This window comes from Euprymna scolopes, chromosome 13 (genome assembly GCF_053919585.1).
Source record: "Euprymna scolopes isolate OS-2025 chromosome 13, ASM5391958v1, whole genome shotgun sequence".
In the NCBI taxonomy this organism is placed as follows: Eukaryota; Metazoa; Mollusca; class Cephalopoda; order Sepiida; family Sepiolidae; genus Euprymna; species Euprymna scolopes.
In genome coordinates this window covers 187200-722500 of record NC_136494.1, presented here as the reverse complement: position 1 = coordinate 722500, position 535301 = coordinate 187200, and the positions used below count along the sequence as shown (strand labels likewise).

At 34.0% G+C, this 535301-nt stretch overlaps 5 protein-coding genes and 2 pseudogenes across 11 annotated transcripts; 3 read left to right on the top strand and 4 right to left on the bottom strand.

Annotated features, from left to right (window-relative positions):
* Positions 1 to 49992: 49992 nt before the first annotated feature.
* Positions 49993 to 132093, bottom strand: LOC145291912 (uncharacterized). The gene is made up of 12 exons (XM_080137749.1): positions 131918 to 132093; positions 127917 to 128072; positions 121577 to 121617; positions 114717 to 114781; positions 111043 to 111120; positions 104829 to 106235; positions 101058 to 101199; positions 97528 to 97598; positions 95317 to 95474; positions 92114 to 92307; positions 89607 to 89738; positions 49993 to 51029 (listed from the first exon to the last, which is right to left on the bottom strand). The coding sequence occupies exons 2-12, from the start codon at positions 127965 to 127967 to the stop codon at positions 50213 to 50215; spliced, it is 3156 nt and encodes a 1051-aa protein (XP_079993875.1). The 5' UTR covers positions 127968 to 128072; positions 131918 to 132093; the 3' UTR covers positions 49993 to 50212.
* Positions 132094 to 155388: 23295 nt separating this feature from the next.
* On the bottom strand, positions 155389 to 192169 carry LOC145291910 (NAD-dependent protein deacetylase sirtuin-7-like). The gene is made up of 10 exons (XM_080137746.1): positions 191881 to 192169; positions 181446 to 181583; positions 179431 to 179535; positions 176834 to 176904; positions 172046 to 172118; positions 169851 to 169949; positions 164242 to 164478; positions 163074 to 163194; positions 160797 to 160863; positions 155389 to 156418 (listed from the first exon to the last, which is right to left on the bottom strand). The coding sequence occupies exons 1-10, from the start codon at positions 192025 to 192027 to the stop codon at positions 155536 to 155538; spliced, it is 1941 nt and encodes a 646-aa protein (XP_079993872.1). The 5' UTR covers positions 192028 to 192169; the 3' UTR covers positions 155389 to 155535.
* Positions 192170 to 192518: 349 nt separating this feature from the next.
* LOC145291911 (histone-arginine methyltransferase METTL23-like) lies at positions 192519 to 226770 on the top strand. Of its 2 annotated transcripts, none has more exons than XM_080137748.1 (5): positions 192519 to 192791; positions 209969 to 210073; positions 218453 to 218693; positions 221570 to 221654; positions 226400 to 226770. In XM_080137748.1, exons 1-5 carry the CDS (start codon positions 192768 to 192770, stop codon positions 226557 to 226559), a joined length of 615 nt encoding a protein of 204 aa, XP_079993874.1. In that variant the 5' UTR covers positions 192519 to 192767; the 3' UTR covers positions 226560 to 226770. The 2 variants fall into 2 exon arrangements, with proteins under 2 accessions (XP_079993874.1, XP_079993873.1); XM_080137747.1 differs by lacking the exon at positions 192519 to 192791 and adding an exon at positions 193238 to 193728.
* On the top strand, positions 223569 to 223702 carry LOC145292479 (U2 spliceosomal RNA; annotated as a pseudogene).
* Positions 226771 to 230333: 3563 nt separating the features above from the next.
* Positions 230334 to 300223, bottom strand: LOC145291909 (ubiquitin carboxyl-terminal hydrolase 37-like). 5 transcript variants are annotated; one of them, XM_080137740.1, is made up of 25 exons: positions 299691 to 300223; positions 278419 to 278605; positions 272822 to 272978; positions 268923 to 269022; positions 264834 to 264944; positions 263702 to 263854; positions 260762 to 260908; positions 258548 to 258679; positions 258259 to 258385; positions 257387 to 257556; positions 255215 to 255280; positions 253132 to 253251; positions 252789 to 252944; positions 251969 to 252028; positions 249838 to 250117; positions 248912 to 248986; positions 246673 to 246747; positions 243473 to 243533; positions 241153 to 241374; positions 240284 to 240426; positions 239185 to 239242; positions 235500 to 235606; positions 233022 to 233091; positions 232544 to 232682; positions 230334 to 230537 (listed from the first exon to the last, which is right to left on the bottom strand). In XM_080137740.1, exons 2-25 carry the CDS (start codon positions 278587 to 278589, stop codon positions 230489 to 230491), a joined length of 2949 nt encoding a protein of 982 aa, XP_079993866.1. In that variant the 5' UTR covers positions 278590 to 278605; positions 299691 to 300223; the 3' UTR covers positions 230334 to 230488. The 5 variants fall into 5 exon arrangements, with proteins under 5 accessions (XP_079993866.1, XP_079993871.1, XP_079993867.1 ...); XM_080137745.1 differs by having other exon boundaries at positions 249838 to 250114; positions 299691 to 300011; XM_080137741.1 differs by lacking the exon at positions 299691 to 300223 and adding an exon at positions 298214 to 298745.
* A 61637-nt stretch (positions 300224 to 361860) lies between these two features.
* LOC145291907 (solute carrier family 15 member 1-like) lies at positions 361861 to 528150 on the bottom strand. Of its 2 annotated transcripts, XM_080137738.1 has the most exons (24): positions 527842 to 528150; positions 525107 to 525558; positions 453871 to 453941; positions 438252 to 438345; positions 437414 to 437555; positions 434519 to 434596; positions 429600 to 429699; positions 424798 to 424888; positions 423757 to 423834; positions 421887 to 421969; positions 418187 to 418276; positions 416359 to 416448; positions 411613 to 411657; positions 403095 to 403130; positions 395633 to 395721; positions 392427 to 392508; positions 390588 to 390704; positions 380781 to 380939; positions 379319 to 379365; positions 378282 to 378404; positions 376000 to 376117; positions 371273 to 371404; positions 368353 to 368460; positions 361861 to 362190 (listed from the first exon to the last, which is right to left on the bottom strand). In XM_080137738.1, the coding sequence occupies exons 2-24, from the start codon at positions 525228 to 525230 to the stop codon at positions 362017 to 362019; spliced, it is 2271 nt and encodes a 756-aa protein (XP_079993864.1). In that variant the 5' UTR covers positions 525231 to 525558; positions 527842 to 528150; the 3' UTR covers positions 361861 to 362016. The 2 variants fall into 2 exon arrangements, with proteins under 2 accessions (XP_079993864.1, XP_079993865.1); XM_080137739.1 differs by lacking the exons at positions 525107 to 525558; positions 527842 to 528150 and adding an exon at positions 475443 to 475558.
* On the top strand, positions 408538 to 408654 carry LOC145292455 (5S ribosomal RNA; annotated as a pseudogene).
* Positions 528151 to 535301: the final 7151 nt, after the last annotated feature.

Here is a 535301-nt window from a genome sequence, read left to right as displayed (position 1 = left end):
GAAATGTTATAATATCTTTTCTTTGATCTTTATTAAATTTCAGGCAAAAAAATAATAACAATGAAATAAATAATAAAAATTTAAACAAACAAGACCAAAGGGAAAAGATGCAGAAAGATAAACGATTATAATCAACTTTTCATAGATTTAAGAAATGATTTGTTTTTTTGTTTTTTTTGTATTTGTTTTTTTTTTTTTTTGTTTTTTTTTCGTGCTTTTCTTACAAAATCTTTTTCGGTTTTCTCTTTATCTTCGTTGCAAGTCTTTGAAACGTACAATTTCTCGCTTCTTTGTGCAGTCCTTCGCAGTATCTTTGGAATCTGCAAGATATTTCAAGCTAAACTGGTTGGATAGCAAAGGGTAGGCAAGTCAGTACTCCATCATCTGGTTCTCCTCTCCACATTCAAAAATTATTTGAGTAAGTTTCATAGCTCTATTTGGGTATAGCATTTTTTTATCAACCTATTCTTATTTTGAGGCTGTTAAGCGTCTTCGAGCCATGGAGGAAGGGCTTCAAAAAGGAAAATGTCCATAGAAGTTGGAAATGGGAGAGACATTCTTTAGGCCCCAGCTGTAATTTAGTATCTTCCTGGGGTATTGTAAGGGGCTAGATATGGCTGAGGAAGTTTCTTCTTGATATCAGTCATTGGGCGATTGGTTCACATTTTCACGGGCAATGCAATTTGTTGTAGCATCTGTTTGCACCTGGGTAAGAGATTATAACGATTAGCATGTATATATGCGCCCTCTGGATTAAAAAAATGATTCATGCTTAGATAGTGATGCACCATTAGATTATCTGTGACCTGCTGTGTCACAGCTACTACCTCTGTTTGTTCCACTTTGATTACGTTCGAAATTCCGTAAACTTTGATATATCTGTTAAAAAAAACTCTTATCTCATAAGAGAATACTATATATTACGTGTATATTATCCTTATCGATTGTGTTGTTTTGTTTTTTTTCTTTTTTGTTTTGTTTTTTAGGTGAGTCAGATTTCTGCATAGAGCTCACAAGTATCGTGCCTCAGGTTTGGCTGTTTTGTTTTACGACATATCAACCTTTTTTTTCAAGTTATTTAATAGCAAATTCAGTCAGTTTCGAAAAAGGTTTTATGCTTTAAGTTCTTTATATTTTCAAATATTATTTCATAGTGTTTGGTTTAGTTGTTTTGTTTTATAGAAAAGAAATGCTATTTTTTGTTTTAGTTTTGCAGAATATGATTGATTTTTGCAAAGGGAAAGGAAATAATAACAATAAGATTAATGTTAGTTTCATTGTTGGCGAGGGAGCTGGTATCTTCAGACAGCCACTTCACATTCGCACATTTCCAGCCATAGCCATCGGTAATGTTCCCTCTTTTTGCTAGGCTGCACTTATGACCGCATTGTGTTGTTTTTGCCAGTAGTTTCAGAATTAAATGTAGAAATACAATCGGACGAACTCATTCGAATAAGAAAACGTGATAATAATCAACAAGAATAAAAAAACTCAACTCTAGCCCGACAATCAACTCAGCAGAAAACTGGATTCTCTGATATACCATTGACGTCAGTCCGGTGAATAACACTCAGGGAGTATTTAACGAGCTCAGCATCTCACATTTTATCACATTCACAACTTCAACGAAAATATCAGAAGCTGCTGAATCGTGGCAAAATATTTCAAAACTTTTGACTTATTCTTATTTTCTTAACTCAAAGATGATACAACTTGAAATTAGAGTTCTTGGGTCAACTGAACTTGGGTTAATTCTACTGATTGAAATTGGTTCAAGCTTCCTAACTGAACTTGGTTCAATCTTCCTAACTTAACTTGACTCAATCCTCCTGACCGAACTTGACTCAGTTCTCCTGACTGAATGGCTCAATACTGACTGAATTTGTCTCAATAGCCTTCACTGAACTTGACTCAATCCTTCTAACTTAACTTGACTAATCCTCCTGTGTAAATTTGTCTCAGTTTTTTCTGACTGAACCTGGCTCAATACTCCTGACTGAACTCAAATCATGAGAAATGAAAATACAATTATGATTATATAAAATGTGTTCAATTGTGTTCTAAAAACAAATAAATAAAGCAAAGTTCAAACAAAAAACAGAGATATCAACCAAAGTTGTCTTTTTTTCGTTCATATTTGAACCTAGATTAACTTTTTACCTTACGTTCGTGATCTATTTTTAGAAAACATTTGACCATTCTTTGAGCTCATCATGTTTTATTTTAATGGTGCGATAATACTCGTGTTCTGATTCCAGAAATGTATAAATCACGACTTGTGTTAAAATATAAAAACAAATACAATAGAAATCAATAAAACGTTTAAAAATGTCTTATTTGATTTAAAGAGTTTTCTCATTTAAAGAGTTTTTCTCATTTAAAGAGTTTTTCTCATTTAAAGAGTTTTTCTCATTTAAAGAGTTTTTCTCATTTAAAGAGTTTTTTTCATTTAAAGAGTTTTTCTCATTTAAAGAGTTTTTCTCATTTAAAGAGTTTTTCTCATTTAAAGAGTTTTTCTCATTAAATTATATATTGTATCTCTTGTCTTTGAAGTTTTCTACAATTTCAAGTATGCACACAAGTTTTCACTTGCAAACTATTCTATTAAAAACAAACAAAAGATAAATTAGGTTAAAATGATGGAAATAAATTCACATTAGACGTAAGGTAAATTCTTGAGATTTAATTAAGAAACATTTAAAACATTGTTCGGTGTGAATGAGGCTAATGTTATCCATCTTATTATAATGGCGTTGTGGTGTCTGTCTGTAACTAAAATAATTTCACAGTTCTTAAGTATATTATGTCATATTTTCAAAGGTTTTAATCTTAAATATTGCAAAATATTCTATTATGATGGAGAATCCCCAGTGACTGATGAGAGAGTGGGAGTAGACATTTGCAAGAAGGAAAATTACACCCATTTCCTCAAAGTGTGACTGATTTGTGAGTGTCGGGATAGTCGGGATTAATGTAAGAAACTATGAAATCGTATGAACGTTATTGTTAATTTCCGGTGAATTTATACGAGAAAATCGACGTTATTTTATTATATGGATAGATTAGTTGCATTGTGATGTCTGTGGTTAAATGGTAAGAGACAAAACAACGTAGAAATAAGCAGATGAAAACGATTTTGTTTTTATTAATTTATTTATTGCGGACTATTATCCTCATCTTTCTTAGATGTTGTTTTACGACGTTTCGGCCAACTATTTCTCTAGCCTTCGTCAGGTGGTAACCGCGACGGGATAGAAACTCTGAATCTTCTAACTGCATTCTCAGTAATAACTGCCATCCATAGTTGTTGTAATCTGACCACGTTTTGGTATAGTAAGCCTCTATTGAAACCGCTATCTTCAGATAATTCTCACCTGGAACCGTAGAGATTCAATGTCTCTATCTACTGCGCCACGGGCCCCACGGGCCCCACGGCGCAGTGGATAGAGACGTTGAATCTCTAAACAAAACAATGATGAGAATATTCTGTTTTCATAGTCCTAGTTATGACCTTCCATTTTTTGTAATAAATAATTTTACCAATAATTCTTCATAAGTTTTGGTTTCGTTTCGATTACAGCTGATGGTACTGAAGTCATCTATTTTTTTATAAATAATTTTACTAAAAATCTTAATAAGTTTGGCTTTTGGTTCGATTATAGCTGAAGTAACTCAAGTATATATATATATATATATATATATATATATATATATATATATATATATATATATATATATATATATATATATATATATATATTTAAAGTGATGGTTGTGTAGTTCCAACGAGAGAAAAAATGTATATTTAAAAGAGTGTAGCCATCAACAATTGTGGGTTTTTTTAAAGGTTTTCATCATATTTTTATTTTAAAATATTTTTATAACGCGTTTCGAGCTTTGGGTGTGCTCTCTTCAGATATTTTCGTAAAAAGTTTTTCTTTAAAATGGGAGTTTGTAGAATTGCCTCCGCTGATATTAAATATGTTTTTCAGAGTGATGTTCAGACATTCTGTTGTTGTTGGTGTTCAGACATTCTGCCTCCAACTGTAAGTGTTCAGTGTCCGGTCAAAGTTGTTTTCAAAGAGTGTTTTTTAGTCCATATGGTGAAGGTTTTTATGGTTTTTTTAGGTTCTTTTTAAAGACTTTCTTTCCCCATGTATAGCATACACTCACACACAATCACACACGCATACATATACATTCATGTACATGTACACATACACACGCACGCAGGCACACTTTTTACGAAAATATCTGAAGAGAGCACACCCAAAGCTCGAAACGCGTTATAAAAATATTTTAAAATAAAAATATGATGAAAACCTTTAAAAAAAACCCACAATTGTTGATGGCTACACTCTTTTAAATATACATTTTTTCTCTCGTTGGAACTACACAACCATCACTTTAAATATAAATAACTACAACGACAGAATGCCAGCAACAAGAAAAAAATCTCTGGAGGACCTGATGGATTCACAGGCAAACCTCTCCATAGAACACAAACATCTCGAGGACGGATTGCAGCAACTAAATTAGAAAATGGACAGAATAATCCAGCTCATTTCCAACCAACAGGATAAGAAAGAGATCCAATTTGAGGAAATCATTAACCAACTCAAAGCACAACAAGAATACCTGGAATACTTTAGAAGACCATACATACAGAATGAATTACTAAAAACCAAGAAACAGAATCTCCAAAACTGGAACATCCTCCTTAAACAAAGAAAAATGGCTTTTTACCATGCAGTAAAATGCAGCGACACCGCAACAACATACAAGACATTTCTAACGATGGAGAACCAATTCATTCCATATAAATTCCGGGAAAAAATTACACCACAAGATACAGAGGAACAAGTGAAAATCAAAAAAGCCCTAAGTATTTCAAAACTTCAGGCCGAAATCGACATACGGGAAGACAAAAAAGTACACTCTACGGAGAAGTACACAGAAATTTACAATAAAATATTTAAAAAAATCAAGGAACTTTGCCCCAAGGAAACACACCAACCCCTCTTGGAACTCTGGGATTCTGAATGCAAAAAAGAGGAGGAAAAATCCAGGGAAATCATTGGACGGAAAATAACCTGGCTAAAAAACCTGCCGGAAAAAGAAAGAAGCAAACAATCGACAAACACATACAAGGACAACCAGGAACAGAATACTCTCACACGATATCCGCAAACACAGAGATCACATAACAAAGGTAAAAAACGAAACATACACCACACACAAACACATCCACACAACAGATACAACTACACACAAAGAAGCAACCACAATATATCCACGTCATACACAAATTCCCAACAACTGGCCCAGCCAAAACGCACACTAATAACACCTCAAAATTACACAAGAACCCGCACCCTTAACAAACACAACACACCAGACAACATACCACACAATACATCTCCACAAAAATACCCACTTATATACAATCCTAAGCAATACAAACCTAACTATTACCACCCAATTCAGCAAACACAATCAAAAGTCCATTCCCACAGACACCACATCGCTAACACAAACAACGAAAAAATACCTTTACTAAACAACCCCTACCAAAACATCCCCACAATGCAACACAACTACCTGAGACATCACATAATTCAAAACACTACCTACAACTCTCACCCCTCATATCCCACACAAAGAAACAAACCCCTAAAGCACCTCCCCCATCAACGGGAACAATCAGAATATCCCATGCAACACCAATCCCAACAAACAGACCTTCCCTACAACAAACCCCGACAACACAACCCTATACAACAATGCATGTATCCTCAACAGCAACACCAATTCCAACTGAAACACAACTATCCAACACAAAAAACATATAACGACAACCCATTCAACCATTTATCACTGAACCCTCACAATATTGTACACAACACTCATTTTACAAGGAGACATCACATCACCCTAAAACACACCACTCCTCGAAACAAGGAAACAAACAACTCCCACCATTTTTTAGGAAGCCCCCAGGGAACAACAATTCCAGGTTAGAAAAAATTAGACCCAAAATCATCAATTTATCCACATACTCCTTATCAAAGAACGAAATGGAAATACTGAAGCTGGGCCTCAAATTCTGCCCCACCCCTAAAAGCAATATAGCAGAACTAAAAAAGGACCTTAAAGAATTCGAACGGAAATTTAGACTAATAGAAACACTAGATAACAAAGGGGACAAAGATGATTCTTTAGTAAAAAAACAAATCAACATATTTCCCTAATAAACAGAACAACACAAAAGAACTAAACAGCTACTTCGAAAATCTCTGGAACCTTAACCTCCAAAAAAAACACAAAACCACAAGCAACCTCACACATAAGCAAAAACAAGCACTCGAAAAGATCCGTAATAATAATGACATAATAATAAAAGAAGCATACAAAGGCAGTGCCGTAGTAATCATGGACAAAACGTATTATGAAACAAAAATTACAGAATTACTGGATGACAAACACTACTATAAACCCATTAGTACCAACATAGATAACACCACCATCTCAAAAATCACAAAACTTTGTACAACACACAACAAAATATTAAAAAAGAAAGAAAAGGACTTCCTCACAAATTTCATTACAAAGACCAACAACTTCTACGGACTGCCTAAAATACACAAATCGGGCACAATAAAACTTGCCATCAATACACAAAACTCAGAATATATTAGCGCTCCAAACCCTAGTGACCTTACATTTAGACCCATTGTAGCAGGACCAGCCTGTCCGACAAGCAGACTTAGCAACTTAATAGACATCTTATTACAACCTTTCACAGATCAAGTTAAGAGCTACATAAGGGACGACATCCATTTTCTTACTACCTTACCACATACAGTAGAAAACGGGACACTATTAGTTACATTTGACGTTAGTAGTTTATATAGTAATATACCCCATGAATTAGGAAAAAAAGCAATACTATTTTGGATCAACAGACACGCACAAACACTGCATCCCAGATTCACAAAGCAATTCATTATCGATAGTATAGACATAATTCTAAATAACAATTCCTTCGAATTCAACAATACCAACTACATCCAAACACTAGGTACAGCAATGGGAACGAAAATTGCACCGACTTACGCAACCCTTAAATTAGCCTACCTAGAAGAAACCTTATATAAAAAAAATAGAACAAAAATTTGGCCACAGCACTAAAATACTGTTTGTAGAATCATGGAAAAGGTACTTAGATGACTGCTTCATCCTATGGAAACCCACATGGGGGGACATCACAGACTTACACACCATACTCCAGAACCTACACCTAAAAATTAAATTCACCATAGAACAAAGCTCTACAGAATTACCTTTCCTAGACATACTGATAAAGATTAAAGACAATAACATTATCACAGACATTTACCGCAAACCTACAGACACCCAACAATACCTACACTTTAAAAGTCACCACCCTAAAAGCTGCATAAAATCACCCTACACCCTAGCACGTAGAATCTGCACCATAATCACGGACAATAACCTTCGAAAAAGCCGACTCAAGGAACTACGAATAAATTTAAGAAAAAGAAAATACCCATCACAACTTATAGACAAAGGGATCCAACTTGCGACAAATATACCAGTAGAAGATTTGAGAACCCCTAAAGAACGAAACAAAGAACAAATCCTAACATACGTCTCCACACACAACACAAACAACCCAGAGCTTTTCACAGAGATAACGAAAAACCTCGTCCTACTTAACCAAAACAGCAAACTAAACAACTTCCTTAAAACAACAAAAATAATAAAAAGCAAACGCCAACCCAAAAACCTAAAACGCATTCTTACCTCATCCAAACTCAATCAAGACGCAACAAAAGGAGTCACAAAATGCAACAAACAACGATGTGGAGTCTGCAACATAATATTAGAGGGAAACACATACACATTTACGAACCCCATACAAACATTCAAAATTTAAAAAAACCTGGATTGCACCTCAAAAAACGTGATCTATGTAATAAAATGTCCAGCATGCGATAAATCCTACATAGCCGCTACAAAAAACCTTAGTAATAGAGTAGCCTTACACCGATCCAATATCAAAATCGCAGAAAATAGACACCTACATGTATCACAACATATGCACACATGCAGTGGAGGCAGATTCGAGATAATGCCCATCTTCCAAACTGACAACTACTTCTACTTGCTAACACAAGAAAAAAATTTCATAGCAAAGTTTAACCCCGCCTTAAACATCTCTCCATAATTATACACATAAATAGGCAAAACACAAAATACACTTACACGCATGCATGCTTGGGTAGGTGTGCACCCTCACACACGAAACAACAAAAAAAGCACAATAAGGCACACGCAAACTTTCGCGGGTGCGCGCGCCCATACCCAGTACAGTACCATTTCTCTTAACTAAACAAACAACTAGAAATTAAACGTATGTATGGGTATGTGCGCGCGTGTGTGCGTGTGTATATGTGTGTGTGCGTGGGTGTGCACATATGATTGTGTATGCGTGCGTGTATATGTATATATCATCTGTTATCTATGCTACATCTTGTTTGTATGTGTACGTGCACTTATGTTTGGGTGACCGAATCCATGTATGCATATGTGCTTGGATTGGAAAGGAAACTTCAACCAATATATACATAAGGTGGGATGTATGAATATGTATGTGTGTGTGTGATTGTGAGTGCATGTGTCCATATATATATATGGGTGGATGAGTGTATACACATCCGTATGTATGTGTGTGTATATGTATATATATACATATGTATGCACATGTATGAGTGGGTAAATGTGTTCGTGTGGATATGGATATACGCGTATGTGTGAGCCCCTGCATATGTCTGTGTGTGTGCATGTGTATGTGCCCACATAGTATGTGGATGTTTGTGAGTGTATGTGCACATACATATATGTGTGTACATATATGTGTGTATGTGTGTATATATGTCTTCTACCTATTCTCCATCTTACTTGTGTGTGTGTGGGTGCGTGTACGTATGTCTGAATGATTAAGCGCATGTATACATGCGTGTTTTGGAAGGGGGAAAAATATATATATGTGTGTATATATATATGTGTGTATGTAATATATATATATATATATGTATATATATGTATATGATATATATGTGTATATATGTATATGTATATACATATATATAAAATAAAAAAATAAAAATAATTGTTAGCGGTGGATGTATGCGAGTACGTGTGTGAGTGTGTAGGTGGGTATGTATATATGTATATATGTATGCTCCTTCATATATTTCTATGTATGTACGTGTGTGTATGTGTGTGTGCCTGCGTGCGTGTGCATGTGTACATGTACATGTACATGAATGTATATGTATGCGTGTGTGATTGTGTGTGAGTGTATGCTATACATGGGGAAAGAAAGTCTTTAAAAAGAACCTAAAAAAACCATAAAAACCTTCACCATATGGACTAAAAAACACTCTTTGAAAACAACTTTGACCGGACACTGAACACTTACAGTTGGAGACAGAATGTCTGAACACCAACAACAACAGAATGTCTGAACATCACTCTGAAAAACATATTTAATATCAGCGGAGGCAATTCTACAAACTCCCATTTTAAAGAAAAACTTTTTACGAAAATATCTGAAGAGAGCACACCCAAAGCTCGAAACGCGTTATAAAAATATTTTTAAATAAAAATATGATGAAAACCTTTAAAAAAAACCCACAATTGTTGATGGCTACACTCTTTTAAATATATATATATATATATATATATATATATATATATATATATATATATATATATATATATATATTTTCTTCTTCATAAGTTTTGGTTTCGATTTCGATTAAAGCTGATGCACCAAGTCATAACGATATATATATTTATATGTTTTTAATCAAAACTTTATCATTCAAACACTGTCGTGTTTGAATATATGGTTAAGTGTTAGTTTTACTTATTTAGAACTGCTTTAAAGCTTCGCCACTCACCCATTTTGCGACAAAATTCCAAACAATTTTTACAGTTCATAGGTCACCTTCTCAGCTATATTCTGAAATTAAAATTTTCAATTTTCGCTCAGTAAACTAAAAGTTATAATAAATTACTGGTGTTCAAAAGTCTTCAGAATATATAAGGAACGTGGGAGACGGTTTCTTTTGATTGACTGTTGGTTACCATAGCAACTTTTTCGTTATCGACACCTTCATAAATCATAGTGCGCCATCTTATTTGGGTTATATAGAAAGAGTTAACAAAAGTGATGTTCTTTGCCGTGCTAGAGCTGATAATATTTCGCTTACGACGTCGCCCGTTAATTCTGTTTCTCTTTTTGTTTGTTCTTTCTTTCTGTTTATTTACTTAATTACATCTTTTATTTGATTTTTTATTCAGTCAATTTAAGAAGTTGGTAATAATGTTTTATAGATTGTTGTTTCTATGCAATAATATATAAGAATCGATAGAAAATTGACTCTATAATAATATATAAATTAAAATATCATATTTAAGCGTAGTTTACTACCAGGCTACGCCGGGCATACCTGCTAATGTTCAATTAATCGCATAAGTTGCTTTTTCACTCATGAATTGCAAAAAAACTTCCTATCAGTGGAACACGATACTATGGCGCTGCTTCCCTGCAGGTTACAACATAGTTATTTACAAGTCTAATGTCAACAAATTCTGATCGAACTGCCCACTTAAATAATCAAATTTTGACCATTTCATCCATCGTTTCTAATCCTCTTAAGGGATTGTTCATCGACAATTGACAATTTCATTAATTTTTATCCTCAAGCGTCTTTCGTCCGTTTATCTAATTTATAAAACTCACTACGTCTGTCTGTCTGTCTATCTGTCTGTCTGTCTCCATATTTTCTAACTCTATCTCTTCCGAAACTAAATGTTGCAAGGGGCCTCAATGGAGTGCATTTTTATGGACCGTTCTTTTATAGGTCTTTAGTCGGTTAAAATAGTTTTCAAGGATTAAAAATGGGTCAAAATTGAAAAAATCGTTATACATTTTGTACATTCATCTTAATTTATTTTTTATCAGCTCATATGCGTGTCATGTTGGTACAGTGGTAACGTCACCAGCTTGGAATGCTACAGTTTTGATTTCGATTCTAAGTGATGTCACCCAAATACTTTTATTTTTTACTTTTGAAATCACGACTCTGTAATAATATATACGCAATCTGGACAAATTAAAATATCATATTTAAGCGTATTTTACTATCCCCCCTCCCCAGTATATAATAAGCAGTGACATATAAAAATGAAAATATCTTAAAAATTCACAAATAAGAACACCAGGAAGGAGTTAAAAAGTTGCATTTTCACAATTTCAGTCACTTTCAGGTAATACAAAAAAAAAACATGCCCGCTAGAATTTTATACTTGAAATTAACGCATATTGATAAAGTTAATCAAAAATTTGTCTAGCAAATAAGTCAAGAGTGCTTCCAAGCGTTGCCATCCCCACAACCGATTTGCATCTTGTGTTTTCCTCTTGTTCCTCTTTCTCCCTCTTCTCTCTATTCATAAATATGTGTTCCTCTTCCTCCTTTTGTTCCTCTTCCTCTTCTCCGTCTTCTTCTACCCTTCTTGCTACTTCTCCCCCTTTTCTTTCATAAATACGTATAGTTTCTCTCCTCCTACTACCCTTTTCCTCTTCATTCCATACTATATTTTCCTTTATTTCTTCTTCTGCCCTGCATTCATAAATCTAGTGTTTTCCTCCTTCTCTTCTTCATCCTATTCCTCTTACTCCTCCTCCTGCCCTCTATTCATATATCTTGTGTTTTTGACACACATGAGGAATCTACAATACTTGTGTTTGTGCAGATTTGGGTATCTAGGTCGCACAGCCCACAAAATAGAAGATGAAGCAGCAAATATCGGTCAGAATATGTTGATGGACTGACTCATCTTACCCATTCTGAAAGCTTGGTGGATTCACCCACAGGACAGCATTTATTAAACTATTCTCTCTGACAGTGAAGTGCAGATAACTTTTTCAGGACAGGTGTTCAAGTGAAAAAAAACGGCATAATATAGTAATGGTGGGGCCTATAATATATTCCTCTGAAAAGGACACTTTTAAAACAGAAGTATAAAAGGCAGGTGCTTGTGCACCCCTATCACCACCGCCCTCTGCAGTCCCTGCTCTCTGAGACATATAGAGGGGATTGTTTCACAATATGAGATACTTTTGAATTAACTTTTTTCTGTTTATACCAGTTGGGGATACGTCCTCAGCAATTAAGCTGAGGTCCTGTTCAGTCTCATGAGTTCCACCTTCCTAGGCTTTATCATCTCTTTGAAAAGGGTTTAGTTTAGAGCTAATCGCTGTTCATAGAAATTCCCCCTGACATGAGGCAGATGAGAAAAGAAGGGAAAGTCCTTTCACTTGTGGTAGACAGACTTGTTTTTCTGTGAATGTCTTATATGGAAGAACTTGGAGATTGCGGCATTTGGATCTCTCTTTTGTATTTTGATAATATACCTTTTGATGTTGAATTAATTTTGACTAGCGGGGTCTGTGGAAATTCTCTTTCATATGCAATATATTGATGTTGGCATTATGTGGATGTTCAGCGTAAATGGAAACACCTTGATATAATAATATAATAGTGGCCCTTTTGTTAAAACTGCAAAAGTATTTATTTAAGCTAGCAGAGACGCCCGACGTAGCCCGGTGAAAAATACGCTTAAATATGATATTTTAATTTATGCAGATTCCGTATATATTATAGAGTCAATTGTCTGTCGATTCTTATATATTATAAATTTGTGATTTCAAATAAAATGGCTTGGATGCATCAAAATTTATAATGAAAATAATATATATATATATATATATATGTATATATATATATATATAGGTATATATATATATATATAACTACTTAATTTGCACACATAAAATTAATATACGAAAGTATAGATTTATGCGTAAACTTTAGGTATTTACTTCAAAAATGCTCAATATGTAGGTAGAGCTAGTTAGTAAGTTATAAAATGTATATGGCGATTAAGCTACACTGAATATTCCGCGTTTCATCCACTCTAGGACTCTTCAGGCTTATGAATTCTGTGGTTGTTTGTCGTTTTTATATGCGCATCTTCTATTGAGATTTTAGACTAAAATCTCAATAGAAGATGCGCATATAAAAACGACAAACAACCACAGAATTCATAAGCCTGAAGAGTCCTAGAGTGGATGAAACGCGGAATATTCAGTGTAGCTTAATCGCCATATACATTTTATAACTTACTATATATATATATATATATATATATATATATAGTAAGTTATAAAATGTATATATATATATATATATATATATATATATATATATATATATATATATATATATATATATATCAGTTCCTTCAGCTATAATCGAATCTGAAACCAAAACTTATGAAAGATTGGTAAATTATTTATTACAAGAAATGGAAGGTCATAACAATTAAATGACAGTCACTCGGAAGAAAAAAGATGTAAGCATGATACACAAAATAACATACACACTATCTTATTAATATATAGATAACCAAAATCTTTACCGAGGTATGTGACAATGGATCTTTTCTTGTGAAATGATTGAATTTGAAATGTCTGAACTTAATTAAAATAACAAGAATACAGAAAATCTTTATGATGCACATATCCATCATGAAACGAAGATATCATCTTCCAAAAACCATACAAATTGCTAAAGCCTTTTTTATTTAACTTAGAAAATCAAATTTTACGATTTTTTGCGACTAATAGCATTTATTGTAGCCATTATAAAACTGATTTTGATCTCTTATTTCTGGAAAGGTTGTTAAGAGGAAGGAGGGTAACCAGTGATGAATTTTTTAAATGGCGGACCAATACACACCATATTTGCTTTCTTATAAAGTTTGATTTTCTTTGTTAAAAAGAAAAAATACTTGATCAATTTACGTGATTTTTGGAATATGATATCTTCATTCCGTGACGTGTATGTACATCATAAAGACTTGTCAGGGTTTTTTTTTTTTCTGTATTTCTACTTTTCTAATTTGGTTGAACCCTGAACGTGCACCGAAATTTTTACATTGCTGTTTATTTAATGTTTTATAAAGCGCATCCGAAAACTTTGTTCTGATTATAGTTTTGTATTTAAATATATTTTATGGTCCAGTGAATGACTTAAAAATAAATACATATCTTGAAACAGCTGTAAACGACTATAATGCTTTTATGCAATTTCATATTGATCTTTATAAACTAGCATTATACCTCTAAACTACCAGAAATTAACAAGAGAGGTGAGAGGAAGTTCCTAGAAATGCCAAGTCAGAGGACATATAAAGTAAACAGTCAGAGAGTATTCAACGACAGAAAGGCGGAATATTGCATTTTATATATATGTGTTTGTGTGTGTGTGTTTGTGTGCGTGCGTATGTGTACGCGTGTGCATGTGTGTGTGTGTTTGTGTGCGTGCGTATGTGTACGCGTGTGCAAGTGTGTGTGTGTGTGCACACATGTGATCTTTTCTGATGTATATAGAATAAAGAAGAACATTAAATTAAATAATAAAAACATTTTATTGTTGTGAGAAGTATTTAAAGAATTTTATGTTTATGAAAGTGAAACATACAATCTTGACCTTGGGACTTTTGAATTCAATAAAAGATGACATCGGAGAGAGCGCGTTTTGGAAAAATTTCAATTCAATTAATGTACTTAAAAACTTGCAAAAGTCTGCAAGGAAAATAAAGGTGCAGATGGAACAGCATGCCTGAGTGCATCTGCATAAAGTTGGGAAAAATCCCATGAAAATCAGATTTGGAGTGTTGCCGGAAGGAAATCGGGAGACATCAGGGGAAGGCAAGCGTCATGTGGAAACCATTTTGATAAGTTCGATTATGTAAACGCAGTCATTTGAGAACAAGTCAGAGCTGGAAGGTCTCGGAGACTGTTTTCATCAGGGAAAGTCAATGGAGCTGAAAACGAATCAGTGAGTTGAGTGTTGGAGATTAATGGACTAAGAAAGATATTCAGTTCTTCATATTTTTCTTTTATCTCCCTTTACTACAATACAATGTACTCAAATCAATTTGAAGAAGACATCGCTCAACGTCTATGAATCATCATCATCATTATCGTCATCATCGTTGTCGTCGTCATCATCATTGTCATCATGTTTATACTGGAGGAGTATATATTATGTACACGTATCTAAACTCATGCATTGTCTAGTGGCATAAAAAGGTATTCTAATGATTGTTTGTATGCAGGGGGTATACGCGTTTGTATATACATGTCACAGTCATCTATATGATGTGTGCATATACCTGTGTCTATCTAGTTTTTCTATTTTTCTTTGAATTGATGCGGAAAACAGAAAACAGCTATTCTTCCTTCTTTGTCGGAGGTATCGTTCGTGGAACGTGAGGGCTAAAGGATAAAACTAAAGAATTACGAAGTTGCAGTAAGTAAACTCAATGTCCACTTTCTACTTTTCCTTTAGTGGCCTTTGATTCTCACGACTTTGCACGGTCATTCTTGTGAATGCTTTATAACTTGAACTTAAACGTTTTCTGTTTTTCAACATTTTACTGAATAATAGATACTTGAGTTTGACTAATTCTATATATAAGACGTTCAATTACAGGATTCAAGTCCGAGTGATCGCAAGGGGATCACAAATGGTTGATTTATCGATAAAGCAATTTCTTACTTGCAAAAATAAAATTAACCCTTATCCTCGAGTGGCCTTTGGGTCTTGATAAGTGGTGATTCCTTTGTAAAAAAAAAACTGCAAAGAAGATTCATCCCAATGAATCAACAAATCTCGCGTAGTCTTTTCACCAACTTTATTTACCAATGTTTTCACATTGGAAAGATGCCGCTGGTCCTAGACTAACGCATTCTCATCCCCTCTACTGGGAGCAACCACACGCCGTCGACCGTCTTTCCCCCTCTCTCGACTCTGACTGTTTCTGCTCTCTCTCTCTCTCTCTCTCTCTCTCTCTCTCTCTCTCTCTCTCTCTCTCTCTCTCTCTCTCTCTCTCTCACCCGCGATCCTTGACTAAACAAAATGATACGTGTCTTTTTCAAGCACTAAAAATCCACATCAATTTAAGTGACCTCTATGTAAGATTTCGTCAGACTATAAAGGTCAACCATTTTTTAAATTATTGTTTGTGTTCTAAAATTCTTTTCTATTAAAATATCTTAACATAAATAATTTTATCTGTAAATATTCATTTCTCTCTGATAACATTCTATTTTTACAAATATTATAATAATCATAATAATCATAGACTAGCACATTTATGTCTCTCTTTGTAAATTTATTTTATCCTGTTTGTTTCGTCTGTTTGGTTCAATTTATAATAATATCGTCACTTATCTGTCTGCTAACCATATACCTCTTCATCCCTTTCACTCCATCCATGATTCGCCTATACTAAGTATCTACCCCTCTATGCATCCTTATATAACCATGAATAACTATATATTTTTATTTCAGAGACTCAACCATATTTGTCGTATATATAAATGTATCCTGCAGTTCTATTTTATATGTAAATTCTGTATAAGATTTTTTTTCAACACGTGTCTATATCTCTGTTTCCCATCTATATTGTAAACGTTCATATAACTATACCCATCCCTCCCTCTAACCTAATCTAATAAGCTTTCATGTTATATATGTATATATACTAATATATAACTTCTGTACTTTTCCTCCCCTTTAGTATATGTTTCAATATTTATATGACTACATGTATGTATATGTATGAACTGGGAAAAAGAAAATTGTTTTAGACCCGACAAGGTTTGCAAATCTTAAAAACTAATGCATTTAATGATTCTATTGCATTTTTATTTATCCTCATTTTTTTATCTGTCTATATGTGTATATGTGTATTTGCGTATGCGCATGTGTGCGTACTTTATGCAATTGCCTGTTTAGTATATGCATGTGTCTCCAACTCTTGAATTTTCAAATCCTGAGCTAAACCCAGAACCACCCAACTCCAATCTATATTTAAATAAAAATACAAAGATATTATAAACTTCAAGTTAAATAATAGTTATCTATTCTGCCTATGCTTTAATCTAATATGTACAAATATAACGAATATTATAACTAAGAAGTCACTTATTTTGATAGATGGTTTACAACCATAGTAATGTATGCACGTTACCTAACTCCGCTAAAGTAATGTAATTATAATTTCAATCACTAATAACTCAATTGATAATAAGTATAATTAACACCTTATATAACGCATATAATAATGTGATAAAATTAACACCTTATATGACACGTAATAATGTGATAATATTAGTAATTGTTTTACAAAATTTGTAAATAATAATAAAATGCGTGCACATTCGTATTTACATATCCGTTGGTTGGTTGGTTGGTTGGTTGGTTGGTTTTGTTTTACGGCATATCAACCCTTTTCAGGTTATTTAATGCCGAATCCGGTGATTTTGAAGAAACTTTTTTTAATAGAATATATTTGTTTTTTGCAAGTCAGTTTCTATTTAACCCATAGTTGGGACCCTGACAGGTACTACCACTCCGAGTCAGAGTGGACCTGGGAGCAATGGCAATTAAATGGTGGGTCCACACTCCCCAGAGCCCGCAAGCTGGGGCCTCACCATCGGATATAGTTTAAGGTCATATCCAGGACCTTACATATCCGTATAGATGTGTGTACGTTTATATACACCCCGATTAAATTTTAAATTCTCATAATAATTCCATAATGCCTTTTGATAGTACATTTGAATATAATCCATTACCTAATAATTTTTTTTTACATAGGCATCACCACTTATCAAGGCCAAGAGGCCACTCGAGGGTAAGAGTTAAAGAGTGTAAAATAGAAATCGGACGATATAGTAATCGTTAGTAAATGGAAATTCGGTAAATTTGTTAACAAGCGGAACGGCTAATCAAGAATTTGTTTACGTTAGACTTGAACACAACCATATTGTAGTCAGCTGGAAAGCAGGAAAATGGAAGACAATTCCACAGGCGTGCAGCTCTAAGAAAGAAGCTTTGTTCGTGGAATCTACGTTTAGGTTTAGGCACAGATAAAGAGTGGGGGGGAATTATTAATAGTGTTTCTTGTGAAAGTTTGGCGAGGAGGGGATAGACTGAAGCTGAGTCGAACACTTTCCATGAAAATAACGATATAGCAGTGACAAACTCGCAACATCTCTTCTGTGAGATAGAGGTTGCAGGGAAGAGAAAATGACATCTCCTACGAAGCTACGATGTCTATTTTGAACTCTATCAAGGCAGGACAAGTCCTTACTAGCAGCTCCTGTCCAGATGTGGCAGCAGTATTCCATCCTTGGATGTACCTAGCTCTTATATAGATAGGGAATTGCATCATCAGTGAGATATCTACTGAATCGATAGAAGGATCCCACCATTTTTCCAGCGGCCTTGGCAACAGATTTGATGTACGAGTTCCATTTAAGATCAGGAGTAAAGGTCAAGCCCAAAAGCTTGTCAAAACTTGAGGCTTCCTCAAGACGCGAGCCATTCATTTCAATTGATGCCAGATGTGGATCAGAACGCTGATGATGTAACGAGAGAAGCTTGGTTTTAAATGCATTAAAAGTAACCAGCCACTCTTTTCCCCGTTGTACCACGTGCTCAAGATCAGAGGAGAGAGAATCGGAGAGAACTTGGTCGTTTACTGTCTTAGATGTGCTACCATATTTACTAAATATATACATATGTATGTATGTTAGTATCTTTGTACGTATGTTTTTTTTACACAGTGGTCACCACTTATATGTATATATATATATGTATATGTATATATATGTGTGTGTATGTTTGTGTATGTATATATATGTGTGTATATGTATGTATGTGTGTATATGTGTATGTATATATATATATATGTCTCATTATAAATATGTATACTTGAGTCTATAAACGCTTAACGTTTCATTCTTCATCATAGAGATAATTCCTTTTTTGCTTTCTCTCTCTCTCTCTCTCTCGCTCTCTCTCTCTCTTACTTTTTATTAAACCCTCTTTCTCTCTCTCCCTAACTTTCACTCTTTTCTGACACGCGACTTGTTATGTTAACGATCACATTTGCAAACTCTTTTTATGACACGCAAAAATTAGTTTATAAACAGACACCCCCCCACGACTAACACAATTCTCTGTTCCGGTAAAATTACGACCCACTTTTTTCATTTCAAATTTATATCTATCTATATATAAAAGCGACAATGTATGTATGTATGTATGTATGTATGTATGTATGTATGTTTGTATGTATGTGTATGTGTGTATGTTTGTGTGTCTGCTAAAAACTTTCGACAGACACGACGAAAATTCACAAACTCGGTATCATATCGAAGCTCCATCCTTCGCCCGAAAAATATCGAAAAATTGGCCAAAAACGTTCATTTTTTTCACCCCGAAATCGACAATTTTCGACAGGGGGGGCAACAAAAATGGTCCTCTCGTGACGACGACCGGTTCTACGCATGCTTCAGATGACGTCATGACCTGATTTACTTTAAATAGTCGAAAAACTGACTAAATTTCATGTACGTCGTGTTAGCTCAGTTGGTTAGCGCTTTGGTTCATTATCTAAACGTTTTGGGTTCGAATCGTGGTGTGAAATGTCTTTTTTTTTCGATTTTTTAAATTTAAATATTAACCAGTGTTATTTAAGCCATTTTTACGTAACGTTCGTTTTTCTGGGTTTTTTTTTTTACTGCACTTATCCACTCCCGACCACACACCCAAAAACACCCGGGTACCCACCGATTTTTTAAATTTTAATATCGAAACAGGCTTATTTGAGCCATTTTCGCGTGTTCGTTTCTGTTTTCATCGTTCGTTTGCCTTACGTAAGTTCTTTTTGTGTTTTTTTCGATGTTTTGATTACACCCCCCTCGCTTAAATTTTAACGTTGTTTTCTTTTTTTACTTCGCTTATAACAAACAAACCTGGTCATTGACCTCATTTGCTGTCGTTGTCGTCGGCGAATTCCTTGGGCGCACCTGTCAATTTGGTTCTTACTTAAATAAATTCAAACATCTTTCAGTAACTCAGTCTGGCTGGCCGATTTTATTTTCAAACTTCGCCTCAGGGCTTCGTTTTGATCCTACCCCCCCCCGGTTTCTTTTTTATTTAACACCACACACACCTCCAAACACCCGGGCAACGCCGGGTACCCCGGTAGTTATCTATAAATCCAGCTGCAGCACTTTTTTGAAAAATTTTCCAAAAAAGTTAAAATACGATTTCTCCATTTTTTATCCTTCTTTTTTTAGAGAGCTCGAACTTTTATAGTTTTTTTTTTTTTTTTTTTTTTTTTTTTGAAGAGCTTAGTCTTTTCATTTTTCTATGGCGTCGAATGGTTCAGGGTCGCCTGACGAAGTCTCACTGACTGAAACAGATGACTGTTTGTAGCAACCATATGTAACCGTTTACTCTCGAATAAATGATAAAAGCAATATTAATAATAATAATAATAATAATAATAATAATAATAATAATAATAATAATAATGATAATATATATATATGTGTGTGTGTGTGTGTGTGTGTGTGTGTGTGTGTGTGTGTGTGTGTGTGTGTGTGTGTGTGTGTGTGTGTGTATATTAAAGTAAGAATGTGTGTGGGTGGACAATTCTCAACCTATATACTCAACAATTTTTTTATCTACAGACTTGAAATTTATTATATGTGATATTCAGACATGTGGAAAACTTTTTAATCAGTTTTCATTCAAAAAATGGGTTGCTAAGAGTTCAAAAATGAAAATTTGGTACTAGAGGGGTTTATCATATTTTTATCTGTTTGTCGATTGTTTCACGATGGCACATGCGCAAATCGTTCACATTATGTTAATAATAAGTAGGTTTGAAAAGACTTTTTTTAAATCTTGGATCAAGCTTGCCTAATGGTTAGTATACGTGATTAACATAATACTCGCATGTACATGTCTCAGTTTCTGTATGAATTAAAATATAATATTTATGCGTATTTTACGCCGGGCAGCCTGCTAGTATACTTTTGTGCGTATACACACACACACACACACACATACACACACACTCAGACTAACTTATCTCTATCCAAGATTTTATTTATCCTTTTTCTCATTCTTATACTTTATCTACTCCCAACAACTCGTACAACCATACTGGTATCAACAAGTTAATAAAACTTCTGAACAACCTCAACAGACGCGCCATCAAAACATACTTTTTCCCCATGAAAATTATTATTCGTCTCTGTCGTCTTACATGCTTTTCACATAAACTGGATATTCACTCTCAAATTACCAGTAATTCTACTGAACATTTTGTATACACAATGCTTACGGATACAACAAAAAATGAACTGCAACCGATAAGCCTTTTCACAAACTTACAAGATGCCTTCAATAAGTTTTTTCGTATGGACACTTTTATTGATAGTACACACATGAAACTCTAGTTCTCTTCAAAGTCATCTCCTCTGGCTGCAATGCACTTGTTGTACCGTTTCTACAACTTCTGAAGGGCCTCATGGACGTCCTCTTGTGTGAGCGTGTCAATGACCCTCATGAAGGCCTCTTTCAACTCCTCAATTGTCTCATAATGACAGCCTCTAAGGTTTTCCTTGAGCTTAGGGAATAACTAAAATTCACATGGAGCAAGGTTTGGGCTATAGGGAGGGCGAAGAACTGTCTTGATGCCCTTCTTGGTCAAATAGTTTGTGAAAAGCATGGAGCACCCTTGGGACAAACTTTGTGCAAATCTTCTGCATCCAAATTGTAAGAGCGTATTTATATTTTGTGTACAGAAAGTTGTCAGTTCATGAATAATTGTGTATAGAGTTCTCACACTGACATCTCACTGTGCAATTATTGTCTCTATAGACATACAACGGTCCTTATCCGTGAAATTCTTTATTTGGCCAATCAACTCTTGTGTTCTGAGTTCTTTACTCCTCCCACACCTCTCATCATCCCTCACAGACTCATTGCCTTCCCTGAATCTCTTATGCTACTCAAAAACTGATGCTTGGTTCATGCAATATGGTCCAAAAGAAGTCTGAAGCAATCTATACATTTCTGTGGCTTTTTTCTAAGTTTAAAACAAATTTTTTTTTTTTTGCATATCGTTCTTCTGAAGTGTCCTCCTCACGTCCATATTGAATTTTTGAAACTCAATAGCTGTGACAATCAGGCTTTAGTAGGGTGCATTCCAATTCAATAGCTGTGACAATCAGGCTTTAGTAGGGTTTATTCCAATTCCTGCTGTAGCTGTTAATTTGCTCCTAAAATCTTAAAAATTGGTCAGTCATCTTATAAGATGTATAGCAATAGCATACTAAATTTTCAATCGTCTACGACAATTTTAAATGCCTTTAAAGAAAAAGTCTGGAAACTTATAGAAGGCACTTCGTATGTGCTCCATTTCAAATCAAGCGTAAAAGTTGTGATTAGGCCTAACATATCCAGGTTTAAAGTCGCTTTGGGCAAACATTCAGACAGTACATAGAGGCAATATCTTCTGTATTTTTATTAGGCTTGATACACTTTTCTGTTTGGCCAATAAAATTGATTGATTGCAAATAACGGTTGAATTGATGAAGTTTAAAAGAAAAAGAAATGAGAAAGAAGGAAAATGTCTCAAACTTCTTTCAGTTTCAAAAGAATGTAATGGATAAGGACCGTCATGTGTCTATCGAGACAATAAGTGCACAGTTTTAATAATACTTTCCAGTTGTCAGGCTTGAATGAGCTTTTATTATTTATTTATTTATTTATTTATTTATTATTATTATTATTATTATTATTATTATTATTAATAATAATAATAATAATAATAATAATAATAATAATAATAATAATAATAATAAAAGGAAAAGGAAAAGGAAATGGAGAGACTGGTAGAACTTGTGGGGACATACTCAGAAGACATTGGGGTTGAGTTTGGGATTAGTAAATGTGCGGTGCTGGTGATGAAAAGAGGAGTAAAGGTTCATTCGAATGGAATAGTGCTGCCAAATGGAGAAATCATGAAAGAAATAGAAGATACAGGATATAAGTATTTAGGAGTGCTGGAGGGTGTAGGCATCATGAACAGAGAAATGAAAGAAAAAGTCAGGAAGGAGTATCTTAGAAGAGTGAAACTAATTGCAAAGTCGAAACTGTATGAAGGAAATCTAATGAAAGCAGTGAATGCATGGGCAGTCAGTGTTTTGAAATACAGTGCGGGAATTTTAGAATGGTCTGACAAAGATATCAAAACAAGAAAAGTTTTAGCAATGTTTGGTATATTTAACATTCGAAGTAGCATAGCAAGGCTGTATCAAAAGAAGAAAGATGGTGGGAAAGGATTGAAAAGTGTAAAAGATTGTGTTAGAATCGAGGAGATGTCGTTGAAGGAGCATGTGGTTAGAAGTGGGGAGTGGATGCTTAAGGTTGTGGCCAATGAAGTGGAGGTATGTGAGACCAAGGCTGATTATGTGAAACGTATGGATAGAGAAAGGGTAGAGGAACTGGCTAGAAAATGAAGAAAATGCATGGAAGGTTCTTCCAGGATATAGCAGAAGTGGCTGATGAAAGATCCTAGCAATGGCTTTAGAGCTGGGTATCTGGCTAAGAGTACTGAAGCTTTTGTTTGTGCAGCACAAGAGCGGGCATTAGGAACACGATTGTTCAAAAAAGTGGTTCTAGGAGAGGAAATTGCTGCAGAATGCCGGATTTGTGGTAAGACCTCAGAGTCAATTGCGCACCTTGCAGCAGGGTGTAGTGGACTGGCCCAGAGAGAGTACCGCAAAAGACACGATCACATGGGACTCCGGATATATTGGGAGGTGTGTAAGAGGGTTGGGGTGAAGTGTGCTGGAAAATGGTTTGAGGAGGTGCCTGATGAAGTGAGAACAAGTGAGCATGGCAAGGTAGGGGTATGGTGGGATAAAAGTGTCATAACGACCAAGCAATTGGAACATAATCGTCCGGATTTGGTCGTCATTGAGAAGGTCTCAAAAAACTGGCAGATTGTAGACTTCGCAGTACCCTGGGACAGGAATGTGAGAGAGAAGGAGAATGAGAAGTGGAGCAATTATGCTCCATTGGTCTTAGAGATAAGGCGTATACACAGGGTTAAAACACAAATAATCCCGGTCGTAGTTGGTACACTAGGAGTAGTATCAAGTCGTCTGGAAGGACAATTGAAAAAACTACAATTTCCCGATGTTTTAGGCGTCTTCAAACCTCTGCAATTATAGGTACCACCAACATCCTTAGGAAAACCCTTGATCTTTGAAGCTCCTGGTTTGAAGCCGGAATTAAGGGAAATCCTCTGGAAATGAATACCATCCCTTTCCAGAGAGACGTTCATAAGCGAAATCAGAATACTACTACTACTACTACTACTACTATCATCATTATTATTATTATCATTATTATTATTATTATTATCATTATTATTATTATTATTATTATTACATGAGCTTTTATTAGAGCTTTCTAAATCTTTAAAACTACGTTTGACTTTCTTAAAATAATATTTTTAATGGGTGCATACTCTCTATCATACGGAAAAAATTACACTTCGCCAGTGTTTGCATTCAATTCATATAAAATCAGGTCTGAATCGGTGAAATTTTCAAAATGAATAAAGAAAACGTCTACAAATAGAAAGTTTAAAATGAGAAAAATGGAAAAGAAAAATTTTATAATTCGAAATAGGAGAAAGAAAAAAAAAGTCTTATTACGGAAATAGATTGAAGGCACGGGTTGTCTGACTTGCTACTTGCTTTCTCAATTTCTCTAAATACTTGGAATTGAGCCATCTAGCAGTTTTTATATTTTTACGTTTGTGTGACGGAATATATATATATATATATATATATATATATATATATATATATATATATATATATATATATATATAAAATCAACAATTTAAGACCACTTGAAAATCTTTTTTAAAAAAAACTTTTTTAAGGATATGTTTTAAACTCCTGTCACTTAAAGTTACCAATACTACAACCTAAAAGGTTATGAAAAAAGCTGCATTCCAAACATTTAATTCAGAAATTTACATTTTTATAAAATTAGTCATTTTACACTTGATCAAAATTATAAGACCAGGGGCATAAATTGTTTTTTTAGGTCAGTTACAGATTAGCAATCACTGAGCAAAAGTGGCACCATATCTAAAGCAAGCAAACTTACCGAAGTTGAGTGTGCTCGAATTCTAGATTTCCATAAGCAAGGTTTGTCATAACGGGTGATCACAGCCAAGGTAACTCGCAGTAAAACTGTGATTTGCAGCTTTCTAAGGAACAGTGAGAATTATGGAAAAGCAAAATCCACTGGTAGGCCCCAAAATTTTCTCCTGAATTGAGTAGGAGAATAAGACGTGCTGTTGTGGAAGTCAGGGGAATTTCTTTTAGTCAAATTAAGGTAGTCACAGATGCTGATCGCAATCTAGTAACCATCAGACGACGCTTATGACAAAAAGGCATGGTAAATAAAAAGCGTAAACAAATTCCTCGCCTCGTAAACAAATTCCTCACAAGGTGAACCGCTTAAGGTTTGGTCATCAATACTAAACATTGGACGTTGAGAAGTGAAAGAAAGTCCTGTTTTCTGATGAGAAAAAAAAAGCAATCTAGATAGTCCTGATGGCTTCCAATGATCTTGGTATAATGAAAACATGCCTCCTGACATTTTCTCCAAACGTCATAGTAGTAGAGGGTCCCTAATGGTATGGAGTGCTTTTCTTACAGATGGATGAGCTCTAGGTGGTGCAGGGTCGTCAGACAGCGGCTGGTAATACTAACATGCTACAAAAAGCATCGTTGATGACGGAGAGCCATGATTTGTGTGTGGCTGGATGGTTATTCCAACAGTATAATGCTGCAATCCACACTGCACGACGGATCTTGGCCTTTCTGCAAGAAAATGGGGCCCATCTCTAGGTGCATCAGAATTTTTGTAGAATTTTTTGACACCCCCAACACGACACTGCGAATAAAATATAAAAAACTCGTAATTTCTCTTTTAAAAGTGGGTTGTTTATTTTCTTTATGGATTATACTTCCAAAATAAACTATTAAAGTTGTTTTAAAAGTAATAGAAATATTTTTTTTATTTAAAAAAAAAACAGTAATGAAATTAATTAAATTTTACGAGCTCAGTATTTTTCAATTTTTAAACTTTAAAAATCTATCAAAATTTTTCTATTGATTCAATTTTTACGATATTTTCAGGATCAATGTGAAATTTTATGCTCTTTCCAATAAACTGAATATAATATTTTACCAAACGTTTTTTTTAATTCACGCCCCCCCCCCATTTTCAAGTGTCTATTAAAAAGTAAATAATTAATTTACTCATCAAAGTTTTATATATCACAAATTGAAGATAAAAGATCAATAAATAATATATTCAAATTTAAAACAAAAATGTAGTGGTTTTTAGAAATTTACCTGTAAAGTCCGAAGTTTAAAACCTTTTTTTTAAACACGTTGTTTGTTTTTTCTTTTGTTTTTTTGTTTTTTTTTTTAATGAAACCTTGGTCCTTGCTCCTTTAATTGAAAAAAAATTAGGGCTTCAATTACATTTTTCGAGTAGTTATAAGCTTGGAAAGACAGGGGGTCGAATTAATTCACGCCTCCCATTTTGAAATGTGTATTAAAAAGTAAATAATTAATTTACTCACCAAAGTGTTATATATCACAAATTGAAGATAAAAGATCAATAAATAATGTATTCAAATTTAAAACAAAACAAAGTAATGTTTTTTAGAAATTTACCTGTAAAGTCCGAAGTTTAAAACCTTTTTTTTAAACACGTTGTTTGTTTTTGTTTTTGTTTTTTTTTAATGAAACCTTGGTCCTCCTTGCTCCTTTAATTGAAAAAAAAATTAGGGCTTGAATTAATTTTTTCGAGTAGTTATAAGGACGGGGTGGAATTATTCAATATTTTTCACGAAATTTCTGACACACCTAGTCCATCTCTTGGAATATCCTGCATACTCACCGGACTTGAACCCAATTAAAAATGATTGGGGATAAATGACAAGAGATGTTTATCGAAATGGCAAGCAATAATCAACAAAAAATGAAGTTCGTAAAGCCATCTTCAGAAGTTGGAACAACATCCCCTACACCTTAATGGAAGCGTTTATTTTTAGCATGACCCAAAGAATTTTTGAATCCAACGAAACTAGTGGAAGTAGAACTTAAATTTGGTTTTTGAATGTTTTTATACACTTTTCGTAGAATTTATACTCCTGGTCTTATAATTTTGATCAAGTGTAAAATGCCTCATTGTATAAAAATGTAAATTTCTGAGTTAAATGTTTGGAATATAGCTTTTTTAAAATTATATTTAAAAAAATGTCCTCCGTTGGAAATATATTTTGTTAATAAGTCAATTAAATTCCTGCATCGCTGAATCGTTTTACTTACATGAACAAACAATAATACCAATGTTCTTAAAGGGATCATTAGTTGTTTAGCATGAAACACTGTTTGGAGATTTAAAAACAAAACAGTATATTAAGTCATGGCTCCTCAGCTGCGTTGATCAAACACCACCTCCCTTATATATATAATAGTTTTATTAATAATATTTTTTCTTAGCCAAAGACGAACAATACAGATGAGGAGAACATGTTTAACGGCATAAATGGGTCAGTAAAAAATATTGTGGAACAAAATATAGATCCGATATCCGGAATGCTCTTGTTCTTTTTTTTTTAAATGAAGTGGTGTTCGACCAACACTGTTCGGGAAACATGAGATAAAATACTTTTTTGTTTCTTAAAACCTCAACACAGTTTTTCATGATAAACATCTGATAATATCTGCAATATCTCAAAGGACCAATGCAATGATTACAAGAGATTAATCTATAAAGTTGCGTTTTCTCTCGCTCTGACAGTGAAATGAAAAGTATACTTTTTCTATTTAAAAATTATTAAAACTGACTTCTTTGCTCGGTTATGGATATGCGAGCGACTATACGAAGGTTAGCTAATTAGTATAATCATTTGAAAAGCGAGCGATAGTTAATTATTTATTCATTTTTTATTTTTTCTTATTAGATGATTGGTTTCATTTCACTGTTACGCTGAATTCATAGTTTCTATATTCTGCATAATTTCGTAGAATTTAAGATGAAAACGCTCTAGCATACGGAAATATTTATATGTATATGTGCGTGTGTTTGTGCGACCTTTGCGGCGAGGTTGTAGGAGAAGGTCAAGAAAAACATCTGATCAAGTGATAAAGACAGACTTAAGAGAAAAACAGATAAAGACTTTGTAGTGATAGGTTAGTTTGGAAGTAAATTTCTAAAAGTCATCCAATGCATGTCAGTATATAAAATGGACGTTAAACCGATGATGATGATGATGATGATGATGATGATGATGATGATGATGATGATGAATTAGAATGTTATATTATTTTTATACTATTGTAGCGCCCATGCATCCTTTCCAAAACACGCACTCGTCAATTTGTGTTTTGTTTTCTTGAATAACACGTCAGATTAAAAAGGAGAAAACGATGGCGAAGCAGTCGTGTTTACATGTATTCACATTTATTCTCATTGTTTGTCAAACATAAGAAGCACAAAAGAAACATGATACATTAAAACGGTGAAAATTACAGAAGTAGTTATTAACAGAAAGCTACGTTAATTATCTATCTATATATATAAAAGCGAAAATGTGTGTACGTTTGTATATATGTATGTGTGTTTGTGTGTCCGCTAAAACTTTCGACAGGCAGAACAAAAATTAACAAACTCGACATCATATTAAAGCTCCATACTTCGCCCGAAAAATTGTCCAAAAACGTTAATTTTTCACCCTGAAATCGACAATTTTCTACAGGGGGGGGCAACAAAAACCGTCCTCTCATGACGAGATCGGTTCTACGCATGCGTCAGTGACGTCATGACCTGATTTACTTTAAATAGTTGAAGAAGTGACTAGATTTCGTGTACGTCGTGTTAGCTCAGTTGGTTAGAGTGTTGGGTCATTATTAAAACGTCTTGGGTTCGAATCGTGGTGTGAGATGTCTTTTATGCGATTTTTTAAATTTAAATATTGAAGCAGGACTATTTAAGCCATTTTTCACGTAACGTTCGTTTTTCTGGGTTTTTTTTTTTTGTTTGTTTGTTTTTTTACTTCGCTTATTCTTAGGTTTTCGTTAACACCCCCCTCGACCCTTTTTTTGGGGGGGGTCGTTTTAACGTTCATTTTTCTGTTTTCTTTTTTTTGTTTTTCCGATTTTTACATTTAACATTGTTCGTTTGCCTTACGTTAGTTTTTTTGTGTGTTTTCTTTTTCGATTTTTTTAAGTTTTAACTTTTTTTTATATAATATTTAATTTTTATTTAATATTATAAAATATTTACTTCGCTTATTCTTATGTTTTGATTACCCCCCCCCACCGCCCGAGCACACACACCTCTAAACACACGGGCAATGCCGGGTATCCCCCGCTAGTCTATGTATATAAAAGCGAAAATGTGTGTATGTATGTATGCATGTTTGTATGTGTGTTTTTGTGTCCGCTAAAAACTTTCGATAGACACGACGAAAATTCACAAATTCGGTATTATATTAAATCTCCATACTTCGCCCGAAAAAATATTGAAGAATTGGCCAAAAATGTTCATTTTTTCACTCCGAAATCAACAATTTTCAACAAGGGGAGTCAACAAAAACGGTCCTCTCGTGACGACGGCCGGTTCTACGCATGCGTCAGATGACGTCATGACCTAATTTACTTTAAATAGTTGAAGAACTGACTAAACTTCATATACGTTGCGTTAGCTCAGTTGGTTCGTTATCTAAACGTTTTGGGTTCGAATCGTGGCGTGAGATGCCTTTTTTTTCGATTTTTTAAATTTAAATATTGAATCAGTGTTATTTCAGCCATTTTTTTTTTTGTCTTTTTACTTCGCTTATCCACTCCCGACCACACACCTACAAACACCCGGTTACCCACCGAATTTTTAAATTTTAATATCGAAACAGGCTTATTTAAGCCATTTTTCACGTGTTTTTTTTTAACGTTCGTTTTTCTGTTTTCTTTTTTGTTTTTTCGATTTTTACATTTAACATCGTTCGTTTGCCTTACGTTAGTATTTTTTGTGGGTTTTTTTTCGAAGTTTTGATTACCCCACCCCCAACCCGCTTAAGTTTTAACGTTCGTTTTTATGTTTTCTTTTTTTACTTCGCTTATAACAAACAAACCTGGTCATTGACCTCATTTGCTGAATAGCTATTGCTTACGTCGTCGTCGTCGTCGTCGTTGCCGTCGTCATTGCCGTCGTCGTCGTCGTCGTCGTAACGCTCTACGACTTCCGTGCGGGCACCTGTCAATTTGGTTCTTAAATAAATTCAAACAACTTTCAGTAACTCATTCTGGCTAGCCGAACGGTTCATGTGTTTTCCACATTTTATTTTCAAACTTCGCCTCAGGGTTTCTGGTTCGATCCTACCAACTTTTACCTTCCCCCCGTTTTTTTTATTTAACAGCACACACACCGAAAGAAAACACCCGGGCAACGCCGGTACCCCTGCTAGTCTATATATGTATAAAAGCGAAAATGTATGTATGCATGTATGTATGTATATATGTGTGCATGTGTGTATGTTTGTGTGTCTGCTAAAAACTTTCGACAGACAGAACAAAAATTCACAAACTTGGTATCATATCGAAGCTCCATATTTTGCTCAAAAAATAGGCCAAAAACGTTCATTTTTTCACCCCGAAATCGACAATTTTCGACAGGGGGGCATAAAAACGGTCCACTCGTGACGACGACCGGTTCTACGCATGCGTCAGATGACGTCATGACCTGATTTACTTTAAATAGTCGAAAAACTGACTAAATTTCATGTACGTCGTGTTAGCTCAGTTGGTTAGCGCTTTGGTTCATTATCTAAACGTTTTGGGTTCGAATCGTGGTGCGAGATGTCTTTTTTTTTCGATTTTTTAAATTTAAATATTGAACCAGTGTTATTTAAGCTATTTTTCACGTAACTTCGTTTTTCGTTTTTTTTTTTTTTTTTTACTTCGCTTATCTACTCCCGACCACATACCCAAAAACACCCGGGTACCCACCGATATTTTAATATTTAAGATCAAAACAGGCTTATTTAAGCCATTTTTCACGTGTTCGTTTTTCTGTTTTCTTTTTTCGTTTGGCTTACGTTAGTTTTTGTTGTTTTTTTCGATGTTTTGATTACCACCTCCCCACTTAAGTTTTAACATTCGTTTTTATGTTTTCTTTTTTACTTCGCTCATAACAAACAAACCTGGTCATTGACCTCGTCGTCGTCGTCGTCGTCGTCGTCGTCGTCGTCGTCGTCGTCGTAACGCTCGATGACTTCCGTGCGCGCACCTTTCAATTTGGTTCTTACTTAAATAAATTCGAACATCTTTCAGTAACTCATTCTGGCTGGCCGATTTTATTTTCAAAATTCGCCTCAGGGCTTCGGGTTTGATCCTACAAACTCCCCCCCCCCGGCTTCTTTTTTATTGAACAGCACACACACCTCCAAACACCCGGGCAACGCCAGGTACCCCCGCTAGTTTCATATAATAAGAGATTGTTATCAATAAAAAGACGACTATCATACAAATTACAATATTACAAGTTATGAAAACGTTACCAAAGTTATTAACAGGTTAAAAATAGTTAGATACGATAGTTAAACGAAAAATAACATGCCAAAAATGTGAAGTAAAAAAAAATACGCTTAAAAATATCAACGATCGATGTTTTTACAAAAAAACAAAGCCAAACGCCATTTTCTTTTTTAGTAACACTATTTCTCCTTAGAGTAAGGAAGACGGAGAGAGAGAGAGAGAGAGAGAGAGAGAGAGAGAGAGAGAGAGAGAGAGAGAGAGAGGGAGACACACAAACACAGAGACAGAGACACAGGAAGAGAAATCTATTTAATTTGCTCGACTTCGGGAATTCAACAGTTTTCGCTCGCCGCATGTGGATTAGGCTTTGAAATACGCCGCAGTCAAAGCTGACCTCATTAAGTCATTAAAACGTGCACCTGCCAAATCTAAGTAATTAAATAAATTCAAACGTGCTTCTTTCAGTAAAGCGCGGTGGCCCAATGGTTAAGTTCGCACGTGTTTTTTCACACTTTAATTTCCAACTTCGCCTCAGGGGTTCGGGTTCGATCCTCATACTCACCTACCAAAACTTTTTTTTTTAATTTTAACCCCCGTCCCCCCCCCCTTCGGAGTTTTGATTTACCTCCAAACACCCGGGCAACGCCTGTATCCCCGCTAGTCCCAAATGCAATCGAAAATACATGTATTGTCAGGATAAATAGAGAGAGATGTAAGTTAGGCGGTGTCTAAGTAATTTAGAATAACTTTGCTAATGTTCTGGAAACGTATAGCTGCGATCATTAAATGAGTTCGTAAAATGGAAAGCGTCTGATGGGAAACAGCATCAGAGTTGCAAAAACTATGCGAAGACGGAGAGCTGATTAGCAGCCAGGAAAGATGCTAAATCCGGTTTCTAAATCCCCATGTCAGGTGAATTTTTTCCGGAAATAAAACATGACATTTTCTCGTTGGAAAATATATGTAACGTTGCTGCTACAAACAAACAAAGGAAAGAGAAAGAAATAAAAATCCGGGTCGGCATTTTCTTTTTTTTTTAAACAAAAGTTTTTTTATTGCCGTTACTTTCGGCACCACTTCAAACGTATCTCGCTGACACATGTTCATATTAGCCTTCCGACTGCATGCTGGGCCCAGCCGACCCTTTCTCGTCTTCGACTTTACACGTCCATTTTTTCAACTGCCACTTCCTGTCCAGAGCACGTAGTGTATTTTTCTATCCTTTCTCCTTCTTCTTCTCGCGCACACTTCCTAATTTGCATATCTAATCTCTTGGCAAGTCAGCCATCTTTTGCTGCTGCTGATATTTTCTGACGCGCTCATATGCACTATGTTACATATGCTTCAAGAGAGATTACTTGGATCTGGTAAAAAGATTACTATTCTGCGCCAACACCATTTTCTCAAATTTATTTATGTTCAAACAAAATCCAATATGATTTTTTCTTTTATTTTAAAAGTTTTAAAAGTTATTACAACTTTTTTTCCTTTTCATCTATGTAAAATAATCTGCTCTGTTCATTTTGCCCGACTATATTTTGTTTTGATATAAAAGATTCCAAAAATAAGGACAAAACGTAAAAAAATAAAATTGTAATTAATACAAATTTGAGACACAGACCCAAAAAATAATGAAAATATATCGAAAACTTTAGAAATCAATTTTTCATTTATTTCATATATGTATGTATGTATGTATGTATGTATGTATGTATGTATGTATGTATGTATGCATGTATTTACATACATAACTTTCAATTGAAAGAGACAAAAAATGTTATATTTCTTTTGTAAGAGGAGTTATTTCCCTTGTTTTATTTTTCACTTCCGTTTTTCTTTGTTTCTAAATTTCCTTTAGTAACTTTTGATTCCTTCAATCTCGTGTTTCTTCCGGTCGTTTGTTTGTTTGTTTTTTTTCTGTTTTGTTTTTGTTTTGTTTTTGTTTTGTTTTTTTCATAGAATCGTTTCTATAAAATGGCGCTTACAGACATTTCTTTTGATAACGTGTTAAGATTTTGAAGTCTCCATTTAAGAACTATGAAATGAATGTGCTATGATTATGTTTTGATTGTTGTTTGTGTAAACCCTTCAACATTAAAATTGTTTCTAAGGTCATCGGCTTTTTGTCTCTCTTGCTTTTATATTCTTCACCTTATATTTGTAATTATATCTAACGTGGGAAGAACTTGCGTGGGAGGGGTTTACTTGCGAGGCATTCTCTTTAGAAGATCATCAAAGAAATTTCTTCCTTTTATGCAAACATTTTTGTTATTTTCCCCTTCAGGCTAAAGAAGTAATGACGTCAATATCACCATCTATGATAACCAGTGTACCCACTCCGTCAAAAATGGCGAGAAAAGTATGCTTCTTCAGTGTTTACACGAATATTCATATCCATATGAAAGAACGTCTCGATCAGTTAAGTTAAAAGAAAACATAAGAAAAATGTGAAAGGAGTGTTGTGTTTGAAGACTATATCAATGCGGTTCGTAGGAAATACAGTGAACACGAGTTAGCATACAAAAGAATAATGACAATACTAGAAGAAATTTTCAATAATTTTCAATTATATTATTTTAAAATTATTGAAACTTTCTTCTAATATTGTCATTATCCTTTAGTATACTTACTAACTCATGTCAAAAGCATGTGGACCCGACCTCATCCCGGCTGTGCTATTGAAAAAAATGCTCCGCCGAGGTTGCTCCAGTTTTTTCTAACTTTACAACAAATGCCTTTACGAATCTTGCTTTCCTGGCTGCTCGAAAACTGCTTCTGTGGTACCTGTCTTCAAGAATTCTGGCGAAAGAACTGACCCATTAAATTATCCCCCTCCATTAGCCACCTTCCGCTTTTCGACAAAATATTTAACCAATCTTTAGTTCATCCCCTTACAGCTGTTAAACTTCTGATCGATCAACAATATGAATTTAGGCAAGCCCGTTCCACAGCAGATATCCTTACTGTAATTTCTAAACATATATATCATACACAGGACGAAGCAGGGGAGGATAGAGCGGTAGCCCTAGATATATCTAAGGCTTTTAACAGGTTATGGCACGATGGTCTTCTCAGGAAAATCAGATCATGCGATATCATTGGATGAATACTTAACATAATTAAATCCTTCTTAAGTAAGAGAAGAATCCACGTTGTCCTCGATGGTCGTGCATCTGAACAACATGATATTAATGCGGGAGTACCTCAGGTGTCTATCCTTGAACCTTTATTATTCCTAATATTCATAAATGACCTCCCTGGTAAAATTGTCTCTGAGATGGGTATATTTGCTAACGACACCACGCTCTATAACAGGCACAAGGGAAAAACAAATGAACGGATCTTGCTTTCCAAACTGTACTGACATGCAGAAATTCATGTGTAATGTGAACAGAAATCTTACTGCTCAACTTCCTACATAGTATCCTTGCAACATATATCTCCGATAGTAGCCTCCTACATAAAAGTGGCACTGTGCCTTGTTTGGGGTGAAAATTAAATAAAAAAATAAGGATTTACTTCTTTTAACACTCGATAATCGCACAAAATATAAAATCAACTTCTATACATGATGCAATTCTGCTAAAAAACATATACCACCTATTTGAAGTCTCGATAATCGCACAAAATATAAAATCAAATCAACTTCTATACATGATGCAATTCTGCTAAAAAACATATACCACCTTTTTGAAGTCTCGATTATCGCACAAAATATAAAATCAAATCAACTTCTATACATGATGCAATTCTGCTAAAAAACATATACAATCTCTTTGAAGTCTTGATAATCGCACAAAATATAAAATCAAATCAACTTATATACATGATGCAATTCTGCTAAAAAAACATATAACACCTCTGTGAAGTCTCGATTATCGCACAAAATATAAAATCAAATCAAATCAACTTATATACATGATGCAATTCTGCTAAATAACATATACCACCTTTTTGAAGTCTCGATTATCGCACAAAATATAAAATCAAATCAACTTATATACAATACGCAATTCTGCTAAAATACATATACAATCTCTTTGAAGTCTCGATAATCGCACAAAATATAAAATCAAATCAGCTTCTATACATGATGCAATTCTGCTAAAAAACATATACAACCTCTGTGAAGTCTCGATAATCGCACAAAATATAAAATCAAATCAACTTCTATACATCATGCAATTCTGCTAAAAAAAACCCATACGACCTCTTTGAAGTCTTGATAATCGCACAAAATATAAAATCAAATCAACTTATATACATGATGCAATTCTGCTAAAAAACATATGCAATCTCTTTGAAGTCTTGATAATCGCACAAAATATAAAATTAAATTAACTTCTATACATGATGCAATTCTGCTAAAAAGCATATACAACCTCTGTGAAGTCTCGATAATCGCACAAAATATAAAATCAAATCAGCTTCTATACATGATGCAATTCTGTTAAAAAACATATACCACCTCTGTGAAGTCTCGATAATCGCACAAAATATAAAATCAAATCAGCTTCTATACATGATGCAATTCTGTTAAAAAACATATACCACCTCTGTGAAGTCTCGATAATCGCACAAAATATAAAATCAAATCAACTTCTATACATGATGTAATTCTGCTAAAAAACATATACCACCTCTTTGAAGTCTTGATAATCGCACAAAATTATTAAAATTAGATACTGGCACACTTAAAATTTTAATACGTTGATCTCTAAAAAAAAGGTTTGAGAATTATTGACATTTTAACACGCATTGTTAATTTTTCCTTTGGCACACGGAACTAAAATAAAATGTAATCACACACATATTGCTTTTTCCTTGCTCGGACGGAACACTCTCAAAATGTAAACACGGCATTGGTTTGGGAATGTAAATATGCACAAAATACTAACACGCCGCTATCCCCCACATCCACCCCAAAACAGCCCTAAAAATGTTTTAAACGGATACCAATATTTAATTTTTTATTTTTAACTGATTATCAAGACTTAAATGATGGTATATTTGTTTTGTTTTGTTTCTTTGCATTTTTATTCCTGTTGACGATTAAATTTAATTTTCTATTCTTGGCCGATTACCTAGGCTTCAAAGCTGTGACTTATCATGTCGACACTTTCGTTTTAGAACTGATTAAAACCTTTCAAATAAGTTAAAACACAAAAATATTATGCAAGTAGATTTCAGTGTACATTTTATTGGCTACGGAAACACTGATTTGTTGTATATTTGTTTGTTCTTACCACGTTTACTTTCTGTGGGATATTTTATTGTTTAGAACTACTATTATTTAGAGCTACTTTTAGAAAAAAAAAATGCGTACAGCATACCAAGAAGAAAAACGATGGTCGGCTTGAAAGATACACTCATCAGTAGAACGCAGTTATATACCTTTGTTTTTGCTCAATCTGAAGAGTTAATACATGCTTTGTTTAGAATCAACCAGTACCTGTAGGTTATCGCCCCAAACCAACACTAATCGCCAGTAACCAACAGAGCTGACAATCACAGACAGTGGCTTCCACTAGCTGCTATTTGAAAACAATGTCCGACAATGAAAGCCAGATTATTTCATTTGGGCCACGGCCGCCAGTGTCCGCTATTTTCCAGGGGATGCAGTGGCCACCAACAACAATCGTAATTTAATTTTTTTAAGGGGCGGGGGTCCTTTAACGATTTTGTTCTGGATCTGTCATGCTTCCACTGGGCAACGCCGGTTAACGGGTCCTGCTAGTTTATTAAATCAAAGGAAGAATTATTCACATTGTTCCACTAATTTACACATAAAATGTTAATAATAAATCTAAAAAAAAATAATAATATTACATATTATATATTATAATACATAATATCTGTTGGGAGATGTTTCGCCGGGGACGCCAAATCAGCTATCACCGTCTAGAAAACAAGGGAAGTAATGCAATAATGCAATGTCTCAAGAAATATGCCAGAATGCCATGCTATTCAAGCCATGAGCATAACAGACCAACGAAAATGTTATTTCAAATACTGACAGACAGACAAAGCCACTTAAGAGAGGTGGCTAATCACATCCAAAAAAATCCGAATAAACGAATAAACTCGAAAGACTTTGAAAACATCAGAATTTGATCTCCGCGATTTTTTGTACTAATGAAAAAAGAAAAAAAAAGAAATTCTGCCTTTCAATCTGGAAAGTGACAATGGCAATTGAAACAGGAGGAAAGTGGAGAATCGATAAGAAGAGGTCGAGGTTTTTGACGTGTGTGCGATAGAGTTTCTGAATAATGATGATGACAGCCGAATTCACAGTCGACCAGAATAATTGGACTGGACTTTTTTCTTTTTTTTTTTTTCTTTTTTTTTTTTTGTCAGGCTGAGCAGCAAGTTGTTCAGACCGATAATAAACTAGAGCGATCAGCAAAATACTCGCCGAACTTGCTGAATGAAACTAAGAGTTAAAAAATGAATAAATAAATAAATAAATAAATAAATAAATAATAATAATAATAATAATAATAATAATAATAATAATAATAATAATAATAATAATAAATATTCGTCCAAACTCCTTGCCAACTCCCGACTTCAACTGTAATGTTCTCTCTCTCTCTCTCTTTCTCTCTCTCTCTCTCTCTCTCTCTCTCTCTCTCTCTCTCTCTCTCTCTCTCTCTCTCTATCTCTCAGCTGTTTAAAAAAGAAAACTACCCTGTGCTTCCCTCTCATTCTTTTTCACAGCAGTCATTGTCCTCATATGCAAAGTAATGTCGTATGTATATTAATAAAATGTCTAGAGACAAAAGTTTTTCTCTCCCCCCCCCCTTTTTTAATTCCGTCACCTGACAGGATAGACAGAGGCGCCGTCGCTTGTGTAAGTCACGTTTTTCATTAGTTTCGCCACACTTTCATACTTTCAAAGGGCATTTAATTTAGAGAAATAAAGACGTTAAGAAAGGATTCAAGAATATTAAAAAAAGAAAAGAAATAAGAAATAAAGAAAACAATGACCATCATATAAAAAGATAGACGAAAAACATCATCATCATCATCATCATCATCGTCGTCGTCATCATCGTCATCATCTATATATTTGAGATTCACTAAAAGTTCATTTAAAGAAGTATATTTACTAGTTAAAATATAGTAAACTTGTTTTAATATATTGTAGAGGGTTCGTGTATTTGTTTGTCAGACTAAAGTAATTTTGTCTTAAAATAAGTAAAATTTATATTTTTCTCAATAGAGAATGGATTCACTTGCTTTAAAAATGACATATATGGATTAATGCAGTTTATGAGTTTATGAGACAACAGTATATTCGTTTTAAGATACAAGAATCAAAGTTTGCCCAGCTGGGCAAACCTGTGTCCTTGTACCGGAAAAATATCCAGTAAATAAAACGTTGTTTAGTAAAGTAAATCGTTATTTTTTTTTGCATTTTTCTTCTTTTTTTTTTTTTTTTTTTGCATTTCCATACACCAAACATGGATAAAAATATCACTAAAACATCCGCTGGGTCATAAGCTTCATTTCGGTACCTTACTTGCCTGGATGGATTGCCTGTAGGCTGAGATAAACCGCGTCACACACACACACACACACACACATTAGGAAAATTTATAATAAGAAGATTAAGATTATAGATAGTTCGTTTATTGGCTAGTCCGAATAAAATATCCAGGTTTTAAGGTATATATTTGTTCATTAAAATGAAGTAACTTTGTTTAAATATATTTTAGAGGATGTATATCATATATTTAAAATGAGGTCATTTTATTCTGACTAATAATTATATACGAGGGTCGTTCCAAAAGTAAAGTCTCCTATTTTTTTTAATGCAACAAGTTGAAGAACTATGAAGGCGGGAGTAGTGCCTTAAAACCAGTGACCTTTTGTGCTCCAGAAATTAATTTACTACATATTCATAACTATTCTCAATGCACTTTTGCCCACGATGAACGATGGAAGTGTATAGGTGTCTGGAGTTCGCTTTGTCATATGAGGGTGTTTCCAACATTAAAGCCTCCAACTTTTTTTTAAACTCAAAAGTTAAAGAACTAAGAAGATGGGATTGGTACCATTAAAACAAGCGACCCTTTGAACTTCAGAATTTATTTTTCTATATAGTCACCACCATTCTTAATACAAGGAATTCAATGACATACCTCTGCTGACACACGTCCATGACAAGGGTTGTTTCTTAGAGTCTCATACTGTCAATATCTGCAACAGAGAAATGAAACTTTCGGGTCAGGAATGCCCGAGTTCACTCATCATAACAACGTAATTTGCAATCCCCTCTGATTCATTCATGCGGAATAAAAATAAAAATAGGAAGGATTACTTTTGAAACGCCCTTCATATTTAATTTTTTTTTAATAGAAGAAACGAAGTTTTGTCAAAGCAGAAAAGATATAGCATGTTTAATATATCTTAAACTTTCGAATTAATAAGGCTCCTTGGAAAAGTTGGTCAACAGCAAGCTTGTTCATTTTAGAAAAGTCTAGGCCTCTTTAGTACTGTTCAGTATGGCTTTTGTGATTTTCGTTCAACTGCTGACTTTTAACTGTTGTAACTGAGCGGATCTGTCGGTTTATGGATAATTCATGAAAGGGTAGGGTCGTTGTGTTTGAGATTACAAAGGCGTTTGATGGAATGAGGTATTCTGGTCTTCTGCACAAGCTTCATAGTTATGGTATTTGTAGTAAGAATTTTGATATTATTAGATTTTTTCTTTCCAATCAAAGCTTACAAGTAACTGTGGATGGTGTCTTCATTCTCTTTTCCTATCAATGCTGGTGTTTCTTCAAGAATCTATTCTCTGTATCAATCATCTTCCAGAGAATATTATTCAGAAAATTAACAAAAAAAAATGGTTTGGGTTAAGTTTTGGATTAGGATAAGAAATGACTTGTTTCGTTTAATGCTTTTTATTATATAATACCAGTACGGAGGCTCCAGAATTACGATATGTTACGTAGCGTCAGTGTTAACTATATATGTAAGGCGTTTGTATGATGAACGTGAGTATATATTGTATTTTGAGTATATAATGAGTTTCTTTGTGTCGTCTAGGGTTTCATAATGTTCCTTGTAGATGTTTGCATAAGTTTACATACATACATTGTACATATAGATACAGTTTCAACAAGATATATAATATTTTATAAACAAATAGTTCCTTACAACCAAAAAGACGGGACATCTTTCTTGGATTTTTGCCTTTTACTAAATAGAAATATATAACTTTCATTCTTCCGGGGTCTTGCCAAAGCTTAAATGGACATCCATCCAAAAGAATAACCAACAGCCCCGGTTGTATTTTTGGACCACTTTTATTTCAAATGCTTTCCCAATGGAAGATTACACGCGTGTTAGATTCTGCTTTTCCTCTCTGCACAGGGCCATACGGGCCTTTCTCCAATGCTTTAACTCTCTCCGTCTATATATCTCTTTCTCTCTCTCTCTCTCTCTCTCTAACTCTGTCTCTCTAACTGACCAGTAACTAACTCTGTAAATATGTAACTATTCGCTTGCCATGACATAATTCAACTGACATCTTTTAACATGTGATTTTTTAATCACGTTTTCATCTGTTATTTTTTAATCCTATTTGTTCTAGTATTTTACCATTCAATTCATCATGGTCGCATTTCTTGTTCTTTTGTTCTATTGTACTACCAACCTGTTCCAAATTCCGAAACCAATAACATATTTGCGTTTGTTCACAACTAATTCTGCAACAAACCGACAAATAATAATGTTCTTTTATCTAACATTTTAATTTTTAATAATAATAGTCGATTATCCTAAATCGACTATCAGCAAAGTAACCCAGTGTCACTTCGGCATAATCTAACATGTTAAGATTCAGCTTATTTCTTTCAATCGTGGGCGTTTCCCTTTTCTTCCTGGGATTCTAAAACTTCTTGGTTTTTCTTTCTCATCAAATTTTTCTTGGCGTTCATATATTAGATACATTGCTCTTTCTGCTTCTCATAAAGTCGCTTCTCTCTATCGTTCTAAACACTTTATCACACCTGATGCTATTCTTTATCTCTTCAAATCTAATATTAGATCATATATGGAATAGTGTTGTTATATTTGGACTGGACCCCCCCCTCTCTCTCTCTCTCTCTCTCTCTCTCTCTCAGGGGTGATGTTGGTAGTCCCAGTCTTTTTTATAAATACTATTAAGACACGTGTTCTTCAGAATTGTCTAATCTATTCTCTGCTTCATTTGTTTCAGCTCTTTTGACTTGTTGGTCTAGTGGTTTCCATGAGTTAACTGTCCTGATACTTTATTATAATACAGCTTACTATTCCAGTAGTTTTTATTTACAAGAATTGTGGGTTTGTGTAACTCTCTTCCTGCTGACTGTTTTCCTTCTTTTTATAACCTTGGTCTTTTCAAGAATAAGACCAATATGCACCTCTTGTTTTTTTTTTGTTTTTGTTTTTTGTAATAATTATCTTTTGTTCTTGTTAGTTCCTTACATTAATTAGCTTCACATTTTGTCTGAAGCGATTTTCATAAAAATAAAATAATAAAAATAGTGTAAAACATCTCTACCCTGACGAAAGCTTATTAACAAGCAAATCTATAAATGCCATACCTCGTAAAACAAGATTATTGTAATGTGACTCACATCTTTTTGTTTTACAAATATTTTAATGGAATGTGCTTTGATGAACTCGTTGCACTTGGGCCTCCTCGACGTACATATCCTCAATAAACGCGTTTAGCAACATAATCTCACCCCTTCACTCTTGAGGTCCATAAATGCCAGAGCTTTCTACTTTAATAGTTTCTTCCCTCAAACAATTACACTTTGAAATTCCCTTCCTGCTACCTGCTTCTCTGACTGTACTGATATGCAGAAGTTTAAATATAACGTAAACCAACATCTTGTTAATCTTTCCAGGCATGGTTCCAAATATGGCGATATGCCTTGTTAGGAGGTGAACGTGAGAGTAAAAAAAAAAATAAATAAAAAAAAAATGAGATACCTTTGATAAGTTTCCAGATTTTTTTTTTTTTTTACAGGTATTCAAAATTGTTGTAGACACTTGAAAATTCAGTATGTTATTGTTATATATCTTATGAGATGACTGACCAATTTTTATGATTTCAGATTCAAATGAACAGCTACATCAGGGATTGGAATACGCCTTACTAAAGCCTGATTGTCACAACTGGTGAATTTCAAAAATGCAATCTGGATGTGAGGACACTTTAAAATAATAATATGCAATAAAATGCTGTGTTAAACTTGGGAAAAAGGTCACAGAAATATTTGGAATGCTTCAAACTACTTTTGGACCATCTTGCATGAATCGAGCATCAGTTTTTGAGTGGCATAAGAGATTCAAGAAAAGCAAGGAGTGTGAGGGATGATGAGAGGTGTGGGGGAGTAAGGAAGTCAGAACACCAGAGTTGATTGGCCAAATAAAGAATTTCATGAATAAGGACCGTCGTGTGTCTATAGAGACAATAATTGCACAGTGAGATGTCAGTGTGAGAACTGTACACACAATTATTCACGAGAAACTGAAGATGCGGAAGATTTGCACAAGTTTGTCCCAAGGGAGCTCAGAGAAGATCACAGACTATTTAACCAAGATAGGCATCAAGACAGTTCCTCACCCTCCCTATAGTCCAGACCTTTTGGCTGTGCTCTAATCTCAAGGAAAACCTTAGAGACTGTCATTATGAGACAATTAAGGAGATGAAAGAGACTGTGACGAGGGTTGTTGATACGCTCACACAAAAGGACTTCCACAGGGCTTTCCAAAAGTTGTTGGAACGGTACAAGTGCATTGCAGCCAGAGGAGATTACTTTGAAGAGAACTAGAGTTTCATGTGCGTACTATCAATAAAAGTGCCCATACAAAACAGTCTGGAAACTTATTGAAGGCACCTCGTATATCAAGCCTCTATCATAAGTTAAAACCAAGTTACATTAGTCTCATGAACAACTATAACTATTATATTATATAAGCATAAAACAAAACACAAGAGCATCCTTAATATGGTTCAATTGTACTCTAAACAGAAACATTCATTTGTTTGTGCAGTGATGAAACTTCTAAAATGCACTTGTGCTGTTATGCTGCATAAGAGTATTAAGTTTGGTCAAAATCATATTGTTTCTATTTTAATTGAATTTTTTCGATTATCGATTTTCGATACTTACCAGAGACATTCCAACACAAAACGAATCTAAGAACACTTCAACACACAAAGTACATTTGTATGAATTTTTTTTTTTTCTAAATTCAGCCCAGCCATTTTGGAATCCATAGGGAACTCACACATTTTCTACTTAAAATTTCTACATAAAAGGCACTTTGTGGGTGTTCATTCCCTGTAGCTTCTGAAACGACTGGGCCGATTTTTTTTTATTTCGCACAAATATTTGTTATCTGTCAGATGTTTTTTTCTTAGATAAGTATTGAAAGTCGATAATCAAAAAAATCTGATTAAAGAAGGAACAGTAGAATTTTGTTAACATCCTTATACAGTCTAAAATCGCAAGTGCATTTGAGAAATTTGATCACACAATCAGGACCCGACGTATAAAATCAACAGTATGTTCTTTGATAAGATAGAGGCGCATACACCATCATCAGAATTTTATATATATATATATATAATGTTACAAGTCCATGTATGCTTCTAGGATAGTGATTTAAAGGTTATGAGGGTTTTTGAAGCATGAAAAACGATGTTACTTTTTGTAATTAATATTTTTATTGTTATTTTTTATATTTCAAGCGGACCTCTCCGCTCTTGGTCACAAAAAAGTATCGAAATGAAAAAGAAAAAGAAAACCGTTGAAAGAACTGGAGATTTGTAGCATGGACAGCGTTCATTCATAGCAATCATGTTCGAAAAAAGTTCACGTGAATCACTTTAGCCGTTTGTGGAAGAAGATCGTGTTTTTTAATATTTTTTAATGTTGCAACGTAACAGCGTTTAATTCAAACGGCAAAAATGAGACGCAATTGATTTCAATATGTATAATGGAATAGAAATGAAATTGTTAAACCGTAAAAATAATGTAATTCTTAGTTATGAATAATAATAATAAAACTACTGAAGAGGGCAGAGTTAGGGACAATGTCGGCTTTTTTAATGGTGAGTAAATTCCGTCTCTCCTTCAGTAAAGATGGGACGAACATAGATAAATAAATAAATAATAAAATTAATGTTAGTTAATAATTGAATGAGAATACAAATAGTCTCAGTCCTGAAGGAAAATTGTCTCAGTCCCGAAGGAATTCTCATATACAGACAGAGGATAATATAAAATAATAATAACAGTATAAATAATATTATTTATATTTAAACAATAGACCAATAGTAGCTTTTACATTAAAAAAATGTGCATAAGGGTGCAGGTATATATATGCATGTACAATTAACACCCATATATACGCATACATGCCAATCCATAGTCATATTCAACGACCAAATGTATAGAATATATGCACCCCTGATACATATAATGCATATATAAATAATAATATGCATAAACAGATATGTACGCATGCACACACATACACATCCATACACATGTATATGCATACAATGACATGTACAGGTCCAGGCATGCATACGTGCATCCATATGCATACATACATGCATGCACACATACCCATATGCGCACATGTACACACATAAGCACATACACATGAATACACACATATACACATATATATATATATATATATATATATATATATATACATATAGAATATACAGATACACATAAATACACATATATACATACATATACAAATATATAAGCATAAAATAAAATACAAGAGCATGTAAGGCAGCAGAAAGATGTGCACATCAACATAATTATGCATTACATGGACAGGAACGTACATATATATATATATATATATAACAATATAAAACCATATATGTACAGATATATGTATACACATCCCCATATAAACACATACATACATATGTAGGTGCATATGCACATACTTATATAGTCAAACACAAATATCAATTACTATTTAAAGACATGTATAAAATAAAGTGAATGAATAAGTAGGAATATGAAGTTAACGATGTAAACATAGATGCAAACACACACATTATATATATATATATATATATATATATATATATATATAATATATATATATAGGAAAATGGTGTATATATAGGAAAATGGTGCAGGTATAAGGTCAGGCATAACGAAAATAATAGTAATAATAACGATAATAATAATAATAATAATAATAACAGTAATAATAATAAAAATAATAATGAAGATAAATAAAGTAATAATAAGAATAACAAGAGAATAATGCATGTGTTAGCTATAAAACGAAAAGATGTAATATGCATATTGAAATCAATATAGAACAAGAACAGGTTAATACATACGTATAAGTATATATGTATGAGTAGGTGATTGTGTTATTTAATTATTTTTTGAAGTATTTGTAGAATTTAAGTTGGCCAAGGTCTGCGTTAAGACCTGTCTTATGAGTGTTTAGTCAGATGATCCATTGTATTTTTTTTGTTTTTGTATTTTTGTTGATCAGAAATTTGAATCAATTAGAAGGCATCTAATATTGTCTATAGTGTGTCCAGGTAAATTGAAGTGGTTTGCTAGTGGGGAGGTGGATTTTTGTCTGATTGTCGTCTTATGATTGTTTAGGCGGATTCGAAAACGTGTCAGAGTTTCGCCAATATATCCTCCATTGTTGCAAATGGAGCAGTATATTTAATATATCACATTAGAACTGTCACATGTTAGACGCGACGGTTTTATGTGAGTGTTACATATATATATATATATATATTCCTCGCCATAGTGGTAAATGGAAGAATACAGTTGGTATAGAATCCATGTATTATTCTTCGGTGGTGATATTTTCTAGTGTCCTTAAAATTATACTTAACGCATGTGATATAAAAGTCAAAGTTGTGTTTTTCGTGATATAAGTTTGCTTAAATTTTAAAATAAAATATGCATTTTACATATCTCGTAATTTAGCTTATAAACATATTTTGTACATATTTTATTTTAAAGTGGTATAATTTTAAATCTTTCTTACCTATCTCTTAATTACTCAAACAGTAGGGAACATGACTAGAATACTAAATGTTTTGGTTTCGATTCTAGCTGAGGTACCCAAGTCATTTTTTAATCTTTTGAAATCAGTACTATATATTAGGTACAATATAATATTCAATAAAAAATTGTCTCTGTAATAAATACAAAATCTGCACGAATTATAATATATTTAAGCATATTTTACGACCAGGCAACGGCAGGCGACCCCTCAAATTGAAAACCGCACCAACCCTATGCGGGTTTAATCAGCTTCCTCCAAACGAGAAAGTTCCATGGGAATATGAAATTTACAAGCAGTCATCAGTCGCATGTATATCCCCGTTAGGGGAGATGACGACACAGGTTTTTGCAACTCTTGTAGGGAGGTGCCGATGTCCTCCTACATGCAACACCTGGAATTCCTAAATTGGTCACCCATCTGGGACTCACCAGACACAACGTTTCTTAACTTCGGTGATCTAACGAAACCAGTGTGTCAATGTGATTATGTCAAACACACGTATTTACCTGGTTAGTATAAAGTAACTTGGTTTAAAAGTTATTCTGACTGCAACCAGATTCAAGATGATGTTATCTTAGAAACTCTACCTTCTACCGCTCCAGAAGATATCTCACTACTGATGCAATTCTCTATCTATATAAAAGCCAAGTACGTCCAAGGATGGAACACTGTTGCCATATCTGGGCAGGAGCTGCTAAAAACAGCCTATCCTGCCTTGACAGAGTACAAAATAGACTTTGTGGCTTAGTGGGGGGTGCCCTTTTCTCTACCCTGCAACCTCTCTCCCACAGAAGAGACGTTGCGAGCCTATCCTTGTTTTATCGTTATTTCCATGGCAGGTGCTCGTCTGAACTCCAATCTCTGGTCCCCCCTAACGAATCTTTTACGAAAAACACCCATCTAGCTGAATCTACTGTGAAAAATTTCCCCCACTCTATATCTGTGCCTAAATCAAAACACGGATTCCATGAACAAAGCTTCTTTCTTAGAACTGCACGCCTGTGGAACTCTGTTCCGTCTGCCTGCTTCCCACCGGACTACAACTTGTATGTCTTCAAGTCCAACGTTAACAAATTCCTAATGAACCGCCCCCTTAAGTAAACACTTCATCAAATCTCCACACTGACGTAATGTACTTGCAATAACCCTTATCCCTGAGTGGCTTCCGGGCCTTGATAAGTGGTGATCACTGTGTAAAAAAAAAAAAAAAAAAAAAACTCAGAAACAATTTTTGGATCTCGTATATTTCGAAAGTTCCCATTACACCAATAATTTTGGGGAAAAACGTGTCAAGCATAGATTAATCTTAAAAAAAAAATTTAAGCGTTCCCTCCTCCATCCCATGAGAATTTCCCTCTTCATCTAAATTTTTTTTTTTTAATAAAATCAGTGAAGAATTCGCCATTCGTTTTCAATTATTTCGCTTGATGAATTCAAAATAATTGTAACTTTTTTTCTTTGCTTTTTGTCAAGCAAATTTTGAGAAAGACACAAAAAATTATTTTCTTTGCATTTTTGTCCAGTTGAAATTATTGAAATGGAGACACTGCTTCATGTTACCTGATTTTGCTAGTAAAAAAAAAAAAAAAAAAAAAAAAAAAAATATATATATATATATACACATTGATATTTTTAGGTTTTTAAAGTTTCAACCCGATCAAACCATCTATAATCTATCCATTATATAAATCTCATCTGTGTGTGTATGTATATATGTATTTTTGTATCTCTTGCTTAAATTTTTGACTCACAAAACCAACACTGACAAAATTGATATCGTTTGAAAGATCAGTCTCTTGGCTGACAAACATCCCAAAAATTGGCCAAAGACATTCATTCTTTTACTGTCAACTGGGCCGTTTTCTACAAGGAGGGGGTCACTTTTTTCGTCAACATTTTTCACACTGACCTAGAGGAGCAGATACTCAGAGTTGAATTTTTTGTTCACTCCAAACAAGGCACATTGCCACCGAGACATTCACAGGGAACATAAACTGGAACAAATAAATTAAAGACATTGCAAGACTGCTGCAAAGAGGGTGGGCTCTCTCCACTGTATTCAAAAATTACTCACATCAGAGAGTATCCTATATCTTTAGAAAAGCACCATTCACCCATGCATGGAATAGTGTTGCCACATCTCGGCTGGTGCATCTATCACTCGTCTTACTCTTAGACACGGTTCAAATAAGTCTCCAATCAAACAGATCCCACACTATCAGCCAAGCTCTAACCCCCGTCTCATCACTGCAATGCTGCATGTCTGTGCAGGTTTTACAAATATTTTAATAAATTTGCTTTGACAAGCTAAATACCTTCGATTAACTAGACAAGCAGCAAAATTCCACCCCTACACTAAATCCCTAGATGCCAGAAAGCTTTCTACTCTAATAGTTTCTTGCCTTGAACTTCTTGCCAAGATTTTGGAATTTCTTTCCGGTTCCCTGCTTCCCTTACTGTATTGACATACGAACAGACATCACACGGCTCAACTCACTACATATTGTTCCTGTTGATTTGATTCCAAATAGTAGCCCCTTATGTCCAAGTGGCACTGCGCCTTGTTTGGAGTGAATAAGAGTTACAAATTAATAAGTAAATTATAAAAATAAAGGTACTACTGTGATTCAGGGACAAATTTATATGGGGCATTATAGGTGGGGGAGCTGTTCAGCAAAATATTTGTTCACATTACATTTTAATTTCTGCACATTTGTAATTCGGGAAATAGGGAGCAGGGTTAGAAATTTCACATGCAAGCGGTTTAAGGAAAGAAGCTATTAATGTAGAACCGTTTTCCAGCATTTCGAGACCTCTGTAGTGAAGGGGTGGGATTTTGCTGCTAGTTTGATTTTATTAATTTATTTATATTTATGTTAAGGGTTTACAAATCCATCCGAGCATATTCCGGAGTACTTATAAAATAAACAAAGGGCAGGGGCTTAAGCTTGGTAGACAGTGCTGAACCTATTAGTTTAGAGACTTTCTTTTATACATTTTCCAAGAAGGAGAGACAAATAGTTAAAGTAAGATACTGGCAAGTGTGAGTGTTCTAGTTCAGCAAACTTAGCAGTATCTTCTATACATCAATTCCAATTCATGTTGACTGTAAATGTCAGATCGAGGAGTTTAAGTGCTAACAACCACAGCAATAAGTCCTTTATTTCTATTTTTATTGCAACAATTTTTTTTCTTAATGTAAATTAAAAAAGTTAAAGACATTTATAAAACAATACTTTACTTTGAAATTTATTTTTAACGAAAAATAAATAAATATGTATAAAATGTTTATTATTTCGCAAGATTTTTTTTTCTTTTTAAATATTGAAGAATTGACGGAATTATGTTTTCCTTTATTTCTATTACAATTTTTTTTTTATTTTTCGATATAATAAATTAGAAAATTCAACATGATGAGAACGAGAACGATATGTTGACCCCTCAAGAATGAGAAATGTTTTTGTTGTGTTTAATTGACGCCTGAAGACGAGCAATATTTTCATCTAATGAAGCCAAGCCTTGTCGGAATGTGTGGACATCTCCAGTGAAGGAAGACAGTGTCGTGACAGTGTACTGTGACAGTGAAGAGACATCAAACTCTGATGGTGCCTCCATAGAATTACGCTCGTTCTGCTGCAAGATATTCTGCATGATCTTATCCGATAGCCTTCTTACATTTAAACCTCTGTCTTCATCTCTTTTCACAGACACAGATGCATCCTCGGAACATTGGTCATTTGGTTTGGCATTTGGATACTTGGCAAAATAATCACTGATGCTGGCCCTTGTGACATCAGCTGAGCTTCTGGGTGAACCAAGCCTACCTGGCGTCAGCATTTTTTCAACTGGGAACACACTCGCGTTTGAGGAGGTTGGACCATCGACACCATTTGATATGGAAACAAAATTTTCTGTATTTGGTGACGCTACAAAACCGGAATCTTTTATATCGAATGGAAGACAACTTGTTTGGCTCGTTTCCTGATTCTCTGAGCTGAGATAATCTTTGGCATTGTCGGAATTAGTTTGAGGGTTGTTGACAAGAGAATTTGCCTGCAATTGTTCCGTTCCATTTTCTGAAACAAGATTTTGGCAAGAGATTTTCATGGTGTCCAATAATTCTTGTAATCTGTTATTAACGGAACTTTCCAGAGCAGCTTTTTGAATATTGGTGGTGGAACCTTTGGTGGAATTTACAGATGAAGCTGTGCAAGGATTTGTTGATGCTGCAGAATCACCAGCAGAAGCAATATTTACACTGAAAAAAAAAAAAAAATGTTATAAATATATATTATATATTTATTATAATACAAATTTATATTATATAAAATTTATATAATCATACACTAAGGTATATGCTGAAAAGAATAATTTGAAAAGGATTTATATGATAATACACTAAGGCATTTCATGTTCATACATACATACTTATCACATTTCACACAAAAGGAAGCAACTCTGTATGGATTAATACAGAGTTCTGTTTATTTTTAAGATGTCGACTACTTTAAATAATGTAGACCTGAATAAAAAGTTTCTGGAAACAATTGAAAAGAATAAAATGTAATTCGATTTAACATGTTGCGACGATCCACAGGAAAAATTGACAAATCAAAATCAAATGTTGATTTCATAGGAAGAACACTATCGATGACAAAGAAACAATAAAGTGACAGACTTCACTTATAGGACGAAGTCTTTATCGATTCTTCTGTTATTACTAATTCGGCTCTAAAAGTAATTTTAGCATCAATAAAATAATACACTAAGACAGTTCATATGTACGTTATGACTTTTCACCCACAAAACAAAAATAAATAAAAAGAGATCGCCCATCCAATCATCAAAGATGGTGATCAGTGATTAATCTAGCATCACTAGATAAAAAAATTGTTCCAAAATCAACTCATACCAACCCATCTATTAAAACAGTTTAATTATAAACAAATACGTTTCTAAAAGTGAGATTTGTTTTGTTTTGAAGAATATCTAGTTTACAATTATTTCAATAATAAAACGGTGAATATTTATTGTTTTAGATAGATTTAGATTGCCAAAATCTCTATTATATAAAAGTCACTGTGTGTGTGTGTGTGTGTGTGTGTGTGTGTGTGTGTGTGTGTGTGTGTGTGTGTGTGTGTGTGTGTGTGTGTGAGGGAGTTCTTTCCTCATAGATTTGGAAACAGTTGAGCCTATTTTTTGCAAATTTCATACAAAGCAAATTTATGTCTGGCAGTGTTCTTAGATATATTTTGTACAGAAATTAATCCGATAAATATCAAAAATTGAAAAAATCTGATTTAAAAATAGTTTTTCTCTCATATAGATAAAAATAATAATTTTTACAGAGGAATATTTTACGTTACACTGGCAAAGGGAGATAAAGTTTCAGCAAATCATTTCTTAAAGAATAGATTTATTATAATCTGGAGAATTAGCTTAGTGGTATTTAGAGCATTCGATTACAGATTGAATGATCCCCTGTTCAAGCCCGGCTGTACCTCATCATTTTATTTTAATTTTTTCTTATTAAGGAGTTCAATTTATGCTAAAAGAGGTACCATTTAAAATCAACGCAAATCATTTGCATATTTTAAAACTAAAGATTAATCAGAAGTGACTTTTCCAGGGCATCCATCATCAAGCCCAAATATCAACTGACATGATATTGTAAACAAACAGACGAAATTTGATGAACGACATTATCATTATTATTTTATTTATTTTTTTTTTTTTTACGAATTAATTCACCAGCAAATTATTCCTTGTAATATATAATAATAATCAATACAGGATCGATTCTATAATAATACATATGCAATCTGCATAAATTAAAATATCATATTTAAGCATATTGTATGATGGGCAACACCGGCATCAGCTAATTTTAAATAAGAGATATTCATTTTATTTAAAGAATATTTAGCTGAAAATGACAATTACCGTATATTTTGGCATATAAGACGACCGTCAAATAAGATGAGGTACAAAATTGGAGCAAATTTTAATAAATGTATCATATATCGGTTGTATAAGATAACTGCTAAAACCATGAAACCGTGTTTGTTTAGCCTACGTTAGACATTGCAACATCCGGTACCTTATGAAATATTGGTTTTTAAAGATGATTTTTTTTTTTAACTTTGAGGGTCGTCTTACATGCCTAAATATACAGTATATGGAAGTGAAACCTAGCCAGTAAGGGTTGAGGACATGCGTTGCATGGAAAGAAATATGAGAATGATATGATGGATATGTAATGCGAGTCTTAAAGACGGGTTTGGCTCTCCTAACCTCAGAAGAAGATTAAATATGAACAGTATAGAAAGATGTGTGCAGAATAACATTGTATGATCATGTTGAAAGAATGGATGAGGGTTCACAGGTTAGTAAAATAGTTGTGATAGCAGGTTGAGTTCACGGGGGAAGTCAAGGAAAACATAGCAGAAAGATGGACTTAGGAGAACAACAGATACATTAAGACCTGGCCAGACATAAATTTGAAAGTCAATTTCTAAAAGGTATCCAAAGTTTTCAGCATGAAAATCGGACATTAAAATGCAATATGACGAAGGTCAGAAAGGTTCATCCACAGACAAATTTATCTTTAGTTGACCTTTGACAACTAAAGATTTTCGTTTACTAGCCAAATAGAAAAGTTACTATTCAAACCCATATGATTTTTGGAATATGACATTTTCGTTCCATGATGAGCACACAAAGATTTTACTGTATCTCTTTGTTTTGATAATTGTAATTCTAAATATGCACTGAATTATATGTTGAGACTTGAACGTATAAATATTCAAATTTCTTAAGATGCTTTTTAAACAGCCCTTGTTAAAAAAAAAAAAAGAGTGTATTGTTTTAATAAACTTCTATTATTTAAATAATTTGACTTAGTTTTACTTTTAAAAAGTGAAGGTTGAAAAGACATTTTCTACTCAGTAATAAATTTTGGAAGATTCTTGGTGAAAAAAAAACGTTCTATTATTTCTAGTTGCACTTTGAAAAATCACTCGCAAAATTGACTGTTTCACACGCAACGTAAAGCCCTGATAACCTGAGTGTTTCAAGTTCGAATCCAGACCGTTCCGCAGAAGCACTTTCATTTAAGATGTTGGCAAACTTTATATAATCCCTAATGTAAGCGATGTAAGTAGGCAATGTCTTTCTAGAAAGAATTCTAACATGAAAGATATCAGGGAAATGAATGCCATCAATAATCATATGATTCATACAAAATAAATCATGCTAAACAGCAACAGTCACCCTTAACCGTTTCAGGAGTGGTCACCACTCCAACCTCATATACTGGCTTGAGAAGATTGAACCTGCTATAGATTGAATGTGTAGAAAGTGCAGAGTGGGAAAAGAGACAGCAATATATGTTGTCTAGAATTGCCCTCAGATCCAATGACCACTGCAACAACCACTCCCACCAAGTCCTCTGGTCAACAACTAACTCATTTTTTTGGTTATGAGAAATCTGCTAGACGTGTCTCAACCAGTAGAATGTGCCACTCATCGAATTGCTTAACAACAACGATGGCAACATAATCAGCGAATTGAGTTCAGTGATTGACACCTGTAATTTGTAATTGAAAAGACATTCTTGCAACACAAGTTGGTTTGTTTGTTTGTTTGTTTGTTCTGTTTTACGGCATATCAACCACTTTGGGGTCATTTAATGCCGAAAGGTTCGTTATGTTGTGTTAAATATTGGTTTGTTCTTCTTAAGGTTTTTTTTTGGGGGGGGGGTCTTTCCTTATATTTTTGAGTATATTTTAGTTTCTTTCAGAAAATTGATAATTTTTTGGGGATCAATCTTGTTTAATATTGTTTTCAGATTTTTTTCTTGGTAATACTTTGTTCGGATTTGTTCAAGGTCAATGCAGTTTGTCAGTATATGGTGTATTGTGTAGGGTTCTTGACACGTTATACAGTTTGGTGTCTCCTCCCCTTTTAGTAGATGTGAGTGGGTGATGTGAGTGTGACCTATTCGCAGTCTGGTCATTACTACCTCTTCCTTTCTTGTTAACTTTTTGGTGTTTCTCGTTCCAATATTTGGTGTTATTTGGAATAGTTTGTTTTTGGTGCATGAGCTCCAGTTTTCTTGCCATTTTCTCTTCAAAAATGTGTTTATTTTAGTCTTTAGGTCTGTATAGGGGATTTTTCCACTTATGTGGTTTTGTTGCAGAGTTTCCTTTGCTGCCTTATCTGCTTGTTCATTCATGTATATGCCGATATGGCTTGGTATCCAGCAAAAGATAATGTTTTTTTTCATGGTTATGGCATCTATTTTGTTTAGCAATTTTGTAATAAGTGGGTTTGTCATTTTTTTTTCTTTTAGAGATATGAGTATTGAAAGTGAGTCAGTAAATATGATATATTTTTGATGGTCATCATTGGTTATTATATTCAGTGCCGAATCTATGGCTGTTGCTTCTGCGCTGAAAATAGAAGATTCGTTTGGGAGCCTTTTCTTTAGTTTTATTTTTTTTGTGGATGGCTGCGCATCCTACTTTATCTCCATCTTTTGATCCGTCAGTGTAAATTTGTGTATATTCTTTGTATGTATTCTGGATGATAAGTAGTTCTTCATGGAAGGTTGATGGGTGGGTTTTCGTTTTGGGATATTTATTTAATTTTAATATTATGTGTGGTTGTTTGATCATCCAGGGTGGAGTTTTTGATTTGTTATATTTATGTATTTTTGTAATGTCCATTTGGGCTTCTGTGAGAAGGTTTTTTATCCGGAGGCTGTAGGGCTTGATATTTTCTTTCTTGTTGAAGAGATGTGTGTATTGTGGGTGAAGGGTACATTGATATGCAGGATTTGTTGGACTTGATACCAGCTTTAGGTAATATTGTAGCGCTAACTTCTGTCGTCTTAGAATCAGTGGAGGCTCGTGGGCCTCTATATAGAGGCTTTCTACTGGAGAGGTTCTAAATGCTCCCAAGGCTAATCTTAATCCTTGATGATGGATTGTATTTAGTTCTTTTATGTAGGACTTCCTTGCTGCTCCATAGATGAAGCATCCATAGTCCATTTTAGATCTGATTAGAGTTTGGTATAATTTCAATAATGTGACTTTGTCTGCACCCCAATCGGTGTGTGCTAGGACTTTGATCAATTGCATTGTCTTTTGGCATTTTGCTTTTAAATATTTTATATGCGGTATAAAGTTCAATTTTTTATCGAATATAATACCTAAATATTTATGTTGGTCGGTGAGTGGGATGTTCTTGTTATCCAGTTTCAGGTTGGGGTCGTGGTGGAATTTTCGTAATTTGCAAAAGTGGATGCATTTAGTTTTTTCCTCTGAGAATGTAAATCCATTTTCTATGGCCCATTTGTTTATTTTATTCAGACAGAGTTGTAGTTTGCGTTCGGCTGTTTGTATATATTTAGATTGGTAGTATATAAGTAGGTCGTCCACGTATAGGGCGTTTTCAATTCCTGGGTCTATGTTTTTTATGATATTGTTTATTTTAATGTTGAAGAGGGTGACAGACAGGATACTGCCTTGGGGGACCCCCATTTCTTGATCTTTTTGGACTGAATAAGTGTTGTCCATCCGTACTTGGAAGTTTCTATTTGTTAAGAAATTTCTGATAATTTCTGGCATTCTACCCCTAAGTCCTAGTTCATACAGGTCTTTTTGGATTCCGTATTTCCAAGCGGTGTCATACGCCTTTTGCATGTCAAAAAAAATTGCTATTAGATGTTCTTTTTTTGCAAATGCTTCTCTTATGCGTGTTTCCAGTTTTATTAAGTGATCGGTGGGGCTTCTATTTTTCCTGAAACCCGACTGGCTTTCTGTAATTAGATTTTTGCTTTCCAAGTACCAATTTAACCTTTCGTTAATCATTCTCTCAAAAGTTTTGCACAAACAACTAGTTAGTGCAATGGGTCGGTAGTTTGTTGGGTTTGTATGGTCTTTTTTTGGTTTGGGTATTGGGATTACTGTTGCCTGCTTCCAGTTTTTTGGAATGTTGTTAGTTATCCATATCTCATTGTAAATTTGTAATAAGTAGTCCAGTGATGGTTTTGGTAGTTTTTTGAGGAATTGATAATGGATCTCGTCGGGGCCGACTGCTGTATCGGGAGATTTGTTTATTGCCTCCTCTAGTTCTGCACTGTTGAATAATTGATTGTAGTTTTCTTCATTTTTTGATTTGAAGTTTATTTTTATTTTTTCTTCATTTTTCTTTATAGCTTGGAATTTTTTATTTTGGTTTTTTGATGATGAGTTCATTGAGAATTGTTCTGCTAATTTATTTGCGATATTTTGTTTGTCGGTAATCTTTGTGTTGTCGCATATAAGGTGTTTAATAGGGTTCTTTGTATTTTTTCCTGCTATTTTTCTGACCATCTCCCATACTTTTTTGGGTTTTGTGTTTTGATTAATTTTTGTTACATAGTCTTTCCACGAGTTCCGTTTTGATTCTTTGATAGTTTTCCGTGCTTTGGCTTTGCTGTTTTTATAGGTGTCCAAATTTTCTTTCGTTGGACTGTTTTTGAATTTCCTTAGGTTTGCACGTCTGGCTCTTATAGCTTCTTTGCATTCTTTATTGTACCAGGGTTTGTTATATTTTGTAGTAGTGGAACTTTTTGGTATGTTCTCCTCGGCTATTGTGAGTAGGGTGTTGCTGAAATATGTGATGTGTTCTAAGTCAGGATTCGCTTCAGGTATTAATCTGTATTGACATGTATTTTGGAAATTTTCCCAATTTGCCTTTTGTAAATTCCAGCGGGGTGTTTTGTCTTCTGGCTTGGGATTCTCGTTTTCTATTATGATTGGGAAGTGGTCACTTCCGCATGTATCCTTATGTGTTCTCCAGCTATAATCCATGTATATAGTTGGGTCACATAGTGTTATATCGATTGCTGATAGGGTTCCCGTTGGTGGGTGCATATATGTATTCTCTTTGTTGTTGAGTAGGCATAGATCATTTTGGTTAATTATTTTTTCTATGGTTTGGCCTCTTTTGTTGTTTTTTTTACTGCCCCACCATATATTGTGACTATTGAAGTCTCCCAACAGTAGAAAAGGTTTAGGTAGTTGTTTGATTATATTGTTTAATTCTGTTTCGTTTATTGTTTCATTTGGTGGTATATAGAGTGAGCATAGGGTTACTGTTTTGTGTAGTGTTGCAGTTATTGCAACAGCTTGCATATTTGTTTTTAAGTTCACTTTGCTGTGTGGAATGTTTTCGTTTATCAGTATTGATGATCCACCGGTGGCTTTGCATGATAATTTGTTTATGTGGTTGTATATTGAGTAGTGTTTTATGTTAATTTTGTCATTTTCTTTTAAGTGTGTTTCCTGTAGGCAAATTATTGCAGGACATAAGGATTTGATAAGTATTTGCATTTCTTCGATATTAATTTTTAATCCTCTTATGTTCCACTGTAGGATTTTGTTAGTCATGGTTTATATTTTCTTTTGGTTTTGGACTGTTGGTGTTTATGTCTACGTCCATAGTTTCGATGTTAGTTTGGGTGTTTCTTTTGGAAGTGGATGGTCTGTTTCTTGTTTCTGGTGAGAGGCTTTTTTTGGGTTTTGGTCTGGGACTTTTAGATTTACTTTGTCTTGACTGTCTTTTTTGGCTACCAGTTTCAACTAGTTCAAATTTATTTTCATTTTCAATTAATACTAATTCTGTTTTTTGTTTGTCATTTTGTTTTTGGGGGGTAGTTTTTTTGTTGTTCTGTTCTATTTCCATTTTTTCTGTTGTTGTGTGTTTATTTTTAACATCTGTTTTTGTCCTTGTTAGTGACTTGGATCTTTCACGTTTTGATAATTGAGGAGGTTTCATTTCTTTAGAGATTGATTCCTCAATATTGATGGAAGTTTTTCTGATTTCCTTTGTTTCGTTTTCTTTTATACTGGGTTGTTCGTTTCTGACTTTTATTTGGCTGTTAGAATTTATTTTCAGTTCTGATAAAAAAGATTTTAATTCTTCAAGTATGTTCTTTAGTTCTTTTGCTAGGTTTGCAATTTCTGGAGCAAGGTTTAGTTCATTGTAGTTGTACATTTTGTTTGCTTGTTGGGTTATTGTGGCATATGAGTTTTTGGTGCGATTTGTGACTTCTTTGCGGGCTTCTTGGAAGGTTATATTTTTTTGATATTTGATTGTTATTATTTCCTTCTCTTGCTTATATATTTTGCACTGTTTTGAGTGAGAGTGGTGCTCTTCTTGACAGTTTGTGCATTTGGTTTTATTTGGACAGTCTTCTTCATCGTGGTCTGGGTTTTTTTCACTGCAGTTTCCACATGTGAAGAATCTTAGACATTGGTCTTTATTATGTCCAAACTTTTGGCAGTTGTAGCATTGTAAAGGTTTTGGAATGTATTGTTCTATTTTCGTTCTTTCATAACCTATATTGATGGTCTCTGGTATTTGAGGATAATTGAATGTTAATATATAAGTGTTTGTATATATTACCTCTCCTTTTTTTTTAAATGTGATTCTTTTTACATCTGTGACCCCTTGGTTTTTTAGTTCTGTTTTGATTTCTTCTGTTGTGCAGACGGAGATTTCCTGGTTTTTTATGACTCCTTTGGAGTAGTTTAGTGTTTGGTGTGGATAAGCTTTGATGTTTGTTTCATGCAATTTTTGTAGTTGAAGTAGAGTTTTGGCCTGTTTTTTATTTTGTACTTCTACCAATATGGTACCATTCCTTAATTTTTTGACATTTTTAGGTGTTATTTTGCTTGATATTACCTTTTGGATAATGAAGGGTGACATTTTAGTTAACGGTATATTAGACGTTGCTTCTAGCACGATGAATCTTGGAAAGTTTGTATCTTCATTGTCGCTGTCAGAGTCAATTTCTGTGTGTGGTCTCTTGGATTTTTTGGCATTCATAATAATTTTTGAAAAATTCATCAGCCATGCTCCCCACCCTCCTCGGAGCCCCTTATGGGGAAGAACTATGAGGGGGTAAATCCCATTCGCCTCGGTTCTCCAGGGCTACATAGCTGGTATACTCAAACATGGGGAGGTTTCCAAGCATTCACAATATATGGTTATGCCCACCCAAGTATGGGATTTCCCTGTATTTTTATTATTCCTGATGGTTACCTTTTTCCCAGCTTGATTGACCCTTCAGCCATCGCTTATTAACTCAGTTTATTGTTTATGTTGAGTGTTAGTGTGTTTTTGTTTGGATTGTCTGAATTAGTGCTTGTCATGACCAACCGATTGATTGGATCGGGCCTATCCAACCTCCCGTCTAGCCTAGTAAGGGCCAAAGTGGTGTGTTGTAGTATCATGTTATTATTTCCTAGGCATGTTCCACTCAACCACCAGGATCCCGTTCTTAATGCATTACGGGTTGCCACCAACGGTCAACTGGTGGTCCCATTGAAGGATTTTTACCCTCTGCAGGGGGGCAGTTGGTATGTTCTATCGCCCTACCAACTAGGCAAAAAAAAAAAAAAAAAAAAAAAAAAAAAAAAAAAAAAAAAAGGGGGTGAGGAGGTGAAGGAAAAAGAAAACGAGGGAGGGGAAGGGGAGGAGAATGTTGTTTTTGTTTTTGTTTTCGCAGAACATGACTAAGTTTTGCAAAAGGGAATAAAAAAACAAAGACATCTATGTAGGTGCGGCAACACAAGTTGGAATATACGCCCTAGACACATGAGAGGAAGATACGTCCGTCTCCTAGAGATGGGGGGAAGGGGGGTAAATAAGGGCGAGTAGATTAATGAGAAAATACCATGTATGGAAGATGCTTTTCAAACAATTCCAATGATCCTTTCCTCACTATATAAACAAAGAAAATCATTTTCGTTGACAGAAGATGAAAACGGAAAAGACAGAGAAACAAAACAGAAAATAAGAGAGGTTCAAAGATGTGTAGTTTCATTGGAAATATTTAAATTCTTCAAAATTGAACCTCTTTTTTTGTGTGTGTTAAAATCGCTGGTTGCCATCTTCAACCAACTAAAATAACCAAGTTATTCTAATGATCCTATGCTACAATTGATAGATATAGAAAATATATTTTTGATTTTAACACAAAAAAGTTCATAAGAAAAAAAAAGGTATTATTAACAGAAGCTTTGTTAGTTTTAACAATATTTGCTTAAATGAAAAAAAAATGCTGCCTAAATTTACACAAAATATACATTTTTATTGAATTACTAAACATTATTGTGTTTGTTAGCATACTCGGATTCATCTATCTGGTCATCCTGGATTCAGGAGGAAATCAGGCTTGTTCATATTACAAAAACATTCATCAGTCCCATTAGTTTAAAATAGGAAGTTAATTTGACTGCAAGTGAAATTCGTAGCTGCTCTCCTATGAAAATATTTCTGGGTGTTTTTTTCGAGATGTTTGTTGCTTGATAAAGCAATGAGTTGAATTGAACATTTTTGCTTTTTGTAATTATTTTATTGTTTAGTTAATTATTTGTTAATGGCTTTCCAAATAAATATATTTTTTTAAATAATAGAAAACTAAAAATAATGGATCATTCTACCGCTCCATCTCACTGTTGATTCAATTCTCTATTTGTTTAAGAGCCAAGTACATCCTAAAATGGAATACTGTTACCAAATCTGAGCAGGAGTTGCTCAACACGTCCGATCTTGTCTTGATAAAGTTCAAAACCGGCTTTGAAATCTAGTAGGTGATGTCCTTTTCTCTTCCCTGCAACCTCTTTCGTACGAGAAAAGACATTGCAAGCCTGTCTCTGCTCTATTGCTATTTTCATGGCAAGTATTTTTCTGAGCTCCAATCTATGGTCCCTCGTACCAAACTTTCACAAAACACACTCAACTACCTATAACTACTATCAACAATTTAATCCACTCTATCTCTGCCTAAATCCAAACACAGATTCCTTGAACAAAGTTTCTTTCCTAGAACTGCCCGCATGCGGAACATTGTTCCACTGGCCTGCCTCCCGGTCAATTACAATATGGTAACCTTCAAGTCCAATGCAAACAAATTCTTGTTGAGCTGTCCCCCTTAAATAATTCAAATTCTATTCAATCCACATTATTAAGGATTACTAAACTATGACCTTATATTCCTTAACCCTTATCCTCAAGTGGCCTTTGGGCCTTGATAAGTGTTGACTACCGTTAAAAAAATAAAAACAAATATCAAAAAGCGCATAATACATAAAAGATCAAGTAAAGTCAGCTTAGTTGACAGCAAACTTCTTATATTCATTTTATGCCAGCTGCCCCTAGCCGATGTTGAAAATCTTTATAACAAAAAACAGTTTTAGCTAAGGATGGGTGGGATTCAATTGTAGCATAGGATCATTGGAATACCTATTTCATTTAAATTGATTGAAGATGACCACCAGCGATTAAAACATTGAAGTTTGATCTTGAAGAATTTAAAGACTTCGAATGAAACTGAATTGTATGGCTATAAAATATTGATGTCTAACATGCGAAAGCCTCTCTCTCCCAACACGTTTATACTATATATGCATGTCAAAAAGTTATTTCTAACATTACCTTAGCAAGTACCTGTAACGGTGATATTACAACAAAAGAGACAAAGATAGAAAGAGACAGACAAAGGGACAGAGACAAACAGCAACAGAGAGACTGGCAGCAACATAGAGAGAAAGAACAGTAAAATATTCAACAAAATTGTATTTTTTTTGTTCATTTTGTAGTCTCGTGATATGATTTCCATGTTAAACATATAAATATATTTTGCATAGTTTTAAAAGATGAATTATATCAATACTTTTTGCAACTAATCTCGACAAACGTTTCTGTAATCCATTAATGATATTTCATAAATAAATGTCATAAGTAAATATGAAAACGTTAAATTTCATCAAGTGATTTATCACAACAGACATTTAACACCTGTTGATACAATTCACAATGAATTATTGGTTAACTTGTTCGAAAACATTGTTCTCTCCTTCCTCTTTCCATACATATTTTTGATTGGAGAAAATAGATGAATAATAATCAGCAAAGTTATCTGACAATTTGAAGAGCAGAGATTTAACCTATCATCATATTCAGCTTAATGTCCGTTTTATATGCTGCCTTGTATTGGACAATTTTAGAAATTGACTTATAAAGTACTAGCATAGGTGCCCGGCGTTGCCCGGGTGTTTGGAGATGTGTGTTGAAAGTTTTAGGCAGACATGCAAACATACATACATTTATATATTTGTAGCTCAAATTTTCGACCCAACCCAATTAAAAAGCTTGACCTATCTCTGAATACCCTTTATGTAAAATTTCAAATGTTTACATCAGAAATTGTCTTTAGTAATTTGGTAGAGACCACAGAGGTAAAAATTCTTTTTAACTTTGACCCCTATTATGACTCCTTAACATTGTTTTGGGCTCAAATCAAGTTATTAAATTAGATCCATGTCCAAGGAACCTATATCTAAAATTTCAAGTGTTTAGACCCAAAATTGTCGGAGGAGTTTGGTAGAGTTCTCAAAGGTCAACTCGTTGAACTTTGACCCCTTAACGGCCAAATTTCTGGCCGAAAACCGATTACAAAGATTTTCCCAAATCTCACTACCCTGTATATCAAATTTCGAGTCTGTAGACTGAAAATTGATGGAGTTATTGTGTAGGGAAATGTACAGAGAGAGAGACAGACAGACACTTTCACAGATATATAGATCATATATCCGCCCAGGTCTTTATTTATGCCTCTCTCTAAAGTCCATCCTTATCACTTTTTTCCCCCTCATGTTTTCCTTGACCTTCCTCTGCCAACTGACCTACTACCTCAACTGTTCTACATATGTTCTACATATTTTACCCAAGAACAGAAGAAAAGAATATATTATTTAATTAATTGGAATGCTTGAGATAAGTATCATTTATTCATTTATTTATTGTGGACTATTATCTTCATCTTTTAGTTGTTTCATAATGTTTTTCTTGTTTTTTTTTTACATAGGCATCACCACATTATCAAGGCCAAGAGGCCACTCAAGGATAAGGGTTAAAGAGTGTACAGTAGAAATTGGACATTATAGTAATCATTAGTAATGAAAATTTGGTAAAGTTGATAACTTATATGGAACGGCTCATCAAGAACTTATTTACGTTAGACTTGAAGACAACCATATTGTAGTCAGCCGGAAAGCAGGAAAACGGAAGACAATTCCACAGGCGTGCAGTTCTAAGAAAAAAGCTTTGTTCATGGAATCTACGTTTAGGTTTAGGCACAGATAAAGAGTGGGGGGAATTATTGATAGTGTTTACAGCTAGACGAGTGTTTCTTGTGAAAGTTTGGCGAGGGGGGACCATAGATTGAAGCTCAGTCGAACACTTTCCATGAAAATAACGATACATCAGAGACAAACTCGCAACATCTCTTCTGTGAAATAAAGGTTGTAAGGAAGAGAAAAGGACATCTCCTACGAGGCTACGAAGTCTATTTTGAACTCTATCAAGGCAGGCCAAGTCCTTTCTAGCAGCACCTGCCCAGATGTGGCAACAGTATTCCATCCTTGGACATACCTGGCTCTTATATAGATAGAGAATAGCATCAGCAGTGAGATATCTACCGGATATTTCGGATGTTTCGGCCAATTATTCCCCTGGCCTTCGTCAGGTGGTTACTGCAATGAGATAGGAACTCCGAATCTCCTAACTGCATTCTCAGCAATTACTACCTTTCATAATTGTTGTTGTCTCACCACGTATTTGGCCAACTAAGCCTCTGGCCAGCTTTGGGTAGGATTGAAACCGTTATCTTCAGACAATCCTGACCTGGAACCTTAGAGATTCAACATCTCTATCCACTACACCATGGACCCCGAAGGCCAGAGGAATAGTTGGTCGAAACGTCATTAAAGAACAACTAAAAAATGAGGATAATAGTCCACAATAAATAAATAAATGAAGAAGAAAAGTTATACACATTCTGTTCTACATATTCTACCCAAGAACTCTCATCCATTCTTTTAATATGCTCATACCAACAAAATCTCTTGTTTTGCGCATATCTTATACTGTCCAGATTTACCCAACCTCTGAGGTTAAAGAATCGCATTACATGTCTACCATATTATTTTTCTCCATGAACGTATATCTTCAACCCAAACTGATCATATTTCACTACCATACAGCGCAAGTTGAACATTATAGCTGTCACATTTGGAACACTACACAGTTGAGGGCTTTTATCTTTGGTTTGATCCATCTGTTTAATGGCAAATTAGCACTTTCTAGATTATTTAATGCCGCAGGATAATGCAACCAATTCCTTTCTATTTGATTTACTAATCAGCTTTTCATTACTCCTTTTCAACACAGAACTTCTCTTGAGCACCGATTCATCTATGCACAACGTCCACAAAAATACAATACTTTCAGAATCATGCAATAAAGTAAGTACTAAATTGTATTATACTTTACTACTAGGCTCTACTCAAATATTGAGCACTGTTGAAGTAAATACTGAAAACCTATACATAATATATATTACATTACATTACAATATGTGCATATGTTGTTAGGAATAAGAATGTCAGAGACATTAATATTAAATCAACTTTATCTAACAGATAATACTTGAGTAGAGTCATCCATCAATTGAAAGTGAAACTGTTTTTTTTATTAAAACTTATTGTATATATGTTTGGTTCAACCTGCACATAGTCTATGGTAATCATCTAACTGGAACAGTTATGCTTTCCCATTGTAAAATATACAAGATCATTTGTGAGGCCATGCTGTTCTCCACATCATAAGAAAAGGAACTTGAATGCCTGATAGACAAAAGAGAGCTTGAATGCCTGATAGACAAAAGAGAGCTTGAATGCCTGATAGACAAAAGAGAGCTTGAATGCCTGATAGACAAAAGAGAGCTTGAATGCCTGATAGACAAAAGAGAGCTTGAATGCCTGATAGACAAAAGAGAGCTTGAATGCCTGATAGACAAAAGAGAGCTTGAATGCCTGATAGACAAAAGAGAGCTTGAATGCCTGATAGACAAAAGAGAGCTTGAATGCCTGATAGACAAAAGAGAGCTTGAATGCCTGATAGGCAAAAGAGAGCTTGAATGCCTGATAGACAAAAGAGAGCTTGAATGCCTGATAGACAAAAGAGAGCTTGAATGCCTGATAGACAAAAGAGAGCTTGAATGCCTGATAGACAAAAGAGAGCTTGAATGCCTGATAGACAAGAGAGCTGGGGAAAAGGAACCATGTTTATATTGTTCTTTAACACGTATTTTACACCTTGCAGCAGATGACCCCCCCCCCCATTTTCACACACACCCTTCCTTGCTAGTGGAGTCGATAGCCAAAACACTTGGCTTTGATTATCACCTTAGAAATCTTTTTTATACTCACCTTCACCCCAAAGAAGACATACTGCCACTTGGATGTAAGGGGCTACTGATTGGGACCATGCCTTAGAAACCTTAAGATGTTGGCTTACGCTGCATTTGAACTTCTGCATGTCAGTACAATTTGGGAAACAGGTAGCAGGAAGGGAATTCCAAAGTCTAGCTGTTCTAGGGAAGAAGCTATTAGAGTAGAAAAATTTCTGACATTAAGGGACCTCAACAGTGAAGGGGTGTGATTTTGTTGCTAAGTGGGTTTGTCGAGGATATGTACATCAAGGGGGCACAAGTGCAATGAGTTCATCAGAGCACATTTCATTAAAATAGTTGTAAAAGAGGCACAGGGATGCAACATTGCAGCAATGGAAGAGGGGTTGGAGCCTTGTTGACAACATGGAAACTATTAGATTGGAAACCCTTTTGTGGACCCTATCCAAGAGGGAGAGACTAATGGTAAATGCAGCAGCCAAGATGTGGCAATAATACTCCATGCATGGGTAAATCGTGGCCTTGTAGAGGTACAGGATACTCTCAGGTCGGAGTAGTTTTCTAGCATGATAGAGAGAGCCCACCTTCCTTTCAGCAGCCTTTGCAATGTCCTCAATGTATTTGTTTCAGTTCATATTTCCTGTGAATGTTAATGTTTAGCTATTTATTCCTGCAGCTGTAGCATTAAAAGATTTGTTCTAATAAAGGACTTGAAGAATTTTTTTTATATATTATAAAATGTTAATTTTATTGCTAAAATAATTTATAAAATATTTTTTTATATTTATACTTATAATTTTTCCATTTTGAAATTAACTATTCCAATTTTGAACTGGAAAAGGTATAGTGTGGGTTATTTATACCAGAGACATCTTATTTAAGCCGTGAATTCTATGTGATTTTGAATATTTAGTCAGTGTTTATTTGTAGAAAAAAGTATTTTCAAGTCAGGTTTTCCAGACAAACCCCTGTATAGAGAGATCTTAGACACTCGAGAAAAGTGTCTAGTAGGCATTCACGTTCTCTCCAGTGGAGACTAATATGATCCCTTTTAGAGCTTTAATCGATTTTCAATCAAAACACTGGACACTTAACTTAGGACTAATGAAGAATAAGGGACATAATTTTCTTAAAATCTATATAAAAAATAATTTTTTCTTATATTATTTATCTTGTTTCTGGAACTTGTTTACGGACATTGTTAGCAAACTTGTTCATAAATAAGTTTGCTAATAATATTCGTAAATATTATTAGCAAACTTATTTACAAATATTAACAAACTTATTTACAAATATTATTACCAAACTTATTTACAAATATTATTAGCAAACTTATTTATGAACTTTATTAGTAAAGTTTCTAACATAGTAAAAAAAAATGTTTGTATTATGCAACATATGCTTCCTCCACTTATTTTTATTAAATGATTTTCAATTTGAAAAGAAAATTGTTGGCAACTTATTTTTATTTGTTAATAGATTCTGAAAATAATTTAATGACCCAAATTACTGATTTCCCTAGAACATGAATCTTTTACAGATATTAACATAAATGTAGGATTAACATCTTTGATATTTATGTGAGAGAGTATGAGCAAGCGAGCCAGGAAAGAGAGCATGAACAAATACAGACAAGAGAAAAAAAAAGAAAGAAAATGAAAAAGAAAGCAACAACAGAGAAAAAAAAGCAAAAAAAAAAAAAAAAAAGAAATGATGAATTGGCTTTCAAACGCAGGATCAGAAAAATTCTTAGAAAGAAACGACATCAGATCCAATTTACAAGTTTACAAGTCAAGCAACAACCAAACATGCCCTGATTGTCCAACAAGAAATAATGTCAAACAATACGAAGCCGAGCAAGCAAATAAAGTATAGAAAATATCCAAGTCGGACAATTAATCAAGAAAGAAAAGCTGAATATAGAAGCATCATTACAAAAGTGAGTATCCAGCATTTAGTCAAGCAAAATAAAGCAGAATAACATTGTGGCTGGTGGGGTTCAACCAAAATAATGGATAGACCTTACAAAAAAGAAAAAAAGAATTCCTGTCGTGTGCATTGGAGAGATGAGATTCTTGTAATGAGCACGAAAAATTACAAACAACAATAAAGGAATATCTAAGACAAAAGGAAAAGGTAATGTTGTACTATTTCGCTCGTCAGTGGAGATGTTCTTGGTCATCTCTACAAGGTTAACAAAATATCTTAGTACTTCTTTTCATGAAGACCTGTTTTATATCACTTGTATTGATCGGACAATTGTTCTCATCCTGAGTGTTCTTTGTGCAATGTTTGTTTCGGTCAGATTGTCCTTCGGCTCTCCTCAATCATGTTGGTTACCAAAACTTTGCACAAATAATATTCAAGATGAAAACAATAGTTCGATCAATACAAGTAAGATAAACAATTAGCCCTCATCTAAAAAAATTCATAACTTTTTTTTTTTTTTTTTTTTTTTACATAGGCATCACCACTTATCAAGGCCCAGAGACCACTCGAGGATTAGGGTTAAGAGTGTACAGTAGTCAATTGGACAGTATAGTATTCGTTAGTAAAGGAAATTCGGTGAATTTGTTAACTTAAGTGTAACAGCTCATCAAGAACTTGTTTACGTTGGACTTGAAGACAACCATATTGTAGTCAGCTGGAAAGCAAGAAAATGGAAGACAGTTCCACAGGCATGCAGTTCTAAGAAAGAAGCTTTGTTCATGGAATCTACGTTTAGGTTTAGGCACAGATAAAGAGTGGGATGGGAGGATCATTGATAATGTTTTCAGCTAGACGAGTGTTTCTTGTGGAAGTTTGGCGAAGGGGACTATAGATTGAAGCTCAGTCGAGCACTTGACATGAGAATAACGATAAAGCAGAGACAAACTCGCAACATCTCTTCAGTGAGATAGAGGTCGTAGGGAAGAGAAAAGGACATCTCCTACGAGGCTACGAAGTCTATTTTAAACTATCAAGGCAGGACAAGTACTTAGCAGCTCCTGCCCAGATGTGGCAACAATACTCCATCTTTGGACGTACCTGGCTCTTATATAGATAGAGAATTGCATCAGCAGTGAGATATCTACTGGATCGATAGAAGAGTCCACCATTTTTCCAGCGGCCTTGGCAACAGATTTGATGTACGTGTTCCATTTAAGACCTATTATTTTTTTTTTTTTAACTTTTATATACCCTAAACAAGAGATATTGTCGATAAGATATAAGGGGCAACTGTGATTAGGGCTAGATTTATAGGAGGCATTGTAATAATAAAAAAAATAGTTGTACAGTAACATGTCTGTTCACATTACATTTAAATTTCTGCATGTTAGTACAGTCAGGAGAACAGGCAGGTGATTTTCAAAAGCAAGCAGTTTGAGGAAAGAAGCTATTAGACTAGAAAATTTTACATTACATCTACAATGAAGAGGTGGGATTTTGCTGCTAGTCAAGTTGGTCGATATGTGGAAAAAAAAAACAGTTGATTAACTAAATTTTGTAACATGAGAAAGAGATTAAATTAAATTCAGTTGGGAAAGTGAGAATTTTGAATTAGCTCGATGTACCCCACCGACCTGAGATTAAATTAAATTCAGTTATCAAGCTAATCCAAAATTCTCACTTCTGCAACTGAATTTAGTTTAATCTCTTCCTGATGTTACAAGATTTAGTAAATTAATCAAGTGTCTTTTCTTTATATCAGGTGCTCCAACTAAGCCCACAGTCATCAAACGCATATTAGTAGTATGAAATAATGCTCATCTTCAAGTTAGATATATGCAGGTTTCCTTGAACAGCAGGGTAATTCCGTTTTTTCCGTTTGGCAGGCCAATATTCAAACGTTCTGTTCGAGTGTAAAAAGAAATTTGCCATAGTCGCAAACATTTTCGACTTCCATAAGTTGTCTTCAGGTGAATGATGAATCAAAATATTTTGTTTAAGTTCGTTTTCTACGGTTTCTGCCATTGCCTTCAATATGTGTACATTCGTTTTTCTTCATATCTATTATAGACGTAATGACGGGCGCCTGGCTTTGCCTGGTCATAAGGTACGTTTAAATATGATATTTTAATTTATGCAGATTTTGTATTTATTATTACAGAACCGATTCTCCATAAAATATTGTACATAATATATAGTACTGATTTCAACAAAAAAATATAATAACTTGGGTGCCATCAGTTATAATCAAAACCAGAACATTTAGCAATCCAGACGCATTTCCTACTGTTTGAGCTATCGGCGGGTAGATAAGAAAGATTTAAAATTAAACCAATTTAAGCTATGAATGAACTTGTGCATGTGCAAAAGTAATAAAAATATGTTGACAAGTTGAAATGAACATTTTTGCATTTCAACTTGCAAACATTTCTGTACACATAATTCATCCACCCAAAGATTTTACTTGTTATAAACCATCCTTGAGGTGCATGATTACTATTTTGTGTTAATTTTAGTGTTATGTGACCTGTAGTTTAAGACTTTATCGGTTAAATATTTACACACACACATACACACACACTGTTTTATTTATGTAGATATATTTATTATCACTATAGTGATATCAATAACTTAGTATTGCAAAAAGATTAATGTGGGAGTGCCTTAGGGGTTGATCCTTGAACCACTATTATTCCTGATATTCATCAATGACCTCCCCGATAATATTGTGTCCGAGATGGGTATATTTGCTAATGATACAACACTATAATATGCATGAGGAAAGAATGGATGTACACAAAGCCAAGACAATGGCCGAATCCTTAGAAAATGACCTTCAGGCCATAGTGGAATGGAGACATAAATGGATGGTAACATTTAATGCTAATAAAACTAAGCTGTCCTCTTAACAATTACAAGAAGCCTCTCCAACCACAAATTCATGACAAATAACTCCCTACCTGAGAATTCTTCCTTCAAACTCCTCGGTTTAATATTCACAGGAAATATGAACTGGAACAAATACATTGAGGACATTGCAAAGGCTGCTGAAAAGAAGGTGGGCTCTCTCTATCATGCTAGAAAACTACTCAGACCTGAGAGTATCCTGCACCTCTACAAGGCCACCATTTGCTCATGCGTGGAGTATTGTTGCCACATCTGGGCTGGTGCATCTACCACTAGTCTACCTCTTGGATAGGGTTCAAAAAAAGGGTTTCCAATCTAATAGTTCATACTTTGTTAATTAGGCTCCAACCCCTCTTCCATCTCCGCAATGTTGCATCTCTGTGCCTGTTTTACAAGTACTTTAATGGAATGTGCTCTGATGAACTCATTGCACTTGTGTCTCCTTAACGTATATATCCCCGACAAACCCGCTTTGCAACAAAATCATACCCCTTCACTGTTGAGGTTCCTAAATGTCAGAAAGTTTTCTACTCTAATAGCTTCTTCCCTAGAACAGCTAGACTTTGGAATTCCCTTCCTGCTACCTGTTTCCCAAATTGTACTGACATGCAGAAGTTCAAATGCAGCGTAAGCCAACATCTTAAGGTTTCTAAGGTATGGTCCCAATTAGTAGCCCCTTACATGCAAGTGGCAGTATGTCTTCTTTGGGGTGAAGGTGAGTATAAAAAAGATATTCTAAGGTGATAATCAAAGCCAAGTGTTTTGGCTATCGACTCCACTAGCAAGGAAGGGTGTGTGTGTGTGGAAGGGGGGATGCAAGATGTAAAGTATGTGTTAAAGAGCAATATAGTCATGGTCACTTCAAAGAAAAGATTTATCCCCCCCCCCCCTACATTACTTTTGCTCCAATTGCTGATTTAATGATGACATTATTTGCCAGCACGTCAGCCTCACTAATGAAGTGAGTTTCTCCGATTGCAAGCTGATCGCTGCCAAAAATGTGATCATTACGAAAGTGGTCTGCTTTTATTCACCTTGACCTTTCTTCCATCATTTGCCGAACCGATTGATGAAAACTTCAATGGATTACCTGATTCGCGTTACTATTATGTTGTTCTGTACTAAAAGCTGACTCATGAAGGTGCAATGGAGGGCAAAGTCACTAAATTATGAGTTTATTGCAAGAAAAAATTCTGTAAGCATTAAAAATTTTTGTTTTGTTCAATATTATATGAAGAATCTTTTTAAAAAAAAAATTAAGAAATACATATTTTAAATTGACGGTGCAATGGAGGTAAATTTGGACTAAGTCACTAATTAATGGCTTGAGTTTATTACGAGAGAAAAAAAAATGCTATGTAAACATTAAAAAAAATTTTGTTTGTTTTTGTTAAATATTATTATATGAGGAATTTTTTTAGATAAAATCTATTGAAAAAAATACACATCTTGTATCGAAAAAAAAATACACATCTTGTATTGAAAAAAAATACGCATCTTGTATTGAAAGAAAATATGCATCTTGTATTGAAAGAAAATATGCATCTTGTATTGAAAGAAAATATGCATATTGTATTGAAAGAAAATATGCATCTTGTATTGAGAGAAAATATGCATCTTGTATTGAAAAGAAAATATGCATCTTGTATTGAAAAGAAAATATGCATCTTGTATTGAAAGAAAATATGCATCTTGTATTGAAAGAAAATATGCATCTTGTATTGAAAGAAAATATGCATCTTGTATTGAGAGAAAATATGCATCTTGTATTGAAAAAAAATATGCATCTTGTATTGAAAGAAAATATGCATCTTGTATTGAAAGAAAATATGCATCTTGTATTGAAAGAAAATATGCATCTTGTATTGAAAGAAAATATGCATCTTGTATTGAGAGAAAATATGCATCTTGTATTGAGAGAAAATATGCATCTTGTATTGAAAAAAAATATGCATCTTGTATTGAAAGAAAATATGCATCTTGTATCGAAAAGAAAATATGCATCTTGTATTGAAAGAAAATATGCATCTTGTATTGAAAGAAAATATGCATCTTGTATTGAAAGAAAATATGCATCTTGTATTGAAAGAAAATATGCATCTTGTATTGAAAAAAAATATGCATCTTGTATTGAGAGAAAATATGCATCTTGTATTGAAAGAAAATATGCATATTGTATTGAAAGAAAATATGCATCTTGTATTGAAAGAAAATATGCATCTTGTATTGAAAGAAAATATGCATCTTGTATTGAGAGAAAATATGCATCTTGTATTGAAAGAAAATATGCATATTGTATTGAAAGAAAATATGCATCTTGTATTGAAAGAAAATATGCATCTTGTATTGAAAGAAAATATGCATCTTGTATTGAAAGAAAATATGCATCTTGTATTGAGAGAAAATATGCATCTTGTATTGAAAGAAAATATGCATATTGTATTGAAAGAAAATATGCATATTGTATTGAAAGAAAATACGCATCTTGTATTGAAAGAAAATACGCATCTTGTATTGAAAGAAAATACGCATCTTGTATTGAAAGAAAATACGCATCTTGTATTGAAAGAAAATACGCATCTTGTATTGAAAGAAAATACGCATCTTGTATTGAAAGAAAATATGCATCTTGTATTGAAAAAAAATACGCATCTTGTATTGAAAAAAAATACGCATCTTGTATTGAAAAAAAATACGCATCTTGTATTGAAAAAAAATACGCATCTTGTATTAAAAAAAATACGCATCTTGTATTGAAAAAAAATACGCATCTTGTATTGAAAAAAAATACGCATCTTGTATCGAAAAAAAAATACGCATCTTGTATTGAAAAAAAATACGCATCTTGTATTGAAAAAAAATGCACATCTTGTATTGAAAAATGCACATTTTAAGTATGCAAACATTAGATAAAATTATCTAAGTTATCAAAAATGGCCAAAACATTTGAGCCATATGAGCTGATTATTATGTTGAGAAGAAAGTTGCTAAACTGACATTGCAGAAGTTGAACGAATTGAGCTATGAAACTGCCTCATCCGCCATACTCTCCAGCCCTCTCACCTACCGACTATTACTTTATCAAGCATCTCAACAACTTTCTGAATGAGAAATGCTTCAAAAATCTAAGTGATATCAAAAACGCCTTCAGTGACTTTATTGCCACCAGATCGCAGGATTTTTACATTATTGTGTATTATGTTGGCAAAAGTGTGATGCTTTTGATGGTGCTTATTTTGATAAAAAAAATTTTATTCGAACCAAGATATGATCATCTGAATTTAAAAGTTAAAAGGGCCGCTGCAAGAAAGGTAGGCTCTCTCTACCGTGCTAGAAAACTACTAACACCCGAAAGTATCCTGTACCTCTATAAGGCCACCATTCGCCCATGTATGGAGTATTGCTGCCACATCTGGGCTGGTGCATCTGCTACTAGTCTCTCGCTCCTTGACAAGGTTCAAAAGAGAGTCGCAAACCTGATAGGCCCTGAACTGGCATCTAAGCTTCAGCCTCTGTCCCATCGACGAAATGTTGCATCCCTCTGCCTTTTCTACAAGTATTTTAGTGGTGAATGCTCTGACGAACTGCAATCACTTGTGCCCCCACGACGCGAGCACCCTCGACAAACCCGACAGGCTACTAGATCCCACCCCCACACTGTAGAGGTCCCTAGATGTAAAAGATCTTTTTACTCCAATAGTTTCTTCCCCAGAACCGCAAAACTCTGGAATACCATTCCAGGTCCCTGCTTCCCCAACAGTACTGACGTGCAGAAGTTCAAGTGTAACGTGAACCGACACCTTGCTGCCCAAATCCCTACATAGTACCCCAGTAGTTGTTGCCCCTGATAGTAGCCCCCTACACCAAAGTGGCAATTTGCCTTGTTTGGGGTGAAAATGTAATAAAAAAAAAAAATTTAAAAAAAAAAACCATAAGAACTTTCTTGTCAACTTGACAGTTAAAAAAAAAAATCTATTGAGAAATACATATTTTAAATATGTAAACATAATGCAACGTTATGTACATTAACCAAAATGGCCAAACATTTGGGCCATATCAGCTGATTAGCAAAAGTAGAATATGAAATTTCAAAGGAATTTAAGATTTTCTTTACTTGACTATCTTCTTACACTTCTCATAAATGAAAAAGAAATTCAACTAAAATAAAATTATTAGAAAAATAACAATTTCAATTTTTTTTTTTTAAATTGAATGATTTTTTTTTTTATTCATAAAATACATGACTAAATGAGGTTTAGTTGAATATTTGATTCTATTTTAGTCCATTAGGCCTCTTTTCAGTCTTGAAAAACAATGGACACTCCCTGTAAGAATGTCTGCACGGAGAGTCTGTGACGAAGCAAGGGTTGTGCAATTCTCATCTGCACTTATCCTAAACTGACATTATTTGAGTCCAGTGACAAAAGGTCAAAGCTGAATGAAAATAAAGTTGATATAAGCAGAAAAAGACTTGATATCAAAAATTAAGTTATCTAATATTAAATTTTTCATCAACTAAAAGATTTCAAACTCTAATTTACCCAACTATATTTTGTTTAAACGGAAATCACTCCAGACAAGTATATATATATATTAGCAGGCCACACAGCATTGCCCGGTCGTAAAATACGCTTAAATATGATATTTTCATTAATGTAGATTTTGTATTTAATATTATATTGGACCCAATATATAGTAATGATTTAAGCTTAAACCCAAATATGAAGTTCTGCATCAGTTCAAATACCCTATATATTAAGTTTCATGTCTGTAGACCAAAAACTGACTGGAGTTTGGTAGGTAAAATTTTTTAAACAAATATATATACGCATACATAAATGACAGGAATGTGTAGGTAAAATTTTTAAAACAAAAATATATACGCATACATAAATATATAAAGAAAGAGGTTTGTGTTTACTATAACCTTTTTATACAAATATTATGCAAGTATAAATCATGTAGAATATCTGCATGAATATAATTACACGTAAAAGCTAACTAAAGATGATTATTCCATAAGAAAACTGAAAAAACTAATAAAGAATGAATTAAAATGAATATTTAAAAGAATATGCAAATTAGCTAGATCTTTTGCAGATGAATACAATTCAATGACCCGTATATAACAAAGTTGGATTTTCTTTTTAAATAAATAGGACAAAGGATTTTGATATGGATATCAATACACAAAAAAAATGTAAGAACATATATATATATATATATATGTATGTATGTATAAAATAAAAATTATATAAATTGTTCAAAATTATTTAGATTAATCTATCCCTGATGGTGAATCCAGAAAGATTGGAAAGTACTCGGACTTACAATAAATATGACGATTACATCAATCAGTTCCTGCCAGAAGCGAAGACTGTTATTCAGAAGTTGGAAAGGATCAAAAACAGAACTAATAGACAAAAAACATGTCTATTTTATTTAATGAAATATGGCTAAGAGTAAAAAATGCTGCCTACACATACATATTTATATGAAAATATGTTTCATCAACACACACACACACACATATATATATACTACTACTACTACAAGGTCAAAATCTAGCCAATGATAAGTGTTAGATGGATAGATCCGAGAAAAGAGTAATTGTTTCCCCTTTGTGAGAAACATAGCTCATGGAATGTGAGGATTAAAGAACAAAATAAGGGAAGCGAGAGTTATGAGGTAGGATATATGGATTCATGCTTTTCCCAATAGTATTAGTAAAAGTGATGTATTAACAATGACAGAACTCGAACCTGGCACACCCAGCCCACATTCCATGCCTCTAACCACTACACTTGAATGTCATTTCCTTTCATCAATAGCAGATCGTATATAACAAATCTTTTTGTAAGAATAACCAGATTACAACGGTTATAGATTTTTTTTTTCGTTTTTATGTTACTAGTTCGTATATAGTTTCTCAACGATGACTGAACTGAAATTTCATCTGAGACAATGTCATTAGGTACGTCACACGTTTCTCGTTACAATAAGCACCTAAAAATCAAACTCAAATGACAGGAGACACCACGGCTGTCATCCAAAAATATCTTGCAGCTTATTTTTCAGTAGACAAAAATTAACAAAATTACAATTGATGATTCACAAACTATTTTTATTTATGTATGGTTGATCTTGCATATGAAGTTATTTTGTTGGGTTTTTCAAGTTAGACCCAAATAGCATTTAAGTTAAATCAAATGTTGCTTTTGATTAGCCAATTTTCAGTTGTTATTGTTGTACCATATTTTTATCAAGATAATGTATTATATACAATGTAGACGACTGTTGCTATGAAACATTTTTAAATAATCAGCTAAAAGTAAAAATCAGCAAGGGGGGTAATTCATTTTAAATTTACAAAATATAATAGGAATTGGCCACTGTGTTTAAAAATGTTTAAACAAGTAAAAACTACAATGACTTTATGGCATACCAGGCAAGGCCACATAGGTATGGCTTGTATACATTATTTTTAAGCTGACACATTGAAAGAAAAAACAGCATTCATTCTAGGCAGATTAAACCAACGTCCCACAATGGAAATTTCATGGGATATATCAAGTTAAGCAATCCCCAATTTAATATATATCTATGGGATGACGACATTAGGCTTTTGCAGTTCTTGCAGGGAAGTTTTTATTTTTGTCATTCCACCCCAAAGAAGGCACAGGGACACTTAGTTGTGAGGGGCCTACTATTTGAGACCAGATACTATTTATGAAGTTAAGCAGCAAGATGTCTGTTCACATTACACTCGAATTTCTGCATGTCAGTACAGTCAGGGAAGCAGGAATCCAGGAGGGAATTTCAAAGTGCAGCAGTCTGAGGGGAAAAAGTTATTCGAGTAAAAGGCTTTACTGCATCTAGGAATTTCTACAATGTAGAGGTGGGTATTTGTTGCTTGTCGGGTTTGTCGAGGGTATTGTCATCAAAAGGTACTAGTGCTTGGAGTTCGTCAGTGCACGTGCCATTGAAATACTTGTAAAACAGGCACAAGGATGCCACATTTCAGCAATGGAACAGAGGTTTAGTTGATAGTGCAGGACATTAGGTTGGCGACTCTTTTTTTAACCCTGTCTAGAAGCGAGAGACTAGTGGCAGATGCACCAACCCAGATGTAGCAACAATACTCCATGCAGTGTAGACGACTACTTACATACAACATATTTCCAAATGGTCACTCATCTGATACTGACCAGGCTCAACATTACTTAACTTCAGTGATCCAAAAAGAACCAGTGTGTCAATGTGATGATGCAGTGTATAACTGAAGTAAAAAAAAAAAAAGTCTAGTATTGACAAATCTTGACTTTCTGATATCAAAAAGTACAAAGTCATGCAAATCACCAAAGACCTGTTTTGTGTTTATGCATATAAATTTATATTGTTCGATTTTCAAAGTTGGACCCAAATAGCATTTAAGTTAACAAATCAAATGTTGCTTTTGATTAGCCAATTTTCAGTTGTTATTGTACCATATTTTTATCAAGATAAATAAATTGTAGAAAATACCTTAAGCTGACAAGTCTAAAAAGAAAAGAAAAAAAAAAAAAAAAGATCAGCAACATTCGCTTTAGGCAGATTACATCAATGTCCCACAAAGAAAATTTCATGGGAATATAAAGTTCACAAGAAATCCTCAGTTAGGTGAGATGACAACCTACATGATGATTGCAACGTCTTGTCAGACGAGTGCCACTCCCTCAGACATTTAAAATCCATGAGCCCAAATGCCTGAGGGAGTATCTATACAAAGATGATGTTACAGAGTCTTAGCTTTGTACGACAGCTAAGTCTCTCTCTCGGTTCAAAATGTTGAGATCCAGCAACAAGCAAGAGCAAGATAGCCAGCAACAAATTAAACTGCAGACCAGCTTAATGCGGGTACTGGTCTCCCGCTTTATGGCTTTTGAAATCAGAGATTTGCTTCTCCTAGAAAGGTTGCCTTCACCACGGCTTACGGGAGCCCTCTCCACCCCAATACACATATACACACACACAAATATACATGGTGCTAGTTGGCCGTTGACCCAGAAAAAGAGCTCATTCACCCTTTGGAAGGTCTTGTTTTTAATCCTCCAGGGAGACTAGCCGCCCTCCTCACCAAACAAGTCTGGTGGGGGAACCAGTTTAGTCGCCGGTGACCCGACCATGAGGCAGGTAATACTGGGTTACATGGTACCAGTAGCATATGACATGACCTGACACAACCTACATACAGCACCTGGTACAGACCACATTTAACGTTGCTTAACTTCAGTGATCTAATAAGAACCATTGTGTGAATGCGATTATATCATTAAGTAAAAAGTCTGGTATTGTGACAAATTTTAATTTTCTTGTATCAAAAAGTACAAAACAATGCAAATCATGGATGAACCCGTTTTGTCTTTATGCACAATTCTATTGAAAATGAAGGTTATGTACGACAGGTGTTAAAAAAAAAAAATCTGATAATTTATTGTTGGTTGGTATTCTCAATTAGTACAATCATGTACATTCAATAAATATCAACTGAAATCAGCAGACTTAATTGTGATAAAAAAATATTTTTTAATCAATTTGTGGTTTAAAAATATAAAAGTATTATATCTTAAAAAAAAAAAAAAATTTTTTTTAATCACTTATTGTAGTGTTTATAGACACCCCCCCCCCCGAAAATAATTGAATTCAAAACACATGGGGGGAAAATGCCTTATAATGCCATATTGGATTTCAAAAAAATATATAATATATGAAAATAGTTTAATTGAGAGATGTTTTGATGCCAGAAGGATGTGCACAAGTTGAGAATGTAAACTGTTCCCCTTCTGTTTATATCAAAGATTGTATGAAAAAGAAATGGTATCAATAAATTTGAATTTTACTTTGCTTATGAAAGAGCGACAAAAAAGAAATTGAAAATTTGCTAGTTTGAGGCATAAGTAATTATTATTATTATTATTATTATTATTATTATTATTATAAAGTAAAATGAACGTTATGTATGACAGGTAAAAAACTTTGGATAATTTATTGTCAGTTGGTCCAATTTGCTAGTTTTTGGACGGATAATAATTGTTATTATAAGGCTGTGTTGATGGTGATATGCAACACAATCTATTCCACAACAAATCATAGATTAAATTAAATAAGGAAAGGCTTAAAACTAATAAATCTCAGAAATGCCTGATCTTGGGATAGTGGAGAACATTTGAAGATGAACTGAACTTTCTCAGCTATCAGAAAATGTTGACAGTCTTCATGTGAAGTGAATTTAAAAAAAAGAAAAAAAAAAAAAGGAAATTTCATGGGAATGTAGTGTTCACAAATAATCCCCATTTGCATATATATCCTAGTCAGATGAGATGATGTTAGACTTTTGCAGTTCTTGCAATGAAATGTAGAGACTATCTACATACAGTACCTGATATTACCAAACAGTCACCCATTTGGTACTGACCAGGCTCAACAGTGCTTAGCTCCAGTGATCTAACAAGAACCAGTGTGTCAATGAGGCGATGCAGTATATAATTGAAGTAAAAATCTAGTAATGTAATAACTCTTGACTTTATTGTATCAAAAAGTATGAAACAATGCAAATCATGGATGGACCCATTTTGTCTTTATGCAGATAGTTGCGGGCAGTTGAACTGAACTGAACCTTTCCAGTTGTCAGAAAATGTTGACAGTCGTCAAATTAAGTGAATTTAAAAAAAATAAATAATAAAAAAAAAACAGCGATGTTTTGGATGAGCATAGTTTCTTCAACTTGATTTTGGAGTCGGTAAAAGTCATCCTTCTATACAGAGACAACTTTCTTTTTTTTTTTAACTTTTCTTTCAATCCAGTTTTCCTTTGGGGGGGGGGATGAAGCTGAATATTTTGCACGGTAAAAACTGATCTTGTATTTACCTCTGCTGTAGTGGAAAGACAATAAGTGCATCATTACACACGGCTACAGTGAACAAATGCTTAGATGTATGTGTAATTCGACTATCACTCAATCCACTGAAAACAAATAAATCACTCATCTCAAATATAATTCTTCTCTTTGTATAAAAAAAAATATATCCTAATTAAAATGCTAGTTTACTTCCGGCCGGACATAGCTCAAGATCTTAGATAATAATAGATAATAACCATTGCTTCTTTTATTTACAATAAACACAGATCAATGCATGGCTGCTAAATACTGCTACACAACATTAATCAAATAATAACAGCCTATCCCGACAGAACACAATATTCAAAATGCAACACTACATTTTCATTGGCCTGTTATTCAAATAAATCTGTACTCATAACTGAAGTAGTAATAGGGTTATAATCCTGCAAACAATTCTCACTCAATAATTATATAAACGCATTTTTATATAAATAAAAAATAACAGTATTTAAATATTTTAACATTAAGCCAACTCCCCTCCCCACCCCACCCACCAAAAAATTAACAGTCCTAATTCTAGAATACACATACTTCACACAGAAAGGATTATATTTCTGGTGTTACTATTTTTTCTCCAATTATTTCCAATGAAACGTGCAGGGCATTTGAAATATTGAATAAATAAAAATAATCATGGTTTTATTCTTCAAACACCACCCATACCTTTCAATATAATTATTTACTATAATAATTATTAAATACCTACAGACACTAATGTTTCATCCTTTCGAGAATTGTCAGTGCAGGGTGTCACGATTTACACTGGTCGATAGATCCGAATGATTATATATATATATATATATATATATAGTCTTTGAAGTTTTTAACATTTGAAACTATACAAAAAATTATTTTTTATCATTCGTTAAAAAAAAAAAAACATCTAGTCAGTAAGTCATTTAATCACCTGCAATCACTGCATCAACTCTCAAATTTACTATAATACCAATTTTTTTATTTTTCAAGGGATCATCAGTTGTTTACCATGAAACACTGTTTCGGGGATTTAAAAACAAAACAGTGTATTACATCATGGCTCCCCAGCAGTGTTGATCAAACACCACCACCCTTAATCTTAGGAAGAAGACAAGTTACAAAAATTTTGATCCAATTTCCTATTCTTAATTGCAATTACTAACCTTTTCATAGAATAAAAATGAATTTCTTATATATATATATATATATATATATATATGGCATAAATATCATAAAACACAATTGTAACTATTCTTCGAATTTTTTCGGATTTATGTAATCATGGCCATATTCCTTTTTACTTTATTTTAAAGTTAATGAGTTTTTTTCTTCTGATGAGTCAGGGCAGAAACTATTAAAAAAATTAACATAATTATATGATTATTTCTGCACTACAAAATAGGTGCTGTCAAGAATTGAACATTTTAACATGCTGAAAGAAATAAATGGTAAGATGAACAACATCTTGGAATATAGATTTTTTGTCATTTATTTGTATATGCTCTGTAGTTACATTTAACATACACAGAGCTTCATAAATTAAAGGATTCGTATAAATAAAAGGTGAAATAGAATTGAATAAGCATATTTTCCCCCATAAACACACACTGGCTTTGCCCAGTCATAAAATACACTTAAATATGATATTTTGATTTATGCAGATTTCGTATTCATGGAGTCAATATAGCAGTGATTTGAAAAATTAAAAATATGACTTGGATATCATCAGTTAGAATCAAAACATAAAACATTTAGCTTTCTCACAATATTTGCTACCATCTGACCTAAGCACAAATACAAAGCAAAACTTGACAAACTAACAAAGTTAAACGTATAACTATATTTACACATGCACAGAGTATATTTATATATATATATATATACACTAGCAGTTCAGCCCAGCTTTGCTCGAGCCCTATGTACTGTTCATAACTTTATGTGCATATATATATATATATTTTTTCTTTTTTTTTTTACAAGGAAGTCACCACTTATCAAGGCCCGGAGGCTACGCGGGGATAAGGGTTATTGTGTGTACAGTAATCAATGGGACAATATCATAGTAATCGCTAGTAATGGAGATCTGGTTAAGTGTCTTACTTAAGGGGGTGATTCATCAGGAACTTGTTTATGTTGGACTTGAAGACATCAAAGTTTGACTCATGTTCAGGTAACCTACATCTAAAATTTCAAGTGTTTAGACCCAAAATTGGCAGAGGAGTTTCATAGAGTCTGCAAAGATCAACTCTTTCAACTTTGACCTCTTAGCAGCCAAATTTTCGCCCAAAAACTGATTAAAAAGCTTGTTGCATGTCTGAATACCCTTTATGTAAAATTTCAAATGTTTAGACCCAAAATTTGCTGAATAGCTTGCTAGAGACCGCAAAGGTCAAATCTTGAAACTTGAATTTTAACCCCTTGGTAGCCAAATTTTTGGCCCAAAACTGATTAAAAAGCTTGTTGCATATCTGAATACCCTTTATGTAAAATTTTAAATGTTTAGACCAAAAATTGGCTGAGAAGTCGAATTTTTTTTAACTTTGACCCCAGTTTTGACCCCTTAACATTTGTTTTGGGCTCAAATCAAGTTAAAAAGTTTGATCCATGTCCAAGGAACCTACATCTAAAATTTAAAGATTTCAGACCGAAAATTGACAGAGGAGTTTGGTAGAGTTTTCAAAGGTCAAATCATTGAACTTTGACCCCTTAACAGCCAAATTTCTGGTCGAAAACTGATTAAAAAGATTTTCCCAAATCTCAATACCCCTTATGTCAAATCTCGAGTCTGTAGACTGAAAATTGACAGAGTAATTTGGTAGAGTAATGTACACACACACACAATTTCACTTATATATATATATATATATATACATATATATATATATATATATATATATTAGTAATGAGACGATTCCAATATTTTTCTCCCCGAAGGCAATTGGAATGAAAGGTTTACCCGATACAAGCCAGTGTAAACTTCAACCTAATATTTACATATCAATCCCAACCAAATAAAAAGCTCAATACAAGTACAATAGGGAGTAGAGGTTGTCACAAGGAGAAGAAAAGAAATTAAAATTTAAAAGTAAATTTATTGTTCAACAGAATACTCCAAAAACAATTTTCAAAATTTATTTATATATATATATATATATATATATATATATATATATATATATATATACACACATATACATAAAAATGGAAATTTTTAGTTAACTTATGTATAATTACAACAAAATTTATTGTTTGACAAAGGAGTACAGACAATTATTAAAGTCTTTTCCTTAACCCATGGATTTTTAATAAATGGCTCATATGATCAGCTTAGAATATGATGTTATTAAAAAAAAACTCAGAATTCATTCTGAAACATCACTATTCATGGGATTTTGAAAAAATAACAAGTGTGAATGTTCTTTTTGGTGCCACTGTATGTGCTAATAAGCAAAATTCATAATTACCTATATCTATTTTGCTAACAATATTTCCTCTGATGAAATGGAGCCATTTATTGAAAATCCATGATTAAGGAAAAGATTTTAACTTTAACAATTATCTGTAAATTGTCAAGCAATAAATTTTGTTTTAATTATACATAACTAAAAATTTCCATTTATATTATTGCTCTACCTCACATATTGAACTTTCTTTACCTGCCTCGGATGGTCTTAGAAATATTGATACTAATATTTATTTGGACTTTGTTCACAGTATTATACAACCCGTATTCTTACTGCACTTCAATATTTCATTTGCATATATATATATATATCACTAAAATTTCTCCTTGTAAACACCCCGGATATCTTAGCATTAAGTGAAACTAACCTTCACTCCTCCATTCCTTCTAACCACTTTAACATGCCTGGTTATCTCCCACTCTACCGTAAGGACTCGGACAGACATATGCATGGGCTTGGAGTCTATATTCGTAACACCCTCCCCCTGACTAGAGAAATAAAACTAGAATCAGAGGACCAGGCCTTTATGTGCTTCAGACTAAATATGCAACACAATATTAGCTACTTGTATTTTCTGTACTCTAATAAACAAAGTCTCTGACAGCATAGATATAGCACTCTCCCTCGATACTAGCGCACAAATACATGTATTTGGTGACTTCAATGTCCACCACAGTAACTGGCTAAGATTCTCTAATCACACAGACATATCCGGTAGCACAACACATAGCTTCTCTATATCCCATTCCCTATCTCAGTTGGTTACATTTCCGACACGTTTCCCAGACCAGCAAGATAAACATGCCTCACTTCTAGATCTCTTTCTGACAACGGTTCCCAATGACTGTACAACAAATGCCCACAGCCCACTCGGGAATGCTGATCACGCTGTGATAATGGTGGAAATCAGCCTAAATTCTTGCCCTAAAACTGAAAACCCACTACTCAAAATAACGAGGTATTACAAAAAGGCTGATTGGGAAGCCATCAGGGAGCTCATCAGAGATGCCTCATGGCAAAATATCTTTACTCTTCCAGTGGAACAGTGTGCAAATGAGAACACTGAATGGTTCAAAACTGCAATTGAAGCACATGTTCCCGCACGGAAATTCTATAGCAAGCCCCACTCTCCCCAATGGTTTACTTCTGCTTGTGCGGCTGCCATTTGTCAAAGGCAGCATGCGTTCACAGATTCAACCGACATAAGTCCAGCTCAAATAAACAGAAGTTTATAGAAGCTAGAAATAATTGTAAGAGAGTGATAGAGACAGCTAAGACAGATTACTCTGAAACCACCGGAAAACGCATCGAAGCACAGAAATTAGGAACCCGGGATTTTTGGAAAATCTACAACAGCGTAGTTAATAATGGACAGTCAATTATTCCCCCACTATCAAACAATCATGAGGTTGCTTGCACGGCAACTGACAAGGCTAATCTGCTTGCCAGTCAGTTTGCCTAAAACTCCACACTGAACTCGGTACACCACTCACTCCCTGATTTTCCTCTGCGAACAGACGCCACACTAGACGATTTGAAAATCACCCCTTCTCAGATACATGCTATTATAAAAAACCTAGACACCTCAAAAGCATGTGGACCAGATTTCATCCCGGCTGTGCTATTAAAAAAATGCTCTGCCGAGGTTGCTCCAGTTCTCTCCAAACTTTACAATAAATGCCTTAACGAATCTTGCTTTCCCGACTGCTGGAAAACCACCTCTGTGGTACCAGTCTTCAAGAATTCTGGTGAAAGAACTGACCCACTAAATTATCGCCCCATTAGCCTCCTCCCACTTTTCGCCAAAATATTTGAGTCCTTAGTTAATCAAGCTCTAGTCCAGCACCTAACAGCTGCTAAACTCCTGACTGACAAACAATATGGATTCAGGCAAGCCCATTCAACAGCAGATATCTTAACTGCAGTTTTCTGAACGTATATACCATTCATTGGACAAAACAGGGGAGGGTAGAGCGGTGGCCCTTGATATATCTAAGGCTTTTGACAGGGTATGGCACGATGGTCTTCTAAGGAAAATTAGATCATATGGAATCACTGGAAGAATTCATAATGTAATTAAATCCTTAAGTAATAGAAAAATCAAAGTTGTCCTCGACGGTCGTACATCTAAACAATATGACATAAATGCGGGAGTACCTCAGGGGTCTATCCTTGGACCTCTAGTATTCCTGATATTCATAAATGACCTCCCTGATAAAATTGTTTCGGAGATGGGTATATTTGCCGATGACACCACTCTCTATAACAGATATGAAGGGAAAACAAATGAACACATACGCAAGGAAATGGCAGAAACACTAGAGGATGACCTCCAATCTGTAGTGGAATGGGGACAAAAATGGTTGGTCACATTCAATGCTGCTAAGACTAAGCTTGTTTCCTTCAATAACTACAAGAAACCTTCTCTACCACCAATAGCAATGGCCAAGAACACATTGCCTGAAAGTACTTCTTTTGAACTCCTCGGCCTAACGTTTACAGGGAATATGAACTGGAATAGATACATTGAGAGCATTGCCAAGGCTGCTGCAAGGAAGGTTGGCTCCCTCTACCATGCTAGAAAACTACTTACGCCTGACAGTATCCTATACCTCTATAAGGCCACCATTTGCCCATGTATGGAGTACTGTTGTCACATCTGGGCTGGTGCATCTGCTGCTTGTCTCTCGCTCCTGGACAGGGTTCAAAAGAGAGTCGCCAACCTGATAGGTCCTGAACTGTCATCTAGGCTTCAGCCTCTGTCCCAATCGACGAGATGTTGCATCCCTCTGCCTGTTCTAAAAATACTTTAATGGTGAATGCTCTGACGAACTGCAAACACTTGTACCTCCCCGACGTAACTACCCCCGACAAATCCGACAAGTTACTAAGTCTCATCCCTTTACAGTAGAGATCCATAGGTGCAAGAAAGCCTTTTACTCCAATAGTTTCTTCCCCAGAACTGTGGGTCTTTGGAACTCCCTTCCAGGATTCTGCTTTCCCAACTGCACTGATATGCAGAAGTTCAAGTGTAATGTTAACAAAGATCTTTCTACTCATCTCCCTTCATAATGACCCCACTAATTAAGTCCCTAATAGTAGCCCCCTGCTTCAAAGTGACACTGTGCCTTGTTTGGGGTGAAAATTGAATAAAATAAAAATAAAATAAAAAAAATATTCAAATAAAATCATAGCATTACAGCAACAATTTCATTTTTCATTAAAAAAAAAAAAAAAAAAAAAAAAAATTGACTTAATTATAGTGGGTGGAATTTTTTCCCAAATTTAACCCCAACTCGCAATATTTATTCTGCTCAGGTTGCGTTTGAAGATTCATAAGTTGTGACGTATTTGTCAAGGCATTTTTCTTACAGAACTACAAAACATTAAACCTCTTTTTTATTTATAGATCATATAGAATTAAAGCAACTTATTATTTTGGTTGCTAATTTACATATGTGTTTGTGGTGTATAGACATATTTACATAAATTAGATGCGGACGTTTTTAAATTTATTAAAAAAAAAGAAGAAGAAAGGCATCACAGTTTCTCCAAACACTCAGAGAACCATTAAAAAATATTAGAAAGTGATTAAATCAGCAGAATAAGAGAGGGCAATAGAAATATATAAGTAGCTAAGTGAGAGATGGATGACTTATTCAGTTAATTATAAATTAGGGCTAATTAAAACAATTGAAACAGTTATTTTAACAAATTACTTAATTCCAGAATTAAAATATATTTTAGCATGAATTTTGTGCCATCTATTATATCAAGAGCAGTTATCTATGTGTATGTGTGTTTGTATGTCCAGCTAAAAGTCAAAAACTACAAAACAAAAACCCATAAAGTTGGTATAATCTGGATCAGCATTGCCATGAATGAAGGACTCCAAAATTTATGAAAAAAATATTAATTCTTGGGGTGGAGGGGGGGAGGTAATTAGGTCAAGTTTCATCAGAGAGGAGTCGGTTTTTCAGTGTTATGTACTAGTTTGGAAAGAAAATGCCAATTCATTCCTCAAGGAATCTATTATATAAAGTAGAGTTGTGTGTGTGTGTGTCCAGCTAGAGAGGAATGGGCTTAACAGAAGAGAGACAAAGATGTAGAGAGATGGAAGTTTTAATGGAAATAGATTACTTTTGTCCCAGCTAATGCTGAGTAGCCCTGCTAGTTCACATATATAAGTCATGTTTTAAGGAAGCAAATGTTAATTAAGCTTTAGTATAATAATAGATACTAGTGTTGAAATTCCAAAGTTGAGTTCTTCATTATTTTGTATGAGTTATATAAAAATTATAAATTTACTATTAATATTTCCCTTGAAATAATAAATGTCTGTCAGGATTAATATTTTTAGTAGTGAGAAATCAGGTGACTTCATTTTTCAAAAAATTGGTGATAACGTACATACAAACACAAAATGTATGGTGCGTTATTACATATATTGAAAAAGACAAAAATATAACAGTTAATAATAATAAAACTATTATAATGATTAAGAAATATTACAATTAATAATTATAAAATATTATAGTTAATAGCAAGTGAAGCATGCATGTGAGTGCACAGTGAATGAAGCATGAGAAAAATGACTAAGTTCAGCATTTGCCCCCCCATTTAGCCCAAAAGTCCCCAGGGGACGTTAAATCCTGGTGAAAATGAACAAACGGTGCAGTGTTAGGCCTTAACATATGTAAATTTGAGTTCTGCACCATGCAAAAAAAGAAATGAATAAGTTCATTATTTGCCCCCCCATTTAGCCCCAAAAGTCCCCAAGGCCTTAACATATTTAAATTTGATTTAATGCCATGCTAAACAGACATACACAAAAAAATTTTGGACAGATATGGTCTTATAGTCCCAAAAATGGAGTGTTTTTATTAGCCCTAAAAGAGCCCCTAGGGCACACCCAAGAGTTATTGTGAAGTATAGACAAACAAAATTATCACTTAATTTTAACTTTTCAAAAAGTTTTATAAAAATCCAAAGCATCCATTTTTTTTGAATAAGCACAAAAGTGTCAATTTTAGTCATTTTAACCCAAAAGGCAATCCTGGAGATTTTCCGGAAAATTTGTTCTGTTACTTTTTTACTTATATCATGTTTAATGTTTGTGCAAAATTTCAAAAAATTCCAAGGTGTAGTTATTGAGAAAAGTGCGAACAGATGAACAAACAAACAAACAAACGAACAGACAAGGGTGAATTTACAGGTCCACCCTCTTTTTGTCAGGGGATCAAAAATGATTTTGGTTAATAATAAATATATTATTATGGTTAATAATGGTGAAAAAAAATATATAATTACCTGCTGTTGCAATCTGACATTGGATCTTGAGTAATGAAAGTGAAAAACTTTTCAATGCCTTCCGAGGGAATGAGAGGATCTTTTGACTGACACAGATTGTGAACAAGTTCTTTCATCCCTTCACGAGCAGAACTGGAATGTCAATTTGTTTTATTATTTTAATTACCTCAATGCAAACACGTTTTTATGAATATTTTTCATAAATAATAAAGGTATAACAAAAATGTTAATTCTAAGAGACATTTTATTTGCTTGAAGATTTCTAATAAAACAGAAAATCAGCAATCTTTAATTTGATTTGCATTAACACTGGTTGACAAAAAATAGACAAACATAAGAAAACTAAAAATTGAAAGATATATAAACTCATATTTATGGATTTAATTTTAAAGGAAATAATTCACTATAAAAATTTTAAGTGATTGACTCACCTTATTAAAATTTAAAAAAAATAAATAATATTGTGATTCCAGAGTCCTTTTAAACATGAAATGGAAAGTATATAAACATTATGTAATGCTAGCCTGGATGCCTGGCGTTGTCCGGGTGTTTGGGGGGGGGGGAGAGCAAAAAAAAGTGGTAGTAGGCAGGCATGCTCGAACCCGTACTGCGAAGGAAGAAAAAAAAAGTGACATCTTTGCCGTGGCGTCCATCGCCAAACCGAAGTGGCAAAGGTATAAATTAAGGCTAGTCAATCGAAAAGAGGGGGATGACTTTTGAAAATATTGGTCAAAAAATCGGCTTCTTGTAGAAAAGTACCCAGTTGAAGGTGAAGGAATTAATGTCTTAGCTAATTTTTCGATATTTGTCATCCAAAAGGTTGAGCTTCAAAACAATACCTCATGAAAATCCATCGCCTCTGTCAAAAGTTTTAGGCAGCCATACATACACACATTTAAACAGACAGGTCAGATTTATATAATAGACTAGCCTGGGTGTCCGGCATTGCTGGGTCTTTGGAAATGTGTGTTGAGCAAAAAAAAAGTGGTAGTAGGCAGGCAGGCTCGAACCCATATTGCAAAGGAGGAAAAGAACATGGGGGGAAAAAAAAAAACGTGATGTCTTTGCCGTTGCGTCCATCGCCAAACCGAAAGTGGCAAAGGTTTGAATTAAGGCTAGTCAATCGAAAAGAGGGGATGGCTTTCGAAAACATTGGAAAAAAAGCAACTCCTTGTAGAAAAGTACCCAGTGAAGGAATTAATGTTTTTAGCTAACTTTTCGATATTTGTCGTCAAGCTTCAAACAATACCAATTTCGTGAAAATCTATCGCCTCTGTCAAAAGTTTTAGGCAGACATACATAAGTACATACATACATTCATACATAAGTACATAAGTACATACATTTAAACAGAGATTTATATCATAGATGACGGAAAATAAATAGCAAAAACAAAATACAGAAAATTATATCTTATCATTCTGTTTATCAAATTGGTCCAGTTATATTTTTCTTTTGGAATTTTTAAGCATCATGATTAATATATTGTTAAATATGAATTTTTTTCCCTCCATTGGGAAATCAGAATTTTCAGTGATGCTATCACCTTTATCGCTCAAATAAAAAAATGTAATAGAGACAACACCATTACTTTTAAAAAAAAAGGAAAAACAGTTAAGTTCTTTCTTTAAAAACTAGCATGGGTGCCCAGCATTGCCCGGGTGTTTAGAGGTGTGTGTTGACCAAAAAACAAAAATGGCAGTAGGAAGGCAGGCTTGAACCCATACCGCAAAGGAGGAAAAGAACAGGGAAAAAAAAACGTGACGTCTTTGCTGTTACCAGAAGGGATGTAGGTTTAAATTAAGGCTAGACAATTAAAAAAAGGGGATGACTTTCGAAAATATCGGTGAAAAAAGCGACCCCCTCCCTGTAGAAAAGTGCCCAGTTGAGGGTGAAGAGATTAATGTTTTTAGCCAATTTTTCGGTATTTGTCGTCTGAAGGGTCGAGCTTCAAAACGATACTGATCTTGTGAAAATCCATCGCCTCTATCGAAGGTTTTAGGCAGACATGCAAATATACATACATACATTTATATATTGGTAGCTCAAATTTTCGACTCAAACCAATTAAAAAGCTTGCCCTATCTCTGAATACCCTTTTTGTAAAATTACAAATGTTTAGAACAGAAATTGTCTGAGTAATTTCGTAGAAAATTTGATCCCTATTATGTCCCCTTAACATTTGTTTTGGGCTCAACTCAAATTATTAAGTTAGATCCATGTCCAAGGAACCTATATCTAAAATTTCAATTGTTTATACCTAAAATTGGCGTAGGAGTTTGGTAGAGTTGTCAAAGGTCAAATCATTTAACTGACCCTTAACAGCCAAATTTCTGGCCAAAAACGGATTACAAAGACTTTCCCAAATCTCTATGCCCTGTATATCAAATTTCGAGTCTGTAGACTAAAAATTGCATGTAAAAATAAATGTTCAACATATTTAACATGCAGACCATGTCAGAGGATAAAACTACTAGCAATGAATAAAATAATTTCGGATGACTTACTGTAAAATGTCGTGCATCCGAGATATTTCCATATCTCTTTGTTCAACAGTGATTTGCAAAATATGATTTTTTTTCTCCGACGCTTCTAAGGCCAGAACTTTTTGTTCGACTTCCTTCTGTAAAATTTCAATCTCACGCAAATATTTACGATTTTCTTCCCAGTTCTCACGCCGCAAATCAAATTGTGTAGTTTCCTGGATAAAAAAAAAAAAAAAGTATAAAATATCTTAATTTCACTGTCCGTTCACTATAAAATTAAACTACATGGTCATTTCTGTAATCCATATTATTTTGATTTTTTTAAAGGTTTAATTTTCAGTGTGGGCGATGCTCAAAATACAATTGCAAATTACTTAGAACGTCTATCGAGTCATGGCTAACAAAATGAGAGTATAGATTAAAGAAAGGATTAGGTTTGAAATTCTGTGCAAATTCCTCAGAGTTCAACAAGTTTGGAGTTTACACCAACATGGAGTCATGCCTCGAGTAAGAGTGGCGAAGGACTTGAGAACCTTTGGTTCAAGAGACTGGTGCAGAGAAGACAAAACTAGTGACTACGTTTATTGTTGCTTGCATTAATCTTTCGTAGATTGCTTGCCATTACATTACATCAAGTGAAACATAACATAAAGACAGTAGTCTGAAGAATCCAAATAATATACAATAGAATACAGTATATGGTGAGAAGTAACACAGGCCTACATGCCCGAGATTAGTCTTTCAATACACATCATCTTTAGATTTGTAGTCAAAGCGAAACGCTGATTCCTCCAATGTTCGTCTCATTTGGCTTTGAAGGTACTAAGTGACCTTGTAGATACCACTTCTTCCAGCAGCTGGTGCCACACGTTCACCACACATTGAGAGAAGTGTGCACAAACAGATGCAGTTGCCTCCCTTCTGATGCCGCTGCTTATCCAAACACAAGGAATGCCCACGGGTCCTACAATCTTGTTTCAAAGGAAACATCTTGAGACAGTCCACATTGTATTCATCATGCAGATATTTGAAGACTTGAATGTCATCTCCTTTCATTCAGCAGAACACCAGAGTTGGAAAATGTAGTTGCTTCAGTCACTCCTCATAGGACAGATCATGCAGATCTGGGATCAATTTCGTAGCCCTCCTCTGCACCACTTCTATAGTTCTAATATCACGCATCTATTGCGGTGACCATACTGATGTGGCATATTTTAGCTTTGGACGCATCAGCGCCTTATAGAGAGACAGAAACAAACACATAATACAAATAATCAATCCTCATCTCAAAAATGTCATCTGGAAATTATCAATCAAGAAAATAAGTAAAATTGATATTTAAAAAAAAAAAAGTTGTTTTTTTAAATTGGTTTTACAAATATTTACAACATGGCAAAATAAATTTGTTTTAAAAATAAATCAATTTTTGTGAAAAAAAATGTCAGCTCATTTGTGTTTTTGTAAATGCTGGAATTCTTAGTTTACCTCCCTACCCCATTTCTATTGATAACTTTTCATGTATAACATAAAAATATTGCAGGTATTCTTGAAGAAATGAAAAAATATTTGAATAATTTATAACTGTCTATTTTCACTAAGAATTAGATCTAATTTATAAAACTCACTATGTGTGCGTGTGTATATATATGTGTATCTTTTCATTTTTTCAAAGTGCATCTTCTCAGAGATGCAAAGTTGCAGAGCAACACAAGACAGGTCAAATGATTGCATTTTTTGTGGATCGTTGTTTTACGTGTTTTTAGCCGGTAAAAATAGCTGCTAAGGAGTCTAAATTTTAAAAAAATTGGAACTTGGCAGGCGTAAATCAACTAAACGTGTTATTTGTATGCACATGCAAATATATACATTCATACATTAAAGTCAGTTCATTTTAACTATTTCTTATCCATCTGACCATAGCTCAAATAGTAACAATTATGGCTGGAGCACTATGTTTTGGTTTCAAGTCTAGCTGATGGCAATCAAGTCATTTTTTTTTTACTTTCAAAATCACTGCTATATATTGGGTACAACATAATCTAATATATAAACGTCTGTCTGTCTCAAAATTTTCAAACTATCTCCTCCAAACCTAAAAGTCGCAGAGCGGCGCTAGGAGTTTCAAATAATTGAATTTTTTTACAGGCTATTCTTTTATGGGTCTTTAGCCGGTTAAAATTATTTTTAAGGGGTCTAAAATGGGTCAATATTGAAAACAAATCGTTAAACATTTTGTATATTCATTTTAGTTTATTTTTAATCAGTTTATATGCATGTCACGTTGATACAGTGGTAACGTCACCAGCTTTGAATGCTACAGTTTTGGTTTCAATTCTAGCTGGTGGCACTTAAATACTGTTTTATACTTTTAACATCACGACTCTATAATAATATACATAAGTCTGGACAAATTAAAATATCATATTTAAGCAGATTTTAAGCCCGGGCAAAGTGTTAAGCATGTCTGATTATTTAGTTTGCCATCTTGGAGATATTGGATTTGAAGAGGACTGTTGCAATCTGAAGAGAAGCAGTTCCACAGTAACGAATTTCACACTGCAATTTCTTGGAAAGAAATTGTTCATGAAAATTTTATTTTATTTCAGGCATATGAAATCTGTTGATATAATAAAATAAGTTTTTGAAAAGCCCTCCCCCACTTCCAGTTTGCTGCACTTCCATCTTGAAATGTAGAAAAAAGAAAAGGGGAGTAACTCATTACGTTTAAAGAGTTATTGCCCTTTGGTCGATCTTTTATTTTTTTAATAATAATAAAATATTGGGTATTTGGTGCTTAAAATAGGTATAATTCTAAAAAAAATTACACCTATTTTCAAAATAAAAACACAGAAAAAAAAATCTTTAAAAAAAAATTTATAATATATGTACCCGTACCAGAATAAAGATGTCATATTTCAAAAATCATCTAAATTGATCAAGCATTGTTTTTTAACTAAGAAAATCAAATTTTTATGATAAAACAAGATATTATGTTTTGATCCGCCATGTTTAATAAATTAGAAGACAACTAAATTCAAACGTTTGAGATTAAAATCAGCCTTGTAATGACTAGTTTCCTATTTAAAATCACTAAAAATTTTAATTTCTATCGTTTGAATTTAGTAAATTACTTGCCCAATTTACATGATTTTTTGAATATGACTTCTTCATTCAAAATAGATTTAATTCTAAATAAGCACCCTATATTCTTATATATTACTCACCCGTTGGTCAAGGTCTTTGATAAGACGTTGCCTTTCCATTTTAAGTAAGTTCAATTCTTTCACCAATTCTTCATGTTGATGCAAATGCTGATGTTTGCCAAGCTTCTCTTCATCAACTTTTTTTTCAAGATTCAGAAATTGCAATTGCAATTCCAATGCTTCAAATAAAAATTTAAACGTTTTTGCTTTTTTTTTTAGAAAGGAGTACCAAAACAAAAAAGAAAAAAACAAAAAAAAAAAAAAAAAAAAAAAACATGGTGCTTGTCTGGTTAGAATTTCCCCTTATATTAAAAAAAAAAAAAAAAAAAAAAATCTGTATGATGTATGTATAGTGATAAGACGATTCCAATATTTTTACAGGATTTCAATTCAATTACCAATTCCGTACTAAATTCCCAATTCCAATAAAATTACTGATTTCAATTCTTTATAAATCTCTAAATATTTAACTATAAAATGGTTATTTTGTTCAGATTATCATTAAAACATCTTAAATGTGCATATATTTTCTCAAACGTTAAAAACACACTTGTGAGGGGATGATCTATAGATTTTAGTTTTACTGCAAGTTTAAATCAATAAATATTTATTATTTTACTACTACTACTACCAACAGTGGAAGATCTTTTTTTATACAAAATCAAATTTTAAAAAATAATTCAAGGAATTGATTTTGACATCGAAAAATAGGTGCAAATTTTTCCGATTTCAATACACCAAAAAGTTTTGATTTTTCTGATTCCCGATTCTGATTAATCGTCCCAACACTAATATGTACCCATGTCGGAAAAAATTATCATACAACAAAAATTACATAAATTGATCAAGTATTTTTTTTTTTATATATATAAAGAAAATCATTTTTTTAGCAAATTTAAGTTTTTCTAAAATCTCGCAAGTTTGAATTATTTGGAGTTATCACTCTTGTTCCTTCAGATTGTTTTTAAGATAGCGTTGCGATATTGTCTCTCATTTAATTTGATTAATTTTGTTTTTTAGGATAGGAGGAATTTTGAACAAGTATCAAAATAGTTTGGCTATGGTTCAAATTTTGACAGAATTTAAACTTACAGCATTTTCAAATTTGATGCATGATGCTTGTTGATAACAATAACAAGCATGCACAATTTAAGTCTGATACAAGTTTGGAGTTATCAATGTTTCCATGGCATAACTTTGGAAATAATGGCCCATCCTTACATTGTCAGTTGGAGGTATGCAGTCAGTGGCTATGAACGTATTCTTAACAAATCATTTAGATACCCATGAGAGAACTTGAATGCCTACTAGACACTGTCCTCAAATGTCCAATGTCTCTCTGTATAAAGAAATCTAATATATAAATGGCTATATGTCTGTCTGTCTCCATATTTTCAAAGTATCGCCTTTAAAACTAAAACTCACAATCATACAGGGTGACCCAAAAAACGGGCCCCAAATCTAATTAATAAAGTGTATACGGAGCCCGTTTTTTTTTTTAGCCAATTGTTTTTAAGGGGTCAATAATGGGTCAAAATTGAAACATTTTGTACATTCATCTTAGTTTATTTTTAATCAGTTTATATGTATGTCACGTGGATACAGTGGTAATGTCACCAGCTTTGAATGCTACAGTTTCAGTTTCGATTCTAGCTGATGGTACCTAAATACTTTTTTTTTACTCTTAAAATCACGATTCTAATAATATATATGAAATCTGGACGAATTAAAATATCATATTTAAGCATATTTTATGCCTGAGCAAAAGCTGACTAAATATTGAAAATAACAATATTCAAAATCTAAATAAAAAACCCTCGGTCTGGCTACCCAACACTGGCTTATACAAGAAGTGATGCACTTTTTCCAAGTGATGTTGCCTATAGGAACAGCATTAACATGGGCATTCCAGACTAGATGAATTCTTGTTCTGGAATTAAGTAAAAATCAAAAGAAAGATATTATAACATAGTTAACTGGTCCATAAGTGAGAGGAAAATTTACTAACTCAACATTTAAGAGATAAAAGAGGATTACAATGAAATATTCGAATATTTATGCATTTCATATAGAGATTAATTGTTAACTCCAGGAAAAGAGCTCCTTAATTTTGGAGAATTTGGACTGAAGTATGAATATTGCACATCAGTAAAATTAATGATAAAAAGAGTGGCACAATAAGTGCATGTTAAAAAAAATCTTAATATTAATGGAAAAAAATTTTTTTCTTACTTTGTCTCCTTCGGTCAGCTTCAAGTCTCTCCTTTTCCTGATTGGCTTCTTCAGTAACAATACGTAAACGTCTGAAGTAAAAAAAAAAAAAAATGCATTTCATAACACAATCATGAGTACAAGGTGCCATCAATAAGCTTCCAGACTTTTATTCAGAGGAGCACTTTTATTAAAAGTACACACATGAAACTCTAGTCCCCTTCGAAGTGATCTCCTCCAGCTGCAATGCACTTGTATCATTCCAACAACTTCTGGAAGGTGCTATAGAAGTCCTCATGTGTGAGCGTGTCAATGATCCTCATCACAGCCTCTTTCATGTAAATTGTATCATAATGACAGACTAAGGTTTACCTTGAGCTTAAGAAATTACCAAAAGTGACAGGGAGTAAGGTTTGGACTATAGGGAGAGTGAGGAACTGTCTTGATGCTTATCTTGGTCAAATAGTCTGATCTCTTCTGAGCATGCTTGGGACAAACTTTGCACAAATCTTCCGCATCTTTAGTTCCTCATGAATAATTGTGTATACAGTTCCCACACTGACATCAAACTGTACTTATTGTCTCTATAGACACATGACCGTCCTTATCCATAAAATTAATTATTTGGCCAATCAACTCTGGTGTTCTGACTTTCTTACTCCTCACACATCTCTCATCATCTATTTTATCTTTACCTAATAAGCAAGAGAAATGTGAATGCTTGTCCAAAATTCTTCCTCTGTGAAAAGCAAGAATTAGAGAAAAATCTGTATGATGTATGTACCTATGATGGAAAGAAAATACTGTACCAATAATAATTAATCAACTAGTTTTATTTTTATAAAAAGAATCATTTTTAAATAAAATTGAGTTTTTTAAATCTCTCCTCTCCCCATGTTAAGAATGGCTTCTATAATCTAGCAAATTTGAACTACTTGAAGTTTTCTCTTGTTCCTTCAGACTGTATTCAAGATGGCATCATGGTTTTGTCATCTGTAGTTCAACCATAAAATTTGATTTTCTTGTTTAAAAATAAAACTACTACTTGATCAACATACACATACAATATTTTCTTTCAGTCACGGGTACATACATCATACAGATTTTTTTTTTTTTTTGTTTTAAATATGGGGAGAATTCCGGACAAGCACTGAAATGTGGTATATCCAAATCATTGGACTAGTAGAACCCTATTTTCTAAGCCAAGAGTTCGATTGTTGGTTTTACATATTTGAAGAAAGGAAAATCTCTATGACATATGTATTCATGACGGAAAGACAATCACCTTTCACTTGTTCTGTGGCAGTTGCCGTTAGTCTTTTTCTTCCTTTCTATCCTTTCCTGTCTTCCACACATTTGACAACCTGCTCACCTGAGTGTTATCTTTGCTGTTATCTTTGGTGATATTAGTAGCATATTTTCCACTTTGGTATTCTGAGCGACGAACAAACCAGCATGAAATTTATTCTGCTTGTATTCATCATGTAGTAAATCTTAGGCAATAACACCTGGCTTGGCCATGGCTGATTTCCCCCAATTCGGAGGCTTGCCCTGGCCACAGGCACTTAGTCATTGAAGTTCTTCCAAACCCCTTCCGCCCTGGCCGGTGATCTGCTTCTAGGAGATCCTTTGCTCAGTGGTGTAGAGCTATTGATAGAGGTAGTACCTTTGTTGCTCAGCAGCTGCTTCTACCTAGTTAGGAGGACGGGCACCATTGGTCCTCATCTAACTCCTGAATCACTCACATGCTGACTCCAAGCGTCATACCCCGGTTCACTGCTTCAGCACATGGGCTAAACTATGTGAGAAGATGGTGTTGACACTGCACCAGTGGCAAGAAAATACTGTACAAAAATTACATAAATCGATTAAATAGTTTTATTTTTAATAAGAAAATCAAATTTTAGAGCTAAACTACAAGTGATAATCTCATGACGTTATCTTGGAAACAGTCTGAAGGAACAAGGGAGATAACACCAAAAATCGAAATTTTGGAAAGCCATTCTTAACATGGGTAGGGGGCATTGAAAAAACTCAATTTTGCTTAAAAATGATTTTCTTGTTAAAAAATAAAACTACTGGATAAATTTATGCGAGTTTTGGTGTACAATGTTTTTTTCCCATCACAAGTACATGTATCATGAAGATATTTCTTTAATTTTTTTTCATAGGGGGTGAATTTTGGACAAATGCCAAAAACTGCATTAATACTAAAACAAGTTTGAATGGATTACATCCCTTGAATTTAACACCTTGGTCATGGTTGTGTTAACTAAACAAGGGAGAAGCACAAGTATCATACAGATTATTCAATCAATGATCTTTCCTTTCCACAGATCTCAAGTACTTATGCAGAGAACAATCTGTTTTTCTGTGAATGTTTCCTCAGCACCTTCCGGCAGCTGACATAAACCACCGGAACATGGTTAAAATGGTCAGCCAATAGTTGATCAATTGGAAAAAGTGGTTGCACAACATTGCAATTGTTTGAAATTTTTACAGCAAGACAGTGTCATTGGTTCGGAACACAAAGTGATCAATTGGAAAAATTTTCTATCAGACATTGGCAAAGAGTACTTAAAAAAAAAAAAGAAAAAAAAAAGTCTACCTCAGAAAAAAAAAAAAAAGTCGATAAAAAAGTTTTGTCATAAAAATAAATTTTTTTCTATACCCCCCCCCCAAAAAAAAACACTCCTTTAAACAAGTAATATTTCTTATGGGAAAAAAAATTTTCACTTGTTGCTACACATTTTTACAAAATATATATTTATGAAACTTACTGTATGTTGATATTTTGGTGCTTGTTGAGAGAAAGGCAACAGATTGATTTTTAAATATCATTTCAAGAAAAAAAATTACATGTCGAAAATAATAATATATCCAAAATTATAAAAATTAATTGAATAGAAAGTTATTTATAGTTAAAAGGAATTTTTTAAAAATTGAGGAAAATTGCATTTTTCATATATATTTGAGAGTAGACAGTGGTGATATCAAAAAGGGTACATAACTAAGAACACATTTTATATTACATCGGTATCCAACTTGTGTAGCTTATAGTGATATTTTCTTTCTTTTTTTTTTTTTTACTAAAAACACAATAGCAGTTGTTCTACTCAATGAATTTTCGTAATTTTTGTATATATTACTATTTTCGACATGACAAGTAATATTATTTTTGCTTAAAATGACATTAAAAAAAAAAAAAAATTGATGTCACTTCTCTCTTGACAAGCACAGATTTTTTTTTGAATTATTGTATTTTTATTTTCTTCATTAAAATCCCTATATGATAAATGTTTTCTATCAGGATGTTTCCTTTTTTCTTGCATTTCAAAACATCAGCGCCTGCAATATTCCGGCAGTTTATGTAAGCTGCCAGAATATGTTGGCGCAATATCCACAGAAAAAAAAGTTGTTCTCTACATGAGTACTCAATATTTTGTAAGAAGAATGACAAACCATTTATTTTACCATTGAAAATTCAATACAATAATACATTTCAGTGACAATGAACAAAAAACTAAATGACTAAAATAAAATAAACTGACCGTCGTAATTGGCTATTTTCATTTCGTAGTGGTTGGAGAGAGAGTCCGATTTCTGTCTGTAAATCAAATGTTTCACTCAATTGAGGCAGAGAATTGACAACTTGTTGGATCTGTTTCACTAGTCTGTTAATCTCAGACTGATCTAAAAGACAGAGAAAGAACTTTAAAGTATTTCAACATTACACTTTGAAAATTTTAAATATACAAGGTACCTTCAATAAGTTTCCAGACTATTTTTGTACAGGCATTTAAAATTGTTGTAGACTCTTGAAAATTCGGTATTTTATTGCTATACATCTTATGAGATGATTGACCAATTTTTATGATTTCAGGTTCAATTGAACAGCTACAGCAGAAATTGGAATACATCCTACTGAAGCCTGATTTTCACTGCTATTGAATTTCCAGATTGAATTAGCTGTAAAGTTTTTGACAAAGAGTTTGGTTTTGTCCAATGCTGACAAAATTATATTAGGTCCATTGATGATGGTTGGTATAGAGCACACACTTCTAATCAGGACCCTGTTTGTTATTTGCCAAAATTGGTAGGAACCAAGCCTGCTGCTCTGCTACAGTGAACTTGACGGACTGAGCATACAACTCAATCACATTCTTTATTTCTTTTACAGTGGTTGCTGGCAGTCCTGAAGGCGGTTTTAGTCTTTAGAATTGAATGTGAGATGCACAAAAAGCAATAGAAACATTTTGTTTTAACAATAACTATTAGAAATCAGTTAATAAATATTGAAGTTTCAATTTCTTTACAGTGTTCTAAAAAGGTTTTAGAGGACACAATATGAGCATAACCTCCGATTTGAAAATTCCAATATTTCAAACTTGCATTACATTAGATCTATAGTCATTAAACACAAAATAAGATTTTATAAATTTCAGTTTCTTCTGAAGATACCTTAAATTTTAGAAATTTTTTAGAATTAAAATCATGCAATGGATTTTTATCAAAATTTAAATAAGGATTCTAGATAGCAGCATTATATCCTCTTGACGGGAATTAATTTTACCCACCCTGGGACAGATATTCTTTTAGTCTAATATATAAACGGCTATAGGTTTGTCTGTCTATTGGTCTGTCTGTGTTTCCATATTTTCAAACTATCTTCTCTGAAACTAAAAGTCGCAGATCGGCGCTAGGGGCCTCAAATGATTGGATATTTTATAGCCCATTCAATTATGGGTCTTTAGCTGGTTAAAATTGATCTTAAAGGGTCAAAAATGGGTCAAAATTGAAAAAAAATCTTTAAACATTTTGTACATTCATCTTAGTTCAATTTTTAATCACTTTACATGCGTGTCACGGTACAGTGGTAATGTTACCAGCTTTGAATGCTACAGTTTTGATTTCGATTCTAGCTGATGGCACCTAAATATTTTTTTTTTTTTACTTTTGAAATCACGACTATAATAATATATATGAAATCTGGACAAATTAAAATATCATATTTAAGCATATTTTACGCCCAGGCAAAGCCCCCCACCCCACCCCCACTAGTCCCAAATACAATGAAGCAAATAATTACAGAATTATATTTTATATTTTTCACACTTTAATCTATATAAATAAAACAGTAGACATATGCATGTGTGTCTGTAAATATTTAATCAATAAACTCTTAAACTACTGGTCACATAACATTGAAACTAACAGGAAATAGTCATCATACACCAAGAATGGTTTATAATGAGTAAAATCTTTGTTTGGATGGATGAATAATGCATACAAACATATCAGCAAGTTGAAATGCAAAACTAGTAGTTTCCAAGATATGAAGAAATGTTACTTTTAAAAAAGTGGGGGATTACTTTTCTATAATAAATTAAGGTATAATGAGCACCCACTTTATGGCCACCTGTTTGTTTAAGAAAAAATATCTTATGTGTCTCGCCCGCCCCGCCCCCCCACCCAAAAATGTAAACACCGACTTTTTGCTGGGTAGAGGGGGGGGGGGCAACGTGTGAATGCTCGTTTCACGTAAAATTGTGTTGATTGTACATTGCCCCACCTCCCTCCGCACCCAAAGAGGTGGCCATAAAGTCGATTGTCTGCCCTTGTTGATCTTGCATTCTCATAATTACTAAAAGATGTCGCTAGTAGTGTATCATTGAAAATCAACATGGCGTCAAATTTTTCTCCGATAGAATTTGTCATAATATTTAATTTTTTTAAATAAAAAAAAAAACTAGATCAATTTACATAATTTTTGGAATGACATCTTCATGCTTTGACAGGTACATACCTCAAAGCTTTTTAAAGATTTTTCTTGAAGAATTTTTTATAGGCCCAGTCGTAGACAAGCACCGGATGAATAATGTGTACAGACATTGAAATGCAAAATGTTCATTTCAACTTGCAGACATATTTCTATTACTTTTTCTGCATACTCACATCCGATTCATTTAATAGTGAATCGTATTTATTTCTCAATATCTACATCAGTAGAGAACACGGCTGGAGCACTAGATATTTTGGTTTCAACTCTAGCAGATGGTATCCAAGTCATATTTTTTAAAAACTTGGGAAATCATTACTATATATTAGGTACAATATGATATTCAATAGAGAATTGGCTCTGCAATAATAAATACAAAATCTGCATGAATTAAAATATTTGAACATATTTTCCAACTGGACATGGTTGGGCGCCCTCAGCTAGCATCAAATAAATATCAATTTAAAAATTTTTTTAAATTGCAAATTTTGCAAGTAAAATAATTTCATTCATTTATTTCAGACTAGAAAGGACACCTGACATTGCCCAGGATTGAATGAGAATCAACGAATGTTCCACACTTCCAATACTTTTATTGTCATCAAAATCAGTGAAATTGCCCATTTTTTAATCAAATCGATTGATTGCCTGCTCTAGTCAGGAACCCACTGCATTGCACTGGGAGGAAGCTTCATATGTCTCTCTAGTCCACAATATATTGTAGTGTATATTTCACTGTAGAGAACATATTGTTTATTTTATAAAACTATTTTTATATAATGATTTCAGTTCAAGTTTAAAATGCGAAAGTCAAGTATCATGGTTCAATTGTGCTCTAAACAGAATCATTAATTTCAAAAGAAACCCGTCTTATCAAAGAAGATATTGTTGATGTTATCTTCTCTTCTTAAATGCACTAGTGATGTTAGGCTGTATAAGGATGTTAACTTTAGTCAAAATTGGACTGTTCCTTCTTTAATCGGATTTTTTTCAATTATTGATTTTCAATACTTTGCGGAGGCATTTTGATACTAAACCTAAGAACACTCCCAGACAAAGATTTGTTTAAAAAATTTTTTTTAAATTGGCCCAACTGTTTCAGAGTCCATAGGGAATAAACTCAGACAAAGTGCCTTTTATATATAAGTAGATATTTAAAAATTTTAATAAACAGATACAGCAATCTGCTATAGAACATTTATCATAAGATGTATGTAGTTTTTGATTAATACAGAATGTATCAATTTTGGTCAAAGATTTCAATTCAATTTCCCGTTGATATTTTTCATGGATAACAATCAACTTTGAAAACTTCAGATTAGCATAAAATGTTGAATATAAAGATTCTAGAGTTTGACAGAAGGATTCCAAAGTTTGACAAGATAAACCTTAAGAAGGTCAGAGGTTACACTGACCAATACATTGTGAAGATAACACTCAAGATGAGAAAAGTAGTCAGAAGAATCAAAATATGAATTTCTCAATGTCTTTTTCTGAAGTCGTTTTCACGAAATAAAACTTTATAGAAATTTGTTATACTCACTTGTTGTCTTTGAAATTTCTTCTAATTCGTTTATCATGAATCGAAGGGTTTTAGCGCCAGCCAAAGCCTCCACACTTTGCCACTGTAGAGGTGGAGGATCATGTATGTTGGAACTTGGATGTTGGACATAATTATTCTGATAACGAAAACTGTCAGAAGTCTTATCTTTTACACCTTCATCATCTGAAATCGAATAACATAAAGGTTCAGAAGAGGCAGACATATTTATAGCCGCAGCAGCACCTATCATTCCAGGAAGATTTGGACGGTCTGTCTTATTTAATGTAGGCAGATATTCCTGTGAACTTTTGCATTTAGTTTGCGTGTCACTATCTCTAACAGGTTCTTCAAATGATACAAGATTTTGTCTTTGCTGAGCTCTTGATTGAAGATCCATCGGAGCAAATGGTTGACCAGGAGAGACTTGTGTCTGATGTGGTTCAGTCTGCATTAAATGGGTTCTCCCTGAATCTGTGGCCTGTTCCTTCTGGTTCATAAAAGGATCGTTCTCAGTTGTTGGCACCGTGATGTACTGTAGTAATGGTACACCTGGTTCGTTGTAGAGTAATCTCTCGTCTTGTGAATATAATTCAAAGTGGGCCTCAGGAGAAGTAGTTGCAAATTTAGGTGAGGATGAAGTAAAATTAATCACATGTTTAAGCAGCGGATTCTGGGAAGATGTACCGCTTGGAACTGATTTTGGTCTCGGATTTTGAGTATCAGATGATTGTGAAAACAGATTTGCATTTAATGATTGCATAGAATGAACGTTATCAGAAATATCCGGTGTATTTTCATTTACGGGAAACGCAGGAGATTTACTTCTTGTGTGTCTGCAAGAATCTTCAACTGTTTTTTGCAAATACGCAGTCGGATTCATTTTGGAATCATTTACCATTTCTGGAACATTGCAGACAATTTGATGAAAAGCGGAATTCTGCGATGGTAGCAATTTTTGACTCTTCGAAGCAACTTTGTTTACTTGATGGATAGAGAATGATACAGCATTCTGCTCCGTCGTCATAAAAGAGGGAACATTTAAAGAAATTTTGGATTCAATTCTGGATTTCTCGCGATCTAACAACAGTTTATCAGAACTGGATTTGGTTTTGTTTGGCTTTGACTGAGAATTTAAAAGGGTTTTTCGTTGGGCAGTTTTTGCCTGGTTTTGTACGATTTGTTGAAGCTTTGCAGATTTTGCTTTCGGGATTATTTGTGGCAGACGTTTTTGGTTTGATTGGTCAGCAAGAATTTGGTCAGATAATGAGTGTACAGCAACATTTTCTGGCTTTATGTGTATGGGTGTGGCTTGTTTTTCTGGATCGGGTGTCGAAGTCGATAGAGTCCTGTTAAAGGGCACAGTAGTTGCTATAGGATACGCAACATAACGGATTCCTGTTGTGTCTTCTAAAAATATAAAAAATAGATTTTATTAAATATAATAACATTTTAATATCTAAATGTATGTGTAATGCGAGTGTTAAAGATTGGCTTAGATCTGATGGCCTAAGAGGAAGATTAAATCTGGACAATATATTTTTATTTTACTACTGTACTTAATTTATAGTATGCTAGATTTATGTACTACTAGCCTGGGTGCCCAGATGTTTGGAGGTGTAAAAAAAAAAAAAAAAAAAAAAAAAAAAGTGGTAGTGGGCAGGCAGGCTTGAACCTGTGATGCGAAGCTGGAAAAGAAAGTGAAAGAAAATGTAATGTTTTACCGCTACGCCATGACGTGACTGGAAATGTAAAGCGTTCAAATTTAATCAATTAGTCAATCAAAAAGATGACTTACAGAAATGGCATTGCTTTTAAACCTCCCATGAAGATCATTTTTAATGTGGGGGAAAAGCAGCTCCCCCTAAAAAAGGGGGCACTCTGGCAGTATCCAAATAAATAGTAATTGTCTCAGTATGAAGGATTTCCCCTACATAAATTAAGGACCAATTACAGAACAGATACTACCCGTCCGGAAGCCTGGGAGTTGTTGGTTGCATTCGATTAGTTTCGCTCTATTTATACAAAAAAGACAAACAAACACTCAAAACGAGGGAATTTTTTGAAACTCGATCAAAAAAAAGATAGAGATAATGTCCATTTGCAAATCAGAGATATTACGATCCAGGAAGTATAAGAAAACTTCTCCTGGAATCTAACCGACGCAAGAACCCCAATGAAAAAAGCCTTTCGTGGACATACACAAACGCTCGCACCCATTTTGCCTTTTATATATTAGACTAGCGGGGGTGCCCAGCATTGCCCGGGTGTTTGGAGGTGTGTGTGTGTGTAGATCAAAACAAAATGGGCGAAGTAAAATAATAATAAAAAAAAAAAAACAATGTTAAACTTCTTTAAAAAACAGTGAACATGATGGTAAAAAAAAAACACATGGGGGTGCCCGGTGTCGCCCATGTGGTAAAAGAAAAAAAAAGTTTTGGTAGGTAGGTAGGATCGAACCCGGAACCTTGAGGTGACGGTGGAAAAAAATCCTGACATGTTACCCACTCGCCCATGATGGCAGAGTAACAGAAAAGTATGTAATTTAACAATTAAAACTTAATTGACAAGTGCGTGCATTTAATGAGGTCAAATGAAATTCCGCAGTTAACTTTTGCCGTGAGGCAGCTTTTTTTTTTGTTTTCTTTCCAACTTTGGCTGTTTGTTTCCCCAAGATGTTTGAGGGGGGAGGGTCAGCTTCCTATAAAAAGGGGAGTGTTCCAATGAATAGCAATTGTCTGATATAAAGGGTTTCCCCTCGCATTGATCAAAAGCTGATTGCTTTCTGGACGTTCCCGGCATGGAAGCCGGGAAGGATTGCCTTCGCTTCAGATTAGTTTCAGTTTTATACGAAAAAGCTAAACTAACACGAGAGAAGCTAAAATAGCAAGAACTTTGTAAAAGTCAATGTAAATAAATCTAGACACGATGCACGTTCGCAAATCGTAGATATTATTATCTAAGGGGTATATAAATAGTTTCTAAGAAATAGTAATCCCCCCCTCCCCAAGAACTCCCCTCTAAAAAGCTTTTGCTAGACATACAAAAAAATGTGCACACACATTTTGCCTTTTATATATATAGACTAGCGGGGGTGCCCGGCGTTGCCCAGGTGTTTTGGAGGTGTAAAAGAAAAATTTTGGTAAGAAGGTAGGCTCGAATCCGTCTTGACGTGAAGGTGGAAAAGAAAGGGAAAAAAGAAGCTGGCATCTTGGCCATGAAGGGAGAGGAATGAAAAGCGTTTTAATTTAACGATTATAAACTTCATTGACAGGTGGATGAACTTAATGAGGTTAAGCATCATGCCATATGGGGAAACTTAACTTTGGCTGCAAGCCAGTGTCTGCGTTTCCCACAAGATGTTGGTCCAAATGAATAGCAATTCTTTGTCATGAGTGCCAAAGAGCTGTGTTTATGCTACGGATTCTGTTTCGCTTTTATACTGAAAAGCCAAACAAACAGGCATATAAATATCATAAAAATAGCGTGTAAAAGTCAACCCAAATTAAAGATACACGCGAGGCCATTTTGTAAATCATAGATATTATAATCTGGGTACCATATAAAAGGTTCTAAGAAACGGTAACCGCTTCGAGCGCCCCCCCCCTGAAAAAAAGCCTTTGCCTATAATACACAGGAAATGCACGCACACACACACACATTTTGCCTTTTATATATATAGATGAATTATAAAGATTCAATGTGTTAGCTGTTGAAATGAATCTGATATGAACATTCAAATTTGCACTTCTGATTTACTTTTATACATTTTTTTTCAAGAAGCAAGTAGATTTTGCTCCATTTTTAGGTTTCATCTAATAATTATTGTTTCCATGATCATTTATTTTCATTTAACACAAGATGAAAAATTACATTTGTAAGGATTTTTTTCATTGGTTCAGAATTTACATATTTAATTATACAAGGTGAAATTCGGCTTCTAGAGCAATAGCACACAAGATGGAAAATTTTCTAATTTCCAAAAAACTTCAATAAACATAGATAGAATGAGTTTTTTTTTTTTTGGGGGGGGGGGGGAGTACCATTTATCCCGAGACAAATATGCGGTTCTTTCAATAAGTTTCCAGACTTTTTTTTGTGCAAAAAAATTGTTAGACTTGAAAATGCAGTACGTTATTCCTATACATCTTATGGAGATGACTAACCAATTTTTACGATTTCAGGTTCAAATGAACAGCTACAATAGGAATTGGAATACATCCTAATAAAGCCTGATTTTCAGTTGGTGAATTTCAAAAATGCAATCTGGGCATGAGGACACTTTATAAGAACGATATGCAATAAAATTCTGTTTTAAACTTGGAAAAAAATGCCACAGAAACATATGGAATGCTTCAGACTGCTTTTGTACCATCTTGCCTGAATCGAGCATCAGTTTTTAAGTCGCATAAGAGATTCAAGGAAGACAGAGTCTGTAAGGGATGATGAGAGGTGTGAGAGGAGTAAGGAAGTCAGAACACCAGAGTTGATTGGCCAAATAAAGAATTTCATAGATAAGGACCATCGTGTGTCTATAGAGACAATAAGTGCACAGTTTGATGTCAATGTGGGAACTGTACACACAATCATTCATGACGAACTGAAGATACGGAAGATTTGCGCAAGTTTGTCCCAATGGTGCTCCATCCTTATCACAGATTATTTGACTAAGGTGGGCATCAAGAGAGTTCCTCACCCTCACTATAGTACAGACCTTGCTCCCTGTGACTCTTGGTTCTTCCCTAAGTTTAAAGAAAACCTTAGAAGTTGTCATTATGAGACAATAGAAATGAAAGAGGTTGCGATGAGAGTCACTGACACATTCACACAAGAGGACTTTCATGGAGCCTTCCAGAAGTTGTTGGAATGGTACAACAAGTGCATTGCAGTCAGAGGAGGTTACTTCAAAGGGGACTAGAGTTTAATTTATAGACATGCAATGTTTATAAAATTTGAATAAATTCAAGCTAATAAACGCATAAATATGCATAAGAAATCACGTCATGTAGCGTACAATATATATACTACAAAAACAAAGTGAAAAATATATTTAGGTAATTCCTATTTCAATCACGTAAATTATTTAGTGGAAAGAACATTTAATCATGTCTGATTGTTTTCATCTATTCACTCACAACAAAGACAGTACTTTTCTTCTTTTTACCAACAATAAAGATAAATGACAACAATCTAAAACACACATGAACGATATGGCGTCAAAAACAAAACAGATTCCTCAGCAAAAAAAAAAAAAAAAAAAAATTTGTCTCTTTTTATTCAACCATTTTCAATTTCCAATAGCAATTAAATTTGCATAATATTTAAGTCATTTCGTACTCAAATGACTTTGTATGCAACCGTTAACTTACAGCGGGCACATGCTAACTATCCACTTATTCCTCTATCTCTTCTCAGTTACTACACAAAGAACTATAGCAAATAAGTAACATTCAAAAACTGATATTCTATTCTTTCTAGAAGAGAGTTTGGGTATCCATGCTAGACATGTTTAAATGTATTTTTAATGGATACAATCTAAAGACTGATTTTTAATGGATACAATCTAAAGACTGATTTTTAATGGATACAATCTAAAGACTGATTTTTAATGGATACAATCTAAAGACTGATTTTTAATGGATACAATCTAAAGACTGATTTTTAATGGATACAATCTAAAGACTGATTTTTAATGGATACAATCTAAAGACTGATTTTTAATGGATACAATCTAAAGACTGATTTTTAATGGATACAATCTAAAGACTGATTTTTAATGGATACAATCTAAAGACTGATTTTTAATGGATACAATCTAAAGACTGATTTTTAATGGATACAATTAAAAACTGATTTTTAATGGTTACAAACACAATTTACAAAAAAAAAATCCATTGAAAAAAATAAAATCCATTGAAAAAAATAAAATCCATTGAAAAAAATAAAATCCATTGAAAAAAATAAAATCCATTGAAAAAAATAAAATCCATTGAAAAAAATAAAATCCATTGAAAAAAATAAAATCCATTGAAAAAAAAAATCCATTGAAAAAAAAAAATCCATTGAAAAAAAAAAAATCCATTGAAAAAAAAAATCCATTGAAAAAAAAAAATCCATTGAAAAAAAAAATCCATTGAAAAAAAAAATCCATTGAAAAAAAAAAAATCCATTAAAAAAAAATGAAGAAAAAGAAAAATTTCAAAAATTCATAGTTTACCTTTTGATATGGATGGTGAAATTTTATTCATCTCCCTCGGTGACGCTTCAAGTTTTTTCCAAACAGAATTATTTGTTGCTGCCAAAATTAAAAGAAATTACAACTTGGTAAGCGCAAGTTGATAATTGCTTTTCTACACATGCACAAACATTTGTATATTAATGCTAGTTTATTTTCAGATTTTTCATCTGATTGTTTATGGTTCACATGGTAACATCTGACAGGAACGCTACAAATTTTGTTTTCGGTTTCGATTCTAGCTAAAGTCATAATTATTTTATTATTTTTTTTTTTTTTCACCTTTTGAAATTACGACTATACATTGAGTACAATATCATGAAATAATTGATAGAGAATTGACTATAATAATATATACGAAATATAAGCAGATTTTGCAACCAGGCAATGCTGGGCACCCCATCCCCCACTAGTTTATTTCTATTTACAATGCCTCCCCATGGGACAGAGTTAGACACCAGAGTCGTTTTTTAACGTGGAGAAAAAGAACAAAAATAAAAATTGTCTCAGTCATGAAAGATTTCTCCTCCACTGACAGAGAACAAGAAATTGAAGTGCAGCATCTGAAGAACAGATACTACACTTTGATCTTGTCCCGAAGAAAAAGAAAAGTGTCATTTATTACAGATTCAACAATAGTATGAAATCCAGTTGATATGACAAAAAGGTTATAGTCAGCTAACATACTTCCTAATTTCCGGTGTGGCTGCTACTGTGAACTTTGACAAGGCAAATCGATTTTTTTCCTTTAACATTTTTCTTATTGTGCTCTTTTTATTTAATAATCATTGGAAAGTTTTTCGTCTTATTTTAATTCAGAATTATTGAAATTAGTTTTTTTTAATAGTATTATTGAAAACACTTTAAAATCTTTTAAAACTATTTTAGGAATATTATATATTGGATATATTTTTTATGATGTTTGAAATTTTGTTATTTTGATTTCAATAATTTTATTTTTTATACTTTCATAAACAATAATTATATAAATTCAAATCAAAAACTTGTTTTTACAATTAAAAAAAAAACATTTTATAATTTCATAACATATTTCTTATAAAATTTCAAATAAAATAAAGACTTATTTTTTTAATTTTATTGCAAATAAAGACTAATTGTGTTATTTTTATCTGTATAATTTTGTTAATTTTTATTATGTATTTTTCAATAATGTCTTCTATTTTATTTCAATAAATTGCTTCACAATACAAATGCTGAAGAACAATAAAAGGTGAAGGAACTGATTTGCCTTGTCACCGCTTCCAGTAGCAGCCATGCTGGAAGTTAGGAAAATATGTTAGCTGACTAACCAATAAAAACAAAAATCTACACTTGTCTTCAAAGTCTTGAAAAGTTCATTTTACAATTCAGTAAAGTTGGAAATAAAGAAGGATTATATTAAAAAGAAAAAAAATATTTCTTAATAAAATACTAAACAAAAAAATTAAAAGAAAAATTACTAAAGAAGTTTGGGTTTTTGTCCAGAATTCACCCTATTTAAAACAAAAACAAAGAAAACTATGCGCTGTACATACTCGTGACAAAACGAAAGTATCATATTCCCAAAATCAACTAAGCTGATCCAGTAGTTTTATTTTTATTAAAAAAAAAAAATTTAAAAAAAAAAAAAAAAAAAAAAATTTTAAGTGCTTGAAAAGTGTAGGCATTACAACATAAATCTCACAAGTTTGAATTATGGAATTATTACACTTTTTTTTTTAAATTGCTTTCAAAATGGCGAACAAGACAATCAATCTTCGGTTACTTACAGAATTTTATTTACCAATTATTCAAAGATGAAATAAAAATTGATTAGAAACTCCTATAATATTTTTTAAAATCTTTTCACCATAAATAGACAAATTTTACAAATCACAAATAGAATTTTAACAAATATATACAAATAATTTTTAAGTTAAAAGAAATAATTTTAGTCCAAATTTTTCAAATAAGGAATTATTTGGATAATCTTTCACCATTCATTTTTCAACTACATTTCAGCTTTTGGGATCTTCAGCATTAAGCAGGTGTATTGTCCTTTTATGGTAATTTTTATTTCTTTATTTAATACTAGCAGGCTGCCTGGCATTGCTTGGTTGTAAAATATGCATAAATATTATATTTTAATTCATACAGAAACTGGGACATGCATGCGAGTATTATGTTTTTTTTCTAAACAATTCACTTTTTGGAAGTAAAAAAAAAAAAAAAAAAAAAATACTTGAGCTGAGATTGAAACCAAAACCTGAAGTCAGTGAGTCAAGTACAATGTCCATTAGGCCAGCTTGACACGATCTTTAAAAAGCATTTTCAAACCTAGGACTGCTAGACTTTAGAATTCCTTTTCAGATTCCTGCTTTCATGACTGTACTGATATGCAGAAGTTCAAGTGTAATGTAAACAGACATCTTGCTGCTCAACTCCCTACATAATATCTCTGCAAATTATGTTCCAGATAGTAACCCCCTACATGAAAGTGGTGCTGTTCCTTGTTTGGAGTGAAAATGCAATAAAAAAATTTTTTTAAATCATAATCGGATAGAAATGTTAAGTAATTTTTATTACTACAAGTCCTTGTACCTCCTTGGCATAAATGCTCTCGACAAACCCGACAAGCAACAAAGTCCCATCCCTACACAGTAGAGATCCTTAGATGTAAGAAGGCCTTCTACTCTAATAGTGTCTTCCCCACAACTGATACATTTTGGAACTCCCTTCCGGGTTCCTGCTTCCCCAACTGTACTGACATGCAGAAGTTAAAGTGTAATGTGAACAGACATCTTGTTGCTCAACTCCCTACATAATATCCCTGCAACTTATGTTCCTATTAACAGCCTTCTATATCAAAGTGGCATTGTGCCTTGTTTAGGGTAAAAATGTAATAAAAGAAATAAATAAATAAGGAATTGAACTTTCAACATCCAGAAAACTCTCACAAAAACTGATTTGACTTAACACCTTTATCCATTGCACCACAGTCCATGATGAGAATGAATGATCCAAATTACAAATAAAAAAAGCATTACATTATTTCTCATTTCAACATTTTGTGGTGAAAAAAGAAGTTTTCAAACTGAACGTTTGACTGCGTTCATTGCCCAACGAATGGAGTTACCTGTCGTTGATCAGGAATGAAGGTCTCAACTTTATCAAAATCATTAGCAAAGAAAAAAATTTTCAAAAGAAAAATTGAATAAATTTACCTTTTCCTATTATTTGGTTTATTCAAACTACTGTTCTCATCATGAGTGCTAATTTCACATTTCAGTCGATATGACCTCTGACCTTTTTCAGGTGTATCTTGTCAAATTATGGAATCTTTCTGCCGAACTCGAGAATTTGCATGGAATTTTGAACAGAGCACATTATTTCATCCACGGGGATAGCATGCTCTTGTTCCATCAGCCATGAATGGGTAGAAGTCCTTAGTAATTCACAATTGTATTTTGAATGACGCCCACACTAAAATTTGAACCTTCAACCTCCAGCAGAGTAATTTACAACTGAATTTTACCAAGTAATCTATCCACTACGCTATTAATCCTTGTGGAGATTACATTGACCAAAACATGAAAATAACACTCAAGATGAGAATAGTAGTCTGAAGAATCCAAATAATCCATCCTTATCTAAAAAAATTTTAAAATATAATTTACCTTTTGATTTGCAGCTGTCATTTTTGGAACAAATCTTCGATGTTTCTTTCTTCCGACTTGTTCGACTACAAAAATTGATCAGGAATAAATATTAAAATTGGTCAAATTCATCATTTTGTTTTATGACATAATAAAAAATTCCCCTCTGCCTTCTCATTTTACTTCATTTTTCTTAAAAAAATTTCCAACTAACAATCAATGATGTTAAATAAGAACCAATTGAATATATCTAAAAACAATCTTTTTTTAAGCGATGCATTTAAATTCCAATTGGAGATCTGTGATGTTAAATAACAAGAGCCGAATGGAAGCAGCACTAACCTTATGCAGATTTAACCAGCTTCCTCCAAAGGAGGAAGTTCTGTGTGAGTACAAAATTCACAAGTGGTCCTCAGTCGCACGCATATCTGTTTTTGCAACTCTTGCAATGAGGTGGCAATGTCCTCCTACATACAGCACCTAGAATTCACAAATTATTCACCCATCTGGTACTGACCAGGCCCAATGTTACTTAACTTCAGTCATCTAACGGGTGTGTTAAAGTGATTATGCCGTATTGAATATCTTTAAAAAACAAACTTCTAAAGTCGTTAAAATTTAAAAACTTAATGAAAACAATGCTTTCTTTGATTTTTACAAATCTTGTTATAAAAAGCAACAAAATTCCTTTTGTTCTCATCTTACGGATTGATAATTATTTTTTGTATTTTTCATGATTCATCAACCAGTGTGAATGGACCTAAAAACTGTCAGAGGTTACATCGGTCGAAATGTTGAAAGAAAAACAATCAAGATGAGAACAATAGTTCGAACAATCCAATACAAAAAACTAATTATCAATCCTCATCTCAAAAATATACAAACAGAATTCCTCTTGAATAGATCCAATCAGAAGGACAGGTACAATGAGAACATTGTTTTCCAACATTGTGGGCATATTAACTCTTTTTTTATTTAATGCCAAATCTAATAATTTGGAAAAAAGGTTCTATGCTTCAAGTTCTTTATATCTTTAAATTTTTATTCATGCAATTTGATTTGATTGCTTTGTCAAGGAAAATCATTTTTGCTTTTGGCTTTGCAAAATGACCGAGATTTGCAACATAATTGTTTTTAAGTTCAATGTTGAAATCTTGTTGAGTCATCTTTTTAAATAAGCAGTTTCTGTCCAGTTTCAATCATTGTCACTAATGATTAAAATGTTGTCTCACATCCACCTGACAAACTAATTAACCTCTATCCTCAAGTGGCCTTTGTGCGAAGAAAAGATATTTTTCAACATTATATATATATATATACACACACATAAACACACACACTAGTAAGGCTACTTAATGTCTGGGGCCATAAACAACAATATATTGAAACCTATAATTGTTTTAATGTTTGGTGTATTGAAATCAAGAAGCTGATATCTCGTTCTGTCAACATTCACCATAGGTCGGTTCAGCTGTCTCCTCCAACTGAAATCTCTGCATCTAGTATAGAAGCCGGCCAGGCACGTCGGTTTGAAGCTGTGATCGAAATCAGGTCCAACCACTCATGGTTCCAGTGGCGCACTCTGTAGAGGCAAGAACACAGGATCAGATCGGTATCTTGCTTCACTTTACTGAGCCAGATTTTCAGATGACCACTACGTCATTTCTTCAAACCCTGAAGTAGGGCTGGGTTGATGGTGGTATGGATAAGGTCATCTGGTTGCTGACACAAAGATATTTTCAAGCAACCTGATCTGGTAGCAGCATGGATAAAATTGAACAGATATATTATTTTTTTTAAAAACACAGACCAATACTTGCCTTAAATGATGGACGAAACAGATTTAAGTATGCACCTTGTATTAAACAAAGCTATATTGGCTATACTTTATATAAGATATACAGGATGAAGAAGTCATGAATAGTCACACTGCAACACCTGTATAGGAGCTCTTAACACTCCGTTTGTGACTGAGTAGTATGAATTTTTTTTTTTTTTTTGCTTTACCATTAAAAAGATCAGAAATGTGAATTAATAATCTATAATATTGCAAGAAAGGTAAAATGATTAGAAATTAAATATTTCTAGATTTAAAAAAATGTATAACCTTCTCCCTGATCTTCAATGACTGTTATTGGTGAATGATGAAAAATGTTTTGTTTTTTTTGTTGTTTTTGGGGGGGGTTTTTTTGGAGGGGGGGGGGGGTCCAACGAACATAGTCATTAGAAATTCAAAACACAAATAGTGCCAAGTCTATTTTTTTAATAAATCTGGGTCTATTCCATTATTTTGTATATTTTTGAAATGCAGATTAATCCACTAGTGTGAAGGGACCTAAAGACTGTCAGAGGTTATATCGGCCGAAATGTTGAGAGAAAAACAATAAAAAATATACAAACAGAATTCCTCTTGTATAGATACAATCAGGACATGCACGATGAGAACATTGTTTTCCAACATTTATGGCATATCAACTGTTTTCGGATTATTTAATGTCAAATCCAATAATTTGAGAAAAAGGTTCTATGCTTCAAGTTCTTTATATTTTTAATTTTTTATTCATGCAATTTGATTTGGTTGCTTTTGTCGAGGAAATCGATTTCGCTTTTGTCTTTGCAGAACATGACTGAGATTTGCAACATTATTATTTTCAAGTTCAATGTTGAAATCTTGTTGAGTCATCTTTTTAAATAAGCAGTTTCTGTCCAGTTTCAATCATTGTCACTAATGCTTAAAATGTCTCACCATCCACCTGACAAACAAATTAATTCCTATCCTCAAGTGGCTTTTGTGATAAGACCGATTAGTACATAAAAAATATTTTGGTATTTTTTTTAGATTAGGTCTACCGCCACAATTTTCTTTTAAATTATGACTTTTAAAGGTTTTCGACTATGCTGAATACGGAGATCGCATTGAAATTTTGCAGAAATAAGTAGTTATCAAGATATAAAAAGTTGTATTATGCATTATATTCTTTGGCGGCCATCTTTGTTATGCACGTAGATTTGTTTATAGCATGTGCATAAAAAAGATAGCCGCCAAAGAATACAATATATAATGCAACTTTTTATATCTCGATAACTGCATATTTCTGCAAAATTTCAATGCGATTTCCGTATTCAGCATAGTCGAAAACCTATAAAAGTCGTCATTTGGAAGAACATTGTGGAGGTGGACCTAATCTAAAAATTTACCAATATTTTTTAAACTTTATTTACATATAGATATACTAGCAAGGCTACTCAGTGATGTCCGGGGATATAAAGAATATATTGAAACTTATTTGTTTTAATGTTTAGTGCATTGAAGTCAAGAAGCCGATATCATGTTGTGTCAATTGAGGTCGGTTGAGCCGTCTCATCCAACTGAATTCTCTGCATCTCATATAAAAGCCGTCCAGGCAGGCCGGTTTGAAGCTGTGATCGATATCAGGTCCAGCCCCTCACTGTTCATACTTTGAAAGGCGTTAATGGTCAAGATCTTTTTATTCTCTTTCTACAGATCTGGAACATGTGGTTGGTTACTTTTAATAAATCTAAAACCAAGTTTCTTTCCTTTCACCATCAACACTCATTCTGCCCTAAATGAAATGAATGTTTCTCTTCTCAAGGAAGCCCTTCGCTTTGATAAGCCTCTAGGGCTGACTTTTTTTTTTTTTTTTTTTTTTACAAGGGTGTCACCACTTATGAAGCCCTGAAGGATAAGGGTTAATCAATGTATGGTGGTAGTGTAGTAATTGTTAATGGTGTAAGTTTGCTACAATTTGATTATTTAAGGGGGCAGTTCAATAAGAACTTGTTTACATTAGACTTGAAGGCCACTATGTTGTAGTCGGCCAGGAAGCAGGCCAATGGAACAGTGTTCCACAGGCAGGCAGTTCTAGGAAGGAAACCGTGTTTGTTGAATCTGTGTTTAGATTTAGGCATAGATAGAAAGTAGGGGGAAACTGTTGATAGTGGTTGTAGTTAGTCAAGTGTTTTTTGTGGAAGTTTGGGATGGGGGAACTATAGATTGGAGCTCAGACAAGCACTTACCATGAAAATAACGATAGAGCAGAGATAGGCTCCCAATGTCTCTTCTGTGGAAAAGAGACTGCAGGGAAGAAAATGTGCATCAACTACTAAGTTTCAAAGCTAAAAAATTTCATGCTGCTTACATGTTTTCTCTCCCTTACTTTTCCCTGTCTATTATCTTTCCTTATTCATTTGTAATTAAGGATAATTGAAGAAAAGGCAAGATTTAGAATGACTTAATCAAACAGTGACACATTGAAACCAACTTTAAAGATAGAATTTGTACCACCTTGGCCAATATGCAACACACATCTGATATGGAAAAGACACAAAAAAAAGGTACTAGTGCAGTTTGGAAACCAGACATAGCTAAGCATCCACTCAGGTTTGCCTGAAACCTGACTGAAACCAGCGAGCGTCAAATAAATCCACTAATCAGAAAGTGGCAAAAAATGCAATTACCCAATAAGAGTTTCAGTATTGTGATTTGGTCACTGTATCAAATCGCAATGCTTAAACCCTTTTTGCTATAATAAAAGAATATATTCTGCCGAGGATCACAGTCATATCAGACTATTGGAAGGCATACAGCAAATCCTTTCATTTCCGCTACCTCTTCTCAGCCCTCTTTGCCATTGTGTGCTGTTGCCCAACAGTTTACCAAAAATATTCCTAAGGGAATATCCTGCCCTCCTATAATAGTTTCCTCCTCAACAGAAAATTGAAAAACCGAAATAAACATTTATTCATCCCTCACTAAAAAAAAGTTTTGGGGTGGGGGAAAAAAAAAAGTTGCCATTTAGTACAAAAAATTGTACAAAGCATGAAAAAAATTCTATAATAAACTCTTATTAATAAATAAATAAAAATTCTATAATAAACTCTTATTAATAAATAAAAAAAAACATTTTTTTGCATAAAAAAGTTTAAATAATCGAAAGTTCAATCAACAACAATCAACAAGGATTTTATCTCTCAATGAGAAACCCCTCCCTGGACTTTAGCCATCTGTCTCGAGCTATTCGTTACCATGTGGGACCCATGTGCTGTATCAGGTCGTCCCTCCATCTCATTCTTGGTCTTCCGTTTGGCCCCTCATGTTCATGAGGTGTCCATTCCGTTGTCCTAATGGACCATCTGTAGTCATGTTGTCTGGCTACATGCCCTGCCCATCTGTGTTTGGATGTTTTGATGGCAGTATTGATGTCAATAACTCTTGTTTGTTGGCGAATCAAGATGTTTGTCTTTCTGTCTTGTAGACTGATGCCTAAAATTATTCTCTCCATCTTTCTTTGTGCTACTGCCAAGATTTCACTTTGGCGAGTTGCCAGCGCCCATGTTTCACTACCGTAGATCATCACAGGTAGTACATATTCACTGAAGATCTTCCCTCTGATCGACATATTTGCTTTTCAGCTTCTTATGATATTCTCCACTTTCCCAAAAGCTGCCCATCCTAATGCTACCTTTCTCTTTATCTTAAGAATGAGATCTTCAGCTTTCGTAATTTTCTTTCCCAAGCTTTCAATTTCTTCAATGATCTTTCCATGGACAATTGTTGACGACTTGGCAGCATGCTGGTTTAACATCACCTTAGTCTTCCCAAGATGCATGTTGAGGCCAACCGGTTTGCTCTTAGAGTGGATGTCGTTTAGAATGTCATTTAGTTGCTGAAGAGAGTGTGCCATTAGTACTAGATCATTATCAAAGATGAGATGTGACAGGTGTTCACCATTGATGTTGAGTCCCCTACCCTTCCACTTAATCTGACTGATTATTGCATCCTGGAGACAGGCTGTGAAGAGTTTTGGCAAGATGTCACCTTGACAAAACTAAAAATAAAATTATTATCGTAGGTTGCTTTTATCTTATTTCTACGTTTTCTTTTTACTTTTTAGGTTGTTTTTTTGTTGTTTTTTTTTAATTGTAATTCGTATCCCTTGAATTTTGATATTTTCTGTTTCAGTAGCATTTGTAAGGTTTGCTTGCCAATGCTCGCCAGAATCTGGTGTTTTCTGTCAGGTTCCGACCAAACGTGAGCAGATACTTATAAGTTCGGTTCGCAAACTGTATTAGTACAAAGAAAGAAAAAAGTAGAAGATATAATTTTTTTCTTTTAGTAATTTTACTATCATTTGTTTTTTTTGTTTTTTTTTTTTTTACACAGTGATCACCACTTATCAAGGCCCGGAAGCCACTCAGGGATAAGGGTTTTAATGATATCTCTCTTGAATTAATAACTTCAGATTTTTTACATATTCAAAGATATAAATTATACTAAAACATCTTGAATTAAGTTTATTTAGCATACAAGCCATTTTCAAGTCGCTAGTAATATAGCACACACACAATTATAGACATTATGACATGGGAAAAGAAGGAGAGAGTAGCAACCTTTGTTGAAGTCCATAATCATGACACTGATTTATATAGGACTGAATTAAATAGAAAGATTTTATAATATTAAACAAAATTTGGAAATCTCCATCGTTCCAATAATCATAGAAGCAACCGGGTTCATAAAAAAGTATTTTTTTAAAAAAAAACTATCAGGCAAATATACCCAGTGAACCAAGTGCAAAATAGATTCAAACAATTGTACTTAAAAGGGATACCTAGAATCCTAATTAATATCTCAATTGAAGTCTCTGAAATAACGGGTAAACAACAACAACAAAATAAAGAAAATTTTTAAAATAATAAAAAGAAAAAAAAACAAAAAAAAACGGAACATCAAGCTGCAACTGTCAAGAAATTATTTCATTTTTAATAAGTTAAACTTGTTGATTGTTTCGTTCAACATCTACAGTATAACAAACAAAAGAACCACTATGTCCCTGCCAATAAAATAAATGTTTACTTACCTTATTGATGACGCCTTCATTCTGGGTTTCAATATCACCTCCTGAATTTAAAGACAAAATAAAAATAGTTTTACTGTATCTTTTTTTTTTCTTTTCTATTGTCCACAAAAAATTTAGAATTAAATAAAAGTTATGTTAAAATTTACTTCAAACAGAAATTCTACAATTTTTAGGTTTTTTCTCCATTCCAAACAAAACAGTGCAGCATTACAAGTTGATTTTTTCGTTTTAGATAATTGTTATTTTATCAACTTGCATGAAAAGAGCTATGTAAAAGATACTTGAAATCGTTTGAATTATGCAAATACCATCAGTAGTTCAAAAGTTATAAGAATTTTAAGTGCAAAAATTTAGGCTTTTCCGTGGATATTTTTCTGTAGAAAAAGTGGGCTAAATTACGGACCTCAACATTTCAAGAAATTCGGTAATTTCACCACCATTTATTTATTTTTCAAGTTATTCTCATGAAACTTGTCTTATGTAAAACTGTGTGCTCTTTCTGATTATGCAGTCAAATCTGATGTATCTCTTTACTATAAGCCATGAATTATAAATTCAAATGTACAAATTTCAATTTTTTAAAACTGGCGCATGGTATCATACAGTGGGTGTCTATTTATGAACAAAGCTAAGTATTATAGTAGTATTTAAATATAGCTTTATTGAGAATAGGCATTTTCCTACCTCCTCACCAAAGGAGAGCTTAATCTTGGGTGTAGCCATTGAATAATAATGATAATGCCGTTCATCAATTACCATCATTAATTGAATTACTACTCCCTTCAAAGAAATTCCGTCATTAATTGAATTACTACTCCCTTCAAAGAAAAAAAAAATAGAGTAGATATGAATTAATCTCAGAAATAAATCAAAGAAAATTTTTCATATAGATTTTGGATTTCTGTAAAAGATGGAAATTCCCATAGTTGACCAGAATTTATGCATTTTGGGACCAGTCCAATTGTTAATTTTGTTAATCCTCTCTATCTGGCACAAAATATACCCCTATTTTCGGCGATGCAACCCTAAATCGTACTCTACATGAATCCTCAATGTAACTTTCACAGTACCAGGATACCAGGAATCCTGATAAGCAACAACTATATATTCACCAGTTGATGGTAATTTTTGTCATTTCTATTGTTGTTTTACTGAAAATTCAACTATGTAAACAAAGAAATAAAACGGTAATTTGTTACCTTGTTTCCACCTTAATATTTAAAATTACTTCTATAGGTTTTAAGGTATGCTGAAAACGAATATCGCATTTAAATTCTGCAAATAAATAAGGATATTAAGCAATGTCATTTCTTATGTTATTGCTAGTGGCCATCTTGATACGCACAAGCGTGCAAACGCAACCCCGAGAAACTATGCACGAACGCGCATACCAAGATGGCCACCAGCAATAACGTAAGAAATGACATTGCTTAATATCCGGAAAGCTACTTATTTGCGGAAAATTTAAATGCGATATTCGTTTTCAGTATACCCAAAAACCTTTAAAGGTAGTCATTTTAAAGAAAAATGTTAAGGTGGAAACAAGGTAAAAATTTACAAAATGGATCACAATGAAATTCTTTATCAAACCGCATAATTATTTGTATTATTATTTAGATATCCTCAGTTAAAAAAAAAAAAAAAACGGATTTGTTTTACAGATTCGAAAAAATAGTCTTGACAATGAATTAAAAATAAATTCAAGTTCCACGATATCTTTTTTTATTTAATTGTTAGGTAAAAGTACAGAATAGTTAACAAAAAACACCCTTCCTACCCCATGTTAAGAATGGGTTTCTAAATAATAACGTTATTATTTCAGCATGGTAGCATAAGTGCACAAGTACCTTTTATTTGTTATGTATTTGTTTTTTTTGTTTTTTACCACTAAAAAACACAATTCTACCTTAAGTACAAATAAGTAGTTAAACGCATGTACTTAGTACATTTTGTTGTTTTTTTAACGCTTTTAGTACATGTGTACTAAAAGCGTTAAAAACACCAAAATAGTATTGTTTGGAAATCAAATTTGAAAAACTTGAAAATAATTTTTTTAAATTGATGAACTCAGAATAAAAAAATAACTAGTCTAGTAAGACAAAAGCAGAAACACAGTTTTCTATTTTTAAGAGAAACTTTAGTCAGCTCAAGCGCATGACACGCTTAGCGACTGTTTTTCCGTAAGCAGATTTGATTTCTATAAAAGATAACATTTGAAATAAAATTCCACGCAATTAATAATTATCAAATATTTACATATTATACATGAAATAATTCTGAAACTATTATTTGTATGAAAATGGATGATATATGCAGATTTATCTTATCAATTTTGAAATATTCTTTGTCAACTTTGCTCGGTCATAACTTTGCTTCCTATCATCGTAAAAATCAAAATCAAACACCAGTATAGATGGACTTCTTTGTTTATATAGCCTGTAAAATTTCAGCCATATCCAATCAAATTTCACCCCGCGCATATGTATCCAAACAGAACGTATAAAATGAAAACATTGAAAAAAGTGTTTCCCTTTTTGTTGTCATTTTTTTACCAATTTTTCATTTTTAACTTGGAGCATAAAAATATTGACCGCATAAAAGCAAAATAAATTAACATCATTTGAATGCTTATTCTATTCTCTTTTCATCAATATAATTCTTTTAACAATTGACCAACAAATAAGAAAGATATGACTTGTTGAAGCACTAATATTGCAGATGTCCACGAAAATACAGCATACACTTTTAATGCTACATAGTGCCACTTTGATGTAGGGGGCTACTATCAGGGACACGCTGCAAGGATACTATGTAGGGTGTTGAGCAGCAAGATTTCTGTTCACATTACACTTGAACTTCTGCATGTCAGTACAGTTCAGAAAGCAGAAAGCAAGAAAGGGGTTCCAAAATCCAGCAGTTCTGGGGAAGAAACTATTAGAGTAGAAGGCCTTCTTACATCTAGGGATCTCTACTGTGTAGGGGTGGGATTTTGCTGCTTGTCAGTTTGTCGGGGGTATTTACGTTGAGGGGGTACAAGGGCTTGTAGTTTGTCAGAGCATCCACCATTAAAATACTTTTAGAACAGGCAGAAGGATACAACATTTCATCGATGGGACAAAGGTTGAAGAGGTAGATGACAGTTCAGGATCTAACAGGTTGGCGACTCTCTTTTGAACCCTGTCCAGGAGCAAGAGACTAGTAGCAAATGCACCAGCACAAATGTAACAACAATACTCCATACATGGGCGAATGGTGGTCTTGTAGAGGTACAAGATACTTTCAAGCGCAAGTAACTTTCTAGCATAGTATAGAGAGCCCACCTTTCTCGCAGCGGTCCTGGCAATGCTCTCAATGTGTTTCAACTCATGTTCCCTGTGAACGTTAAGGTGAGGAGTTTGAAAAATTTATTCTAAACTTATTTTTATTATTATTAATATAAACTTACTTCTCTAGACACATCCTAATTTCTATTGATATAAAGTTTATATATAATATATATTAGTTAGGTTTTATATTTATATACTAGCAGAACCCAATTCTGATGTTGGCCAGGATGAAATATAACAGGAAGGATTTAACTATAAAGACAATGTCCATAAAATATTTTAGATGTTATTGTGGGGGATCATTGTGTATGCATGTTTTGTGGGGCTTTTACTTAAATTGAACTGAACCAAACTGACCTTTGCCGAACTAAACTCAAGTTAGGATTGATTTAGGTTAAGAGTTTGGTTCAAATTGTGTAAAAGTACCAAAAATATTTTCAAATTAAAAAAGAATTTTAATTATGAAAACCAGTTTCATATTGTTATGTGGTTATAATAAAAAAAATTGTTGAAAACAAATTAATACCCACCCATCAAAAAAAAAAAAAAAAAAAAAAAATTTGCCTAAAATATAATGGGAAACCATTTTTTTGATAACCATCAATTGGAAATTTTTAATTTCAAAACCGGATACTGTCAGCAAGTTGATTACAGATGTAGCAGTTCTTATACTTTCGAAAATGTTTATAAAAAAAAAGGTTAATATGAAACAATCTGTTGTATTTTAAAAAATGTAATCATAAATTTAATGTACGTTTTAATTTGTGAACTTCAAAGATGAATGAGTTCACTCAAAAAAATACTGCGTATATTTTGCAGAAAATGAACTTGTATTATATTGTCGATGGATAAAAACGTTTTCTTGTATTATTGGTATTATTTTTTCATTTCATAAAAGTAGGCATAACAAATGATTAAGAATATAAATAATCAATACTTCATTATTAGAGTGGAATTCAAAAATCAAAATATTGAATATTAACTAAAACCAATACTATCTACTTAATTGTCATGTTGCAGTAATGAATATATCCAAAAATTATGAAAAACGATAACATAAAAAAATCAATTATTAATGAAAATAGTTTTCGAACACAATTAGCGAAAGTTGAATTTTGCTAAAATTAAAAAAATTTTCAGAAAAAATTACCTCTCTTATTACGATTCGACCTCTCCAGTTTTTTTATTTTTAGCAAAACTTAATTTTAACTAATTGTCTTCAAAAACTATTTTCATTAATAATTAATTTTCTATCTTATCGTTTTGCCTAATTTTTGGATATCGCGACAAGACAAATAGATACTATTGGTTTTACTGGAAATTCAATATTTCAAATTTCACTATTCTAACGAATGTATACCACATAATCACGTTTGACATACCGGTTCCCGTCAGATTACCGCAGTTAAGCAATGATGAACCTGGCCAGTACTAGATGGATGACTTTGGAACTTCCAAGTGCTGTACGTGCTCTCTGCTTATCTCAGCATTGTTTCCAATCATCCTGGACTTCTCCTTGCCACTGGATTAAACAGTGTCGATTCAGGAGAGATGTGGCTAGGGATTGTTCATCATTGCAACATGACAATTAAGTAGATACCATTAGTTTTACTGGATATTCAATATTTCAAATTTTGCTATTATAATGAAGAAGCGCAAAATAATTTTAATAAGCATTCGCTAAAAATCGTTGTATATGAAGGAATGAAAATTGGGTATAATGGTTAAATCAAAGAAAATTATTGAAATTTTTATTTGACTAAATAAATTGGTTTTTGGGATGGAATTGCTGTGTGCTTCGTGTTCTTTGTCAGAGGGGAATACTTCTGGACTTAATTTTGACCTTTTCCAATGTTGCTATCATGGGGAGGCAAGTAAATTGGGACTATTGAATAAATTTTTTTTTTTCTTTTTAATTGCATTTTCACCCCAAACAAGGCACAGTGCCATTTTGATGTAGGGAGCTACTATCGGGGACATAAGTTGCAGGGATATTATGAAAGGAGACGAGCAGCAAGATGTCTGTTCACATTACACTTGAACTTCTGCATATCAGTATAATTGGGGAAACAGGAACCCGGAGGGGAATTCCAGAGTCTAGCAGTTCTGGGGAAGAAACTATTAGAGTAGAAGGCTTTATTACATCTAGGGATCTCTACTGTGTAGGGATGGGACTTGGCTGATTGTCAGAAGTATTTACGTTGAGGGGGTACAAGGGCTTGTAGTTTGTTGGAGCACCTACCATTAAAATACTTGTAAAACAGGCAGAGGGATACTTTACTAATAGTGATATAAAACATTTTCTATTAGAAAAATAAACAGAAAAAAAATTTGCATAACAAATGTTAAACACTTATTTCTACTTTAGCTTGAAATTTACTATTAAGGCAAATTTCAAATTGAATTTCAATTGAAATCTTTTTTTTACTGACATACAAGCCAACTTCAATATTGCTTATACAAAAAGATGAAATCTGAAAAAATTTCAAGTCACAAAAATGAATACCCATTGCTTTTGGAAATACAATTTGTAAAACGGCTCACATTTGATTAGGAGAAAAGTATATCTTTTCTGTCCTTGGACAGTGAAAAAATCCTTTTAGACTGAGGCAATTTTTATTTTTGTCTCAATCTAGAGTATCACTTTTTTGAGAACTAGATTTTCCCCATATAAAAAACAACCTTATGTCTAACCTTGCCCTCACGAGGAATTAAGTAAATAGCAACAGTATGCAAGGTAGCATGTTAAAGGAAACATGCTTTAATCTGTAAAATAAATTTTTTTAAATATTTTTAAATTAAATAATTTTGTTGAATCAACTAGTAGTTCAAGAAAGACAATTATATTTTTCGTAATTTACCTTTATAGGTTTTCTTTTTAAATTCATTTCATCGCCCTCTGTATATTTCGTCATACATATAAATCTGAAGAATCTCTTAATGCAAAATGATACAAATGTAAGAAAATTCTCAGACCCTTTTTATTTCCAGGTGTCAAAACTTTTTATACGTACATTTTTTTTCTTCATTCTCTTCACAATATTTTGTTCGACAGCTGGTGACATAATGTAGCTAACATTTAAGTCCAAATCAACTTTTCTCACACTTCTTTATTTCTTTTAATACCTTCGAGAATAAAACTCCAATTTTTGGTTCGATCCCAGCAGCATCTGGAAAGGAAAGAAATAAAAATCAAACAACAAATGTTAAAATGTCAGGTTTCAGGCTGTTTACTGTTTAATTTAACAAAAAGCAATTTCTTTTTTTTTTCATTATGATAGCAAAATCCAACTGTAAAAAAATCGAGTTTTCATTAAAAAAACAATAACTATAAACTTTTTATGTCAATTTCAACTAAAAGCAATGCTATCTACTTCATTGTCATGTTACAAATAATTATTATTGGAATATTACATAAAATAAGTATTTCCATGATTACAACAAAAAATGATTTCGCCATATTTGTAAAATGTGCCGTAACACATGGGAAATAACTCATTTCTCCTGAATTAGCCTAAGTTTTTGAAACGTTTCAGAAATTAATTATCTCCCTTGCTACTATATGTTTATTTAAAAACTTGCAAATATCTTCAAAAACTATTTTCATTAATAATTTTCTACCTTATCGTTTTTCGTAATTTTTTGATATTTTCATTACTGCGACATGACAATTAAACAGACACCATTGGTTTTACTTTAAATTCAATATTTCAATTTCTCAATTTTGCTATTATAACAAAGAAGAACCAACAATTTAAAAAATTTTACAAGTTACCGTTTGTTTTTCAACTACTTATTTTTAATTAAAGAAAAGAAAATTAATTGAAACCCCTCAACAGAGGCAATAAGAAACATTAACATATCAAACACTGCATCAGCATATAGATACTACAGATTAAAATGCACAAGTTCATATGCACAAGCTCTACTGACAAGAGGAGACAGCACTGGTTCAGCCACATTGTACACCACAACCCAAGAGAGTTCATCTGTAAAGCAATAGCTTCAGAACCACTCCAAAGTTGGTGAAGACACCTGAGAGGGCAACTGAAACTGTGGTTGCATGCCATCATAGTAGACATCAAACATAGCACCAGTCCACAGGTATACAGTGTTCACCACTGATTTTTGGACTAACTACGTATCCCTATTTTGACCACTACAGACCATGCATGGTCTACATTCATCTGTAATGCTGTGGGTGAATGTCACCTACAATATAAGTAGTGAGTACTGACAAAAACTGGCAAGCTAAAATGCACACATTTACAAAACAAAATTAAAAAATGATGCAATTTTAAAATGAATAGAATCTTCATTTTTTTTTATATACAAGTTGAGATTTTTCATATCTTCTTCAGAACAAGATCTTTCTTTTTTGCTTCATTTTGTTGGTATTAATATTGAGAAGGTGAGGGAAGGAGCGTTCCCATTGAAATAGAAACTGTTGGAAAGAAAAAAAAAAAACTATAAAATAAAATGTTCATTCATTAATCCCAACACTCACCTTAAAATCTGAGTGGAAATAAACAGTCATAAATAATGACATTTTCTCTTGGGGGAACTTTCCTGCTAAATGACTGGCCACACACTGGCCAATCACCTTGCAGAGCACATTAATTTTATCTGTCCTCTAAAGGTCTACTTTAACAAACCCTTTTGGAATCGCATTTCCTGGAAACAACAAGTAAAGACAGATCTCTTCACTTTATCCATTGGATTTCTGAACACCGATTATTTTCACTCAACGATATAGTACTTACAGATTTTTGGCAGTCAACTGAACTTTTTTACTTTCTTCACTTGAACAGTGTCCGAAATTTATCAACTTACACAACGGTGTTGATAACTTGAATAAATATCTCAGTTTGTAGTGGAATGAGGCTGTAAATGGATGGTATCATTTAATGCTATTAAGACTAAGCTACTTTCCTTTAACAACTACAAAAGTCTTTGTCAACTACCAACTGCCATGAAAATAACATCCTACTTAAGAGATTGCCCTTCAAACTCCTCGGTTTAACATTCACATGCAACATGAACTGAAAAAAATACATTGGTGACATTGCCAAGATTGCTGCAGAGAAGATGGGCTCTATCATACTAGAAAATTACCCACACCAGAGAGTATCCTATATTTTTACTAAGCCACAATTCATCCATGCAATGGAGTATTGTTGCCACATCTGGGTTGGAGCGCCTACCATTGATCTCACTTTTAGACATAATTTTAAAAAAAAGTCTCAAATCTAATAAGTCCCACACTATTAACCAAACTCCAACAACTGTCCCATCCCCACAATGTTGTATTCCTGTGCTTGTTTTACAAGTACTTTAATGGTACAGTGTAACCCGTATATAAGATACTTCTTATCCTATCTCTTCGGCTCTCTTATATCCAGGTTTATTCGGGTCTCTTATATCGGGGTTACACAGTATGTGCTCTGATGAACTCGTAGCATTAGTGCCTCCAGGACATACATATTCCCAATTAACCAGATAAAAAGCAAAATCTCACCCCTTTACCATTAAGGTCCCTAAAGACGGAAAGCCTTCTACTCTAATAGTTTCTTCCCTTCTCTAGACTTTGGAATTCCCGACTTGTTTCCTGCTTCCCTGACTGTTCTATGCCTGCAAAAGTTTAAATGTAATGTGAAGAGACCTTTTCCATTAACCACGATCCCAAATAATAGCCCCTTACATTTCTAGTGGCAATATGCCTTGTTTAGGGTAAAAATTAATAAGGAAAAAATAAAAATAAGACGGAAATGGTGCATGTGTAGCACTGTAGCAGAACACTTAAAAAAATATTTTTTTTTTAAGTTAGTTTTTGTTGTTTAAAAATAGTGCTGAAATTCCATAGCATTAAATAATTTACGTGACTAAAATAGGAATTTACCAAATCTCAATAAATCGACGTTTATGTGCGAAAAAGAATGAAAAAAAAAAGCCAAATTTCACAATGGTCCCAATTCTATATGAACCGCAGTTTTAGCCGAAAAAAAAAAAAAAAAAAAAAAGAAAAAACAGAAATTTTTATGATATACGTACCCGTATGAAATTAAGATATTATATTTCAAAAATCGCATAAATTGACCAAGTAGTTTGTGTGTGTGTGCGCACACGCGTTTTGTTTTACTCAGGAAAAAAACTTACATTTTATTACGAAGCTATATGGTGTATAAATGTTATCGTGACATTTATCGGGTGGGTTTCTACCAGTATTTTGTTTAATTTTCTATTTTTGAGCCATTATCCAAACTCCAAAGATGTAACCCTCTCATGTTGGCCATTTTTTCTTGATCTTGTGTAACACTCGACACTTGTTTTTCAAACTGAATAAACGCTTTAAAATAAGTTAAAACACTCAGAAATTTTCCAGCTTAGTAGAAGAGTTACTTATCTTGCTCTGTATAATATTTATTTGTTTTTTTGGACGATTTTTTCGTTTTATAACTATTTGATTCAAGATAATCAAAACATTTTAGCAAATCAAAAATGAAATTTAAAACGAACTTAAAAAAAGGGGGGGGGGGCTTTCGAGTCGTAAACAGCTTCGGCCATTTCTGGAATTGATTACGTAAGTTTTTAAATTTTCTGCGTAGTTATTAATTATAAATATCGAAATGATTGTCAATCAATTTAAAGTTTGATTTAGAATCGAGAAGAAAAGCGACATGTTCAGAATGACAACAAGCACCAACATGTTTTTAGATAATTGAATTGCAACTTTCAAATATTTACAAAGAAAAAAAATAGAATTTTTCTAAACAGATTTTAATACAAATATTTAGATAATATTTTCAGCAGATTAAATCGAAGAATTTATCATAATTTAGTATTAAAAATAAATAACGAAAATATTCATTCATTTTTTTTTTTTTTTAAGTTTTACAAAAAAACGAGTTTTTTTTTTTTTTTTTTTTTGACAGTTGTGAAATACTTCTTGAAATTTTCAAAGTTAAAAACAAAGTTTAGTAACAAATTCAGTTAATATAGTTTTAGTCTATTTTACCTGTGGAGTATTTCTGACAGTCGATATAAATCAGTTATTAAGAACGATGTATTTCTTTGCCGGTCGTTTCGACATTACAAAAATACAAATAAATAAGAAATAAAAACAAAACAATTCGAAAGTGGAGCCAAATCGCTGCTTAGCGACTTGTTGATTACATATACATGCGCACTTCCGGCGAATGAGAGCTGCCAGGTTAGCCTTTTTAAAGCCGAATTTTGCTAATTTGGCCTTTTTCTGGAAGCAGTTTGGCCTTCAAAAAATTGTATCTGGCATTTTTGTATAAATAGGCTTCAATTTTGGCTTTTAATATTTTTTTTATTTTTATTTATTTTTTTACCCATTTTCAATTCACACAAGGCATATTGACACTTGAAAAGTAAGGGACTACTATTCGGGATTGTGTCTAACAGGAGACTGTAAGGAGTTAAGTAGGGACATGCCTGTTCACATTACATTTAAACTTTTGCAGGTTAGTGCAGTCAAGGATGCAGGAAATAGGAGAGATTTCCAAAGTCTAGCAAGCCGTGGGAAGAAACTATTAAAGTAGAAGGCTTTCTAGCATCTAGGGACCTCAACAGTGAAAGGGTGGGATTTTGCTGCTTGTCGGGTTAGTTAGGAGTATGTATGTTGGGAAGCACCAGTTGTATGAGTTCATCAGAGCACAGACTTATTTTATGAAAATATTTCATTTTTTACGTTAATTATTAAAGAAATCAATTTTAATTTTTTAAGCAGTTTGATTTTCAAATATTGTATCTGGTGATACCAGATTAGGCTGTCTAAAGATATTGGCTTCCTGAGACAAAATGCACCTAACATTGATGTTTTTTGTTTTTCTACTTTCTTTTGTAAATCTTAATTATGTTCTGCATAACCAAAAACAAAAACAACTCACCTTTCCCCCTTTTCCTTCTTCCCATTTTTCCTTTCTCTTTCTGTCTCCCCCACTTCCTGACTTGTTTCCTCTCTCCCATTGCAAAACTCATTCATGTTCTCCAGGGCAGGGAACAAAAACGATAAAATCCACTATAAAACAACCAAACCAAACACTATAAACTAGCGATTAAAGATACAAAAAGCTTGAAGAATTAAACCTTTCTACAAAATAACTGGATGTAATATGAATACTATTTCCAAAATAACTGGATTCGTCATTAAATAACCTGAAAAGGGTTGATATGCCGTAAAACAACCAAACCAAACCAAACTCTACAAATATGGCGTATTCCGTATGTATGATTAAGTAACTCGAGCTCTCTCTACCACCAATAGCAATGATCAAAGATTCATTATCTGAAAGTACTTCTTTTAAACTCTTCGGCTTAACGTTCACAGAAAACATGAGTTGGAACAATTACATTGAGAGCATTGCCAGGACCGCTTTGAAGAAGGTAGGCTCTCTCTACCATGCTAGAAAGCTACTAACACCTGCGCGAGCCTTTTCTAGTCTCACACAAAAACATACGTTCACATTTCAAGCTATATTACTTGTCATATACATACGCGCACACAAACATATGCGCCCACGTCCACACACGTACATATATTCATGTTCGCATACATACACTCACATTTATGTGTATATACACACACGCTAACGTACACACATGTACTCACATACACGCACGCATGGACAACATCACTTCCCCTTTTCAAAGGAAATTCACACATGCGCAAAAGACCACCGGAAACACCTATAAAAGAAAGAGCAATAAGCGGCTTCTTCCTTTTAGGACCAACTTTCGAGCTGTGCGGTCTACAGACAGACAGCATGCCTTTTCGGCATGTGCGCGCACGCACGTACCTCACAACACTTGCTACTATGTGGGACAAAAAGCTATCAGACCGTACGTACACTTTATACACTTTCTCTCTCCATAACCTGGATTGACTTTCTCACTCTATCTCCCCTTCGGCTTTGGTCCATCAAAACAGACATGTGCGCAACGCTCTACTGAGCTTAACCCTCTCTTTCTACAGGCCGGCTTGCCACTTCGCGTTTCTCTATTGCATTCCCCTTTCCGTCAACGGCCGAATGAACACGTGTACACCCAAGACTTTCATTTCACAACAGAAAATGAACGATATGTTTATTTTATTACAGCATTTCATTTTTTGTTCCTCTACTCCATTTCCTTTTCTTGCCACGCACAACAGGAAAATGATGACCTCGTTATTTAAAAATGGAATGGATGCGTTTGAACGAAACACTCATACACACACAGACTCTCTCTCTCTCTCTCTACAACAATAAACTTTCCCTCTCACCAGCTAACAACAAGAGACGCATGCCAAACAATACACTTTTCTTCTCACCAGTAAACAATGAGAGACGCACGCCAAACTAAACACGTGTTGTACCTTTTTTCTTTCACTTGTTTCTTCACAAAATAAATCCTAGTTCGTTTAATTCAATTTAACACGTACTTCATCTCTTTCTCAATTCAATTCATTAGTCCTAATTTTCACCTCCACAACAAACTGGCGCCCGACTGACGTGAAACGAACAAGCATGGCGACCCTACCTTTTATAATTAATTGTTTTGAGCGAAACGCACGTTTTATTTGATAAAGAAAAAAACGAACTTTTCAACAAAGAAAAACAAGTGAACCACTACCGACAGGAATAACTACTACAAACAACAATGACGAAACCCCTCGTCAGACTCGGCAGAAAACAAAACACGGATCTGTCAACTTCATACCAAATTTAAAAAAAAAAATTCGAGCTCGACAAACATTTTTCACAGTTTCCTGACATTACCCTGCAACAAACGCGAGGAGCAAAATTACATAGGCCTATACACATTCCCTCCCACACAGCAGATGCAACAATAAAGAAACAATTACAGGACATCCCTATCAACACATAGAAAGAAGTTGAATCAACAATACGAGTTGAAATGCATCACGCACGCTGATAAACTCACAACTTGGAAGTTTTGTTGACAGCCGGCAACCGGACACTATCGTTCAACACGAATGAATGCACATTTGAGTTCTTTGTTTCCTTCATTCAATTCGTTTCATTATTTTTTCTTGTAGCGAGTTAAGGTATTTATAGTCTAGTCTTCTACACACCCGAAACCATACTGTACCTCTATAAGGCCACCATTCACCCATGTATGGAGTATTGTTGTCATATTTGGGCTAGTGCATCTGCTACTAATCTCTCACTCCTAGACAAGGTTCAAAAGAGAGTCGCCAACCTGATAGATCCTGAACTGTCATCTAAGCTTCAGCCTCTGTCCCATCGACGAAATGTTGCATCCCTCTGCCTGTTCTACAAGTATTTTAATGGTGAATGCTCCGACAACCTGTAAGCACTTGTACCCCCTCGATGTAAATACCCCCGACAAACCTGACAAGCAGCTAAATCCCACCCCCACACGGATCCCTAGATGTAAGAGAGCTTTCTACTCCAGTAGTTTTTTCCCCAGAACTGCTAGACTTTGGAATTCCCTTTCAGGTCCCTGCTTCCCCAACTGTACTGACATGCAGAAGTTCAAGTGTAACATGAACAGACATCTTGCTGCCCAACTCCCTCATAGTACCCCTGTAGCTTAGGTCCCTGATAGTAGCCCCCTACATCAAAGTGTTACTGTGCCTTGTTTGGAGTGAAAATATAATAAAAATAAATAAATAAATATTTGAAGATATAAAGAACTTGAAACATAAAAACTGTTTCCAAAATAACTGAATTTGACATTAAATAACCTGAAAAGGGTTGATATGTCGCAAAACAAAACAACCAAACCAAACTAAATATTGTGTAGGTCTTCTTTTCTTTTTTTTTTTAATTTTAGCTTTTATTTTTAATGTTTTACAAATATATTTGTTTGGAACAATTATTACTGAAAACGAAGTATTTTTGAAGCAGTTTTAGCTTGAAAAATATTTTGCTGTTTTTAGGTTTTAATTATTTTCAACGAATTAATATAAAATTTTATTTGGCAGAAACTATTAAAAAAACATTATAATTAATTATTCTTAAGCTGTTGATAGTAACAGCCCAATAAATGTTTGTTTTTGTTTTTTTACCACTTATAATTCATAATTTCCTGGGTAAGTTTGACACTATTGTCCAAACTTCCAACTTCTAAACTTCTGTATATGTAATGCACCTTCTCTCAACTCTAAACACACTTCTGCTAATTCAACTTATTTCTTCGAAATCCAACATCAAAATGAACGTGCCCTCTAAAAAATCAACTCTCTTTTATCTCCAACCAGGAGCATCTCATTTGCATATCAGGTGGTCACATTGCAGGCATATAAAGAGAAAAGAGATAAGGCAGCCATTTTTGTTTCTTTCTTCTTCATTCATTTCGTTCCACGACCGACCTGTTGAATTATGCACACATGCTAGTTAGGTAAGTCACGCGTTTCCCTACACTCTCCCCTGATCTCATGATCACACACAGAGCAGGGGGGCAGTCGTCTTTGTTGGGTACTTCTTCGAAGAATTGGGGGCAGCACTTCCACATTGCCATCCTCCTCATTACCACCGTTATTGCCACCAGTCTGTTCCATTATCCCCTCTCATGGTTCCATATGCAGTGTTTCACAATCAGGGCAAGGGGGTAGTATCCATCTTTGTCGGATACTCCTTTGAAGAATCGGAGGCATCACTTCCTTGGTTCCATCTTACTCAGTATGTTCCATCATCCCCTCTTGTGGTGCTATAGGCAGTGTTTCACAATCACGGAGGGTGAGCAGTATTCGTCTTTCTCGGGTACTTCGATGAAGAACTGGTGGTATTACCTCCTCGTGTCCATCGTTCTCATCACTATTGCCACCAGTATGTTCCATCATTCCCTCATCTGGTTATGTAGGTAGTGTTTCTATGCTCACCTGTAGGGGCAGTAGGCGATCAGGATCATCCCTGAACTGTATGTGATCTTCCTCATTATCCTCAGAATCAGAAGAGGTATAACAGGAGTGGATATCTTTTACATGACGTGGTACACCATCAATCAACATGGTCTGAGGACTTATGATCATCATCCACCATGTCATCCCATCCTTTGGTTACTGCAGTTACTCGTCTTTTTAACACTCCTGTTGCCGATCGGAGCCATCCACAGACAGGTAGATGTCCTACTAATTTACCGTAAATAGAAAACACAATGCATCTTGTCAATACACTGGGTAACTACTGGGTAACTCTGGAATCGCGCTCCCTCGATTCCATCGCAAAGTATTGCCCTCCTCCCAGACCTCTACGCCCAACACGGACACCCCATCCTTTAGGCGCTTAGGGTTTTTGCTTATTAACCCAAACCATTCCAGTTTTATTCGAACCACATCTGCAGACATTATATCCTCATTAATGTAGATGTCGTCAATGTAAGCTGAAGCAGTTTTTGTGTGGTCTCATCCTGCATCAAAACAGTTTTAATAATAGTTGTCATTATTAAGGGTGCTACGTTTAGGCCAAAACCTAAACGTGTCAAACATTATCGTTTTCCCTTGATTATCACTATCTGAAATGGCCATCATGACTCATGGAGACGTATCTGCAGGTAGGCTCTCTTCAAATCCAGCAGTGCTACATTACTCCCTTTCTGACGCCACTCTCTTAGTTTAGCAGCGCACACATCTGCATTTCCAGTGAAAGCCTCAACATGTTGATTCAATTCTCGGTAATCCATAACAGGCCGAATTTTGTCTTTAGTAGGTTGTTCAACAGCCATGAGTGGAATTAATCCTTTGGGTGGTCCCAGACGTTCCTGTGGATACGGTATTAACCATCCGTTATCAATCCACAGCTGAAGTTCTTCTTCATATGCGGCCCTATTCTTCATAGAAACTGCATACTCTGGAATGGTGTTGCATAGGCGATCTGGTGTCTGGCTCATAGTCAATTTCCACTTTGCAGTCCACGCCTTTTCGTTGTCGTCAAATGTAGCAGAGAAGTCCTTTTCTTCAATAGACATGGCTGCATATGACTTCTTTCCCTTCTCCAAGCATTACACCTCCAGTTGCTGTGATTATGACGCCTCCTAGTGCTTGCATTGCATCAATTCCAATCAACATGCCATAACCAAGGGTTTTTCTTGCATCACCAGAACGTCAACTTTGGCTGTGTCACCCTTCTCAGTACAGATCGTGACTGTCCCTTCACCATAACATACTCGGGACAAGCCATTGATTGTCATAATACCAACAGGTTTCACCTCAACCAAGCATATTGCCTCTTAGAACATAAGGGGCTACTATTTGGGTTGTGTCTAATAACAGAGAATTGTGGCGAGTTGAGCAGCGAGATGACGATTCATATTACATTTAAACTTTAGCAGATTAGTAGTCAAGGAAGCAGGAAACAGGGAGGGAATTCCAAAGTTTGGCTGTCTGGGAGAAGAAACTATTAGAGGAGAAGACTTTCCGGCATCTAGGGACCTCAAAAGTGAAGGAGTAAGATTTTGCTGCTTGTTGGGTTGGTTAGGAGTATTGAGGGGACACAAGTGCTATGAGTTCATCAGAGCACATTTCGTTAAAGTATTCTCTTATTCTAAATTGTGCTCTCTGGTCAAGTATTTAGAATCCGATGACCAATAGATAGATAGATAGATAGATAGATAGATAGATAGATAGATATTTGACACCTAATTTCTGACCCATGTGTCTGTTTTGAAACAGTATTTTTGCACATTGCTATTTTAACCACACTGATGAGTCTGATTTTAACCTTTGAGATGAGGTCACCAAAATGTTCTATCATATTTAGGTGGCCATCTTCCCAGGCTTTACCTCATCCTTCCAAGGAAGAACGCTCATATTTTTTTTTTTTTTTTGTATGATTGAGCATAATTTTATAGAATCATTCCCATTTCCAAACCATTTTTTCCCCTACGTAATCCTATTCTTAACACTAACCAAAAGGAAAAGAGAAAATGGCTTAGAGCCCAGTTTGAAGACAGGAGTGATCCTATGAAAATATTCTAATCAGTAACCTCTTATCAAGGCCGAAAGTCACTCGAGATTAAGTGTTACTGGGATAAACAGATTGTCGGCTTAACGATGAAGATTATTATGAGAGGATTGAAAATGATGAATGGGGTGAAAAAATTAGATTACATATGAAGACGATTTAGGACAAGTACCTATTGACATTTGCAATGCTGTAGTCTGCAGGGAAGCAGTCCTACAGTAACGTGTTCCACAACTATGAGTTTGTTCATGGAAATTAGGCCTGACATTATGCATATGGTAGGAGAAAGCCTGGTTGGATAAGCCAAAAAGCATTTCTGACTTCTGTTTTTAGGCTTCTCCCTCTTTTTTGAGCGTCCTCCTCTTGATCTCCCCCCACCCCACCCCCGCTTCGCTGTCTAACATCTGTGAGCATGAATGTTTACATAAAATCTCTGTGTAGTTGCACGTCCAACAATCAAGCAACTTGACCAAATGTGAGTACTGGAAAACAGTTTACAATTTGAAGTACAATTGTTGAAACAATGGCTTCACTTTAAAGAACTTAAAGGCACAAATACTACATGCAGCGCTAGTATCAACAAATGATATTTTAATCAAATAAAAAATTTTCTTAAAAAAAGATGGTTTTATATTTTTAGTAAAAAAAGTTATTGAAACAAAAAAAAGTAGTTACATCATAGTTTATTGCATTAAAAAAAAAAAGAAGAAGTAATCATGGCTTCCTTTCTTTTTGTAATATTTTCCTTTTTTATTTTGTAAGATTAATACTTATCTTTAAAAATATGTTCGGTTATTTCCAACTTTTGTATGTTTTCTTTTTTTTTCACTTCTGGTTTCTGCTGACCATTCTGCTATATGATAAATGCCCTGGAAAATCCCTTCTGATTAATGTTTACCAGTTTTCATGGTAATCTCGGGAAGACAAGTAAAGATGGTAGTTTCCCGTTGCTTTCCATCTTGATTTGGGGTGCATCTCACTCAGTGAATTAAATGTACCCCCAGATACCAACTTGGAAATTTCTATGACTCAGCACAGTACATACAGCACCTTGTCTTCCCAAATGGTTACTTATCTGGTACTGGCCAGGCTCATCATTACTTAACTTCAGTGATCTAGTAAGAACCGTTATGTTAATGTTATTGTGCCATACGGTTAATACTTAGCTTTAAAATATGTTTGATTATCCCCAAGTTTCGCATGTTTTTTGTTTTTTACTTCCGGTTTTGGCTGACCGTTGAGAAAGAAAACCGTTTACATAAAAGGAATGCTAATTAAACAGATTCTGGAATTTCGTTTCCCTTACACCTGAAAGCACAGAGCTTGCCACATCAGTAGGCTCTTTTACTAAATCGCCTGCAACAAAAGATAGATTGTGAGAATAAGCATCATAATTAGTCGGTGATGGTACAAGGTGCCTTCAATAAGTTTACAGACATTTTTGTACAGGCATTTAAAATTGTTGTAGACGCTTGAAACATTCAGTATGTTATTGCTATGCATATTATGAGATGACTGACTAATTTTTATGATTTCAGGTTCAAATAGCAGGAATTGGAATACACCCTACCAAAGCCTGATTGTCACAGTTGGTGAATTTCAAAAATGCAATCTGGATGTGAGGACAATTTAGAAGAACGATATGAAATAAAATTCTGTTTTAAACGTGGAAAAAATGCCACAGAAACGGCAAAAGGTAGATTGTAAGGATAACATTATAATGAACCAATGATGGTAAATGATGACAATGATGATGAGAAAAAAGGTGACAATGCTTTAAGCGATCTTAAGATCTCTACCATCCTGGTTAGTTTTTTAGGAGGTTGCTTGTTGTGTTAGGACGATTAATTGGCATCGTAATCAGGAATCGGAAAAATCAGAAATTTTATGGGTATCAAAATTGGTATCAGAATCGGAAAAATTTTGTTCCTATTCTCTGATGCCAAAAACGATTCTTTTAATCGGCTTTTTAACTTGATTTTGTTTAAAGCAAAATCTTCCACTGCAGGTAGTAATAATAAAATAAACAATATTTATGGATTTTAAAAATTACTAGTAAAATTAAAATTGATAGATCACCGTCCCACAAGAGTATTTTAACATTTTAGAAAATATCTGCACATTTAACGCGTGTCTTTACAGTAATTAGAAAAAAACAACACTTTATAATTAAATATTAAGAGATCTATAAAGGATCAAAATCGGTAATTGTATTGGAAATATAAAATCTGGTACAGAATCTGTAATTGTATTGGAATCTGGAAAAATATTGGAATCATCCCATCACTAGTTGCTTGTTAGCACTTCTGTAGGGGACTCTGGTGCGATTTTGTTACTGGTTACAAGCTGGGGTCCCATTTTGTAGGCTGTGTTGTGGAACCGATTTGCGGGGAAGGTTGTGTGTTTAATTATTAGAAGGATCCAAGTTCATCATTGTAACTCAGACAGTATGATAAAACAATCAATCGTAAATAGCATGTGTTACGAGTACATTTAAGAAGAATTTAAATGAAACACGCTAAAGCAGGATTACATATTTACATATGTACAAGGAATATTTACTTACACAGAAAGGTTACGAACATTACAGAGTGTAATGTGTGTGTATATGAACTAGCATGCATGTAGGTAATACGTTTGTTGCGTGTATGTGTGCGTGAATGTATACAAGAGTTCATTGAAGTGTACGTTGGAAGCCTACTGTGTACGTAAGAGTTTGTTATGGTATACACAAGTATTCAATCCTACCCTTGGAGAAGGAAAACGCCCTGCTGAGGCATGTCTAAAATTTGCGTCCACTGACATTCAAGGTTTTAATTGTAAGAGGAAGATCGAGAAAGAGATAGAGAAAAATGGAATTAGAGAACGCCACCTGTTGAGCAAACTGAAATTACAAGGGCAGGTAACCGGTGCATTATTTAAAGGTGTATGCATGTGTTCGATTTGAGTAAACGCATGTTAAATTTTAAAGGCATGAGTGCATGCCTCTAATAAATTAATTGTCAAACCACAAAAGCATAGAACAAATAACAATAACTTCTTTCTTAGAACTGCACGCCTGTGGAATTCTGTTCCGTCTGCCTGCTTCCCTCCGGACTACAACTTGGATGTCTTCAAGTCTAATGTTAACAAATTCCTAATGAACCGCCCCCTTAAGTAAACACTTCATCAAATCTCCACACTAACGTAATGTACTTGCAATAACCCTTATGCCTGAGTGGCTTCCGGGCCTTGTTAAGTGGTGATCACTGTGTAAAAAAAAAAAAAAAAAAAAAAAAAACTCTTTTTAAAATAAAACAATGAAAGGATTTATGTGAGCAGCATAAAGTTGAAGATTGAACTGTGTCCGGATTGAGAAAGAAGGGATAGAAAGTTCTTTAGGTCTGTTGGTCAGGAAGCTGTACATTGTTGTTCCCAAGTTGGTCAGCAGTTGTCATTCATGAAAATCGTCGATGCAGGAATGTCAAGTGGACATGGATGAGAGAGAGGTGTCTGGCTTTGCTGCTGGTTGGGTTCTCTCTACTGGCTGACTGTGGTTCCCATAGGGGCTAAAGTTTCTTAGGGGCAGATGAATCAATGCATCCTGCCAGCTAATTGGTCAGTGTGTGGTCAAATCACTCAGCGGGGGTCATTGATTCACCAGAGAAAATAGATCTTTATTTTGACTGCTACATTATTCAACATATTTGCATATTTGGAGTCTGTATCAAGCTCAGTAGTGGCAGGAAGAGTAGTAGCTACAGTATGAGAAATTACCATTGTAAAAGGGTTCCGAATAAAAGTCATGTTAAGTAGGACAAAAGGGGAGAAATACTTTAACAGTGAATGCTCTGACGAACTGCAAACACTTGTGCCCCTCGACGTAAATACCGCCGAAAAACTCGACAAGCAGCTAAATCCCACCCCTTCTCAGTAGAGATCCCTAGATGTAAGAAAGCCTTCTACTCCAGTAGTTTCTTCTCCAGGACAGCTAGACTTTGGAATTCCCTTCCGGGTCCCTGCTTCCCAAACTGTACTGACATGCAGAAGTTCAAGTGCAACGTGAACTGACATCTTGCTGCCCAGCTCCCTACACAGTACCCCTGATGCCTATGTCCCTGATAGTATCCCCCTACAACAAAGTGGCAATGTGCCTTGTTTGGAGTGAAAATGTAATTAAAAAAAAAAATTTTTTAAATATATATATGAAAGTTAATAGCACAGACCAAAGCTACAATAAAAAAACTGTCTAAACTTTCATAAAAATTATGAAAGTTAATACTGAAGATGAAAAGTTTATTATCAAAAAAATATGTCTAAACTTTCAGAAGAAAAATTTCCTGATGAGCAATGCATGAAAAACTTTCTAAAAAATTTTAGCGATGCTTAACAAGATCAAATGGTGAAAAGAAAGGCTAAATTGAGCTACAAAATTATTTATCATATTGGAGGAGGGGGTGGAGAAAAAGCATTGTCTCAAAATGGCCGCCTCTCCTTAAAAAGAAACCATTTTGGTACAATTTTTCTTTGGGCACCAAAAATCCAGTCGTCATCTTCATTTCAAACACACATAGGTAGAGCAAAGCAATATGACATGTTTTAAATGTAAAGCGCAGGAACATGAAAAGAAATTGATAAAAATAGTGTGAACATAATTAGTTTGAAAGAAATAGTTTTAGAATTAAAACCAAACATAAATTATGCTTAATTTTATTAATATTCAACTAGTGGGACCTGTGGAAATTCCACAGTGGCATCTTTCATCTATAATATATTGTTGCTGGGCATTCTGTTGATGTTCAACATGAATGGAAACCCCATGATATTATTGTAGTCCTTTTGTTAAAACTGTAAAAGTATTTATCTTAGTAATCTGGTTAATGTAGTGTCAGAATATATCTGGTTATTACGGTTATTTCCAATATCCGTATAGAAGTCTGTGACATATTTCCATTATGGACGCCTGGCGCGAATGGATACTCCACACTATCATTATAGCATCTTTAAACAGAACTAATACTACCTTTGGGTCATAGCCAGAAGGCCAAGAAGGCATACTTTAGTTTCATGTACAGCCCAAAAGCAACATCATTTTTTTTTTAAATTTTTCTTTGTTTATATTTACATTGCGTCTTTGGTGATCAGGAGATCCTATTTATTAAAAAGGAGGATAGAAGGTGACAACATACTACAAACACTAAATTAGCGCATCTATATTAATAATTTAATGTTCGTAGTATGTTATCCCCTTCCATCCTCCTTGTTAATAATTAGGATCTCTCGATTGAATAATTTATAATCTGGAAACTGTGATACATGTATGTATGCTAAAGGTACTATGATATTAATACATAATCACAGATCAGTTGGTGTGTACAAAATGGGTTAAGATTCAAAGGAGGAAATATAAACACGTGTGGATGGATAGACAGAAGAAAATTTATTATAGGGCTAAAAGGGATTGTGGGATTTTTACAATAAAGGGGAGACAATCACAGGAAGAGTTCCACCAATCACCTTCTATCCTCCTTGTTAATAATTAGGATTTCTCGATCGAATAAGTTATAATCTGGAAACTGTGACACATGTATGTACATACATTAAAGGTACTACAGTATTAATATATAGATTACTTTTTTTTTTTCGTTTTTTTTTTTTTTTTTGGCCAATTTAGATAGTTATAACGTTTCTGACAGCCAGAACTCAAGGACTCAACTCAATGGAAATCCTAGGTGTCCATACAGTTACAAGTGTAGTTTTACATGGTTAGGACCCCCACCAAAGTTCTGCTACACAGCTCCAGCCGCTTTCACAAAGACAGGGTTGATATGACGCTGGATGCACAGTTGTTGGTCTCTTCTATCTCCTTTCTTCCGATGAAAAAGCCCATTCAACTTGGTTGTTTTTCATTCTTTTAAGTTCACTTGTAAGTAATAACAATAATAATAACTGACGGTGGTTGTTGTTTTTGTATGAAATTAATTATTCACAAAAGAGAAAAAATAAAAATAAGTATGTATAGTTTTTCACAGGAGAATTTAAAATAAATGAAATGAAATATCAATTCAAGTTTCTCTTTCTCATAGTTACAATAGTTGATGAACTAGGCCTTAATCAGTTTTTTTGACAACTGATTTCTTGCTTCCAGAAGTCAGAGGATGAATGCTTATCAAACAGCATGGTGTGGGAGTGGTGGAACGTTCCCCTGAGTTCAAAACTTGCTGCAAGCTCTGTCTGCAAAACTCTCTGCAAAGTCTGATTTTTCCTGCTTTCCACTGACAAGTATACATGTTTGGGGTGGATTGAGACACACTGAGGTGTCCCAGTTAACCAATCATCATCCAATCCGTCACACCTTGCGCAGCAATCAGGTAATTTTCCATCAACAATGGTTCTCACCAAAAATCATCTCACACACCGGAGAGCCCGTACTTGACCCCCAGGGTGAAGCTCGAGACTAAACTTCTACTAATATCTCCAAATAATCACCTTTAAAGTTTATTGTTTCATAAATTCAACTTTGTTTTTTCTGTTACAAAGAAAATATATTTTACATCAGTGACCACACCATTTCCCTTTCCAAATGTCAGGATGATCTGGTGTTTTCTGAACCTGCCATTAAAATAAAAAGGGCTCTAATTCCTCTTTTGGGGTCAATTTTCAACCATGGCTCTAATTTAGCTCTCTGTAACCCCTCTTCTGGAGTAATCTCTTCTTATAGTGGCTGGTTGGGTCACATAGTCAGAGATTGCCATTTTGTAGCAGGGTTGTGATGTCTGTGTTTCTCCGACTGCTTTTGTTTTAAATGAAGAAAAAGCCCATCAAGTTTTCATTTAAAAAGACAAATTTCTTCCCTACAATTTTAAAATCAATTTTATTGAATAATTTCCTCAATACAAAACATGGCCAGGAAAACATTATGAAAACAGAAATATAAAACAGGTTGGTTCTGCCGACATATATCTCTATTGCTACTTTGTGCATGTGTGTGTTCTCTATGGACTCCAAAACGGCTGGGCTGATTTTTTTTTTTTTTTTTAATTTCACCCAAATGTCTGAGTGTTCATAGATAGGTTTTATATCAGAATACCTTTGATAAATATCGAAAATCAATAATGGAAATAATCCAATTAAAGAAGAGTCAGATTTTGATTTTGACCTTATACAGTAAGTGCATTTAAGAAGTTTTATCATCACAAGCTTCTGGGTTTGACCTTTACTCCTGATCTGAAATGGAACACGTACATCAAGTCTGTTGCCAAGGTCGCTGGAAAGATGGTGGGATCCTTCTACCGCTCCAGAAGATATCTCACTAGTGATGCAATTCTCTATCTATATAAAAGTCAAGTACGTCCAAGGATGGAATACTGTTGCCATATCTGGGCAGGAGCTGCTAAAAACAGCCTATCCTGCCTTGACAGAGTACAAAATAGACTTCGTGGCTTAGTGGGGGATGCCCTTTTCTCTACCCTGCAATCTCTCTCCCACAGAAGAGACGTTGCGAGCCTATCCTTGTTTTATCGTTATTTCCATGGCAGGTGCTCGCCTGAACTCCAATCTCTGGTCCCCCCCTCGCCAATCTTTCACGAAAAACACCCGTCTAGCTGAATCCACTGTGAAAAATTTCTCCCACTCTATATCTGTGCCTAAATCAAAACGCGGATTCCATGAACAAAGCTTCTTTCTTAGAACTGCACGCCTGTGGAACTCTGTTCCGTCTGCCTGCTTCCCACCGGACTACAATTTGGATGTCTTCAAGTCCAACGTTAACAAATTCCTAATGAACCGCCCCCTTAAGTAAACACTTCATCAAATCTCCACACTAACATAATATACTTGCAATAACCCTTATCCCTGAGTGGCTTCCGGGCCTTGATAAGTGGTGATCACTGTGTAAAAAAAAAAAAAATCACATAAGCAGAAGGGCCTGGCATATAAAAAGAACGCGTTTGAAATGAATATTTCTGTTTAGAGCACAACTGAACTATGATTCTTGATCTTTGCATTTTAAACTTTAATTCAAGCCATTATATAAAAATAATTTTTTTAAATCAACAGTAGGCTCTCTACAGTGCAATGTACACTACAATGTATTGTAGATTAGCAAGGCCACCCGGTGTTGCTCGGTCATAAAATATGCTTAAATATATTTTGATTCATGGAGATTTCATATTTATTATTACAGAGCCAATCCTCTATTGAATATTATGAACATAGTATTGATTTCAAAATTTTTTTCTTAAAAATGACTTGGGTGCTATCAGTTAGAATCAAAACCAAAACAAGTAGCACTCCAGCCACATTCCTTACTGTTTGAGCTATCACCAGATAGATAAGATTTAAAATTAAACCACTTGAAGTCATGAATGAATTTGCACATGCACAAAATAATAGAAATGTGTTGGTAAGTTGAAATGAACATTTTGCATTTCAACTTGTCGACATTTCTGTACGCGTTATCCATCCATCCAGTGATTTTACTCCTTATAAACCATCCTTGGTGTATGATTACTATTTCCTGTTAATTTCAGTGTTATGTGACCAGTAGTTTAACAGTTTATCATTTAAATATTTACAGATACACATGCATATATCTACTACTTTATTTATATAGACTACCATAAGAACCTCTTTATAAAATATTTTCGATATAAAATACTTTATACTTTTAGCGCAAGTTTTTATTTGATTCTAAGAAATTTCTAGAAAGATAATAAAACAAATAAAAATTAGAAGCATTGAAAAAGCTATAAATTTGAACATATTATGTTTTATGTTAAAATCGTCTAGGTATAAAAATGCTAGAAAGACGGGATCACAATAAAAATGAAAGTTATTGCTCGATGATCAACATACGTCAAGAAAGTTAAAAAAGACAAATCTCAAGCTTTTCTGAATTTTGATTACAAATCTGATAAAAGTTTTATTATTCTTTCAGGCAAACATATCAAACTAAAAAAACTATCCAGCATGAATAACTATAAATATCTAAAATATTGAACTATTTTGTCGACTTTTCTTTTAATATTTAAATTTATTTTGTTTCGGACTATTAGTCTCATCTTATCTTTTTATTGGTGCACAACGTTTCGGCCAACTTCCTCTGGCCTTCGTCAGGTGGTAACCGCGACGTATAGGAACTTCGAATCTCCTAACTGCATTCTCAGCCATCACTGCCATCCGTAGTTGTTGTCGTCTCACCACATTTTTTACCAATTACCTCTGGCACGCTTTGGGTGGGATTGAAACCGCTATCTTCAGACAATGTTCATCTGGAACCGTAGAGATTCAACGTCTCTATCAACTGCGCCACGGGCCCCGAATTTAATTTAATTTAAATTTATTTTGTCGGATTTTTCATACTGAGCCTAAATAGCAATGTATCTACAAATCGATATTTGATTCTAACTAGCCATTTCTTCTTTTTTTTTATTCTAAGAGTATGTTCTTTCGCTTCAGTTCCTTTCTTAAAATAATGATTCCAGCAAGGAAGATCATTATAATATAGTTTTAAATAATGACCTAAAAAGGCTCAAATTGTAAGGGAGATAATTCTTAATTTAACTTAAAGGTAAAATGAGTTATCTCCCTTACATTTTACGCGTTCTTTTTTTTTTTAACCTGTTCATGACTTACATATTTTATTTTAATTTTTGAATTTAAACTAAAGTGATATTAATAAATCCTGGGCTATGAGTAAGTACAGCTTGTAAAAATTAAATTGATATTTTTGTCTTTGTTTCAGTCAAGGGATGAAATAGAAAATCAAGCTCTATACTAAGATCAAAGTTCTGTCCAATAAAATTTTACAAGAAATTCAAAGATAAGACCCACTTTGTATTAGAGGCCTTGAAAATAATATTGTGTTTGCATTCACACCTGCTATTGATAAAAAAAGACGATATTTTGCTTTATTTTTGTGAAAGTTATTGGAACTTTAAAAATAAGAGAAATGGTAAAAATAGGTTCAGGAATTATACACAAGTATTTTCATTTGTTTCAGTGCAATGTTCAGGTTTTACTTCATAATATGAAAAAAAATTTTTAATAACAGCAATTCTTTATTTCTTAAACATTCATAATTAAAGAAACCATTCTTGAAAATTAGAAAGTTCTTTTACAAGTATTTTCATTTTATTATCACAAAATATGACAATGTTGAATAACAAGTATTTTTTGGATAATTCACACTACTCTTCTCATCTTGAATATGATTAGCACAACGTTGATGTAATCTCTGTTTTCTTCAGGTGTATCTTTTCAAACTCACGAATCTGCACTGTATTTTGAATGGAACTCTAATCTACAGGCTAACATGCTCTCATTTCATCCGCCATGATCAGGTAGAAGTCTACAGTAACTCATAATTATATAATTAGTATCACTGCACTGAAGATTGAACCTTGAAACTCCAGAAGAGTGTCAATCAGAACTGAATTTTACTTAGTACTTTATTCGTTAGACGAAGGACCTCATGTAGATTTTTTAGTTTGACAGAAAGATTTCTTATTTTAGCAAGATGTTAATTTATTTATATTTATTGCGGCTGTTGAGAATCCAAAATGGTTAAATAAAAAAAAAATTAAAAAAAGAGTTAGTTTTGTTTTGAATGCCATGTTGTTTTGCATGTGTTTTTCACAGGTGTTGTTTATTTCTCCTGTTGTCAGTGAAGAGACCAAACGAAGATTACTGCTAACGCAGAGAGCGACTATCTCGTGCTGTCAGTGAAGAGAACAAATCAGGATTGCTGTTACCACTTATATCACAAGTGAAAATCATCATTGTTGTTAGTAAAAGGAATTACTTAACCCAACTCATTTAAAAATCTCTTGTTCATTCCTGGATTTTCGGCACCGTAACCAAACACATCTTTCCTTGATCTAGAAAACAAACTCAAGAGATACAAATGGATAAAAGACAGGGTATTAATGACATGTAAACCCAATGTTTTGGCATTGTGTAAAACAGCATGAAGTGTTCTTCGATCCTAAACTGCAGCAAAATCTCTCTGAAGTCTTGTTCTGTTGTTGTGATATATCCCTGGAGGAATATATTCAGCATAAAATAATTCAAATTAAATGATGGTCAACACACAGAGTAAGTATAACAAGTTTATTGTACAAACAAAAATGGTACAATATAACAAATCAGATATTTACACCTGAATGAATGTCGCTGTAATATCAAGATTTACTTACTCCCCGCTGGTTACCGTTTATTAACGTCTTTAATAGACTGAGTCATCCATTCTCAGAGGGTGTTAGGCTCTTCCACTATATAATGTTGTAAGTTGTTCTGTGGATATTTAGGTTTCTCAGCTTCATTTTTTTTTTTTTTTTAAATTGTAGCTGAAATAATGGAAGGAATTAAAGAAAAAAATAACAACAACATCACTTGTTTCAAAAGTTTAGTTTTTACTTTTTTAAACAATTTACAGCAATGTACATCGAGCTGAAGTGCAATTTCTCAACTTATTCCTGCATATACGTATGTGTATAGGTGGCAAACCTTGACATCTGGTCACTTTGACATCGTAAACACAAAGAGCAGAATCAACCTCACTTCTCTGGCAAGTACTTACTCCCATGATGTCATATCCTACAATATTGTCTGTTAACTCTAATCTATGAATAAAGCTTATCACTAACCTTATGTGGAAAAAATACCACTTTTTCTACACCAATGTCTTTAATTATGCTACAACTGTGTGAGTGGATGGAAAGATGTGCTCATTCCAGTTGAGTCATTTTTCCTTCCATATCAGCATAAAGAACATATCTGTATATAGTATATATATTATATATCTGAATATAAATATAAATCTATATAATTATAAAACTCTGTAGAGCTTACTTGCTTTCTTGCATCTTGTCTTCAACGATCAAGCAATTCCATCTTTTAAAAAAATGGGATGACAGGTGAATACATGTATGCATATGGGCGTGGTTCAGAGGCTTAAGAAATGAGAGTGGAGAGTTGTAGGTTTTGGTTTCGATTCTAGCTGATGGCACCCAAGTCATATATATATTCTTCTAGTTTTGATCTCACTACTATATATTAGGTTCAATATAATAATCGATAGAGAATTGTCTCTATAATAATAAGTATGTAACCTGTATGAATTAAACTATCATATTTAAGCGTATTTTATGATTGGGCAATGCTGGGCAGTTTGTTAGTATTTCAATAAAAATCTTCACACACATGAAAGTAAATGACAATGATCTTGTTGCAATGGCATTGATCCTCACATCTCTCAACACATTCATAAGGACTGTTGGAGGTGTACAAAGGCAGACCATGCAGTTCCAAATATACTATGGACCTCCACTGCACCTCTCCGAAGGGAACGATGGTGGATCCCAGATAAATAACTGACTTCGTAATCTAGCAAGAAATAAAACTGATAACCAAACAACAGTCAATGATGACAACCCCTCCACAAAAAAAAAAAAGAAAGAAATCATAGGTCTCCAGCAGTAATTTCAACAAGACAAACAAGCCTAATATGTAACAGTTACCTTAAAATAATAATAAAATTCTTTAATGTGAATAAATTTGTATTAATTTTATTATTGAGACTACTGTTTCCATCTTGAGTGTTATTTTCACAATATTTCGCTCAATGCAGCCTCTGACATTCTTCAGGTGTATCTTGTTGAACTCAAAGATCTAGATGGAATTTCAAAGGAACTTTATTTAATCCACAGGGGTATCCTGCTCTTGTTTCAGGTCCTTAGGGAAGGACTCATGGTACAGTAGTTAGAGTACTTGATAAAATTCAGTTGTAAAAATTACACTGTTCTGGGGGGGTAGAAAGTTCAATCCTCAGTGCAGACGACCAAAAATACAACTGCAAATTACTTAAGACTTCTACCCAGTCATGGCTGACAGAGCATGATGCTCCAATAGATTAAATAAAGGGTTCCATTTAAAATTCTACGTAGATTTCCAAATTCAACAGAAAGATTCCCAAGTTCAACAAGATACACCTGAAGAAGGTTGAAGGTTACATTGAGCAAAACATTGTGAAAGTAACACTCAAGATGAGAACAGTAGTTCAAAGAATCCAAATAATATGAATAATCAATCCTCATCTCAAAAATTCAGAACTGGGAAGAAATTCTACTTGTTTATAAAAATGTCCGATGTAGATTTTAGTGATGACGTTAGAATTTGCGATGATGATGATGAGTCAACCTGATCTGATATGAAATATGTCTATTTTTAGTGATCAAGTATGATTAAGTACATTAATTTCTTTTTACATTGATTTTACTTATATTAGCATTTGTTTGTAAGAGTTTTATTAAAATACAAATGAAAACCTGAGAAACATTTTAAATTTTAAATTGAAAGAAAAATGTATTAAATTTAATGGGTTTTTTTTTTTTTTTTTACATAGGCATCACCACATTATCAAGGCCCAGAGGCCACTCAAGGATAAGGGTTAAAGAGTGTACAGTAGAAATTGGACAATATAGTAATCATTAGTAATGAAAATTTGGTAAATTTGATAACTTATACGGAACGGCTCATCAGGAACTTATTTACTTTAGACTTGAACACAACCATATTGTAGTCAGCCGGAAAGCAGGAAAACGGAAGATAATTCCACAGGCGTGCAGTTCTAAGAAAGAAGCTTTGTTCATGGAATCTATGTTTAGGTTTAGGCACAGATAAAGAGTGGGGGAAATTATTGATAGTGTTTACAGGTAGACGAGTGTTTGGTTTTTAGTTATTAATTTTGTAAAACAAGAATTTCAATATGACTATATTCACACTGATCTACTAGTTCTCTTATAAGATCAGCAGAGTTAAACAACATTGAGCTTAGCCAATACTTAAAAAAGTGATCATTTGAAAATAGCAGATATTGTACATAGCGACCAGTCAGTGGCACTAGCAGCCGACAACTGTAGCTATAACCAATAATCCTGGGTCGTTCATTGTGATCTTTGCCAACCAGACACTAACTGGTAATGACTGATTTCAGAAATAAATTTCTAATTTGTTTTAATAATTTAAAGAATTTTTGTTTTCCTTTCAATGATAAACTATGTTTTGGTTGTTTTTTTGCTGCTGATTTTGAAGACAGACACAGAGAGCAAGAATTTACTGAAAGTCAACATGAAAAAGACAAAAAATTTTTTATCTTTGACGTTAGTTTCAACTTCCTTCATGATGCTGGCATGTTCCCCTGTGCTGTCTGTCAAAGAATTGTAGGTGTAAATTCCATAGAATGCAAACTATGGGTCCACAAGAAGTGTAATGATCTTGCTGGAAGGCTGGTTGTTGAGTCGGGTTATGTTTGTCATAGATATCTGGGTGTCGCCCATCCAATAGACAATCGAACAGGGACACTTATAGATGCAAATGACACTCCACTTAATGTTAAAATTGCCTTCTGCTACTTGGGTGACATTGAAAATGCTAGTGGTGACTGTGAATGCACTATCACTGCTTACTGTAATGTTGCTTGGAAAAGATTCCGCTGCTGTCAAGTTTTACATCAAAGCAAATTTCTTTCAGGGCTTGGGACAAGGGATTTTCAGTTTGTGGTCGTTCCACAATCTTGCTTGGCAGAGAGACATAAGCCTTAAACAGGTCTTACTTGCAATGGCTTCAGTGTAATGATTGTGCTACAATCAGGGGAATGTGTGGCAGCAAACTCGAGGAGAAAATTCCTTTAACCATGCTCTATCAGAAGTTTGATATCGATTTTGGATGCCTTATGTACTCAGTGTCTTACACGATTACACTATGTACAGTATGCCATCTCCTACATCAATTCAACAGCATACAGTGGTTTCACAGACACAAGGATGTGTGGAAGACCTGCTTCAGTGCATATGAAGTATGAGGTGCCTTCAATAAGTTTCCAGACTTTTTTTTGTACAGGCATTTAAAATTGTCATAAATTCTTGAAAATTCAGTATGTTATTTCTATACATCTTATAAGATGACTGACCAATTTTTATGATTTCAGGTTCAAATGAACAGCTACAGCAGGAATTGGAATACACCCTACTAAAGCCTGATTGTCACAGTTGGTGAATTTCAAAAATGCAATCTGGACGTGAGGACACTTCAGAAGAAAGATATACAATAAAATTGTTTTAAACTTGGAAAAAATGCCACAGAAACATTTAAACTACTTTCGGACCATCTTGCATGAATCGAGCATCAGTTTTTGAGTGACATAAGAGATTTGAGGCAGACAGGGAGTCTGTGAGAAATAATGAGAGGTGTGAGAGGAGTAAGGAAGTCAGAACACCAGAGTTGATTGGCCAAATAAAGAATTTCATGGATAAGGACTGTCATATATCTATGGAGACAATAAGTGCACAGTTTGATGTAAGTGTGGTAACTGTTCACACAATTATTCACAAAGAACTGAAAATGCGAAAGATTTGCGCAAATGCACCAGTTCACAACTCAATCCTTGTCATAGACTATTTGACTAAGATGCACACCAAGATAGTTCCTCACCCTCTCTATAGCCCAGACCTTGCTCCCTGTGACATGGTTATTCCCTAAGCTCAAGGATATCATTATGGGACAATTGAGGAGATGAAAGAGGCTGTAATGAGGGTCATTGACACGCTCACACAAGAGGAATTCCATGGGGCCTTCCAGAAGTTGTTGGAATGTTACAAGTGCATTGCAGCCGGAGGCGATTACTTCGATAATGACTAGAGTGTCATGTGTATACTATCAATAAAAGTGCCCATATGAAAAAGGTTTGGAAGCATATTGAAGACACCTCATAACCTGATTGTTTGCAACAATACTGGTATCTACCCTACCAACCCTATACTTGGAGAGCAAGTATGATACATTGCCTAGTGTTGTTCATCCCAGAGTGTAGGGACATCTGTAGCACCTTAAGTACCAAAACCAGATGATGACATCACAAAAAGATATTTTTAGGGAAAATAAGAAAAATATTATATAAATAAAATTGAGTAAAAATATCACAACTAAAAATAATGAAAAGTAAAATGGTCAAAATTAACGCAAATATTTTGCTTTAAGCAAAATCCAAAATCTGTGCAAATTGCAGGCGAAAATAAAGAGAAAACTTAATTAAATGAAAACAGAATTTTCTATTGGGTAAAAGTCAAAAAAAAAAAAAAAAATAAAAATGCATAATTTATATAAAGCACATTAGAATGAAATTCTCTAAGAAATTCATCTAGTTTTAATGTGTGGAAATGATTCAAAGATTTTTGATTTTCACCCTGAATAAGACATTGCCACTTGGACATAAGGGCTACTGTTAGGGACCATACCTATAGGAACACTAAGTAGGGAGTTGAGCAGCAAGATGCCTGTTCAGATTATGTTTAAATTTCTGTATGTAAACTAAGCACCACATAATTTATATAAAACACATTAAAATTAAATTCTCTACCGAACATACATAGTTTTAATGTGTAAAAACAATTTGCAAGATTTTTTTACTGTTCTAAAAATGGCATTTACCATTTTTTGGAGGGAAGGGGGGGGGTATAATTTTTGAGTGAACTTTTCTCTAATTTTACTATTAAAATTTTTTTTACACATTTAAATTTACTGTATTCAGTAAAGAATTTCATCTTCATCTAATGTGTTTTGCATAAATTGCATGTTATTTTTATTCTATTTATGAACTCTTGATTGTTAACTATTTTGGACTTTTAACTTCTATAAACTTGATTCAAAAACGTTTTCTCTTTTTGTTTACGATCAGCCCTTTACCAAACCACCCTGGAAGACGCTTATTCGGCCTTTTACTAATAGCACCATCTTCAGTATGCCCCTGTCCGTTGTCCAAACCACTTTTTTGTTTGCAATCAATCTGGGTCTCTAAAGCAAATGTTGTGTCAAAATTGTGAGTAGAATCTTTTGCCTGTTGCACTTGATCACAGATGCAATGATGCCGCGAAGCATCAGCTGAAGCTAAGTCTTTATAATTATTTGAACTTAAAGCGGGTGTATTACCATCACAAGATACAGATTCTGAAGAGTTAAGGCCACATTTACCGTGATTTACAATTTCATTTTTCTCAGAAACTTTGTGCTTATTAAGTATCTTTTGAAATTGGTTCACTCCAGCGGCCTCGATAAGCGTCCAGAACTGTTCATGGGGAAGATAATCATGGTCCATCAATACAATTAGCACAGGCCAACAGAACAGACTCGAACAGAAATCCTGCGCTGTTTTCATGGAATGGTCTGTGCGAATCTCATCTGATTGAAGTTGCTGGGATAAAACTTTGTTGTTTTCAGCACATCGACAAATTGTAGAATGTGTCTCCGATATGAGATGATCATTTTCCTCCTTTAAAACAGTATTTTTTAATGCTTTTTTATGAACTGATATGTTTTTATGGCGAATTGTTGGTTTCTGTTCAAAGCAATTCCATTTGGTTGAAAGTTTGGCTGGAATGGATTCTTGCTTTATGGAAGATTTGTTCTTGGATAATTTCTTGTAGAATTTCTCCTTCAAAGAATCAGGCACTTGGAGTTGTTTTGAGGATACAGAGTCGTATTCGTGAGGGCGTAATGGAATTGCCATACGGAATAAAGGATCTTTTTCCCTGAAAGAAAAAAAATATTTACCAATAAGATTTAATGCAATAACGAAATTTGATGAGCTTCATAAAAAGTCAACACAAGGCCTCTGTTCACTAAATCTGATTTATCTGTTGAAATCATAGATTGTGGTATTCGCAGATAAACGACATGAAGGCCACAGGTAACTAAAAGGGACAATTTTACTTCGAGAAAGTACAGTAAATAGAATAAAGATATTATTTGAAAGAAATGGAAAAATATTTACTGTTATGATTTAATATATCAAAGAAATTTAAATTCTTTCACTTTGGATCTTAGCATTTTGGCCAAGATCAAAGTGTAGTATCTGTTCTTCAGATGCTGCCCTTCCATTTCTTGTTCTCTTTCGGTGGAGGAGAAATCCTTCACGACTGAGACAATTTTTATTTTTGTACCTTTTCTCCACGTTAAAAAACGACCCTGGTGTCTAACTCTGTCCCGTGGGGAGGCATTGTAAATAGGTACAATTATTTCCATGTGACTCGTTTATCACCTTTGTGGTAATGCTACAATAAAACACAAGATGAGTATTTGGTGTAAATCGGTGAAACACTGGGCGTGTGTAATACAGTTACGTGACAAAGAAAACCTGGTTGTATTCGTTCCGAGTGATTTTCTTCTTGGCTTAATTTACTTTCACCCGGATGCAACTCCAATCTACTTGACCTTTCTCAGGGACCCTATGAGTTACCAACTGTCCCACACTGGACACTATCCTCAAGTGTCACAAACACAAAACTGTTAACTGTCCCCAACTGTTGTAAACTGTCACAAAACTGTCTAGAAACTTTACTTTATATATCATTTAAAGAGTGTTTTTTGCTCTATCTAATCATTTAAATTACAATCGTTTTAAAATAATTATGTCTTCTTTTCAGAACGTTGAATACATGATGGAAAAAAAGCAAATTTGCACAATTTTCTAATTTCAATTCAAGCTAGGTTGAAAAGCTGCTGAAACAGCTTGCAATATCAATAAAGCGTTTGGCCCAGTAATCACTACTGAATGCACAGCACAATGGTGGTTTAAAAAATTTCATGTTAGCAACAAGAGTCTTGAAGATGATAAGCATAGTGGTTGGCCATCAGATGTTGACAACGATCAATTAAGAACCTTAGTCAAAGCCAATTCACGCACAACTGTTTGAGAACTTGCTTCTGAATTAGATGTAATGTATATGACGATTTCCAACCACTTGAGAGAGACTGGAAAAGCAAAAAAACTTGATAAATGGGTGCCTCGTGAACTGAATGACAACCAGAAGAAACACAGTTATGAAGTGTCATCTTCCCTTCTTATACACAACAAGAACGACCCATTTCTTGACTTGGTTGTGACTTGTGATAAAAAGTGAGTTCTTTATGACAACTGGCAATGCTCAGTTCAGTGGATAGATGCTGATGAAGCTTTACAACACTTCCTGAAGCTAAAGTTGCACCAAAAGAAGGTCAGGTTGCCAGTTTGGTGGTCTATGACCGGTCTCATCCATTACAGTTTTTTGGATGCAAGCGAAACCATTATGGCGAAGCAGTACTGTCAACAAATGGATGAAATGCATCAGAAACTTTGAAAACCACATTCAGCATTAGTCAAGAGAAAAGGCCCCAATTCTCCTCCACAATAATGCCTGACCGCACATTGCTCTACTGACCCTGCAGAAGTTGAACCAATTGGGCTATAAAACTGCCTCAGCCGCCATACTCTCTAGACCTCTCATCTACTGACTATCACTTTTTCAAGCATCTCAACAACAACTTTTTGTATGAGAAATGATTTAAAAACCTAAATCATATCAAAATGCATTCAGCAACTTCACTGTCACCAGAATGCAAGATTTTTACGTTACTGGCATAAATATACTTGTTTGGCATTAGCAAAAGTGTGTTAATTCTGATCGTGCTTATTCTGATCAACAAATTTTGTTTGAGCCGAGACATATTCATCTGAATTTAAAAGTTCAAAACAACAAGAACTTTCTTGTCATGAAATTGATGTTAACGCCCATATATTTTCATAACTTTCCATATATATTGTGATTTCCTAATGCCAGGCGACACCAGATCACCTTGCTACAGATGCCACCATTGTCTTATTTCACTTAGTCACGTAAACAAACAGAGCCTGTAGAAACTGTAAATCAGGTGATTGAATTTGGCCAATCAAAGTAACCCTTTTCGTTTAATGCGTGGGCAGAGGCACATGCTGAGATTGAACACGTATTGAAGAAATTACTTCTGGAGCAACAGTGAATATGAAAAGGAGTCCCTTCACTGATAGTAAAGGAAGCAATGGAAATGAATCACGTCAACATGCGTAATGTCTGGTAGACAGGAAAAGGCAAAAGTGAAAAACATGGATGTTTTGAACTGAATTACTTGTCTGGATGACTTTATGGATTATTGAACTTTCCAGCTTCTGAATCAAGATGGCACAAGGCCTTAAGTTTGGAGTTACAAACTCATGGAAGTAACAGAGAGAAATGGGAAGATATTTTATTTCGAACGGAGATAAAATCATAAAATCATGAACTTGGTGTAACTTTGACTTAACCAAGTAGAACACAAGGCCTCAAGTTTTGCAAGTCATGGGTTTTCTTCATTAGTAAGGAAAAAGAGCACAATAAAAATAAAGAATGAAAAAGGAAGAAAGAACACCATGGATGGCATGAGGTTATCATGTATGAATTAATATTCTTAATGTGGATTTAACCAAGTGGACAGGTTTGTCACAAATTCATTTTCATTCTCTATTTCTTTCAAGGTTCTCTCCTTGTAAATATCTTATAAGGTGTTTTAACGGTTGCTGGCTTTATGTTGAATGACTTTGGCACTGGCGTGTTTACATGCATTTGGCCGATTTGCATTTTGTCTTTCACCCTTATATTCCGACTCAATAAGTAATCCTCCTGACTGAGGAAATTATTTGACTGTCAGTTTTTAATGCTCTGAGGATTTTTAGCTCTGTCATGCTACCCTGCAATTGAGAACTTTAAGAAACTTATTTTTCATCTTTACTTTCCTTTTCAGTTCTGTTGAGTGGTTGATGTTATAAAATTAAAAACAAACCAAAAAAATTATAAAATTTAATTCGGATTCATGTCCTCTTTTCCATTTTTGCATTTACTGAACATTTATGCTTTTTACTAACCTGCCAATCTCACTTCCTTCTTTATTCAGGGGTTACAAACATATTAGCACATACGCAGCTTGATACCATATGAAGATTTGCCCCATAGGTTTACATTTGATGGGATAGAGTCGGGTGGTGTGCTTCGGATGGTGGACTCCCCCGCCCTTGACTATGCTGGAACAGATACCAGTCTTCATGCATGGATTGAAAGTAACCAGAGTGCTTGATACAAGGTCAGAAATATAATAACATATATATTTGCTTTCTACAGTAAAGAGGCAGGGCTTTACATTGCAAATGAAACAGTCACATTTGCGAGTGATTTTTCCACATGGTGACTAGAAATAATAAAATGCTAGTCTTTGTGATTTTTTCACCGATAATCTTCCAAAGCTCATTACTGAGTAAAAAATGTCTTTTCAATCTTTATTTTTTTTAATAAAACGAGCAAAGTCAAATTATTTAAACAAAAGTTTAATAGAACTTTTTTTAAATGAAGGCTGCTTAAAAACACATCTAAAGAAATTTGAATGTTTATACCTTCCATTCTTGCTATATAATTCGGTGCATATTTAGATTTGCACTTATTTAAAAAGAAATACAGTAAAATCTTTATGATGTATGTCACTTTCCAAAAATCATGTGAGTTTGGCTAATAACTTTTCTATTTAGCTAATAAACGAAAATATTTTGTTGTCAAAAGTTAACTAAAGATAAATTTGTCCATAGAGTCTTGAGAGGTGAAATAAATATCATAATTTTCTACAAAATTCAGTGTGTGAATTGTTAGGTTAATTAATAACCTTAGTTAAATTAATTATGAAGTAAATAAAGAAAAACATACCTTTATTATTTAAAATAACTTCATCGTGAAAGGTATATCGATGATGATAAAGAAACAAATCAATTAACACTTAACATTTTCTCAGCACACATAAGAATATACAAAGAGATGTTTTTTTATTTTTACATCTATACACAAAAAGAGAAGGGCATGTTGCATTATGTGCCTTTCATATAAAGATAGTCAATAAAGAGGAGACAATTTAGAGTTACCAATTTAAGATACACGGCACCATTTAACAAAGGGAGGCAACTCCAAGCCTATGCGAAAATAAGGGTGAAAGAGAAACAACTATTCAGAATTTAAAAATTCCTCAACATTGGTAGATATGAGCAAGTATATTTTTAAATAAAATAAGTAGTTGAATCATTTTTAAATAATAGTTTACCGAATATAGTCTGGAATTTTCCATCGTAGTTTGTTCATCACTCTTTCCATAACTTCATCACATTTCCCTAAAATAACAAAAAAACATATATTTCACTAATAATAATAGTGGTTAATTATTCTGTTCAATGTTGTGTAGATCTCCTATCATTTATCTTCTTTAGTCAGCTTTTATTTAGTAGGGGATTTCCCCAAAAAACATATCATTGGTTAGATTCTTTCTGATGCTAGATCACTTATGTATTGTTGGTGTTTGCTTTCACTACCAATAGAGCTGCCTTCAATCTCTCTAAACTAACTGACATTTTGAGCATCGTTGGTAAGAAATATTACTTTTCTTTTCTCTAAGAATAGAATTAGACCATCAAGTAATATGTTTTAGTATTATTTTCATATTTAGTGTACTTTATTTATCTTTTCCCTACATACAAACCTAGAGTTCTTCTCATTCATAAACCGGCTCACACCTAATATAATTTTGTATTTTTCACTTTCTATCATTATTTTTTATGTCCAAATTTCCACTATTCTGCAATTTTATTAAACTCACGTCTCTTTTTAGATTTAAAAAGACTTTATTAAATATTATTATAGAAATATTGCTTTATTGTAGAAAGATAATTTATTAAATATAATTTTTTTTTTTTTTACACAGTGATCACCACTTATCAAGGCCCGGAAGCCACTCAGGGATAAGGGTTATTGCAAGTACATTACGTTAGTGTGGAGATTTGGTGAAGTGTTTACTTAAGGGAGCGGTTCATTAGGAATTTATTAACGTTGGACTTGAACACATCCAAGTTGTAGTCAGGTGGGAAACAGGCAGACGGAACAGAGTTCCACATGCATGCAGTTCTAAGAAAGAAGCTTTGTTCATGGAATCCGCGTTTTGATTTAGGCACAGATAAAGAGTGGGGGAAATTTTTCACAGTGGATTCAGCTAGCCAAGTACGTCCAAGGATGGAATACTGTTGCCATATCTGGGCAGGAGAAATATTGTTTTATTGTAGAAAGATAATTTATTAAATATTATTATAGAAATATTGCTTTATTGCAGAAAAATAATTTATTAAATATCATCATAGAAATAGTGCTTTATTGTAGAAAAATAATTTATTAAATATTATCATAGAAATATTGCTTTATTGTAGAAAAATAATTTATTAAATATTATCATAGAAATATTGTTTTATTGTAGAAAAATAATTTATTAAATATTATCATAGAAATATTGCTTTATTGTAGAAAAATAATTTATTAAATATTATCATAGAAATATTGTTTTATTGTAGAAAAATAATTTATTAAATATTCTCATAGAAATATTGCTTTATTGTAGAAAGATAATTTATTAAATATTAATATAGAAATATTGCTTTATTGTAGAAAAATAATTTATTAAATATTATCATAGAAATATTGTTTTATTGTAGAAAAATAATTTATTAAATATTATCATAGAAATATTGCTTTATTGTAGAAAGATAATTTATTAAATATTATCATAGAAATATTGTTTTATTGTAGAAAAATAATTTATTAAATATTATCATAGAAATATTGTTTTATTGTAGAAAAATAATTTATTAAATATTATCATAGAAATATTGCTTTATTGTAGAAAAATAATTTATTAAATATTATCATAGAAATATTGCTTTATTGTAGAAAAATAATTCATTAAATATTATCATAGAAATATTGTTTTATTGTAGAAAAATAATTTATTAAATATTCTCATAGAAATATTACTTTATTGTAGAAAAATAATTTATTAAATATTATCATAGAAATATTGCTTTATTGTAGAAAAATAATTTATTAAATATTATCATAGAAATATTGCTTTATTGTAGAAAAATAATTTATTAAATATTATCATAGAAATATTGTTTTATTGTAGAAAAATTATTTATTAAATATTATCATAGAAATATTGTTTTATTGTAGAAAAATAATTTATTAAATATTATTATAGAAATATTGCTTTATTGTAGAAAAATAATTTATTAAATATTATCATAGAAATATTGTTTTATTGTAGAAAAATAATTTATTAAATATTATTATAGAAATATTGCTTTATTGTAGAAAAATAATTTATTAAATATTATCATAGAAATATTGTTTTATTGTAGAAAAATAATTTATTAAATATTATTATAGAAATATTGCTTTATTGTAGAAAAATAATTTATTAAATATTATCATAGAAATATTGTTTTATTGTAGAAAAATAATTTATTAAATATTATCATAGAAATATTGCTTTATTTACCATTAATTTTCAAAGTTGATAAGTCATCTTTTGGAGTCCATTGTAAGTTGACAATAAACAATTTTGGTCGATTGGATGGCTTTTTATTCATGGACCATAAACAGGCATACTTCTTTAAAACCTAAGAAAAACAAATCACAAAGCAATTCTAGTTTTTCTCATAAATTTGGAAAGAAAATTAAATTGCATAAAATTTATGAAATTTTAGTGCATTTCAAATTGAAAGAAACTTTGTAGTGCAATAAACAAAAATAGAACGTGAGAGTTGATGATATGCAGAAACAACATAAAAATAATACAATGGATGTGTAATGCGAGTCTAAAAGACAGGCTTAGATTTGATGACCTCAGAGGAAGATTAAATTTGGACAGTATAGGGAGAGGAGTGCAGACCAGGAGACTTTGATACTATGGCCACATTGAAAGAATTGATAAGAGTTTTTGAGTTAGAAGATGCACACCAGTTGAGATAGTATGATAAGAGTTCTTGGGTTAGTAAATGTAAAACAGTTACGGCAGCAGCGTTAGTTCATAGGGAAAGGGCAAGGAAAAGTGATAGTGATAAAACATGACCTGAGGGATAAATTAAGACTTGGCCAGAAATATGTTTGGAAGTCAATTTCTTAAAGCTGTCTAACACATGCAGGCATGTGAAATGGACATTAAATCAATGATAATGAGGATGATGATGAAAATGAAGAAAAAAGTGTCTAAAAAGAACATTTTATGCAGTGGTTGTTCAGAGAATTAAAGTTTTATCCCTTGAATGAGACTAAACCATTGTTATTTTATTTTGTTCTGGTATTTTCCTCATGCATGCAACCATTGTGTTATTGATTGCAGTTAGATAACACTTTTTAAGACACAAACGAAAAGCAATAAACTGTTAGCAAATGTATTGTTAATTCTAACACAAATGCAAATTTCTACACATTGTTTGAACAGCTTATAACCAACCACTCGCTTATCCCGAATTTATGCAATGTTTACCAAACATCTCTTAGCATCAAGACTGATTTGCTGATAACACCAGTGTAATCAACCTTCGAAATGACAAACTTACTTGAGACTTCTCACATCTTCATCTGCAAACAGATTACTTCCTTTCCAAACTAAACTGAAAGCAAAAAGTGCCACCTTTTCAAAACGGGATTTACTTTATACAAACCTTCAGACTGGTTCCTAAACAGAGAATAATATCACAGTTTTTGGCAGCTAAAGTGGCTTCCTTCCAACGATAAGGTGCAGACAGACGACCTTTCTCTCCAAAATGAACAATTGTATCACTTAACGGCTTTTTGCAATGATGACAGTCGCGTGCAGTATGATGACGACGGAAGCTTGTGTTTTCTGTCACATCAAATAAGCGAAGATACTGTTTGTGAGGCTTGCATTTAAAACACATCTAAAGAAAAATAAAATAACAATTCAACTTTAGTATAAAAACAGATCATCATGATTTCATATAATGATGCGTGAACATATACTACATTACCTCACCTCCCCCAAAAAGGACATAATGTTTGGGAGGATGGTCTCTGTATAAAACAAACATACTACATTATCCACCTTTAAAAGAGAATCTATAAGGTGCCTTCAATAATTTTCCAGACTTTTTGATATGGGCACTTTTATTGATAGTACACACATGAAACTCAAGTCCCCTTCGAAGTATTCTCCTCTGGCTGCAATGCACTTGTTGTACCGTTCCAACACTCTCTGGAAGGCCCCATGGAAGTCCTCTTGTGTGAGCATGTCAATGACCCTCATCACAGCCTCTTTCATCTCCTCAATTGTCTCATAATGACAGCCCCTAAGGTTTTCATTGAACTTTTTTTTTTTAATTTTTTTTATTACATTTTCACTCCAAACAAGGCACATTGCCACTTTGGTGTAGGGGGCTACTATCAAGGGCAACAACTAATGGGGTACTACGTTGGGATTTAGGCAGCAAGAGGTCAGTTCACGTTACACTTGAACTTCTGCATGTCAGTACAGTTGGGGAAGCAGGGACTTGGAATGAAATTCCAGAGTATAGCGGTTCTGGGGAAGAAACTACTGGAGTAGAAGGATCTTTTACATCTAGGGATCTCTACTGTGTGGGGGTGGGATTTAGCTGCCTGTCGGGTTTGTCGAGGGTGTCTACGTCGTGGGGGCACAAGTGTCTGCAGTTCACCAGAGCATTCACCATTAAAATACTTGTAGAACAGGCACAGGGATGCAACATTTCGTTGATGAGACAGAGGCTGAAACTTAGATGCCAGTTCAGGGCCTATCAGATTGGCGACTCTCTTTTGAACCTTGTCTAGGAGCGAGAGAGACTAGTAGCAGATGCACCAGCCCAAATGTGACAGCAATACTCCATACATGGGCGAATGGTGGCCTTATAGAGGTACAGGATACTTTCGGGTGTTAGTAGTTTTCTAGCACGGTAGAGAGAGCCTACCTTTTTCGTAGCGGCCCTGGCAATGCTTTCAATGTAATTGTTCCAACTCATGTTTCCTGTGAACGTTAGGCCAAGAAGTTTGAAAGATTTACTCTCAGATAAAGAGTCACTGGCCATTGTTATTGGTGGCAGAGAAGTTTTCTTGTAATTATTGAAGGAAACCAGTTTAGTCTTGGCAGTATTGAATGTGACCATCCATGTTTGTCCCCTTTCCACTACAGATTGGAGGTCATCCTCTAGTATTTTTGCTATTTCTTTAGATATGTGTTCATTTGTTTTCCTGTCATGCCTGTTATAGAGTGTAGTGTCATCAGCATATATACCCATTTCAGAGGCAATTTTGTCGAGGAGGTCATTAATGAATATTAGGAACAATAGAGGTCCAAGGATAGACCCTTAACGCACTCCTGCATTTATATCATATTGTTTAGATGTACGACCGTCGAGGACAACCTGGATTTTTCTCTTATCTAAGAAGGATTTAATTATGTTAAGTATTCTACCAGTGATACCATATGATCTAATTTTCCTGAGGAGACCCTCATGCCATACCCTGTCAAAAGCCTTAGATATATCTAGAGCTACCACTCTGCCCTCCCCCGCTTTGTCCAGTGAATGGTATATACGTTCAGAGATTACAGTGAGGATGTCTGCTGTGGAACGGGCTTGTCTAAATCCATATTGTTTGTCAGTCAGAAGTTTAGCATCTGTAGAGCATGGTTAATTAAGGTCTCAAATATTTTGGCGAAAAGTGGGAGGAGGGTAATGGGGCGATAATTTGATGGGTCAGTTCTTTCGCCAGAATTCTTGAATACTGGTACCACAGAAACAGTTTTCCAACAGCCCGGAAAGCAAGATTCATTAAGGCATTTGTTGTAGAGTTTGGAGAGAACTGGAGCTACTTCGGCTGAGCACTTTTTTAATAGCACAGCTGGGATGAGATCGGGTCCACATGCTTTTGAAGTGTCAAGGTTTTTTATGATAGCATGCACCTGAGCAGGGGTGATTTTTAGATCGTCTAGTGTGGCGTCTGTCCGCAAAGAAAAGTTAGGCAGGGGGTGGTTGGAAGGGTCCAGTGTGGAGTTTGAGGCAAACCGACTGGCAAGCATATTAGTCTTGTCGGTTGCTGAGCAAACAACCTCATGATTTTTGGTTAGTGGGGGAATTGTTGATTACCTACTATTTACTACACTGTTGTAGATTTTCCAGAAGTCACGAGTTCCTAATTTTTGTGCTTCGATGTGTTTTTTAGTAGTTTCAGTAAATTCTCTCTTAGCTGTCGCTATTTCTTTCTTAACATTACTTCTAGCTTGTATATACTTCTGTCTGTTTGAACTGGATTTATGTCGGTTAAATCTGCGGTATGCATGCTGCCTTTGAGCAATGGCAGTTGCACAAGTCGAAGTAAACCATTGGGGAGAGTGGGGCTTGTTATAAAATTTCCGCATGGGAACATGTGCTTCAATTGCCATTTTGAACCATTCAGTGGTCTCATTTGCTCACTGTTCAGCAGGAAGATAAAAAATATGTCGCCATGGGGCATCTCTTATAAGATCTCTGATGGCTTCCCAGTCAGCCTTTTTATAATATCTCGTTGTTTTGAGCACTGGCACTTCAGTTTTGGGTCTAGAGTTTAGGGCGATTTTGACCATTATTACTACATGATCAGTGTTCCCGAGTGGGCTGTCAGCATTTGTTATACAATCATCGGGAACTGTGGTCAGAAACAGATCTAGAAGTGATGCGTGTTGTTCTTGCTGGTCAGGGAAACAGGTTGGAAACGTAACCATTTGTGATAGGAAGTGAGATATAGAGAAGCCATGTGTTGTGCTGCCCACTGCATCTGTGTAAGTAGAGAATCCAAGCCAGTTTTTGTGGTGGGCATTAAAGTCACCAAATACATGTACTTGTGCGCTAGTGTCGAGGGAGAGTGCTGTGTCTATGCTATCAGAGACTTTGTTTATTATGGTGCAGTCCTGGGTCGAGGGAGAGCGGTAGAGAAAATAAAAGTAGCTAATGTTATGTTGCATGTTTAGTCTAAAGCACATAAAGGCTTGATTGTCCGATTCTAGGTTTGTTTCTCTAGTCAAGGGGAGGGTGTTATGAATGTAGACTCCAAGTCCGTGCATATGTCTGTCAGAGTCCTTACGGCAGAGTGGGAGATAGCTAGGCATGTTAAAGTAGTTAGAGGGGATGGAGGAGTGTAGGTTAGTCTCAGTGCTAAGATATCCGGGGTATTTGTTATAGAAATGCTTCAACATCAGCTAAATTAGTTCTAAGCCCACGGATGTTCGTGAATGCAAGCCTCAAGGGAGGAGGCAAGTTGGATTTGTTTGTCTCTAAGCCTGGTTTAAGCTTATTTTTTTATTGTACTGTCATCATGTTTTTAAAGAGTTTCAGTTAGGTGAGGGGGAGCTGAACAAGAGGTTATGCAAGGTATCAGACATGCAACACAAGTAGACCATCAGCTGACCTTTCTTCAACTAGGACTGTGGCCTCAGGAAAGCCCATCGGGGATGAGTGCGAGGTCCCTTTCCATGCGTGACATGGCACTACAAACATCCCGATATTATACAACTGTTGATGGAGCAGCCGCTCTAAGCGCTACCAAATAAATAGGGCTCCAGTACTACCAGTCGGAAACAGCAGCCAGGAACTGTCAATCCGGTACCCTCAACCCATCAGAAGAAGGTCAACCCAATCTAATTGCACAGGCATATGCGGTACTCAAGCATTCCCACGTGCCCAGTTTTGAGGGGTGGGATGTGTCGGGAGTGGGGAAAACGGCGTTCATTGCCCTAGACAAGAAACAAGATCTATCACTGAGTGTTTTGTCGAATCACTGTGATAGCGTCTCTGCGCCTGACTAATAGGCAAAGAAGGAGTATGGAAGCCGGGTGATAGACAAAGCCTATCTACTTCTTAAGGAATAACCAAAAGTCACAGGGAGCAAGATCTTGGTAAGGAACCGTCTTAATGCCTATGACAATATCTTTCTTTCTGATCTTCTCTGAGAACCCTTGGGACAAACTTTGCGCAAATCTTCTACATCTTCAGTTCCTCACAAATAATCGTGTGCAGAGTTCCCACACTAACATCAAACTGTGCACTTATTGTCTTTATAAACACATGACAGTCCTTATCCATGAAATTCTTTATTTGGCCAATCAACTCTGGTGTCCTGACTTCCTTACTCCTCACACACCTCTCAGAATACCTGCCTTCTTTGAATCTCTTACACCACTCAAGAACTGATGCTTGATTCATGAAAGATGGTCCATAAGCAGTCTGAAGCATTCCATGCGTTATGTAGCATTTTTTCCATGTTTAAAACAGAATTTTATTGTATATCTTTCTTCTGAAGTGTCCTCACATCCAGATTGCATTTTTGAAATTCACCAGCTGTGACAATCAGACTTTAGTAGGGTGTATTCCAATTCCTGCTGTACCTGTTCATTTGAACCTGAAATCATAAAAATTGGTCAGTCATCTCCTAAGATGTATAGCAATAACATACTGAATTTTCAAGAGTTTACGACAATTTTAAATGCCTGTACTAAAAAGTCTGGAAACTTATTGAAGGCACTTCATAATTCCTGAGAAGACAGGCTCATCACAACAGAATAGAGACTACATTCTCCTGAGAACTGAACCTGTTACTTCAACTGTTCTACATCTACTAATACAAGAACTCTCATCTATTATTTCAATGTGGTCATACCATCGAAATCTCTCTCTTCTGCATACAACTCCCTATACTATCTTGATTTAATTTTCCCCTGAGGTTGTTAGATTTAAGCCTGCCTTTAAGACTTACATTATACATCCATCATATCATTTTCCTATTATTTGTCTTCATGCAACGCATGTCCCCCATCCTCTGTAACCAGATTTCACTGCTATATATCATGCAGTCTACATATACTAACAGACTCTTCTTTTGATCAACATTGGTAATGCTCTGCTAGTTAGTAATGGCATAAGTTCCATCCACTTCTAACTCTTTCAACTTAAATTACATATATAACTTTTATTCAACCATCAGAGTTATTCTGATTTCAATTTCCACAGAAAACATGAAGAGTCTAAACTCTGCTATTTCAAAATCTTAATTACATGACATCTAGTCTAACCTGCATGCCACAACTGATTCATTTATTATTCCAAATAGTTTATCCCCTAACTAAATTGATCAATTCATTATCCACTACTACTTGCATATAGCATTACCTGACCTTGGGGTCAAATTTTGTCACTCAAACTTGCTAACTTAAAAAAATAAAAAAAATAAATCAAACTCTTAAAAAGTTGCTGAAAACTTGAATACTTACCTCAAGGTACATATTACCATGAACCTCGGATAAAACCTTTTTAGATAAGCCACTTCGTAAATGCAGGCCATCACAGTTTTGGGAGACCACATGTTTGAGCTAAAATAAAGAAAAATAATTAAGATTTTATGAAATGCGTGAAAATAGAGTAGAAATGTCACAAGTTTTATGAATATTGTGGTTGCTGACTACAGAATTATTTGCGTTATCTCCCTTGAACAGACATCTGATATATTTGGGCGGCTTGCACTCTACTTCTCTTGTACTCTGATAGAGACAAGTATATTTTAACATGTGCTATTAAAAACATTGCAGAGACAGTGATCTTTAAGTTGGTTTAGATTTGACAGATTGTTTATAGAATCAAGTGCCCAAATGTTGTCTAACGGTCAAAGGCTGTAAACTCAGTGAACTCGCCACTTAAGGCTTGTGACATAATATCTCAATGTCTTTGTTTTGTATCTTTCTATCGATCTCTCTTATCGTTTTTCATCACAAAGAAAGAAATAAACCCGTTAAAGCTGAGACGCCGTTAGAGCGGGGTTATAAAAAGTTGGTCTCTGGAGACTGTCACCGATGGACGCAAAAAGTCAGTCTCAACTTTGTTGAGAAGGAGTCTCTAGTTAAAATGCTCCTTAATTATTAAAATAAATTTTTGTAGAAAAGGTGTCTTGTTTGCTTATTTTATATAGCGTTCAATTTCAGCACAGTAGCCCTGCCAGTAATGACATCAACAGAGAACCCGAAAAGGAGATCCACTAGCAGACATAGTTGATGATATATTCACCTCTTCATATAAAGGGCATGTACCTATTGCTTCATCATGTTTAACACAAGGATAGCTGGTTGCTGTGTCCAGGATATAATAACCTTTCCAGAGATGTCCTCACAATACAGACAAACGAAACCACACTCCCTGGCAAGCGATAATAACACAGTTACTTCCCTTGAATCATTCTGATCAAAGTTATAAAGTAAGTCAAAAATCTTTTTCCACCATGTGGGAAATTCACAACAAGGCTTTCTCTTTTTTCTTTTTCTAACTGGGTCTTCAAGGTACTGAGACATGATCTGACTGGCTGCCATTATAGTATGACCTTCACAAACATTAATAGCAGTCGTATTACTACACCCAGCAAATGTAAATAATGTTTACTTATACATTCGGTTCTTATTTAGAACTCAACCTAATTAGAGAAAAAAAAACAAAAAAAACTACAGAAATATTTTGATTAAGTTTCAAATGAAAAGTTTATTTGAAAAAAATGATATTTTTTGAAACAACAGAATTTACAAATGAACAGCAATATTTAGTTGCACAATATTTACAAAATGCTATGACTTAAGATTGTTTTGGAGGATAAAGAGAAGTAATGTTTATTCTTTTAATCTAAACTAGCAGGACCTGTGTAAATTACACGGAATGAGAAATATATTAATCAACAAATGATTTAATAAAGCTGATATTTTTCTGGATAATGCAAAAAATTAGTTTTTAGGACATAAAAACAAATAACACTCAGCAAATATGAGTTTATCAACATTTCTATGGAAATAGTTTCTATTGTATTTTAAATATGGAACTGACTGAAATGAGAAATTAATAAGTACTAATAAATACTCAGAAAAGTAATATTGTGTTACATAGTTCAATACAAATAAAATCACTTTGTAAGAGATAACCTTTAATTTATTCTTTCAGTCCAGCACCTCTTGGCAAATAATGCTTTCTTCCCCCTGTTTCTGTCAAATATCCCCCCCCCTTTTTTTAAACTCAATGTTTCACAGATTTATTTTCTTTGGTGAAGAACTGCTGCACATCAAAATTACTAAGAGGTTCTTTCTCACACCATTAGAATAATGATCATATATTATTATAATGATATTCAAAAACGCGGCTACCGTAAAGGGAGGTCACTTTCATATTCTTGTCCATTGTTGCCAGATTGGTCTTTTTAATGCCAAATTTTGCAAATTTTGCATTTCTGAAGTAGTTTAACCATCAAGAATTGCATTTGTCGTTTTTTGAAGTATAATGTATGGACTAACTAAGGAAGAAACAAACCGAATATTATACAGATTTGAGACAATCCTCATTAAAACTGAACTGAATCATTTAAAAGAAAAATTATAAATAAAAATTTCAAATGACAGATTTTATTTTTAAAAAAAAATAAAAATTTGAGATATTTTACCTTTCCATGTTTATAAAGACTAACAAGACTCATGTGGGTTTTTGTTGGCTCAGCATCCGATAATTCTTGCGGTCTAAAAATAAAAACAAAAAAATTTTCTGTTTCTGAATTTTTTAGATGAAAATTGATAATTTGTATTATTTGGACTACTGTTCTCACCTTCAGTGTTATTCGCACAATGTTTAGGCTGATGTCACCTCCAACCTTCTTCAGGTATATTCTATCAAACTCAGAATTTTGCATGGAATTTCAGACAGAACCTTTATTTTAATCTATGATGGTAGCATTATTAGTATCACTTACATTTAGGATTGAACCTTTAACCTACAGAAGAGTGTCACTAAAAACTGAATTTTACCTGGTACTTTATCCATTATGGTTGAAGGTTCAATCCTTAATGCAGGCAATACTAAAAATACAATTGCGAATTACTTAAGAATTCTACTCCGTCATTTCTAATGGAGCAAGAGCATGTAGATTCTCAAGTTCAACAATATATATCTGAAAAAGGTCAGAGGTTATGTGCAAACATTATGCAAATAACAGTCAATATAAGAGAAGGCTGAATAATCCAAATAATACAAAATAAAAAAATAAAAAAGTATCAAACTAAACACTTTCTAACAAACAAAATCCAAATAAATCAAAAACTGTAAATCCTATACTGAAATTCCTATGCAGGATGTTACTTCAGCTGAATCCATGGAAAATGAAAGATACAAAGAATACAATTACTTCTATCTGGTCATGGCTGATGAAATGAGAACTAGCTAACCCTTGCGGATTAAATAATAAACTCTGTTTGAAATTTCATACAGATTCTCCAAGTTTAATAGAAAGATTCCAGAGTTCAACAAGATGCATTTGAAATAAAAAGATTGGCTAACATCCAAAATGAAATCAGTATGTTGTTTGCAAAGCAACCGAGAAGGCTGAACTGCTTGCCTGGCGGTTCACTTCTAACTCTACCTTAGACCCAACAAACCACTCCTTCCCAAATTTCCCTTTGCTGATAGAAGCTATACTCGATAGTTTGAAAATCATCCCTTCTCATGTTCGTGATATCATAAAACATTGACACTTCCAAGACTTGTGGGTCTAATCTCATTACAACTTCGCTGCAGTAGCCCCTATTCTCTCTAAATTCTAAAACAAATGCCTTACTAAATCTTGCTTCTGACTGCTGGAAAATTGCTTCTGTGGTACCAGTTTTCAAGAATTATGGTGAAAGAACTGACCCACTTAATTATCACCCCATTAGCTACCTCTTTTTCTCTTTGCTAAAATCTTTGAGTTATTTATGAATCAAGCACTAGTCCACCACCTTGTAGATACTAAACTTCTTCCAACTGACAGTATGGATTTAAACAAGTAAATTCTACTGCAGATATCTTAATGGTCATCTCTGAACATATATACCATGCAGTGGATGAGGCAGAGGAAGCTAGAGCAATAGCCCTTGATATATCTAAAGCCTTCGAGAAGATCTTGCAGGAAAGTCTTCTCGTGAAAATTAAATCATACAGTATTACTGGATGAATACTTAATATAATCAGATACTTCTTAGATAAGAGAAAAATCCAGGTTATCATCGGTGAGTGTATATCCAAATATGATATAAATGCGAGTATGTCTCAGGGGGTCTATCCTTGGACCTTTATTATTTCTGATATTCATAAGCAACTTCCCTGACAAAATTGTCTCAGAGATAGTTATATTTTCTGATGACACCATGCTCTATAACAGACACAAGGAGAAAACAAATGCACACATATCTAAGGCAATGGCTGAAACCTTAGAGAATGACCTCCAGTCTATTATGGAATGAGGACGTCAATGGATGGTAACATTTAATGCTGCTAAAACTAAGCTCTTTTCATTGAACAACTATAAAAAAATCTTCTCAACCAACAATTACCATGAGTAATAATACACTAGCTTCAATCAAACTCCTCGGCTTAACATTCACGGATAACATAAATTAGAATAAATACATTGAAGACATTGCCAAGGCCGCTGCAAAGAATGGGGGCTCTCTATCGTGAGAGAAAATTACTCACACCCTGACAGTATTCTTTATCTGTACAAAGTCACCATTTGATCATGCATGAAGTATTGTTGTCACATCTGATCTGGTACACTCACCACTAGTCTCTTTCTTAAACAGGCTCCAAAAAGAGTTTCCACCTAATAGGTCCTGCATTATCAACCAAAGTTCAACTCCTGTCTCATTGCTGCAAAACTGTATCTCAGTGCTTGTTTTTGAAATATTTTAATGGAATGTGCTATGATGAACTTGTAGTACTTGTACGCCCTCAACATAAATACTCCCGACTAACCCAACAAGCAGCAAAATGCCACCTGCCAGGAAACCTACTACTCTAATAGTTTCTTCCCTCACTGCTAGACTTTAGAATTCCCTCCAGGTCTCCTGCTTTCCTGAATATACTGACATGCAGAAATTTAAATGTAATGTGAACAGACATCTTGCTGCTCACCACTCTACAGTCCCTGTAGATATAGTCCCAAATAATAGCTCCTTATGTCCACATGGCCTTCTTTGGGGTGAATAAGAGTTTTAAAAAAAAGAAAAAAAAAAAAAAAAAAGGAAGTAGTTCAAATAATGAAAATATATATATAGCAATTAACCTACACAGAATCTTCCAGGTTTCATCCCCAAAGGGACTCGTCAGGCTAAAATGAAATTGCCATATATATTTTCATAACTTACTACCTAGCTCTACTCATGTATTTAGCACTGTTGAAGTAAATACTGAAAATTGATTGATAAAATATAATAGCTCTTTATAACATTTTATGTAGAGACATGATATATATAAGTTTTTTTTAAAATATATGTGGCAATTAAACTACACAGAATTTTCCACACTTCATCCTTATAAGAATTCATCATGCATGAAATTAACGTTTCTTAATGTTTTTATATATCCCCATGATACTGGGTTTGCTAGTCAGCCAATCAAATTCTTAGTTACTCAACACCCATTTATTGTAGTTAATAAACATGCGCACACTCGTTTCTTTGTTGTTTTAGCAAGGATTTTTTTCTTTGCTTTCTGATCAAAGCCTGACAAATCCTCACAAGGATAAAATGTGGAAAATTTTGTGTAACTTAATTGCTATATATATTTTCAAAACTTACTACCTAGCTCTACTTATGTATTGAGCACTGTTAAAATAAATACAGAAAATATTTATATAAAATTTTATGTGTGTATATATATATATATATATATATATATATATATATATATATATATATATACATACACATAAATAGACATAGCTTTATGTTTGTATAAATAAAAAATACTACCATAAACTAGTGGGGCCTGTAGAAATTCCACAGGGGACTCATTCATATGTAATATATTGATGTTGGCATTCTGTGGATGTTCAGCATAAATGGAGATGCTCTGATATTATTGTAGCTCTTTTGTTAAAACTGCAAAAGTATTTATCTAAGCTAGCAGAAATGCCCAGAGTAGCCGGTACACTTAAATATGATATTTAAATTCTTGCAGATTTCTTATGTATTATTATATAATTAATGTGCCATTGATTTTTATCTATATATATATAAAAGGCAAAACGTGTGTGATCATCTTATGTATGTCTCGAAAAGGCTTTCTTCGCCGACACTCCGGGGGGGGGGGGGGGGTACTACCGCTTAGAACTGTTTATATACCCCCTAGATAATAATATCTAGGATTTGGGAACACGGGTCGCCTCTAGATTTATTTATGTCGATTTTTACAAAATTATTGGTATTTCAGCCCGTCTTGTGTTCATTCAGCTTTTTTGTATAAAAAGCGAAACTAATTCAAAGCTAAGGCACTGTTCCCGGCAATCGCACTGGGAAACATCCAGAAGAAATCAGCTTTGATCAATGTGGGGCCAAACTCCTTAGACAATTGCTATTTAATCTGGACAATGGGGAGCTGGTTTCCCCCTCCAACATCTTGGGGAAAAAAATAGTCAAAGTTGGGTAAACAAACCCAAACGCTGCCCTGCAGCAAAAGTTAACTCCGTGACATCTTTGACCTCATTAATGAGGTCAAATAGAAGTAGCAGAGTTAACTTTTATTGTGGCCACGTGTCAATTCTGTTTTTAATAATTAAATAAATTCAAACATGTTTCCGTTAGTATTTCGCGGTGGCCCAATGGTTAACGTCGCATGGTTTTTTTTTCACACTTTAATTTCCAACTTCACCTCAAGGGTTCGAGTTCGATCCTCACACTTACCTACCAAAACTTTTTTTTTTATTTTAACCCCCCCCCTCCAGAGTTTTGATTTACCCAAAACCACACACACCTCCAAACACCCGGGCAATGCCGGCTATTCCTCGCTAGTATATTATAAAGTTGCAATTTCAAAAATAAAAAAATATATCCATATGACTTGGGTGCATCAGCTTGAATCGAAACCTAAACCAAAACTTATGAAAAAAAAAAATATATATATATATATATATATATATATATATATATATATATATATAACAGGAGTTTCTTCAGCTATAATCGAAACTGAAACCAAAACTTTGATAAAATTATTTATTACAAGAAATGGATGTCCATAACAATTAAACAACAGTCACTCAGATTTAAGCATGACACACAAAATAAAAAATAACATACACACTATCATATTAATATATAGATATGTATATTTATATATTGTCATATTAATTTGTGCCATAAAAAAAAACAAAAAAAACTAAGGAAATTCATAAATTTAATTAACAGAAAGTAATAAGACCTACTTGAGTTGTTGGCCTTTACGAAGAAGCGTCCAAACGCCGTTTGGTCCACGATAATCAGGAATCGAAGCTGCCTGGTTTTGCAGAAAAGAAACAATATTAGTTTGAACAATGAAAAATTTAGATCAACAACGTATATTAAACTTTGAATGAAATATTTACTACTCAGGAACACACTTTTTAACAAAATGGAAAGACAACTGACGGTAGGAGAGACGTCAAATGTTATATGTTTGGGTTAACAACTCAGCATGATATAATTATGAACACTACAGACATGGTTATAAATAAATACTCCCAAGGGCTCCTGAAGGGTGTGAGGATGAGATCCCTAATAGGGTAGATATATCAAATACTCCTGGCAAGATGCACGAATAGCAGGGCCAGGACACTCACGATAGTTCTTCCAAGTAGTGGTCAATATGTCTAGCAACACACATTGAGTACATTTTGAAAAAATAAACAAAAAAAAACAAGTGGCCTACAGCTACTGACACAAATGTCTGGAAAGATTTTGATTCAGATATCAGTAATATAAGCAATCCAGGCATGAGGACACTTTAAAAGAATGATATGCAATAAAATTCTGTTTTAAACTTGGAAAAACTGTCACAGAAACGTATGGAATGTATTAGACTGCTTTTGGATCATCTTGCATGAATCGAGTATCAGTTTTTGAGTGGCATAAGAGATTCAAGGAAGGCAGGGAGTCTGTGAGGGATGATGAGAGGTGTGGGAGGAGTAAGGAAATCAGAACACTAGAGTTGATTGGCCAATTTACATAAGTGGTGAACTGAATCGAATCCCAAATCATTCTGGTACAAAGCTCATGGTTATTTTGACTAGTTGTTTGTCAATGGAACCTTTTAATGTCATCATCAACTTTGGAGCAAAATGATTTGAGATTCGATTCAGTTTAGCACTTTATGTAAATTGGCTTTGGCAGTCATCAATCAAAAGCGAATCAGGAGAATTTGTGTGGGGCCCTAATGTTATAAATGTCCAGTTTCCGAAAATGCACTAGAAGGTGAATCAAAGACTGATCATCTCTGATTGGGTCGGCGTTGTGAAACGAATATGATGTTGAAAGATCCAAAACTCTAGTAATCCATGCAGAAACTGATCACACACCCGATTGCTCCACTATGGTGTGTATGTTTGAAACCAATATCATAACATTTCTTCCATAAAAAATTCTAAAACTATTTATATTTACTAATTTAAAAAAAAAAAATGAATAAAAAAAAAGGATTTACTAAAGAGTAGTATACTAAAGAATGATGTATCAAGGCCAAAAGCTACTCAAAGTATTAATGAAATGGAATAATTGTTGATTGAATGATGGAGAACATTATGGAAGGATTGAAATTTATGATTATTACTTATGCATATAAAATCAATTTCATTTTAAAAGAAAAAGGGACATTCATAGTAAGTCAATCATGTTGAATATGTACGGCACAATCATATTGACACACCGGTTCTCATCAGATCACCGAAGTTAAGCAACGTTGAGCCTGGCCAGTACCAGATGGGTGATCATTTAGGAAGGCGAGACACTGTATGTACTGCAAGGTAAAATACCAGGTTGAGAAACTGACGCAGTCTATCCTTCTCTCTAGATGGGACTCTCTTAAGCCGTGGTAGGCACCCCATCTAGTGATGATGTCACGATAAAAAATACCTTTTATAGCCCTGGCGAAGTATCAAGTATTCAGCTACCAACAAGATTTGAATTACACTACAAACTCGTGTAGTGAGTTCAATCTTGGCTACGGCCACGCTGGATGGATGGATAAGTATGGTGAACTTATTATTGGAATTAAGTTGTTAGTCACAAAAATAAATAAAATAAACTTGAAACTTTTAGTGAATGAAATTCTAAAGAAATTTTTGCCCAATTATTAAATTGTGTTTCTATCTGTATATATTTAATGAATTAAGTTCAAATATATCGATAAAAAAACCCTAAAAACTACCATTTTAAAGTGATCAATAAAAAGTAGAGCTCTATAAATAAAATTTGAGTATTTTTTATTGATTTACTTTGATTTGACTATGAATCATATTAAGAAGATTCGATGTATTAGCTGTTGAAATGAATCATATATAAATAGTTTAAGTGTGGCACTTTTTTAGGGTTAAATGATATTTTAACCAATGTTCAGACTAATTTTATCTAATAATTATTGTTTTCATTCATCACAAGATGATATTACATTTGTAAAAATTTTTCACTTGTTTGAAATCTTACATTTTTAGTTATACACTGTGAAACATTGTCTTTTGAACAAATAGCACACAAGACAGCATTTTTTTAAACATTTCTAACAAACTTTGAATAGTCAGAATTTGGAGGTTAATTGAGCTACCAAAATAAATTTGATATCATTGTTTATTTTTTTAGCAAAAATTTATATACCTACACAAATCTTTTTAGATATAATGAAAATTTTTGTTTCAGATATTTGTTTGAGGTTAACAATTTTAATTGATATTAATTACTGAACCATTTAGGAGATACCCATTAAAGGAGTTTAAAATTTTAATAGATATTAAATACTGAACTGCTTAAAAGAATAAACGAAAATGCAACTGACCGTGCTAATTCCAGCTCCAGTGTAGACACAAATACTTGTGGCCTTCTTAATCACTTCAGCTAATTGGTCACACTTCTCTTCCAAAATATCCAGTGGATCTTCAATCTAGAAAATAAGCAAATAGGAAAAAGTTCATTTGTGAACCAAATATAACTGAGCATCACAAATACAAAAGAAAAAAAAAAACTTCTATAACAATTTGGTTCAATTAACACGTTAATGACCAAATGATGATAATAATGACTATAATAATTAAATTTCACTTAAAATCCTATTAAATAAAATCGAATTTGGTAATAAAAGACAAAGACAAAGCAAAAATTAAATTCTGCAGAGCAACATGTTGAGTAGGTACAATTTGTTTATTATAAAAATGAGGGGTTGACTGTACTCAAATGCCACCAAAACGTTTTTTTAATTTCTCATCTGTTATATAAAAGGTTTCTTCAGTAAGGTTGATTTTTCAGTGTTATGTAGTAATTCGAAAAAGAAAATGCCGACCCAGCTGGAAATGTCTTCTCAATTATTAAATCATTTCTCTCTGATAGGTTCATAAGAGTAGTGGTTGATGGGCAAAAATCAGAAGCTCTCAGTATTAATGCTGGAGTCCCTCAGGAGTCCATCCTGGGCCCAACTTTCTTCCTGATCTACATTAATGATCTTCCAAATCACATCCTTACATCATTCGTAGACATTTATGCTGATGACACTACTATCTATGGTAGCACATCTAAGGCCGTAAACGACCAAGTTCTCTCTAATTCTCTCTCCTCTGATCTTGAGCAAGTGGTACAATGGGGAAAGAGGTGGCTTGTTACTTTCAATGCATCTAAAACCAAACTTTTATCTTTACATCATCAATGCTCTGATCCAAATCTGGTATCAATTGAAATGAATGGCTCTCGTCTTGGGGAGGCTCCATGTTTTGACAAGCTTCTGGGCTTGACCTTTACTCCTGATCTTATTAAATTCATTGTCAAGGCCGCTGGAAAAATGGTGGGATCCTTCTATCGATCCAGTAGATATCTCACTGCTGATGCAATTCTCTATCTATATATGAGCCAGGTACATCCAAGGATGGAGTACTATTACCACATCTGGGCAGGAGATGCTAGAAAGGACTTATCCTGCCTTGATAGAGTTCAAAATAGACTTCGTAGTCTCGCAGGGGATGTCCTTTTCTCTTCCCTGCAACCTCTTTCTCATAGAAGAGATGTTGCAAGTTTGTCTCTGCTTTATCGTTATTTTCATGGCAAGTGCTCAGCTGAGCTCCAAGCTATGGTACCCCCTCGCCAGACTTTCACAAGAAACTTGTCTAGCAGAAAACACTATCACTAATTTCCCCCACTCTTTATCTGTGCCTAAACCTAAACGTAGATTCCATGAACAAAGCTTCTTTCTTAGAACTGCACACCTGTGGAATTATCTTCCGTTTTCCAGCTGACTACAATATGGTTGTCTTCAAGTCTAACATGAACAAGTTTTTGATGAACCGTTTCATATAAGTTAACAAATTTACCGAATTTCAATTATTAACGATTACTATATTGTCCAATTTCTACTGTACACTCTTTAACCCTTATCCTCGAGTGGCCTCTTGCCCTTGATAATGGTAATGTCAATGTAAAAAAAAAAAAAAAATCCCTTGAGGAATAAAGGGTTATTTGTCTATATGTATATGTATGTCCAACTAGAGAGGAATGGGCTGGATGGTGTTTGCAGAGAAGGATAGAGACAGAAAGGTAGAAAGATATAATTTTAATAGAAATTAATTACATTTGCTGGGTAGCCATGCTAGATTAATTAGAAAGGAGGTCCATGGTTTCCTCTTAAATTAAAATTTTGCAAAACAGGATTTCATTAAACAAAAAATATATTACATGCTAATTTTCATTCAAATTTGAACGAGGTGTGGGTAAAAATTCAAGATTTCTTTTTTAATGAATCAACAAAAAATTCAAAAGAAATTTTCTTTAAAAGAATGTAGATTAAGGTAAGAAATAAAAGAAGATTACCTCCAAAACTCTCTTTTTTATTTTACAGCGAACCGTTGCCCTTTTCTCAGCCTTTTCCACAAGCTCTGGATTGTTCTCAAGTGTAGAAACTTCTTCAGATGTTCGTTCTGGTTCATTTTTTTTCAAAATGTTGTTTATCTGCAAGAAAAGTTTAATCAACTTAGAAAATATTAACAAAGCAAAACAATCGAGAATACAAAAAACAACGCAATATGTTGACCAGTCAGCAAATGGGGTTAACTAAGAGTAGAGAAAGATGTGTCTTCTGTGAGGTCATCTAGTTTTTTTTTTATTATTATTATTTCTTTTATTCATTTAACATCACTTTTCCCTCGTTCAGAGATCAAACATTTTCTGATATTACACAAGCTCATGCTACATTTATCATGGTTTAATGGGTCAGCAGTCTCCAAATTCAACTGTGTGATCTTGTTCAATTACTTGTTTCCAAGTTTTCCTTGGACAGTCAACCTTTCTACCATTTAAGACATTTACAATTTAGGTCCACGTGATCATACGAGTGTAATAGATTAATTCTTCATGCTGAGCAAGTGTAGTGCATTCAGTAATTCATATGCACAACTCAGAAGATCTTCGTGAGGCTCACGTGCAGAAGTCCAATTCATTCAATAAACAATCAGCAGCAATTAAGTGCATGAAGTATTAGTATTGTTTACAATGTAAACAAGACAACAGTTGTCTTTTTCTGAGTGGATTGGAAAACAATATTTTTGGAGTAAAGAAAGAACTGACCCATTAAATTATTGCCCATTAGCCTCTTCCCGCTTTTCGCCATAATATTTGAGTCCATAATTAACCAAGCTCTAGTCCATCACCTTTTCTGACTGACCAACAATATGGATTTAGACAAGCCTGTTTTACATCAGATATCCTAACTGTAATCTCTGAACGCATATACCATACACTGGACAAAGCAGGTGAGGGTAGAGCGGTAGTCCTAGATATATCTAAGGCTTTTGACAGGGTTTGGCATGATGGTCTTATCAGGAAAATAAGATCCTTTAGTATCACTGGACGAATACTTAACATAATTAAATCTTTCTTACATAAGAGAAAAATCCAGGTTGTCCTCGACGGTCGTACATCTAAACAATATGATATAAAAGTGGATGTACCTCAAGGGTCTATCCTTAAATCTTTATTATTCCTAATATTCATAAATGACCTCCCTTATAAAATTGTTTCTGAGATGGGTATATTTGCTGATGACACAACACTCTGTAACAGGCATGACAGGAAAACAAATGCACACATATCTAAGGTAATGGCAAAGACACTAGAGGATGACCTCTAATCTGTAATGAAATGGGGACAAAAATGGATGGTCACATTCAATGCTGCCAAGACTAAGTTTGTTTCCTTTAATAATTACAAGAAACCTTCACTACCACCAATAGTTATGACTAAAGATATATTACCTGAAAGTATTTCTTTCAAACTTCTCGGCTTAACGTTCACAAGGAACATGAGTTGGAACAAATACATTGAGAACATTGCCAAGGCCGCTACGAAGAAGGTGGGCTCTCTCTACCATGCTAGAAAGCTACTTACACCTGAAAGTATCCTGTATCTCTAGAAGGCCACCATTCGCCCATATATGGAGTATTGTCGCATTTGGGCTGGTGCATCTGCTACTAGTCTCTCACTCCTGGACAAAGTTCAAAAGAGAGTCGCAAACCTGATAGGTCCTAAACTGTCATCAAAGCTCCAACCTCTGTCCCATCAATGAAATGTTGCATCCCTCTGCCTATTTTAGAAGTATTTTAATGGTGAATGCACCGACGAACTACAAGCCCTTGTACCCCTTTGACATAAATATGCCCCGACAAACCGACAAGCAGCAAAATCCCACCCCTACACAGTAGAGATCCCTAGATGTAAGAAAGACTTCTACTCTAATAGTTTCTTCCTCAGAACTGCTAGACTTTGGAACTCTCTTCCAGATTACTGCTTTCCCAACTGTACTAACATGCAGAGTTCAAGTGTAATGTGAACGGACATCTTGCTGCTCAACTCCCTACATAGTATCCCTGCCATTTATGCCCCCAATAGTAGCCCCCTACATCAAAGTGGCAATATGCCTTGTTTGGGTGAAAATGGAATAAAAATAAATAAAATGGGAATTTGCTTTTGTAATGACCGGATAAAAGCGTTAATTGATATTATTCATAGAAATTATTGCCTGTAGCAAGATCGTGGCAACTTTTGCAGCTACTAGATTGTACCCTTTTGAGGGAGAACTGGATTGTAAACTGGTCTTGTTTCAAAATTTGCTGCTTTGGAAGGCAGGTAAATAAAATTACACTTAGACAATAAATTCTAAATTAAAAGAATAATGCTGTGATGCATAACGAATCAGTTAAGTTTTTTAACTACTTTTTCTTTATTTTTAATTGATTAAAGTTTTTAATCAATTGAAATACAAATAAATTGATTTGAAGCAATTACATATGGCATAATCACATTGACACACTGGTTTCTGTCAGATCACCAAAGTTAAGCAACGTTGAGCCATGTCATTACTAAAATGGGTGACCAATTTGGGAATACCAGGCGCTGTATGTAGGAGACAGTTGATACCTCCTTTACCTCCTTGGAAGAATTGCAAAAACCTAACGTCGTCATATCCCCTAATGAGGATATACATACGACTGGGGACTGCTTGTAAATTTCATGCTCCCATGGAACTTCCTCCTTCGGAGGAAGCTGGTTAAACGCAAATAGTGTTAGTGCTGTTTCACATGCACACACGCACACAAAGCAATTAAATTAAATGAATTTAAAATATAATCCATACAATTAAATAGATTAATTTAAAACCATTAAATTAAATCCATTCAAAACCATTAAATTAGATCCATTCAAAACCATTAAATCCGAAACACTTTAAAGTGTAAATTGAATCACTGTTTTCTCACAATCTTGATTTATTTTTGCTTTGATGAAAAAAAAAAAAAAAAAAAAAGAAAAACCCAAAACCTAGACGATCAAAACTATTTTTATTACAAATGCCTGACCGAGATAGAATGTCAATCTGTGTCACAGCTAAAACAAGAAATCGTTTACTTAACTACTTACCTTGCAGCCTACAATAGCACTTTTAGTAAGTCGCAAACAAATAATCAGGATTATTTTCTTCAATCAATAGATGGAATAGAAACTTAAAAAATAACTCGTATCTCACGAGTTGCATTAAATTAATCAGTCATCAAATCAACTGTAAATAAGAGAGAGGGAAGGAGAGCATTGTATGAGAGTCTTCATTATGTTTTATTCCTCATTATTCAACTGACAATCCATCCATTTTAGCAATCCTTATCCTCAAGTGGCTTTTGGCCTTGACTAGGGCTATGACAACAGCATATTCTTTTCATTGTCAGGACTCTTGAATATATATCCGACACAGTTTATCAACTGAGAACCACATCATTTTATATAAAAGCATATAAGATATCAACGGATACACACTCGAGAGTCAAAACAATGAAAAGAATATGCTGTTGTCATAGCCCTAGTGACAACTCATTAGATAATAAAGATGTGAGGATGTGTCAGGTCTGATCTGGTTTCATGTAAACAGGCACTATTTACTTCATGGTTGGATTCTACGCAACCAAACTAGTATTCCCATCAGATGGGCCCTGGATTTCTCGTCTCTATTTCTACTGAAAGTGCTCGACTGAGCTCCAATCTCTAATTCCTCCTTGTAAAACATTTATAGCAGGAACACCACTACAAAGAACTTTCATTTCTTATTGCGTGTACCTAAAAATCAAACAAAATTACCATGAACAGAGTTTCTTTCCAAGAACTTTTCATCTATGGAACACATTACCATAGAATTGCTTTCTAGCAGACTACAACATAGTTGTCTTCGAGTGCAATATCAACAAATACTTATCAAGTTGCTCTCTTAAGTCATCAAAATTTGGTCATTCCATTTTCAATCCTCTCATAATATTGTTCATCATCCAAATGCCAATCTTTCTCATTAACCATTATCCTCAAGTATCTTTTGGCCTTGGTAAGGGGTTACCCATTAGAATAATAAGAAAAGAGAGTGCATATTTAGAATTACACTTAATTAAAAAACAAAATACAGAAAAATTTTTATGATCTACATACTCATCATGAAACAAAGATGTCATATTCCAAAAATCACGCAAATTAATCATGTATTTTTTTTTTTTTTAATTAAGAAAATCAAATTTTATGATTTTTAGTAATTAATAATTTTTGGCAGCCATAGCACGATTCATAAATCTCAGTAATCAAATTGAGTTTACACCCTTGAAGCAGTCGGACCGAGGTATAACCACACTCTTTATTTCCTTCATTTACTTTTCTGTTTAATATATTTTGTTTCTACTAAATGCAGAGTTGTGTCTTTCTTCCGGACTCTTATGTGGCCACAACAGGCATGATACAAAAAAGCTGGTCGAAAAGGTAGACAAAAAAAAAAAAGAAAAGATGGGATAGACAACGTTTGTGAATGAACAAACATTAATATAAACCAAACGAACACTTGACCAGTTTGAAGGACACATTTTAAAAAACATGGTGGCTCTTGGCTCTCTCGTCATAATATTTGATTTTCTTATTTAAAAAAATTTCTTTTAAATACCTGATCAATTTGCATAATTTTTGGAATATGATGGGTACATACATCATGAATATTTGTCAGTATTTTTGTTTTTTTATGAAGTTGAATTCTAAATAAGAACCAAAAAAGAGAGATGCGAGTGCCTATTTGGTCTGGTTTCTTACTTTTACCGTGTAAATTGATACTATTTGCTCCATGGTTGGGCTGTTGGCAACTAAACTGGCATTCCCATCCAGTGGGTGTTGGTCTGTCTGATGAATTGCATGTGTGGACACCTATCAACACTAGAAACAAAAGCTTTCAAAGAGCAGATGATAAGCTCCGTGAGAACAGTCAGCCATATTGATAATAATCCATATTAAAATTGAAGAGAATTTAAAAATGGAAAGTAAAATGCTTGTGCATAATAAGTAGATATCTAAAAAAAAAAATAATAATAAATAATGCATTTTAAGTAAAAACACTAGTACATACTTAGGTGTCATGTTGAAATAAGCAAGATTTACAAAAATTACACAAAAAAAAAATGATCAAATAGAAGATCCGCTACAACTATTTTTACAAAAACCATAGAAAAGGCGGATCGACATTAACTAATTTGAAATGGCAGAATTTAACTGAAACAAGAGAGATATGTCAGTTTGTCATAAAGAAACTTTAAGAAAGAAAAATCACACATAAAAATAATAGCAACTTATTTAAATAACAAAATTAAAATCATCATCATATCGTATGAATCCAAAGATTCTATTGTTGGCATTGATTTTCTTAATAATTTTTACATATTGGTGTTCAAGAATTAGAATTATTTCATCAAATTGATAAACTACAATTGTCTCCCCTGCATTATGAGAACTCTTAAAAATTAACAAAACTGCATTATTCGATAAATTTTATTTTTACTTGTAATTATTTTTCTACTTGATTACTTTTCACAAGTTTTGGAATTTTTACTAACTTCAACATGATGCATTAGTGTTTTTACTTGAAATGCATTATTTGGGGGGGGGGGTCACTTTTCTCGGCCTTTTGGCTAGGAACAAAGTGTAGTATCTGTTCTGATGCTACACTTCACCTTCTCTGGCCTCGATCAATGAAGGAGAAATCCTACTAGAGTGAGGCAATTTTTATTTTTATTCCTATCCAGAGTGCCCCTTTTTAGGGAGCTGGATTTTCCCCACATTAAAAACCGACCTTGTGTCTAACTCTACCCTCGTAGAGTAGCAAGTAAATTCGAAGACATTTCTTTTTTCATCATCAATGCATGTATCCTCACTTTGTCCCAGTTGAAATGAATGGTTCTCTTACTAAGGAAGTCTTTTGATTTGATAAGCTTTTAGGACTGATTGTTACCGCAGATCTGAAATAGAAGACTTACACCAAATCTGTCGCTAAGGTAGATAGAAAAATATTTGGATTATTCTCCACTTCAGAATGTACTGCACTCCTGATGAGTCCCAAACTTCTCTCAGTGAGTTCTATTTATACTCCTTCTCGTGACGTCATATCCGACGTCACAAAGACTAAATTTCTTTCTTTAAGAATTACAATAATCCTTCTCCACCACTAATAGCCATGACTAATAATACTCTATCTGCGAGTTCTCCCTTCAAACTCCTCGGCTTAATATTCACAGGCAACATGAACTGGAACAATTACATTGAGGATATTACAAAGGTTATTGCAAAGAAGGTGGGCTCCCTTTACCGTGCTAGAAAATTACTCACATCTGACAGTATCCTATATCTCTACCAAGCCACTGTTCGCCCGTACATGGAGTACTGTTGCCACATTTGGACTGGTGCATCCACGACTAGTCTCTTCCTCTTAGACGAGTCCACTAAAGAGTCTCCAATCTAATAGGTCTCACATTATCAATAAAGTTCCAACCCTTGACCCATCACTGCAAAGTTGCATCCCTGTACTTGTTTTACAAGTACTTTAATGGAATGTGCTCTGATGAACTTATAGCACGTGTGCCCCCTCAATGTAAATACTCCCAACAAACCTATTTAGCAACAAAATTCTACCCTTTCAATGTAGAAGTCCCAAGGTGCTGGAAAGCTTTTTACTCTAATAGTTTTTCCTCAAACTGCTAGACTTTCCTCCCTGCTCTCAGCTTCCCTGACTGCACTGACATGCAAAAATTTAAATGTAATGTAAACCAACATCTTGCTCATTTCCTTACATAATTCAATATAAAGATGATCCCAAATAGTAGCTCCTTACACCGAAGTGGCAATATGATGCCTTGTCTGGAGGAAACGAGTAAAAAAAAAAAAAAAAAAAAAAAAAAATCACACATAAGTTAATCATTTTCCTGTTTCCATTCTTTGAATAAACTTTTTTAAACCAAACGAACAAGTGTCGGATTGGTTTGTATTAATAAATGAAAGGATCACTTGGCTACAATAATGACGATAATGATGCAACAAGCAAATCATGATACTCATGTCTATCACCAACCTGGGTTCACAACAAAACGCAATTTTTTATATACTCAACAGCAAAGCATAAACAAAAGGATGACGGATCCTGATGTTGATTTATTCTGATTTTTTTTTTTTTTTTTTTTACTATTTATTCTCCCCAAATAGTCCCCTGTACACATGGTCCCAAATAGTAGCCTGTTACATCCAAATGGAAGAAGTGTGTTTTAAAAAAAAAAGGGGGGGAGGGGGGGGCGTAAGATGAAGACACATTATGATTGAAATGAAGTCTCTAGAAGCTTTGAAATCGGCAATAGTGTTTGTCTATTTACCTTATCTGGCCACCCACAAGGCTGATTCCATGATCTGCGGGAAGACTAGTGAACTTAACTGAATAGATAATAGCCCTAACTGTAGAAAGGTAACACAAATATGCCCCATCAGAATACTTAAACTCTTAATTAAATCCTGTTGTAGGTGCACAACTTTTTTACTGTTTTTTTCTCTCCAAACAAGGCACAGTGCCACTAAATTATAAGGGGCTAATATTTGGGACTAGATTTGCCGAGATACTATGCAGAGAGTTGGGCAGCGAGATGTTTGTTCATATTACACTTGAACTTCTGCATGTCAGTACAGGCAGGGAACCAGGCGTCTGGGAGGGGATTTCAAAGTCTTGCAGTTTGAGGGAAGAAGCGATTTGAGTAGAAGGCTTTATGGCATCCAGGGATCTCTACAGTGTAAGGAGTGGAATTTTGCTGCTCATCTGGTTTGTTGGGAATATTTACATCGAGGGAGTACTAGTGATTTGAGTTTGTACGAGCACTTACCATTCAAGTACTTGTAAAACAGGCACTGAGATGCCACATTTCTGCAATGGGACAGAGGTTGGAGTTCGGCTGACATAGGTCGCGACTCTTTTTTCAACCCTATCTAGGAGTGAGAGACTAGTGGTAGATGCACCTGCCCAGATGTAACAACAATATTCCATACATAGGTGAATAGTGGCTTTGTAAAGATACAAGATACTCTCAGGTGTTGGTTGGTTGGTGGTTTTTGTTTTACAGCATATCAACCCTTTTTGGGTTATTTAATGCCGAATCCAAAGATTTTGAAGAAAAAATTTTTTTAATAGAATATATTTGTTGTTTTCAAGTCCGTTTCTATTTAACCCATACTTGGGACTCTCCGGGTCAGTGTAAACCTAGGAGCAATGGTAATTAAAGGGTGGCTCCACACTCCCCAAAGCCTGCAAGCTGGGGCCTCACCACTGGATATAGTTTAAGATCATATCCAGGACCACTCTCAGGTATATGAGTAACCTTCTAGCATGGTAGAGAGAGCCCATCTTTCTCTCAGCAGCCTTGGCAATTACCTCAATGCATTTGTTCCAATTCATGTTTGTGAATGTTAAGCCTAGGAGCTGAGGGAAGTACTTTCAGGTAGTGTATCATTAGCTATGGTAATCAGTGGTGGAAAGAGTTTTTTATAATTATTAAAGGAAATAAGCTTAATCTTGGTAGTATTGAAAGTTACCATCCAGTTTCGGTCCTATTCCACTACAAACTGGAGGTCTTCCTCTAGAGTTTTAGGCATTTAACCTTTGAAATTGTTGTAACCTTGTCACTGTGACCATTTTTTCATCCGTACATGTATATGGCATAATTATATTGGCACCACACTAGTTCCCACTAGATCACCAAAGTTAAGCAAAGTTGAGATTGGCCAGTATCAGATGGGTAACCATTTGGGAATACTAGGCATTATATGTAGGAGGACATACACCTCCCTGTAAGAACTGCAAAAACCGAACGTTGTCATCTCCTCTGACCAGAATATACAATCGACTGTGGAGTACTTGTGAATTTGATATTCTCATGAAACTTCCTCCTTCAGAGGAAGTTGTTTCAACCTGCAGAGGATAATTGCCACTCTGGTCAGTCGGTGTACATGAAGGTTTTAGATGGTGGAAGGAAAAGCAAATGACAAATAAAATCAAATGTTAAAAGAAGTAGTGGAAGGAAGCGAATGGCATAAATAATTAAAAGAGAGGCGAGAGCGAGATAATTGGAGAGAGAGAGAGGGGGGGAGGGAAAGGAGAAACAGGAGAGAGAAAGAAGAAAGAGAGACAGGAAAGAGAGAGAAAGAGGGGGAGAAAGAGAGAGAGGGGGTAGTTCTATTATGACATCACAAGAAAGCTTGTTGTATGCAAAGTCAAAGGTTTTCCTAGAAACTAGTTGCACATGCAATAATGCGGGATAGGAGAGAGAGGGGGGAAAAGGAAAGAAAAGACAGGGAGAAGGATGAAACACCAGAGAAGCGAGAGGGAGAAAGAGGCAGAAAAGAGACAGGGAGTTCATGTATGACATCACAAGAGAGCTTTATAAATATTTCGTTTGAAAGCAGCAGCAGCAGCCATAACTGTTCGCTGCTGCTGATGTATAACACTAAATATCTGTGGTCGTGTGAGTTTATTTGAAATTTCAAAATGTTTTTATTAAATATTTGGATGCTTGTTTACATTGGTGATCTTTTAAAACCAACGCATTTCAGGTTAAAACGTAATTACGTACACATGTATTATGCTGAAATTAATATAAATTCCCAAAATTACGAAAAATGATTCTGTAGATGTGCATTTTTAACAAAAAAACAAAAAAAAACGCATTCACAATTACGTTCTAAGATTTTTTAAGTTTAAAAATAGAGAACCCTTCTTTTAAATCAAGAGTAATCTCCCTTGTTTGTGATACTGAACTAGTCACACAACTGTTCCAGTGACTGTTCCACAACAAAACATACGATAAAACTCAATAATTCAAAAAATTCTATTTTTACTGGTAATTATTTTTCTACTGGATCATTTTTCGTAATTTTTAGAATAATTTCGACATGATACATAAATACGTTATAATGTTTTCACCTGAAATGCGCTGGTTTAAAACATCACTAATGTAAACAAGCACCCATATTTAGAATTTCTAAATATTTCATAATAAATTAATATAGCAAATATTGGCCAATAAATCACAAATGTACATAAAAAGGCATGGTTGCCACGGCGATTTTTTTCGTGGTTGTGATTAATTCGAAAGTGATTCTGAAGCCTTTAAATTGTTGATTCGAATGTAATTATTAGCTAAAATTAAAGTTAATGGATGACAGTAGAATATTATTGCCAGTTTTTAACGTCTAAATCAAACAAAAAGAGAATTTACCAAAAGAAAACGCCATTCTAGAAAAGACAAACCGTTTCTTGATTAAACTGGGCCCCCAATTTGTAACCACAAGAATCACGTTTGGGCATGGTTTTTGTCACTCGCTAATGTTGTGATATGGATGCAGCCTTTGAAATTTATTTGGATCCAAACTTACAACTTACCAACCGAAGTTTCAAGCGTGCCTCCTTCATCCTAGTCATCCTTTTGAGAGTGTCAGATATTTTTCTTGGGCGTCGCGAAGGTAAAATCAACGAACTGTCATCATCATCTTCTTTGTTTTCGTCCAGTGTTGACGACGACGACGCCATAGTTTTTCAGAAAATCCGACGGCGTGCCGCTTATATCATTATTAAAAAAAAGACTTTTTTGTTTTTGTTATTGTTTTACAATACGTAAAAAAGTAAAAGAGGAGAGTAATATAACGATAAAAAATAAAGAATAGTTGGTACTTCTACACTTTATCGCCGAAATTGGAAACGCCATTTTGTTTCACGCACCTGCAGTTTAAATGCAAGGGAGAAATTATTAACTATGGCCGAAGCATGAAATAAATACCAAAAAATTAAACTGGAGAACGATTGCTTCCGGAAAGAATATATTAACCTAAAATTAACATTTATTACTTATTATTAATTATGAAAAAATTACTCATTAGAAAAATAAATTACAAGTAAAAATAGAATTTATCGAATGCTTTAATGTGGAAGAGTTGTGCGAACACTTTTGTATGACAAACTGACTTATTAATTTATTTTATTGCAGACTATTTATTATCTTCACTTTTTTTTTTTTTTTTTAGTTGTTGCTTCACGACGTTTCGGCCAACTATTCCTCTGGCCTTCGTCAAGTGGTAACCGCAAACACAGGATAGGAACTCTGAATCTCCTAACTGCATCCTCAGCAATTACTGCCTTCCATAGTTGTTGTCGTCTCACCACGTTTTGGCCAAGTAAGCCTCTGGCCGGCTTTGGGTAGGATTGAAACCGCTATCTACATACATATTGCTCTCCTAAAACCGTAGAGATTCAACGTCGCTATCCACTCTGTCATGAGGATAATATGCCACGATAAAGTAAATTAATAAATAATACTCATCTCAATAATGAATTCTAATTAATTAAAGGTCCGCCATTTTTAAACACAAAATGTCAGAACGTTATTGTGGATGTTTGTTTTGTTTTTTTTTTGGCTCTAGTGCAGTGCACTTACTGATCCGCGCTATTTTTTAAATCGTATTTCCAAGTTTAATTAAAGTTTTATGATGTGTTTTTTTATTCAATTGTAAGGTTAAAGTACAGAATAGGTACAAAACACCCTCCCATCACCATGTTAAGAATGGCTTTTTAAATAATAACGTTATTATTTCAACACGGATCAATAAGTACACTAGTACTTTTTTGTTGTTGTTAAAAATACATATAGCACATCTTCTACTAGATATTTTTTTTTTTTTTTTTTTTTTTTTGCAATTTTTAGAATTTGTACTATTTTTAGCATGACACATAAGTACGTAATAATGTTTTCACCTGAAATGCTTTTATTTAAAACATCGCTAATCTGCACAAGCACCAACATTTTTTCGTTTTTTATATTCAGGAACCTGAATTTAATTTTGTGTATTCGTCTTTCGGTTGTTGTCACTCCACTCACTATTATCGCTCCCATATTGGGCAGCCATGGGGGTTGATCTATATAAGCACCGATTTTATTTTTTAACAGAATTGCGCAATATTTTTAAACGATGCGCAAGACTTACGGACCGTAAGTGTGTGTGTTTATTAAATGAAATAGAAAACTATCCGTCAGACATTTCAACTAAAAATCGATTTAACATAAAATATTCAATATGTTCAACACGGAATGCATGTTGATTGTTATTATTTTTCCATGATACAAGCGACAGTTTTGGTTTTCAATGAAACGTAATGCAAGCTGAGAAATTTTACACGAAAAAATTTCGATTTTACGACAAGAAAACGCAAAATGAACTGATTGTGGTTATTCCTGAGGTAACAGTTTGTTTGTTTTTTATCAATAGCGAAAAGTAGCAAATATCTTAATCTATCGTTTTTCATTTAATTTTCGATCTGAAATACTTTTTTGTTTCGTCTACATTGGCACGTGCACGTGTTTTTGCTGATCATTTACTTTTCGTGGAACATTGAACCGGGAACACGTTTTAAAAAAAGCGAACTGTTTACTATCATTAAGATTTTATATATATATATATATATATATATATATATATATATATATATATTGTAAATTTTAACATTATGTCCTCCACTCCTCCACCTCCACAATTTTCTTTAAAATGACGACTTTTATAGGTTTTCAACTTTGCTGAATACGAAAATCGCATTGAAATTTTGCAGAGACAAGTAGTTATCAAGATATTAAAAAAACTGTATTAAGCTCTGTATTCTTTGGCGGTCGTGTTTTTTACGCGCGTACGCGCGCGCCATAAACAAATCTACTCCTCTACGACCGACACTGCCACCTAGCGGAAATAAAATGTACTTTTCTGAGACTGCCCCCCTCCTCTAACGGGAAAAAATCCGGCAGACCTGTACGAGAGTGCCCATGCCCAACCGCTAAAAATGGGTGTTTTACAATTTTTTAAAAACTATTTTTTTTTTGATGATTATCATAGACTAGTGGGAGCGGCCGACGTTGGCCGGGTATTTAGGTGGTGTAGTAAGGGCCCCCGGGGGGGGGGGGGTCAAAACAACAGTAGCAGGAGTGCCCGTGTGTGTAGGTGATATAGTAAGGAACCCTGAAAAAAAAGTGGTAGTAGCGAGGAGGGAATCAAAACAACACAGTAGACAGAGGTGTTAAAAAAAGTGGTAGTATAGAGTGAAGGAATTAACATTTTTGGCCAATTTTTCGATATTTGTCGTCCAAAGGGTCGAGCTTTAAAACGATACTGATCTCATGAAAATCTGTTGTCTCTGTCGAAAGTTTTTGCGAGACATACAAACACACACACACACATACACACAAACACGCACACATTTTGCCTTTTATATAATAGACTAGCGAGGGGTACCCGGCGTTGTCCGGGTGTTTGAAGGTGTGTGTGGAAACTCCAGGGCGGGGGGGTTAAAAAAAAAAGTAAGTATGAGGATCAAACCCGAACCCTTGAGGTGAAGTTGTAAATTAAAGTGTGAAAAAAAAAAAAATGTGCGACGTTAACCATTGCCCCACCGTGATATGCTAACGGAAACACGTTTGAATTTATTTAATTACTTGGATTTGGCAGGTGCCCATTTTAATGAGTTAATGAGGTCAAGTTTGACTGCGGGATTTTTATTTTCCCAAGATGTTATAGGAAAAAAACTAACCCACATGCAGCGAGCGACAAATGTTGAATATTTATCTTCCCAAAATCGAGCAAATTAAATAGACAGGCGAGCTTCGTTGTTAACTGTGAGATATTACGATTTATATGTGATATAAAAAGTTTTAAAAAGTTGTGAACCGACCGACCGCTTCTCTAAAAAAAGCCTTTTGTAGACATACAGAAAAAGCGAACACACATACATACATACATACATACATTTTCGCTTTTATATTTATAGACTAGCAGGGAGGTACCCAGCGTTGCCCGAGTGTTTGAAAGTGTGTGTAGTTGTTAATGAAAACCTAAGAATAAGCGAAGTAAAAAAAAGAAAACATAAAAACGAATGTTAAAACTTAAGCGGGGGGTTATCCGGGGGGGGGGGGGTAATCAAAACATTGAAATAAAACACAAAAAACCAACATAAGGCAAACGAACGATGTTAAATATAAAAATAAAAAAAAACAAAAACAAAAAAGAAAACAGAAAAACGAACGTTAAAACTAAAAATCAAAAAAAAAAAACGTGAAAAATGGCTTAAATAAGCTGTTTCGATATTAAAATTTAAAAAATCGGTGGGTACCCGGGTGTGTGGTCGGTCGGGGGTGGGGGTGTTAATGAAAACCTAAGAATAAGCGAAATAAAAAAAAACCCAGAAAAACGAACGTTACGTGAAAAATGGCTTAAATAACACTAGTTCAATATTAAAATTTAAAAAATCGAAAAAAAAAAAAAAAAAAATCTCACACCACGATTCGAACCCAAAACATTTAGATAATGAACCAACGCTCTAACCAACTGAGCTAACACAACATACATGAAATTCAGTTAGTTCTTCAACTATTTAAACTAAATCAGGTCATGACGTGATCTGACGCATGCATAGAACCGATCTCGTCACGAGAGAACGGTTTTTGTTGACCCCCCCCCCTGTAGAAAATTGTTCATTTCAGGGTGAAAAAATTAACGTTTTTGGCCAATTTTTCGATATTTTTCGGGCCGAAGGATGGAGCTTCAATATGATATCAAGGTTGTCAATTTTTGTTCTGTCTGTCGAAAGTTTTTAGCGGACACATAAACACACATACATACATATAAACACACATTTTCGCTTTTATATATATAGAAGACTAGCGGGGGGGGGGTACCCGGCGTTGCCCGGGTGTTTTTGGGTGTGTGTGTGGTCAGGCGGAGGTGGGGGAGTGTTAATGAAAGCCTAAGAATAAGCGAAGTAAAAAAAACAGAAAAACGAATGTTAAAAAAAATCTGAAAAACACTTGAAAAATAGCTTAAATAACCCTGCTTCAATATTAAAATTTAAAAAATCGAAAAAAAAAAAGACATCTCACACCACGATTCGAACCCAAAACGGTTAGATAATGAGGCCACGCTCTAAGCAACTGAGCTAAGACGACATTGCCAAAATTGTATCGCTTTTTCAAATATTTAAAGTAAATCGGGTTACGACGTCGTATGACGCATGCTTAGAAGCGAACTCATCATGAGAGGACGGTTTTTGCTGACCCTCTCCCTGTAGAAAACTACTGATTTCAGGGTGGAGGAATTAACGTTTTTGGCCAATTTTTCCATATTTGTCGGGCGAAGGTTGGAAGTTTAAAATGATACTGATCTGGCAAAAATCCGTAACCCGTGTGGAAAGTTTTTGCGAGACATACAAACACACACACATACATACAAACACACATTTTCGCTTTTATATATATAGAAGACTAGCAGGGGTGCCCGGTGTTGCCCAGGTGTTTGGAGGTGTGTGTGTGTGGGGGGGTAAACTAAAGAATAAGCGAAGTAATAACCTTGTGTAAATATTATAAAAATAACGATGTTAAACTTCTTAAAAAAAATTGGAAAACTCAAAATGAAAAAAAAAAACAGCGAACAAACGTAAAAAAAAAATGAACGTGTTAGGAAAAACAAAAAACAGCGAAAAGCAGAAAAAAATACATAAATAACCGTTTCAATATCGAAAAAAAATTTATCTGATACCTTGGATCGAACCTGCAACCTTAAGATAATAACACTGATGACCACATGTTTGGAGGTGTGTGTGTAGGGGGTGTAAACTAAAGAATAAGCAAACTAATAACCCTGTTTAAATATTATAAAATAAAAAAATTAAAAAAAACGTTGCCTGAGTGTTTGGAGATATAAAAGAAAAAAAAGAGTTTTGGAAGGGAAGTAGGTACAGACACGAAGCCTTGATCTAAGGTGAAAAAAAATGTCTGACACGTTACCCCGACAATAAAGAGACAGAGAACTGAGAAGTGACGAAATTAAATGTTTAAAAAAAACAGCAGGTGGTTAAATTAACGTCAACGTTTTCTAGGTCAAACATGACATTATCGTCGTAGTAGTAGTAGAAAAGGAAAATGAAGGAACAATGTTTTTGCTACACCTCCTCCCTATCTCCGAAAAAAAAGGGTCCAGTTGAAGGTGAAGGAATGAATGTTTGTAGCAAACTTTTTATATTTGTCGTTCGAAGGTCCAAGCTTCAAAATGATACCTATCTGATGAAAATCCATGACCTGTGTGGAAAGTTTTTGCGAAACATACAAACACACACACACACACACACACACACAAACATACATTTTCCTTTTTATATATATAGAAAACTAGCCTGAGTGCCCGGTGTTGCCCAGAGGTGTGTGTTGAGTAAAAAAAAAAAAAAAAAAAGTGGTAGTAGGCAGGCAGGCTCGAACCTGTACCCCAAAGGAGGAAAAGAACCTAAAAAACAAAAAAAAAAAAACGACATCTTTGCTGTTGTGTCCATCGCCAAACTGAAAGTGGCAAAGGTTTAAATTAAGGCTAGTCAATTGAAAATATCAGCGAAAAAAGCAATCCACTCCTTTTAGAAAAGTGCCCAGTTGAGGGTGAAGGAATTAATGTTTTTAACCAATTTTTTCAATGTTTGTCATCCAAAGGGTTGAGCTTCAAAACAATACCGGTCTGGTGAAAATCCTCGCCTCGGTCGAAAGTTTTAGGAAGACATACATACATTTAAACAGACAGGTAAGATTTATATTATAGAAGACTAGCCTGGGTGCCCGGCATTGCCTGGGTGTTTGGAGGTGTGAAAAAAAAAGTATCGAACCTGCAAAGCGAAGGCGGAAATGAAAGTCAAAGAAAATATGACATCTTACCACTACACCATGACACAACCGGAAGTGTAAAGTGTTCAAATTTAGCGTAGTAAATCAAAAAGATGACTTGTAGAAATGGTGTTGCTTTTAAACCTCCTATGAAGGTAGTTTTTAATGTGGGGGTAAAACCAGCTCCCTCCAACAAAAGGGGGCACTCTGGCAATTCCAAATAAATAGCAATTGTCTCAGTATGAAGGGTTTCCCCTACATTGACCAAGGACCAATTAAAGAACAGATACTACCTGGGAGAAGGCCGGAAGTTGACGCCATTGCTCGATTAGTTTTGCTTTATTTATATGAAAAAGATAAACAAACAGCAGAGACGACGGCACGGTGGGAATTTCTTACAACTCGATCAAAAAAAAAGATAGGGAAGAAGTCCGTTTGCGAATCTGAGATATTACGATCTTGGAAATACAAGAAAACTTCTCCCAGAATCTAACCGACATGAGAACCCTGACGCAAAAAGCCTTTCGTGGACATACACAAACGTGTATGCCCATTTTGCCTTTTATATATAAGACTAGCGAGGGGTACCCGGCGTTGCCCGGGTGTTTGGAGGTGGGGGGGGGATAAAAAAAAGTAAGTATGAGGATCGAACCCGAACCGTTGAGGCAAAGTTGTGAAAAAAAAAACGTGCGACGTTAACCATTGCCCCACCGCGACATGCTTATGGAAATACGTTTGAATTTATTTAATTACTTGGATTTAGCAGGTGGTCATTTTAATGAGTTAATGAGGTCAAGTTTGACTGCGGGATTTCATTTACTGCGGAACGTTTTCTTCCCTCCCCCAAGATGTTATAGGAAAAAGACTAACCCACATGTGGCGAGTGACAAATAGTGAATATTTATCTTCCCAAAATCGAGCAAATTAAATAGACAGGCGAGCTTCGTTGTTAACTGTGAGATATTACGATTTATATGTGATATAAAAAGTTTTAAAAAGTTGTGAAGCAAGCGACCGATTCTCTGAAAGAAGCCTTTTGTAGACACACAGAAAAAGCGAACACACATACATACATACATGCATTTTCGCTTTTATATTTATAGACTAGCGGGGGGGGGGGGGTTACCCGGCGTTGCCCGAGTGTTTGGAGGAGTGTGTGGTTGTTAATGAAAACCTAAGAATAAGCGAAGTAAAAAAAGAAAACAGAAAAACGAACGTTAAAACTTATCTGAAAAATAAAGCTGGGGGTACCTAGGTGGTGGGTAATCAAAACATCGAAAAAAAACTAACGTAAGGCAAACGAACGATGGTAAATGTAAAAATCAAAAAAACAAAAAGAAAACAGAAAAAAGAACTCTAAGCAAAGGGTACCCGGCGTTGCCCGGGTGTTTTTCAATGTGTGTGTAGTCGGGTGAAGGGTGTAAATGAAAACCTATGAATAAGCGAAGTAAAAAAAACAAACAAAAACAAACGTTAAAAAACCCTGCTTACCGGGGGGGGGGGTACCCAGCGTTGCCCGAGTGTTTGTAAATGTGTGTGGTTGTTAATGAAAACCTAAGAATAATCGAAGTAAAAAAAGAAAACAGAAAGCGGGGAGGTACCCGGGTGTTGGGGGGGAGGGTTAATCAAAACATCAAAAAAAAAACTAACGTAAGGCAAACGAACGATGTTAAATGTAAAAATCGAAAAATCAAAAAAGAAAACAGAAGAACGAACGTTAAAACCAAAAAAAAAGCACGTGAGAAATGGCTTAAATAAGCTGTTTCGATATTAAAATTTAAAAAATCGTTGGGTACCCGGGTGTTTTTGGGTGTGTGTCGTCGGTCGGGGGTGTTAATGAAAACCTAAGAATAAGCGAAGTAAAAACCCCCCCAGAAAAACGAACGTTACGTGAAAAATGGCTTAAATAACACTAGTTCAATATTTAAATTTAAAAAATCGAAAAAAAAAAGAAGACATCTCACACCACGATTCAAAACCAAAACGTTTAGATAATGAACCAATGCTCTAACCAACTGAGCTAATACAACGTACATGAAATTTAGTCAGTCCTTCAACCATTTAAACTAAATCAGGTCATGACGTGATCTGATGCATGCGTAGAACCGATCACATCATGAGAGAACGGTTTTTGTTGACCCCCCCCCCTCCCCCGTAGAAAATTGTTGATTGCAGGGTGAAAAAATTAATGTTTTTAGCCAGTTTTTCGATATTTTTCGGGCAAAGGATGGAGCTTCAATACGATACCAAAATTTGTTCTGTCTGTCGAAAGTTTTTAGCGGACACACAAACACACATACAAACATACATACGTACACACATTTTTGCTTTTATATATATATATTAGTGGGGGTACCCAGCGTTGCCCTGTGTTTGGAGGTGTGTGTTGAGAAAAAAAACAGTTGTAGTAGGCAGGTAGGCTCAAGCCCAAAGCCTTGACATGAAGACGGAAAAGAAAGTGAAAGAAAATGTAACATTTTACCGCTAGGCCATGGCATGACAGGAAGTGAAAAGCATTCAAATTTAGCGTTTAAGTGTATGAGTTCATGCAGACAAAGAAATGAAATCACGCACTGAAGTTTGGCTGTAAGCTAGTTAAGCTTTCAGCTTTCCACCGTATTTGTTTTCCCACGATGTTGGGGAAAACCAGTTATCCCCCGAGAGGGGGAGCTCTGGCAGTGTCTTAATGAATAGCAATTGTCTGATATGAAGGGTATTCCCCACAGTGATCAAAGCTTTCAAGACGTGCTGGCCACAAAGGCCAGCGAATCACTTTTATTTCGATTCAATTTCCCTTTATTTATACAAGAAAGACAAACAAACACTGGAAACCAGGTTGTTTTTAAAAAGTCGCTCAAAATAAATGTAGAGGCAACCTCCGTTTGCAAATCATAGATATTATAATCTAGGAAGTATATAAAAAGTTGTCAAAAATAGCAATCCCGTTCCTTGAGAACCCTGACGAAAAAAGCCTTTCTTGGACATACAAAAACGCATGCGCCTTTTATATATACATATATACTAGCAGGGGGTACCTGGCGTTGCCCGGGTGTTTATAGGTGTGTGTATGGGGGGGGGCAAGTAATAACCCTGCTTAAATATTATAAAAAAGACGGAAAAACCAAAGCCAAAACGGAAAAAAAATGGCATAAATAAACCTGTCGGATCGAACCTGCAATCTTAAGATAACAACACTGTGTGTATAGGGGGCGGGTAAACTGTTGCCCGGGTGTTTAAAGGTGCACAAGAAAAAAAGATAGTTTTGGTCGGGAGGCGGGATTGAACCCGGAAGTCTTGACGTGGAAACAAAAGCCAACTACTTAACCGTCTTGACCACGAGTTAGAGTAATTGATTAGCATGTTAAGTTAAAGCTTATGAAGCGAGTGAAAGAAGTTTGATTGACAGGAAGACGCTAAATGAGGTCATCGCGGGATCGTTACGATGACGTGGCAGTATTTTTAGTTTTCGCTTTCCCCAGATGATGGTGGGAAGGGGGGAAAGCAGCTCCCCATTGTCCAAATCGAATAGCAATTGTCTGATACAAGGAGAAACTCCACATTGATCAAAAGCTGATTGCTTTCTGGACGTTTTGGCAAAAATCAAGAACACAACCCGTTTGAATTTAGTTTAACTGTATTTATACTAAAAAGCAGGACAAACAGGGGACAGAGCAAAATAGCGCGAATCTCATAAAAGTCGACGTAAATAAATCTAGAGGTGACCGGCATCCTCAAATCCTAGGTATTATTTTCTAGGGGGTATTTTTTTTTTTTTTTTTTTACAAGGTGGTCACCATTTATCAAAGCCCGGAAGCCACTCAGGGATAAGGGTTATTGTAAGTACAGTACGTTAGTGTGGATATTTAGAGTGTCTACTTAAGGGGGCAGTTCATCAGGAATTTGTTTACGTTGGACTTGAAGACATCCAAGTTGTAGTCAGGAGGGGAGCAGGCAGACGGAACAGAGTTCCACAGGCGTGCAGTTCTAAGAAAGAAGCTTTGTTCATGGAATCTACGTGTTGATTTAGGCATAGATAAAGAGTGGGGAAAGTTTTTGACAGTGGATTCAGCTAGACGGGTGTTTTTTGTAAAAGATTGGCGAGGGGGGACCAGAGATTGGAGTTCAGTCGAGCACCTGCCATGGAAATAACGATAAAACAAAGATAGGCTTGCAACGTCTCTTCTGTGGGAGAGAGGTTGCAGGGAAAAGAAAAGGACATCCCCCACTAAGCCACGAAGTCTATTTTGTACTCTGTCAAGGCAGGATAGACTGTTTTTAGCAGCTCTCGCCCAGATATGGCAGCAGTATTCCATCTTTGGACGTACTTGAGTTTTTTTTATATATAGATAGAGAATTGCATCAGTAGTGAGATATCTTCTGGAGCGGTAGAAGGATCCCACCATCTTTCCAGCGACCTTGGCAACAGACTTGATGTACGTATTCCATTTCAGATCAGGAGTGAAGGTCAAGCCCAGAAGCTTGTCAAAACATGGGGCTTCTCCTAGATGAGAGCTATCCATTTCAATTGATGCCAGATGGGGATCAGAGCGTTGATAGGAGTTTGGTTTTAGATGCATTAAAGGTAACCAGCCATGTCTTCCCCCACTGAACCACTCGTTTGAGATCAGAGGAGAGAGAATCAGAGAGAACTTTGTCATTTACAGCCTTTGATGTGTTGCTGTAGATGATCGTGTCATCAGCATAGATGTCAATGAATGATTTAAGTATGTGTTTAGGGAGATCATTGATGTAGATCAGGAAGAGAGTTGGACCAAGGATGGACCCCTGGGGGACTTCAGCATTAATACTGCAGGCCTCTGATTTTTGTCCATCAACCACTACTCTTATGAGCCTATCAGAAAGAAATGATTTAATGATAGAGAGAATATTTCCAGTTATAGCGTAGCTGGAGATCTTGTGAAGTAGGCCTTTATGCCATACCTTGTCGAAGGCCTTTGATATGTCAAGCAATTGCCCTAGAAAGGAAGCCTTTGTCAAGAGATTCACTAATCCTATGAGATATAACCGTTAGCACATCTGCTGTAGATCTTGCAGAACGGAAACCATATTGCGTGTCACTAAGAAGCTTATTTCTGCTGAGGTGATTGACTATTTCTCTATTTAATATGGATTCCAGCAACTTACTCATGACACACAGGATGCTTATTGATCTGTACTGAGACTTATCACCTGAGTTCTTAAATACAGGGCATACTGATGAGGTTCTCCAAGCTGTTGGAAGCACTTCTCCTTAAGGCAACGTTTAAACAGTTTCGTAAGTATGGGATCAAGTTCTGGTTGAAGCTTTTTTAACACTATAATTGGGATGCCGTCAGGGCTAGTAGCTTTACTGGAATCAAGGTTCTTGATTAGCTTGGCGACCTCAAGCACAGATATTTGTATGTTACCTAGCGTGTTCTGTGTTATAGGAGGAAATATGGGGAGTTGATGGCCTTCGTCGCATAGGGTAGAATTAGCTGCAAAGTTCTTGGCAAATAGTTTAGCCTTGTCTGAAGCTGACGAGATGACCTCTGGTCCATTGATAATGGTTGGGATAGAATGCACACTTCTGTTCAGGATCCTATTTGTTATTTGCCAAAAATGGTGGGAACCAAGCCGCTGATCAGCTACTTTGGATTTAACAGACTGAGCATATAGCTCTCTTGCATTTTTTATTACTCTTTTACAGAGTTGCTGGCGTTCCTGAAAGCAGCTTTAGTCTCAATGCATCTATTACGTTGGTAGCTATGGAAAAAGTGATTTCTGTGCGCGATGGCAGCAGCACATTCTGGGGAGAACCATGGCTGGCTTTTGTTGGAATTTTTTAGATGGTATGAATCGGCCTATGCCTACATTCGGTCAGGTCTGATACTATAGAGGACACATCATTTTTAAACATGGAATGCAGAGGTAGATCAGATATAAATGTATGGAAGCTATCCCAGTCAGCCATGGAGTATCGGTATACAGTACGGTGGAGGGGTACGTCTGGGGACTTATTACATTTCATTTTTATCTTAACTGATACGACGGAGTGGTCGGAGGATCCTAGAGGAGAAAGAACGGAACATGAATATAGCTCAGGGGAAGTTGAGAGAAAAAGGTCTAGGAGGCTTGCATATTGACCTGTAGTATCGGGCACACAGGTGGGCTCGCGAACAATCTGAGTGAGGTCATAAGCAATGGCACAATCATGACAGAACCTCCCCTCATCGTCCGTCTTATTTGAGTGGGTCAGCCATTCCACGTTATGGACGTTGAAGTCACCACAAATGTGGATGTTAGCCAAGGGGTGAGCAGACAGGATGTGGTCTATTTTCTCAGATATGCTCTTAAAGATAGTAACTCCGTTGTTGTGAGGCCGATAGAGGGCAAATATAAATGCAGTGGTGTAAGCAATATAAACAGTTCTAAGTGATAGTAACCCCACCGGGACCAGCGGCGAAAAAAGCCTTTTCGAGACATACAAAAAATGCACGCGCATTTGTCTTTTATATATATAGACTAGTGTAGATGCCCGGATGTTTGTAGGTGTGTGTGTTGGGGGAGGGGGATCCAAACCATCTGTTAAACTTTTTTTAAAAAATCAGAAAAGCAAAAGAAAACAGTGAACATGATGTAAAAAGAAGAAAAAGTAAAATAAAAAAACTTGTTTAAAAAATCGGAAAAATTTTTTTTTAAAGTTGCGATAGGTAGGTAGGATCGAATCCGGAACGTTGAGGCGAAGGTGGTGTGAATGAAAAAAACTTTATAACTTACCACTCGCCCACGAAGGGAAAGTAGCTGAAAACAATTTTAATTTAATGTCTATAAACGCACAAGTGGCAAGTGCGCGGCGAATTTAATTAGGTTAAAGGAAATTAAATTCCGCACTTAATTTTAACTGCGGGGTAGTTCTTTTCGGTTTGTTTTTTACCCAACTTTGTCTGGTTTTATTTCCCCAACATGTTGGGGAAAACCATCTCCTCTTTAATAGGGGAGTGTTCAAATGAAAGCAATTATCTGATATGACAGTTTTCACTGACATTGATCAAACATCCATTGCTTTCTAGATGCTCCCACCCCATAGGCCGAGAACTGCACCTTAGTTTCACATCAGTATCGCTTTTATATGAAAAAGATCAACCAACACGTGAGAAGCCAAAATAGCAATAATTTTGTAAAGGTCAACGTAAATAAATCTAGCCGCGACATATGTTCGTTATTCGTACATATTATGATCTATACAGTATATAAGAAGTTCTAAGCGATTGGGAATTTGGACAGTATTTCAAGTGGCACCCTTATTTACTTCAGGGGAGTAGTATGCTTTTGTTCTGGCAGTCATGACTGGATAGAGGTTCTTAGTAATTCGCAATTGTATTTTTTTAGTCACCCACACTGAGGATTGAACCTTCAACCTTCAGGAGAAGGTCACTTTTTACAATTGATTTTTCCAAGTACTCTAACCACTGCACCACAGGTCCTTGAGTTCGACAGAAACATTCTTGAGTGTGACAAGATACATCTGAAGAAGGTCGGAGGTTACATCGACCAAAACATTGTGAAAATCACACTCAAGATGAAAACAGTAGTCCGATAGAATCCAAATAATACGAATAACCGATCCTCATCTTAAAAATTCAGAAACGTCATGATTATTGTTTTCATTGGGGGAGGGGGCAGAGTTTGAGATGAATATATCAACCTGATATCTGTTTTTTTTATTACTTTTATCTTGATTTTTTAGGGTGGAGATAAGGTAAAAATTTGAATGTTTTGATAGGATCATAAAAATGTTTGATAGTGTCTAAATTTTACAAAAGTGTTCAGTGAGTTCACTATATAAATTAATTGAAAAGATTGGACGATGAAGGTACAGAATAGTTAACAATGCCTCTCCCCATGCTCTCTTTATATTATGAATAGGTTTTTAAATAATAATGTTATTATCTATAAATGCTATCTTAACATGGGAAGGAGGGATGGTAACTATTATCTATTTCATCAATTAGTAACAAAATTGTTTAACTAAATGAAATTTAAAGACTTTTTATTTTATAATGATTATAGTTTCCTAGCTATAAATCCACTGAAACTCCTGTGTTTATCAAAAAGTGCTCAATGAATGAATAAAGCATGATTACCGTAAATTCATTTATACAAACATTATTGGTTACATATGTGCATATATGTATGCACATATGTAGCCAATAATATTTGTATAAGTAAACATACATTTTATTTTATACAGTCAATAGGATCCTGTTGTTAGTAAATTATTTCAATATTAATCACTCATGATTTTATATAAGAAATTATCCTTCTTTATCATTCAAACACTACTGTGTTTGAGTATATGCTTAAGTGTTAGATTTAATCATTTAGAACTGCTTTAAAGTTTCACCGCTCACTCATTTTGCGACCAAATTTCAAACAAATTTTACAGTTTATAGGTCACTTTCTCAGCTATATTTTGAAATCAAAATTTAAAATTTTTGTTCATTAAAACAAAAGTTATAATAAAATTACTGGTGTTCAAAAGTCTTCAGAATAAGTAAGGAATGCGAGAGACGGTTTCTTCTGATTGGCTGTTGGTTACCATAGCAACTTTTTTGTTGTCAACTCCTTCATAAATCATAGTGGGACGTCACTTGCATGCCATCTTATTTGGGTTATATAGAGAGCGTTAACAAAAGCGATGCTCTTTGCTGTGCTAGGGCTGATAATCTTTCGCTTACGATGTCACCCGTTAATTCTGTTTCTCTCTCTTTTTTTGCCCCTTTTTTCTGTTTGTTTACTTAATTACGTCTTTTATTTGATTTTTGGTATTTAGTCAATTTAAGAAGTTTGCAATAATTCTTTTATGGATTGTTGACAATGTGCATGATGAGAATTTATATATAATGTTAAATTGAATTTAAAAAAAAATTCTTAATGCTGCAATATTTTAAGTTATACATTTATTATATTTTTTACTAGAATATCATCTTTTCCTTTTCCAGTTTTAGCAACTAGTCCTTTTACTTTTCTAAGTTTAATCTTAACCATATTAATTTTCATGCTCGCATTTTTCTATATAATAAAGTTATTTTTTCTTTTTAATTTTTTTTTTCTTAACTGATTTTTATTAGCATAATTATCTGTGTTGATGATTTTTACAAGTAATTGTTATGCCTGTCATTTGCAAACGTACCAGTTTCAGTCATTACTGATTGACAATGGTTATTTTTACAATTTGTGTTTTCATTTCTAGTTTCTGTTTCGTTTTTAATTGAATTTTTAAGTTAAATTATTTCAGTTTTAAGGTTAATTGTTTCAATATTAAACACTTATATGAATGTAGATAATGTGCTCATGTCAGAAATTAAATTTATGTATATATATAAAATGAATTAAACGAAAACTTTTCTTTATGTATATTAATATATATTATACAAATTATATATTAACAATAATATTTATGAATATTTTTACAACTGAAAAAGAATTACTTAATAGTTTAAATGTAATAATATTGAAGAAGTGTGTGTGGCATGTCCATATTCAAAATGTCAGTGATGTGGAATGATCCAATGGACATAACTATTCTCGCAAACATCTGTGCGCAAGGGAGATAACTTTGATGAAATAGCTTTTAAAAGAGAAAATGTTTTCATATTTATTTCTAGGTGGTAGGTAGCCACATAACAGCTGCTATTATTATTATTACTAGGTTGGGGCAAAAAGAATGTCGTTTTTTGACATTCAATTTCAAAAGATCATAGCTCCTTTCATAATAAACGTATTAATCGAAGTAAGAACCATTAGAATAAACATATTTTTGCCAACAAGAGCAAGTTTATTTATCCCATTAGCATAGAAATTCGGAGTTCTGGAAGCGATGAAGTCATTGGAGTCTGATTTGGCATCATCTCGGCTTTTGAAGTATTTTTCACGCAGGATGTTGTCGAGATGCTTGAAAAAGTGATAATCGGTGGGCGAGACGTCCAGTGAATATGGCAGATAAGGCAAAGTCTCGTAGCCCAATTCGTTCAGTTTCTGCAGGGTCAGTTGAACAACATGTGGGTGAGTGTTGTCATGGAGGAGAATTGAGCCCTTCATATTGACCAATCTTGGGCACATAAGTTGGAGCCTCTGCTGCATTTTGTCAATTTGTCAGCAGTACTTCTCTGCCGTAATCGTTTGGCCCAGATTCAAGAAGCTGTGGTGGATGAGACCGGCCGCAGACCGTCAAACAGTCACCATAACCTTTTTTTGGTGCAATTTCGGCTTCAAGAAGTGTTGTGGAGCTTCTCCAGCATCCAACCATTGTGCCAAATGTCGCCGGTTGTCGTAAAGGATCCATTTCTCATCACACGTCACAATCCACTCAAGACATGGGTCATTTGTGTTGCACAGAAAAAGTGCAGAAGACACCTCAAAATGATGATTTTTTGATTATTGTTCAATTCATGCGGCATCCGTTTATCCAACTTTTTTGACTTCTCTATTTGCTTTAGATGACAAATGACTGTTGAGTGGTCGACCTCGAGTTCAACAACAACTTTCATGTGGTTTTGCGAGGATCGGCTTCAATTAAGGCTTTCAAAGGCCAGCCGCAATCGTCTTCATCTTTAAGGCTTTCGTCCCAATTGCAAAATTTCTTGAACCACCATTGTACCATACATTCGTTAGTGGTTCCTGGGCCGAACACATCATTGATATCACAAGCCGTCTCGGCAGCTTTTCGGCCTAGTTTGAACTGGAACAAGAAAATCGTGCGGATTTGAATTTTGTTCATGCTGCCAAAAAGCCTGCAAAAAATGAATGAAAAGATTGAGAAAGGTAATGAATAACACGATTCGATAGAGCGAAAAATGCACTTTAAAATGATATATAAAATGACTATATATATATATATATATATATATCAATGAATTAATTCAGAAATCATATATAAAATAGCATGTGAGAAAACGATATTGTTTTTGCACCAACCTAATGTTATTGTTGTTGTTTGCAAAATGTAATTATCTTTGGTTTAAAATATAAAAGAGGATTAAATTTTACCCATTATAACAATTGAGAATAAAAAGAATGCTTATCAACTTTGAATCCTGCCTACTTTTTTATAAATGTAATTGGAAAAAAAAATTGATAGAATTTCTCATCATCAACGCCACAATTCATACCAACTCCTCTTAACTTAAACCATAATTCACAACACTAACTGTCTATGCTTTATCCCAGTTGTGAAAAACTTCTTCCTACCCTCATACTTCTTATAGCCGCTATTTCCTCTATATGTAAATCATTGCATATGCAAAATTTCATCTAGATTAGACACCTGGAAATGGGTCAGGGACATTACTTATTGAACACCTCTCGTATATGTTTTCTTTTTATAAACAATATTTCAGAGTAAAATGTGTTATTTTATCTATTAAGTGAAAGTCTGAAGACGAAAAGAAAATAAGATTGTGTAATAATTATGTTATTTCTCTCAATTAGAAGTCTTTACTGACAATGACATCACTCCAGAAATATAAACTAGGCTTCATCCTCTTATCATGAATGTATAAAGTTAAACATGCATGTTTTTCCTTAATCTCGTTTCAATGGATTACAGACTGTAACTAATTTAATTACTAGGAAAGCAATATTGTACAATTATTTGTAGAAATTCGGTCCCAGTCAAATATTAGCAAGTTAGCAAATGATGTGTATAGAAATCACTTGTATAAAACAGCAGAACAAAAACATTGGTGCTGATGGGCAGTCAAGAATCCATACAGAAATAGTATAATCTGTATTATTATTTCTTTATTCTTCTTTCAGGTTTTAGACCCAAACTATGGTTTCTATGTGTGGCCTTGTGCCCCCGTCTTAGCCCAATATGTTTGGTTCTTTCGAGAAGAGATTAAAGGGAAACATATTTTGGAGGTAAGATTATCTACTAACCACCATCGCCACCACCTATATACACTCCATTCACTCATAAAAAGCAATTTGTTTTTCTAAACAAATTTTTCAAACTGATTCCAAATTTGTGTACTTTTATCCATTATTTGTCAGAATAATGGGAAAATAGCACAAAATTTGAACGAATATTTTGATCATTTCAAAACTTCTTTTAACTCTGAACAATAAGTACTTTAGAAATCCATATTAATGCATATATTGAAAACAATATAAAACTGGTAAGAAATTATTAAGAGAGAATTGTTTTCTTAAATAAAAAAACATTTCAGAGTAAAATATGTTATTTTATTTATTTTATGAAAGTTTGAAGACAAAAAAAAAATAATAGGACTGTGGAATAGTTATGTTATCTCCCTTTGTTAGAACTCTTTAATGCATCACTCCAGAAATAAGGCTTCTTCCTCTTATATGTCATGGATATATTAAGTCCATATATGTAAAACAGTTAATAAAAACATGAAGTGAACATTGCATGTTATAAAGGAAAATAAAACGATGCATATACATATCCTGTTGCCATAATTAGGTTACAATGACAGTTGAAACTTTAGCAGGAAATAACACTTCATTTAATTCTGTTTACACTCAACTTGTGTCTTTCAATCGTCGGCATGTCCCTTTTCTTCCTGAGATTCTCATGGATGGGCATGCTCTTTAGGAGAAATTGACTCTACAACTTTTTGGTCTTTCTCATCAAATTTTTCTTGGAGTTTTCTATCTATCTATTCCTCTCTCTCTCTCTCTCTCTCTCTCTCTCTCTCTCTCTCTCTCTCATAGCAAAGCTGAGTTAATCAACATTTTTCTATTATGAATATGTTGTGTAACAGATAAGGTAAAGTAAATTTAGTTTTAAGTGACATTATTTTTTTTGTTCCAGTTTGTTTGAAGTTGATCTAATGATCTTCATCAATTCACTGTTTTGATACCTCATACAGCTTCATATTCCAGTAGCTTTTCTCCAAGAACTGCAGGCTTGTGAAACTCTCTTCCTGCTGACTATTTTTCTCCTATTTATAGCCTTGGTCTTTTCAAGTCCCAAGGTCAATAGGCATTTCCTGTCTTTTCGATAATCATTTTTCATTCTTGCTAGCTTCTTACATTAAGTGGCATCATGCCTTGTCTGAAGCGATTTCCATTAAAAAAAAATACAAACTGACAAATTTCCAACACCAATAATGTCCAAAATTCAACACACCCTTTGCTTTTAATCTGTCTTTTTTAAAGCCTGTCGGTCTCTACATATTTAAATTAGTTGCTCATGAATATAAATTAGTTCCAAGTATAAAAATCTGCCCCAAGGAACACAATTCCCTTTTTTTCAGTTGTCCTATATAAGAAACATCTAAGATGTTATAAAGCTGGTAAGAGTTTGTTTTTGTCTCTTTTGCTACATGTCATAGAAATTTTTTGGGCATTCATCACTAGTAGTCTCCCCAGCCCCCAAACTAAGAACCCCCACACATAACCAAGAATATTGACTTGGGAAATGACTCTGTGATCAGGAAGTAAGATAGGTAAGCAACAATGAAGTTACCCAGACAGGATGGTGTTTAACAGCTTGTTTGATAGTTTTTGAAGTTTTTCTAGGAGAGCGAATGGATGTGATTGTTTCCGGTGATCAGTCGATAGTTAATGAGATGGAGTGGGGCTGGACATCTGGGATTTTTGGTCAAAAGTAGATATATTGAGGAGACAGAGCAGACAAAAAGAAATTTCAGTCAGTTCACTTAAGATCAGATGGGATAAACTCAAAGAGTTAATCAGATGAAATTTGACAATACAAATGTTAGGGTTGATTGTAGTCAAGGATCAGCATGGTTTATATCTCTAATTTGATAGGAACTTCCCATCTCATATCTGCAGGAATAATTTCATCAAGGAGATGCAGATTGTTCAGGCAATCAGTGATCAAACGGCAGATGTTGCTTAATGCTGGTCTAATTTATTAGCATTGCTTTGTTTCTTTCAAACAGGATCACCGATAGAATATACTTGTGTGTGTGTGTGTGTGTGTGTGTGTGTGTGTGCTTGTGTGTGCTTGTGTATGCATGCGTGCGGCTCCTCACTTAGAGTTAGTTTCCATAAGATGTTGTTCTGGGAGTTGATTTTCAGTTTTTGTCTTTGAATGAGATGGTGCAGTGACAGGTAATTATTCAAAGATAATGCATCCAACACTGCTTTGAACTGGTAGTTTTGCTTGAAACAGAAAAGGAGTTAGTTCCCTTTTATCTTTAGTTCTTTTGTCCTAACTGGCATGGTAGTAATTTTGTAACATATTTGAATGTTAATTTTTGTCTTCTCACTGTTAGATGGGCTTCATTCATTTCTATATGTAGACTCTTCACAGATATTATACTGATGCTCCCCAGTCCTAGTCCCAGTTGCTGATGGTAAGTTCTTCATAATTTTTTAAGGTATGACAGCACCAAAGATGAAATAGTACTCCGACGAGGGGGTGATTGTTGCAATCCTGCCTCATGAGACCAATTAATCTAACTAAGCTGTCTCCAGTCTCTAAACACAAGCTAACCCTAAGTTCCTGTGGCTACACTCTTATATTTGTCTAGTGATGAACTTTTCAAAAAGTAACCAGACACTTACTTGTTACTGGAACTACTGCTCTGAAGCTCAGAGCGCACAAAACGCATACGACTCTGTATGGCAATACCTTTAACATCGTTAGCTGTCCGTTCCCCATCAGACATCGGAGTTGAATTTTCTCGTGGGTGCTCTAGTAAATAGCTGGTATATTGCTTCTTTCTATACAGTCTTGGCTGGTTGTGGTGTCTGCACTGTAAATAACTGTTTTCAAGTCAAAGTAATTCAATAGTCATAACTCAGAGACCAATTCCTTATAAACGAGAATAATTATTCAGAAGATATTTCAGAGTAAACTTTGTACAAAGGAAAGTAAAACTATTCGGGTTCTTAACGGTTTTAATATGTAAGATTCTTTTCACTTCGATTCCTTCAGATGGTTTCTCAGTGAGAGGAGGAAGAACTTTTCTACTTAGCTTTTCTGGAGAAGATTCCAGCCTTTATGAAATCCTAATCCAACCATCATCTCTTTGAGATTAGCATTTCCTCTTCTATCATTTGGAGATTACCCTTTCTCTTTTATTCTCTTTCTCTTTTCTTCTGAATCTCTTTTTTTTTTCACTTTCTTAATCCATGTCTCTTTAATTCTCCTTTCTCCTCTCCCTCTCTCTCTCTCGTGAGGTGTTTTTGTCTTTCAAATTAATTCTTATCACCTGCAAGATGGTCTGTTGCTTAACATAAAACACATTATCTACTGCTGATATCTTCATGGATGTCAAGCCAGACTCCATGGTGCCAAATGTCAACTTTACTTTGTCGAGAAATTACCTTTTTCCTACAATATCACTATAAAAACATATTCTATTATTTCCCCCAAATCTGGGCTTTCTTAAACCTCATGTCAAACACCCCACCTAACCCTTATCCCATAAGCAAGGTAATTTGGTATTGCCCAGCATATGCAACAACGTTACAAAAGTACCATTATCAAGTTTTGATATAGTTTGATTTATGATTTCTTCTCCCTAATCAAAGTTGAACACCAGTCAGATCATTTGTCTTGTTACATTTTTGTCTCTAATATATTCTTTTATGTATAAAAATCGATGTTAGTGTGTTTTAAATATCGATGTGTTAACAAAACATTCAAATAAGTTTCTATAAGGGTTACATTTTCCAAGGAATCTAAGTTCAACATTGAAATTTTCCTTCAATTCCATGTGGGGTAACTAGGGTCAATTATCACTCAGGTTTATAAAATAACTGAAATATATTACAATGTAAAGAAACAGATTAATTTTTTAAAAACAGATTTTATAAAATTAAACAAAGAATATCTTAGGGAAGAATGTATTCAAAAAAATAGTTTAAACATCTATATATTAATACTGTAATACCTTTAACATAGATACGTACATACATGTGTCAGGGTTTCCAGATTATAAATTATTCCATCAGGATATCCTATTTATTAAAAAGGAGGAAGGAGGTGATAACATACTACAAATATTCAATTATTAGTATATAGATATATTATTAGTATATAGATATATTATTTGTATATAGATATATTATTAGTATATAGATATATTATTAGTATATAGATACACTAATTTCATGTTTGTAGTATGTTAACACCTATCCTCCTTTTTAATAAATAGGATCCCCCAATCACCAAAGACACAATGCAAAAAAAATAATTTTCATAAATGATGTCCCTTTTGGGCCATACATGAAACTAAAATATACCTTCTTGGTCTTCTGGCTAGGATCCAAGGGTAGTATCTGTTCTGTTTAAAGATGGTATAATGATAATATGAGGTTTTCGTTTGCATCATGCATCCATACAATGGAAGTATGTTACACTCCTATAAGAATATTGGAGATAAACCGTAATAACAAGATATATCCTGATACTACATTAACCAGATTAGATAAATACTTTTACAGTTTTAACAAAAGGGCTACAATAATATTGTGAGGTCTCCATTCACACTGAACATCCACAGAATGCCCAACAGCAATATATTACATATGAAAGATGCTACTGTGAAATTTCCACAAGTCCTGCTAGTTTAAATAATTATTTTTATTAATATTTTTAGACTTAAAGTAAATGAATTTGCTTTGATTCGTTAAAGAAACTTAACCTTTTCTCCATTGAGCATTAACAGTTGCACAGTGATTCCACTTCAGACTACAATCTCCTCGATGGTCATTATTATACACCTTGGAACCTATTATGCACTCCTGCACCAGAAAGAAGTTTATACAAACACTACAAGAAACTATTTCACTGCCGATTTCGATTAAACCAGCGGAGGGTTGCTTTCTCAATCGGCATCCCTGAACCTTAGAATAGACTTTCAAGTGAGGTTGTGACACCATGTGCTATCCCACTGACAGCCTGCCAACCTCAAAGTTGTGTGTCGTAGCTTTCTTCTCCATCGTCTTATCTTCTTTTGGCCATATCATCATTTTCTTATATTGGCAGTCGTTGAGGGAGCACTCAAGTCCACAATTAGAAAAATAAAGAAAAACAGGAACAAAAGGACAACACAGACTCCAATACTTCACAAATAAATATATATATATATATATATATATATATATATATATATAGGCATCACCACTTATCAAGGCCGAGAGGCCACTTGAGGATAAGGGTTAAAGAGTGTACAGTAGAAATTAGACAATATAGAAATCGTTACTAATGGAAATTCGGTAAATTTGTTAACTTATATGAAACGGCTCATAAAAACTTGTTTACATTAGACTTGAAGACAACCATATTGTAGTCAGCTGGAAAGCAGGAAAACGGGAGACAATTCCATAGGTGTGCAGTTCTAAAAAAGAAGCTTTGCTCATGGAATCTATGTTTAGGTTTAGGCACAGATAAAGAGTGGAGGAATTAGTGAGTGTTGGACTATGGGTGCGTGTGTCCCTATCAACCCTCTACATGCTAAGACTCACATTTACATCCCGTCGAGGCTGAGCTCATCTGTTGCCATCAGTTCAATCTCCCAAAGCTTTCCTGACCTGGCTCAAACCATGATCCATCTTCAACTGAATCCAAAACTCCAACTCTGAACTGTCCTCGGTTGATTGTTTCTATTATCACTGACTCATAACCACTCCCCAAATATAAAAATATCTCAGGTCTATTGTTCGATATCTCCATTATATTAATTCGTCATACCCAAATTTAAACCTTGTCCTTGCCACTCTTTTGTCAATCTTGGTGAATAGCTTCTTACCCATTGTACTATTGCTAAATCCTTCCATCTTGTCATTTAACCATTTATCTTTATTTTCTTCTTAGCACTTAACGACTATAGTATCAGAAGGTAATAAATGTGTCAACAATGAATTTGGACAGATGCTTGTCTACTGTATCCTCTTTTGTATAAATTTCTACTACCTTTTCTTTCCATTGCAATTGAAGCACGATTATTTTTTTGCCGAATTAAATTGAATTGGATGAAGAAATTCAATTTTCCAGCTGTCAGTAAGAACAAGTAATTTTGTTTTTTAAAAAAAAAAAACATTTTTTTTTTTACATGGCCCAGAGGCCACTCGAGGATAAGGGTTAATAAGTATACATTAGTCATTGTGATTTTAGCATAGTAAACAGTGGGAATTTTGTAACTTGGATTACTTAGGGGGACGATTCAATTAGAACTTGTTCACATTGGACTTTTTCTTTTTTTTTTTTTCATAGATATCAGCACATTATCAAGGCCAAGAGGCCACTCAAGGATAAGGGTTAAAGAGTGTACAGTAGAAATTGGACAATATAATAATCATTAGTAATGAAAATTTGTTAAATTTGATAACTTATATGGAACGGCTCATTAAGAACTTATTTACGTTAGACTTGAAGACAACCGTATTGTAGTCAGCCGGAAAGCAGGAAAACGGAAGACAATTCCACAGGCGTGCAGTTCTAATAAAAAAGCTTTGTTCATGGAATCTACGTTTAGGTTTAAGCACAGATAAAGAGTGGGGGGAATTATTGATAGTGTTTACAGCTAGACGAGTGTTTCTTGTGAAAGTTTTGCGAGGGGGGACCATAGATTGAAGCTCAGTCGAACACTTTCCATGAAAATAACGATACATCAGAGACAAACTCGCAACATCTCTTCTGTGAGATAGAGGTTGCAAGGAAGAGAAAAGGACATCTCCTACGAGGCTACGAAGTCTATTTTGAACTCTATCAAGGCAGGACAAGTCCTTTCTAGCAGCTCCTGCCCAGATGTGGCAACAGTATTCCATCCTTGTCAGTAAGAACAAGTAATTTTGTTTTTTTTAAAAAAAAAACATTACTGCACTAACAGTATTTTTTATTGATCTCATATTTCAAATGTTATTTTTAACTTTTTTTTCAAAGGAAAATAGTAAACATGACTATATTTGAACTTATTTCCAACCAGTAATATTGTAAGACCACGTGCTACCCCACTTGACAGCAAATGCTGACCGCGATGATGTTTTTGTGGTCTCTCACATTGGTAGCTGCTAAGGGGGCACGCACAGGTTCACAAGCATAAAAAATAGAAATAAAACACAAAAAACACAAAATCTGACACATTCTGCAAATATCAGTTGCACTCTGAGTGTACACATGACTATTAATTCTCTACACACCTACATTCTGTCGAGGCTGTGTTTGCCAGTTGATATCAGTTTATCTTGATTCCTCAAAGCTCTCTAGATCTGGTTCAAGCCATGGCCTGCCTTCTGCTGTGCTGTACTCACAACTATCCTCAAGTGGATACTGTCCTCAACTGTCACAAGCCCAAGACTGTCCATAAATTATCATCAACGGTCACAAAACTCATTGCCATTTTTAAACTAACTCTATTGACTAATTCTTTTGTTCCTGTTACCACCACACCTTGATTAACAATCCCATTTTAGCTTTCTTTTGTGTTCCTTCGTAAATAACTTCCTATACTTTTGCTGTGGTGATAAACTTATGTCTTCCTGTTCTTGTTTTTCTTTTAACTTCCAAACACTCGGAGAGTATCACATATCTCCACACTGACAATGTAGACATGTATAATTTAATTATTTTACTCCTCAAATATTTTTCATGAATATACTGTTTAATTTTAAATGTAAGTAGCAGAGTACCTGGTGTTGCCCAATTGTAAAATATGCTTAAATATGATATTTTAATTAATGCAAATTTCATATTCATTATTACAGAGCTAATTTTCTATTGATTATTATATTGTACCCAATATAAAGTTGCAATTTCAAAAGTAAAAAAAGAACTAAATGACTTTGGTGCCATCAGGTAGAATCGGAACCAAAACCAAAACATATAGCACTCCAGCTGAAAATCATATAAATTGATCATTTATTTCTTATTTTTACTAAGAAAATCAAATCTTATGAGGAAGCAAGAATGGTGTGTCTCACTGCCATAAATGAATAAGAATTAAGGAAGACAAATCAATTCGAACTATCAAAATCAAAATTAGCCTTGTAATGACTCCGATTTACTATTAAAAATCGCTAAAAAAATATTTTTATATAAAAAAACTACTTGATCAATTTATATGATTTTTGGAATATGACATTTTCATTCCATGATGGATACGTCCATCATAAAGACTCTGTATGTTTGTTCTTTTTAATTAGGTTGAAATCTGGATAACAATTAAAAACTGTTGTGTACATCTTTTTTGTATTGTATCTTTATTTGGTATAGAAAGTCTGCTTATTATCATGGAGCAAGTTGACATCCAATGTGTGTTTGTTGTAATTGTTTTTGTTTAAAATTGTCTTTTTCAGCTTAGTGCTGGCACCGCACTTCCAGGAATTGTCGCTGCAAAATGCAATGCTGCTTCTGTGACTCTCAGTGAGCATATCCTCACCCCAAATTGTCTAAAGCACTGTGTCAATTGCTGTGCCAACAATGGTCTAGAAAATGTGTCAGTAATTGGAATTACTTGGGGTCTTTTTTCCCCTGAACTGCTCAACCTACCTCCAGTGGACGTTATCCTTGCTTCTGACTGTTTCTATGATTCCAAAGGTAAAATTATTATTTGTTTAAGGAGATTTCAGTTTCTGCAAAGACCTCCTCACCTAATGAGTCAACTTTTAAATTTTTTACTCTTATAGGGAGACATTACATCTCTATAATTGGCTATGTCTGTTGGTTAGTTCACATACTCAAAGTATGTTCACTCTTCAAAGTCGGATACCGCCAGAAAGACGAGCAACAGAATTGAAAAGTGTGGAAGTTCTGCCACATCCACCCTATATTTCAGACCAGTAGTTCTCAAGCTCTTTTATATGGTGACATACTATTGAGCTATTTAAATTTTTGCAGCACACCTATCATAAAAAAAAAAAATGAATATTTTACAATTGTAAAAATGAAGACAAGAAGTCTCATTCTAACATTTAATAAGCAGCTTTCGTTAGTAGTTTGTATAGAAAATAGTTTAGTATTGGGAAGAGTTTCTGTGTAGAGATGTTGATGAATTATTAGACAAGCCTGTTGTAAGAGAAGAGAGTTCATGTGTATGTGTTGAAGTTATGTTCCGTAGGCATAAGGATTATCCTTGAAATTAGTTGCAAAAATGTGCATCACGAAAGATTAGAGACAGTCCTGTGGGATAAGAGTTTGTGTGTGTGTGTACTGCATTGGAGTCCATGTGTGGCGGTAGCCATGTTGACTTGTTTTTTATCACTAGCCTGGCACCAAAAGGCTCGGGCGAAGTCACGTTCCAACAAAGGAGTGTATTATCAGCAAGATCCGGGAAGAAAGAGAGAGGATTGCGATAGTCTTATCTTTATACACTTTGTTATGTGTTCAGCTCACCAGAGAGATGGTGTCTAATTGGGCAAGCCAGAAAAGAAGTTTACTGCTCCAACCAATCAGCAATGATGTTACAAAACCAAACATTCAAAATCTTAAGCCACAAGTACGTGCTGCTGTTGTTGCTGCTACACAATACTTATTAATGTTCATTCTTATAAGAAATTCAAAATATCGTACAATTTAAACAAATGATTTATTATACATTTTATTTCTTTTTTGATATTTAGGCATCAATATCACGAGTAATAATGTGAGTATTTATTAATACAAACAACTTTGCTTATAACGATATAAAAACTTTTTTCCACCTTTAACAATTTATAACTTTCAACTATAACCTATTCGCGGCACATTAGTGTATCATTCCATGATACACTAATGTGCCATGGCGAGGTGATTGGGAGACACCACTACAGACATTGCTCCATCTGACTACGATCTATTCCAATCAATGTTTTATGAATGGCCACCGACGCTACGAAGCCTGTAAATAATTTTCAAAGCCAAAGAATTGGTAATTTTTATTTGTTTGAGTTCAAATCAGGTTATAACAATGTTATATAATGAACAGGTCTCAACAAGAGGGATGTACCAAAAAAGCAGCAGCAGAAAGGTGATGGTGGTTAAATGGTTAACAACAGACTGACAATCTGGGTGTGCCAGGTTCAAGCCTAGTGTATTACACAGAAACACTTTCACTTAGGAATGTTGGTAAACTGTACGTGATCCCTCTTGTAAGTACCCAATGTCTTTCTAGAAAGGATTTAACCTAGAAAGATATCAGAGAAACGAATGCCAACAATAATCATCTGACTAATATGAAATGAATGAATGATGCTCAATGAACAGCAACAACAGCAGCAGCAGCAGCAGAAGAGTCACTGTTTGGAAGTGATATGAAGAAAAAAGAAGAATAGACATTTTCTTTGGTTTCTCTCCAGGGTTTCATTTTACTTCAAAGTTCTCAGAAATCAAGGTGCCCCATTTTCTGAGTCTAACACTTGAACTCTATATGAGATACATAGATATTCGAATGTTCCATTAAAGTTCTTTTTTACGTCTGAAACACTGAGTTAGTAAAGAAATTGAGAACAATTTTCCTCTCCCCAATTGGCCATTTAAATATGTCTTGTGGTCTCTTGGTCTTACTGGATTCCAGGACAAGAATACATCTAGTCTGGTGGAGTAAAAGCCAGTGTTCGTTGGCTATGCCGTGAAGATCTTACTTATGCTGCGAATACAATGTTATTTTGAATATTAAGTCAGGGTTTACTTTCAAGGAAAAGTATCCTCATGCCAGGTTGTCCTGACAAACCCCTGTATAGAGAGACTTTAGACACTTGAGGACAGTGTCCAGTAGTCATTCAAGTTTTCTCCATGTGGTTCTGTGAATGGCATCGTATGTGAACCTGTAAAATATAAATACTTATGTATCTATCTACTTTCTACCTTTAGAGAGAATATTTCTAAAAATAATTTAATTATACTTTTTATATGAATCTAAAAATATATTTGCCAAAAAAATAACCTCTCGACTGAAACTTGTGAGTAAATTCCTTTTATTGTTTATTTTAATACCACAACAGACTTTTACAATATTTTGTGCTGACAAACCCAGTAGTTCGTTCATATCAAAGTTGCTTTAATGGCAAATCAGCAGGAGCAAATAATCATATATTTAATTGTACATTTTTAGTAACGCTCCTCATGTACAATCAAACTTTGCCATGACTAAAATGTGCGATTCGACTCCTGCTGATTCAAGCAACTTTACATATTGTTTTCTATACGACAAAACAGAAGCAGTAGTCATACATTGATCGGGCATAATTTTGGTCGTACATTTTTAGTAAAACCCCATATCTCCGCTCATTTCTGATGAAATCTTGATAATAAAGATGAAATATTAAAAATGTTACAAGTTAATTACATTGTTTTGATAAACTGCTTTTTACCATTCATCTTTGCAAAAAGCTGGTTATAAAATCTGAGAAACAAAACTCATTTCATTTGTGAATTTTGAAATTTGTTGATGTTTTTGGAATAAAAAAAAAAAAAGTGTCCAAATTTTTATTTTTCAGACTTTGATGATATCTTTGTCACGTTATCCTTTATATTCGAAAAGAACGATAAATGTGAATTTTGGTGCACTTACCAAATACGGAGGTAATTATATCTTTTTTCTTTCTCCCATCATATATTTAAACAAATTGCAATATTATTTAATTAACTAGCAGGAGTACCTGGTGTTGCCCGGGTGTTTGGAGGTGTGTGCGTGTGTAGGGAGGGGGGTAAAGAATAAGCAAAGTAATAACCTTGTTTAAACTTTAAAAAAAAAAAAAAAAAAAAAAAAGTAACCGAATATAAAACTTCTTTAAAAAAAATCAGATAAACAAAAAACAAAAAAGGAAGAGAAAAAAAAAACGAAAAGCAGAGAAAAAAAAGAAAAAAAAAATGGTATAAATAGCCTTGTTTCAATATTAAAAGTTTAAAAATCGAAAAAAAATATCTGATAACTGGGATTGAACCTGCAATCTTAAGATAACGATGCTGTCAATTAATCCATTGCACCAATATTTAAACGAATTCAAGGTACGTCTTGACATATGCGTAGAAGCCATTTTGTCATGAAGATACAATTTTTTTTCATCCCTCATGGTAAAAAAGGGTGAAGGAATGAATGTTTTTGGCCAATATTTCGATATTTGTCGGCTGAAGGTTCAAGCTTGAAAATGATACCTATCTTGTGAAAATCCATCGCCTCTGTCGAAAGTTTTTGCGAGACATACATTTTCGCTTTTATATATATATATATATATATATACTAGGGGGGAGGTACCCGGCGTTGCCCGGGTGTTTGTAGGTGTGTGTATGGAGGGAGAGGGGGGGGGGGTAATTAATAATCCTGCTTAAATATTATAAAAAAGACAATGTAAATAAAAATCCAAAACCCGGAAGCTTAGACGCGGAGGTGGAAACCAATGCCAACTACTTAACGGTCTCGACCACGAATGAGAATAATTGATTAGCGTGTTAAGTTAAAGCTCATAAAGCTAAAAGAGGTTTGATTGACAGGACGACGCTAAATGAGGTCATCGCACGATCGTTATTTTTAGTTTTCACTTCACCCCAGATGATGGTGGGAAGGGGGGAAAGCAGAGCAAAAGCCGAGAACAACGTTTTTCACTGTATTTATACTAAAATGCAGGACGAACCGGGGACAGAGCGAAATAGCGCGAATCTCATAAAAGTCAACGTAAATAAATCTAGAGACGACCCGCGTTCCCAAATCCTACATATTATGATATAGGACCCATATAAACAGTTGTAAGCGATAGTAACGAACCCGGGAGCGTGTGCTCGAAAAGCCTTTTGAAGACATACACGAAATGGTCACACATTTTGCCTTTTTTATATATAGATATAAATTAGAATTCATTATTGGGAGGAGTAATTTGTATTATTTATTGCGGACTATTATCCTCATCATGCAGTTACCACCTGACGAAGACCAGATGAATAGTTGGCCGAAACGTGAAACAACTAAAAGATGAGGATAAGTCTGCAATAAATAATACAAATTTGAATAACAAATTGCAATGTTTCTAAAGTTTATCTGAATATCTTCTGTGTTGTGGCATGTTCGATGCCCTCTTTTTCACGCAATAGTTGTCCAACAAAGCGGCACTGCCTTTCCTTAAGGATCCGCATCAGCAAGCAATCAAACTTCATTCTTCTTAGGGCTTCAGCATTTGACACTCTGTCCAAGAAATGCTAAGCATTCGTAGATAGAACCACATCTCAGCTGCCCCCAAACCTCCATTCATCATTTTGTTGGTAACAAAACAATGTCTAAATATGTAAATAGATTTTCTGATCGAGTTGGACTGTTTGTAATATGTATGCCTTTAGTTGAGAGCTATTGTTGTAATAGAAAAATAAAAAAACGGTGGAGGAAAGAAATCTGCAAGGATCCATGGTGCAGTGGACAAAGTACTTGATAAAATTCAGTTATAAAAGCTACAAAATCTTCTTGAGGTTGAAAGTTCAATCCTCAGTGGTGCAGGTGACACTGAAAAAAAATCATCTTGGCCTTTTGGCCAAGATCAAAGTGTAGTATCTGTTCTTCAGATGCTGCACTTCCATTTCTTGTTCTCTTTCGGTGGAGGATCAGTCCTTCACGACTGAGACAATTTTTTATTTTTGTACCTTTTCTCCACGTTAAAAAACGACCCTGGTGTCTAACTGTCCCGTGGGGAGGCATTGTAAATAGGTACTCAGTCATGGCAGACAGAATGAGAACATGCTATGCTAGTAGATTAAATAAAGGTTCTGTTGAAAATTCCCAAGTTGAACAGGATATACTAGAAGGTTGGAGGTTATATTGTCTGAAACGTGTAAATAATACTCAAGTTGAGAACAGTAGTCTGAAAAATCCAAATAATACTAAAAATCAATCCTTATCTAAAAAATTCAAAACAGAAATAACTGCAAAAAAATATAATTGCAAATATCAAATTTAATTGCCCCAAGTAAAAATTGGCAGTATAAATCCAGTCATACATAGACTGAAGTTATATATATATATATATATTAGATTTTTTTGGAAAAAGAATTCCAGCAGAGTGCTCAATTAAAAACGAAAATCCAAATTTTAAGAGCGTACTTATATTTTGTGTATAGAAAGTTTTTAGTTGAGACAGATCATTGGTACCGTCAGTTTCAAGCCCGATAATAAGGCTCGTTTAAGGTATCCTTATCAAGCTCTCTTCAGCCAATATTCGTCTATCTTATAACCGGAAGTGTGAAGTATAAATGAAGTTAATATATATATATATATATATATATTTTAATGTTACCCTAAATCTATTATATAAAATGACGGTTGTATGTCCAGCTAAAACTACTAAAGAAACACTAAGTTAGTATACTTTTGATTGATGTTGTCCCAGATGATTAATATTTACAATTAGGAGGAAAAAAAAGAAAAAAAAAGAAGATTTTTGCTGGGGAGAAGTAGCTGTTTCCTACCCATAACTTAAAGTAAAATAAGTTTGTTTTTTTTTTTGGGGGGGGGGGAGGTCTTTCTTATATTGTAGTGAAACAAATGGTATCTACTGAATTGTCATATCACAATAATGAACATGTCCAAAAAAATTATGAAAAACGGTAAGGTAGAAAAATTAATAATTAATGAACATTTTTTTTTCCTGGAACAATTAGTGAAAATTGAGTTTAGCAAAAAACAGAGAATTCAAATCATAACAAAAAGGAGGTAAATCTTTTCTGAAAACTAAAAATCTTTGGCCAATTTAGCAAAACTTAATTTTTGCTAATTGTCTTTGGAAACTGTTCTCATTAATCAATTTTTTACCTCGTTATTTTTCACAAGTTTTGGATATTTTCATTACTGTGATCTGACAATTCAGTAGATACCATTGGTTTCACTTGAAATTAAATTTTTTTTTTTTTTTCAGAGTTAACCCCCTTATGCCGACTCTAGTTATTTGTATGAGTGTTTGCAGCATAGGCTGGACAGTGAAGAAAATTGGAGTATGGAAAGGAGAAAACAGAAAGAGGGAAGGAGATACGTATCTATAAAAGTGAAAATTGTGTACATTTCCCTACCAACTGCCAATTTTCAGTCTAGAGACTTGAGATTTGACATAAGGAGTATTGAGATTTGGGAAAATCTTTTTAATCGGTTTTCGACCAGAAATTTGGCTGTCAAGGGGTCAAAGTTCAACGATTTGATCTTTGAAAACTACCAAACTCCTTCGCCAATTTTGTGTTTAAACACTTGAAATTTTAAATGTAGGTTACTTGGACATGGATCAAACTTTTTAATTTGATTTGAGCCCCCAAAAACAAATGTTAAGTGGTTACAATTGGGGTTAAAGTTTTAAATTTGACCTCTGCAGCCTCTACCAAATTACTCAGCCAATTTCTGGTGTATATATATATATATATATATATATATATATATATATATATATAAAAGCTATGTGACCAATTCAGTATGTGACAAATAAATTAACTCCCTTAACTTTAAGGTTCACAATTCTTAAATACAAAATGACGGAACATAATTATGGATAATTTAAGATAATCTACCACAGCTTCTGCTGAATATATTTTTAATTCTATCAGATTTTGTATTTATTATTACAGGGCCAATTCTCATAAATACCCCCCCCCCAAAAAAAAACGGGCCCCAACTCTAATTAGGCCTCGTTTCTTAGTGTTTTGTCCGAATGAAATGAAACTGTGGTCATTACTAGTTTATTATATTCAAAACACTAGGGTCTTTGGCCTTTTTTTTCTGTTCTATAGCATATGTTCTAGATGGCCTCATATATATATGGCGATTAAGCTACACTGAATATTCCGCATAGCTTAATCGTCATATATATATTTTACAAATTACTAACTAGCTCTACCTACATATTGAGCACTTTTGAAGTAAATACTTAAAATTATTATACGAAAATTTATGCGTAAACTTTATGTGAGTAAATGAAGTACTATATATATATATATATATATATATATATAGATAGATAGATAGATAGATAGATAGATAGATAGAGAGAATTAATAGAAATATATTTCACTGATGCTTGGTAACCCTGTTAAATCCTTTAAATGAAAGCTTTTCCAGCCACTAGCTAAAGAGAAGTAACACTAATTTTCTTTTCCAATTGACTCCCTTATAACTTGTGTATTTAAGGAATGGACTGAACAGTGAAGAAAGAGGGGTATTAGAAGAGGAAGAGAAAAAACTGGGAAGGGAGGAGGAAAATATTCCACTTTTACCCCCTGAGCAATGCCGGGTAGTGCTTGTTTAAAAAAATAAATAATATCCATAATCCTATTCTGATATTTTTTTGTTTGTTTTGTTTCTTTTCCAGTACAGATAAATCCATTGCATACCTTTTAGAACGATGGAATTTCACTTGTGACCATATTCCTTTGGAGAGTTTTGAAGCGAATGGCCCGAGTGTAGCAGAATCAAATTTTCCTGGGAATCACACAATTGAAATGCTCAAGATATCCAGAAAAAAAACTTGAATATAAATTTCAAAGTTTTGGACTTGCTTTTGAGAATATGAAAGTTGATGAAAATCCCCAAGAATAATGGTTGACGTTTTTGCTCTTTCATTAAGCATTTGTTATTTTGAAATTTGCCAGACTTAAATATTCGAGATTTAAAAAGAATCCACTTTATTAGACATGATTTAATTTCTAAAATAAATAATTTTAAGATAAGCCAAATTCAAAATGGTTGTACTCAATCTTGGTTTAATATTTAATTCATCATTTCATTGTTTTTAACTAATTTTCTATAAGACTTTTGGGGGTTCTTGTCCAGAATTACCCCTGTATCAGAAAACAAAAATAAAGAATCCGTATGATGTACGTACCTGTGATGAAATGAAAATATATTCCAAAGATTATAAAAATAAAAAATCATTTTAAGTCATTAATGGGAATTCATAGGCATTACAACAAATCTAGTATGAAATATTGTTGAGTTGTTTTTAAATGATGTGCGCGAGTCATTTGCTCAGGTATTCATATTTTATTTTCTTTACAAATAAAATTACTTGATCAATTTACATAATTTTTGGAATATGATATCTTCATTTTGTTTCAAGTACGTAATACAATCTTTTTTTTTTAGTTTTGTTTTTTAATATAGGTGAAATTAAAGACAAAACAATTTTTGGTTAGAAGCATGATGTACCTGTATACTACACTTTCTTTTTCCTGCCCTGTCAGTGAAGAAATCCTATAAAGGCAATTTTAATTTTTGTTCAATACAGACTGCAACTTTTTTTTTTTTTTTTTTTTCTTTTTTTGAGAGTTGGACTTCCTCTCCACAACAAAAACTGACATTGTCTAACTACCATTAAAAAGCCATTTTCAAAATGGCGGTGTTTAAATTTGGTTTGACATTTAATCCATCATTTTACAAATTTTGAGTTTTAAACTTTTATTAAAAGATTTAAACAAGATGAGGAATAAAATTTGTCCGACATTGAATTATGTTTATTATATGACATAAGCAACAAAACTTCATTATCTTCGTCTTTTTTAATAAACAGTGATTTTGCTTTATTTTACAAATTATTTTTCTACCTTAATGTTTTTCATAATTTTCAGATGTTTCTATTTGAGACTTGATAAAATTACGTAGACACCATTTGTTTCACTTGAAATTAAATATTTTTTCATTATTATATTGAAGCAGAGATTTTCTTTAAAAATCATTTCCTTAGTTGAGGTAAGATTATGAGCCAGATGCCTTTCCTGACATCAACCCAGGGCAGTAATTGGGGGGGGGAGGGGTAGTGTTTTCAACACAACACCATCGCTAGGTGTCTGCTTACCAAGGCTAAAGAACACTTCCTCTGTCTTTCCAATTAAGAGTGACTTTTCTCTGCACAAGAAAAGTTCTTTAATTTATTTTTTTTAATTAACCAGAAGCAATAAAAAAAGACACTTAAGCCACAATTGATGCCATTCAATACATTTGTTTCATACATTTCTTTTTTGTAAATAAAAATTGATTGATTAAAAAAAAAAAAAAAAGTTTTATCTTGAAAACTAGCTTAAATTTTAATGCTTCTAGAAACTATTTACATTGTTTTATTCATCTTGGTTACTGCCACGCATGTGTTTGACTGATAGGTGTTTGGCATGTGCTACATTTTGGTTGTAATTCTTTGTTCAGTATAAAAGGAGTGTGCGAAACTTGTGTGCCCTATGCAGAGTTGCGATAAGATAACTTGTTCGTTCCTGGATTTTGCGATAAGACATTTATCTGTCTTTGAAATAATTTGTTTTGGGTATTTTTGTTCCAGTTTTATTTATTTTTGGTTTCGAATATGTACATGGGGTTTTGTGAGTTCAGGGGTTAATTTGAGAGCAGATTTGATTGCTCCGTCAGCGCTTTTCATTGCCTTTTTCTCCTACATGGCTAGAGGTCAAGCATAAAAGAATTTTGTCATTGTTGGACATATAAGCTCTACGATAAGATTTTATTTTGCAGTGATGTTAATACAGATAATGATGGTGAACTATTACTTTACAAAATATCCAGCAGATTGTTGCCAACACACTTTAAGAAATGGGTACATTAGAAATAAAAGCAAAACACTGACAATTTTTTTTTAATAGATCTTTTTAATAAAAAGGCCTCAGTGTGATAAAATTAAAAAAATTTTCATTTTTTCATAGTTCAAAAATATTTTAAAGATGGCATTCATTTGCACGTCAAACTCATTTGCATACATTCAATTATTTGTTTTATTTACAAATAGAGGGAGAGGGAGAAGTTAAATTATTTCTTTTTGTTGCTAGCTTAAAATAACTTCTTACCCCCCCCCAAAAAAAAACAAAAACATGATGGCTGAGTTTAGTTCGTGTGAATTTCAGTTTTATTAACTCCAACAGCTAATATTTTCAGATGAAGAACTCAATATTAATGGCAAGGCATCTTTTATATTCAAAATATGCAATATGCTCCCCCCATTTAGATTCACTAAAAGTTGGATACCAGAAGACTGACCCCCCCCCCTCCCAATTTTTTCACTAATTTTGTACTAGAGGGGAAGGAGCCAGATATCTTTATTTCAGCTGATATTTCAAAAGCCGATTAACAATCACCTTATATTTTCTGTCATCCTCCAATAGAAAATCTGTAAGTCACCAAAAGTTGACTTAGTTTAATAATAAAGAAAATATTTCATTTTTGATAAATTTCTCTCAACATTTAAAATATTTGATTTTATCCTCCCAAAATTTTTTGGGAGGGATAAAATCCCTACAAATATAAAATTCTGCCCAGTCACATTTCTATTTAAAAGAATGTGGGAGGCGATTTAGATTTCTTGGCAATATCGTTTGTGTAAGCAAAAATTCATTATCGCAATCTTTTCCATTGGACAGATTAAATTTGGATAGTTATTTTATGAATGTTGAATTCAAGTCTAGTCTTTGCAGAAAGAAATTAAAAAAATAATAGAAAAAGGAAAGGAAAGCCCTACAAGCATTTATTCATGAGCTTTTTATCCTTCATTTTTAGCTTAAGATCCTAATCTTTGATCTTGTACTTTTCTCCAACTCTCCTGGACGACAACCCAGGCTAATAGTAAACCAGTAGTAACAATGGCATATGTGTATGCTTTCAAAGTCATATCTTGTCTTTTCAAAAACTTTTCCCTCTTCAAGACCTATTTTTATCTTCTACACATTGTCACTGTTGGTTCATTGTTTAGGAAATATCAATAGCCATCGTAAGTTTCAAAGTCTCATCTTTATGAAGAAATGTTTTTTGTTCTGAATGGTCTTCAAATTAAAAAAGTAAGTTTATTTTACCTTTAGGAATGTTTTGTTGCGTTTCAATCTTTTCTTTCTCTTTTCTCATGTACGACCGATATTAGAAAATATTAAAGATCGTATTTGTATATATTCCAACATATAAACAAACGGAAAAGTGTTTTGTCTCGTCTCTTGCTGTATCATTTTGAGGCTGCAAGCCTGCATCTTGTGGATGGAGAACGATCTTGCCTTTGTGCATTGAGATTAGAAAGAGATGCAAATAAGAAAATATTTGCTTTCCTCTTTTTTCGTTTTTCTTTTATACATATAACTTACAATCAAGAAAGCTGTATATATATTTTTTCTCTTTTGAAAAACGAGCACCAATCACTTAAATGAATTGGACGGATCGCATAACCCCCATTGTCTCTCGTGCTCATTTACAAGTGCATACACAGATGGAACCAAGAATGCTGTGAAACTTGGTGTTTATTTTCACTTTTAAGTTCTTTTCTTTAAAAATGATTTTTTTTTTTTTTTAATTTTTTTTTTTTTTTTTGAAAAGTAAAAACTTATTTGCTTAGAGCCAGCCAAACAGAATGGAAGAATAAAGAAACAAGCACAGCAGAAAATCCAGTGTTATTTTTCCTCAATCAAGAATTAAATATCCAATTTCAGGAAATTTCCTTTTGATGTTGAAGATGCAAATTATTTGCTATATCCCTGGAAAAAAAAAAAAAAAGTTTATATATAAGTTCACATAAAACATTTATATCTTAAAAAGAAAACATGAAAATGCTTAAATGCTATTTAATGAGTTTTTTTTTTTTTTTTTTTTTTTGTAAAATACTTCAGGCAAAGCATGAAGCACTTAATGTAACTTCTTTTTTTTTTTAATTTAAACTTCTTGAACATTTTAAAGAGAATTTATATTTTCCATAATACTGAATAAGCAACTTCAATAGCTTCACCATCCATGTTTTCAGCCTCCATTGTCAAGTTATTGTTTTGTTAAAACAATTCAAAATCACTTCAAGTCAATATTAACAAAAGTTTCAAATTTACAAATAAAATGTTTCTAATAATCATACAAAAAAAAAAAAAAAAAAAGTATTTTTTTAAAATAAATCCAACTAATCTATATATTTATAAAAGCTAGAATGTGTGTGCACACACGCGAGAGGACAATTTTCAACCTATACATTGAAAACATTTTTTTTGATCTAGACTTTAAAGTATTAAAACATGCAGAAAACTAATTGGTTTTTATCCGGAAATAGGGCTGCTAAGGAGTTAAAACTGAAAAATTATGTGGAGGTCATACGATTTTTATCTATGTCAACAACAAGAATGCATGCGCATGTGTGAATCGTTCACATGACAGATTCCTTGTTACTAAGTAGGTTAGAAAAAAACTTTAAAGGTCGTGTCCAGCTGGCCTAATGGTTATTGTACTTGATTCACTCTTTAGGTTTTAGTTTCGATCTCAGCTGAATTATTATTTTTTTTTTTTTTTAATTACAAGAAGTGAACTGTTTAGAACAAACATAATATATGTTGCAATATTTTTGATTCATAATGGGGTATGATCCGACACAGTCGGGCGATTCTATTTATAAACGATGCTGCTAAGAACTGACGAATCGAATTAATTCACGTTCTGCTACCAACCAATCAGAAACCAGAATTGCTCCATAAATATTAAACCTTTTCTGGAGCAATTTCGTATGTTTTTTCCATCTCTATACGGTAAGAATCTTTTGCTCTGTAGAAATGTCTGTTGCAAACCAGTCACCTGTCAAAACTTGTTTAGAACAACGAACCATCGGAAACTGTTCTGTCTACTGCAAACCAGTCACCTCCAAGATTTGTTTAGAACAACGAACCATCGGAAATTGTTCTGAAACTAAATATGGCTTACACTTCTAGAGGTTATGCGCCCAGTGTGCGTTTTTATTTCGATGGATCAGAATCAATTCGAATTGTGGCAAGTTATATTTCTAGGATATCTACGAATCCAAAAGCTACACAAAGTACTTCAAACACAACCTGAAAACAGAAACGACCCAGATTTCATTGAAAAGAACGCAACTGTCTTTGCGGAATTAATACAGTGTTTAAATCGAAAAAAAAAAAAAAATCAGATCTTAAGCAATTTTTCTTTCTCATAGATAAAAAAGTTTAACATAAAATATTTCCCTGTAAAAAAATTTTTTTTTATCTATAAGAAAAACTATGTTTAAGATCGTCAAGCACAAATATCAGCTAACATGAATTTGATGAACGTCATTATCATCATTTATTTTTACTTTTTGCGAATTAATCCACCTGACAAAATATTCCTTGTAATATATAATAAATAGAGGATTGAGTCTATAATACATATGCCATTTGCATTAATTAAAATATGTTGAAGTGTGTTGTACGAACGAGCAACGCCGGTTGGCCAGTTGTGTGCACATCTTATATTTACTAATATTTGTACAAATTATGTAGATTTTACAGCTTATTTCTATTGAATTATGACACCATCCCTCAATCCAAGAGCTAAAGAAAATATTTACTCCAAATAAATAAGGACTAAGATATTCTTTTAGAAATTAACGGATATTTTTAGAAATTATGTAGAGTAACATTTCAAACACTATAAAAAAAATATTTAAAAAATTTAAAGTTTTTAAAAATTATTAAAGATGTAATAAATTAATACAAAAAAAAAACAAACTTACTTTGAAAGGTAAAAGAAAATGTAACCGCTGTCTTGTCTGACTTTCTGCACTTCTGCTTCTGAAGTTTGTCGGACTTCTTTGTCATCAAAAGAATACCATTTATCTGTTCGAAGATCTCGTACATCACTTAAATAATGACCTGCAAGTAGAAAAAGAAAAAAAAAAATTTAATTATAAAACTTTAATGCCATCAAGGTTAAATAAAATTTAAAACTTAAATTAAAATTTGTGGATAAAATTTTATTTAAACCAGATTTCTGTTAATTTATAATCAAACAAACCATGAAACCATGTTTTTTGTGGATAAAAACGTTTGTGTAGGTAATACCATTAAATGAAAGTTTTTTAATTATATGTGGGGGGCTCTGAAAATGCTTGAATTGGCCATTTGAAAATTGATTTTTATAGCAAGATATTTAGGGTTGAAAATATACCCCCCCCCCCCGCTCTTTATAAAGTGAAAAAAATGTCAACCTACCAGAAATTGACGAGTTTCCAATGTGTGCAACAACACTAACAAGTTGATAAGAATAAGGCAGGTTTCCTTTCTAGAAATTAGAAAACAAAAAATATGTATATCAAAAACAAAAATAAAAAATACATGAAAAAATTATTTTTCAAATTTTATAATGATCAATATTGGATAATACAGGCCAGTTCATTTGACATGATGGATCCACAATTTACCCAATTGCAGTTGTGTAGAACAGGGGAGGTAAGTCTCCTAAGTGATAGTACCCCCCCCCCCCGATAACATAAAAGGAGTTTGAACTTTCAGGTAGTGTATCATTAGCCATAGCTATCAGTAACCGAGGTTTCTTGTAATTATTAAGGAAAAGCCATCTATATCCTAATTACACTACGACTTGAGATTTTCCTCTCGGGTTTCGACCATGTATCTAAATGTGTGTTACCCCCCCCCCCAGCTGTTATAACGCATAGTATTATTAGCAAACATACCCATCTCAGAGACAATTTTATTCATGTAAAAAATGGTTTTCTACACAACATTTAGAAAGCACGTAACATGGGAAAGTGAGGGAAGGGGTCTGTCAAAATGACAGATTTACTTTCCGTTTTATATATCTCTTCAAAAGTAGTACATGAGGTGGAACTATAAAAATGTTGCCTTTCCATTTCCGTTTGATGAAAACCAGTTTCATTTTTTGTTGCAGACTATCTACTAGTTGGCCAATTGTGTACAAATCTCAAAGAGTGATAGGAGTCTATCATGCCCGAAAGTGACACAATGTTTAATGAGCGAGATTTGAGAGGTGTCCCTGTACAACTCATGCTCTCTACTGATCCAAGTTATGACGAGAAGACCATTACCAGCACCCTCAAAATGCAAATTCGGACAGTTCAACGCTTGAGAGCACAGCTCAAAGTTTCCAGCCACGGTTATGGTCTGGTTTCAAGAAATTGCCATATTATGCCACCTCACATCTTCAAAGTCTGCTTGAAGTCAACACCAAAGTGTACCTGGATGTACTGAAGCGTGGTGATCCTCTGGTGCAGTCAGGTGGCTGCCGGCAGATACCGAGTGTGGCAGCAGGACTCGGCGTCGGCCCAGAAGTCCAAAGAGACCATGGCTTGGCTTCAGAAGGAGTGCTATGACCGAACCCTTTTCTCACTGGTCTCACCTCCTGCCCCGACCTGAACTTTCATTATATTTCTATTACTTTCGCACATGCGTTAATATTCATAGCTTGACGTGGTTCAATTTTAAATCTTATCTGTTGATAAAACAAACAGTAGGGAACGTGGCTGGAACACTGAACGTTTTGGTTCTAGCTTATAATTTTTTTTTTTTTAAAACTTGAAATCCATACTTCATCTATAATAAGAGAATTGGCTCTAATAATACAAAATCTGCAAGAATTAAGACCTCAGAAGCTGTGGTAGATTATCTTAAATTATCCATAATTACGTTCCCTCATTTTGTATTTAAGAATAGTGAACCTTAAAGTCAAGGGAGTTAATTTGTCATACTGAATTGGTCACATAGCTCTTCTATATCAAACTATACAATAAATTATATTTTTACTTGTAATTATTTTTTTGCTGGACCATTTTTTATAATTTATACTAATTTTGACATGATATGCAAGTACATAATGTTTTCATCTGAAATTCGTTGGTTTAATATGAATCTATACAAGCACAAAAAAAAAAAAAAAAAAAAAAAAATTATCAAAGATGAGTGGAGTAATCTTTGGAAAGGAATAGCACTCTCCTCTATTGCCTTGAGATCACCCTAAATTATGGTCAGCTACTTTACTTACACCAAAATACTGTTGTCAACTAACGTCATTTAGGTTCAACTGAAAATGTACATTTTATTGGATAAATAAATGGATTACATGATGATTAGCCAAATTGCTGAAAAATTTGAAATATCTGCCATTTAGAAAGAATAGGAAATTCAAGTTTTTCTTTGTTTTTTTTAAGTCCTAAATTTAACACAGGATTTGAACCCCCAGCCCCGCCTCGCCCCCCCCCCCCAAAAAAAAGGGAGGACCTTTTTATTTGTGTATGCATATTCAACTTCTTACTACAACAGAGTTGACAATTTGGTCAAGAGAGAAGGAGAAAAGATAAAACAGACTAGATGTTAAATGGAAATACCGATAGTCTTGACCAGCTTAAATAAAATTATCAAAAATGTAACAAGTTTTAATAATTATACAAGGATATATATATATATATATATATATATATATATATATATATATATATATATAAGGAAAGATTAGGAATGAAAGTTATAACTTTATTATATCATCAAAACAAATAAGGAAAAGTTAAGGGGAAAACTAAGAAAAAGCCCCTTTAGAACATGGCATTTCAAAGCTAAATGCTTCTCATCAGAAGAGAAAGGCCAGAATTCTAAAAAAGTGCAAATATAGATTATATATATTGTCTAAATTTCATTAAATATAGCCTGAACACTCACTTCTCCATTTATCTTTAATTCTTCCATTTCTTCTTTTGTTCTTTTCAATGCTTCATCCACATTAACACCAAAGTTTTCTTCGACAGGAGGATAACCATCATCAAGATCTACAAGAAATTAAAAAGAAAAAAATAGTTTTGTTCAAAATTCAAGAAGTTTAAAAAAAGATTTTTTCTAACATTTGTTTAAGTGTTGTTACTCCATGGTAAAACATTTTTCAGATTAAAAAAATAACAAAACACACATACAAAGACATGCAAAAGATCCAACATTGAACTGGTTGAATTCATATTCTGATCAATGCTAATCAAGATGTGTTGGTCATCTGGTGAATTACCCATTGAAACAGGATAAGACAGTGGAATATACCGTTCCCAGAATACAGGAAATATCACAATGAAGTGGGAACATTATTCTTAGAAGGGAATCTTTCTAAGAGAAAAGAAAGCATTACTCAGAAAATATCACCAATAAAAATATTACTTTTTGGTATTTGTGTGATACTATAGTTGATCCCAAATGTTAGGAAATAAGAAAGAAAAATATAAGAAAAAAGGAAGTAGGTCATTGGGAAAAAAGAAAAGAAATAGGGTTTATTACTAGACAATAGATAGGAAGATAGACAAAGACAAAAAAAAAAAAAAAAAAAAAAAAAAAAACTGGAATTGTTGGCCAGGATAGTAACAAAAAATATCAAACAATGAACTTTATATATATATATATATATATATATATATATATATATAGATTTGGTTTGGGGATTGACAATGGGTTTTATCATTTTAAGGAATGGCTATGGGTTTGTGACAGTCAATGAGATTTTAATGACAATAGGAATTATATAGAGACAAAAAAGTCCAGTTTACAACAGAGCAGTTGAGAGTTCAGTTGGACTTTGGACGCAATTGAAAACGGCTCGTGGCTCAGAATAGCTGACAGCATTGACAGTATGTACATGTGGATACAAACTCAGGCCAACCAATGTTTACAAAATGATGTCAGAGCTAGTGTTATCTTGTTTCCTCCTTGTGTTTATTTTTGTATTCGTGAGCCTATGCTGATACAATCGTAAAAAAATACGATGAAAAAGAAATCCATGCGCAAAAATGTTGAGGTTGCCGACATTTCATTGGATCAGGTCTCCGCAACCTCTTGTCTAATCGAAGTAAAAGCCAAAGTGGACAAATATGATCTGGATTTGATCTTAGACATAAGAGTGGGCGATATTGAATTTAGTTTAATGTAAAGAGGGTGGAAGTTTTGTGAAAATTCAGATATCTTTGGTTTGTGTAAAATTTTAATAGCTACCAAACATCAAATAATATTCCACTTTCAGTATCTGAAGTCTTTTAAAAAGTTTTAAGAGCATAACCCTTCATTTGAAACCTTTTTCAAATTTGCATTAAATTTGATCCAGTCATTAGTGTTACATGAAGAATGCTTGTCCCCTTTTTCATGTAAGTAAAAATAAAGAGAATTAGCAAATGAAAATAAAATGAGAGAAAACGGGAATCGAACCCTGGAGATAAGTTTTAAAAAACAATAGGTTTTAAATGGAATGTCCAGTAAATTGTTGATTCTGATAAAATAAATAAACTATTCATTTTTAGAAAGAATGTGGATAATAAAATATGGGTTAAATGAATTAGATATGTAGGTTGAATTCCTTTGTGAAAACAACAAAGGAAAAATGGGAAATCAGAATGTTCAGAAACGTGCAGGTCGCACATGTTGATGGCACGTGAATTGTGGTCACGTTGGCCGGACATGCATGGATTTCTCAATATAGGAAGTGAGAGTTAGTTAGGGAGAAGTCAGAAGAAGGGAGGCAGAGAGTCAGAGTCAGACGAGAGTCTGACCAGGGAAGAGAAGGTTCAGTTCGAACCTTGGACTCTGGAAGCGAGAGTGTTTTAAACAGAAAAAGATGTAAAGAAAGAAACTTTGAATTCCTGAATGCAAAGCCATTAACCGGTCAATTGGAAGGAATAAATGATCATGTTTTTTATAACTGCCGTCTCCTGTGTCCATCATTACAACGAGAAAAGGTATTGTCAATTTATATATAAGAACCATTTGGAAAGTATCATCTAAAAAAATATATGTTTAGAAAGTATATGTGTCATACTATTTATGTTATATAAACAGAGCCATTTCATACAGAACTGTCAAAGCATAAATGCCAACCTCTCAATCTATCGGTCTATCTATCTAGATATGAAATCCCCTCTCAAAGTGTAATTATATGTACTCTCTCTCAATTATAAACTCTCTCTCTATTTATATATATCTCACTAATGTCTCCAGGTCTTACAATATAAACACTTACAACATGAACTCTCCTAAGACTCGCATCTCTCTTAAGACTCTTATCCTTCTTAACATGAATACAAAAGAACATTCATCATTGTAATAATAACACTACGTAACATTAGTAGGGCTATGACAACAGCATATTCTTTTCATTGTTTTGACTTTCAAGTATATATCGACAATTAATCAACCGAGAACCACATCACTATATAAAAGCATATAAGACATCAACAGATACACACTCGAGTCAAAACAACAAAAAGAATATGCTGTTGTCCTAGCCCTAGTCATTAGACACCAATTAAGCAAGATTTCCTAAATTTCTATTTCTTCTTAAAACTAATCCCCTTAAGCATTAAATTTTAGACATTTTCTAGAATCAAAAGCATGTAATATATTTTGATCAAAATTAAGTATGACAACCTCTGGAGTGAATGTAGTGTTATGGTGATTAAAGATTCTAGTTAGGAAAATGATAAGACATGTATAAGGTACAGTGACAAGGATGACCATAAACCTTCCCTCAAGACTTTAATAGCGTAGTGCCTAATCTAATTTCGCATTTTCAGAAATAAATTTTTGAAAATTGGAATAAGGATTTTAGCATTATAGATTTTAATCTTCACAAGGGACAAAAAAAAAAAAAAAAAAAATGATGCAAAACTATTGTTTAGAGACATATAGTGATGGGACAATTCCAATACCAACACCCCCATTTTGATTCCTCGTAAATCTCCAAATATTAACTATGGAGTTATTTCTTCCCCCAAAATACTGTAAAAACAAATGTGCAGATATTTGCTCAAAAGGTCGAAGCACACTTGTGGGGGATGATTCATAAATTTTAGTTTTACTGGTAATTTAAAATCAATAAATATTTATCATTAGTACGAATAGTGGAAGATCTTGTTTTAAACAAAATCAAATAAAAAAGTAAATAAGCACAAATTGTTCCAGTTCTGATTTTTTCTATTAATTGTACCAACACTAATATAAAATTACATTTGTATAAAATTAAGAGTGGAACAAGTAAAAATTTGAAATGCCTACTACCCACTTTTTTTTCACTTTATTTCTGTTCTTCCTTTTTATTTACTCACTGAATCTTCAAGAGAAATAAAAAGTGAAAACAAAATAAATAAATAAAGTGTGTGTGTGTGGGAGGGGGAAATAATAAAAAGGATCGACATACACAAGTATATACAAAATCAAAGATTTTTTTTTTTATTGGCTGCAAAATGCATACAAGGTGAAAAAGAATAAAAATGTTGACACTTGCAGGAAAAAAATAATTCCTCAGCTCCATGAAATGCAACTTTTCATTGAGCTTGTTATTTGAAACAATTTGATTGACATTATAAAAAACATATCTTACCGATCAAACTCATTTCTTTAGCTTTCCTCAGGTCTTCATCTTCCTGATTGACATCATACTGAAATCAAAAATAGAACCACATTAACAAACGTTATGAAAATAAAAAAAAACAACTTTTGTGTGATTTAAGCAATCTATCCATTTCATTAATCCTTACGAGAAAGTTTTTTTAATGTTGAAATTATATATATATATATATATGTTCCTTATAAAACCAGTTCAGATGGCTAAAGAAGCTAATGGCAAATGTTAGCACCAAGATTGAATTCTAAATAAAACCACGGTAAAGTATTTTTATACAGAAAATGTTATTTCCCAGTTTTGTTTTCTTCGGCTCAAATCTTAACATGAACATCAAAAATTGATCTTTCTAAACAAGCAGATTGCAAAATATAACGCAAGTACAAAGTTCTCATTGTTTTGTATTTATTTTTACACAAACACAAAATGGGTCAGAAAATAAAATTTATTAAAAAGATGTGCATAATATTTAAAGTAACATTACAGATGACATCCAGAAACAATCTGTGGCAGCCGCAAAATTTATGAATCTAACTATCACCAGAAACAGTAGTTTTGTTGTCACTTTTTGATTTAACATACGAATTACATGCTAACAAGAAATTGACAATATTATGCAGTCTTGATTTAGTCTTTCAAAGATGCACTCTGAGTTTAAAGTTGGACAACGAAAAAACTTGGATGAAAACTATCAAAGATGTTAAACAATGGAATTTGAATGGAATCAATCCTTAAGAGCGCCAAATTTGGAGACAGCTTGCAAGTTGTCAGAAAACAAACCCTGAAATAAGATAACATGGAAGACAATATCCATCCATACCATAAAGTGTCTAAAGGGAAACAAGATGGATTAACTATCCACTCACATTTAATGAATATTATTGCAAATTTTAAAAATCTAAAGAAATAATGCCTGCAGAGATAGTCTTATAACAGAACAGATACTAAACTACGCCCCTCCCCCAAATTGAGCACTAAAAGATGGTATCCTAGAAATATAGTTACAGCTTCAGACAAATACCAAATCTCCATGAGAAAAAAAAAAAAAAACTTTAGAAATTCAGGAAAGAGAGCATACCTTGGACTCCTCAGTTTGTGTTATTGCAGTACATCCATTAATCTTTGCTGGAGTGTCTCCATTTGGACAATATATTGCTACTGTCATGTCTGGCTGTTCAGTAGAGTTGGGCTGCTGATTCTCTTTATTTTCAATGTCATAAGCTTTAAAAGGAAATAAAAAATACTTTTAGGTATACATACAAACTTAAAAGGTTTACAAACTTAAGCATAGTAGCATCTACTTTGAAATGTTAAAAAAAAAAAAACTTACTTGGTAGCAAAGAATCTAAGCACAAACCATAATTTATGGAGAATGATCGATTATTTTCAATGTTATTTAATAAATTTGAATATTATGCGTAGTTCCCGAATGTTACCATTTTGAAGAGTTTAAAATGATCAGGGGAGTTAACTAACCTTTTGATCCAGTTAAGTGAATATTTATTATGTATGTGTCAAAATATGTAATCTGAAATTTTTTTTAAAGGATAATTAAAAAATGCCTACATTGGAGTGGTTGCATTTTATTTTACTATTTTAATACATTACATTATAGTCTGCTTTGAATTGAATGTAAAAAAAAAAAAAAAGTCAAGTAGATTATTCTTTCAATAAAAATTTTTTTTAATTTTTTAGAGTAAATTGTATCCATGACAACGCCATTTATGATCTTAATAGGTCAAATTGAGTTGTCTCCCTATAATTATAAAAAATAGCAAATCAAAGTGTTTCGCTTCATAATAAAATCTGATTTAAGTTACTGGATCAATTTGCAATTTTTGAAATACATCTTTGTTCCATCACAAGTTTAAGATTTTTCTGTATTTTTTTTTTTTTTTTTTTAAATTAAGTTGAATTCGAAACAAAAATAAAAAAGTAAAATCTTACATAGAGGTTGTGTACTTTCTTGATACGGAACATTTAAATTGAGTGGATCAGAATTATAAACAAATGCTGGGTTTTCATTCGTCTGTTCATCTTGTACCCAACAAGAATTGTCTTCAGTTTTTGAACTGAAATGATCGAGTGTGAGGCTGTTCTCAATAGCAAGATTAATCATTTCTTCATCAGTCAAACCCATAAGTTCATCACTGCTCACGTATTTCGCACCTGAAATGAACAGACATTTAAGTATTACAGAAGATAAATAAACAATAGGTAGTTTGCAAAGACATGTATTTGGGTAGATTACGTCATGGGGCCCGGGGTGGGGAACAACAATTTGGTGCATCAGTCACTTTGTGGCACAGAAATAATTTTGCCATTTTAAGATAAAATATTGTTTTTGTAAATGTGTACTTTATTTTTTTTTTTGCATAGTTTAAAGATTGGAATTTTATTTTGATTTATTTATGCATGCAAATATCACAAATCAACAAAAGTAATCAAACAAAAAAAAAAAAAAAATTTTTTTTAAATAGTAAAGTGACTTATGCGCCATCTTGTATTATGTCAAACATCCATGCATGGGTTTGCATTTCTAGATAAAATTTTTTTTAAATCCAAAAACACAAAGTTTATATTTTCTTGATCAGCATTTCCCCGGACGTATATCTAAAATTTAGAAAAATGATTATTTCCTTGGGGTAGAAATGTCACATAATATATGCATGCGTCAAAGACCGAACATCAATGTTTTAGTTTAGATTCCAGCTAATGGTGCAGCTCTTCATTTTTATTTTTAGGACTTCAAAACCTTTAAAAGGAACCAAGTTTACTACAATATGGCAGTCTTCAAGTCCAATGTGAACAAGTTCTTGATGAGCTGTTCCCCTTAAGTAAATCAATTTTACCAAATTTACATTAACGATTACTATGATATTGTTCTTTTGACTGCTGTACACTTTAACCCTTATCCTCGAATGGTCTCTGGACCTTGATAAATGACGATTCCCTTAGAAAAAAAAAAAGTTTATGAACCGTGCTGAAATAATCTGATATAAAAAAGGTAGGCACAACTCTGGTAAGACTCCATTTTTTATCAAAAAGTAAAAACATTTTTAATGTTATCATACAGTAAATTTTTTTTCAAATTGAAATTTAAACACAAATGTTACCTTCTGATATTTTAGACTTTTAGATTGATTTGTATTATTCATCCCTTTTATTTTTCTCGTCTTGAGTATTAATGTAATCTTTGACCTTCTTCAAATTTATCTTGTTGAACATGGAATCTGCATGAAATTCATTATTCAATCCATGGGGAGTAGTAGGACATCCCATCAGCCAGGACTGGGTAGAAGTCCTAAGCTGTAAACGTTAGAGTCTATGGAGGTTGAAGGTTCAATCCCAGTGTAAGTGTCACTAAAAATACAACTTCTATCCTGTCATGGCTAATAGAACAAGAGGATGCTACCCATTTGGATTAAATAAAGGGTTCCGTTCAAAATTTTATGCAGAGTTTGTAAAGATCAGAGGGTTATCTATAAATTCATGGTCAGTTTGACAACATTCATAAGTTCATGGTCAGTTTGACAACATTCATAAGTTCATGGTCAGTTTGACAACATTCATAAGTTCATGGTCAGTTTGACAACATTGATAAGTTCATGGTCAGTTTGACAACATTCATAAGTTCATGGTCAGTTTGACAACATTCATAAGTTCATGGTCAGTTTGACAACATTCATAAGTTCATGGTCAGTTTGACAACATTCATAAGTTCATGGTCAGTTTGACAACATTCATAAGTTCATGGTCAGTTTGACAACATTCATAAGTTCATGGTCAGTTTGACAATATTGATAAGTTCATGGTCAGTTTGACAATATTGATAAGTTCATGGTCAGTTTGACAATATTGATAAGTTCATGGTCAGTTTGACAATATTGATAAGTTCATGGTCAGTTTGACAATATTGATAAGTTCATGGTCAGTTTGACAATATTGATAAGTTCATGGTCAGTTTGACAATATTGATAAGTTCATGGTCAGTTTGACAATATTGATAAGTTCATGGTCAGTTTGACAATATTGATAAGTTCATGGTCAGTTTGACAACATTCATAAGTTCATGGTCAGTTTGACAACATTCATAAGTTCAAGGTCAGTTTGACAACATCGATAAATTCATGGTCAGTTTGACAACATTGATAAGTGGCATCATCCAAAGGGAAGTAACTCAATAAGTTTAGGAGTTACTGGTCAAAGTTTTTTTTTTTTTTTTTTTTTAAAGTTTGGTTCTAACAAAGAAAGGCAAAGAACTCACCATTCTCACTTTCAACATTTTCCTCTTTATTAACCTTTGCGGGTGTATCCTTATGTGAAAACTGGAATAAGAAAAAAGCAATGAAAAGATTATATATATAGTCATCCACATACAGTACCATTTCACAGCTCATCAGTGCAGCTAGACTAACAGCCATCCCCCCTAAAAAGTTGATAGTCGGCAATTCTAACCTGACCCATGAGATCGGTGTCTGCAAATGATACTCGCTCATCGCTTTTACAATGTTCAAGCTGGTTGTCTATTTACAAACAGCAAGCCTCATTAACGTTAATTGAGTAGCAGGTAGTGCTCTACTCAAAGAGGTGGGCTTTAAAAGAAAATTTTAAAAAAATGGTACCGTCAGTTTCAAATCAGAATCAAAAGGGAACAATATCTGGTTGCCAATGTCAGATTCTTTTCATCCTGTTTATCTTAGACTTAGCAGCTTTGTTTCAAATTTAAAATATACATTACTGATGTTTTTCTGATTTGCAGCATATACATAAATATTACAGCCTTATTTTGACATTTTCTTTAAAATCGAGCACTTTGTCGAGGTTTTTTCATGAATCTTACAAACGTGTGTATGTCTATATGTAACCTGTCTATGTAACAATATAAAAAAATATTTTATTAGTTCAGATAGATTCTTATGAGAATCATTTCTAAAGTAAAAAGTTCAATATTCAAATCTTTAAAACATTAAAAAGAACTTGCAAGAGCTATAAATAAATGAAACGATCCATCAGTCATAGTACACTATGATTTAAGGTCAATTTCAGAGCAAAGAATCTTATATGTTTATGAATAAAATTTACAGTGTACTTAAATGTGCATCAGAATTTTTCTGGACTCTTTTTTTTTTTTTTTTACTCTTTATCACTCTTGACAATTTGGATGTTTGTTGCGATGGGAGGTTCATATGAGAGCTTAGATTTTGTTTAAGTATGCTGTGAATTTGCTTTATACAGTTTGTTGAGCAAATTCATTGGTATATGATGGATAAAGTGCATGCAGACACCATATGCAAGTACTACTTTGGCATTTATAGACTGGGGTGGGGGGGTACACGAAGTTGCCAGGGTGTTTTTGTAGGTGTGCGTGGGGGGGGGGGGGGGGGGGATAAGAAAAAAAATTTGGCCGGGTGTTTGGAGGTGTAAAAGAGAGAAAAAAAAAAAAAAAGTTTTAGTAGGAAGGTAGACTTGAACCCTGAAGTCTTGACACAAAGGTGGAAATGAAATGGAAAAAAAAACCTTGCGACCTAACCAACTCGGCCATGAGGGGAGAGGAAGTGATAAGTGTCTTAAGTTAAGGTTTATAAAGCGAAATTAACAGGTGCGAGAAAGTTAAGCCGCGTGATGTTTGACCTAGTTTTGCGCTGCAAGCCAGTTTCTGTTTCCCCCGCCCCATCATTTGCTTTTCAAAGACGCGACGATCGAAAAATATCTTGAAAACAGTTTGTAAAAGTCTAGTAAATTAAAGATAGATATAATTTAGACAGCATATAAAAATTTTTAAGGAGTGAGCCGACCGAGAATCCCGTCGAAAAAAGCCGTTTGTGGACATACAGAAAAATGCGTACACACACACACACACACACATTTTGTCTTTATATATAGATTATGTTTAATATTCTACATATGATCGTGTAATGTTTCTAGTATGCTTTTTGCCACAACTAAAAAATACTAATTTTTCATTCCAAACAATTGGGAATGCGTAAAAAGAATTTATTCTTATTGTAGACTGTTTAGCATCTAATACAAACTCTGATAAGCAGTAAAAGTTGCTGCAAATAACTTATCAGTTGCTACAACAGCAAATCTAATATCAGCTGTCAATAACAGACTTAAAAGTAATTGAAAAAGGAGTATCAGTGCAGTAAATGATGCAACACTGTGCTTGCATTTTATTTTAACTCAATTTTGTTAGTTTAATATTATTTTATAAATATGTATTTTTTCACAATGAACAAACAAGTAAAATTTACTGTAAAAAAAAAAAAAAAAAAAATTGACAGTAAAATCTATTTTATCAATCACATTTGTGAAAGTACAATAAAAATACTATCACTGAGCGCAAATTAAGTATCTTATATAAAATAGATATAAATAAAATTTCAAAATGCTTCACGTTTTTTTTAATTTGCATATACTCTCTAGACGATATATAGATGTAGAAATATATTTTTTTTATAATATATACCAATTCTTATTTAAGAAGCTCAATGTAATTACAGAGGAATATAGTGAATAAATGACAAAAAACAATATTCCAAAATTCATGATGTTGACCATCTTATAATTTATTCCTTTAATTCAGAATTCAAGGAATCTATATATATATATATAAAAGGCAAAATGTGTGTGACCATTTCGTGTATATCTTCAAAAGGCTTTTCGAGCACACGCTCCCGGGTTCGTTACTATCGCTTACAACTATTTATATTGGTTCTATATCATAATATGTAGGTTTTGAGAACGCGGGTCATCTCTAGATTTATTTACGTCGACTTTTATGAGATTCGCGCTATTTCGCTTTGTCCCCGGTTCGTCCTCCATTTTAGTATAAATACAGTAAAAAACGTTGGGTTCTTCGGCTTTGCTCTGCTTTCCCCCCTTCCCACCATCATCTGGGGTGAGGTGAAAACTAAAAATAATGATCGTGCGATGACCTCATTTAGCGTCATCCTGTCAATCAAACCTCTTTTAGCTTTATAAGCTTTAACACGTTAATTACTCTCACTCGTGGTCGAGACCGTTAAGTAGTTGGCATTGGTTTCCACCTCCGCGTCTAAGCTTCCGGGTTCAATCCCTCCTCCCGACCAAACGTTTTTTTTTTTATTACTTCGCTTATACTTTAGTTTACCCCCCCCCCCCTACACACAGGTTTATTTATGCAATTTTTTCCGTTTTGGTTTTGGATTTTTTTTTTTTTACATCGTCTTTATAATATTTAAGCAGGATTATTAATTACCCCCCCTCCATACACACACCTACAAACACCCCGTAAATTATAAAATGGTCAGCATCATGAATTTTGGAATATAATTTTGTCATATACACACACTAGCAAGCTTCCCAGCATTGCTCAGTTGTAAAATACATAAATATATTTTAATTCAGACAGGTTTATTTATGCAATTTTCCTCTAAAATTTGTATTATACAATTTCACAAAAATAAAAAATAAAATACATACAACTGCATCTGAATCTGTTGGTTCTTTTAGGAGATCTGTAAAGATTTGGGAGTTTTCAGAATCTTTGCCATTTGCCTACAAGAAAATAAAGATTTGCATTTTAAATTACTAGATCTTGACAAAGAAATTTGGCATATAAGATTTTATTGCAGTTTCAGGATTTATCTAAATCTACCAAACAGTTTCAATATATTTTTCAACAAGGTTATACATAAAGAACCTGCTCTTAATATTGTAATTTGATACAACTGACCCCTAAACCTGTTTACATCTCAGTTTGAAGGGAATTAAAGTAATAATAAAATACTTTCAAAGTAAAAATATTTATGCCTTGTGAGGTTTAAATTGACAAGCTGTATCTCTAACGATGGCATACTCACATAAGCAGCAAGTAAGAAATCTTCACACCGCATGATGCATAAATATCCTATCTCTCCTTAATGTCAAAGTCGGGGTAGATCAGAAGAGAGGGGTAGATCAGAAGAGAGGAGTAGATCAGAAGAGAGGGGGAGATTAGTAGCCAACAAAACTGTATATTGGGAAAAATCTACACTAGAATACTCATCATAGAACAGATAAAATTAATTTTTTGAACGAAATTATGTAGTCGATAAATGGAGTTTTCAAATAAAAAAACAATGGTTTCTACAGTTTTTTTTTTTTTTTTTTTTTGTCAATTCAAATAAATTACAATGTTAGCTTCCAAATTATGCAGTTAAAATTACCTGAATATTATTGAATGTTAAAAAAAACAAACGGAAAAAAAACTTTAATCATGTTAGCAAGTGAAAAATTGCGGTCATCTTGTTTTTATAAACAAAAAATCGAAACGGAAAATTACCTTCCTTTTAAAATCTCCTGTGTCTTATATAAGACAATGCGATCGTTTTCTTCAAATTCTATTTTCTTTAATAAATAATTTTCTACCTTATCGATTTGTAATTTTTGGATATAATCATCTTAAAAATAAGAGGAGTACATAGATAACCATTGTTTTCATGTGAAATTCAGTATTACGATTTCCGAAATTTTGTTTGGATAGTGTAGAAGCGCCAATTTCCTAGACATGAGTTTTGCAAATTTTAATCCACTAAAAGAATCAAGAAAAGTATGTCAGGATGGAATTCAGAGAAAAAAGTCTCAAACAGACACAGACTTCTAACAAATAAAGATTTGTCATAATAGAAATCCACTTGTCAGTAGTTTATATTTAGAGCCACTGAATTTCAAGAAAACAATATTAACTAAAAAAACAGAAGATATTTGTTCTAATCATAGATTCTTACTTAGGAAGTATGAACTTTGGCAAGCAGTAAAAATTCCAGTTGCTATGATAGCAAAGCTAATACCAGCTGTCAATAACAGATTTAAAAGTGAAAAGGACGGGAGAATCAATGCAGTAAATGATGAAACACTTATACTTTTGTTTGTTTTATCTCAATTTTGTTATTTATCATTGTATAACTTTATGAAATTTTTTTAATGTATTTTTCAAAATAATTTTTTTTTTGACAGTAAAATTTTATCAATCACATAAGATTTTTCAAAGTACAACAGAAATACTCCAATTTGCATGCAAGTTAAACATTTATATAGAATATCAAGCTATAGATATTTGTTAAATTTCAAAATACTTCAGGTTTTATTATTTTCATATCTAAATACACTTATAAAATGGTTAACAATGGTCTTATATCAGATTTGTGGATATTGAAAAAAAAAAAAAAAAAAATTATGTTGGCTAATATAGCAGTTTAATTACTCTAAGATTAATGAGAAAACCCTTTCATTAACACTTTATGACCAGGTTGAACTAATATGTTTAATCATAAATAAAATGGGAATTGATTCAAACACGCCTTGTACGTATTCAGTATTTGAGTAGATACGAGTTACCTCCAGATTGCAACTGTCTACTGCTTACATTCAGTATGTAAGCCATCTGTCTTAGAGTGAAGAATTTTGTTGTCAAACACTTTCAAGGTAAGTTTTATGAAATGCAAAAATTCTCAGTAGTAGTTTAACTATTGAACTTCATAATTTTTCCAATTTGAAGACAATCATAGTATCATTACATTTTAAACTAACTAAAATTAACAATTGTTTTTAAAAATTATATCATAATTCAGGTCATAAAGGGTTAAAAGTCAATTTATTCACAAAAAGATTTTTCATTTAAAATTTGACAATTCTCAAAAAAAAAAATAAAATAAAATAAATAAATAAAAAATAAACGTACAACTGTATTTGAATCTGCTGATTCCTTTAGGAGATCTGTAAAGATTTGAGAGTTTTCGGAATCTTTGCCGTTTGCCTATAAGAAAATAAAATAAAAATGTTCATTTTAAATTACCTCTTTAAAGAAATTTGGCACATAAGAATTTATTGCTGTCAAGGTTTATCTAAGCCACTAAACTCAAATGTATTTTTGAACAAGTTTGTAAATTTGAAGAGAGAGAAAAAGACAATCTTTTATTATAATAATCTAATATTGTAATTTGAGACAACTGGCTTTGAAACCAGAGTAACCATTAAATCAGAGTGAATTAAATAAAAATTTCGAAATAAAAATAGGTTTGTTATTGTACCTATTTACTATGCCTCCCCACGGGACAGTTAGACACCAGGGTAGTTTTTTAACGTAGCAAAATTAAAAAAATTGCAATATTGAATTTCAAGTGAAACCAAGAGTATCTACTGAATTGTCATGCTGCAGTAATGAAAATATTCTAAAATTATGAAAAACAATTAAGTAGAAAATTAATAAAAACAGTTTTCAAAGACAATTAGCAAAAATAAAGTTTTATTAAATTGGATGAAGATTGTCAGTTTTCAGAAAACATTTACCTCCCTTTTGTAACAATTAGAACTGTTTTATTTATTTATTTATTTTTTTTTTTTACAAAACTCAATTTTCTGCTAATTGTCTTTGAAAACTTAATTTTTTTTACCTTGTTTTTTTTTCGTAACTTTTAGATAAGTTCATTACTGTGAGAATTTAGTAGATATTATTAGTTTTACTTGAAATTGAATATCTTAATTTTCAAGTTTTGCTACAATAATGAAGAACCTAAAAATATTTTTGCCCTGTACGAGATTTAAATTAACTCGTCTCTAGAAGTGACAAGCTCACAGAATGATTCACAGCAGCAATTTTTAACCTACCATTTGTAGATCCCCATTAGTCAAGGTAGTGTTTGCATAGGGTGGACTTTCAACTGGTTTTGTCACTTGATTTTCATCAGATGAGGGTGTCATACTCAAATCATCCTCGAGTCTTTGTAGATCCCCATTGGTCAAAGTGGTGTTGCCATTTGTACAGAGTGGACTTTCATCTTGCTTTGTTAAATGATCTTCAACAGATGCTAACAAAGGTACTATACCAATATCATCAGATTTATCAACACAATCTTTCGTTTTTGGAAATGAAGGCGTCTTATTGCTGCTTAAAAAATAAATAAAAAAAGATAAAAAATAAGCAAAATGGATTTCATGAAGGAAGAATTTCTGTAACATTCGATTTTCCACTCTAAGTTAACTTCAAAATGCCAACCAGTTTTCTTTTATCAAATAAATTTAAACTGAATAAACACAATGGTATTATTTGTTCATAACGAATAGTTTTATCAGCAATTTTATTATCTATCAGGGGCAACAAATTCCTCAATCTGGAGGAAGAAAGAGTTGACGTATTGTTTCATTGGTGATTTTATAATCTTGGTTAAAAAAAGAAAAAGGAAAATTAAGCTCATCATTAAAGCATTTCACTACATCTTGAGGTCCATCATCTGACAGTGTCTGAGGTGATCCTCAGGTCTGCATCAAATATACCTAGTTTAGGAGACAGTGAGGATATGTGCGATAGTCTGAACGTCAGTGCCATAGAGACACTGAGTGTCCTATCCATAGCCCCACTTGTGCAGGTTGTCCTGTGTTAGGGCAACCTTTGACTGGGCTTGGTTGAGTGTTACTCTTTCTGGGGGAGTTCAGAGTCGTGCTGCAAAGGAAGAAGTTCCAGCAAAGCTGAACGAGCTCATGTTGCTGCGCCGTATTCTGCAGTTGAGTAGCACAGCTTAGTGTCTGTGTCTCAGCTCCCAAAAGCTGTTAACCAAAGTCGTGAGCAGGCTGTTGTGCATCGGCAGCTTCTTGTGAAGCTTCTCGACGCAAGTTCTATATCACAGTGTTCTGTCCAGAGTGTCACACCAAGCTGGGTATGGAGCATTTTTCAAGACCTTACCTCTCCAATTGATGTTGAACATCCTTTGAGCTAGGTGGTTCTTAAGATGGAATGGACACACTTTAGTTTTGCCTGAGTGAGTTGAGATGCTACTTGTCAGTGTGACAACTGCATGAACACTTGCATCAATCCAATATAAATAAAAAGCTGAAGATAAGCCAACTATTTTTCAGTCAAGTTTTTTTTTTTTTAAGTTTGATTTAAAAGCTTTCAACTTTTTTCAACTAGCTTCAACTAAGTTAAAATTAAGAGAAAGTCACTAAGTGAACATGTTGAAGGGGGAAGGAAACAATTCTTTGATGAATCAAAAGTCATCCAAATACTCTAACCCAATCATAATTCATTTGAAGTCTTAGCCTCCATAGCAAAATCAACATTCACAGAGAACTATCATAAGAGTGCTATAGACATTGCGTTTGGAATCAGATGGTTTTGATAATTTCAAGTTAAGTTCAAGTCTAATTTTTTTTTCTTTGCGAAACTTTCATACACAATGTTGAGTCACAGTTAAAATATAGCTAGCACATTACAGATATAGTCAACCCTCTGCTAGTCCAAAAACTAAGCAAAAGAAGGAGTTAAAATGTTTAACTATCAATGGTGAACAAAGACATATTCAATAGATAGCTGATGCTTTGATTTTTTTTACTATGACTATGCAAAACTTTAATGAGATTAATTTATGGCATCTCATCCCTTTTTTGTGAAATGTATTTAAAAAAAAAAAAAAAAGTAATTTGAAAAGTTCTGGAAAATTAATTGTATATTTGGTTTATCTATGGATGTTAATAGTGATTTATGTTTTTATTTGAGAGGTCGACATTTTCAAACAGCATGGTGGGGGTCTAATATTTCTTGTGAGTATTCAAATATGCATTTTTTATCCAGCAGATATTTGATTTGACTGATTGCAAATGCTCTTCCACCAAGTGTGTTAGATACACGTCCAATTATGATTGCTTAATATTAGATCTTGTCTTCTCATGATATCTGTTTACTATATAACAGATTGAAAATAAATGTAATTACAATAAATAAAACAAGAAATAGTTAACATACCCAGAATCTGAATAGTCAAGACGTCTCCTTGGTGTCATGTCTCTTTCCAAATTTGAAGGACTGCAAAATAAGAAATTTTGTTTTAGCAACATAATTTTTTCAAAACATATCTATCACAAGGAAATGCCATATGAACACTGGTTTGATTTCTACAAAAAAATAAAATTCCAGACTTATTTTTTAATTTATGAAATTTTTTTCAAAGTAGCAAGTATTGAGAAAAATGATTTTATTAAGTCTACATTTATACCAATTAGGGGAAGAACACTATGTCCCGTCAAGGTTGACTTTGTTGATTGGGTTAAAATCTCCCAAAACAACAGTTCCTACACTAATAATTGTATAAACGTGAAACACTAAGAATCTGCAGGTATAAAAAAAATTATATTTATTGAAAAACCATTAGTTATGTATAGATATAAAGATAGAGATGAATAGGGAATAAGAAAAAAAAAATGAAGTTGACTTATATGGTGAGATTCTTAATATTTTGTCTTTATTAAAAGATTTCCTCATAAATGAGAAAATTGTATGAAAGATAAAAAAAATGTCTTCATATGCTTTGTCAGACATGTCCAACAGTTGGGCAGGAGAACAGAGATATCAAAATCAGTGAAATAGTATTTAATGTAGTCTATATCTTGTTTTTCATTTGAAAAACCATTAACAATGCCTTGAGGAGAAGATCATCAGGTGTTGTTTCAGTTTATAAATAATTCATAACTAATAAACTACAACATCTGTCCCGTGTTGGTCTTTTGAAACCTGAAACTCAGACGAGCTGTTAGAAAAAAGACTAAAATACATTGAAGATACTTACCTGGCCAACAGACTAATCGCAGGTGGATTTTCCAGGTTCTTGGATGTGTGACGTGCCAAGGTGAGATATTTTGGAATAGAGATAAGCTGAGCCACTTTCGTGTGGCGAGAAGCAGTCACACTGTAAGCGTAGCGTTTCAGGTGCAGGATAAATACTCTGCAAAAAGGATCAAAAGGAGAATGAAAATTGAAAGATTTCAACAAATGGCTTTCAAGAAATCTGGGGACTGAATTGTTTCACTATTCATGAAATGTTAAAAGTGGAAAAATCAGATTAAAAAAATCAAATTCATTTGTTAATATATACTTGTAGTTTTTCAATCAAATGGAGATAAAAAACTCACCGAGGTAATTTGTTGATTCTCTTGGAGACCTCAGATTTATCATGATCACATTTTTCACATCTGTAGTCAACCGTTTCACTGCTCAAAAACAGATCTAGTGCATCTTGAATAGTAGGTTCCCTACAATTGATCAACATTTAATACAAATTAGTCAACGTTTTCATTTTCTAACTTTTATGAACTTATTCAGCACAACAAAATCTGTTCATACATTCTTTTACAATCGAGTCTAATAATTCAAGACAAAATCTACATTCATTCAAATTTACAAGTGTTCAAATTTCAACTGATGATCCTAGCTATGATAATTATCTTTAGAGCTGCTAATGAAAATTAAATCATATGGTGTAACTGGATGAATACTAAATATAATTAAATCCTTCTTAGACAATAGAAGGATCCAGGTTGCCATTGATGGACATTCATCAAAGCAGCATAACATTAATGCGAGAGTGCCTCAGGAGTTGAGCCGCTATTTCTGATATTCATCAATGACCTCCAATAATATTGTATCCAAGATGGGTATATTTGCTGAGGATATAATACACTAACATGCATGAAAGAACAGATGTACAAAAATCCAAGACAATGGCTGAATTCTTAGAAAATGACCTCCAGACCGTAGTGGAATGCGGACATAAATAGATAACATTTAATGCTAGTAAGACTAAGCTGCTCTCATTTAACAATTGCAAGAAGCCTCTCCAACCAACGATATCCATAACAAATAACTCATTATCTGAGAATTCTTCCTTCAGACTTAACATTTACAGGAAATATAAATTGGAACAAATACATTGAAAACATTGCAAAGGCTGTTGCAAGGAAGGTGGGCTTCCTCTATCCTGCTAGAAAACTACTCCTACCTGAGAGTATCCTGTACTTCTACAAAGCCACCATTTGCCCATGGAGTTCTGTTGCCACATTTAAGCTGGTGCATCTACCACTAGCCTCTCCCTCTTGGATAGGGTTCCAAAAAAAGGGTCTCCGGTCTAATAGGTCCTACTTTATCAACAGTATATTTTACAAGTATTTTAATGAATACTCTTTAATGAACTCATTGTACTTGTACCCCCTTGACATACATATCCAACAAACCTGCTTAGCAGCAAAATCACACCCCTTCGCTGTTGAGACCACTAAATGTCAAGTTTCCTAATGACAGTCTTTTCCCCAGAACAGCTAGATTTTGGAATCCTCTTCCTATACTGATATGCAGAAGTTCAAATGCAACGGAAATCAACATCTTAATCTTTCTTATGCATGGTGCCAATTAGTAGCTCCTTACGTCGAAGTGGCAATATGCCTTGTTTGGGGTAGACACCGAGTTAAAAAAAAAAAAAAAAAAAAAAAAAAAAAGGACACTGAAAACCCTTTTCTCAAGCAAATTGATTTTTCTTCTGGAAAAATATTTAAAATGCATTTTGTATTAATGTTAACAAGATGTTAATATTTAACTGTATACAAACAAAACGCAAAAGTTACTTGAAATGTTTAAAATTTTAGTCTCCAGTATTTCAAGTTGCAAACTTTGCAAAACATTAGCTAATATTTAATATATTAAGCAGAAAAAATAAATAAAAATAATACCAGACAAACTTAATTGACAGAATCAGTTACAATGATCTGTAATTTTCATTATTCCCTACAATACAATGGAAGTATTCGTGATCATGCATTAATTATGGTAGCTTCCTTCAGTTTTGACAGACTATGGATGCCCAATGTAAGGGTGCCTGCACATGGAATTTTTGTGGCAAAAGTTGCGCAGTCTCCAACCACACCTCTACTGAGTCAGCGTTGTTAAATACCAGTGGCAAGTGAAGACTCAGGACGTCTGGAAACAATGCCGAGATAAGCGGAGAGCACATACAGTAACTAGAATTTCTAAATGGTCACTCATCTGATACTAGTCAGGCTCAAGGTTGCTTAACTTTGGGTATATGATGAGAACCAGTGTGTCAACGTGATTAATGCATTAATTATATACATACACAAACTAGGAGATTCCTTCAAATATAATACAAGTAAAAGGAGGAAAGAAATTTTCACAAATTATAGATAAGGGGAAAAATGAACTTACCGCCCTCGTGGTATATCAAGAGAAAGATCAATATATCGTTCGATTTTTGTGACGACTTTAGAGCAGCTAGTTGAGGAAAAAAAAAAAAAAAAAAAAAAAAAAGAAAAATTAATGGAATGCAGGTAAAAAAAAATAAATAAAATGATAGATATTAGTGGTAGTTTACAAAATACAATATGTAATTTCCAATAATAGAATTTTCTTTTAAAATGCCAAGATGATAGGTCTTGAGGTTAAGTCTATTCTTGTTCCTTTTCAAGAAGTTTCACATGAAAAAAGGAGCATGTTATCAGACAAATATTAATTTTGTACGATTAAAATGAAAATTTGAAATTCATTTCTCAATATATAATGCATATGAATACAACATACATGCATTTCAAATACAACCCAAATAATCCTAACCCACACACTTGTAACTTAGTTATTACATGTCAACACTCATGGCCCTCACATATGCAGACAGGTGCAAGGAAACAAGGATAAGAAAAGAATTCAACTTTTTTCAGTGAAACAGACATTTAGATACTTTCCAGATTAACGCCTTGTCTCTTGTTCAAGTCTTCTCATATGCCATTGTGCTTAAAAAGACTGCCGTGCTTTCCTGTCGCCTTCGGCCATGTGTGTAACATATCTGTCCTCCTCTGCCATTTTTTTTTTCTTTCCTTCCTTCCTTCCTTGCTATGACACGTCGAACACAAATTTGCATATGTTGGCGGCTGCTGCCACCACTGCACCGTTACACGCTGCGATAAATGGCAAAAAGAAAAAAGTGTTGCCAGGTACAAGACATCTTTCGTTTGATATGCTTCTACTGCCCCCCCCCTCCGCCTTTTCTTTTAACAAACAGCATGAGGATGTTTGTATTTAATGATCTATCAACCTTTCGGTGGTCAAGTTCATGCTGATTTTTGGAGATTTTGATGAACTATTGTGTGCATCAAGGTTGAGATTTTTATATTTTATTGATAGTCTTATTTCTTTCAGAAAGTCTTATTTTAGTGAAGAGTTTTTTCAGATTGAGTTCATCAAAGTATTTATTCTGGTATGAAGTTAAGTCATGACACGTCAGTAATATGTATTTGACAGCGAGGTTTTCCTGGCATGCTGTATGTTTGTATAATTAGAATATTTAGATCTTTGTGAATTCGGTCTTGAAAGGCAGCTATTCATAAATGTAGCTCATCTTATTTAACATCTATTTTACATGTTTTGGATGATTTTCAAAACTAACCTATCTCTCGACAGGTCTTCATCCATCTTTTTCAAGTACATTCTACTAAACCAAGAACTCTCATCCATTCTTTCAATGTGGCCATACAATTGAAGCCTTCTGTTCTGCACGCTCATCTTTATACTATCCAGATTTAATCTTAGAGCTCATCAGATCTAAGCCTGTCTTTAAAACAGGGTTCATACAGATTTTTAATGTCCATTTTCAAGAACTTCAAAGCCTTTTCCAGACAAAATACAAGTTTTCAAAACAAAATTTGAGGTATTTTACGATCGACAGCGATGATAAAAAGTAAAAAAATATACAAAAAAATAAGTATTACCATAATCAATTACTTTGGAATCTACCTGCATCATTTTAAATAGTTTTTTTTCATCTCAAATATTAACTATGGTTTTTAAATTTCTAACTAAGATTGCTACTATCCGGTCCATTTTTTTTGGCCTATCCAGTCTAATTTTAGGTTATCACATTTTTCCTTTTCTTTGGAAGGGGGAGGGGGGCATTAAATCATAAATGAAACCAAAAATAAAGGGAAATTTATTACGATTTTATTTTTAATATTTCAGCACAAATTTTTACTGGACATAAATACAATTTTCAAGGCGTTTCAAGCCATTTTTCATCTTTTCAAGGATTTTTCAAAGTAATGATTAAAATAAGGTATTTTCAAAGCAAGTCAAAATTCAAGGATTTTTCAAATTTGTGCGAACCCTGTAAAAACTTGTGGTACACAGCCATCATAGTTCCTGGGTTAGTAGATGCAGAACAATTGAAGTAGCGGGGCAAAAGCCAAAAAGATGGATGTTAGAGAAAAAGGAAGAAATAAAGATCTAGCCAGAGATAGCCAGGAAGTCAATTTCTAAAAGTTGTACAACACATGCCAGTATGTAAAAATGAGCATTAAACTGAATATTAAAAAAAAAGTTAATACTTACTTAAGGCACGTTAAGGAGTGTTCAAGTTCAAATTCAAAATTATGTTCTGTCGGGTTAATTAATGATTCTTCATCTAAACGTTCTTTGTTTGGACTGGGGGTGCTCGAGCCAATCTTGAGAGCCTCTTCTTTTAAATGATCAAGAATTTGGTTAAGACACTCATGTGCATCCTGAAATGGAAATGGTTTAGATTTTTTTTTTTTTTTTTTTTAACAACTTCAATTCAAACAAGTTGAGCATGTGGGGTTCCACTCCATGAGTGGAAAATTTACTTTACAAACGAACGGACGAATGATTTTGGGGCAATTTTATCCCAGAAAATCCATTCTAGCAAAAATTTACTTTTACCATGACTAATGTTTGTGCAAAAATTTTTTTAAATTCAACGCATGGTTATTGAGAAAATTGCGAACAAACGGGAGTGAATTACTAGGTCCAATACCTCCTTTGAAGGAGACGGGGATGGAAGGGGCTCCTATTCCTTGAGAATCTCCCCTTTTTAAAATCACACCAAACTATCAAATTCTGTTGAGTATTATATTTGAAAGTTCCGAAATAACCTTAATATCTGTTTATAATCATTTCTGAATTTATTGGATTCCATCTTAAAATATTCTATTGCTTTTAGGAAAATTGTTTAGAAAATAAATAACTTAGCAATAAAAAAAAAAATATATATATATATATATATATATATATATATATATTCCACATATGCAGACTGATGGAATTATGATTAATAAAAAATAAATAATAAAAAAAAGACCTTTGCTCGATGACTAATAACTTAAATGTCATCTATTAGCAGATATATATTAAGTTGTGGCATTCAAATTATTTTTATTTTCTTGAGGGAATCCAACAAGACTCACCTGCATATCATTTCCAGAAAAGCGTTTTTGGACTGTAGAAATCGCCTCCCTGACATTGTCAAGTAATGTGCATTTACTCGACTCCGGTTCAGTTTTCCGTAGTGACACCAAAAGGTTTGCCAATGCACTAATTAAAACAAGAAAAAAATAAAATAATTATTAATACAAGAATTTGAGTGACCTAAAAGAAGCAGACGTCTCATTCCAATCAACTAGAACAATGTTGAGATGGTATTTAAAAGAATATTCCTGTTATGCATGTTAAATACTGACTGAAAGTTAGACTTACCTGTGTAACGAAGAAGAATTTATTTTTGATATCTTCCGGTTTGTATACAGAAGCTCGGAAACAAATGGCTCAAGGCTATACAGAGCTTGGAGGATTGCATTCAGATAACAGGTATTTCCTAAATTAGTCAGCCTATTAAAAAAATAAAAATTAAAATATTGATTATTCATAAAACTGATAGAAGTCAGATATATTAAAATTAACCACCTTTATGTTTCTGAATTTTTGAGACGAAGATTTGTATTTTGAACTGCTGTTCTCATCTTCAACGTTATTCTCACAGCGTAATAGATCCAATAACAGTAAAGAAGCACACGATCACCTATTAAGCAGACCTAGCATAGAATTTAATATTATTTAGTATTATAAATAGAATAAGTCGCAATTAAAATTTGTACGTGTGTGGATGATTAATCAGAATCAGAACTTTTGGGTGTATCGGAATTTTGTGCCTATTTTCCGATGCCAAAACAGATTTTTTCTTTTATTTGATTTTGTTTAAAATCAAATTTTCCACAGCTGGTAGTAATAAAATAATGATTTTAAACCACCAGTAAACTAAAATCTATATATCAACCCCCATCTCGAGCGTTTTTACATTTAAGTAAATATATGCACCTTTAACACGTGTTTCTACAGTAATTGGATGAAATAAGAACATTATAGTTATATATTTAGAAATTTATAAAGAATCGGAATTTAGTATGAAATCAGTAAAAATATTGGAATCATTAATGTATGCTTAATATCTAAAACTAATATATATACATATATTTTATATCTAAAATTAGGTTTAAGATATCCACAAGGACTCTTGGCATAACAAAGTATGTGGTAAAATTCTGTTGTAAATTATATTCTTCTGAAGATTGAAGGTTTAATCCTCACATTCATGGAACGAGAGCATACTACCCTCGTAACTTAAAGGGTGATGCTTAAAATTCTGTAAAGTCCCAGAGTTTGACAAGATAAAACTTAAGATGGTTGCGGTTAGATTTAATGTAAGATGAAAATAACACTCAAGATGAAAACAGTAGTCCAACTAATAAACTTTTCCTAAAAGAAGTATTAGCAGACAATTTACTAAGTATTTTTTAATAGTTTTATGCTGTACACTTCTAGCGGTTTTTGATAAACGTTGCTGTGCTTTTTTATGAAGCAAAATGTTTCTTTCGAAGTAAATTAGTTACTTAATGAATTCTAATGAAGCATGAAAGCTTCAAAGTATTGGTGGCATTTCTGATGCCTTAATCACTCAAGTAGTTTAGCAGATACAGTATGCCAATCCTTACATAAACTATAATACATCTTGATAGCGACAACAAAAGGTAGAGTGGTAGACCACATTCCATGTATGTTCTGACAAAGGGTGAAGAATAACTTGTCTTGGTCAAAATCAATCCATCTAACATTTATCATTGGCTAGATTTTGATGGCGGTCATCTTTTTTGGTGAGTTTCACTAAACTGTCACCAAGTGGCACTTCTCAGTCAAAGACTTTTCATTGACACTTTAACAGGTACTACAATCTTACTTCATTTACAAAAGTTTCGGGGGGGGGGGGATCCAATGTTGCTTTAATTTGGAAAAATGTTTCATTTAAAGTATTAATTTGTTGTTGAACCTTCAAAGTTGCTTTAATTTGAAAAATGTTTCATTTAAATTTGTTAAAAATTTTACTTTTAAAAATCCAATGTTGCTTTTAGTACACAATTATTTTATTATAATTATATTTTCTTACGCAGACTTAAATGTTTATACAATTATATATTGATATTTATTTTTATACAATAAATATTTTGGTTTTCAAATATTGGTGCTTTAGCACTTATTGAACCGCACTATCTTTAAAATAGTATTTAAGGTAAGTTAAAGTTTTATGCTGTTTTAGTCAATTGTTAGGTGAAAGTTACAAAACACCCTCCTCTCCCCACGTTAAGGATGGCTTTCTAAATAACATTACAGCACAGTTCAAGTGCATAAGTACTCAAATATTTTTCTGTTCAGAAAATTGTTACTTATTTGCTGTGTTATTTGACCAAGAAATTGGAGTTATCGCCTAACAATGACTGCCGTCTGCATACTGCAGAAGTGCAAAAAAAAAAAAAAAAAATTTTTTTTTTTTTTTTTAAAAATAAAAACAAAATTTGTCCTAATGCTGAAAAGTAAAGAGATACAGGGTGAAAAAATGTATAATAATAAAAAAGTACTTGCCCTCGCAAGGCTAACTTTGAAACGGGGTAGATTGATGTTGAGGTGTTTTCAGTTTTAGCCGGCGAATTAGATGATAGATTAACTAAAAGTCGCTGCCTTTTTACCGGAGTCGATTCACCATTTAATGTTGAGCATCTTTTAGTATTTCTAAATAGAAGACAAACACAAACGCATGAGAAAACAAAACAATTTTGAGATTCTAAATGATCAATTATTAAACATGAACAATTGTTGCATTACATAAAAATACAAAACAAATCACTCTTAAAATTTGGAGGTGGAGGTAAATTTTAGAAGCCAAAACAAAGCAGATTTTTCTATGGTTTAAAATACAAAGGCAGATTAAATTTTACCTGCTGTAACAATGGGAAGAAAATGAAGGGTTACCAGTTTTGAATTTAAAAAAAAAAAAAAAAAAAAGCTTGTCTCAGATTTATTAAAAGTGACAATTCATTTGCATATGAGAACTATTTTAACAAGGATGACTTGAAGAAGGCAGGCAGTTGAAGTTTTGGCAGCTGAGAGAGAATGGAATCAAGATTTGATGGTGTTCATTGCAGTGTTGTGGAACAGGTTGGTTGGTTGTTTTACGGCATATCAACCCTTTTCAGGTTATTTAATGCAGAATTCGGTGATTTTGAAGAAATTTTTTTTAATAGAATATATTTGTTTTTTTGCAAGTCAGTTTCTATTTAACCCATAGTTGGGACCCTAACAGGTACTACCACTCCGGGTTAGAGTGGACCTGGGAGCAATGGCAATTACAGGGTGACTCCACACTCCCCAGAGCCCACAAGCTGGGGCCTCACCATCAGATATAGTTTAAGGTCATATCCAGGACCCCCATTGAGGGACTTTTACCCTCTGCAGGGGGGCAGTCAGCGTATTCTAATGCCCCACCGACAGGGCCATGTGGAACAGGAGTTCCATTAATTTTCTTACAGGATTATATTTTTAATAAATATTTTAAAATCAACTCAATTTTGACAACATGTCTTTAGGAATAACAGTGATATTTTTCTTTTTTACATGTTTTAGTTGAAGTTGATGCCAGCATATGTGAAATGAATTAGAAAATCCTCTGCTATGTATGTGTTGTGTAATTTGAAGCTTTTCTAAGTTTTTAGAAGCTGATGTTTTTATGTTTAATGAGTTGTTTATGTCCATCAATAACTTTCTCAAACAAGCAACTAAAGTTAAGATTTGGTTTATAAATATACCTCCATACAGCACATAAAAAAGATACAAATAGTGTCAGGGTAGAAAGAGATAATGCAGTGCACTTAGCTTAATTTTATTTGAATTACAAGCACAAATTTCAGAAAATCTATACAGATTTTTTTCATCTAATATACAGGGTGACCAAGAAAGTCAAAGGGATTTTTAACTTGGAATTTTTTTTTATTTACCTTAATAGAATTTTAGCATTATAAGACATCAGCGAAGGGTACCCGGCGTTGCCCGGGTGTTTTTCGGGGTATGTAAAAAAAAAAAAAAAAAAAAAAAAAAAAAAACCGAAGCCTTCACAATGCGCAGTTGGAAAATAGTAAAGTGTAAAAAAAAAAAAAAAAAAACAGGTGCGCGTTTTTGATTGATGCGACGGCGATAGGTATTCAGCAGTAAGCATTTTGTGCGGGACCAGTTTTGAATGAGGTGAATAAATCGGTTTGTTTGTTTTTAAAAACCCGCTCCCTGTTTATTAGGAGGAGCGAAATGAAAGCTACAGTCTGATATGACGAAGTCGACATTGAAAAAACGTTACTTAGCTCTTTTCAGACAACTGGCTTTCGGCCTGTGATTGGAGTCGAGTTTCGCTTTTTTTTATACCGAAAACCGAATGTAATGCGTGCCGATGCGGGAAATGTCGAATAATTAACGTTTGAAAGTCAATAAAATTAAATAGACAAGCGAGCTCCGTGGATAACTCTGAGATATTACAATTTATAGATGATATAAAAAGTTTTAAGTTGTGAACCGAGCAAGCGCCTCTCTGAAAGAAGCCTTTTGTGGACATCGAGGAAAAGCGTACATACATACATTTTCGCTTTTATATATATAGATTTGGAAAGTTATATTTTCAGTTTCACAGATTCGTGCCCTTTCCAAAATATTAACCATGACTGAATTGCAGAATCATTTGATGATTTAATTCCCAAACTTCATTCTTAATGTTCTCCTTTCATTCTTGTTGTTTAAGGTTGAAACATTCTCCACAAGAAAAAGTTGCTAACAAACTGAAAATGGAAACCATTTAAAAGATGTTATTTTTCAAAAATTCTTTTTTTTGCAAACAAATCTCACTTGTCTGCAGATGTTCAAATTCCATTAATGTATATAAATAATGAATTTATTAAAGTTACCACTTATCAAGGCCCAAAGGCCATTCAAGAATAAGTGTTAATGAAGGTAAGGTGGTAGTGTAGTAATAGTTAATGGTGTAAATTGGGTAGAATTTGATTATTCATGGGGACAGCTCAACAAGAATTTGTTTACATTGGATTTAAAGACTACTATGTTGTATTCAACCGGTAAGCAGGCCGGTGGAATAGTGGCCATTGACCATCCTATAAAATGGACACTTGAATTTTTTGATACCGTTTGGTATCAGTGCTAGTTTATAATAAATTCAAATTAACAAATCCAAATATTTGAAGCTCAACATAAAATTTAAAAAAAAAAAAAAAAAAAAAAAATACTGCGCTGTACTAAGTGCCACATTCCACAGATTTACTATGTAACATTCAATGAAATGTTTAGTAAACATCAAACAATATTGATCAGTGAAGACAAATACATTTGATTGTATAAGAAATTTCAAGTTAGGCTATGAGCCCTTATTGCTGACAGGTAACTTAATATTAAGGTGCTCTTAAAGTTGGATCTAATATTAAATTACCCGTCAATTTTATAGGGGGGTAAAAAATGAAGCAACAAAATTACCCAACAGATCTCCGGGGTAAGGGAGCAAAACTTGCAGATTTGCTCTTGCCATAAAAACTACCTGTTTTCATGGATGCAAGAGTTTCTTGACTTTTTTCTGTTCCCCTCTGGAGAAAATGTTCGCCATTAGACTTAGGAGTTGTTGTTAGCATTCTGAAACAGAAAATAAATAAGTTCTTTGATAAAGTATATTTATATTAAGAGCATAATGACAAAAGATACAAATGTAATCACAAGAAACATGCATTTACTCAGGGGATGGGGGGGTTTAAAGTAGCCACACACACACACACACACAAGTGTAGCTACTCATGAAGTGGCGTCATGCCTTATCTGGAGAGATTTTCATTAAAAAAAAAAAAAAAAAAAAAAATCTTTACCAAGGATTTACCATCTATCAACCAGACCTTTGGGCTGGTGGATTGGGGAACCACTTTTAGATGGCCAGCTAAGAATAACCAGTAAGGAATCCCAAACCAACTGGCAATTCATTTTAGTGCTAGACTGTCGGATAACATACACAAGATATGTATTTTAGAAGAATGAATTTGGGTGGGTGTTCCGCACATGAAAACCTAACTGACTGAACTACCAGATGCCAAACACTCACTCGCTAACTCGAGTATTCCAACAGAGATACTTTTAAAATTCTGACCATCTCTTTAAGTGCAATTGTTTGAGTCTCCTACATTTGGTTCATCGGGTATATTTACCAGATAGCTTTTGAAATTTTTCATGCCCAGTTGCTTCTGTAATAACTGGAATGATAGGAGTAACACGTTTGTATATGCACACATGCACATTTAGGCAAATGTTATTAAATATTTGTTTGATTAAACTTTTTTTTTCAAATTTCAATTTTATAAATAAAATAAATGGGATGGAAGCTTTTTTATTCATTTATAACAATTACCTCCCTTTGAAACATTCCAAGCAACGCTATACATACACAATATATGCGCACTCATACAATTGAAACCATAAAGGAAGCCTGGTAACAAGATACAAGCCAAAAACATTCAACCTTAATATATAAATTTACATTTCAAAACCAAATAAAAATAATCTAAGAGAATCTTCCAGATGAAACTGGAATAATGATAAAAAAATGTAAAAAATTTTATGAACTTACTTCGGAGAGACAACCTCATGACCATTTTCTCCAAGAGTTTCTTCAAACAGTTTGGAATCACGTTTGCGTGTTACCTTCTCTTTAGGAAGAACCTCATTGTTTTCCTTACCACTATAAATATAGGATTATAGAAAAATGTTATTTTTGAAGAATCATAAAAAACAAGTCATGTTAATAATTTTATGGCAAGTATTGATTCATGTGACCTATTCCCCTTCTTCACACTTAATAAAATGAATCCAATTTCGGATAGAAGAGTGCATCACACAAGTCCATCACAGTATGAACTGTCTTTAAATAAAACCTACATTTTCCAGAAGACAAAGATAATCTAATTACTTGCTTCTCTATCAGAAGAAAATTAATGTAATTGAGTTTTAAGATTTTGAATTGAGACAAGTCTAAAAGGATCTTTCTTAAAGGAAGAGATACTGTAATGTCTAAGATGAGCTCATGACAATAGAACATTTACTAGACCCACACTCATCATCCATTAAAAAAGAAACAAAAAAAAAAAAGAAAAGAAAAAAAAAAAAGAAAAAAAATAACCAACTGATGTTTATTTTTCAAATCCCAATCGTGTCAAAAATTTGAATTCTAAATTCTGCTCAACTGCAAACTATCACCACAATTTTTCTCAACCCTTAGGCAATCTAAGTCCCTCAATTCTTTGTGAAAAGAAAAGGGTTTCATTAGCAAATTCTGTAAAAAGCTGGTTTACAAATGAATACAAAAGTTTCGTCACTTTATTTCATGTTACAATGTCGACACCATCTTTCACTCGCATCATTTTTTCATGTATTATAGAAACCAGAGAACCAACTCCCACAGAAAGCAAGTGTTGAAGATATCCTCGTAACCCAGTCACAAAATCGGCTGACTTTTTTTTTATATTACCCAGCTGGTATCTTTCCAATTTTTTTTTTTTTTTTTTTTTTTTTTAACAAAATCAGCTGACAATTCATAATGTTAAAAAAATATTCAAATTTCACTAGCACATTCTTAAAGTCCAAACTTAAACTAAATTTTATTTAGTGGACTTTTTTATTACAAAAAGTATTACCAACATCACCCCCTTACCCCAACCTCTCTGTTGGGATCTTTTTTTCACTTGTAGGGGCACCAATTATCAAGGCCTGGAGGCCATTCAAGGATAAGGGTTAAGTGTTAGGTAGATGGCAAGACAAGATCAGTCATGGTGGAACTTGGGTAGGGCTAGATTATCTAAATGGATAAATTTATTTACATTAGACTTTAAGATGACCATGTTATAATCAGCCAGGAAGCAAACAAATGGTATTGTGTTCTACAGAGTTCTAGAAAAGAAACTGCTCATGGAATTATCTTTTAGTTTTGGGCACAAATAGGGTGTGAGGAAAAGTTTGTGGTTGTTTTAGCTAGGCAAGTATTGAGAACAAATTACAGGGAGGGACCACAGATTGGAGCTCAGTCAAACACTTACCACAAAAGTATTGATATAGCAAAGATAGACTCGCAATGTCTCTTCTATGAGAAAGGAGTAGGTGTGTGACCAAAGGCAGTTTGTGTCTGAAACCAAATGCTGGACAACTGTTGCCCGTTAGAAAGCATGCATGACCATTCATCCTACGTAACACTGAAATTGATTCAATTGGAACTCGACCCAGATTCAGAATCTGTCCCCATTACACCATTTAGTGCTTCTGTATTATTAGAGTAGATTTCAAAGTATTGAATTTCAAGTAAAACTAATGGTATTTACTTGTCATGTTGCAATACTGAACATATCCAAAAATTATGAAAAGCCGCTGCAAAAAAGGTAGGCTCTCTCTACCGTGCTAGAAAACTACTGACACCTGAAAGTATTCTGTACCTCTATAAGGCCACCATTCGCCCATGTATGGAGTATTGTTGTCACATTTGGGCTGGCGCATCTGCTACTAGTCTCTCGCTCCTAGACAAGGTTAAAAAAAAGAGTCGCCAATCTGATAGGCCCTGAACTGGCACCTAAGCTTCAGCCTCTGTCCCATCGACAAAACGTTCTGCCTGTTCTAAGTATTTTAATGGTGAATTCTCTGACAAACTGCAGACACTTATGCCACCACGACGTAGACACCCTCGACAAACCCGACAGGCAGCTAAATCCCACCCTCACACAGTAGAGATCCCTAGATGTAAAAGATCTTTCTACTCCAGTAGTTTCTTCCCCAGAACCGCTAGACTCTGGAATTCCATTCCAGTTTCCTGCTTTCCTAACTGTACTGACATGCAGAAGTTCAAGTGCAACGTGAACCGACATCTTGCTGCCCAAATCCCAACAGTGCCCCAGTAGTTGCTGCCCCTGATAGTAGCCCCCTACATCAAAGTGGCAATGCGCAGGTTTACGAGTTGAGTAATTCTTTCGAAATGAATTTTCTGGAATGTGGATCTCTAGGAAATCGTTTACTTAGTCACAGTTTTTAGTAAGCTACCAGCTTTATTTAAATCTGAACTGGTGCACAAGATTGGTAGTAATTTTCCCTCACTTGAGCAAATTCTTGAAAATTGTGTGAAAATTGTTCGTACTATTGAATTCTGTAAGTATGATGCTCAACAGCATAGGGCAATGGATGTTGCTAAGAAAAAGTTCACTCCTAAGTTTAAATACTCCTCAGAAGCTAAGAAGCTCTTTACTTTGGAGAATTTTTGCATCAAAGTTTGTAAGTTTAATTACGGTTGTAATTTTTGCCGGTCTAATAACCATAGAGGACGTGCATGGGGTGAAAATGTAATAATAATATATATATATATAAAAAGGGGGGGGGGGTAAATATTTTCTGAAAACTTGAAAATCTTAACATTCGAAACAGAGTTACTTCCCTTTTTCCTGCGTCTCAAATATAGCAAAGCATTTTTTTTTTAAAAACCCTGCATTAGTCTTGTGGGGTATTTTGTCACCCCAATTTTGCTGTAAGTGCTCATAATTCCTAGTTGGCAAATTATTTCATTTTCTTCTTTCCAATACTCTCCTGACTGAGGGTACAGCACATGTGGTATGGCGCAGTTCTATCCTTGGAAGTAGACGTTTTGTCCTAACGTGTCCAGTCACACCAGCTGATTAACCTTGGTATGATTTTATGATTCATATATTTTTGTATTTTTTCAGTGGTAATGAAAAATTATAGATATAAGGACATTGTGTATCATTAAGCTACTCTAATATTTAATATGGAATTAATTTTTTTGGTATTTTCTTTGTTTTGATGGGATTAGTTTTACTTACAATTTATTACTGTTTCAGTCTTGTAACTATGAGCTTACCTAATGTAATAGATTTATTTTTCCTTAGTTTTATAATTTGTTATTGCATTATTTTATGTTAATATCAACAAGATACAAGTGATTTCAACAGGGACTGTAGATATATTTTGAACTAGCTGACAACTATATTTTACAAAATAACAGTATAAACATTTTTGTATCTGGTGTATAAACATTCCATGGGATTAACCATGTTTGGAACATCCAGGTGACTAAAGCTGAAAAATGGTTTTCTTTAATAAGGCAGTAATATTTAACTAATTGTGACATGACAAGTAGATACAATTGGTTTTTGTTTTGTTTTAACCTTTTTTTATAAATTTATTTTACTTCTGAATTTTTATATTTATTTATTTGCAGACTCATCCTTATCTTCATAGTTTCATCACGTTTTGACCAACTATTCCTCTGGTCTTCAGGTGGTTAACCACAACAGGATAGGAGTGTCGAGTCTTAACTGTATTTAAGTAATTAATGCCTCCCATATTTTTTGTCTTGTAGATAGCGGTTTCAATCTTACATAAAGCCGGCCAAAAACATGGTGAGACAACTATGGGAGGTAGTAATTACCGAGGATACAGTTAAGAGACTCAACATTCCTACCTGTCATGGTTAACTACCTGACGAAGGCCAGAGGAATAATTAGCCGAAACATGGTAAAACAACAACTATGAAGATTAGGATAACAGTCTGTAAATAAGTATCCAAATTACTCATTTTAAAAAAGGATTAAAAAGAAAAAATATTCTGAATTTTGCTTGAATAACTAACCAACCAGCATTCAAAGTATCATCTGTTGAACCAACTTACCTGATGAAAGAATGCCTAACGGGTCTTTCAATTGGCAGAGTTTTATTGATTCTTTTATCCGAGAGTGGAGTAGATACACCCACTTCAGCTTTATTAAAAGCTGGAAAAAAAAAATAAAATAAATAAAAAAATAAGTTATAATTCATTTTTTGTTTAAACATCTTTTTTTCTGGATATATTTATCATAAAACAGTATTAGCTAGAAGTGTAAGCCATGTTTAGTTTCAGAAACGTTTCAGATGGTTCGTTGTTCTAAACAAGTCTTGAGAGGTGACTGGTTTGCACTAGACAGAACACACAAGTCCTGAGAGATGACTTGTTTGCAGTAGACAGTTCCACAGAGCCAAAATATTCTTACCGTGTTGAGACGGAAAAAAAACATGTGAAATTGCTCCAGAAAAGGTTTAATATTTATGAAGCAATTCTGGTTTCTGATTAGTTGGTAGCAAAAACGTGAATTAATTCGATTTGTCAGTTCCTAGCAGCATTGTTTATAAATAGAATCGTCTGACTGTGGGATCATACCCCATTCTTCGTCCAAAATATTGCAACATCCTCCCTATTTTTTTTATAATGGGGAAGTCCTTTGTGTTCGTTCTGCTCAAAAATAAATATATTGTCGACCACAAAAAAATTGGGTCGTCTTCTATTTCTTCTGGGATATCTTTCGACTTTATCATCATCATCATGGACACTCTTGTCTGTCATTTTTATTGTCTCCATTTGTTTTAATTATTTGAGGGAACATAATTTCATCTTCATATGACAGGTTTTCGCCTGTAAAATTAAACGTGTCTGTGAATTTTACACATCGGATTCTTTTTATTTTATTTTTTTTCTAGAAAAAATACTAAATTGGCTGGACTGTTTTTATTGTATCCAAGAAATATACCTCTGTCGGCTTTAATATTCAATTTACTCTTTATCTATATATGCGAAGCAAGTTGAACCAAATATATGCATTCTACTTAAATTTGTTTTTTTACCACAGAAAGATTCATATGGAGTTTTAGATAGTGTTTTGTTAAAGCACCTGTTGCGTATATAGGCTGCTGCCATAAGTGCGTACATCCAGAGGTTTTTAGGGAGTTTTGATTCAATGAGTAGGCATTTTGCCATTTCAAAAAGTGTCCGCCACGCACATTCAGCAGTCCCGTTTTGGTGTGGCGATCTAAGAGCTGATGTTTCATGCCTAATATGATGGTTAATTAGTAAAAGTTCAAAGTCTTTATTGGTGAATTCAGTACTGTTATCAGAGCGAATACACTTGACTTTGCCATAGGGAGCCATGTCAGCTAGATATTTTTTAGTTGCTAGCAGGGTATCAGATTTGTTCTTTAAAAAGTAAACCATTATTAAACCTGAATGGTCATCTACGAAATTTAATACTTATCTATAATGTTCTCTGGCCATCAGTTCCACGGGACCGTTCAAGTCACAATGCACCATTGATAGGATTTTTTTTGGCCTTTTTGTCTGGTATCTTGCTTTGATAGTTTGTCATTTTCCCTTGCGTACAGACGTCGCTGTTGAAGTTTTTTGATGTTTGTATTTTCATTCCATCAACTACAGTCGGCAACTTTTTGATATCAGGAACATTGCAATGTCCAAGAATTTTATGCCATGTCTGTAGATAATGGCAGGCGGTTTTCAATGGGACTACGCTATTTAAATAATAGCGTCTTCCATTTTCTTTAATGTCGAATACAGTTCCATTCGGGTATACTAGTTTTGATTTATTGGGGCTAAAGTTTATATTTGCACCTTGTTTTGTGGCAGCTTGTACAGAAAATATATTTTATTTAAATTTTGGGATTAGAAGAGCGTTTTCTAGAATACAGAAACAGTTCACCTTTATTGTTCTTTAGCGAGATTTTCGCATTGCCTCTTTTCAAAACAATATCATTTACTCGACTCTCGTCAGCTAGTTCTACAAAATGATTTTGTGGCTTAAAGTTGGGGTCAAAATTGATAAAATCAGATTCCTTTGTAATCACATGTGCCGTGACCCCACAATTGACAAGAACATTATTATTGTTTGTTGAAGCATTAAACGTACACGAAAATAAAAATGTATGTTCGCTAACAGAGCTCTACATTTTTAAAGGAGTCGCCATTTTGAGTCCTGTATCTACATTGGAAACTCTTGTGATTAGGTCATCCACAATTATAGCAAATAATATTTGTACTTTATTAGGAGAAAAATTGTTTTGGGCAAAGTTGCGGTTTTTATTCCTGGCCTGGGTATAATTTAATTTTGGTGTTTTTATGTGTGTATTTTTAAATTTCATGATATTTGTGGATTCGTTTTTTTTCTGTGATCATTTTTTCAGTTTCTTCGTAACTTCTGAGTGCTACCTTGAATTGGCTAAAAGTCATGGGGTTTTCTTTCTGGGTTATCACGGTGGTAAATGGCTTGAAATCACTTGGTAATCCCTTAAGGACCATGGAAATTAAGACTGTCACTTATAACTTGACCAGACAGTTTCAAAGAATTTGCAGTCGTTTTGGCTCTTATAATATAATCAGTAATAGTTTCGACTTCCATTCGTTTTAGAGAGTATATAAAGTATAATATATCAGTGTATAAAGAAATAATTTTGGGTTTTCCTTTCGATAAATAATGCTCTCTCTCAATATGTTTAATGCTTTGCAGCCATCGTCCAGGGCTTCTCTCATTACCAGTGATAGACTTCGGTCATCTAAACACTGTATTAATTCCGCAAAGACAGTTGAGTTCTTTTCAATGAAGTCGGGGTCGTTTCTGTTTTCAGGTTGTGTTTGAAGTACTTTGTGTAGCTTTTGGATTCGTAGATATCATAGAAATTTAACTTGCCACAATTCAAATTTTGCTGGGCCCATAACCTCTAGAAGTGTTAACACAAATAAAATGGATACAGTTTAACGTCTTGTCCAAGATTTTTTTTTTTTCCTTTCCACGGCCCTATATGTATATAGATTTCTATATAAAAAAAAAGTCCTGGACAGGACGTTAAACTGTATCCATTTTATTTGTATTAACACTTCTAGACAATAGGCAAAACGAAATTTGTTATATGATTGCTTAGATCTTTGCTCACTCTGGAAGGCTGCTTTCTGATATTGTAAACATGTCAGCCTAGGTTTTCATTAAGCATTCCATAAAGTTTTTTTTTTTTTTTAGTTATCTTTAAAGTAAATTTATAAATATCATTTTTTAAATAGTCAAATTTTCCTGTGAATAGTCAAACTCTCAGAATATACTTCATTTAAAAAATTTTTGTTTAATATTTGAAAATTTAAATAAGAAAATTTTTATGGATGTGTGTGGTAAAATAGAGATGAATTAATTATGTGAAATTTAATACAAATGAGCTCTTCTAGTCATCCATGGCCGTTAAAAACTGAGATAAATTTGGTGGATTTTTTATTTGGGATGGGGGAGATCTTAATGCTTAAAACTTTGTTATATACATATTTATAAAAATTTTTTTTTAAAAATACCCTAACACTAAGTGGCAAGACCACATAAAAACTACATCTTCATAAATCATGTACACTTTGGTTAAACAGGCCAATGACAATTCATTTTCTACAGAAGAAATTGGCTTCTTAAACATAATCTGTACGGCTGAACAATATTTGAATAAAATTGTGATGCATTTGTAGAATTGTCAAGTTGTACCTGTTGATTTTACATTATTCCTCGGCTTGAATAAAAAGTGGATCTGTTTTCAAAAAGTTTGTCAAAAGTTAAAGTGACATCTGGTGGAAAGCGCAAACGATCAGGATCGGTAAAAAAAAAAAAAAAAAAAAAAAAAATCTGGCTAAAAATTGAAAGCTGAAAGGGGGTTACATATTTTCAAACTAATATTTAACAAATTAAAAAAAATAAATTAATAAAAAAATAAAAAACTTACACTTTGGAGAGGTCGAATTATTCTTCCAGTCTTCAAAAAAACTGGATACTTTTTCCAGAAGGTCTGCGTTCGGATTAAACTGTATCATAAGGCCATCGAAAAACTCCAAGACAAGCCGCTTCTTACAGATAATTCGTTTGAGCGAGGATCGAATCAACTAGATACAAAATAAAAATAGGAAATTAAAAAAAGATAGATTTTGAAACTTGGACCTAAATGACATTTAAGCCGACAAATCAAACTTTGATTCCGACTAATTTGTATTTGTTATTGTTGTACAATGTTATTAGCAATATGCTTTACTAGAGTTTTAGAAAATTACTTAATCTGGAACAAACTAGTAATAACAATCTTGAATGATCATCAAAAAATGCTTTACTTGGGGCGACAGCCCCCCCCCTCCAAAACAGGTACTCTTAAGTACATTATCAATATAGAAAATAAAAAGAAAAAAAATCAGGTTTCTGAATTTCTGAGATACAGATTGATAATTTGTATTAGTCTAACAACTGTTCTCATCTCTATCGTTATTCTCACATTTCAGCCTCCGACCCCTTGGAGTATCTTATCAAACTGAAATCGTTCAAAATTCCATGGAGATTCCTAAGGTTTTTGACCTACGCTACCCCCACACACAATTGACAAGACCCACCTAAAGATGTGAAGTTACTTTGGCCGAAATACTGTGCAAATAATGCCCAAGATGAGAATAGTAGTATCATTTTTTTTTTTTTTTTTTAAATTCCAATATTTTCCCTAGATTCGATACAATTGCTGATTCTGTTCTAAATTTCTTGATTCAAAATTATTTTAAATTTCTAAAAATGGAGTTATACTTTTCCAAACATACAATTATACTTGTGGAGATGATCTATAGATTTTAGTTTTACTTGTAATATTTTTAATTTCATCATTAATACGAGCCATGTAAAATTAAGGATTTTGTTTTGCAATCCAGAGATTAAAAAAAAAAAGTCAAAGATTCAAATATATAAGAAATGTTATCAAAAGCAAGCTCTTCTACCTATTTGGATAAGTTTTTAGCAATTTTACTCACTTGAAAAACATCTAGTGTCAAGCATTATGCGAAAACAAGAAAAATGGCTACAAATTGACACCAATATTTGAAGTTTTGGAAATGACTTAAAAATAAAGCAAAACAGTTAGAAACCTACTCAATATGCCATGGTAATACATATTAGGAGGGTTTCTAACAGTACTAGCAGTTCCGCCCGGCTTGGCTCGGGCCCTATATACTGTTCATAACTTTAAGTGTCAATATGTACGGTAATGCTTTTCTTTATAATAGGTTTCCTTAACTACCATAGAGAAAAGTTGGTAGAGACCGTAGACGTCAAATTTTTTAAAACTTTGACCAATTTTTACCTCATAACATTTGTTTTGGGCTCAAATTAAATTAAAATGCTTGACCCATGTCCAAGTAACATACAAAATTTCAATTGTTTATACGTAACATTGGCGGAGGAGTTTGGTAGAGTCTGCAAAGATCAACTATTTCAACCTTGACCTCTTGGCAGCAAAACTTTCACCCAAAGATTGATTAAAAAGCTTGCTGCATTTCTGAGTATCCTTTATTTAAAATTTGAAATGTTTAGACTCAAAATTGGCTGAATAGTTTGCTAGAGACCGCAAATGTAAAATCTTTTGAACTTTGACAGCCAAATTTTCGGCCAAAATCCGATTAGATTACTTGCCCTATGTCTGAATACACTTCATGTAAAATTTCAAATATTCAGAGAAAAAATTGGTTGAGTAATTTGATAGAGACCGCATAGGTCAATTTTTATTAACTTTGACCCCTTTAACATTTATTGTTTTGGACTCAAATCAAATTATAAAACTAGATCCATGTCCAAAGAACCTTTATCTAAAATTTCAAGTGTTTAGACCCAAAATTGGCGGAGGAGTTTGGTAGAGTTCTCAAAGGTCAAATCGTTGAACTTTGACCTCTTAATAGACAAATTTCTGGCTGAAAACCGATCAAAAAGATTTTCACAAATCTTAGCATGTCAAATCCAGAGTCTGTAGACCAATAATTAATAGTTATTGTGTAGAGAAATGTACACAGACATTTTCCTTTTTTATAGATATAGATTTTGTACAAATTTTTTATTTTTAAGCTACCAAAACTAAATATTTAAGTATCAATTCACGGCCATTTTTCTTGTTCTCATGTAACGCTCAACACCGTTTTTCAAACCAGATAAACGTTTCAAAGCTAAAACCAATAACATTTATATAATTTATTACTTTTTCAAATATTTGTGGGTTGTAAAACATACCCAAAATCAAGTTTTAAAACAAAAATATTAGGTTGGCAAGAAGGTTCTTGCGGAATTTTTTTTTTTTTTATTTCAAATTATTTATTTTAAAATAAGTTTTTGTTATAACTTCACTTTATATATATTATTTTAAAGAATATTTTTTGCTTTATCTAATTGTTTAAATTAGAATTGTTTTAGAACGTTAAATACAAGATGGAAAAAGAGCAAATTTGCACAATTTTCTTGTTTCAATTCAAACTAGGCCGAAAAGTTGCTGAAACAGTTCACGATATCAATGAAGCGTTTGGCCCAGGAACCACCACTGAATGCACAGCACAATGGATGGTGGTTTAAATTTCATGGTAGCGACGAGTTTTGATTAGTATAGTGATCAGCCATTGGATGTTCACAACATTCAATTAAGAGCCTTAGTTGAAGCCAATCCATGCACAACTGCTAGAGAAATTAGATCTAACGTATATGACGATTACGACAACCGGCGACACTCAGCTCAATGGTTAGATACTAACAAAGCTCCACAAAACATTCCGAAGTCAGAGTTGCACCAAAAAGGTCATGCTGACTGTTTATTGGTTTACAATAGTTTTATCCATTAGCTTTTTTGAATGCAGGTGAAAGCATTACAGCACAGAAGCACTGTCAACCAGAGTTGCAGAGTCAGATGGTAAAAGTCTGACTCTTAGAATGCTAACGTAAGACTCCTTTGATATCTTCGACTCCTATGTAGAAATCTATTCTGCAGATCTATATACCGGCTTTCCACAACTAGTCAGCAAATAAATACTTTTCATATATATTTCTATGTTTAACATACACTCAACCAACTTTATAGAATAAGTTAAGATAAAAAAATAAAAAATTTATAATGAAATTTTTTTATGCTATCAGTTCAAAAGGGAATACAATATTTAGGGATAGTGGAAACCTTTTTAGGCCATGGCATTTTGAAGCCAAACACTTCTCGTCAGAAGAAATTTTTTAAAAGATAATATTGCCTTTATGGAAAGAGGATCAAAGGAAAAACAGGAAAAAGCTATAAAGGGTTATAGTAGCATGCATTGCTTCTTATTGATTTAAGCCCGTTTTTCTTTTTTTCGAATAAGATTGCAATTCTGGATCAATCCTGGACTAATCCAATTGCCAAACTCCACTTAATTCAGGAACTGGATAACTTTGGGATTACGATCCGATTGTTATCAGATGTAATCCACAGCGATCTCACTCAAAGACAGAATTTTTATTGATCCTGTGTGACGTCCAGGGTTGGCGAGTCGGAGTCGAGGCCAATTTATGGACCAGGAGCCGGAGTAGGTAAAATTCACCCGACGTCTCAAAAATAGCATTTTTTGCGGTGGAAAAAGTTAGGGAAATATTCTATTGTATCTTAATATCCCAAGTCACATTTTTTTGAGGTAGGTCACTCAAAAAACGTTTAATATTACCTGCCGTTTTCTTTATCACCCTCTCGAATAAAGTAATCACATAGCTCCTGTCATCCCTCGCCAAACCAAAACCAACATTATACATGCAATCAGCTGTTCTCTCCTTGCTGAAGTCTAATTTAAGGACTTGAAGACAATCAGATTGTAGTCAGGAAAACTGAAGAGGTCCACAGGTATGCACTTCTAAGAAAGAAGCTTTGTTCATAGAATATACGTTTAGGTTTAGGCACAGATAAAGTGTGTGTGTGTGTGTGGGGGGGGGGGTTATTGATAGTGTTTTCAGCTAGACGAGTGTTTCTTTGGCGAGGTGGCACCATAGATTGAACCTCAGTCGAACACTTGCTATGAAAATAACGATAAAGCAGAGAAACTCGCAATATCTCTTCTGTGAGATAGAGGTTGCCGGGAAGAGAAAAGGACATCTATAAGGCTAAGAAGTCTATTTTGAACTATCAAGGCAGGACAAGTACTTTCTAGCAGCTCCTGCCCAGATATGGCAACAGTACTCCATCCTTGGACGTACCTGGCTCTTCTATAGATAAAGAATTGCATCAGCATTGAGATATCTACTGGATCAATAGGATCCCACCATTTTTCCAGCGGCCTTGGCAACAGATTTGATATACGTGTTCCATTTTAGATCAGGAGTAAAGGTCAAGCCCAGAAGCTTGTCAAAACATGAAGCCTCCCCAAGACGAGAGCCATTCATTTCAATTGATGCCAGATGGGGATCAGAACGTTGATGTAAAGATAGAAGCTTTATGTACAGAGATTATTTTTTAAATGTGTGTGAAATAACTAAAAGGTGATCCTCTGAAAATAATGTCATATTTCAAGAATAAGCAAATGAAGGATCAATCCAAATTGACGCTACTTTTACGCCGTGACATAAAATCAGGGAATTATATAAAAATATTTAATTTTTTTTTAAATAGAAGTCAATTCGATAAAAAAATAAAATTTTTTTAAAATAAATAAATAAATATAGGTGTCGGATGCTCAGAGTTCTGACTCCCCAGTCCCGATGATGTCACACCCAAAACAGCTGTCCAGACACGATTTGCAGTGATCTGATGGACCAAAATATCTTGAAGTAGAAGCATTGCAGCACAGTACAAAATATATCTCCAAAAATAAAAAGCAAAACCATACAAAAACTGCTAAATTGTGCAACTGGTAAAACCAAATAAAAAAAAAAATGAATAAAGATAAAAAATTTATTGGTCTTAGTCAAATAAAAATTTCAGACTCAGACTCCCAGTACTATTAGAAATTCGACTTCGACTCCCTCTGACTCTGCAACCTTGCTGTTAACAAATAGATGAAACACATGAGAAATTTGAACACCCAGTCAACAGAAAAGGTCCAATTCTCTTAATACGCTACCGCATGTTGCTAAACTGACCCTGCAAAAGTTGAATAAATTGGGCTACAAAACTGCCTCATCAGCCATACTTTCACCTACCGACTACCACCTTTTCAAGCTTCTCGGCAACTTTCTGCGTGAGAAATGCTTTAAAAACTCAAGCGATATTAAAAACACCTTCAGTGACTTCATCAGCACTAGAACGTAAGATTTTTACATTACTGGCATATTTGCGTTGGCAAAAGTGTGTTGATTCTGATGGTACTTATTTGGATAAATTAATTTTTGTTAGAGTTGAGATATGTTCACCTGAATTTGAAAGTTAAAAACTGCAAGAACTTTGTCAATCTGATAAAATAATTGCTTTTGGCATTGTAAAATAAGGCACAAATTTCCACAATTCCAATACCCCCCAAGTTCCGATCTTTCTGATTCTGAATAATCATCCCAACACTAGTTTTAGCAAGAAAATGCCTAACTCACCTTAAAAGAAAGAGCTGGGCAAACCTCATTAGATTTGAGCATCACTTCACCATACCAAACATTATTTGTTTGTTTCAAGAGAAGTTTGCCACCCTTCCAGTTGACATTGCCAGTCTTCAAGGTGTAGTATTTGATACTTCCAGGCCATTCCATCTCCGTAGCAAGCTTCATCTTTTAGGAAGTTTTCCTGAAAAAGATGATTCAGCTTTGAAAAGAGGTTGAAACTTAATCAGGACACTGCTAACACACTTCACAAAAAGACTTAAAGCTCAATTTTGTCCCAGATTAATATACATTGCATCTAAAATAATGCAGTCCACAATCACTGAACGTTTTCTCACTCTCCTTCGTTGCAACTCCCGAATTAGCAAATTTCAGACATGCAATAATCTCAGTTAATTCTTTTAGTTTATGGCAAAAATGAGGCAAGTCAGGGCCACTTTCATAGCTCAATACAAGTTAAGAATCACGCCCACCACAAACATACACACTTCCCCCAAAACCTCTAGCCTTGAGGGAAGGGAGACTAAAACTTGCTATGGTTTCAAATGATCTGAAATAACAGCAAGGGGAGACTTGATTCCAAATATTTCTCATATGTAATATCTCCCCTCTTTTGAAAATAGGGTACGACTTTAAATATTTCCAGTATCAAATAATCTTTATACACTAAAATTTATGCATGAAAACCAGAGGGGAGATATTACATATGAGAAATATTTGGAATCGAGTCTCCCCTTGCTGTTATTTCAGATCATTTGAAACCATATCAGCAAGTTTTAGTCTCCCCTGGATACATCTATACTTTTAACTAAATTGAATATTGAAATGCTCATATCTTTGGTTCTATGGGTCAAAACTACACGAAAATTTGCAGGTTTGAAGATTATAATATTTTTCTTTGGTTAAAATTTTTATGACAATTGATAAAAAATAACCTATATTTTCAAACCATTAAAATATGTCCAACTTTGCCTACATTTGTATATGTAGTGTCCTGGCAGGCTAGCTTTAGTTTTGCTGCTTTGGGATGAATTTTTTGCTTGGTTATCTCTCCTGTGGCCTTGCCAGGCCACCAACACACATACATATACACACACATTCCCAAAAAAATAGTATATCTGTCAGGCAGTAAATCATTTTCCTTTTATTTGTATATAAAAATTTTTTTTTTAAATTCATTTCATATTTTGGTGAAAAACAACAAAGATGGTCACTTATCTATATAAAACAAGCATGACTTCCCAGTATTGCTTGGGGGCCATTAAATAGCACCCGGCATTGCCCAGTCACAAAAAAAATAAATAAATAAATAATAACCGGACTTCGGTGCAATCTTACTATGTTATTAAAAGAAAAAAATGCTGCTGGGTGCGAACTTGCAAAACTCAAGTTCATACGCAGACCGATTATCAGACCATAACACATGTTACCACATTGCAAATTTAGCTTTTTAAAATGAAACTAAAAAACCGTTTGCGCATGCGCGATTAACAAACAGCATCAAAACCAAGATTTTTACTTGACCCCCCATCCTCAGACAAAACATTTCTACATGAAATAAACATTTTCAGGTTTGTACAGATTCAAAAACGTGGTCAAAAATTAAAATATACAACAAAGAAATATTAACATTAGCTATAAAAGTTACTTTGCAACCTACCTAAATCATTTATTGTGTTTAAAAGTAGTTTTAAACGCTCCTTATTTCATATCAAATATTAACTTTTTACGAGTCGTAAGAATTCAAGATGGCCAAAATTTACTACCCCCTTGTTCGCAGAGAAAAGCCTCCTTTTTAAATTTTACTGGGAGGAGAGTGCCTTGTTTTCGGCACATGGCTCTCCTACCCGCCCCACAAAAAAAAGTTAAGCGAAAGGAAATTAGTATTTGTGCGCAATAATTATCTCAAATGTACTGTTTATAAATACTTTCATTACAAGGATGGAACTTAAAAAAAAAAAAAAAAAAAAAAAAATGTACACCCAAAATGTCAGCAGAGCCATGTGCCAACAACGAGGCACGCTCCTCCTACCAAAATGTGTGCGAATTAAAATTTTATATACCAAGAGCAATTGCCCTAGAAACAAGGCTTGTGGCAAGAAATGCACTAATCCTGGTGAGATATTACTGTAAGCACATCAGAAACCATATTGCATATCACTGAGTAAGTTGTTTCTGTTGAAGTGACTGACCACTTCTATTTAACATGGACTTCAGTAACTTTACTGATGATTTAGTACTTGCCTCCAAAACAATGGACAGTTTGTTAAATACCTGGAAGAATGCTACTGAAAGTAAAGTATGGAAAGTGAATGCTACCAAGAGCAAAGTGATGCCCACTTTGTGAAAAGGGAGTAAAGTATGACTCAATATTTAATAGTACTTGCAAACATTAGGTGCACGAGAAGTACAATGGAATCACAGGTAGGTTGAGAAATAAGTCAGTTGTATGAAAGTTCAAGACAGTAAAGATGATGAGAATTTAGATGTAGATTAAGTATATGTAAATGAAGCTATTGAAACAGATGTTTTATTACGTTGGTGATACCATTCGGAGCAGATATTAATGTTTGCAAGAGTTAAGAGTGGATAAAGTTCAAAGTATTTATGTCAGTACTAACCAGCAGAGTATTACCACTGTTAACCAAGAAAAGCCTATTAGGTATATATAGGCAGTGTGAGGATAAATGGAAATAAAACTTGGCTAATGAGGGTTGAAGAAATGTGTTAAATGGAGAGAAATGAAAAGGATTCAATATATAACGAGAGCCTTAAAGATAGCTTTAGATTTGATGACCTCAGAAGAAAATTAAATGTGGACAGTATAGGAAGATGTGTGCAGAGCAGAAAACTTCAATGGTATGGCTACATGGAAAGAATGGATAAGAGTTTGTGTCAGCAAGGTAGCAGATCCAGTTTATAAGGGAAGATCAAAGAAAACAGAAGGAAGTGATAAGAATTGACTTGAGAAAAACAGATAAAGATATAGTCTGCGACAGGTTAGTTTGGAAGTTAATTCTTTAAAGCTGTCCAACACATGCCAACATGTAAAATATGATAACGATTAATAGGACACAAAAAAAACTGTAAACAAGAATGTTTTACAAATGGTTAAAATTCTTCAAATCTATTGCAGGTTCCATAAACTTAAACATACTTTTAAAATATCTTCAATTGCTCAATGGCAGTAAATGTATACACCGATGAACCAATGATGCAAGTCACAGATCGTCTAGGCTATAATATAAAGAGCAGTTTTCTGTGCATGTTTGTATGTCCAGCTAAGTTAAAAGCAACAAAAATACCTGCCGAGTTGATATTTTCTTGGTTTTTGCCTTTGATAAATATCTAAAACTGAGAAAATATTACTTTTTTTTTTTTAAATTCTGAACTAGCAGATTTTGCCAGGAGGAGTTTTTTTTTTTTTTTTTTTTTCTTTTTTACACAGTGGTCACCACTTATCAAGGCCCGGAAGCCACTCAGGGATAAGGGTTATTGCAAGTACATTACGTTAGTGTGGAGATTTGATGAAGTGTTTACTTAAGGGGGTGGTTCATTAGGAATTTGTTAACGTTGGACTTGAACACATCCAAGTTGTAGTCAGGTAGGAAGCAGGTAGACGGAACAGAGTTCCACAGGCGTGCAGTTCTAAGAAAGAAGCTTTGTTCATGGAATCTACGTTTTGATTTAGGCACAGATAAAGAGTGGGGGAAATTTTTCACAGTGGATTCGGCTAGACGGGTGTTTTCCGTGAAAGATTGGCGAGGGGGGACCAAAGATTGGAGTTCAGACGAGCACTTGCCATGGAAATAACGATAAAACAAGGAAAGGCTCGCAACGTCTCTTCTGTGGGAGAGAGGTTGCAAGGTAGAGAAAAGGGCATCACCCACTAAGCCATGAAAGTCTATTTTGTACTCTGTCAAGGCAGGATAGGCTGTTTTTAGCAGCTCCTGCCCAGATATGGCAGCAGTATTCCATCCTTGGACGTACTTGGCTTTTATATAGATAGAGAATTGCATCAGTAGTGAGATATCTTCTGGAGCGGTAGAAGGATCTCACCATTTTTCCAGCGACCTTGGCAACAGACTTTATGTACGTGTTCCATTTCAGATCAGGAGTAAAGGTCAAACCCAGAAGCTTGTCAAAACACGGGGCCTCTCCCAGACGAGAGCCATCCATCCCAATTGATGCCAGATGGGGATCAGAGCGTTGATGATGTAAGGATAGGAGTTTGGTTTTAGATGCATTAAAGGTAACCAGCCACGTCTTCCCCCACTGAACCACGCGCTCGAGATCAGAGAGAACTTTGTCATTTACAGTCTTTGATGTGTTGCCGTAGATGGTCGTGTCATCAGCATAGATGTCAACGAATGATTTAAGTATGTGTTTAGGGAGGTCATTTATGTAGATCAGAAAGAGAGTTGGGCCCAGGATTGAACCTCGAGGGACTCCAGCATTAATACTGCAGGCCTCTGATTTTTGTCCATCAACCACTACTCTTATTCGCCTATCGGAGAGAAATGATTTAATGATTGAGAAAACATTTCCAGTTATACCGTAGCTGGAAATCTTGTGAAGTAGACCCTTATGCCATACCTTGCCGAAAGCTTTTGATATGTCAAGAGCAATTGCCCTAGAAAGGAAGCCTTTGTCAAGAGATTCACTAATCCTGTGAGATATAACCGTCAGCACATCTGCGGTAGATCTTGCAGAGCGGAAACCATATTGTGTGTCACTAAGAAGGTTGTTTCTGCTGAGGTGGTTGACTATTTCTCTAATATGGATTCCAGCAACTTACTCATAACACACAGGAGACTTATTGGTCTGTACTGAGAGGGACATGACTTATCACCTGAATTCTTAAATACAGGGCAAACTGATGAGGTCTTCCAGGGAGTCGGAAAACACTTCTCCTTAAGGCAGCGCTTAAACAGTTTCGTAAGTATGGGAGCAAGTTCTGGTTGAAGCTTTTTTAACACTATAACACTATAATTGGGATGCCGTCAGGGCCAGTTGCTTTACTGGAATCAAGGTTCTTGATTAGCTTGGCGACCTCATGCACGGATATTTGTATGTTACCTAGCTTGTTCTGTGTTATAGGAGGAAATATGGGGAGTTGATGGCCTTCGTTGGTTTTCCAGTAAGATTTCCTACTAAGCTTCTTTTTTTTTTTTTTAAATATATAATCAAACATGTAATTCCCATGCATCTACTAATTTCTCAAGGAATCGATAAAAACGAGTTGTCAGTTTAGAAAAAGGGGGTAGGGAGAAGGAAAGAGAAAGAAACAAGTTTTAATAGAAAGGAGTCACATTTTTGCACTGGGAACACTTGCTAGTTAATTATAAAACTTGAAAAATCAATAAAATCCAAATGAGTTTCTGCATATTTTTTTTTTTAAATTCTACATTTAAAATTTAAAGTAAACATTACATTTACTAGCAAAAATCTGTGACTGAAGAGAACATACTTGGTAATATAACCTATAAGGTTTGACCATCTCTCCTGAAAATTAGTCAAGACTAAATCAGCAGTTACAAGAATGAACAGAATACTTAAACAATAAAGTGATGCAAAACATCAAGGTGTTCATAAGTTTGATAAAAAGATAAAATTAAACTGCGAGTGTTTAGATGAAGATAGCAGAAAAAAAAAAATGCATGAAAAAGGAAGGAGTGAAGGTAAAAAAAATGTTTACCGGTGCTGGTTTAAAATTAGACTGAGTGTTTAAAGAGTCAGAAAAACAGTTTACAGCCTACTAAAAATATCCATGATATATTGGTCAGTAACACTAGGATATCTTAATACTGCAAGGATACACATATGTAAATTAGATGGTGACACTGAAGTCATCACTCATTCTCTAAATGCTTAAGAAATATTAGAGTGGTTGAATCAACAAAGAGGTCAGTGACCTTTTCAGATAATTAGAAAAATCCCTTTTCCCTCTCAAACAACTCAATTCCAATACTATATGTTTCAGCAAATATTGGACAAAAAAAAAAAAAAAAAAACTCAGTATAATAGATTAGGATTAGAGTAAGCCAAATTCCAAGATTTTTTGAATAAAAGTTTGCAGGCTTCAAACAATCATTCATGGAGTTTTGATTCATGCGTACACAATGTAATGTAGTTTCATACTGAAAATTTTAACTCGCAAATGGTACTCTCGCAAATACTGCCATTCTGGGACAGTAGATTTAAAAGTTTCATCCAAAACAGAGTCTTCTCACTGTATGTAAGTTACAGTCCAATATTAGTGATTTGAGCCAAGTAGAACAGATTTCACAAGTAACAATTTAATCAATTAGACCAATACTCCCACCTGTTTCATTTGTTGAAGGGAATCTTTAATATAAAGGGCAAAAATCTGTTTAAATGTATGCATGTCTACCTAAAACTTTCGACAGAGGCAACGGATTTTCACGAGATCGGTATCGTTTTGAAGCTCGACCCTTCGGACGGCATATCGAAAAATTGGCTAAAAACATTAATTCCTTCACCCTCGACTGGGCACTTTTCTACAGGGAGGGGTAGCAAAAAATCGTTCCTTCATGACAATTTAGCCAAAGGTTGGCCTTCCTGAGCCACTATATGTAAGAAAATCAACCTTGGCACGCCGCAATTACTGCCGCCTTTCCCGACCTTGTTCTCAACTCCTCTGTCAAGAGCAGTCGCAGGCCGTGGGGAGAATCTGCCTTCCTAAAAGAGTGCCAAGCTGCACTAAAATGACTACCAAGGTTCAGCGACCTCGTGACTGCTAACTGTAGGGAACTCCACAGGGATCTAGTGAGGGGTCTGCCGATGACTTGCTTCGCGTGCATTTGGGTTGGCAGCAGAGTGAAATCCGCTCTGTGTGGAGTTGGGCACCATGTTAGAGTAATCTGAACAATTTGGAGTTCTGACCTGGCGATTGGCCAGAAATGCACTTCACCTCAACATACAATGCAGTTCCTGTTTTTTGGAGTCGCTTACTTGTGCCTGTTGCAGAACAATGTCTGTAGAAATGACTGATCACATTTTCTTTAATTACTGCAAACTCCAACGGTAATGGTCATATGTCAGCAAAGTGACGGCTCGTAACGATCCCAAGCATTCTTGCCCGATTACTGTATCCAATGTTGACAATATTAGGCCACCGTTAGACCAGAAAAGACAAATGGTCTATATTACAATCCTGACCGCAGTGAGAATGGTGATTTGGACATTGTGACTGCAAGGTGTCCTTTTCCTGATCAAGATCTGATCGCTTTCTTTAAACACCAACTACAGTTTAAGATCAGATGTGATAGAAAAAGGCTGCCTCGTGCCGTATTTGACAGAAGCTGGGTACATGTAGCAAGTCTGTGTACAAAAAGAAAAAGAAGCACAATTTGAATATGTGTTCTCTGCCTAGATGTGCATTAAGTGTGTCTTTAGCTTTTTAGTTAACCAAGTAAGTGCTCCACCCCCACCCACCCCTCCTAAATGCAATTTTTCTTTTCACCCCTCCCTCTCATCCACCGATTTTTCTTCTCTGCATTTCTTCCCATCTAGAGGGAGTCTCCACTGTCTCGCAGACAGTCCTGTAGGAGCTCAGGTTCCTTTACAAACCAAAGTGAAACAGGTGGTTTATCAAATAGACGGGGTTGGGAGTGTCCTACTAACCATTGTTGTATTTTTTCTTCTCCCCGCCCTTGACACAAATGAATTATTGTATCTTTTTTTACACATTAATAAAAAACGTTTTTAAACAATTAGCTGCTAAGTAGGATGTATCCCCCCCCCCCATATGAAGGAGCGATGCGGTATTATAGTGGAAGAAGATACTAGCTAAGAGAAACTTGTTTAGTTCTGGAGTGACAAGGATGACCAATGACCCCCCCCCCCGCCTTTTGAGTTGGCCTTGTGTCCAAGTTTTTGTTCATGTTGAACTTTTTAGCCTGAATAAAAGATTTAATATCTTAAAGTGCAGTATCTGTTCTGATGCTCCACTTAAGTTAATTGGTCCTTGGTCCATGTAGGGGAAACCCTTCATACGGAGACAATTACTATTTTTTGAGGATAGTGCCAGAGTGCCTCCTTTTTGCCCTTGTTGAGGAGCCCCCCCCCCCCCCCCCAAAAAAAACGGCCTTCATTAACATTTGCTTTCTATGGAGAAGCAAATAAATACCTAAATAGAAAAAAAGGGTTTTTAAAATGAATATCAATATACAAAAAAAATAAATAAAAATTATAGGAGTATAGATTTAAAATTATGAGATGATTGAATGGACATAGTCTTAATTATAGAACTCTGGACCATCCGGGCATCTTGCTAGAAGCTGTGTGTGTGTGTGTGTGTGTGTGTGTGTGTGTGTGTGTGTGTGTGTGTGTTTCACATTTAAATCTAGGTAAGATGCCTGCATTATTTTACTGTAAAGAATCATCGGATTCAATATCATAACTAACACATAGGTGTTTAAATACAGTACTAATCTGATAGCTAATGGTTTTGGTTCTAGCTGATAGCATCAAAGTCATTTCTTGAACTTGAAACCACTATATTTGGTACAATATAATAATCAACAGAATTGTCTCCATAATAAATATGAAATCTGCATAAATTGAAATATATTTAATATTTTACGATCAGGCAACACAGGAAAGTGTGCTAGTTTTAATGCAAAACTTAAAATAGAGATTTTTTTTTTTTTTTTTAATTTTTTAAATTAAAAAAAAAAAAAAATCAATAAAGATTAAATTTGATTTTTAGCCCCACCCTTGAAAGGGGAGGGGTGATTTAGTTAGCAGTGATTACTCAGAATTAAGAAATTTCTTTTGAGCCCCCTCTTTTAAAATATTGCGAATTGAGTGAAGCTTTTACAGCCTGGCAAAGTTAGATTCATGTTGTTACATAGATAACTAGGCTGTAAGAAGAGGGAGGGGAGAGAAAAAGGCAACTGATGAATAAGAATCCTATGTCAGCTTTCTCATTAGACCAACAGAAAGGAAAAGTGAAAGTAGAGGTGGGTGGGGTGGGGTGGGTAGCATTGCATAAAGGATACAACACATGAGTAATGTCTGAGGGGTAAAGAGGGAGAGAGTACAGTGTAGAGAGACTGAAAAACACCAAGAAAATATCTAGTGCTTCCCTCCTCCAAACATGACCTTTTCAACCTTAATTCATGCTTGGCTAACAACCAAATTTATGAGAGGAGACAGAAAAAATGCCAGGAGTTCAAAATCCAAGTTCTATTTAGAAACAATTACACTACATTATTTTAATATTGTAAATATTTTTAAAGCTTTGTTTATAAATCAAAATGCACTTTCTTTGGTACAGTACGAGATGACTAATAGCCTCCAAAAGTTAATTTTTTGTTTACATCCAAATTTTATCAATTTTAGAGAGAGAGAGAGAGAGAGAGAGAGAGAGAGATAGAGAGAGAGAGATAGAGAGAGAGAGATAGAGAGAGAGAGATAGAGAGAGAGAGAGAGAGAGATAGAGAGATAGAGAGAGAGAGATAGAGAGAGAGATAGATAGAGAGAGATAGAGATAGAGATAGAGAGAGAGAGAAAAAAAAAACTTTTAAAGTTTAAACTAAAAGTTTTGTTAAGGCGTTTTAGCAATGGCAGCATATATTATAGCAGTCAAAATAAAAATCACAACCCTACCGAGTTTAGAATGAAACTGAGTAAGTATGGTAAATTACATTCATTTTTTTAATATATTTTGTTTCTGGTTATTTTGATAAAATTTAGATGCAAATAAAATTATACTTTTCATAACTGTACAGTTCTTTAGTGTCATTTGGTTATTTTTAGTGAGGGCGATTTATTTAAATATCAGTATTTTTCAAATTTGGTTCCTTCATTGTTGACTATGCTGATATCATCCTTAAAAAACAAAGAATCTTATTCATGTAGCAATGACATGCTAGAATGATGGATTATTTCTAAATGCTTCGAAAACCAAATATATGCACCTGAGCCACTGATACTGTATTGATTGAACTTGTTCAGTACTTCAAATATCTAGATGGTTCCAGCAACTGATGATATAAATACATGTATTGGCCAAGATTGGACTGCAATCAACCAGGTCATGGTATGGACTGAGAGGCTTCATATTACAACCAAGATTTTGCTGAAGAACACTTGCCTCTTAGAATTGGAGCCTCTGGCTGCAATGAATAAATGAGCATTGTGAAAATGGAGGATCCAAGATAATTCATCTTTGTTGATCATTTTGTATCAAACACCAAAATGAAAACTAATCATAGGAAAAACATTGCTACAATTTTTTATAAACAAAAAAAAAAAAAAAAGGTTAAAGAAACATAACTCCAGTTCATAATTTTCTAAGAGGATGGAGGTAGGAGGAGATTAGATACAAAGGTTAAGGACCCATAGCGTAACAGATAAAGTATTAGGTAAAATTCAGTTGCAAGTGACACTTTTCTGGAGGTTGAACGTGTAGGCAATAAAAAGAATATAATTGCCAATTATTTCTACCCGGTCATGGCTGATGGAACGTGAGCATGCTCTTCCTGAGGATTAAATAAAAGATACTATTTAAAATGCTGTGCAGATTCCAAAGTTTGACAAAAAGATTCTCCCAGAGTTCGACAAGATACACCCGAAGAAGGTCATAGATTACATTAAACAAATTGTGCAAATAACTCAAGAACAATAGTTTGAATAATCCAAATATTACTAAGAAAAACATTTTATCATAATTTCAGTCTAATTTACGCAACTGAAATAGAAAATAGATTTCAAATACGCTTTTGTGTTGCTTAAAAATATAATAAAGTAACTTAACCAAACGCTTTGATTCTAAAAAAACACCATCAACTTTTACTAATTCCAGTAACACTCAATAGTTTAAGTGACCAGGGAAAACAGCTATTTGCTAGAATAATAGGCGCAAAAAATACAGTTTTTCATTTGTTCAAGAGGAAACCTCATATAGCCATTCATTTGAACATAAATTACAATTTGGGCATTTTTAGCATTAAAAAAAAAAAAAAAAAAGCTAACAAATGTTACCAAAGGCCAAATAAGTTTTGTGTTTTAATTTTAAAATAATTTTATAGTTCAATACAAAACCTGTGTCAACTCTGGTATATCAGGAGCAAAAGAAAAAGGGTTTATTAGACTCATGTGGATAATCACTATATAAAAAAAAAAAAAATTAAGCAGAATGACGGGAAATAATTTTTTTCATGATTGGTGACAATTAGAAACTGTTTTAATGTTTTCAATTTTTAAGTGATTATCAAGACTGACAATAATGCCAGCCAACTTTTGTTCTAACGCAATAGAGTTTACACTAATTTTGTATTGTACTTAAAACATTTTAAAATAAGTCAAAACACAAAAACTTAGCCTGGTATATAGAAAAGTAAATTACCTTGTCTTCGATAACATTTGTTACCTTTGTTTTTTTTTATCCCATTTTTGTTAGCTCTTGTCAAAAATGCCCCACAATTCTGCTAAAAAAATGAAGTTGGATATCTAATTCCACACATTTATCTATAAAACTAAAACTCTGAATTCATCTGTGCATACTGGGTGACATCTTCCACTTAAGAGTTGCAAGACACCAAGATATTCCTTTATGAATCAATAATAGATGAAACTTTCCATTAAAGAAAACTACACATGACCCAAAGATTGTCTACTTGATCAGCGACTATATTGCTGACTGACTAAAAACCAAACTAGTTACTTGCAATATTTATTTACAAATAGATAATATCAAAGGATGAATGGGATTTGTTAAAAGTTGCAGACATAATTGCTGGTTGCTATTGCTTTATCAACCAATGTTAAAGTTATTAAAAATATTAGAGCTAACAGGTAATACATGGTTATACAGACAAGATAAATGGAGATGAAAAATTAATCTTTTATGAGAAAATAACTAGTAAAAATATTAGTAGTTTGCATAAATTTGAAAACTTACAGTACAAAGCCCTCCATGTTACATTTATTAGGAGGGTATTTAAACATTGGAGAAATTTATGGATAGGTATATTTTTGTTAAAAGCTGGAGGAAGTCTTGTTAAACATCTAAAAGTTTAAAAGCTCAACCTTGGGAGTTCAGAATTTAAATAAATCTCAAAATTATGTCTACCTATCTTTTCAAACTGTATCTTTGACACAGAAGGTCGTAAAGCCGCGTGTGGTTCAAATGATTGCATTTTTTGCGAACTGTTGTTTTTATATGGGTCTTTATCCGGTTAAAATAGTTGCTAAGGGGTCAAAATTGAAAGAAATGAGAAATTAGCAAGTGTAAGTCTACTTCAATTGCTCTAATACGCATATATATATATTAGTTTATTTTTTTTATCCAACTGCCAATGACCATTTTGGTAATGTCTCGGATTGAAGCGCTATAAACTTTGGTTTTAATTCTAGCTGATGGTGCCCAAGTCTGGTTTCTACTTTTGAAATCAACTATATAAAAGGTACAATATATGAAATTATAGATAATTGAGCTGATAATAAATACGAAATCTGCATAAATAAAAATATATTTAAACATTTTACGACTGGGCAACACTGGATGCCTCTTACTAATAAATTATATATACATTAGTTGTAATTTGTTCAACTATTAGGGTTTTTATTTTAGAAACATTCTGAACCAACATTAACCAGAGTATTTAGATTGACAGACCCATCTATCATATAAATCTCAAATGTGTTTGGGTGTTCGTATGTCTGCTAAAAACTTGTCAGCTGCATTGAACTGGTACCATCTGAAAGAGAAATACCTTGAACGTATGTGAAAATTAGAAAAAAAAAAAAAAGGATTAATTCTGTGGCAGTCAACTGAACCCCTTTTTAAAAGGGGGGGGATCCTTTTCTGCATTACTCCTTTTGCAAGTCATGCGCGCATGTATCAATTTAAAAAGCTAACTTTGCAACGTCATAAGCACACATGGCTATGCAAGCAAAAGTGTTTATCCAGAAGTTTTTGCCCTTTTCCCCCTCTTTTGCGTTTCAGGTTTAAACCCAGTTGCTGCGGCCTTTTTTTTTTGCAGTTGCACGGGGACTCGCTATTTTGATTGAGAAAAAAAAAAAAAAAAGGTTTTGATTTGTATATATATATTTTTTTTTTTTTTTTTTTTGGGGGGGGGTCCAAAGAATAGCTATTTCTCTTAATATTCCTTCTGGTGAAATATCTGGTGGTGGGGTTAGGCAAATCAGAGTTTTTATTGGGGAGGGGGGGGGGCGATGAAAGTGCTCAATATCCTTAATGAACTTAATGTCAACTCAGGGAACGCCAGGGTATCCATGCTAGTCTTCTATTACATAAATTTCAAACATCAGTTTGTGAGTGGGTGTCATATGTCTGCTAAAAATTTGTCAGCCACATTGGACCAGGTCGAACCCAGTACCACCTGAAAGAGCAATCCTTCGGACGCATAATATGTGAAAATTAGAAAACATTTAATTCTGTGGGGGTTAACTGGATCATTTTTCAGAGAGAGGAGGGTCCTATCCCCATTTTTCGCAAGTCACTAAAACCATGTTTAAAAACCTTATTTTCAAACCGAAAATCATGTCAACCTGGGCAACACCAGGTATCCATGCTATATAGTCTTATATAAAAGGAAAGTCGTCTGTGTTTGTAGGTTTGCTAAAAACTTTTGTCACCTGCATCTGACCAGGTCAAAGCCAGTACCATCTAAAATAGGAATGCCCCCCTCCTGCATAATGTGAAAAAAAAAAAAAAAAAAAAAAAAAATGGGGGGGAGGGGGGTCATTCTGTGGTGGTTAATCGGACCACTTTTTGGGAGGGGGTTCGTTTTATACAAGTTACACACACACACAAATTACAGCTATGTTTAAAAAGTTTACTTTGCAAGGTTATGACGTCATAAGCACTCATGACTGCAGGTAAAAGTGTTTGTCCAAAAGTTTTTGCCTTCTTCACGCCTTTCGCGTTTGAGCCCGGACACCACGCATCTCATTTTTATTGAGAAAAGGTTGTTTTGATTTATGTATTTGTGGAAGGGGAGGGGCGTTCCAGCACACGGGCAACAAAAAGTGCTCAATATCTGGACAATGGCGTCTTCTTTTGGTGGGGAGGGGGGGGGGGGGGTCAGCGCATAGGAAACAAAAAGTGCTTTTCTTTGTATCTTCTACCAAAATATCTGGTGGGGGAAGTTGTCACATACTGGGGGGTGGGGGTGATTCCGTTCTGGTTGTATCGATGAAAGTGCTCAATATCCTTAGTATATCAGCTGTATCCAAACCTACATTCATGTCGACCCAGGCAACGCCGGGTATTCATGATAGTTTGGTATAATGGGGTTCAATCATCGGGCAAATCACACGGAAAAAAGAATATTTGATGTCACTTGCTAAACTCAATATTAAGTTAGGGATCAAAGATAAATGGAATAATCTTAGAAAAGGACTGCCCCTTCCCTAGATCTCGGAGTAGTAATCAATTAAAAAGGGAGCTTTCAGGTTGCCCTCGACTGTGGTCGATCGATCACTTTAATTACTTGGATAAATGCATTTCATCTTGAACAAAGCGAGTGGTCTGTATTTATATCAGACAAAAAAAGATTGCCTTATTTTAAAAACTTTCAATTAATGTCACTGTACTTCTCCAACCTAATATAAAAGGTGAACACATACTCTAGTCCTACTCCCAAAATTGATTATAAAATCTAAAACTCTACGTAACTTCGAAAAATATTTTTTAAATTACATTTACTATCAATCGAATATTAAAATAAAAACAAAAAACTAAACAAATTTGTATGAATATTTAGAGAAAATCAAATTTTAACAGATAAAACCCTAAAACATTTTTAGTAGATAATTAACCAATAATTTTTTTTAACCTATTAAATTTTATTAGTAAAATTTAATAAGTGATTAGAGAATTTATTTCGTTTTGAAACAAATTCCCTCGTCACTTATTTTAAATTAATGATCGGAAATACTAATTGAATTGGGATAAATTATTAACGTACAGGGATAAAAAAAAAAAAAAAAAAAAATCTCCATATTTAGAAATTCCATTTAATTATTTCGAAAATGATAAAAAAAAAAAAAAAAAAAAAAATGTAAGCGGTTTAAAAAGTGGAAAATGGATTGGAATTGCAGAAGAAAAAGAATAGGGGATAGGAGGGTCGTCATAAAGGGAAACTGTTACAACTCTGTTCTTTGGAAAAATATTGATGATGCGTCATCACGTAAGAATGACAAGCGAATGTCAATGATGAGGAAGCTGATACCCGGCAGTTCAATAACAACATTCCTAATCCTTTATTCTGCAACGATTGGGGAAGGGGAAAACATTCATTGTAGAATAACGCTTAAAAAAAAAAAAAAATCTTGGCTCCAGAAAAACTAATCAGACTTTGATTTATAATTTTTTATAGAATGTAATTTCTAATCGCCATTTTTAAAGTCACTTTCTTATATCTAAGTATACAAACAAACAGTTTACGGTCATCAGTTTTCGAAAAATAAATGAAAATGGGTCAAAATGACGTGGGAAATTTGAAAATAATTTTGACTAGAAAATCGAGATTTCTTTACAGATGAAAGCGTTTTTGTTGTCTTATTTATAAAAAGAAATAAATGTTTCTTGAAGGGCTCTTATATACAAGTGGTAAATTTGCAGTCTATCATTACGCTACCTCGGATTCAATGAGATTTTACCTTTTTAGGCGATTACATGTAAACACCCCAGAAAATCCAATCGGAAAGAAATATTTCAGAATTTAGAAGAGTACTTTTGTACATAAAAGTACGAAAAATGATTAGCCGAAGCCAACAAACGAAAAAATAAAAATAAAGAGGGTAAAAAGTTCAAAGTTATAACAAATGTTACCAAAGATAAGTTGCTCTTTTACTTACCATAAGTTTTGTGCGTTTTAACGTATTTTAAAGCTTTTATTTGGTTCGAAAAACAAGCAGTGTGTCGAGTTGGTAAGTTAAACCGACAATCATTATGGCGGACGAGAACACACCGCCCCGGAGCGTCAATAATAGCTCAACAAATGTCCCAAAATAAAAGTAGGACACATAGAGTGGCTCTCTCAGTACTTTGTTCATTAAAACTGTATCCTCGTCCGTCATGATGACGGTCGGTTTAATTCACCAACTCGGCACTGCTTGTTTTTCGAACTGAATAAACGCTTTAAAATATGTTAAGACAAAACTTATTCAAGTAAGTAGAAGAGTAATTTATCTTGTCTTTGTGAGATACTTGAATTCTTTACCCTTCTTTTCGCTTGTTGGCTTCTCTGCTAGAAAATATCCCCTTCATGGCCGTAGTATTTGAAATTAAAAATTGCGAACTGGTGTTAAAAAAAAAAAAAAAAAAAAAAAATCTATTTTGGGCCCTATGGCTTTTGGCGGTATTTTTAACAGTTTACTTTGAAATATTATATTTGGTTAATAACCATGGAATAAATATTTGAAAAATAAGTCATTCCAATTATAAAAAGCAGTTTGATTTGATTTTTTTTTTTTTTTTTAATTCCATTTTCACCTCAAACGAGGCACAGTGCCCACTTTGATGTAGGGGGCTCGGCTGGGCCCGGCTGGGCTACTAATTATATAAACTGTTGAAGACGAATTATTTGCACAAAAAAAGCCTAAATTATAACTTGATTCGGTAAATTTTTACATTAAGTCCACCTCCACAATTTAATATGGGTAGGTTGGGGGTGTTTATTCCGAAAGCCGTTTTTAACATTTAAAAATTGTGGACATGATGACCGCCAGTGAATTACAGTGCATAATACAGGTCTGTATATATCGAAAACTACTTGTCTGCGAAATTTAAAACGAGATTTTCTTATTCAGCATAGTCGAAAATCTGTATATGTCATCATTTTAAAGAAAATTTGTGGAGATGGGCCTAAAGTAAAAAAACAAAAATGTTATCAATAGCAAAATTACTTTTCTACATACCTATATAACTTAAAAAAAAAACTATCAAAAATACTGTTAAAAACCCACTATCAGCCTATGTCACAGTAACATATTGAGCGAGTTTCTAACAGTATTTTGTAGTTTTTATTTTTAACTCATTTTCCCGAACTTACCGGGTTCAACAGTACGACGCCATTTTTAATTTTCCAATACATCGTTAAACATTGTTTTCGAGCTAAATAAACATTTTACATTAAATAAAAGCACTAAAAAATTATCCAGTTAGCTAGAAAAGTAACTTATGTTGCCTTTGATAACATTTTTTTTTTACGACTTTTTCGAATCTATGTGTATAGTAATGCACCCCCCCCCATACCTAGATTCTTTGATTACAACACCGGCTCGCAATTTCCGATACGACGGCAACGACGATCAAGTGAATACTAGTCTCTTGCCATTTTTTCTTTTACCGCTGAAAACCATAAAACTAGAGATAAAAGGTTATATACCCTAAAATGCTAGAATGGCCCCGACATGGGGAATTATTTTACGTTATCTTATGTACTAAACCGATCACCAACTCTAAATTCTAAAATAATTTTATTTTTGTTCAAGTTCACACGTAATTGCTAAATCTCATTTTTTTTCTGAGGAAAGGGGCATAAGAGCATTCATTATTAGTAAACATCGATTACACGGTTTAATTTAATAAAATGATCGTACATAATGTTATAACAGGAGCAAATTACATTAAAAGAATTGATTTCTAAGGAAAAAAAAAAAAAAAAAAAAAAAAAGGAAAAGAAAATTTAAGCGAAAAATATTCAGAATTTCCGTCAGCCAGGATCTCACGTGGACGTCGTTCGCGCCATAACAAAGTTTAATATTCAACTTTTTAAATGTAGGTCATTTTTTTCTAATTAACTAAAATGTGATAATATCGAAGTTGATTAAAAAATTGAAAATAAAATACTTTAAAAATAAACGAAACGAAAGTAATTCAAAACAACGACATTCCTGGAACATCTATGGGATGAAGACATGGAATTCTTCGACATGCCACGCACTTTTGCACACAAAGGAATGCTAAGCAACAAAGGGTAAATGAAAAAAAAAAGGGGGGGGACTAGTGCACTTATTGATCCATGCTGAAATAACGTTATTTAAAAAGCCATTCTTAACATGGGGGAGGGGAGGGTGTTTTGTAACTATTCCATACTTTAACCTTACAATTGAATAAAAAAAACAAAAACAAACAAACAAAAAAAAAACTTTAATTAAACTTGGAAATACGATTTAAATAGTGCGGATCAGTAAGTGCACTAGCACGAAAAAAGTTTTAAACTAGTTTTAAAATACTATGTTCAGAAAAATCAAAGTATTGCATTTTATAAGATAAAAAAATTAAAAAGTATCCGGGAAGTTTAAAAAGTACATTTTCATTTTTTGTTTTGTTTTAATTTTTTTTACAAGGAACTTAGGGGGTAAAAAGAAAATCACATGTTATTTATTGTGAATAAATTGAAATCTTTTACCTAATTTAATTGGAAACTCCAACAGTTTAACAGTCGCAAATTTAGGAAGTCATTCATTCTTAACATGTGGGGAATTTTGTTCATAAAATATTCGTTGCGCGAAACCGAACTCTTAAAAATGAAAAATGTGGATGTTTACCTGCACTAGTGCCAATAATTGTGATAAAGAAATTCTAGGGCATTTATTTAAATTATTTAAAGCAAAAAGCCAAAGTGAAAATAAATAAATAAATGTTGGTGTTTGTGCACTTTTGCCACCGCGCTATTTTCAAATAGTTTTAGGTTAAATTCAAGCTTCACGATATGTTTTATTAAATTGTTAGGTAGAAGCACCCTCTCCTCCCCATCATCAACAAATGGCTTTCAAAATAACATTTCAGTACGGTGGCAAAACTGCAAATATTTAAATGTTACCAAAGTTAAATTACTTATTACTTCTTCTACCTACCTGGATAAGTTGGTACTAGTGCAGAGAGTGATCCGGACGTAAACAACATTTAAAAAGCCATTCTTAACATGGGGAGGGGAGGGTGTTTTGTACCTATTCTATACTTCAACCTTACAATTGAATAAAAAAAACTAATTAAACTTGGAAATACGATTTAAAAAATAGCGCGGATCACTCTCTGCACTAGCACCGATAAGTTTTGTTTTAACTTATTTTTAAGCGTTTTTCGGTTCAAAAGAAACCGCGTGTTCACTCCGTTCAGAAAACATTTTCGCACGAGTTCCTACCAATATTTTGTTTAATTTCCAATTGAGAGATAATGCTTACGGTCGGCATTTTTTAAAACTGAGCAGAACGGATACGTAGTTCTTTCGAAATAAAACGCTTCAAAAGAAAGTTTTAAAAAAGTTACCCAGGTAGATAAATAACGTTACCTCTGGTAACATTTGTGTGTGCGTGTGTGTGTGTGTGTGTATATATATATATATATATATATATATATTTAAATCTCTTGTTTCGTTGAAATTTGTTAAATGTTTCAATTACACTTAAAATGTAGAAAAGGAAAAAAATCTGTAGATCCAATTTCCTTTACATTTAAGAAAAAAAAAAAAAAAAAAAAAAAAAAACGATGAGAGAAGAAAAACATTCAGACAAAAAAAGATCAGATCGGTAATATAACAATCAATATTAATCCAAAACTTGATAATTTAACTTTTATATTTTAAACTGCAAAACATTGGAAGAGAATTTGGGACGCTGAAAACGTACAATAAAATTCAACAATCAGTTTAACTAGAAAAAATGCCGGATGTTAAAAATATCACATTTTCACTTTGAGGGTAGTTATAATTAGTTAAAAAAAAAAAAAAAAAAAAGAAAGTAGAATAAGAATTAATATAAATCAAGTTAAAAATTAAATACCTGCCTTCAAAAAGAGAGAATACTTGTTAAAGGGTAACCTCTTCAAACACGTGTTCACTGGATTAAAGTCCGATGAGAACTAAAGCTATAAACATGATTGAGAATTTTGTGAAAAATACTTAAACATTGGAAAATAAACAGCTGTCGTTTATAATGTGAAAAGGGTTTGAAATATATTTGTTCAAAAAGTCCGAAGAGATCTCATTTTTCATTTTTATAAATCAAAAATGATATCAAACAGGTAAATTTACGAATGAAATAGATTTTATCAATAGTTCGTTTTTGAAGTTCGGGGCCATTTTTCAAAGATTTTGTTTCGTATCAATTTTGAATGGAATTTTATTCCAATAAAATTCACAAAGTTAAGTTTAAATCCGTTTATTTTTTAAAATAAAAACATTTATAGCTTACAAAATTCAAATTGATAAATAAAATGTACTTAAATATTTTTTTAAAATACACGGTCTTTTTGAAGTAAAAAAAAAATAAAAAGGAAACGAAAAAAATTATTCAATGAAAAAAAAAAAAAAAAAAAACTATTAAAGTTCAGAAACTGCTCCATTACATTTAATTAAGATTATATTTATTTAAATAAGATTATATTACACACAAGATATTATTCGCCAGGGAAAAACCGGCATTTAATGCAGCTTATGTCTCCCGCCATAATACAATAACATTAGCTTGTATTATTATTATTATTTAATATAATCAATTTTGTGAAAGTCTAAAAAATTTTAATGCATTTGGTTAGAATGGGAATTTAAATAAATCAAAACAGGCGACTCGAAGTACAGTTATATTTTGCATAAAATGTTTTTATTTTACTATTTTAGTTGATTTTTATTTTTAAAAAATATTACTTTATGAAATTTTTTTCTTAAAAGAAAAACAAAATCCGACATCAGGTGTCAGTTGCCTGTTCTCCTGATTCACCGAGAGTTATATACATTTGGTTAAATTAAATTTTTAACCAATTTAAGGCACATCCGGCGTTTTATGGGAATAAAACCTATGCACTGCTAAACCCGGTAGTAGCACTTCTGTAATTTTATAGAACCACTAGTTTCGAACCCTAATAATGTCCCGAGATAAGTAGGAAAAACCGGTTTGTTGAAGTGATTATTCTATAAATTAAAAATTTGTAGAAGTTTCATGTTAAAAACAAAACTCATTTCTCAGTATGGACTCCATGATATGGTTTCACTTTTACGTCCGGTTCAAACCTAGACCAATCACAAAAATATTAACTGATTTTATTTATTTGAGCGTAGGCCGATACACACATTATAATACCACGCTTATTTTCATTTAAATAATATATATGTACTAGCATTTTTTTCGGTTCTTTTTAGAAGTACAAAAAAAAAAAAAACATGTTTCAATGGCAGCCATCTTAAAGCTGAAAAGTTCAAGATGGCCATAAACTTTAATAAAAAAAAAAAAAGTGATGATAAAATTTATAACAAAAATATACTCACCGCAACAAATATACCGGCATGAAATATTAAAATAAATAATAATAATAATAATAAAAAAACACCTGTTAGGTGAAAAAGTATTAAAATTTTTTTTTTAGAAAAAACAAAAATCCAAGAATTTGTTAGACTTTTAAACAATTCCAAAAGGGAAACGAATTTCTATTCTACAGGAGAGTGCATTCAATCATATCCAATTGCATGATTTTGCCTGAGAACGAACGAATATCCAACGGAGAAAGTAAAGAGCCGTATAGTAAAATGGATTCGCCATTAATACGTTCTATTTCCCGCTGGAAACATGTTGGTGCGAAAAACGTTGATAAATTTTTTCCTTCCTTTCTTTTTTTCCTCTTCTTCTTTGTCAATGACTTTGATAATACGTGAATCTCAAGTCTAAGCCAATGGCGAATGGTGTAACATCAACAGACAAAAGGATTTGTGGCGAACCCGGGCTAGAGGGAATCAAGCATTGGCTAATCGGACCGCTTCGTAGGTAAAATACTTTCCCTCCCTCGTGAAATGTGCGTAAATACACCGCGTGTATGAAAAATTGGATGGCGGACGATTTGGTATACAGACATATTGGTGAATGGACATTTTGGCCAGTTCGTTTTAAATGGGGGGGGGGGAGTATATTGAAGCGAAATTTTATTGACGTTGCGCCTTGGCAAATTGACATTTTGGAATTTTTTTCGGGTTTGTATTACTGTGACTGACATATTTGTATTACCGACATATATTAGGTGGGTTTCTAACAGCATTTTGTCTAGGTTTTTATTTATAACTCCTTTTCCCAAACTTACCGTGTCAAAGAGAGAGTAGGGCGTCATTTTGAATTTTCCAATACATCGGTAAACACTATGTTTTTCGAGCTGAATAAACATGTTACATTAAATAAAAACACTAAAAACATCCAGTTAGGTAGAAAAGTAACTTATCTTGCCTTTGATAACATTTATTTGTTATATATTTGTTTTTTGACAACTTTTTCGAATCTATGTGTACAGTAATACAAATCCTTTTTTTCTTGGAGAGAAATTATATTGAAAGGATTAGCTCCCTCAAATGGCATCCAAATTTTATCGAATATAGGACACTTCGGCACGTAGGAATTTTGAACAGGCTAGCTTGTTCTGTTTTTATTTATTTATTTTTTTCTTTGGAAGAGATTATATCGAAGGGATTTGCTCCCTCAAATGAAACCCAAGTTTTATCAACTACTTGGATATAGGAGTATAGGACACTTTGGCACACATATTTTGGTCAGCTTGTTCGTATTTTGGTGTAAATAGCACAGAAGGGTCTGAAATTCGAGCCTCATTTTTAGTTTGGGAAAAGTTAGGTCACGTAGTGCCTGGTCGACAGTGTCACAGCATAGCCTCCTCTGTTTTTCTCTATGCGGGCATTCAATCCCCACATAAAAGTTTTTCCTGTTATTATTTTTTTTCTTTAAGTCTTCTAGAGCGATTCTCGGGACTCCAAAGGAAAGAAAAGCATGTCGCCATTTTTTGCTGCCATGCTATTTTTTAAATAGTATTTTCAAGTTGAATTCAATTAAATTTATAGGTGAAAGTTCAGAATAGTTACAAAATCACTCTTATCATGTGTGAGAATTAATTCCCTCACACACTTTAGAACTCGGCAGAGTGCAGAAAAAATGGACAAACGGAATAAAAGCAAGCCTTACCTGAGGTGATGAATTTCAGTCTTCTTTGGTAGGATTGCTAAAAATATGCCCATTTCTCGCGTCTCTGAGAGTCTGGTAGTTTTTTTTTGAAGTGTTAAATTGCTTCTCTTCGGAGAAGCTAGTAAAAGGGAAACCATTTATTTATGGTATCTGTGAGGAATAAACTCCATTAATGGAGCCAAACTATTTTAGTTCTTGGGTAGACGATATTCGTCTAAAAAAATTCCTATCACAATAGGAAGAAGTTGATCAAAAGGAAAAAGAAGGAGATGGTGCGCCAAGCATGGTTGACCTCGAGGCAGTGCCTTTTAGGGAGATACTTAATTTAGTATCTTGCCCCAAGCAGGATTTTTTCCAAAGAGAGAGAAAATGCCCGTGAGTTTTAAAACTGTGCGCGAGCCTTTTCTAGTCTCACACAAAAACATGCGTTCACATTTCAAGCTATATTACTTGTCATATATATACGTGCACACAAACATACGCACCCACGTCCACACATGTACATATATTCACGTTCGCGTACATATACTCACATTCACGTGTATACACACACACGCTAACGTACGCACATACACGCATGCATGGACAACGTCACTTCCCCTTTCAAAGGAAATCCACACATGTGCAAAAGACCACCGGAAACAAGTATAAAAGCAAAAGCAATAAGCAGCATCTTCCTTTTCCATCTCACCTTCCGAGGTGAGTGGTCGGCGCACCAGCCACCTCCGTTTTGGCAGGTACGCGCATGTGCGTACCTCACGCCACTTGTTACTATGTGGGACAAAAAGCTAACAGACCATACGTACACTTTATACGCTTTCTCTCTGCATGAACTGGATTGACATTCTCACTCTTTCTCTCTCTATATATACAACTTGTCCCTGAGAATACCTTCACCTAGCTGACTGCTAACTGATGTCAACCCTCTATCCTTTGTCTTTTTCTACACGCTGGACTATCATTCTCATTTCTACTATATTACTCACTTCTTTTCCCACGTGCAAACAAACAATAGTGAGATGAACACACATTTCCTTTTTCCTTCTATACTACCAATCCCACAACAAACGATGGTTACACCCGCACGGACATGAACACGTGTTATACTTAAAACATTCATTCTTTCTACAAACGATGGTGACTCCGTTATTTTAAAATGAAATGGATGAGTTTGAATGAAACACTCATACACACACAGACTCTCTTTCTCTCTACAACAATAAACTTTCCCTCCCACCAGCTAACGAGAGACACACACCAAACTATAGACATTCCTTCTCACCAGCTAACAGCAAGAGATGCACACCAAACTTGATTGACTTTTTCTCATTTTCTCTCTCTCTCTATACTACAACAGACTTTCCTCCTCACCAGTAAACAGCGAGAGACGCATGCCAAACTAAACACGTGTTGTACCCTTTTCTTTCACTTGTTTCTTCACGAAATAAATCTTAGATCGTTTAATTCAATTTAACACATACTTTGTCTCTTTCTCAATTCAATTCATTTTCCCTATTTTTCACCACCACCACCACCACCACCACAAAATGGTGACACCCGAACGCGAGAGGAACACGCATTTTCTCCTATGCCACAAGTTCACAACAAACCACCGACCACAACGAGACGTGAAACGAACAAGCATGGCGACCCTACCTTTTTTAAATTAATTGTTTTGAGCGAGACGCGTGTTTTATTTGATAAAGAAAATAACAAACTTTTCAACAAAGAAAAACAAATGAACCACTACCGACAGGAATAACTACTACAAAAAACAATGATCAGACCCCTTGTCAGACTCGGCAGAAAACAAACACGGAGCTATCGACTTCATACCGAATTTAAAAAAAAATTCGAGCTCGACAAACATTTTTCCCGGTTTCCTGACATTACCCTGCAACAAACGCGAGGAGCAAAATCACATAGGCCTATACACATTCCCTCCTGCACAGCAGACGCAACAACAAAGAAACAATTACAGGACATCCCTATCAACACATAGGAAGAAGTTGAATCAACAATACGAGTTGAGATGCACCACGCACGCTGATAAACTCACAACTTGGAAGTTTCATTGACAGCCAGCAACCAAACTCATCGTTCAACAAGAACAAATGCGCAACTAGTGCCTGTACAGACAATGTACACACTACCGCAGAATCACATGCGAAGACACCATCAACACGGATCAAACATTTTCCTTCCAAACGAACAATTCATTTCACTGTCCAAGCAACTCGTTGCACATGTCAGCACACAAAAAAAACAACCAAACAAATATCACCCTAAAAAAAGAGTAAACGCCTTTTCCATGTGTAAGTAAATACTTTTTTTTACGAACACATTCCGTTTTTGATATTCCATTTTTGACGTTTTTTTCAAACAACCACACCAACAGCAAAAAAAAAAACAGGACGAAAAATCAATTGCCGAAAACATTACTTACAAAAAAAATATATATATAAATATATATACACTGCATATATTTTTTTTCTAGGAAGGAGAGTATTGCGTGAGCCTTTTCTAGTCTCACACAAAAACACGCGTTGACATTTCAAGCTATATTACTTGTCATATACATACGCGCACACAAACATATGCGCCCACATCCACACACGTACATATATTCACGTTCGCGTGCATACACTCACATTCACGTGTATACACACACACACACACGCTAACGTAGCACATACACACACGCATGGACAACGTCACTTCCCCTTTCAAAGGAAATCCACACATGCACAAAAGACCACCGGAAACAAGTATAAAAGCAAGAGCAATAAGCAGCATCTTCCTTTTTCTATATATATACAACTTGTCCCTGAGAATACCTTCACGTAGCTGACTGCTAACTGATGTCAACCATCTATCCTTTGTCTTTGTCTACACGCTGGACTATCATTCTCATTTCTACTATATTACTCACTTCTCTTCCCACGTGCGAACAAACGATAGTGAGATGAACACACATTTCTTTTTTCCTTCTATACTACCAATCCCACAACAAACGATGGTTACACCTGCGCGGACATGAACACGTGTTATATCTAAAACATTCATTCTTTCAACAGTAAATAAATGACACGTTTATCTTATCCTTCAATTGAGTTTTTGTTTCCTTCTTTCCATCCGTTTCATTATTTTCTTTTGTAACAGGATTGGGATTTATATATCCTAGTCTTCTACAGCGCGCAGGAAGTTTCCTAGAGGTCCAATCAAAGGGCTGAAAGGAAAACATGGCATTCAGTGCCTCAACCAATAAGGCTCGGCCTCTCGTGTACAATTTCCAAGACATATTAAGAATGGGGTTCTAAATAATAATGTTATTATTTCAGTGCGATAACATAGATGCACAAGTACCGTTTGAAGTGTTTTTACTCGTTTTAAGAATTTTTAAAGTTTGAAACAAGTTGTACCGAGTTGTTAACTTAGAAGAACAAGATGTAAGATAATTTGAATTACCTCCCTTTAACTGTTAAACCTTCTTTTCTCTTACTGAACTCTTCTTAGAAAAAAGGCAAAAAACGATACATCACCGAGATCAACGAGGCCTGTAAGAGTCAGTCAATAAATTATGTTATTCATTTTATATTTACCCTTTAGTCTGTTTTTATGATAACAAATCCTTTAAAACATTACACAAGATGGTGGAAATTCTTTGGTGTTTTGGGTGCAACGAGTTTCGGCTTAAATAAACACTTAAAAATAGTTAGGTAGAAAACTAACTTATGGAGGCTATACTAATAAATGCCTAAAAAAAATTGGGCAATGTTGTTAATATGCATGTTCATCCAAAGGATTAATTTTCTGCTGTGAAACACTATCGACCTAATACCACATGACCTAACTTTTCCTAAACTGAAAACAAGACTCAAATTTCAGACACCTCTGTGTTATTTGCACCCATATTTTTTTTTTGAGGAAAATATTGAAGGGATTAACTTCTCCAAATGGCAACCAAATTTTATCGACTAGTTGTTTGATTTCCCAAGCATTAACAGGGCAAATTAATCCACCATATTAATTTGTTGTCAGATTTCTTTTTGGTACTTGGCAAAATACAGACCGTGCTAAAATAATAATGAGATATAAACAACAAAATGAAAAAGTTGTCAAAAACCAAATATATAACAAATGAATGTTACCAAAGGCAAGATAAGTTACTTTTCTGCCTACCTGGTGCAAAGAAAAGAATTAAAGATTGCTTGAGAGAGAGGAATATTTGTGTGCACTTATCCTGGTTTATCAGTAGTTTTAAAGGTTTTTCCAGAATATCTGATGGTTAATCAAATGACCCTTCAGTTATATAAGAGGACGTATTCACACTCCTTTTATCTTAAAAATTTTTTTTTTATATACTAATTGTGTTACATCTTGATCTACCACTTTGCCTGATGAGATACTATGTTAACATACTGTCGCGGAAGGAGGCAATTCCTCTGCAACCTAATGTAGATACACGTTGCTTCCTTTTCCCGACTGAGCAGTCATTAATTCTTTTTTTTTTTTTTTGAGGGGAAAATTTTTTTTTTATCACTTCCAGCAACCCTTAACTGTAATAAAATACTACAGATTATTCCCCTTGGCCAGGAGATGTGATTCCGCCATTACGACTCTCATCAAGAAAATAGCACATGTATTGTTTTAGCTAATAAAACCTATATTAACAGTATACCAGTCTCTCCTTGCTTTTTCAAATACTCTTTCACTCATTTCAATTTTATTAATTAAAAGAAAAAAAAAACAGAAATGGACAAACTATTGCACTTGGAAAGATTCAACATCGAACCTACTGCTTTGAACTTAGAGAAATTATATAAGCACTGGAAACTAACTTTCAGAAACTATTTATCAACTATCAACAATGGCGAAATTGAAAACAACCCTCAAAATTTCCTCACCTTAATTAACACCATTTCGATCACAGAATATGATATAGAATGATGCCACGGACTACAATAGCGCGATAGAGGCCCTCGACACTGCTTACATTAAACTAAGGTTGTGTAGAATAGACACCTATTACTCACAAACAAACAGCAACTGGCACAAACTATTGACGCTTTCATGCAACAGTTGGAAGTACTTGCAAAGTGGTACAATTTTCAAGGTGTAACCACTGAAGAAAACAAAACACTGTACATTTGAGACACTTTTACTAGTAGCATCTCTTCCTTCTCAATTCGACAATGCTTGCTTGAGAAACCTTTCCTCACACTTCAAGAAACTTATGCGATGGCCAGATCACTAGAACAGGCAGGAAAACATTCGGAAAGCTACGAAAAAAACCTTAGCATAGCTGCTGCTGTAATTCTTTCAGAAGACGCCTATTTAGCATCTATAAAGGAAAAGACCCAACCTAAAAGAGTTTGCTTCTTCTGTGAAAATGCACAACGTCTGTGACTGTTATGCCCGACTTGCGACACTGAATGTAGGAAATGTAAAAAAAAAAATGGACATTATGCTAAAGTCTGTAAATCTTCCTCTTCTAATGCTGCTGTATTATTCAACACTGACTCTCTGTCGCCTAGTCTTGTGTGACTAGGAACAGAAGCTAAAGACATTACCTACATTCACTAAAAATGAAATAAATGGACATATGGTAAATGCGATAGTAGACTTGGGTAGTGTAGAAACTTTCATAAGCAAAAGTACTAATAAAAAGCTGAAACTGTTTAATATACCTAAACAAAAACTATAGCTCTGGTAGACACTAACCAACATGCCAAAATTATTGGCGAAACAATTGTAGACTTTACACTAAAAAATAAAACCCATCCTGGCATAACAGTAGTAGTGATTAAGGATTTCTTTATTGACATAATTATCAGGAAAGACATCCTAAAATAGTACAAAAGAGTGACTGAAATTTGATGATCATGAGGATGAACTCATTATTGGAATATTAATAAGAATAACCCTTTACCATCTATAAACATTCCTCTGCCTACTCTATTTTTTCACCTTTCTCTACATACAATTCCTATTTCCACCAAATCGTGCTGTCACACAATTGCTGACAATAAATTCATAACAGAGGAGACTGTTGAGAGAGACATAATAGAGCCCTGTTTGTCTCCTTGGCAAGCTTGTGCTGTTTCTTATATTATTTTTCTAAGACACACATAAAAATTTATACATTCATTTGTGTGGGAATTACAGCATTCATCCACACCAAACCTCTTGGGTCAAAAAGCAGGATGCTTGAGAAATGGCCTACGTAGTTGAAAGCGTGTTCTTTCGTCAGAAATATGAATTTTTTACCAATCACCGCTCGATTTAAAAAACTTATTTTTGGGGAGCCTCTAAAAAATTATAAAAAAGTAAGAACTTCTCTCGTCAGAGAGGGACAACAGACACTAACAGGAACGCTCGCTGAGTAAAATTCAGTAACTGAGATGACAGCTTGTCTCGCACGTCAAGGAACATTGCTTGACTCTCTCTCTCACTTCGCCACAACACATAGTTGGACTCTTTCTCTCATGCTCTCAAGTCTACACCTTTTTTCCTCCCTTCCTTCTTTCATACAGACTGCCATCTTTGCGCACACAAAAAAGTAATTTCTTTTCTTTTTTTACGAAAATAAACAAAAGTTTATTTTACATTATTTGGTGGTGTATTTCTTTTTATTTATTTGTTTCGGGGGACTTATGCAACTCCCCAACAAATTGATGACCAGACAGTGAACACTACTAAAAAAATAAAGAAACAACTGGAGAAGGAGAAAATGGAATCCTAAAAAAGAGATGAAGAACTGAACAAACTCAAGTCTACCATAGAAAAACTGTCAAAACATCTACAGAACTTACTACATGCAGACTGTCACAACTCCCACAATAACTGACTAGGCTATAGAAAACGAAACTTTAGCAGAGGGCAAAGCAACAATTGTGATAAAACAAAGATTTATTGTTCTTATCACAGAAGGTTCGGTATGGAGGCGAGACGCTGTATACACCTGTGTTCTTTTAGCAACACGAAACAAGGAAACGGAAATTCTAGCCAGTAGAGACAAAGACTATTGCTGGATTTTCAACAAAAGGTTGTCTATTTTATATCCATTACCAAATTCATGGATATAATTTTTTAATAGACACTGGAATTGAAATAAGTGTGATACCACCAACACAGAATCAGGAGACTATGCCACAGTCTAACCACCTACAAGCAGCTAACAGTACAAAAATAACAACTTACGGAGAGAAATCTTGGAATATAAATCTTGGCATGTGACAGAATTTTTTGTAGAATTTTACCATAGTCAGCGTAACAACATTAATATTGGGAGCAGATTTTTCAGCCAGATTCAACCTGTCTCTGGACTTGGCCAATCACACATTAACAGACAAACTAAGATTTCAGTAAGAGAAATCACCTCGATTTACTAATCTACTGGAATCAGCTCTGCTTTATTCAAGGACACATACATTCGCCAGCTACTATGAAAATATTCACAATTCTCCCAACCATTTAAAAACACAGACATCATAAAGCATAATGCCAAGCACTACATCAAAACAACAGGACAACCTGTCTATGCCACCCCCAGATGATTGAAACTGGATTGCAAAAGATGAGTTTCAACAGATGTTGCAGCAGGGGATCATCTGATCCTCGAAAAGTGCTTGTTCTTCCCTGCTCCACATGGTGCAAAACTCACATATCCATGATTTTGCCATTGGATTGCAAGGCACCACCATATTTTTTAAATTGGATGTTGGAAAAGCATATTACCAAGTTCTAGTGGCGGAAAAAGATTATTCATAAAACTGCACTGATCACACCATTTAGCTTTTACAAGTTCATACGGATGCCTTTTGGCTTAGTTACACCTGCTAAACCTTTCAAAGGCTAATAGACAAAGTTTTTAGAGGTTTGCTATTCATATTTGCATTTTGTGGATGATGTTCTAATTGCCAGCAGAAACCTCGACAAGCACAGACAACACTTGGAGCAAACATTTCAAAGACTGTCACATTACGATCTAAAAATAAACATTGAGAAATGCATTTTTGGCCAACAAAAGGTTAATTTCCTCAAACACTTGATTGACAAGAATGGAATATCTCCACTGCCTGAGAAAGTAAGTGCTATTTTAAATTTCTCACAACCGACATCTATCAGACAAGTACGTCGATTCATAGGCGTAATTAACTACTACAGAAGATTCTTACCTAGCTGTTCTATAATACTTGCACTGTTGATATGTCTGTTTAAAAGCAAAATAAAAAACCACCAGTTAAAGTTAGAAAGACCTACTTTAGAAGCCTTCAAACAAGCTAAAACTGTTTTGGTCTACTTTACAAAATTGAATTACATAAAAGACAGTGAGGACACAAAACTTACACTTACAACAGACGCATCAGATATAGCTGTAGGAGCCATCATACAGCAACTGGTCAACAACACAATGACTCCTATATCATTTTTTTCTGCTAAGTTAAGCAAGACGCAAACAAAATACAGTACTTTTTCAAGAGAACGACTAGCAATTTACCTTGCAATTAAGCATTTTAAACACTTGCTGGAAGGAAGGAATTTTTGCATTTATACCGATCATAAACCATTAACATATGCTCTATGTACACACATAGATAAATACGGTTCACGAGAAATCAGACATCTCGATTATATAGCTCAATTCTCCATGGACATCTGATATGTTAAGGGACAAGAGAACATTATAGCAGACGCGCTATCTCAAGCTGCAATTGCTTCTTTTTACAGTTCATTTAAAACTAGCCTGAGTGCCCAGTGTTGCCTGGGTGTTTGGAGGTGTAAAAAAAAATAAAATAAAAAATGGTAGTAGGCAGGCTGGCTCGAACCCGTGACCTGAAGGCGGAAAAAGAAAGTGAAAGAAAACCTGATGTCTTACCCCTACTACATGACGCAACCGGAAGTGTAAAGCGTTCAAATTTAACAAAGTTAATCAAAAAGATGACTTGCAGAAATGGCATTGCTTTTAAACCACCTACGAAGGTCGTTTTTAATGTGGAGAATAAAACAAGTAGGCCAAAAAAGCAGGCACTCTGGCAGTATCCAAATAAATAGTAATTGCCTCAGTATGAAGGGTTTCTCTTACATTGACCAAGGACAAATTATAGAACAGATACTACCCGGTCAGAAGGCCAGGAGTTGGCGATTGTGTTTACTTAGTTTTTCTTTATTTATACAAAAAAAAAAAAACACTCGAAACGAGGGAATTTTTTAAAACTCAATCAAAAAAAAGATAGAGATGATGTCCGTTTGCAAATCTGAGATATTATGATCTAGGAAGTATAAGAAAACTTCTCCTGGAATCTAACCGATGCAAGAACCCTCACCCAAAAAGCCTTTTGTGGACATACACAAATGCTCACACCCATTTTGTCTTTTATATATCAGACTAGCATGAGTGCCCGGCGTTGCTCAGGTGTTTGTCAGTATAAAATTAAAAACGTTTTGGTAAGGAGGTAGACTCGAACCCTTCGGTGGAAAAGAAAGGGAAAAAAAACCTTGGCATCTTACCACTCAGCCACAAGTGGACAGGAACTGAAAAGCATTTTAATTTAACGATTAAAAAGTTAAGTGACAGGTGCATGAATTTAATGAGGTCAAACATCACTCCATATGGGAATGAAATCCCGCATTTAATTTTGCCAAGATGTTGAGGAAAAACAGCTCCCCATAAAAAGGGGAGTGTCCAAATGAATAGCAGTTTTCTGATACAAGAGGTTTCCCCCGCATTGATCAAAGCTCATTGCTTTTCTGGACGTCTTTGTCACGAGTGCCAGGGAGTTGCCTTTGCAACGGCTTCAGTTTCTTTTTTTATATGGAAAAGCTAAAGAAACATGCATAGACCAAGAAATATTGCGAAAATAGTGTGTAAAAGTCACGCAAATTAAAGATACACATGACCTCGTTTCGTGAAAGGTAGATATTATAATCTAGGTAGTATATAAAAAGTTTTAAAGAAACAGGGACCCCCCCCCCGAAAAAATAGCCTTTGCTGAACATACACAAAAAATACACACACGTTGCCCAGGTGTTTGTAGGTGTGTGTGTTTTTGGGTAAATGAAAAGAAAAATCGTTGGTTTAAAAAAAAAAACGAAGCCTTGACGCACAGTTGGAAAATAGTAAAGTGTGAAAAAAAAACAGGTGCCCGTTTTTGATGAATTATTGATGTGAACTTGAATGCGGGACAGTGTAAAGACTCGTGGTAAATAAACCGCGAGTCTGTTGGCTTCTTTTTTTATATGAAAAAGCTTAATGCACATGCAGCGATCGTAAGCAATAGCTATTCAGCAGTTAACATTTTCAGCGGGACAATTTTTAATGAGGTCAATAAACCGGTTTGTTTGTTTTTACCTAACTTTGGGGAAAACCAGCTCCCTGTTTATTAGGGGGAGTGTCTTGTCTCGAAATGAAAACAACCGTCTGATATAACGATAAGCTGACATTGACCAAACGTTAAATCGTTTTCTAGAGACCACTGGCCGTGGACCAGAGATTCAAATCGAGTTTCGCTTTTTTTATACCGAAAAACGAAAGTAACACATGCCGATCCGAAAATTTCGAATATTTAACGTCGGGCAAATTAAATAGAGAGGCAACCATTGTTGTTAAGTCATAGATATTATCATTTAGACATGATATAAAAAGTTTTAAGAAGTTGTGAGGCGACTGATCGGTTCTCTGAAAAAAGCCTTTTGAAGACATACACAAAAAGCGAACATACACACATTTTCGCTTTTATATATATAGATGCAATTAATTGCAGAAGAGCAGGAAAAACATGACCACACTTCCAGCTATAAAACAAAAAAACATCCTTACAACTAAAAGAAATGCCCATACCATTTGGTACAACAAAATTTTATGTGATGTATCAAAAACACATCCACACCCATATATACCACCTAGTATCAGGAAACAAGTTTTTCAACATTTTCATAATTTATCTCATCCAGGAAAAAGAGCAACTGTGAAATTAATAGCAAAATGCTTTGTTTGGCGCAATATGAACATGGACATTTGCAATTGGACTAAAACTTGTATACCTTACCAAAAGAATAAAATTCACATACACACAAACTCATCACTTAGCACTTTTAGCACACCTGACGCTAGATTCACCAATGTTCACATTGACTTAGTAGGACCTTTACCCACCTCAAAAGGACATACACACATCCTCACTATAGTTGATAGATTTAGAAGATGGCCTACAACCAGTCAAAGACACTTTAGCTGCAACAATAGCCAGAGTTATACTGCAGGATTGGATAGCAATTTTTTGAGTATCTTCAATAATTACAACAGACAGAGACTCACTGTTTCAATCAACCTTTTTTGCCAAATTTAATCAATTGTTAGGAATGAACCATATTAACACAACTGTCTACCACCCTATTGCAAATGGGATGGTGGAAAAATTCCACAGACAATTGAAAACTTCTATGGCTATGTATTTAAACAATGTGGACTGGGCAGACAATTTACCATTAATCTCCTTGCGATAAGAAACATGGTGGAAGAAGATTTACAGGGCATACCTGCAGCGGTAGTTTTCAGATCAGCATTGACCCTACCTGCACAGTATTTCAATCCAAAGACAGACATTTCACCTATAACATCGTTTGTGACAGAATTGAAGCATAAAATGCCTCCTTTCAATTTTACATCAACTAGGAAAACAAACAAACTTACATCCCAAACGATTTTTACACCTACAAATATATATTTATCAAGAACGATGCAGTTAAAAAGCCACTTTGTCCAAATTATTCAGGACCATACCTAGTTTTGGAAAGGCATGAAAAATATTTTACTATCTTGAGGAAAGAAAAGAAAGATAATATCGCTATTGATCACATTAAACTTGCATATAATGAGGGACATCTTCATGCAATTCCTCCACAAGAACAAATTCATACAGGACATGAGGACGCTGAAAAACAAAATACTGACATAACACGTACTACAAAAACCAGCAGAAAAGTCCACTGGCCAAAACATTTTAAAGAATATATCACATATCAAAAAAATATATATATATACATCTTTCATATTTTTCCAATCTGGAGGGAGTATTTGTGCTGTTTCTTATTTTATTTTTCTAAGACACACACACACACACACACACATTAAAATTTATATATTCATTTGTGTGGGAATTACAGCATTCATCTACACCAAACCTCTTGGGTCAAAGAGTAGGATGCTTGAGAAATGGCCAACATAGTTAAAAGCATGTTTTTTCGTCCAAAATATGAATTTTTTACCAATCAGGGCTCGATTTTAAAAAAATTATTTTTTGGCAAGCCTCTGGGAGCCTCTAAAAAATATAAAAAGGTAAGAACTTCTCTCATCAGAGAGGGACAAACGACACCAACAGGAACGCTCGCCGAATGAAATTCAGTAACTAAGATGACAGCTTGTCTCGCACGTCAAGGAACATTGCTTGACTCTCTCTTTCTCTCACTTCGCCACAACACATAGTTGGACTCTTTCTCTCACGCTCTCAAGTCTTCACCTTTTTCCTCTCTTCCTTCTTTCATACAGACTGCCACCTTTGCGCACACAAAAAAAAGGAATTTCTTTTCTTTTTTTACAAAAATAAACAAAAGTTTATTTTACATCATTTGGTGATGTATTTCTTGTTATTTATTTTTTTTTTTTGGCGGGGACTCTCCAACACACTAAAGTTCTGGTGATCTCTAATGAAAATCACAAAAAAAGAATGGTTGTCGACTACAGTGATATCATAAATAGATTTACAGAACTGGATGCCTATCCTATGCCTAACATCAATAAAATGATTGATGACGTAGCACAGAAGTCCACTTATCACCAAATATTGATAAGTCATGCTGATCGGAAGTACACAGCATTCAAAGTAAGTGGTAAATTTTACCAATTCTCGTCTCTCTAATGGAGTAAGTGCATTCCAAAGATGTGTTGATGACATCATAGATAAGGAAAAATTAATGGATACTTTCATGTACATAGACAACATCACAATATGTGGAAGAAATCAAAAAGAGCATGACCACAACCTTCAAAGATTCTTTGATGTAGCGAAAAGATTTAACATCACGGTGAATGAAAACAAGAGCATCATTTTAGCTACCTCTACCAAACTACTTGGATACACTATTCAAAACAACCAAATTTCTCCTGACTACCAAAGACTGAGACCTCTTTTCAAAATGCCACCACCTCTAAATCTCACATCTCAAAAATGAGTAGTCTAAATGTTTTCGTACTATAGCAAATGTATTCAAAACTTCTACGACAAAATACTATTGCTCAACTACAACACGGAATTTCCACTGCCCACATCTGCCTTAAACTCTGTTCAGACATTGAAGAATGACTTAAAAATACTACCTTTATAATGGTTGACCCTGATAAAGAATTTGAAGCAGAGACTGATGTAAGTGATTACTGCTTAGCTGCTACATTAAACCAATACAGTCGACCAGTTGCATTCTTTTCACGGACACTGAACCTGAGTGAAATACAACATTACGTGGTCTAAAAAGGAAGTGGTTGTGATTGTTGAAGCACTTAGAAAGTGGTGCCACTTTCTACTTGGCAAACATTTCAAAGTCATTAAGGACCAAAAGAGCATCAGTTTTATGTTCGACAACAGTAAAAAATCTAAAATTATAAATAACAAAATATGTTGTTGGCGTGTTGAACTGTCACAGTTCAAATTCAGTATCCTCCACCATCCAGGAACAGAAAATGCTGCCGCTGACATGTTTCTCGCATGTCAGCTCTCACTCACACTTTGCAAGACCTTTGTGAGTTACATATTTGATTATGCCCTCCTGGTGTTTAATGGCTCTACCACTTCATCAGAACGAGGAATCTCCCATTCTGTTTAGACCAAATAAAAAACATAACCAACTCAGTATCTGAAACCCATATTTTTCAGTAGTAACAAGGGAACACTCAAAAAGGCCATACTACCTTTCCAGCAATTGAACATCAATTTTAAAAGCCCATTACCAACTTCTTTACATAGTAACAAATACTTGGTGAATGCGCTGACGAACTGCAGACACTTGTGCCCCCACGACATAGACACCCTTGACAAACCCGACAAGCAGCTAAATCCCACCCCCACACAGTAGAGATCCCTAGATGTAAAAGATCTTTCTACTCCAGTAGTTTCTTCCCCAGAACCGCTAGACTCTGGAATTCCATTCCAGGTTCCTGCTTCCCTAACTGTACTGACATGCAGAAGTTCAAGTGCAACGTGAACTGACATCTTGCTGCCCAAATCCTAACATAGTGCCCCATTAGTTGCTGCCCCTGATAGTAGCCCCCTACACCAAAGTGGCAATGTGCCTTGTTTGGGGTGAAAATGTAATAAAAAAAAAACTTACTCACCGTAATTGATGAGTATTTTCACTTTCCCTTTGGTTTTCCCTGTAGGGACATGACAAGCAAAACCGTCATCTGCTGTTTAAACCAACTATTTTCTGTTTTTGGTATGCCTGATATGATACATATGGATTGAGCTACTACTAGCAGGAGAAATCAGAGACTTCTTACACAGAAAAGGTACTACTATATCTAAAACAAGTAGATACCACCCAGAAGATAATGGACGTTGAAAAACTTAATGGCACTTTATGGAAGGCCATTCAAATAACTTTACATTTTAGCAACATGAAACTATCCTCTTGAGAAAACGTGCTACCTGATGCACACCATTTGATTAGGTAATTACTCTGCACTGCCATTAACGTGACTCCTCACAACAGATTCATCAGGTATAGCCATAGATTCACCTCTCAGATTTTAATTCCTTCTTTGGCCAAACCAGACCCTATATATGTCAGAAATCACACTAAAATAAGTAAGCTCGACCCTCCTGTAATTCCAGCTACTCTGTTGGACATCAATCCTTACTATGCTCATGTGTGTCTACCTTCTGATGCTGAAACTACTGTCAATGTGTGGGACATAGCCCCTAACTCCTCGAATGAAGAAGAACTTTATAATAGAAACTACTCTATAAGCCCCGAGGCCTCTAAAGAACTACCTACTGATGAAAGGGTGACTGATGAGGTGAAAAATAATCCCTTGCTCACCTCTGAAGATATCAACACCTCCCAAGAATTAAATACTAAGGACTTAAATGCCCATGAATTCATACTAAGATCATCCAGAGTACAAAGAATTCCTAGTAAATATAAGGATTTCATAACTTGATGTTGAACAGACAACCCTCAATTATCTCCTTCATGACCCCTTTCATAACAATTCTTGAAGGGGAAAATATTATGGTTTTAAATCATTCTTGTCCCCCCCCCCTGCCCCCCAAGTATTATCACTTCTAGCGACCCTTAGCAGTAATAAAATATTGCAGATTATTCCTCTTAGCTAGGAGATGTTATTCACCCATTACCACTCTTATCAATAAAACGGCATGTGTATTCTTTTAGTTAATAAAACCTATATTAATGGTATACTAGTCTCTCCTTGCTTTTCCAAATACTCTTTCACGCACTTCAACAGGACAGATCCTTTACTATTTTAACTGGCTTCATATCCAAAGCAGCCTCATTTTTGCAGAGTTGGAGGGCTCCTTTGACTGTACCTTTTCCAATAACTATTCTTCTGAGGCTCGCCTTAAAGTTAAGATTCTCTTCTCCAAATTCCCTTGAGAGTCAGGGGAGAGTTGATTCAGATTTCTGGTAAGAGAATCCTCACCTTGTCACCCGTTTTGCAAGATACTAAAGAGGCTGTCAAACGCCTTCTGATCAAGGGGGATGAAGTCCCTGGCTTGATATGGGGTTCCTTAGGAGATGTACCATGTAGGCCAAGGCCCTGTTCTTTACAAAGGGATTCTTCTCTTCAAGTTAACTCTGCCTGTTGCACTCATTGTGGAAATTTCTCTAGGCGTTTTTTGTATTACCTTTGGTAAGGACAGTAACCATGTTTCTGCTAACTGTTTGTTAGACACTGGCAGCAGCCGGCCATCTGTTCAGTAAGGTATTAAATCCCCTTATTCCCTTGGAATCTATTGGATTTAATTGTGATGACTATCCTTGGGGACTACAACTGACACTTTAGAGAGGAAGTGTTGGAAATTAGCATTGGATCTCATTGCTGGAAATTAGCATTGGATCTCATTGTCTTCCGATATTGGCACACAAAGACATTTCAATGCGCATTGCAGATCTGCATTCTCTTTTAGATGAATTCTAACGTCTTAATTATCCTCTGGCTAATAGATTTGATAGAGACACAAATTTTATTCCAATTCATGGAATAGTTGGACTGGATTTTATTCAGTATTTGAGAACTCTCTAACTGGTTCCTTGTTTGTGTGGGTAAGCTTTTTCAATCCTAGCAGAACTCATTCTCTTTGGTGAGGTGAAGCAATTTCTTTACTTGTGGTATTCTCTGGATAAGAACCTGGAGTGTCTTGCCTTCAATTCAGTCCTTGTATTAACCTATTTTGTGCTAGAGTCTCAGAGCATGTATAAGCACTTTTTAAGCAATTTCGTTTTTTTTTTTTTTTTTGTCGTACAGTGATATGCAAAGGGGATTAGAGAAAACGTTCAGTGTAAAGTCCCTAAGTATAAAGAAACAGGAGTTGTCCGACTGTGATGAATGGCAGATTGCTCTCCTTCAACAATCAATTTTGTTCAAGGACAGCAAATACTATATACAACTACTTTGGGAGCATGACAAGATATCTCCTGTACCTTCCAACCATGCAGTAGCCTTGTGCATATTGAGACACGTACCACAAAAGTTGGAGAAGAAGCAGCTTTATCAGGATTATTTGCAGGTTTTTCATCAACAGGAATGTGATGGAATAATAGAAGAGATTATCATGCCCCCACTATGGTTTAAGGAATTCATTTGGATTCTGTACAGGCCTGTTCTGAAATCAGACTCTACCTCTACCACTAAAATTTGGCCAATGTTCAACTGCAGCCTCAAAATTATCCAATAATCCAGAGGAACTGTACAGATTATATATTCTCTCCCAGGAATAATTGCTTTAGGGAAGCTTTGAACTGCAGCCTTGCAATTCAGGCCGCATAGGGATTCGAAATAAAATGGAAGAGCTTTGTATGCTGAGTGTTCATGGTAATAATTTGGAGAAGGTGCTTGAGTATTGATATTTTCTTCTCTCGGACACCCTTCATGTAGCTCCTGTGAAATGCAGCACATGCTTCTACAAAAAGACAGATTATCGGTAGCTAGAGTCTGTGACCCTTTATCATTGTGCCTGCCTGTTTAATTATGGGGCTGTATTCTGTTAAGCAATTTTTGGGGAGAAGGGATTTGAATGGGATGCACTGGTTTCACCAGAGTACTTGTCACTATGGAAGAAGCTTCATTCTGATCTTTCTGAATTGGGAACCAGTTCCTTTTTCCAAAGAGCACTCAGTGAAAATGTAAGCAGGCAAACTTTTTCTCTTTTGCAATGCATCATCAGAAGCATATGGATTCACTGTATATGTGGTGTAAAATGGCCAATCTTGACATTCCAGAACAGAAAGTTTCTACAGAAATATGTTTCAGTGAAACTCCATCCCTCAAAACTGATGATTGATAGTGAATTTACTGTCCATCACACAGCAATTACTTCAAATGGCTTAATCACAACACCGAAATTTATGAAATCCCAGAAACCCTTTGTTCCTACCTCTCCTACACAAAAAGAGACCCTAACAACAGCATCACAAACCCCACTAAGTAGGCTACTAGTGATGGGGACTAATCCACATGATCAAGAACAAACGATGATTGATGGGACCTTGAGCTTTAATACCAGTGTATCACCAAGTGGGACTCCACAAGCTAAGTTCTCTATTCAAGAAACAATCCTGTCCTCCCCATGCAAAACGATCAAGCTGAGCCAAACATGTGCCAAAATGGATTGAAGACTATATCATGACAGTTTGAACCTCACATGACTTCTAACTTAGCATCCTTATCCAACATTTACATTGTATTCTTTGACAATTCAATCATACTGAACCATCATTATGAATATCTAGAGTATTCTTTGTTTTTCGTTATTCTGTTTCCCATGTTTCATGTCTTATATTTGAAGAAATCCCTTTGCATCGTTTTTGAGCATGTCCCTCACACAAAGACTGGGGAGGGAGAGATAAAAGAGTACCATGATTAATGGATTTCTAACCATAGTATTTAAATCTTTTTTTAGATCTTGTTCACTGGCAGTAGTCAATAAACGTTTGTGGAACAAATGAAATTAATTCTCATTTACAAACTGAAGCCACACTAGATGACCTGATCATCAACCTTTCTGAAATCTAGGATATCATAAAAGATCTTGACATTTCTTAGAAAGCAGGCCTGATCTTATCCCTGTTATGATAATAAAGAAATGCTCTGCTGAGCTGGCTCCTGGCCTCTCCAAATTCTACAACAAATGCTTTACCAAATATTGTTACGCTGATAGCTGATAAACTGCCTCTACAGTATCAGTGTTCAAGAATTCTGGTTATAGAACTGTCCCTCAAAATTATCATGCAGTCAGTCTACTTATGCTCTTTGTTTACATTTTTAATCTTTAATCAACCTAGTGATAATGTTCCACCTCATTAATAGTAAACTTCTTTCTGATCATCAATATTACTTTAAGCAAGCATGTTCTACTGCAGATATCCTAACGGTCATCTCTGAGTATATAAACCATACACTGAACAAAGCTGGTGAAACTAGGGCACTCATGCTTAATATACCCAAAGCCTTTGAGAAAAGCTTTTGGCATAAAGTATTCTTATGAAAATTAATTTGTATGGTATTACTGGCTGTACACCCAAACAACACATAAATGAGGGTGCACCCCAGAGATTGATTCTTGGACCTTTATCTTCATAAACGACCTCCTTGATGAAATTGTGTTCGAAATGAGTATATTTGCTGATGACATCAAACTCTACTCTCAACATGAGTCAATGACTAAATCCTTAGAAAATGACCGATCTGTAGTTGAATGGGGACATAATTGGGTGGAAACATTTAATGATACTAGGACAAAGTTCTTTCTTTTAACAACTGCAAGAAATCTTTTCAGGCACAGATTGCCATGGCTAATAACACCCTACTTTAGAGTTCAACATTTACACTCCTCAACCTAACATTCACAGTTAACATTGGTTGGAACAAATAAATAGAAGCCATCATCAAGGCTTCTGCAAGGAAAGTGAACTCCTTCTACTAACTATAGAAAACTTTTCACATCTGCCAGAATCCTGTATCTCTACAAGGCCATCAGCTGCTCATGCATTGAGCATTGTTATCACATCTGGACTGGTGCACCATCCACTAGTCTATTCATAGATAGGTGTAGAAATAAAGAAAGTCTCATTATAATATTTAATAACAGCTTTATTGATTATCTTTGTTAGTAGGTTTGTATGGAGAAAGGGTTAGTTGTGGAAAGTGTTCCTGTGTGGAAACATAGATTAATTATTAAGTAGGCCTGTTGAAACAGAAGAGAGTTTATGCATGTGTGTGTCTAAGTTAGTAGTAGAAACGTGTGTCTATGTGTATAGATGGCACAAAAGATTAGAGACAGTCTTATACGATGAGAAAAGGAGTTTGTGTGTGTACCACATTGAAGTCCGCATATAGAGGTAGTCATATTGGCTTGTTTGTATTCAAATCTTGGTCAAACCCCAGGCCCGAAGGCCCAGATGAGTTCTGTTGTGTCTCAAGAGAGAAGTTGGGGACAGATCCGTGCCATGGGAAATTGTTATTAGTCCAAGATCCAGCAAAAAAAGAGAGTGAGAGTTTATAAACTCGGTCGGATGACTGGGAGCTGGTTTCTGATTGGACACACCAGAAATGAAGTATATTCAAAATGGTGAAAATTCACTCCTGGTTATGTTTCTTGCAATCATGTCTGCTACACAGGGTTTGAAAAAGTATCTAATCTAATAAGTCCCTTACTATTCACCAAGCTCCAGTCCCTGTCCAATTACTACAATGTTACATCTCTGTGTTTTTTTTTGCAAGAATTTGAATGGAATGTGCTCCAATGAACTTGCTGCTCTGGTGTCTCCTCAATACACATACACCCACCCAATCAACATACAGTTAAATTCCATCCATTGGAGATCCTCAGATGCTGAAGAACTTTCTACTTTAATAGTTTCTTTCCTCAAGCCTTTTGAACTCTCCCCTTGTTTCCTATTTCTCTGACTATACTCACATGTAGAAATTTAAATGTAATGTAAACAAACATCGTGCTGTAAAACTTCTCACTTAGTACACCCCCTATAATTCTGGCCTCTAATTCGCAGTAGTCCCTTGCATCTCAGTGGCAATATGCCTTGTCTTATTACATAGCGTGTATATAACTGACCATGTCATCTACATGTTCATATAATTGTGTGTATCATCTATATAACGAGTGTATATGTATATATACATGCCTATATAAATGTATATTTATATATCTGTTCATCGCAGCTCGTATCATCTAGGGGGTTGTGTATGTATATACGTGTCAATGTTCATTGAACAGATACATGTGTGAGTGTTTACACATATAAAATCAAACAGTTCACAAATGGATAAATAAACATTTAAGAGACAGTTCTTTAACAGGACAAATAAGCACCTTTGCTTGGCACCAGACAAAGGAGGAACATACCTTCTTCATAGTCGCACAAAAAAGCATGTACCTTCTTGTGAGCTGCAACTCTTTGACATGTCATTCTTTGACATGCTCCTGAAAATGCAAACAATTTCTTCTCCATAAACTCGTGAAAACTAAATTTTATTTTGCATATAAAATTTATTTTCATAGTTGCAACTTCTTTTTCTCTTGGAGGGCATGCCGTTTCTATTTGGTGATTATATCTCCCTAACTTTCCAACTGAATGCTTCCCAGCTGACAACTCTAATTTTAAACCGACCTCCTCTGTGGACAGCTTAACCCTGCGTCTCTAACTAACGGACTCTCTATATCTACTGACTATGTGGATATATCAAACTGTTTCTCTGACGTCAACCATGTTGGCTTTTGTTTTGGTAAAGCCTAAATATATTTGTTTATTCTAAAGTACATTCCAATTTGAAAAATTATCTATGCCATTGAATTTCATCATTCCATTTTTTTGCTATTGACACATTCTCTCTGAATATTTTGTATTTCATAACACTGACAATCATGTTCAGTTTCTGTTCTGTCGCCTCTTGGATCTTCCGACCACTCTGTTGTATCAATTAAGATAAAAATGAAATGTAATAAGTCCCCAGACGTACCTCTTCATCGTACAGTATATCGATACACTAAGGCTGACTGGGATAGCTTCCGTACATTTATATCCGATCTATCTCTGCATTCCATGTTTAAAAAGGATGTGTCCTCTATAGTATTAGACCTAACTGAATGGTTAATTGTAGGTATTGACCATTTCATACCCTCTAAAAAGTTTCAGCAAAAACCTAACAGCCAGCCATGGTTCTCTCCAGAATGTGCTGCTGCCATTGCGCACAGAAATCACTTTTTCCACTGCTTCAAACGTAATAGATGTATGGAAACTAAAGCCATTTTCAGGACTGCCAGCAACCATTGTAAGAAAGTAATAAGGAACGCAAGAGAGTTGTATGCTCAATCTGTTAAGTCCAAAGTAGCTGAGCAGCGGCTTGGTTCCCACCAGTTTTGGCAAATAGCAAACAGAATCCTGAACAGAAGCGTGTGCTCCATCCCAACTATTATCAATGGACCTGAGGTAATCTCGTCAGCATCAGACAAAGCCAAACTCTTTGTCAAGAACTTTGCAGCTAATTCTACCCTTTGCGACCAAGACCGCCAACCCCCAATATTTCCTCCTGTATCAGAAAACACGCTATGTGATATACGTATATCTGTACGTGATGTTGCGAAGCTAATCAAAAACCTTGATTCGAGTAAAGCAACTGGCCCTGATGGTATTCCAATTATAGTACTCAAAAAACTTCAACCTGAACTAGCGCCCATACTTACAAAACTGTTTAAACGTTGTCTTAAAGAGAATAGTTTCCCATCTCCCTGGAAAATCTCATCAGTATGCCCTGTATTTAAGAATTCAGGTGATCGCTCATCCCCCTCTCAGTACAGGCCAATAAGTCTCCTGTGCGTCATGAGTAAGTTGCTAAAATCTGTGTTAAATACAGAAGTAATCAAACATCTCAACAAAAATAACCTTCTTAGTGACACTCAATATGGTTTCCGTTCTGCTAGATCTACAGCAGATGTCCTTACAGTTATATCGCATAGGATTAGCAAATCTCTCGATGGTGGCAATCTTTCTAGGGCAATTGCTCTTGACATATCTAAAGCCTTTGATAGGGTATGGCATAAAGGTTTACTTCATAAGATCGCTAGCTATGGTATAGCTGGAAAAGTCTTCTCAATTATTAAATCATTTCTTTCTGATAGGCTCATAAGAGTAGTAGTTGAGGGGCAAAAATCAGAAGCTCACAGTATTAATGCCGGTGTCCCTCAGGGATCCATCCTGGGCCCAACTCTTTTCCTGATCTACATTAATGATCTTCCAAATCATATCCTTACATCATTTGTAGACATTTATGCTGACGACACTACCATTTATGGTACCACATCTAAGACAGTAAACGAGCAAGTTCTCTCCAATTCTCTCTCCTCTGATCTTGAGCACGTAGTACAATGGGGAAAGGAGTGGCTGGTTACTTTTAATGCATCTAAAACCAAGCTTCTCTCTTTACATCATCAACATTCTAATCCACATTTGTCATCAATTGAAATGAATGGCTCTCGTCTTCAGGAGGCCTCAAGTTTTGGCAAGCTTCTGGGCTTGACCATTACTCCTGATCTTAAATGGAACACGTATATCAAATCTGTTGCCAAGGCCGCTGGAAAAATGGTGGGATCTTTCTATCGATCCAGTAGATATCTCACTGCTGATGCTATTCTCTATCTATATAAGAGCCAGGTACGTCCAAGGATGGAATACTGTTGCCACATCTGGGCAGGAGCTGCTAGAAAGGACTTGTCCTGCCTTGATAGAGTTCAAAATAGACTTCGTAGCCTCGTAGGAGATGTCCTTTTCTCCTCCTTGCAACCTCTATCTCACAGAAGAGATGTTGCGAGTTTGTCTCTGATGTATCGTTATTTTCATGGAAAGTGTTCAACTGAGCTTCAATCTATGGTCCCCCCTCGCCAAACTTTCACAAGAAACACTCGTCTAGCTGTAAACACTATCAATAATTTCCCCCACTCTTTATCTGTGCCTAAACCTAAACGTAGATTCCATGAACAAAGCTTCTTTCTTAGAACTGCACGCCTGTGGAATTGTCTTCCGTTTTCCTGCTTTCCGGCTGACTACAATATGGTTGTGTTCAAGTCTAAAGTAAATAAGTTCTTGATGAGCCGTTCCATATAAGTTATTAAATTTACCAAATTTTCATTACTAATGATTACTATATTGACCAACTTCTACTGTACACTCTTTAACCATTATCCTTGAGTGGCCTCTGGGCCTTGATAATGTGGTGATGCCTTTGTAAAAAAAAAAAAAAAAAAAAAAAAAAAAATCGCCCACTTTTGCTTCAATTAGATAACCCAGTGTTTTCCGGGATATCAATATACAACGATCTGGGATGAATTAAAGTAAAAATTAAAAAAATAAATGTTAAAAATTAAATAAATTATTTCTTTTCTTTTTATTATTATCAGTTATTATTAAGTTTAAGTCTCCCCCTTTTTTTCTCTTAAGATGAAATTTGCATTTGTAATTATTCTTTCCTTTTTTATTAGTAGATGTTATTAAGATTAAGTCTCCACTTCTTTACTCATAAAAATTAAATTTGTAAACATCATTATTGAAGTGAGTTGGACACATGTGTGTTTACTTTTATTATATAAATAACTAGCAGGCCGCCTGGCATTGTCTGGTCGTAAAATACACATAAATATTATATTTTAATTCATACAGAGACATGTACATGCGTTTTTTCTAAACAGTTCACTTCTTGTAAGTAAAAAAATACTTGAGCTGAGACTGAAACTAAAACCTAAAGACAATGAGTCAAGTACGATAACCATTAGGCCAGCTTGACACGTTCTTTAAAAAGTGTTTTCAAGCCTACTTATTCTTAAATAAGGAATCAATCATGTGAACGATTCACGCATGTGCATTCGTGACAGTTGACAAACAGATAAAAATCGGATGACCCCACCCATATATACCAATTTTTCAATTTTGACTCTTTAGCTGCCCTTTTTTCCAGATGAAAGCCACTTAAAAAGTTTTCCATCTGTCCGAATACTCTCTTACCAAATTTCAAGTCTGTAGATAAAAAATTTATTGAGTATTTAGGTTGAGAATTGTCCTCACACACATTCTCATTTTTTATAGATATATAGATAATAAATGTTCTGTTCTACTGCTGCTGTTATTGTTGTTAAGCATCATTCATTTTGTATGAAATCATTGATTTTTGTTGCCATTCGTTTCTCCCATGTATTTCCAATGAGAATTCTTTCTAGAAAGACATTAAGTACTTATGGGAATGACCACGTGAAGGTTGCCAACATCCCTAAGTAAAAGTGTTTTTGTGAAATGAATTGGATTCAGACTTGGCACACCCAAGTTGTCAGTCTGTGTCATTAACCACTGAGCTACTGTCACCTTCCTGCTGCTGCTTGTTTCTGTGTTTGTTGAGCATTATATATATATATATATATATATATATATATATATATATATATATATATAGATGATGATGATGATTGTTGTTGTTGTTGGTGGTGGTGGTGGTGGTGGTGGCGGCGGCGGGGGCGGCATTAATTTCCCTAATATCATTTTATTAGGAATTCTTTCTAGAAGGATATCAAGTTCTTTGGTGGGGTGGGGAGAGTCAAATGAAGGTTTCCAATGTTCCTAAGTGAAAATGTTTTCTGTGGAACGTACTGGGTTTGAACTTAGCACACCCAGGTTGTCAGTCTCTGTCATTAACCACTTAGCCACTGTCACCTCCCTGCTGTGTTGCTGATTATAGTTGTGATGATTGAAAAGTAATTAACAATAAAACGCCATTTTTGCATGTTCAGACAACTGGAGTACTTTGCTTGTTGCTTAGCAACAAGACTTTGATCAAAATATTTGTCAATATGAGAATATAAAAAAAAATATTTTTTTTAATTTTATCAAAGAATAAATTCCCACTAAGAATTTTAATACTGAAAAAGCAAAATAAAAAAAAAATCATTACTTATGAATGACAAAGTAAATTTGCCTTCTATCTATTTATAGGCTCTTCTCTTGGTTCCGTCTATCACTATTTGTCCTGATAATGTTTTGCTTATACTGCTTATCAGATAACATTTGTGACGATTGTTGTCCATTTAATATAATGAAACATGGATCAAGGAAGGCTTGTTGCTCAAATATATATTCATTTATCATAGCAAGCACAGTTGTGTGTGTGTTTGAAGGTTTGTATGTCCAGCTGAAAATCCAAAAATACACAACAAGCCCCCCCCCCACAAAGTTTGTACTTTTTAACTAGCGTAACTCCAGAAAAAAATATTCAAAATTTAGAAAAAAGATTCCTCTCTCTTCTGCCCTCCCCCACCCCTCTTTCTTCTTTGCTCAGTCCATTCCTCTCTCTAGGCATACACACACATATAACTCAAGTTGGTGCAAGTCAAATAATTCTGTAAAAAAGTCAGTTACATGATAACATTAACCTTTTATAACCTGGTTGAACTAATTTGTTCAGTCATAAATAAATGAATATAACAGCATAAATAAAGTGGGAATTGATTCAAACACGCCTTGTACATATTAGTTCAGTATCTGGATAGATGCCAGATACTTCCAGATTGCAACTGTCCATTGCTTACATTCAGTATGCCACTATCTGTCTTGGAGAGTGTGTAGTGAACTACTACTATAATGCTGCTACGGTATGCTTCCCTTATTTCTCTCTTTCTCCCTACTCTTCTATTTTCCCTTCCTTTCTTCTCTCAACGTCACCAAAGGTTTCAGCCAATCAGAATAAAGGACTGTGTTGGAGGGAGATACAAAGAAGAAATTTGTCTCAGACATGCGGAAACGATAGAAGCATCCACACGTGACGGGCCAGTTTTCCTGGGTAAAAACTTTTATCAAAGAAATGTACCATCCTCCTTGTGCCCTATATCTTGGAAACCTTTATAAAACATCATCAATCCTAAAGTCTCGTCGTACTTAATTATAACGGATGTTTTCTTTTCCACAACCATTGTTTTTCAGCACTCTTGTTCTCTCTCTAATGTCGGAGGTGCCCCAAAAGGGGGACCGACCGAAATGGTGACCCTTTTTCAAACGTCGTTAAAATTTATGGTAACCGCCATAAGTGAAGGATTTCGTTTGTTGTCATACACACTTTTTTCAAGCACTATGGATAATAATTAAGGTAAGTTTATAAAATGCAAAAATTCTCAGTGGTAGTTTAACTATTGAACTTCATAATGAAAGATCCTTATAGTGAAAAAGTTTGCATATAATTGTAGTATGCATTATTTTTTGTGACTGACTAATTTGTTCTGTCCACAGTAGGGATGGGATGATTCCAATACAATTACCGATTCCATATTAAATTCGTGATTCCGATATAATTACCGATTCCAATTCTAATTCTTTCTAAATCTCTACATATTTAACTATGAAGTTGTTATTTTTCACGATCACCACACAAACACGTTAAATGTGCAAATATTTTCTGAAATGTAAAGATATACTTGTGAGGGATGATCTATCGATTTTAGTTTTACTAATAGGTTAAACTCAACAGATATTTTAGTATTGCTATCAGCGGTAGAATATTTTTATTTAAAGAAAATCAAATAAAAAAGCCAATTAAAAGAATCATTGTTGACATCAGAAAATAGGCACAAATTTTTCTAATACCGATACCCCAAAAAGTTCCGATTCTGATTAATCGCCCCAATACTAGTCCATAGTATGGACCCTATTTTGATCTCTATACTAATTAATTCACTTTGGATTTCATTGCTAAAAATTATTGCATAAAATTATTTTTATTACTTTTTGCAGGCATTTCAGCTAACATGTTTTACAATACAAAGCCCAACCAACCTAAGATTGTAAGTCAACTACTCACTGCCGAAAATAGCGATGAGGACTATGAATATAACAGTGATGACAGCATTGAAGATCCCACATTCGTTCTTGATGCGGAAAATGAAGGTAAGTTTCCTAGAGTTTGGAATGTACTTTTTGTATTTATATATTTTCTTTACTGAAGACGTCCTACATTTCGTCTCTTTCAAACTGAAGGTAGCATTTGCTTTGATGCAAGAAGGTAAAGTATTGAATGTAAATACAAGAGGAAGATCTAGCAGCTGCGACCAGCATAAGAGAGAATTTTTCAAGGAACCCGCGCCTCAACTGGATGCTCTTATCAGGTATGACCAGGTGGGTCATTGTCCAGGTATGGACTACGTTCAACATATTTGCAGACTAGAAGGGTGCAAAGGTCGTACCAATGTGATGTGCAGTAAGTGCAATGTTCACCTATGCATGAATGGAAAAACCAACCATTTTTCTAGATTACCATACTAAATAATGAAAATAATGGCTGACACATGAATTTATAGTTTACTTTTTGTGTAGTTCTAATTTGAAGCTATAAAATTGTTCAGTTTATTTTTCTTTACTACATACCAAAGGAAATGCTATGTTTAGACATGTTATTTGCTATTCTGAGCTTTTATAATTTTTCAAATTGATGTATGGAGGATTAAATCTGGTACTTTGCTAGCAACTAAAATATATTTAGCTGACATGGCCCCCTACAGTGCAGTAAAGTGTATCCGCTCTGACAATGGTACAGAATTCACTAATAAAACTTTGAACTTTTATTAATTAACCATTGTATCAAGCATGAAAAATCGACCCCTAATTCACCTCACCAAATCAAAATTGCTGAAAGATCATGGCAGACACTTTTTGAAATTACAAGATGTCTACTCATTGAATCAAACCCTCCCAAAACCTCTGGACGTATGCACTTATGGCTGTCATATATATATGCAATCGGTCTATTAATAAAGACTATCTAAAACTCCATATGAAGCTTTCTGCAGTAGAAAACCAAATTTAAGCAGAATGCATGCATTTGGTTCAACTTGCTTCACATTTATAGATAAGAAAAGCAAATTAAATATCAAGACTTGTCGTGGTATATTCCTTGGGTACGATAAAAACAGCCCAGCCTACTTAGTATTTTTTCCAGAAAAACATAAACTAAAAGGAATCCGATCTGTAATATTCATGAACATGTTTAATTTCAAAGATGAAAATCCATCATATGAAGAGGATGAATTAATATTTCCTCAAATTCATAAAACAAATGATGACAATGAAGTCGTTGTTGATGAAGACAAGAGTATTTATAATGATGACAGCAATGATGCTGATGTTAAAGTTAAAAATTCATCAGAATGTTACCCCAGAAGAAGTAAAAGACGACCCCATTTTTTTGTGGTCAATAATTTAAAAGATTATCAAATCGACTATTGTTATTCCATGGATAATATGCCAAAAAGCTTTAATGAAGCAATTAATTCAGACGCAATAGTAGAAGTGACCCCCACCTCCATATTATGCCCTCGTTCTTCTACTCATAACACTATAAATGAAATACAGGAGAAATCTAGTTATATTTACCCTTTTCAGATTACATCGTCTATCACTTCATACAGGGTAGAACAATAAATTTTTTGCCCTGAAGAAAACAGCATTACAGCTTTATTTTAAAACTTTTATTGAAAAAATCAATTCTGGTAACTTGATTATGTAGCCACCTTCAGCCGCAATCACTGCCTCAATACAGATTCGGAACTGGGAGCATGCCTTTTCTACAAGCACCAGCAGGAGCTTGGTGAATACTTAACGGATAGCAGCAATCAGGCTGGCTTTGGTGTTATGAGAGGTTATGTTGGTGATGTTCTCAATATATGACTAAATGAAGTAGTCTGATCGGTTCAGGTCACGGGAGAAAGGGACAAAGTCGTAGCATTCCTTCTGAAGGCAAGCTTGGATCTCTTTGGACTTGTGGGCTGGCACCGAGTTCTGCTGCTACACCCAGGGCTTGCCAGCAGCCACCTTGTTGCACTAGGGGATCACTACATCTTCAGCACATCCAGATATACTTTGACTTTTAAGCCGACTTTGAAGATGTGAGGTGGTATGATGTGGCCCTCATTTGAAAGCACACCAAAGACAATAACCATAGCTGAAAACTTTGTTGAGCTATGCCCTTAAGCGTTGAACTGTCTGGATTTGCATTTTGAGAGTGCTGGCAATGGTCCTGTTGTCATAACTTGGATTGGTAGAGTGCATGAGTTGTACAGCGGCATATCTTCGATCTCGCTCATTGAACATTGTGTCACTTTCAGACATGATAGAAGGTTCCCATCGCTTTTGGGATTTGTACACAACTGGCCAACTAGTAGGTGGTCTGCAACAAAAAAAGAAAACCAGTTTTCATCAAACGGAAATAGAATCGGCATCTTTTCTAGGGCAACAATTTTATCGTTCAACCCAGTAGCATCACCAATAATTACACTGTTACTAAAAGAGATCAATATTTTATTTTGGTTCATCAGTTATTTTTGTGAATCAGTGCAGCATGTTTGTTAGTGTAATTCAGTTTAATTTCTTCCAGAAAATACTTTGACCGAGTCAGAATCATTTTCATGTAGACACCTCTTAAAAAGGACATAACTTTCTATAGGTCATTTTGTTTGAAATAAATAGATAATCTTTTGAAAACAGAAACGATATAGTTCAAAAAATGAAAAACAAAAAGCAAAATAAAATGTAAGCACAAACACTATCAAGTTGGTGCGACTAGTTTATTTATTCATATTATTTGGATTCGTTAGACTACTGTTCTCATCTTAAGTGTGATTTTCACGTTTCAATGTAATCTCTGACCTTCCTCAGGTGTATCTTGTTGAACTTGGGAATGTTTCTGTCTGCAAGGATCCGTGGCGCAGTGGTTAGAGTACTTGGTTAGAGTAAATCAATTGTAAAAAGTTATATTCTCCTGAAGGTTAAAGGTTCAATTCTCAGTGTGGGTGACCGAAAAATACAATTGCGAATTACTTAGGACTTCTATCCAGTCATGATTGATGGAAAAAAAAAACACGCTACTCCTGTGAAGTAAATAAAGGGTTCCACTCAAAATTCCGTCCAAATTGTGTTAAACTGGCCTAATGGTTATCGTTCTTGACTCACTGTTTTTAGGTTTTGGTTTCAATCTCCATTTGAGTATTTTTTTTTTTTATTTATAAGTAGTGAACTGTTTAGAAAAAACATAATACTCTCATGCACATGTTTCAGTTTCTTTCCATTTTTTTTTTTACTATATTGGGTACAATATAACAATCAGTGGAGAATTGGCTCTAATAATAATAGATGCAAAATTTGCATAAATTAAATATCATGTTTTTTTTTGTTTTTTTTTTTACACAGTGATCACCACTTATCAAGACCCGGAAGCCACTCAGGGATAAGGGTTATTGCAAGTGCATTACATTAGTGTGGAGATTTGATGAAGTGTTTAATTAGTGGGGGGCGGTTCATTAGGAATTTGTTAACATTGGACTTGAAGACATCCAAGTTGTAGTCCGGAGGGAAGCAGGCAGACGGAACAGAGTTCCACAGGCGTGCAGTTCTAAGAAAGAAGCTTTGTTCATGGAATCCGCGTTTTGATTTAGGCACAGATAAAGAGTGGGGGAAATTTTTCACAGTGGATTCAGCTAGACGGGTGTTTTTTGTGAAAGATTGGTGAGGGGGGACCAGGGATTGGAGTTCAGACGAGTACCTGCCATGGAAATAACGATAAAACAAGGATAGGCTCGCAACGTCTCTTCTATGGGAGAGAGGTTGCAGGGTAGAGAAAAGGGCATCCCCCACTAAGCCACGAAGTCTATTTTGTACTCTGTCAAGGCATGATAGGCTGTTTTTGGCAGCTCCTGCCCAGATATGGCAACAGTATTCCATCCTTGGACGTACTTGGCTTTTATATAGATAGAGAATTGTATCAGTAGTGAGATATCTTCTGGAGCGGTAGAAGGATCCCACCATCTTTCCAGCGACCTTGGCAACAGACTTTATGTACGTGTTCCATTTCAGATCAGGAGTAAAGGTCAAACCCAGAAGCTTGTCAAAACATGGGGCCTCTCCCAGACGAGAGCCATCCATCCCAATTGATGCCAGATGGGGATCAGAGCGTTGATGATGTAAGGATAGGAGTTTGGTTTTAGATGCATTAAAGGTAACCAGTCACGTCTTCCCCCACTGAACCACGCGTTCGAGATCAGAGAGAACTTTGTCATTTACAGTCTTTGATGTGTTGCCGTAGATGGTCGTGTCATCAGCATAGATGTCAATGAATGATTTAAGTATGTGTTTAGGGAAGTCATTTATGTAGATCAGAAAGAGAGTTGGGCCCAGGATTGAACCCCGAGGGACTCCAGCATTAATACTGCAGGCCTCTGATTTTTGTCCATCAAACACTACTCTTATTAGCCTATCGGAGAGAAATGATTTAATGATTGAGAAAACATTTCCAGTTATACCGTAGCTGGAAATCTTGTGAAGTAGACCCTTATGCCATACCTTGCCGAAAGCTTTTGATATGTCAAGAGCAATTGCCCTAGAAAGGAAGCCTTTGTCAAGAGATTCACTAATCCTGTGAGAGGGTTTTTTTTTTTTTTTTATTACACACAGTGGTCACCACTTATCAAGGCCCGGAAGCCACTCAGGGATAAGGGTTATTGCAAGTACATTACGTTAGTGTGGAGATTTGATGAAGTGTTTACTTAAGGGGGTGGTTCATTAGGAATTTGTTAACGTTGGACTTGAACACATCCAAGTTGTAGTCAGGTGGGAAGCAGGCAGACGGAACAGAGTTCCACAGGCGTGAAGTTCTAAGAAAGAAGCTTTGTTCATGGATTCCACGTTTTGATTTAGGCACAGATAAAGAGTGGGGGGAAATTTTTCACAGTGGATTCGGCTAGACGGGTGTTTTCCGTGAAAGATTGGCGAGGGGGGACCAAAGATTGGAGTTCAGACGAGCACCTGCCATGGAAATAACGATAAAACAAGGAAAGGCTCGCAACGTCTCTTCTGTGGGAGAGAGGTTGCAAGGTAGAGAAAAGGGCATCACCCACTAAGCCATGAAAGTCTATTTTGTACTCTGTCAAGGCAGGATAGGCTGTTTTTAGCAGCTCCTGCCCAGATATGGCAGCAGTATTCCATCCTTGGACGTACTTGGCTTTTATATAGATAGAGAATTGCATCAGTAGTGAGATATCTTCTGGAGCGGTAGAAGGATCCCACCATCTTTCCAGCGACCTTGACAACAGACTTAATGTACGTGTTCCATTTCAGATCAGGAGTAAAGGTCAAACCCAGAAGCTTCTCAAAACACGGGGCCTCACCCAGACGAGAGCCATCCATCACAATTGATGCCAGCTGGGGATCAGAGCGTTGATGATGTAAGGATAGGAGTTTGGTTTTGGATGCATTAAAGGTAACCAGCCACATCTTCCCCCACTGAACCACGTGCTCGAGATCAGAGGAGAGAGAATCAGAGAGAACTTGTCATTTACAGCCTTTGATGTGTTGCCGTAGATGGTCGTGTCATCAGCATAGATGTCAACGAATGAATGCATATTTTATGACCAGGCTACGTTGAGTGGTCTGCTAGTATACATATTCTATTTTGATAAAATAAGCTCAATTTTTTCTGTGAATCTACAATTATTATAAGTCATGAAAGAAAAGTGCTATATAGAAATCTCATACGGCCTTGTTTTATGCCAATAATTGATGCATGTTTCCGGAAATTATCAGACGTTTTCATTCGAATTCATAATTTCCTACATTAATTCTGGCGTATTTGACTTTCTCAAACAGGTCATACATACAGTAAGTTGGAGTAACTTTCTGTATCACATGCAAAATCTACTACCACCATCAAACACCAAGACTTTTTCATATGATAAATTTGGCAACAACCAACATTGTTTCATTTTTCAATTTATTGATATTGTATTTCACCGATTAACTAAATCTGGATGTGTTCCATTGCATTTGTATGGCAATTTGATTGGCTGTTGCTATTCTTCTGGAATAATCAAATATAATGTCTATTTAACACAGGTTTGTTGCAGGATTTGCGATTTTGGGATGAGAAAATTGGGGTGGGGTTTTTCTTTTCCTTTCTCTCATCCACATTATTTTCTTTAGTAATAAATATAAATGAGGTTGAGGATTTATTTTTAAAAAATTTTAAATTAAAAAATTTCTTAGGTGGTTGATGGTTTAATGCTTAAATTAGCGACCATTTGATGCACACACAAAAAGACCCATGTTTTTAGTAAAATTAAAAATGACAATAACATCCGTTCGTTAATAAACTTTATGAAGAATGTCACATTAGTCTCACATTTTCATTATTTTTGTATGCTGTAAAAAGTTTAAAAATATTACTAGTTTATTTAAAGTGTCTTCTTTTAAATGGTATAAAAGATATGCTGATAATATTAAATTAAATTATAGTTACATCATGTTCCATATAGGAGGGTTAAATCTGCAATGCACATTGTAGGTAATTAGTACCCTTATTTGTCAAAACAGAAGATTCTATTTTTCGGGTTGTGTAGGCTATAGGGACATAATGTTTCATTTGTTTATTAAAATATTAAAAAAAAATACACTAAAAATACATATTTAATATTTCTTCTCCATTTTTTTTCTTAAAATGAATATTTTCCTATAATATAAATCGACCTTGAGATGAAAACCCAAACAACTCAGGTTTATTATCCATTTGTTTATAGTGTGTGGAGGTCAATCAGAAGAAATCAGTGAAGACCTGAATTTGTTCCATTCAAATTACTTATTTCTTAGGTCCTTGAAACCTAATGGATCCAAATTATTTTGGCAATTGCACACCACCTCCAGTAAAAAAAAAAAACAACAAAAAAACTCCAATTAAATAAATGCCTGACCTAGAAGAGCCATGGTTAAAATTCATATTTGATTTGGTTGATGTGTAGTAAAAAATTTTAGTTTTGAAACCGAATAGCAGTAAATCTGAGATTAATTAAACAAACATGAACATTTTTTTCTTTGAATAATTTAAAGATGCAGCATCGTGAAATGTGGGTGAATTTTGAAACTTGAATAAATAGATTATTTTTGAGCAGACAAATAATTTGTAATATCATATCTGTTCATATTGAGCTGAAATTTGATTTCTGAATTTTTGAGATGAGGATTGATAATTCGTATTATTTGGATTATTCAGACTACTGTTCTCATCATAAGTGTTATTTTCATAACATTTCAGTCGAGGTAACCTCAAATCTTTTTCAAATGTATCTTGTCGAACTCTGGAATCTTTTTGTTGAATTTGTGAATCTGCACAAAAGTATATAGTATCTATAGGGATAGCATACTCTTATTCCATAAGCCATGACTGGATGGAAGTCTCAAGTAATTCGCAATTGTATTTTGAGTGTCGCCCGTACTGAGGACCCCTGGTATAGTGGATAAAATACTTGGTAAAATTCACTTGTAAGTTACACTCTCCTCGAGGTTGAATGTTCAATCCTCAATGTAGGCAGCATTCAGAATAAAATTGCGAATTACTTAGGACTTCTACCCAATCATGGCTGATGGAACGAAAGCATACTATATCAGTGAATTAAATAAAGAGTTCACTTTGAAATTTTGTGTAGATTCCCAAGTTTGACAAGATACATTTGGTTGGCGGTTACATCGATTGAAAAATTGTGAAACTCAATTTAAAAAAAGTAGTTTGAATAATCCAAATATGTAAAATTTGGCTGTGCTAATTAAAACAAAGCGAAAATAAAAAAAGGCGCTTAAAATGGAATCTGACGATGATTGTCTGTCATGAGTAGTTCAAAATTTCATTTCATCAATAATCAACGTTTGTTTAAAAAATTCAAAGAAAATAGTCACGGATCAGACAACACTGCAAAAAAACAAAAACAAAAAAAAAACAACTCGATAGGGTCTCTTGTCTAGAATAATATATATATATATATATATATATATATATATATATATATATATATAATATATACTAGCAGGTCGCCCGGTATTGCCCTGTCGTAAAATACACTTAAATATGATATTTTGATTAATGCAGATTTCGTATTTATTATTATATTTTATTTGACCCAATATGTAGTAATGATTTAAAAAGTAAACAAAAAATGACTCGTGCGCCACCACCAAGAATCAAAACCAAAACATTTAGCTTATGGCTTACTTTTTCCTTTGACGTCAAAGCCTGAGCTATAAAGACATGCTTGTTGTAAGGCTAAAAATTAAAACATGAGCCAATAGCTATTATGTTATGCATGTATATTTGTAATGCCATTGTTTGACCTTCACCTGACAAATTCCATTTCTTTAATTTTCACCAATTTTCCCCAGCTACAACCCAAATATAAAGTTTTGCATGGGTTTGAATACCCTTTATATTAAATTTTGTGTCTGTAGACCAAAAACTGACAGAGGAGTTTGGCAGGCAAATTTTTTTTAAACAAATATATATACGAGGGGCGTGCAATAAGTAATGCCCCTGACCCACTTCCCATAGCAGTAGAGCAACGAAACTTGGCACAGTTATTAGTCTTTCTCTACATAGGAACCACCTAGAGTTATGCATTTCTCCCATCGTTTGATGCAGCTCTGGAGACTGTTTTTGTAGAACACCCCAGGTTGGTCCTCCAACCACAATGTGACTTCAGAAATCAAGCCTGCATCATCTGGGAAATGCTTTCCTTTCAAAAACAACTTCATGGCTGGGAAGAAGTGAAAGTCAAAGGGTGCAAGTTCAGGAGAGTGGGGAGGATGGGGGAGGATTTCATAACCACACGCCCGTACTTCTGATCTGGCGACATGCGAGTTGTGGACCAGAGCGTTGTCCTGCAGGAGGAGGGTAGCTTTGCTGATCTTGCCCCGCCTCTTGATTTTGATAGCTTCCCTTAATTTCCTCAAAACTGAAACATAATAGGCTCCTGTAATTGTGGTATCCTTTGCCAGGAAATCTGTCAAAACTACTCCGTCCTGGTCCCAGAAGAGTGTGAGCATGACCTTGCCAGTGGAGGACTACACCCTTACCTTCTTTGGAGGTGGTGAGTCCAAGTGTTTCCACTGCATTGACTGGGCTTTGGTCTCTGGATCATAGTGATGGACCCAGGTTTCATCCTGTGTAATCAATCTTTTGAAAAACTTTGACTCATCTTCTTAGCACATCTCCAAATTTATCCTCAAGCACTTGATGCGTTCTCGCTTCTGGAATGGTGTGAGCAACCTGGGAATCCATCTGGCAGACACCTTATGCATATGTAAATGGTCATGAATGATAGTTTCCACAGACCCTGTATCAATCTGGATATCTTGGGCTATTGGACTAATAGTAATGCACCGATCTTCCAAAATTGGCAGCCTCAACTTGACGGACAGATGCCTCATCAATGGCAGAAGGGGGTGACCATGTCTGGGAGCTGTTTCCACAGACTTCCGGCCATGTTTGAATTCACGATGCCAGCGTTTTACAAGGTCATATGATGGGGCATTATCACCATGAGTTTCTTTCATTTCATCAAAGTTTCCTGTGGTGTGTGTCATTTCAAATACAAAAACCGGATCACTGCTTGACATTCAACAGGCTCCATTTCACACCTGACTCAGTTCCAACACCTGTAAAATAGAAACCACGATTAGTTCAGAGCTGTAATTTGCCACATAACCCGTAGAGATATAAATCATTGTACATGCCAAATTTCAGCTAGATCAGACAACTAGAAGTGGGCCAGGGCATTACTTATTTTACGCCCCTCGTACACAAACATAAATATATATAGAAAGAGGTTCATGTTTACTATAACGTTTTTATGCAAGTATAAATCATGTAGAATATCTGCATGAATATAATTACACATAATAGTTTACTAAAGATAATTATCTCATAAGAAAACCGAAAAAACTAATAGGGAATTAATTAAAATGAGTGTTTAAAAGAATATGCAAATTAGCTAGATCTTTTGCAGATGAATGCAATTCCACAACCCATATATAACAAAGTTGTATTTTCTTTTTAAATAAATAAAAAAAAAGGGTTTTTAATATGAATATCAATACACACAAAAAAAAAACAAATTTACAGGAGTATAGATAATAGATATATTTCTTGGAAATATGGCTCCAACCTTTTTCAAACCAAATATGGCGACATATGATGGTTTCCCCATGTGTACTTTGAATTTAATTTTTTTTGGGGGGGAGGGGGGATGGGTGCCTATAAACACTATTTTTGTTTTTGTAGATTTTAAAAATCTCCATTTTTTTTTTATTTACATTTTTCTTCAAATCTTTTTTCATTCTATATAAAAAAAAACTTTTCAAACGCTTTTTAACAAACATATATTTGTCTCTGATGAGCTATTTAGTGGTTTTCTGCTAATCACTAAAAGACGTACTTCATGAAAAAAGACGTACTTCATGAAAAAAAAAAATCACTAGAAACTTACGATCGTGAATTAAATACATCTTGTTTTGGAATTATAACTAATGATATATATATATATATGATACTAATGTATGGAGGTGAGTTCTCATTCATCAGGCTTCAGCATAATAAACAAAACAATGATCAAATGGATATGCAATGTTAAGTCAGATCAACTCTGATACCCTGTTGGTAAGACTGAATAGACTGAATAGACCAAAGATTGATAAGTTTCTAATGGTCAATTGGTTACAATGGTTTAACCAAGATGAGAAGAACAATTCTTGGATAAGAAAATGCAAAAACTTTGAGGTGGAATCTGTACAATAAAAGTGAACGTATGTCTGTCCGATAATAATCATGTGTGGAAATTGAATTTTTATGAGCAATAAAGGAGGCTTAATCTCAATAATATCTGATAATAATAAACGAAAAGAAAGAATTTCTTTTACTTTTTATATAATACAAAAATATTCTTTCATTAATAAAACAGAATGGAGAGAAAGAAAGTTTTGTTTGTTATTTTATTTTTTATTGATTAGTTTTGTCTTCTCTTATCAATAGTGAGGGAAGAGATTTTATTTTTTTGACTAGTTTTGCTTTATTAATTAGTTCTGTCTTTTCTTTTGAATAGGGGGAGAGGTAGTTTTATTTTCTCATCGATTAGTTTCGTTTCAATGATTTAAAGTAATGAATAGGAATTAAATTGTGAAGCATTAGCAAGTGGGCGAAATCAGTTAATTGTATAAATAAAGTCATTTTAGGACAAGCCTCCTTCTGCTGCTCGGATGACATGTTGAATGCTGGTTGTAGTTGCGAATGCACTATCATCATTGCTTACTGTTTTATTACATGGAAAAGATTCAGGAAGCTGGTACTAATCCTTACACTGCGGCACATTTCCTTCAAGATTTGGAGCAAGATCTTTTCAGCCCATGTTCCCTCTGTCATCTTGCATAACAGTGAGACATAGGCTCTAAACATTCCTGATCTGCAATGGCTTTCTCCACTTATCCTTAATTCTGACCTTATAATGCGAAGTGTTTAGCAAGGAGCATCAGGTACTATTTTTAGAGTCTTTGGTATGACTCAGCTGAGGATTGAACCCCAGTCTCCCAGCCCATTAGTGAATATTATATCAAATGGACCAATGAATAAATAAAACAAAACATAAGACAAGTTTATCTCTTAAAAGAAATTGAGAAAACTAACAGTTGACAAAAAGTTTGAATGATTTTCTAAAAGCTAGCTTCATGATTTTTCTGTTTAGTTCTCAGCCAGCAGAAATGTCTATTCAAACTTCTTGTCAAAACTATCAGTCCCCACTTTTATTTTACAAATGCCCAATTCCATAAGAAATGTTTCATCCTGATGCACTTTACAAGACAAAATTTTATGTAGCAAATTTCAAGGTTTTAACAAAAACTCATGAATCATCAATTATTTTGCCTATAGAATCAGAAAATTTGTTTCTCTCGAATTTGTATTTACAATAAAAATAATTTGTTTAAAATGTTTGTCAAAATGTGTTAAATTATTTTACAAAAATTGTTTTTAATAAAAAGTAAAAGTAAAAATAATTTTTTTTAAATAAAAAGAAAATATGAAATTTTTTTTAAATCAAAACATTTAAAAAAATTATTGTAAGATAGAAATTAAAAGCAAAGTAAAAAAGTTTCATGAATTTAAACGAACTTTTGTTCATGTCAATTATTATACATAGGCCATTAAATAAAAGTTAATATTTTTTTAAATTTTTTCTCTTTTTACAAAAACACATTACAAAATAATAAATAATAAACTTGTTCAAAAATAGGGCTCAAAACCAACTTCCTAAAACCGGGTTTATGCATTACTAAAACTGAAACCGATTTTCCCAAACCGATTTTAATGTGTGTAGTATTAGCATTTGAAGAAAGATTGTTGCAACAGCAGTCAGTTAGCTAAATGAGTGCGGTTACATTGAAACACATTGCAACATATCAATTTATTATCTTGGTGGCACTGTTGTCATAAAACCATTTTTCTGTTATAATTAGTGTTATAGTATGATATATATAGTAGGCTACGCAAGTATATATAGCAATTAAGCTACACAGAATTTTACGCGCTTCATGCTATTGCATGACGAACCATCACGAGGATGAAATGCAAAAACTTCTGTGTAACTTAATTGCCATATATATTTTCATAACCTACTACCTAGCTCTACTCGTATATTGAGCACTGTTGAAATAAATACTGAAAATAGATACATGCAATTTTATGTAGATACATGAAATAATAATAGTATATATTTCTCTACACAAGAAGTTTAATGTCATAGACTACAACAGCATAAACATTTAAATATCTTAGATTTGATTGTTATTTGTTGATAACAATGCACAAACGAAAATAATTCCTCATTTTAGTTCTTTTAACAATAAAAAATTAATTGTATAATTATTCATATTTTTCTTTTACTGCATTTTTAATTGCATTCCATATTCCAGCTGGGGATATGCCTTTAACATTGTGTGATTTTTATTCGCACACAATAATCATAAGCAGCAATAGTTCAAGGTTGGATATGACATTTCCTGAGTTAATCTAATTTCCTCGGCAAAGTTGGGACACCAGTCAACTAGTTATTGATATTTTTTTCTTCCATTTCATTTTTAATTACATTTGTGTTGAGATGTTTTTTAACATGAAATGTGAAAGGATGTGAATATTCATAATTTGGATCGCATTTTAAAGCTTTACACCTTTGCACATTTGATGTTTAAAACGGTTCACAAATGAAATACACTTTGAAACTACTAAAGGTAAGACCCTTTGCATTAAGAGACCCTTTTACTCTAAGCTGGAAGGTCCTTGTCCAGAATTCCCCATAAAAATAAATTAAATAAAAATCTAAAATGTACATACCCAAAGCAGAAAGAAAGTATTATAAACCAAGAATCAGGAAAATTGAACAAGTAGTTTTACTTTTTTAAATAAGAAAATCAAATTTTACAGATAAATTATAGCAACGATTTCACGATGCTATCTTGAGAAAATAGTTTGATAACAAGAGCGATAACTCTAAACAAATCAAACTTTTGCGATTTAAAAAAAAAAAAAAATATCAACGAGTGGCTGAGAAAAAATTCAATTCATTTAAAAATGATTTTCTTTGGAAAAATAAAACTACTTGATTAATTTACGTGATCTTTGTTGTATGATATTTTCTTTTCGTCATGGGTACTTACATCATAAAGATTTTTCTTAAGTTTTGTTTTTTCATAGGGGGCAGAGATTTCTGGACAAGTGCAGAAATTAAAAAAAAATACACCTATCTCAATAGTTTTATGATAATCTGAAAGTTTTGTTTCTCATCAATATCAATTAATTAATATAAAATGTAAAATGAAAGTTTTTGAAACCATTTTTGCAAATAACTAACACTTAAACTCGGTTTTAAGAATCATCATTTCTTTTTATTTGCTTTTTTTTGTGTGAGCCAAAGTTTTCATTTATTTTTGTTGAGCCTCATTTAAAAAGCTTTCTTCTCCAGCCTCTTTTTAAAATACCAAAAGAAAAAAGAAATTTTCACCAAAATCAAAAAAAAAAATTTTTTTTTTTACATTAAGACAAATATACATATTTTCAGACAAGAAAAGGAAATAATTTGCAAAAAACAAAAAAGTATCCTTGATTTTTTTTTAGAACATGCATAAATAAAGATTTGTTGGTTCTATAAAATGAAGAATGTGGCAAATCTTGCCTCAAAATAATTTCTAAATGAGTTGAACATTGAAATCTTAGGATTAATGTTTTGAAATCTTTTAATAAATATCCAATATTTACAATAAGAATGTAATTCAGTATGTACCAGTGATGGGACGATGATAATGTTTTTCATGATTCTGATACAATTACAGATTCTGTTCTAAATTACAGATCCTGATGTAATTACAGGTTCTGATTCTTTTGAAATCTCTAAATCTATATATCTCTAAAAGTGAGAATGTGTGTGAGGACACTTCTCAACCTATATACTCAACAAATTTTTGATCTACAAACTTGAAATTTGGTATATAGGGTATTCAGACAAGTGTGAAAGTTTAATTGGTTTTCATCTGCTAAGGGGACAAAATTGAAAAATTGGTACATCAGATTTTTATCTATTTGTCAACTATTTCACAACTGCACATGCGTGAATCATTCATATGACAGATTACTTATGTTAAGAATAAGTAGGCTTGAAAACACTTTTTAAAGATCATGTCAAGCTGGCTTAATGGTTATCATACTTGACTCATTATCTGTAGGTTTTGGTTACGATCTCAGCTTGAGTATTTTTATTTTACTCACAAGAAGTGAACTGTTTAGAAAAAAACATAATGCTTGCACATGTCTCAGTTTCTTTCTGTTTTTTTTTTTTTACATTTTTTTTTATAAGAAATTTAACTTATGTTTAATCCCTACAGTATATCTGTTTATAATAAATAAGAATTCTGCATTAATTAAAATATAATATTTATTCATATTTTATGACTGGGCAATGCCAGGCGGCCTGCTACTATTTAACTATAAAATTGTATTTTTTTTTTTGCATTACTGTAAAGACCCACGAAATCTGTGCATATATTTTTACAAATATAAAAATATATTTGTAGAGGTTGATCTACAGATTTTAGTTTTTCTAGTAGTTTAAAATCAATAAATGTTTAGCATTTTATTATTATTTCTATCGATGGAAAATTTTGTTTTAAATAAACAAAGACTAATTAAAAGAATCATTTTTGGCATCAGAAAATAGGCATAAATATTTCCAATATCCAAAATGTTTAATTTTTCTAAGTAATCGTCTCAACACTAGTATTTACATTAAAACTTAGAGTAATTGAAACAATCTCAATTCCTTTCATTATTTTGATAATTATCGAGATGCCAGTAAATAAGATTTCCATGACACACGTTTACACTTATGTTATCATGAGAAATCTTATGCCAATTAAGTGGATCATATTTTTGCAATATGTTGAATGAACATATACTACACTACTCTCTTAAAGGAAGAAGTAATACTCGGAACGATGGTTTCGTGATATCATATTTACCCCCCCCCCCAAAAAAAAGGAGGAATTAATGTTCAAGAGGATAGAATAATGATGAAGTAACATATACTATACTGCTCTCCCATCAATGGAGGAAGTAATGCCTGGAAGGATGGTTTCATTACAACAGATACTACACTACTACATGCCCCCCCCCAATGGAGGAAGATGGTATCATGACAAAAGAACATATACCAACCTCCACCCGTAATTGAGCATTGAGATAGTTATAGTATTAATGATGGGATGATTAATTCTAATATAATTACCGATGCTATTATAGATTCTGATTCTTTTTAAATCTCTCTCTCTCTCTCTCTCTATATATATATATATATATATATATATATATATATATATATATATATATATATATATATATATATATATATATATATATATATATATAATGAGAGAGAGAGACAGAGACAGAGAGAGAGAAAGAGAGGCTTTAAAAAATTTTCAGAATACCTCAAAAGCCCATATATTTCACAAATATAAAAATACGCTTGGCAAGGGGGATGATGATGATCTATAGATTACCAATGCTATTATAGATTCCAATTCTTTTTAAAGTCTCTCTCATTATATATATATATATATATATATATATATATATATATATATATATATATATATATATAGAGAGAGAGAGAGAGAGAGAGAGAGACTTTAAAAACTTTTCGGATTATCTCAAAAGCCCATATATTTCGCAAATATAAAAAAAATACACTTGGCAGAGGGGATGATAATGATCTATAGATATAAGTTTTACTGGTACATTAAAGTCAATAAATATTTTGCTTTTTATTATCAGCACAAATAATGTAACATATAGTTTTAAACAAAACCAAATAAAAAACAATTAATGAATCATTTTTAAGAATCTGAAAATAGGCATAATTTTTTCCGATTTCAATACCCCAAAAGTTCTGATTTTTCCAATTCCCAATTCATCGTGCGAACACTAAATAGTACATTGTATGCTAAAGACATAAAGATAACAAATCTCTATTTTTAACAGATTACACTTTTAAGAAATCATTTTTTTTTTTTAAAGATGAAAATTGTTATAATATATATAAAAAAAAATATTCCACACAATAAAACATGAATCAAATAAGACACAAAATTCTTGATGACAAAATTACAATCGATAAAATTAATGCCATCAACATCACACAGCAAATTACAATTTAATATAATGATCACGGCTATTTTCATGGAAGATTTGATCCCTTCCCCTTACAACCTTATCCATAATCTATTGTTGTTTTTTGTTAAAAAAGAAAAAAAATCCAATAGTAAGAGTTAATGTACTTTTTTTGTGTGAATTTTTAATGGAATATAAAAAATATTTAGGCACTTTTGAAATTACATGAAGTGAATTATCTTCATTTGGCTAATATTAAATGTTGTGACAACTCAAGCTAAAATCTTCGGTGCTTGTTCAGAATAATGAAAATCAAAAAAATTGGATTTCTACTACAACCAATGCTATCTACTTAATTGTCATATGGAAATTAGTAACATATCCAAAAATTATGAAGTAGAAAATGAATTATTAATGAAAATTGCTTTTGAGGTAATTGAAAGTTTTACTTAAATAAATTTATTTGCTTTCCCACGAAAGCAGAATGCGACACAAGATCGTTTTTAATGTGGGAGAAAACCAGCTCTCCAAAAAGGGGCACTCTGGAAGTAGGCAAAAATAAAAATTGCTTTAGCATAAAGTGTAGCATCAGGACAGATACTACACTGTGATCTTAGCCCAAAAGTCAGAGCGGAAGTAACTGTATAGTCAAGGGATTTCAAAATAGTGAATCGCTGAATTATGAAAGTAAATGTTTGATGTAATGTAGTAATACGCTACTAATTTCAACAGACAATTAAATAGATAACATTGTTTTTAGTTGAAGTTCAATTTTTTGATTTTCATTATAAATTAAAACAAGCACCAAATCTAAACTGTGTAAATATATTTTGGAATTTTTGAGATGAGGATTGATAATTTGTTTTATTAGGACTACTATTCCCATCTTAGATGTTACCTTTATAACGTTTCGTCTGATGTAAACCCTAACTCTCTTCAATTGCATCTTGTTGAATTTGAAAGTCTAAATGTAATTTTGACAACTAGCCAATCACATTGAAGTGTTTCAAAATCACGTAATGCGTTTCATTACAGGATATCGCTTAATTAAAAAAAAAAAAAAACAAAATGTCCACTCTCCATCAAACTACTTCTCTACTCCCGCTATTTGATAAAATCAAAAATAAAATCCTTAAACTTGTTAGCCTATCAAAGTTATGCTTTAAGGGTATGTTAGAAGGCAGAAGAGGTAGAGAAAAACCAAGGAGCAAGTGGAGAGAAAATGTTTTTGATTGGATATCTCTCAACAGTTGAGCGTCCATCAACCAACTTGCCCTGGATTGGAAGGAATGGCGAAAAATAAGTCATGTGGATTCACAATCTGCACCAAGCAGAAGATGCGACTCATGATGAGGGTGTAATTTTGAACCTATTTCTTCATTTAATCCACTGGGGTGAATTGTTCTCGTTCTGTCAGCCATAATCTGGTAGAAGTGTGAAATAATTTTTATGTTATTCTTAGTATCATCTGTAGTGAGGGTTGAACCATCAACCTGTCACTTGAAACTGTATTCAACACCTTTATCCATTGTGCCACCTGTCAATTTAGACAATTACTTAACACTTGTATCTGATCATGGGTGACAGAAAGAGAACAATCTACTCCTGTAGATTAAATATAGGGTTCAGATCGAAGTTCTGTATTGGTTTCAAAGTTTGATAAGATGCACCTGAAAAAGGTTGGAGAGTACATCGGCTGGAATGCTATGAGAATAACGTCCGAGATGAGAACAGACATATGAATGATCTGAACTCTGGCAAATATGATGTTAATTTTATCTTATGCAAACTTTGTGGAGAAAAATAATAGTAAGAAGTATTTCTGCATCATAAGTGGATTTCCCTAAAAAAAACACATTTTAATTAAAGACACTAGTATGTACTTACATGTCATGTCAAAGTTAGTAAAATTTTCAAAAAAATGATTGAGTAGAAAAATAATTACCAGTAAAAATAAAATTTAATGATTAATGCAGTTTTTGTTTCTTAAAATAACAAAAAAAAAAAAGTTTCTTTTATTGTGGAAAAGAATTCTGTATGACAAACTAACTTATCTCCCTTGTTTTTTGTGATTTCAAATTAGAAAATGGCAGATTGATAATATATTTTATTTTCACTTGCAATTATTTTTCTAGTTGATCATTTTTGGAATTTTTACTAATTTCGACAGGACATATAAGTAGGTACTAATGTTTTTACTTAAATACATTAAATTTTTTTTTTTTTTTTTTAGGTATCTATTTACAATGCATAAATGCCTTAAAAGTTTTTTTTTTAGTTTTTCAATTTTTTACACTGCAAATAACTGCAAAAAATGATTTTTGTAGATTTTAGGTTGTGTTAAAAAATTTTGGCTTTGGTTGTCAAATGAATATGCAGCAAAAATATTAGGGAATTTTGTTTGATATTTTGATCTGTTCAAATGTTGAATTCAAATGACAAAAATTAGATTTTCATAAAACACTTGAGAATTTTAGTAATTACCAATTGTATCTACTCGGAGTTGTCAGAGAATCATTTCAATTTGGTTTCACTCATTGACCCCCCCCCCCCCACACATCTTTGTCTTTTTTTCTAATGTAAGAAAATATTTACATTTTTTTTAAAAATATAATCCAATGAATGATAATTTGCTAATTAAAAAAAATCGGTATGTAACAAAATCAATAGGACGTGTTATGAAATGTTGAATTTTAAATCCAATAAATACTTTGGATTTTTTTGTTTTTGTTTTTTTTATAACTCTTAAATTTATAAATAAATTGCTAAGCTCCAGAGTTAAAGTGCAAGATGTTTTTGTGTTCTGTTATTTTCAAAAAATTACTAGCCTCTCCTTCATAGGCGGGGACAAAAAAGAATTTCTAACCTAATAGGGCCCATACTGTCTGCTAAGCTTTAGTCCTTGTCACATACTTGGACTTATTTTACAAGTATTGCCACAAAATGTGCTTCATTGAATTTACTGCACTTGTGTTTTTAGAATTCCCTCCCTGCCTTTCCAACTGTACTAACATGCAGAAATTTAAATGTAATGTGAACAAGCATCTTTCTGCTCAGTTCCCTCACTCAGGTTGCCCTTATAAACCTGCCTCCTCCAACAGAAGCCCCTTATGCTTCAGTGGCAAGATGCCTTGTAAAATATTAAAGCTTTAGAATAATAATGCAGAAGTTCAAGTGCAACGTGAACCGACATCTTGCTGCCCAAATCCCAACATAGTGCCCCAGTAGTTGCTGCCCCTGATAGTAGCCCTTTACACCAAAGTGGCAATGTGCCTTGTTTGGGGTGAAAATATAATAAAAAAAATAAAAAATAAATAAAAAAACAATATTCACACACACATATATATATATATATATATATATATATATATATATATATGAACCACGTTGAATGCTGGAAACAAACATTCATTTTATAATTTGTATTTTATAAAAGTTTTAGTTATTTTTTACCTTACCAAGATATAGATTCCTACATACATCGTGAAGATTAAAGATATCTTAGTGGTAAGCCGAAATAATTGTATGCACCGAACGGAAATTTTTTTAAATTGATTTTTTTTTTGCAAATTTGTAAGAACTTATTTCTTACGTGCATAAAAATATTTAGTCCTACACTATCGAGTTATTGAAAAAAGTTTTGTGTTAAAATATTAATGAAATATAAATATATATATATTTATATAAATATACATTTTTAACAAAGAAAAGTGTAATAAATAAACAAAGTTGAAAATCCAAATTTGAAAGACAAATTTTTAACAATGTAAAAATAAAAAAATTTTTAAGGAAAAAAATTTCTTATAATTTATAAGAATTTAAAGAAATAAAAGTTTGACAAAACATAAAAAGCATCACAACCACACAACCTTTATTTTCTATAAGAAAAATAAGTTTTTTCAATTTTAAGAGACGAGGATATCTTTTGTATGGGGTGCAAAGAACAGAATCAAGCTAGGAATCAACTGGACTTTTCCTGACAGATTTACACATACACTCACCAGAGGGCGTTTCAGATCCAAATTATCTCTGCTTTTGCAATGGTAGAGGATACATGATATAAAAAAAAGGACACAGGAAAATTCAGTCTTTTTCTTCTAGTTTCACTTGTGATGAACACACTCACCAGAAATATGCACACACATTTCACAGTATGTAAGACATTTCACTGAACTTCCTCACACACACATACAGATACATCATTTCAGACTTTATCTATTATAATATATATAAAGGTGAGAATGTGTGTGAGAACACTTCTCAACCTATATACTCAACAAATCTTTGATCTACAGACTTGAAATTTGGTATATAAGGTATTCAGACATATGGAAAAATTTTTAATCAGTTTTCATCCAGAAAAAAAGGGCTGCTATGAGGTAAAAATTGAAAAATTGGTGCTTGTGGATCATTGGATTTTTATGTTCTCAACTGTTTCCTGAATGTGCATGCGTGAATCATTCATGCAACAGATTACTTATGATAAGAATAAGAAGGTTTGAAAACACTTTTTAGTGATCGTGTCAAGCTGGTCTAATGATTATTGTACTTAACTCACTGTCTTTAAGTTTTGGTTTTGATCTTAGCTCTTGTATTTTTCTTTTTTTTTTACTTACAAGAGGAGAGTGGTTTCCAAGAAACATAATACTAGCATGCATATGTTTCAGTTTCTTTCCATATTGTTTTTTTTTTTACTTCATTTTTTATAGGGAATTTAACGTTACATTTAATACCTATGGTATTTCTGTTTCTACTAAATAAGAAATCTGCATTAATTAAAATATAATATTTATGCATATTTTACGACCGGGCAATGCCAGGTGGCTTCCTAGTTGTACATATTTTTATGGAAAAATCTCAAAGCGATCTATTAGGTTTGCGAGGAATGCTTTTTTGCATACATTGTCGCTTCTAAGTTGTTTTTGTTTCATTTGTAAATGCTTTTATTAGAACATGTATAAAATAAGAGGTGCTGCAGTGCTGCACAAGCATCCTCACTCCCTATGGCATTGTTTGAGTCCAGTGGCAAAGAGAAGTCCTGGAAATAATCCTGTAATAAGCCAAGAAAAACTGGTTTTATTTAGAAGTTTTCCTTCTCCTAGACTAGTTGCACGATCAAAGCTTCAGAGTCTAATCTATTCTACTGTTTAATTCATAGTTGAAAAGAAGGTATATGTATCCAGCCCCAGCAGAACAAGATATACACAAAAGGATATGAATACATCAATTGTATTTTAAATAAAAACACGATTGCATAATTGTGTGTCAAGTCACAATAAGTAAAAATTCCCCAAAATATGCAAAATAATATAGAAGATCTGCTAGAACTATTTTTACAAAAAAAAAAAAAAAAAAAATATTAATTTGCAATTTTCTGATTTAAAATATCGAAAGGGAGATAAATCAGTTTGTCATACAGCTTTGGCGCAATAGACTAAAATGATAAAACTGTATTATTTGATAAATTTTATTTTTCCTTGTAATTATTTTTATATTCGATCATTGTTCATAAATTTTGGAATTTTTTTTTATTGTTACTAATTTCAACATGACGCACAAACATTAATTCCTTGCTCTTCACTAAGGCCAAGTTAGACACAAGATCACTTTAATAAGAAAATCCAAAGGGCAACATGTTTACCAATATCTCCTCATTTTATGCCCTCTTCTTGATTTAATCACTATTTTGTCCAAATGAGTCCCACGATATGCAGTAGTTCTATAACACATTGTCTTTACTACACATTTGGGCAAGTCTGCTTTTTCTTTTCTTTTTTATATAGATATATCTCCATACATTAGAAATTTATCACATCTGTTGAATATTCCAGTGTATTATTTACACGTGTGAATAAATCCAATTATATTGTTATAGGTATGTTTTTTATTTACTTCTTTTGCTTGTGTATAAGTAGAATTAAAAGATGATCAATAACGTTTATACTAAGAAATCTTTGTGTTTACCCTACCTTGCAGAGAGCAGGTATTCAACAGATTTTTTTTTTGTTCAATTATTTTTCAGTAACATCAGTAATATAGGCCATGACTTTCAGATTTCTGAAGTGACTTAATTGATTGCTAGTTGGGGGGGGGTTTACCTTTTTTTAATGCCTGGAGTCCCAGATCACATGACAATGGGGTGGTCAACCATGAGTTGATTTAATCATATGAACACTAATATAAAAAATGCAACTCACAAATCCCTCAGCTTCTTTTCTCTTTTTGGACCAACCATTAAAATGGCACAACATGCTTGTCAAATTCTTTGCTTTTTCCTTGGAACAAAATTTGTTTTGTCCAAACAGTTTTTTAGTAAATCCATATTTTTATATTACCACTCTTTAAAAATGTGTTATTTACATGCATAATACAGTCAGTAAATAAAAATAATTTAATCCTTATAAATTTAAAAAATCAGAAATAAAAAAGATACTAAATAAATGTAAGCTAAATATATTAATAAAAAAAAAATTAACTCTACAAGGCAATATTAAAAGGCATACTGGGTCATCCCAATTATTATCAGGGGTAAAGTCTATGATAGTTGCGGAAAAAATGTTACGTTGTATGGCAGAGTGTTGAGCCCTCACCCAGGTTTCACTTGAGAAATGGCAGGGTAATGATGAGATGGATATGCAATGTAAAGTTAAGATCAGATGCAGAACATTAGATCAAATATTCTATTTGAGAAATTAGTCATACCTAAACTTGATGTCCTAATAGGCGCTAACCATCTTTGCCAATTCAATCATGTTGAAAAAAAAGCAAAAGGTATGATAGCACTTGCAGAGACCTAAGATTGGACAAAAGCTAAATGCCCTAAGAAGCCATGAAAAAAAAAAAAAAAAAAAAGAAAGAGCTATGAGGCCATACTGTAAACAGTGGTAAATCGACACAATCAATCATGATCAGTATATACTTAGCATAAGGACAGCCAAACAGCATTGAAGCCCTTGTCGAAAGGAACATAGATGATAAACCCAGATAGTGAATGAGTGATACATAAAATATTTTAATATCATTTTCTGTTGAATGTAATATTATTTGCAAAGCTACTATTCAAATATATCAGCCATCTTAGGACATTTTTTCTCTGAAAATGGAAGGAATGCTTGATTTTTTAAAAGAGAAGAGCTTCTCTTGAAGTATCAACATAGTTTCAATCAACCCCAAATTCTAACAGTATATGAAAAATTTACTGAAACATAAATAAGTTTTTTGAACAAAAATATTGCATATACTGTCTCAAATTATTTGTTGTTTTCTTCATTCATCTCCTTTTTCACCATTCTGTTTTTCCGCACACTGTAAGCAACTTTATTAAATTCTTATATATTTATTTACCAGCAATGCTTCAAGCAAACTACAATACCTTTTTAGTTTTTAAATAGTTTTGTTTATATGTGTAAGAATTATTAAGAAATGAATTATAAAGCTTATAATAACTGAAAAAGAAATGGATAATTTCACGTTTCATAAAAATCCATTTTTTAGGACAAGTACAGAAACACAGACAAAAAGTTATTATATAAAATATTATCTTTATTGAAATAAATAAAAAATATTAAAAAAATTGTTTTTAATAACAAAATAAACAGATTTTGAAAAAAAAAACAAAGAAAACAACAAAATCGTGAATTAATAGAGTTCAATGAAAAATAAATAAATAAATAAAATTAAACAACAAAATAAAATGAGTGAGGTGGGGGAGGATAAGAACATTAAGATAAGAACAAAAAGATTTTTTTTATTGTATTTGTATTTAAAGCGATTGTTGTTTGTCGTCCTTTTATATTCGGAAGCAAACAGAATAAAAATAACATTAACCATGACAAAAATAAATACTGAAAAACAACTTTTAACAGAATTTCTATTCAAATTGTCCCATTTCAAAACGCAACCTAATTTTCTTTTATCACATCAAGATTTGTTTTCTACAGCCTTTAATTCTTTTGTTTGTCCAGAAGTAATAGAACTGGTCAGATGATCAATTTTAGTTTTGTTGTAAATAAAATGTGATCAGAGCATAGCTTTCATCCTGACCTCATCGAGACATCAAAAAGGGCCCACAAAAAGGCAAAGTTATATTGAAATATTGATGGGAAACCCCAACTGAAGCTAGCAACCTTTCCCAACTGGCAATAAATACAAATAACCAAAACTTTCAAACAAAACTCAAACGCGCATTCACCATGAAAGGAATTTACCATGAACTAAACTGAGCAGCATTAAACTCAAATGCCGACTGCAAAAAATGGTGATTATGACTTTATATTAACCAAAAACGATTTATTTAAATAAATAGCAGTGACTGGCTTTGCTGCCCTGGATGTTTGTATGCTACATTGTACAAAACAAGGGTAACTATGCATGTAATTGAGAGGCAAGTGTTGTGCAATCTCCAACCACATCTCTCCTAAATCGGCACTGCTGGAGTCCAGTGGCAAAGAGTCCAGGACAACTGGAAACAATGTTGAGATAAGCGGAGAGCACATACAGCACCTGGAATTACCAAATGGTAACCCATTTAAGTATTGGCCAGGCTTAATGTTGCTCAACTTGTTTAAATAAACATCTGTAACTCACTTTGATGTCCTGGATATTTGTATGCCACTGATTGTACAAATTATTTGGATAATCCAACATGACGCACTTCATTGTCTCAGGTATTTGAATAGCCAGCATCTCTCTTTTCACACTAGAAACAGCATACAAGTCACCCAATGCTTCATCCAGTGAGGGCAACCATTATGACTTTAGTCAGTGTTTAAATCACATCCACTACAATTTTACTATCTAAATCTTTATCAAATATTGGACAATAAATAAAAATTTGTTAATTAATGGATTGAAATCGTCTACAAATTGAACTCTTTACTTTAACAACTTGGACACAATTTAAATTATAGTAAAAATATCCTTTCTATGAAAATAAGCAATTACTAGAAAGATACCTGTCCTAAGATGAGTAAAATTCCTTGAACAAAACAATTTTGCACCACTTTTATGTCCCCTACGAATATTAAAGTCAAGATATAATACTACTAAACATTGTGTAAAATCATTATTTCAATTTTGATCAAAATCCATTACATGATTTTGATTGAAGAATATTTCTATAATTCAAGGTTTAAGCTTATGGAGACTTCAAAAGTTAAAATTTAGGGAATCTTATTTAATGTGTGTCAAATGACACTGGGTCAAATTTAATGCAATTCTGAAATATTTTTTCAAATAGAAGCTTGAACCATAGTTAAAAGATAGTAAATAAAATTCCTTGAATTTCAATTTCTTCTTAAGACTCCTTAAGCTTTTAGATACTTTCCAGAATTAAAATCATTTAATGGATTTTAAAATTGGAATAAGAATTCTAGACATAAGATTTAGTATCTGTATATCGTGATTTATAAATTTACTGCAAAGCAGTTCTGTTCGGGGAATTAATTTTACTATTCTGGGGATGGATATTCTTATTTATTATATAATCAAATATGATTTGGCACAAGACCATGCATTTGAGGGAGTTTAAGAAAACATCCATCTGTTAGTTTTCCATGATCTTCATTTTTAATGAGACACACTAATGTTCATATACAACTGATAATTTGAATGCCTACTTGACGTCATCCTCTGATGTCTTTGATTTTTCTGTATAGAGGTTTGTTAGAGACCCTAACATGAGACACTTCCCATTTGAAGTAAATCTTGACCAAATATTTAAAAAAAAAAAAAGTGTGCTGCCTCCTTAAACTATCCAACACATCCCTTGGGTTGCGGACGGGGCCACAACCTTTATTAATAGAGAGCAGCTTAAAAAGATAAATAACAAATAAAAAAACTGTAGACAATGAGGAAATCATAAAAATATGAATAAAAACAAAAATGCATACTATCAGGCCAGCATCCAGAATAAGAAGGACCCCTCTTTCCATTTATACACTAGGCGAGAAGAGAAACAATAGCGTAAACCTTACTATCAGCTATTACAGAGGTCAGCCATTAGGCCTTGATGGAAAAGGTCCTGGGCCTCTATCTCCATCATTTGCAGCAACAAAAACAGAAATATTTACAATACCATTCTACCTAATAAATTATCAATCTCCCACATGTTTAACCACAATAATATCACATTCACTCTAATGGTCAAGGCTATATTAATTGATTCTAAGAGAAAGAGATTCATTCAATTCAAAAAACAATACATTTTTTTTTTTTTTTACAAAGGAGTCTCCACATATCAAGGCTTGGAAGCCACTCGAGGATAAGGGTTAATGAGTGCACGGTAGTAAATTGGATTACTTAAGGAGATGGCTCATCAAGAACTTGTTTACATTGGACTTGAAGATGACTGCATTGTAGCCAGCTGGAAAGCAGGTAAACAGAACAGAGTTCCACTGGCATGCAGTTCTAAGAAAGAAACTTTGTTCATGAAATCCACATTTAGGTTTGGGCACAGGTAAAGAATGGGAGAAATTATTGATAGTGGTTTCAGCTAGACGAGTGTTTTTCGTGAAAGTCTGATAAGGAGGACCACAGATTGGAGCTTAGACGAGCACTTGCCATGAAAATAACGATAGAGCAGAGACAGGCTCACAACATTTCTTCTGTGGGAAAGAGGTTGCAGGGAATAGTAAAGCATCACCTACTAGAGTTTGAAGTCTATTTTGAACGTTGTCAAGTTACTCTCTTTTCTCACTATCCACTTATTTTTTTCTCAGGCCAGATTAAAGATGATTACAGCAGAGCAAAGAAGACTTGGCATTTTGAACAGACAAATTTGGTCATGGGAATGGTCATTTGATTAAGGAAGAAGGTGATATTTGGCACAAATATTTCAGATTAAACAAATATTTTTTGTATTTAGTGCTTAGTATGATTCAATCCTGTTTTAAGAACTTGCTTACCATAACTTTAAATGGTGTTTCATTGACCATACTCTTTCCAGATTCCTTTTTTGTTTTAATTTTATTATTTTGTTTTTCATGGGAATGGAGCATTCTACCGATTTGCTAGACATTTACTTCCAATTTCAGTCACTCCAACTGAGAGATCTTTTTAAGATTCTAATCGTTCCTTTGAGTATAGTTGTTTATATTTCTCTTACACTTAGCAGGTACGTATAGTTAAGCTTTAGTGTTACAGCCTGGAAATTTCCAACCTTGAATCTGGTAGTAGTATGATTATGAAACCTTGGGTTAGTTTTTAAGCCTCTGGTTTGTACCAATTATATTATATCCAGATAAATTTTTTTTATAATGAGATATAATATTTTATGTATCGATTTTTAGTATTTACTTCAATAGTACTCAATATGACAGTAGAACTAGATAGTGTGTTATGAATATATATATAGCAATCAAGTTATACAGAATCTTTCACGTTTCATTCCTGTAGAGCATTTTAACCTAACGGGTCCCTACAAGGATGAAATGATTCTGTGCAACTTACTTGCTATACACACACACACACATATATATATATCCACATAAGGCTTGTATCCATCAATTAGAATCTAAAGAATTTTTACTGTGTTTATATAATAGTGCTCACTAACAAATAGAGCTATTTATATATTAGTTTGTGTAAATAAAACTAGAATATTTATAGCAATTAAGCTACACATAGGCGCCAGCTGTTCATCTTGTCAATGTAGCTTAATTGCCATAAATATTTCCATAACTTACTTCCTAGCTCTATTCACATATTGAGTACTGTTGAAATAAATATTAACAATCTATACAAATCCCCTTATATTATCATTTGTATACATGAAATAATAATAATAATAATAATAATAATAATAATAATAATATATATATATATATATATATATTTATTTATTCCAGATTAAAAAAACTCAAAAGTAAAACCATTGAATTTCAACAAGGTTGTTGATAGTGCTCAATTAAAAAAAGAGCAAGATATTATTTTATTGAATTTAGGTAAATAAAATTACCATAAGTCGCTACAATAAATTTACTGTTTCAGTCTTGTCACCGGACGATGTCTTAAGACTAAAACAATAGACTTATTGTAGCGACTTATGGTAATTTTGTTTACCTAAGTTGAATAAAATTATATATATGTATAAAAGCTTGTCGACTGAGGATGATGTTCTTAGCCTAACATGCCAGATTTCCCACATCTTTTAAAACCGTAAGTATAATTTATATCTCTATAACATCTTCCATGACACCTGGTCTTTCACTTCAATCATTCAATGTTTGTTTATATTGTTCTGTTATTTGTGAGAACATAAACACATTTACAAAAATATGAATCATTTAAGATTAACAATGGTTGGAAAAAAATTGAGAGAAATTTGAAATGGAATCTGCATTTTCACTCTGATTCTTATATCAACCAAATATATATTAAATATTGAAATATTTGATTGTAAGAAAACCTTTCAATGCAGTCGAAAGTTGTTTAAATTTTAGATATATCCTCATATAGATGTTTGGTCGGTGGGTTTGTTAGAATTGACTGTTAAAATAGTATTTTTGCCATTAAATGCGTGGATTGAACAGATGCAGCTTATTTAGATGTGAGCAAGCGACTTTGTAATATGATTCGTCTGTTATTCGGTCGGCCATGATTACGTTTGAAATCACAGTTTCATTGTTGACTATGCAGACTGAATGGATACACCAAGAACGGACCCATGCGAGGTGTCACCCGCACCAAGAACGGACCCATGCGAGGTGTCACCCGCACCAAGAACGGACCCATGCGAGGTGTCACCCGCACCAAGAACGGACCCGCATGAGGTGTCGCCTGCACCAAGAACAGACCCGCATAAGGTGTCGCCCGCACCAAGAACAGACCCGCATAAGGTGTCGCCTGCACCAAGAACAGACCCGCATAAGGTGTCGCCCGCACCAAGAACAGACCCGCATAAGGTGTTGCCCGCACCAAGAACGGACCTGCAAGGTGTTTCCACAGAAGACTGGATCCTTCTAGGCCAAAAAAAGATGCATTCTTGTTTTATATTTCTAATGCGAAGTCATTTTCTTTAAACATTTTTTGTGTGGCAACAAAAAAATTAAAACTTAGTTGCATGCATATCCTGTTTTTTTATTTTACAAAGAAAATATGTTATTCGTATCAAGAATATCTGTTCTTGATTTAAATATTTCTCAAATAAAAAATCATTTTCTTTTAAACATTTTTGGCAGTAAAAATAAAATAAAAATTAGCTTAAATTAATGCATGGATTTAATATGTGTGTGTGTGTGTGTGTAAACTTGGTACAGCATTCATCCTGGTCAACTTAAACAGTCTTCCTTCTAAGGTGGAAGTTTCTAAGAAATTAAATTTACAAATTAAATAATAAAATTACTTTGCTAAGAATTTGTTTTGAATTAAATATTTTTAAAATTATACCTATTCTTGAGGCTTAAAGAAGTGAATGGTTTCTAAAAATTTCTTACAGAATATCTTAAAACAAAACAAAACAAAGAAATTGGGATTTGCTTTGTTTCTAATATTATATATATATATATATATATATTAAATCCTTATTCTTTTTCTAGGAAGACATTGTTAGTTTAGCTATCAAAAATGTGATCCCTTTATTATTTACTAATACTTTTAAATTTTATAATGAAAGGGCTATTTTGTACATAAATACACATACAATCATTCATGCAATTGCACATATTATAGGAATTTTAAAACGTTATTCTTTATGGAATAATTTTATTTTTCTATTCAGCAAATAATTTTCAAATACAGATTTATTTGAAGTGTTAACTTGATTTAAGTATTCATAATTGTAACAGTACATTTTGACATCTGACCGTTTTATAGATGTCATATCCAATTTAATAATATTTTGAAATTGAAAAATAAAATTCATAGACAGACGGTAAAACAGAATAAATTTAGATCAATTTCAAGAAGGCAAGAAAAGAGATTAAGGTTTAATCCCTGGAATTTGTGGTGTCTCTACAAGTATAGGAATGTTGAAGGAGTTGTGATTATTTAGGGATTTGCTCCAGGGCTATTCAAGTGCTCGCCCCAATTAAACTGAACTTTTGCCATAGTTCTTCCATAGTATTAGGAGATAATTGAATTGAATACCATGACTTATTGGAAACAGAACATGGTATAATAGATGTGTGTGTGTGTGTGTGTATATATATATATATATATATATATATATATATATATATATATATATATATATATACACACACACACACACACATATATATATATATATATATATGGAAGAGAATATATAAATGAAGAAGAGGTAATGATATCTGAAGCCTTTTTTGCAACGTATATAGAAGTGGGATCAGTCATTATTTTAAGACAGAAAATAATAGTGTGCAGAGAAACTTTGTTGTCAGGAATAGCTGACCATATATAAATGCAAAAGAGGCAGAGTTCCCAATTGACATAGGTCAAAATAAATGCTGGCATAAACACAACTTGAAATAACCAACCAACATACAAGAGTTTCATAACTTCAAAATTAAATGACAGATAAGTATGTTTTGATCAGAAAAAAAATAGGTGTTGAGTTGAAGACAACAAACATTACTTATTCTAGTCAATAAATTCATGACAGCTTATTACACAATAGCTGTGAAATCAATTCCTTTGTAAAATGGTTGAATCTAGCAGAAAATACATTTTAAAATGAGAGACATCCGTATATCTGTTAATTACTTTTAAGATGTTAGACCCAGGAATTAAAAATTTGGATTGGAATAATCTTGTGTATTTTTATCTATATAATAAAAATAACAGGTAAAAATTACACTGGTATAAACAGGACTTCAAATAGCCAATTGTCACGCAAGACTTCTATAACTTTCTCCATAAACTTAGCATAGAACTGAATATCAACTTTTGATTAGGAGAAAAACAACACCGGTTGAAGGCCATACAAGATTATGTCACCCTTTTGAATAGTGAAGATAAACTGATGTGTTTAACCAAATTTTATCTGGCTATTATTATAGGATTTACTGTTTGGCTCAAATGAAAAATGTGGTGTCACAAAAACAAAATGTCAGAATAATTAACTCATACAAGTTATGCTAAAGAAGAATGTGAAAAGTCTGCTATTATAAATTAAATTTAGAGTCCATTTTCCAATTTTAAGAATTTTGTTAAACATGTCAGACATCTGAAGATTGAATTCTGAAACAGCTGAATCGTAAGTGATCAGAATTTTTGAGATGAAGGCTGATTGTTTGTATTATTTGTTTTGATTGGACTATGGTTCTCATCTTGAGTGTTATTTGTGCAATGTTTCAGTCAGTGTAACCTCCAACCTTCGTCAGACATGTTGGTTGCCGTCTGAGAAAAGAAAGGAGAAAACTTACTGGCCCTATAGATGGTTATGTATTCTTGGAGTTTATTTTTTTTATTATTTCACACATATGAAACCACGGCGAAAAAAAACAAAAAAACTCCAAGAATACAAAACCATCTATGGAGCCAGTAACTTTTCCCCTTTTTTTTTCAGATGGCGACCAACATGCCTGATGATGGTCGAAGGCTACACTGAATAAAATGTTACACAAATAACACTCAAGATGAGAACAATAGTCCGATCAAAACAAATAACATGAAGACAACAGAATAAATTAGTAAATGAAAATGGAAATGTCTTAAGTATGAAAATCGAGTCAATATTTCAATTTCTTGTACACCGGATAATTAGATATCTAAAAATAAATTTTTAAATGCATTTTAAATAAAAACACTATTGCATAATCATGTGTAAAATAAAAATAAGTAAAAATTCCAAAAAATATGCAATAGAGTAGAAGGTCTGCTAGAACTATTTTTACAAAAGAAAAAAAAATTTATTAGCAATCCGTTATTTCTAATTTGAAATATCGAAAGTGAAAACAAGGGAGATAAATCAGTTTGTCATACGGCATTGGCGCAATAGACTAAAATGATAAAACTGCATTATTTAATAAATTTTATTTTTTCTTGTAATTATTTTTCTATTCAATTATTGTTCATAAATTTTGGAATTAAAAAATTTTTTTTTTACTAATTTTAACATGACATGTGATAGTGTTCTTACTTTAAATGTATTTTTTAAAAATATCCAATTATAATGCATAAATACCAAAAATTCTTACTAATATTTGAAATTATACACAAAGTTTTTTTTGTAGATAAATTAAAACAAACAAAACATTGAACAAAAAAATGAAAAAAAAGTAAAAAAAAAAAACAAAACAAAATAACTCAATTATTGTTGCCTTGCATGTTAAGTTTGGAGAAAAAAAAATTCAACTCTTGTTAAATAATAAAGTTAAAGATTTTATATGTAAAAGTCAGTCTATATAATCTTTGTGTATATATGTATGTGCGTGTAGGAGAAATTTACTTTTATATCTTAATAGCAAACAGGACAAATCCTCCAAATATTCTTATATTCAAGTCTATAAATATAAATACACATTTTTGTTTCTTTTGCAAATGCTATATGAAACTGGTTTATCATCACCAGAAATTACGAGATGTACTTTTTCCTCATGGAAAAGCAATTTTTATTTCAAGGATAAATAGCAAGAATTCTATTTGAAACAGACCAAAATTACAATTTCCTTTACCAAAAAAAAAAAAAAAAAAAGTGAATTAAATGAAAATTGCTAGAGTTGATGAGATGTTTATAAAAATGATTTCCATCTGCTATTTTTTTGTTATTAATCTATAAAATTTAGAACCACTTGGGCCAAAATTCTATACAATTTAAAACCATTTGGGCCAAAAGTTATAGCAAGTATAAGAAACAATTATTTCCTTTAATCTCAGTCGATTGGTGTCGGTATACTAATGTCTTCATCTACAAGAACGACTTCATCTTCCACGTTTTGTGCATTTGCCAAGACTGCGTAGTCATTGTATCGGTAGAACATCGACATCATACTGAATATAATCACATCGACAGCCATCAGAGCAGCAAAGAGAAAGAATTCAATCGCCTGGAAAAAGAAAAGAGATTGTGTTATGTAACATTTAGGTTTAGAGCAGGTAATCACAAATTCAACGACACAAAAGGGCATGAAGCTACTTGATGTGAGGATCTTAAAAAAAAAAAAAAACTAGTTCAAGGTCAAAACCCAACCAACAATAAATATTAGAATAGACTGACTCAGAAAACAGCAATTCTTCTCTTTTTGTCAGAAACATTGCTCATGGAATGTGAAGACTAAAAGACAAAATAAGGAAAAAAAGTGTAACATAATCATTGAATCAATCTTTTTTGTTTGTTCAATTAATACAAAGTTTAGAATACAAAGGAAATATTTCAATTTACCTTCGCATTTCTTGCAATGACTGCTTTTTTCTTGATAAAGATAAGATGGTATTATCAATTGAAGATACAACAGCATAACAGAAAATGAATGACAACGTTTTTACTTGATTCTTTAAAAAAGAAGCGTTTAGCTCTCAAGCCTTGCCAAAATAAAGAAAACATTGTCAAGGCACCCAGGGAGTTATACTGGCTAAATGGTTAACGACATGAGCCGAAAATCTGCCAGGTTTGAATCCAATTAATTCCACAGAAATGCTATTATCAAATCTATACCTGAACTTGTGTCTAATTTTCTGGATTGGATGTAAATGAAATAATTGCCAAAACAACCATTTCTTTGTGAGTATATGACAAGCAATATAATAAGAAATGTAATTATGAAATTTTGAAGTGATCACAACTTCAAGGACATAAAAGAGCATTATGTGAAAATTGAGAAAAGTGTAAACAAAAGTTTCGAGTATAGGGGAAATATTTCAATTTACCTTTATTTTTATTTATTTTTTTTTAATTACATTTTCACCCCAAACAAGGCGCATTGCCACTTTGGTGTAGGGGGCTACTATCAGGGGCAGTAACTACTGGGCCACTATGTTGGGATTTGGGCAGCAAGATGTCGGTTCACGTTGCACTTGAACTTCTGCATGTCAGTTCAGTTGGGGAAGCAGGAACTTGGAATGAAATTCCAGAGTCTAGCGGTTCTGGGGAAGAAACTACTGGAGTAGAAAGATCTTTTACATCTAGGGATCTCTACTGTGTAGGGGTGGAATTTAGCTGCCTGTCGGGTTTGTCGAGGGTGTCTACGTCGTGGGGGCACAAGTGTCTGCAGTTCGTCAGAGCATTCACCATTAAAATACTTGTAGAACAGGCAGAGGGATGCAACGTTTCGTCGATGGGACAAAAGCTGAAGCTTAGATGCCAGTTCAAGGCCTATCAGATTGGCGACTCTTTTTTGAACCTTGTCTAGGAGCGAGAGACTAGTAGCAGATGCACCCGCCCAAATGTGACAACAATACTCCATACATGGGCGAATGGTGGCCTTATAGAGGTACAGGATACTTTCAGGTGTCAGCAGTTTTCTAGCACGGTAGAGAGAGCCTACCTTTTTCGCAGTGGCCCTGGCAATGTTTTCAATATAATTGTTCCAACTCATATTTCCTGTGAACGTTAGGCCAAGCAGTTTGAAAGATGTACTCTCAGACAGGGAGTCACTGGTCATTGCTATTGGTGGCAGAGAAGGTTTCTTGTAATTATTGAAGGAAACCAGTTTAGTCTTAGCAGCATTGAATGTGACCATCCATTTATGTCCCCATTCCACTACAGATTGGAGGTCATCCTCTAGTGTTTTTGCCATTTCTTTAGATATGTGTTCGTTTGTTTTCCTGTCATGCCTGTTATAGAGTGTAGTGTCATCAGCATATATACCCATCTCAGAGGCAGTTTTGTCGGGGAGGTTATTAATAAATATTAGGAACAATAGAGGTCCAAGAATAGACCCCTGAGGCACTCTCACATTTATATCACACTGTTTAGACGTACGACCGTCGAGGACAACCTGGATTTTTCTCTTATCTAAGAAGGATGTAATTATGTTAAGTATTCTACCAGTGATAGCGTATGATTTAATTTTCCTGAGGACACCCTTGTGCCATACCCTCTCAAAAGCCTTAGATATATCTAGAGCTACCGCTCTGCTCTCCCCCGCTTTGTCCAGTGAATGGTATATACGTTCAGAGATTACAGTAAGGATTTCAGCTGTGGAACGGGCATGTCTAAATCCATATTGTTTGTCAGTCAGAAGTTTAGCATCTGTAAGGTGCCGGACTAGAGCACGGTTAATTATGGTCTCAAATATTTTGGCGAAAAGTGGGAGGAGGCTAATGGGCCGATAATTTGATGGGTCAGTTCTTTTGTCAGAATTCTTGAATATTGGTACCACAGAAGCAGTTTTCCAACAGCCCGGAAAGCATGATTCATTAAAACATTTGTTGTAGAGTTTGGAGAGAACTGGAGCTACTTCAGCTGAGCACTTTTTTAATAGCACAACTGGGATGAGATCAGGTCCACATGCTTTTGAAGTGTCAAGGTTTTTTATGATAGCGTGTACCTGAGCAGGGGTGATTTTTAGATCGTCTAGCGTGGCGTCTGTCTGCAAAGGAAAGTCAGGCAGGGGGTGGTTGGTAGGGTCCAGTGTGGAGTTTGAGGCAAACTGGCTGGCAAGCATATTAGCTTTGTCGGTTGCTGAGCAAACAACCTCGTGATTGTTGGTTAGCGGGGGAATATTTTTGTCAAAACAAAGACTGCTTCTCTTGGTAAAGACAGCTTCCTTTTAAAAATAAAAAGAATGCTTCAATTTTTTACATCAGTAAAAAATTAAAGCATTCTTTCGACATCCAAAACAAAACAAAAAAAGCCACAATAGTCGACCTGCTACATAAGATTCGTTTATGTCATTTTGCATCAATTCTGTTATCAATGTTTGCAGCCCAATTTTCTAACCACAACTTTTCAGACAGTACCATTCTCTCGCTCTCTTTTTTTTTTTTTTTTGGACCTACTGATGTCACTGGCAAAAGAAATGTTTCTGCTTTGCCATTTCAATCCAAAATAATTCTTTTCTGCATACCTTTTTATGATGACCCAATATTTGTCTGCCATTGCCTGGGCTTATAATCCACGTCTCACTCTAATAGTACAGGTACAGTGGGAGGGAAGAAACTGATAATGTGAAGCAACAGTGATGACCTCGATAGACAAATTATCTCACTTGAGTCTTAGTTGATCTACTGAAAGGTAACTAATATGTGGACGTTAACATTTGTAGGGCCATTTTCTGCACACACACACACACACACAGTACATTTGATCTATATACAATGTGTTAAAGTTTTTATTTTATCTTGTGAGTTTGCATGGTTTTATTTTTTTTTAATACTTGTAAACAAGTATTTTCACTCTTAAGAATTGCCAAGATGACATGGGCAGAATAAACGATGAAAGAGAAGAAAACCACATCACATGCAAATGTTGGGTCAGTGGTTGTCAAGAGGAGAATGTATATGATCTTATAAATAAAAGAAATGTAATGCCCAGAAGGGTCACATGGACTCATGGTTTGTAGATTAATTTGTTCTGTTGAGTTTGCAATGATACAAGAATGATATGATGGATGTGTAATGTGTGGGAACATGATGAGAATTGGCAACCGGATGTTAACGCATCCACCATGAGAGACAAAATAAAAAATCGTCGTTTGCACATGGCTCCACGCATCGCTTCCGCTTGGGAAGAAAAAATAAGATAACCACAAAATAATTATCAACCAATGGCAGAACTCCACACCTAAAATAAACACCTCAAATATCACAGTCGCTGGGAGCCAGTTTGCCACTATAAAAATGAGGGATTTGAGGGAACCGATGAGGAGATGGAAAGAGAGAGTCGCCCTGCTGCGTCACTGAACGCACGGACGGATTCTCCCACCCGACCTAAAGAGATGAAGAAGAAAAAGAAATAAGTCACCGGTGAACTGAAGCCAACTACACTCTCATGTTATGGGCCAAATGCCTTCAATTCTAAACAATGCCTAATTCACACAAACCAAAGAAAAGAGGAGGAGAAAGAAGACGAAGACGCCGGGCTGCTAGCGCTGATGAAAGAAGAGACTCGCTTTCCAGTTACAAGCCAGGACACGCATCACCGACAGCAGGATGACCGGTCTACCCTAACCCTCTCCATCTCCAAAAGATAAGTTACATTTTACGAACATTCATTCCTTGTCAATTCATACATACCTAAAAACAGTTTACGAACATTTATTCCTTGTCAATTCATACATACCTACAAACATTCATCTCCTTTGTTAAATCACATTCCATCCTACGAACACTTTGCTTCTGCTAATACAAATTGTTGGGAGTAAATAAAGTCGGTTCTCAACCTCCAATATGCGTCTGTCTTTATATAAATACCGAGGCCATAAATGTGAGTGTTAACGACAGACTTTGACTTGATGACCTCACTTAATTCGCTGATTTCATTCTCCTCTGGAGCCCCAATAGTTAACTGGTTACATAAGATTTGTTTACATCATTTTATGTCAGTTCTGTCATCAATTTTCTCCCTCTCTTTTTATTTTTATTTTTTTACTATTTTCATAAACAAGGCATATTACCACTTAGAACGTAAGATGCTACTATTTGAGATCGTGTTTAACAGGAGACGGTGGAGAATTGAGCTGCAAGATGTTTGTTCACATTTAAACCTCTGCAGGTTAATACAATCAGTGATGCAGGAAACAGGAAGGGAATTCCAAAGTCTAGGAATCAGAGGGAAGAAAGTATTAGAATAGAATGCTTTCAGCATCTAGGGAACTCAACAGTGAAGGGGTGGGATTTCGTTGCTTTTCAGGTTAGTCGGGAGTATGTACATCAAGGGGGCACAAGTGCTACGACTTCATCAAAGCACATTCCATTAAAGTATTGTAAAACAGGCACAAGGATGTGACATTGTGGCAATGGGACAGAGGTTGGAGCTTGGCCAATAGTGCAGGATCTATTAGATTTTAGACTCTTTTTTGAACCCCATGAGATGTGGAAAGAATATTACATGCATGACTTTAAAGATATAGGATACTCTCTGGTGTGAGTAATTTTCTAGTACGGTAGAGAGAGACTTGCCTTCTTTGTAGCAGTCTTGACAATGTTCTCAATATATTTGTTCAAATTCATGTTGCCTGTGAATGTTAGGCCAAGGAGTTTGAAAGATTAGCTCTAACGTAGGGTATTATTTGTCATGGCAATCAGTGTTTGAGGTTTTTTGTAATTGTTAAAAAAAAAAAGAAAAAAAAAAGCTTAGTCTTAATAGCATTTCAGTTTGAAGTGGAATGGGACTGTACTCCATTCCACTTCAGACTGAAGGTCATTTTCTAAGGTTGCTGTTATTACCTTAAATATGTGTACATTCATTTTTCCTCATGTTTATTATAGAATGTTGTGCCATCATTGTTTTTTTTATTTTTTGATCTACTGACGTCACTGACAAAAGAAATGTTTCTGCTTTGCCATTTCAATCTAAAATAATTCTTTGCCACTTGTCTTTATTTGTTGACCTTAAATCTGTGTGCCTTCATCTAGGGTATAAATCCACGTTTCACTCTTAACAACAATATTCATCGGTTGAAACAACAAAGACCATCTGGTCATTCTATGGGTAATGCATGATACGTGTTGAGAGTTTTTTGTATGAACGGATTTGCACAGAACCAACCTCACTCTCTCATCCCAACCAGCCTGGTCCAGTAGCAAGACAGAGTTGAGACAGCTAGAGGCCAAGTGAGATAGAGGACCTGCCAAAAGTTTTTAAAGTTTAATATATATATATATATATATATATATATGAGTTAAGAAAAAAAAATTTTCCATCCCAAATGACTTTATCAAATGAGAAGAGCTAGTTAGGTTTTAGCATTCAACTGGAATAAATGAACAAATTTACGTTTTTCTTGTTTATCAAAAAAAAAAGTGAGAGGGAGAGAAGAAAAGGAGGGATAATTTAGAGGCATACCATGGTTTCATTGCAGTAAATCTGCCTATTAAAGGATTTTAAAAATCTAAAGAAATCATTAGTGACTCATGCAATCCACTGCAATGAAACCATGGTACATCTCTGAAATTTGTAATGTATAGGTTTTCAGTAATTATTTGTATGTGTGTGTGTATATATATATATATATATAGGGAAAACTTATTTTGAAAAAATAACAAAAACAAAACAAGCTTCGAGTTTTTTTTAAATTAAAAATAAAACAATGTAAAATTTTTTTTACCTGATTTTTAACTAGTTTTGCTTCTGCTACAACAACAACAATAAGGTTACCCATAGCCACTGTTAATAACCAGGATGCTTGTAATACTGATTTCATTGATGAGGGAGCCTGGAAAAAAATAAAAATATCCAATTTATAACATTATTGATTATAAAAATTAAAATAAATTATTAATATAAAAGACAAACAAACATGTTTTTTAAATACCATAAGTTGAGGTGGCTCTGGTCACTCAGGGTGATTTTTACTGTAGAGTTATTTATGCATTATTATTTTTAAACATTTTTATTATGGCTCAAAGTTACACCAGCTTACGGTAAGTAAAAACAGAAAAGAAAGAAACAAAAAACGATTACTAGAACATAATTTACTTTAATTTTATACAAAAGTAAGGAGGAAATTGATGCAATTGAAACTCATTACAGCAGATTTCATAATCGGCTGCAGTATCTAGTAAATCAATTTTAAAAAAAAAATAGTTTTTGTGTTTTTTTTTCCTCAGTCAACCTTTTTTTTGTACTATGAAAATACATTTGCTTTAAAGATATATTGAATATTTCTCGTGGCATATTTTTTTCTCTTCTATGAGAAAATACATATGCTTGGAATTTAAAACTATGGTCAATGTTCATTTGTAAAGGTAATGAAGGAAACAAATTACTGTTCCTTTCCCCAGTTGTTTTAAAAATACTAACACCTGGTTAAGCTGAACATGTTTTTGCTAATTTCTGTAAATTCAGTATTTTACCCATCATACAAAAAATGGATGTCTTACAATGTACATTGGAACAATTATTAAAACTGCAAATTGAACAACAATATCAACAGCAATTATTTGAACACCAGAAACTCTCAGATAAAAGACAACAAGAACAACTATTAAAAATAGAAGCCCATCAATATTAAAATCAACAACACATGAAAGAGCTGCTTACTGAAGTCATAAAAATAATACATCACTTATAATAATACCACATTTTCACAGGACTCAATATGGAATGCGATTGACAATTTCTGCTAGAGACCTGAAGAAGGTAAATCATTTGAAGCTTATTTTCATTAATATGAAAATTTTTTTAGTATCAACTGCAAATAATGGTCGGACCAGAAAAAGGTTTGTTTACTATTATGGAAACTAGAGACGGCTGAGCATAACAAGTTTGTGGATTTTATTTTATCACATAAAACATCGGAATTATCTTTTCACCACGACGGTAGAACTTCTTACAGAACTATTTAGCCTGAAAGTCTCTTTATTCTATAAGCGTTGGTCATGTCTGAATTTGCAGAAGAATGACGAAGATGATTTTGCAACATACGCAGCCATGGTAAATAAATATTGTGACAAATTCAAACTTGCAAACCTCAGTGCAGACAATTATCAATGTTTAGTATTTGCACAAGGACTGACTTCTGGTCGAGATGCAAAAATTATGAGGTGTATCCTAACAAAATTAGAAAATGAACCAAACTTAACTCTACAAAAGTTAACTGAAGACTTCCAGAAAATAGAAATTATTAAAAAAAGATTTGGTGGATATCAAAGCTGGAGGTAGACATATAAAAAAGAGCAAACAAACCGATATTGTTGTAGAGCGAACAAAAGTAGCTCTCCCCTAACGAGAACAGTGCCTGACCACAAACCAAGAAACCAAAATCAGGCAGGATACTCTGTGTCTGTATTTCTCCTAGAAGTTAAGGATGGTTTACCTTACATCACAAAAAGTCATGTTGTTTATGAATTTAATTGTGGATCAAACCTCCTTAAATTTGCAGACTCGAATCAACCAACATGTTCCAGCAAAAATAAGATTGGGCAAACCTTGTCACTCTTACCCCGTTTCTTCCACCTTGGAATCTGCCATTGGCCATGAAAATCCAGCGTGTGCCAATGTGTATAAAATGGAGTGTTTTAGAATTTTGCACCGAGCGGACTCTCAAAATCACTTGCAGATTTTGGAGTCGGTCACCATTCTCTTACGAAAATCTTTCTGTTGATAGAAAGAATTCGTTAGATCATTAGACTTATTTGGGGATATATTTAAACTATCTCCTTTGTCCCCACTTGTACATATATTTTACATAATTGTAAATATTTTATTTTATTCTCACCCGTCCTTCCTTTTTCTCTCCCTTGGTAAAAAATTTATACGTACACCCCATTAAGTTTGCTCTTGCAAGACATTTTATTTATTTATTTTTCTATAGATCAACGATTAACTCCTGATGAGTCTGTTGATGAAAGGGACCCTCGAGTTTTGCGGGCTATTTTCTTCAAAGCAATATATTAGTTAAAAGTAATGATACTTCTAAAAGAAGATTAAATTTAAAGCTTCTAAAATTCCAGTTAAAATTGTTCACATGAAACAAAAATTTCCTAGAGTGGAAGGAAAAATATAAAACACAGTGACAACAGCATTAATTGAAATGGTCATGCAAGTTCAGTGAGAATGGAGACACAGATGACTGGAATCTTGAAAATACTTATTGCCATGTAAATTCTAGAGAGAATATCAATAATAAATGGCTGTTGTGATAACACCAAGTGATTTGCAGTGGATATTGAAAAGGAATCTGGGACACGTCTTGTCACTCAAACTACTAGTTGTTATAAATGAGTGATCACTGATTCTAGATCATGTGATTAAATGATAATAGATGAAATGTGATTGTAATCATATTTAATGTAAACAAAAGAAAAGATGAGGTATACCTTGAAAATTTAATGACTTTAGCACCATGATACCATCCTGGTTCAACACATTATGTTGGTAATTCAATTTATAATTGAAAGTTATTGAAATCTTTCAATATTGTCATTTATTCTTTTTACCTTGTTTCATAGCCAATGTTTTTCTACAAAACAGCATTGTCATAGCCTTCAAAAACAACTCCTTGTAAAAGAAAAATTTTTAATTACCTGAGAATATGCAAATGATAATCCAGTAATGGAAAACATTACTTCTCCTGTCGTTATCAGAATATATTGAGGAATTTGAAGCATCATGGAGACAGTATTTGGAACAAGACCTTGGTATGCTCTCAGGTAAAACTGAAATTACAAAATGTTAAAATATATTTAAATACATTATTTATTGTTGATTGGCAGTAGACACTAATGACGATTTGATTTCTTTCTCAAAATTTTACTTCAATGCCTTTTTTATTTTTTTAATTATACAGGGTAGAATAATAAAATTGCTGCAAAAGAATAGATGATATGATTTCATTTCCATTTGATGAAAACTGGTTTTCTTTTTTGTTGCAGACCATCTCTACTAGTTGGCCAGTTGTGTACAAATCCCAAGATCAATGGGAGCCTTCTATCATGTCTGAAAGCAGCACAATGTTCAATGAGCGAGATCAGAGATGTGCTGCTGTACAACATGCTCTTTACCAATCTGTTATGACAACAGGACCATTGCTAGCACTCTGAAATCAAAATGCATTGCTGGATTTCCATTAATAACAGGGACATGCCCAGAGTAATGAAAACAAAGTTTCTGGCCACGATTATGGTCTTTTGTTTGGTTTCAAGTGAGGGCCACAATATGCCACCTCATATCTTTGAACGTCAATACCAAAATGTACCTGAATGTGCTGAAGAGTATGGTGATCCACAGGTGCAATATTAAAGTATGATACTTAATACTTTCATCCATGCGGGGGTGCAGAAATACCTGGTGTAGAAACCAGACACATGGTTACCCCTCTTGGAGTGGTGGACCCATAGATCTTGTCAGGTCAACCATCTAGGGGAAAGAAAACTGATATTAAAACTGGAGGAGGGAGGCCTCCTTAGTCATGGTAGACAACCTTCCTAGAGTTGGTAACTCGAACAAATTCTCCGGTTCGCAAGCCTAAACTGCTTAAGGAGTAGATAGGTTTTGCCTATTACTGGCTTTCATTTTTCCTTCTTTATCTATTAGCCAGGCACAGAGGTACACTAACAGGGACCCAGCGGAGCCACCTTGTGCTTAGCCTTGTTTCGTGACTAGGACATTGAACGTCGTTTCCTTACCCCCAACTTCTTTCTTTCTCTCACAAACTAAGCAAATTGGGTTTGCTTGAATGTCACTTGTGCTCACTCAGTTCGTCTGGGCTAGTCTTGTCTTGGATGTTGAGGGTACCTGATTGACAGTTTGGCTGCTGTTTCCGACTGACAGTACAGAAGCTCTAACTCATTGGTAGTGCTTAGAGTGGCTACTCTCTCATCAGTTGTATAATATCAGGATAGTTGTAGTGCCATGTCGCGCATGGAAAGGGACCCTGCTGCTACCTCTGGTGGACTTTCATGAGGCCACAACTTCCTAGGCAGGACTCGGCTAATGAACCTATTGTGTGTGTATACTTGACAACAAAACTGGCCCACATTGCTCAACACTCTCTCCTCAACCTTAAATTAAACAAAACATAATGAAATGAAGCGACAACTCCACTCCAACAAATACCACGATCAAACCAAATGAAACCAATTTGTCTCCATCCTTGAGGCTCACATTCATAAATATCCGTGGGTTTAGAAGTAACTTAGATGATGTATAGTCTTACCTTTTAGTAAACTCCTAGTATATCTTATACTTAAGTGAAGCAAAACTACACTCCTCAATCCTCTCTAATTACTTTAACATGACAGGATATTTCCCGCTCTGCCGTAAGGACTCGGATAGATATATGTACATTCGAATATTCAAAGCACTTTCTCCTTAACTAGAGAGCAACATCTGGAATCGGATGACCAGGCCTTTATGTTTTTTCAACTAGCTTTTCATCATTGCATTATTTACTTATATTTTCTCTACTGTTCTCCCTCCAGTCAGGACTGTACCCTAATCGATCATATGTCTGATAGACGCAGCACTCTTTTTAGATAGTAATGCCTATATACGCATGTTTGGTGACTTTAATGTCCACCATAAAAATTGGCTTGGTTTCTCAGGTTGCACAAATGCAGCTTGACACTTTACTTATAGCTTCTCTATAGCTCATTCCCTCACACAGACTGTCATGTTCCCAACCCGCTTCCCAGAAGCTTCATTTCTAGACGTATTCCTTACCACAGTACCTAAGGATTGTGTAACTAATGACCACAATTCACTCAGAAATGCAGACTACCTACTGGTATCAGTAAACATTCCACTTAAATCCCAACTCCAAGGTGAGGAGCCATTGTTCAAAACGACAAGGTACTAGAAAAGGGCTGACTGGGAAGCCATCAGAGAACATATCAGATGCCCCATAAACCAATATATTCTCTCTCCCTGCTGAACAGTGTGCCAATGAAACAATGGTGCAAAGTGGGCATTGAAGCACATGTCCCTGCATGGAAGTATTATTGCAAGCCCCACTTAACTACAGATTGCGCAGCTGCCACTGCATAAAGGCAGCATGCACTCTGCTGATTCGTACATAATAAGTCAAATACAAATAGGCAAATTTATAGATGCTAGAAATCATTATAGGAAAGAAATAGCAATAGCAAAAAAAGACATGCTAGTATAACTAGGGAACGCATACAATTGCAGAAGATAAGAACTCACAATTCCTGGAAAATTTATAATAGTATAGTGAATAAAGAGCAATCAGTAATTTCTGCATTATCCAACAACCAGAAGATTGCATGCACGGCAACCAAAAATGTGGAACTGTTTGCTGGGCGATTCGCCTCCAACTCCACCCTTAAGCCAACAAACAACTCCCTCCCAAATTCCCTATGCGGATGTAAGTCACATTTGATAATCTGAAAATCACCCCTTCTCATGTCCACAACATCATAAAAAACACTATGTGGGCCTGATCTCATCCCTGCTATACTAATTAAGAAATGCTCACTTTCCAAACTCTACCCTGAATCTTGCTTCCCTAATAACTGGAAGATGGCTTCTGTCGTACCAATGTACAAAAATTTCGGTGAAAAGACCAACCCTCTCAATTATCGCCCTATCAGTTTCCTCCCCCTCTTTGCTAAAATCTTTAAGACATTAATCAAGCACTAGTCCACCACCTTGCAAAAGCTAATCTTCTTTTTGGCAGATAGTACAGATTTTGGAAATATTGTTCTACTGCAGATATTTTAACAGTCATCTCTGAACGCATATACAATGCACTGGATGTCGGGTGAAGCCAGGGCTGTAGCCCTCAATATATTTGAGGCCTTTGACAAAGTCTGGCATGAAGGGTTGCTAATGAAAATTAAATCATACGGTATGACTGGATGAATACTAAATATAATTAGATCCTTTTCAGACAATAAGACCATCCAGGTTGCCATTGATTGACGTTCATCCAAGCAACATAACATTAATGCGGGAGTGCCTCAGGGGTCGATCAATGACCTCCCTGATAATATTACATCTGAAATGGGTATATTTGCTGATGATAAAACAGTCTATAACATGCCTGAGGGAAGAACGGATGTACACAAATCCACGACAATGGCTGAATCCTTAGAAAATGACCTCCTGACCATAGTGGAATGGGGATGTAAATGGATGGTAATATTTAACGCTAGTAAGACAAAACTGCTCTCCTTTGACCATTACAAGAAGCCTCTCCAACCACTGAGTTCAACACACTACACCTGAAGAAGGTTGGAGGTTACATCAGTCAAAACATGAGAATAACGCTCAAGATGAGAGCAGTTTCCTAAACAATCCTAATTATCTAAATAAACAAAACATTTTTTACAAGCCAGAGTGCTTCCCTTCAGTGGTATTGACTTTTCAATTTCACTTTCTGATCCTAGTGTCTAATCTGCCCGCCATGAGAGGGAGATAAATATTATCAATCCGAATCCTGTATGGATCTTTTTTTTCTTTAGGAGTCTTACATTCTCAGCCCTACAGATAATTAACAATTTCATTTAATAAAGATGTTACCTACAAAACAAAAAACAACATTTTACATAAAATACTGTTGAAAATATATTTTGTTGTTTACTTAACTGCTGGTTAATGTTATTGATACAGTCAGTGCTGTAACAAAGAGTCCTCATACCAAACAAAACCAGAAGTTCTGCTTATAAACAAATAAATATTCGTCATCATTTTTTTCTTCTTTTTTTTAGTTTATAAATAGTACCCATCTACTTAGGCGAATGACAAACTTGCAACAGTGAATCTTTGCTTGACCAGACTGACACACCTGTCCCATTATAGAGTCCTTTGGCTGAGAGTCCTAAAAGACTCAATCTGCCTGGAGAGGAACATTGACCCAACTGCTCAGTAGTGCTCACCAAAACCATCTGTTTGCTCTCTAATAGTTGACCTCAACTCTCATTCTTGCTTTTCTTTCTCTGGGGTCTCTTGATACCTGCCTGACTATGGCCTTTTTTGTGGTGGTCATTGTTCAGCCACTCGTAGTCGACATTCACTGAAGATAACATTCAACTGGTCTCCAGACATTGTTTCTCTCACAAAGTCAATTCCAACAGAACTTTTTTGTCAAATGAAGCACTTATTTTTTTTAAACAAAGTAAATATTTCTTGGATGGCCTGATTGAATCACACATATTTTCAGCTTTCTGCACCCCCCACTCTTTTTGTAGCCAAGCATCTATCACTACGTCTGCCATTCACATACACGAATAAAGCATGTGCTGCACAGTGCATGTTTACACTTTGAGATACGACTGTAATAAAGACCTACCTTTTTCTGTTCATAATTAGGCATTGCAACAACAGTGTAGGAGGCGCTACTACTGCACCTTAATGTATTATTCGTGTCAAACCATTCGTCATCTGCGTTCAAACCATACACGTTATATCTGAAGAACAAAGGAAAATGAAAAACAAAATAATTAAATTATGTTTACTAGTTTAGTTATCATTGGCATATTCCAAGTAGGTTACATAAACCAGCGAAGGTACCAAAATTCTTAGCCAATGAGAGCAGAGCAGTTGATAATTGGCAAACAGTATCTTTTGTTTATTAAATTGTTAGGTGAAAGTACAGGATAATTAAAAAAAAGTCTGCTCAACCTTATGTTAAGAATGGCTTTCTAAATAATAACATTATCATTTTAGCACAGTCTATAAACTGCCAAAGTACCGTCTTTCATTGAAATATCTATATAATAACTGTTTTCAATCATAATCATGTTTTTTTTTAATTAATTTTTAACTGTTTGCTAGAGTTTTAAACATTGGCCATTGTTTTCCATTAAAAAACAAAGTTTCTGTTTGGTATATTAAAAATTTGTCCCTTTCTGGCAGTTTAGGTAACCTGCTTGGAATATGTTGAGGATAACGTGGCCCATATTCTGCATAATTCGCATTATTTTCATGGAAGATGCACTGTTTCCTTGCACAGTCGTCTTCAAATCGAATATCAACAAATACTTGTCATAAACTTTCCTTATAAGTAATGAAGCTTAGTTCATTCGATTAATCATTCTCATATAATATTTTTCATCTTTCAACTGATGATCGTTTTATCTCATTAACAGTTATCCTATAGTGGCTTTTGGCCTTGATAACTGATGATTCATTAGTATAAAAAATGTAAACAAGAGCATATTATTAGTGCTGATTGCAATGGAATGAATGAAGATGTGTTAAGATTTCTTACTAACATGATGAATGTATCCATACATAAATTCATAATAAAAGCTATACTTTTAAAATAAGTAGGTTTTCACTTAAAACTGTGGCAGTGAAATGCAAAAAAAAATTAGTGGAAATAAGTTTATCAGCAGAACAAAGGTATAAGAAGTTGTTCATCAGGGAACACAAAGGGAACTAAAATAAGATTGTTAATCAAGGTGTGGCAATGATTTTGAACAAAAGGGCTGGACAATAGAGGTCAATATGTTTAGAGTTAATTTACGGACAATTTTAAGAGTGGCAATAAGTTGAGGCCAGTGTCCAGTTTGAGTCAGTTGGTGTCTCGGAGATTCACCCGAAGAGAGATTGGAGTTGAAGCCGGGTGAGAGTAGATTAGACAGAGGAGAAAATTGCTGGGGACTGACGTGACTAGACAGTTAGTGATGGACAACATTTGGGGTTCTGCCTTCTATGCTACACAGCAGTAGCGCACACAGACACAACTGAACTGATTTACATCAAGTACTCATTTTGTCTGGTTCTTGTTGTAGCGTGGTCACAAAGGTGATCATCGGATCACACAGAAAAATAATGACAAATTTCAGAAAAAAGAACAATTATTAATTGAACTCATATAGGACCCATTTATTAAGATTTTTTACCTTATAAATTTGACATGGTTGAAATACTGACTTGGACATTTTTCTTACGCTTAAATGTGGGTTTCATTCAAAAATTGTTTTCAGACATTCATTGGCAAATGATGTGCTTGGCTATGCTCTACCTTCTTTATGTCCAAGACTAATTACCACTAATCATCACTGCAGAATTTCCAAAGCTTCCTTCCAACAAATCCAAGAAGCTGCGAAATCCGACCCCTTCACTGTTGAAGTCGCTTGATGCTGAAAAGCCTTCTACTCTAATAGTTTCTTCTCTCAGACTGCCAGACTTTGGAATTCCCTCCCGGTTTCTTGCTTCTCTGACTGTACTAAACTGCAGAAGTTTAAATGTAATGTGAACAAACATCTTGCTGCATGTTAGACATGATCCCAGATAGTAGCCCCTTACGTTTCAAGTGACAATATGCCTTGTTTGGGATGAAAAAAGAAAAAAAAAAAAGCTATAATCATACTGTTCAATCACTAGGTGGACAAACAAAGATGAGGTCATGATACACAGGAGGGACAAATAAAATTGGTACCAAGAAAAGGCTTAACAGTATACACAACACCTTTTCAGGGGGTATCCATTGTCTCTGAAAATGGAAGATCCCCCCCTCAACAAAATGATTAGAAATAATTTATATCAAACTAAAACATTGATGCATCATTTTCATTTTTTGAAATATAAATTAAGAAAATAAAAAGAACTTAACAATCAACTTACAAGGCAGGATCAACATCAACAAATGGCGTTACAGCATTTTCTGTCAAATTGATAACCGCGTATGTGCTTGGTGCTTTTAGTTTTAGGACTTCTAAGTCATCTTTTGGAATCAGGCTGAAAAAGCTAAAAAAAGAAATTACAAAATATAAAACTTGAAAATATTTAAACAAAACAAATGAATATTTTTCATGTATGAATTATTGGCATGCCAGCCCTGCTACGTATATTTATATTCTGAAAATCATTGTCTTTTCATATGCCAAAAATATGGATACATATGTATGAAATTAAGATTCTTGGAAAATATTGATTGTTGTTTTGACTGCCTTTTAAAAATTTGAATGAAGTTGCTAATTTAGTGCTTTATATGACACTAGCAAGGCCGCCTGACATTGTCCGGGATAAAATTGCAGCATAACTTCTATCCTTCTCTTTTCCCCTTCCCTCTTTCTTTTTTGCTCAGTCCATCCCTATCTCTGGATGTACACACACACACATAACTCAAATTGATATAAGAGAAATAATTTAAAAACAATAGTTACTTCCTGTTATATAACATCAAATGATATTAACATCCATTTGACCACCAAACAATAATTGTACGGCATAATCACATTGACACACCTATTTTCATTAGATCATTGTAGAAAGCCTAATATCATCAGCTCCCCTCATGAAGATATACATGTGACTGGGGGCCGTTTGTGAATTTCATACTTCTATGAAACTTCCTCTTTCAAAGGAAATTGGTTTGACCTGCCTAGAATGTTTGCTTCGGTACAGCAAATAATAATTAGTTTGTCTACTTTTAATTGATTAGTTTCATTTCAAAGATTTCAAAACCAGCTAAGTGTCCAATAATTTCTTTCAGAATACTTCAGTAAAAATTAATTTTCTCAGGACTTTTTCCTTGGATTTTATTACTAATCATGGAGTAAGTAAAGTGAAAAGCAAAAACATGATAATAAAATCTACAGATTCAAAACAAGAATAATTAACACTTAGTTTTTTAAGAAAAAAAGAATGTTAATACTTACCTGATAGCTATTAATCCTTTTGGTGGCTTATCGTCTTTATCAATTGCCTAAAAAAAATAAATAAAATAAAAATAAGCAATTCCATTGTTCTTTTTAATATTTTTATGGTAACAATATTTTTTATATTGCAACTTTATTCCAAATTTCCAGGGTTCTAGAATTTGTATCTAAAAGTATTGTTCAGTCTGTCTCTATTTTATCATTATTTTTATGGCAAGTGCTCGTCTGAGCTCCAATCTGTGATCCCTCTTCACCAAACTTTCACGATAAACACTTGTCTAGCTGAAAACACTATCAATAATTTCCCCTTCTCTATCTGTGCCTAAACCGAAACATAGATTCCATGAACCAAGCTTCTTTCTTAGAACTACACACCTATGAAACCGTCTTCCATTTGCCTGCTTTTCAGCTGACTACAATATAGTCGTTTTCAAGTCCAATGTAAACAAGTTCTTGATGAGCCATTCCCCTTAAGTAATCCAATGTACCAAATTTACACTACTAAAGAATACTATGATATTGTCCCATTGACTACTGTACACTCTTTAACCCTTATCCTTGAGTGGCTTCTGGGCCTTGATAAGTAGTGACTTCTATGAAAAAAACAAAAAACTCAAGAAAATTTAAAAACTGACCTAAGAATTCTGTTTTGTCTACTAGTAATCATTTATATCTATTACAATAGTCAATTGTAATTATAAAGCCCAAAATAATTGCATATTACTGATTGTGCAAAAGTAATTGTTTGCATAAACTAACATGTTGCCTTGCTGTTATGTATATTGGAATAGTCAGTATCCTTGTTTCTACCAGATACAGCATAAAAATCATGAGCAAACCAAACACCATTAATAAGGTATTATTTTATTTATTTTTTAATTTTTGGAATTGTTTGAAATGAGGCTTTATAATTTGTGTATTCATTCTTTTTGCAAACTGTTATTTCCATCTTCATAGTTGTTGTTTCATCACAAAAAAAAATAATACCATTCAGTATGGACCTGACAAATCCAACCTTCATCACCCTTTGGGGCCCCCTGGTACAGTGGATAGAGGCATTAAGTCTCTACGGTTCTAGGTGAGAATTGTCTGAAGATAGTGGTTTCAATCCTATACAAGCAGGCCAGAGGATTAGTGGGGCAAAACATAGTGAGACTAACTATGGAAGGTAGTAATTACTAGGGATACATTCTTATCCCATTGTGGTTAATCACTTGAAGAAGGTCAGAGGATGAGTTGGCTGAAATGTGGTGAAACAACTATGAAAATGAGGATAACAGTCTGCAAAAAGAATTAATGCACCATGAATAAGGATTTTAAGATATTAATGATTCATAATTTTTTTAGTCAAAATGAATGAAATGACTGAATTCAGAATTAAATAGCATGAAAAGGGAATATGTTATAAAACAAAGCCCCTCCTTCTCCCCCAAAAAATAAATTAGTGTAATTTGATACTTACCATTTGAACTTGGATCCTGGAATCTTTTTCATAAAAGAAAAGTCGTTTTGCCTGGCCCATTTCTAAGTTAAATTTGAATTCAACAAGTTCATCTGAGCCACAACTTTTGGAATACTTAATTGTTGAATTTCCTGAAATTCTACGTGTAATTATGTCTGACTGAAAAGAAAAAGAAAAAAAAAACTTTAAAAAAAAATACTACAAAATGTATCTTTTATCTGTAAAGCACATAAGCATAAGCAAAAAAAACCAAAAAAACTTTAAATAAATTCATTTGTTTTTTTACTATAGAAAATGTGGGGGAAAAAAGAGAAGGAGGGAGATGTTAGACAAAATTCAATTTGATAACTAAAAGTTCTTGCAGTTTTTAACTTTTAAATTCAAATGAACATATCTCGGCTCAAACAAAAATTTATTGATTGAAATAAGCACCATCAGAATCAACACTTTTGCCAAAACAAAACAAGTGTATTTATGCCAGTAATGTAAAAATCTTGCGTTCTGGTGGCAATGACGTTGCTGACTGTGTTTTTGATATCGCTTAGGTTTTTGAAGCATGGATGAGACCAGTTCCAGACCAACAAACAGTCAGCATGACCTTCTAGTGCAATTTTAGCTTCAAGAAATGTTGTGGAGCTTTGTTGGCATCCAACCACTGAGCTAAGCATCGCTGGTTGTTATAAAGAACTCAGTTTGTATCACAAGTCACAACCCGGCCGAGAAACAGGTTGTTCTTTTCTTTTTTTTTTTTTTTTTTACATGGAGTTCATCACTTATCAAGGCCCAACGGCCACTCGAGGATAAGGGTTATTGTATGTACAGTACTCAATGGGATAGTGTAGCAATAGTATTGGAGAATTGATAAGGTGTCATTACTTGGGGGGGGGGGGTTCATCAGGAGTTTTTTTGTGTTGGACTTGAAGACATCCAGGTTGAAGTCGGGAGGGAAACAGGCAAGGGGAACAGATTTTCACAGGCGTGCAGTTCTAAGAAAGAAGCTTTGTTCGTGGAATCTATGTTTTGATTTAGGCACAGATAAGAAGTGGGGAAAATTTTTGACTGTAGTTTCAGCTAGTCGGGTGTTTTTTGATAAAGATTGATGAGGGGGGACCAGAGAATGGAGCTCAGACGAGCACCTGCCATGGAAATAACGATAGAACAAAGACAGGCTCGCTACGTCTCTTCTGTGGGAAAGAGGTTGCAGGGAAGAGAAAAGGGCATCCCCCACCAAGCCACGAAGTCTATTTTGTACTCTGTCAAGGCAGGATAGGCTGTTTTTAGCAGCTCCTGCCCAGATGTGGCAACAGTACTCCATCTTTGGACGTACTTGGCTCTTATATAGATAGAGAATTGCATCATTAGTGAGATATCTTCTGGAGCAATAGAAGGATCCCACCATTTTCCCAGCGACCTTGGCCACAGACTTAATGTATGTGTTCCATTTAAGATCAGGAGTAAAGGTCAAACCCAGAAGCTTATCAAAACATGGGGCCTCCCCTAGACGAGAGCCATCCATTTCAATTGATGCCAGATGGGGATCAGAACGTTTATGATATAGAGATAGGAGCTTGGTTTTAGATGCATTAAAGGTAACCAGCCACCTCTTTCCCCACTGTACCACGCGCTTAAGATCAGAGGAGAGAGAATCAGAGAGAACATCATCATTTACGGCCTTTGATGTGTTGCCATAGATGGTCGTGTCATCAGCATAGATGTCAACGAAGGATTTTAGTATGTGTTTTGGGAGATCATTGATGTAGATCAGGAAGAGAGTTGGGCCCAGTATGGACCCCTGAGGGAAACCAGCATTAATATTGTGGGCCTCTGATTTCTGCCCATCAACCACTACTCTCATGAGCCTATCAGAGAGAAATGATTTAATGATCGAGAAAACATTTCCAGTTATACCGTAGCTGGAAATCTTGTGTATTAGGCCTTTATGCCAAACCTTATCAAAGGCCTTTGATATGTCGAGAGCAATTGCCCTAGAAATGAAGCCTTTGTCGAGAGATTCGCTAATCCTATCAGATATAACCGTTAGCACATCTGCTGTAGATCTAGCAGAATGGAAACCATATTGTGTGTCACTAAGAAGGTTATTTCTGCTGAGGTGGTTGACTACTTCTCTATTTATTGTGGATTCCAGCAACTTACTCATGACACACAGGAGACTTATTGGTCTGTACTGAGAGGGGGATGACTTATCACCTGAGTTCTTAAATACATGGTATACTGATGAGGTTTTCCAGGGTGTTGGGAAGCACTTCTCCTTAAGGCAACGCTTAAACAGTTTGGTAAGTATGGGGGCAAGTTCTGGTTGTAATTTTTTTAACACTATAATTGGAATACCGTCAGGACCAGTTGCTTTACTGGTGTCAAGGTTCTTGATTAGCTTGGCGACCTCATGCACAGATGTTTGTATGTTGCATAGCGTGTTGTCTGTTATAGGAGAGAATACGGGGAGTTGATGGCCTTCGTAGCACAGGGTAGAATTTGTCGCAAAGTTCTTGGCAAATAGTTTGGCCTTTTCGGATCCTGTCGACATGACCTCTGGTCTATTGATAATGGTTGGGATAGAACGCACGTTTCTGTTCAGGATCCTATTAGCTATTTGCCAGAACTGGTGGGAACCAAGCCACTGCTCAGCTACTTTGGATTTAATGGATTGAGCATATAGTTCTCTTGCATTTTTTATTACTCTTTTACAGTGGTTGCTGGCGGTCCTGAAAGCAGCTTTAGTTTCAGTGCATCTATTACGTTGGTAGCTACGGAAAAAGTGATTTCTGTGTGCGATGGCAGCAGCACATTCAGGGGAGAACCATGGCTGGCTGTTAGGTTTTTGTTGGAATTTTTTGGATGGTATGAATTGGTCTATGCCTACAAGTAACCATTCGGTCAGGTCTGATACTATAGAGGACACATCCATTTTAAACATGGAATGGAGAGGTAGATCAGATATGAATGTACGGAAGCTATCCCAGTCCGCCATAGAGTAATTTAAAACAATTATCTCTTTTCAGAACATTGAATACAAGATGGATAAAAGCAAATTGGCACAATTTTCTCATTTCAATTTAAGCTCGTGATACCAACAAAGTGTTTGACCCTGGAACTACTACTGAATGTACAACACAATAGTGGTTTAAGAAATTTTGTGGCAGCAATGAGAGTCTTGAAAATGATGAGTAGTGGTTGGCCATCGGATGTTCACAATGATCAATTAAGAACCTCTGGATTAGACGTAACATATACAATGATTTCCAACCTCTTCAGAGAGATTTTTTTTTTTTTTTTTTTTTTTTTTTTTTACAAAGGCATCACCACATTATCAAGGCCCAGAGGCCACTCAAGGATAAGGGTTAAAGAGTGTACAGTAGAAGTTGGTCAATATAGTAATCATTAGTAATGAAAATTTGGTAAATTTAATAACTTATATGGAATGGCTCATCAAGAACTTATTTACTTTAGACTTGAACAAAACCATATTGTAGTCAGCCGGAAAGCAGGAAAACGGAAGACAATTCCACAGGCGTGCAGTTCTAAGAAAGAAGCTTTGTTCATGGAATCTACGTTTAGGTTTAGGCACAGATAAAGAGTGGGGGAAATTATTGATAGTGTTTACAGCTAGACGAGTGTTTCTTGTGAAAGTTTGGCGAGGGGGGACCATAGATTGAAGCTCAGTTGAACACTTTCCATGAAAATAACGATACATCAGAGACAAACTCGCAACATCTCTTCTGTGAGATAGAGGTTGCAAGGAGGAGAAAAGGACATCTCCTACGAGGCTACGAAGTCTATTTTGAACTCTATCAAGGCAGGACAAGTTCTTTCTAGCAGCTCCTGCCCAGATGTGGCAACAGTATTCCATCCTTGGACGTACCTGGCTCTTATATAGATAGAGAATAGCATCAGCAGTGAGATATCTACTGGATCGATAGAAAGATCCCACCATTTTTCCAGCGGCCTTGGCAACAGATTTGATATACGTGTTCCATTTAAGATCAGGAGTAATGGTCAAGCCCAGAAGCTTGTCAAAACTTGAGGCCTCCTGAAGACGAGAGCCATTCATTTCAATTGATGACAAATGTGGATTAGAATGTTGATGATGTAAAGAGAGAAGCTTGGTTTTAGATGCATTAAAAGTAACCAGCCACTCCTTTCCCCATTGTACTACGTGCTCAAGATCAGAGGAGAGAGAATTGGAGAGAACTTGCTCGTTTACTGTCTTAGATGTGGTACCATAAATGGTAGTGTCGTCAGCATAAATGTCTACAAATGATGTAAGGATATGATTTGGAAGATCATTAATGTAGATCAGGAAAAGGGGAAAGAAATGTGGTACCTCACGAATTGAACGATAACCAAAAGATGAAGTGTCATCTTCCCTTCTTTTACACAACAAGAACATCTAAATCTGACCCCCAAGATCGCCGAAGGCATGGAATATATGCCTACATTAAAGATGGCTTTCCATGTGGCAGGGATATCTCCAGAGAAGACCCTAATCTACCTTATATATGCTTCCGGGTTGCACTTGCTTCCACCACCGCATTTATATTTGCCCTCTATCGCCCCCACAACAGCGGAGTTACTGTCTTTAAGAGTATATCAGAGAAAATTGACCACATCCTATCTGCTCATCCCTCGGCTAACATTCACATTTGCGGTGACTTCAATGTCCATAATGTGGAATGGCTAACCCACTCAAATAAGACTGATGATGAGGGGGGTTCTGTCATGATTTTGCCATTGCCTATGACCTCACTCAGATTGTTCCCGAGCCCACCCGTGTGCCCAATACTACCGGTCAGTACGCAAGCCTTCTAGACCTTTTTCTATCCACTTCCCCATAGCTATGTTCATGTTCCCTTCTATCTCCTCTGGGATCCTCTGACCATTGCGTCGTATCAGTTAAGATAAAAATGAAATATAATAAATCTACAGACGTACCTCTCCACCATACTATATACCGATGAAAAGAATTAGGCTTCCAAATGCCATGGCCCAAAGAGGTTTTCTTTCTTTTTTTTTTGTGTTGATCTGATGATGCAATAAAGTTTTATTTAACTTTGAATTCTTATTCTTTATTTCTTATATTAGATATATTTATTACTAGCAGTTCAGCCCAGCTTTGCTTGGGTCCTATGTACTGTTCTTAACTCTTGCTGACATTTTCTTAAGTAATAATCTGTACATTTCAGCTGACCACTTTTTATGCCCTATATTTTTTGCGCCTTTTAATGTTATTTTCTCTGGGTCATTTTGACATTTGTTTTTTCTATTTTATATTTAATTCTATCACCATTTAATTTTTTTTTTCTTCTTCACTGATTTTTTTTTCTCCACTGATTTTTCTTAATTACTTTTTGTCAGGGCAGACGTGTCAAAGGCATATCTTATTTTTCTTTTATTAATATTATTGGAATTTTTTCCCCTTTTTCTTGTACATATTTGTAAATTATTCCATGGATTTCAGCCTTTTGGATTATTTTGGACCATCTTCCAATTACGTGATTTCCTTGGATTTTACTTGTGCAAATGGAAATTTAATTAACTTTCTTGGATTTACATTTTTGGATTTTACCGTCATTGGATAATTTACCTTTCACCAGACTGTCCATTCACATGAAATCACCTTTTTCTTCACCATATTCCCTCTGCTTCACTTTTTGTTATCAAGTAAGATCTTTGACTTACTTGCAGTTTCATCAAATACTTTTGTATGCAAAATCCGATCCCGCATTTTGCTAATTCCTACCCTCTGATGAGAAGGAAAGCATTTCTTCGAAACTCTGCAGATTAAGGACTATCCACTTATTAAGTGTTTCCTTTTCAGATTAAATATGTTTTTAACTCTTTTTCAAACTATTTTTAACATGTTTTATTAACTATTTGCTCTTATATATATATATATATATATATATATATATATATATATATATATATATATATATATTAAAAAGTTTGACTCATGTCCATGTAATCTACATCTAAAATTTCAACTTTGACCTCTTGGCAGCCAAATTTTCACCCAAAAACTGATTAAAAAGCTTGCTGCATATCTGAATACCCTTCATGTAAAATTTCAAATGTTTATACCTAAAATTTGCTGAATAGTTTGCTAGAAACCGTAAAGCTCAAATCTTTTGAATTTTGACCCCTTCAGCAAAATAAAATGATTAAAAAGCTTGCCCTATGTCTGAATACACTTTATGTAAAATTTCAAATATTTAGACCAAAAATTGGGTTAGATGTCAAATTTATTTTAACTTTGAGTCCTTAACATTTATTGTTTTAGGCTCAAATCAAGTTAAAAAGTTTGATCCATGTCCAAGGAACCCACATCTAAAATTTCAAGTGTTTAGACCCAAAATTGACGGAGGAGTTCGGTAGAGTTTTCAAAGGTCAAATTGTTGAACTTTGACCCCTTGACAGCCAAATTTCTGGCCAAAAACCGATTAAAAAGATTTTCCCAAATCTCAATACCCCTTATGTCAAATCTCGAGTCTGTATACTGAAAATTGACAGAGTAATTTGGTAGGGAAATGTACACACACAGACAAACACACGGAAAATTTCACTTTTACAGATATATAGATAATATATATTTTATCTACCTTTTATAGAATGAAATGCATTTCTATGTATTAACAGTAATGAAAACTTATATGAAAGGAAAAACAAAATCTTTTCCATAACAATAAAAGGATTCATTCAATTATCTACACCATACAGAGTGGAACGATAAAATTGTCGCCACAGAAAAAACAATATGATTCCATTTCCATTTAATGAAAACCGTTTTTTTTGTTGCAGACCATCTACTAGTTAGCCAGATGTGTACAAATCTCAAACCGATAAGAGCCTTCTTTCTTATCTGAAAGTGACACAATGCTCAATGAGCAAGATCAGAGATGCGCCACTGTACAACTCATACTCTCTACCGATCCAAGTTATAAAAACAGGACCATTGCTAGCACTCTCAAAATGCATTGCTGAATTTCCACAAATAATAGGAACATGCCCAAGGTGATGAAAACAAAGTTTCCGGTCACGGTTATGGTCTTTGGTGTAGTTTCAAGTGAGAGCCACATCATGCCACCTCACATCTTTGAAGTTGGCTTGAAAGTCAACACCAAAGTGTACCTGGATGTGCTGAAGAGTGTGGTCATCCTCTGGTGCAATTAGGTGGCCGCTGGCAGATCCTGGGTGTGGCAGCAGGACTCAGTGCTGGCCTACAAGTCCAAAGAGACCCAGGCTTGGCATCAGAAGGAGTGCTATGACTTTGTACCCTTCTCTCACTAGCCCACTCCTCCCCTGATCTGAAACCACTAGACTACTGAAGTTGATCATATATCGAGAACATCACCAACATGACCTCCCACAACACTAAAGCTAGCCTGATTGCCAAGCATTTGCGGAGCTCCCACTGGCACTTGTGGAAAATACATGCTCCCAGTTCTGGACCTGTATTGAGGCGGTGATTGAGGCTGAAGGTGGCTACATTGAATAGATATCAGCTCTACTACAAATCAAGTTACCTAAATTGATGTTTTCAATAAAAGTTTTAAAATAAAGTTGTAATGTTGTTTTCTTTAGGGCGACACTTTTATCGTTCCACCCCGTAGAAGCAGTTACAAACATCTGAATGGGTTAAGTCAATGTACAAACTGTGTAAATGAGCGTTTTGCGAAGGTTGTTCAAGCAATGTAAAAAAAAATGCTAAAAGTTGTGTTAGAATTCACAGCTCATTTAGTGTCAGCTTTAATATTAAATCAGAAGAAAGCACTCATGCGATGCAAGTGCTACCAACAGAGGATTCTGCATACTGGTCTGCTAACAGACATGGGATCATCAGGAGAGAATGCACGCTGTTTTGGGTCTTGATGAATTCTCTGTGCATCCCTCCACGCCCCACTCACTGATATGAGACATCACTTCACTTCTCATTCCACACCCCATCATTTCTTTTCAGCCATATTTGATGGCTTGCCTTTCCTACCATTTTTTTTATCTCCTTTAGCATTTTAGTCACCTTCTTATGACTCAAGTGTAATGTCAACAACCACCCTTTAATTCTGTGACCAATGAACCCTCTATAGTCGACCTCAACAGGAAAGTGAACAGCTTGCCATCCAGTATCTTTGCAGTCATTAACCAGACCTTCATATCGTTCATCTTTTCATAATTGTGCAGCATCAACATTGTCTTCATAAGGCACCATAAATTCTATGATGGTTATGATTTCCTCTCTTTGTACAAAATGAATATATCAAGTTTCTTTGTTGTTGGAATTGAGAACTGCATTTGACATTCTGGCAAATCTGCTGCTACTTCCCACATGCTGTTTCATTTCTGCTTCTTTTTCATCGACACAGTGTCCTTGATGCACATCAGATCTTATGTAAAGTTTGTTACCTTTATTTGTATCTTAGAAATATTATCTAGAGAGTTCTGTATGGGTTCTGTAAGAGATACTGTATGTAGAGATATACCAGTATAAAACTAGTCTACTAAATAGCTTCATGCAAAGCGAACACACAGACACAATTTGTAAAAGGAAAAGAATAGGTAAATATCGCCCCTTTGACCTCATCTCTGGCAAATAGATGTTGACACTAACTTCCCCTTTTCTTCTTTCTTTTTCCTTTCTCTTTCCTCAGTGACACACAGCAGTAATGCTGGGCGCCATGCGTACTAAACGTATGAACATTCGCGTAATATCCAGCCTTACTGAGATAAGACAAACATTGCAAAATCATGAACAAACAAACTCTATAATCCATAAATTACCTCGATAACAACATTAAACACAATATTTAATCTCAGTCCACACATGATTGGCAGAGATCAACAATGCGCACGTACATACATAGTTTTATGTACTTTTCACAAAATCTATTGTCTGCAAAAAAAAAAAAAATGTTTAAATATTCTTTCTTGTTTTAGATAAAGTATATAATTGTATATAAGTAAAGCCAGTATCTATTTTAATTAATTGATGTTGTCGAAGGTGCAACGCTTACTGCAACATGTATGCTAATGATTTAATATTGGCTTGTGAAATGATCTACTTGTTCAATTAAAGACTTGGAGGAATTCTACGGAAAGTAAATTTTACCAACACTTAAGTAATGATCAGTGGGTGTCGTGTTGGAAAGATCAAATGAGACAAATTCCGAGGCTCAGTTTATGGAAAGGAAATCGGGTGCAACCCAATTTTTTGTGGTACCTAAAAGCATTTAGTACATAAAAAATGCAGTGGAATTACTGGTAGGTTTAGAGAGGATAATCAATTTGTGTGCAAAAAATATAAGACATTGGAGATGGCTGAGGACTCAGATATGAACAAAGTATATCTGGATGGTAAAGCTATTGAGACTGTCGAGAAGTTTTGTTACATGGTGATACTATTGAAGCACAGAGTGGGGCAGGTGCTAGTGTGATTAAAAAATTAGGAGCATATGGAATAAGTTCTGGAACTTATTCCATTACTAATCAGCAGAATGTTATTACTGTCAACCAAAGGAAGAGTGTATCCAGCAGGTGTACGCAGTGTAATGATGTATATAAATGAAACCTTGTCAGTATCTGTTTGATGCACAGTTAGAGATTAGTTACATGATATTCGTTTGATACAGAGATTAATAGGAATTAGTATTTAATGCAAAAATGAGCACAAATTTATCCATCAATTTAGCATAAAGCATTCATTCTAAGTCAATGGCCTATAACTTTTTCATGTTTTCAATGTGCTAAAAAGTCTATTTCATGTTTATTTAAAAAGAAGAGAAAAGAAAATAATACCTGAAGATGTAAAACGTCTCCTGTAAAATAGGGCGAATCAACAGAGATTTGACAAGGAGCCATGTTGAACAATGTCAGTCGACTTTGATCGTTTGGTACTTTCATATTCATAGTGTCCTGAGAAAGAAAAAGTTCAATGTTTTGAAATTAAACAATTTAAAAGAAATCATTTTTACATTAAACATCTGTTTAATGTAAAAATGAAATATATATTGTCACATTTTATGCAAGAAAACAAAAATGACTGATTTAGCATATTTACTGATCTAAATGACTTGCAATTTTGAAACTCTTTGGAAGTAAAGAGTGTTATTAATTTGAATACTTTACTATATTACATTCATTTACTTGAGTCGAGAACCTGGCTTTTCAGTATTAATTATTTCTGTAAAAATGTTTCTGTAAATAAACATATTTATTTTTAAAAAGTTTATGGATACCATTATTTATACCTAAAAAAATATTTTACTTTCAATATTAATTATTTCTGTAAAAATCAGTGTATGGATATTTTTATATTTTGATCTATATTTTTGACAGGGTCTTCAAATTAAGTAAGACTGCTTACTTCAGAGGAATTTCACAACAGGAAGTTGTTTGGATCAGTAAATACACTAAATCAAATAAATCAGCCAAAAATAGTTGATTTAGTGGTCAAATGAATCAGGGAAAACCAGATGGGGATGAAAAGAAAATTGAAAATTAATTATAATAGCATGAAAAAGATAGAACCAACTTTTACTTTGAAAAGAGAGGAGTATCATGAGAGGACATTTTCTTCAAAAGTATTAAGATATTACAGTTTCTTATAATAAGTATTAAGACATTACAGTTTCTTATAATAATATTAAAAAATGTATAATTATTACTATTAAAAACATTACATTAAAATTAGAATATAAAAATGTTCTTTTTAAGAGTTTCTAGAGAGTTCTAAATATAAAATATAAAAATGTTCTATTGAGTTTCTGAAATGTTTTAAGTTGAGGTATTCCATTTGGAGCATTTTTGGAACTTTCCATTCACCAAAACTATAAAAGAATGCTGAAAGCATCAACTCTTTGGTTAGTCAGATTGTGAGTCTGAGTTGTTACGCTTCTCCATGGTTGTCAGACGCTGACTAGATTAACTTTGGCCAATATTTCCTGAGATCCAAATTCGGTCGAAAGGAATCTTATAAAAAAAATCAGTTACAAGCACCCCTCAAGGAAAAACAGGACTTGGTAATTATAAAGATTTTCTGACCTTCTCTCTGACTAAAGAAATATTGTTATTAATTCTAAAAAACTCTATCTTTCTTCTAAACGTAAACTAGACTGAATTAAGAATTTGCTTATCTCCCTAAAATCATTTGTAAATATTTTTTGTTTTTATGTACAATAAATACTTTGTCCGAGTTTTACTTTTTTTAATATATGTTGCATGTTTAATACCCCTAGACTCAAACATGTAACACAAAGTTTGACTATGGCTTAATTTGACGATCTGCAAACTATGCAATATTCTATATTTGTGCCTGTTTATTGAGAATGGTATCATTTAGTTATTTTGTTATACAGCATATCAACCTTTGTTAGGTTATTTAATACCGATTCCAGTTATTTTGGGAAAAGGTTTTATGCTTCAAGTTCTTTATATCTTCAAATATTTATTCATGGTGTTTGATTTGGTTGTTTTGTAGAGGAAGATTGTTTTGGGGCTTTGCAGTCTTTGTGTCTTGATAAGAGAAAGGAAGAAAACAATAATATCAATGTTTGATGCATTTTAGATCAGAAAGCCAGTATCTTCAAACAGCCTGATCTGCACTAGAAGAGAATTGTATAAAAAAAATGCACTTACATTGAGATGAAGCTGAACAAAACCTGCCATAATAAAAGCTGAAGTTGCAAAAATCATTCCGGTTATCATTCTTTGTAAAGGCCTAAAACAAAAAGAGTTTGAAAAATAAGATCAAAGTCTGCAATGTAGAATAACAAATTCTTAGATTAATTCCATGTCTACTTCAATTACTGTGAAACTGTCCTCGTTTTGGACTGTTGTACCCATATGCACATTTGAACTAAAGTCGAACATGTCTGAAGAAAGAAAATTTTCCTGAAATATCATATATGGAACTTCCATTAAACACAAGTAAGAATATAGCACAATGTTAAAAGTATTTAAGAAATACACATATATACTGCATTAATAAAAGGTGAATCTGCATAGCCTATTCCATTATTAATTTGCATCAGTTTGTGTTGATCCATACACCTGCATTATATTGCTTTCATAAATTAACTTTATGTAAACTAGAGAATGCTTCAAGCAAACCACATTAATCTCTTATCTTAGATTAAAGTTTATTTTGTTTATTTTTTTAAAATTATTATTATCAATTATCAAGGTAAAAAGCTATTCAAGGAAAATGGTTAATAGGATGGAACAATTGTCATCTGGAATTGATTAACACAATGAACTAATTATATATTATTTTTATTTTTTTTTTTAATCCTTTGAGATGATGGCAGTAATTACTGAGGATACAGTTACAAGACTCAGCATTCTTATCTCGTCACAATCACCTGAAGAAATCCAGAGGATGAGTTGACTGAAATGTGGTAAGACAACAGTTACAACAACTAAAATGAGGATAACTGTCCACAAAAAAATGAAAATGCAAAGAACTAAGTTTAATTAATTATGAAACGGTTTATAACAAATACTTGTGGACATTGGATTTGATGATGACTATATTGTAGTCTGCAGGAAAGGAGATGCTTGCAAAGAAGCTATGTCTATAGAAATTCCTCCTGATGGAGGGAGAAGTCTTTTTCAGTTGTGGTAAAAGACAAGTTCTTGCTGTGAATGTCTTATGATGAAGAACTAGTGATTGAAGCTAAGTCAAGCATCTTCTATGAAAATAATGCTAAAGTAGAGAAATATCTTTTTTGTGGATGTTTGATGATATACATTAGTTTTGTAATTGTCTGTATTTTTGAGATGAAGTGTTTTCATTTATTGAGATTGTCGGACCAACTTCCTCATCTTGGTTGTTATAGTCACAACGTTTCGGCTGTTTTACCCTCCGGCCTTCATCAGGTGTTTTGTATCAAACTGGGGAACCGTTTGTTAGGAGTCTCGAACTCAACCCTTTATTATTATTACGGGGGGTACCGTGTTCGGACTCCAGCTAGGCTCTGGGACATAGTTGCTGATTCTCTGTTTTGAATGTTACTTTTCACTGCCTTCATTCAGGATTGAACTCGGCACCTTTGGGTAACCCCCATAATAATAATAAAAGGTTGGGTTCGAGACTCCTAACAAACGGTTCCCCAGTTCGATACAAAACATCTGATGAAAGCCGGAGGGCAAAACGGCCGAAACGTTGTGACTATAACAACCAAGATGAGGAAGTCAGTCCGACAATCTCAATAAATACATTAGTTTTGTAATTCATTTCTTAATGCTTTCCATTTTTATGATCTTATTTACATGTATTTGCTTCTGAATTAATCTGTCCAAAGTCCTATAAAAAACGCACATTAAATTTTATAAAAAAGGTATAGCCAGAATGAAATAAAAGCCAAAAAGTACTTACACAACCGTTAATACCTTAACTTGCTATTTATTTTTTACTTTCTTTGACATCTAAATATAAAATTCTATTTAATACAAAACGATTGAGAGATATGACAATTTTTAATCATTTTTTTTAATCATTACTCATGTCACCATCTCAATCAAATTTATAGGCATGCAGGGACATAGAAGCAAAAGAATTTAAAGTGAAAAGGATTATTTACTTTCTTATAGCTAATTTGTAATTTCTAAGAAAAATAACAAACTCTTCCATTCCTTGCAAAACTTTCAGAGTGTGTATGATAAAAATTAAAACAGAAAATCTTTCTCCAATCTATATTCTTCAAATGTGGTAAAAATTGTAATGCATACATTAAGTTTTCAACTTTAAAAATAATTTTTATTGCCGGGGGGGGGTAGTAGAAAAAATTAATTCAAATTTTTTATTTTTTTTTTTTACAAGGTGGTCACCACATATCAAGGCCCGGAAGCCACTCAGGGATAAGGGTTATTGCATGTACAGTACGTTAGTGTTGAGATTTAATAAAGTGTCTACTTAAGGGGGTGGTTCATCAGGAATTTGTTTACATTGGACTTGAAGACATCCAGGTTGTAGTTAGGTGGGAAACAAGCAGACGGAACAGAGTTCCACAGGTGTGCAGTTCTAAGAAAGAAGCTTTGTTCATGGAATCTACATTTTGATTTAGGCACAGATAAAGAGTGGGGAAAATTTTTGACAGTGGTTTCAGCTAGACGGGTGTTTTTCGTGAAAGATTGGCGAGGGGGGACCAGAGATTGGAGTTCAGATGAGCACCTGCCATGGAAATAACGATTCAATTCAAGAAAAAAATGTTTTCCTGGTAAAAATCAACACGGATATTTCCAGAAAATTACCAAAAGCATTTAAAATTGAATAAAATCCCAATTTTAAAAAGATTTGTAGAGAATTATGTGACTGAAAAATAGTCTGCCACTTGTATCTCTCGTGTCCGAAGATTTTTTCATATGCAAAAACAAAAAAATTTTCACATCACGTTTTGTAAGCTGAAAATTTTGTAGACAGAGTCTTTCATATCAAGAAGTTCCGATTTACAATTGTTTCTTAACCCTTTTGATTTTCAAATGAACAATTGGATGATGTTTTCTATTTTGTGGAGTTAAGCAAATTTTTTTTTTTAAAATAGGTAAATGGAAAAAAAAAGACAGAAAAAGGAATAATGAGAAAAGAGGAGGGGGAGAAAGGAATAAAACTAAGATGAAAAAAATTTAAAAATGAGTGTCTCAACACAGATTTAAAATTATACAAAGAAATAAAAAGAGAAAAGGAAAAAAAAAGAGAAACAAAATGAAAAAATAATAAAATTGAAGAGAATTTTTTAAAAAGTGAGTGTCTCAATATAAAAGATTTAAAATCATACACAACAACAACAAAAAAAAACAAAAACAAAAAAAACAGAAAAATAAAAAATAAAAACCCTAATTACCTGTTTGGTATTCGCCACCGATCCATGAGAGGATAAATCACGCTTTCAAATAAAGGAATCATCAAAATGATGAGGATTGGATTTATTGCCTGAAATAAAAAACAACAAAAATAGAGAAAACATTTTTTTTTCAAACAATGTCATTTCCAAACAACTGTTAAAATCAAAAACAATTTATCTTTAAGTTTTCCAAAATGAGATATAGCACTTATGAAAATCACTCTGAGACTAGCAACATCACATCTGTAAAAGAGAGAGAGAGAGAGAGAGAGAGAGAGAGAGAGAGAGAGAGAGAGAGAGAGAGAGAGAGAATGCAAAGAAGGAAACGGCAATCAAATTACACATACATTTCTGTATCTTTTTAAGAACCCAGAAATGAGACAGAGATTCACCAGCCCAAATATGATAACAATACTCTATACATGGTCTGATAGATTTGTAGAGATAAAGTTCTTCAGATGTGAGAAAGTGTTTAGAGCGATGGAGAGAAATGACTTTATGAGCAGCAAAAAGAACAATGGATCTTATATATGAACTCCAAGAAAGATTAAATGAGAAAGACCAAGAAGTTTCAGAGTCGATTTCTCCTCAAGTTGCTTTGGAAGAAAAATTAACTCTGAAACTTCTTGGTCTTCCATAAGAATCTTAGAAAGAAAATTAAAATATATTGGATGTCCATAGTCATGGGCTACATTTTTGAATCGAACCAAAAAACAAAACAAAAAATAAAACGTATTTGTATATAAATAAAAAAAAAGTGGGGGTTCTGTTATATTATTTTTTAAAACTTTAAATCTTAAAAAGCTCTTTGTGTATATTTTGGACTATTGTATTTTGGCCGGCTTTGAAGCCATTCAAAGAAAACCGTAGGAAATGGCTGTCAAGTGTTAAATTTGACAGGTGTGAAAAGAGAAAGTGAAAGTTGGAAACACAGCAGTCAAGTGACGTTGTTAAAGTTGGGAGACAATTTAATGAAAAGCTAACTAGAAGCAGGTCAGAAAATATGTTTTTTTTTTTTTAATTTTACCATCATTAGCTTCAGCATTATCAAGGTTATCGCTGCCTTTCCTCTACCATAATGCAATAGTGATTAAAGAATGAATAAAAAATAAGTTGCCATTATCAATTGTCTGTTTAATTAATTGCAATTAATCACACTTTTCTGTGAAAAAAAATCGTTTCTTTCAGGTCAACAGTGATTAGGTCAGATCATCATCATCAAACTAACAGAATATAAAATGGTGATGGTCTGGAGAGACCGAGAGCTAAACAGTCACGATTAGCATGTGCTTGCTGCAAGGTAAAGTTGCTGCACACAGATGTGAACCTAGAACTTTGTGATTACAAGGCAACAGTGATTATGCAAAATAGGTGCTGGTGAGTCTAAAATGGCTATATAAAAAGACAGATTTTTTTGCTCGAGAGTCAGTTTTGTTTTGGACGCCATATTGTTTACTTGTGTTTTTAGACAGGCGTTTTTTTATCTATCATGTTGGTGGTGAAGAAAAGGACTACTACTACTATTCAGGCTAAGAGTGACTGTCTCAATAAGGACTAATACTGCTAATGCTAAGAGCGACTGTCTTGTGTTGCTGATGAAGAGAAGAAACAAAGACTTGTTACTGCTGATATTATGAGCAAATGTCATCACTATTGTTGTATTCACCTGGTAGTGGGGTGATGGTGTTGATGGCTTATTCTAGGTCAGAGGTATAGCCTTCCCAGTTGGCCTTACGGAAATTGAACCGTGGCCTAATCCTGATTTGGAAAGTAGCCAGGAAAAACATACCAAGAGGGTGCAGGAAAACGTACATCCCTGGTCTCACTGAACCAAATAAAGCACAGTATGAGGAATATATCCAAGCTTATAATGAAGACCCATTTGCTGAAAACACGTTAGAGCTCGGAGAGAATTTGCTTGCTTCCATCAGTAGCGAACACAAAGAGCGCTGGCAAGAAGTCATAAGTAACATCGATATGACACACAATAGCAAAAAAGCCTGGATGACAATAAAAAAGTTAAACTCAAAAAAAGCTCCTCAGTTCCGAATTGCAGCCGTGACACCCAACCAAGTAGCCCATCAGCTGCTACTGAATGGCAAACCGCAAACAAAAAGAAAGAGGACAGAAAAAGAGAATGAAAGCCGAACTTAGCCACATCATGCAAAACAGCAATGCCCATCTAGAACCATTCTCAGAAGCCGAAATAATCGCAGCAATATCTCAACTAAAAAATGGAAAGGTATCGGGCCTTGATGGAATAACCACAGAGATGGTAACTCACTTTGGAACAACTGTAAGAAAGTGGTTACTGGCCCTAATAAATAACTGTGCGTCATCCCTCAAACTCCCTAAAATCTGGAAAAAGGCAAGAGTAGTAGCCATTCTAAAACCTGGAAAAGACCCCACATCACCTAAGAGCTACCGACCTATCTCCCTACTGTGCATTCTCTATAAACTTTATGAGCGCATGATACTTGCCAGAATAACGGAAACAGTAGAAGAACAACTCTCAGCTGACCAAGCTGGCTTTAGACCAAGTCGGTCATGTTGTAGCCAGATTTTAAACTTGACCCAATTTATTGAGGATGGATTTGAGACCAAAAAAATAACAGGCACTGTGTTTGTAGACCTTACAGCAGCCTATGACACTGTCAACTATAGGGCACTGATACTAAAAGTAGCCTAAATGATAAAAAACACAGCACTGGTGAGCATAATTGGATGTCTACTTAGTAATCGGCGTTTCCATGTTCAGATGGATGGCAAAAAGAGTAGATGGTTTATCCAAAACAATGGCCTCCCACAAAGTTCAGTTTTGGCTCCAACACTATTCAATATCTACACTAACGACCAACCACAATACCCAAATATACAAAGATATATATATATGCTGATGACCTATGCATCGCCACCCAGACAAATAGTTTTGACATCATAGAAGAAAGACTCTCTGATGCCCTAGTCACTCTCTCTAGGTACTACAAAAGGTGGTACTTAAATGCAAACTCAATCAAGACCCAAGTCTGCGCCTTTCATCTTAATAATCACCAAGAAAATCGGAGACTAAGAGTCATGTGGAATGGCAACATGCTTACACATGAACCTTTCCCAGTCTACCTGGAGGTAACTCTGGACAGAACACTCTTTTAGAAAACACATTACCAAATTGAAAGGCAAGCTGTCATCACTTTTCAGTAAGCTTGCCACCAGCAATTGGGGTGCCGACCCCAAAACACTGAGGCAAACAGCTCTCGCACTGTGCCATTCCACAGCGGAGTATTGTGCCCCAGTATGGGCAAGATCATGCCATGCCCATAAAATTGATGTAGAGCTGAACAAGGCATACCGGACCATAACTGGTGCCCTAAGACCAACTGGTATTCCACCACCACATATCAAGCGACAAGTCATCACCAGAATAGAACGGTACAAACAGCTTAACGACCACAGGCACTCACTGTTTGGCCACCAATCAGTGAGACAAAGACTAAAATCTCGCAGTAGCTTCATCAATATAGAGGAAATCGATCCCAGGCAAGCTGCCTCCTATAGGATGGAACGATGGCGAGACTATAACAGCAGGAATAAAAATGAAACCCTACTAGACCCAAAAGAAACACTCCTTCAGGGTTCAAACCTTGGTAGAAAAAACTGGGCGACTCTAAATAGAGCCAGAGCCAAAGTAGGCAAAACGAAAGGCAATCTCCACAAGTGGGGCCTAAACACCTCACCTTTATGTCCATGTGGAGAGGTACAAACGATGCACCACCTTAGGGAAAACTGCCGATTGGGTCCTCATTGCTCAAACCAGGACCTTAAGGAGGCAAACAGCACCACCATGCGATGGGTTAATTTCTATTGCGATAAGATATGATGATCACTATTGTTTCTATTTACTTGCCTCCCCACGAGGACAGAGTTAGACACAAGGTCGGTTTTTAACGTGGGGAAAATCCAGCTCCCCAAAAAGGGGCATTGGATAGAAACAAAAATAAAAATTGTTTCAGTCATGGAGGATTTCTCCTACACTGACCGAGGACAGAAAAGGTGAAGTGTAGCATCAGAAGAGATACTACATTGTGATCTTGGCCTGAAGGATCAGTATTGTTGGTGAAGGGGATTAGTTAAGCAAACACATCTAAAGATCATTGGTTAATTCCTGGGGGTTTTTTTTTTTCACCATAATCAAACATGTCTTTCAATGATGTTAATATTATTAGGGGCTAAGTAGTTCAGATTCCTAGAAAGTTATGTTAGATTTCAAAATTGAGTTTATGTATAATTACTTTTTTGTATAGTTTATTTGATAGTATGTCAACCCAATATTTAGGGACAGGAACTCTGAGGTTGAAGTTTCATTAGGCTTATAGGAGATCTGCCTTTAGTTATGGAAAATTATCAGAAAATATTGTGCCAATTATTGTAAAATTTGCTAATTGTATAAATGCAGTTGAAAAGAAAAGGTCTACTTTGAAATTGGAAACTGACAATCAGTGTTTATCAGAAAACAGGTATTTTATAATTTTAGGTTAGATGTTTTGTGGTTTTGTTTTAATTATTAACTTAATAAATAACTTAACCTAACTTAATAATTAAAATAAACCGTTTCTTTTTATTTGGAAATTGAAAAAAAGTTATTACAAATAATCAAATCAAACTTTCTGTTAAGGAGACATTATACATTTTTTTCAGCAGTTAGGTATGGTTTTACCTTTCTACTCAGACTTAGGGTTAGTGATAAAAGAAATTTGGTTACTCTTAAGGGAATGTTTACAAACTAATGAAATTAAAAAAAGTTTTCCAAGTCTAAGCAACATAAAATTATGAGGGACTGTTTTTTGATAAACACGGCTTGTCAATTTTTAATATCAAGACTGGAAGACATCACTAAATAAACCATTTCCTTTTAACCTAAATGACTATAAACTTTCAATTTTGCAAACTTCTGCACAAATACCAAATTGCATTATGGGATTAAGTCTTATAAGGAAAAAAATCCCAACATATGCATAGCTAAAATAATTTTTGTGAAAGACTACGTTTTTTGGATATACCTATATATGCTGATTCAAGATTTAAAGATTTTAGTGAAAAGCAGGTAAAGACTGTAGGTAGGGCAATAATTTTACAGGTCAGTTCTTTCACCAGAATTCTTGAACACTTCTATGATAAAGGCAATTTTCCAGCTATCAGGGAAGTAATTTACTAGAACTGTGTATGGATTTATTACTTCAACATATTAGGTTGACAAGAAAGTTCTTGTAGAATTTTTAATTTAGATTTCAAATAATGTATTTTCAAATAAGTTTTCATTATAATACTTTTATTTTATATATTATTTTAAAGAGCGTTTTTTGCTCTATCTAATCGTTTAAATTACCATCGTATTAAAACAATTATGTCTTCTTTTCAGAATGTTGAATACAAGATGAAAAAAAAAGAAAATTCGTACAATTTTCTTATTTCAATTCAAGCTAGGCCGAAAAGCCGCTGAAATGTAATATCAGTGAAGCGTTTGACCCAGGAATCACTACTGAATGCATAGCACAATGATGGCTTAAGAAATTTTGTGGCAGCAACAAGAGTCTTGAAGATGATGAGTAGGGGTTAGCCATCGGATTTTGACAACAATCAATTAAAAGCCTTAGTCGAAGCCAATCCATGCGCAACTGTTTGAGAACTTGCTTCTGAATTAAACGTAACGTATACAATGATTTCCAACCACTTGAGAGAAATTGAAAAGACAAAACCTTGATAAATGGATGCCTCACGAATTGAATGACAACCAAAAGAAATGCCTTCATGATGTGTAATCTTCCCTTCTTTTATGCAGCAAGAACAACCCATTTCTTAACCAGGTTGTGATTTGCAATGAAAAGTGGGTTCTTTATGACAACCGGCAACACTCAGCTCAGTTGTTAGACACTGATGAAGCTCCACGATACTTCCCAAAGTCAGAATTGCACCAAAAGAAGGTCAGGCTGACTGGTGGTCTGCGACCGGTCTCATCTATTAGTTTTTTGAATGCAGACAAAACCATTATGGTGGATAAGTACTGTCAACAAATGGATGAAATGCATCAGAAACTTCAATAACAACACCCAGCATTAGTCAACAGAAAAAGCCCAATTCTCCTCCAGAAAATTGCTCGACCACATGTTGCTAAACTGACCCTGCAGAAGTTGAATGAATTGGGCTACGAAACTCTGCCTCATCTGCTATACTCTCCAGACTTCTCACCTACCAACTACCACTTTTTTCAAGCATCTCAACAACTTCCTGTGTGAGAAATGCTTCAAAAACCCAAGTGATATCCAAAACCCCTTCAGTGACTTTATCGCCACCAGAACGCAAGATTTTTATGTAACTGGCATAAATACACTTGTTTTGCATTGGCAAAAGCATGGTGATTCTTATGATACTTATTTTGATCAACAAATTTTTGTTTGAGCCAAAATATGTTCATCTGAATTTAAAAGTTAAAAACCGCAAAAAATTTCTTGCAATCCAATATTTACCACGGTTTTAATTTAAAAAATGAACTACTATTTTTTTTCTTTCATAACTATTGATTATTGAGAAATATTTTCTTTGGCAAGGATTTTCCAAAATAGCTATAAAAAATACATAACAAATAAATGTTACCAAAAGCAAGCTAAGTTACTCTCCTACCTGCCTGGATAAGTTTTTGTGTTTTAACTGATTTTAAAATGGGTTTTTTATTAAAAATAAAGATAGTATGAAGCCTGTTCAATTAGAATGAAACACAAAGTGGTGATCTCTTTCGAGCCATAGTCAAGCCTCAATAATCGCTCAAAAATTGAAAATTGAACAAAATACCGATAGAAAAACACCCAATAATGTCATCAATCATGCGAAAATGTAATGTTCAATCAGTATTTTGTTTAAGTTTCGATTTTGGAGCGATTATTGAGGCTTGACTACAGCTTGAAAGAGACCACCATTTTGTTTTTTGTTCTAACTCTATAGGCTTTGCACTACTTTATATTTTTAATTTAAAAATAAAAAAAAAACATTGGAAAATAAGTTAAAACATAAAAACTTATCCAGGTAGGCAGAAGAGTAACGTAGCTTGCTTTGGTAACATTTATTTATTGTGTATTTATTTTTCCACTCCCACTTTTTTTTGTTGGCTATTCTGGAAAATCACTGCTTTAGCTTTTATAATTGCAACTGAACTGCAGTGTAATGATTAACCTTTCATTTTAAGCTATAAAACTGATACATTTATTTATGCTAATGAGTCACCACTTAGCATGGGCAAAAGCCGCTAGTGTTACAATATCCTTTCATCTTAACTCAACTTTGTCTCAACATCTCAAATATTTCACATGAAGGCCACAATTCACACACCAATCAGGAACAGACACGTTCACATCTGCTTGGCTCATTATCATTCTCACGATTGAAAGTAATGAAAGTAAAATATGTAACTCACTTGCATTTGATCAGGCTTTAAAATCCCCAATTTTCCCTGAAAATAAAACAATTATGCATCATATCTTGTGCTGAAGAATAGAAAGGAAAAATCTCATTCTAACATTTAAAAGTAACTTTATTGAGTCGTCCTTGTTAACATGTAAATGCAATAGGAGAAATGAAAGAGAAGGTTAGTAAAGGAATATGTCCTTGAGTATGCACAAAAACTAATGGTTAGAAATTCCACATTTTGTAAAATAAATGTTCTATTAATAGAAAGAGGACAAAGTTCATATATGTTTGTATGGAAAAGCAAAGAGTTCATATATGAGAATGTTTTTATGCACACAAGCATGCCAGTCAAACTGTGTGTGAGTGTGTGTGTGTAGACAGGTGCCTTACATTATTTAGTTCAAGTGTTGGAAGTTTTGGAAGTTCTTGTCAAACCTCATGACCAAACAATTTGAGGAGGGTGGGGTAGGGTGGGGTTCTGTTGCACACTAAGAGAGAAGTTTGGGGATTCGTCCGAACAACATGGAGTTGTTAACACTGCCTTGTTCTGTCAAAAAAACTAGTGGGCACTCCTTTTTATCATCTCTTGCTGTGCACTTAGTTTACCTAAGAGATGGCCTCTGATTGAGCAAGCCAGAAAGGAAGTTAAATGCTTGCACCAATCAGCACCTGGCTTAGAAATTAAGCATAGATTCAAAATCGTAGTTGCGAGTTGTTGATGCTGTTGCTGTTGTTGTTGTGATACCATTACTACAGTTGCTACTCTAACTGGTACCTCTGCAACTGTGCTTTGAAATATTATATTTATTCATATACATATCTTAATATTCTTATTCTTGTTTGTTTTGAAACAATATAAAAGATACTTTAATAATTTAAATCAGAGGCCTGCAGTATTAATGCTGGAGTCCCTCAAGGGTGAATCCTGGGCCCAACTCTCTTCCTGATCTACATCAATGATCTCCCAAAATACATACTTAAATCATTCGTTGACATCTATGCTGATGACACGACTATCTACGGCAACACATCAAAAGCCGTAAATGACAAAGTTCTCTCTGATTCTCTCTCCTCTGATCTCGAGTGCGTGGTTCAGTGGGGGAAGACGTGGCTGGTTACATTTAATGCATCTAAAACCCAACTCCTATCCTTACATCATCAACACTCTGATCCCCATCTGGCATCAATTGGGATGGATGGCTCTCGTCTGGGAGAGGCCCCGTGTTTTGACAAGCTTCTGGGTTTGAGCTTTACTCCTGATTTGCAATGGAACATGTACATCAAGTCTGTTGCCAAGGTCACTGGAAAGATGGTGGGATGCTTCTATCGCTCCAGAAGATATCTCACTACTGATGCAATTCTCTATCTATATAAAAGCCAAGTACGCCCAAGGATGGAATACTGCTGCCATATCTGGGCAGGAGCTGCTAAAAACAGCCTATCCTGCCTTGACAGAGTACAAAATAGACTTCGTGGCTTAGTGGGGGATGCCCTTTTCTCTACCCTGCAATCTCTCTCCCACAGAAGAGATGTTGCGAGCCTATCCTTGTTTTATCATTATTTCCATACCAGGTGCACGTCTGAACTCCAATCTCTGGTCCCCCCTCGCCAATCTTTCACGAAAAACACCCGTCTAGCTGAATCCACTGTGAAAAATTTCCCCCACTCTTTATCTGTGCCGAAATTAAAACGTGGATTCCATGAACAAAACTTCTTTCTTAGAACTGCACGCCTGTGGAACTCTGTTCCGTCTGCCTGCTTCCCACCTGACTACAACTTGGATGTCTTCAAGTCCAACGTTAACAAATTCCTAATGAACCGCCCCCTTAAGTAAACACTTCATCAAATCTCCACACTAACGTACTGTACTTGGAATTAACCCTTATCCCTGAGTGGCTTCCGGGCCTTGATAAGTGGTGACCACCGTGTAAAAAAAAAAATAAAATTCTAAATAGCAAGATCATTGATGTAGAAAAAAACATTTTAGTTGTAAGGAATTTTATTTGTTCTTTTTTCATTGTGCTTTTTAGAATTTTTTTTTTTTTTTCATAGGCATCACCACTTATCAAGGCCCAGAGGCCACTTGAGGATAAGGGTTAAGGAGTATAGGCCACTCGAGGATAAGGGTTAAAGAGTGTACAGTAGTCAATTGGACAATATAGTAATAGAAATTTGGTAAATTTGTTAACTTAAGTAGAATAGCTAATCAAGAACTTGTTTACGTTGAACTTGAAGACAACCATATTGTAGTCAGTTGGAAAGCAGCCAAACGGAAGACAGTTCTACAGGCGTGCAGTTCTAAGAAAGAAGCTTTGATCATGGAGTTTAGGCACAGATAAAGAATGGAGGAAATTATTGATAGTGCTTTTAGCTAGATGAGTGTTTATTGTGAAAGTTTGGCAAGGGGGGAGGGATAAGAATGGAGCTCAGACCAGAACTTGCCATGAAAATAACGATAAAGCAGAGAGACTCGCAACATTTTTTCTGTGAGAAAGAGGTTGCAGGGAAGAGAAAAGGCCATTCCCTACAAGGCTACAAAGTCTATTTTAACTCTATCAAGGCAGGATAAGTCCTTTCTAGCAGCTCCTGCCCAGTTGTGGCAACAGTACTCTAGCTTTGGATGTACCTGGCTCTTATATAGGTAGAGAATTGCATCTACTGGATCCATAGAAGGATCCCACCATTTTTCCAGCGGCCTTGGCAACAGATTTGATGTATGTTCCCTTTCAGACCAGGAGTAAAGGTCAAGCCCAGAAGCTTGTCAAAACATGAAGCCTCTCCAAGATGAGAGCCATTCATTTCAATTGATGCCAGATGGGGATCAGAGTGTTGATGATGTAAAGATAGAAGCTTGGCTTTAGATGTATTAAAAGTAACCAGCCATCTTTTTCCCCATTGTATCACATGCTCAAAATCAGAGGAGAGAGAATCAGAGAGAACTTGGTCGTTTACGGTCTTTGACGTGCTACCATAGATGGTAGTGTCATCAGCATAAATGTCTACAAATAATGTAAGGATGTGATTTAGAAGATCATTAATGTAGATCAGGGAGAGAGTTGGACCCAAGATGGGCCCCTGAGAGACTCCAGAATTAATACTGTGAACTTCTGATTTCTGCCCATAAACTACTACTCTTACAAACCTATCAGAGAGAAATGATTTAATAATTGAGAAGACATTTCAAGCTATTCTGTAGCTGGAGATCTTGTGAAGTAGGCCTCTTTGCCATATTCTATCAAAGGCTTTTGATATATCAAGAACAATTACCCTAGAAAGGAAGCTTCTGTTGAGAGATTCGCTAATCCTATGAGATATAATTGTAAGCATGTCTGCTGTAGATCTAGCAGAACGGAAACCATATTGTGTGTCACTAAGAAGGTTATTTTTGCAGGGATGGTTGACTACTTCTCTATTTAACACAGATTCCAGCAACTTATTTATGGCGCACAGGAGACTTATTGGCCTGTACTGAGAGGGAGATGACCAATCACCTGAATTCTTAAATACAGAGCATACTGATGAGATTTCCAGGGTGATGGGAAGCAATTCTCCTTAAGATAATGCTTAAACAGCTTTGTAAGTATGGGCGCTAGTTCTAGTTGAAGTTTTTTTGAGTACTATAATTGGAATGCCGTCTGGGCCCGTTGCTTTACTGGAATCAAGGTTTTTGATGAAGCTTCATCGATAGTGCGAGACCTATTAGATTGGAGTCCTGTTTTTGAAAGGAGACTAGTCGTAAATGCATCAGCCCAGATGTGGCAACAATACTCCATGCATGGGTAAATGGTTACTTTGTAGAGATACGCTGTACCATTGGCAATACAGCCATAGCAAAAGTTTTTTTCATCAAAGAAGAAACTAAGAATCCTACATCTGCTGCCTCACTTAATGCCAAAATTTCACTTGTGAACAAATTTGTTATTTTGCCCAACTTTTTAGATTGCCAGCTAATAAGTGCCACTTTTTTCTTTTGTCTTGAAAACAATATCAATTAGAGATGACTCATCTTTCAGGCTATGCAGCATCGGAAATAGCCAACTCATTTTTTCACAGATTTGATGCTTTTTTATGCTAACAAATCACAACATACCAAAGGTAAAATTTGCTCATGTAACAATAAATTTGCATCGTAACTCAACTCTGTCTCAACTTGTGAAATTTCATAAAAATTGGTGCTGCCATTTTGGAGTCCATAAGGAACGAACTCACACACACAAAGTGTCTTTTATATATAAGTAGAGATATATAATATGAGCTTCCTTCAGTCTTGACAGACTATGGATACCCACTGTAAGAGTGCCTGCGCGTGAAATTTTTGTGGCAAGAGTTGCGCAATCTCCAACCACATCTCTTCTGAGCCAACATTATTGGATACCAATGGCAAGTGGAGGTTCAGGACAACTGGAAACAATGCTGAGATGAGCAGAAAGCACAGAGCGCCTAGAATTCCCAAATGGTCACCCATCTGGTAATAGCTAGGCTCAACGTTGCTTAATTATGGTGATCTTTTTTTTTTTTTTTTTTTTTTTTTTTTTATTCAATTTTCACCCCAAACAAGGCACAGTGCCACTTTGAAGCAGGGGGCTACTATCAGGGACTTAATTAGCGGGGTCATTATGAAGGGAGAGGAGTAGAAAGATGTTTGTTAACATTACACTTGAACTTCTGCATATCATTGCAGTTGGAAAAGCAGAATCCCGGAAGGGAGTTCCAAAGACCCGCAGTTCTGGGGAAGAAACTATTGGAGTAAAAGACTTTCTTGCACCTAGGGATCTCTACTGTAAAGGGATGAGACTTGGTAGCTTGTCGGGTTTGTCGCGGGTAGTTACGTCGAGGAGGTACAAGTGTTTGCAGTTCGTCAGAGCATTCACCATTAAAGTATTTGTAGAACAGGCAGAGGGATGCAACATCTCATCGATGGGACAGAAGCTGAAGCCTAGATGACAGTTCAGGACCTATCAGGTTGGCGACTGTCTTTTGAACCCTGTCCAGGAGCGAGAGACAAGCAGCAGATGCACCAGCCCAGATGTGACAACAGTACTCCATACATGGGCGAATGGTTGCCTTATAGAGGTATAGGATACTGTCAGGCGTAAGTAATTTTCTAGCACGGTAGAGGGAGCCAACCTTCCTTGCAGCAGCCTTGGCAATGCTCTCAATGTATCTATTCCAGTTCATATTCCCTGTAAACGTTAGGCCGAGGAGTTTAAAAGAAGTACTTTCAGGTAATGTGTTCTTGGCCATTGCTATTGGTGGTAGAGAAGGTTTCTTGTAGTTATTGAAGGAAACAAGCTTAGTCTTAGCAGCATTGAATGTGACCAACCATTTTTGTCCCCATTCTACTACGGATTGGAGGTCATCCTCTAGTGTTTCTGCCATTTCCTTGGATCTGATGAGAATTGGTGTGTCAATGTGATTATGCCATACATATGGCATAATCACGTTGACGTACATATAGCATAATCACATTGACACACCGGTTCTCGTCAGATCACCAAAGTTAAGCAATGTTGAGCCTGGCTAGTACCAGATGGGTGACCATTTAGGAATTCTAGGCGCTGTATGTGCTCTCCCCCTCATCTCGGCATTGTTTCCAGTCATCCTGAACATCCACTTGCCACTGGTATCCAACAATGTCGACTCAGGAGAGATGTGGTTGGAGATTGCGCAACTCTATCCATAGTCTGTCAATACTGAAGGAAGCCTTTAAAATCTTAGTCTGTCGGTCAATTTCATTTTTTATCAGAAACTACTGGGCCGATTAGACTAAAATTTTGTATGACTCTTTGCTATAAAGTGTAGCAAACTAAGTATTATGGTATCTGTGGAACGTAGTACAGCCTTCCTAATATTTCCAAATAATCTTCATGTAACATAGCCGTTACATTTAAACTCTTGACCAGATGTTGTATCTCACAAAGAAACAAGGGAAAGTAATTTGACACAAATTTTTTTCAGCTGCAAGTTGGACGTAAAGGACTATTATTTAGGATCATGCATTTATTATTGGTTCACATCAAGCCATCTGACATGTATTTCCCAAGCCAACAACACCATGGTAGCATCTTTGCTTTTCCCTTCCTTGGGTCGATTAACAGTTTTTTTTTTAGTCTGCAGGTATAACTAGCTATTATGCATGTAATTCGTTTAACAGTTCACAGCCACTCAAAAATCTGGTATAAGTTTGGAGGATTAGAACATCTTGCATCTTGTTTTAAAAGTTCTTATCATGCTCCTACACGGTTTAAAAATCCTCTCTCATTTCCACAGATGCTTAAAAGTCTCTCTGCCAGATGCTTTTTTTCCTTTCAACCTTTTCTTTTCTTTCCTCTGCTGTGATGTTATCTCAGGCCACAGCTTGGTCATTTGCATATGTGAGATGCTGCTACTGATATATACATGTCAGTGGCTACATTACAATCTGTTTGATGCACAGTTAAGAATTAATAGGGATTAGTATTTAAGTTTCACTTTTTCCCGGAAACTTCTGAGTTAATCTGGCTGAAATTTTATATGAATCTTTATGATAAGGCACCGCAAACTAAGTACGAGGGGCGTTCTAAAAGTAATGCCCCCTATTTTTTATTCTGCCTGAACGGATCAGAGAAGATTGTAAATTACATTGTTATGATGATTGAACTTATGTATTGATAACCTGAAAGTTTTATCTCTGTTGTAGATATTGACAGTATGAGATTCTAAGAAAGTAACCCCATCATGGACATGTGCCAGAAGCAGAGAGGTGTCATTGAATTCCTGGTAAAACTGCATTGAGAATAGTGGTGATTATGTAGAAAAATAAATTCTGGAGCACAAAAAGTTGCTTGCTCGTTTTTAAGACACCACTTCTGTCTTTGTAGCTTTTCAACTTTCGAGTTAAAAATAAATAGGAGGCTTTACTTTTGGAACCACCCTTGTATTATGGTATTCGTTTGATGCACAGTTAGAAACTAATTGGGATTAACAAGAATTAGAATTTAATGCAAAAATGATCAAAAATTTAACCATATTCAACCATCAATTTGGCATAAAACACTCATTCTAATTCAACAGGCTATAACTTTTGTTTTTAATGGGCTAAAAAGTCTAGTATTATATATAATTTATCAACAACATGAAACTGGCCCAAGAAAACTAGAGAAAGAGTCTAATACTGTAATCAATAGATTATTTGTATGTGAGAGAAAGATTAACTCATATTGTGCCTATAAATCTACCCTCAATGGGGTTAAGTGGATTAAATTAGCAACCTTTGTGTCTAGTCTACTTAAAGTGCAGCCAGGAAAGAGGGAAAATTCTTTTTCCTCCAAAGTAATATGATTTAGCTAACTTGTTTTACTGAGGTCACTTGTTGACCTCTTGGTGTCATTCAAACTTACAGCCTTGGTTACTGTAACATCTGATGCTACATGTTATTGGTTCAATACCAACTCAAAAATGAGGAGAGGACGAAGTGAAATCTTTAACAGATTTATTTAACAACTTACAGATTAAATGGTAAGATAGAAGCTGTTAGATGCATGATGATTAAAGTCTGTGATACAAGACACATTTTGTTTGGCTTTTAAACTGTTATGGTGGATCTATTTTTACCAAAGGTAAATAACTCTTCTTCAGTTCAAGGGAAATAACTAGTATTTTTAGGTTGTACGTAACAGTTCCTATTTACAATGCCTCCCCACGGGACAGAGTTAGACACCAGAGTCGTTTTTGAATGTGGAGAAAAGGAACAAAAAATAAAAATTGTTTCAGTCGTGAAGGATTTCTCCTCCACTAACAGAGAACAAGAAATTGAAGTGTAGCATCTGAAGAACAGATACTACACTTTGATCTTGATCCTAAGGCCACGAAAAATGTACGTAACAGTTATGCAATACTTAAGAATAATTAGATGATGAAAACGGTGTATGGAACGGAGAAAATCTAATTAAAAGGACAGCTCATCAAGAATTTGTTGACATTGGATATGAAAATGTTAATTTTGTAATCAGCAAGGAAGCAGCTCCTAGGTAATGTATTCCAAAGATGAGAAATATTTAGAAAGAAACTGTCCATGGAAATTTTGCTTGGTTTTTGGTAAAAGATCAGTTTTACTTTGACTGCTTTATGGTGGATGTGGATCAGAGATTAGTGCTAAGTCGAGCATCTATCATGGATATAACAGAATAAAAGCTATTAAGATTTCTTCTGTAAGACAAGGGCTGCAGGAAAAAGATCTTTAACTTTCTGTAAAATTCCAATCATCTTTTTAATAAAAGTATTTATGTACCTAAGTTTGACTCTTTAATAATCACAGATGAAAATTTAATTTTTATGAAATAAGGAGAGGCTTAATCTTAATATCTTAATTGCTTGACTGACTTTTGTTGAAGGAAAATAATTTTTTTCTTTTTAATATCAATTAGTTTTATTTCGACGATTTCAAATAGTAAAGAATTAAACTGCAAAATTACAATGAGTGGCAAATCCAGTTTATTATATAATATATAGTGAAATGAGAATTATTGTTTGCCAATTTTACTTACCAAACTACCGTTCATTAATTCTGCTTGAAGTGTCCATCTTGATCCCTTCAAATGTAGGAAAAAAAAAATGGATGAAAGAATAAAAATGAAAAGAAGCAACAAAACAATTGTATTTTTAATAAAAGTAAACAGATTTATATTGCAAAATTGATTTGGCTGGTTGGAAAGAGTCACATTTGTTTTGGACCATGTACAACCACCTTTCTGTTTTATTTATTTATCACTATAATTTTTTCTCAAGTTTCAATCACTAAAAACAACATTATATATATATATATATAACTTCATTTACTCACATAAAATTAATATACGAAAGTATAAATTTATGCATAGAATTTAAGTATTTACTTTAAAAGTGCTCAATACGTAGGTAGAGCTAGTTAGTAATTTATAAAATATATATGGCGATTAAGCTACACTGAATATTCCGTATTTCATCCACTTTAGGATTCTTCAGGCTTATGCGCCTGAAGCCTGAAGAATCCTAAAGTGGATGAAACGTGGAATATTCAGTGTAGCTTAATCGACACACACACACACACACACACACACACACACACACACACACACACACACAGAGTCTTGGAAGTTCTTCAACCATTAAAACGATAAAAAAAATTTAGTCTTTCATTAGAAAACTCCTTTGCTTGTGAGTCCATCTTTTACAACCATTATATTAGTTTGTTATAAGAATTTAAACTAACCTATTATTATAGAGATCATCAGTTGTTTATTATAAAAGACTGTTTCAGGAATTTATATATCTATATATACACACACACACTTAAGGAATATACTAGGAGAGATGTTCTCTAGCCTTCATTAAAGCAGGCACCTAAAAGGAAAACTCCAAAGTGACTATTGGTTATTGCACTTGATTCAGAGTTAGTGATATTCAGAGGATGGTTGTTGTGTCACACAAGCTTTGATCACTATAATTCAGCTACTGTACTGGTACTTTTGTAGTATGTGATCTTCATGCAGATACCAATTTTGTGTACATCTTGCTGCATTGTAAACCTCTTGAAACCTACAGCAATGAGGATGTGATAATTACAGCAAGCATGCCAAGCTTGCAATTTCATAATCATATGATGCATCAGCTTGGTGCATCATTAACAAGTGAAAATGCAACAGAATCAATTGCAGATGTTTGGTGGCTTAAAATTATAGCATCTCATCAGAAGACATCATTTGCCACATCTGTAGTATGATCTGTGAAAGTCTAGCAGGCACAAAAAGCTGTATTTGCATTTCTCACCATGTGGTTTTACACTAACATTTTCATTTTTCATCTTCATGTCTTATGCTGTCACTAGACATTTCATGAATGACGCATCCTGTCTGTTACCATTTCGCTTGTACTGCTCAATAGCTTTAGATCATAATCAACTTATATCGTCCATGTTTTAAGTGGTCTATATGATGGTCTTAGGCTATCAACATCGATATAGGACAAATATTGCAGCGTTTCAGATAACCAAATGCGAGTGATGTTGCTCTAGAAGACGTTATGCAAATCAATTTCTCTCCTAACTCTTACAGCGAGATCTGTAATTTTCATCCATCTGATATGTTGTAAGCAGGAACGTATCATTTTGAAGTTTGTTCTCTATCATGTTTTGCAGCCATATAAAAGTACACATTGGACATATGATGGAAACACTTGTAAAATTGCTTACAGCTGCTTGAAAACCCTCTATGCAGTGGATATATAAAGTCTTATAGTTCTTATTCATTTTCCTTCTCATGAGAGCAGAGTTAGAACAAGGTCAATTTCTAATGTGGGGAAAATCCAATTCACCTAAAAAGAGCACTCTAGATTTGGGCATAAATAAAAATTGCTTCAGTCAAGAAAATCTCTCCTTCATTGACTGAAGACAGAAAATATGAAGTGTAGTATCAGAACAGATACTACATTTTGCTCTTTAAGCAAATATACTCTTAGTGACTTCCAAAGATAATACTAACCCATCTGATCAAGTCTAAGGTTTTGTTTTTTTTTTTACAAAATACTATTTTTCACAAACTTTCATCAAATATATACTTACAAAATCAACTAATTTTAATAATATGAAAAAGTATTGCAGAAGAAAATATTTTTTTGGTTGGTAATTATTTCTAATATTGTAATAGATGTAATATTATGGAGAGGAGAAAGTAGATCTTGTATTTACATTTGGTAGCTTCATAATTCTCATCCCTCTCCCTCATTTTGTTCTTTAATGCTCACATTCCATGAGTAATGTTTCTGACAAAGAGGAAAGATTTGCTGTTTTTTAGGTTGACGGTCGTTTTGAGTAGGTGGTATGTGGAGATTCAACTTTTAATCTATCTCATTATGTAATGAGGTGCATGTATATAAATAGCGTCTATTTAATGGATGTTTCTTTAACATTATGCTATATACAATGTGCCATCTAGTGGTTAAAATGTTTTATTGTTGTATGCATATATAAAATGTTCATTGTGTGTGCTGTCGCTTTGCTACAAATACACGTAGTTAACAAATGTGACACAAACTTTTATAGACAGCTTTCTTACAATCAAACAATAACAATGTCTGCTTGTCTTACATCAAAAGAACCACATATGTTCTTATTTGTCCAAACCTAAAAAGAACACCATACCAACAAGTTATATTTTACACAGGTTTTATTTGTCTTACAGATTCCCTTGTCGGAGTTTGGCATGCAGAGTCTCTTTCTACATTTTCCTTGGTTCTTCTCTTCAGCTTTCAAGAGGGTTGTCCACACATCCAGTTGCAAATGCATTTCTTGCCAACTCTCTAGCTTGATCTCTGCTGATTAACAATTATGTCATCACTACACGTAGCCTAAAGATCTTTGCTGGGTTTTGTCGCATATTTTTGTTTCTATTATTATCTTAAATTCCATAACTACTCTGAAGATTCCTAAATCGATGTATTTTATTTCTTAGTTAAATTCCTGAGTAAGCATTCCAAACTGTAAATCCACATTTTCCAAAATCTAATTATTGTATTTGTCTAATAATAATCAAACAGGTTACTTGAATTGCCCTGGCGTGCTAATATAACACTACAATTGATCATTATTATTGAATAATTTTCTTTTATTTTGGTTTGGTTATTTTGTTTTACAGTATATCAACCCTTTTTGGGTTATTTAATGCTGAATCCAGTAATTTGAAAATGTTTTTTATGCTTCAGGTTCTTTATTCAAACATTTATTTATGATGTTTGGTTTGGTTGTTTTGTTTTATAGCATATCGACCCTTTCAGGTTATTTAATACTGAATTCAGTAATTTTGATAAAAGTTTTTATGTTTCAAGTTATTTATATTTTCAAAATTTATTCACGATGTTTGGTTTGACTGTTTCGTAAATAAATTTTTGTTTACTGTGCAGAACATGATTGAGTTTTGCAAAAGGAGAAAAAAAAAATAATGCCATCTGGTATATTTTAGGTCAGGAAGCCAGTATATTCAGACAGCCTGATTTGGTAACATCAGTGATTTTCGTTTAGTCTTAATAATTTAGCAGTAGATGATCATTATTATAATCTTTTTATTCAGTTTCACATCCATTTTACATGCTGACATGGATGGTTTTTAGAAATTGACTTCCAAACTAATCTATGTCTCACCAGGTCTTTATTTATCCATCATTCAAGTCTCGGTTCTTATCACTTCTTATGTTTTTCTTGGCCTTCTCCTGTAAATTGAACCTTCTATCACAACTGTTTTACATCAAACCCAAGAACTCTCATCCATTCTTTCAACATGGCTATACCATCAAAGTCTCCTGCTCTGCACATAGCTCACTACACTATGTGAATTTAATCTTCCGCATAGATATGAAAAAGTATTGCAGATATAGAAAATATCAATGTTATTTTCTTGGTGGATAAATTACACTATTGTAGGAATGATCACCAAATGTAATTACTTGACTTCACTTGTGACAGCATTTATCCTGGGTGAGTTGAACCACCTCCTTCCAATGACTGCATGAAGTACCAAATGAAGGCCAACCAAACGTGGCAGTCCCGCCATCATTCGAGATTCCTTCATTTTTAATTTAATTACACAGTGAAAGGATTGATTTGTATATATTTGTTTCTGAATAAAAACTCATTTTTAAGGGAAACAAAAAAGTCCCATTTTTGATGCACTATTTTCTCTTTGTGCAAATAGACAGATTTACAACTAAGTAATTGGGCAAACGGCCAATCAAATTTACTGTAAAAATACAACAATGAAATGAAATCTAGAGATGCACAACGCCCCTTTTCATAAAGATTGACTTTGAGTTGTTTTTTAATTTTTTTCAGCACTGACAAAGGTATTTTCTACCTTCAATGCCATTTCATCTATGAATTGGATATTCTATTCAATTTTTTTAATGAAAATCGTTCCAGACGAGGCATGAGGCCACTTGATTGAAAGAGTTAAAATAAATAAATAAATACTACTTCAATGTCAAAAACCAGCCAACGATAAGTATGAGATGGATAGATTCCAATTCAGATAACAGCAATTCTTCCCCCTTTGTCAGAAACAGTGTTCACTGAATGTGAGGACTAAAGCACTAAAAGAAGGGAGAGTTACAAGGCTGCCGAAAGTAAAGCAATCATCTACTTTATTTGTTTTCAATATGGAGTCAGATGGACATTCTATCACAAACAAATTTTAATTATGATGAAGATAGATACCTGATCAAGGTTATCTTAACAGTCATTAATTATAAAAGAAAATAATTGTTACCTGCTGATCAAATAATGCCCAGAACAAGGGCAAAGGTAAAAACATCACAAGGACACGTAATAACGATTTCACTTCCTCCACAAATACAGGCTGCAATGGGGGGAAAAAAAGAGCAAGAAATATATTAAAAAATTCTAAACAAATAACAGATGGTTGGAGTGAGTGCTAGTGGGAGGTAATAGTTTACAGTGAATAATGCTTTATACAATGGGAGGTTTGAGATATGACTGGTCAAATAGATCACATGATTGTTAGAGATAGGGTATTTTGTTTTAATGGCCAGTTAAACTAAGACAGTCAGCCATAAACAAAACTTGTGGTCATGTATGAAACTCCTCCTTATAATCATCTAGAAATCAAAATGGACAATGTAAAATCCAAAGTACGTATGACTAGTGATTGTGTAACTGAGTTAATAAATTAATATCAAAAACTAGTGCGGCTTTGTGGAACTTCCATGGTACTATCTACATCAATCTGCACAATTGACAGTTAATCAATATAATATTCTGCTTGCTTCTTCCTTAGTTCATATGTTATGATTTGAAAAAAAGTCAAATGCAATATTTGAAGATCAAACTACAACAAACGGCCAAATTCACAAAATTTGGCTTAAAAAGGGCAATCTGGCAACCCTGGACAATAATATGAGAGTGACCTCTATTTGATGTAGTCTCGTTTTAAAATATCATAATAGTATATGATCATTGTTGTAATGGTGTGAGAAAGGAACTCATAGTAATTTTGTTGTGCAATGGTTCTTTACTAAAAGAAGCTAGCAAAATTTTATGTAGGAAAAAAAAGAACATTTGAAAGAAACAGGGCAAAAATAAAGAACATTGTCTGCCAAAAGGGGCTAGACTGAAGGAGTAAATTAAAGACTGTTTCTTATAATGTGATTTTATTATTTGTATTGAACTATGTAGAATAGTATTACTTTCTGAATATTTATTAGTACTTATTAATTTATCTAATTTGGTCCAGTTTTTTATTTAAAATACAATGGATACTATTTTTATAGAAATTATCATAAACTCATTTGATGTGTGTTATTGATTTTTCTGTCCAAAAAAACTAATATTTTTGCACTATCCAGAAAAATACCAGCTTTTATCAAACCATTTAAATAGATTTCTCATTCCATAGAATTTTCACAGGTTCTGCTAGTCATAATATTTTTTTAAAATAAATGTTTTTCAGGGTTAATACTATTAAGAAAAAAATCTTTCTTCCATAAAAATAATTATCAGCTAAATAGTCCTTAAATAAATAAAATTAATGTTTCTTCTTCATTTATTTAAAATAATAGCAATTTAATTCTTTTAAAAAAAGAAAAATTATTCAGTATTACTTGTTTTGATTGGACTATTATTCTTATCTTGAGTGTTATTTGTGCAACGTTTTGGTCGGTGTAGCCTCCAACCTTCGTCAGGCATGTTGGAAAAGAAGGAGAAAAGTTACTGGAGAAAAGTTTCTTTTCTAAGATACCTGACAAAGGTTGGAGGCTACACTGACCGAAACATTGCACAAATAACACTCAAGATGAGAACAATAGTTTGATCAAAACAAGTAATACAAACAATCAGCCCTCATCTAAAAATTCTGGAACTGTAAAAATTATTCTGCTTGGTGAAAAAAACAGTTAAATTTACACATGTACACATTTATTCAAAGAGGAGGGTAGGTGAACAGAACTTGTAATGTCGTACATAATATAATAAAGAAGAAAAAACAGATAAATACAAAGGAAGGAATACATTAAACTCCTAAATACAATAAGAAAAGAACATATAAGTCAAATTATTAGATAGTAAAACTAATTACTTACATCATATTTATCCAATGCTAAATTTAACCAATGTGAATAAGCCCGCTGGTCTTTGTTATGCCGTTGCACCCATGACTGTTTCAGCGAATACTGCCAAAGAATAAAACAATATACAAAACTGGCTTAAATTTGGAAATGTATGAAACTTTCTTTGCATCTGTTGTCATTGCCTGCAAGCAGTTCCTTTAAGATTTTGTTTTTAGTTACTTTTTAAATTTTTAATGTGAAATATTTTCTTTCCTTTAACAAATAACTGTATAAATATTCTTTCAAACGTATACATTTAGTCACATAAAACCTTTAAGTCATTTTATGAAAAATTTGGAAAACATATGCACGCATTTGGATAATATAGACTACTAATTAATTTGATGCAATTCTGAATTTTTAAAATGAGATGTTGAATGTTTGTATTATTTTGATTAATCGGACAATTATTTTCATCTTGTGTGTTATTGGTACAACATTTCGGTCGCTGCACCCCGCGACCTTCTTCAGGCGTTGAATACATGCTTCCTTTTCTCTATAAGAGAGGTTAGTTCTGCATTGCAAGAATTTGAACCGTGGTTTGAGGGTGGGTCTGTAGATCAAAAGAAAGTTCAATCTTCAGGGGTTACGAAGATATTTTTTAAAGGCTTATCTATGACTCAATTTTTCGGGTTAACTACGCTAATTATTAATATTAGTGAAAAGAATGTTTTACAAACAGGATCGATACCCATGCGTATTTTTGTTTTGTTAAAAAAAAACAAAGCAAGGGAGATAACTCCATGGAAAGAAGGTTTTTTTTTATGAAGTTATTTCCCTTGAGCTGGGCATATGTTTTGATGACCGGCACTGATTACAGCTTTGTGACATCTGTATACCGAAAGCCAACCTTTACAGGACAATACCTTAATATTAACTCACACCAACCACGGGCGGTGAAGAAAGGTATAGTTCAATGCCTACAACATCAGACGAGGATAATATGTAATAACAAGACTATAATGGACCTGAGGTAATCTCGTCAGCATCAGACAAAGCCAAACTCTTTGCCAAGAACTTTGCAGCTAATTCTACTCTTTGCGACCAAAGCCGCCAAACCCCAATATTTCCTCCTGTATCAGAAAACACACTATGCGATATACAAATGTGTATTCGTGGTGTTGCCAAGCTAATCAAAAACCTTGATTCTAGTAAAGCAACTGGCCCTGACGGTATTCCAATTATAGTACTCAAAAAACTTCAACCAGAACTAGCGCTCATACTTACAAAGCTGTTTAAACGTTGTCTTAAGGAGAATTGCTTCCATCACCCTGGAAAATCTCATCAGTATGCCCTGTATTTAAGAATTCAGGTGATTGGTCATCTCCCTCTCAGTACAGGCCAATAACTCTCCTGTGCGTCATGAGTAAGTTGCTGGAATCTGTGTTAAATAGAGAAGTAATCAACCATCCCAGCAAAAATAACCTTCTTAGTGACACACAATATGGTTTCCGTTCTGCTAGATCTACAGTAGATGTGCTTACAGTTATATCTCATAGGATTAGCGAATCTCTCGACGGAGGCAACCTTTCTAGGGCAATTGCTTCCGACATATCAAAGACCTTTGATAGGGTATGGCATAAAGGTTTACTTCACAAGATCTCCAGCTATGGTATAGCTTGAAATGTCTTCTCAATTATTAAATCATTTCTCTCTGATAGGTTCATAAGAGTAGTAGTTGATGGGCAAAAATCAGAAGCTCACAGTATAAATGCTGGCGTCCCTCAGGGGTCCATCCTGGGCCCAACTCTTTTCCTGATCTACATTAATGATCTTCCTAATCACATCCTTACATCATTCATAGACATTTTTGCTGATGACACTACCATCTATGGTAGCACATCTAAGACAGTAAATGACCAAGTTCTCTCCGATTCTTTCTCCTCTGATCTTAATCACGTTGTACAATGGGGAAAGGAGTGGCTGGTTACTTTTAATGCATCTAAAACCAAGCTTCTATCTTTACATCATCAACATTCTGATCCCCATCTGGCATCAATTAAAATGAACGCCTCTCGTCTTGGGGACTCCTCAAGTTTTGACAGGCTTCTGGGCTGTACCTTTACTCTTGACCTTAAGTGGAATACATACATCAAATCTGTTGCCAAGGCCGCTGGAAAAATGGTGGGATCCTTCTATCGATCCAGTAGATATCTCACTACTGATGCAATTCTCTATCTATATAAGAGCCAGGTACGTCCAAGGATGGACTACTGTTGCCATATCTGGGCAGGAGCTGCTAGAAAGAACCTGTCCTGCCTTGATAGGGTTCAAAATAGACTTTGTGGCCTCATGGGAGATGTCCTTTTCTCTTTGTTAGAACCTCTATCTCACAGAAGATGTTGCGAGTTTGTCTCTGCTTTATTCTTATTTTCATGGAAAGTGTTCGACTGAGCTTCAATCTATGGTCCCCCTTTGCCAAACTTTCACAAGAAACACTCGTCTAGCTGAAAACACTATCAATAATTCCCCTCACTCTTTATCTGTGCTTAAACCTAAATGTAAATTCCATGAACAAAGCTTCTTTCTTAGAACTGCATGTCTGTAGAATTGTCTTCCATTTTCCTGCTTTCCAGCTGTCTATAATATAGTTGTCTTCAAGTCCAACGAAAACAAGTTTCTGATGAGCCGTTCCACTTAAGTTAACAAATCGACCAAACTTCCATTACTATCGATTACTATATTACCCTTTTGACTACTGTTCACTCTTTAACCCTTATCCTTGAGTGGCCTTTCGGCCTTGATAAGTGGTGACGCCTATGTAAAAAAAAAAAAAGAAGCATATCATGAGAAGATAGCCAGTCTAAGATTTCCAAGGTTATTTTAAAATTTTTAACCTCAAACATTTTCTTTCCAATAACAAACGTAACTTTTTAAAAAATATTTTTCTAAAAAGCAATAATAACGAAGTCGATCCATACAAAAATATATTAAGTTTTGTTGACAACAAAAATCAAACTTGAAATAATAACCAAATAAGTCACAAGTAAGAAAAGAGTTAGTTAAGACCTTATGCAAACTCTGAAAAACAAGATAAGCAGCTTGATATTAAAAGTTTGCTAGTGTTTTTGAGTAAAGTTTCCAGATTTCATATGAAACATGGCAAAGACAAACGGTGACAAGAAGCGAATAAAAAGACATTATATAAACACGTGCACATGTATGTATAAAAACTTATTTTATTTGGTTTATTCATTGCTTATTAATAAAAATATTATAAGAGTCATGTGTATGTCTAAATCATTGTGTGTGTTCAATACAGAGATATTTATATAAACATGCAAGTTATTACAAAAGTGGTCTGTTTTGAAGTTCATGTTGCACTTGGCTTTGCCAATTTGGTTTGTGACAATGATTCTTAAGCAGATATCTCTGAATATTGGCAATTTTTCCCCAATAAGTTTTCCTGTTTCTGAAGGGCATTTTTAAGATAAGTATTAAATCTAGTAAACCCTTATCCCCGAGTGGCTCTTGGGCCTTGATAAGTGGTGAACTCCATGTAAAAAAAAAAAAAAAAAAAATCACTTTCCTAAAGTCTGAGTCTATTTTATAAATGAATGTGTTCATCTGCTGACATTATTATGGCTATTTGAATGGGATTTTTGTATTTAATCGTGACAGTTGTTCAACACAGACTGACACACAAGAAATTAATATGAAATAAAATACTCACAAAAATACAGCCACAAACTTTAGCAAACAAATTACCAGTTGGTGGATTTTTCTTATACTGGTTTCGTCCAGCAAAAAAAATTGCTGAAAATTAAAGAAATTGGCATTTTAATATATATATATATATATATATATATATATATATATATATATATATATAGGTTAATTATTTATCTGAAATATGAGTATGTTTCAAGTAAATAATTTGTATATACCAATCGTAATGGATTAAAAAATATTTCTTATAAATAAAGTTTTTTTTATAAGGAAAAAAAAAATTTTAATGCATAAATTTTGTAAATTTGTACACTGTGCCTTGTTTGGGATGAAAATGGGGGGGGAAAAAAAAGAATAGAAAACGAGGATCATCAACTGTTTACTATGTAGCAGTAACAAATTAGTCTGTAACTATTTATTTACCCGGATAGTTGTTATGCTAAAATGCTTTGGATCATGTGTGATCAATCTTGAGCAAACTTTTAAAGTTTTGCTGACAATAACAAAAACATTAATACACTTCTATTTTTTAAAAACTCTTTTTCAACCTTAACAAGGTATTGCAACTTGAATGTAAAGGCCTACTATTTGGGATCATATCTCCAGCAGACTATGCGAAGAGATGAGCGAGATGTTCCTTCGCATTACATTTAAACATCTGCATGTTAGTACAATCAGGGAAGCAAGAAACAGGAAAGTAGTCTAGCAGTCTGAGGGTTGAAACTATTAGAGTAGAAGGCTTTCTAGCATCTAGGGACCTCAGTGAAGGGGTGGGACTTTGCTACTTGTTGGGTTAGTTGGGAATATGTATGTCGAGGAGGTACAAGTTCTATGAGTTCATCAGAATACATTTCATTAAAGTACTTGTAAAACAGGCACAAGAATTTAACATTGCAGCGATGGAACAAAATTAGAGTTTGATTGATAGTATGGGACATATTAGATTGGAGACTCTTTTCTGGATCTTGTCTAAGAAAGAGAAACTAGTAGTAGATGCACCAGACCAGATGTAGCAACAATACTCCATGCATGGGCAAATGGTTGCATTATAGAGATACAGGATACTCTCAGGTGTGAGTAATTTTCTAACACAGTAGAGAAAACCCACCTTCTTTGCAGCAGCCTTGGCAATGTCTTCAATGTATTTGTTTCAATTCATATAGCCTATGAATTGGGGAGCTTGCACAATGAGCTCTCAGACAAGGTGTTATTTGTCATGGTAGTTGGTGGTTGAGAAGGTTTCATGTAATTGTTAAAGAAAAGAAGTTTAGTCTTAGCAGCATTGAATGTTACAGTCTATCTATGACTACTTTCAGGCTTGTCTGTCAGCTGTCTAAAGACACAGTTACATCAAAGTATCATCCAAATGGTGCAAAGAGAAACTACTATCATACATATCTCATGCACATAATTTCTCACAGAGAAAACTAACTTTCGCCTCCTTCAAAAAAAGGATAATTTATGCTATGAACATTTATGCAACATGAATTTTCAAATATTTGTTAATATGTATTTAAATAAATGTCTTTGTTTTAAGTTTTATTTCTTTCCCATCAATATTTAATTATTGGACAGGTTTTGTAATAAAAAAAAAATCATTTTTTTTAGTGTAAATCGTTCAAGATAAGGAATGAAACCACCTGACGTAAGGAACTAAAATAATAATTTTAAAATAATTATTTCAAGGTCAAAAACTAGCTAATGATAAGTATTGAATGATTAAATTCTGGCCCAGAAAACAGCAATTCTTCCCCCTTTATCAGAAACATGGCTAAAGGACAAAATATATGAACCAAGAGCTATGAAGCTGCTAAAAGTAAACTTAAAGCCCATTTTTTACTCTATTGGTTTCAAAAGACTTAAATTCTACTTACTTAATGACAAAAGCATAAGAATTGCTGGAATACCAAATGCCACGACATAACAGTCACTTCCAAAACATTGGACATCAGCTGCAAGTACAAAACAATCCAATTATCACTCATTGATAAAAAAACCCAAAGAATTTCAACAATAAAAAACAAAACGAGATGAGGATTAATAATTTGTATCAGGTCCTTGATCTTACTGAGGATCTGTGACAGCTTCCTTTTAGTCCTGGCTGACAGAACGAGAGCATGTTATCTGCATGGATGAAATAAAGGGTTCTGTTTGAAATTCCATGCAGATTTCTGAATTCGGCAGAAAGATTTTTGGGTTTGACAGAAAAATTCCTGGGTTAGATAAGACATGCCTGAAGAAGGTCGGAGGCTACATTGCCCAAAATGTTGTGAAAATGACACTCAATATAACAGTAGTGTGAAGAATCCAAATAATATGAACGAACACTTTATTTAATTCACAGGAGTAGCATGTTCTTACTTCGTCAGCCATGACTGAGTAGAAGTCTTAGTATTGTCCGCACTGATGATTGAGCATTCAACCCTAAGAAGAGTTTTACTTAAAACTGAATTTTACTTAAGTTCTATCCTCAGTGAAATGGGGGGGGGGCGACATTAATACAAAACAAAATGAATTGTATATTATTTTTCAGAAAGCTTCGCCATATGATTGAGAACAGAACTTTCTTCCAAGGAGCAGTTGTTCAGTTATATCAATATGTGTGGAATCACAGAATGTTAAACTTTTGTGATTACATAATTTTTAACAAATAAAACTAACCAAAATGTTTAGCAAATAAAAAGGCCCAAAATTTTTAATAATAATAAAAAAATAGTCCACTTTATTTTACAAATAATTTTTTTTGATAAAGGTTTTTAATTAATTTTGTTTAAAATGTTTTTTTTTGTAATATAATGCAACAGGTCTTTCTTATTGTGCCCATAATTGTATTATCTGACAGTTTTCTAAAACAGTCACAAACATTGGAAAGCATAATTACACTGCTTAGAAAAAGAATTTGTATTTTTGCTTACCTCGAAGAATTGGTGTAACCAGTGTTGATAATAAACTTCCACTGTTGATGGCAAAATAAAACACTGAAAAGAATCCCTGGATTTGTTTCTCCTTTTGAAAATAAATAAATAAATAAAATGATTAAACAGCAGTAATAATTGTTTATATATAAAACACATTATATATATATATATATATATATATATATATATATATATATATATATATATATATATATATTTAGAATTTTAATGTGAAATTATAGATATTTATTTCCATAATCAGATAACATTGGAGTCCATACAAATCAAGAAAGTCAGGGACTGGAAATCCTAGATCAGATTTAGCTCCATTAGACTTCTTCCTTTTCAAAACTCAAAGAAATCCTCAAAGAAACCAATTTTAACCTTTTTTGTACCAATGTTCCTTAAATGGAACATAGTTTTCAACATACTATAGAAATTGTAATTTTGCTTTAAATTCAATTTTTATAAGTTATTTCTATTAAAGTAGCTTCATTTTACTCCAGATTTATGGAAACTTTTATAAATTATTCTTATAGTTAAAATAAATGGAATTTAAAATAGAGCTATAATCACTGTTTTTCTGGATGAGAATTGGAAGGCCTGAAATAACCATAAAGCAACCTGAGAGAAGTTTTTGATCAAGAGGATATCCTTCAGCAGCAATCAAGGTTTGTATGTATGCTGTTAAAAATATAATACACCTAACAAAAAATTTGATATGAGAAAAATAAAAAAAATGTTCCATTTATAAAACATTGGGAGGTTACTGCTCCAAAGGTAGCTACATATATCTTGTATTGTATTACCTAATACTGTACGTTTTATAAGGTATGCACTAAATATTTAAAAAATTATAGATATAAATTTTATATTTCTGACAATATTCATCCTTTTTTTCATAGATGGATCCTCATAAATTTTATGGAAGAAAGACGACAAGAGTTTCTACACTTGCTGAAGCTCGTGAGGTAATTGAGCAATCATCAGATCCTGCAGCCATTGTTGTGCTACCTTCTACTGCAGGAGATGCAGCAGATCAAGAAAGTGATATCGAGGAAATTCCCGAAGACCCGGAAGTTGAGTATGAGCCGGCTGGAGAAATTGAAATAGAAGAAAATACGGAAAGCGAGTCTGATCACGAAATCCTGCCACTTCAAAAAAAAAAAAAGGAAACAGAATAGTAACATTGTTTGGAAGAAGAGTGCTATATTTAGCAAGCCAATGCAAGTTGGAAATGCCGTTATAGATCAGAAGCTTGAAAAACTTGAAGGAATGACACCTTATGAAATTTGGAAGCTAATATTTTCTACCGAAATGTTGCAACATATAGTTTTTCAAACTAACCTGTATGCTAAAAGGGATAAAAACGTTGAAAAATTCATAATATTAGAACATGAAATGGAACAATTTTTAGGGATCATCTTGTTATCAGGATATCATCTTGTACCACAAGAGAAGCTGTATTGGTCAACCCAGCCTGATTTTCGTGTAGAAATTGTTGCTAAAACTATGAGTAGAAACAGGTATCTTGAAATAAAAAAGTACTCACACTTTGCTGATAATCTGAAGCTTACTGCAGGTAATAAAATGAGTAAAATTTCACCATTATATGATATGATAAATGAAAATCTTGTGCAATTTGGTGTTTTTCACAAACTGCTCAGTATAGATGAGTCAATGGTTCCATATTATGGACGTCAGTGCTAAAATGTTCATCAGAGGGAAGCCAATACGTTTCGAATATAAAATCTGGTGTATTTGCGGCAATGATGGCTTTCCTTATCATATGAAAGTCTACCAGGGAAAGGAGGATAACCCTGAAAACTTGCCCCTTGGTACTAGGGTAATCAACGGCATGGTAGATGTTATAATGTCGAATACGGATATTACTTGCCACGAATTGTACTTTGATAACTTTTTTACAAGCTACAACCTACTGTCTGAACTAGGTGATAAAAGTGTTAGAGCAACTGGAACAGTAAGAGAAACAAGAACATCTAATGCAACGAAAAAGCTCATCTGCAGCAAAATTCTCAAGAAAAAGGAAAGGGGAGCTTTTGATTATTGTTCTGATGGAAAAGTTTATGTTGCAAAATGGCATGACAACTCAATTGTAACAATCGCAAGCAATTGGGAAAACCATAAGGTAAGACGTCGTGTCAAAGGGGGAGAAAAGCAGGTTCCGCAGCCGCATCTCGTACACTCTTACAATAAAGGAATGGGTGGTGTTGACCTAATGGATAGACTAGCTGAATCTTATCGACCTAGTATACGGGGTAAAAAGTGGTACTGGCCACTCTTCATCAATGTAATAAATTTGTCAGTGATAGCAGCATGGAGGCTTCACTGCAAAACCGATCAAAAAATACTATCTCATTTGGAATTTCGCAGTCAAATCACACTGTGTTTGCTAAAGGCAGGACCACAACATGGAAGAATATCTATGTCGGCTGGAACATTGCCCGCCAATGTAAGATTTGATGGAATGGATCATACATTAGGGTCCACAACACAAGGGAGACGCAAAGTGTGCAGCAAAAATACTAAAAATATGTGCAGAAAGTGTAATATTCGGTTACATGCGGAGAGGGGAAAATTGTGTTTTGAAAAATATCATAAGAAACAATGAAAACATATAAAATAAACACTTCTTTTCTTATATTTTAGATCTAGTATATTATACATGAAATTTTATTTTATAGCTTTATAAGAGATCACTTATTTTACAAAGGAATAAATTGTCAGAATTTCAATGTCGTTCACCTGTAACCTCCCAATGTTCCTTAAATGGAACACACAATAAAATAAAAAATTGATATCATATAAAATTCAAATTTTATATATAAAGTCATTAAGTTATGGTGAACTCATATTTTAAAAATGAACGAAATCGTAAAGCAAATGCTATGGTCGGTCCAAAAAAGGTTAATGACATGTAAGAGGCAAAACATTGTGCTACCACTTAACTTTGAAAAGATATACAGAATTTTTCAAAGAGGATCTGTGAACCTGGAAACATCGCCTGGAGAAATACATTGAAGGACAGCTATGTTAAAAAATAAATATCTTGAAAATTCCAAAGTTTTTGAGTTGCCCTATGTATGTATATTCTATATAAAATAATTCACGATATATATATATATATATATATATATATATATATATATATATATATATATATATGATGATGATGATGATTGCAACGTCTTGTCAGACGAGTGCCACTCCCTCAGACACTTAAGTCCATGAGCCCAAAAATGACTTTAAAAAAAAAAATTTTTTTTAGTCCTACTGGTGAATTCACACGCTCAACCAGGCATGATACTGAAGACAGTCATTAAGATCAATTATTACATGCTTCCAGCGTTTCAAGCCTCCATGCGTCACAACTTTTCCATTGCCACAGGACCATTTTATAGACAAATGCCTGAGGGAGTATCTATACACAGATGATGTTACAGAGCCCCCTCGCCAAACTTTCACAAGAAACACTTGACTAGCTGAAAACACTATCAATAATTCTCCCCACTCTTTATCTGTGCCTAAACCTAAACATAGGTTCCATGATCAAAGCTTCTTTCTAAGAACTGCACGCCTGTGGAATTGTCTTCTGTTTTCCTGCTTTCCAGCTGTCTATAATATGGTTGTCTTCAAGTCCAACGTGAACAAGTTTCTGATGAGCCGTTCCACTTAAGTTAACAAATTTACCGAACTTCCATTATTATCGATTACTATATTGTCCTTTTGACTACTGTACACTCTTTTACCCTTATCCTTGAGTGGCCTATCGGCCTTGATAAGTGTAAAAAAAAAAAAAAAAGAAGTTAGTCATTCACTTGTACTGAAATCTATATATATAAAAGCGAAAATGTGTGTTTGTATGGATGTATGTGTGTTTGTATGGATGTATGTATGTATGTGTGTCTCGCAAAAACTTTCCACACGGGTCACGGATTTTCGCCAGATCGGTATCATTTTAAACTTCCAACCTTCGCCCGACAAATATCGAAAAATTGACCAAAAACGTTAATTCCTTCATCCTGAAATCAGTAGTTTTCCATAACCCCCCCCCCCCCCGTCCTCTCATGACGAGTCCGCTTCTACGCATGCGTCATACAACGTCGTAACCTGATTTAGTTTAAATATTTGAAAAAGCGACACAATTTTGGCGACGTCGTCTTAGCTCAGTTGCTTAGAGCGCCGCCTCATTATCTAAACGTTTTGGGTTCGAATCGTGATGTGAGAGGTCTTTTTTTTTTTTTGAGTTTTTAAATTTTAATATTGAAACAGGGTTATTTAAGCCATTTTTCACGTGTTTTCTTTTTGGGGTATCTGTTTTTTTTATTTCGCTTATTCTTAAGTTTTCATTAACACCCCCCACCCCCGCCCGACCACACACACCCAAAAACTCCCGGGCAACGCCGGGTACCCTCCGAAACCATTTTCCACATGTTTTTTTTTTTTGGGGGGGGGGTTATTTTTCAGATTTTCTAAAGAAGTTTTAACGTTCGTTTTTCTGTTTTCTTTTTTTGTTTTTCTGATTGTTACATTTAACATCGTTCATTTGCCTTACGTTAGTTTTTTTTTTGTGTTTTTTTAAAAATATTTACTTCGCTTATTCTTATGTTTTAATTAACACCCCCCACCCCCGCACACATACCTCGAAAAAATACCCGGGCAACGCCAGGTACCCCCCGCTAGTAACTAATAAAAGAGAAAGTTACTGAGTTGATCAAATATAAAAATTAGATGAGAAAAAAAAAAACTCAGAAATAATGAGTATACTGCAAATTTACCTGTCCTTGGCTGAACTGATCACCTCCAAATGCAGCCACACAAGGTTTGATTCCTCCAGTTCCAAATGCAATCAAACAAAGACCGATCATAGGTCCATATCTGCAAAGGAAGAGTAGAAAACAAAAAATTCTAATATTATTAAAATTTATGTCAGATAAGCAGTTATAAGTGTAAAGTTAAAACTTATGAAAGGTCTTTTGTTAAAAAAAATAATTGATCATCTCAGCTTAAAGATTTATCTAATTATATTTTTTAAAGAATCAATTTCATTCGCAAATATTTCAGAACATTTTTCAAATAAAATTATAAAAGAATTTTGCTTCTTATGTCTCATAACCTACAGATGAGTGACTGGTAAAGGTTGGTCAAGCAATATACAGAAATCTTGCTATGGAAAGCAAAAGTCCTAGAATGAATGCTACCAAAATCAAAGTGTGGTTATAGTATAGTAGCAGAAGAGACTGCGTGATTATATATATATATATATATATATATATATATATATATATATATATATATATATATATATGCATTTGTTGATAGAATATTTGTTCTATTGTTTATTTTAGAAATAGCAGCACATTTTAATGCAAAATATGAATTATTTTCTTTGTATTGATTTCTAGTAATAAACTTCATGGACGCACATGTTTTTACCTTCGTTCCTTCACTTGATTTAAAGGCTGTGTTCGCTTCTACACTAGCAATTCTAACTAACAAATCTATGCTCTCATCTGTTGCATGTTGTCGCTAGGTTGGAAGGATGGTATCATGATAAACGCATACTACACTATATCCCCTCTCAAATGAGAAGGTAATGCCCAGGAGGATGATATCATAACAAAACAGATACTACACTACCCTAAAAGGAGGAGATAATGCCAGAGAAGATGAGCCGATAACAACAGAACAGATACTACAGTATTCCCCAACGTAGGAGGTAATGTCTGGGAGGATGATCTCATGGCAAAGAACAGGTACTACATCCTCTGAATTGAATATTGAATGATAGGACATCAGCCTGACATAGTAAACCTAATTGAGCATTAAAAAATAATACAGTTAATAGAAGTTATAGTATAGTTCCGACTTCAGACAGATACAAAATCTCAATTTGTTACTGAAGTACAATTAAGAGCAGTTTCAATTTTAGACAGATACCAAATTTCCATTAGTAACGAATATGAATGATTTTACAGCATCTTAAACAAACGTTTTCAGCATTTTGACACAATAACCAACAAAATATTGTGACCTCTTTTCATAAAATACTCAATAGGAAATAACTGGAGCATAGAATGATACGAGTCAATGATAAGTGAAAAGGTCTATTATGATAAAAATATCTTAATGCTTAATGTCACAGGAATAATAAACTAATTTATTGCAAAAAGGAAATCATTGATAGAAAATCTCATAGACAAAAAAAAAAGAAAAAAGAAATCAAAACTCTTACTAAAAATGATGGTAACATTTTGTTTAGAATTTGTTTCAATCTTTTCTATAATTTTTTAAAACTAAATGCTGAGCTAATACAAAATTAAATGATTTAGGTTCCGATCTGAAATATTTAAGTTAAGAGATGTGAAATTGATTCAGCCATTTTGTGTTTGGGAATCGTGAAATTGAAACCCAGAATATTACAGCTAATTTCCAAATGCCAGTTAAGATATAAATATCACAGATAATAAATAACAGTATGAATTAACATTCGAGTTATTAAGGGGGAAAATAACCTATATATATATATATAATATGAAAATGTATAAAAAAGAATACGAAAAGTATAAGTTTATAACTTTTCTGTATTCATTTTCTATTGGTGACGTGCAGGAATACAAAATAGTATTATGAAAAAAATTAAAAAACTTCTTTTACAAGTACATAATTTTTGACCGATCCTTCGGTCTTCATTAGTGTAGTGAAAGTGATGCACATACATGGGGGAAGAGGAGAAAGGAAGAGAAGGTATAACCAATGAAAAGGTGCCACATCAGTCTTAAATACATATAAGTATGCATATACACACATACACACAATACATATATACAAATAAAAGAAAAATCAAAAATTAAACAGTAAATATAAAGAAATGCACATTTAACTGTCTAATATTTTGACTTCCAACGATAGTATTTATTCCAAGAGAGAACAAAAATCCAAAGGATATAAGACGTTATGAGGAGAGATGTTGTAAAAACATTTGTAAGTCCAACGGCTATTTTTTCGTTTAAAACACAAAAATGTTGCTTCCAAATTCAACTGTATTTTAAGACAGATACGAAGTGCTCCTTTTTATTTATTTCATATATTAATATGTATATACACATAAGTATACAAAAAAATACTCATATATATATATATATATATATATATATATATATATATATATACATACACACATAAACAAATGCATACACATACATACATATACAAACAGATACACATATGCACATATACATACACGTATAGACAGCTATACAAATATACACACCTATAAAGATACATAAGCAAATGTGAGGAGAGAAAAGGGGATGAGAAAAGAGAGATATAAGTGTGCGGGAAATACATATATATACGGTATATGAAGAAAACAGAGAAAATGTAAGTGTTTTGAAAATATCATACACACATATCTATATATAAATGTGTACATATACACATTCATATACATATACACCCGCATAAATACATACATAATACGCACCCTCATACACATACATAAACCTATATGTATGAGAATATAAAGAAGGACAAAATTTAGAGAAAATGTGGAGGTTTCGGAAAGAGTTAGCTAGAGAGGAAAAATAAAAGGTTTTCCCTACCCCACCATGCATATCAGTCCTAAGGAAAATTTTTATGGTAAATTGGATGCTATGAGGATGTATCTGATGTTGTCTATTGTGTGGTTTGGTAAATTGCAGTGTATAGTTACTGGATGCTGTGTGGATTTGTTTCTAATGGTATGTTTGCGGTTGATAAGGCGTAGACAGAACTCCAGGCCTGTTTACCCCCACGTAATTGCCTTTTGTGCATTCCGTGCAGTATAACAAATATACTAAATTAGAGCTATTGCAATTTAGAGGGGGGATTTTCAGTTGGATGCTGGTGTCTGAAGGGGTGAATATGCTGTTGGTGTTAATATGTTGACATATTAGACATCTAGGCTCGTTGCATGCTTTGTTTCCTTGAGATGTGGGGGTGCGGTTTATCTGAGTGGATGTTAACAAAGAATGTAAGTTGGGGAGCTGTCGTTTGGCACAAATGGGAGGTCTATTATATATTGTGTTGAGTGTAAGGTCCTGTTGTAATTGCTTGAACATCTATTTTATGGGGTTGTGAAGATGTTTAGTGTTATTATTGAAGTCAAAAACCAGAGGTATTTGTGTGGATGTTTTGCACTTTTTGTACATTAGTAGATTATGTCTGCCAATGTGCAATGTTCTATGGATGGCTTGTTTTATTATTTTGAGTAGATAATTGCTGTGGAGAAAGTGATTGGTTAAAATGTCTACGTGCATCATAATCAGATGGGTTTGTACATATCATTTTAATGCGCAGGCATTGACTATATATGATTTATTTTTTCTTGCAATTAGGTGGCAGCTCTCAAAATGTAGGTAATTGTGTCCGGCAGTAGGTTTGATGCATAGTGATGTGGTGATATAATTATTGGAAATGTTAACCAGAACATCTAAAAAAGGGGATGTGTGTGGTGAAGTATTCATTTGTGAATTTTATATTGTTATGACAATTGTTAATGTGCTGATAGAAGTTCAATATCTTTTCGCCATGTGGCCAAATGACAAAGATGCCATCTATATACCCGTAGTAGTGTGTTGGTTTATATGTGTGCATGTACTTTTTGTTTGAATGTGTGCATGAAGATATTGGCATAGCTGGGAGCCATTTCAGTTGCCATGGCTGTGCTTTTTATTTGTAAAAAGTGTTGGTTGATGAATGTAAAATTGTTATGTGGTGAAATGAACTCTATACTCTTGCATATGTTTGTGATGATGGTGTCTTGTAAGTTCTGGGTTTGTAAAAAACTCCTGCATGCGGATATTCCCTCTTCATGTGGAATATTTGAGTAGAGTGAGGATACATCCAACGTGATGAGAATTGTGTTGTCTGGTAAGTTACTGATGTTATGTAGGATCTGTAGGAAGGGTGTTGTGTGTTTAAGATAACTTGGGATGTTTGGCAGCAAGGGGTTGAGGATATAGTCTATATATCCAGAGATCTTCTATAATAAAATTTGTAACAAATGAAAATAAATCTATCAAATACCAGAGAAACAAAAAAAAAAAAAAAAAAAAATGAAATGAACTCATCAAATATCATAGACAATGTATATATCTGATCATTCAAATACTATGAATAAATATATCCAACACATCAGTTTGAGAATATACACCCAAACAAACCAAAATCACTACTGAAGTTATTGACTTTTTAAATTGACATATGTTTATAAGCCAATACAACTAAGAGATTTTTTTTATAAATAACCAAATATTTATTTGTTCAATAGAAAATTTTTTTTTCGATGTTAGTCACCTTCTTCAGGATATTTTTTCTCTTTTTTCTCCATTGCATGGTATTTAAACAAAGGAAATAGTAGTAAAAATAGTCTGTTTTAACACCATGCGACTAAGAAAAAAAAGAAAAAATATCATGAGGAAGACGTCTAACATCGAAAATATTTTGATTTTAAACAAATAAATATTTGTTTATTTTATAAAAAAAATTTCTGCATTGTATTGACTTATAAACATATTTGAATATAAATTTTAAACAACACTTGTATCACAGGAACACAACCTAACTAATATTGACTTTGTTTATTTAAATATATTGACAATTAAGTTTGCAGTATTAGATGGTGTAGCCATTAAAATGGTTAAATAATACTCACCGTTCTGCAGGTGGTATTGCAGTTAATGCCATCACAACATTTCCAATACAATATATCAATGAGATATAAAGAATGGTCCTGAAAAAGAAACAACAGGAGATTATATATATATATATATTATATAATTAGTGAATATTCCAAAGCCAAATATAAATATTTTTTCTTTCTCAGTGTACCCTCTGAAAACTTATAATATATCTTCTTTTTATGAAATTTATATCATATATAAAAATTTTTACAGGGAGACAATGAAAGTGGTTCTGATTCTGAATCTTTATCCTCAATGCGCTGTGAACCATAACAATAGAACCCCCTTAAAACTTTATCTGATTTTAATGAAATATTAATCATTTGAATTCAGAGAGTTTTCCAAAATAGCCTCTTTTGACCATATTAGGGGTGATATGAGAGAAAAGGGGCAATAAAAATAAAGAAAGTAAGATGCTGTTATGAGTATAGTGAAAAAGTACATAGTACTGATCATCATTCAATCGCAAACAACATTGTGTCGTCCTGCTAGTATAGTGTTGGCGTAATAAAATAAAAAATAAAAAGGTAATTACAACTTCTCTTCCAATTTTTGGATTTTGTAGTCATGGCCATATGCATTTTCTTTTCTTTTGGTGAGTTGATAGGTGCTATTTCTTCTGAGGAGTTAAGGGCAAAATAGATTTATTGATTGATATAATAATTAAATGAATGTTTTTGTGCTACGAAATGGTGCTGTCAAGAATTGTGAATGTCAACATACTTAAAGGAATAAATTGTAAGATGGTCACCATAATGATACTTGGAATATAGACTTTTGTCATTTATTTGTTATTTGCTCTGTAATTATATTGAGCTTCATAAATTAAGGATTGGTATAAATAAAAGGTGAAGTATAATTGAAAAAACATATTTCCACAGAAATATAATATATATATATATAAACACTTAAAAAAATCACTAAACACTTTTATAAATATAATATATATATATATATATATATATATAAACACTTTAAAAAAGTCAATATATACAAACATAACAAAATATATTCTTTATATGATCCGACTTAACCAATGTTACCCTGGCATCAAATATGTTCAGTTTAAATTAAGCGTCCTTCACTCTTGGGTAGAGCACTGTTGTAAACGATTTCACTCGCTATTTGCTAAGTGTAATGCAAAGCTTTTTGTAAATAAACAAATTCGATCCCCGTAAAAAGTGGTAGTCAAATGTTTATATAAAACTAGACATTTGATGAGGTCCTTTGCAGGCACTAATCCCATGAGCCAGATAGTAGAACTACTGACTATCAAATTGATGGTTTATGGTTTGAACTCAAGTTTGGGATGGATGCTAGTCTAGCTGCACTGAAGAGCTGTGATACAACAAAACAGTCTACCTGGGGATGACTATATATATAAGTATGTAAATAATAGTTAAAATTTTAACTCTAGAAAAAAAAATTGGAGCTATGTATAGTAATTTTTATATCTAATCTGCAAATAAAAATAGCTCAATAGATTACCATTCAATAAGATAAAATAAAGCTGGTAAATAATCATTTATAAATTGAAAATGCATTAGTATTATTGGAGACATTTTAAAACGCTTTCAGTATATTGAAAATTACTTTTATTAATGACTGGCTTTTTTATTTTTATAGGTACAATTCTCCAAATTCATACTCAAATTGTTTACATGAACATAACAGGTAAAAGCTATCAGTTCCAAGTCTTTTTGAGGTTGAAGGTTCAATCCTTATTGTAGGCGATAATAACCATGAATAGGATAAAGTTAACACTTTTATTCAGTCATGGCTGATGGAATGAGAACAATCTACCCCCATATATTAAATAAAGGGTTTAGTTTGAAATTTTGTATAGATTCTGAGTTCAATTATTAGTTGCTATTACTTGTTTTGATCAGACTATTGTTTTCATCTTGAGTGTTATTTGTGCAACGTTTCAGTCGGTTTGGCTTTCGACCATCTTCAGGCATGTTGGTTGGTGTCTTCGAAATAAAAGGCGAAAAGTTATTTGTAGATATTTTCTAATTGTAGCAAAAACAAAAATTGTACACCCTTAAAATTTTGACAATGGAAAGGTGATAATCCCCTGCTGATCTTTATTACCATTGCCTCACCTTTGTCAACCAATTTTTTTTCACACATACAAAACTGCAACCATAAAACAGAGATAAACTCCAAAAATATAAAAATATCTACGGAGCAAATAACTTTTCTTTCTTTTCCAAGACAAAAAACAACATGCCTGAAGACAGTCGAAGGCCAAACCGATTAAAACATTACACATAACACTCAAGATGAAAATAATAGTAATACAAACAATCAGCCCTTATCTCAAAAATTCATGACTGTAATTCAATTAGGTTCCTAATTTTGAAAGGAGACACTTTGAAAAGAAGATCAGGGATTACATCATCTGAAATGTTTTGAATATAACAAACAAGATGAAAATAGATTTCTGAATTTTTTAGATAAGGATCGATAATTTGTATTATTTAGATTCTTCAGACTACCGTTCTCATCTTGAGTGTTATTCTCACAACATTTTATTTGATGTAATCTGCGACCTTTAAACAGAAAGATTTCTGTGTTTGATTAAGACGATTGCGAATTACTTAAAACTTCTGCCCAGTCATGGCTTACAGAATAAAAGCATGCTACCCCCATAGATTAAATAAAGGGTTCTATTCAAAATTCCATACAGATTCCAGTGTTTGACAGAAAGATTTACAAGTTCAATAAGATGTATCTAAAGAAAGCCAGAGGTTACATCATCCAAAACGTTATAAGAATAAAACTCAAAATGAGAACAATAATCCAAATAATACAAAAAATGAGAAAAGTAGTTCTCAAAAACTCCAAAACACAAAAATTCTTACTTGTATTTTCCTAAAAAGCTATCTGCAATAAGCGCTCCAATCAACGGAGTGAAGTAACAAAGCATGGTGAATGTGTGGTAGATTGCAGTCGATGTATTTGCTTCAATTTTCAGCTGCAACGTCAGATACAATATGAGAATGGCTGAAAAGAGAAAAAAATCTAATTTAATTCAAAATTATAGAATTACATTTATTTAAATAACAGAAAATAATGATTTATCCGATCAAATCATTAGTAAACATTAATAAACATGCTACAAAAGGGGAAAGGATGCTTACATAGGCATATCAAACTATAAAATAATATATGTAAATATAAAAGTATCTCAAAATATATTTTCTTAATGCTATTTATTTTCAGCAATTAAAATAATACTTTAAATATCTAACATAAAAAAAGATAAAAGGAAAATATTTCCATATGATTAAACCGTTTTAGAGCATTTTTTAGATTATTCAATTTCCATTGTTTTATGTTAGGGATACAAATGCATGCAAAACTAACATTAAATCGAATATGATGATGAGTGAGATATCAGGAGTAGGAATTTGCATTAACTTATTCCATTTATTTTTATTTTATTATTAAATATTAAAAGTTGGTCAAATAACTTTTTAAGAGATAATTTAATTTGTTACCGAATTGAAAAAAGGGGAATGTAAAAACAAGGAGAATATGAAAAAAAAAACAAAAAAAACAACCGAATATGAAAAAAAAACCCCAAAAAACCAAAAAAAACGAATATGAAAAAACGAATAACAAAAAAATTGGTCAATATTTAAAAAATATTTTGCAAGTCATTTTCTGGATAAATACAATAGCAATAAAGATTCTTACTTTTCATTCCATAAAAAGAAAATCTTTCACAGAATTCATTTCCAATGATGAAGAAAACACTCATCGGATATTCACCTTTTCTTGTAAACATGTTCTGAAAAACATAAATGAATAAAAAAGAGGATTTATCCATAATTTGGAAAAATATGAAATAATGATTTAGTAAAAAGTAATAGGTTTTGGAGTGACTGGGCTCCCCTCTGTATCGTTTTAAGCAATGGTTTATAAAAAACCTAAAAAAACAAACAAACAAAACAAAACATTGCACTAAACAATAAAAAAGTGAATGTAACACAATAATATTCATAAAGCTTTCTGCTGTCAGTAAAGGAGAAATCCTAAACTGAAGCAACTGTTATTGTGCTTCCATCGAGTGAAATATCTAAATAAGGTAAATATCTAACCATTTAAAATTAAAAGGAAATTATTTGTCTTGAATATTAAAAAAAATATAAAATAGTGCTTATTTTTATGTCCCCTCTGAATATTGGCCGACTTTACAGTAAGTTTTTCTTTTTAGTTTATTTTTATTTTACTTTTCAAAGTAGAATTAACATTAAAGTGTAGTATCTATTCTGATATTATACTTCATCTTTCCTCTTCTCAGTCAGGAAAGGAAAAATCCTTATAGACTGTGGCATAGGGACTTGTTCATAAAATTTTAGATCACTTTTTCATAATCTTAAAAAGTAATGAACAAAAATTTTGTAAAATAACCCAATTTTCTCTCACTCTCTTAATGTTCATAAATAATATGACTAAAACTATCCAAACGCCCCCCCCCGCCCCTCAAAAAACTAACTAAATAGCAATAATTTAACCAACATAACTATGAATAAGATAAAAGCTCATTATATTTATAGTATTTCTGATATTTGTCTGTCTGCGAATAAATCTAATGTCCTCAAGGAGACAGCCATCCTAAATACGTCAATCCATTTTTGCATTCTTTTTGAGAAGAGGACATTTTCTCCTGAAATTGTAAAAGATGTTACACCAGCCCGGATATTTTTTTATTAATATTTAGCAGCAAGTCCCATATTTACTGATTTGATATGTGAAAAATCTTTTGAAAAATAAATAAATTTGTAACTTAACTATTGTCTGTGATTGTTTTTGTTCATACTTCTTTCACCATTCTACTTTTTGGATGGGTGGGGGATCGCTATCAGCTTTCATAAATACCAACATACCTGTTACCAGCAATACTTCAAGCAAACTACCTGTCTTTTAATTTTGTTTTAATTATTCTTAGCTATAGTTTATAATTAACCGAACAAATTATCCAGTCCTCTGTATTTTCTTGTCCCATCTCACAATGTTGATTGAACTACTCAGTTATCATTTTTAATACCTCTAATGTTTATTTAGAGAAAGAATAACTCTTTTCAGCATGGTCATCTAATTTACATGTGTGTGTACATACCATAAATATGTATGTAAATTAGATGGCAAAATAACAAATATTATTACTTCTATATACACTGATTCCATGCTTCTATAATAATTTAATGTCTCTTTGGTAGAACAATTTGTTTTTAACCTAAAAATATGCCTCAGTTTTTTTATATCACTTCTTCAATGGAGCCAAATCTATTTTTGTGGATCATTCTCTGGAGGTCTGCAAATAGTCAATAATGGCTTGGGGTAGAAATAATTTGAAGTGCAATTACTATAGTTTTATTATTGTTGTGATCGACTTGTGATACAATAAATTAGTGAATGAGAATCTTAATTTGCAATCATTTTCTGGGTGATTTCTTTCTTCAAACACACCAATTATGATATAGAATATTTATTATTGATGATTCCTTCCTTTCTCATGATAATTAATGAACCTTGCACATCCTAAAATACCTTTTGGGATGTGCAAAAACATTTCCTACTGATGTTTGCATCTATGGCCACTTGGGACGACTTTCACCTGCTGCTGTCCACTCAACTTCTGATTTGGCTCTGGAGTAAACTGCTGCATTCATGTTTCATCCATTGTCACATAAACAGAACTCATTTTTGTTGTGTTCAAACAACGTTCTGAATTGTCTATGCATTTTTGTTAACGCGCTACCTATTTTGAAAACCACTTTCTCATTGACAAATTTTTATGCTAAATGGCAAATACACTCCCTCCTAATATCTTCAACTCATGAAACTCAATGTTATGATCGGCCAAAATGAGTTTATGGATTTTTTATTTTTATGGGCATCTGCAAAAATTTAGGTGACCAGAATGTTCAGCATGATTTGTATCTGTACAACCATGTTTTAAAATTAACATAAAATTAACATACCACATCTTAATCATTGTTTCCAATGAAGCAGAGTTCAAATAACACTTATCAAGTGATTGCTTTGCTTGAACAATATTTGTTTCCCATCAGAAAGCAATGCTTAATCAACACACAAAATTCACATTTTTTGCATTATTTTTAAAATGTGCAACTGTAGCTTCACAGAAATAACTAATTTATGAAGTAATTAATCTGATAGAGTTCAAATTTTGATATGTTGACATTTGAAGGTTAGTACTTTATAAAATTCATATGGATTTTTTTATCAGTGGCATCATCTACATGTCAATCTTATTTAGTGATATTTAATTCAAAGGGGTAGAGTGTAATATCTGTTCTATTGTCATGATACCATCCTTGCAGGAATACCTCTTTTAGGGGGAGAGTATAATGTAGTAGTTGTTCTGTTGTCATGAGATCATCCTCCCTAACATTACTTCCTCGTTTGATGAAAGATGGGAGAGATAATATGGTAGATGTTAGTTTATTACGATACTATTTTCTTATATATTACCTTCTTCTTTAGTGGGAAAGTTAGTATACACTCAATCATGATACCATCATCCCATGCATTAATTTTTCCTTTTGAGAGAGAGAGAGGGAGAGAGAGAGAAAGAGAGAGAGAGAGAGAGGTAGTGATATATTAGCAAAAATATGTGAGCTCTGATCACATATTTTGTTAGTATTATTAATAATAAAATGCAAAGTGACTTATTTTTAGTTATGCAAGAGTAAAGTCGTCAACAATATGTCACAGCTTATGAATTTTTTAATGAAATCAAAGTAGAATAAATAGTGGTTGTGACCAAACAGATCAGGGATACACCTAGTTACATCTAAATAAATAGCAAATATCTTAAAAGAAAAAAAAATCTTTATGTCCCCCCCCCATTTTCACATTCCCATTTTAACAAAATCATTGAAAAGAATTATTTAATGTTTTTATGTTTATTAAACATAAAATATTAGCTTGTAGATTCTCCAAAGTCGATCATCTGTGATGAACTTGTTTCATTACAGGTTTTGTATTTTAAATCATCAAACCCACTCTACTAGCAACCTAAGTATTTCACACATGAAAATACTTTCTGCTCAAATGTGATGTGCTACACACCACATAAACATTTCAAACTAAATCGCCCAACAGAACAAAGAAACTATTTGTGACAAACGCTCAGCATTAACCAACGAAAATCGTTCCTGTATTTAAAGCCTTCTCACAGATCTAGTTATATCCTGGACTGACAACTCGATAGACTTCAATTTCAGTTTACTTTTTACACATTTCATTAAAATGTGTAAAAATAAATATTACATCAAAGGGATAGTAAATAATTAAGTAAAAAAATAAATTAGGTATTTCTGGAGGATTATTTAAAATAATCAGATTCTCCCTAGACAATAGAAAAATCCAAGTTGTTCTTGATGGCCATATATCTAAACAATATTATATTAATACAGGTCTGCCTCAGGTGGCAATCCTTGGTTTTTATTATCTCTGATATTCATAAACAACTTCCCTGTTAAAATTGTGCCTGAGATATTTGCTGATGACACCATACTATGTAATAGACATAGAAAAAACGAATATACACATATCCAGGGCAATGGCATAAACCCTAGAAAATAACTCAATCTGTAGTGGAATAGGGCCATAAATTGATGCTGGAACGCCTTCTACTCTAATAATTTCTTCCCTCTGACTACTAGACCTGAGAATTCCTTCCCTATTTTTTGCTTCCCTGACTGTACTAACCTGCAGAAGTTAAAATGTAATATGAACAGATATCTCGCTGCTCAACTTCCCACAGTTCCTTGTTAGATACGATCTCAAATAGTGGTCCCTTGCATTCCAAGTGGCAATATGCCTTATTTGGGGTGAAGAGTAAAAATAAATAAAATAAAACGTCCAATTTCTGATTTAAAATTCTATGATCTTAGGCAATTAAAGAAATTACTTCGGTGTTGATTTTGATTGGATCAGAGAATGGGCATTTTTTTTTTTCAATCAACACTCCTGGACCTTGGAATAGACTTTCAAAAGAGGTAATAAATGCAACAACAATGCAGCAATTCAAGGTGGTGGGTTGCCGTATTCTCTTCTGCATAAATTTCTACCACTCTTTTTCTACATGACAACTAAAGCATGCTTACTTTATTTTTTGTCAAATAAATTGAGGTTGAATTGAATTGAAATGAATTGGTTATTCACAATGCGATACTACTTTGATAAACCTGAATGTCTGCTTACGTTTAACACATTTTTATTAGAAAAATTACAAGAGAAAATGATTAATTTTAGAAAAATGAAAACTCTATTTCTAATTTAAGATTCTGTAACAATTATTTATGTTATACTTGCTTATTTTCCATCACATTTGAAATTGAGAAAGCAGAAACAAAATTCACTGACATTTAAAAAATTATTTTCTTCTTTCAAAAGGTTAGTCATTGTATCATTGTGGCAGGTGTTCATTATAAGATATTCTGTTCAACATTTTAGTTTAGTTTCAGATTATTTGCAAAATAGTTGCTTTATGACATATCAGCCCTTTCAGAATTATTTAATGCCAAACCTAGCCATTCAACTGAGTTCCAATGTATGGTGCCTCCCCGTAAAATGTTCGCAATAAATACTCACCTAGCTGAAACAACCGCTAACAACTTTCTTCACTGCCCAAAACCAAAGGAAAATTTTATGAGCTGAGTTTTTTTCCTAGAACTGTCCATCTGAAGAACACAATATTGTGTGTCTGCTTCCTGGCTGACTATAACATGATAATCTTCAAATCTAATGTGAATACATTCCTACTGAGTTGTCCATTTAGATAATGTAGCCCTACTCAATTCCATCTGAGTAATCTTGTTATCTCAGCATATACTTAAAACTTAACCTTTATCCTACAGTGGCATCTCGACCTTAATAAGTAGTGACCCTCAAAGTAAAACAACAAGCAACAACAAAAAGAAAACAAAAAGAAAAAACAGTCATTATGGGAAAAGTTTTTAATGGCTTAAGTTCTTAATATATTCTAATACTAGCTGTACCCTGCCACGCGTTGCTGTGGCTCAAATTGCGCAATGGAAAAAGTTCCAAAATGAGAAAAAGCATGTTTCTTATAGGTTTAATTTTCCATTTTGCATGGGTACACCGTTTTTGTTGTTCCATTTTCTTAGCTGATATAGAGATTTTCCGGTGTGGTGACTCTTGAATACGTAATATATATTGTCCATGTGAAAAAACAGTCAGTGTGTAACTGTAAGGCCCACAATTGTAAAGATTGTTCCCTGTGCTTTGTTGATGGTTAATGCAAATGACAATAAAATTGGAAAGTTCAATTTCCTAAAGTGTAATGATGTATCTGGTGGAATCATAGGAATGCATGGAATGAAGATATATTCATCTTGAAAGGTCCTGTAAAGATTGTTGTTTCTATGATATTGTTTGTTAATTTTTTTTTACTGCAAGCTATGTGCCATTGCAAAGCTTGGATTGGTTTATATTTCACAACATGATAATTAGTACACCAAATTTCAGTTGCAATACATGCGGTGGCATCCCTGGCAAATATAGCTGTTTGATAATTAACCACTTTATCTGCTTTCACAACAGTGTCGATGGATTTGTATTTGACTACCTCACTTGGAATTTTACATTGAATAATAGCGTTAAGTTCATGGGCATCTTTGTATTGACCTGCAAGAATAGCTCATTCACTCAGTCAAATGGAATTCTTATAATTTGAATATCTGCAAAAACATTTTAAACTAACTATTCTTTTGATGAAATAAAATTACAGAAATTACAGAAGTTAAAAGTCAAAGAATTTTGCCCTTAACTCTGATCAGCTGGCACTTTTTCGTACCCAATTTTCTACAAGTGATGCAAAAGATTTTGTGCGGATCGAACAGTCGGCAACTGGACATGCATATTTTGAGTTAAGTTTAATAGCTTCACATGGAACAAAAAAGTAGAGTATTTGAGGCAAGCATTTATTTCATCTGCTGGTGTTGATTGAAGAATAACAGGTAACATTTGTCTGAAATCTCCTGCAAGCAATATTACTGCATTCCCAAATGGTCTGACATTGCCACGCAAATCTTGCAAGGATCGACCAAGAGCCTCAAGTGATTTTTTGCGTACCATTGTGCATTCATCCTAAACAATAAGTTTGCATTTCTGCAATATTTTTCCCCATATTGGATGTTGTCAAAAAACAAATATATAACAAATAAATGTTATCAAAGGCAAGATAAATTACTTTTCTGCCAAACTGGATATATGTTTTGTGTTTTTATTCAATGGAACATATTTATTCAGCTCAAAAACCATACAGTGTTTACCGATGTATTGGAACATTCAAGATGGCGTCTGATTCTCTCTTTAACACAGTAAGTTTGGGAAAAGGTGTTATGAATAAAAAACCAGATAAAATACTGTTAAAAACTCGCTCAATATATGTTACCGTGACATATGTTGACATATATTCGGCGGGTTTTTAATAGTATTTTGTATAGTTTTTTTATTTATAACACCTTTTCCCAAACTTATGGTGTTAAAGAGGGTGTGAGACGCCATCTTGAATTTTCGAATACATCGGTAAACACTGTATGTTTTTCGAGCTGAATAAATGTTACATTGAATAAAAACACAAAAAATGTATCCAGTTTGGCAGAAAAGTAACTTATCTTGCCTTTGATAACATTTATTTGTTATATATTTGTTTTTTGACAACTTTTTCGAAGCTATGTGTACAGTAATACAAACCCAGAAAAACATATTGTAAAATTTGAATTTAACATGAAAATACTATTTTAAAAAATAGCACGATAACATAAGTGCATAAGTGCCACTTTAGGTACTCCTTGGGCGTTGAGTTCCATGGCGACCAGCATAATTATTTAATGGTCGCTCCCTTAGCCCCCCCCCTAGTCAAGGCTAATGCATGCGCACGTAACATTTTTTTTATTTACTGACGTTGGCTTAGTAACTAAACGATTTATTGATAATTTCGTAACCCTTAAACGCATGCCAGAAGATTTAAATTGGTTCATTATTGTTATAATGAAAAAAAAAAGTGGTTTGTACTACTGTACACATAGATTCGAAAAAGTTGTCAAAAAACAAATATATAACAAATAAATGTTATCAAAGGCAAGATAAGTTACTTTTCTACCTAACTGGATATATTTTTTGTGTTTTTATTCAATGGAACATATTTATTCAGCTCAAAAACCATACAGTGTTTACCGATGTATTGGAACATTCAAGATGGCGTCTGATTCTCTCTTTAACACAGTAAGTTTGGGAAAAGGTGTTATGAATAAAAAACCAGATAAAATACTGTTAAAAACTCGCTCAATATATGTTACCGTGACATATGTTGACATATATTCGGCGGGTTTTTAATAGTATTTTGTATAGTTTTTTATTTATAACACCTTTTTCCATACTTACGGTGTTAAAGAGAGTGTGAGACGCCATCTTGAATTTTCGAATACATCGGTAAACACTGTATGTTTTTCGAGCTGAATAAATATGTTACATTGAATAAAAACACAAAAAATATATCCAGTTAGGTAGAAAAGTAACTTATCTTGCCTTTGATAACATTTATTTGTTATATATTTGTTTTTTGACAACTTTTTCGAATCTATGTGTACAGTAATACAAACCCGAAAATTTAACTAAAAACAAATAATCAGACTTAGCTTGTTATAATAGGTGTGAATTTATTTGCCCTGGTGTATCACACTCGTGTTATTTTTAGTCCGAAAATAAAGAAGAAGAAATCCTTCCCGACTGGTCAAATGTTTTTGGCGATAAGTTGGGATGAAACGATAAATTAATTTTCTTTAGAAAATTCGTTCGGGTAAGAAGCGGCGTGAATAGACTCCTCGAATTTTTTTTTGTCTTTTTCTTGGAGCTCTCCGGAAACGGTGAATGTTCAATGTCACTGTCAAAATTAGTTCCGGGGTAGACGCTACAATTAAAATTTACTAATTTTTAAATAAAAAAGTAAAAAAAAAAAAAGTTAATAAAAAATTGTTGCTTATGTGCGCATAAAAAACTTTTCTTTTTTTTTTTTAGCTTAGGTCCACCTTGGAATCACCCCCCCCCCCCAAACCTCCAAATCTTAAGAATAGCTTCCGGAATAAACATCACTTTTGGAGGGGGGGGGGGGCGGCGGCTAATAAACACCATGGGGGGGGGGGATATTTAAAAAAAAAAGTCGATAAAAGTCGTCATTTAAAAAGAAATTTAAAATCAAATGTTTGTAAAAGTGAGAAATTATTAATAAATGTTTAGTAACATTTTTCGGTGCTAATGCAGAGAGTGATCTGCGCTATATTTTTTAAATCGTGTTTCTTTTTTATTCCAAAAAACTCAAAAAGCAAGCGACAAACTATTTTTTGGCCTCATATAATAAAGAAAAAATGTGTAAATTAAAAAATATGGAAGATAAACAAATGAATTATGTTTCTTTTTGTTTTTTTTTTACTTACTAAACAGAAAATGAAATCTTTCGTCAATTCGTGGCTGTGAAATTAATCGAACCGGAAGTTCAGTTTTATCAACAGAACAGATTCGCAGTAACGGTTAAAAAAAAAAATTTATTTTATTTAATATTTTAATTTTAATAATTCGCGAGGTAAATTTAATTTAAGAACATAAAAACATACCTCGACTCTAAAAATGGGTTGTCTGAAAATTTCAAATAAATTGGTAACGTAGAAATATGGTTTTATTCGTTTAGAACAAACCAACATTTACATTTTTATATATATAGATTTATAGATCACTATTACTTAATTCCAACTTCTGTCACAACGAATTACTTCCCTTACATGTAACTTACAAAAACAAATAAAAAATATGCATATGTGTATAATAAATAAATTGGAATTGTGAAACATAATATAATCATTACTGATAAATATTATAACATAATATCAACACTACTACTAATTTTCAACACTACAATATTTGAACATCACGTTGGTCATGAGAACATTCAGTTTAAAATATTTACTTTCCATAACTTTCTTTCAAATGGCTAGTCAGATTCAAATATCCATTTGTCAGATGTAATGAAAAATCTAACAAGATAAATTGCATATTAGAAGATATGTGTGTGTTTATTTAGTTATTTTACTCTTTCACTTATTAAACGTTTCAAGAGTGTCTCATCAATTATTCCAACTAGCTAATAATATTATTTCTAACTTGAGTAGAGAACTGAGATTTAATTTTCTTTAATCTTTAGAATGGAGAGTCAAGAAAAAGAAAATCAAAAGTTTCGTGTTCCATAGCAGAAATATTGATTGCTTTCAGCTGAATTCTGATATTGTATTGATTAGCAACGCATGATCTATTTGCCATTATAGTCACTTTCGCTATTGAATGCCATCTATGAGGAATTTCCGACTATTTTTGTCCTGATTTCTTTAGAAACAAACAAAGGAGATGGAGAAAGAAGGAGTGTTTATTGTGGATCCATCGTTACTGATCTCAAATGGTAAAAATTGAAGGATTTAGATTATTTAGACGATTGTCCTCATTTGGAGTGTTATTTTCACGTTTCAGCCGATGTAACTTCCATCCTTCTTCAAGTGTATCTTATCAAACTTGGGAATCTGCACTAAATTTCGAATGGAACCATTTATTTAATCCACAGGGGTAGCATGCTCTCATTCCATCAGCCATAACTGGGTAGAAGTCTTGAGTAATTCACAATTCTATTCTTAGCATCAACCACACTGAGGATTGAACCTTCAACCTCCAGAAGAGCGTAACTTAGAACTAAATTATAGGTAATATTTTATTTGTTACAGTTATGCTGAAATTCTACATAAATTCCAGAGTTCGACAGAAAGATTCCCAAGCTTGACAGGATACACCTGAAGAAGATTGGCAGTTACATCAGCCGAAACATTGGGAAATAATACTCAAGATGAAACCAGTAGTTCGAATAATTAAAATAATACAAATTATTAACCCTTATCTCAAAAATTCAGAAAAAAAGTTGAAGTTAAGAATTTCCAAAGGTTCAGTTTGTCTGTTTTGGGTAATTTTATGCTGAAACTCAAAACACATTAAAAATGATTCATTGTATATGACAAATTAAACACAAGTTGCTATTTTACTTAAACTTGATCGTGGGGGGGGGGCTGAACATTCATACCTTTGTTAAAGGTATTAGTGGATAAATAATGATACATTCAATCAGATTTGAATGAAGTTGCAATAAAATAATTACTAACATTACTATTATTACTACTAATATATATGTGTATATGCTATAATAGAAGTAGTGGGAGGAGGTGAATGATGTAAATTGAAAGGAGAAAAAGATTATGGGAAGGGGAAAAAACAGGAGAAAAAGATTATGGAAGGAGGCAAAAGAGAGAAGAACAAGATTATGGAAGGGGGCAAAAGAGAGAAGAACAAGATTATGGAAGGGGGCAAAAGAGAGAGGAGAACAAGATTATGGAAAGAGGCGAGAGTGAGAGAGGAAAGATTATAGAAGTGGGGGAAAGAAAGACATAAAAGAGAGAAGGGAAAGAGATTACGGAAGGAGGCAAGAGAGAGGAGCAAGGAAGAGGAATGAAGAAAAATGTTTTTATAATCATCAGCATGTGTTGTTTAGAAACTGACTTCTACAGTAATCTATCTTTGTATTTATCCTGCTTTCCAGCCTTATCATTTTCTTTGATATTTTCCTTGGCCTACATCTGCCAACTAACCCTGCTATTCTTTATCTTCTAATCTAAGCACTCTCCTCTGTTCTGTGAATGTGACCAAATAAACTAAGTCTCCTGTATTGCACACATCTCCCTATACTGTCCAGATTTGATCTTCCTCCAAGGCCATCCTATCTAAGTCTGTATTTAAAATCCCTTCATCCACATGCTTGAAGGATTCTTCTCTTGCTTGACAGTAATAACTCTGTGCTAGTTCGTAATGGCAGAAGTTTCCTGAACTTACTCCACCCACTCTTAACTCTTGCAATTACACTAGCACCAGTTCATCCTTGTCCACTAATGCATTCAACAATGTAAAACTATTCGTCAATCTCAATAGTCTCGTCTATCCAAATATACTTTCTCCACATATGATTTCTCATTCATTACTTTAGTTTTACATTTCTTGTGCACAAACTAGTTATCACTCAAACAAGATTAGAAAGTGTTATCACTCAAACAAGATTAGAAAGTGGACCTTTAGTTTACTTTCTGGCTGCTTTGTAATTCTTATTTTGACTGTTAGTCCTTACATTTCATGAACGACGTTTCTGACAAAGGGGGAAGAATTGCTGTTTTCTGAGTCAGAATCTATCTATCTGACACTTAGCATTGTTTAGTCTTTGATCTTGAAACTGTATTTTTTAGCTCCTTATATCAAGTGATTTCATACCTTGTCTCGAGCGATTTTCACAAAGAAAAGAATCTACTAATAATTCCACCATAATTCTTGTGTACTCAACGCTTACAAGTACTACAAAAAAAAAAAAAAAAAAAAAATGAGTTGTTCATAACTCTCTTTGCACAAACTGAACAGGGAAACTTTTCTCTTTCTGGGAACTTTTCAACACTACAACGATTGATCACAACTTTGTCATGAGAACATTTAGTCTCAGACATTTACTTTCCATAACTTTCTTCCAAATCCTTAATTGAACAAGTAAAGATTTTCATTGCATTGCAGACAAACACCAAATCATTAGCATACAGCATTTCTCTTGGACAACCTGTATAAGAGTCAAACATGGCTTAAGATGGAGTACTATTGCTTTTCCTGCCCTGACAGCAAAACTGGCTTCAAAATCTACTACTCCCTACTACTGTTTTCTCACAAAAGAGATGTTGCAAATATCTCTTCTCCATCATTATATTCATGCCATGTACTTGACTGAGCTTTTATTCTATTGTCACCCCCCCCCTTAAAACATTCACGAAAAGCACTCATCTAGCAACAATCACCGTCAGCAATTTCTATTACTCTCTATCTGTGCCTAAAACTAAATGAAAATTCCATGAACAAAGTTTCTTTTCTAGAACTAACCATCTGTGAAACAAAATACTGCAGGGTTGCTTTCCGGCTGATTATAACAATCATTTTCAAGTCCAATGAAAACAACTTGTTGAGCCATCCTATTAAATAATCAAATTCTACCTAATTTCCACAATTACTGATCACCACAATGTCGTCTCATCGGCAACCTAGCACTCATTAACCTCTACTCTATCTTCGAGCGACCTTTAGACATTAATAAGCAGTGACCCCCCCCCTAGTAAAAACAAAAACAAAACTTGTTTAAAACTCGCTGGATAATGCTTTTAAGAGACATGAAAAAGTAACAGACTGTACAGAACCCAGATGTACCCCCAATTTAAGATTAAAGCTATCACTAAATGTACTGTTAATTCTAACACGACTTTGTGCATTTATCTACATTACTTGAACAGTCTTCAACAACTAGCTTGCTTATAATTTATGTAAAGCTCAGGAGACATCTCACGGAACCATCAAAAGCTTTCTATAAAACCACAAAAACAAAATACAAGTTTTTCTTCTTACCAAGATGCTTCTCTTGCATTGGTCTCATAATAAATATATCATCAGTGGTACCAAAGAATACAAATGTAAAGATCAGAGATTAATTTACATAATTTAAAAATATCTATATTTTATGGTGTAAGGAGTTTGGTTGAAAATCTTTAATTTTAGGGTTGAACACTATATGCATGGACTGGTTGGTTGGTTGGTTTTTTACAGCATATCAACCCTTTTCAGGTTATTTAATGCCGAATTCAGTGATTTTGAAGAAAAATGTTTTGATAGAATATATATATATATTTTCTTTAAGTAATTTTCTATTTAACTCATAGTTGGGACCCTAACAAGTATTACCACTCTGGGTCAGAGTGGGCCTGGGAGCAATGGCAATTAAAGGGTGGCTCCACACTCCCCAAAGCCCGCAAGCTGGGGCCTCACCATTGGATATAGTTTAAGGTCATATCCAAGACCTATATGCATGGAAGATCATAGAAAGCTTAACACAATTATGTAATAGATAACCATCATATTTATGTACTTAAAAATATTGAACAAAGATTATTTATAATGCTGAAACTTTTACGAAGGTGGTTTTAATTTTATTTCAAATTTTTACAAACAAAGCGGTTTAGTATCTGCAGATAATCTTAAATTAGTTTAATTTACTTTGTATCCAATAAAATTTAGTGGTCCAAAATGTAACAGTTTGAGTATTAACGATATTAGGATATGATCTAAGCTTTTAAAAATAAGATCTTATCACAATTGTGTTCATTTATGCTTGACCCATTTTCCATTAAAAGTTATTTCAGAAGTTTTAGATTTTAAAATAAGGTTTTTGATAAAGACTGAATCAAGTTTGAGAAGAAAAAAAAATGAACTTAACAGTTTGCACAAATATTAACCATCAAAATTATGCAACAGTTTTTTAATTATGTTTCTTAATTTTTTAGGTAAAGATTGATAATTTGTATCATTTGAATTAATTATTCAGACTACTGTTCTCATTTCTGTGTTATTTTCGTAATATTTTGGCCGATGTTACTTCTGATCTTCTTCAGGTGTATCTGGTCGAACTTGGGAATCTTTCTGTCAAACTCGGGATTCTACATGGAATTTTGAATGGAATCCTTTATTTAATCCAGGGTATGGCAGGTTAGCATACTCTTATTCCATCAGCAATTAATTATAAATAGTAAATAATATATATAGTAATTTTCCGCAATCTGTACTAATAAATATTAATGTAGAGTGACAAGTAAATATACATCTAAAAAACAGAAAATAGATTTAAGGCTTCTAAAATTCATATTAGAATTGTCCACAAGGACCCGTAGCGTAGTGGATAAAGTATTTTGTAAAATTTAGTTGTAAGTTACTCTTCTGAAGATTGAAGGTGCAATTTTCACTGCAGATGACACTCAAAATACAATTGTGAATTATTAGGACTTCTACCCAGTCATGGCTGATGGAACGAGTTTGATAAAAAGATTCTGAAGTTCAACAAGACACCTAAAGAAGGCCAGAGTTACATTGGCAGAAATATTGTGAAAATAACACGCAATAGGAGAACAGTAGTTGAAATAATCCAAATAATACAGTTGTTCAGTTCCCTTTCTAACTGGCAACTAATAAATGTGTTGTGATCGCACTACTACAAGGAGTTAAAAAAAAAAAATCACCGCTTAACAAAGGTCACTCAAGGGTAAAAGTTAAGGATTTGTAGCAAGGGTTGTAACTAGACAGAAATTAATTCTTTAAGCATTTGTTTACATTGAGCTTGAAAACGATAATGTTATAGTCAGCTGGAAAACTGTCCCATGGTACTGTGTTTTAACAATTGGCAATTCTAAGAAAAGAAACTTAGCTCATGGAAGTTCTGTTTTTAGTACACAAATCGCGCAAGGAAATTTATTGACAGTGATTGTAACTAAACAAGATTCTGTTGTGAGTATTCAACATGGAAGGGGGCATGACTATACAATGAAGCTCAGTCAAACACTTGTCATGAAAATAATGATAGAGTAGAGAAAGACCAGCAATGTCTCTTCTGTGAGAAAGTGGTTGTAGGGTAAAGAAGAGGATGTTACCCACTAGATTTCAAAGTCGGTTTTGTACTCTGACAAAGCAGGAAAGGATACTCTGAGTGGTATTTTCCCAGATGTGACAACAATACTCCATCTCAAGATGTTTTAAGCGACATTTCCCCCAAGAATTTTGTCTGCCGCATCAGTCGGTGGATTATCCTGTTTTATGACATATTTGGGTAAAAACATTTTATGTTTCAAGTACTTAATATCTTCAAATATTTATTTATATATTTTTCCTTTGTCAAATCTTAAAATTTTTCTATATCAACCAACTGCTTTTAAAAAGGATATTATCACATTAACTTGGTTTTATTTATTCATTTTTTTTCTTTTCACAATAGCAGGGAACTGTCTGCCTGTACACTACAACAAGGAAGTCTTCAAATCCAATGACAACAAATGCTGGTCATAAATCGTCCTCATAAGTAATTAAATTTTGCTTGTGCTATTTAACATTTTCGGATCTTTTCTAATATTTTTTATCATTAAACTGACCATTTATCCTTATCATTAAACCCCATCCTTGAATGGCTTTTGGCCTTAATATGTAGTAACTCATTAACTAAAAAAATGTCTTTAAATAGTTATTCATGGTGCAAATAGTTATCAGCAAAATGTTATAAATGTATTTAATTTATTTGGATTTTAAAGAAGCTAATCAGATGAATGTCACTTACTTTAACACGACCCCAGGCTTTTCCACTTATTTTATCACTCGGGTCAGATTCATGTTTTAGCAGTTGGTGCTCTGGAAAAAAAGATAAAAATAATTCATCAGACAAGATGATTAAAAACAAAGCAAAAATAACGTTCCCTTTAAACAGTTAAATTTAAACTGACCGTCTTAGCAAGAATACATTTAATAAATGAAAATAAAATTAATATTTAAATAAAATGCAAATAAAGTTATAAATAGACGAAAAAAAAAAAGAATATTAATACTGATCCTACATTTTTAGGTTTAAAGCATATCGACAGATTTTAAAACAAAATGAAAAAATTCCAGGCTCATTTCAAGTACTGCAAAAAATGCGCACATTTACAACAACCCCCATATGCACAGTTGAACTAAAGTCGAATACATCTATAATATAAATCTCACCTGTCTGTTTAAATTAGTGTTGGGACGATTCCTAAATTTTTTCCGATTCCAGGAAAATGTTGATTAACAATTCCGATACCAAGTACGATTTCAATTCCCGTGGAATTGTTGTTTTGAAATATATCATTATATAATTGAAAGTTTTTGTGTAGCGAAAAAATTTGGTACAGCAAAAAAGTGGAAATACAATAAAGGGAATTTCGAAAACGATTTGATTTTTTTCGTAAAATTTCTTTCATTGAAGATAAAAGTCAAAACAAATATTTTAACCATGAATTAAACATGCACCATGAAATTAATAACAATCAATTTCAGGAGTTATTTTATACATTAAAAAATATAAAGAAAAAGGGTGGACATACACGAATGCTACCCCTGTAGCGAAATATGCATAGGCTCCGATGTTGTACGTTGTTCGACTGAGGGAGAAGTTATAATTTTTTACAAAGAAAGAATTTTTGCGTGCGTGACCTAGTTTTTTTGTTTTGTTTTTTTAAAATTTATTTTGGCTTGAAATTTGCGCATGATTTTTGTTATGATTTTATCTGTTTCTTTTCTTGTTTTTTTTATGGATATTTTTTTTTGCTGGAGTTTATATAATTATTAACAGGAAAATTGGTGAAAGTCAAAATGAAATCTGCGCTATTTTTAAATATTATTTTCAAGTTTAATTATGTTCATGGGACTATAAACCATTCACAAAATTTTGTGGATCCGCTTTTTGGTGTTTGCATCAAAAATATTGAAGCCTACTGGTCTTGTATTAAAAGAAGACTGAAAACAGTAGGAGAAATGAAATGGTCTCATGTTGATGAGGCCATGTATAGAGAGGCTTATAACATGAAAAGTGAAAAAATATTAGATAATTTTGAAACATTTTTAGAGCATGTTCATAAAAAATATGATAATTAAAAAAAATCCCAATAAGCTTTGGGAAAAAACATGTTTTGAACAATTGAAATTTTATTTTTTATTTTTGAATAAAAAATAATTATTAAAACAAAAACAGTAGTACTCTCGTCGAGTAGTTTTTATTTTATTCAAGAAAATAAAAGGTACCAATGCACTTATTGAGTCGTTCTTAAATAATGACATTATTTAGAAAGCCATTCTTAATATGGGGACGGAAGGGTGTTGTGTATCTATTCTGTACTTTCACCTAACAATTTCATAAGAACAGGTATCAAAACTTTAATTAAACTTGAAAGTACTATTTAAAAATAGCGCAGATTAATAAGTGCGCTAGCACCAAATAACATTTCATTGTGCTTCGATCTACGACATTCCATGAGAGGTACATACACGCTAAAATTTTTTGTTTATTTTTGTTCATCGCCACAAGAGCTAATTTGGACTTTCAATTTTCCTTTAAAAAATAATTTGAAACTCTTCAAACATTGGACAAGGCACTATAACCATTAAAAAAATAACGGTAACATAAGTGCATAAGCACCATTTTTTTTTTTGTTTTGTTTTCATTTTGTTTGTTTGTTAAATCCGGCAAAAACTAGGTACTTCTACACATGAAACTGGAGACGCCATTTTATTTTGCGCACCTGTTATTGAAATTCAAAGGAGAAATCAGTATTTTAAACTATGACCGAAGCATGAAATTAATTTGTTGTTGATCCTTCAAAGTTGCTTTAATTCAAAAAATGTTTCATTAAAATTATTTATTTGTTCGAAAAAAGAAAATTATTTTATAAGAATCCAATGTTGCTTTCATTACAAAATTGTTTTATTAAAATTATATTTTCTTATGCAAACTTTTCAATAAATGTTTTTACAAATATATTTTGATGAATTTTTATGCATATTTTGGTTTTCAAATGGTGCTCGCCCAGTTTACACAATTATGCATTAAGTTTTCATTAATTAAATCGAAAAATTTCCAATTAAACAATTATGGATATATGTTCTCTTTCACTTTATTTATTTACTATTTTTTCATAGTTCTTACCGGAAGTAATTAATATCTAGTTTAATTTTTTTTGTTATTTATTTCTAACTTTGGTCATAGTTTAAAATACTGATTTCTCCCTTCGATTTGAACTACAGGTGCACGAAATAAAATGGCATCTCCAGTTTTGGCGATAAACTGTAGAAGCACAAAAAAAAAAAAATAGCAAAAGAATACAAAGACAATAATAAGAAAAGGGTATCGTAAAACTGTACTTAAACTTGAAAATAATATTTAAAAACAGCGTGGATTCCATTTTGACTTTCACCAATTTTCCTGTTAATAATTACATAAACTCCGGGAAAAAAAATATCCCCCCCCCCAAAAAAAAAACAGATAAAATCATAATAAAAAAATCGGTGAAACTTAGATAAGTAGGTCCGGCAGACAAGCCTGGTTCGGAAAATTTAGGTTAACAACTGGTGAAGCTACCAAAAAGTAACCCTTTTGAATGAAAATGGATATAAACAATATTTAAAAAATTAATTTTTTAATTTTACTTAAAAACAAAATGTAAACATATATAAACAAAATATTTTAGAAAATAATTTCTTAATTTTAAATAAAAATTGATTATAAAGAATTTTTTAAAAATAATTATTGAAAAATATTGGCAAGTGTTTGCATAGCTGGTTCTTTGGTATAATAGGGGCGCTTAAAACCTCCTTTCCAAAACGAAAAAAGCTTTAGTGTTTTTACTATTTTAAAATACCCTTTTTTTTTAAGGTTAAACACAAGTAGTGGCTAGTTAACTTAGAACAACAAGTGTGCATGGCGGAAATTCTTCAGGGTTTAAATGTATTGTAATGCTTTTATGGTGGTCAAAAAACGTTTTTCAGCCGTCATATTACTTCCTATTTACTTGTCTCCCCACGAGGGCAGAGTAAGACACAAGGTCAGTTTTTAATGTAGAGAAGCATTTATTACTAAAAAAACGAAATAGTGAAATATAAAAGCAAGTTAAGCTAAAAGTAAAATTTTTTTTAATTTAATTCAAAGAATTAAAGAAAGAAAAAAGTTCAAAGAAATTTCGAAACTCATTAAGATAAATAAAGGTTACCTTTAAAGTAGTTAATAAAATTCTTGTACATCATATTAAATGTTATGAAAAGTTCTATAACGTTTTTATCATAAATTTTTGAGAGCATTAATCTCACTTCAAACAAACAGTTCAACTTAAAAATATAAGAGAATCGTAATGAAAGAATCGAAAATCTAAGGTATTTTTAATGATGCGATTCCGATTCCCCCCAAAATACACGATTCTTACGATTAACGATTCCAATTAATCATCCCACTACTAATTTAAATGTATGTATGTATGTATGTTTGTATGTCTGCCTAAAAATTTTCTCAGCGGCATCGTACCGAGTTGAAACTGGTACCATCTGAAAGGGTAATGTCTTGGTTGAATAATATGTGAAAATTAGAAAAAACAGTCAATTATTTTCTATAGAAATAGCCGTCCGCAATGAGGGAGGGTAGTAAAAAAATCTTTCCTTCATGCAATTTAGCCAAACATGTATGTGCAAAAAATTTTCTTTCTTGAATTATTTTAAATATAAAAAAAAAACAATGAAACTTTGATCACGTGATCGTAGACCAGTGGTTATAGTGAAAGCGTCGTTATCTTACAGTTGCACATTCGAGCCGATATATCGCCTAATTTATTTTTTTCTATTTTTAAAGTTTTAATATTGAAACAGAGTTATTTATGCCATTTTTGCATTTGTTTTTTTTTAATTATTTTTTTCATTACGTTTGCCGTTTTTTTTTGTTTTTCCGATTTTTAAAATAAGTTTAAACATTTAAACGGTTATTTATGCCATTTTTTTTCATTCGCTTATTCTTTATTTTGCATCATGTTTACTGATCTTTTTTGTTTTCGTTTTTCCGATTTAAAAAAAAAAGTTATAACATTTAAATAGGATGATTATGTTTGCTTATTTTCCATTTTATTATTGTTTTGATTTACCCCTCACCCCCACCTCACCACATTCGGGCAACGCCAGGTACCCCCACTAGTATATATATATATATATATATATATATATATATATATAGAAGGGAAAATTCCCAAAATGTCATGATACAGAACTTCCATCAGACTACACTAATGCAAGTAAGAACACAATCCAATGCTAAAAGTATAAATTAAAAAAAAAAAAAAAAAAAAACTTAAGAAAAGGTGAATCTGCATAGCTTGTTCCACCATTGTTGTAATTTGCTTTAGTTTGTGTCGATCCATTAATTAACTTATAAATGAACTGAAAAAAAAAAAAAATTAATACTAACCCTACATTATTAGGTCTAAAAAATAAGGATAAATTTTAAAACAAAATAAGAAAATTCCAGGTCCATTTCAATTACTGCAAAAGTGCTCACGTTTACAACAGCCCCTGTATACACATTTGAACTGAAGTCGAACTCATCTGAAGAAGAAGAAAGTTCCTGATATATTACAATATAGACCTTCCATCAGACCACACCCAAGTAAGAACATAGTGCAATGTTAAAAAAATTAAAAACAAAAACGAAAAAAGCATATATATTTTATTAATAAAAATGAATTTGTATAGCTTGTACTATTTTTTTTATTTCATCCTGTATGTGTTGTTCCCGTTACACCTTTGCATTGTATTGCCGTCTATAAATTACTTTTATATACAATCAAATTGCACTGTATTGAATTATCAGTTTATGAAATTTTATACATATTTAAAACAAACGCAAAAGAATGTAAAAAAATACAAATTATGAATAAGAGAATAATACACTCATGCAATTTCATGTTTGCATGTTATTACATTTCATCTCTTTCTTAAAAGATGGAATCACTCGGTTGTTGAAGATACCATGCAAAAAAAAAAGCAATTAAAAAATTTTCAAATGATATTGTTGTGTTGAATGTGAATCTCAAACTAAAATACATGTTCTTAGCCTTCAGACTAGGATCAAAATGTATTATCTGTTCAAGTAATATTTAATTTATCAAACTTTTACAAAAGTTTTGGATATAAACCCTTATAACCAGATATATTCTGAAACTAAATTAATCAGAGTACTTAGATAAGGATGTTTCAATTTGAACAACGATGATACAATAATATCTTGGGGTCTGTGTTGGTGACGGATGTCCATAGAATGGAAATATTTTCAAACATGGCAGCAATATACAAAGGATGAAGGATACAACTGTTGAATTTCCTTGGGTCCTACTAGTTATAAGATTATATTATAAGGTTTGTTAAGTAGCGTTCCTCAACGCGAGTTCAAAATAAAACTTAATTGATAATCTGTATAAGTTACTAGTGTTCCATAGCGAGGGCCATGTTTGAGTAGAAAACTTTAAAGGTCATAGTTGATACCAGACGGAAGACACAAAACCACATAAAGGAAGATTTTCTCTTTCTTAGCTATCAAGAAGGGTTGTCCCCAAAGGGGGAGGTGCGCACATTGAGTGTAGTACCAATATCTGTTTCTCTTCATCTCATGCATATTTAAGTTGTCTCCCTGATATTTTTCTGTGAATGTTTTTTTTAAATAAACCTTTTATAAAAACATCCTTAGAGTAATTCTGGAAGCTACATGCAGAAATCAGAAATAAGCTCAACATTAACAAATTCACCAATGTAGTCGTTTGTAAAAAAAATAAAATAATAAAAATAAAAAATAGGAGAATAATGAAGCCACCAGACTCCAGCTATGTAAAGAAATATCAAAGATTTTATTGAATAAAAATCACGAGAATAACCAAGATATGCTGACTAGATAAGGATCGATACTGGGATACCACTTTTGACAACCAAAAGACTGGCCTAAGACTATAATATGTGACCGAATTTTATTCTAAAGCATGTGGCAATGCTCTCTGGAGTATGCACATAAGTCATAGAATATTATTCTTTTCTTTAGCAACGTCCCAATAAATTATGTATTAGCATTAATTGCATAAGGTAAGCTTCAACATAAACGCATTCAGATTGGTAAAACTTAATATTCTAAAAGTTAAACATATTCTATGAAGGCGGGCACCCTCTACCATGCTAGAAAATTACTCACACCTGAGGATATATTATACCTTTACAAAATGCCATTTCCCATTGCATGAAGTATTGTTGCCACAAATAAATGTTTTATAAATACTTGGAATGTGCTTTGATAAATTTGTAGCATTTGTGCCCCGTCAATGTACATACTTGTGACCAACCTGATAAACAGCATAATCCCACCCTTTCATTGTTGAGGTTCCTAGATGACAGAAAGCCTTCTATTCTAATAGTTTCTCCCCTCAGACTTTAAAATTTCTTCCGTTTCCAGCTTCCCTAACTATATTAATATGCAGAAGTTTAAATGTAATGTGAACAGACATCTCGTTACTCAACTCCTCACAGTCCCCTGTAGCAATGATCCCAAATAGTAGCCCTTTACATCCAAATGGCAATGCACCGTGTGAGAGAAAAAAAAAGGGCCAAAACAAAGTTGATATATCATTTAAAGATGGATTTTGCAATTAACAACTTCAATCAATAAAGATAAATTTAGTGTGACTGCGAAAAAAAAAAAATAAATATAAATATTTCTGATGAGAAATAAAATAAAAAATGGTATGAAAAAAGATAATAAAAAAAAAACGATAGGAATTGTTCTAATCGCTTTCCTTTGGTTGTTCTTCAAAGATGAGTTGCCATGGAAACAATGGAAGATGCTGAAAACAAACTATTTTTGTTTAAAGCTTTTCATATGCAGCTATTTGCCCTTGTCTTTTTGTTTTGATGATAAAAAAATCTTTTTATATCAAGAACTTTCACAATAGATCTGGAATTTGAAAATAGTCATGCCCACACAGTTTTACCAGAAAGTTTTTTATGAATGAAGTCTAGCAGTAAAAAAATAGAAATAAATTACAACAGAATGAATAAAAATAAAGAAAATCTGTTTGAAAGTTAAATCTAAGTTTTATCGCTTTGTTATGTAATTAAAAAAAGAAAAAAATTTTAATTATTTTTTTTATTTTTATTATGGAGTCACCACTTATCTCTGCAAATGCAACTTTTGTTTTTATCATTTCGTTTCCTTTTTGTTGAATTTTGCTGCAACACTGTGTGGTATAAAACACACACCAGGTACTAAGCAAAGATCATGATTTAATCTTAGCAAGGCCATAAAACTAGAACAATTTTGATTAGGAACAAAGTGTAGTATCTGTTGGATTTTCTCCTTGCGTCTAAGTTTGCTCTTGTGGGGAGGCAAGTAAATAGAAACTAGAACAATGAAGAATTACTGTTATTTTATCCCAATTTATAAAGTACTTGTACTGGTCTCAGAATTCACCCTGAAGCAGTTGGGCCAGTTCCATCCAGAGAATTTATTGCATCCTGATCGGATGCTGACCACCACCGCAGTAACAGATACACATGTTAGCCAATCACTGTTTCAACAGTGAACCTCATAGAGGCAAAGGCCAAGAATCAATAGCTTTGTAGATGAAGAGTGTGAGCAAACCAGCAAAGACATCTCGAAAAAGGTGTGCTGCAGAGAAGATGCATTGCATCAAGAACAAACAGCAGCATTTGAGATGAACTTTTACCAGCAAACATGAAGGGTGTGGCATAAACAGTAGTGATGGAACACCTCAAGCTTTCCTAGGTCGCTCGCTCTCATCAAATCCTGTTTTACACTGAAAAACTTTGATCATTTATTAATTAAGAATTACCCTGATGTCTGTGATTACTTAATTATTATAGATAAAATAGTTATCCATGGACATGCGTTTAACCATATCTACAGCTCATCAGCACGGTTGACTTTAACAAGGTTCGATCTCACAACCACAGAGCCTGTGGTCGGATGCATTACTGGTACACTATGAAGTCTCAGCTGAAATTACATGCTATTTTTATCACCTTAAATCTATGTTGAGCTTTTTTCATTATTTTTTCTGGCAATCTCTTATTCAGTACGAGTTACTCTTCCTGTAATCAACTGCACTGATGAGCTGTATATAGGCAAAACATATGTCTGTGGATAACTATTTTATCTATAATAATTAAGTAAATACATAAACAATAATATATGTGTGTGTCTATAGAAGTAAATATATATATATATATATATATAATGAAAATTTAAGACTGTAAATTACAGTTTACATTAATTTATTGTTCGACAGGATACACTTAAATAACACACATTGAATTTCCTTAATCCGTGCAGTTTCAAAGAAATACGTTCTGCTCATCACAGGAAGGTTATTAGCAAATAAATATTAGAGTGAAACTATGAATTTTCTGGTACTGGCATTAATTGAATTTTTATTCTTTTATAACAAGCTCTGTTTTCTATCTAGGTTGTATTGAGCTTTTTTATTTGGTGAGGATTATTATAAATTTTAATATTTATATTTACTTCAAGTTTACAAAAGCTTTTGATTTCTAAATTTAACTTTTACTGATTGCTTAAACCCCCCCCCCCGCAAAAAAAAAACCCCAGAACAATGCATGAATATATTAGGTGGTTATATACTCGAGTGTTGATCAATGCTCTTTTTATTCTTTCCATTCCTTTTTTCTTTTCATTTTTCTGTACATCACCATATCACGTGATCTCCTAAATGTATTTTCTGAGAATTGTTTATGATTTCCATTTCATTCTAAGCATGAACCTTTTAAAGTGAAAGGCTGTTATTGCCTGAGGATGTCTGGAGTTGCTTATAACTATTGATCGATTGAAACATTAGCATGGCTAGTGTAGCGATAGAAAAGTGTTTATATAAATAAATAAAAAAAATATCTTTTTCTATTTATTATTGAGCATTAAAGTTCATTAAAGTTATTGTTTACATAAATAAATTTATTATATTTATTATTTATATTTTATTATTGAGCATTAAAGCTCATTAAAGTTATTGTTTATATAAATAAATAAAAAATATATCTTTTTCTATTCTGGACAAATTAAAATATCATATTTAAGCATATTTTATGACCGGGCAAAACCGGGCGCCAATCCGCTAGTCTATAACTAAAATAAGGAGCCAAACCACAAGAATTCAACCCAAAACATAAAAAGACACAAAGAATTTCATTTTCATGATTGATTTATATTTGAAGAAATTTAAATAATAAACCTAAACATTACAACATACTAACTGAACTGTAAATTTTATGACATGATTTTATTTTTAATGAGGTTTTCTATGTCTTGCAAATGGAATCATTATTTTATCGAGAAAAAGCCTCTTAACATGTTGATGCTAATTCAAAGCACCATTTTGAAATCAATACTGATGAGAGAGAGAGAGAGAGAGAGAGAGAGAGAGAGAGAGAGAGAGAGAGCACACACACAGAGATTATTTCAAGAACAAGTTTGCAGCTGCTTAACATACAAAAGGCTTTTGTCTGCATTACCTTTTGGCTATTTGGCTATTTTAGGTTCACAAGTTTTGTATGTTAAGAAAAAGTAAAAGAAAAGAAATATTTGGGATATATTTGACATTGCCATTTACATTAAAAATACACCATATAAGACTTTTTGGAGCTGAATAAAGCTTCATGCATATTCTATTTCATTGTCATTCTTAAATGTTTCTACATAAAATAGCAGTAAGACCAGGTGTTGCTCAGAATTGAATGAGCAACCCTATGTCCTTTTGAACCCATTCCTTAATATCATTTTTAAATTTGTATTTATTACACTTTATAATACACAGCTTTTGAACTGGGACCCCAAGGTATTTAGCATTGATTAGGTAAGAGGGATGGGGGTGTAAATAAAACAACATTTACTGAATTTAAAAAAAAATTTTAGATGAGGATTGATAATTTGTATTATTTATTTATTCAGACTACTGTTTTCATCTTGTGTTATTTGCACAACGTTTAAGTAGATGAAACCTCCAATCTTCTTCAGGTGTATCTTGACGAACTCAGAAATTATGCAAAGACATGTGGTACAGTGGATAAAGTACTTGGTAAAATTCAGGTGTAAGTTACACTCTTCTGAAGGTTGAAGTTCAATCTTCAGTGCGGTCAACACTGAAAAAAAAATACAATTGCGAATCCAATTACTTAGAACTTCTACCTAGTCATGAATGAGATCATGCTACTCCCATGGGTTAAATAAAGGGTTTCGTCCAACAATTCCATGCAGATTTCCGAGTTCAACAAGATATACATGAAGGAGGTTACATTGACCGAATCGTTGTGCGAATAACATTTTAGATGAAAACATTAGTCCAAATAGTGTAAATTTTTGATAAATTGAGGCACACCGGGTGTTTTCCAGGGAATAAAGTTGTCCAACACAAATGTACACCTCACAATATTACTATGCTTTCCCCTATTCCCGCCATTTAAATTTAAATATTCTTAAACTACTCTGGGTAATGTAGTTTCAGAATATATCAAGTTAAAGGGGTCTATCAGCAAAACTAAAGGAGCAGTTCATGAATAAACATGCAGAAACTACAACTTATATACAAAGTTGGATATGTTCATATATTTGTATGCATAGTACTCACTCCTAAAGTAATTAATCTATAATTATGAATTTTGGTAGGTGTAAGGGCGAATAATGTGGGTTATATTTAGTTGATTAAGTTTTAAGCAAAGGGAGCAAAGGTAGAAAATTCAGATACCTTTGACATTTGTGAAATTTTAACAATAGGTATTAAACATCAATGAATAAATACTATCCATATTTAAGTTTATTTGAAGTATTTTAAATGTTTTTGAGGGGGCTTAATATGGATACAACCTCACATTTCAAAATTCAAATATTCTAAATTTACGTTAAATTTGATTCATAGTTATCAGACATCAATTCAGCAAGATTCCCTAAATTTCAATTTATTCTTAAGACCTCTTGAGTTTAAGCTTTAAATTATAGACATTTTATGAAATAAAAAATTATGCAATGGATTTTGATCAAAATTGGAATAAGGATTCTAGACATAAGGTTTCGTAACATAATCTCTTAATTTAAGGGACATAAAAGTGGTGCAAAACTGCTGTTTTGGGGATTAATTTTACCTATTCTGGATATTATATATAATTGAATAATATAAGTATTTGAAAATTTTCTTCTTTAAAATTCTTTTGCTTGTAATTTATTGATTTTCTTCCTCTGATGAGAAGAACATCTTTGAAAATCCATGGATTAAGGGTCACTCTTATTTTCCTTCCTTGAACACTAAATGCTATTAGTATATTTTCAACTACTAAGCTTTACTCACACACAGAGCATTGAAGTAAATACTGAAGAAATATGTATGCGATATCTAAATAATTATAAAACTGTGGACCATCCAACCGCTGTTGTTTGTATCTTGTCAAAAACACTGTTGTCCTGGAAACCAGCTTGTATTTGATAAAATTAACACTCCTTTCTACAGTCTAACAATATTGAGTACACATACACTTCAATCTTTGTTTAACTTGTAGATATAGTTTCAATCATGAAACTGTTTTGTTATGTTTTGGTTTCGATTCTAGCTGATGGCACTCAAATAATTTTTTTTTTTTTTTTTTTACTTTTGAAATCATGACTATATATTGGGTACAATATAATATTGAATAATTGACTGTAATAATAAATACAAAATCTGTGTAAATCAAAACATCATATTTAAGCATATTTTACAACCAGGCAACGCTAGGCACCTCTGCTAGTTTTTTTATAATATGATATTTACTTTGATTTTGATTCTTAAGTTTCAGGTTCATATTTTTTATTATTGTTATTGCCTGTTATTTTTATTTTTTTTAATATTAATTTTTGTTATGGAAACCGGTATGGACAAGGCATGAAGCCACTTGATGTAAGAAGTTAAAAAATAAACTTTAAGGTAAAAAATTAGCCAACGATAAGTGTTAGATGAATTGATTCCAACTCAGAAAACTACTATTCTTCCCCTTTGTCATCACTCATGAAATGTAAGGACTAAACGATAAAATAAGGAAAGTTAAATTTATGAGGTCACCGAAAGTAAACACAAGATCCATTTTATACTCTTCTTTACTCAATTTAATAGAAAAACAAACAAAACCATCAAATATAAACCTGCAAAGTGGTGAATTTGTCACCGAGCTGATTTAAGTTGATAGAGAGAGTTTTACCACAGACAGATGGCTCCGTAAGTGGTCAATTAAAATGAAAAATTATGAAAAAAATGCACAGAGCAAAACAAAATCAAAATTTGTATGGCACTTTTGGTGCAAGTCTATAAATGGTCCACAAGTAATCTTTTTTACTATAAAAATCTGAAAAAAATCTTTATAATATACGTACTTGTCACTGCAGGAAATATATTCATATTCCAAAAATCACGTAAATCGATCAAGTAGTTTTTTTTTTATTTAAGAAAATCAAATATTATCAGACATTTTATCGAAGATTTGCTACACGCCATCTTGTTTGAGAGAGAACGGCACTAACGACCCCTGGCGAAAATAAGGTGGAAGTATGAGTCAACAACGGCAGACCATTGACTATTTTTAGTTTTTTATCTTCTTAAATGTCGGAAACACTTTTTTATAATACAAATAAAAAATAATAAATTAACATAATGAAACATTTTTGGAATTAAAAAAATACAAAATGAGAAATTAACATAACGAGAATGTCTAAAACGTTTTTTTTTTAAAATAGACTTTATTAAGCGAGCATTGAACCATCGACTAGTTTAAGATTTTTTCTTTCTTAAATGTCGAAAACACTTTATTATAATACAAAAATAAATAAATAAATAAATAAATTAACATAATGAAACATTTTTGGAATTAAAGTCTTTTCAAACGAACAAATAAAAAAAAAACAGTGTTTTCCACAGTCTCTTTATTAAAAGAAGTCTATTTATTTATTTATTTATTAAATAAGTTAATTTATTAAGAAAAAAAAAAGTCGATGGTCTGCCGTTGTTGACCCATACTTCCACCTTATTTCCGCCAGGGGTCGTCAGTGCCGTTATCTCTCAAACAAGATGGCGTGTAGCAACTCTTCGATAAAATGTCTGATAATATTTGATTTTCTTAAATAAAAAAAAAACTACTTGATCAATTTACATACTTTTTGGAATATGACATTTTCATGCAGTGACAAGTACGTACATTAAAAGATTTTTTTCAGATTTTTATAGTAAAAAAGATTACTTGTGGACCATTTATAGACTTGCACCGCACTTTTTTCTTAAAAGTTTTTGTTTTCATTTTTTTTTTTTTTAAATATGTCCATCACTTAAGATTTTGATGCGTTTCGGAATTTTTTAGATAAGGATTGATAATTTGGATTATTCAAACCACTATTCTCATCTTTAGTATTATTCTAACGTTCCAGTCGTTGTAACTTCCGACCTTCAAGTACATCTTTCAAACTCATTAATCTTTATATAGAACTCTGAAACCTAGATGGAATTTTGAATTGAACTCTTCATTCAATCCATGGAGACAGATTATTCTCATTGTATCAACCATCATCGTGTAAGTAATTTTAAATTTATTTTTTAGTTAGTATCGCAGGCAGTCAGAATTGAACCTTGAAAAGACTGTCAAAGATTTTTTATTTATAATTATAGAGCTAAAACTCTATTGATTATTATAGTGTACCCAATATATAGTAGTGCCTCCTCCCAGCATGGTCCAGTCATAAAATTAAAATATGCTTGAATATGATATTTTAATTCCTGCAGATTTAATATTTATTATTCAAGCCAGTTTTCTATTGAATATTATATTGTACCCAATATATAGTAATGATTTCAAAAGTAAAAAAAAAATGACTTGGGGGCCAACTAGGAGAGAAATGAAAACATTTAGTGTTGAAGCCTTAGTCGTTACCATTTGAATTATCGACAGATAGATCAGAAAATGTTCAAAATTAAGTGACACACACACATGAAATTATGCAGAATGTAAAAAATAGGCATAAATAGAACTGAGCGTAATAGTAAATGAAACCAATCATCTAATAAGAAGCCATAAAAAATGAATAATTAATAAAAGTTCATTTTTTAAATGAATATGCAAATTAGTGAATATTTATGAAGTTGGTCCCATAACTATGACCGGGTATATTAAGTCTGTTTTAATGTTAACATCAGTACAAGAAAAATATAAACTTTATAAGTGTATAGGTAGATATATATATATATATATATATATATATATATATATATATATATATGAAGTTGAGATTTTTCTTGTACTGATGTTGACATTAAAACTTATTTTTCTATTTAAAAATTATTAAGACGAACTTAATATATTCAATCATGGCTACGTGAGTGACTTTAAAGGTTAACTATTGCATGTTACTTTGAAAAATCAACCATCATTCATTATTTTTTCATTTTTATGGTTTCTTAGTGGACGATTTGTTCCATTTAACTAGTATGCTCAGTTCTATTTATGCAGATTTTCTATAATCTGCATAATTGTGTGGTATTAAAGAGAAAAACTTGTAGCACATGCATATATACATACGTTAAATATTGAACTTTAACTATCTCCATTTCTTTTTATCAACATTTTTTTCTTCCTAAATCCTTTTACCCGGGTGTTTGAAAGTGTGTATTGAGCAAAAACAAAAAAAAGTGGTAGTAGGAACACAGGCTCGAACCCGTACCGCAAAGGAAGAAAAGAATGTGAAAAAACGTGATGTCTTTGCTGTTATGCCTACCGCCAAACCAGAAGTGACGTAGGTTTAAATTAAAGCTAGACAATCAAAAAGAGGGGATGACTTTCAAAAATATTGGCGAAAAGCGACCCCCTCCCTGTAGAAAAGTGCCCAGTTGAGGGTGAAGAAATTAATGTTTTTAGCCAATTTTTCGGTATTTGTCGTCTGAGGGGTCGAGCTTCAAAACGATACTGATCTTGTGAAAATCAGTCGCCTCTGTCGAAAGTTTTAGGCAGACATGCAAACATACATACATACATTTATATATTGGTAGCTCAAATTTTCGACCCAAACCGATTAAAAATCTTGCCCTATCTCTAAATATCGTTTATGTAAAATTTCAAATGTTTGAGTAATTTGGTAGAGACCGCAGTGGTCAAATTTTTTAAAACTTTGACCCCTATTATGACCCTTAACATTTATTGTTTTGGGCTCAACTCAAGTTATTAAGTTAGATCCATGTCCAAGGAACCTATATATAAAATTTAAATTGTTTATATCTAAAATTCGCAGAGGAGTTTGGTAGAGTTCTCAAAGGTCAAATCGTTGAACTTTGACCCCTTTACAGCCAAATTTGTGGCGGAAAACGGATTACAAAGATTTTCCCAAATCTCAATACCCTGTATATCAAATTTCGAGTCTGTAGACTGAAAATTGACAGAATTATTGCGTAGGGAAATGAACACAGACAGACACACAGACACTTTCACTTTTATAGATATACTGGCGTTGCCCGGGTGTGTGGAGGTGTATGTTGAGCAAAAAAAAAAAAAAAACAAAAACAAAAAAAAACGGTCAATTTTTTTAACTTTGACCCTATTATAGCCCCTTAACATTTATTATTAACAAGTTATTAAGTTAGATCCATGTCCAAGGAACCTATATCTGAAATTGCAAGTGTTTAGACCCAAAATTGTCGGAGGAGTTTGGTAGAGTTCTCAAAGGTCAAATCGTTGAACTTTAACCCCTTAACAACCAAATTTCTGGTCAAAAACGAATTACAAAGATTTTCCCAAAATCTCAGTATCCTGTATATAAAATTTCGATTCTGTAGACTAAAAATTGACAGAGTTATTGCGTGGGAAAATGTACACACACACACACAGACACGTTCACTTATATATATATATATATATATATATGAGAGAGAGAGATTATTTTTGAACATTTTTCTAATCCCATTCTTCTTCACTTTCAGATCGTTTATTTTTATCTATTTTTATCTATTCATATATGTATTTCCATATCCCCTATTTACTGTTCCTATCTCCTCTTTTTTTATTTTATTTATTTATGTTTTTTACAGGAAAATCACCATTTATCAAGGCCCGGAGGCCACTCGGGAGTAAAGGTTATTGTGTGTACAGTAATCAATGGGACAATATCGTAGTAATCCTTAGTAATGGAGATCTGATAAAGTGTCTTCCTTAAGGGGGTGGTTTATCAGGAATTTGTTTATGTTGGACTTTAAGACATCCTAGTTGTAGTCAGGTAGGAAACAGGCAAATGGAAGAGAGTTCCACAGGCGTGCACTTCTGAAAAAGAAGCTTTGTTCATGGAATCTACGTTTTGATTTAGGCATAGATAAAGAGTGGGGAAAATTACTGACAGTGGTTTCAGCTAGACGGGTGTTTTTCATAAAAGATTAGCGAGGGGGGACCAGAGATTGGAACTCAGACGAGCACTTTCCATGGAAATAACCATAAAACAATGACAGGCTTGCAACATCCCTTCTGTGGGAGAGAGGTTGCAGGGAAGAGAAAAGGGCATCCCCCACGAGGCTACAAAGTCTATTTTGTACTCTGAAAAGGCTGGATAGGCTATTTTTAGCAGCTCCTATCCAGATATGGCAGCAGTACTCCATCCTTGGACGTACTTGGCTGTTATATCGATAGAGAATTGCATCAGCAGTGAGATATCTACTGGAGCAGTAGAAGGATCCCACCATTTTTCTAGTGACCTTGGCAACGGATTTGATGTACGTGTTCCATTTCAGATCAGGAGTAAAGATCAATCCTAGAAGCTTGTCAAAACATGGAGCTTCCCCAAGACAAGAGCCATCCATTTCAATTGATGCCCGATGGGGATCTGAGCGTTGATAATATAAAGATAGAAGCTTGGTTTTAGATGCATTAAAAGTAACCAGCCACCTCTTCCCCCATTGTACCAGTACCATGCGCTCAAGATCACAGGAGAGAGAATCAGAGAGAACTTTATCATTTATGGCTTTTGAACTGTTGCTATAGATGGTCGTGTCATCAGCAGAAATTTCAACTAATGATTTAAGTATGTGTTTTGGGAGATCATTGATGTAGATCAGGAAGAGAGTTGGGCCCAGGATGGAACCTTGAGGGACACCAGCATTAATACTGAGGCCTTCTGATTTCTGCCCATCAACCACTACTCTTATGAGCCTATCAGAGAAATGATTTAACAATTGAGAAAACATTTCCAGTTATACCGTAGCTGGAAATCTTGTGAAGTAGGCCTTTATGCTATACTTTATTGAAGGCCTTTGATACATCAAGAGCAATTGCCCTAGAAAGGAAGCCTTTGTCAAGAGATTCACTAATCCTATGAGATATAACTGTTAGCACATCTGTTGTAGATCTAGCAGAACGGAAACCATATTGCATGTCAGTAAGAAGGTTATTTCTGCTGAGATGGTTGACTACTTCTGTATGGATTCCAGCAACTTACTCATGACACACAGAAGACTTATTGGTCTGTACTGAGAGGGAGATGACCTGTCACCTGAATTCTTAAATACGGGGCATACTGATGAGATTTTCCAATGTATTGGGAAGTAATTCTCCTTAAGACAATGCTTAAACTGTTTTTTAAGTATGGGAGTAAGTTCTGGTTGAAGTTTTTTCAACATTATAATTGGAATGCCGTCAGGGCCAGTTGCTTTGCTGGAATCAATGTTCTTGATTAGCTTGGCGACATCATGCACAGATATTTGTATGTTGCATAGCGTGTTGTCTGTTATAGGAGGAAATATGGGGAGTTGATAGCCTTGGTCACATTAGCTGCAAAGTTCTTGGCAAATAGTTTGGCTTTGTCTGATGCTGACGAAATGATCTAAGGTCCATTGATGATGGTTGGGATAGAACGCACACTTCTGTTCAGGATTCTGTTTGCTATTTGCCAAAATTGGTGGGAACCAAGCCGCTGCCCAGCTACTTTGGATTTAACGGACTGAGCATATAGTTCTCTTGCATTTTTTATTACTCTTTTACAGTGGTTGCTGGCAGTCCTGAAAGCAGCTTTAGTCTCAGTGCATCTATTACATTGGTAGCTATAGAAAAAGTGATTGCTGTGCGCAGCACATTCTCAGGAGAACCATGGCTGGCTGTTGGAATTTTTTGGATGTATGAATCGGTCTATACCTACAATTAACCATTCAGTCAGGTCTGATACTATAGAGGACACATCCTTTTTAAACATGGAATGCAGAGGTAGATCAGATATAAATATACGGAGGCTATCCCAGCCAGCCATAGAGTATCGATATACTGTACAGTGGAGAGGTACGTCTGAAGACTTGTTGCATTTCATTTTTATCTTAACTGATACAACCGAGTGGTCAGAAGATCCCAGAGGAGATAGAATGGAACATGAACATAGCTCAGGAGAAGTTATGAGAAAAAGGTCTGGAAGGCTTGCATACTAGCTGGTAGTATCAGGTACACGGGTGGGTTCGTGAACAATCTGAGAGAGGTCATAGGCGATGGAGAAGTCATGACAGAACCTCCCCTCATCATCTGTCTTGTTTGAATGGGTCAGCCATTCCACTTTGTGAACATTGAAGTCACCACAGATGTGAATGTTAGCCGAAGGATGAGCAGGCAGGATGTGGTCAATTTTCTTAGATATGCTCTTAAAGATAGTAACTCTGCTTTTGTCGGGGTGATAGAGGGCAAATATAAATGCAGTGGTGTAAGCAGTACAACCCGTAAGCACATATAAGGTAAATTAGGATCTTCTCTGGAGATATCCCTACCACACGGAAAGCTATCTTTAATGTGAGCACATATTCCATGCCCATGGCGATCTTGGGGGTCAGATTTAGATGTTAAGTTAGAGTATCCATTAATTATGAACTCATCTAGGGAAGTGGTTGGCCCTATGCCAGTTTCGCTTAGGAACAATATGTCTGGTTTCGTCTCCCGCAATTGGGTTTCAACCTCTGGAAGGTTGGAACATAGACCCCTGATGTTAGAGAAGGAGACATGGTAGTAGGGGTCTACATAGGAGGATGGGGTTTGAGGTTTGTTCGTGTTTTTTTTTCTGGAGATAATTCATGTTGAGGTTTTGGGATTTGTGGAACAGGTTGACAGATTTGGTTAGAGCAGGTTAGAGAGGGAAAGTAAGAGAGAAATCTTTTTTTGTAGCACATGATAAGGTAAAGCCGTTACAATTACTTACTAGTATGGCATCGAGAGGCCCCACCAGAGACTACTGCATGGTCCAGAATCCATTCACCAAATGGCAATACTTTGCACCTGCTGAAAGGACAGCCTCTTTAGTGGTTCGGGTCCCTGACTATCAAGTGGATAACATCAGCCAAGATAAAACGTTTACCTCCAGCACCTTTACGAGTGACATGGCCAAGGATAGACATAGAAACAGAAAATTTCTGACATCTCAGGCTACTGTTCACGCAAGTACTGCCGACCTAGCAAGCAGCTTTTTCTTCACCCTTTATCAGAAAAATCACTCATTGGAAATGAAGACTGAAGGATAAATAAGGAGAAGCAAGAGTTACTAGAGCTGCCGATAACACATCCACAGTGAATTATCTACTGTATTTGTTTTTTATTTTTTATTTCGTATGTTACTTACAGGTTTTTAAAACCTGAGCTTAGAAAAATATAAGCAACCGTAACATTTTGTTTTCTTTAAATAAATTCGGAGCATTTTAAACTTATTTCAGGTTTGTATTTCTTTTGTTCATTTCTCTTTGTTTGCTTGTTTAATTTTTCCCCTTTTTTTCCCCCTTTAATTTGTTACCATAAAAAGCGAATTTTGGTTACAACCCCAAAATTTTGTCACAGCAGCGGAAGATTTTGCTTTTAAAATTAAATAGAAAAAGACAATTAAAAGAATCGTTTTCAGCATCGGAAACTAGATATTAATACTAATTTTTCCAATTCCGATATCCTCAAAAGTTCCGATTTTTCTGATTCCTGATTCCGATTAATCATCCCAACACTAATATATATATACATACATATACACATAAATACATAAATATAGAGTAGCTTCCTTCAATCTTGACAGACTATGGATACTCACTGTAAGAGTTCCTGCACATGGAATTTTTGTGGCAACAGTTGCGCAATACCCAACCACACGTTTCCTAAGTTGGTGTTGTTAAATACAGGTGGCAAGTGGAGGTTCTAGACAACTGGAAACAATGCTGAGATAAGCGGAGAGCACATACAGTGCCTAGAATTCACCCATCTAGTACTAGCCAGGTTCAATGTTGCTTAACTTTGGTGGTCTGATGAGAACTGGTGTGTACGTGATTATGCCATACACATAAATATATATCTATAATATAAAGCTGAATGCGTGTGTGTGTGTCTGGTCACGAATAGGCTCCTATATGGTTGACTATTTTAAAAAATTGATTACATATAATGATAGATGTATCGAGACACAGGAATGGGTAGGTTTGATCCTGCAGAACGGTGGTTCATTAAAATTGTGGGGTCTGCGTTCGCGCCTGGTCCACAAAGTATGGAAATAAAAAATTTAAAAATTAAAAAAAAAAAAAAACGTTTACAAGTGTTTTTGATATAGATGTACATAAGAATACTTTGATAAGTATGTTTTAACTTAAATAGGGATGGTATAATAAAATTGTGCGGTCTGCGTTCGCGCCTGGCCTCCAATAGGCCTCCATAGAATGGAAATATATCACAAAATTTAACAAGGTTTTTTAATATAGATCCACATAATATTGTGATAAGTGTTTTAGTGTGAACAGGTATGGTATAATAAATTATGGGGTTTATTTATTTTATTTTTACTTTCATCATATTTTGCTTTGGTTTTGATACCCTCCGAATTCGAGGCTATCTCTTTACAACTCTTCCTTTTCATAACCTATCATACTTTAATAAATCAGAGTCCATTTTCTGTAGGCTGTTTTTGAACCCAGTCAACGACGGGTACTTTTGCTAGTATATATATATATATATATATATATATATATATATATATACACACACACACGTTATTACATACATATATACATATGCACACACAAGTCTTTTCTCCTCAACTTATTTACGAAATTCAGCAACAGAGTTTTTAATATAAAATAAGAAAAAAAAAACAAAGAAAAATAACAGCTGTACGGAAGTTGAAACTTGTGCGGCGAATGGCGAATAATTGGGCGCGTTTAAAAAGGAAAAAAAAAAAAAAAAAACACTGCAGATGATATCAGTTTAATAATTATGATAATGAAGATACCATCAGAAAAATAGCGCAGTAGTTCCTACCTTCCATGGCATTTTCAAATTCTAGATTAAAGTCATCTTCGCTGTCAGTCATTGTTGACAAATATGGCCACTCGAGGACTCAACTCGACGCGTGTCACGAGTTAAGTAGGTCAGCAGCTCACTCAACACACACACACACACACACACACACACACACACACACACACACACACACACACACACACACACACACACACACACACACAAAGAATAAGAGAAGAAAAAAGTGTCTTTGTATTTTTTACTATCTTTAAATAAAATGATCAATGATATGATGAAAAAATTGACAATCAAAAAACAAACAAAAAACAAATGATTTAACTGAATCTGTAACATATGATTGGTTAAATTAATAACAAGACTATTCATTTAATAAGACATAACCGTTTTTACTATTTCTTCCACATCCATCGAATAAGCGTTCTCATTTTTCTTTTCATTTAACGCATGTCCTTACTGACCAGGTTTCACTTCCATATATCATCACACTCCGTACACATGCTATGATAGATTCTTCACTTAGTTGACTGTGGTGCAGAAATTCCTTGAACTAACTTCATCTACTCCTAATTCTTGCAATCACACTAGCACCTACTCCTCCATGTGTTCCAATATTATCACAAAGGTTACAAAACTTCTGAACAACATCAATAACTTCGCCCATCTAAATATACTTTCTGTACATCTGAGTTGTCATCTATTTTCATGGAAGGAGGAGTAAAATTCAATTGGACTTAACTAGATCCACTTTCCTTAAGAATTACTTCTGACTACTGTTGGAGGGAAGAGGGTGAGAGGATCTAAACGTCCATATTCATATTAACTCTACACAATGACCTGACGTATCGATCTCTCATCTCAAATCACCTCGAATCTACTCTCTACTAAGATAACCCAAATCAGCTAATCATACACTGCCTTGTAACTAAGAGACATGATACTCATCAAACTTCTTGTAAGACATCCATAGCAAGAACTTGTTTTTCTACCACAATGGAAAAGACTTCTCCTTTTTGCTCCAAGTGCCTTGAGGAGCAGAAATCCTCATGGATAGAGGATAGAGCTTCTCTGGAACACATTACCGTAGAACTATTTCTCTGCTGACTACAATATAATCTGAATTTTTTAGATGAGGATTGATAATTTGTATTATTTGGATCATTCAGACTACTGTTCTCATCTCGAATGTTATTTTCACAATGTTTCGCTTACAAGTGAATTCGACAAGATACACCTGAAGAAGGTTGGAGGTTACATTGATCAAGACGAGAAAAGTAGTCTGAATATTTTTATTTTTTTTTTTACAAAGGAGTCACCACTTATCAAGGCTCAGAGGTCACTCGAGGGTAAAGGTTAATGAGTGAATGGTAGTTAATGGGACAATATCGTAGTAATCATTAATAGTGTAAATTTAGTAAATTGGATGGCTCATCAAGAACTTGTTCATATTGGACTTGAAGACGACCATATTGTAGTTAGCTGGAAAGCTGGGAAATGGGAGAGAGTTCCACAGGTGTGCAGTTCTAAGAAAGAAGCTTTGTTCATGGAATCTATGTTTAGATTTAAGCGCAGATAAAGAGTGAGGGAAATTATTGATAGTGATTTAGATGAGTGTTTCATGAAAGTTTGGCAATGACAGGGGCATAGATTGCAGCTCAGACGAGCACTTGCCATGAAAATAAGGATACAGTAAAGACAGGTTAGAATATTACAATTTTAAATAAAAACATTTGCTTTTATTTATTAAAATAAATATTTAGTACAACAATCATTAATTTTACATACAAGTTTTTCAATTTTTTTTATCAACTATGGCAGATTTTGAAATGGTAAATTATATAAGTTGTAGAAAAGCAGTATGGAATTTCCATGGAGTTTCGCCAGTCTTCTTCAAATCCATTGTCAACGAGCACTCAACATGAACCTTCCCATGAATAATCAAACTTAATTCATTGCATCAATCAGTTTCAGCTGACAAGCACTTGATTCGATTAATGCTATCCTGGAGTTACTCTCGGCCTTGATAAGTGGTAAAAACAAAAACGCTTCATTCATTATACACTGACAAATCTAGTATATAAAAATCAGAATCTTCAACATTTTGCAGAAACCAGTCTTTTTGTTTTGGTCTCCTTTTTTTTTTTTTTTTTTTGTTTTTTTTAAATGATGCTACCAAATCAGGCTGTCTGATCTAAAATGCACCAAACATTGATGTTATTTTTTCCTTTTTAAAATTCAATCACACAAAGTCAAAAACAACAATTTCCCTCTACAAAAAAAATCAAACAAGACACCATGAATAAACATTTGAAGATATAAGAACTTGAAGCATAAAACCTTTTTCCTAAGATTACTGAATTCTGCATTAAATAATTCCAAAAGCGTTGGTATACCATAAAATAAAAACAACCAACCAAATAATTTTTTAACTGATGCAAAATCTGATTTTTTTTCAGCCAACAATCCAGCTTTTTAATTAGCATTTTGAAGACTGAAGCAATGTCAAAGACTCTACGGTTTCTGCACTTATATTGAAATATGAGCTATTTGTGGGTGTAGACTTCTAGAGAGAGATGGAAGTGGGAACGATTCTATCAAGTTGAATGCTACATGGAATCTGAAGAAATTCGCATTCATTTGTTAAATAAAAAAATGGATTGTTAAGTCAAATGACATTAAATCATTCGCAACAAATAGATTGCTTTTAGAATGTGAAATAATTTCTTAACACTAAAATCAAATTTATTAGTTGTTGTTTGTTTGTTTTTATTGGTTCACAATGTTTCGGCCAATTTCCTCTGGCCTTCGTCAGGTGGTAACCGCGACGGATAGGAACTTCGAATCTCCTAACAACAACAACTAATAAAGATGAGACTAATAGTCCGAAATAAAAATAAAATTAACATAAAAATGCTCATCTCAAAATAAAAAATTCCAATTAAGGAATAATATATATATACTAAAATCAAAGTTTTAAAGTTAGAGTCAGAGGCTTTGGAAGGAGTCATAAGAATACTAGAAATATGAGTTTTTTTTTGTTTTTTTAATCCTCAAAGAATCAACAGAATCTGAATATTAAAGATTTTAAAAATAAGAATCGGAGTTAGAATTTTTGGAATCCTAAGAGTCGGACCTTATAGCTTCTAACTGAAAACCTAACTAAAATGTAATTCAACACGTAAGTTATATTCTTAGCCCTTCCCTTCACTGGGTGAATTAGTCTGTCAGAGCTTCTTTCGCTAGGCCCAAGCCCAAGTGCCTCTTCATTGTTTATTATTGGTTGTAGATGTCTTTTGTAATTAAAACTTTTCTGAGAAGATTTCCGGATTTTTATTATTCTCCACCTCACTTCATACCATCAATATTTTGAAGTGTTTTGTTGACAAATATAATCATACATTTTAGTTTTGTCCCCAGTCAAAATAGCAACAAATATCCAACAATTTATCACCATCATATCGTATGAATCTGAAGATTCTATTGTTTATTGTTTCCCCCCAATATTTTTGTAGTCAAGTCTTTCTAGAAAAACATTGGATACTTATGGAAGGGACCATGAGAAAGTTGTCAACATCCTAAGTGAAAATGATGTTTATGGAATGAACTGGATTCAGACTTAGAGCACCCAGGGCTTCAGCCCATGTTAACCACTTGACCATTGTCACCTCTCAACAAGTAAAACTTTTTCAGGAGTAAGGTTTTAACCCTTTTTTGTATTGTTGAGGTTTTGCCCATTTTAAGCATTACAAAATAAAATGAATGAGAAACGACTACTAAAAGAGAAGTTTTTAATTTATTTTACTGAATAATGATTATGGCTAGCACCAAGACTTCAATAAGACAGCAAAGAGGACCCACAAAAAACAGATCTTTTGGAATTTGGCTGGAATATTAGAAGAAAAACTTGATTGAAGCAATTGATAGTAAACATGAATAACAGGGACGCGTTTCAGAGGACTTTAACATACATTCGCCACAAAAGAACTTTACTACCACAAACATCAATCTGAATAAAATCAGACTCAAAAGCCAACAGATAAAATGGTAAATTATGCACGTTTATATTGAATCAAAATTTACTCATTTACATAACCGACCACAACTTTATTTGGATTATTCAGACTACTGCTTTTATCTTGAGTGTTATTCTCACACTGGTTTGATCAATGCAAACCTCTTTCAGTTTGAATTGACACTCGGTGCAGGCAATACTAAGAATACATTTGCAATTATTTCTACTTGGTGAATTATGGATGTTTATATTGAACCCAAAATAACTCATTTACATAACTGATCACAACTTTATTTGAATTATTCAGACTACCGTTTCTTTTTTTGGTCTCTAAGAGTGAGAGACTAGTGATAGATGCACCAACCCAGATGTGGCAACAATTCTCCATGCATGGGCAAATTGTGGCTGTGTAAAGATATAGGATGCTCTCTGGTGCAAGTAATTTTTTAGTTTCTTTGCGGCAGCCTTGGCAATGTCCTCAACGTATTAGTTTATATTCATGTTGCCTGTGATTGTTAGTCCAATGTTTTAATCTTGAATGTTATTTGCACAACGTTTTGGCCAATGTAGCTAACAAAGCTTTTTCCAAAATAATTAATTAGATATTTATTTTTAAAACTACATTTGTTTTTAGTGATTGTGATAACAATTACATCTGCCATTAAAGCACCTCTTCTCTCATCTTTCTAAATTATACAAAAGATTAACTTTTTTTAAAAATCTTCATTATATCTAAAAAATTTTTATCTTTAATAAAAAAAGGTAAACAATTATTCAAGAATATAGTTTTATTTGACCAATTGACATTCCACATTTTCGTTTAATTATATAACTAGTTGATCCACTGACTTAGTCGGATTTGGACCTTAGAATTCACGTTTGTCCGTTCGTTCAAAAATTCTCAATGACTACTCATTACATTTTTCTGAAATTTTGCATAAAGTTACAGCTCGGCAAGGGAGGAAATGTAACATTCTCAGATTTTTTATAAAAAATTTTATTGCACTCCTAGGGGGTCAAAAGGGGTCAAAATAGCCAAAAATAGTACTTTTCAGGACATAAAATATTTTCCGATCATTAGATTTTGCTGAAAATTACCCAAAAGCAAGACCATGTAGATATACATCTGGAAACACAATATTTGACCCAGGGAAAATTCTGGTTGAATCCTCAGGGGGATCAAAATGGCCAAAAATAGCACTTTTCAGGACATAGAATCTTTTCCGACCATTAGATTTTGCTGAAAGTTACCCAAAAGCAATGTTAACGAGCATCTCTCCCCCCCTCTCTGGCTTTCTTACTCTTCTTTCTATTTTCTCTCTCTGTGTCTCTATAAGAGAATAGAGAGGGAGAGAGAGAGAGAGAGAGAGAGAGAGAGAGAGAGAGAGAGAGAGGTGAGTAAACGTGGAGGTAGACACGTTTACCAGAACCAAAGGTCAGCTGACTAAATTACGTATGTGTGACGTGGTTGGCTAGATCTGGGAGATTTGATTTGAGCTTTGAAGAAGACGGACGTTTTTCCGTGGTCCCCTCTCTTAACTGGGGAGGGGGGAGACTAACGCTGACGTGTGTGAAGAAGAGCCCACACAAGAGATTTCACTTTACACCTGCTGCAGAACCTCTGGGGAAAGTGAAATAAAATCTATAAAACCATTTCATCGTCTTGGAGTGATAAATCTTCGTCAAACAGGTATCAAGTCTCCCTCCAGGATGAGAAATTGCCAGATGGTTCAACAGCGAGAAACAGAGGTAGGTTCAGAAATTACATGTCACACACACGATTCCCTTTATGATAATCAAACACACAACCATTTATGTTAGAGACAATCACACGGAATCTTTCTTATGTTATATAGAAAACGTAAAATGTGCCCCTAAATGAAGAACTCTATATAACATATTCAAATGTAACGAAAGCTCAATTTGGTACCTCTCAAGGATAAACTCGATGATTGAATATATAACAGCAAGACTAAATGGATATACATCTGGAAACATAATATTTTATCCTGGGAAATTTTTGGTTTTGTCCCCAGGGGTCCAAAAGGAGTAAAAATGGTGATTTTTAGCCCAAAATGGACAAAAATAGCACATTTCGGGACATAAAATCTTTTCCAACCATTAGATTTTACTGAAAATTACCAAAAAAGCAAAACTCCACAGATATACATTTGGAAACATAATATTTGACGATGGGAAAATTCTGGTTGCGTTCCCAGGAGGTCAAAAGCAGTCAACATCACCAAAAATAGCACTTTTTGGTACATAAAATATTTTTCGACCATTAGATTTTGCTGAAAATTACCCAAAGCAAGCCCACATGGATATTCATCTGGAAATGTAATATTTGACCTGGGAAAAAGTCTGGTTTAGTCCCTAAGGAGTAAAAAGGGGTAAAAAAAAAAAAAAAAAAAAAAAAAAAAGATGTGGATTTTATGAAATCCAAATGAAAAATTCTGGTTTATTTGTTTTTGTCTTAGGTAAAGAGTTAGACACAAGGTTGGTTATGAATGTGGGGAAAATCTAGCTCCCAAAGAGAGGCACTCTGGATAGGAACAAAAATAAGATTGCTTCAGTCTATAAGGATATTAATTTCTAGGTTGAATTTGATCGGAATTGTTTTATTGACATTTATGCATTATACGGACAGTGCCATTGTTAGGGGCGAAAACTCCAATTTCTTCTTGGAATAGTGACAACCCTCCCCCCACCATGTTAAATAATAGGTTTCAAAAAACGTTAAAGAACATCACGCTTAAACTTTACTTTTACCAAAAAAGTTATTGAATTGTTTTCTCATCTAAATTTAATAAAACATAATTTCTTCTTGGTCAAATAACACACAAAATAAATAACACCAAAATACTTGAAACCAAAAGTTATTGTATAAAAATGTATCCAAATATAACTGTAAAAGCATTTATTGAAAAAATACATTTTTTCGATTAAAGCAACATTACTTAGCCTTTTGGCTAGGAGCAAAGTGTAGTACCTGTTCTCATATTACACATCCTCTTTTCTGTCCTCAGTCAGGGGAGGAAAAATCCTTTTAGACTGAGGCAATTTTTATTTTTGTTACTTTCCCCACATTAAAAACTGACCTTGTGTCTAACTCTGCCCTCGCGGTGGGGGCGGGGGGGGGGCAAGTAAATAGGAACATTGGATTTTTTTTCAAACTGAAGCTCAACATAAGAAAATAGAATTTTAATAAAACTTAAAGCAACATTGGATTTTTTTTTCAAATAATTTAATGGAAAGAAGTTGCCATAAGACAAAAATAAAATTTTAATAAAAAATTGTTTGAATTAAAGTAAAACTATAACAAAATATAGTTTTAATTATTGTCACTGTGTAATTAGGTTGAAAAGTTGCACCTCCCATCCGTTGTTCAATGAAACCCAATAAAACAATGTTTTTACAATTTTATTTTGATAAAATAAATGTTATTAATGCTTTTATATTTAACAACCTGCACTATTTGTTAAATAGTATTTACAAGTTAAATTAAAGTTTTACGATATCATTTTTATTAAATTGTTAGGTGAAAGTACAGAATAGTTACAAAACACCCTCCCCTATCAATATTAATAGGTTTCTAAATATTAACACTATTATTTCGGTGTGGGTGCAAAAGTATATGTTATTTTTGTTGCATTTTGCTTGTAAACACCAAATTTCACAAATTTCTTGTTTTTTAATAATCAATCTATCTCTTCGTTTTTCGTAATTTTTGGATATGTTAGTATTTTCGCCATGACAATTATGTAGGTACCATTTGTTTTACATGAAATTCAATATTTCATTTGCTCGAAAAATATAGAAATACCAATTGCCTTTTTACCGCAAAAAGTGTGGCTTCTTTTTTGAATTTGGCCCTTTTTTCTTAAACATTTGGCCTTGAAAAATAATCATAGTCTGGCAATTGTGTATTTTGGCCCCTTTCATACATAAGTGCCAAAACTGCTATAACTTACTCTTTTTAAGTTATTATTGATACAAACATGGTTTGAGTAAAGATAATTTGTTTGGAAGAAATGCTAAAATCATTTCACTCTAAAGAACTTATGTGACTGAAATAGGAATTAATGTGGCAATCCGGCAAATTATCCATTTTTTTGTTTTTCATTTAATAACAAAAATTATCAGCATTACTCGGTTTTTTAAAGTTTTCAAATTTCTTTCTTTCTCATTTGAACAAAATTTCTATAAATTTGATGCATTCCGGTGAGATAAATTGTTTTAAATTTTTTGGAGATGAAGATTGGTCTTAATTGTTTGGACTATTGCTCTCATATTGGTAATTGTTCTCATAACAGAATCTTTTCCGATCCTTAAATTTTGCTGAAAATTACGCAAAAACAAGACCATATGAATATACATCTGGAAACGTAATATTTTACCCTAGGAAAATTTTGGGTTTAGTTTTTATTTTTCTCCAAAAATTCATACTTGTCTCTAAATAGGCTCTTTGAATGGTACTGAATTCAAATAAATGCATCGTTTCTCATGAAAGGGTGTTATTTGGCTGTTTTACCTTGACGTTTTACATCAGGTCAGGGGTTTAAATGGGGAGAATAGCAAAAATCAGTTGGGGGACCATATGGTTTTTGGGTTGTTTTGAATGAAAATTTATTTTCATTTTTATACTTATACAAAATCACATTTTTCAACTTTTAATATCAAATAAATAATCTATTTCCTAATTAATAAAATGTTCAGACACAGTAAATTTCAAACACTGGAACATATAAAATAATAGCAATAATCCTTTTTGTTGTTTTTCTCCAAATAACAGAAATATAAAATGAAAACGGTTTCTTTGTTCTTTCTGTAGAAGGTTACAGTTAAATTAATTGGTGCCTGTAGTGTGTGTGTGTGTGTAGTTGTTTTTGATAGAAGACTATAAAATAGAAATTAAACAAATAAAAACGCACCTTGTTTTGGACGAGTAGTTAAAAACAAAGTGAAAAGGAAAAAAGTTAATAACCGATAACGCAATTGTCAGGCATTTACACAATTAAAACGATATAAATACAAATGGCAGCCATTAGAGAAAGGAAATTTAATTTGAAATGTTACTGTAAGATGAAAAAGTTGAATGCAAAGATGTTTTAGGAGAGAACATTAAACGTGACTCAAGTGATATATCAGTTTGTTTTGTTTTATTGGACTCAATGTCCAGTTTTATGGAAGTTTGTCAGTTAAAACAGTTCCATCTGCTTCAGTCTTGTCTGAAATTTGTCTGATGAGGAGTCATGTTTGCAAATCTTCTTGAATCTCACTTCTAGACTTCTGCTAGAAGTTCAGGATAAACTATTGTGTCGACATCTATACATCTGTGATCTTAACAGATTGTAAAGATAAATAAGATATTTTAAAAATACATACAAAGAGTTAAAGAATAAAGTTGCTTTTAACTTAATAGAAATTAATATTTCATCAATAACTTTTGGAAACATTAATTACAATAAAAATCATTGGATTAAAATTTGTAAGTTAAAAAGCCAATACAATACAGAATTATTTTTCTTTTTAAATAAAAAGTTATTTTCTAAAAAATTTAAAATCAACTTAGTTCCAACTATATACATCTTCATCAGACATGGAATGAAGGAATCCGCTTGTTTTTTTTTTAATTTTTTTATTCTTTTTAAAGAAATTAACAAGATTTTACAAATAATCTTTGGAGATTAAATTACAAAAAAAAAAAAAAAAAAAAAAAAAACATTGTTTCCAATTTTTCTGCTATCAATTAAAACTATAATTGTCACCCTAAAAGAACCAGAATTGCCAGATCCTGAAAATTCAAAGAAAAAAAAAAAGACTCAACATATCCTTAAATTTCGAAAGATCCAAGACAGGTTCTCTTCAGAGCAATGAAGTTAAAGAGTGTTGGGTTAAAGTTAGGACTAATACTGGCCATTTGGAAATACAAGGTGATGTAAACAAGCATTCTACTCGAAGGTATACATAGGTACCCATCTCGATGGGGAGGGGGTTATAATCAGTGACAGACTAACATTGTGCCATGTGGGTAATTCTGACCATCTGTTCAGCTTAATACAAAAGCAGGCATTGCTTCTGTGAACAATATATATATATCAACAGCTGGCAGAGATTTGCAGCACTTCTCACACTTGATGACAGTGCTAAGGTGTTAACTGCCAAGTTCTATACAGTAATGACACAGACAGGACATGAGATCTAGGGAAAATACTGCTGGAAACTTCATCCATGGGTCACAAATGAGATATTGAAGCTGTGTGATCAAAGACAACTAAGAAAATGAAGAACACAGCAATTGAAACAGAAGCATATAGTGAAGTCACAAAGATAAAGAATAGCATGAAAGTAGCAAAAGAAGACTGAATAGAAAAACAGTGCGCAGATACAGAGATCAACCTCAACAGTAATAGCAAGGGGGCTTTCTCAGTTGTGAAAAACCTCACAAAAATTCACTCATTCACAAAAAAGACAAAGGTTCAGCAATATCCAAGATAATCAAGGACAGTATCACACTGAAGAGCAAGGGATTATTGGTCAGTGAACAAAATATTCTTCAGAATTATATAACCACCAGGTCAAAAGAGGATCTTCATGTTCTCATCAAGAAACCACAAATAGAGGTGACAACCCAATGCTATGGAAAGAAATAAAAGCAGAACGACATGCACTGAAGAATGGTAAAATGGTTGGAATAGACAACATTCAAGCTAAACTGATAAAGCATGGGAGAGAGACAACAATCGACATGCTCACCAAAATCTGTAATGAGATCTGGCATACGGGAGAATGGTCAACACCTTAGACATATTTTTATTATTTAGATTCTTTGGACCACAATTCTCAGCTTGTGTGTTATTTTCACAATGTTTTGGTTGAAAGGAGATCATAGCTGAAGAGCAGGCTGGTATTCATAGAGGAAGAACAGATCTTCACTGTAGTTCTGTGTGAGAAATATAGTCAACGTCAAACAAGACATCACGTCTTCATTGATTTTAAAAAAGGCGTTCCACAGGGTGTGGCATGATGCATTATGGGCCACAATGAATGAATGGACGAAAAATTGATCAATAGTATTAAACAGCTGTATGCAAAGGTCACTAGTGCAATAATAATGCAGGGCAGAGTGGACGACTGGTTTCATACATCAGTAGGCAGCACCAAGGCTGCCTCCTCTTGCTGACTTTGTTCAACATCTTTCTGTAACAAATAATGACGTATGCTCTTGAATATTGGAGCAATGCTCAATGAAGAAGGTTCAAAGACTGAAGTCCTAGCAAGGGTGGTACAGACAGTAGTAGCAATGGCAAAATTAAAATGAATATGGAAGGACAAATCTATCAATCTGTTAAGTTGAAGCTTCTACATGTGTTAGTCCTATCAATGTTTTAACATGCATGTGAAATATGGACACTAACAGTAGAACTACAAAGAAAAATGCAAACATTTCAAATGAGACGTCTATGTTGATCATCGGCGGTCACTCGTGTCCGAGTAAGACTGTCCTCCGTTGTGGCTTCTGTGGGTCCTCAGGTGAGCATAGAGCCCAATCCTAGACCCAATTAGTCTTGTGCAATTTGGGCAGATAAAGGTAGTGGTGGTGGGGTGGGGTTGGGTGTGTCTGGTTAATAATCTGTCCTTTCTGTGCTTGCGTTTATCCTCAGCAGCTTGATTTAGGTCACTACTATAAAGCGCAGCACCTTTGTGGACAGCGCTCCTCCATGCCAACCTGTTCCCAGCCACGTCCTCCCATGTCTCAAGGTCCATGTGAAACCGCTTCAGATTTGCTTTGATGTTGTCCTTATACCTCATCTTTTGGCCACCCTGGGCACGCTTTCCCTCAACAAGCTGAGAGTAGAAAATCTGTTTTGGGAGGCGGAGATCCGGCATTCGGACAACATGACCAGTCCATCTGAGCTGGCGTTGAGCAACAGTAGCGGTGATAGTGGGAATGTCAGCCTCACTCAGGACGCTGGTGTTGGTGCGTCGGTCCTTCCAACTAATTCTGAGGATTTTTCGGAGGCATCTTTGGTGGTACGTCTCCAGGGTTTTTACGTGCATCCTGTATGTGGTCCAGGTCTCCAATCCATAGAGAAGAGTGGGCAGCAAGACAGCTTTATATACCATGATTTTGGTCTTTGCCAGAAGGTCACGGTTCTCAAATACTCTCTTCCTTAGCCTTGAGAAAGCCCCACTGGCACAGCTGAGACGGTGTTGTATTTCATCATCTATGTTGGCTTTTGATGATAGGATGCTGCCTAGGTATGGGAAGTGGTCCACATTTTCCAGTCTAGCATTGTCGATGGAGATGTTTGGGGGTGAGACTGGAGTACTGTTTGGTGGTGATTGATGGAGGATTTGGGTTTTTTTTTATATTAATTGTTAGTCCTAGCTGTTTGTACGCCCTCGTGAAGGCAACCAGTGTACACTGTAGGTCCTCTTCTGAGAGAGCTACAAGGGCGTTATCGTCTGGATACTGTAGCTCCATAATGGATATGGTGTTCGTTCCACCTTTGGCCCTAAATCTGTTGATGTTAAAAAGTCGCCCGTCAGTTCTGTACATAATCCGAACTCCATGGGGAAGATGTTTGTCCGTGAGATGGAGGATAGCAGTAATGAAGATGGAGAACAGGGTTGGGGCAATGACACATCCCTGTTTCACTCCCGTGTCAACCCTGAAGGGCTCTGTTTCATCTCCACTACTACTGAGGACTGTAGCTGACATATTGTCATGTAGCAGTCTCAGTACCCGAATGTACCTCTCTGGGCATCCAAACCTTGCAAGAACCAGCCAAAGGGCTTGACGGTTCACAGAGTCAAAGGCTTTAGTAAGGTCTATAAAAGCCATGTATAATGGTAAATTTTGCTCCCTGCACTTTTCTTGGAGTTGATGAGCAGTGAAGATCATGTCCATCGTGCCTCTATTTGGTCGAAAACCACTTTGGGACTCAGGAAGGATGGTTTCTGCAAGGGGTGTAAGCCTGTTGGCCAAAACCCGAGCTAGGGCTTTCCCTGTGGTAGAGAGGAGAGAAATGCCCCGGTAGTTCCCACAGTTTGCCTTGTCTCCCTTCTTAAAGATGGAGACCACTAGGGCATCTCTAAGTTGTGCAGGGATTTTCTCTTGTTCCCATATTTTGAGCAGCAGGGCATGGATGTGTCTGAGAAGATCAGGCCCGCCTTTCTTCAGGATTTCTGCTGGGATGCCGTCAGAACCAGCCGCCTTATTGTTTTTCATCTTCCTAATTGCATCCCGCACCTCTTCCAGACTGGGTGGTTCTCCCATGCTCTCAATTATGGGCTGTTGAACCCTCATGGACAACAAAACAAGTGATCGACCCGAAAGAAGAACTGCCATTATCTCAAGAGAGCTAAGGAGGTTCCAGATTGACATAGCTGCGCTCTCTGAAACCCGACTGGCTGACGACGGGCAGCTGAGGGAGGAGAAAGGCGGGTACACCTTCTTTTGGAAAGGAAGGCCTGCAGAAGAGCCGCGTATCCATGGCGTGGGCTTTGCTATAAAGAACAGCCTCATCCGCCACCTCAATGAGCCCCCTGTTGGCATCAACGAACGCCTAATGACCATGCGCCTGATGCTTGCGGGCAGCCAAATGGCCACTGTGATTAGTGCGTATGCTCCAACACTTGATGCACATGATGAAATAAAGGAGACCTTTTATGCTGACCTTGACACCATTTTATCCGGGGCCCCCAAGGGGGACAAGATAATCCTACTTGGGGATTTCAATGCCAAAGTGGGACGAGACCATCAGCACTGGAGAGGAACGCTTGGAAGAGAAGGAGTTGGGAACATTAACTCAAATGGTACACTCCTACTGACAAAGTGCTCAGAACATAACCTGATCATCACGAACACACTTTTCCGACAAAAAAACGCATTCAAAACATCATGGATGCACCCTCGAAGTAAAATCAGGCACCTCATTGACTATGTCATTGTCTGTGCCAAAGACCACTGTGATGTGCTGAACACCAGGGCAATGACCAGTACAGACAATTGTTGGACCGACCACCGTCTTATTCGCTCCATCATGTCTATCCATTTAATGCGGAAGCAAAGGATGCAAAAAAGACAGAGCCGACCAAAGCTCAACATCGAGCAGCTGGGCGATATCACCTACCAACAACACCTCCAGGCGGCTCTTAGCGCGGACCTGCCCAAGCAGTATCCGTATGACGCTGAAGAGCACTGGGACAAGCTGTCTTCTGCCATCATGGACTCCAGTATAAGCATCCTAGGGCAGAAAAAGCGGAAACATCAGGATTGGTACGATGAAAACAATACCGAAATCCAACAGCTTATAGACACCAAGAGGCAAACTTTTATCACCTGGCAGAATAACATCAATTGCAAGGTTAAAAGAGCTGCCCATGCCAAGGCTAAAACGGCTGTCCAATCGACAGTCAGGAAGCTGAAGAACCTCTGGTGGATGAAGAAGGCTCAGGAGATCCAGCAGTTTGCTGACTCTGGGGACACCAGAAGATTCTTTGAAGCCACAAAAGTGGTATACGGCCCCAGCTACCGTTCTCTGACCCCCCTTCGGTCTAAGGATGGGCTCACGCTGCTGAAAGGAAAGGGAGAAATAACAAATAGATGGAAAGAGCATTACGAGGATCTTCTGAACAGGGACACCACTCCAGAGATGGGGGCCCTTGAAAAACTCTATGTTGATCACATCACAAATGAAGTAGTACATACAACTGTCACAAAACATTTAAGAACTGCTAACAGAAATATAATATAGACCTATAAAGATAAATAAATTTTATAATAGTGTATAATTTAATATTAAAAACATTGAACAATAAAAATAAAATTTTGGATACTTATGTATTTTTTGTTGCTGTGCTGAAATAATATTATTTTGAAAGCCATTCTTAACATGGGGAGGATGTTTTGTAACTATTCTGTGCTTACACCTTACAGTTTAAAAAAAAAAGAATGATATTGTGAAACTAATTTATTCTGAAAAACTATTTAAAAATAGCATGGTATCAAAAACGTATAAGCACCAAATTTTGGTTTAATTTTACAGTAGATATTGTTCTTGAACGTACATGCTACCGCACTATTTTTATAGTTTTTTTTTTTTCAGTTTAAATTCAAGTTTCACGATATTTTTTTTTTTTTTTTTAATTATAAGGTGGAAGCACAGAATACTTATAAAACACCCTCAGCTCATCATTAAGAACGGTTTTCAAAATAACATTATTATTTCAGCACGGCACCAAAAATACATAAGTACCCAAAATTTCATTTTTATTGGACAATGTTTTTAATTTTAAATAAAATAAAATATTTAAAACCTCATCTTGCATTATATTTTTTTAATTTGTTAAACAACATAGTTAATTTAAATTAAATTTTAATCACATGATTACATTTTCAAGAATTATGTGCTTATATTTTACCCATTTAAAGTTTGTAAAACATGTAAACAAACTTTTGCTTGATACAGGTGTCGACCTTTAAAAGTCCCTTTTAGTGATTACCTGGTTTGAGGATATTTGTACAACTAAACGGCAAATCTGCCTTCTGTGCTTCAACTAACAATTTATTAAAAAAAACAAAAACAAAAGGTAAATTTTCACATTAGGTCCACCTTCACAATTTTTAACATGGGTAGGTTGGGGGTGTTTATTCCGAAAGCCATTCTTAACATGGGGAGAATGGTGGTATTTATTCCAAAAGCCGTTCTTAATATGGGAAGGTTTTTTTGGGGGGGTATTCATGGCCGCCAGTGAATTATAGTGCACAGTAAAGGTCTTTATATGTCGAAAACTACTTGCCTCTGCAAATTTTAAATGAGATTTTCTTATTCAGCATAGTCGAAAACTTTTAAAAGTAGACATTTTAAAGAAAATTGTGGAGGTGGACTTAATGTAAAAAAAAAATACCAAAAAGATATTGTGAAATTTAAATTTAACTTGGAAAAACTATTTTAAAATAGCGCAGTACCAAACATAAAAATAGACAGAAAAATAGACAGAAAAATACCCCCTTCGGGTTTGTACTCGCACAAAGATTTGAAAAAGTTGTCAACAAAATCAAATATATAACAAGTAAATGTTTTCAAAGGCAAGATAAGTTACTTTTCTACCTAACTGGATAATTTTTAGCATTTTTATTGGGTTTGTATTACTGTACACATAGATTCGAAAAAGTTGTCAAAAAACAAATGTATAACAAATATTATCAAAGGCAATATAAGTTACTTTTCTACCAAACTGGATAATTTTTTAGTGTTTTTATCTAATGTAAAATGTTTATTCGGCTCGAAAAACACAGCATTTACCACTATATTTGAAAATTACAAATGGCGGCAGACTGTTAAACATGTTAAGTTTGGGAAAATGAGTTAAAACTAAAAAACTGTACAAATTACTGTTAAATAACCACCGAATATATGCCAGCCTATGTCACGGTAACATATTGAGTGAGTTTTTTTTTTTTTTTTTACACAGGCATCACCACATTATCAAGGCCAAGAGGCCACTCAAGGATAAGGATTAAAGAGTGTACAGTAGAAATTGGACAATATAGTAATCATTAGTAATGAAAATTCGGTAAATTTGATAACTTATATGGAACGGCTCATCAAGAACTTATTTACGTTAGACTTGAACACAACCATATTGTAGTCAGCCGGAAAGCAGGAAATCGGAAGACAATTCCACAGGCATGCAGTTCTAAGAAAGAAGCTTTGTTCATGGAATCTATGTTTAGGTTTAGGCACAGATAAAGAGTGGGGAGAATAATTGATAGTGTTTTCAGCTAGACGAGTGTTTCTTGTGAAAGTTTGGCGAGGGGGGACCATAGACTAAGCTCAGTCAAACACTTTCCATGAAAATAACGATACATCAGAGACAAACTTGCAACATCTCTTCTGTGAGATAGAGGTTGCAGGGAAGAGAAAAGGACATCTCCTACGAGGCTACGAAGTCTATTTTGAACTCTATCAAGGCAGGACAAGTCCTTTCTAGCAGCTCCTGCCCAGATGTGGCAACAGTATTCCATCCTTGGACGTACTTGGCTCTTATATAGATAGAGAATTGCATCAGCAATGAGATATCTACCGGATCGATAGAAAGATCCCACAATTTTTCCAGCGGCCTTGGCAACAGATTTGATGTACGTGTTTCATTTCAGATCAGGAGTAATGGTCAAGCCCCGAAGCTTGTCAAAATTTGAGGCCTCCTGAAGACGAGAGCCATTCATTTCAATTGATGCCAGATGTGGATCAGAATGTTTATGATGTAAAGAGAGAAGCTTGGTTTTAGATGCATTAAAAGTAACCAGCCACTCCTTTCCCCATTGTACTACGTGCTCAAGATCAGAGGAGAGAGAATAGGAGAGAACTTGGTCGTTTACTGTCTTAGATGTGTTACCATAAATGGTAGTGTTGTCAGCATAAATGTCTACAAATGATGTAAGGGTGTGATTTGGACGATCATTAATATAGATCAGGAAAAGAGTTGGGCCCAGGATGGACCCCTGAGGGACACAAGCATTAATACTGTGAGCTTCTGATGTTTGCCCCTCAACTACTACTCTTATGAACCTATCAGAAAGAAATGATTTAATAATTGAGAAGACATTTCCAGCTATACCATAGCTAGAGATCTTGTGAAGTAAACCTTTATGCCATACCCTATCAAAGGCCTTAGATATGTCAAGAGCAATTGCCCTAGAAAGGTAGCCTCCGTAACAGTATTTTGTATAGTTTTTAAGTTTTAACCCATTTTCCCAAACTTAACGTGTTTAACACAGTCTGCCACCATTTGTATTTTCAAATATACCGATAAACACTGCATATTTTCGAACCGATTAAATATTTTACATTAATAAAAACACTAAAATCTTATCCAGTTAGATAGAAAAGTAACTTATCCTGCCTTTGATAACATTTATTTGTTATTCATTTTTCAGCAACTTTTTCGTATCTGTGCTTAGTAATACAAACCCTTCTTATTTAATGTAAAGTTTAGTCAGCTCAAAATACAGTATTTATCGGTATATTTGAAAAATACAAATGGTGGCGGACACTGTTGATTACGTTAAGTTTGGGAAAATGAGTTAAAACTAAAAGACTATACAAAATATTGTCAGAAACCCACCGAATATGTCAGCTTATGTCACGGTATATTCGGTGGCTTTCTGACACCGTTTTGTATAGTTTTTAACTTATTTTCCCAAACTTAACATATTCAACAGAGTGCGCGTCTTTTTCAAATACATCGATAAACACTGTGTGTTTTTCGGCTGATTAAACATTTTACATTAAATAAAAACGCTAAAAAATCATCCAACTAGGTAGAAACGTAACTTACCTTACCTTTGCTTTCATTTATTTGTTTTTGGACAACTTTTTCGAATCTGTATAGTAACGCCTTCACCCTCACTCAAATACTAATTAAAAACTCACATTTTTTAATAACCCCCCCCCCCCCAAAAAAAAATCGATTTAGTATTTCAACATTTTAGCAACGTTCGGCTTAATCCATTGATTGTTGGTCTAGTCCAAGCCATGATTTATGGAAACTCCCGAGGATCCGGATCCAATTCTGCAAGAGTACCATTTTTTTTTTTTTTTTACATTTTCGCCCTTTTCTTTTTTCTTCACTTTTTGTAGTGGATTGCTGTACTAAGAATATAAGAAACATGCATTTTCTCTTTTTATTAGAGTTTTCCATTACATCAAATTGCGCCACAACAATGCGTGGCAGGGTACAGCTATAAATAAAAGAGTAGATGTATGTTTGTGTGTGTGAGTGCATGAAAATATTCAACTGATAAACTCTTAAACAACTGATCACATAACACTGAAATTAACAGAAAATGGTAATGACGAGTAAAATCTTTGTTTGGATGGATGAATAACACATACAGAAATATGTCCGTAAGTTGAAATGCAAAATGTTCATTTCAGCTTGCCAACATATTTCTATTACTTTTACATATGTGCAAATTCATTCATACTGTGAAGTGGTTTAATTAAAATCTTTCTTATCTATCTGTTGATAGCTCAAATAGTAAGGAACACGGCTGAAGTGCTACATGTTTTGGTTTTGATTCTATCTCATGGGACATAAATCATTTTCTTTTAAAAATTGAAATCAGTCCTATATATTAGGTATAATATAAAATTCAATAGAGAATTGGCTCTGTAATAATAAATATGAAATCTGCATGAATTAAAATATATTTAAGTATATTTTAAGACCAGGCAAGTATGGGTACTTCCCCCTCCCTAGTCATTAATTGAAACTGAATCTTTTCATTAGATTAAGTATCACATAAAAATAAAAAAAAACTATTGAGTTTCTTGTGACATAGAATTAAATCTGCATTTTATCTACGTTTAGAATTGCTGAATCTCCAATTAGCTGAAACAAAAACATTGGCCACTTCCTGACTCAAAATTGTTTTGGAGATACCAGCAAAAAAAACAAACAAAAAAAAAACATGTTCATTATTTGTCAAGTATTACAGGCCGGAGTGATGGTGACAAGGGTGGAGTCCTTTATTTCCTTATCATAGTCATATAATTATGGCAATTCAAAACTAGAGGTGTGTTATTAACCCAATGAATACACTCACAGATTATGAAATCAACAACTCAAAGTTCTAATCTCTAGATTTACTTTCAATTATGCACGAGTAGAATTAAGAAAAGGTATGACCCCCCCCCAGCTATAAGTATCATAGTGCCTCCTGTTTATCTAATCAACCTGAGAAACTTATATGTGAGAGCTTAATATATATATTTTATGTTAGTATATGCTTTGAACTATAAATTAGCAAAAATTTTCAAACAAATGGTCTCACATGAGGTTCCTGAGCACTGAAATAAATGACCGCACGGTTATGCCCATATTTCTAAGAGTCAATAAATTTTGATTCTGAAAAGTTAAACTCCTCAAATTTTGCAGTTTATTTTTTGTGCTATTAACCTTTCTTGACTGAAGCAATTTCATTTCAGTTATTTTCCTTTTTGCATTGTCTGTTCTTAGCAATGTTAAGTCAATTTTGTACCAAATATTTATTAACTTGTTCAAATCACTAATTTGTACCAGATATTTTACAGTCAAATTTTTTATTTGTATTTATTATAATCATCTCCATATTTAATTAAAAAAAAATATTTTTAAAAAATCTAATTTTTTAATGGGTGGAGGGAGAGTGATGTTACATAAGGGCTGTCCCCTTTTCATGTAAGTATAAAAATAGAGAGATTAGTTAAAATGAAAATGAAATAGCAATAGACGAAATTCGAACCTCGTAATTTAGGTTTAGAAATAGATTACGTGTGAGAATTTAAAAATGTAAAACAAACAATTGTTTAGAATATAGATAAAATATTTCAAGAAAAGAATGTGAACTGTCAAGTTTGTTATGAAATTTTAAATTGAAAGAATGCAGCTTATAAGATAATGTTTTTAACATATTGGAAAAATAGGTTACTGAGTATAGGTTAAAATTCCTTTTGTAGAAATAGGAAAAGTTTTGGACATGCATGTCCCGAACACGTGAAAGAAGGCACATGTTTTAACATGTGTATGACGTCACGGAAAATAGAAAGTTCTAGGGATAGAGCAAAACTTTAGAGTAAAAGAAGTCAGTCAGGGAGAAACTGAGAGAGGGTCTGGGAAGCGTCTAGGAAGCGAGACGATCACTTGGAAACTAAAATGTGAAACTTTGAATTCTTGATGATGGAAATCACGGCCGGTCGTGAAGAAATAAACCTCATCATGTGTTTTATAAAAACGCCATCTTGTCTTATGATTCTTACAAAAAGGTAAAGTGAAATTGTATTATATATTTGTGTTATAAAATGTCTTTACATACACGTCTCGACATCTCATGTCTACACAATGTCTGAACAGTGAACACTATCTCATCATTCTAAGAGCTTTCTTCTTCTACACATCTAAGGAATGAACATTTAATATATAAGAATCATAACATGAACAATCTCTCTAAGTCTCTTACAACAACATCTCTCTCTCTGAGTCTTTCAACATTCCTCTTAATAAAATTCTCTCAACGACAAACACTGTAATAAGACTCTCTCACTAAGAAAAAGCATCACTTGTAATAAGACTCTTTCGAAGCATTTCTCTTTTAATAAGACTCTTACTTTAGTCATAACATGAATACCTATATAACAGTATTAATCCATAAATGTACAAAAAATAAAAAAATCTTTCTTACGGTTTTATTTTTTAAGACAAAGAAAATAACCTAACACTATAATAATAGGCAATACAAAAAGCTAAATTAACTGAAACAAATTGCTCCAGTCAAGAAAATTCAAAAGTATTCCCTCTCCACTTTCTTTTAAATTGCAATCAAACAATTTTGAGATTTCTATTCCAAAAGCAATGAATGTGCTCAGACTTAAAAGTCCTGATGACATGTTAAAGCTAACCAATCATCTTCCATTCATGCAGATGATCCACTGTCAATCATACCATATAGCCCATTGCACCTAGCAACAATTTCCCAGATCAATCAATGAGTCCACAATGTATCTTTCAACATTTGCAATAAAACAAAAATGCAAATACATGACCTGGTTATAAAATTTTAGCTTCAGTAACTTTCAAACAAATACAACAATCGGTAAATGGGTGCAACCTGAATATCATTTCATGTTGTAACTTATTATTTGACACCGATTGATGTATGCCATATAAAATAAAGAACTTGTTTAGTTTTACAGTGGCCTTGATCACAATTATTCAATGATAAAAGAAATACTACAAACTACATTGACGTCAAAACGACTTTCTTTTGTTATATGTTAGAATGAAATTTGCTATAGGAACAATATCAGATATTCACTGTGAAGGAAGCAGACAACAAAACATTGTTTTTCGAAGAAACAGCTTACTTTGTAAACTTATATATAATCATGTTCATGCCTGTTTCACTTCGAATATTTCAACCTCAATATAATGACGAGTCATTAGGAAAGAATATGCACCGTTTTGGGGTTTTCATCACAATGGCTTTTCCATGTATCAACCACCTCTCACTAATAGGAGACTCAAATATGAATTGCATTGCAATCAAATGAACTACATAATATAAACAAAAGTGGGAACTTAATGATTTTGCATCTCTCATGTCATTTACTTGTTTAACATTTCACGTATCATTTAACAACCAAGCATCTTGCATCTTTGTTGATTGAAAATATGCTTTAATCAAAAAATAAAACTTCTTTTCTTCATAGAGATAACTGTACAGTGGACACTTGCTATTATATCACCGTGTGATATTTCTTTTGCCCAAAGCCAAAATTACACATTGTTTAGTTATCTCTATGAGGTGTTTACTGGATTCAAGTCTATTTCTCTCAAATTCAAACCTAGCATAGAAGTTGCTACAATGAGCCACAAGGAAACCCCTTGCTTCAATTTCAAAATCTTGAACTATTACAGTTTAATCTTTGTAGGTCAGCTCTCTTTTAAGTCTTCATATTTCTCAATCTTGTATGGTTATACAGGACAGAACAATGAATTTGTCACCCTAAAGAAAACAACACTACAGCTTTATTTTAAAACTTTTATTGAAAAAATCAATTCAGGTAACTTGATTATGTACTAGAGCTGACATCTATAAAATGTAGCCGGCTTCAGCCTCAATCACCGCCTCGATACATGTCCTAAACTGGAAGCATGCCTTTTCCATAAGTGCCAACAGGACTTTGACTAATACTCGACAGATGGCAGTGATCAGGCTGGCTTTGGTGTTGTGGGAGATCATGTCGGTTATGTTCTTGATATATGACCAAACGAAGTAGGCCAGTGGATTCAGGTCAAGGGAGGAAGGAGGTCAGTGAGAGAAAGGTACAAAGTCGCGGCACTCGTTCTGAAGCCAAGCCTGAATCTCTTTGGACTTGTGGGCCGATGCTGAGTCCTGCTGCGACACACAGGGTCTGCCAGCAGCCATCTGACTGCACCAGGAGATTATCATACTCTTCGGCACATCCAGGTACACTTTGGTGTTGACTTTCAAGCTGACTTTGAAGATATGAGGTGGCATGATGTGGCCCTCACTTTAAACCACACCAAAGACCATAACTGTGGCTGGAAATTTTGTTTTCATCACTCTGGGCATGTCCCTGTTATTTGTGGCAATCCAGTGATGCATTTTGATAGTGCTGGCAATGGTCCTGTTGTCATAACTTGGATCAGTAGAGAGCTGAGTTGTACAGCGGCACATCTCTGATCTCGCTCGTTGAACATTGTGTCACTTTCAGATATGATAAAAGGCTCCTATCGCTCTTGGGATTTGTACACAACTGGCCAACTAGTAGATGGTCTGCAATGAAAAAAAGAAAACCGGTTTTCATCAAACGGAAATGCAATCATGTTGCCTTTTCTAGGGCAACAATTTTATTGTTCCACCCTGTACTTTACTAGAGGAATATCTGTCCTTTAATCTATATACATAACATATGGGGACTGTAAATATATCATTCAGCCCAAAGTTACTAACAAAATATTTTGAATCAGGGTTGTGAAGTTGGTAAGTATAAGCATCGATTGACTCCTAAGATTTCAAAAATTCAGAATAACATCAAAGATAAGAATAGTCTGAATAAGCCAAACAATAAAACCATAATATCCTCGTTGGTCTAACATGTTCTTTCTATTAGAATTTATTTCAATATTTATGACAGCTTAAATGACATTGGATTGTGCAGTAAAGAAGGAAATAGTCATGCTCAAAGACAAATGACTGCCATCTATATATATAAAAGCGAAAATGTGTGTATGTATGCATGTATGTATTTTCGCTTTTTGTGTATGTCTGTAAAAGGCTTTTTTCCGAGAAGCAGTCAGTTGGCTTACAACTTCTTAAAACTTTTTATATCACATATAAATCATAATATCTACGAGTTAACAATGGAGGTCGCCTCTCTATTTAATTTGCTCGACTTTGAAAAGATAATTATTCAATATTTTTCGCTCGCCGCATGTGGATTAGGCTTTTTGTATAATAAAAGCGGCACTAATTCTGGCGGTATTTTTCCGGTCATAATCGCCGGAAATGTCCGAAAGCAATCAGCTTTGACCAATGTGGAAATATTTTCCTTATATCAGACAATTGCTATTCAATTTAGACAATACCCTTTTTATGGGGAGCTGGTTCTTCCCCCCCCCACACACATCTTGGGAAAATAAAAATAAAAAAAGCGTTCCCGCAGTAAATAAAATACTACCCCGCAGTCAAAGTTGACCTCGTTAAGTCATTAAAATGTGCACCTGCTAACTCTAAATAATTAAATAAATTCAAACTTGTTTCCTTTAGTATTTCGTGGTGGCCCAGTGGTTAACGTCGCATGTTTTTTTCACACTTTAATTTCCAACTTTGACTCACGGTCCTGGATATGACCTTAAACTATATCCGATGGTGAGGGCCCCAGCTTGCAGGCTTTAGGGAGTGTGGAACCACCCTTTAATTGCCATTGCTCCCAGGTCCACTCTGACCCGGAGTGGTGGTACCTGTTAGGGTCCCAACTATGGGTTAAATAGAATACGACTTAAAAAACAAATATACTATATTAAAAAATCGTTCTCCAAAATCACCAGATTCGGCATTAAATAACCTGAAAAGGGTTGATATGCCGTTAAACAAAACAACAAACCACCCAAACCAACTTTGACTCAAGGGTTCGGGTTCGATCCTTCATACTTACCTACCAAATTTTTTTTTTATTTTACCCCCCTCCCCGGTGTTTTCATTTACCCAAAAACACACACACCTACAAACACCCGGGCAACGCCGGGTACCCCCCGCTAGTCTATATATATAAAAGGCAAAACGGCTACGAGTATTTTTGTATCTCCAAAAAAGACTTTTTTTCGCTGGGCTTCTCAACAAGGTTACTATTTTGTAGAACTTTCCTTATACTTCCTAGATTATAATATCTTAGATTCGAAAACAGATATTGTCTCTATCTTCATCAAGTTTTAAAAAAAATCCCTGGTTTCCAGTGTTTGTCTTTTTTGTATAAAAGCGAAACTGATTGAAGCAAACAGCAGCGCCTGACCTTCCAGAAAGGCAATTAGCTTTGATCAATGTGGGAGAAACCCTTCATGTCAGACAACTGCTATTCATTTGGACACTGCCAGAGTTCCTCCTTTTTCGGTGGGAGCTGGTTTTCCTCAACATCGTGGGGAAACAAATATGGCAGAAAGCTAAAAGCTTAACTGACCTACAGCCAGACTTAAGTGCGTGATTTCATTTTGCTATCCAGCTATGGTGTGATGGTTGACATCGCTAAATTTGAACACTGGTTTCCCCAACATTGTGGAGAAACAAAAAAATAAAACAGCAGAAAGCCAGATGTTCATTTCTGCACCTCTGTGAACTCATTTACTTTATCCATTTCTGCAAGTCAACTTTTTGATTGACATCGCTAAATTTGAACATTTTTCACTTCCTGTCGTGTCATGGAGTAGCCGAAAGATATCAGGTTTTCTTTCACTTTCTTTTCCGCCTTTGTGTCATGGGTTCGAGCCTGCCTGCCTACTAACACTTTTTTTTTCCCCCAAACACACACCTAGGCAATGCCAGACACCCCTGCTAGTCTATTATATAAAAGGCAAAATGTGTGCGCATGTTTGTGCATGTCTGTGAAAGGCTTTTTTCGCTGTGGTTTTCGCATTGGTTACGTTTATGGAGAACTTTCCTGATACTCCCTAGATTATAATATCTCATATTCGAAAACGGATGTCATCTCTATCTTTATTTTGATTAACTTTTTAAAAAAATCCCTGCTTTCCAATGCCTGTCTTTTCTGTATAAAAGCGAAATTGATCGAATGCAAAAACACAAACACCTGGCCTTCCAGTCCGGGACGTCTTGAAGGCAATTAGCTTTGATCAATGTAGGAGAAACCCCTCATATCAGACAATTGCTATACATTTGGACACTGTCAGAGTTCCCCCTTTTTGGTGGTAGCTGGTTTTCCAACATCGTGAGGAAACAAATACAGCAGAAAGCTGAAAGCTTAACTGGCCTCTAGCCAGACATTCATTTCTGTGCTTGTGTGATTCTTAACTTATTTTTCACCTTCTTTTCCTCCTTGATTAACATTGCTAAATTTGAACGCTTTACATTTCCGCTCGCATCGACAGAGGCGATGGCTTTTCATGAGATCAGTATCGTTTTGAAGCTTGACCTTTCGGACAACAACTATCAAAAAATTGGCCAAAAACATTAATTCTTTTATGCTCAACTGGGTACTTTCAAAGAAGGACGGGTCGCTTTTTTTGCTGATATTTTCAAAAGTCATTCCCACTTTTTGATTGACTAGCCTTAATTTAAACCTTTGCCACTTCCGGTTTAGCAATAGACGCAATGCAAAGACGTCACATTTTTTTTCACATTCTTTTCTTTCTTTGTGGTACGGATTCGAGCTTGCCTGCCTGCCTATTACCATTTTTTTTTTTTTTTTTGCTTGACACACCTTGTTTTAAAATAAATATGTGTAAAAGGAAAAGATTAAGATCATTTGTATAAATTCATGGTACTTATGTATTTTAGGTTTGGAGGACTATTTTTTTGGTTTTATTTTCAAAGCATTCCATTCAGAACAAGGGGAGACATTGCAAGAAGGTTTTAAAGAATTTCACTCCTAACAATGTCTATATAATGTGTAGGAAAAATTTTCTTTACTGTTCTAATCTTTTGGAAATGTATATTTTTAGCCATTTTCAAAAATCATCACGAGTTGCATCTTTCACTTGGTGTGGATTGCGAAGCCATGTGACTTATTTTTGACCATTCCTTCCCGATCCAGGGCAAGTTGGTTGATGGATACCCAACTGTTGAAAAATGCCCAATCAAAAATATTTTCTCTCCACCTTCTCCCTGGATTTCCCTTGCCTCTTTTGCCTTCTAACATATCCTCAAAGCACAACTTTGACAGGCGAGTAAATAAATAAAATAAAGTATATCATATTACGGAAGACATGGAAATTAAATTTACATTACTTGTATGCAAGTTTCTCCGATGTCACCAATGCTTCAATTTGAATAGATACCAAAGCTAACTAAATAAAATTTTAGAGTGTATGCACGAGTGTAAATCCAACTGACAGGATAGAACAGATACCACACTTTGATCCAAGCATGAAGTTTTTGCTTTCAACTCTTGTCACACATTTTGCTTTTAACTCCACCTGAGACCCCTCAAACCACTCACTTCCAAATTTCCCATTGCAGAAAAAAGCCACACTTGTAGATTTGAAAATCAACTCTTCTCATGTTCATGATATCATAAAATCTAAGACACTTCCAAAGCATGTGGGTTTGATCTCATCCCTGCCATGCTAATTAAGAAATGCTCCACTGAGCTATCCCCAGTCCTCTTCAAGAAATGCCTTACACAGTCTTGATTCCCTGATAGCTGGAAAACTGCCTCTGTTCTACTAGTCTCCATATATAATATTTTGATTGCAGAAATTCCGCTCTGGACCAAAGTACCATAGGCTTGCAACAACAGATAGCATATACAATTTTATTGTGTCTAAACTAGCCACTATCATATGTAACTTTAGAATGACATTTTAGACACATTTAGTCGTTATAATAAAATCCTACATTTCATTCTAGGAGCAACACCATTACAACATAACAGGTCTGCTCCAGGGGTCGATCCTTGAACTTTTATTATTCCCGATATTCATAAATGACCTCCCTGATAAAATTGTGTCTCAGATGGGTATATTTACTGATGACACTACGCTCTATAATAGACATGAGGGTAAAACATGTACACATATCCAAGGGAATGGCAGAAACTCTAGAAAATGATTTTAGTTGGTATGGGAATGGGGACGTAAGTAGAAACATTTAATTCTAAGATTAAGCTTCTTTCCTTTAACAACTAGAGTTGGGACAATTAATCAGAATCAGAACTTTTGGGGGTATCAGAATCGATATTGGAAATATTTGTACCTATCTTCTGGCGCCAAAAACGATTCTTTCAACTGTAATTTTTATTTGATTTACTTGATTCTGTTTAAAGCAAAATCTTTCACTGCTAGTAGTAATGATAAAATATTTATTCATTTTAAAGTACTAGTAAAACTAAAATCTATAGATCATCTCCCACAAATGTATTTTTATGTTTGAGAAAATATCTACACCTTTAACATGCGCTTTTATAGGAATCGGAGAAAAAATAACCATTATATAGTAAAATATTTACAGATTTATAAAGAATCAGAATCAGTAATTACATTGGAATTGGGAATTTAGTACGGAATCGGTAATTGTATCAGAATCGTCCCATCACTATTAACAATTACAAAAAAAACAAACTTCTCAACCACTGATTGCCATGATAAATAACACTTTATCTAACAGCATCTCTTTCAAACTCCTCACAGGCAAGATGAATTGGAACAAATACATTGAGGATGTTGTGAAGGTTGCCACAAAAAAGGTGGACTCCCTCTATCACACAAGAAAATTATTCACATCAGAGAGCATCCTATATTTTTATAATGCCCATGCATCATGCATTGCATATTGTTTCCAGATCTGAGCTAGTTTTTCACTGTTAAACAGAGTAAAAAAAAAAAAAAGTCTAAAATTTAATTGAACCCACACCATTGGCCAAGCTCCAGCCAGTCTCGTTGCTGCAAGGTCATATCCCCGTGTCTGTTTCATAAATACTTTAATGGAATGTGCTTTGATGAACTCACAGCACTTGTACCCCCTTTACATACATACTTCTGACTAACCAAACAAGCAGCAAAATCCCACCCCTTCATCGTTGATGTCCCTAGGACTGTTAGACTTTGAAATTCTCTCCTTGTTTCCCTGACTGTACTAACTTGCAGAAGTTTAAATGTAATACGAATAGACATCTCCCTAATCAACTTCAGTCCTCTGCTAGACATCATCCCAAACAGTATCCCCTTATGTTACAAGTGGCAATATACCTTTTTTGGAGTGAAAATGACTAAAAATAAAAGAGAATAAAAAAACATATCTAAAACTAAAATTATGCAAAATAAAAAACATTCCCATAATACTCCTGTCAACTGGTAAATAAAATGTTGAAAAATCTTCAAATTATCAGTGATAAACATGGATTGTAATTCTTTTTTATTAAATTATTTAATTCAGATTTTTTGATAAAAATAAATTGATACAAAATAAGTTGTTTTCAAATAGTGAAACGGAGGAGAGCATTTTTTTTTATCTTGATAATTATAAATTGAACTTTTTACCCATTTTTAACGGACAATATTTCTAGTCTATTGACTTAGAATGAGAGTTTTATGCCAATTTGATGATTGAATATGGTTAAATTTGTGCTCATTTTTGCATTAAATACTAATCAGTATTAATCTCTAACAGATATTATAATTCTTAGTTTGCTGCACCGCATAATAACAGATTAATAAAAGATTTCAGCAATATTGGTCCAATAGTTTCCAAGTGAAACAGACAGACAAAGAGAAATATAATATATATATTGGAAAGGTTTTTAAAGATGGTGTTTCCTTTCCTGAGTTTTCATTTTGGTATTTCATGTGCATGATGATACTTGTTATATAATTTATCAGTTTTTATAGCAATGGATTGCACTAACCAAAAACCAAAATTAACTCAAGGTTAAGGGTTAATGAGATTGTCGGTTGGATGATGAAGAATGCTATAGAAGGATTAAAAACAATGAATGGAATGTAAAGAATTTGATTATTAAAAGGACAGCTTGACAAGTACTTCTTGACAATCTTGTAGTTAGGGAAGTAGTTCCATGGTATTGCGTTCCACAAATGGGATGTTCTTGGGAAGAAACTATTCATATAATTTCTGTTTGGTTTTAAATACAGAGAAAAAGAAAAATTCTTTGTAACAGTGGTATAGATGAGTTCTTGCTGTACAAGGAAACTGGAGCTCACTATGAAAATAATGATAGGAGGGGGTTTTCAATAAGTAATGCCCTTGACCCATTTCTCATAGAACTAGAGCAACAAAACTTGGCATAGTTATTAGTCTTTCTCTACATAGGAACCACCCAGAATTACACATTTTTCCCATCATTTAATGCAGCTCTAGAGACCATTTTTGTAGAACACCCAGGTTTGTCCTTTAACCATAACTTCAGAAATAAAGGTTGCATCATCTGGAAAGCACTTTCTTTTCAAAAAAAACTTCATAGTTTAAAAGAGGTGAAAGTCAGAGAGTGCACAGTCAGAAGCATAGCGAGATAGAGGATGATTTCATAGCCACATGTCCATAGTTCTGATATTGCAAAAAGCGTTGTAGAGTGGATTATTGTCTTGCAGAAGGAGGATATATTTGCTGATCTTGCAGTGCCTCTTGATTTTGATACCTTCTCTTGATTTCCTCCAAAGTGAAGCATAATAGGCTCCTGTAATTATGGTACTCCTTGCGATGAAATCTGTCATCACTACTCCATTCTGGTCCTAGAAAACTGTGAGCATAACTTTGCCAGCAAAAAGCTGCATTCTTGCCTTCTTTGGAAGTGGTGAGTCTAAGTGCTTTCACTGCATTGACTGAACTTTAGTCTCTGGATCATAGTGATAGACCCTGGTTTTATCTTATGTCATCGGTCTTTTGAAAAACTTTGATTCATCTTCTTGGCAAATCTCCAAATTCACCCTCAAGCATTTGACATGCTCTCACTTTTGGAAAGATGCCAATAACCTTGACCTTTTGAGTTATTTGGCAAATAATCATGTGTTGATCATTTAAAATGGCAGCCTTAATTTGACTTACATATGCCCCAACAATGGTAGAGGCTGTTTTCACAGATTTCTAGCTGATACCAGCATTTTAGAAGGTCATATGATAGAACATTATTATAAGTTTCTTTCATTTCATCTAAAGTCTCCTGTGGTATGTAACCTTTAAAATTAAAAAAGACAAACGGATCAATGTGTGGCACCCAACAAGCTCCATTTCACACCTAACTCTGTTCAAACACCTGTAAATCAGAAACCACAATTAGTTCAGAGCTGTAATTTTCCACATAATCCATAGAGATATAAATCATTGAACATGCAAAATTTTAGCTAGATCAGACAACTGGAAGAGAGTCAGGGGCATTACTTATTAAACACCCCTCATAGAGTTAAGAAAGACTAGAAAGACCAGTGACATTTCTTATTTTAATGTTATTTTTCTTTTTTTAACTAAAATATCGTTTTAAGGAAAAATAAACTGTTCAGCAGTAATGCCAAAACCCATTTCACTCGAAATAATGTAGGTGATTTAAATAGGATTGAACTCGAATTTGAACCAAAAAGAGGCAAATTATTTTAAATATGGTTATAATTCCAAACTTGAACAACTGGCAAATAATCAGTGAATCTGCAATTTAGTTCAGATTGTTATTGTGATATTAATAGGAGATTACAAGCTGTTACATTTCAAAGTTTTTGTTGGAAAACAAGAAAAAATGTAGAAATAAATGCTTTAGATTCTTGACGTTCATGCTGAAAAGGTGTTGGATGTGACTGTGGGGAAGAATAGCAGTAGTTTTTGATGATCAGGATCATTTGTTAAATATTGGGCGAGTAAAGCCACTTATATATAAAGCAGTTGGTTGAGAATAAGAATTGAAAGTTCAGTTGGGATCAATTTTTTTAACTCAAGGTTAAAATTACTAGACTGTGAGAAATAATAGAAATGGATATGACATCAAATGGCTCCAGGAGAGAGCGAGAGAAACAAATCATATTTTTCTTTTCATAAAATAATTTACAATGCTACTGATATAAATGTTTACCTATGTATTCATGTATTTTTTTTTAATTATTGCTTATGTTTGAATTCATGTTTTAAAACATGACATAAATCATAAGTCTATGACGTCATGCTAAAACTATTAGGTTGAGAAGAAAGTGCTTGCGGAATTTTTAATTTTTATTTCAAATAAGTTTTTGTTATAATACCCTTACTTTATATAGCATTTTAAAGAGTGTTTCTCAGTCTATCTAATCATTTAAATTACAATCGTTTTAAAACAATTATGTCTTCTTTTCAGAATGTTGAATACAAGATGGGAAAAAGCAAATCCACAAAATTTTCTTATTTCAATTCAAGCTAGGCCGAAAAACTGCTGAAACAGCTCATGATATCAATGAAGTGTTTAGCCCAGGATCCTCTACTGCACGCATAGCACAATGGTGGTTTAAGAAATTTTGTGGTGATGAAAAGATTCTTGATGATCATGAGCGCAGTTGTCGGCCATCGGATGTTGACAATGATCAATTAAAAGTCTTAGTTGAAGCAAATCCACGCAGAACTGTTTAAGAACTTGCTTCTGAATTAGACGTAACATATACAACGATTTCCAACCACTTGAAAGAGATTGGAAAGACAAATCATCATCATCATCTTGTGGCCTCAGCCGAGATTGAACTCACTACACCCTTCCAGTATTTCCTATCTGTCATAGCACCCAAAAGATCTTCCTTGGAGAAGAATGTATCTCATTGTATTTTGTCTGAAAAAGTTAACTTTCATGATCGATTGTGAGATGATGAGTGCCTCCGCAGTACAAATGATGAAACAACTTCATCTGTGGCACATGCACAATGCCCATGTCTTTTACAAACTGAGGTTGATACTCTTGGTAAGTCTCTATATATTATTTCTAGAGTTGGGTGGTTTCGCCATGAGAGATTAAATACTCTTCTCAAAAGACGTGTGTAACATCCATCCAAACGATGCTGTTATTTTGCTGAAAGAGTCCAAGTTTCAGATCCATAGAGTAAGATTGGCTCAATAAATATGCAGAAAACTTGGATTTTGAATTTGCGAGCAAGATTGGATTTCCAGATCTTATCCATTTTGTTACAAGCAGTCCATGCCATGCCTTTTCTAATATAAAAGTCTTTCTCAGAGTTCCTAATGTGTGATCCTAAATACTTGTAGTCTTCAACACATTTGAGTATGTTATTTGTGAGAGTTTTAATTTTGTGCTTGTTACAAATGTTCATTGGCATACATTCAGTCTTGGTAGCATTCAGGTGAAACCTTGTACAGTTTGCTGCTGATTCAAGAGAAGATAGGAGTGCCTCGGCGCTAATGAGGTTGTGAGACAACAGTGCAATATCATCAGAAAAATGAGCATCAGTGATATAAAGTGCAGGATTATGTGAACTTCTTCTCGGTTGATACATCAGTCCATTGTCATTAATTGTATCCACAGAGATACGCATGAAGTAGTCTATTACAATGATGAAAAGGAAAGGTGCAAGTGTATCACCTTGGAGAATGCCAGCCAGAATGTCGCAAAGTTCTGTTTCACCATCTTGGGCCAGGACAGTGGCCTGCATGTTTGTATACAATCCTTTCGTTGCTTCAATGATTTCTACTGGTATGCCATAGAGTTCAAGAATTTCAAACATAGTATCACAGTTGACAGTCAAAAGCTTTGCTGAAATCCACAAAGATAAGAGCTGCAGTTTTATTGCAGAATGTGATTTCCTCAATTATTCTTTGCAATGTGAGAATTTGTTCAAGAGTGGAGCGACCTGGGTGGAAACCATTTTGGTTTTTGCATAGAATGGGCTCTACTTTAGGGCGAATACGATTTAGAAGGCACTTGTTATAGATTTTTGCTGCTATAGGAAGCAACAAAATACCACGATAATTCGCTGGTAGTGTCAAATCACCCATTTTAGGAATGGGAATGATTTGCGATCATAGCCAGATGGTTGGTGAAACGTGACTGGTCTACACACAGTTACGCAGGTCAAGAAGTTATTGATGAAAGATAGGGTCCTTCCACAAGATGGCTAGAATCTGATCTGAACCAAGAGCTTTGTTCATTGTTTTCTTTAGAACACATTATAACTCTGCAATAGTGTACTCTCTTGTTGGTATGTTCAAAGTACTACTAATTTGAACTTTGAAAGACAAAAACAACCTTGATAAATAGGTGCCTCACAAATTGAATGACAATCAAAAGAAATGCCATTATTAAAAATGTTATTTTCCCTTCTTTTACACAACAAGAAGGGCCCGTTTCTTGACCGGATTGTGACTTGCAAAGAAAAGTGAGGTTTTTATGACAACCAGTGATACTCAGCTCAGTGATTAGACACTGATAAAGCTCCACAACACTTTCTGAAGCCAGAGTTGCACCAAAAGAAGGTCATACTGACGGTTCGGTGGTCTGCAACTCTCTCATCTGTTACAGTTTTTGAATGAAGGCGAAACCATTACAGCAGAGAAGTACTGTCGACAAATGGATGAAATGCATCAGAAACTTCGACAACAACACCCAAAATTAGTCAACAGAAAAAGCCCAATTCTCCTCCACAACAATGCCTGACTATACGTTGCTAAACCGACCCTGCAGAAGTTGAACAAATTGGGCTACAAAACTCTGCCTCATCCACCATACTTTCCAGACCTCTCACTTACTGACTACCACTTTTTCAAGCATCTCAACAACTTTCTGCATGAGAAATGCTTCAAAAACCTGTGATATCCAAAACACCTTCGGTAACTTGATCACCACCAGTACGCAAGATTTTTACGTCACTGGCATAAATACTTGCTTTGCATTGGCAAAACTGTTAATTCTGATGGTGCTTATTTTGAACAATAAATTTTTGTTTGAACGGAGATATGTTCATCTGAATTTAAAAGTTAAAAATCACAAGAACTTTCTTGTCAACCGGATATAATTTTGTTTGTTAAAGTAATCTTTATAAGTCCAAAATAGATCAGTTGGTAGTTTGAAGATCTCAAAGTTTCTACTTTTGATTTCTGGTCATGGCATTCGTTTTATTTGTTGAGAATTTATTATGTATGCAATATTTCCCATTTCTAAAAGTAACTAAAATCTGATATTTCAAAATTAGACAAATTCTGAAATGTATTTATTACTTCGAAAAAAAAAGTTGTGACTGACAGGCAGACAAAATCTCTTTTTATATAAGATTGCAATTAATAGTCTTAACATGTGCATACTTTAGAAATCTTTCTTGAATAAAAATTTGTTTTATATGATTTCTTTATATAGCTGAAATCTATACAGGCAATCTTATTCACCCATATCCTTGAGTGACGTTTGGCCTTGGTAAATAGTGATTCTTTAGTAATATATAAAATATTTTACCCCTCCTATTTTATCCTTATATGTTGTACCTACTTTTAATTAATTATTATTAGTCACCATTTTATACTATTCCTTAATTCTCATTTTATATCTGAATGTCATTAAGCCAGTTTTTCTATATTTACATTTTGTATAATTCTGCCCTTTCTCTTCTGATAAGAAGCATTTCGCTTCGAAATACCATGGCTTAAAGAAGTTTTTTTCCTTAATTTTCCCCTTAACTTTTCCTTATTCTTCTGATGATATAATGAAGTTATATATGACTTATATTCCTTATCTTTCATTGCAATAATATATATAAGATCTTAAGCACCAATGCTTTTTTTTTTTGTATTTTTAAATTATTTTCAAAATTAAAGAATTATTCTGAACATGAAATTTCGACTTGTATCAATGTGAGGTGTAAAATATTTAAACATTTCCTCATAAAAGGATGAAAACTATGATTTAATCCAGGATTATCGGGAATTAAATAATCACAGCAAGTAATGAACAGGCTTTCATGAAACAGATTTGGTTTTAACTTTCTTTTTTAAATCCGTGATAAAAATCGATCAAACTTAAGTAGACATTCAATTCTACTCATATCTATTATTAACAGAGATTTGGTATCTATCTGAATCCTACTCAGACGAATGTATTATTTTTCAACACATAATTAAAAGGGTGATGAGTAGTGTAGTATCAGTTTTGTTATCATGAGACAACCTCCCATTATTACCCCCTCATTGGGGGAAGGGTAGCATAGTATATGTTTGTTTGTCAAAATACTATCCTCCCAGGCTAACAAAAATATGCAACCGAATGGAGCATATTTTTCCTCATGCATTCAATGTAAGCACATTAGTGTTCTTTGCTTACAAAGGAGAAAGCAGCAGCATGGAGGTGATGATGGCTCAGTGGTTAACGATATGGAATGACAATCCGGGTGTGCATGGTAGGGGCAGTGGCACCATAGTGATGTGAGAACTATGTCATCTGGAACTCAAGTTACTGGAAGAGTGATTCATGGCAGGCAAGTCTAGCATGGAGTGGTATTATGTCCACAACTCAGCTAACAGGAGTCTAGTGAAATTCCAGAAAGAGTCAGTATCAGGATCTGTCCATCTTTGGTCGTCCCTGCTTCTGGGTGTGACAAGCAAGGACATGTTGAGTGCAGAATTGCAAATTCATAAAATGAGGACAATAACAGTGTTGCTTCTGTACATGTACAAACACTACTCCTTTGTATGTTCAGGGCCAAACCTACTGACTTTAAATACAACCACTGAGACTTGCTGCTCTCTGTATTGGGGATAGACCAGAAACCTTGTGGATCTAACATATAGATGCAACCAATGAAGAGGATTTCATGCAGACCAGATAATCTGGACGCATTATCTTTCTGAGACCCAATCTTTGTGGGCTCCACACTGAAACAATTACAACAGAGCTTACATGCATGACATTAATGATGCATTTTAGTTTGGTACAACTGTATCACACACACATAGCATACAACTGATATCTACAGAATGTGTCACAGTCTGTGTTTTCTCTTGTATTGTTTATTTTTTTATATGTGTGAACCAGTGCTCACCCCCTTGGCAATTACCAATGTGAGAGATGACAACACAGCCAGAACCAGGATAATAGAAGATGAAAAAGAAGAAAACAATGTTATACAGCATTGGGGTGATGATATGCATAAATTATATAACACTGAAGTAGCAGTAGCAACTGTGTAAGTGATAAGTAATCACTGTGTGTTTATTTCATGTGTATGTATATGTGCAAGCTTTATGTTTACGCTTCGAATCTAATAAGTAGCAGTGCCCAAAATACTTTATCTTGTTTTCAGTTTCAACAAAATAATGAATTCATATCCACCTCACATTTTTACTTCACTTGATCTAAAAACCACATCTTGCTTCCACAAATAATTCTACAATGAATAACTTAAACGTTAGGCTTAGTAACTTTACAAAGAATATGAGAGACGTTCACCGATATAATAGGGACACTATAAAAAAAAATACTGCTTTTTTTTTAAAGGGAACTTTGGCTCAAACTGGATCTATTTGGTACACATTTCGGATATAATAAGTACAATCCCCCACAAACTAACCCAGTAACACTAACCATGCGGGGTCGCAGAAATACCTGGATTAGAACCTAGGCGCGGAGAAAACCCTCTCAGGGCTGACGGACCCAGTAGGTCTTCCCAGATCATCCGTCTAGGAGAAGGAAAACTCTGAAACTAAACCAAACGCGAGAGACGCCTCTTCAGTCTTGGATGACAACCTTCCTAGAGCTGGTGACTCAAACAAATTCACCGGTTTGCAAACCTAAATTGCTTAAGGAGTAGATAGGCTCTGTCTATCGCCCGGCTTCCATACTCCTTCTTTGCCTATTGGTTAAGCGCAGATACACTATCTTGGTGATTCGACAGAAACACCCAGCGGTAGATCTTGTTTCCTGGCTAGGGCAACGAACGCCGTTTTTCCCCATTCCCAGCACGCCCCACCCCTAAAACTGAACATTTGGGAGTGCTTGAGTATAAGATATGCCTGAGCAATTAGATTGGGTTGACCTTCTTCTAATGGGTTGAGGGTACCGGATTGACAGTTCCTGGCTGCTGTTCCCGACTGGTAGTACAGGTGCCCTAACTCTTTGGTAGCACTTAGAGCGGCTGCTCCATCAACAGTTGAATAATATCGGGTTGTTTGTAGTGCCATGACGCGCATGGAAAGGGACCCTGCACTCATCCCCGGTGGGCTTTCCTGAGGCCACAATCCTAATTGGAGAAAGGTCAGCTGATGGTCTACTTGTGATGCATGTCTGAAGCTCTGCATAACCTCTTGTTTAGCTCCCCCTTACCGAAACTCTTAAAAAAAAATATGACGACAGTACAATCTAAAAATAAGCTTAAACCAGGATTAGGGACAAACAAATTCAACTTGCCTCCTCCCTTGAGGCTCTCATTCACAAATATTCGTGGGCTTAGAACTAACTTAGCTGATGTTGAAGCATTTCTCTTAACAAATACCCCGGATATCTTAGCACTAAGTGAGACTAACCTACACTCCTCCATTCCCTCTAACCACTTTAACATGCCTGGATATCTCCCACTCTGCCGTAAGGACTCTGACAGACATATGCACGGACTTGGAGTTTACATTCGTAATACCCTTCCCTTGACTAGAGAAACAAACCTAGAAACAGATGATCAAGCCTTTATGTGCTTTAGACTAAACATGCAACACAATATTAGCTACTATTATTTTCTCTACCGCTCTCTCTTGACTCAGGACTGCTCCATAATAAACAAAGTATCTGACAGCATAGACACGGCACTGTCCCTCGACACTAGCGCACAAATACATGTATTTGGTGACTTTAATGTCCACCACAAAAACTGGCTTGGATTCTCTACTCACACAGATGCAGCGGGCAGCACAACCCATAGCTTCACTATATCTCACTCCCTATCACAAATTGTTACGTTTCCAACCTGTTTCCCTGACCAGGAAGAACAACACGCATCACTTCTAGATCTGTTTTTGACCACAGTTCCCGATGACTGCATAACGAAGGCCCACAGCCCACTCGGGAACGCTGATCATGCAGTGATAATGGTTGAAATCGCCCTAAACTCTAGACCCAAAACTGAAGAGCCAGTGCTCAAAACAACGAGATATTATAATAAGGCTGACTGGGAAGCCATCAGGGAACTAATTAGAGATGCTCCATGGAAAAATATTTTCTCTCTCCCTGCTGAACAATGTGCAAACGAGACCACTGACTGGTTCAAAACTGCAATCGAAGCGCATGTTCCCATGCGGAAATTTTATAGTAAGCCCCACTCTCCCCAATGGTTTACGTCAACTTGTGCAACTGCCATTGCTCAAAAGCAGCATGCATGCCATAGGTTTAACCGACATAAGTCCAGTTCAAACAGACTGAAGTATATAGAAGTTAGAAATAACGTTAAGAAAGAAATAGCGACAGCTAAGAGAGAATTTACGGAAACCACTAAAAAGCGCATCGAAGCACAAAAACTAGGAACTCGAGACTTCTGGAAAATCTACAACAGTGTAGTAAATAATGGGCAATCAACAATTCCCCCACTAATCAACAATCACGAGGTTGTCTCCTCAGCAACCGACAAGGCTAACATGCTTGCCAGTCGGTTTGCCTCAAACTCCACACTGGACCCTTCCAACCACCCCCTACCTGACTTTCCTATGCGGACAGACGCCACACTAGACGATCTGAAAACCACCCCTGCTCAGGTGCATGCTATCATAAAAAACCTTGACACCTCAAAAGCATGTGGACCCGATCTTATCCCAGCTGTGCTATTAAAAACGTGCTCAGCCGAAGTAGCTCCAGTTCTCTCCAAGCTCTACAACAAATGCCTTAATGAAGCTTGCTTTCCGGGCTGTTGGAAAACTGCTTCTGTTGTACCAGTATTCAAGAATTCTGGCGAAAGGACAGACCCATCAAATTATCGCCCCATTAGCCTTCTCCCACTTTTTGCCAAAATATTTGAGACCATAATTAACCATGCTCTAGTCCATCATCTTACAGATGCTAAACTACTGACTGACAAACAATATGGATTTAGACAAGCCCATTCCACAGCAGACATCCTAACTGTGATCTCTGAACGTATATACCATTCACTGGACAAAGCGGGGGAGGGCAGAGCTGTAGCTCTAGATATATCTAAGGCTTTTGACAGGGTATGGCATGAGGGTCTCCTCAGTAAAATCAGATCATACGGTATCACTGGTAGAATACTTAACATAATTAAATCCTTCTTAGATAAGAGAAAAATCCAGGTTGTCCTCGACGGTCGTACATCTAAACAATATGATATAAATGCGGGGGTGCCCCAGGGTTCTATCCTTGGACCTCTATTGTTCCTGATATTCATAAATGACCTCCCCGACAACATTGCCTCTGAGATGGGTATATATGCTGATGACACTACACTCTATGGCAGGCACGACAGGAAGACAAATGAACATATATCTAAAGTAATGGCAGAAACACTAGAGGACCTCCAATCTGTAGTGGAATGGGGACAAAAGTGGTTGGTCGCGTTCAATGCTGCCAAGACTAAACTAGTTTCATTCAATAATTACAAGAAACTCTCTCTACCACCTATAGCAATGGCCAACGACTCTTTATCTGAGAGTACATCTTTCAAACTCCTTGGCCTAACGTTCACAGGAAACATGAGTTGGAACAATTACATTGAAGGCATTGCCAGGGCCGCTGCAAGAAAGGTGGGCTCTCTCTACCGTGCTAGAAAACTACTAACACCCGAAAGTATCCTGTACCTCTATAAGGCCACCATTCACCCATGTATGGAGTATTGCTGCCACATCTGGGCTGGTGCATCTGCTACTAGTCTCTCGCTCCTTGACAAGGTTCAAAAGAGAGTCGCAAACCTGATAGGCCCTGAACTGGCATCTAAGCTTCAGCCTCTGTCCCATCGACGAAATGTTGCATCCCTCTGCCTTTTCTACAAGTATTTTAGTGGTGAATGCTCTGACGAACTGCAATCACTTGTGCCCCCACGATGTGAGCACCCTTGACAAACCCGACAGGCTGCTAAATCCCACCCCCACACTGTAGAGATCCCTAGATGTAAAAGATCTTTTTACTCCAATAGTTTCTTCCCCAGAACCGCTAGACTCTGGAATTCCATTCCAGGTCCCTGCTTCCCCAACAGTACTGACGTGCAGAAGTTCAAGTGTAACGTGAACCGACACCTTGCTGCCCAAATCCTTACATAGTACCCCAGTAGTTGTTGCCCCTGATAGTAGCCCCCTACACCAAAGTGGCAATTTGCCTTGTTTGGGGTGAAAATGTAATAAAAAAAAAAAAAAAAAAAAAAAAATATAATATAGAGAATTTACTCTATAATAATAAATATGAAATCTGTAAACATTAAAATATCATACTTCAGCATATTTTATGACTGGACAATGCTGGACGGCCTACTAGTGAACGTTTAAATTTAAAATGTAGCCAGAAATAACTTTATATTTCAAAATTATTTCTGAATTTCACATAGCCATAGAGAAATCATGACTACCATATTTTTTTTAGCCCAAGAAAAGAGAATGTCCGTGCGTGATTCTGAGGCTCTCCAATTTTTTTCTTTTTTAAACCAAATCTATTGATTATTAAATTGTACCCAATATATAGTAGTGATAAAAAAAGTTTAAAAAAAAATGAAGATATGACTTGGGAGCAATCAGCTAGAATAAAAAATAAAACATGTAACGCTGCAGCACTATTCGCTATTGTATGAACTAAATTCATATGCATATATAAACTTTAAAAATAATGTTAAAAGTATAAATGTATATTTGTACATGTGTAGAAGTAACATGCTTAGTTGACTTACACCTACCAAGTTTCAATTTTTTTCTAATTTTGCTCCCTTAGCAGCTATTTCTACTGGCTAAAAACCAACTGCATTTGTTCCACACGTCTAAATCCCCTATATATCAAGTTTCAAGCCTGTAGGCCAAAAACTGACAGCAGTTTGGTAGAGACTATTTTATACACAGACAGACAAGGTCACTTTTATATATATATATATATATATATATATATATATATATATATATATATATATATATATATTGGGTTGAGCATATTGGGAAGTGATATACAAACTGCCATTAGCGCATTAAGCGATGCTCTTTGTGTAAACAAATCAAGCGGAGGCATTTAGACGAAATCAAAACATTGTTAATTAATTACCCTCACAGCAGCAGCCTTGGTGAGAAGTCTTGACTGTCATTTGGGCGGTCGGCTTTCGATCCTGGCTTTGAGGCAGTTGCCTGTCTAGCCGCACTGATGAGCTGTGAACCAGCGAAACAGTACTGTATGTGGATGACATATATATATATATATATATATATATATATATATATATACAGTGAGAGAGAGAGAGAGAGAGAGAGAGAGAGATGTTAAATAGTAGAGTTCAATTGTGCTCATAAATTCAGGTAAAAACAGTATTTTTGGGGTGCATCACTATTCAAGCAAAACCTCAATTATTTTTTTCTTCTTTATTTTAAGTGTTTATTGGCTAAATTAACACGCAGCAACAACAATCTCTAAATCATTTGAGATTTGCTTGACTTAAATGCTTGGTACAAAAAAAAATTGAGATGACAAGACTTGACAAATCAGACCATAAGAGAAAAGAGAATTCCAAACAATAAGGAACTTAGTACAATTGTGAACTGTTACAAAGATAAAGCGGAAGCTCTAAATAAAAATAATTACAGAGGCTTAAAATTGATGGATCAGATCCTACAAGTAATTGAGAAAATAATTAAGCACTAAATAAGTCTGATAAGCATAGATGAAATTCAGTTTGTTTTTATGTCTGGGCAAAGTACCATTAATGCTTTATTTATCCTGATAAAAATACAAGAGAAGTTGCTTGGTAGGAAAATAACTTGTATCTTGATTTTGCGGATCTAGAGGACACTTTTAATAGAGTGCCTCTTAGTAGAAAGTAAGTTAAAAGCTTATTAGTGAGTAGCTCACCTAGGAGAAGGTAACACTGATTTGAAACCTCTTCTGCCTTGCAGGATTATTCCATCAGGGGATAAGCTAAGGGAGTAAACCCCAACAGAAAATCTGGAGTCCTCAAGGCAGCCTAACTTTATATTATTACCGGCAACTTCTGTGGTGCAGTTAGAGCCAAGCTATATCAACTGTCTTTCCTTGAATCCTCTGGCTTCACAGAGAGAAGGGAGACTGCTGCACGGACAACAGCTATCCTCTCATGTTGCCCTGCCCAGGCTATGTAGCCCTACTGCTACATTATACTCTCCTAAGATGGACGATTGTCAATAAGTGGTGGGTGAATTAAAATTTCGCCTTTTTTTTGTTTTTTGTTTAATTTTCTCTCTCTGGTATGGAAGTAGATACCAGTGGGCAGGAGCCTGCCCAAAAGGTCATGGCTTTTCTGTATGTTTTTTTTTTTTAAAGGATTTTCGAACACTGTGTTTAGTGAAAGAGTCAAATGCACCTTTGTAGTTTTGGTTTGGCAATTACAGTTTTATTTTTGTTCTTGTTTTTGGTTGACTCTCATATCTCTGCCGTTTCATAACATGTATTGTGAACATATAAATTGTGTATAATTCATGTAATATGACAGTATGACTTTTGTTTTATGATTTATGTAATAAAAAAAAGTTGAACATGGGAGGCGTGTGATACTATGAACCTCCCCAAGAGTATTAGAGGAAAACTAAAATAAAAACAAATAGTTCATTAGCAGAACAAAATTACAGGAAGTGATCAGTTTATAATAATCATGAGAGTATCATTTTTGCTTATCGGTCAATCTGAGACAATGACAAGATTTTTAGGATTTCTGATCCCAGTCAATAAATTTAAGAATTAGAGTTTGTTTAAGACAGTTGATAGTAGGTTGTGACTTGAAGCATAGCTTTACCCATCGATAGTGATGGTCTCGACAGATAACTAAGACGTGGAAGTTAGCTGTAAGAGTATAGTTTTCCACAACGGTACCACACACACAGAGTACAACTGATACCTACAGAATGTGTTAGAGTTTGTGTTTTTTCTTGTTTCTTTTATATTATTTTTTCATACTTTTGAACTAGTTCTCGTCCCCTCAGCAGTCACCAATGTGAGAGACAATAACACAGCCAGAATGAGAACTAGAAGAATAAAAGATGAAAGAGAAGAAAACCACGGCATACACATCAGGATGACGACTGTTAAGAGAAGGTGGGGACCACATGGCTTTACACCAAAAAAAGAGGTTATCTGGTGGGTTTCGCATAAATTAGTAACAAATGAGTGTTTAGTGAGGTTGTTCAAGCAATATACAGAAATACTCAAAGTGATGTTAGAATAAACAGCACATTTAGTAAAAGCTTTAAATGTTGAAGTAGGAATAGATCAGGATCATGTCTTTGTTTTTTAAGTGAGTCTTAGAAGCATCATCCAGCAAATTCTGTACAGGTTGTCCAGGAGAGATGTTGAATGCTGATGATTTAATACTTGCCTATGAAATAATGGAAGGTCTACTTTTTTAATTAAAAAAACTTGGAGGAAGCTATGGAAAATAAAGGTTTGAGAGTGGATGCCACCAAGACTAAAGTGATGATTAGTGGTTGTAATGTTTAAAATCTCTCAAAAAGAAAGTTCTTATGCTCAGTTTGTGATAAGAGAGAAGAGTGCAATTGAATTTTCTGTGATAAATACAAGCATAGGGTACATAAGAAATGCAGTGAAATTATTGGTAGGTTAAGAGAGGATAACCAGCTTGTGTGTAAGATGTGTAAAACAACCAAGATAAATAAGAACTTAGATATGGAGAAAATATGTGGAGGGCAAAGTTATTGAAGGAGCTCATACCATTGGAGCACAGCATGCGTTAGATTGTTAGCGACCGGAAAACACAGGAAACAATAATCGAAGATTATTATAAATTTATGAATTCAGAAATTATATTTCGTAAATGATATTTTAGGAATAGCGAAATTTTGGTTGTTATTGTCATTGGAGTCAAAATCAGGGATATTGTTAATAGTTAAAGTTGAGGTTAATAAAACAATTCTGTAAGGAATACGAACACATCTATGGACCAAGTCAGCTGGCAACAACGTGAATTGATATTCACATGTTTGTGAGAGTGATGAGTGATATCATAGGAATGAAGATAATGTAATATATAGTTAAATTTTTGGGAGTTGAGATCAAAGAGAGAGGATCACTTTGAAACGCTGAAAGTGGCATCAAGGGTAATCTTCATGATGTAATAGTGTGGCATTTGTGGTTCTGAAAAAGTATTCCGCTCATGAATAATAAATGTATGTATGTTTGTCTTTTAAAGCCAGGTACGTAATTCTGTCGTCATCACCAACACAACATTGTCCTCCCTCTCATATATATGCTCCACATCATAAACACCCACTCTTAAGTATAAAATGTAATGACACAAACAGCCTTCATCCGACATATACATGCATATTGGTCTTATACATTATCTTAGTCTTCTCTTCTATGCTTTTCCTGGCACGTAACATCTAGTTTCCCTTCTGTGCTCCCCGTATGCAACAGATGGAACAGATGCTAACGTGATTGCAAAAGTTAGGAGTAGATGGAGTAAGCTCAGGGAACTTCTGCCATTACTTATCAGTAGAACGTTACTTCTGTCAACCAACTTAAGAATCTATTAGGTATGTGTATGCAGTGTGATGATATATGGAAGCGAAACCTGACCAACGAGAGTTGGGAGACATGAATTGTATTGAGAGAAATGATATAAGAATGATGCAATTGATGTGTAATAGGAATCTTAAGGACAGGCTCAGATCTGATGAGCTGAAAGGAAGATTAAATCTGGATAAGGAAAAGAGGATAAATAAACGTTTGGCCAGAGATAGTTTACTTTGGAAGACAATTTTTTAAGCCATCTAACACATGACAGCATGTAAAACAGCCATTAAACCGAATATGATGATGAATGATGGCAGTATAGGAAAGATGTGTACAAAACAGGAGGCTTATATTCTATAGTTGAAAATGCATGAAAGTTCATCAGTAGATGTAGAACAATTTTATAATTCATCTAGTATTTTTGTTCAAAAAAAAAAAAGAAAAAAAATTCATAAAACCATTCTTAACCTAAGGAGGTCGGAGTTAATTCTTAAATTTAAGTTTGAGTTATGTCCCTTGGCCACTGATCTTGGCCACTGATGGCTGAAAATGGCCATCAAGAGATTTAAAGCCAGTGTGTTTTTTTGTTTTTTTTTGAATACTGAATGGATTGAGCAGTTTTTGATGTACTATTTTTTTCTAAAACCTAACATTTAAGTCCATAAAAGTTATTGTGCTATTTAAAATTTTGCTTTTTTATGAGCAGTTTAACATACTAGAGTGAAACTGGAGAATCACAGCAAAATCTTTCTAGATGAAGGAAAATTTTGTACTTTTTTCTTTTATTGAGCTCTAAATTTTCCCTCACATTAACAAGTGACTGTTTCTTACTCTGCAGTCATGTGTAGGTCAATAAATAATGGAGTTGTTTTAGGAGATTGGATTTACTTTCGGCAGTCTTGTCATTTTTACTTCTCTTATTTTGTTCTTTAGTTTTCATATTCCATAAGCAATGTTTCATACAAAGGTGAAAGAATTGCTGTTTTCTGAGTTAGAATTTATCCATCTGACACTTATCATTGGCTAGTTTTTGATCTTGAAGTATTTTTTTAGCTCCTTACATAAAGTGGCGTCATGTGTTGTCTGGAGGGATTTCCATTTAAAAAACAAAAAATCCTGGCATATGTTGCAAAATTGGATATAATCTCAATTACAAACAGTCACAAATCAAATCTCCTTCACCTTTTGAATAACAGTCACAACAACCCATACGTGTTGTTCAGTGTTCACAGCTGTTAATGCCTTTTTGTTGTTGTGGGTTTCATTTATAGAGACCAGATTCAGATTTATTCAGAATGGATTTAAAAAATTTTATTTCTTAGAGTCTTACAGAAAAAGATAAAATGGAGCAATACAAAATGATTAAAGTTTAAAAAAAAAACACATTTTTGAAAGTGAAAGAAAGCATGATGAGAATTTATTTAAAAAGAAATGCTATATCAATAATATTATAAACAAAGATTTGTTGGTAAAAAATTATATTCATGCCAAGCACAATTTTTAGTCATTTTCCCCAAAAATTGGCGCATGTATATTAAAAAAAAAGACTGAGGAATGCATTTCAATTAAAGAAGAAACAAATCTTAATCCTTTGTCTTTTGGCTACGATCAAAGTCTTTTTTATTTTTAACATATTGAGCATATTTTACCGAGTAAATGTGGTATTGTGGTGACTGCAATGATGCTAGCTAAAAGTAGAATAGACAGTGTAAGATAGTGTTTTCCACAGTTCTGATTACATTGTGCCTATTTTTTTTACAATTGTATTTTATGCAAAGAAATATTTCAAAGTGTAGCTTTGTATCCGTTCTGCCCTCAGTGAAGGAGAAATTTTTCAGAACGGAAGCAATTTTTTTGTCCCAATCCAAAGTCCTCTTTTGAGGTAATTGGATTCCCCCAACATTTAAAAGAGACCCTGTGGTGTATATATCAGGTTAAAGATAATTCAAAAAAAATATATATATATATATATATATATATATATATATATATATATACATACACACACACATCGGGTTAATACCAGTATATATATATATATATATATATATATATATATATATATACACACACACACCGGGTTAATACCGGTATATATATATATACACACACACACACCGGGTTAATACCGGTATATATATATATATATATATATATATATATATATATATACACACCGGGTTAATACCGGTATATATATATATATATATATATACACACACACCGGGTTAATACCGGTATATGTGTGTGTGTGTGTGTGTATATATATATATATATATATATATGTGTATATATATATATATACACTCCGGATTAATACCGTTATATGTGTATATACACACACACCAGGTTAATACCGGTATATATACATACACACACACACACCGGGTTAATACCGGTATATATACATACACACACACACCGGGTTAATACCGGTATATATATATATATATATATATATATACCGGGTTAAAGGTATTCAAGATTGATACCTAATGAATTTAACAAGTTTCTTAAGAGTTCTCAATAAAAGAAAAGCAAGCTATATTTTTATTAATATTAGCAAACATGGTCGTGACACTGGACATGCTAATGTTTCGGCCAAATGGGTGATAAAAAACAGAAGTCCTCGTCAGGCAACTTAACAAATGGTTGTTTTTACAGAAGGAATCAATCCTCAAAAAACATTTTTTTTTTTTGAGTACCGATTTCTTCTGTGGAAAGCAACCATTTATTCTGACAAGGACTTCTGGTTTTAACCGATTATTTATCCAAAACATTAGCATGTATTAAGCTTTTGAAACAATTTTCAAAGTCCTTATTTCGCAGAGTTTCAAAGAATGAAAGAAAGCATTCTTTGAAACTCAGGGGAATAAGGACTTTGAAAATTGTTTTCGGGAGTATTCTGTCGAATAATAAATTTAATTGTAAGTTTTAATTTACAATTTTAATTTCTTTTCTCTTATAACAAGCTCTACTCTCTATTGTGTGTGTATTGAGCATTTTTATTTGGTTGAGAATAATATATCAATATATAAATACTGATAAATACTAATATTAGATTGAAGTTTACCCTTGCTTGTATCAGGTAAACACATTCCCTTTTTTTTTTTTTTTTTTTACATGGAGTTCACCACTTATCAAGGCCCAATGGCCACTCAGGGATAAGGGTTATTGTGTGTACAGTAATCAAAGGGATAGTGTAGTAATGGTATTGGAGAATTGGTAAGGTGTCATTACTTGGGGGGGGGGTCGGTTCATCAGGAATTTGTTTGTGTTGGACTTGAAGACATCCAGGTTGAAGTCGGGAGGGAAACAGGCAAGCGGAACAGAGTTCCACAGGCGTGCAGTTCTAAGAAAGAAGCTTTGTTCATGGTATCTACGTTTTGATTTAGGCACAGATAGGGAGTGGGGAAAATTATTGACGGTGGTTTCAGCTAGTCGGGTGTTTTTTGAGAAAGATTGGCGAGGGGGGACCAGAGAATGGAGCTCAGACGAGCACCTGCCATGGAAATAACGATAGAACAATGACAGGCTCGCTATGTCTCTTCTGTGGGAAAGAGGTTGCAGGGTAGAGAAAAGGGCATCCCCCACCAAGCCACGGAGTCTATTTTGTACTCCGTCAAGGCAGGATGGCTGTTTTTTGCAGCCCCCGCCCAGATGTGGCAGCAGTACTCCATCTTTGGATGTACTTGGCTCTTATATAGATAGAGAATTGCATCATTAGTGAGATATCTTCTGGAGCGGTAGAAGGATCCCACCATTTTCCCAGCGAACTTGGCCACAGACTTGATATATGTTCCATTTAAGATCAGGTGTAAAGGTTAGACCCAGGAGCTTATCAAATCCTGGGGCCTCCCTGAGACAAGAGCCATCCATTTCAATTGATGCCAGATGGGGATCAGAGCGTTTATGATGTAGAGATAGGAGCTTGGTCTTAGATGCATTAAAGGTAACCAGCCACCTCTTTCCCCACTGTACCACGCACTCAAGATCAGAGGAGAGAGAATCAGAGAGAACATCATCATTTACGGCCTTTGATGTGTTGCCATAGATGGTCGTGTCATCAGCATAGATGTCAACGAAAGATTTTAGTATGTGTTTTGGGAGATCATTAATGTAGATCAGGAAGAGAGTTGGGCCCAGTATGGATCATTCCTTTTGCCATTTTTATTTCTTTCTTATACACACACACACACACACACACACACACACACACACACACACACACACACACATAACAAAATAATAATAATAATAATACTTACCCATTTTGGACGGGTCGGAAGCACTGGCCACCAATTTGACCGCATGTTTTTCATTTGGCCCTCCAGTTGCTCCGTAATTGGCAGGAGCAGCAGCAGCACCGTTAGTATCCATATGTACATTCATTTTTTTTTCTTTAAGTCGAACTCAGTTAAGTAAAAAACTAAAGGAGCGCTGTTAATATATATACATATAAAATCTTCGCTTTTCTAACCAACAAACGCGACGATGGAATAATAAAGATGTTAAATGGTTTTATCATCCACTATTTGTGTACGGAATAAAGTACTTACTCTCCATTATTGAAGATAATTGGAGCCGATCACCCTACTCACAAAAAAGTGATTTATCGATAGAAAATAGCAATTCTTTTTTTATTTTTGCAGGTTTTGCTTAAACCATAATCGTGTACTGATTTGTCCAAAAACAATTCCTTGGATATGCAGACGAATCCCTGGAAAAAAAAAAAAAAAAAAAAAAAAAAAAAACAGTTTCATTAATTCTTGTTGCGAGCGTAAATTACGGAAAGAGACATATTTTAATTTTATATTTCTTTGGGATTAGTTTACATTTAAAGCCATTTCCTTTTAAACTGTTGGAATCGACCAAATGCAAAGGTACATTAAAAAAAAAAAAAAAAATGATTGTGTTAAAAAAAGTCCGAAAACGTAAATAATGATTCAGTTTAGAGCACCACAGCACTCAGTAGCACTAGCAGTAATAATAGAGTACGAAATCAATAATGAGAAGAAAAAAGGAGGTAAATACGGGAGAATTTGAAACGATAGGTTAAGTTTTAAGTGAACAAAAGGGCGAATAAACGTGTTATATTGTCAACAAACTTCTAATAAATACGAAGAAGAGAGGAAAAAAATGAGACGATATCAAATCATATAATAAAGTGTGTCGAATGATGCGCAGGCGTCTCAGTTTCACAATTTACAAATGAATGAATTTTGCTTCTTTTTTTTTTTTTTTTTTTGTCGCTTCATTTGAAAAGAAGCAGCAGCCGCCCGCCGTTGTTATTGAACCACAAGTGAGGTTTCAAAAAGTGGTATTTCTCTTTTCATTGAAAGGTCACCACCCACTTATCAAGGCTACAAGCCACTCGATGACAAAGATTAATGAGATGGAATGATAGCTAGTTGAAAAGTGAAGAACCTCAATGAGACGATTGATGCATGCAATAGAATGCACATTGTCTGGGCGCGGGCACACGACGAGTCGTGCGTGCGGCCGCCGCGGCGCCGCACGAGTGCACGACGACTGATAAGAAAATAAACTTAGTTACCTTATTTTGGGGTTCTTGTTTAAAATTTTACCTTAAAAAACATACAGAAAAATCTTTACGATGCAGGTATCCTTCACGGAGAGAAAATGTAATATTCCGAAAATAGAATAACTTAAGTAGTTATATATAAGAACACCGTTTTAGGCAATTTAAAGCAATTTTATGTGAAAGTAGTAGCATTACAAGGCTGATTTCGCAAGTTTTAATTATTTTGGACTTATCTACCCTCGTTTTTCTTCAAGATAGCGTCGCGAGGAAGTCCCTTTTTGCTTATTCATAAAATTTGACTTACTTCGTGAAAATAAAACTACTTGATCAACGTACGTAATTTTTGGAATATGACAAACAGATTAACAAGATTGATGGTGCTAATGCACTTACTGATCCGCGCTATTTTTTAAAGTTTTATGATGTTTTTTTTATTATTATTATTATTTATTAATTATTATTATTCAATTGTAAGGTTAAAGTACAAAATAGGTACAAAACACCCTCCCCTCCCATGTTAAGAATGGCTTTTTAAATAATAACGTTATTATTTCAGCACGGATCAATAAGTGCATGAGTACCAGATTGATTTTCTAATTTTATTAATTGAAATATATTTTAAAAATATTTCGTAGACGTGTACATTGTGCAAAGTAACATTGTTTTCCTTATATTTGAAAATTAGACATTAAAATCGAAGATATCCTCTATTTTGCGGTTGACAGTCGCAAACAGATTTTGACGAGGTTAGTTTTTTTTTTTTTTTCCAGAGAGGTATTGTTGTCTTCTGTCTAAAATGCCAACTGTTCCCAAATAGTCACTAACCACATCCAACCCAACGTTGCTTTATTTCGGTGATCTACCGAGAAATAAGTACCAGTATGTCAAGGTGTGATTTACCGTGATGATTTAATCCTCAAATTGCTTAGAAATGAAAGTAGATCCAGACAAGTAGAAATCAGATTTTTTATTTTGATTCCTTAAAAAAATTAAACATTATTGGAAATTACCAGTTTACTTTGATTTTTCATTCAAAAATAAATTTTGAATTATTCAAGATTATGTAAAAGGTACGTATGCAAAATAATACGGACCGTGCTATTTTTTTTTTTTTAGATAGGATTCTCAAGTTAAGTCCGGTTTTTAAGGTAACTTTTTATTATATTGTTAGGTGAAAAAAATACAGAATAGTTACCCCCCCCCAATCTTGCTTGGTTAAGACCGGGATTCTAAATAATAACGTTATTATTTCAGTACGGTCCGTATTCTGTATAAGTACCATGTAAAATAAGATTTCATGGCATCCTTTATTTATTAAATTGTTAGGTGAAAAAATACAAAATAATTACAAAACGCGGTGCCCATGTTAAGAACGGGTTTCTAAATAACATTATTATTTCAACGCGGCGGTCCCTATTTTGTATAAGTATCATGCAAAATAATATTTATTTCACTTACAGAAAAAGAAGTGAACAAGAAGCCAAGACGTGGATCCGAAACGGCGCTCTCTGCAGTACACTGACTCAAGAATCTTTTCCGAAATTCCTCCACAAAAAACACGTTTTTAAGAAAGAATAGCTTTGTTTATTTTTCCGAACAGACAGATTAGGATTCATTTTCTTAATGGATTGTTGTAGTCCCAACTTAAAAGCAGTAAAGCGTCACCATTTTGAGATGCAGTTTTTTTTTTTAGAAATCAGTGGTTATTCAAGTGGTACACTTTTCTTTCTTTTTTTTGAAACCCACAAGTCAGGCGATACGTTGATTGGCTGAAATCGGGGGTTGGCCCTTGACGTCATAAGAAACCAGCTGCATTTTAAGAATGTCTTCCACCGCCACTTGTTTGGCGAAGTCATTATTTTTTTTATGAAGATACTTTAAATTCTTAACGATATATATATATATATATATATATATATATATATATATATATATATATATATATATATATATATATATATATATATATATATATATATATATATATATATATATATATAAAAAATATATTTTAGTCATCGATATATATATATATATATATATATATATATATATTACAGGAATTGTAAGCGTCAACAGAATTAAAGGAATAAATTGTACGATGGTCAACATCATGAAATTTGGAATATAGACTTTTGTCAGTTATTTGTTATATGCTCTGTGATCACATGGAGCTTCTTAAATTAAGGATTTGTATATATAAAAAGTGAAATATAATTAAAAAAAAAATCATGTTTCCACAGCAATATATATATATATATATATATATATATATATCATGAGAGAGAGAGTAAAGTATCTCAATTAAGTTTATATTCAGTAAGATATTTTTAAAGTATATAAGTTTTAAATACACTTTCATAACATAAGAATGCTTGATTATTCAACGAAAGTTTATTTATTTTGTGAGTTCAAGTATTTCAAATCTGAAGTCATAAAAATGTCTTGTTTTCCTATAACCTCTATTTCTATTACTAATAGAGATTTTGTATCTGTCTGTTTGAAACCGAAATTATTGTACGTTTGTTTTTTATCCCAAGCCAGGCATATTGCAAATTGGACGTAAAGAGTTACCAATTGGGATCATGCCTAAAAGGGATTAAGTTGGGAGTTGAGCAGCAACATGTCTGTTCATGTTACATTTAGACTTCTGCATGTTAGTACAGTCAGGGAAGCAAAAAACAGGGAAGGGATTCCAAAATCTAGCTGTCTGAAGAAAGAAACTATCAGAGTAGAAGGCATTTGGGGACTTCAACAGTGGAGGGGAGGGTTGCTGCTTGTCAAGTTAGTCGGGAGTATGTACATCAAGGAGGCACAGGTGCATAAGTTTATCATAGCATGTTCCATTAAAGTTTTTATAAACAAGGTACATGGATAGGGTTGGAGCTTGGTTGATAGTGCAGGACCTATAAGATTTGAGATGAGACTCTTTTTGGACTCTATCCAAGAGGGAGAGACGAGTGATAGATGTACCAGCCCAAATGTGTCAATAATACCGCATGCATAGGCAAATGGTGGTTTTGTTAAATATAGGATATTCTCAGGGGTGAGTAATTTTCTTGCACAGTAAAAGGAGGCCATCTTCTTTGCAGCAGTCTTGGCAATGTCTTCCATGTATTTGTTACAATTCATGCTACCTGTGAATGTTAAGCCGAGAAATTTGAATGATGAGCTTTCAATACTCAATTCAGGGAGTGGGTAGTGTAGTATCAGTTCTGTTGTCATGAAGTTTTCCTTCAATGGGTAGTATGGAAAAGGAAGAAAAACCTGTAGCTTTTTAGGAAATTTTCAACGTTTCATCCCCATTTTCGGAGGACTTTTTTAAGAAATGATAGATGACTGAAAAATAAAACAAATATACCATGATGAGTAGAAAGGCCTTTGTCTCTTCCCCTTTAAAAAGTTAAATATTTATATATATATATATATATATATATATATATATATATATATATATATATATATATATATATATATATATATATATTTTAGTATTTTGTAGGGGGTAGTATACGTTCATTCCTAATGAGATTATCCTCTCAGGCATTATCGCCTCCTCCTCCTCCTCGTACTTTCAGGAAGGTTAGTGTAGTATTTGTTCTGGGATTATGTTACCATCTTCACAGGGATTGCATATTTTTATCACGAGGGAGTATTGTAGTATATCTATTGTTATCATGAGACTATCCTTCCAGGCATTACCTCTTCCTTGAAAGAATAGTTTAGAATCTGTTCTGTTGTTATGAGACCATCCTCCCAAGTATTACCTCCTTTTTTAGGGTAAGAAGTGGATAGCATTCGTCAATAAGAAATTGTCACAATCAAGACTTACAATATATATATATTATCAAAAATATTTTACCGGAGGGAGGATGAGCATATTTTTGCTAATTTTCATTATTTTCTAATTTTCAATAAATATTGATTTTCATTCAAAATACAAAAAAACATTTAAATTTCCAAATTGTGGAGATCGGGATTAATAATTTATAAAATCAGATTATTCAGACTACTATTGTCATCTTAGCTGTTATTTTCACGTTTTGACTGATGCAATCTCTAACTTTCTTCAGTTGCATCTTTTCAAGCTCTGGGAATCTTTATACCAGACTTGGGAGTTTGTATAGGTTTCTGCGTTTTGCATTCCTCAATTTTTAAAAATAAAGTTATTTTTCTAAAAAAAACAAAAACAGAATTAACAAAATTCTGTTTTTCGACTATTCTTTCCACATGCCAAGAATATTTTGTGAAAGCTGTTCTCATATGCTTCAACTGTGGAAGAAGAGACGAAAAAGAGTAAAAGAAAGCTGTCTGTTTGGGTTTTTATATTATGTACAAGATTTTTGGAATTGAATATCTCCACTTCTCTGATTGGCTGAAAGAAAATGCTAATTAAGCATGTCCAATCAAGGGTCGATACATAAAACAACATTCACTGTTGTTGCTAATAAAACAACATTCACTGTTGTTGTTGAGTATCATTCATGATAATTTTATTTTATTGGCATTCGTTTCCCCAAAAGTGTTTCAATGGAATGAACAGGATTTGAACTGGGGAAACCCAGGCTATCAGTCCGGATCATTTACCATTTAAACACCGTCACCTCCCTGCTGCTGATTATAATGTTCCATTATCAACTATATGTCATATATGCACAACTAAGTTTCTGTAATCATTACAATAGTTATTTATACTTTGGTTGCTAGTTATTCTTCTTTTACGCATTTCTGTGTGATGCTCCCAAATTTTATATTTGGGTTTTAGCCGGTGAAAATTGATACAAAAGTATGAAAATTAAAGAAATGGAATTTGCCAGGTGAAGGTCGAATGACGGCATTATGAATATGCATGCATAACGTAATAGCAATTGGTTCATGTTTTAATTTTTAGCCTTAACATGTCTTCATAGCTCAGGCATTAACGTCAAAGGAAAAAGTAAATCATAAGCTAAAAGTTTTGGTTTTGATTCTCGGTGGTAGCGCATGAGTCATTTTAAAAAAAAAAACTTTTTAAATCATTACTATATATTGGGTCCAATATAATATAATAATAAATACAAAATCTGCATTAATCAAAATATTATATTTAAGCATATTTTATGACCGGGCAATGCTGGGTGGCCTGCTAGTATATATATATATATATATATATATATATATATATATATATATATACGTTTTATTTTTTATTACCGTATCTTTCTGTTAAGTTACATTATTGTTTCAGCTACTCGGCCGTTTTTTTTTGCCGTCTGTAGCTTCCTCAGACTTATACAGAAATGTTCGTTATTATGGGATGAACATCACACATATATGCATGTATATATATATGTATATATATATATGTGCATACATGTATGTACACATATATATATATATATACTTATATATAAACTAACATTAAAAAAAAAAACACTAACTCAGCAGGAATAACCTTCTTAGTGACACACAATATGGTTTCCGCTCTGCAAGATCTACCGCAGATGTGCTGACGGTTATATCCCACAGGATTAGTGAATATCTTGACAAAGGTTTCCTTTCTAGGGCAATTGCTCTTTACATATCAAAGGCCTTCGACAAGGTATGGCATAAGGGTCTACTTCACAAGATTTCCAGCTACGGTATAACTGGAAATGTTTTCTCAATCATTAAATCATTTCTCTCCGATAGGCTCATAAGAGTAGTGGTAGATGGACAAAAATCGGAGGCCTGCAATATAAATGCTGGGGTCCCTCAGGGGTCAATCCTGGGCCCAACTCTCTTCCTGATCTACATCAATGACCTCCCTAAACACATACTTAAATCATTCGTTGACATCTATGTTGATGACACGACCATCTACGGCAACACATCAAAGGCTGTAAATGACAAAGTTCTCTCTGATTCTCTCTCCTCTGATCTCGAGTGCGTGGTTCAGTGGGGGAAGATGTGGCTAGTTACCTTTAATGCATCCAAAACCAAACTCCTATCCTTACATCATCAACGCTCTGATCCCCAGCTGGCATAAATTGTGATGGATGGCTCTCGTCTGGGTGAAGCCCCGTGTTTTTACAAGCTTCTGGGCTTGACCTTTACTCCTGATCTGAAATAGAACACGCACATCAAGTCTGTTGCCAAGGTCGCTGGAAAGATGGTGGGATCCTTCTACCGCTCCAGAAGATATCTCACTACTGATGCAATTCTCTATCTATATAAAAGCCAAGTACGTCCAAGGATGGAATACTGTTGCCATATCTGGGCAGGTGCTGCCAAAAACAGCCTATCATGCCTTTACAGAGTACAAAATAGACTTCGTGGCTTAGTGGGGGATGCCCTTTTCTCTACCCTGCAACCCCTCTCCCACAGAAGAGACGTTGCGAGCCTATCCTTGTTTTATCGTTATTTTCATGGCAGGTGCTCATCTGAACTCCAATCCCTGGTCCCCCCTCGCCAATCTTTCACGAAAAACACCCGTCTAGCTGAATCCACTGTGAAAAATTTCCCCCACTCTATATCTGTGCCTAAATCAAAACGCGGATTCCATGAACAAAGCTTCTTTCTTAGAACTGCACGCCTGTGGAACTCTGTTGCGTCTGCCTGCTTCCCTCTGGACTACAACTTGGATGTCTTCAAGTCTAATGTTAACAAATTCCTAATGAACCGCCCCCTTAAGTAAACACTCCATCAAATCTCCACACTAACGTAATGTACTTGCAATAACCCTTATCCCTGAGTGGCTTCCAGGCCTTGATAAGTGGTGATCACTGTGTAAAAAAAAAAAAAAAAAAAAATGTCAGGATGAGCGGAGAGCACATACAGCGCCTAGAATCTTCAAATGGTCTCCCATCTGGTACTAGCCAAGCTCAACGCTGTTTAACTTCAGTGATCTGGCGAGAACCGGTGTGTCAACGTGATTATGCTGTACGGGAGTAATGAGTAACTCACCCACATATACACCTGTGTATTTGTGTGCACGCATATGCATGCTTGGAAAATGGAATTAAATGTATATAGAAAATTAAAATATGTGGAAACAAAAGAAAATTAAATTAAAAAAAAAGAATATTGCGAAAAAAAAAGACAAACTCCTAGCGAGGAACGCTAAGCCGTCTTCCACCGTACATATTCACTCTGCCCTGTGGCCTGTAGGAAAACGGTCGGTTTAGGATATTTATATTATTGTCATCAAATTGCAATCAATTGCAATGTAATTATTTATGTACCCCTGCAAAATTATGAAATATATATATATAAATTTTGCCAGATTCTAAAATCCAAGTTTTCACTCACCTTACCAATCATGTCTTTCCAAAACAAAGACTTCAGCACACAGATCTACCTTTCTCATGGGGAACATTTTTATGTCAATATAAGGCATCTCCTCCTTGGACTCATCTGATCAGCACACGTCATTGCACATCTAAAACAGACTCTTTTGCTTCCAAAACAGACTCTTTTTTGTCAATTTCTCTCTTCAAGTCATGTGACGTCATATTCATTTTTAGTACATTCCCATAGCCTAAGTGTTATGGCTCGCAAGTAGCCACAAAGAAGAACAGAACAACGGAGAACAGTTTAAACACGTATTACATGAAAAATGGAAAGGTTACAAGCAAAAAGTGTAGGTAATTCACCGAGCATGCAAGCATCGCTCTGGCATCGTCATGCATAAATGATGGATTAGTCCATTTGGAGGGTGGTTCCCCCAACACCCCCCCCCTCCCAAACTGATTTCTTCGGGTGTAAAATCAGTATCTTTTCTTTTTGAGGCAAACCAGCAAGGGGTCTGTGCACTTCCTTTTCCTGCCAGAGCATCTTGGTTCTGACATGCCTTTTGGAGGTTCCACGTCAAAGCAGTTGTACACTGTATCAATTGCCTCTCTGCTTTCCTGCGGTAGTTCTTCTTGATCCTTGGGGATGCATTTCCTTATTCGGTTTAGGTGTCTCTTTTGTTTGTGGGCCCTGTATGATGTATATAATATGGCTGACTCTTCGTAAGATCGTTCCCTGTTCTTATAATGTTTAAAATATACTTTATCCCTGCGGTTAAACTGTTTTATTGGCATTGTAGAGGTTCTGTATTGGGCCTTTTCTGTCGGTGTACCACACACCTTTTTTATCGCCCTTTTTAGCATGTCGACGAAGCGTTCAGTCTGGCCGTTACTTCTGGGGTTGTTCTGGGGGGGGGTTGTAATATGCTAACTTGGTACGTCTTACAAAATTCTCTGATCTCTGCCGAGGTGAACTGGGTACCGTTGTTGTTGACTAGACAATCCACAACCCCAAAATGAGCAAACAACTCCATTAAAAAATTTGCTGTTGTAGTTGTGGTTGGTTTTTTGCATCTCAGGACTTCTGACTATTTCAAGTAGCTGTCCACTACTATCAGGTAGTAAAAATCCACTACTGGTCCTCTATTGGAGGGTGGTTCCCCCACAACACTAAGCAATTTTCATCATCATCAAGTTAACATCACCTCACCACTAAGTAGTTTCTGTTTCCTGTTATGCTCAACTAACTAAATTACATACTAGTGGATCTATCTGCTCAATATCTAACACCAACACATTTAAAACAAAACTACTATAAAGTTGAAAGACGGTAGTCATACCAATAGATGCATTCTTTGGTACATTCTTTGTTTTTGTTGCAATATTTTTGGCATAACTGTATTTGGTATGATTACAAAAATTTGGATGATTATATTTATAACCAAGAGTGATAAGAACAAACCAATCAGGTACCAGAATCACTGTATAAAAGATATTGAATTAAAATTTTTTTTTTGAATCATAGCCTTTCGTCTTAACATGAGATGAGGACAACTGCTGACTCTGACTAGATTAATACTACTATTCTTTAGCTGAAATACTTACAATCCAAAACTTCTCTGACTGAATCGATACTGCCAATTTTGCTTGAGACAACTATATTTAAGA

Coding starts and splice junctions, on each gene's coding strand:
- LOC145291911 (XM_080137747.1), top strand. CDS start 193,645: ATGCAAGCTGAGAAATTTTACACGAAAAAATTTCGATTTTACGACAAG. Junction 210,074..218,452: donor AAGGGAAACATATTTTGGAG/GTAAGATTATCT, acceptor TGTCTTTTTCAG/CTTAGTGCTGGCACCGCACT. Junction 221,655..226,399: donor TGCACTTACCAAATACGGAG/GTAATTATATCT, acceptor TTTCTTTTCCAG/TACAGATAAATCCATTGCAT.
- LOC145291909 (XM_080137740.1), bottom strand. CDS start 278,589: ATGAAGCTTGCTACGGAGATGGAATGGCCTGGAAGTATCAAATACTAC. Junction 264,945..268,922: donor GTTAGGCATTCTTTCATCAG/GTAAGTTGGTTC, acceptor CTATATTTATAG/TGGTAAGGAAAACAATGAGG. Junction 241,375..243,472: donor AAATGTTGAAAGTGAGAATG/GTGAGTTCTTTG, acceptor TGTTCATTTCAG/GTGCGAAATACGTGAGCAGT.
- LOC145291910 (XM_080137746.1), bottom strand. CDS start 192,027: ATGGCGTCGTCGTCGTCAACACTGGACGAAAACAAAGAAGATGATGAT. Junction 164,479..169,850: donor ATGGTAATATGTACCTTGAG/GTAAGTATTCAA, acceptor ATTTTTCTTTAG/ATGTGTTTTAAATGCAAGCC. Junction 160,864..163,073: donor ATCAACTTTGAAAATTAATG/GTAAATAAAGCA, acceptor TTGTTATTTTAG/GGAAATGTGATGAAGTTATG.
- LOC145291907 (XM_080137738.1), bottom strand. CDS start 525,230: ATGAATGTACATATGGATACTAACGGTGCTGCTGCTGCTCCTGCCAAT. Junction 403,131..411,612: donor AATTAATGAACGGTAGTTTG/GTAAGTAAAATT, acceptor TTTTATTTTCAG/GGAAAATTGGGGATTTTAAA. Junction 371,405..375,999: donor CTAATTATGAACAGAAAAAG/GTAGGTCTTTAT, acceptor TTGTAATTTCAG/TTTTACCTGAGAGCATACCA.
- LOC145291912 (XM_080137749.1), bottom strand. CDS start 127,967: ATGTCACCAGCTGTCGAACAAAATATTGTGAAGAGAATGAAGAAAAAA. Junction 106,236..111,042: donor TTCACCATCCATATCAAAAG/GTAAACTATGAA, acceptor TTATATTTTTAG/AAGACACAACAGGAATCCGT. Junction 95,475..97,527: donor AGCTGACCGAAGGAGACAAA/GTAAGAAAAAAA, acceptor TTTTATTTGAAG/CATTGGAATTGCAATTGCAA.